Source organism: Ostrinia nubilalis, chromosome 28 (genome assembly GCF_963855985.1).
Source record: "Ostrinia nubilalis chromosome 28, ilOstNubi1.1, whole genome shotgun sequence".
Classification (NCBI taxonomy): domain Eukaryota; kingdom Metazoa; phylum Arthropoda; class Insecta; order Lepidoptera; family Crambidae; genus Ostrinia; species Ostrinia nubilalis.
Genome location: NC_087115.1, coordinates 4,020,682 through 4,597,397, shown reverse-complemented (window position 1 = coordinate 4,597,397; position 576,716 = coordinate 4,020,682). Strand labels below are relative to the sequence as shown.

Here is a 576,716-nt window from a genome sequence, read left to right as displayed (position 1 = left end):
TCAGTCAGTAAGTCAGTCAGTCACCTTTGAGTTTTATATATTTAGATGGGAAGTGAAAGTAACTCTGTCCGTCTGTTACGCTTTCACGCCTAAACTTTTGATAAAATTTGGTATAGAGACAGTTTTGAGTCCCGGGAAAGAACATAGGATAGCTTTTATCGCGGTTTTTTTAAACAAGGACGTACGCGTCAACGCGGGCGAAGCCGCTTTTAATAACTTGAAAAAAATAAATTTCCTAAGGTTGGAATCGATAATACAACCCTTCGCTTTTAGTTAAAAAAAATAAAAATTGTAAAAATAATATTTTAAAATTATACCTTTGCACCTTTTTCCTTATCAATGTGTAAAAACGAAGAAAAATACAACACGATGCAATTAATAAACCAGAACATTAAAGATATATCTGATAAGTTATCTTGGATTTATCAACCGCGTGTGTCACATATCAGCATGTTCTCTTAATTGATTAAACATTTTGGTGGCCAGTTTTGAAAGATAGAAATAAATATCTTTGGACATTATACACTGTGCCTTTAGTCCCACACTAAACAAAGCTTGTACATACTTTAAATAGTACCTTTATTTTTGTAAATACATAATTTTTCTCCAAGAATATTAGCTAGCCTGTTAGCCCCTCATACTAGGCTAAATAAGCTTGTGTTACTAGTGGGCTCACCACAATAGTTTAGCAGCGCCAAGGCGGCGGGGACCGAACCCGCGTTCTTCGGATGACGAGTCGGCCAGTCCGACCCCCTTCCCCGTTCGGCTATCATACGAACGTATAAAGTTCGGTCGCAGAGCAGATAGAATTTTGTACAATGACCCCAAGCTACCCATCCTTTTCGCTCGCACGTAATTTTAATTGCTATTGCGACTGTGCGACAGGCGGCCGCAGTGAGTGTGCGAGTGCGACAGCAATATTACGCGCGATATTAAGCAATTACGCGCGAGCGATAAAGATGGGTAGCTTGGGGTCATTGTACGAAATTCTATCTGCTCGACGGCCGGACTTTAGAACGAAATACTGCACTAAACGGACAGAATAAGAAAATTACCTGTAAAACTGCTCAGCGTATACAATGGAAAGAACTTGCTTTTGTCCATCATGCCCCATTCTATTGTCGTGATGAGCTGCGGCGGCGGAGTCTCCACCATGGTTGCTGCCATTCTAGCGTCTCGCTCACTCTTACTGTCACTGCTATTTCTATCCTTGTCTTCTATATCTTTACTAGTCCATAAACTTAACAGCATCTACGTATATCTGTTTTTGTTTCTATATTTACTATTATTTATTTATTTATTTTATATACAATCTCTTTGGTAACTTTGTAACTACCACTAGTAGATCTAACAGCCCGTTTAATAGTTTTAAAAACTTTGTATTAAATACAAATTAAAATGGAATCAACATAAATAAAATCCACGATTTTATAAAAGTCAACGAAAAATAAATATATTATTATTTTATTTATTTATTATAAGCAAAAAACTCCACTATACTATTCTACTGATTGTTTTATAGTTTTTTTTTATTTCTAAGATATTTTGAAGTGACCCAAATATGTTTTGTTTGTTTTTTTGAGGGGTTCTTCCATGTTTTTAAGGTAGAGTTTCCAGTTTTTTGATGTTACTGAAAGAAAAGGAAAGAAAAATACTTAAATTAATAAGAATCTAGATTAAATAACTTTTATTTTAAGTTTTAGCCAAAGACCTACCTAATCAAAACATACATAATTGTACAACAAAAATAATTGAAGCCAAAATAGAAATAAATCTATGCTTTATTTTTAGGTAATTGGTGTGAATTTTGTACTATTTCTTTCTTATGTACAGACATTACAGACAAGAGCACATCAGACTATTATGCCTTTTCAAGGCGAGAGTGAACAGGCACTTACAGGGCAAAATGAATGTACCATCTTAGACTGCATCTCACTTAACACCAGGTGCGATTGCAGTCAAATAACTGCCTTGTCATGCATAAAAAAAAATTAAGGCAAATGTGTTAATTATTTTGTTTTGGTTTATATGTTTTAAGAATGTTGCTGTTTATTTCCTTAATAAATAAAATACAATAAAATTTCCATTGCAAAATAGCTTCTATTGTATAATAAATAAGATCCTGCAACATTTAGCAAGCTAAATTGTCTCAAGAGACAATGTCTGTTGTATTCTTTATAAAACATTAATAATCAGTTATCATATCTATTGGGAATAAATCATACATGATTGATAATCCAAAAATATTACAGAAATACGTTGCACAAGTCTGTCAAACATTGTTACTTTAATTACGGTCTTATCAATAATTACTGGTAAGTTATGATATAGTAGCATTAACCGTTATCTGTTTAGTAAATTTAATAACAAAAGGGCCCTACTCTATACTTAAAGAAAAAATATATAATAATATGTAAGTTAAAATAATAAAAGATAAATTATAATAGTAGATGCATTGAATAAAAAAAATTGTGTAAACTTTTAATAAACGTCACTTGATTTAACAGCAAACTCCGTTACATTGATTTTGCTTGACTTTGGTTGGTTTATTTTTTATTTTCTCTTCCATGTTTCATCATTTTACCTCTGTCAAATAATGCAGTTTTAAGTATAGACTTTACACTGTATTCAACTTTCAGAACATGTAAATTACATATCATTTTAATCAAAAACCACAATGCAATAAATATTCAACAGCTTTTATTAGAAATGATTAATTCAGCAACCTAAATACATATTTCACATTGATGGTCATGCAATAAATATTGAGTAAGTATTGAGAAACTTTTATTAGAAATGATTAACACAAAAACTTAAGATAAATGGTCTGGTTTATAATATAGATTTTGTACTTTGAAATGTCAGCCTGATAAGACGAGAATAAACAAATAGTTCAACAATCACACCAATAACCTAACCGTGAAATAAGTAGTTATTTTAATGTAATAGATAACGGAAGATATATGATATTTTGAACGATGCAATAAATAAATAACTTTTGAAACTATATCCTAAGCAGTAAACAAAACTTTGTCCTTAGGAAAGGTACAAAATCATGTTTTGGTAAACACAATCCTTAGTAATTTTGTGTAAGCAAAAGAACATGAAGGAAATAAAAGAATATTGATAAAAAAAATGATAAGGAAAAGCAAGGTAACTTAATACAATGTCAACTGAATGATGTAAACACGAATAAATTAGCATAGAACCAAAATAAAATCACAAAAATACATTTTGTAAATGTATAGATAGTAGATCTATACATTAATGTATGATACTAATGATTTTACTGCGCAAACTGAAAAATTGGTCCCTGAAGCCATAAGGCATAGTTAGGGCAAGCATTTATAAGATGTTCTAACCTTGCAAGAGTTCTTACACGGCTCACCCTTGAAAAATATAGGTAAAATTAGATAACACTGTAACACATGACACTGAAATCGACTGAACTACACTTACTTTCGGTAACACACGAAACCCATCACTTCAAACGTAGCTGCAACAGTTCATATATCACTAAACGCACTGAAAGTAGCGACTGAAAACGTTTTATGTAATAATTTACTCAATTTCGATAATTATCCATGGAAAAATATCCATTCGCAGCTGTCAGCTGATTGGCCGTCCTTCATCTTTGTCATAGACAAACACCTGAAATTTTGGAAACGTCAAAAAAATTACGGCTCGAGGACTAACAATTTGGGTATTTATCAAGACTTGGCATTATTTAACTAAAATTGAGAATTGGCATTATTTGTAATAGAGAACAACCTGAAAAATATTTTTCATGTTGGCAGACTTGTCTGTCAAAACGCTGATGACATATTCAGTGTTGCCAGAAGGTTACTTTTGTAACCTTTTAGGTTACTTTTGAACTGCATTGGTTACTTTTAGGTTACACTAATGAAAAGGTTACTTTTAGGTGATTTTTCAGAAATTGTAGAATTAACTTTTACAGGTTATTCAGTAAAAATATTAATAGTGACAATTTAAAAATTATGTCATAAACTGCATTTAAACATGAATTTGATTTATTATTTGTTAAAGACAATGAGTTTTAGCAAATGTTTTTTTGATAATAAAACGCAAATCCATGAAACGGTTTTATACGACCGGTCACTTTTCGGTCTTCATGGAATGGTCAAAATTTCGAATTTAGGTAAACATGAACCATCCATGAACAACCTTACACAATCGCTCCGCACCCCCGCACCCCCGCACCCCCCCCCCCCCCCCCGTATGAAGGTTACTTTGTATTCAAAAAGGTTACATTTTTTTATATTTCTGGTAATTTCTGACAAGACCCGACTGGCAACACTGCCTAAATAAGCTATTCATTTTCTTTTCAAACCACTTTTGCTCTATGTAATAAACAGGAAAACAAGAACAGTTCTCTGATTACACGAAAACTCTCCGAACTTTTTTTGACCTATTTCTTTCCTTTATTTTCTAAATAAAATGGTAAATATTCTCAATGTTATCAATTTAGATGTTATAACTGTTAATTAACATTTATTAAAACATCAATTCTGTTTATTTCCAGGCGCGTTACTTCAAGGAACAAGACATTGATGGTATGTTTATCTTTGATTCATTAATTTTAGATCTAGATAACTAGATTATCCATTAGTAATGAAAGGAAATACGTAAACACATTACCTACTTTATAATACAAGTCACACAAAAGAAGTAGAGCAGCAGATTTTCTGAAATTATTTGTTTTTTATTTTAGTCATTAGTTACTTGATTAACCAGGTCATAACGGGGTTTTTCTTAAATACCTTACTTATTTGGGGATCCAAGGCGCTTGAAGAGAAAAATAGAGAGTGGGAGAAGAGTTTATACCTATTTACAAACAGATACAACCACTACGTTTGTTTAAATACCTATAAAATTTTTCCTTGCAGAATTTCGTGAATGTTTCTACCTATTCGCTAGATCTGGCCAGATCACGTCTCTGGACGAGCTGACGGTGGTGATGCGGTCCCTCGGCATGAGCCCTACGATTCAGGAGTTGACCGGTATGAAATAAAATATGTTGTTACTATACTTGTAAAAAACAGCTTAAAGTAAAATATGTTGAATAAAACGGCTGCTGATGGAAACCCAGTAGATTTTAGGTTTTCTTAAGTCAGTGATGGCACCCAGATATTTTGCCCTATATTTTTTTCTATGGTTATTCTAACAAATTTTTACGTTTTAAATCTCGACTCTTATTTTACAAAACCTACATTTTTACTTAAACATTTTACAATAGTTGTCACATCTGTAGTTTATTGCTAACTAACCAAAAGCATTTTTGCTAGAACAGAATTCATTAATAATGCTGATTATGTTCCCACAGGTTACCTAAAGGGCAAGGGAGGCAAGATGTCCTTTGCTGACTTCCTGGAAGTCATGCACATTCATTCCAGAGCTGAAAACCTGCCGAGTGAGGTGAGCACCCCATTTAATTGATATTCTATGATTTCAAGTTTCACCCTTTGATAAACTTATCTGTTGGTAATATTTAGGTCATTTTTTTATTAACACATAACATTGCAGTGGGAATATACAGGGTGTTAAAAACATCATGAACAAACAACACATTATTCTTCTTATTTTGTTTATAACCAGGCCTGGGATTGTATAACCAACCAAGCAATGGGTATTACAAAATATAAGTCTATTGGCGTCAAATTAATGGACACGCGAAATCTGCCTATCCAATGATCTCCAAACAGCTCTGCAAGCCTCTTCCAAACTGATCTCACAATGTGAAGTAATCTAATTCATCATCATCATGTAAAAATATTTATTTACTAGCGGCTGCCTGCGACTTCGTCCGCGTGGATCCCCTAGTGGTGGAGTTTCGTAAAATCCTATCTTAGCGGATGCCTACGTCATAACATGTACCTGCATGCCAAATTTCAGCCCGGTCCGTCCAGTGGTTTGGGCTATGCGTTGATAGATCACTATGTCAGTCAGTCAGTCAGTTACACAGGGTGGAATTTTGTAATGCCACCTGGAGGGAAGGTACTCTTAATACTGTAGATAGAAAATTTTACTTAAAGAAAACATTCCTTTATTTTTGAAAAGAAACAGAACTGCATTCAAAGATTTCCAAAAATTTGCTTGCCACACCCGGGATTCGAACCAACTCAAATCTGTTAAAAATTACACCCTGTATTTTTATTGCATCAATCGTTAGGGTTAAGTATAAGGATGAATTCTCTCTAACAAACTTGATAACTCAAATGAAAGAAAAACCATGAAATCTTAAATAATAATATTTTGTTGTAATTATTTACAGAAAATTTTATGGTATGGTGGTAAATTTTCGAAAAATATTCGGTAATCTTTGAATGGAGTTATTTTTCTTTTCAAAAATAAAGGAATGTTTTCTTTAAGTAAAATTTTATATCTAGAGTACTTTCCCTCCAGGTGGCATTTCAAAATTCCACCCTGTATATTTAGATTACATTTATACTGCAGGTAGTGAACGCCTTTAAAGCCGGCGACGGCGACAAGAAGGGCGTGATCCCCGCGCGGCAACTCCGCAACTTGCTGCAGAACTGGGGCGAAGGCCTGTCGGCTAGAGAGGTAACTATTGTCTTGTCTTTTCTTTTCTTTCTTTCTTTTCAGCCAAATGACGTCCACTGCTGGACAAAGGCCTCCCCCAAGGTTTTCCGCAGGAGAACCAAAGTAACCGACATAGCTCGCAGAATTGCTAAATTGTCTTGTCTACTTTATTTAATTTATTTATTTTAAAACCTACTGGTACCACCGCGGGATTCGATTGTCACATTTAAGCTAAGCGTCCACTTGTCGGTATCGTACGCAACGGACGCATCGAACGAAACACATCGTATCGGATGTGCGATGCGTACGATGCGGACAGGTGGACGCACTTATATGAGTTTCCATATAAATAATACTACGATCCGTTGCGTGCGATACGTACGATGCGTACGATACCGACATGTGGACGCTTAGCTTTATAATTTTCTAGCAGCCGCCCGCGACTTCGTACGCGTGGATCCCGTTTTACCGCCTTAGGGGTGGAATTCCGTAAAATCCTTTCTTAGCGGATGCCTACGTCATAACATCTACCTGCATACCAAATTTCAGCCCGATCCGTCCAGTGGTTTGGGCTGTGCCTTACCTCACTAGTAAGCGCGTTTTAAAAATGTATGAAAATTTTAGTTTTTGAACGTTTCCCGCTAGGGGCGCTGTACAATCCGTCATACATTTAATGTCATTAACAAATTGATAAAACCCATGTGTTTATTTGTACAGGTGGACAACATCTTCCGTGAAGCAAACGTGTCTAACAACGGTACGGTCAGATACGAGGATTTCGTCAAGATCTCCTGCGCGCCGGTCCCTGATTACTATTAATTAAATAATGCTAATTATCTTAAAAATCCGCGCTTCTTAATCTGTTATAAAATATGCACTTTATTTTACCACTAAAGGTAGTTGACACCAGAAATATCGTTTTCCAACACTTATTTGAGACGCGCCCCCTTTTTTTTTCTTGGCTTTCGCGGTTTGCGTTTAGCCACAACGGTGACGCGCCGACGGTGATTTTCGACCATACAAAAAATTTCGCGCTTCCACGATTTATTGGTCGTATCGAGCAGTCTGGAATGCATTCTCTCAGCGGTCGCAGGTTTTTAATACTTAAGTACACAGATGGCCCGCGCCCCCCTTTAAAGGTCTTTGCGCCTCCCCTGTTGGGCGCGGCCCCCACTTTGGGAACCAATGCACTATATTGGCGCCGACTAATGAGGGCAAAAAATAGCCCTCACATGCTTTAGAAAAGCTCCTGTGTAGCCAGGATCTACAGCTTGACTGCTAATAAAAATCCAACCAGATTTAAATTGGTTAAGTGTTAATTTTATTAATTTTGAATTTTGTACTAAACACAACACATTAAAGTTAAAACCCATCACATTGTGTGGCATCTACTGGGGTTTGTATTTTATGAGGCTTTCGTTGTAAAAACGTCTTTATAATCATGACAATAGAGAATATTATTATGCTTCTACTTCTTACTATGGTAACTATACCATTAAAGCTACTGAGACATTGGTGTAAAACTCCATCATTTTGAACAGACTTTTAAAAAGATTGGTATTTTTTACTGAGTTTATATAAAAACATTCCAGAGTTTATTGTAAAAGACTGATTTGATAAACATTTTATAACGCTAATTTCCAGGTCCAAATGCTTAATAAGATAATTCTAAAAACTTGTATGTAAAAATTATATTATTCTATGCTATTGTAAAAATTATTAATGAAATTAATAATATTGTACCGTCCTAAAATTCTCCTAAATTATTATCTGTATATGGTGAAAGGTATTGAAATAAAAGTATTTTATTTATTTTTCAAACGGCATTTTATTTCAAATGTAACAATACTAAGGCCCATATTCTCAAACGAACCTCAAAATTATTGTTTATTGGATGAATTCGAAAGAATGAAAAAATGTTTCTAAGACCTTTGCTTGTTGTTTCTTGAGTGTAAATTCATTTAGCGACACCTGCCTCTTATTACATATCTTGTAAATTTATATTTCCTGGAATAATTAAGAGACAAAGGTAACTGAATTTCATACACCACTCCAGCACCAGCCGATGACCCAAAGTATTAGAGAAAACTACGTCTATTTGCCCAGTAGGCTAAGGCTAAAAAAAAATTAAATTATGAGACTCGTTTCAGAATACCGACTTACAACATGATATGGCACTGGGTAAGTATGGTCCGTTGTTAGGTATAGTTTGTATGATTGCAGAAAAAACTAACATTTCTTTAATAAATCAACAAATAGTGAAATAGGTACATAATAGGCCCAACTGCAAAGTTTTACTGTAGGGATGGGATGCGTACAACGATAAACTTTTATCGATAGCACGATAAGTCCATACATTTGTCGTCTAAAATGATAAAATCGTCGATAAGATCTTATTATGGCGTGCATCCTAGCAAGGCAGGTAGTTATTTGCTTTAAAACGCTGTAATAAGAGCTACCTTCGACTATTAGCTAGAAGTGGAATAGACCCTTTAGCATAATTTGCAATACAAAGTTCCTAAAGACAGTAGCAAGTGGTATAACAGACTATTTTTTAATTTAGTTTTCGCTGCAATCACACAATACAAAATATCAAATAGCTAAAATACTAACGAAAGCACATATCGTAGAGCTGATTGCATTTTGTTATATACAATTACAATGTCAACAATAACATAACTGCAAACTGTGCAATCAATAATTGTTTAACAATACATTATAGAAAATTCACAATTAACTATATTCGTAATATGAAACCAGGTTACACAGACTATGTTGCCATAGCCTCCTGAGTACCAGACATACTTTTTTTGGAGTTGCGTTATAATTTTTTTGTAGTGCACTACATTATGGTAAGTTAGTATAAAAAAAATAGAAAAAAAATTATTACATTGGAAAATCTTGTTTTTCACTATGTCCTTTATAAAGGACAACGGTATTTAATCAAAATGTCATTCGTAAAGGACATAGCCATTTTTTGCGGGTTAATCTAGAATATATTACAAATAATAGGTTATTTCAAACATAATTTTAGATGTATAATATTTATTTTTATTGTTCTTTATCAAAATTAACGAAATTCAAATTTTTATCAACATAATTCTCAAAATTTTACATTCTCTTACAAAATCACTATAATTAAACATTAGAAACATTAGAGATCAGTCAGTTCTTCATAATAGTTAGTTTTTAATACTCAAATTAATGAATTCTACATGGAAATTGGTGAAAAAGTTGGGATTAGGAGTGAAACACAAGTAGATCCCACATTTTTGCAGAGAAATGTAGTTTTTTATTACAACCAATGCTTCTGCAGCGCGATTGTTTTACACTATGTTCTGGAAAATAGGCAGGTTGCATCATTTTTTTAATTTTTTGTTTTTAGTGTGTCATTTGGCCATCTAATTTGAGTGTTAGCATTGTTTTGCATAGCTATCTGGCGTAGATACCGATGGCGAACCAACACCTCGGTACGGCCACGACTAAAGCCACGCGAACATCCCCGCTCCCGCGATGCAATACTAAGTCGTCCTCTTATTGGTGGAAGATATGAGGAATCTGATGATGCATAAGATGTTTGAGAATCCACAGGAGTGATCAAAGCTATCTCTCCCTCATCCGAGCTACTAGATTCACCGATACGATGGTGATTTGTTCTTTGTTAGAATTTTGGTGGGAATAACTCAGGATATTCATCGGAATCATCACCAGAAAAGTCCGATTTGGAGTCATCAAGATATCTGCAATGATATCTTTTTTTAACCGCTATAAAAAACTTAAATTTACGTATATGTACTTTACATAGAACATCAGAACTCTAAAATTTTAGTATTAATTACGTGCTATTGTACTTTTCAAAGGACATAAAAAATGACATTGAGGGTAGGACCACAGTATTTATTTCTTCAACAAAATAGAATTTTAAATCCTTAGTTTATACAACTAATATATTATTTAACTCAAAATAACACATATTTACTTATTATTTGTATAGATGAATAAAGATTTATTTACCTTTGCGCGCAATCAAAGTCACAGATTTATTTGTGGACACCATTTTAGACCAAATTACAGATAATAGTTGACGTTTTCATTTTTTACCATATATTAGTGTTGCCAAGTAACATTAAAAGTTACATAGTTTAGTGTTTTCTAGTTAAATGAAGCCAACAGATTTTTTATTTTTTATGTACTGTGTGTAGGACAAATGTACGCAGGAGGATAGCAAAGACTTGTAAATTTCGTATTACAAAATGGCGCTCAATAGGTCTGGAATGCGCGCCACGATGATGTTTGTCGTAAAATTTATCACGGCGTGCATCATAGACCGACTGACTGAACTCGATTACTTTGACAAGGTTCAAAATAAGGTGAGAAATATATTCCCACCGCCTTCTAAAGGGTTAAGACAAGGTGGGAAATATATTCCCTCTGCCTTTTAAAGCGTTAAATCTCTGATAGTATTGATATTCAAAGCTATCTGTGTTTGAGATCGAATCGAGTTTTGAGTTTTTCTTCGTTCTGTAATACGCAATAAAGTATACTTAGTACTAGACAAGCTGCTGTCGAATAGATTTTGTGTACCATCGATTATCTCAAAACAGCCTGTCTAGTAGTGTTATTGCTATCCTTATCACATTAAAGGAGCACAAAAGGGACAACATGATTAAATATAATACAATTAAACAAATATAAACATTTCGATTATTCTGATATGACTCGGTACTAATTGACTAGCTATTGCGTTTATTATACAGGGTGAGTTATACATTTGACTATGTGTCGGAGTATAAATCGTTCTGTATATGAGTTTCATTATATTGAAGTGTATAAAAGTTAAATATTTGATACATTTCGCATTAACAATAAGATAATTATTATCCAGCTGCTATAATATTAGGTCAATACATACTTAATAGTATAGTCTCAATAGACTATTATGTACTTTTTTATTTAGTGTTGCATATCGTTAGTTGTCGAAAAACCCACTGGTATAGGTATAGTTCTGTCAGCACATCATAGATGGCGTCGTTTCCTTTTAAAATCGCGGTAGCGTGTGGTTTAGAATATAAGCAACTTTTATTTATTTCTTTTATAAGTTGCTTGATCTAGCCAAAAATAAATACTTCTTTTTTCACTTTGATTCGTCACTGAATAGTGTTGTTCAACAATAGTAGTACTTATCGATAGACTAACAATATGCAACACTTTTATAAATTACATTCGAATTTGATTTAAATTTGCAAATACAACAACAAATTCTTTGGTATTTTTGTAAAGAGAGCATTAACTGAACTATTAATTGCTTTTTTCGTAATATATTGGCACTGATTTGGACTATTTATGTGTAGATGGGAACTTTAGTAGTAATAGACTTATTCGTCCAGAATTATACATCGACTTTTAGAAAGAGAAGTATACGCGAATACTTGGCTACACACATCGCGATAGTGCTACTCTTCGGGTTATCGCGATGTGTGTGGCCCAGGGGTAAAAAAAGGAGATCCGTAAACGAACTAATGGCAGAAGCAGGCCGCTACCAATCGATCAACATGGAAAGCATTGGGGGAGGCCTATGTTCAGCAGTGGACGTCCTGTGGCTGAAATGATGATGATGATGATGAAACGAACTAAAGTCGCTGACATAGCCCGACGGATTAGCAAGCTGAAGTGGCAATGGGCAGGGCACATAGTACGCAGAACTGACGGCCGATGGGGCAGCAAGGTTCTGGAGTGGAGGGCGCAAGGTGGGCCGACAACATCATAAAGGTAGCAGGAAGGCGCTGGACGCAGGCCGCTACCAATCGATCAACATGGAAAGCATTGGGGGAGGCCTATGTTCAGTAGTGGACGTCCAATGGCTGAAATGATGATGATGATGAAATCTCTTTAGTTAAACTGTTAAAAAGTTGAGAAACCACAACGGATGTTTGTTTGGGCTGATATCTCAGTACATAATGAATTTCCCTAAAAGCCGATGTATAAAATTCTTGACTACATATTACATAATATTAAAAAAACTAAGACTAGGGGTGCTCTAATTCAGGCGGGTGAGAGAAATATGTCTAGAAGTCACTCAAATATTCTTAAAACCTATCTATTTATAGGTGTAGCACTTAACTCAGTCAGTACCTGAGGTATGGGAGCGGCACGGGAGGGTGTTTTTGTGACAGTGAAACGTCAGCGAGACTTCAGAGGGCTTAGGCCTCAGCCTCGAGTTTAGCGGGCAGAGGGGGCGGGAGCGGCGGCGGCGCGGGAGTGGCAGGATCTTATGCGTAAAATCAAATAGACCGGTTCTCGAAAACAGCGGCGCGGGAGCGGGCAACGAGCGGGCAGCGCACTCCTTCTTTTTTACCCACAATAAATCGAGCGTTAGGAATAAATTTGAATCGAAATAAAATTGTCGCCACGTTGTTCAGACATTTCGTTTGCGAATAAAAACAAATATCTCGACAACACAACCCCGAACACAACACTTCGCCGCTAAAGCGCCGCGCGAGCTGCCCGCTTGTTTCGAGAACGGGTCTGCGTTGCCAGCCCCGCTCCCGCGCCGCCGCCGCTCCCGCCCCGCTGCCCGCTAAACTCGAGGCTGAGGCCTTAATGTCAACCCTTCCGTGCCGCTAACTTGTCTCAGGTACTGAATCAATTGAGCGCTATACCTACAAAATGTCAGATAATAAACACATTTCCACCAATAGAATGAGACTGATTTTGTATATGTATTTGTTTCTTTCACACGTATAAATATTATACACGAGTGACAAAGAAAATTTATATAAGATTTACAGCACAAGCCACCGAGTTAACTGCGCACCTGGCAGCTGTGACGTCACAACGCTCTGGTACGGACGCGGCGAGCGCGGGGAGGTGTGCGGGTGACTGCGAGAGAGTTGTATTCCAGCGTGGTACGCAATTAGCACGATTGGGTTGTATGTATAAGAGATTATAAGATTTACAGTATAACTAAGTAATAAGAAAAAATATGTATGTGCAAAAAGTAAAAGAATTTTGGCTTTGCTAAGTGTTTTTGGTGGAGGGGTGCGGGGAGTTTGATCCGAGCAATCCGAGCGTCATTATTGTGTGTGCGTGTGCACTCATGGATGATTTAGCGTGTACCGATAACGCTCAAACATTAGCGGAAGAATGGTGGGGCGCGTCTTCGTGGATGAAACGATCTATATCAGTTCATTCTAAAGATGTTCATTGCTTATTATTTTAACAGTAATTTTGTGACACATTCTTCATACATTGCTCGTTTTGTCTTTCTCACAGTCTTTGATTAAGAAAAAGACAGCATGCTATAAAGATTGTGTCAATTTGAAAATTTTCAAATCTACTGTAGCTATTCTCACTCTTTCTAAAGGCAAGGAAGTGTTTCCTTTAGCTATATCTACAGATTGAATTTGAAAAAATATGCTTTACATTATTCAACCATTTAGTTGGATCATATCTGTGGTATTACAACTCATTTATTTTAGTATATTTTTTACCTACAACGGATGAGCCCTTGGCTTGCATCTTACCAGATGGAAAGTACAGGACTATTCCCACAACTCCTGTGTAGCCAGGATCTACAGCTTGACCGCCAATCGTTTATTCCCGATGTCCCCCACTATTTGTCCACCACTGGTGGACATCGAGAAAAAAAGTTGCAGTGTCCACCAGTGGGGGACAGCGCTACTGAAATCTTCCCGATGGGCCCTACTGGTGGACACTGAGAAGAAATGAGTTGCTCTGTCCCTCAGTGGTGGACATCGAAACCAAAAAAGTTCCGTTGTCCTCCACTATTATATTTGTGTTCATGAATACAAACATTTTAAGTAAATCTTATACTAATAATTATAATACATACATTTTTAAAGCATTTTTATTATAGTTTAAAACAATCCTTAATTTATACTGACGCCCCTAGGAAGTGTGCGTTAATCGGAACGGTTTTGTCATTTTTAATTTTTCAAGTACCCACAATGTTCATGTTATCAGAAATTATTGTGTCGGTAATGTTACTATTTTGCACTTATTATCTGTAATAATGTCGGAAATTGCAGGATCTAGTTCACGACAAATTGAAAAAGTTTACATAAATAGGAAAGGTGGGATGTTAAAAAACTAAGAATTATATTTGATACGAATTAAAAAAATATATTTTTTAATAATCACGAAAACAAAACAAATAGTGGGGGACAACGAAACTTTTTTGGTTTCGATGTCCACCACTGAGGGACAGAGCAACTCATTTCTTCTCAGTGTCCACCAGTAGGGCCTAACGGGAAGATTTCAGTAGCGCTGTCCCCCACTGGTGGACATTGCAACTTTTTTTCTCGATGTCCACCAGTGGTGGACAAATAGTGGGGGACATCGGGAATAAACGAACAAAATCAATCAGAATAACATAGGAGGAGTTCGAAGTTAAGGTTCGACTGACCAGATGGAAAATAGTGATAGGGTAAAAAGTTAGAAGCGAGCTTTACTCGGAATCCTCAACCACAGAGGAACTGTTGTGTTCCGGCAGTTAGAGGTAAGATAGCCAGTTCCGCCGTGGTTGAGGATTCCGGGTGAAGCTCGCTTCCACCTTCGGCCTCATCGTCACTTACCATCAGGTGAGATACAGGCCAAGAGCTTCCTCGTTGTGGATAAAAAAAAACAGGCTATCTTACTTCTAACTGCCGGAACACAACAATGCTGTTAACATTGTTGTTATGGCGACATACTTGGGTACGGATAAAGGGTTTTTGATTCGTTTGAAATTCTGTGCAGATATCTTCTCTTCACTCACATTCACATAAGAGTGAGAGAAACAAGATAATGATGGAATATTACAACTATTGATGTGCCGTTCCCGAGAACGCTCTCCTCACTGAGAATATTCTCGGGAGCGCTCCCGGGAGCGTTCTCCTAAGTGAGAAAGGTTGAGAATCATGTTTATCAAATGGAAATAAACAAACTTTCTTAAGTAAAATAGTATTAAATTAAGTCGACAGATAAGTGTATATTAAACAATACACTCTATTTGCAGAGAAAGGCTATATTCTCAGTGTTCCCGAGAATATTCTCGGGAACTTTCTCGGCAATATTCTCGGCAACTGTTCCTTTATTATATTTTATTTTTTTCGTCGTGAAATGTAGTTTTAATGATATGTAAGATGACAGAAATTTCTTTTTACATGCAATTAAATAATATAACTGTAATTTTTTTCGTTTTTAACACGCTTTTATCAGGTCGTCGTGTATGTAACTAACTATGTAATGGAAGCTTAGAATCTGAATTACATGCATTTCTAAGTCTTGTATCATCATGAAACTTTATGCAGATTAGATGACAATAGGTACAATATTGTGGTACCAGCTGATCTGATGATGGGACTGGAACCTTCCAGTTCCAGTGGCCACCTGGCCAAAGGAACTCCTAAACGAAACGGTGGAATCACATCGAGTTTGGGTTCATTGGATTTGTCTTTTCGAGATCTTTAAGTGCTAGATAATGTCCAGGGTCCTAATGATGGAGTCAGGAGGTGGCCATAGGAACTCCTAAACGAAACGGCGGAAACTCATCGAGTTTGGGTTCGTTGGATTTGTCTTTTCGAGCACTTTAATGCTAGATGATGTCCAGGGTCCTGATGATTCCTGTTAGTAATTAAAAGCGTGTTTTTAGTTTTTTAAACTGTTTTTTACATTTGACATTAAGGGCATATTTCACAATCGCTTAGTAAGGGCCTGTTTCGCCACTTCTGGATAAGTTGTGGATAGCCTGTAATTTGACACATTTTTATATAAAATACGTGCTAGCTAGATTGATCTTAGTCTGTACGAGATTAGAATGGTTCTCAAACAGCTGAAAAACAACAAAGCACCGTAATCACGGCTGAGCTTCTGAAAGCAGATGGAACGCCGGTACTAAAGGCTTTTCAGAAGCTGTTCGATTCCGTCATCCTCAAGGGAATTACGCCTACGGCATGGCAAAGAAGTATGGTGATACTCCTCGTCAAAAAAGGCAACAAAACCTTGTTGAAGAATTATAGACCCATTTCGCTTCTGAGCCATATCTACAAGCTGTTTTTGATAGTCATTACGAATTGTCACGCTAGCAGGCTTGACAACTTTCAGCCCCCCGAACAAGCCGGTTTCTGAAAAGGCTTTTTAGTACCATAGACCATAATAATATACGCTACGGCAGATTATACGGAAGATCAAGGAGTATAATCAGCCACTTTGCGTTTGTGAACTATGAGAAAGCCTTCGATTCGATTGAGACATGGGCACTATAAGCAGTGCTGCAGTCTCTCCAACTGTGCCAAATTGACTATCGATACATTGAAGTGTTGAAAGGCTTGTACAAACATGCCATAGTAACAGTCCGTTTCAAGATCAGGACCCGAAACCTATCCAGTTGCAGCGAGGGGTGAGACAGGGAGACGTCATCACCACCGCCCTAGAAGATATTTTTAAGCTTCTGGGCTGGAGCGGATTTAGCAGAAAGATCTAGGCACAATGCTTGATGGCCTCAATAGAGTCTCTCAACAAGTGGGTCTCAAAATGACCATGGACAAGATTTAAAAATCATGTCTAAAAACCGTGTTGCACCCACTCCACTAAAAGTTGGAGACTACACTCGAAGTTGTTGACAACAATGTATACCTGGGACAAACAGTCCAGTTAGGTATGTCCAACTTCGAAAAAAAAAAAGGTCAATCATCGAATCCAGCTCGGTTGGACAGCCTTCGGGAAGCTTCACGATATTTTCACGCGGCGTCTCCGTCGCGTCACCGCTCCGCTTTAAATCCGCTTTGAATCCGCTTGAAATCCGCCAGAGTGGCAAGGGCCTTAAAACTCAGAGGCACACTCATGTTCAAATACCGTAGGCGAGTCCTAAAGCCGCGCTACGCGTTCGCCACGAAAAGAGTGAGCAAGACAGCAATATTTCACTCACACGTTTCATGCCTTGTTTATAACGACTAGTCTTAACGCCCAGTTAATAAAACATCGAAGCATTACAAATAATACCACATATAAACAACAAAATTAAAATTAAAACTAAATGTATTCTGTCGAGAACACTGAGAATATTCCCGGGAGCGTTCTCGGTTCTCGAGAATATTCTCACTGGGAATATTGCCGGGAACGAGAACTTTCTCAGCGGCACATCTCTAATTACAACTAAATGGCTGTATATTGTATTTTAAATTTGAAGACTTATAAATAGGATCCTCCTATGCAATACCTACCTAAAATGTAATAAATAAGGTATTTAAATAAATACATTCAAAATTGTGAGTGAACCGGTGTTGTTACAGGGCACGGCTTTAAAAGAGTACGTAGATTAGATAGTTATTCAAATTCAAAACGTTTATTGCATTATAATTATGTTGTTGCAAAATAGAGGTATACATGTGACGCAATAGAGGGCGCTGTCGGACACTATCACACACACATACCAACCGATTTTAGTTAGTTTGAAACCCAGGGTTACAGGGCAAAACATAAAATATTTTTTTCAGTTTTTGAAAGGCGCGTTAAAATCTTTCGGTTTTAGTCTAAAATTCACGCGAAGTCGCGGAGAAACACTAATACAACCCGGTCGTGTTAACTGCGCACCTGGCGGTCGTGACGTCACATCGCCGCTCGGTACGGAAGAGGCGAGCGCGGGTGAGTGCGAGGGAGTCGCATTTCAGCGAGGTTCAAGTGCGTATAGTCTGGTCTGCGAGCACGTAGAATTTTGTCCAATGACCCCAACCTACCCATCCTTATCGCTCGCGCGTAATTATATTGCTGTCGCGACTGTGCGACGGGCGCCCGCAGTGAGTGTACGAGCGCGACAAAATTATACGTGCTCACAGACCGGGCTTTAGCTAGCTTGATCGGGCTGTATAGTTTAACGAGGTTAGCTACAACAGCGCCATCTACTTAGTTCTATAACTTCGTAAAACCGTGCCCCAGTTTATTATGTGTAAAGTATATTATGTAAAAACGTTATAATGATATTACAACAGTTTTAAAATCTATATCTTCCTATGGAATCACACGTTATGGAAGCATTAACTAATATGGCTATAGCTGGCATTGTTTCATTTAGATTATATTTCAGTGTTTTATACTATTTAAACCATCATTAAAGGACATAGTAGACTTATCAACTCGGAAAGGGATCAGCGTATCGCCTTTCGCGCGCTGTCAACTACGAGGCGTTTATATTACGGTGCGGATAAGTGTGCGTTGCAGTATGGAGTTTGATACAAATAATAAAAACGGGACTATTCCCGACTCTCGTTCCCACCGCTGCAACTCCTGTGTAGCCAGGATCTACAGCTTGACCGCCACAAAAACCCAACCAATGAAGGTCCTTTGTCCCGGGGGAAAGTTAAACTGTCATTGGACCCGCAACGAAATTAATCATACAAATAATACTGACCGCCTCGAGTTGATACGGTTACGATCCCATTCCAAGTTGATGAGTGTGCTATGACTTCAGCCTTCACTGCAGGAGCACGACCCTCTCTAATACCAGAGGCAAATGGAGGATTTGGCATACACTGCCCACGCTGGCCAGACGGGTTGGGGAGGCCTGATGTTCGCATATTTGTCCCTTAGTCGCTTACGACATCTACGGGACGAATGTATGTATGTATAATGAAACTTAATTTATTTACATTTAATTTAAATGTAATCTAAATGAAACAGATGTGCAGCACATTTTGCTATATAGGCACTATTGGTTGAAAAGCGGTTTTTAAAGCTATGAAATATTTTATTCTATGACTTTACGCTCAGTTTTAATTTTTTAATTCAACAATTTAAATTATCTTTAAAATGTGTAACTGAATTTGGACTAAAATCTCTCAAAACTTGTACTCAAAATTAGTACGTTTATTCAGTACTAGATGGCGCTTTATGTGATAAAGAACTCATTCTTCTTTATCACATAAAGCGCCATCTAGTTTTGGTCATTCTCAAAATTAAGTATGACGAAGTAGGAACACAACAAAATTAGAATTTGAACTTATGTTGAACAAAAAAATTGAACATTTTCGGCGTCGTCAAATTATCATATCGAAGCCATATTTTTCAGCTTCAATGAAAATGGTAGAATAGTAGAAAAATCAAATTCACCAATTGGCGCCACTGTTGAGTTAGTTCCTGTCTCTCACCAGTGGTGCCACCTAGCGATCGCAAATACGGTAGCTCATTAGACCTATAGATTAAATTGGAGACCTTCAGGGAGTTAGTAAGAAAAACCTACTTAAGCAATGACTTTTTTAAGTACTTTACCTAAAATTTTAGTCTCAGATCACTTTTGCTTAAAATTAACACAATAAATTGTCTTTAGCATCTGAAATGAGATCGCAACAGTAGGTACAGTCAGGGTCAAATAGCTCGTGACACCCAAAGTGGCCAAAACATTGAAAACACAACCTTATTCCAATTGAAACAAAGACTGGTGTTGCGAACTTATTGGCTGCTTTGGGTGTCAGGAACTATTTGACGCTGACTATACGCTCGATAGCACATTAACATGCCCCAATGGGTTTTGACTTTTATCATCTTTGGTTTAAGTTCCAAATTGTACAATGCCACAAACCTAAAAGTGAAAATACTGTCAAAGTTACAAATAAAGGACAACTGCGAAACTGCTCCAACAAAGTTTCTTAATTATCTACCCATCCCACTCACAAATAGCGAGATTCTGGTACGACTGACAGGGACAGATAGAGAATACAGAAACAGAGTTAGATAGTGTTGCCATGCTGGATTATTTGACAGCAAACTAATTAAATACAAGTGCTTGTTTCGTTACTACAGGCATCGTCAAATGGTTCGTGGTACCCAAAGTGGCTAAAAACGTCTTTATTCCAATTGGAATACACATTGTCAACTTTTTGGCCACTTTGGGTGTCACCTAATTTGATGCTGACTGTACATTAAAATCGTGCGTAAAACTAAGTGTGTCACAATACTAACAAGTGTTTGTGGCACAGAATCATTTTTTACTGTCAATAAAATACCTATTCTACCAAATTAGTTACTCACAGTCAATATTTTTCTACTACAGCAACACCACAATCAGACGTGCTTGTTTTTGACGGTGTTGCCAGGTTTTCTTCTTCGGAAGTTCCCCATTTGTCGGAGGATTTGTGTGTTTTCATCGTCCACTTCTCTGTCCATGCCAGAGATGCCTGGTATTTGGCCAAAGAGCTTCAGTTTGCTTGGTAGGTATATCAGTCCTAGTAAGGTTATAACTGAAAAAAAAAGTCTATTTCACACAACCATACAAATAGTATTAGAGTTCTTGCAAGTCAGAAACGAAAAATCTTTAGGTGCAATGCAACCTGGGACCTCCTCTACATGGAATTTTGATATGGCTTGTCTAGTTCCAGTCACCCTGTAACTAATAATAGTAACTAATAATATTGAAAATACATAAAATTGCATATACCAGCTTTTGCCCATGTGAAATAAAGGCTTTGTGTGTATTTCAGTATGTAACAGAAAGATCAATAATGTAGTTTTCTAAATGATGAAAGAATTCCCTGTAATTACATAGTTTATTTGTTTCTTAAACAAACTAACAATATTATAAACTTTACGTCTTTATAATATTACTGTAGATAATATAGATACTTACTGTTTAATATACAAGGGAATACAATGTAAAAGTTCAGATCTGTAGAGTGGTAGTAGAACGCTTCGCTGAAGTACATTATAATTGTCAACGTCAGCGACCAGTAACCCATGGATACGATTCTGAAATTAATAAAGTTATGTTTCAACTGATAAAGAAAATCATGTCTTAATTCAATACTTTATAAAAAACATTTTTATGGCAAAATGTAATGCCTAGATGCTTGCTAGAATGCTCAAATTTCAAGACTAAAAGGGGATTGGTAGAACCTTTATGGCATATCTATTTGCCTACCATTTAATATATGTATTTTTAAAATTACATGGGCATGTGGATTTGCCATGCCAGCTTCATAATAAAATGTTCAAACTCCTAGATTGGTGTACGTAGTATTTATTATTATTCTGTGGTATAAGTCCAAACCAACCACCATCTGGGAATCAAACCCACACCCTTTATAACTTTTAAATACATAAAATCTAGTTATAGGCCTTGTAGGGTAAAGCAAGTAGGAAAGCCTCCTCTTTTCTTAATTAGGATAATATTAAATGATGAAAATGAAAAAAATGAAAAATATTTTATTGACACTTAGTAAGAATGTTACAAGTAGTTGGGGAATTCCTCTCTTTAAGTAACCTGTATTGAGAGGAATCCACTCTTTCGTCACATCCATAGATGTTCTAATCTTACATTATGAAAATATTACCCACTTAATAACAAACACACAACACAAAATAATAAAGGTTTACATTACCGAGGTTTGGGATATTAGCTACTTTAATATTAATTAGGATACAAATTTATATACTTACGGTCTGTAGTGTATGTAGAGAGTGCAGTGTATAAGCGCTAATGCTTTGAGTACGGAGTACATTCCCAGCATGCGAGATATTGTGAAATCTCCTGAAATACATGTAAACATTTTTTAATAATTAGTTTTTCAGTTAAGATTAGTCTTAAATATGTACTATATTAATTTGTTTTTTGTAAGTTCACATTAGATTGCATGTGTAATTAATTTACATTCATCTTGTATTAAAACTATTAAAATCCAGCTGTTTATAGACTTCAATGTGTATTAATACGGCATATTGTCGGCTATTAATCCAAATGTTATTATCCTTTATCACATATAAACTTAAGTTCGCTGCAAATTTCTAATTAGCATGTTACTTGCCAATAAGAATAATTAATTACAGTTATTTATAACCTGTACTCACCATCTAACTGTTCGCTGTCCCCGCTGTTGCTCAAAAACGACCTCCTTTCAATATACGACCGGCCTGCGGTCCCCAAATCCATGAATGCCACGAACGCTATCCATCCCCGAAATGCATACAAAACTTTATTTTGCACAGCCATACTTAACTACAACTAACTTGGACAGGTTACTTCCAGCTCAGAACACCGCTATGACCTAAATAGAAGGCCTAATTATATCTATAACACCATCTTCGAGTAAAGAAAGAACACACAACTTTTCACTAAGAAATAATAGAGTTATCACACTGTTTCTGACAAAACTAGATGGTTTTGTAAAGCGAAGTTTATGCGTGAGCTCTAGCGTGCATCGCATTGCGGCATTTTACCTGCAATATATGTTTTTCGTGTAAAATTATAATTAGATGTAAATATAACCTCTCACGGCGCAGGCTCAGTATCAACATCAAAAATGTCGCTGTCAAATCTGTTATTTCAACGATTGAACTCATAGAGAAAAGTAATACATAGGAAAATTGAACTTGGGTAGTAATCGTTTGAGCAATATAATGACCGAGAATACCAACTTTTTTATTTTGAACAACGCCATCTAGTGCTGAATAGCGAGAACTATTTGAAAGCTGAAAGCACAGATTACTGTTAGGGGTCCAATGTGGGGTCCAAAAAACTCATGTTTGGTTAGAAATATAATGCGATTATTACTAATACATAATGCAATCACCAAAACATGGTTTTCAGTGTTTTTTGTAACTTTAATAATTAATTAATTTTGTATTATTGGAATTTTCCACAGTTGACAGATTATCATACTAGATATTTGAGTAGGTATATGAAATGTTTGAGATGTAGAATGTTTTCCTCACTACTAAATTCAGTCGGTTATTAATAGTGTTGCCATGCACAATAATGTTACGTTATCCCGTCGCGACTAATCAAAAAAGCACCTAAAAATATCGTCGCCATATTGGTATTGTCAAAAAGTTCGGGATATATCAGTGCCGATGAAAAAATGGTTTCACGTCTAATAGCGTTTGAATTATCGCTAATTGAGTGATCTAATACAATCTGCTGTGACTTTAGATGTTTCGTTCATCGACTCGGTTGTGTTATTTGGTTCGTGAATGATGTTTCCCATGGAGAAATGTGCGGGGCATACTGGCACGGGGAGTACTGAGGTGCAGGGTGGTGAACTATTCGCCGGCGGAGGCGAAGGGTTGGTGAAGGAAGGTGTTCTATCTGACGAGGTGGCATCCGCGGTGGCGGCGGTGTCTGACGAGATCGGCGACATCCTGAAGGATGAGTTAGATGCAGACACTGAGCTCGCAGACCTTAGCGCGGAGCTGGGACTCCTCGCTGGCTTAGCGGACGGCGAACAGTCGCAGGATTTCCCCTCACTGTTCGAAATAGCCGTAAGTTAACATGGCGCACATTCTTCTGTCTCATTTACGCACTTTCCCACGGTCGTACATCGTAGTACTTGCTATTTCTGATGGTTTCGATCGGTGTCAATGAACTTTTCAATACTGCTAACTTTTAGGCACATGCTGGCACATGTCAACTGGAAATCTTGATTGATTCAAAGTTAATTTGGTCCCCTGTTCTTATTCTTCATGAGTAAGTAGTTCTCTGTCTCAAACATAAGTTTGTTTTGACAATACTCACAGAGTCACACCACACACTAGTAAAATCTGACCAAAACATGTGTGCATGGAGAATATTTACACCTTTCCAGTAGCTTTTGCTTAAAAGTTAGGTTTTGTATAAAATTTCTAATTAGTATCATCATCTATGCAACATTAGTATAAAAGTACCTACTTATATGCACATCCAGATTCAGAACTAGTTTTCAAACAGAAATAATGTCATAAGATAAGAGAAGATAAGAATTAGTTCAAAAGTTACAGATTCTACGATATAACCTTTTTCTCACTTCAGTTTTCCAATTTACCCACTTTCTCACTGCATTAACTTCTATTTAGCTATATGTGTAGATAGAAATTCAAAGATTTATTTCGAACATCTTTTAGTTAAAAGTTGTTGTTATTTGTACGAGTGGTTATTTTTATTACTTTTTAGATTACCTACTAAAAAAAACTTCACAAGAGTCAATAAAGATGTGATATTAAGAGAATTTAAGACAAGATTAATGGTTAAATATAAATAAATTATCATATTGAAACTCTGGAAAAAGTAATTAGTTATTTAGGTACCAACTTTTTAATATTCTTATTTGAATTTTGAAAATATGTCAAACCAATTTAAATATCTGTTAATCAACTCAGTCGATTACATTTGTTTTAATTTTACATTATCATCTGATAATGTTTCCTATTTTCCACCATAAATGGATAACTTGAATGAATTCACAACATAATTTACTTTGTTCCTGCATCTAAACTTGTTCAGAAACAATTTGGACTCCAAACTGATACTTAACATTTATAAACGTCTTTGCTAATTATAAAAAGGCAAGTAAGTTTGTGGTTTTATAAATCTCTGGAATTACTGAAAAGATTTTGAATATTCTTTCATCAGAGCTGCATTATTACTCAGTGATATAGGCTGAAACCTTTCTGCGAGAGAGGAATTGAATTAGGAAAGTCAAGTCTTCCAGTAACTTGGCCCACTTGTAGCTTGGTCCATAGGCCAAGTCGTTGAAATAGTTTTTCTTCCAGTGACTGAGCCCGTCTATAAGATTCTCAAGTAGATTTCTGTTGATTTGGTATTTATTTGGTAATTAAATATTGAAACAAATAACTTGGCCCATGGACCAAGCTAAAAGTAGGCCAAGTCACTGGAAGACTCGAAAGTCATGGGCAAAAGCTAGTAAATTATGTAATTGATAAGATTGTATAATTTGTGATAATATTATTATCATGCAGTAATCTATTTTTGATGAAAGACAAAAAATCAAAACAAATAGTAAATGAATGATACTTATAACAAACATTATGAATTCATTAGTAGACCTAATGAATATTTCCAAAAGTAATTAAACTGGATACCTGCCAGAGTTTGAATGGAAATATGCCAGGTCTGGCAGCTTATAATCTGTCTTCTTTACTATTAGTTTGTTGTTAAAATGACAACTTGTATAAAGTCAAAGTTAAGGTCATACCAGACTTATCAACTTGGAAAGGGATCAACACAGTATCGCCTTTCGCGCGCTGTCAACTTGGGCAACTGGGCCTTTACGTTACGGTGCGGATAAGTGTGCGTTGCAGTATGGAGTTTCAAACAAAGAATACTGACCGCCTCGAGTTGATACGGTTACAATCCCTTTGCGGGTTGATAAATGTGCTACGTCATTTAATGTGGACAGTTGGCGGTGTAGAATAGGACCCCTCCTTCTCTTCCCGTGGATGTTTTAAAGGCGACAATATGAGAACATAAAGTCTCCCCATCTTAGCCAAAAAATGTTTTTGAAAAAATCCTGAACAATTGAAACTAAAATGTGAAAGCTAAACGAAAGATATTCTTTTGAATGGTTGATCACTGTTTTAACTTATAATTATCTACTTATTTCTGAGTACAAGCTATAAAATACAAGTAATTTAATAAAAATAACTGCAATTTGTGTCTAGAAATGCAAGTGTCAGGTAAATCACTAATTAATTGACTGACACAGTTGAGTATAATAATAGTTTATGGCATTTTAATGTAGTAATAAAGAATATTTTACAATTTATATTGATGTAAATATTTTGCACTTAATTTGATAAAGTAAAAACATAAGTATGCTTGCATTATTGTAATGTTTTTGTACTGAAAAAAGAATTGTAGGTATTTTATCATGAAAAATTCTACTGAGTAGTGCCTCATTTTCTTACAAAAACTAGCTGTCAAATCGACACCGCCACCGCGATACGAATTTGTGATTTTCGTTCGTCGTCTAGTCGCGTTGTAGTTGAAAATATTTAGCGCAATCGGGGCCCTAATTGTGTTCAAAACACTTCTCCTCTCTGTTCCGCTCTGCTCTGCCTTGGTGGAAACCAGGCCTTAGTCCTTACCCATGATACCCATCGCATTTCAAGTCCAAAAGTCTTACAAATACCCATGCGATATTGCAATGGCCATCCTTGTATAAACAGGGCTCGACATGTTATCAAAACATCGAATCTACATTGGAAATTGACATCAAGTATCTACCTACTACTTATTCATGCATGCAGTTTAAAATTGATCAGTTTTTGAGGGCGAAGTCGCCGTTATGTATTATGAAAGATGATGGATACTCTTCTTATAATAAAGTATGCTCGACGCTCGTGGCCTCCTCTGCGTGCTGACACTGTGAACACTGTCGCACTTTGTACAATAAAAAAAAATTGATTTCTCATTGAAAGCATAAAATTATGAACTTCCCATGCAAACTTTCAGCACTATTTCTTCTCCTTTATGTTATGTTCTTTTCTAAATGCCATTTAGCTTCAAATTAAGCTGCGTGAAATTAATTGTGCTATCTAGGCAGTAGGAAAACGTATCAGATAGTTCCTTTTGCAATTGTATTAGCAGTATTAAGTAATAAATAATAAAACAAACTGAACCTGGTCTGGTCTTTACAATCCGATGGAGCTAACTGCGCAACTTGCTGGAATGCGACTCACCCGCGCTCGTCCTATCTGTACCCGAGCGTCGATGTGACGTCACGGCAACCAGGTGCGCCGTTAACTCGACCGGGTTGTGTGTAGTTGTTTTCTCATATTAGGGATGCAAAAATCACTCATCTATACTAACACTAATTACTAATAATATTATAAAGCTGAAGAGTTTGTTTGTTTGTTTACTTGAACGCGCTAATCTCCGGAACTACTGGTCCGATTTGAAAAATTCTTTCAGTGTTAGATAGCCCATTTATCGAGGAAGGCTATAAGCTACATACAACATCACGCTACGATCAATAGGAGCAGAGCAATAATGAAAAATGTTGCGAAAACGGGTATTCACGCGTACGAAGTCGCAGGCACAGCTAGTTTTCTATAGGTTACATTGACGTTACCCACTTTTGTTCCTCACACTCCTGTTGAACCGTACATCAACTCTTCCAGATGGGTCACCGAGGCTCGGGGTCCGGTTCGTCGTCATCTTCTTGGTCGGGGGGCCGGGGGGGCCGCCGCCCCGCGCGCCCCCAGCGGGTCACGAGACGACGCCCCATCGCTAAAGGGAAGGATGTGAGTGCTTCTGTGTGTTTTCTTCTTTTTAAGCTAAAGACTTCCACAAAGGCAATCCTCTGATGGTCCAAGCAGCGCCCCATGGTGCTGGTTAAAGGCCTCCCCCAAGGATCCAGGAGACGCCCTCTCGCTATGGGGAAGGATGTGAGTGTATCTTCTTCTCTTCTTGTTTTCTTCTCTACCTAGACATCCGCTACAGGTCAAAGGAAACGGGAAAAAATGTGAATCGTATCTTTTTTTCAACAATGAGACGTCTTCTGCAGGATAAAGACCTCCCCCAAGGATCCAGAAGACGTCCCATTTCTACGCGAGTCGTCTTTTTCTTGTCGACCTAAAGACTTCCACTGCCGAACAAAAGCCTCCCCATGGATCCAGGAAGCGCCCGATCACCAAGGGGAAGGATTCTTCTTTAGGTAAAGATGTCCACTATTGGACAGAGGACCCCCCAAGATTACGTTGTTGTCTCGTTGTCCTGGTGGTCAAAGGGCCCCCAGCGGGTCACGAGACGACGCCCCATCGCTAAAGGGAAGGATGTAAGTGTTCTTATTCTTAAGCTAGAGAGGTCCCTACGGGACAGAGGACCCCCCAAGATTACGTCGTTGTTTCGTTGTCCTGGCGGTCAGAGGGCCCCAGCGGGTCACGAGACGACGCCCCATCGCTAAAGGGAAGGATGTGAGTGCTTCTGTGTGTTTTCTTCTTCTTTTTAAGCTGAAGACTTCCACAAAGACAATTCTCTGATGGTCCAAGAAGCGCCCCATGGGTAAGGGGCGGGTATTTTTCTTCTCTTAAGCTACACACGTCCAGTGCTGGTCAAAGTCCTCCCCCAAGGATCTCCACCTCGCTATGGGGAAGGACACAAGAAAAGATGTGAGTCGTATCTTATTTTCAACTATTTCAACATAGACACGTCTTCTGCAGGATAAAAACCTCCCCCAAGGATTTCTTAGTGTCTTCTTTGCTCTTGTTCTTGTTGACCTAAAGACTCCCACTGCTGAACAAAAACCTCCCCTAAGGATCCAGGAGATGTTCCATTGCCAAGGGGAAAAATGTAACCATATCCTTCTTTTTCTCAACCCAAAGATGTCCACTGCTAGACATAGGCCACCCCCAAGGATTTCCACAATGGTCTGTCCAGTCCAGGTTCTTCCCGCGACATTCGTTCGTCAATCCATCAAGAGGCATTATGTCTCCCGGCCTCTGGACCACTATAGAACTTTTCTGCCCCATCGGCCATTAGTTCTACGAGCTATGTTCAGTGGCGGCGTAGCATGAGTTGGCACCGGGGGCGATAACCCCCCCGTCATAAGTCCTAAGGCACCAAAGTATCATGACATAAACCGTAGACTTTTGCCATGCAGAGAGAGTACTAATCTGCGCGACTTGTGTCACCCCCTGATGCTTGGCACCCGGGGCGGACCGCCGCTAAGCCGCTACTGGCTATGTTACTTAAGTTTTCAATTCGGCTGCGATAATGAACCCTAATCTACCCATGATTGTCGCCAGATGTGCCGGCGCCGCGCCGCCGCCGCCCGCCGCGCGATATCGATGCGCGTGCGCCGCGCCGACGCGTCCGACGCCTCCGATGCGTCCGACGTCGGCGCGGACTCCGATTCCGACGACCAGTGGACGGAGCTTGACGACCAATGTGAGTGGTGGATCTAAAATCGTACAAAATCCTTTTGATTGTCGATCGGAACGTGGATGATGATGATTTTAACATGAATTACTCGTTGCTTAGTCACAAGTAGCAACGAAAGCATGACACTGAAAAGACATTGACTCTTAAATGCTGTTTATTTTATTTGCTAAATCAGTAACTACTCAGAACTCGTACTCGGACTCTAACTCGGAGCATGGATGTTATGGATATCCGTAACCGTAACCGAAACTATCGGATATGCGAAATAAAAAAAATATCCGTAACTGTAACCGAAACCAATTCAAAAGTTTCGGATAAAGGTAGTCTAAATCATAATATTTTTTAATATTTGTTACTTGTCTGGCGTTCCCTGGCACCATCTAATATCCCCGCCTGTTTTACCTTTATCATAGGTGTCGTCAGGGTGTGTGGGTCGGAAAGGGTGGTGCGGAAATTATACGAAACTTTCGGATAATCTGAAATGGTTTCATATCCGAAACCGGTATAATATTATTGTAATATCCGTAACCGTATTATCCATAACCGAAACTTCATATCCATAACATCCCTGAGATCGTGGAAGAGGCCCTAAGTGTGTGTCTATAGCTGGCTCGACGTACAAATCTTCCTTGAACCTCGGTAAACTAGAGAGTCGTACTCCTGCAGAGGAAACCAAATGACTTGATGATGATTCTGATGATAATGATTATTTTACTACTACAGCTGGCTCAACGGACAGCTCATCCCTCAAAGACGCCATGAAGGATGCAATCAGCATGGACTGCTTTGAAGGAACCGCCTGCCCGCCGGCCATGGGCCAGTTCCTGCTGCCACTCCTGGGAGCAGACCCCGCGACACCGCGCGCAGACTTCCTGGTGCGCCACGAGGACATCCTGCAGGTACGGGACAATACGGGGTCCTGGGAGCTAACCCCGTGACGCGGAACGCTTCCTCGTGTCGACATATTGTTTCGTTTCAGCTAAAAGACCTACACTGCTAAACACCACTCCTTCAAATGAATACCTACTTATGGTTTAAATTTCATCTTGTGGGATCCACCATCATATGGCCAGGAAATACATTCTGGTCCAGGGGAGGCGGCATTCTGACTCAGGGGAAGCAAATATTCTGGCTATGAAAAGGGGGGCATTGTGATCCAGGGGAAGGGAAGCATTCTGCCTCGGAGGAAGGGGGCATTTTAGCAACGAAGAGGAGGGCATTCTGATCCAAGGAAAGGGGGGTATACTGTCCCGGAAGATGCAGGCATTCTGGCCCGAGGAGGGTGACATTCTGGTTCAGGGCTGGTTCACCCCCCCACTGGGTCAGGTCAGAAGTCAGATTCAGGGGGAGCAGTTGCCTGCTTGTCAGATTTATATGATACGACAACAATAAGAATGTAGTAGTAACATACATTTACTGTATCATTTTTCCACAGCTGCTGGCATCAGCAGAGGAGAGCGTTCGTGACGAAGCGCCGAGAGAGGATGACGCGCCAGCGGAGCCCCAGCCTGACGTGTGAGTTCATTAACGTACCACAATCTCTTGTAAAAACAATTTCAATTACAAATTAAAGCTCAGCCAAACTGACGCGAGCAGAGGCGTCGGCGATGGCGACCACTGCGCGTGCATAGGCCAATGATACAATACGTAGGACGTCCTGTCTTTGAACATACTCTTGAATAATAAACCACTACATTTTTATCACGGAAAAAAATTATCAGGTTATGTAGAAATGTGTGAAAAATTTAATTTTGGGAGAAAATTTTGAGTAACTTTATTTAACTTTTTTTTTTGCATAAATAGGATCAGTATCAATAACTCATTACCCAGAATTTTTTATTTCAGTGATAATAATGTAGTGGTGTATAAAGTCTGTAACCCAAATACCCCAAAAACACCAAAGCCCACTGTACACAGTCCATATGAAAGTTACATAATTATGACGATAGGCCGTTCTGTGAACTCAAATTTGATTGTTTTTTTAGGCGAGCAATCGTCAACTTATGACGTGCGGTTTATGTGGACAGTGGCTCAGTTCTAGCGACCCATTTCCGTTTTTTTTTTCGCTCGCTCTCATCAAACGACAATTCTTTGCGATAGAACGAGACGACATGACCACGAATGGGTGGGTAGATGGAACTGTGGCCCATAGTACAGTGTTTCATGTAATAAACAAAGGCTCATAGCAGGCCGAAATTCACGCGGGAAGCCGCGGGAAAAAACTTATAATTATCTTTATCTCCCGCAGGCCGGAGGAAGAGGTCCCGTTCACTCCCGAGGATGAGCCTCCCATCACTCCCGAAGAGGAGGCGGCACTCTTGCATCTCGTGTGCGGTACGTAACACTACACTCTCCTTGAAGAATTTATTATTACTTTTATGTTTTTTTATCCACAACGAGGAAGCTCTTAGCCCGTATCTCACCTGATGGTAAGTGATGATCAGGCCGAAGGTGGAAGCGAGCTTCACCAGGAATCCTCAACCACGGAGGAACTGGCTATCTTACCTCTAACTACCGGAACACAAAAATGCTGTTAACATCGTTGTTATGGCGACGGACTTAGGTAAGATGGTGGTAGCTAGCCAGGCGGGCTTATAACAAGCCCTGCCACCAACCAAACCGAACAGAAAAATCTGCCCCTACTGGGAATCGAACCCGGGACCTCTGCGTCTGAAGCAGGTGGGCTTACCACCAAACCACAAGGGCGGTTAAGTTTAGTTAAATACATAAAATGCTATTATGTGTTAAAGTTTCTTGGACCGACGACAGCATGAAGGAAGCAGGAAGGCGCTGGACGCAGGCCGCTACCAACCGGGCAACATGGAAAGCATTGGGGGAGGCCTATGTTCAGCAGTGGACGTCCTTTGGCTGAGATGATGATGATGATGATTAAAGTTTCTTGTTGGCTACGGGACTATTCTCACCTCTCGTTCCCACCACTGCGACTCCTGTGTAGCCAGGATCTACAGCTTGACCGTCAATAACCCAACCAGTGAAGGTCAAGTTTGTCCCGGGGGGATGATAAACTGTCATTGGACCCGCAACGAAATTAGAAGAACATAGGAGTTCGAAACTAAGGTTCGACTTTCCTTCCATGCACAGTGGATGACAGGTCATCAATTATGGGGATCTATCTTGTGATGTATAAATAGGCTAGTTTCCTAAAAAAATTTTTTAGTCCGTCAATTTTAATATAAAAGAATGTGTATCCAATAGACACATATATTTTTAATTGTCAATCAAACAAATAATTACAAAGTCATAGTGCGTTGAAGTTCCGCGCGACGTCACAAAGTGCTGCACTTTTACGCACTCACTGACGTCACGGGCCTTTTCTTTAGAACTTTGGCACGCTTTATCTCTTTTCATTTTCATTAGTTTTAAAAAGTGAAAAATAAGTGTCGAGCAGTTTTTTACTTTCTTGCTTTTTTACCCAAGAAACATCCCTATTACCTGCCAATAATATTTTTCTTGATGGCTAAGTTCGTTAACGAGCGAAAGCATCGCTATTAACGCGCGTTAGCCGCATTTGCAACGCACTACTAACGCGCGACTGCATCGCTACAAAAAGTCGCCGTGGGCGAGGGCCCTAATGTACCAATCTCAAGCGTTTTTTTTTTGTCATCAGAAGAGTCACCAGAGACGGAAGAGGACAAACTCGTACCGGTGTCGGATTGGCTGCTGGGCGTCTACCACTCGTGGTGCGAGACCAGCGCTCTAATGTACACCCTCGTCGGCAGTAACATGTGAGTTGTAATTTGGTAAAGCCTGGCCCGTGAGCACGTAGAATCCCGTCCAATGACCCCAAGCTACCCATCCTTATCGCTCGCGCGTAATTATATTGCTGTCGCGACTGTGCGACGGGCGCCCGCAGTGAGTGTGCGAGCGCGACAGCAACATAATTACGCGCGATCGATAAGGATGGGTAGCTTGGGGTCATTGGACAAAATTCTACGTGCTCCCGGACCAGACTATACCAACAATAAACGAGGTTTAAAAACTCATTTATTTTTGCAAATAGGCTTTTAAAAAGCACTTTTACACATCCCAGTATTAACTCTACCACTGCTTCGGGACAATAAATGGGCCAGTGCTGAGAAGAAGCAGCGCAAGAAACTCTAGTCACTATTGTCAGCCTCCTTTTCAAGGGTTTACAGTCTTTAAAATATACAAATTATAGTCATAAGTATTGATGCGAGCTAGGTAGTTAAACATTCCAAACATTTTTATCTTTTATATAATCATCAACTTTATAGTAGCCCTTTTGATATGTGCTTTAAATTTATGAATTGTCTTTGACACCTCACGCGTGTCATAAGTGTGCCGTACAAAATCTATGAAAGAATCGCATTTCGCAAGTCGTGAGTTGACGTAATAGGAGGTCTATCGGATTTGCATTCACCAGGATGGTGCCACTTTAGAGTAAGGTTCTGTCACAGTGGCAGATCGCCAGTAGTGGTGCCAACTGTTAGTAAAAAAAACAATAACTTTAATTGACTGGTGGTATCCTCTATCTTAAAAAAATCAGCATCAAAATCCGTTGCGTAGTTTTTATGTTCTAAGCATACATAGGGACAGACAGGGTAAAGCTACTTTGTTTTATACTATGAGTAGTGATTGTTGTTGTTGCTTAAGTTTTTTTTTTGTTAGTAGCAATCATTTTGTAGTTACGGAAGAGTGGCTCCTTCTGACACAGGTGCAAATGCACTTAAAAGAATGAGTCAACCTTTGTTTTTAGTTATAAGAAACTTTGGTACTGAAATAAAGTTATTTATTTATTTATTTATTTTATTAATGGTAACTTTTTGTTTCCAGGAGCGTCGAGATGCTGACCTCCGAATGGATGTACCGGGCTCGCTTCGGGTGCCACTGTCGTGCTTGCGTGTGCCTCGCAATCGGTGCGCGTCCGCTGCACGCCTTCGTGCGCCGCGTGCTGCGCGCGTTGCACGCTGACGGTACGTGACACACTACGCGGGTCTTGAGCGTGACACATTGGACGTGTCATGACCGTGATTCACTAGTCGTGCCATGAGTGTGACCCACTAGGTGTGTCATAATCGTGACTTACCAGGCGGGTTAACTCCGTAATGCACTACGCGTGTCATAAGCGTGACAATAGGCGTGTTATGAGCGTGAGTCACTAGGCGTGTCATGAGCGTGACGCACCACGCAAATCAAACGTGACACCACGCGTACTGCGTGTCAAATCCGTGACACCAGGCATGTCATCCCAGTGTGTGTAAGCTTGACGGCCGTTGCGTATCATAAGCGTGACATCCCAGGCATGTCGTGAGCGTGACACCACGCGTGTCATAAGCCTGACTCACTAGGCGTGTCATAAGCCTGACTCACTAGGCGTGTCATAAGCGTGACACCCCGCGCGTGTCATGAGCGTGACACCTCTCGCGTGTCATAAGCGTGGCACCCCTCGCGTGTCAAGAGCATGACTCACCATGCATGTCATAATCATGACACCTCACGCGTGTCATCGACATGACTCACCACGCGTGTCACGAAACCGACTGAAACATTAATGGTGTTTATTCCAGGGTCAGCAGAGTGCGCACGCGCCGCCGCGTGCATGGTGCGTGCTTTAGGCGCGTGCGGCGCGCGTCGGTGGGACCTACCACGCCTACGACGCCTGCCCGCCGCCGCTGCCGCCGCTGGTATGTAGTAACAGTGATAGGATGTCCACTGTTGGACATAGTGACAATGATTTGATTCCAGCGCCTTCTACTACCTTTATGAGGTCATGTGTCTACTTTGTTTAGAACGTTCCACGCTGCGCTTGTAACCTTGCTGTCCCATCGACGTGTTATGTGCCCTGCCAAATACCACGTCAACTATAGTCTGGTCTGCGAGCACGTAGAATTTTGTCCAATGACCCCAAGCTATGCTACCCATCCTTATCGCTCGCGCGTAATTATGTTGTTTGCGCGCTCGCACACTTACTGCGGGCGCCCGTCGCACAGTCGCGACAGCAATATAATTACGCGCGAGCGATAAAGATGGGTAGCTTGGGGTCGTTGGACGAAATTCTACGTGCTCGGCGACCAGACTTTAGCTTTTCGACTTCGTACGCGTACGCGTTTTTGTAACATTTTTCTTTACTGCTCCGCCCCTATTGGCTGTAGGGTGATTTTATACAGTGTGTCCGGGCATGTAGTGATCAAACTTTAAAGGCGTAATCTATGGACAATTTCATCAATGAAAATACTTCAAATTTGGGGCCTGACCCATTTCTCGAAAAATTACATCGATTTAAGTTTTTAATTTTTAGTTTTCACCTCTTCCCTTAAAAACAAGTGCGCACGCGACATGCGAAAATGCACTGCCTGAAAGAATCACTCAGCCTATTCCGATTACTACGGAAACCGCTGGGAAGGGGTATCTTTGTTCAACAATTATGTCGAAACTAATAGACGTAGACTAATAAATTTACATTCGTTTTGTAGAATAACTCAAATACTAAAAATACAATGCAAATAAAACATACCTTAACGACCTGGTTTTTCTTGTGTTGGAAAATAACTGAAAAAGAAGTGAAAAAAGTAATGTATTTTTCTAATTAAATCCATTCTTACTCCCATAAAATGTATGAAACTTGTGTCTGCTTTCTTCTTCTACTAATAGATAATTTTATTGGCTATCGCATGATATAAAATACTTGCCTATTAATGTTAAGTTACCCACGCTTTCACTTCTTTTTTAAAGAAGAGGTGTAAACTAAAAATTAAAAACTTAAATCGATGTAATTTTTCGAGAAATGGGTCAGGCCCCAAATTAGAAGTATTTTCATCGATTAAATTGTCCATAGATTACGCCCTTAAAGTTTGATCACTACATGCCCGGACACACTGTATATTGTGGAAACGATAAGTGATCTCACTCGATTATTTCTAAACTATACAAGATGACTCGTCTACAGCTAGATCGACCAGTGGCGGTCAAGTTTCTTCCAGGGGAAAGTTGGTAGTCACTGAAAATAGAGCTACATACAATACATTTTCGTTTTATGATTCGTTCCGGGACTCAAAAATGTATTTTAGTGTTAGAATGCCGTTTTATGATCCAAATTCAAATACATAGTTTATTCAGTACATAGGCCCTTTCAAGGGCACTTATACACGTCCCAAATATAGCTTGCCCTACCACCACTTCGGGACAACATATGGGCGGGTGCTAATGCCAGTTTTCACCATCAATCCCTAATTTTTAATTGACGCTTAACAGGAATTTAATTTTCAAAGGGGTCACTTTAAAATTAGGGATTGATGGTGAAAACGGGCATCAGTCACCTTTGTCAGCGTCTTTTTCAATAAAATACAGCCATTTATAACTCACAAGATTCGTTCCGTGAATCAAAATGTACTGTAAAGGGTTAATTTATCGTTTCACGATAGTATTTAACACTGCAGTACACGCGCCCCTTTTATTACACGAATACACGCGCGGCCTATTCTGGTAAGCCAATTTAAAATCACTGTAAATCAGTTTGTAAGCAATTTATAATTAGAATAATTAAGTAAATGATAAAAGTGTTTATTATAGTTATTTTATAATCAAAGTTTCTTTATATAACTATTTGGGATCAAACATTATAAACAGATTTAAAAGTAGTAAATTTTTTGGACCAAAATTGCACTCTGAGACCAATGTTAACAAAAAAAAAATGACTGAAAAAATATGATTAGTTTTTTATCTGTCATAGTATTCATGTAAGCAACTCTGGCGCAAGTTTTCAAAAAGTTATAGCGTAAAATGTTACCCTGGTCTACTATAGTAGTCCGCGCGTGTACTCTAGTGTTAATTGTTTCTCCCTACAGCCGAGTCGATAGTCCACGAGGAGCTGGTCCGGCTGTCGCAGCAGAGTGACATCGCGGAGGAAATCGTGACTAAAATCTGCCTGTGCCGGGGGTTCGACAAGCCGCTTGAAAAGGAGTGAGTACATACTTACAACCCACACACACTAAGGGCTATATTTCACCGGGACACCATGGCGGCGCAACCAGTCGCCGCTACCTACAAAATGTATACAGCTTTGCGCAACCAAACGGACACCAGGTGAGTATAACTCTCTATAGAGCTGTATAAATTTTGTTGGTAGCCGGCGACTGGTTGCGCCGCCATTGTGTCCCGGTGAAATATAACCCTAAGGCTAAGAACTCACGGCGCGATTTTCACCCGCGCCCGCGGCGGTTGCGGGCCCGCAGCTTCTGTAGAATACAGATACTTATGTAAAAACTAATGCACAACTCACGATGCGGTTTTCGCCCGCAGCGGGCGACCATTTTGTACCAGTGACTTAGCACGCGGGTGAGTTCTTAGAATAATCGCGCAAATAACCGCGTCGTGAGTTTTGAAATAAAACCGCAATTCCACAACCGCCGTGGGCGCGGGTTAAAATCGCGCCGTGAGTTCTTAGCCTAACGGGGGGTGCGAGGGAGAATCGAATTCCTGTGAGGTGCGCAGTTAATTCGATCGGGTTGTACAGTCGCGGAATGAAAAGGTTCGTCACCTTAGTGTCGGTTTTTGCTTGCACTAGGTACTGTAAGAGTCAAACCTGCCAACATAATCGTGCAAGAAACAGTGCTGCTAACATTTAAATAAATATGACGTTTGCTAACGAATAAGGTTTTGCTTGATTATTTTTCTATCCCATCAGTGCAATGTTACAAAATGTAGTTTTTTTATTTAATAGATAATGGCAGGTTGAACCAACAAGAAGGTTTTAGTTTATCAATCATAATAATCTTCTTGACAAGTAAATCGTCAAACAACTTTGATCTGAATAATTTTGAACTTTACTGACGAACAGTTAAAGATTATTTTCTCTAACTCGAGATTATTCTGTAACATAGTTTCAAAAGGTAATATGTGCTCGCGATTCGTTGAAGGAATCAATTTGAAAACTGACGAACCTTTTCATTCCGCGACTGTACTTAACTTTCCAAAAACGCATCTTTCAAAATCTACTTAATTGATATGCCTAAAATAGCAAGCATTATTTTTTCTGTCGTAAATTTTGCCTGACATGCCGTTTCTAATTTCAGGTACGCCATGGAAAGGTTCTGCAGGATACTGGAGAACTTCAAGGCTGCTTCTAATATCAACTTCAAGGTAAATTGCTTTTTTGTATCACTAGATTCTGTCTGTTATTTTTCCCGCGTGAATTTTTAGTGTAATAAGGTTATCAATCTATTTTCTTACTGATATTCCAACAGAGTAGAATAGTAGTGGCCTAAATTACTTGATGATGATGAGGAAAATGAAGTTTTATTCGAGAAATTATTGTGTTGTATCGCTGTCACCCTTATAATCACCGTATTCCGGATTGAATAGGGTTTTTACATAAATTTTTATATTAATGTGGCATAGTCAAGTACGTAGAACAGACGGCCGATACGGCAGCTGGGTTCTGAAATGGAGGCCGCGTAGCGATGACCTCATAAAATTAGCAGGAAGGCGCTGGATGCAGGCCGCTACCAGCCGGGCGATGAGGAAATCATTGGGGGAGGTCTATGTTCAGCAGTGGACGTCCTGTGGCTGAAATGATGATGATGATATTATCTGCGTGTAAGCCGTGTGGTGACGGCAGAGTAGAAATTTGTCATCAACCCCTACTCTTCCCACGAGTGTCGTAAGAGGCGACTTAGGGACTACACATCAAACAGAGAACGGGCAGCAGCGCTCTCTGAAAAACACCAATCTTTTGAACTGCGATCTCCAACCCGCCTGCCCAGCTTGGGGATTATGGCAAAACCCTCCACTATAGTAGAGGAGGCTCATAGTCCAGCAGTGGACAGTGAAGGGCTGTTGATGATGATGATGACGATCTTATCTGCAGGTGGAGATGATCCCCATAGACGGCTCAGCGGCCCCGGGCTACGTGTTAGCGCGGACGTTGCATCCGCAGAAACACGGCAGCACCAGCGAGCGGCTGCACGACATTCACGCGCGGAGCACGCCGCACACCGGTGAGTGAGGGAGAAAGAGATAACGGGACTATTCCCACCTCTCGTTTCCACCACTTCAACTCCTGTGTAGCCAGGATCTACAGCTTGACCGCCACAAAAAACCCAACCAATGAAGGCCAAGTTTGTCCCGGGGGAAAGTTAAACTGTCATTGGACCCGCAACGAAATTAATCAGAAGAACATAGGACTTCGAAATTATGGTTCGACTTCCCTCCATTGCAAAGCGGATGACAGGTGACAAATGAAGGTTTAAAACATTTAAGAAAAGATAATGCACCACGCACAATAAGTATCAATTAAGGGGGCCTTTCTTTTGAGCAATTCGCAACTACCTCCCAATTATTTTTTTTTAGTAATAGAGGATTTTGGGTTGTACTTACCATGAGCACGTCGCTATAAGTACGCCATAAACTATTCTCTCTTTTTCTCCCCGTATCCCTCAATCCTATCTCTCTGTCCCTCTCTTCCATATCTCCCTCTGATCTCTCTCTTTTCTCTAGCTCAGCCTCTCCTATCTGTACCTTCCTGTCTCCTTCCCTCTCACTTTCTCTCTTTACGCTACGATCCCTCTTCTCTACCGCCTCTCTCTCCTTCCCCTCTCCTATCTAGCTCTACCTGTCTCCCTCCCCCCTAATCTCTCCTGTAGCTCTCGCATCTCTTTCTTCTCTCCTCTCTCTTTCCACGCTACGAGATAGAGAGGGAACATTTAAGGAGGGCTTTGCTTATAAGTCGCGCAACGAAAGTTGAGACGAACACCCACTGATGTAATATTTGAATACAGTATACACAAATCAGTCAGAATATACAAGACGTCAGCGCTTCAAGCGTATATTAATAGGTACTTATAGTTCTTGCAACTCACAAAGGCGAGTGAGCTTTACTTGTGTGTGTACGTGTACATGCACATAACTATAGTATAATGTGTATCAAAACTTTTAGAAACGAACAGTAGCGAGCCACCACACATGTAAAGCTCACTCGCCTTCGTGAATTGCAACAACTATGTAACCTAACCTTGCGTTGATTGCTGAACTCTAGCTGCGCGACTTATACTTTTCAACAATTTGTAACATCACCCTGTATGTTTTTAACGTACATTTCGATACTGACCCCATGTTATTTCTACCAGTGAACGCGTGGGCGGGCTACAAGCACAGCTGCGACTGTCTAACGCCGCGGACGCTGTGCTCGCAGCAACGGAAGCAGCTACTGAGGTTTGTACCGCATTTGCATTGTTGTGAAAGATTAAGGTCGTCGCACATTTATCAACCTGGAAAGGGATCGTAACCGTATCAACTCGAGGCGGGTATTCTTTGTATGAAACTTCATACTGCAACGCACACTTGCGCACCGTAATGTAAACGTTTCGCCTCGAGGTTGACAGCGTGCGAAAGGCGATGACAAATCGCGAAAGGGGTTGATCCCTTCCCGAGTTGGTAAGTCTGCTATGAACTTTATTAAAGTTACAGTCAAAACTCATAACCGGTCAAAACCAATTTTGACTGCAAAATTCAAGCAAAATTGGTTTTGACTCATACCGAAACACAAACGATGCTGGTGACATGCAATAAAATTATTTGAATTTGACATTAACCAACCAAACATTAACCTTCCGCGGACAGTTCGTACTGTTCCAGGATATCGTTCTTCGGGATGATGCAGGCGGTCAACCAGTTTCAAGACTCCAAGTGTGAGGCCGAGGACACCCATCACCTCGATGATAAGTGAGTGATCACCATCGCTGTTCTCTTTGACAATAGGGACTGTGTATGTATACCATGTTGCTTAGACTATTCGTGGTAAAATCTCATTTATTAGATGCTCAGTTTCCCTATGTGAGAATTAAAATATTATGTTTGTTTTTATTAATGTTATCTATTTTTCAACCGACTTCAAAAAAGGAGGAGGTTATCAATTCGACCCGTATGTTTTTTTTTTTTTTTTTTTTCTATGTTTGTTACGCGATAACTCCGCCAATTATGAACCGATTTGAACAAATCTTTTTTCGGCGTATAGGTAATACCTCAAGGGTGGTCCCATTTAAATTTAATAATAGAAAAAACAACCCCCAAGGGTGGAAAATTGGGGATGAACTTTTTTATACGCAATATCTCCGCCGATTATAAATCAATTTGAACGATTATTTTTTTGTTGAATAGGTATTATCAAAAGGGTGGTTTCATGCGAATTTGAAGAAAATATTTTACCCCCAAGGGTGGAAAATTGGGGTTGAACTTTTTTATACGCAATATTTTTAATTTTTAGTTTTTTTTTGTGTTCACGCATTTGAAGTCGGTTTTATTTTTTTCAAAAGTTAATTATTAAAAGTACATACTTTACCGTAAAATTGTGAATACCGTTAGATTATAATCTGACATAGTTAGATTACAGTCCAACCTTTATTTTAGAATTAGAATTAAAAGAATTGCCATACCTCATACTTACAGAACTGATGGCCGTTAGGATGAAAAGTTCTCCAGTAGTGACCATGGACCAAAAGACGTAGAGAGGATTGACGATCTACTGAAGATCACGAGATGTAGCGTGTCGGTCCGGTCGTTGTAGAAAGCCTTTGTCCATCTTTAGACGTCATTTGGTTGAATCAAATATGAATAGGATGATAATGTGTCTCAGAGATCATAATATAAACTATAGTAAGGCCAACAAGAAGCGATACCAAATGTAAACAAACCCAATGTCATGGTCATTTGTAATTTTAGCAGGGGTGCATAACTTTTTAATAGTTAGATTACATATTTTTGTAGACAATATAGTTTTAAAAAATGTCTGTCAAACCATAAAAATAGATGTTTTATCGATTTTTTTTAAAATTATTGTTTAATGTAGATTTAAATTAAATAACAAGAATAATAATAACATTTCTGCCTCAAATGTGCCCGGTATACCGTATACACCGGTTGCCATACGGCAACAGGCCTACCCCTTTTTCATAGAGACTTAAATATATCGGAATAATAAAATAAGATCCGACAAGTAACAGATTCACCCTCTTGAATTGCAACAACTATGTATACTAAAATGGATGTCCGAATGTTGACGAACCCGTCTAACTTTGACATATTTTGGCGGGAGAACGAGACATTACGACAAATAAAGCCTGGTCCGTGAGCACGTAGAATTTTGTCCAATGACCCCAAGCTACCCATCCTTATCGCTCGCGCGTAATTATGTTGCTGTCGCGCTCGCACACTCACTGCGGGCGCCCGTCGCACATTCTACGTGCTCACGGACCAGGCTTTACACAAGATGGGAAGAGACAGAATAGATTGTCAATTCGACAGTTGAATCGACCTTTCGTATCGCTGCTAGTTGGCCGTACTTTAAGGCTTGGTATTTCTGCTAAAGTAGGTATTTCGCGCTGTCAAAATCTGCGCGCGCAATACTTCGCCGAAGACAGCGCGCCAAAGAGCTCTCGCGGCTACACAGTATAGAAATACGCAGTTGGTTAGGTTAGGTTGACTTCCTTCCGTTCAAGCGTCACACTCACAGCACTTTCTAATACAAATCATATCCAAGTGATACAAATTAAAACAACTTTCAAAATTTTTGGGAATATATTTATAATCGAATAAATATAGAATATAACTGCCAAAGTAAACACGGTTTAAAGAGGCGTGGCGTCACCCGACCTTCCGGAAGTTCCGCGCCGGCTAAAAGAATTTCAAGATTACGTCACCCGACCTATCGGTAGATCCTCGGGAGCTTGAGCGATTGAAAAAACATTTTATGATCAGTTACTCGTAGTAGCGATTATTTAGAGCTTGGATAATAAATTATAGTTGTTGCAATTCACAAAGCTTTGCATGTAGTTAATTACATTAATCAGTACACGCATCAATTTTGTTCAGTCTTTTTTTTTATTAATAAATAAAAATATCATACTAAAATTGCATATTACATATTTGTTTGTATTGTTCTGGGTGTTTTCTTTCCATAATTTATGTATAACGTATGTACGGGGCTCTGTATCGAAAATCACTATGAGCAATGAGCATCACACACGGTTACCCGGAGTGCATTACCGCAGCAAAATTTTTATAAATGTTGTGCTTTAGAGAGTCGAGAGTATAGCAGATAATTAGTCCATCGTGAGCAGAAATTTGTCCACTAATAGCAAAATTCGTTCAAATTATAGTTTTAAAGTTATTAGGAAAACAGATTTTGCTGGGGTAACGTTTCAAACATTACCCTGGTAAATTTTTTTTTTTGAAAGTCGTTCTATCCCGGAACCAAATACATGGATAGATAGCTCTTGTTGCGTAGTAATTTGTCCACGAATAGCAAAATTTGTTCGTGTTCCGGTTCTCAAGTTATTTAGAATTTTGCTGGGGTAATGTTTTGTGATGTCCCAGATCTCGTAAATGGCTCAACGCAGAAGTTTGAAAAAAATACCAATGATAGACCTTGATATGTCCAAATTAGTTCAAACATTAGTCATTGATTTGAATGATAAACACCAGTGTAATTAAAAGATCTAATGTAATTAAAATCAGATAAAACGGATTTGTGAGTAAACCAGTACTCTTACAATCGAATAAAAAGGTGTAGCATGTACCCTTGGTACACCTTTATAACCACAGTATGTTTTTGGCTAAAAGATTCTTCTATCTTGCAGTTTAGACTTTTATTACAGACCTCAGACAGTATTTTTGGAAAACTTTTACGCATGGTGGAGGAAGGGACGCTCTAGAGCAGTGGTTCTTAACCGGTGGTCCGCGGACCACCGGTTAAGAACCCTGGTCCCTGGAGGCATTCCAAGTGGTCCACGATGTGCACTTGCACACCTTGGTCAAAACCACTTTTAACTGATTTTTGCAGTCAAACTGGTTTTGACCGATTATGAGGTGGTCCCTGACAAGACAGAAATTTGGTAAAATGGTCCCTCATGACTTAAAGGCTAAGAACCACTGCTCTAGAGACTCAAAACTACAAGGATACACATGAACTCCAGTTTTAAATCCGTTGATATCTGCTGCATCTGCCATGTTTTTGGCTATAAGATTCTTCTATATTACGGCTTAGACCTTTAGCTACAGACCTTAGACAGTATTTTTGTGAAAATTCTTACGCATGGTGGAGGAAGGGACGCTCTAGACACTCAAGTCTACAAGGAGTCACATCAACTCCAGTTTTAAATCCGTTGACATCTGCCATCTTTATGGTTAGAAGATTCTTCCATCTTGCAGCGTAGACCTTTAGCTACAGACCTTAGACAGTATTTTTCTACAAGGAGTCACATCAACTCCAGTTTTAAATCCGTTGACATCTGCCATCTTTATGGTTAGAAGATTCTTCCATCTTGCAGCGTAGACCTTTAGCTACAGACCTTAGACAGTATTTTTGAAACATTCTTACGCATGGTGGAGGAAGAGACGCTCTAGAGACTCAAGTCTACAAGGAGTCATATGAACTCCAGTTTTAAATCCGTTGACATCTGCTGCATCTGCCATCTTTTTGGCTAGAAGATTCTTCTATCTTACAGCTTAGACCTTTAGCTACAGACCTTAGACAGTATTTTTTATTATTTATTTGTGTCAGTGTGCTCTTCTAAAGAGTGTAAGACGATTGTATGTAGGTACTATTAAAATGTAATTTTAACTCATTGGTTTTGTCTCATATTTGAGGAATGTACTATGTATCATGAGTAGAGTCTTCGTCTAAAAGGATGCGAACGATTTAAATTTCAATAGGTAGACAAAATTGATAATTCTTAATTATCAAAAATTTAAGCTTTCTCCAGTAACACTGATATTATTATACTGTGACTCATCAAAGTCATCATTGTCAAAAATATTGACAAATCGCGAACTGTCACGGCCAAAAAACTGACACGCGTCCGTCCTCCGTAAGCGCCACCGCGCGACTGATTGAGATTGTCCAAGCCGTCATGGACGATTTTTTCCACATTTTTTAACATAGTAACTAAATAAGACGCAATATAAAAATTTCATCCGTTAAAAGCCCTCAAGTTATTTCTGAACTTTAGTTTAGTAAAAGATTTAGAATCTCAAATCGCTTATTTTAAAAATAAAACCATAAATAGAAAACGAGTAGAGGTAACTTTGGGAATTTATTCTATCGAGTCAACTTCATCAAATCGTGTTTCCATCCGTTAATAGCCCTAGAAAATATCCTCAACTATGCCCAATAAAAATCTTAGCCTTTAATTTTACTGTTTAGTACCTCAAAAATGAAAAATGAAAACCTCATTTTCGCCATTTTCTCTGCTACCCGGCCTTAATAAAAAACATGTTTTTTCTAACTTGTCTGGTTTGTCCCTCAGGCCGCCCGATACAGTGGAAGGGCAGCCGGCGGGTCACGTGGCTTGTGCGGGCGAATGCGCCGGCGCAAGGGACGGCCGCCAGTCGCCCGGGACCGACTCTAACCGGACCGTCGATTTGGACGACCGTGAGTGTTGTTTTAATCACTTATATCTACGGAAAGGTGTCCACCAAAACGGAAAGGAGTGAATATGTATTTGAAAGACCAATCAAATTTCGTTATTTTCACATCACATCTCCGCTGTCTACTATTTGGTGGTAATTTCCTCCTACCTACCTAGGAGGTATTGTAACAGAGTAAATGTTTTATTTATTATGCCGAAATCAGGTATTATACCAGAGGTGGAATTGTGTAAAACAATCGTTATCGTTTGACAATTCATAACGTATGATTATTGTGTCAAACGCTTTGTTTAACTGACTTTATCGTACGTTATGAACGTTCTGTAGTGTTCGGGAAATATAATACGGGGTTTTATATTAATGTTACATGACTGTAGATGTTGTTTGTAGTCTATGTCTATAATCTATATTATGTAAGAACCTCTGTATACCAACATTGAAGCAATAAAGAATTTGAATATGTAGTCTGCTCGACATCTTTGGAAAAAAATGGAGTTTTCTTATTCTACTTCTATTTATTAAGCGGTTATCTTTTAGTTAAATACCGAACTAATAATTTTTATTTGCCGGCAGTGAGCGGCGAATCGGACGCTAACTCCGGAAGCAACTCGCTAGGGCTTTCTACGTCGTCGTTGGACTCGGCTTCGGAGCTGCTCCTCGCTGCTGCCGCCGCTGTGGACTCAGCTGGAGAAGACGCCGAGGCCGCGCCAGGTAGGATGCGACGTGTCATGACGTGGTAGAACCTGAAAAAACCTAGAGATCCGCAGGAGAACCAAAGTGACCGACATAGCTCGCAGAATTATATAGCCACTATTCCGTAGGCAGCGGGTTCGATTCCCGCACAGTACAAACATTTGTGTGCATGAACATATTTGTTTGTATTGGACTGGGTGTTTTCTATGTATAATAAGTATGTATTTACAAAAAAAAAGTGTTTAAGTATGTTTATATCCGTTGTCTAGTACCCATAGTACAAGCTTTGCTTAGTTTGGGACTAGAAGCGCAGTGTAAAATGTCCAAGGATATTTATTTATTTAATTGCTAAAATCAAGCGGCAGTGGGTGGGGCACATAGCTCGTAGAGACGATGGCCGTTGGGGCAGAAAAGTTCTCGAGTGGCGACCACGGGCTTGAAGATGTAGTGTGGGCTGGCCTCCTACTTGGTGGACCGACGATCTGGGAAGGGCCTGGATGCGGGCAGCGCAGGACCGTTCATTGTGGCAGTGGATGTCATTTGGCTGAAACGAACGATAGAACCTGAAATGAGATTCGTACGTAGGAGACGTCTTGCGGTGAAAACTGTCGTTATTAGGAACGACCAACACGTCTTCTGTGCACAAAGGTCGCCACCGAAGATTCCTACTACGAGCAGTCCTGCGCCGTCCATATTTAGGTGGTTTCACCAGACTTTGACACGGTGAGGGTCTCGCGAGATCGTCGGTCTACGGAGTAGTCTTCCGGTCCGGTCATCATATAAACATCAGTTCTACGAGCCACAGCCACTTAACTTCTGCGGGCAAGGTTACTGTAGGTCTTCTTATTTCTGATTTAACACCTTAGTTACACAACCATTTCAAAACTTTTTTCATCTACCTCATTGACATATCATATTTTATTTCGTACAGGAGAACTGTGCAGAACCGTCAGGCACCTGATGCGGTCGATAGCGTCCATAGAGCGGCTGATGGACCGCGTGCTCAAGCACTGCGACGAGTGGCCGGCGCCTCCTAGTAGGAACGACCATGAAGCCAGGTTTGTAAAAAGATGGGAACGGTTTCTTCAGTGAAAATCGTGATAGGGGGACGAAAATTGGATGATTGTGTTGGGAATGTGAGGCAATTAGACGGTGCACAATTTGGAAGTGATTGGTTGAAGTATACCAAACGGCCAGAACAACTTAGGGTCTACAACTTTAAGTATTGTGACGAATAGCTGGTGCCTCCTAGCAGGAACGATCATGGAGCGGTTTCTTTAGTAAAAATCGTGCCAGAAGTATGAAAATTGTATGGTTGTGATCGGAATGTGAGGCAATTGGATGGTGCAAAATTGGCGTTTGAACAAAAATAGAATTTTTGTACTACTATTGTTTACAAATAGGCAATGGTCTGCGTTTTAAATCATTGTCACAAGTGGCGGGCGCCTCCTCCTAACCGGCAACGTAGCAACAATATTGTGAACGGTTTCTTCAGTGAAAATCGTTCTAGAGGTATAATAACTACGTAGTTTTGTTGGAAATGTAGGGCAATTGGACGATGCAAAATTTGATTATGATTGGTTGAAGTATACCTAACCAGTCATGAATTTTCTACGTGTTGGTTATCCTTATTCTATTTTGCAAATAATTACTGGCTACTAGTGGTGACTGAGTTTGTTCCGGCGTTTCATCTCAGCACTTGCCATATGTTTGTTTCGAAGCGCTGGTAGGGCCCAAAAGATAAGGAGACATGTAAAGTGCCCCTTATGGCCCAGTACAGACGGTGAAACGCAACTGCAACGAAACTGCAACTGCTAGTTACTTTTGAGTTGCATCTAAGTTTCTGCCATAGCGTCCGTTGAGAGACCACACATGACGCGACCAGTTTGAAACTTTCAGTGTCAGTTTCATTCATCAGAATCATCACAAAGTTGCAGTTTCGTTGCAGTTGCGTTTCACCGTCTGTTCTGGGCCTAAGGGCTACCTTTTTTTTAACTGTATTTGACTTTCATAAGTGCTACCAGTGGTCAAAATTGAATAAAATATCTTTGATTTTGATAGATTTTTTGATTTTGTCCAGGAAACGCGTAGACATGGGCCTGTCTGAAGTGGATCGGAAGCTGATGGCGATGTACCGACGCCTGCCCGAGGTGCATCTGCGCCAGCTGCAGGTCTACAACAAGCAGAAGAAGCTTTCCACGGTGAGCGTCATCATCATCATCATCATTGTTATGATCACCAGGTCTTTTAGTCTTGGAGACGACATTTTCCAATTTACCAGAGGCAAATGGAGGATTGTATGTTACAAAGAGAAGACGGTGAGCGTCATCATCATGCTCATCATCAAGTTTTACCGCAGGAGAACGACCTTCTCTAATTTCATCATCATCATCATCATTTCAGCCATAGGACGTCCACTGCTTCCCTAATGCTTTCCACGTTGATCGATTGGTAGCGGCCTGCGTCCAGCGCTTCCCTGCTACCTTTACGATGTCGTGGGTCCACCTTGTAGGTGGACGTCTCACACTGCGTTTTCCGGTACGCGGCCTCCATTCCAGAACCTTGTCGCCCCATCGGCCGTCAGTTCTGCGTACTGTGTGCCCTTCTCTAATTTACTAGAGGCAAATGGAGGATTTGGTCTACACTTCCCAGTGTCGACGTTAAGGGATGTCTACAACACGCAGAAGAAACAGTCCGTTCGTTATCATCAGGTCTTTTAACTGCCTCCGTGGTCTAGTGGTAAGAACCCGCGTTCCTCGAATGACGAGTCGGCTAGTACAATGCCTTGACCGTTTGGCTAACGTGGCTTTATGCTTTTGTGTCAATGAAGGCGTTTGGAAGAAAATAACGCTAGTAAGAAAAATGGTGTCCTCTTAGCGGTGTCACTGTAAAAAAAAATGGCGATTGCCATTTTGCTAACAATTTCTAAGAAGCGCTATTTTCGGCTAAATGTAATGCCAATACCAAAGCCAATGATTAAATTTTGGCGGTCAAGCTGTTGAACTTGTTTATACAGGTCTTGCAGCAGTGAGAACGAGAAATTGAGATAGTTTCAGAGGCCCTTCATAATGATGAAGATGATGATGATGATGTTTGTAGTGTACTGACAGTGGCTGCGTTTTGCGGAAAATAGCGCTTGTTAGAAATTGTTAGCAAAACTACCGAAACTTTAGCATGTTTTCGGCGAGGACACGTTTGCTAAACTTCAAAAGTGACGTTTTCTCATATTTTTTTTGTCAGTGACAGCACTTACCGCTAACAGGATGCCATTTTACTTACTATAGTCTGGTCCGGGAGCACGTAGAATTTTGTCCAATGACCCCAAGCTACCCATCCTTATCGCTCGCACACTCACTGCGGGCGCCCGTCGCACAGTCGCGACAGCAATATAATTACGCGCGAGCGATAAGGATGGGTAGCTTGGGGTCATTGGACAAAATTCTACGTGCTCACGGACCAGACTATAGCTAGCGCTATTTTCCGCCAATAGGGATGTTTCCTGGGTCAAAAAGCAAGAGTTTTAATTAGTCCGTCAGTTAACTTATCAAAAAATACTCTACACGTATTTTTCACTTATTCAAACTAATGAAAATTTAAAAAGATAAAGCGCGCCAAAGTTCATACGAAGAGGCCCGTGACGTCAATGCTTGCATAAAAGTGCCGCACGTTGTGACGTCGTGCGGAACTTCAACGCACCATAACTATGTAATTATTTGTTAGATTGACAAATAAAAATATATGTGTCCAATATTTTTTGATATTAAACATGACGGACTTAAAAAAATTTTTTTAGGAAACTAGCCTATTGCCCCTATTAGTCCTCAAACATTTTCGTCTACCGTCAGGTGTGCATGCAGCTGGTGGGCGGTAGCGCGCCGCTGCCGCCCTGCCCGGGCTCGCCGCCGCCCACGCCGCACCACCACCACGCCGCGCCGCCCTGCCGCAACCTCTGTCCCGAGTACCATCTCCGGCGGTTCCAGGAGGTGAGCAGATAAAGACCTTGTAGACAAGGTCATAGGCTACATTTTAGATTAATGGTGGGGAAACTTTAAGGTGCATTTTTGCTCGCGACGTTATGCCACAATCTGTGTCTGGAGTAACGTCTCAAGCGCTTGCAGGAGGCGAGCGAATAGCAGCACTATTGTGAGAGCAGTGTAGTTCACTTTGGTCTAGCAATGAGGGAGTTTTTGGGTGCATTTTTGCTTGCAACTTAAAGCTGCCAAAATACATTTAAGATGCTTCCAAGAGTGAGGGAAAAGCGACATTATTGGTGGAGAAAAAGAGTGTGTTTTAGAGTAATGACGAGGAAACTTTTGGGGTGCGTTATTGCTCGCGTCTCTGTGCCGTAACTTGGACCCAAAAAAGTAGCATCTATGACGCTTCCAGGAGGCGAGCGAATAGCAGCACTATTGTGAGAGCAGTATAGTCCACTTTGGTGTAACAATGGGGAGGCTTTAGAGTGAATTTTTGATTGGGACCCTGGGATTGCAGGATTGGATCCCTATGACGGTATACCATCTAAGGAGCTTCCAAAAAGTCTGAGAATTGCTACTGTAATTATGGATAGTAGGGTTCATTTTGTGTAGCAATGAGCTTTGGGAATTTCTCTGTGCCACAATCTGGACCCAGTGTAGCATCTAAGGCGTTTCTAGGAGGTGAGCGAATATAGACCTTGTAGACAAGGCCATAGGGTGCAATATAGCTCGCCGCACCACCACCACGCCGCGCCGCCCTGCCGCAACCTCTGTCCCGAGTACCATCTCCGGCGGTTCCAGGAGGTGAGCGAATATAGACCTTGTAGACTGAGCCGTAAGGTAGACTTTGGTGTAGCAAGGAGAACTTTAGGGTGCATTTTTGATTGGGACCCTATGACATATCTTGTGTTTGTAGTACCGTCTCAAGCGCTTGCAGGAGGCGAGCGAATATAGACCTTGTAGACTGAGTCGTAGGGTGCACTTTGGTCTAGCAATGAGGGAGTTTTAGGGTGCATTTTTGTTTGCGTCTCTAGCGCAATCTGAACCCAGAGTAGCATCTCAGGCGCTTGCAATAGGCGAGGGAATAGCAAGTCTGTTGCGACGAAGGTGCATTTTTGCACGCGACGTCATGACGCAACCTCTGTCCCGAGTAATATCTCAGGCGGTTCCAGGAGGTGAGCGAATAGCAGCCCTATTGTGAGAGCAGTAAAATCCAATTTCGTAAAGGAATGAGCGAGCTTGAAGGTGCATTTTTGCTCGCGTCTCTGTGCCACAATCTGGACCCAGATTGGCGGCACTAAGGCGCTTCAGGGAGGTTAGAGAATAGAGACTGTAATGCTGGGCAGTAGGATGCAATATAGCTCGCCGCACCACCACCACGCCGCGCCGCCCTGCCGCAACCTCTGTCCCGAGTACCATCTCCGGCGGTTCCAGGAGGTGAGCAGATATAGACCTTGTAGACAAGGCCATAGGCTACATTTTAGATTAATGGTGGGGAAACCTTAAGGTGCATTTTTGCTCGCGACGTTATACCGCCATCTGTGTCTAGAGTACCATCTCAGGCGGTTCCAGGAAGTGAGCGAATAGAGATCTTAGTGGTGAAGCAGAAGAGTGCAATTTCGAAGGAACTTCCGAGTGCGTTTTTGCTCGGGATCCTGTGACGCATCGTGTATCCGGAGTACCATCTGAGGTGAGCAAATAGCGACTTTCATAGACGAATCCATAAGATACACTGTAGCTCTGCTAAAATCTCTGTCCGGAGTACCATCTGCGGCGGTTTCAAGAGATGAGGGAATAGCAGCCCTATCGTGAGAGCAGTATAGTCCACTTTGGTGTAGCATTGAGGGAGCTTTAGGGTGCATTTTTATTCACGACGTTATGCCGCAACCTCTGTCCCGAGTACCATCTCAGGCGGTTCCAGGAGGTGAGCAGATAAAGACCTTGTAGACAAGGCCATAGGCTACATTTTAAATTAATGGTGGGGAAACTTTAAGGTGCATTTTTGCTCGCGACGTTATGCCGCCATCTGTGTCTAGAGTACCATCTCCGGCGGTTCCAGGAGGTGAGCGAATATAGATCTTAGTGGTGAAGCTATAGAGTTAATTTTGGAGTAATGACGAGGAATCTTATACCGCAACCTGTGTTCAGTGAAGGTAGCTATAGGTATCATTTTTGCTCGCATTTTCTTGCCGCAGCCTAGACTGGTTAGCACCTAAGACGCGACTCTAGTGATGGGTAGTAAGGTACACTTTGATCTAGCGATGAAGGAGCTTTAGTGTGCATTTTTGCTTGAGACCCTATGACGCATCTTTTGTCCAGAATATCTAAGGCACTTCTAGGAGGTGAGGGAATAGCTACTCTAATAGTGAAAGCCATAGAATGCACTTTGGTGTAGCAACGAGGAAAATTTAGAGTGCATTTTTGATTGAGACCCTATAACGCATTGTGTGTCCAGAAAAATGTACCATCTAAGGCGTATCCAAGTCTGAGGATTGCGACTGTAATGATGGATAGTAGGGTTCATTTTGTGTAGCAATGAGCTTTGGGAATACTTTTGCTCGTGTCTCTGTGCCACAATCTGGATCCAGAGTCGCGGCACTAAGGCGCTTCAGGGAGGTTAGAGAATAGCGACTGTAATGCTGGGCAGTAGGGTGCAATATAGCTCGCCGCACCACCACCACGCCGCGCCGCCCTGCCGCAACCTCTGTCCCGAGTACCATCTCCGGCGGTTCCAGGAGGTGAGCGAATATAAACCTTAACCTTTAACTGGTGACATGGTTTTTGTGTAACGTAACTGGTGACGTACGGTCTGAGAGGCCGCTACCGTATCAAGACTGTAGCATAGAAACTAGGTAAGGTAGCATACCACAATCTTTAAAAACAGATTATTAGCATATAGAAGAATTAAATTTAAATAAAATAATAAACTCTAAATATAATTCTTAATGCAGAACTTGCTGTTAAATTATATGTAGTAATAAAAATCAAAAAACTAGAGATGAGATCGATAATCGCAAATAAGAAATTTAAATCAACAAATTATAACAAAATTAGTATTTTTTATTATAGTTCCAATGATAATCAATTTAAAAAAACCCATCACACATAGGTAACCTATAATTTTAGAAAACTGGCAGTGGTGAAACTTTTGTATTTTTTATTGGCTGTCAGGACATTTATTGTTTGGCATAAAAGTGGACCGTCATTTTCACTTTCTTACTGATTCTCGTCAATTGGTCCTTCATCTTTAAAAACACTTTCTTCGGCTTCCGAATCATGGTCACTTTGCTCCAGAACGATGTTTGGATGGAACATATTCGGCTTCCGACCCAATTGAGTCTTCCTTTTCCGGATATTTTTCAACTGGCGAATTTTCAAGTCGTTTCATAAAGTATGGCACTATATTCCCAACTAATGATCCTACGCTTCTTTTTTGGAGTTATTTAATTATCAATTTCAAGTAAAAACTGTAAAAATACGAAAAAACTGTATGAAAAAAATGTCACGTAACTGGTGACATGCGGTCTGAGAGACCGCTGCTGAACTTTACATCGATGTAACTTGCCGATTTAGAGCTGAATGATGCAAATATCCTTATCTACGGCGTAGAAACAACTAAACTTGAAGCTACTGAAGCGGTGAAACATTGGAAGTACGGGGAAGGGGGTGAAACGATGTTTCACTGACGCCGCCCGGCCTGTGAGACCGCTTGTCACCAGTTAAAGGTTAATGGTGGAGCCGAAGAGTGCATTTTACAAGGAACTTTAGAGTCCGTTATTGCTCGGGGTCCTGTGACCATCTGAGGTGAGCGGTTCCAGGAGGTGAGCGAATATAGACCTTGTAGACAAGGCCATAGGGTAAACTTTGGTGTAGCAAGGAGAGAACTTTAGGGTGCATTTTTGCTGGCGACGTTATGCCACAATCTGTGTCTGAAGTAACGTCTCAAGCGCTTGCAGGAGGCGAGCGAATAGCAGCACTATTGTGAGAGCAGTGTAGTTCACTTTGGTCTAGCAATGAGGGAGTTTTAGGGTGCATTTTTGCTTGCAACTTAAAGCTGCCAAAATACCATTTAAGATGCTTCCAAGAGTGAGGGAAAAGCGACATTATTGGTGGAGCAAAAGAGTGTGTTTTAGTTTAGAGTAATGACGAAGGAACTTTAGGGTGCATTATTACTCGCGATCCTATGACGAATCTTGTGTCCAGCATAGTCAGCATACCATCTAAGGCGCTTCCAAAAATTCTAAGAATTGCTACTGTTATGATGGATAGTAGGGTGCATTTTGTGTAGCAATGAGCTAAGGGAGAACTTTTGCTCGCGTCTCTTTGGCGCAATCTGCCAGAGTAGCGGCACTAAGGCGCTTCAGGGAGGTTAGAGAATAGCGACTGTAATGCTGGGCAGTAGGGTGCAATATAGCTCGCCGCACCACCACCACGCCGCGCCGCCCTGCCGCAACCTCTGTCCCGAGTACCATCTCCGGCGGTTCCAGGAGGTGAGCGAATATAGACCTTGTAGACAAGGCCATAAGGTTCATTTTAGATTAATGGTGGGGAAACTTTAAGGTGCATTTTTGCTCGCGACGTCATGACGCATCTTGCTTCCGGAATACTATTTGAGGCGCTTCAAAGACGCGAGGGAATAGTAGCTCTGTTGTGAGAGCAGTAAAATACACTTTGGTCTTACAATGAGGGAACTTTAGGGTGCATTTTTGCTCGGGACGTTATGCCGCCATCTGTGTTTAAAGTACCATCTGCGGCGGTTTCAGGAGGTGAGCGAGTAGAGATCTTAGTGGGGAAGCTATAAGGTGTACTTTGGTGTAGCAATGAGGGAGCATTAGGGTGCATTTTTGCTTGCGACGTTATGCCACAATTTGTGTCCCGAGTACCATCTGCGGCAGTTTCAGGAAGTGAGCGAATAGAGATCTTAGCGAAGTGAATTCTTGGTGAAGCTATAAGGTGTACTTTGGTGTAGCTTTAGGGTGCATTTTTACTCGCGACGTCATGTCGTAAACTGAATCTGGAGTACCATTTAAGATGCTTCCAGGAGGCGAGCGAAATGCGAATAGCAGCATTATTGTGAGAGCAGTAAAGTCCACTTAGCTAAAGGAATGAGGGAGCTTGAAGGTGCATTTTTGCTCGCGTTTCTGTGCCACAATCTGGACCTAGAGTCGCGGCACTAAGGCGCTTCAGGGAGGTTAGGGAATAGCGACTGTAATGCTGGACAGTAGGGTGCAATATAGCTCGCCGCACCACCACCACGCCGCGCCGCCCTGCCGCAACCTCTGTCCCGAGTACCATCTCCGGCGGTTCCAGGAGGTGAGCAAATAGAGACCTTGTAGACAAGGCCATAGGGTAAACTTTGGTGTAGCAAGGAGAGAACTTTAGGGTGCATTTTTGTTTGCGTCCCTACCGCAATCTGAACCCAGAGTAGCATCTCAGGCGCTTGCAGTAGGCGAGGGAATAGCAAGTCTGTTGCGACGAAGGTGCATTTTTGCACGCGACGTCATGCCGCAACCTCTGTCCCGAGTAATATCTCAGGCGGTTTCAGGAGGTGAGCTAATTGCAGCCCTATTGTGAGCGCAGTAAAATTCAGTTTGCTAAAGGAATGAGGCATTTTTGCTCGCGTCTGTGCCACAATCTGGACCCAGAGTCGCGGCACTAAGGCGCTTTAGGGAGGTTAGAGAACAGCGACTGTAATGCTGGACAGTAGGGTGCAATATAGCTCGCCGCACCACCACCACGCCGCGCCGCCCTGCCGCAACCTCTGTCCCGAGTACCATCTCCGGCGGTTCCAGGAGGTGAGCAGATAAAGACCTTGAAGACTAAGGCCATAGGGTGCAATATAGCTCGCCGCGCCACCACCACGCCGCGCCGCCCTGCCGCAACCTCTGTCCCGAGTACCATCTCCGGCGGTTCCAGGAGGTGAGCGAATATAGACCTTAATGGTGGAGCAGAAAAGTGCATTTTCCAAGGAACTTTAGAGTCCGTTATTGCTCGGGGTCCTGTGACCATCTGAGGTGAGCGAATAGCGACTAATAGGCGAAGTCATAGGATGCAATGTAGCCCTGCTAAAATCTCTGTCCGGAGTACCATCTCCGGCGGTTCCAGGAGGTAAGCAGAAACCTTAATATTAAAGGAGATCTTAATATTAAGGGATCCTGAGACGCACGGTGTTTTCGGAATACCATTTAAGATGCTCCCAGAAGATGAGAGAAAAGCTTTGTTAATGGTGGAGCAAAAGAGTGTATTTTAGAGTAATGACGAGGGAACTTTAGGGTGCATTATTGCTCGCGTCTCTGTGCCGCAACTTGGACCCAGAGTAGCATCTAAGACGCTTCCAGGAGGCGAGCGAATAGCAGCACTATTGTGAGAGCAGTATAGTCCACTTTGGTGTAGCAATGAGAATGAAGCTTTAGAGTGCATTTTTGATTGGGACCCTGGGATTGCAGGATTGGATCCCTATGACGGTATACCATCTAAGGCGCTTCCAAAAAGTCTGAGAATTGCTACTGTTATGATGGATAGTAGGGTGCATTTTAGTGTAGCAATGAGCTAAGGGAGAACTTTTAGCTCGCGTCTCTTTGCCCTGGACCCAGAGTACCATCTCAGGGGGTTCCAGAAGGTGAGCGAATATAGATCTTGTAGACAAGGCCATAGGGTGCAATATAGCTCGCCGCGCCACCACCACGCCGCGCCGCCCTGCCGCAACCTCTGTCCCGAGTACCATCTCCGGCGGTTCCAGGAGGTGAGCGAATAGAGCCCTTGTAGACAAGGCCATAGGGTGCAATATAGCTCGCCGCACCACCACCACGCCGCGCCGCCCTGCCGCAACCTCTGTCCCGAGTACCATCTCCGGCGGTTCCAGGAGGTGAGCAGATAAAGACCTTGTAGACAAGGCCATAGGCTACATTTTAGATTAATAGTGGGGAAACTTTAAGGTGCATTTTTGCTCGCGACGTTATGCCGCCAACTGTGTCTAGAGTACCATCTCAGGCGGTTATGATGATAATGATGGATAGTAGGATGCATTTTAGTGTAGCAATCAGCTATGAGAGTGTTTTTGCTAGGTGATTGAATAGCGACTTTATAGACGAATCCGTAGAGTGCACTCTGGTTTAGCGATGAAGGAGCTTGAGGGTGGTTTTGATCGCGACGTTATGCTGCTATCTGTGTCCATAGTACCATCTAAGGCGCTTCCAGGAGGTGAGGCTTGCGTTTTTTCCCACTGTTTCTTTATTTGTTTCTTCACGTACGCTGACGGTTTTGCTAACAGTATCAACAAATAAACAACTACCCTTCTTTTCTTTCCAGGTCCGACGCAAAGTGATGCACATGCGCGACCAACAACTATACTACCAGCGCCTGCGCGTGTGGCTCGAGCAGCAGCTGCGCCGCGAGAGGGAGAGGTAACCTGAGCTTTACACTCCACACATAGAGTCCAATATCGCCAGGTGTGCACATGCGCGACCAACAACTATACTACCAGCGCCTGCGCGTGTGGCTCGAGCAACAGCTGCGCCGCGAGAGGGAGAGGTAACCTGAGCTTTACACTCCACACATAGAGTCCAATATCGCCAGGTGTGCACATGCGCGACCAACAACTATACTACCAGCGCCTGCGCGTGTGGCTCGAGCAACAGCTGCGCCGCGAGAGGGAGAGGTAACCTGAGCTTTACACTCCACACATAGAGTCCAATATCGCCAGGTGTGCACATGCGCGACCAACAACTATACTACCAGCGCCTGCGCGTGTGGCTCGAGCAGCAGCTGCGCCGCGAGAGGGAGAGGTAACTTGAGCCTTACACTCCACACATAGAGTCCAATATCGCCAGGTGTGCACATGCGCGACCAACAACTATACTACCAGCGCCTGCGCGTGTGGCTCGAGCAGCAGCTTCGTCGCGAGAGGGAGAGGTAACTTGAGCCTTACACTCCACACATAGAGTCCAATATCGCCAGGTGTGCACATGCGCGACCAACAACTATACTACCAGCGCCTGCGCGTGTGGCTCGAGCAACAGCTGCGCCGCGAGAGGGAGAGGTAACCTGAGCTTTACACTCCACACATAGAGTCCAATATCGCCAGGTGTGCACATGCGCGACCAACAACTATACTACCAGCGCCTGCGCGTGTGGCTCGAGCAACAGCTGCGCCGCGAGAGGGAGAGGTAACTTGAGCCTTACACTCCACACATAGAGTCCAATATCGCCAGGTGTGCACATGCGCGACCAACAACTATACTACCAGCGCCTGCGCGTGTGGCTCGAGCAACAGCTGCGCCGCGAGAGGGAGAGGTAACTTGGGCCTTAAGAGTAGGCGCACACCGTTGATTTTTCGTCGGCTGGAGCCCTGCCCATTAAAGTTGTTAAGTTCAAAATTGGCAATAATATTCCAACAGTGTCATATCGTACTCTTACCACAATACTTCTTGAAAAAGTTAAATTCAACCTTATACTGATTACAATCAACTCATAAACTTAAAAATTCATTGCGCCATAATACAATCATATTTCTCTTACAGCCTGCCTGACAGCAACGTCACGTTAGTCGAAGACTTACCTCGGCGCAAGCGTCGAACCGCGAGCCCCAAGCTGCCACGCCTCGCCACCGCTCCTAAGAGACGCCTCAAACACCCCTCCCCTCTCGCACGACCCCATAAGATCCTCCAAATGCTCAAATACAAAACCCCCCAAACCGAACTCTTGAAATCCGACGAAGAGAAACCCAAGTCCGAAGCCGAACCGCCTGAGGCGTTCCCTTTAGAGAGAGAAGACAATATCAGCGATACCGAAACGATCGTAGGTGAGAAAGAGTCGGTGGATATCTGCAAAGAAATGAAGGAATGTCTGGCCAAATTCGCCAATTTTGCTCTCACGACAGACGCGAATCTACAGCAGGAATACGAAATGCAGACGGAGGGAGGGAAGTATCCGGAATCCGTCAGTCCGCCGTTGCAAGAAATGTCGCCAACGACGTCCGAACCGACGCCCACCTTTCAGAAACCAACTCAAAGATTATTATCGGTCAACAAGTTACTCCGCGACGATAAAAACGACGCACAAAACGCACCCGATATCAATATACCGTTGAATGCACGCAAAAAAGAAGACGAAAAGGAATGCAATGAAGAAGAATGCAACGATAAAGACCCTAATGTTTACAAGTATGTAACATTCGGTTTAGAAATCAAAAAAGCTATGGAGGAGTGTCAGAACATAATCAATTCTTACAATACCATGAACAACGGGACCAAAGATGACGATGGGCCGTTGTCGCTAGAACAGATATGCGAGCAAGTGCTTAATTTGGACAAGGATTTCGCTGATGTTCCTTACGCTAAACTGGATTTAGACGATCCGAGACATTTAAAAGTTGCCAACTTCTTCTTCGAAAACATGCCGCAAATCATCGCCAACATGCCCAAAATTGCGTCCAAACTCAATCTAGAACTACCAGATTTAGATACAGTTATAACTAACATACCAGACGAGGCGCAGTTCACGCCGGAAACTTTAAAACAAATTAGAGAATTAAAGCTTAATAAGTATAGGGATAACGTGAAAGTCACTAAGAACACTGCCAAACGCAAAGCGAACCGTAGGATTAAGAATAACATTGACCCTGACTTCATAGGCACTATGACGTTCGAATTCGACTCGAAGGATATCACAGACTTATTGAAGGACGAAAAGGAGTTACAGGCGTTAATGAAAAGCAAGAGCAACAATAAAGAAGATTTCAAAGATCTGCTGTTTTCGATCTCGGCTCAAGTAGTTATAAATAAAGTTTTCGAATATTTTAAACAGAACAAAAGTCCCGAACTGGCTAAATGTTTAGAGGAAGACGGCGAATTGTTCGCGTTGCCCAAAAACGCGATCAATTGTGAAATGTACTCACAAGCGTCTACATTATTCGATAATTCGGTGAAAGACGCCCTCAGTATGGACGAGTTACGCGAACTAGTGAAGTCCCGCTTTGTGTCGTGGAAACACTACGTCGCGGCGAAATTCAAGAATATACCCATGGAGTTGCTAGAGCACGAAATCGAAGCTATGCTAGACAAATTCTACACGTACATCCAAGATTTGGCTTCGAAGCAATACGCAAATGATTGTGATAAGTTATTAGAAAAAACCGAAGAGATACGAACGAGGGATTTTAGTCCCGACTCTGATAATTGCACCTCTAAGGAATCGCTGCAGCAAATCACGAAATTTTTAAGAACATCTGCTGGGAATGCCTTCGATCTTCTTCTTATGAAACTGTCAGAGATGTATCAGGACCAGAAATGGTCGGTAAAAGGCTTGAAATTCAACTACATGGATGTTTTAAGACGATGCGCGGAATCCCAGCAGTTAGCCGGGTGGATTCTAGTCAACCCAGAGATAGCAGCAAATGTGATGCAAGAACTAACTGGACTGCCGATTAAAAACACTGAGAACGTACCGGATTTTACGACGTTATCGTTAGACAAAAAGAAGGACTACTTCATTGAGAGGTTAAGAGAAATGAACAAAGTGTATATGGAGAGTTTGCCCAAGAAAGCACTTACGGGTGATGAGTGGCTCGTGATGCTGTATAGATTGGAACAACTCGAGCAAAAGTTGAAGGAAGCGTTCGCAAAAATTCAACCGCCTCCTGCAACTGTGTCAGTCAAATGTCAAACGAATTCGATATCGAACGCGAGCGAAGCCGAAATCTTAGCAGCTAAGGGCCTCAGCAAAATCATAGGGAAAGCGAACGTTAGGCCCGTCAAGAAAACCGAACCGAAACCCGTCGTGAAAGAGGAGGAAAAACCGGCGGAGAAACCGGAAAAAGAAGACGATGACAAGAAATGTAAGAACGATGCTTTACTGGCAAAATGCGAAGCGATACTCACATCGAAAGGGGACAATACTTTACTAGATAGCTTCTACACGATCAAACATTACATCACCCAAGGACTACCAGTCCCGGAGACGTACAAAAAGCACGTCATTTCCATCTGTTCGAGCATAGACGCGAAATTACTGGACGAAGATATCGAAGAGACCTTAAAAGTGACAGATGACGTTGACAGTTGCACGATAGAGCAGAACCTAGCTGTCATTGGTTCTCAGAACCCAGAATTATTGGCTAAATATTCCGCGCAAGCGTTGAGAAACGCGCGTCAAACATTAAATACTGTAGCGTTCAGAAACATGATGCGGAATGGACAATCTAAATCAGAGTCCGACGCTTGTGATACCCCGAAAACTGACTGCAAATGGACGAACGATTGTCTCTGCAATTCTTGTAAAGACGCAGACTCCAATTCGGTCTGCCTAGGCGATATAGTGAAGCAGTGCTATGAGAAAGGCAAGAGTGGTCTAGAAGAGAAAAAGAAGGAAGTTAAGAAACCGGTGCCCAAACCAGCGAAGGCGCCGCCTAAAGCGTGCGAAAATACTAACGCTACGCATCAGCAACACGTCTGTAAAAGTAAGTGTTTTTTACAGTATTTTCCAGGGATGTTATGGATATCCGTAACCATAACCGAAACTTTCGGATATCCGAAACCGTAACCGATTCAAAAGTTTCGGATGTAGGCAGTTTATATACAGGGTGTCCCAAAAACAATGGATAACCCTGTAACCTTCGATAGGCCTCGCCATGGTCTCCCTAACGTCCAATTTTGACCCCAGTAAAAATATCACCGTTTTCAAGATTTTTAAGTTTTTGTACATTTTTAGAAAATTGCCACCTGCGATTACTTTTTCTCATGCCATTTCTACAAATGAGGATACTTTTCAATCTAGTTTTTTTCCTTATCACAAGGGATAGTTGGGCTATCAAAAGAAAAGATTAAAGTTCAACAAACTAGTTTAAAAGTATGAAAATTGTAAGAAATTGCAGAGAAGAAGGAAAAATTAATTCATTGTCTTGCACTTTTGATCAGCCGTCGTGTAAAAAAAATGTAGGAAGACCATCGTGCCCATTACCTTAAAAACTTCCTTGGTTAATTGAGATTCTAAAAAGGTATCACAAGCCTATGTATTCTGTGTTATTTTTATCTTATGGCTACTTGAATAGCAACTAGTATGAAAACTGCAAAAATGAGTTTTTCTCGTAATAGTTAAACTAGGACTGCATAATTGCATTAAATACAAATGGATAATTTTTAGCGTAGGAATTTTAATAAAGGAACATTTTATCATCATCATCATTTCAGCCATAGGACGTCCACTGCTGAACATAGGCCTGTACCCCAATGATTTTCATAATGACCGTGTAAAAGCGCTTTTTTAAAGCCTATTTGCAAAAATAAATGAATTTTATGAATTTTAATTTACCGCTTAGTAGCGGCCTGCACCCAGCACCTTCCTGCTTACCTTTATGAGGTCGTCGGTCCACTTTGTAAGTGGACGTCCTACGATGCGCTTTCCGGTACGTAGCCTCCACTTGAACCCTGTTGCCCCATTGGCCGTCCGTTCTGCGTTTTTGTGACTACTTAATTTTGGTTTTAAACCCTATAAATGTGCCTATAGACAGATACCCGTGATAATACACGGCTCGGAAACGTGGATTTTTTGGACAGCGTGCTATAGAAGGGGCTGTGCTCGGGTTTCTTCACGAAACCGTATCAGAAATTAGGAGATCCGTAAACGAACTAAAGTCGCTTACATAGCTCGACGGATCAGCAAGCTGAAGTGGCAATGTGCAGGGCACAGTAGTTTGCAGAACTGAGGCAGCAGGGTTAAAGTGGAGGCTACGTACCGGAAAGCCCATCGTAGGACGTCCAGTTACAAAGTGGGCCGACGAACTCATAAAGGTAAGCAGGAAGGTGCTGGGTGCAGGCCGCTACTAAGCGGTCATTATGAAAATCATTGGGGTACAGGCCTATGTTCAGCAGTGGACGTCCTATGGCTGAAATGATGATGATGATGATGATAAAATGTTACTTTATTAAAATTCCTACGCTAAAAATTATCCATTTGTATTTAATGCCACTATGCAGTCCTAGTTTAACTATTACGAGAAAAACTCATTTTTGCAGTTTTCATACTAGTTGCTATTCAAGTAGCCATAAGATAAAAATAACACAGAATACATAGGCTTGTGATACCTTTTTAGAATCTCAATTAACCAAGGAAGTTTTTAAGGTAATGGGCACGATGGTCTTCCTACATTTTTTTTACACGACGGCTGATCAAAAGTGCAAGACAATGAATTAATTTTTCCTTCTTCTCTGCAATTTCTTAAAATTTTCATACTTTTAAACTAGTTTGTTGAACTTTAATCTTTTCTTTTGATAGCCCAACTATCCCTTGTGATAAGGAAAAAAACTAGATTGAAAAGTATCCTCATTTGTAGAAATGGCATGAGAAAAAGTAATCGCAGGTGGCAATTTTCTAAAAATGCACAAAAACTTAAAAATCTTGAAAACGGTGATATTTTTACTGGGGTCAAAATTGGACGTTAGGGAGACCATGGCGAGGCCTATCGAAGGTTACAGGGTTATCCATTGTTTTTGGGACACCCTGTATATATTTTTTTGTATAGCATTATATTATGTAAAGGCATAACAACCTGATTTAAATAATCTGTATCAATTTTTATTTTTTTATTACTTTTTATTCGATGTAAAGTGTGCGGCCATGAATGAAGCGTGTTGGACAACTATTGCATTCTAAAGCACAGATATCTGTAACCGTAACTGAAACTTTCGGATATCCGAAATAAAAATAGATTCGTAACCGTAACCGAAACCGGTATAATATTATCCCTATATCCGTAACCGTATCCATAACCGAAACTACGAAACTAACTAACTATCCATAACATCCCTAGTATTTTCTTTATTTTTTGGGTGTCACGACAACTCGATTCTACGACAACTTAAGTTGTCATGTGATCTAATTTCGTAGATACTTTTTTGTCATTGTTCTGTAGTCTCCACAAAAAGTAACTGCTGTGTAAACGGATTCGTTATGAAATCGATAATCAAACGAATGTCACTATAGGCCTAGTCTAACTCAGTCTGTGCCTGAGGTATGGAAGCGGCACGGGAGGGTGATTTAGTGACGGTCAAACGTCAGCAAGACTCACATTTGTATGCCCTGTCACGTCACAATATTTATAATTGAAGCCACGATAGCCGAACGGTGAAGGGGTCGGACTGGCCGACTCGTGATCCGGGGAACGCGGGTTCGGTCCCCGCCGCCGCTCGACTATTGTGGTGAGCTCACTCGTGACACAAGCGTATTTAGCTTAGTACAAGGGGCTAACGGGACTCTTAATCTTCTTTTGATAAAAAAAATGTCAATCACCCCTCCCATTCCTCAGACACTGTTTCAATCAAGCGTTACAGCTATAGTAGGACTATTCCCAAACTCTCCTTCCAAACTCCTGTGTAGCCAGAATCTACAGCTGAAAATCAATGTTCTGCTCATTTTTAGAGCAGTGTCTACACTGAGCTTTTTTGCATCTCTACGGCACACTTACACCTTAGCGCAGGATTTTCTTTTTTATTCTTTGTAATGTACTATTTTTCTTACTACTCCTGTGTTTATTACTTTTACTTTTTGCTTATTGTGTGTCTATATGTGTTCTGCAAATAAACCTTATATCCTTATATCTATCTTGACCGCCAATAAAAATCTAACCAGTGAAGGTCAAGTTACTCCCACTATAGTAAATACTTGTAATCTCCTCAGTGAATCATGTGCCGGTGGCTGGCGGTGGATGCGCGGGCGAGGGTGGAGCTGATCAGCCCTGCACCTGCTGCTACTGCACCGTGTTTGGACATGCGGTGAGTACCATCATCATCATCATCGTCATCAGGTCTTTTGGTTTCCACTACATGAGCATGACCCTCTCTAATTTAACAGGCAAATGGAGGATTTGAGTTACCCTTCTCACACTGTCCATGTTTACTGCACTATTCTCCTTCATCATCATCAAGTCATTAGGCTCTACTTACGACCGACCCTTTTATTCACCAGAAACCTATTTAAGGCACTCGTCGAGGAGGCCACGATCTTATAGTCTGCCCCAATAGACACTGTACATTTTGTACATCATCAAAATCACCATCAAATCTTTTAATCTCTACTGCATTCTTTCACCAAATTAAAAGCTAGAAGGGTTGGCGAGGCCTGATGTTCGCATGTTTGTCCCTTATTCACCTCTTGCGACATCCACGCGAAAAGTTCGGGTGGTACTATTCTACTCAGCCGTATCAACCCACCTTAATAAAACCATAGCAATAATATAATTATTTTCACAACCACAGCCGCCTCTAACAACCCCCGTGCCGCGTAATTTCAACGAGACGAGGGAGCGTCTGCGGTCCATCCTCAACAAGAAGAAACAGCAATGCAAGAGCAACGGAGAAGAAGTGCTGGAGAAGAAACAGGCGGCTGTACAGACGCAAGAAGTGGCTGCTCCGCCGAAGGTGAAACCGCCACAAGCGTCCCCTAAACCGCCGGTGAGTTACTGGTAGCCATAGCAGACTTGACTTAAGATCCTATGTCCCTTAGATGGGGCAGAGAGCGTCCAAAAGTCCTCCATCACATTCTACAGCGCACACTTAAACGCCAGACGCGGCGATGGAGTCGCTTTTTGGAAGCTCGACGGAGCGACAACAGTCGGTAAAACGTACGATTACACTGGATTCCCACCTCTCGTTCTTACTGCTGCACCTCCTGTGCAGCCAGGATCTACAGCTTGACCACCAATAACCCAACCGGTGAAGGTCAAGTTTGTCCCGGGGGAAAGTTGAACTGTCATTGGACCCGCAACGAAATTCATCAGAAGAACATAGGGGACACAGAAGAAACAGGCGGCTGTACACACGCAAGAAGTGGCTGCTCCGCCGAAGGTGAAACCACCGCAAGCATCGCCCAAGCCGCCGGTGAGTTAGCAATAGATAGGTGGACCGACGACCTCATAAAGGTAGCAGGAAGGCGCTGGATGCAGGCCGCTACCAACCGGGCGATGTGGAAATCATTGGGGGAGGCCTATGTTCAGCAGTGGACGTCCTAGTGTGTCTTCAAAAACGTGGTGACTGGTTCAGTGATTGATTATAATAATTACGAGTATTGTACTAAAAGTGACATAATCCTGAAAACTGACACGCCAATGACATGCAGTGTCATCCTAAAATCGGTTTCGTTTGACAGCTCTTGGTTGTTGCTCTATTCCAAAGGAATATTTATGGTTGACGCTCTGCGAGATTTTTTAATCAAATATGTTATACTTTTTGTAAATTTTAATGTTTCCATTCCAGGCTCTCCCAAAAACACTTCCTCCAAGCCTAACCCCGTCTCAAGTGCAAGCGAACCGCCAAAAGCAGGCGACGCTAGAAGCGCAGCAACGCCAGTTAGCGGATAAAATGTCCAAGATGGCCGTCAGCGAACGACCCAAAGTGGCCCAGAGAACAGTACCAGTTCAAATGAATACACCCCCTGGATTGAAGGCGGAAGGAAAGGTCAATCCGAACGCGATGGAACAAATTCGGTTACAGGTGAGTGCTATTATGTACCTTATTGTATGTGCAATAAAGTTTTGAAGACCCAAAGTGGCTCAAAGAACAGTGCCGGTTCAAATGAATGCGCCCCCGGGATTAAAGGCAGAAGGAAAGGTCAATCCGAACGCGATGGAACAAATTCGGTTACAGGTGAGTGCGATTATGTACCTTATTGTATGTGCAATAAAGTTTTGAAGACCCAAAGTGGCTCAAAGAACAGTGCCGGTTCAAATGAATGCACCCCCTGGATTGAAGGCAGAAGGGAAGGTCAATCCGAACGCGATGGAACAAATTCGGTTACAGGTGAGTGCGATTTTGTACTTTATTTTAAGCGCAATAAAGTTTAGAAGACCCAAAGTGGCTCAAAGAACAGTGCCGGTGCATTAAGCACTGCATTCCAGGATTGAAGGCAAGTGAAAGTCCATCCGAAGCGCGATGAAACAGATTCGGTAATTCCACCGCACCCATTTGGGGTGCGAATTAGGCCCGGTTTCCACCAACAGGAAACCAGGAAACTGAAGAATAAACTTGACATACTGAAACTTATTCTTCAGCTAAAAGTTATCTTACGATTAAAAAGTTATTTAAAATCGTCTCGTCACATACTTTTGAAGTAAAATATTTTTTATTCTGTTTATAAAATCGATATTATATTCGTTACAGCAACTAAAACAACAACAACAAGCGCAGCTCCAACAACAAATGCAGCAGCAACAACAGCAGAAGAAGCCGGAGCCGATATACGACCTGCCGATACACAACAAGCCGACGCTCACGCCGCAGCAACAACAACAAATTCGGCAGCAACAACAACAGGTAAAGGGATCTGATTAATACAAAAAGGGAAAAAGATACAGCATAATCGTCCATAAGCATTGGTTATTAGTCTGTTATTGTTTCATTGTATGTTTTCCGAACAAAATAAATAACGTCTCGCTCCAAGGATTTCTTAGGACATCATTTTTAATAGGTCACAATCGATCTGCCCTTCGCAACACAGGCGCTCGGCGCCTTCGTATATGTTTAAAAAGTTTAAAACCAAAAAAAAAACCAGCATCACTTTTTTAAATTATAAAATGCATTAAATAATGTCTTTGATACCAAATAAATATTGTTTCTTTCTTTCTTTCTAAATCATAAAATTGTAACTCACTGACACTGACATTCGCCATGTGGTCAGGGAATTGTATTTTCTATAGCAATATTAGGTGCAATGAAACCAATATCTTCCCTTTTTAATAAAATATAAGAAAGTGATGGTTATTTTGTGTACTGTAAAAAACGGCTCACGTCTTATGTTATCGTTCCATTAAAAAAATAATATTTGTTCCAGTTCCAACAGCAACAACAGCAGGCTCAACAACAACAACAACAAGCGCAACAACAGGCGCAACAACAAATCCAACAGCAGCAGTTGCAGCAACAACAACAGAAGTTGCAGCAGCAGCAACTTCAGCAACAACAAATGAAGCAACAGCAACAACAACAGCAGCTGAAGCAACAACAACAACAGCAGCAGCAACAACAACAACAAAGGCTGTGTCGGCCGCAGCAACAGTGTGCTGTATCGCTATCTAGTCGGGATACGAGCGTGTTCTCCACCTCCTCTGGTTGTTCGGGGTAAGTGCAGTGTCATTAAAGAATACGGGACCGTTCCCACCTCTCGTTCCCACCGCTGCAACTCCTGTGTAGCCAGGATCTACAGCTTGACCGCTTATAACCCAACTAATGAAGGCCAAGTTTGTCCTGGGGGAAAGTTAAGCCCGGTTTGCACCAAGGCAACCTTTAATTAAGGCAATACCTTAGATTATAATTTTATTTAGAAGGAAACTGAATGTATGGTGTACGTTTTGTTGGTTGTCCTTAAATAAATAAATAGACGCCGGATTTTAATGCCTGTATTCACAAACGATGCTTGCTTAAGTGAAGCAGCAAATCGAACGCACAGCGCTGAATAGAGTTCTGTGATTGCTTTGTGTGTCACCTAGTGTTGCTGATCGATAGTCTATCGATCGCCAAACTATCGCAAGACTATCGATTGGCCTATCGACAGTATCGATACTATCGATAGGCCAATCGATAGATAAGGCTTTACTATCGATAGGCCAATTGATAAGGCTTTTTCAGATGAAAACTATCGATAGCTTTACTATCGATAGTTCGGCAACACTAGTGTCACCCTGTGCGTTCATGCGCACTCTGAGACCTCATAGTAATGTTTGTATGCATTTCTTGCATTTTAATTAAATAAATAAATAAATAAAATTGTAAATACGGGCGTAATTATTTTTTACAAGCTATGCATGCATTGATCGACATTCTTCATCCACAGCGGCTCGTGCTGGCGCGGCTCCCGCTCGGACCCGCGCGATTTGGACGCGCTGCTGCAGTACATCGAGGGGCCCGCGCGCCACGTGGACCGCGGCAAGAAGCGCGCCAAGAAGCAGCGCCAGAAGGCCAAGAAGGTGAGCTGGTGTACCTAGCTAAAGCCCGGTCTGTGAGCACGTAGAATTTTGTCCAATGACCCCAAGCTACCCATCCTTATCGCTCGCGCGTAATTATATTGCTGTCGCGACTGTGCGACGGGCGCCCGCAGTGAGTGTGCGAGCGCGACAGCAACATAATTACGCGCGAGCGATAAGGATGGGTAGCTTGGGGTCACAGACCGGGCTTTAGCCGGAATCCTAATCCTAGCCTAGCTTCTGGACGCGTTGATGTACAGGGAACCTCGCACCATGGAGACCGAAGCAAGAAGCGAGCTAAAAATAGCGACAGAATACCATGAAGGTAAGCTAGCTTCTATGAGGGGGGGTCATATGATCTAGGGGTATTAAGCTGGGGGTTGAAAATCTAGATTGGATCAAAGTTAGTAACTAAACAGCTAAGGAAACCGAAAAAGATAAGCATGGGTGTATCTAGCTTCTGGGTTAGAGAGGAGGCAGGGGAATATGGTCTAGAGAAAGGGTATTATGCTGGGGGGAGCAAATCTGGCCTTGTTCCAGGCAAGAAACGACGACAGAAGGCTATTAGGGTATGCATTCTGGCATAGGGGGGTGCATTATGGCACAGGGGAGATCATTATGCCACAGGGGAATGCATTCTGAGCTAGGGGAATGGAGTTCCTCGCTCACAGCGGCTCGTGCTGGCGCGGCTCCCGCTCGGACCCGCGCGATTTGGACGCGCTGCTGCAGTACATCGAGGGGCCCGCGCGCCACGTGGACCGCGGCAAGAAGCGCGCCAAGAAGCAGCGACAGAAGGCCAAGAAGGTGAGCTATTAGCTTAGGGGAGGGGCATTTTGACACAGAAGGAGTATTCAAGAAGAATATCTGGACGCGTTGATATACAGGGAACCTTGCATCATGGAGACCACGGCAAGAAACGCGCCAGAAGGCCAAGAAGGTGAGCTCTGGTGTACCTAGCTAGCCGGAATTATGACCTGAGAAGGCATTCTGATACAGGAGAGGGACATCTGGATGCGTTGCTGTACAGGGAACCTCGCACCATGGAGACCGCGGCAAGAAGCGCGCCAAGAAGCAGCGCCAGAAGGCCAAGAAGGTAAGCTAGCCTGAGTTTAAGAACAAGGGCGTATCCAGCTTGTAGGTTAAGGATAGGACATTCTGACTCGGAGTAGGAGAAAGCATTCTAGCACAAGGCAGACGTTCTGCCGGGGAAGAATATCTAGACGCGTTGATATACAGGGAACCTCGCATGATGGAGACCGCGGCAAGAAGCGCGCCAAGAAGCAGCGCCAGAAGGCCAAGAAGGTGAGCTGGTGTACCTAGCTAAAGCCCGGTCTGTGAGCACGTAGAATTTTGTCCAATGACCCCAAGCTACCCATCCTTATCGCTCGCGCGTAATTATATTGCTGTCGCGACTGTGCGACGGGCGCCCGCAGTGAGTGTGCGAGCGCGACAGCAACATAATTACGCGCGAGCGATAAGGATGGGTAGCTTGGGGTCACAGACCGGGCTTTAGCCGAAATCCTAATTCTAGCCTAGCTTCTGGACGCGTTGATGTACAGGGAACCTCGCACCATGGAGACCGAAGCAAGAAGCGAGCTAAAAATAGCGACAGAATGCCATGAAGGTAAGCTAGCTTCTATGAGGGGGGGTCATATGATCTAGGGGTATTAAGCTGGGGGTTGAAAATCTAGATTGGATCAAAGTTAGTAACTAAACAGCTAAGGAAACCGAAAAAGATAAGCATGGGTGTATCTAGCTTCTGGGTTAGAGAGGAAGCAGGGGAATATGGTCTAGAGAAAGGGTATTATGCTGGGGGGAGCAAATCTGGTCTGGAACAAGGCAAGATACGGCGACATTAGGCTACTAGGGTATGCATTCTGGCATAGGGGGGAGTATTATGCTACAGGGGAGAGCATAATGCCACAGGGGAATGCATTCTGAGCTAGGGGGATGGAGTTCCTCGCTCACAGCGGCTCGTACTGGCGCGGCTCACGCTCGGACCCGCGCGATTTGGACGCGCTTCTGCAGTACATCGAGGGGCCCGCGCGCCACGTGGACCGCGGCAAGAAGCAGCGCCAGAAGGCCAAGAAGGTAAGCTATTAGCTTAGGGGAGGGGCATTCTGACACAGAAGGAGTATTCAAGAAGAATATCTGGACGCGTTGATATACAGGAAACCTTGCATCATGGAGACCACGGCAAGAAACGCGCCAGAATACCAAGAAGGTGAGTGCTGGTGTACCTAGCTTCTAGGTCAGGGGTATTCTAGCACTCGGGGGAACATTCTAGCACAGTATTGGAATAGGGACGATGCATTCTGGCCTACCAAGAACGCGCCAAGAAGACGGAAGGCTAAGAAGGTGAGCGCTAGTTATGACCTGAGAGCCTGAGAAGGCATTCTGATACAGGAGAGGGACATCTGGATGTGTTGCTGTACAGGGAACCTTGCATCAGGGAGACCGCGGCAAGAAGCGCGCCAGAAGGCCAAGAAGGTACGCTTGCAGGTCAAGGATGGGACACACTGACGCTGCAGGACATTCTATCGAGGGGAATGGAGGTCCTCGCTCACAGCGGCTCGTGCTGGCGCGGCTCCCGCTCGGACATCGAGGGGCCCGCGCGCCACGTGGACCGCGGCAAGAAGCGCGCCAAGAAGCAGCGCCAGAAGGCCAAGAAGGTGAGCGCACATCATCATCATCTCAGCCATAGGACGTCCACTGCTGAACATAGGCCTCCCCCAATAATTGGTTTTCCGGTACGCAGCCTCCATTCCAGAAGAAGAAATGATCTAGCCAAAAAACAGCGACAGAAGGCAAAGAAGGTGAGCGAACGGTAGACCAAGGGAGTATCCAGCTTGTAGGTCAAGGATGGGACATACTGACGCAGGAAGGGACATTCTAGCACAGGGGAGGGACGTTCTGCCTGGGAAAGCAAATCTGGACGCATTTCTGTACAGGTAACAAAGGGAAAAAACAGCGACAGAAGACAGAAGGCAAAGAAGGTAAGCGTACGTTAGTCGCTAATTGTGTTGACTGAATCTGAGTTTAAGAAGCCTTGTTCACTACAAGGGCGTATCCAGCTTGTAGGTCAGAAGGGGACATTCTAACACGAGGGGGAGTATTCAGGCAAAGAAGGAGGGGCATTTGCCGGGGCGGGGGAGCAAAGCGTCTAGTTTTTGTTGGAGTACATAAAAGGACCGCAAAAAACGAGCTCAGAAGCAGCAAAAGAAAGCATATGGTCTAGAGGAGGGGTGTTCTGCTGGGGGGAGATATAGCCACGCTTAACTTGTCTAGCTAACCAGGAGGGGGGGATTTTCAAGCCTAAGAGAACGCTTTCCAGACTATGAGGGATTGGGGGTACATTATAGCCCGTTGGGAGCATTCTGATCCAGGGTAGGGGCATTCTATCAAGGGGAATGGAGGTCCTCGCTCACAGCGGCTCGTGCTGGCGCGGCTCCCGCTCGGACATCGAGGGGCCCGCGCGCCACGTGGACCGCGGCAAGAAGCGCGCCAAGAAGCAGCGCCAGAAGGCCAAGAAGGTACGCGCTGGTGTACCTAGCTAAAGCCCGGTCTGTGAGCACGTAGAATTTTGTCCAATGACCCCAAGCTACCCATCCTTATCGCTCGCGCGTAATTATGTTGCTGTCGCGCTCGCACACTCACTGCGGGTGCCAGTCGCACAGTCACAGACCGGGCTTTAGCCGGAATCCTAATCCTAGCCTAGCTTCTGGACGCGTTGATGTACAGGGAACCTCGCACCATGGAGACCGAAGCAAGAAGCAGCGCCAGAATGCCATGAAGGTAAGCTAGCCTGAGTTTAAGAACAAGGGCGTATCCAGCTTGTAGGTCAAGGATAGGACATACTGACGCAGGAAGGAACATTGTAGCACAGGGGAAGCAAATCTGAACGCGTTTCTGTACAAGGAACTGCCACGTGGACCGCGGCAAGAAGCGCGCCAAGAAGCAGCGCCAGGAGGCCAAGAAGGTGAGCTGGTGTACCTAGCTAAAGCCCGGTCTGTGAGCACGTAGAATTTTGTCCAATGACCCCAAGCTACCCATCCTTATCGCTCGCGCGTAATTATATTGCTGTCGCGACTGTGCGACGGGCGCCCGCAGTGAGTGTGCGAGCGCGACAGCAACATAATTACGCGCGAGCGGTAAGGATGGGTAGCTTGGGGTCATTGGACAAAATTCTACGTGCTCGCAGACCGGGCTTTAGCCGGAATCCTAATCCTAGCCTAGCTTCTGGACGCGTAGATATACAGGGAACCTCGCATCATGGAGACCGCGGCAAGAAGCGAGCTAAAAATAGCGACAGAATGCCAAGAAGGTGAACTACATCATCATCATCATCTCAGCCATAGGACGTCCACTGCTGAACATAGGCCTCCCCCAATGATTGGTAGCGGCCTGCGTCCAGCGCTTCCCTGCTACTTTTATGATGTCATCGATCGTGCACGTCCCACGCTGCGTTTTCCGGTACGCAGCCTCCATTCCAGAAGCGTACGCTAGTCGCAAAATGAGTTGACTGAGTCTGAGTTGAGCCAAAATGACCAAGGGAGTATCCAGCTTGTAGGTTAAGGATAGGACATACTGACGCAGGATGACATTCTAGCACATGGAAGAGACATTTTGTCTGGGGAAGCAAATCTTGACGCGTTTCTGTGCAAGGAACTGCCACGTGGATCGAGGGAAGAAATGATCTAGACAAAATACAAGGACAGAAGGCTAAGAAGGTGAGTGTACGCTAGTCGCCTAGTCGCTGTGTTGACTAGCCTGATTCAAGCATAGAGAAGGGGGCATTTTACCGGGAGGAAAAATCTAGACCTCGCACCATGGAGACCAAAGCAAGAAGCGAGCTAAGAAGCAACGGCAGTAGGCTATGAAGGTAAGCGAACGCTAGTCGCTCAGTTGACTGACCCTGAGTTGAAGAAGCTTGGAGGTGAAGCTATTAGCTCAGGGGAGGGGCATTCTGACAGGGGGAACATTCTAGCACAGGGGAGGGGCATTTTGACACAGAAGGAGTATTCTAGCACAGGGGAGGGGCATTCTGACAGGGGGGAACATTATAGCACAGGGGAGGGGCATTTTGACACAGAAGAAGTATTCTAGCACAGGGAGGGGCATTTTGATACAGAAGGAGTATTCTAGCACAGGGGAGGGGCATTCTGACAGGGGGGAACATTATAGCACAGGGGAGGGGCATTTTGACACAGAAGAAGTATTCTAGCACAGGGCGGGCGTTTTGCTTGTTGTTATACGGGGAACCTCGCGCCACATGGATCGTGGATGATTTAGTCGAAAAATAGCGACAGAAGACTAAGGTTGAGTTGCACCATCTAATTATAACTGTAAGGCCCAGATTACACGGTGAAACGCAACTGCAACGAAACTGCAACTGCTAGTTACTTTTGAGTTGCAACCAAGTTTCTGCCATAGCGTACGTTGAGAGACCACACATGACGCGACAAGTTTGAAACTTTAAGTTTCAGTTTCATTCATCAGAATCATCATAAAGTTGCAGTTTCGTTGCAGTTGCGTTTCACCGTCTGTTCTGGGCCTAAATATAACGATAACCGGTGCTTTTTGTATGGAGTTTAACAGTTTTGACGTTTGTTAAAGTCAAAGAAATCGTATAGATGACCCACGCTGAACTGTCCCACCAAACTCAATGACAGGGGGGCGCTACCATCGTTCAACTATATGGTTTCCAACATGGCAAAAATCGGAACTGGCGATCTGGTATTGACGGTGGCGCCCCACTGTCAATGTCATGCATAGGACAGTTCAGTATTTTGGAACTATATCTATACGTGTTGTTCTATTGTTTATTCTACAGGGTGGAATTTTGTAATGCCACCTGGAGGGAAAGTATTCTTAATATTGTAGATAGAAAAAAAATCTCAAAGAAAACATTCCTTTATTTTTGAAAAGAAATAGAACTGCATTCAAAGATTTTCAAAAATTTGCTTGCTACACCCGGGAATCGAACCAACTAAAATCTGTAAAAAATTACACCCTGTATTTTTATTGTATCGATCTTTAGGGTTAAGTATAAGGATTAAATCTCTCCAACAAATTTGATAAATCAAATGAAAGGAAAACCATGAAATCTTAAATTATCTTAATTATTTACAGAAAATTGTATGGTATTGTAGAGAATTTTGGAAAAATTTTCGAAAATCTTTGAATGCAGTTCTCTTTCTTTTCAAAAATAAAGGAATGTTTTCCTTCAGTAAAATTTTCTATCTACAGTATTAAGAGTACTTTCCCTCCAGGTGGCATTACAAAATTCCACCCTGTATATCCACGAATGTTGTGCTATTGTTTATTCGTTATCCTTGTCCGCAGACGGAGGCGCGTCTGACGGAGGCGCGGGCAGCATTAGCGACGGGTTACGCGGCCGCGCGTGGTTACGTGGCGCCGCTGGCCGCCGCCCACGCGCAGGCTCAAGCGAGACTGAAGGAGTACCGCGCGCAACTGCAGAACACTAAGAAAGGTGGGTGTTTACTTTATTATTTTTACCCAACTGCGCTAGAAAGGGCACCACAAGGTGGAACGACGACATCATAAAGGTAGCAGGAAGTCGCTGGACGCAGGCCGCTACCAACCGAGCAACATGGAAAACATTGGGGGAGCCCTATGTTCAATAGTAGACGTCCTATGGCTGAGATGATGATGATGCTAGAAAGGGCTATGTTTGAGAGACTGTTGCCCGTTTTCACCACCAATCCCTAATATTTAAGCTTAAAGGTCACTTAAAAATTAGGGATCGATGGTGAAAACAGGCATGTATGTAAATACGCAGCACATACTATCTACATTTGACACAAGCCTGCGTACGCGCAGGCTCAAGCGAGACTGAAGGAGTACCGCGCGCAACTGCAGAACACTAAGAAAGGTGCGTGTTTTTCTTTTTCTTTCTTTTTTTTCTTTTTCTTTTTCTTTTTTTTTTCTTTTTCTTTTTCATTTTCATTTTTTTTTCTTTTCTTTTTTCTCATTCTGTTTCTTTTTTTTCTTCATCCATTTCAGCCAAATATCTTCCACAGCTGGAGACAAGCCTCTCCTCAGACCAGATCGTCGGTCCACCTAATAGGAGGTCTGCCCACACTACGTCTTCCACCACTCGAGAACTTTTCTGCCTCAACGGCCATCAGCTCTTGAACTTAGAAATTCTACGGGCTATTTCCTGCGAATCTGCTTTATTTTATCATTCCTTCGTAATTTCTTTTCATTGATTCATCTTCTTAGTGAACGAAACATAAACCAGCGCTGACACATTTTATAACTTTAAACTTTATTACAGGCAAGAAAAAGTTGAGTCCAGCTCAGCAAGCGAAGGTCCAGCTTTTCGCGGAGCAGATAGGCGAGCTGACGAACCTCGTCAACACCAGTGCTAAGGTAATTAAAATTAAGATTTATTTATATTAGGGCTTACATAGTTTCATTGAGATATGGTAAACATAATACAAAATATAACCATTTATACTATCAGTATCTCAGATAAAGGTGTAGTCGTGATGTACAAGAAAGTATCGAGATCTGATTCACTCACTATGACGATGTGGCATTCACAATGTAAAAAAATATGATGAATACAATTACGTTTACGAATTAATTACGTTTACTGTTGAACGGATTTCAACGTTTCTTGCTAGTTTTTAACTCTCTTTGTGATCGTTTCGGAGTGCTGGTAGCGCGACAGTATCGCGTTTGCATCACGACAGAATAACTACTGCATTGCTACATAAAGTTGCCTTGGGCGATGGGCCTAAGGGCTATTTTTTTTGATATTTTTTTATTTTGACGTTCACTATTGAAAATCTTGGTCTAAATCGAATAAAGATATTTAATTTTCATTCCATTATTTCAGGAATTGGCAGCGGCTGAGAAACAAGTGCAGGAATGGTCGGCGCGACTGCAGGAGTGCGATCGACAGCTGGCTGAGGCCAGGGCCGCGCAGGGCAAGCCGCACGCGCAGGTTTGTATGCAGAACTAGTGGGGGAATCTTTCGACTTTCCAGCTGTATGAATGATACTGTATATCCTACCGGGATTCTGGTTTTTCTTGTCATCTATACACAGAAGTCCTTGCTCCAATCAACTCGCGAAGTTTGGGGAAGTTATCTAGTTCGATAGTGTAGACACGCACTTCTCTTCACTTCGAGCAACCTCGTCTCGTCTCGTCCGACTTCCGACTGTTGTCAAAGCGTTTAAAATGTTGAACACGAAGCGTCTGATTACTCTAATAACTTCGGTTATCAAGATATTCATTATCCATAGGAATTTTAATTCGGTTCGCGTCATCACATTTATCCTTAAGAATTTTAACGATGTTATATTATGAGAGAGTGCACATTGCAATGGCAGCTGTCACTTAAGCGTCCATAACGAACTGATGTTGCATAGTGCGCGGCCTTCGATAGACTGGTTTCCTCGCAAGGTGGCACGAGTGTATGCGTATCCACACACTTCCAACTTAGGTTAACTTCCTCGAAGAAGGCGTTTTCCTCTTCCTTTAAAGGGAGTAGTGTAGCTGAGGCATAACAACACAACTCTCTTCCAGCTGGACCAAGCAGCACTGCTACAACAACAAAAGAACACGGCGGAGTACAAGCAGAAAGTGCAGGAACATCAGATGGCGCTGAAACAACAACAGATGGAGCAGCAGAAGTTGGAATTGGAGAAACAGAAGCGATCGGCTGCTGTGGAATTCAGTGAGTAGATATTAAGTTTCTGAATAGTTGTTGCAATTCACGAAGGCACAGTACGAAGGCGAGTGAGCTTTACATGTGTGGTGGCTCGCTACTGTTCGTTTTGCAAAAGTTTTGACAGACATTACACTATCGTTAGGACTTCTTGGCGGGAATCTGAAGCGTTATGTTAGCGGTTTTGTTTTATTTCCTCAAATTCGTGTTTGGGCGACTATTAATGTGTAATAATGGTGGATTATTAACCATTGACAGCTATAGCCGTGTGGTGACGGCAGAGTAGAATACATTTGTCACCAACCCCTACTCTTCCCGCGGGTGTCGTAAGAGGCGACTTAGGGACTACACATCAAACAGAGAACGGGCAGCAGCGCTCTCTGAAAAACATCAATCTTTTAAACTGCGATCTCCAACCCGCCTGCCAAGCGTGGAGATTATGGCAAAACCCTCCACTATAGTGGAGGAGGCTCATAGTCCAGCAGTGGACTGTAAAGGGCTGTTGATGATGATTAACCATTGAGTGTTCGTGAACGTGCATGAGTGTGGGCAACTGAAGCAAACAGTGCATCGTGATTCTTCGGGTTCTCTCAAGTTGTCCATAGGAGGTCTCAGTAAAGCACCACAACTTTACTGAGACTCAAAGGGTGGGAAGGGGTATCATCTATCATCCTTCATTATATCATTACTTGATCTCATTTTGTAACTCGTATCACTTATACATATACTTGAAAATGGCACAAATTAAGTCGACCTCGAAGAAGAAGAAGACACTATCGTTATGTGCATTTACACGTACACACACAAGGAAAGCTCACTCGCCTTTGTGAGTTGCAAGAACCGCCTTCGTGAGTATTCTTAGTGCGAGTTAGCATTGAATGCCATCGCTAGCGAGTGCGTCTAAAAGTCTATGAGGATTGTAGTTCTTGAAAGTATCCGCGAGGGACGCTGTACATTTAAAAAAATATTGTGGCACAAAAAATGGTCGACAAGTTTTATTTTTCACAAAGCGCTCCTTCTTTTTTTTATTTGGCGCCCCTTAGACCGCTACCAGAGGCAGGCGGCCTGGTTTCCCCCCCTCTATAGTTTTATCCGTGAGCACGTAGAATTTTGTCCAATGACCCCAAGCTACCCATCCTTATCGCTCGCGCGTAATTATGTTGCTATCGCGCTCGCACACTCACTGCGGGCGCCCGTCGCACAGTCGCGACAGCAATATAATTACACGCGAGCGATAAGGATGGGTAGCGAGGGGTCATTGGACAAAATTCTACGTGCTCACGGACCCGGCTTTAGATCGGTACCTGAAAAATGACAAGTTTTAGAACGATATTTCTGTCACAAATAGAATTTCACACGGGAAAAGAACAATTTCAAAGTTTTAACTGTGAATGTTTAAATAATTTCAGTCCAAGAAGGCGACAGAGTGGTTTGTGTGCGACGCCGCGCCGACGCGCCCGCGCCGCTCCAACATTTGCTCAGCAACCACAACAGTGAGTATTACACCTCCACCACATTCACAGCTGAAGCACAGAATAATAATAAGTACTACGTACAGAAGCTGGAAGACGTAGCGTGGGCAGGCCTCCCACTAGGTGGACCGACGATCTGGTGAAGGTCGCGGGAGGTGCCTGGATGCGAGCGGCGCAGGACCGGTCATTGTGGAAATCCTTGGGGGAGGCCTTTGTCCAGCAGTGGACGTCTTTCGGCTGAAACGAACAAACGAACGAACAGAAGTTTTATTTCGCGAAGGTATTAATAAAATGTATGCTCAATGTGTAATTTAGCTTGTCTCAAGAGTCGAGCACCATTTTGTTGACAAGCGTCAGTGATCGGTACTGCGCCGAAGCTATAGGGCTGACTTCGGTAAAATGATGTGACGTGAGGTGCCAAACTGCGGAAAATGGTGGAGGAAATACATGATTAAGCATGAATTATATTTTGCGTTTCTATTATTCAGGCAGTTAAAAAATACTGCACAGTAGGTATTAATTACACCACCGTTTTTACATATAGTTTATTGTCTTTACAATGCAAATGAGTGAAGAATACTCGCTCGTGATTGTCCTGTCGATTAGTTACCGCAGGAGGGGTAGTCGCGCGTGTTTTGTTTTCGATGCAAACTCGCGGAGATGAACAGGCCTGGTATTACACCTTCACCACATTCACAGCTGAAGTGGCAATGGGCAGGGCACATAGCACGCAGAACTGACGGCCGATGGGGCAGCAAGGTTCTGGAGTGGAGGTCACTACTGCTCATTATTGAAATCATTGGGGAGGCCTATATTCAGCAGTGGACGTCCTGTGGCTGAAATGATGATGATGATGATGTAAAATTTCACCAGCTCCCTTCCATCAGAACCAGACGGAAGTTAGGGTACCATCCCTACATTGTCGACATTCCACCAGCTCGCACTAAGGGATTCGATAACTCTGGGAATTTGGGACTGGAATTCGCTGCCTGCTACTGTCTTTCCTGATACACTGTAATCCGGGCCTTTTCAAGGCGAGAGTGAATAGGCACTTACAAGGCAGATATGTACCATCCTAGACTGCATCTCACTTAACCAGGTGTTATGGCGGTCAAATACCTGCCTTGTCATGCATAAAAAAAAGCAGAGGTTAAAACAAAGATGTACTAAAAATACCCTTGGAAAGATATTACAACTTAATTTTTAACCAAAAGATGTACTAAAAATACCCTTGGAAACATTTTAATAGAGTATTTTTAACCTGAATTATTATTGTTTCAGTACTAAACATGATGAAAGAAGACACAAATACGCAAAAGCAGCCAGAAGTACGCACGAAGCAAACCTGGGAACAAGCGCTAGCACATATCAACCAGCTCGCCAAGGGCACGCAGAAGGTACGTACTATCGGCAACAGTATTAACTGTCCATTGCCGGTCATGTCGTCTCGTTCTATCGCTAAGAATCACCATTTGATGAGAGCGAGAGCAAAAACGGAAATGGGTAGTTAACAGTGTGCCCGTGTGTACAGACGACGGCACTAATGCCTTTCACTTCCTTGGAATAGCTATTTTGCATTTTTGGTGAAGCTCGCTTCCACCTTCGGCCTGATCATCACTTACCATCAGGTGAGATACAGGCCAAGAGCTTCCTCGTTGTGGATAAAACAAAAATGCTGGTGATTTCATAATTAATTGAGGGGTACCGACCACTTTAGCCCGTTTCCCATATTCAATCATTATCCAAATCCGGATTTAAACTGTCAAAATTAATTTAGTTTTAGATTAAATTAAATATCCACAATTTTCAATGCGTTTAAGCTTTAATATTGTTTAAATAGTAGTCTTAGAGTAGGCGCACACCGTTGATTTTTAGTTGGCCGATAGTTGTGCCCGATTTTAAATTGTATGAAGAATCGGCCAAATCGAATCGGCGTAGTGTGCGCACTCCCATACATGCCCATACTGATCAACTGCCCGACTAAACTATCGGCCGACGAAAAATCAACGGTGTGCGCCTACTCTTATAAACTATGAAAATGCAAAAACATCGAAAGGATTTGGATTAGGATTGAATATAGAAAACCAGCATAAGAGCTATACTCGGCCCAAAGACTCGTGGCAGGCGGTGTAATAATAAAACAGTGCATATCACGTTTCCTCTCGCACTCACATTGTTATGGGTGACGTCACACAGAGGCAGGCATAGCGTTGTTTATAATACGTAATAATTAATAATACTCACGTTTGAAATTCAACTTGAAAACCAAAAAGCTTAAACTTCATCTTTCATACCTAATTTAAAATCATTTATTGTGTTGTAGAAAAAGCAAAAAGAAGAGAAGCAAGCGAAGCAAGAAGCGAAGCGAGCGGCGGAAGCGAAAAAAGCGGCCGAAGCGAAGCCCAAACCACCTCCAGTAGAAGAAACGCCACCACTGTCCAAGAAACAACGGAAGGCTCTGGCTAAACAACAGGTATTATGTCACTTCCAGACATAATTATCATCATCATCATTTCAGCCACAGGACGTCCACTGCTGAACACAGGCCTCCCCCAATGACTTCCACATCGCACGGTTGGTAGCGGCCTGCATCCAGCGCCTTCCTGCTACCTTTATGAGGCCGTCGGTCCACCTAAGCTATTTTTTTATACAAGTTAAAAGTTTTATAGATGACTAGTGGCCGACCGCGACTTCGTACGCGTGGATCCAGTTTTAAAGTAAAATCCTGTCTTAGTGAGCACCTACGTTCTAAAACTCCAATGCAAAATTTGAGACTATCTGCATTTGTAGTTTCTGAGATTTCGTGATGAGTGAGTGAGTCAGTCAGTGACCTTTTGCTTTTATACAGGGTGTTAGGTAAATGGGTATATGAGCCGACACTAGCCCATGTTAACATGGGCATATAAATGGTATGGTGAAGTCAGAAATTTTATATCGTCATTTTTTTTTTTTTTATTTTCATACAAAATAAATTTTATAAAATCCGACTTGTATGAAAATTAAAATGATTAAAATGAAGATATCAATTTTCTGACTTCACCATACCATTTATATGACCATATTAACATGGGCTAGTGTCGGCTCATATACCCATTTACCTAACACCCTGTAGATATAGATTCACATGATATTTCAAATAATCTATTTCTTATTCCAGGCGGAAGAAGAAGAAAGAAAGAGACAACAACAGGAGCAGCAGCAAAAGAACAAAAAGACAGAAGCGAAAAAAGCGGAGCCCGCGAAAGCGGAACCTAAGAAAGCTGACAAGAAGAAAGAGACAGAAGCTAAGAAACCTGAGCCGGCCAAGAAGAAGGAAGAAAAGAAAGATAAAAAAGCTGAGAAGAAAGGAAAAGAGAATAAACTGGAGAAGAATAGTGAGTCATTAAATTCAAATTCAAATTATTTATTGCATGTCACATGGGTAAGGGTTGACAAGAACATAATATTGTACATGTGACGCCCAGTGAAGGCGATGCAAAAACTTAAAAATAACATTAAAATAGAGAATTATTTGTCAAACTAAGATAAAATTAAATAAACATTAAAATTATAAAATTAAATAAACATTAAAATTATAGAATTAGATAAACATTAAAATTATAAAATTAAATATTATAAAATTATACAATTACCTACATTATTATTATTATTGTATAAACAAAGACAGACCATTACATAATATTTTCATTAAAAAATTCAGAGATGGAATAATAGCTTTTGAGAGTGAGAAACTTCTTTAATTGTTTTTCATATGATGGTATTTTATCTAATATTTTTAATTTCATTTGGGATGTGGTTATATATTTTTATTAACATTGAGTGTGGCGCGGAAGATTTAAGACATTATTTTAGGATGCTTTTTCTTCAACGATTTTTTTTCTTTTCCAATGGTAGTCCACAGTTGGACGCAAGCTCTCTTGGTGAAGCGAAATTAACCGTTAACAGTCGAAGTTTGTATGGGAAGGCATTTTTATTGCGATTTACCTTTTTATACAAAGACGCCAATTTACAAAGAATCCTCATCATCATCAATTCAGCAACAAGACGTCTACTTCTAAACATAGGTCTCCCCTAATGATTTTCATATTGGCCGGTTAGTAGTGGCCTGCATCCAGCGCCTCCCTGATAACTTTATGAGCTCGTCGGTCCACCTTGTGAGAAAAATATAAAGCATTATAGATTAGTAAAGTCACTCATTTAAGTCTGTGTACTAAATAAAAAATAACAGTGCACACTTTCCACAACTTTGAACCTTATCCCATCGCATTAAGGTACAAATTACCATCATTCCAGCCCCGGCGCCGGCGCCCAAACAAAAACAGCCGCAGCCACAGCCGGAACCTAGCAAGAAGAAAGAGAAGAAGAAACAACAGGCAGCTGAACAACCTAAAGTCATTAATATCACGCAGGATACTACCCTTGAAGTTGTCAACAAGAAGGTAACTATTCCTACTATCTATACTGATATTATAAAGCTGAAGAGTTTGTTTGTTTACTTGAACGCGCTTATCTCAGGAACTACCGATCCGATTTGAAAAAATATTTCAATGTTAGATAGCCCATTTATAGAGGAAGGCTATAGGCTATGCAACATCACGCTACGAGTAATAGGGGCAGAGCAACAATGAAAAATGTTGCGAAAACGGGTTTTCACGCGTACGAAGTCGCGGGCACAGCTAGTAAACACTTACAATCGAATTGAAGTCGGTTAAAAAGGATCATTGAAAAGTATAAAGTCCGGTCGCCGAGCAGATCGAATTTCGTCCAATGACCCCAAGCTACCCATCCTTATCACTCGCTCGTAATTATATTGCTGTCGCGACTGTGCGACGGGCGCCCGCACTGAGTGTGCGAGCGCGACAGCAACATAATTATGCGCGAGCGATAAGGATGGGTAGCTTGGGGTCATTGGACGAAATTCTACGTGCTCGGTGACCGGACTAGCCTAGGCGCAGACCACCGACTTTTAGTTGGCCGATGGTTGTGTTCGATTCTTATTTGTATAAAGAATCGGCCGATACCAAATCGGTGTGCGCACTTTCATACATGTCCATACTGATTAACAGCCTGGCAACAATCGGCTGATAAAAAGTCTAGTCTGCTGCTAGGCTTAACTTATTGTTAAATCACTTAGGCCCAGAACAGACGGTGAACCGCAACTGCAACGAAACTGCAACTGCTAGTTACTTTTGAGTTGCATCTAAGTTTCTGCCATAGCGTCCGTTGAGAGACCACACATGACGCGACCAGTTTGAAACTTTCAGTTTCAGTCTCATTCATAAGAATCATCAGAAAGTTGCAGTTTCGTTGCAGTTGCGGTTCACCGTCTGTTCTGGGCCTTAGAGACCACACATGACGCGACCAATTCAAACCGGTTTCAAACTGGTCGCGTCATATGTGGTCTCTCAACGGAATCTATGGCAGAAACTTAGATGCAACTCATAAGTAACTAGAAGTTGCAGTTTCTTTGCAATTGCGTTTCACCGTGTGTTCTGGGTCTTACCGGGCTGTTAAAGTTAACACTTAACCTTTCAAAGATTATAAAAACCATTACAGATAATGTAGGATTCTAACGGTGAAAGAATTTTTCAAATCGGTCCAGTACTATTCCCTTGCAATAAAAAATATTTTCTCTTTAATATTAGTGTAGAAATGTTAATCAACACGTTTATTGTTGCAGAACCAGTGCAGCAATGAGCCGGAGAAACCGGCGTCTTGCAGCATCATGGAACAACTCAGCAGCGGAGTTCAGGTATGAAATATTTTATTTTTCAGATGAATATAATTCGTAAACGTAATGGTGAACTTGAATGAATTTTTTACCGGTTTCTAGTGAAGAATTAAGCTACCTACCTGCCCAATGTTTTTCAGAGTTTTTTGATGGCTAGAAATATCCCATTCTTATTACTTTTTGAACACCCCTCGTATATGATGTTATCTATAACCCAGTCTGTGAGCACGTAGAATTTTGTCCAATGACCCCGAGCTACCCATCCTTATCCCTCGCGCGTAATTATGTTGCTGTCGCGCTCGCACACTCACTGCGGGCGCCCGTCGCACAGTCGCGACGGCAATATAATTACGCGCGAGCGATAAGGATGGGTAGCTTGGGGTCATTGGACAAAATTCTACGTGCTCACAGACCAGACTATAGTACCGCGAATTTGCTGGTGTTTTACAAGTAACCCTGTATATTTATATGAAAAGCCATGCTTGTTATTCATATTTATGATTTCTGTTATTATTCAGTTGGCAAGTGGTATTATAAGGTATATTCACACCTAACAACGTATTAATGTGAACATACCTTTATTTGATTCACTGTGAAAATGAGATATACCCTTTCTCAACAGAAATCGTGTCACGGAAGCATGTCTCAACTAAATGTATGTGTATTTTGTAATATTATCCATTTTAAATACATATACCCCTATAAATAAACGAATTTTCAACAAAAATAAGTACAAATCGACGAATTTGCATTCTCATTCAAAATTCTATAGTCTATTGATAGACAAAATCGATCGAAACATAATTCGAAATCACAACATTTTTAAAAAGACAGTTATTATTCATTCTGGTCAAACTTAATTATTTTCAAATTACCAGTAAATTAAGATTTTTGGTTGCATTGTAATTGAAAAAAGTAGTTTAATTGAGTTGACAAAATAGTGACGTCACTTGCTTGTATTGCCATACAAAATCTATGGGAGAGTCGTTTTGACCGTTTTAAAAAGTACGTCAATTGATTGGTGGTGTCAAATGCCCTATTTTGTATGGGAAAGCAAACATTTTGATGACGATTTGCCTTTTGCTTTTGGTGAATCTTTGTTTTTATGAGTATAATCACCTCTTACTTTATTGAATCTATACTGAGACGTGTAAAAGTGGTTTTTAAAAGCCTATTTCGTCGCCTTAGAGTGGAAACCTCGAGAATGCATTTTATGCATTTCGTTCATCATCATTTCAGCCATAGGACGTCCACTGCTGAACATAGGCCTCCCCCAATTCTTTCCATGTTGATCGATTGGTAGCGGCCTGCTTCCAGCGCTATGTACCTTTACGATGTCGTAGGTTCATCTTGTGGGTGGACATCCCACGCTGCGTTTTCCGGTACGCGGCCTCCATTCCAGAACCTTGCTGCCCCATCGGCCGTCAGTTCTGCGTACTATGTGCCCTGCCCATTGCCACTTCAGCTTGCTAGCCACCAAGCATAGCCCTCTCCATAGCACGCTGTGCAACTTTGAGCTTCTGTATAAGCATTTTGTTCAATCTCACCCAATATAACAGTTCTGCATATAAAAGCGGGTTCATTACTTTTTTACACTTAAGAAGTTTTCACTCCAAGGCGTCGATTTGCAGAAATTAAATTACTTTTATCGAATTCATCGTAAGGTTGACAATCGCTTGTCTCACAAAGGAATCGAACCGTTTGTTTCAGGTGGCGGATTTGCGACTACCCCCGGGCATAACATTAACGCGAGTGCAGCCTACGGAGAAGAAAGAAGCGCCCTCTATCAAGTCTGTGGTATGTAACAAATCCTAATTAATATTATAAATGCGAAAGTTTGGATGTCTGGATGTTTGTTACTCTTTCACGCAAAAACTACTGAACGGATTTTGTTAAAACTTTACAGTATTATTGTTTGTAACCCAGATTAACATATGGGCTATAATTTATGCCGATCTGTGACACTAAATTTCACGCGGATGAAGCCGCGGGCAAAAGCTAGTAATAATAATATGTCCTTGACACGATTTATAAATGTTGCCAGGAACACTTTGCATAAAGAACACATTTTGATTTTAATAACTCTATAAGTTGCTTTGAAAATTAAATTGAGAAAAACGGGTCTCAACGCGACATTTTTGCTTTGGAATTGATATAATAAAAACGGGACTATTCCCACCTCTCGTTCCCACCACTGCAACTCCTGTGTAGCCAGGATCTACAGCTTGACCGCCATAAAACCCCAACCAATGAAGGTCAAGTTTGTCCCGGGGGAAAGTTAAATTGTTGAGTGCTGAACTGCTGAGTGTCATAGGTTATATAAAAAACCGAAATATTCCACTCGGGCGAAGCCGCGGGCGGAAAGCTAGTCTATACTAATATTATAAAGAGGAAAGATTTGTACCTATTTTTGTATGTTTGTAATGAATAGGCTCAAAAAGTACTGGGCCGATTTAAAAAATTCTTTCACCATTCGAAAGCTACATTATCCACGAGTAACATAGGCTAAATTTTATTTTGGAAAAACATAGGGTTCAGGGGTCCACGCGCGTATCTATATATATAAAAGAAAGTCGTGTTAGTTACTCCACTTATAACTCAAGAACGGCTGAGCCGATTTAGCTGAAAATTGTCAGGGAGGTAGTTTAGAGCCAGGAGAAGGACATAGGATACTTTTTATCCCGTTCGAAATTTAAAAAAAAGTCTGCTTATTTATTGCCATTAAGGCGGAAAAAAGTTCGCCGGGTCAGCTAGTATTATAAAGAAAGTAACCTATTTGAAACATAAATCATTGTGTGTTACAGCCTCTATGGAAGTGCGGCGCCCTAGCGGCAACGCCGACGCCGGTAGCGCGGCCGCCGCCGGTCATACACGCCGATCCTTCCATGATGATGTTCGCCCATCACCAGCCTGGTGAGAACCTTTGTTACATCATCATTTCAGCCACAGTAACCTTATGAATACATGGCTTAACCATGTATTCATTAGGCAACATTTGTTGAAAAACACTGTTTATAAACTGTTCATAAACAATGTTGCGTAATGTTTCATCATCTCTGTAAACAGTTTATAAACAGTCCATAAACATAGGTGATGAAACATTGTTTATGATACATGTTGCCGTACTCCCCGCTAAAGTGGAGAGCAAGTGTGGACGGCCAAGTTTCAGAAACCTGTGTTTATGGTAAACTTGTTTCACACTAGTCATAAACAGTTTATCAACAAATGTTACCTAATGAATACATGGCTTTATTCACGTTACAAACAAACCTTCAACAACAACAACAAATCGCTGAGTTGCGGTCCTATCGAGTAATCGTTCTATCGAAATGACACGTGAATACGGATTTAGAATTGTTTTTCAATAGTACGACCTTCTAAACGTCAACGAGATTTTGACTGTGTCAAAATACGCGAATTAGGTCACAGGACGTCCACTGCTAAACATAGGCCTCCCCCAATGACTTCCACATCGCCCGGTTGGTAGCGGCCTGCATCCAGCACCTTCCTGCTACCTTTATGAGGGAGGTCGTCAGTCCACCTTGTGTTGTCCCATGCTTCGTTTTCCGGTACGTGGCCTCCACACCAGAACCTTGCTGCCCCGCCTACAATTAAATATTCACAAAATAGGACATATGGACCAGAGTTCCAGCTATCCATTTTCGGTCATGTGGTCTCGTTCTATCGCATAGAATCGCCATTTGAGAGAAAAAACGGAAATGGGTAGCTGGAACTGTGGCCCACTACACATAGGTGGCCTCATTTTCAATAAAGTACTAAAGTCTGGTAGCCGAGCACGTAGAATTACGTCCAAAGACCCTAAGCTACCCATCCTTATCGCTCGCGCGTAATTATATTTCTGTCGCGACTGTGCGACGGGCGCCCGCAGTGAGTGTGCGAGCGCGACAGCAATTTAATTACGCGCGAGCGATAAGGATGGCAGCTTGTGGTCATTGGACGAATAAAAGTTAAGATTTAAAATTGCGTTATTGTTCTCGGGAATAATGATGATTTGTTTTTCATCCACAGAACCTCCAAAACCAATAATCGTTCCGGAGCCGCCGCCACCGGCGCCCCCCGCCAAGTCCAAAAAGGCCAAGAAGAAAGCAAAGAAAGCCGCCACCGAGGAACCCAAGCCCGACGCCAAGATGGTCACACTAAGAAACCCGATGTTCCATCCAAATCTACCTCCAGTCCAAGTCACCTCTGCTCCAGTTCAGAAAAAAACAGAACAGATCAGGATACCTGATCCTATACCGATGCCGCCGACCCCTTGCCAAGCAACTATTACTCCTACGTCCAATGGAATGTACACAATCAGAAACCCTCTCATGTCTATGATGCATCAACAAAGTTTAATGGGAATGCGCCCCCAAACGCCCCAAGTAAATCCCATGTACAATCCACAGTTCAACTACGTCAATCCAAATGTCTACAATCCAGTGCAGACAGTCCCGAATCAGTACATGGAGAGAACTTCACCTAAACAGGACGAGTTTCAAAATAGGATCATGAATTTGGCATCGTTCACACAAAAGAACGATGAGGGGTATTCCTTGTTCAAGACCAACGATGATCATCATCAGAGGAGCTTCCTATCACCGGAGTACTACGTTGACAATGCCAGCCCGAAGCCAGTGGTCTCACCGAACCCAATTGGAACGAGACCGAACAACGAATCTAACCGTTCCTTCGATTCAAACGACTCATCACTATTTGCAAATCCCATACAGAGACCGGAGCCAATTGGGACTCCGTTGAAACGTGATGAAGAAAGGAACGATTTCACCGGACTGTACACTCCGTTTGGGCATGAAGACAGGAATGTGTTCCGCAGTGCACTGTTCAGTGATAAGTGTGACATCGGTGGGAACGCTGGCAAGTTTGACGATGTGGCCAACCATATGGCCAACGGTGACTCGCTGCCTTACTTCCAGAGGCTACGTGTTGGGTCCAAGCTAAACAACGAAGTGACCATACACCATGTGACGGAGTCCAAGTTTTACAAAGGGCAGGTTAGTTGTTCCAATTTGTGCGCGTAGATAGTGGATAATTTCATACCACAGTAAAAACATCTCATGAAACTAAGTACAATGTATTCACCACATCTTGATAATTTTTCTGTTCAAGACCATAAGCTAATACCACCTAATAGTTCACACACTTACAATCACATTTAAAGAAATAGCAAGTCTAATAATCCGGGCCTTTTTAAGGCGAGAGTGAATGACACTTACAGGGCAGATATGTACCATCCTAGACTGCATTTCATTTAACACCAGGTGCGATTGCGCCGCAATCATTGCGGTCAAATACCTGCCTTGTTTCTGCATTAAAAAAGTCTCAAAATGAGATTGATCACCTATGAATTAAGTCGCTTTCTCTTTCGCGTAGGTCCATTCATTTGATACGGTAGGTTAGCTAATTCATCTATGATTATGCGCGAGTGAAAGGAAAATCACAGGACTTTGAGAGAATTTGAAGTCGCGTGCGAAGTTCTGTAGAAAAATTTGACAGCCCGACACTTCTCCGCTCCCCTTTGGTGGAAACCCTTATTCTGTTTGAAAGTATAATGCTAAAGGTCAATTTGTTATTCCAGGAGCCCATAGAAGGCGAGTCGCTGTTCTCTCGCATGCACAGCGGCTGGCCGGCGCCGGCGCCGCTCAGCAACAACAACAATATCGGTGAGTAGTAAGTATTGTTCTCATTCATCCTTATTACTAACTCTTAAGGATTTTAATCGGATAAGCAAATATTAATAATAATTTTTATTACTTGCCTTTTATATAAAAAAATCTCAGTTACCAATAAAAGGATCTCTTATACGATGAGTGACGATGCATGTTTTTTTAGTGTTAAAAATTTGATTTTTATTTCGTAACTAAATTATAATATCATTAAAAAAACATTCAACTCTGACGCTTGTCGCTAAATTAATCGCCGTAAGAAGTCATTGCCATTAAGTTACAAATTCAGATTTAATCCTACTAACAAAGCAATGTTTATATGGATGTTAGAGTAACACTTTTAACACAAAAACGACTGAACTGATTATGATAACTGTCGTATTATTGTTTAATGTTTATACATCAGAATAATCGGCAACGCCCCTGGGTCTGCGGGTGTCTATGGGCGACGGTAATCACTTACCATCAGGTGATCCGTCTGCTCGTTTGCCTCCTGTCACATAAAAAAAAAAAGAATAACATGCTATAGGCTAGTTAAAATAATCATTATATTTCAATTAGTACCTTAACTATGAAAAATATTTTATATTACTTTTCAGAGTTAAAGTATTAATTGAAATACAATGATTAATTATATTAAAAATAAAGTTTTTATTTCTTCCTGTAAAGTTTGCACAAATGGGCATAAGCAGTCTGAATATTAGACTGACGATAATGTAAAACATGACATTCGTCGACGTTTGAGATCTTCCAACCACAGGCCTTCACAACATTTATTGTTCTGAAGCCGTGGTAGCATTCATACTGAGACGTGTAAAAAGTCTATTTGCATCAAATAACGAAGTTTTCTTCTTTCCTCCCAGGGCCTCCCCACCAATCCGCCCGCTCGTCCCCCACGGGATCCTCGCTGTGCTCGTCTGCCGGCGCGTCCGCCGAAGACGACGCGCCCTTCGGAGCCGTCGGCACGCGCCACGCGACCATACATGCTCACGCGGGCTCGCACGTGGGCTAAACGCAGATATCACGTGCTACACTCGACGCAAGGACTCGTGGCAGGCGGGGACATTAGTAATTTTTGAAACAGATGCACACTCACCAATATTTTATTAATAGACGTGTTGCCACCACCTATCCAATTGACGTACTTTTTTAAACTATCAAAACGAGACTCTCCCATAGATTTTGTATGGCAATACTGGCAAGTGACGTCACTACATATTTTGTCGACTCAATTAAACCACTTTTACAATTACAATGTAACCAAAAATCTTAATTTACAGGTAATATAAATTAATTAAATTGTTAATACCAGAATGAAGTCTTTTTAAAAAAGTAGTGATTTCGAATTATTTGGGAATGGTGTCAAATACATAGTCCATTGTTACGTAATATAAACAACTCTATGCCTGCTTCTTTGTGACGTCACTCATAACGAGTGCAAATACGATAGAAAACGTGATATGCACTGTCTTATTATTACACCACCTGTCACGAGTCTGCGCCGAGTATAGTGTACTTTTGACATCATAGTCTTGATTCACTACGAGAATGTATTTTGCCGATTGCCACGTCGCGGTCTAACCCGAGTGACTAAAAAAAATTGCATAGGCTATAAATAACATGAATAAATTGAACTGCCTACGGCGGGAATCGAACCTGTGAAATTGTGGGTTCGATTCCCTCCTTAAGCAGTTCGATTTTTTCAAGTTTTTATAACTTATTTTAAGTAGCATCTCTAGATGCTACGAAAACGATTTGAATAGGTATTTCCTTGATTTGCGCCGCATTTCATTCATTTAGATGACATATGTATCGTGCAATATGGATAAAAGTTTGTCGTGGCACGTATCCTAAGTCTACTGCATATTTTTTGTTTCGCTGTAACTGTTTTTATGCGATTTTCAGTAAAAAAAAATACATTTTAAAGATTATTTTGGCATACGTTAGTCCCCACCGCTTAGGAATAATTTCCTTCTTTTTATTAATTATATTGGAGAATAATTTATTTAAACATTAATTTTAATATTATATGAATACGTGTAATTTCCAAAGTTATTCATGTACAATTAGTCAGTGCTAGACTATGATGTCAAATGTAAACCAAATGATAAACTAACGGCATATACTGACCGCGTCATATCTAAGGTCTTAGAGGGTAGTTTTGGGGTGCAACTTAATCACCCTTTTATACACGTTTCTCTCACACGCCATACTCATCGCTTATAACGTTAGCTGTTGCAAATTAACTCGGACAAATTATTAACGTTTTACGTTTTTTAATATCTGTCACAATTTAGTACTTACAGAGCTGGCCTGTATATCCAAAATTGTACTATAGGAATGTTCTTTTTCTAATCTTTGTCACTCGTTTAAAAAACTGTTTCTCTGAGCTACGTTTTATTGCAATAGCTATATGAGCAGTGAGTGTGGTATAATAGCTACACTTTAATCGAATGTTGACCATTCGACAACATCCTTCGTATTTTTAATTGATATACAAATTTTGTCTACCACTATTTTATTTGAAATAGTTAGTTTCTTTCTTAAATTATCATGTATCTGTTTTTGTATATTTGTGATTTGACTAATGTGTAGCTAATCATGAGATCAAATGTGGAATATTTCTTCATTGATATAAATGTAAAGAATTATTGGACAGCAAGTTCAATTGCCAAAAGTGACGATATAAAGGATTTTGAATTGTATGTCTTAAAAATAAGACTTAAATTGTACTTTAGTACAGTACACCGACAAGCCAATGGATTTTTTGTAATACAGTCAGTCAAATATTTCGTGACACCCAAAGTATTCAATAAGTTCGCAACACGTCTTAGTTACAATTGCAATAACTTTTTGCCCACTTTGAGCGTCACAAACTATTTAACTGACTGTTCTTTAACTAATAAAATTTGTTTAATGTTACTACAATAATACTTTTCTTATTATAAAAAATCCATTGGTGAATACATGTCGGTGTATAAAAATATTTACTTGACGTTAACACGGTTATGACAGTGATGAAAATCACTTACCCAAATGTGACTGTACCGTTTTCGGTAAAACTACATAGATTGTGAGTGACACATCCAAGATTGACAAAAATGTTTCGTCCAACGTTCATTGCAATTTGGATTTAATTTGGGTGCATTTAAAATACGTTTTTGAATGTACATAATAGTTTTCATGCTGAAATTTTTATTTCTGGTCAAATATTTGCAAATTGATCGATTCATAAATTAATTGTTATCTCTAGTACACCAAGGTTCATTTTGCTCTGGACAGTTATCGCAAATATTTGACCAAATACGCCAAGTGAATGCTGCATTGTGTGGGTAGTCAGTTGCACAGGAATGTATTCACTTCGGGCAGACGTTGAATCTTATTTCAAGTGTATACGGTTTAAAATTGAATAGAAATATGTAGTTGCTTGTGCATCTGACTATACATACCATACGAACGATTATTTTCGTATAAAATGAAAGAAAATATTTCTTGTCACAAAGTTTTATATTGATGATTTATTATTTCTGCCAAAATTGTGAATGACGTACATTATTTAATATAAATCATGGTATTAAATACCATAAGTATATATTATGTAATCCCAAGCATCTGGTATACAACGGGTGGGACGCAATTTGACAGTTGAACTTGAGCGTTAAATGACAGCTGTCAAAATAACTTGTACATTACACACCACATAAAAGCCTGTAGTTTGCCAGATGCTTTGGAGTTTGACGAACTTAAGCATGACTATATTTTTAACAGTGTAAATCTTTAAAAATGTTTTGTCATCCCTGACATTTAAGTCGTGGATAATTTTGGCAACCCTACAATGAAAGTTGGACGTACAACGTCAAGTTAACTGCGCACCTCGCTGAATGCGTCGATGTGACGTCACGGCCGCCAGGTGTGCAGTTAACTCGACGGTTGTAAGAACTCGCGAGAGACCTCGCCATTGAGCCCGATTGTATTTAGTAATCACTATAAGCGCCACTAAGCATAGTATCTTGTATCACTATATATAATAGAATGATTTTGTCTGTATGTCGTCTGTGCAGAGGTTGTAACGACGTATCTGATAAGTAAAATGTATATTATAGCTGAGCTTGCAGTTTTATTGATACTTACATAATATCCTTTGGTGTAGTGTGCCACAGTTCCAACTACCTATTTCCGTTTTTTCTCTCGCTCTCATCAAATGGCGATTCTTTGTGATAGAACGAGACGTCATGACCGGAAATAGCTGATAGTGTGGCCCATACATACATAGTACACACGGCCACACTGTTATCTATCCATTTCCGTTTTTGCTCTAGCTCTCATCAAAGACAGGCAATGGATAGTTAACACTGTTGCCGGTGGTACATTAGTATATGTACTAATGTACCATCGGCAACAGTATACAACGTGTCCCAAAATTCAAGGATAAGCCGACGCCACAGGATGGACATAGTCATGACTACTTTAGGAAAAATAAGGAAAAAAATCTATCTCAATTATTTTTTAACTTATACAATAAATTATGAAATTCGACGAAAATTGACACCCCTTATTATATTTTACATTACCACGACCACAATTTTTCAAATATTCCTGTTTTTCTGTTTATATCGGCAACTTAAGTAGTGCTGTTGTTCACTCCAACTCTTAAAACCCCCAGAATCCTTGCAGTTTTTACACAAAAGTTAATCAAAATATGTTATTTCCTTAAAATTTTCAACGATTTTTACTTTCACTCCACTTTGACTCATCGTTTTGTAAAAAAAAAGTATGAACACTACTGCGGCAAGTTTTTTATAAAGTTGACGCAACTATCCAAGATTCCAAAATGGTATAATACTCTAAGAAACCTAGTCGCAAAAAATATATGCGTACCATTTTTACAAGCACTTCGCTTGTTAGTTAGTATGGGATAAATCTTGCAACTGAATTTAAAACCAGTTCTCCTTAACCAATTGAGCTGAAATTTGGTATACTTGTGTAAGTACGATGACAATGCAATATTATGGTACCATTGAGCTGGATGGAGTCTGGAGGTGGCAATAGGAACTCTTAACGAAACGGCGGAATTACATCTAGTTTGGGTTCGTTGGACTTGTCTTTTCGAGCACTTTAGTGCTAGATGATGTCCAGGGTCCTGATGATGAAGTCAAGAGGTGGCAGGAGCTGGCCATAGGAACTCCTTAACGAAACGGCGGAAGCTTATCGAGTTTGGGTTCGTTGGATTTGTCTTCCCGAGCACTTGGGCCATGAGATTGAGAAACAACTAAAAAGTTTAAAATAAAGTTGTAATAAAAAAAACTTTTTTAAAAACAAGCTTGACTTCGTTTGAAAATTATAATTGACTTCATTATCAGGACCGTGGACATCATCTAGCACTAAAGTGCTCGAAAAAACAAATCCAACGAACCCAAACTAGATGCAATTCCGCCGTTTTGTTTAGAAGTTCCTATGGCCACCTCCAGTCTCCATTCAGTTCAATGGTACCATAATATTGCATTTTCATCGTACTTACATAAGTATACCAAATTTCAGCTCAATTGGTTAAGGAGAACTGGTTTTAAATTCAGTTGCAAGATTTATCCCATACTAACTAACAAGCGAAGTGCTTGTAAAAATGGTACGCATATCTTTTTTGCGACTAGGTTTCTTACGGCCGAATACTGAAACACTACTCAAATCTGTCACTCAGCTGACGGGCTCCTAAATTTAAGTATCCTTCAATTTTAAATGGTATTCTCAAACGCTACTCAACGGATTTGAAGCCGTGATCAGCTAAGCAGCTCTCAAATGTTTACATAATGGCAACATTTACCAAAAAAAGTATGTTTTCATTTACACAAATGATAACTTTACGTCTTTTATCCATTACACGCAGCATCGTTTGGTTATGTATTGTCTTTTATGGAAATATAATCAATCAACTTAACATAGAACAGTTTATTTTTAGTTTCTATTATATATAAATCTCGTTTTATCATATAAAAATAATAATGCTTGCATTTTTATTTAATTAAAAAAATAATTTTAAATATGATACTTTTTATTGTTGAAATCTATTAAGTGGCGATCGTGGACCGAAACGTAACCACAATTGACATTTATCAATTTTATCATTGTTGACTGACAGAGCATCAAATTGACAAATCAACAACTCTTGGAAATGCTGCTATGCGATGTCCCCTTAATCCTCAGAAATAGGCATGTTTATGTAAAGCGATTTCATAGCAGCTATTTTGGTTGTTACTTCGTGCACTATACGATGCACAGTTGGCTGTTAGATGTGGAAGATATCACCTAGTACACGTTCATAACTTCCCGTTGCGTAGAACAGTAGGGTTATAATAAGTATTTGGTCCACTGGTTGTATGGCATTTGGTGAGGGGTTTCAAAGAGCTTCCAAATTATGAATCCAGAAACAACACCGTTTCTTTAGAGACGCGGAACCTCGCTCGGAATTGCATGTCATTATAATAATATTTTTCAATAGCGTTCAGCCTTATTGCGTTCTTGCGATTAGATCTAGGTATTTCCTCGAGGCTCGAAAGAAATGATAACGATGACACACATTATTTACCACTATTTAGGTTGTTTTAGGTATAACAATAGGATTTAAGATACCGCGCAAGCACTCTCAAATTTAACAGCTGCTTAAGACGATTTGACAGTTGTTTGAGTAATGCTTAGCGTTGAATGGCGTTTCAGTATGCGAAAATTCATTTAAGTGGCGTTTGAGTGCAACTTAATTTGAGAGGTGCTTAAAAATTGAGAACTGCTCAGATATTGTTTTGAGTATGCGAAATGTAAGTTTAGGAGCTGCTTAACTATTTGAGAAGCCGTCAAATATTTAAATGGCGTTTCAGTATTCGGCCGTTAGAGTATTATACCATTTTGGAATCTTGGATAGTTGCGTCAACTTTATAAAAAACTTGCCGCAGTAGTGTTCATACTTTTTTTTTACAAAACGATGAGTCAAAGTGGAGTGAAAGTAAAAATCGTTGAAAATTTTAAGGAAATAACATATTTTGATTAACTTTTGTGTAAAAACTGCAAGGATTCTGGGGGTTTTAAGAGTTGGAGTGAACAACAGCACTACTTAAGTTGCCGATATAAACAGAAAAACAGGAATATTTGAAAAATTGTGGTCGTGGTAATGTAAAATATAATAAGGGTTGTCAATTTTCGTCGAATTTCATAATTTATTGTATAAGTTAAAAAATAATTGAGATAGATTTTTTTCCTTATTTTTCCTAAAGTAGTCATGACTATGTCCATCCTGTGGCGTCGGCTTATCCTTGAATTTTGGGACACGTTGTATGTACTTCAGTAATAGTCATCTCACATGATCTTTTTGATAATCTGTCCTTATGCGAACAAAGGAAGGTAACGTACACATTGCACATTATTTGCTAAATTTGCTAATCTTATAACAAACTTGAGCCATTTCTTTCAATTCAATCAATTCGATTTCATGATGTCGAGAAATAGATTTTACGTTAATAATAATATATTTAACAGCTTGAACTAGTTGTTTAAATGAGTAAATGAAATACAGTATTCATTTCAAATTAGTTTATTCTTAAAAGTTATGTCAAATGTCGTGACGCTGTTACGTCACGTTACAATATAGCAAGTCTCAGTTATACGCTAAGCTATTCTCCGCTAGTGTCGCTTGTGCGGCGCGTGCGGCGAATGTTCGCGGCGGCGCTTGCGGCGAGCGAGCGGCGCGGCGCTCAGGCCCGCGTGTGCCTGCGCCGCCAACAACATGCCCAGCTGGCCTGCAGCCTGCAAGGGAAAAACACCTTTATGTCTGTACTAAGGTCTATCGCTAGCTGTAGGGCTAGGGTGCGCCATGGTAAAATGTTATCGATGAATTTATAAAACACTAGCTTTCCGCCCGCGGCTTCGCCCGCGTGGTCTACATTTATTTTTTTCCAAAATATAATGTAGGCTATGTTACTCGTGGATAATGTAGCTTTCGAATGGTGAAAGAATTTTTAAAAACGGTTCAGTAGTTTTTGAGCCTATTCATTACAAACAAACAAAGTTTTCCTCTTTATAATATTAGTGTAGACATGTTACGACGAGCCTATCGTCGTAAAATCGATAAAAGTTTATAGTGACGTGAGTCCATAGGTTCTGTAGAATATGATACACGATGAGTAGAAGCCATTTTGGTTCAATAAATTCTGTCAAATTATTTTTGTTAAACATGTTTTAACCCAATTTTTTCTTCTTCTTTCATCCTAGGCTAAGGATAAACTTGGCCTTCACTGGTTGGGTTTTTATGGCGGTCAAGCTGTAGATCCTGGCTACACAGGAGTTGCAGCGGTGGGAACGAGAGGGAGGAATAGTCCTCTGAACTGTCAAATGCAAAAAACAGTTCTGTTTGACGTGACGGCGGCATCACGCATCTCTTTTTATCACACAGTGTTGCTGCTAGTGACATCTTGCTCGCTCAATTCTTTGTTGTTCTACTCCGCTAGGGATATTATCTTTATGCCCTAAAGTCCGGTCGCCGAGCTCGTATAATTTCGTCCAATGACCCCAAGCTACTCATCCTTATCGCTCGCGCGTATTTATAATTATTGCTGTCGCGTTCACACACTCACTGTGGCCGCCCGTCGCACAGCAGTAATATAATTACGCGCGAGCGATAAGGATGGGTGGCTTGGGGTCATTGGACGAAATTCTATCTGCTCGACGACCGGACTTTAGATACGCCAATGGTGGACTGACCTCTTCGTGCATCTCCTTGGCCATGCAATACACGCTGTGTTCGCTGCTGTTATACATGAGCGCATTGGACAGCATCAGAAGCACGTCGCGTTGGAACTCCGCCGTCGTTCTGCAGAACAAACGATATTTATTTATTATTTTACTAGCTGACCCGGCGAACTTTGTTCCGCCTTAATGGCAATAAATAAGCAGACTTTTTTTATTTCGAACGGAATAAAAAGTATCCTATGTCCTTCTCCTGGCTCTAAACTACCTCCCTGACAATTTTCAGCTAAATCGGTTCAGCCGTTCTTGAGTTATAAGTGGTGTAACTAACACGACTTTCTTTTATATATATAGATTTATTTATTTCCACACAATTTACACTATCTTTACAGGTACTTAAAACCTAATGCGATAGCATAACTTAATCTAGGCTTAATAATAACTTAAAAACTAACCATACAGTATCTATTTACATTTTATTACTAATAATAGCCAAAGCCGTCCTTGAACAAAGTTTAAACATGAACCGCATCCAAATCGGTCCTACCGGTGCCACAGGTAGAAACTTACACATAGCTGTGAAACTCTTAGCACTTCTTTTTTTTGTCGGAAGTTGAAACCAGGGATGTTATGGATACAGCCGTAACCGAAACTTTCGGATATCCGAAATAAAAAAAAAAATCCGAAACCGTAGCCGATTCAAATGTTTCGGATAGTTTCGGATGTAGGCAGTTTAAATAGTTTTTTGTATAGCATGCCTGATTCACCTTTATAATGCCATCTAGTATCAATTTCTATATTTTTACATTCTAAAGTACAGATTATCCGTAACCGTAACCGAAACTTTCGGATATCCGAAATAAAAAAATATCCGTAACCGAAACCGTTGTAATATTATTTCTATATCCGTAACCGTATCCATAACCGAAACTACATTCCATAACATCCTTAGTTTGAGGTTTTAATACTGGCGCGTACAGGTACTTTAAACCTAAGTTACAGAAACATACCTGATGACGCCATTCTCAATGTTCCTTCGAATAGCTGTAAGGTCCATGGGCCTCTTGACGACGGTACTATAACCGGGCGCCTCCTCATCGCTGATGGGCCTCAAGAATAGCGAAGCATACTTGTGGGCACATAGTCTGTGGATAATTAAAACGATTAAAGTCTGACGAAGTATAGTTAGCGTACCGGAAAACGCACCGTGGGACGTCCACCCACAAGGTGGACCGACGACATCATAAAGGTAAAGCCTGGTCCGTGAGCACGTAGAATTTTGTCCAATGACCCCAAGCTACCCATCCTTATCGCTCGCGCGTAATTATGTTGCTGTCGCGCTCGCACACTCACTGCGGGCGCCCGTCGCACAGTCGCGACAGCAATATAATTACGCGCGAGTGATAAGGATGGGTAGCTTGGGGTCATTGGACAAAATTCTACGTGCTCACGGACCAGGCTTTAGCAGGAAGGCGCTGGACGCAGGCCGCTACCAACCGGCCAACATGGAAAGCATTGGGGGAGGCCTATGTTCAGCTGTGGACGTCCTATGGCTGAGATGATGAAGTATATGTAGTTGTTGCAATTCACGAAGGCGAGTGAGCTTTACACGTGTGGTGACTCGCTACTGTTCGTTTTTCAAAAGTTTTGACAGACATTACACACACAAGTACGTAAAGCTCACTCGCCTTCGTGAGTTGCAAGAACTTGTAGAATTACAGTCTATTGAATATACAGAAAAAGCCATCGCACACCGAGCTTTTTGGAACTCTGTACAATCCGTACCCCACATTTCAAGCTTGAGGTACAAATACACCAATATTTATCAAGGTACAATTGCACCCCAAAACTTATCTTCGGGTACAATTGCACCTCACATATTTATCTTGGGGTACAATTGCACTCCAGCACTAAACCGACCTGCTGTAGACCAGCATGACAGACTTCTTCCACAGCCGATGCTGCCGTTCGGCGTCGCTTGCTGACGGGGAATCCGGCGCGCTCGCTTCTGCCGCGCTCTCCGACCCGGAACATGCTAGAAGGATAAATGGGTTGTATATTTACCTTTAGGTATACTGAGATCCCATCAAAAACAATACTTGTCAAAAAAACCAAGTCTCGCAACTCAGTTGTTCTACGGTAAAAAGTTGTGAGATTCATGTAATACCAAGTCCAGGCCAGGAAATCTTTAACGTTTTACATAAATATATTGACTTGGCCATCGCACTAAATAATTTAATTTACACGTGTTTTCATGCGATGGCCAAGTCAATATATTTATGTAAAACGTTAAAGATTTGGCCTGGACTTGGTATTACATGGATCTCACAACTTTTTACCGTAGAACAACTGAATTGCGAGACTTGGTTTTTTTGACAAGTATTGTTTTTGATGGGATCTCATTTCTTTTTGTATTTTGTAGACAGCAGTTATGTATCTAGAAAACTGGACCGAAATTGAAAAATTTTACTCGACTTGGCGGTTGCACTACCGTGCCCCCAAATCTCATTTCTTTTTGTATTTTGTAGACAGCAGTTATGTATCTAGAAAACTGGACCGAAATTGAAAAATTTTACTCGACTTGGCGGTTGCACTACCGTGCCCCCAAATATTTTAGTTTTTCCTTGATTCATACACCAAACACTACTTATATTCCAAATTTGAAGCTTCTAGGTCTGCTAGAAGTGCCTTAGAATTTTGATGATCGGTGAGTGAGTCAGTCAGTCAGTCAGTGAGTGACAAAATTAAGTAACTTTGACCCGTTATAATTCTTAAACTACTGGTTCAAATTGAATGAAATTTTAAATATACCGTGTCTTTACAATGCCTGCATAGCTAATGAAAATTCAGTCTTCTAGTTTTATCCACAACGAAGTTACAGGCGGTCGAAAATGGCCTGAATTGCTTCGAGAAAAGGATGGTACGGCCGTGCCGCTTTTTTGCTCGACTTGGTGGGGGCACTGCCGTGCCCCCAGATACAGTTATAGGTCTAGCGCTTAACTCAGTACCTGAGGTATGGGAAGGATGTCTTTGTAACGTCAAACGTTAGCGAGCTTTATTAGTTCCAAAATACTGAACTGTCCTATCCATGACATTGACAACGGGGCGCCACCGTCAATACCGGATCGCTGGTTCCGATTTTTGCCATGTTGGAAACCATATAGTTGAACGATGGTAGCGCCCCCCTGTCATTGAGTTCGGTGGGACAGTTCAGCGTGGGTCATCTATAGAACTGTATGCTCTGTCAAATCACAATATGTCAAAACCTCTCCCGTGTGACAGCAAGTTAATAATTGGATTGCTTCTATCTCAAAATTACGAATTTACCGAAAAAAATTTTAATTGTAAGAGTAGGCGCACACCGTTGATTTTTAGTTGGCCGATAGTTGTGCCCGATTTTAAATTGTATGAAGAATCGGCCAAATCGAATCGGCGTAGTGTGCGCACTCCCATACATGCCCATACTGATCAACTGCCCGACTAAACTATCGGCCGACGAAAAATCAACGGTGTGCGCCTACTCTAAATCTTTTGTAATAGACTACTTTACACCAAAGAAAATAAAACTTACTTCTTGAATCGGACTTCTTCTTCCGCGAATAATCTCTTTTCTTCTTCCCATCTTTTTCTTCTTCTCGACTCAGCTGCAAACAAATTGTATTTAGGCTTAAATTATTATTTAAGTTTTTACTGTTAAACTAGTGATAGTCACCCACCCCGGCTTCGCACGGGTGCTAAGTAAGTAGGTATACATTATAAACCTTCATCTTGAATTACTCTATCTATTTAAAAAAAACCCACATCAAAATTCATTGTGTAAAGCCTGGTCTGTGAGCACGTAGAATTTTGTCCAATGACCCCAAGCTACCCATCCTTATCGCTCGCGCGTAATTATGTTGCTGTCGCGCTCGCACACTCACTGCGGGCGCCCGTCGCACAGTCGCGACAGCAATATAATTACGCGCGAGCGATAAGGATGGGTAGCTTGGGGTCATTGGACAAAATTCTACGTGCTCACGGACCAGGCTTTAGTTTTAAAGATTTAAGCATACATAGGGACAGAGCGGAAAGTGACCTTATTTTATACTATGTAGTGAAAACGATTTGGAATAATGGATGAGGGCAGCGAAGGACCGGTCTTTGTGGAAATCCTTGGGGGAGGCCTTTGTCCAATAGTGGACGTTCTGTAGCTGAAATGATGATGATTCTTTTCTACAATAATGCTCCTGCAATGGAGACTGTACATGTGCCGGAAAACGCAGCGTTGACTAACCACAAGGTGGACCTACGACCTCATAAAGGTAGCAGGAAGGCGTTGGATGCAGGCCGCTACCAACCGGGCGATGTGGAAATCATTGGGGGAGGCCACAAATCATAGAAACTAAAGAAAGATGTGACCAGGGGGCGGGGCCGGTGTCGCAGCAATATGCCCAAAAACAGAACACATTGCTCGCGACAGCAATGATGACAGCAGCGACGTCATAATGTAAACAGTTTACATTGCTTGCGTAGTACTAAAGATTATTCGAACGTTGAGTATTGATACCGCAGTGGATAATGAGGACATATTTTGATTACTTTGGGTGTGTGAATTTCTAATGCGACACTGACGGCCGAATACTGAAACACTACTCAAATCTGTCACTCAGCTGACGGGCTCCTAAATTTAAGTATCCTTCAATTTTAAATGGTATTCTCAAACGCTACTCAACGGATTTGAAGCCGTGATCAGCTAAGCAGCTCTCAAATGTTTACATAATGGCAACATTTACCAAAAAAAGTATGTTTTCATTTACACAAATGATAACTTTACGTCTTTTATCCATTACACGCAGCATCGTTTGGTTATGTATTGTCTTTTATGGAAATATAATCAATCAACTTAACATAGAACAGTTTATTTTTAGTTTCTATTATATATAAATCTCGTTTTATCATATAAAAATAATAATGCTTGCATTTTTATTTAATTAAAAAAATAATTTTAAATATGATACTTTTTATTGTTGAAATCTATTAAGTGGCGATCGTGGACCGAAACGTAACCACAATTGACATTTATCAATTTTATCATTGTTGACTGACAGAGCATCAAATTGACAAATCAACAACTCTTGGAAATGCTGCTATGCGATGTCCCCTTAATCCTCAGAAATAGGCATGTTTATGTAAAGCGATTTCATAGCAGCTATTTTGGTTGTTACTTCGTGCACTATACGATGCACAGTTGGCTGTTAGATGTGGAAGATATCACCTAGTACACGTTCATAACTTCCCGTTGCGTAGAACAGTAGGGTTATAATAAGTATTTGGTCCACTGGTTGTATGGCATTTGGTGAGGGGTTTCAAAGAGCTTCCAAATTATGAATCCAGAAACAACACCGTTTCTTTAGAGACGCGGAACCTCGCTCGGAATTGCATGTCATTATAATAATATTTTTCAATAGCGTTCAGCCTTATTGCGTTCTTGCGATTAGATCTAGGTATTTCCTCGAGGCTCGAAAGAAATGATAACGATGACACACATTATTTACCACTATTTAGGTTGTTTTAGGTATAACAATAGGATTTAAGATACCGCGCAAGCACTCTCAAATTTAACAGCTGCTTAAGACGATTTGACAGTTGTTTGAGTAATGCTTAGCGTTGAATGGCGTTTCAGTATGCGAAAATTCATTTAAGTGGCGTTTGAGTGCAACTTAATTTGAGAGGTGCTTAAAAATTGAGAACTGCTCAGATATTGTTTTGAGTATGCGAAATGTAAGTTTAGGAGCTGCTTAACTATTTGAGAAGCCGTCAAATATTTAAATGGCGTTTCAGTATTCGGCCGTGAGTTTCGAACCCAGCGCATTAGTTATCATCTCTCTATATCTCTATGAGGGAGGCCTATGTTCAGCAGTGGACGTCCTGTGGCTGAAATGTTGATGCATGGCGACTAAGGCCCAGAACAGACGGTGAAACGCAACTGCAACGAAACTGCAACTGCTAGTTACTTTTGAGTTACATCTAAGTTTCTGCCATAGCGTCCGTTGAGAGACCACACATGACGCGACCAGTTTGAAACTTTTAGTTTCAGTTTCATTTATCAGAATCATTAGAAAGTTGCAGTTTCGTTGCAGTAGCGTTTCACCGTCTGTTCTGGGCCTAAATGACCTGTTGATGATATCACTGACCTCCATCGGAGTATCATCATCGGTTTCCGTGTGCGTATCTTCGGTCTCTGCTCTCTCTGTTTTTGTCTCTGCGTCTCTTTCTCTCTCTTGCGCGACAGATGCGGCCTCTTCGCGCATCATCTCTTTCAATGGTATTGAATCCTGAAACAACATACAAGTTATAGTTCTGGTACTTAATTCAGTCATTGCCTGAGGTATGGAAGCGGCACGGGAGGGTTTTTGTGACGGTCAATCTTAATCGACGGTTAAAAAGACAATGCCGGAAATTGGCGTCTTTTTTTTTCGCGCGGCCATCGACCAAACCTTGTTTTTTGATTACAAAATAGTGTAATAAACCAAACTTACTATGACATGTATACCTCTAAACTCAGTCTGAACTGAGTTACGAGCATTAGAAGTTTGATGATTTTACATACTAGATTTGCTTTTTGCGCGCAAGTTTTGTAAGAAATTGCAACAAAATAGTGACATTGTATGTGTTAACAAATAATACCAACCATTAAAGGCTCCAGACATCAGTATGGAGAAGAATCAGCGCAATAAAAAAATAGCCCAATATTTATTCCATACTAAGTTTGGTTTATTACACTATTTTGTAATCAAAAAACAAAGTTTAGTCGATGGCCGCGCGAAAAAAAAAAGACGCCACCTTCCATACAAAGTCTGGCATTGCCATTTTAACCGTCTCTGTGATGTAGTGGTAAGACCACCTGCTTCAGACGCAGAGGTCCCGAGTTCGATTCCCAGTGGGGGCAGATTTTTCTGTTCGGTTTGGTTAGTGGTAGGGCTTGTTCTAAGTCCGCCTGGCTGGCTACCACCATCTTACCTAAGTCTGTCGCCATAACAACAATGTTAACAGCATTGTTGTGTTCCGGCAGTTAGAGGTAAGATAGCCAGTTCCTCCGTGGTTGAGGATTCCGGGTGAAGCTCGCTTACACCTTCGGCCTGATCGTCACTTACCATCAGGTGAGATACAGGCCAAAAGTTTCCTCGTTGTGGACAAAAAAAAATCATCAGCGAGACTTCAGATGTGTAAGACGCTCTGTCACGTCATAATATGTCAAGATCACCCCTGCCAAACCTCAGGCACTGACTCAAATAAGCTGCACACGAATATTATGGATGTTTCCTGGGTAAAAAAGCATGAGTTTGAATTCGTCAGTTAACTTATCAAAAAATACTCGACACGTAAATTGCGACAAAGTTTAAAAGAAGAAGCCCGTGACGTCAAAGCGTGCTTGAAAGTGGAGCACTTTGTGACGTCACGCGGAACTTTAACGCATCATAACTTCGTAATTACTTGTTTGATTGACAAATAGAAATATTCGTGTCCAATATTTGTTAATGCAATTGACGGACAGAAAGTTTTTCTTTAAGAAACTAGTTTTTTGGACTATACAGGGATCGAACCCGGGACCTCTCATTGTAATTCGATCTAAATCTGTTTTTTGCTTAGTATTCTAATATCTTATTATGGCTTCAGGCTTTTAACTTTTTTCATATATCGTACTGTTTATACTGCATGCTAAATAATTTGTTTTGGATTGTACATATTTTGACATGCTATTTGTGAAAACTGTGTAAGGCTTTTTGATCTTAAGTATACCCATTTGTAGATCAAATTATCGTAAAAATAGTTTCATCATTAGAGCCACTAACAAATATAATACAGCATTTTGTCATTTAGACATCTTTCATGAACGCATTGTGAAATTTCGCCGTCTCCTTCAATCTACTTGATCTTTAGCGTATCCATTTTATTGTGTTTAACCTTTTTTTTTTGTTAATTTTTTATAATGTTTTAATGTTTTTATTTTCTTTTGCATGCATAAATTTATGCTTCACATCTGTCTCCTTTCCAACTTTGACTGTACAACCTAGCTTTAGAAACTTTAAAGGCCAATGTATAACCCACTTAATTTTAAGCTGCATGTGTCAAACAAGGCTGTATGTTTCTTTAATAAAGATAAATAAAATAAAAATAAAATTAACCGCTTTATCTATATGCTGTTTGTTTTCCATAAAATAAATAAATAAATACCTCAGCATCTTCGTCTTTCTTGTCATCTTCTTGGGTACTCTCTTCTGTGCTTTGTTCCTGCTTGATTTCTTCTAGAATGGGTTCTTCTACGTTGCTTGAGACTTCTATTTCTTCTTCTATGATTTGTTCGGCCTCTGGCTCCGGCGGCGGCGGCGGTTCTGTGGGATATTGAACCTTGAGTATACACCACTACATTTTTATCACCGAAAAAAATTTAACAGGTTATGTAGAAATCAGTAAAATTTAAAGTAAAAAATTATTTTTTTCATAAGGTTAATTTTTTTTTAAATTTTCTTTACTCCGTATTTTACGCGTCACAGCTGGGGCACTCCGCTGCTCGCTAGAGTAGTCGTACGCGCTCGCACATTGCCCCGATCTGTCTGTCTCGCTCACGCCTCGACCACGCTTCCAGTGTTATTATTACTTACTTAGCTAACTTCAAGTAATTTTGAGTTCTAATAAATGTTACATTATCTTACGTAAATAGTGCTAGCGACGCGTGTGTCCATAAATTACCAATTTTGGGATGAAATTTTGAGTAACTTTATTTAACTTTTTTTTTGCATAAATAGGATCAGTATCAATAACTCATTACCCAGAATTTTTTTTTCGGTGATAAAAATGTAGTGGTGTATAGGACAGTAGGTTTATTCTTCTGTGATTGCGTAATGGCTTCCACCTCCTTAATTTAGAACCTGTATGTGTAAGGACGTAGCACATTTATCAACCCGGAAAGGGATCGTAACCGTATCAACTCGAATTGGTCAATATTTTTTGTATGTAGGTATCTCCATATTGCAACGCACACTTATCGGCACCGTAACGTAAACTCGCCTCGCGGTTGACAGCGCGGTTATACGGTTTTGATCCCTTTCCAAATCAAATCAAATTATTTATTAGTAAAAACATAGGTGAACATGTGGGAACCAGGCGGTACATAATGAGTAGAGCTCTATGTTAGGCCTATGAGTGGCGTACTTAGTCTCATATAAAGATTTCCGTGTTGATAAGTGTGCAATGGCCTTAAGTCGTATAATTTGAACTTTATAACAAAGCCACAGAGTTCAAAATCCATTAGCTCACTAAATACAATAAATACACAAACCTGCGACCGTTTCTTCCTCCTTGCTTTCCTGCGACTCTTCGACTGGCGGTTCTGTGGGCAGCGGAATGGTTTCCGCGGGGGGCGGGGCTTCGGTAACGGGGGGCGTGGCCTCTGGCTCTTCAGGGGGCGGGGCTATCTCTTCGGGCGGTTCCACGCTGGTGGAAAAGAGATAGGTATAACCAGGCCTGTTCATCTCCGCGAGTTTACATCGAAAACAAAACACGCACGATGGCCCACCTACAGGATACTATTCGACAAGGCCTCACATACGAGCGAACATTGACTCACGCATGCGTATTCTTGTGTATGATGGAAGAAAATGGTGTACTAAATACTGTGCAGTATTTAACTGCCTAAATAATAATAAAAACACAGAATGTACTTTTTTAACTTGCCTCAAGACACTGAGAGGTAAATAAGTAGTTAATATTATTCATGATAATTCATGCTAAATCATGTATTTCCTCCGCCATTTTCCGCAGTTTGGCACCTCACGTCACATCATTTTACCGAAGTCAGCCCTATAGCTTCGGCGCAGTGCCGATCACTGACGTTTGTCAACAAAATGGTGCTTGACTCTTGAGACAGGCTAAATTACACCATATTGTAAATGACATTGAGCATACATTTTTTTAAATACCTTCGCGAAGTAAAACTTCTGTACGTAGTACTTATTATTATTCTGTGGTATAACTCACCGAGGTAAACAGGGTTTAAGTACAGCACAAATTATAGAAAGAAAGAAATATTTATTACGATGAACATCACTTAGAGAACAAAGAAAGTATACGGAAAAAAGACAGAAATCTATACTAATATTATAAATGCGAAAGTAACTCTGTCTGTCTGTTTCGCTGTCACGCCTAAACCACTGAACCGATTTTGATGAAATTTGGCATAGAGAGATAGTTTGAGTCCCGGGAAAGGACATAGGATAGTTTTTATCCCAGTTTTTGAAACAGGGACGCGCGCGATAAAGTTTTTCTGTGACAGACAATATTCCACGCGGGCGAAGCCGCGGGCGGAGAGCTAGTAGCACATAAATAAGTACATATTACAAGGAAATAAAAAGTGAACTGAGCAGTGCCACCCTGTCGTACAGCGATGCCCATCGCAATGGGACCCCACTCAGCATATGCCGAGACCCACGGTGGGGAAGGCCTTAAACCTTGGTTTTCAGTGTGCCCCATACCGAATGGAAGTCACAATATAGAGGGTGGTTTGTTGTTTGTTTGTTACTCTTTCACGCAAAAAATACTGAAATTATTTTGATTAACCTTTACACTATTATTTTGATTCATCACAATAATATTACTGGCTATGATTCATAACGATGTAATTTAATTTATCATGCTGTGTATACTAATTATGGCTTACGGTCCAGTTTGTAATTTATTAACACTTTCTTTACGATCAAGCCTAGACTGTAAACTTTATATACCTATTATAAATAAATACATAAATGTGACAAATCAAAATTTCGGCGAAGTTGCGGGCACAAGCTAGCGTTTGATTTATGAGTCTCGTTTTGACAGTTTTAAAAAGTACGTCAATTGATTGGTGGTGTCAATTTTTTTTATGCATAACAAGGCAGTTATTTGACCACAATCGCACCTGATGTTAAGTGGGATGCAGTCTAGGATGGTACATATCTGCCATGTAATTGCCTATTCACTCTCGCCTTGAAAAGGTAAATAGTCTATTTTGGGACACCCTGTATTACCTTTCGACGTCGACGGGCTGCGATTCCTCCTCCGCGTCTTCATTGTTTGCTGCCTCCTCGGGCTCCGGCGGTGGTGGTTCTATTTCTTTCACTTCTTCTTTTACCTGTTTGAAATAAATATCCTACTATAATATTATAAATGCGAAAGTTTGGATGTCTGGATGGATGTTTGTTACTCTTTCACGCGAAAACTATTGAACGGATTTTGATGAAACTTTACAGTATTATTCTTTATAACCCAGAATAACATATAGGCCATGACGATCTGTAACAAACTAAATTTCACGCGGGTGAAGCCGCGGGCAAAAGCTAGTTTGTAATATTGTAACGGGTTGTAAAAGTACTGTTTTTGCGACAAACGGCATAAACGCTCTTAACAGTGTAACCTTCTTGGTGATTTAAATAAATTAAATAACAATTTACTGACCTTTTGCTCGTCCTGTATGACCTTGATCTCAGGCGTGGGGAATTTGACCTCGGGGAAGGCAATCTTGACCTCGGGCTCTTCGGGCGGCGACGGCTCTTCTATCGGGACTTCATGGGACACCTGGGTGTTTATTTTGAACTTTATTTGTATGTACAGTCACGGAATGAAAAGGTTCGTCAGTTTTCAAATTGATTCCTTCAACGAATCACGAGCACATATTATTATTACCTTTTGAAACTATGTTACAGAATAATCTCGAGTTAGAGAAAATAATCTTTAACTGTTCGTCAGTAACGTTCAAAATTATTCAGATCAAAGTTGTTTGACGATTTAACTTGTCAAGAAGATTATTATGATTGATAAACTAAAACCTTCTTGTTGGTTCAACCTGCCATTATCTATTACATAAAAAAAACTACATTTTGTAACATTGCACTGATGGGATAGAAAAATAAACAAGCAAAACCTTATTCGTTAGCAAACGTCATATTTATTTAAATGTTAGCAGCACTGTTTCTTGCATGGTTATGTTGGCAGGTTTGACTCTTACAGTACCTACCTATAGTCTGGTCAGTGAGCATGTAGAATTATGTCCAATGACCGCAAGCTACCCATCCTTCTCGCTCCCGTGTAATTATATTGCTGTCGCGACTGTGCGACGGGCGCCCGCAGTGAGTGTGCGAGCGCGACAGCAACATAATTACGCGCGAGCGATAAGGATGGGTAGCTTGGGGTCATTGGACAAAATTCTACGTGCTCACGGACCAGGCTTTAGTGCAAGCGAAAACCGACACTAAGGTCACGAACCTTTTCATTCCGCGACTGTACAATAAGCCACAAAACTATCTAAAGGTGTAGCGTTTGACTGAGTCAGTGCCTGAGGTATGGGAGCGGCGCGGGAGGGTGTTTTTGATGTCAAACGTCAGGGAGACTTTTGATTTTATGGTCTGTCACGCCTATGTCAATTTCACACGTATACAGGTGTCCCAGAATGGGTGAATCAAACTGCTAGAGGAGCTAGCTCTACTATGTACTAACCCTAAAAATATGAAAAAAAAAATAAAGCGCATAAGGACACAAAAAAATTGTTTTGAAAAAGTGAAAATAAATCAGCTTTGCCTAAGTATTTGGCTATAATTGCTGCGTTTGGAGTTTATTTGTACTTTTTTCTTACTAATATTAATTGTACATGATCGCTTCGTTTATCTGTAAACAAACTTTTGAAAATAATGTCTAGATATCGAGTTTAGAGCACTTTATTTAAAAAAAAATCCGAACTCAATTTTTTTTCTTCATATTTTTTAGGGATAGTACATTAGTAGAGCTACCTCCCCTAGCAGTTTGATTCACCCATTCTGGGACACCCTGTATGTCAATGTCACCCGTCCCGTGCTGCTGCCACACCTCAGGCGCTGACTGAGTTAAGCTATAAACATAGTAAGGGCACAGAATAATAATAAGTACTACGTACAGAAGTTTTACTTCGCGAAGGTATTTAAAAAAATGTATGCTCAATGTCATTAACAATATGGTGTAATTTAGCCTGTCTCAAGAGTCAAGCACCATTTTGTTGATAAACGTCAATGATCGGCACTGCGCCGAAGCTATAGGGCTGACTTCGGTAAAATGATGTAACGTGAGGTGCCTAACTGCGGAAAATGGCGGAGGAAATACATGATTTAGCATGAATTATCATGAATAATATTAACTACTTATTTACCTCTCAGTGTCTTGAGGCAACTTATAAAAGTACATTCTGTGTTTTTATTATTATTTAGGCAGTTAAATACTGCACAGTATTTAGTACACCATTTTCTTTATTTTCTTCCATCATACACAAGAATACGCGTGCGTGAGTCAATGGTCGCTCGTATGTGAGGCCTTGTCGAATAGTATCCTCTAGGTGGGCCATCGTGCGTGTTTTGTTTTCAATGTAAACTCGCGGAGATGAACAGGCCTGGTAAGGGTAACAACCTAGTCCATACAATCGTACTGTATTTGACAATCATATTTTGGTTGTAACCTGTTTTGTACGTCTTAAAATAAAAAAATAAACAACTTACCGGTTCCACCGAGTTCAGTATCACGGTTTCTGGCATGGCCTCTACTGACATCGGCTCTTCCTGCAAAGATATACAGGGCGAGTGTGAAATAGTAAATATGAGCATCAAGCGAATGTGAACCGTATGGAGTGGGAATAAAGTATAAATTGCATCGACATAAAGTATTTTGTAAATTGAAATTATTTGACGCGATTCAATGATCAATGAACCTTATGCCAAAGATAGTGTGAGTTTGAATTGACTTCAATGTAGTCGTAATTTATTTATTTATTAATATTAGGAAGACCAATACGGCTAGCACGAAAAACTTTCGAGTTCGAATCGTTTGCATATTCGACAAAATTCGATACTCAATCTTCGAATAAATGATTCTCAAAATAAGTTTCGTGCAACCATTTCTCATACTAAGTTCACTTTACGACAGGTTCACAAGGGCACTGTTGTAGTTTTCGTACTAAATCTTTTGATGGCGATTCGAATACGCAAACGATTCGAACTCGAAAGTTTTTCGTGCTAGCCGTACAAGGTTTACATAATTACTGTAAGCTAATATAGATCATACGCAGTGGGAATAAGGTTAAAATTCTATTGAATCAAGCTCGATGCGTTTAAACATTTTATACTGGCATTATAATATGGACCATATTCGTTTGTCGCTATTTGTATAAAGATACGAGCACTCTAAGACATTATTGTAAAGTGTACACGGCATTTTTTACCTTAATCACATCTATGTTGACGTCCGCATCCTCTATAGGTGGCGCCACTATTTCCGCTTCATCCTTCTTGAATGTAGGTTTTTCTATGATCCTATAATAATAATATTTATTTATTTGTGCCCGCGACTTCGTACGCGTCAAAATAGTTTGAATATTTCCAGATTTTGCAACATTTTTCTTTACTGCCCCGCCCCTATTGGCTGCAGGGTGGTTAGATAGCCTAAAGCCTTCCTCGATAAATGGGCTATCTAACACAAAAATATACTGGTCATCACAAAAATCGGCCCACCTACGTTTTAAAGGAAAACTCGTTTCTACTGACACAACCATGGTGCCCCAACAATATTGGTGTTATTTGAAAGCCCAATAAATATCCTTAAATAAAAACACATTTAATATCTTAATAAACGATTGACATAAACGCGATATACAATAAATGTGACTTGAAAAAAGACCTCACTTTGGGCTCACCGCTGGGATCAATTAGACCAATTTTTATTGTTATAAAACCAAATAATGATCTCACGTGTCCTCTTTAACAGATGGATAGCGATTAATCCCAACTTAAGTTTTATAGCCATAAAAGTTGGCTCAAGCGTAAATACGTATTTTTTGAAGAAGTGACTCTGGATTCTTCTACAGACACATTTTTGGGGTAAAAACCTTTCCTTTAATGAAATGAAGTTTAGAACTAGGCTTTTAAATGGTGCCAATATTGGTGGGAAGTGGGGATGCATACGTTTGAAAGTGCTTGTCGCGGGCGGGTCGATTTTTGTGATGACCAGTGTAGTTTTTTCAAATCGAACCAGTAGTTCTTGACATTAGTGCGTTTAGGGTCATCTTCAACCTACTAGGGGCCCTGGGCACTCAAGGATCAAGGGCCTTATCATTTGGAGAAAAGAGGGTAGGGTTAATAAATAAATAAATAAATAAAGCTAGCACATAAACCATAAACATTTTTTTCCGCGTTTGGATGTCTTTGTTACGAATGATAGATGTCATTATTATAGATAATTTCATCCACTCGGACGCGCCCAATGTTTGGTCTCGGTCGCGCGGGGTGCGGGGAGTGTGGTCCGAGCAATCCGTAAGGCATTACTGTAGTGTGCGTGTGCACTCATGATCATTAGCGTGTACCGATAACACTCAAACATTAGCGGAAGAAGGGTGGGGCGCGTCTTCGTGGATGAAACGATCTAAAGCCCGGTCTGTGAGCACGTAGAATTTTGTTCAATGACCTCAAGCTACCCCTCCTTATCGCTCGCGTGTAATTATGTTGCTATCGCGCTCGCACACTCACTGCGGGCGCGCGTCGCACAGTCGCGACAGCAACATAATTACACGCGAGCGATAAGGATGGGTAGCTTGGGGTCATTGGACAAAATTCTACGTGCTCGCAGACCAGACTATAGTATATTACTTACCGTGCGTTAGCCTTATGCATGTGTGCGACGGGCGGTATGTGTATGTCAACATCCCGGAAGGCGTACACGTCCTCCGCCTTAATCTCTATGTCGTCGATGTCGACCGCGGGTGCAAGCGGGACGGGAGACGCGCTGCTTGACGCTAGAAAGAGACGGGTATACTTGTAGTACAAAGTTAAGTTTCAAAATCAAAGTGTGTGTAAAAGGACGCGGGCGGCGTGACCCGAGGGAGCAGCGAGCAGCGTTCGGCGAACGAACGAGTAATGTTCGGTTCGCGAGCGAACATCCACGAAGACAATCCTGACGCACTCTCTTCAACGACTTTGCAATAAACGGTCTCCTTATCATTGTAAATTTATATCGAACTAGCTTTCCGCCCGCGGCTTCGCGCGCGTGGACTACATTATCTACATATTTTACGGAACCCTATTTTTTCCAAAATAAAATTTAGCCTATGTTACTCGTGGATAATGTAGCTTTCGAATGCTGAAAGAATTTTTAAAAACCGTCCAGTAGTTTTTGAGCCTATTCATTACAACCAAACAAAGTTTTCCTCTTTATAATATTAGTGTAGATAGATAACTAATTTCATAATAGTCCACTCGTTATTTCATTTATAAACTTCCACTACACACACTATCGAAGTAAGAAGGATGAAATTAGAAAAACCTTCATAGATATTGGACACGTATTTTTTTATTTGATAATCAAACAAATAATTACGAAGTTATATGCTTCAAAGCTTTAAAGTTCAGTGTTCGTCTTAGGTGTATTTTTTTATTAACAAGGGGGTTAATGTCAAAGTTGCACAGCGTGCTATGCTTGTTGTTTCTTTACGAGATCGAATCAGAAATAAGGAGATCCGTAAACGAACTAGTCGCTGACATAGCCCGACGGATTAGCAAGCTGAAGTGGCAATGGGCAGGGCACATGGTACGTAGAACTGACGACCGATGGGGCAAGGTTCTGGAGTGGAGGCGCAGCGTAAGGTGGACCGACGACATAAAGATAGCAGGAAGGCGCTGGATGCAGGCCGCTACCAATTGCTTAACATGGAAGTCATTGGGGGAGGCCTATGTTCAGCAGTGGACGTCTTATGGCTGAAATGATGATGAATACTTACCACTCAACTGCTGTTCAATCTGCTGTAGTTGACTCTTAATATGCTCAATGGCTGCATGCTTGCTGTCCTGAGCAGCGTGTTTATTGTCTTCCGTGTGCTTCGGTTGCTGTTCCACTGGTGGCACGGAGTTTTCTAGAAGCATTGATAAAGTCGGGGCGGTGGCTGACGGTGATACAGTATCTGAAAAGATGGACAAAACCATGAACAAACTCATGAAGTCTTTTAGTGGTGTGAAATGGGATATCCCCGTGCCACTAGTGGCACAGAGTTCTAGGAGCATCGATAACGTTGGCGCGGTGGCTGACAGTGATACGATATCTGAAAAGATGTGACAAAAAACCATGAAGTCTAGTGGTGTCAAATGGGGTGCTGCTGTGCCAAAGATGGCACAAAGTTTTCTACGAGCATAGGATAATGTCGGGGCGGTGGCTGACGGTGATTCGGTATCTGAAAATATCGACAATATCATGAAGTCTTTTAGTGGTGTCAAATGGGATATCCCTGTGCCACTAGTGGCACAGAGTTTTCTAACAGCATCGATAAAGGTGGTGGCTAACTGTGATACGGTATCTGAAAAGATGTGACACAACCATGAAGTCTTTTAGTTGTGTCTAATGGGATATCCCTGTGCCACTAGTGGCACAGAGTTTTCTAGAAGCATCGATAAGGGCGGTGGCTGATGGTGATACGGTATCTGAAAATATCGACAAAACCATGAAGCCTTTTAGTGGTGTCAAATGGGGTGCTACTGTGACAAAAGAGGTACAGAGTTGTCTAATGCCCATTTTCACCATCAATCCCTAATTTTTATGTGACCCCTAACAGGCATTTTGTTTTCATAGGGGTCACTTAAAAATTTGTGATTGACTAGCGGCCGCCCACGACTTCGTACGCGTGGATCCCGTTTTACCCCCTTCATCTATCTTACGCGGTTTAGATTTTTTCATACAAATGTTTTTTCCCGCTAACTCCCGTTCCCGTGGGAATTTTGCAATATCCTGTTGTAACTAAGTTTTAAGTTTACTAAGGTACCTGCATGCCAAATTTCAAGCGTCTAACTTAAGCGGTTTAGATTTTTCATACAAAAGGATTTTCCCGCTAACTCCCGTTCCCGTGGGAATTCCTAAGTATACTATAACCTGCCCAGGAGTATGAAGAATAATTGTACCAAGTTTCGTTAAAATCCGTCGAGTAGTTTTTGTTTCTATAAGGAACATACAGACAGACAGACAGACAGACAGACAGACAGACAGACAGACAGACAAAAATTTTACTGATTGCATTTTTGGCATCAGTATCGATCACTAATCACCCCCTGATAGTTATTTTGAAAATATATTTCATGTACAGAATTGACCTCTCTACAGATTTATTATAAGTATAGAAGATGGTGAAAACGGGCATAAGGGCATGCTGGTTTTCTACATTTAATTCTAATCCGTCCATCAACTGTCAAATTTTAATATGTAGGTATTTGGTCAAAATATCTGCGATTTTCGATGTTTTTACATTTTCATATTGTTTATTAGACTATTTAAACAAATTAAAGTGTAAACGCATCAAAAATTGTGGGTATTTAACCTAAAACCGAATTAAATTTGACAGTTGAAATCCGGATTTGGACAAAGATTGAATATGGGAAATGGGCGCGAATGATGATGATGATGAACTCACCGATGACTTTATTGGGATGCGATATGTGTTGGGGGGTGGTCACCACCGGCGATGACTTCAGCAATGACGTCAGCAACGGTGACGACGCCGGTGCTGGAGTGGCTAGAACAAAACATAGTAAATAAATATCATTCTGGGAGTGTGTAGTCAATGCGAAAAAACGCTCAACGGTTGGAATGTGCAGGTGTCAAAATGTCCATTATGGACCGGCTGTTAGTGTGGCAAAAAGTATGAACGTCAAAAAGTCCCAGTGTCAAAATGTACATTATTACCATGGTTACAATGTTTTAGTGACAAATGGTACACATCACAAAATACAAGTACCTACAACAAAAGGTGTGATAGATAAAATGATCAACTGATATATTGTGCTCATGATTAAATTAATAAAATTAAATGTCAAAATTTTCAATGTTCTCGTAGTCCAGTCAATAGAGTTTTATTGGACTTTTTTACTTTGATGCATTTAAACATGTGTTTACGTTAGCTATTATACAATAAGACGCTTGTTCGAATAAACCCGAAGACATTTTGACTTCAGATCATTTTGACCATTGCTCATTTCGACGTTCATACTTTTTGCCACACTAACAGCCGGTCCGTATGGACATTTTGACACCTGCACATTCCAACCGTTGAGCGTTTTTTCGCATTGACTACCCACTCCCAGAAGGAGTTTACATTAGTGAGCGCGTAAAAAAATGACATTAAATGTATGACGAATTGAATAGCGCCCCTAGCGGAAACGTTCAAGAACTAAAATTTTTTTTTAACGCAGTCACGTGCTAATGCGGACTCACACTCAGCCAAAAGATATAAAAAACTGGTCCTGGAAGTGTTTTTCGAGTTCTTTCAAATGGCATCAAAAATTCAATGTTTCCAGCTTCCAAACATTTGGTATGCCACATAATATTAAAAACTAGCCCGTGGCTTCATCCGCGTGAAATTTAGTCTGTCACAGATCGTCATAAATTATAGCATATATGTTATTCTGGGTTATAAACAATAATATTGTAAACTTTCGAATTTATAATATTAGTAAGACTATACAAGATACTAAAGCCTGGTCCGTGAGCACGTAGAATTTTGTCCAATGACCCCAAGCTGCCCATCCTTATCGCTCGCGCGTAATTATGTTGCTGTTGCGCTCGCACACTCACTGCGGGCGCCCGTCGCACAGTCGCGACAGCAATATAATTACGCGCGAGCGATAAGGATGGGTAGCTTGGGGTCATTGGACAAAATTCTACGTGTTCACGGACCAGGCTTTATAAGGATTCCGTTTTTCTTTTCAGGTAAGGAACCCTAAAATACCTGGTGACGTAGGAGTGGTGGGCTGAGCCGGCCGCCACGTCCTGTCAGCCCTGGCGCGCCGCTCTTCCCTCTCTTTCAGCCACGCGGCGCGGCGCGCGTTTTCTCTCTCCCTCGCACGTTTGGACGCCTCGATGTTGGCCCAAAGCTCGCGGAGTCTTTCTTCAGAGGTGGCAGGGTTGCGTGCTTCGTTCATTTTGTTCTGGAAATAGAAATGTTAATTGGCATAAAGTACTTCAAATCTGTATCTAAAGCTTTTTAGAACGTAGGTGCTCACTGAGACGGGATTTTACAAAAAACCATTCAAAAACCCCTAAGGATCTACGCGTACGAAGTCGCGGGCGGCCAATCTAAATAATATAACTCAAATGTGACTGACTGATCATGACATAGTGATCTATCATCGCACAGCCCAAACCACTGGACGGATCGGGCTGAAATTTGGCATGCAGGTAGATGTTATGATGTGTAGGATTTTACGAAACTCCACCCCTAACGGGATCCAGGCGTACGAAGTCGCGGGCGGCCGCTAGTTTACCAATAAATTCAATGAACTACTTGAGAGAGAAGAAGAAAACTAAAGAAATGATCGCAAAACCTAATAAAAAAAAAATCTGATTTTATTTCTTAAAATAAAAAAACATGTTTTTCTAGCTTTAAGCCGAAAGCTTACAAAAGACAAAAAGTCAAAAGGTCAGTTACCATAATCTGTTCGTGCTGCTGGTTCATCTCGGCGACCGTCTTCTGAATCTCCACCATTCGCTCCTGCGTGAGGCGCCGCAGTATGCTCTCTTGCGGCGTGTCCACACCGCCTTCGGAGTTACGTTTCTTTCGCTTCGGAGTCTCCACGTGTTCCAACATTGCTCCATACTGGGCTGCACAGCTGTAAGTTTTGTATGGCCTTATGTTAGACAGCATAGCTTCATCTAAATATATAAAAGGAGAAACTGACTGACAGACTGACATATTGATACGTTTAACCAAATGTAGGTAGGCACTTGAAATTTGGAAGGGACGTAGCTTAGGTACCGTAGAGGTGCACTAAGAAAGGAATTCCCGAAATTCCCACGGGTACGGGAATTAAGGGGAAAATCCTTTTGTATGAAAAATCTAAACCGCTTAAGATAGATGAAGGGGGTAAAATGGGATCCACGCGTACGAAGTCGCGAGCAGCCGCTAGTAGTGTATAAAATACTAGTGACCCACCCCGGCTTCACATAGGTGCTAAGTATGAATAAAAAACCGCATCAAAATCCGTCGCATAGTTTCAAAGTTCTAAGCATATGTACATATAGGGGCAGACAGACGGGAAAGCGACTTTGTTCTATAATAGTAGTGATGTAATTGGTCAAAACTGATGTTTGCAGTCAAAACTGGTTTTCACCGATTATGAGTATTGAGTGTAAAAAATACAGTGTCCAGGGATGTAGTGATCAAACTTTAAGGGTGTGATCTATGGACATTTTTATCAATGAAAATACTTCAAATCTGGGATTTTACCCAATTTATTTTTTTATGATCTGTCTTTCTGTGCAAAATTCGGTCAGAGGGTCTATGACAACAAAGGGGTCCATTTTTTCAACAATAGTCAGTCCCTTCAGTGTTTAAACTGTAATTCTAAAGGAAAGTATGCAGAAAGGTTCTCTACTGTGCCTACAGTTTCAACTTTCCCCCGGGACAAACTTGACCTTCACTGGTTGTGTTATTGGCGGTCAAGCTGTAGATCCTGGCTACACAGGAGTTGCACCGGTGGGAACGAGAGGTGGGAATAGTCCCGTTAATGTGCCTTGGCTTATGAATTGATGTGTTATGAAATGAAAATGGCAGTGGTATTTTGTTACACCATGAAGCAATTTTGCGGTATGAGCTATCATGCAAGGGCGTACCTACCCTTCCTGCACACCGTCCCCCTGGAAATCCCCCGCTTTGAAGGAGCTAATTCAAACGATCTGATCTAAAAATCTGACTTTTTTTTTATGCTAGACAAGGCAGGCATTTGACCGCAATCGCACCTGGTGTTAAGTGAGATGCAGTCTAGGATGTTACATATCTGCCCTGTAAGTGCCTATTCACTCTCGCCTTGAAAAAGCCCGGATTATAGTGTTCAGGAAATACAGCAGCAGGCAGCGAATTCCAGTCCCTAGCTGTTCGCATTATAAACGAGTCGTCGTAACTTACCCCCCCACTAGGGCAGAAGCGGAGTACACCCATGGCCAGAAGAGATAGCTACTAACTTGAAAGTATGACCTACACATATCCAAGAGCCATAGCTGGGCATTAACTCGTTAATCCGTTAATCGTTAATTAACGAAGTTAACATTTCTATTAACGGATTAACTTTTAAGTTAACTTTAAAAATTGTTAACGGACTCGTTAACTTCCGTTAAATAATCCTAAGTCCGTTAATCGTTAATCCAGTACCTACTATTTACCAAAAAGATACAGCAGGCACGCTGAAAAACGCGTTCTGACAAGTACGTTCGGGCTTCCAGAACTCAAAACAACAGTTTTTGTAACCAGATCACTAACGAAACGATATAAAAAAATAATAATAATAATAAATCTTTGGACAATTTCACACAGCGCCAGCTAGCCATTTATTTAACGGATATACTACTTAGATACTTTTTTTTTTTAATACGTAAATATTATACAGTCATAAAATATATTTTGTATTTATTTATTTATTTACAAGCTTTATATTTTTGGCTTCACTTGTTATATAGTATGTGTGGGACAAATCTTGCAACTGAATTTATGACCAGTTTTCCTCAACCGATTGAGCTGAAATTTGGTATACTTATGTAAGTACGATGACAATGCAATGTTATGGAACCATTGAGCTGGTCTGATGGTGGAGTCAGGAGGTGGCCAAAGGAACTCCTATATGAAACGGCAGAATCGCATATTATCGAATTTGGGTTCGTTGGATTTGTCTTTTCGAGCACTTTAGTACTAGATAATGTCCAGGGTCCTGATGATGGAGTCAGGAGATGGCCATAGGAATTCCTAAACGAAACGGTGGAAACTTATCGAGTTTGGGTTTGTTGGATTTGTCTTTTCGAGCACTTTGGTGCTAAATTGTATTGTGGGCCATTCTTATTCTTACGCATTTTTGTGTGAGATGTAAGAATAGCATATGTTTTTAAAGAAAATCAGTGCACTGTATATTAATTTACTAAGTAAAATACCTCTATTAACTAGGCCCAATATGATATTGGTATTGATGTTACGGTTAATGTGATAAATTGAAAATTATTAATAATAACCGGTTATTATGAATAATTACCGACAGTCGCGGTAAAAGTGATAAATAAATCTCATTTAACAGTGATTATTTAATAATTCAACCTTAGTACTAACAAATTTCATAAAAGAGAACAACATCTTGTGTACGTGCTCGTGTACAGCCAAACTTTTGAACGTTTTGATATCATATATTAATATAATTTGGCATAATGAGTTTGGAATGTTTCTTGCATAATATTACTTTTCCATGATGCCTATAACATAATGTTTTGATTTAAAGTGAAAAATAGGTTAAGGTGCGGCGGGGGTGGCCCTTGGGCCACCCCTAAGCCGCCTATTTAGTTTTATACACACATAAATGACCTCATATTAATCACATTAACCAAATCTTGCGGTAATTATTCATAATAACCGGCGATTATTCATAATTTTCACATTTATCACTTTGACCGTAACATTGATATGTATCATAAAACTATTAGAAGAATATTAAAAAAAAGTTACAAGTCCAAAATGTCACGGACCGTGTAGTGTGAGATTCCCGGATTTGGACATACAATATTTTTTTCTGAAGAGATGTTATGTTATTTTGATAACTATTACAGTAATTATGCAAGATTAATACATGTTATATAAGACTGTTAAAAATTTATATCAATAATAATTACCATTTTTGATTTTGAACACCAAACATTGTGTGAGCAGTTTTTGTGTCACAACCACGTGCGCCATTTTAAATATGCGTAACTCGGTAAAAAACTATCTTTGATATTGACATCCCTTGCTAAGTTTTTTTAGAACAGTAACATTGTCATCTTATTAGATTTGCAAATGGCTGAACGTAGTGAGTGAGCCGCAAAAAATTATTTCCTATTTATTTGAAAAAAGGGACAACCATAACACGTCCATCCCGTGTACGGTTTTTAAAGGTAGGAATCAATGTCACGCTATTGTATAAAACATAATTATGTACCTCATGCAGTATAGTTTCAGATAATTGCACAAGATCTGCTAATTCACAGATAGTTTTTTGGATATATCGGACACATTCCAAATTGTCACGGCCATGGTATTAAAAATGTGTCACTACCGCAAACTATTTAAATACATGGTCGTGACATTACAACGCGTGGTTGTGACATTCTATTTTTATTATTTTAATAGTTTTTGTTGTTCTGCTAAATTATTTTGTGTATTGTGCAATTTTTAGGAGTAGCCTTTTAGTAAGTGTACTTATTTTTCGCTAGTATGATTTTCTAGATGCCACGAAGGAAAAATTATTGCACTTTCTCATTTCTGCAGTAATATCAAATTTTACTGAGACAGCTCCCGGTAAAGGCCCTGCAGAGGTGGTCGGAGTTGTTTTAAAAGGAATTGCTATTAACCATATTTTTAGTGGTACGGTGACTATGAAACATGTTTAAGTTGTCAAAATAAACTGTTATGTGAATCCTACAGAAATCTTATTTGATACTCAATTAGGTACCTACTGTTTTTAAGATTTACTAATTTGTTAAGCATATTATCATATCGAAACCATGTAGGTAGCATATCGGAAGCATGATCAGATAGTGCCAATAATAAAAAGTCTATTTTTTTATTATCTAGTAGATATATTAACTACCTGACGGTATTTTTGATCTCAATTTTAATTAAATTTTTGGATGTTCAGAAAAAAGTACATATTACCAAATAACACCTTTGTTGATGAAACGAATTTAGTGTATTTTATTGTTAATAAATTTAAACTATTATGATATAAATTTAACAACATAAATATTATTATTTACAGTAAAAATGTAAAACTGTCACATCCGTGTCATGCAGTGTCACAGCCGTGTTTACGTAGGCTATTTTGTTTCCTTTCCGAGGGCTTTAAGGTTGTCCATATACATCAAAAGTATGCTTTTGGTTTATACTTTCGATACACATCGCAAAAAGTAAAAAAAAAAAATCTTTAATTTAAAAAAAAATTGGCACAAATTTAAGAATGGCCCTTGTAATTGAACCAAGGCTCTGAGATTGAGATACTAATAATAAAAAGTGTAAAATAAAATTATAATATTGACAAACTTTTTTTAAAAACAAGCTTTTATTCTGAAATGCAGTTGTACTAAAACGAAAAAAATAATTGTACTTATGCAAACATAAAAGAGAAATAAATTCCATGCGCGATACAAGCTTTCGAAATTACCTATTTGAACCTTGCATACAATTTTTTTTCGTTTTATTATCATGTGTTAACGGATTAACGATTAACGTTAACTTGCGTTAAATCTTGCGAAATATAACGTTTTAACGTTTAACGAAGTTAATTTTTTTATTAACGGTTTAACGATTAACGAAGTTAACTATTTGATTAACGGTGCCCAGCTATGCCAAGAGCGTATAAATGTTACGGTCAAAGTGATAAATGTGAAAATTATGAATAATCGCCGGTTATTATGAATAATTACCTCATGATTTGGTAAATGTGATTAATATGAGATCATTTATGTGTGTATAAAACTAAATAGGCGGCTTAGGGGTGGCCCAAGGGCCACCCCCGCCGCACCTTAACCTATTTTTCACTTTAAATCAAAAAAATGTGTTATAGGCATTATGGCAAAGTAATGTTACGCAAGAAACAGTCCAAACTCATTTTGCCACATTATATTAATATATGATATCAAAACGTTCAAAATGTGAGGCTGTACATGAGCGTTGTACACGAGCCGGTGTTCTCTTTTATGATATTTGTTAGTATTAAGGTTACATTATTAATTAATCACTGATAAATGTGATTAATTTATCACTTTTACCTCGCCTGTCGGTAATTATTCATAATAACCGGCGATTATTCATAATTTTCAATTTATCACATTAACCGTAACATAAACAACGTTTACATTACCTTTTCTGCGAGTACCAGTCAGGCGGTCTATTCGGTTCGCCGACGGTTTTCAGGGCGCGGGAAACCGACATCCAGTTCTGATCGCCGCTTCTTAACACCGCAGACGCAAGGCATAGCTGTTCCCTTATGTTCCAAGTGTCTAATGGCACCCTTTTCAGCTGCAACCTTTCTTGTATAGAACTCATTTTATAGGTTAGATAACAAAAACGCCAGTCTCAAGCTGAATTCGTATACCTTCTGCTTATAACACTTATCTTAAAAGTGCAATTCAATTATTTAACCATTTCTAATCGTTGCAGTTAATTTATTTCGTAAATGGAAAAAATAAAAGCACCACAACGCACAACAAACAAAATTTTGTTTGACAACATTGACAAATTATTGTGACATCATGACAGTGACAGCATCATGCATGAAAAAATAACTGCCAAAGATATTGTAATAATTACATATTATTATATGAAAGTAGGAGGATCATGTTGGTTTACAAGTTGGTAGTAGTATACCTACAATATTATTTTCACTCATCTCAGATGGGCCATCTTAACTGAATCGCCACGCCATCCATCACACTATGCATGTTTGTCGCCAGAGTAGCCAGCAGGCCAGCAACAAACAGCGACCTGCAATCACAGATTAGAGAGTATGTCTAAAGACAGATAGGAAACGGCCCTAGTATTGGTTAAACGATAAACAAACTGGTACCGAGCTAGATTGTCCAGTAGGTGGCGCTGAATACAATATGGCGTCTGCCGCCCACAGATTAAATATACCTGTCATACTTTTTTATGATCCGTTCCTTTTCATGTATTGCGGTTAAAAATAAAACTATTGAAGTATCAAATGAAACTTTATTGATGAAATATAACATAAAATATTTTGTTTACGAAAATCAATAAGCATTAAAACTATTGGATTTTAAAAGATTACAGTTACTGTTGTGATTACAGTAGGTACATTGTTTTAGTTTTTACATAATGTACTCACGGCTTGACATTTGTATGTAACTCATACAAAATAAGTTGCGTTATGACTTATAGTAAAATAGTTTTTAATGTTCTCCATAAATTCACACGTTCACTCTCACTTTGGTTCTGTCCAATCCAATAGCCACTGTAAGCAGGCCAGATCTACACGTTTCTCACCACCTGTAAAATATATGAAATATTTGTAAATTAAGAGCAAAAAGATGCGCATGTCACCGTAAGACAGTAATCTCCTACATCATCTACATTCTACACTAATATTATAAAGAGTACAGCAGATGAACAAGTGATCTGTCTTATCTACCATACCTATCTTACTGTCTGTTTTGTTTCTAGATTTGCACTACTTTGTTAAATAAAATTAATTTACCTTGTCAAATGTGTACTTGTCAATCAATTACATGTACATTCACAGAATCTGGATTCCACCAATCTGTAATTAAATAATTAACTTTTATTTGATCCTAGTCGAAAAGCGTCAGAGGATAGTGTTAGAATCATTTTGAGGGTGTTTTAAATTTTAAAGGTACTTACCAAATGTTCTTATCAACAGAAGTTAATATTCATCTAATACAAATCTTCCTAATTTAATGCATTTATGTCATGGCATAACTTGCAAATGAAATGAGTTCATCGTTTGTAATCAAGCATTCTTGGTCTGGTTTTATTGCTTATATAGGTTTCTTCTAAACTTATTTGAATAGGAAGTAAAGGTTGGTTCATCTGGATTTTAAGTAACAGTTGACAATAATGATCAGCACCGGTGATTCCATAGCAAGCACTTTTATTGTACTTAATTGCAGCTTAACACCTTATAAGTTCGATATTAACCTGAAACAAATAGGTACTTAGATTCACTGTATAAAACACGTATCATCATTCACTGTGTCCTGCAATCTATGCCTGCAATGTACCTACGTGTATTGTATTTTGGGTCCAAACTCCAAAGTATGTTGTTACTCCATGAAACGATCCATATTTAGTTTCCATTGATTTAAATGGAGTTATGAATGATATTGTAATGAAGATTTAATCCTTTGTGTGGTTCAATACTTGATAAAACATGATGTTGCTGCAAGCTGCAATAACCTTTCTCGAGTGGATATCTTATTTGAGAGAAATTTCTTCTTAAAACAAACATCAATCCAACTGGCAATCCATGCACATGTAGTTCTTATTAATATTGATTGAGAAATTATTGATTTTAGATAAAATTTGTTTAAAGAAAAACACGTTTTTTCGATGAAAATTTTTGACGTTTCTTTTTTTTAATAATGTCACAGTTGTAGACTTGAGACGGAACTAAATTGATTAAAGTGAAAATTACGACTTTGAATTAATATACTTTTAAATAAACATTTCATTTATAGAATGCAAATAGATTCAATAAAATAATTTATAAATAAAAGTTGAAGTTGTAATTCGAAAATGTTTACTAACTTGATTCCAGACACGCAAAAGACCATTGCCATTGTCGCATAAAGGACAACTATAAAAAAAGTCACTTCCTCTCGGAACTGTCAAAAAAATTCACTCTCTATGGAGCTGTCAAACTCTATGGCGTTTCCACCCCGTGCCTGCAATGCATTAATACCTCCATGATGCAATACGATCTCGTTTGTTATAGGTGATAGTTAAGCAACATGGCTTTTTTAGAAACTCTGTGAAGGGGAAATCCCCTTTGCCTTTTTGTCTCACACATAGTGCTGTATGTATAAGCTATAGTTTATTTGTGCAAGTAAATGAATAATCAAATTAAATCTATCGATTACAGTAAATTTTAATTGATCACATTTAAGCACTCAAACTTGACCTTCATTGGTTGGGTTTTTGTGGCGGTCAAGCTGTAGATCCTGGCTACACAGGAGTTGCAGTGGTGGGAACGAGAGGTGGGAATATAAGCACTCAAATATCCGTCTACAACCAATAAAAATATTTTTATTACTTTGCAACGTACCGGGAGTATGGCTTAGTTAAGGAGTTAGATGCGTGAATACGTTAAAAGTCATCTACTTATTAAAATTAATTTTAAATTTGAACTAAGTGATGGTTTTTATTCGCTTTCTATTTTAATCACATGGAAGTAGAGATAATTGCTGCTATGTAACGAATGCCACAAATCAAATAAGTTCACACGACGGCTTCATTGTTCTCCAACAATTATTGATAACTAGCTTTCCGCCCGCGGCTTCGCCCGCGTGGAATTTTGTCTGTCACAGAAAAACTTTATCGCGCGCGTCCCTGTTTCAAAAACCGGGATAAAAACTATCCTATGTTCTTTCCCGGGACTCAAACTATCTCTATGCCAAATTTCATCAAAATCGGTTGCGAGGTTTAAGCGGGAAAGCGTAACAGACAGACAGACAGACAGAGTTACTTTCGCATTTATAATATTAGTTGGGATGATCGGATATTAAGATCGTCTATATTGACGAGCTTCTTTGGATAATTATACCTACCCTCAACACAATCATGCTCGCGAGTCGTGGGTACATATTTACTCAATAATTTATTGCATCGATGTTAATTTACAAAAGGTGGTTGGTGGTGGTATGGTAATTTATATTAGAATCACAATTAAAATTAAATAATCTGTGTTCGCCCACCTTAGAGGGAGGGACTATTGCATTGGTTTGGTGTAATGGTGTCCTATCATGAATGATCATGACTTACCAATAAATTATTGATAATTGAAAAAAAATTCATATCGATATACAGTATCGATTATTGAGTGAATACTCAATACCTAAAACCTAGAACTGCACTATTATGAAAAATGACAGCTCGTCGACCACCATCCATCGATTGTTCGTTATTTTTCGTGGTTTTTTTCCTTTTGTTCCTGAGACCTCGTTGACTCTCAAAATTACAAATTAAAATAATTAATGTAATAATAAATCGATTTATCAATATGTGATTGACTGTGCGTATTAGATATCTTGTGGAGTGTTAAATCCTTAAAAAAGACGTAACAATGCCGTTAGTCTTTTAGTTTAAAAGTTTGGAGTCTGTGTAAACTTTTGCTGAGTCTGCTATCTGCTAAAAGTTAAAATGGATATCGTATCAAGTGATATGTCGTATTTAATAAATTTGGACCACTTAGATTTGAACTACGTTTCAAATTATGATTTTAAAAATGGTGGTTCACCTTTTTCTTTGTGGGACGTGAACAGTTCTAAAGTATTTGGAAATGAAAAAGAGTATTTCGAATTTAAAGTTATGGCCAAAAAGGTGGCAGATGATGGAGCGGACTCGTCTTCTGAACCAGGCGATGATGAAGGTAAGATTGCATTTTTAAAGAATTCAAATAACATGTGGGAACAGTGGGACATTGATGTTAGTATTAAAAATACAAAAACACATTTTTAGTAGTCCTAATGTCTTAATGAAGGTCTTCGAAAATTCTGGGTCCGGGAGTACCATTAAAATAACACATTTTTTTTTTTCGAAAATTCGGCTAAGTCTAAACTCCATACTAAAGTCGTCAAAATTTTTCTAAGTGTCGGCGCCATACAAATTACGCTCGAAAATTCGGCTATGTCTCGGACCCCCTTTGCTACACCCACAGAATTTGGTTAATTCTGTTATGTACTGCAAAAAACGTGAAAAATTTCTACATACAAAATAATAAATATCAGTTATTGAGTACTTACCTACCTAACTCACGCCCGTATTCACAAACATTACTATGAGGTCTCACAGTGTGCTTGGACTCACAGGGTGACACATGAATCAATCACAGAGCTCTATTCAACGCTTTGCGTTCGATTTGTTGCTTCACGTAAGCAAGCACTGTTTGCGAATACGGATATCATTTTATCATATCATACAACTATCTTCAAATCAGAAGTTGATACTTCAACTGTTATATTATTTTATGTTAGATCTTTCCTTTCATGAAGACTAGCCCCACTAATTTTTGGTCGAAGGAAAAGGAGGTCAAGTTTGTCTGAGCATCACTATTGTAATGTGTGCACTCATGGATAATTTAGAGTAGGCTCACACCGTAGATTTTTCGTCGGCCGATAGTTTGGTCGGGCAGTTGATCAGTATGGGCATGTATGGGAGTGCGCACACTACGCCGATTCGATTGGCCGATTCTTCATACAATTTAAAACCGGGCACAACTATCGACCAACTAAAAATCAACGGTGTGCGCCTGCTCTTAGTGTGCAAATGTGTAACACTCAAACATTAGGGACAAGACGGTGAGGTCTGTCTTCATGGATGGAACGATCTATAGTCTGTAAGAGCACTTTCACATAATAGGCGTTTTTGTCGCGAGACTGTAGTGCTGCTTATCAATAATTTTACAAAAACGCCTATGTGATAGTGCTCTATGACTTGTAAATTCATTTTTATTCTAAATAACATGGTTTTTCTGTTAGATAGATTGACTATCCATAATACTCAGTAAATTTTTATTACTACATTATATTTTTTAACCAATGATCATATTTTGTTTTATTGTTTCAGACGAAGCAACCGTAGATCCACTTTACAAGTGCGCAATCTGTGACCGTGACGTTCCTTTAACGTACAAAAAACAGCATATCGACAGTGTCAAACACCAGACGTGTGTCCAAATCGCTAAAGCAGTCCTCCAAAGAATCCAAAATAATTTAACACTGGAAAACGAAAATGAAATCATCAAGAATTCAACATTGACTTACTTCTGTGAACCGTGCACGGCCATCGTTAGAAATACAGATAAGCAACAACATGAAGGATCGGAGGCTCACCAGAAGTCTGTGCTGCGTGACTTATATTTGAGCGACTTACTTAACATTTACAATGATGAAAATTATTTAGATACAGCTGATATGCAGTATATGAGTCAGAAACCGAATGAACACCCAAAAAATTTTGAAAACGGTGAATCATCTCTGGCTGTAGGTAATGAGACAGTTGCTCAAGAAAAAGGTATACAGGAAGGGAAAGAAACTTTAGTAACTGACAATAAACAAATAAAGAAAAAGAATAATCCAGTTCATGAACAAAATGGTAAATTTAGTGATAAGTGTCAAGATAATACATTAAAGGTCACTGAAAACAAAATTCCAATTAATAAACCATCAAATAGTAAGCAAAATATAACAAATAACGATCAGACCGATTCAACAGAAGAATGTGATTTAAATGACAATAAAGTAGATAAGCAAAAGCAAACAACTTCAATAACTGAGCAAAGCAAAGTTACCGATGAAAATAACTATTTGGAAAAGTCAGTTTATAAACAGTCTCCAACAACTAGCCCTGCTAGGAAAAAAGCTAAAATCGAAAGCCAAAACAATGTGACAAGTAAACGCAACGATTCTGAAGTTGACTACATAATGTTGGTCGATACAAACGAATTCAAAGTTGACACAGAAGCAGATTCTGTTCTCGGGGAGACCAAATTAAGAAGTTATGTTGACTTTTTGGATCGTAAGAATGTTGGATGTGAGACTGACAATCATAAAGTGACGGTTATAAGCAGAAATTATGTTCAAATCACAACGTTAGATAACAATGTAGTTACTGTCCCAGCGGACAACTTCAACGGTTTTCAGAAGCCCTATGAACTTCTTCTATGTAATATTTGCATGGTCAGGGTCGATGATCCAGGTATGCATATTTTGGAAAAGATGCATTTGGAAATGATAAGGCTACCATTAAAGGATATTCACTGCTTTAGAGAGGTAAGTAAAGGACGAAGCACACTTAGGCTGGTTTTAGAGTCACGCTGACGCACGCTGACCGTCAGCGCTGACAGCCGAAATGTATGAAGCGTCGGCGCCGAGCGATTAGCGTCAATCAGGAACGTTTCCTTCAATTACATACATGGTGATCTGTCAGCGCCGACGTTCAGCGAGCGGTCAGCGCGATTTTAAAACCAGCCTTATCAACCCGAAAACGGATCGTTTCCGTATCAGTTCGAGGCGGTCAGTATTCTTTGTTTGAAACTCCGTACTGCGTCTGCAACGCACATCCATCCGCACGTAACGTAAACGCCTAGCCTCGCAGTTTACAGCTTGGCGAGGCGATACGGTGTTGATCCCTTTCCGGGTCTAAAAGTGTGATATGACCTTAAAAGAGAGTAAAATTTATAAAATTGAAACTACCTAGCTGATACTAGTATGTATGTTAGGCTATTATAATAATTTTACAAGATTATGTAATGTATGCTGTGAGCTAAGCCTTTTCAAATACACACAATTTTATCCATTACACATTCAACGTCAAGACACCCAAAGTGGCAATAATGTTGACAACACAACCTTATTCCAATGAGGGCTATCGTTTTAGCGCTCACCAGTTAGCGCCACTGTAGAGTAAGGTCCTGTCACTTGCTAGTAGCGAAGACAGTGGCACCAACTGGTGAGCGCTAAAGTGGTACGAGGACTATCGCATTTGCACTCATCAAGATGGCGCCACTGTAGAGTAAGGTCCTGTCAATCGCCAGGGGTGCCAACTGTGAAAATAAAAACGATAGCCCTCGTTACGAACTTTTTGGCTACTTTGGGTGTCACGAACTATTTGACGCTGTCTGTACTTGGCAATCCACGTCAATCTAATTGCTCAAAACTTATGTTTCAGCTCAACGCAATGTGCAGACACTGTGTCCATTGCAACGCCGTTTTCGTTAGCACCGACGCCCACGAAGAAACCAGTAAACATAAGGCAGCGTTACAAAAATCCTTAGAAGGCACCATCCCGACCGAGCCAGCCCAAACCAAAAAGGTGGGTAGAACGTACTGCGAGCCATGCAACCTTTACATAGATAGCCACAACTTTAATTCCCATACAAAAGGCAAGCCCCACAAGAACAATCTATCCCTATTCTTCACTAAAGAAAAGAAAGAGTCAAGCACTAATAACAGTCAAGGCAAAATTCACTGCGAACCCTGCGGAACGTTGATACGTACAGAAATGTTTTTAGGCCATACGTATGGGAAAACCCATAGAGCAGCTTTGAAACTGACGAACGAATCGAAAGATCTTGAAAACTGCTGTAGTATTTGTAATATTCTCACTGAAGATTTAACGGTGCATCTTACGAGCGATTATCACGAATTCCACGTTAATAGAAAAAGCGGTAAGAAGGTTTGTGAACCAAAGCCTTCAAATCTACCATCCGAAGTGGTCAACAAATACCTGATAGAATATCGTTCAGAGTGCCAAGTTACTTGCCGAGTTTGTGGCGTAAAAATCTCGAATCGTGTGGATAACGTAAACGAACACTTAAACGGTCGTTCCCACAGGACAAACTATAATAATACATTGCAAAAAAATTCGATGAAAACAGTTGGAGAAGATTTATTTTGCAAACTGTGTAAAGTCACCGTCAAAACAACTGAGGAACTTGACCATATGACATCAACAACTCATTGCGCAAACAAACTCAAGTCAGAAACTCAAGCTGCTATTGCTATATCTATTGAAGATACTGAAGATGCTCAATCGTCAAGTTCTTCGATACCTTCTCAGTCTACAAGTGGTAAGATTAGTGAACCAAAGCATTCTAAACCACCACCCGAAGTAATCAAAAAATACCAAGTAACGCATCACTCAGAGACGCAAGTTATCTGCCGAGTCTGCGGTGTAAAAATCCCGAATCGTGTGGATAACATAAATGAACATATAAACGGGCGTTCCCACAAGATAAACTATACCAGTACATTGCAAGAAAATTCAATGAAAACAATAGGAGAAAATTTCTTCTGCGAACTGTGCAAAGTCACCGTCAAAACAAGTGAAGAACTTGAACATATTATATCAACAACTCATTGCGCACACAAAATCAAGTCACAAACTGAAGCTTCAACTGTGATATCTACTGGAGATACTCCAATATCTCAATCCACAAATTCTTCGATACCTATTCAATCCACAAATTCCTCTATTCCTACTCAAGATACAAGCTCACTGATACCTGAAGCATCAACAACCACCACATCTGTATATCGGTGCGAAACTTGCGAAGAAGACGTTGTAAACACACCATCAGCGATCGAAGAACACATGGAAGGTTTAAGCCACAAAATAACTAAAATATTTTGGAAACTAACCAACGAAAGTCTAGAAGACAATCTGCACTACCACTATGAACGGGTCTCAAGTAGTATGGTTTATTGTAGGATATGCAAAATAGATGTGCTTGCGTCAAACGCCGAAGAGCATCTGGAATCGTTTGGTCACAATTTAAAATACCGATCCCATCTTGCCGAAAATGATGTCCGAAAGCTTAGCGATTCGAAGTTTTATTGCAATGTCTGCTCAATCGACGTGAAAGTAGAAGAAGAATTACAACATATTAGACTGCTGTCTCATTCCATGAAGAAAAGCAAAACCAAAAAAGGTCCTATAGAGGAGAAAACTATAAAAGATTCTGCTGAAGAAACGGCATCTACTACAAGCCAAGCAAGTTCCAGCAGTAAAGGCACTGGGTATCGCTGTGCAGTTTGTAATGTAGACGTTCCGAACAACCCTAAAAACATAAAAATGCACGACCAAGGCAATATACATAGAACAAAGTTGAAGAACCTCTCGCTTGAGGAAGAAGAAAAGGTGTTGTTTGCCAAAACCCCCAACGATAAGGAGGTGACATGTACGTTGTGCAACGTGACAGTTCCTGTCACCGGCTTGTCATGTCATGTCAGAGGCGCTAAACACAAAGCGAATAAAAATGCAGCCGTAGGTGGTAAATAGTAGTTGTTTTTATACAGTTTGTTATAAAAAAGGCTATCTATAAAGTACTGATTTCTTTTTTAAACGCAAAAATATCTTAATTTGAATCGCAGGCGATCTGTGTGCGAGTTTGCATTGAACGTCGTCGCTAGCGAGTGCGTCAAAAAAATCTATCAAGATTTTAGTTCTTGAATCTTTAGTGACTGAGTTTGTTGCGGCGCTTCTTCTCAGCACTTGCCAAATGTTGGTCTCGAAGCGCTGGTAGGGTAAAAAGATTATGAGACATGTAGAGGCTTCTTAAGAGCAAAATGACGATTTGTAAGAACTATTTATTAGTCTAAACAAATAAAGAAATTTTGACTTTTGACTTTTTTTGACTTTTATTATCCGCGGGACGCTGTACAATCCGTCCTACATTTAATGTAATTTTTTTACGCAGTCGTTAGCGAAGACGTTTGATGTAAACTCGCACTAAGCCCCCTGTTTTTTATAGTTATGTCTAAAGCCTGGTCCGTGAGCACGTAGAATTTTGTCCAATGACCCCAAGCTACCCATCCTTATCGCTCGCTTGTAATTATATTGCTATCGCAACTGTGCGACGGGCGCCCGCAGTGAGTGTGCGAGCGCGACAGCAACATAATTACGCGCGAGCGATAAGGATGGGCAGCTTGCGGTCATTGGACCAAATTCTACTTGCTCACGGACCAGGCTTTATTATAGTATAGTTACCTTTTGTATTGTTATGTTTTAAGTACTTAATGTATTAACGCTAATGGAAACTGATTATAAGATATTTATTGGACTGACGACTTCATAAAGGTACCAGGAAGGCGCTGGATGCAGGCCGCTACCAACCGGGCGATGTGGAAACATTGGGGGAGGCCTATGTTCAGCAGTGGACGTCCTGTGGCTGAAATGATGTGTTCTAAAGTTGAAGTAATGATTTTGAAAATCAATTTAAACGCTAATCGAGTGGCTAGCGAGTTGTCGTGTGAACAACTTGAAGCCACGATAGCCGAACGGTGAAGGGGTCGGACTGGCCGACTCGTGATCCGGGGAACGCGGGTTCGGTCCCCGCCGCCGCTCGACTATAGTGGTGAGTTCACTCGTGATACAAGCATATTTAGCTCAGTAAGAGGGGCTAACGGGACTATTAGTAATTTTAAAATTATTAACTAAAAAAAAACTCGCATGGACTGATGTCGTTTTGAAAAAACATTTTTTTTGTTGCCTTCGAAAAACCTGCTTACGTTAATGTCTTGTCAGTTTCTATTGTGCGTGCGAATTATACATACAACATGATCGAGTTAACTGCGCACTTCACTGTGCCTCTAGCATGAACAACTTTCGTCTTCGAATCGTTTGCGTACTCGACAAATTTCGATACTCAACCTTCGAATTAAACGATAACGTGACAATTTTGATTGTCAAAATAAGTTTCGTGCAACCAGTTTTCATACTAAGTTCACTTTACGACACGTTAAAAAGGGCGCTGTTGTAGTTTTCGTACTAAATCTTTTGATGGCGATTCGAATACGCAAACGATTCGAACTCGAAAGTTTTTCGTGCTAGCCGTACTGGAATGCGGCTCACGCACACCTAAACGCTCGCCCCGTCCGTACCAGAGCGGCGATGTGACGTCACGGCTGCTAGGTGCGCAGTTAACTTGTATATTCTAGTGGCCATACGGTTTTAGTCGTTATGTAAGAATTAGTGATAAAGTCCGGTCGCCGAGCACGTAGCTCGGCAATAAGTAGCCAGTACAAAAAACTGTAGATATTTTGACAGTTGATGGATGGATTTGGATTTAATGTAGAAAACCAGCATTAGTGTAGCACGCAAATCCTAGAATTTAAAAAAAGAAACATTTAATTTACTCAAATAACGTGATACTTGGTGCTGACAACTTCCTCCGAATTACTTGTTATTAAAAGGCTGCCTTAAGGTCATAGCAGACTTATCAACACGGAAAGGGATCAACACCGTATAGATGACCCATGCTGAACTGTCCCACCAAACTCAATGACAGGGGGGCGCTACCATCGTTCAACTATATGGTTTCCAACATGGCAAAAATCGGAACCAGCGATCCGGTATTGACGGTGGCGCCCCACTGTCAATGTCATCGATAGGACAGTCCAGTATTTTGGAACTATATCGCCTTTCGTGAGCTGTCATTGCCTTTCACGAGCTGTCAACCGCGAGGCGTTTACATTACGGTGCGGATAAGGCCCAGAACAGACGGTGAAACGCAACTGCAACTTTCTGATGATTCTCATCAATGAAACTGAAACTGAAAGTTTCAAACTGGTCGCGTCATGTGTGGTCTCTCAACGGACGCTATGGCAGAAACTTAGCTGCAACTCAAAAGTAACTAGCAGTTGCAGTCTGTTCTGGGCCTAAGTGCGTTGTAGTATGGAGTTTCATACAAATAATACTGACCGCCTCGAGTTCATACGGTTACGATCCCTTTCCGGGTTGATAAGTGTGCTACGTCCTTTTTAAAATTTTTGTTAGTGTGTAAGGTTTACTGTTACATTTCAACTTTTGTGATATTATGTGGTATTGTACTGCATTAAGATATTTTTGTAAAACTTTTCCATTATGTATTAATGTGAATACTACTTAAGAAAACCTTTGTATTTTGTTTATGGAAGAAATAAACGTTTAAGTTTTTTAAAAATTGTATTTTACTTAATTTAAATTATAGTTCTAGCGCTTAACTGGGTCAGTCTAAGGTATGGGAGCGGCACGGGAGTGTTTTTTGAGACGAAACGTCAGTGATACTTCAAATATGCTACCAAACGCGAAGAATCATGTCCACAATATCATTTGAGAAATAAAAATAAATTAAAAATACCAACCATCCGCCTAAATTTATCTTCTTCAAGCACCTACAATATGGCCATAAAAATATATAACAAATTGCCCGATCATTTATTAAAAGAAAATAATAATAGTACATTCATAACAGGACTAAAAGAGCTATTATCTACGAAATGCTATTACACCATAAAAGAATATCTAGACGATAAAATTAATTAACGATGTACCTAACTAAACTATAACTTTCTATCTATAAAAAGAAGCCTCCTCTCCTTAGATTTTAAGTTTGCAGCGCCCAACAGGGTCCTTAATGATCTCCAAATATATGTAACACCTAAATGTACTTAAGGAAGCAATAAACATATTGAGTATTGAGATTTGTATGCTCTGTCACGTCATTTAATGTCCCCCCTTCCGTGCAGCTCTCATACCTCAGGCACCGACTGCGTTATGTGCTCGACCATTCAGGGATGGGCTCCAGAGAACTAGGGGCGTAGTGTGTGTTTACGTCAAACGCATTCGATGTCGACTGCGTAAAAAAGTGACATTAAGGCTAAAAAAGTGACATTAAGGCGTAAGAACTCACGGCGCGGATTGCGGTTTTATTTCAAAACTCACGGCGCGGTTATTCTAAGAACTCAGAGCGCCGCGCGCTATGTCACTGGTACAAAATGGTCGCCCGCCGATCGGGCGGTAATCGCGCGGGCGAAAACCGCCGAGCGGGACCCGCATACAACCGCGCCCGCTGCGGGCGAAAACCGCGTCGTGAGTTGTGCATTAGTTTTCACATAAGTGTCTGCATTCTACAGAAGCTGCGGGCCCGTAACGGCCGCGGGCGCGAGTGAAAATCGCGCCATGAGTTCTTAGCCTAAGTGTATGACGGATTGTACAGCGCCCCTAGCGGAAACTTTCAAGAACTAAAATCTTCATTTTTTTTAACGCGCTCGCTAGTGACGACGTTTTATAAACTCACACTAAGCCTTCTAGAGTGGGTGTTACAGCGCCACCTCGATTCTCTCCACCGAATCTACAACATCACTTTTCAAGAATTTCTTGAGGGTGACTTTCTTCATAACCCTTTCAACTAGAATATCTGTTAGATCATCAATGATTTTCGTCGACGTCATTATATCCAGTACTGTAGCCACGCTGACTTTATCATCTGCTTTAAACTTCATGTTTTCCTTTGCCTTGTTTCCAGCGACGAGGGACAGTTTCTTCTGTATAGTGTCACGTAGCATCTGTCTGAATGTGTCCAATTTGGAATTGAAGGTTGCTACTTGCTTCAAACTGTTGAAATGGAACTGCGTCACTGGAATTTAAATTAGAATTTGAGTTGTTCGTATAATACAGTCAGCGTCAGATAGTTCGTGACTTGCACAGTTGCACCCAAAGTGGCCAAAAAAGGGAAAATAATTTTCAAATTAATTTTTAACTTTACATCACGTAAAACGAGATTATTTAATCGTATATTAGAGGGTAAATAAAGTTGCACTCTGTTCTGTTAATTCCTTAAAGTAGGTAAATAAATAAAAAGGGAACATGGCCATCTTTGGCACTGTTATGGTACTGTAACGTTAGGAAAATTGGCCATCATTGGCACTAAAATATTGGTCCAGTCACTGGCTAGTGACTAGACCAAATAGTGAACGCAAAATGAGCCCTCATGGTACCAACTTCCTGTTTATATTAACTTCTAGCACAACTTGTAGTTAAAATTAATTAAGTAGTTTCAATACTCACTCACTAAGCTCAAAATAAATTGCCATTTCATTATTTTCCGCGTGGTTAATCTTCAAAATCAAAGTCGAAGAACAACATAAAAAACATTTTTTTGCTTAAATTATACTGTACCGTTTCCAAGAAAATGTAGAAGTAAAACCTATAAGTTATGTATTTTACTTTATACAGTGTTATCTGTAAGTTTCGTTACCAATTTTATAGATTTTCTTGTATTGCAAGACCATAAATTTAAAATAGTCAAAATACAAAAATCTAGCTTTTTCCCGCGATTTCCTCCGTGTGAGTTACTTTTTTCTCATGGCGCAAGTACACTATGCGGGAAATTGGCTAACTAAGACGTTATAGTGTGAACACCATCTTTGTCTGTTACTTTCGCCTTCCCCATACTTCGATGTGCGGGCTAGCGCGAGCGCTCCGACTTGGTCAATTTTCCGCATAGTGTACCTACCATTGGAAAGAATAATTGCGCTAATGTTTCCCATTCAATAATACAAATTACACAATAATAATCTCATTAACCCCTCGTGGTAAGCTAAAATATGCTTGTGTTACCAATGGGATCGCCACAATAGTCGAGCGGCGGCGGTGGTAAGGCCCTTTATGAAGTAAACCTTGTTTAAAAATATTTATTTCAGTATTTATAACATCAGCAACATTGTCTAACGTCGAGAACCCTCAAACGCGATTATCCAGAGCGTACAACAATCCGTATCACCCAGAAGACGATGGCATAATAGAAAATATCTCGGACGAAGATGGCGACAACCTACGATTTGGCGGGAAAAAGACTGGCCAACTCAGCGACTCTGAACAAACCAGGATCGTGCAGAAAAAGATTAAAATCAACGGCCGGTATTACGAGCTCGTGAAAAATAAAACGGATTTTAGTTATAAATAAAATAAACCTGATTTAAGCTAAATCATTTAATTTTAATCGTGACGTATTTACCTGCGGAGCCTCTCCGTCTTCGAAGGGACCCCCTATTCCCTCCTCAAGTTGTTTATAAAGAGGTTTTCTCCTGTTGTCCCTGGTTGAACAGGACCCCCGATAAAATGGCGTGATAACCGCTTAACGCGGCGCGCATCTTAGGCCTACTGGTATAAAATAACTGGCACATTGACAGTTTCAGTATGGGAAATATGCCAAAACTGATGATTTATTCGGAGATTAATATTACTATTGTTTGGTCGAATCCACCCTTACTTATTCGTAAACGCGCCAACGCGCTAACATGTGAGGGTTTTTAAAGATGTCCCCTGCATCATGATGACCCTATTAATCATTTGGATAGCAGAATAGTTTTTTAAATTGTATGGCTTCCTATTCTGTAGCATGAATAAATCTATGGCATAAATAGGTAAATATCATCATCATCATTTTAACCATAGGACGTCCAGCAGGGCTGCAAGGTTCTGGAATGGAGGTCGCGTACCGAAAAACGCAGCGTGGGACGTCCACCCACAAAGTGGACCGACGACATCATAAAGGTAGCAGGGAAGCGCTGGACGCAGGTCGCTACCAATCGATCAACATGGAAAGCATTGGGGAAGGCCTATGTTCAGCAGTGAACGTCCTATGGCTAAATAGGAATAGTTAGGTATAAATCCATGGGTAAAAAAAAATAAAAAATACTATCATTTAAGTATTTATTTTCTTAGTTAATATATTCATTCGACGATTTATCGTTATTCTTAGAGTCATTCTCCTCATCAAAATTGCATTTATCGTTTGTATCTGAAACAAGCACACAAGCTGTCAGCGGAAAGCTTAGGTCGAAAGAGGTTTGACGTAGACCGTCTTTCATTTGCAAAATGGTTATACATAAATAAAACTTAAGAAAAAAACCAGTCGATAAATGAAAATAATATGGTATATTATGGCACAAGTACACATAGGCGGGAAATTGGCCAAGAATAGTGTGAACACCTCCTTCCCCCACCCGTGAGTCGTTTAATTATATCGGTGTGCGGGCTAGCGCTTCGACTTGGTCAATTTTCCGCATAGTGTACTTGCGCCAATATATCTTTTGGGAGCAAAGAAGTATCCGACATAGGTATTATAAAGCCCGCAGAATTGCCAAATTTATATGACAGTGGGCAGTGGGTGGGGCACATAGCTCGTAGAGCTGATGGCCACTCTGGGGCAGAAAAGTTCTCTAGTGGCTACCACGGGCTGGAAGACGTAGTGTAGGCAGGCCTCCCACTAGGTGGACCGACGATCTCGTGAAGGTCGCGGGAAGAACCCAGATGCGGGCAGTACAGAACCAGTCGTTGTGGAAATGCTTGAGGGAAGCCTTTTGACAGTGGACGTCATTTGGCTGAAACGAACGAAAAAAGTTGTACATTATTATTTTTGACTCACGTGTTTCATCGCCTCCAACCATAATGTTGAGGCGTGTTGGGCCCAGCTTCCCCCTGCTTCTGCAGTTGATGAATCTTAGGATCTGAAAACAATAAATATCATATTTATAGAAACTCGATCTGTCACATTGGGAGGGCGAATTACGTGTCAAAAATATCGCGCCTCCGGCGACAAGCATTTCAAGCGTATGCATCCCCACTTCCCACCAATATTGGTACCATTTGAAAGCCAAGTTCTAAACTTCATTTCATTAAAGGAAAGGTTTTTTTACCCCGAAAATGTGTCTTTAGAAGGATCCAGTGTCTCTCCTTAAAGCGACAGGTGGAGAGTCGCTTGAGCGAACTTTTATGGTTTTAAAACTGTTAAATTGGGATTAATCGCTATCCATCTGTTAAAGAGGACACGTGAGATCATTTCGACGGTCCCTACGTATAAAAACGTATCTGAAAACGGTCAATTTTACAGGAGAGCGGTTTGAAGGTTTAAACATGTGTAGCTCGCGTTCTATTTATCATACATTAATGAAATTTGGTATGATAGTTTTATATGAGGTATATTTTATAAAACATGAAGAATTATCAAAAAATAATCACAATAAGTGTATTATTTGTCATTTACTCACTTATACAACGGAAAGTTTCTAATTACAAATTACGTAAGTGGTACTTACTAACTTTTACGTCGGAGTAATATATTTGTTTAAATTATTAACTGCCACATAAGTAGTTGTACACGGGAACAAAGTTCAGCTACTATTGACAGTAACTCTCTGTACGAGTCAACTCGCACATTTTTATTACTAATTAATTTATTGTTAACTTTGCATTTTATTCATGCACTTTGGCCAGCTACGCCTGACCTGCATTTGGGACTTTGGTAGTTCTAACATTTTTATAATCAGTGCAATAAAGCATTCGGCAGCTAATACACGTCTTTCAATAAATCCCATCAGCGGTTGATACGGCGTAGTTGTCTGACATCTTGACATCAGTCTTACTTTGACACCACATCTTACACTTTCACTCTAGGCCCATAGTCCTGCTCGACGAGGCATAACAGCGTCCCGCCTCGTTTCCCAAATAGTTGCATTTTGGAGGCACTCAATACCTTAAGATTCTTCCTTATCTAAGGGGTCTTTTGACTGAAGAATACTTGTAGAACCGGTAAATTTTCTTTATCAATAGTGCCGGCCAAGTTTGACAGCATGGCATCGAGTACGAAGATCCACATGGCTCTTTTTTGAGTTCGATCTTGTGGAACATTGAATACAACTGGGTACTAAATGGAACCCTTTTCAAGGCATGGATATTTCAAGGTATCTGTCATGCAGATAGTTTCATCATTACAAGAATATCCTCATAAATAAATAAATAACTTTCACAGCGAGGGGGCTTGCCTGGGCGCCACAGACGGCATTATGGTCGCCCTAGGCCAGGGACCACATATACTGGGTGGAAACGATAAGTGATCGCACTCGATTATTTCTAAACTATACAAGATATCCAAAAACTGATTACTGGTCCTAAAAGTGCTTCACGAGCTCTATCCAACGGTACCAATAATAGGTTACAAAATAAACTGGATCTATCTGAAACTTCAATGTTTCCAACTTCCATACATTTAATAAAACCACATAATATTAAAAACTATACAAGATATCCAAAAACTGGTAACTGATCCTGAAAGTGCTTCACGAGCTCTATCCAACTGTACCAATAATAAGTTATAAAATAAACTGGATCTATCCGAAAATTCAATGTTTTCAGCTTCCATACATTTAGTACTGCCACAGTCATGGCACTTGTCTTGATAATTTTATAGCAAGTAAAGCCTAAAACTAATGTTTTCCATTAATAATTTTAAATCAGAATGCAATTTAAGAGTTAATTTTAAGTATTTATGTTATTATTTAAAATAAAAAAAATAACACTTCTAATATTGTGTGGCTGGCATAGATACATTTAGTATGGAGGCTGAAAATATTGAATTTTCGGATAGATCCAGTTAATTCTGTAACCTATTACTGATATCGTTTGAAAGAGCTCGTAAAGCACTTTCAGGATCAGTAATCAGTTTTCCGATATCTTGTATAGTTTAGAAATAATCGAGTGAGATCACTTAACGTTTCCACCCTGTATTTAAAGGCATCCCTGACACCTTCACTTGACGCCCACACCACTGTCAAAACTAAGGCCCAGATAAAATATCTAAGAGTTATCCTGTTAATCACCAGTGGCGCCAAGTAGTAAGCGCAAATACGGTGACCTTATGTATATAACCAGTGGCAGCTCGCACTTATTCCAATCCGTCGCCGTGCGAATGGAAGACAGCTTGCTTTTTCATGGCTGCTTCCCTAATTTGGAGGTCCGAAAACTCTCATGTCGGAAGGCTATGGAGATACGCTATCTATACTGGTACCCTCAAAAGCATGATTCTGTCCCATCTAAGGCATCACCCTCATAGGAAAGGGTAACGCTGCCCATCGTCTAAGACCTTAACAGGCCCAGAAAGTCTACAGGGCTACATCGTCGTCTTTAACGCAGCGTGAAGAACGAGGTGAAAGCTCCGCCATAGGAGGACAGAGAGGCCGTTTGACGTGAGACTCGCTAGACTGTGCTGTAGTCTAATAGTTGATAAACCACCTCGCCGTGGGCCGTGGCTAAGTTGGGTCGCCGAACCTTATTCGCACTCGTGCTGAAGTTTAAGGTTGCTCTAGCGATCGCACCATGACTAGGCACGGATCCTTCGAGCCCTACCTGTATTGCGGTGGCTAGGAGCATACGACACACCATATTCTTGCGGGATAGCATAGTCAAAGCTATGTGGACGGTAACAAAAGTTGGGTGGTAATGAAGCACATCTATCTGAGAAGACAAGGTGCCACAAGAAGCTGCAGTACGATAGCGCGACTACGAACCAAGTGCGGGTGCATTTTAATTCGCTCCAGGGAAGGTGACAGTATGATTGCCTCCTATCTTCCTTCCTCGGTAATGGCCAGCGTAACGGGGGCGTGAGGCCGCACGGAAGGCATTGCATAGATAGGCCACCACCACCGTCTGCTGATGGTGAGTGTGTGTACGGAAAAGCTGTGTACTTCCAGTTGCTGTCGTCCCAACTGTCGCCGTGTAGGTGGGAGATCTTTGTCCGGAATCTCAAAGTTAGCACTTATAGAGAGTGACGGGGCACCAGGGTATTTTTAGTGGGTATACCTCATCCTTCTGACGGGTATATATTTGCAATATCAAATAAGCATTATCATGTAATAGTAGATTCTAAATGCAGTTAATTTAAACTTTTGTTTGTATGTGTTACCTGCTTATCTTTATTTCTGAATGCCTTAATATGCTTAATAAATAAATAAAATAAATTTAACGATTTTTTACTTATATCATGTATTATAAAGTAGCATAGGAGAAGAACTTGGTTGCTTTGAGTCTAATAAATGACCCTAGATACTTCAGTCGTGTTGTATATCATATTTTATATTGTTTTGTCTTCACTTTTGTGTCCACCAAATATTGCTAAAATACAATTTCTCAGCGTAAAACACCGTTACTGGCACTAACTTATAGACATAAAACAAACTTTTCCAAAGTAAAACATTTATAGTGGCAGTTACGGCTAGAAGATTCTTGAATTTTCCGACGTAAAAATAAGTAAGTGCCACCTACTTATAATAGTAACTTTAATTTTCCCGAGTAAAACAACGCAACTACGTTATGCCTACAGTTAACTGATTAATTTACCGTTGGTTTAATGTTGACTGAAATAAATAAAGTCAGAAATCATAATAATACCTATTTCCTTCATAAATTACGTATCAATTTACTCGATCTGCGCGGATGAAAGTGACAGTTGCGGGGCTGGGCGCGCGGATTAAGGCGTGCGGTCCAACGTAAAATTTCTTAACTCCCACTAATGCAATTTTACTGCGGAAATCGTTCTAATTTTGTAGTTGCGGGATTTGTTTTTTGACGTTTTAAGGTTCAATTTGAATAAAAACTGTATGTATTTTTAACTGAGCCGAAACTGTTGGGTGCTCTGAAGGTTTTGCAAACAAAAACGGCAAATCACGGAACTGGTAGATACTGAACTATACGTAGGGACCGTCGATTTGTTATAACCACAAAAAAATATCTAATTAGTCCCAGAGGTGAGGGCAACATTGGTGTTTTTTCAAGTCAAATTACCTGTTAGTTGTTTATAAAAAAATTAAAGTTTAAAAAATAATTTATTGGGCTTTCAAATAACACTATTATTGTCGGAGCACCATGATTGTGTCAGAAGAAAATCTTAAATTAAAGTTATTGTCGCGGGAGATGCGATTTCGTTGACGCCGAGTGTATAATATTACATGTTGGGGTTCCTTACCCTATCGTCGTCTCCAGGCTGCGATAGCTTGCCCTGGGGTTCCATGTTGACGCCTTTATCAGAGGAAAGATATGGCGCTGAAGCCAAGCAAGGATATCGTGACACGAGTTCCATTACTGTAAAAATAATCAAATTAAAAAATATTTTCTTCATTTCGTTTACGGATCTCCTCCTTCCTCATTTCTGGTCCGATCTCGTAAAGAAACACCGAGCATAGCCCTCTTCATAGCACGCTGTGTGAGATATATTGAGAGGCCAGGTTCTGAAGTGGAGGCCACGTGTGTACCGGAAAACGCAGCGTAGGACCTCCGCCCACAAGGTGGACCGACAACCTCATAAAGGTAGCAGGAAGGCGCTGATGCAGGCCGCTCAATCGGTTACTATGGAAATCACTGAGGGAGGCCTATGTTTCTATGGCTGAAATGATGATGACAATGATGAAAATCTTTTCAATCCACGCGTACGATGTTACTGTATTACCTATAACTGACACAATAAATGCTTTGTTGATTGATTGAAGTCGCGGGCGGCCGCTAGTCAGTGAAAGACCTAATTTACACTTAATAAACAATTTGAATTTCTCACCTTCGTCAGTAAACCGGCAGCTGAAAGCCCTCATATGGCACACGCTCAGGAAGGTCCTGAACACGCCGTGCTGGCACTTGCCGCAGACCATCACGGCTCTGCTCGGGCACACAGAAGGGCAGTCCGCGTCGTACTCGGCTGGTTCTGCTGCTGTGACCGTATTAAAGTAAACACAACGTGAATTCGAAAGGGAATTAACGGGAACACAGTGTTTTGTTGAGTAACACTGTTACAAAAAGTTAAATAAATAAATAATTTGAGCAACAGTGTTACTAATCTTCAACTTTTTCTACATTAATAATAGTAATTGAAATCGGTTCATTTGTTAACCGTGAAAAAGCAACAATTGAGCGAGTTTCTTTTGCATTTATAATATGAAAACAATATATTGTTTTATAGGTACATCATGGTCACTAAAAACAATAATACCTAATTACTGTTGACGACGATTATTATTATGAAAACAATTTTGGTGAATGGTTAGAAATATTTGCATTATGATGCAATGTTTTATTTATTTTACCATTTATTATTAGATAGTAAGTCTAATGACTGTCTTTTGACCTGCAGATACGTCGTGTTGAGCCTCATGGCTTTTTAAAGATATAATCACGTCGTCAAGATACAAGAAAACAAAAAAAACTGCTATTATTATTTTTACAAATTGTTAAGTAGGAGACTAGTGTATCCATTTGGCATCCATTTGACATAGTTTTAAACGTGTTATTTTAGTGAATCTTGGATAAATTCTAGAAATGTGATACTATTAGGTCATAGTTACATCCATTTAGTAAGTCTTTCTCTTATTTGTTTTTGGAAGAAATTTCTAAATGAACTCAAAGAAATTGTAGTGCGTACCTACGTAATACACTTCAAGCGTTCTTTCAATGCTCATCTTGAGTTTATTTTGTAATTATCTTTTCCTATTATAATAAATTAAAGTATGTCACCTGCATCTTCTTTTGTGGACTCTTCGTGATGTAAATTTTCTGCTTCATCATAATGATCATACTGTTGTTCATCTTCTACATTTTCCTCTTTATTAGAATGTTCTTGGGATTGTAATCCATCTTCATTTTCATTTTCGGTGAATTGTTCTTCCTCTTCATATTCTGCATCGGGTCTTTCCTCATTATAGTCTGCTTCATCTGCTTCGTCAGCTACACCTTCGTTGTCGTTGTGATCTATGATATGATGTTTATGTACAACCCAATCGAGTGGCCATCTCGCAACCGTGACGTCACATCGACGCTCTGGTACAGACGGGGCGGACGCAGGAAGGTGTGCGATGGAGAGGCACATTTCAGCCAGGTGCGCAGTTAACTCGATCGGGTTGTAAAGGTCAAAGTAGCATTTAAACTATTATGCTTCAACCACACCAACGCGTGCAGATCGCCATCGTCGGCGCGATCAAAGGCCAATGACAGGTCGCGTGAACTGTCATAGGTCCTGAAGAGTGAATTAGTTAGTGATTAATCGCAATTAATGTGTCTTATTTTACGCAGATACACAATTTTTATCAATAATAATAAATAAAAAATATTTTAAATATAGTTTGTTATAGTTATAGACGCTTTTCTTCGAGTGACGTCATATCGCCAGCGGCAAACTTAAAGCGAACGGATAGTAACTAGGGTTAGTAAACAATAAGGTTTGGACAAATTTCATAATAATAAGAGAGTTGTAACTCTCCGCTACTGCGTTCTGTTTTCTCCGCTACTGTTATAGTACCTTCATTTCCGCCTTCCATTTCAGGTGATCCAAATTGTGCTTCACTATATTGACCATCGTTGTTCGTATCTTTAATTAACTTGTGTTTAACTACCCCATCTTTTTTTCCTGCTTCGTTTGAAGTGTGACCTGTTTTTTAAATAATAAGATTACTTTTGTAATCTGTTAAGAGTAGGCGCACACCGTTGATTTTTAGTTGGCCGATAGTTGTGTCCGATTTAAAATTGTATGAAGATTCGGCCAAATCGAATCGGCGTAGTGTGCGCACTCCCATACATGCCCATACTGATCAATTACTGCCCGACTAAACTATCGGCCGACGAAAAATCAACGGTGTGCGCCTACTCTTATTCAGAGTTTAAGGCTTAGGCTGAGTTGCACCACCTAACTTTGACCGTAACCATAACGATAACCGGTGTTTTTTGTAGGTATAGTTTGACAGATTTTTGACGTTTGTCAAAGTTAAAGTAAGATGGTGCAACGCGGCCTTAGTGAATTTAGGTAAATGAGATAGCCTAAACAATTTTATTTTATTAAAATAGCTCTAGCGCTTAACTCAATCAGTGTCTGAGGCATGGCAGCAGCACGCCCTCTCATGCTGCTCCTATACCATGAAGCTAAAGACAAAATGGAGGCCACACTTCGAATACCTACTTGAAGCACAACCTATCTATGTATCACTATCTCGCTCTCTGTGGGCAGACTCTCTCTTTCTAAATAAACAAAAAATATAAATTTGCTCAAATTCAATGAAACTCAATGTAAAATCTTTATTTCTTGACATAGGTATCATTAAATAATAAGTGTAAATACTGGTAAAACGTTTTAGGAAGAAATTACTGTAAAAAATGTGGAAAAATGTTTACAATAATGATCCAATGTCGGAAATCACGAAATAAACACTTACGCGTGGAATCTTAAGTCACTTCCGGGACACCACGTACTAAAGTCAAAGTCAAAGTCAAAATTTCTTTATTTGTTTGGACTAATAAATAGTTCTTACAAATCGTCATTTTGCTCTTAAGGAGCCTCTACATGTCTCATAATCTTTTTACCCTACCAGCGCTTCGAGACCAACATTTGGCAAGTGCTGAGAAGAAGCGCCGCAACAAACTCAGTCACCACTGTCTGCCGGTTAATATAAATAAATAGAAATAGTAGTAGTAGGTACATTCGATTCAGGAGCAGTTCACTGAATTTACCATGCATTCTTGTATGGTGTATCTTAAAAGAATGGGTATACAAGATTGCGTGGTATATTAAACAAGGTAGTGACGTGCTAATATCTAGACTTACATATTAAGATACTAGTAGAAATGACTCGCATACATAAATTTGAATAACTTGGATTGACCAGTCCCCGAAAGCAGCGCCTGTTCACAGACATGACGAGTGAACCAGCCATCGCTTCACTCGACCATATTAGAGGGAATGTAACGACCCGCCTCACTACGCCACCACCCCAGAGACATTTTAGTGAGAATGACAATTCCAAGTTATCTCTTTAAAAAAAAAAACTAATAATAAAGCTAAGTAACAGTCCAGATTGAGAAGCATGACACTATAACATTTGAGAAATTATTATTAGTTTATACATTACTTTTCATTTTAATTCTTTTTAGTGCGAGCATGAGAGGACCATAATCCTACTCCCAGGATGACTTATCATTAAGAAAATCTCGAGTTGTATAAATTTAATAGGCTTTTTTAAGCATGTGATCTTTAACTATATCTTTAAATTTATTATACGGTAGCTCTTTATATTTATCAGGGACTTTGTTATAAAAATGGATACCTTGTCCCATAAAAGTAGCAAACACTTTTCTTAAGGATCAGAGGTGAGAGTACCTACTTCTTTTAAAACAACAACTGACACTAGCAAATAACGATTTATTAATTAACTAAAACAACAATTCCACAAATCAAATTAAACCAAAAGAGAATGCCTATGCAAGAAATAATTATTGTAGGTCACTAAAGTGTAAAGTCGCAATCCGAGAGAAACGTAACGTCCGTCGCAACCAAGCGCTCGGGCAAAGTGAGTCGGTGCGCCGGCGGCCGGTTTCTCGTGCCTTCCCACTCTAACACGGCAACGAGCGGATCGAAAGATATGACGTCACGGTCACGTAGTGGATGCCATCTCTAAGACGGCCGTTCCTGATGATGCGGCGTCCTCGACCGCTGCCTGCTCCGCATCAGCCACGGCCTCTTCCGAACGCAGCGTGGCCTCGCCGACGCCCGAAGACTGGTCCACGCAGCTCGGACCCGCTAAAGGCTGGTCATCACAGCCCTGGTCTGCAGGAAGCTGAATCTCAGAGCCCTGAGGTGCAGCCTGAGGCTGACCCTCACCAGGCTCTTCTCCATCTTCGGCTCCATGGTTATCATCTGAAAATTAGTGGTATATGTTCACTGTATGACCAATACAAGGAACCAAAATGAAACCGTCGTTTCTTGAAGTTAAAATTTACAAATGATAGGAAGATTACAGCCTTTTAACACAATCCCATGCGTGCACTCATGTGATTGCGATAAGAGACCAAAATGATGTTAAAGATAACTAAACTCAGAGAGTGAATAATAAAAAATAAAAAAATTAAAACAATTAGTGAAAGGAAAATTACAAATGTGGGAAATAAATGAGTATGTAGTCCTACGAATAATAGCTCCGGAATGCTATTATCCGTAAATTAGTAAGAACAGTAAGCACAAAAGAGGCCCAAAGTTTGCATAATGTGCTTACTAACCCGTCGCCGTTAGCAGAGGCCATATTTGCATGCCAACACTACGCCTCGGGTATTAAAAAAAAACCGCGGCGTCTGCCTGGACAGAGCCAGAAACTGACAGAGGCCGTATTTGCATGTCAAAGTCAACACTACGCTTCAGGTATTAAAAACCAGTCAGCGTCTGCCTGAACAGAGCCAGAAACTGACAGAGGCCGTATTTGCATGTCCAAATCAACACTACGCATCAGGTATTAAAAACCATCAACGTCTGCCTGGACAGAGCCAGAAACTGACAGAGGCCGTATTTGCATGTCCAAATCAACACTACGCATCAGGTATTAAAAACCATCAACGTCTGCCTGGACAGAGCCAGAAACTGACAGAGGCCGTATTTGCATGTCCAAATCAACACTACGCATCAGGTATTAAAAACCATCAACGTCTGCCTGGACAGAGCCAGAAACTGACAGAGGCCGTATTTGCATGTCAAGGCGGGACTCACCACCCTCGAAGAATGCCTCGCAAGTCTCTGGAGTCCACTCGCCGCGCCACAAGACCATGTGCTCGGCGGCTGCCTGGGTCTTCTTGCCGTAGGATCCGGCCAGCAGCTCCAATTCGTAGCGGTGATGCGCCAGTGCCCGTAAAACCTTATACGGGCCGCGCATTCCGGAATCCAGCTTTCCAGTACTCTGCGATGTCTTGCTTACAAAAACAAAGTCTCCGACGGCGTATTTATGTGGTTGCCGTCGACGCTCGTTGACATAAGCGTCTTGGCGCTGTTGATTGGCTATTAATAGCTCAGATGCCCTTTGCCTTCGCAAACTTAGGAGGGCTTCTCGGTTCGGACTTGTGTTCTCTAATGCGACATCCCTAATAAGCGACCTAATAACAGGCGTTGCCGCCTCTATGCCTACTAAAAGTTGTAGTGCTGAAGTTTGGGTAGTAGCATGTTTCGTTATATTTAATACAAGCTGAACCTTCCATAAAGCATCTGACCATTTAGTGCCCTTACTCCTCACTTCTACCCGTAACATATTTAGAACAGTGCGACAGTATCTTTCAGCCTGTCCATTCTCACGATGCATTTCAGGAGTAATATAATGCACTGTGGATCCCATGTCTTGTACCCAATTATGAAAAGCTGCACTTTCGAACATTCTACCCCTGTCACACACTATCATGGCAGGGCTGCCAAATAAGGAAACTACATTTGAGAAAACGCGCTTTAATTCCTCAGCATCTTGTCGATATAGAGAGTACAGTAAACAGTACTTGGAAAAAGCGTCTACTACGATCAAAATATATTTGAATCCATTAGATTCGGGAAGAGGTCCCAAAACATCCGTGTGAATGACGCCGAAGGGTACGTCCGGTTTTGTCCAAGATTCGATAGGTTGAGATGACGTTCTAGGTACCTTTTTATGTGCTAAACAAACTAAGCAGTGTAACACATACTTTTTAACAAATTGTCTCAGTCCAGGAAACCAAAAATGACGCAATATCAATTCCGTGGTCTTATCAATACCTATGTGGTCATGGTCGTCATGAAACACTCGTAACAAACTGAGCCTATGGGCCCTTAGGAATAAAGCAAAGGTGACGTGGTTCCTCACCGGTAACTACATGCTTGTAGAATAAAATGTCATTCTTGACTACGTAGCGAGTACTGTCTAATAGTCCATCCCTTAACTTTGCAATTAAGTCCTGAGTTTCAGTATCCGCTGTCTGTGCAGTTTTTGCCCAATTATTTGGATTTCGAATATGAGAGACGGTAACCGGGTGTCGACTTAAAAAATCTGCGTGTTGCATGAATGATCCCTTTCTGTACTCTAAGGTAAATCGAAAATCTTGCAGGTAGACCCACCAGCGTGCGACCCGCGGCAACAAGTCCTTTTTGCGTTCTGTCAATTTGAGCGAATTGCAATCCGTCACTATTTTAAAATCGATGCCGATTAAATAATGACGGAAATGCTGTAGCGCACGAACAATCGCGAGAGTTTCAAGCTCGTAACTGTGGTACCGCGATTCCGCACCCTGAGTGGACCTGCTAAAATAGCCAACTACCCGTTTCCGTCCATCACTATGTTGTTGCAATAGAATTGCCCCATACCCGACCGCGCTGGCATCGGTATGCAACTCAGTGGGTAATGTCGGATTGAATATAGCTAAGACCGGTTCATCTGTCAGACAACGAATAATAAAATCACGACAAGCGTCCTGTTCTTGGCCCCATACAAAAGGTTCGCCTTTTCTCAGAAGTTTTGAAATACACGCAGTTTTAGACGCATATCCCGCAATATACCTTCGGAAATAACTGGCAAGCCCCAAGAACTGCCTAACTTCCTTGACGTTGGTAGGTTTAGGTGAATTGACTAATGCCTCTACTTTACCAGGACTCGGCCGTACCTGACCCTGTCCAACCAATCGACCTAAATATTCGACTTGAGTGGCGAGAAAAGTGCATTTTTTTAAATTGATTGAAAAGCCGGCATTTTTAAGCACCTCAAGCACTTCCCGCAAAGTATCTATCCCCTCCTCAACCGTGTTAGACAGAATCAGGACGTCATCAATATATGTAAGCACCTTACCGCTATCTATGAAAGGTTTCAAGGTCTTAGTAATCACTCTCTGATAAACAATAGGGGCATTAGCCAAACCATAGGGCATTTTCAGGTATTCGTAATGCCCTTCGGGCGTTACGAACGCAGTTTTTGCTATGGAGTCGTCGTCTTTAAGTGGCAGCTGATGAAACCCAGTAGCCATGTCAAGACTACTGAAGTACTTAGATGCACCGAGTTTGTCAATATGGTCGTCGATTAATGGCAACGGGAATCGCTCTTTGACTGTAATAGCGTTTAACGCGCGATAGTCCACGCACATCCTATCACTCCCGTCCTTTTTTTTGACGAGGATGATAGGACTCGCATATTGAGACTGTGATTCACGGATTATTCCCTTTGCCATCAAATCGCTAATAATATCTCGGACTCGATTTTTTTCATCCACTGAAAGTTTATAAGGACGATAGCATATTGGGGTTTCTGCAGTTAACTTTATTTCCATGCTACCAGTGTTCACCGTGGAAGTTGCAGTGCCGGTAACGAATGAACTTGAAAACTCTTCAATTACAGACATCAAACGTTCTCTATCCTCACCAACTAAGGGTGTCTTAACTTGGTCAACTTCTACCGTGGACACGTGATGCACAACAGGTAATATATCTGCCCTAGTAAGTCTTTGTCCTTCGTTACTTCGAACGTAACCCACACCTTTCCTATTTAAAACATCCGTACCCAATAAAATAGGAGCATTGATGCAGTCTGATGAAACGACATACAAATCAGCTTCGATAGAAATCTCAGGGAACTCTATAATTGTGGTAACGTATGAAGTAGATTCCACTTCCTGACTCCCTATTCCACGCATAAGGCGATACGTAGGGATTTTATTGAATTTGAAATATTTTAAAACTGAATCACAAATTAAAGAGATGTCAGAACCACTGTCCACCAACACGTCAACTGGGATGCTTTGAATTACGGCAGGTATTAAGTTATTTGTTCGGCTTTCGTCTCGGAGCAAAAATTTACATTAGTAGAATTATTATTTTGTTCAGTTCTTTGTTTAGCAAAGCAAGTTTCCACCAAGTGACCACTCTTTTTGCAAAAAGTGCAATATTTATTAGACTTAGCAAGTGCTGTGCCAGAAGACGTAATAGTTGAAGTGGGTTTTGAACTAACGCTATCAGTTTTAAATCTCTTAGGACAGTTCCACTTTTTGTGATCAGTTCCGCCACAATTAAAACAAGTACCCTCAAATTTAGGAATCTCACGCTTTCGTGTGTTAGGAGGTCCTACATGAGACGAGCGAGCAGTATTGGGCTTTTGTGAATGTGTGTAATCATTTTTAGGTTTCACATAAGCTGTTAAAAATTCTACTAAATCTTTTGATTGTAGTTTAGCATTAGTTGCCGCCGCTTTGACCTGAGAGTCGCCAATGCCTCGGATAACGATGGCGGTTCGCAATTCATCAGAAAGTCCCGTCACTATATTGAGGCGCAAAAGTGACTTACGGGCATAGTCCGCAAATGTTGAGAACTTGTTTGAATTAGCACACATAACTTTAAACAAAATAGCAGCTACATCTATTTGTCGTGGACACAAAGAACGGAATTCCGATTTAAAATTACTCCACGTTCGCTCTGTGGTGACCCAATCATTGAGCCATGTTCTAGCGTTCCCTCGTAAGCAACCGCCAATACTTCCGAGACATTCCCGATCATCCCACTTATTTAAAATACACGCACGGTCTACCTCTGCACACCACGAATCAAAATCATGCACATTAGGGTCAAAAGAAGAAATATAAAAATTACTGGACCTTGTTTGCAGCAAACCAGTTAAAGCGTCAACAATCCTGTCCGCTGCGTCTTCCTTGGTTGTGGTTGTGCTGGTGCGCGATGCCTCCGGAGCCACTTCATTAACAGGAATGCGCCTCTCGGGATCCAAAGGAGGGGGCGTACGGCACTCATGGTCAGGGCGCGATATAGGAGTCGACGTTGGTACAACTGACGAGGACAACCTACTCTCTATTTCATTTAGTCGTACTAAAATTTTCCCTAAGGCCTCGTCTCGTGAACCATCACGAGAACCACGAGAACTATCGCGTCGCTTGCGAGATTTTGAAAAATCATCACGATCGCGACACCTAGATGACCTGTCCTCATGATTATTTTCCGAACTATCAGAATAACGCGTTGTCTTTGCACGACGATCACGGCGGTTACGCGTACTGCTTCGATCACGACGCCTATGAGACCGATCTCGCGTGATCGACCTCCTACCCGTCATATTTAATTAAAATTACCACTACAATCTCACGGACAAAACGCACGCACAAACGACACTAACATTCACACGAAAGAACACTTAGGACACACTTAGGATGACTAAAACGAGCAAAAACGCGTGGCGATCCCACTTCTGATCTTAAGGATCAGAGGTGAGAGTACCTACTTCTTTTAAAACAACAACTGACACTAGCAAATAACGATTTATTAATTAACTAAAACAACAATTCCACAAATCAAATTAAACCAAAAGAGAATGCCTATGCAAGAAATAATTATTGTAGGTCACTAAAGTCGCAATCCGAGAGAAACGTAACGTCCGTCGCAACCAAGCGCTCGGGCAAAGTGAGTCGGTGCGCCGGCGGCCGGTTTCTCGTGCCTTCCCACTCTAACACGGCAACGAGCGGATCGAAAGATATGACGTCACGGTCACGTAGTGGATGCCATCTCTAAGACTTTATTAAGTCTAAAAGCGGGTATAGCCAATTTATTTTTATTTCTAGTGTTAATTTGGTGAATATCACTTTTCTTTTTGAATTCAGTAATATTTTTTTGAATAAATAGAATACAGTTTAACATGTATTGTGAAGCGGCCGTGAGAATGCCAATTTCTTTAAACAATTCTCTAAGGGATGCTCTTGCTTTCATTTTATACAAGTATCTTATCGCACGTTTTTGCAAAATAAATATTGTTTCAAAATCTGCAGCTTTGCCCCACAGCATGATTCCATATGACATTAGGCTATGAAAGTAGCTAAAGTAGACTAAGCGAGCTGTTGAAACATCGGTTAATGACCGTATCCTTTTTATTGCAAAAGCCGCTGAGCTGAGCTTTCCCGCCAGAGTTTCTATATGGGGGCCCCACTGGAGTTTTGAATCCAGGGTAATTCCCAGAAATACAGTAGAGTCTACCAGATCGATTGCATTATTATTAAGTTCTATTTTTGTACTAACTGTTTTTACGTTAGGCAAAGAGAATTTTATACATTTTGTTTTCTTTGCATTGAGTTGTAAATTATTTGTAGTGAACCAACTTAAAACTCTTGTTAGTGCATTATTTACATCGTCAAAGTTATTTTTACTTCTATCGATATTAAAAATCAAAGATGTGTCATCAGCAAATAACACGATTTCGCAAGAGTCCTTAACAAAATATGGTAGATCATTAATGTATATAAGAAACAAGAATGGACCCAGAATGGACCCCTGCGGAACTCCCATTTTCACAGGTGACCCAGAAGACAAAACACCATTTATGTCAACTTTTTGAACTCTAAAGTTTAAATAGGATTGTATTAAATCCAAAGCCGAGTCCTTTACCCCATAATAGTGCAGTTTGCGAATTAGCGTTTGATGTTCTACGCAGTCAAAAGCTTTTGAGAGATCACAGAAGACCCCTAGTGCATTTTGAGAATTCTCCCAAGCCTCGAAGATATGTTTAAGTAGTGCAACCCCTGCATCGGTGGTGGAACGACCCTTGGTGAAACCATATTGTTCACTATGAAATAGTTTATTAGAGCCAAAGTGAATCATAAGTTGCTCCTGTATGATTTTTTCAAAAATCTTGCTCAGAGCGGGCAAGATAGAAATGGGTCTATAATTGCCAGGGTCGGTTTTGCTACCAGACTTAAATAATGGCATTAGTCTACTATGTTTCATGAGGTCGGGGAAGATTCCCTTCTCTATGCAATTATTGAATATTATCGCTAACTGTGGGGAAATTATATCAATAATGTGTTTGACTATCTTGACAGAGATGCCCCAGATATCAGTTGTACTCTTTACGTTTAAAAGATTAAAAGTTTTAGTGATATCTAATGGAGTAATATGTTTAAAAGAGAAGTGCGAGTCACAGGGTGTCACGTGGGTTTTCAATATTTCTTCGGCCTCGGAGGGAGATGACTTTAAGTTGGCAGTTGTTGCTGAAGCTATATTCCCAAAAAAATTGTCAAAAGCTTCCGCTACATCTTTATCTGCAGATATCAAATTATCGTGAACTTTGAGAGAAAAGTCATTATCTCTTGGTTTTAGTTTACCAGTCTCTCGGTTGATAACATTCCAAGTTTCTTTTATTTTATTACTGGCGTTCCCTATCTTGTCCCGAATATAAAAAGACTTAGCCATGAAGCAAACTTTCTTAAAAATTTTTGAATACTTTTTTACATGCTCAAGAAAAGATATACTATTATTATACTTTTTCATGCCATAAAGTTCATATAACGTATTTCGACTTTTGTATATTCCCTTAGTAGCCCAGTCACTAAACTTTGATTTGGTATTTGGTTTTAATGGCTTTACCGTAAAAACTTTGTCATGTTCGGTTTTAATACATTCGAAAAGGTTATTGTAAAGAGCATCTGGGTCTCCCTGCACATACGGGACTAAATGCAATTTATTTTCAAGATTATTTTTAAAACGTTCTAGACGACTAATGGTTACAGGTCTACATACGGCATTTTTTTTACTTTTATTATTCAAATTATTACAAATAAATTCTACTTTAATACCACAGTGATCTGACGTAAGATTGTGTATGACTACTTGTAATTCCCTGATTCGCCAACACATTAAGCCTAAACGGACGACAATTTTGTGATTTTTAATTTAACTAGGTAATCGTAGTTCAAATATTTAATTATTTATTTGTTTAACTTCTGATTTGGTTAGTGAATTGGCTATTTCGAAGAATTTACTATGAGATTTAAATAAGGAGATAGCAATACTACAGTCCACACTAAAAAGAGAGGTCCGTCCACAGAGAGCGAGATAGAGATAAGTAGGTATTTGACTCAAGTTTTTGTTCCAAGTGTGGCCTTCATTTTTATCTTTAGCTTCATGTCCTATAGCTATACCTGTTTTTGTAACGTCTAACGTCAGCGAGACTTAAGATTCATGCTCTGTCATGTCATAATAATAAAAATATGTCAATGTCACCCCTCTCATGCCGCTCCCATAACTCAGGCACTGAGTTAAGCGCTAGACCTTTTGATGAAATAAACTTGGCCGAACCTTTAACGGAGATATTTTATATACTTAAAAACTGGAGAATGATAAACAATACCTTCATTGTTTCCAGATACTCCCCTTGGTCCACCAAACTGATATTTGCTGAACATATTCTTTGGGAACATTTGTCCAAATCCAACTCCCTCTTTCTCACCATCACCCTTCGGGGCTTCTTCGTATGGGGTGTCACCTGTTGTTTAGATAAAAGTGACCAATTTATTGTAATATCTTTTATTTTTATTACATTCTGAAGAACAATCACTTCTAAAATCTATAGTCTGGTCTGTGAGCACGTAGAATTTTGTCCAATGACCCCAAGCTACCCATCCTTATCGCTCGCGCGTAATTATATTGCTATCGCGACTGTGCGACGGGCGCCCGCAGTGAGTGTGCGAGCGCGACAGCAACATAATTACTTTAGGCTTTAGATACTCGCAGACTACAAACTTTAAGTTGGCCGATGATACCAAGTCGGTGTAAAGTGCGCACTTCCATGCACGTTAATGTTAATTAACAACCCCCTAACTATCGGCCAACTAAAGTCTGTGGTCTGCGAAGGCTCCGTTATTTTCAGCCAAATGACTTCCACTGCTGGACAAAGGCCTCCCCCAAGGTTTTCCACAATGCACGGTCCTACGCTGCCTGCATCCAGGCTCTTCCCGCGAACTTTACCAGATCGTCGGTCCACCTAGTAGGAGAGACGATGGCCGTTGGAGCAGAAAAGTTCTCGAGTGGCGACTAGGCTTCAGTGAGCGCCAAATAGTTCGTAATATCCACAGGAAGGTATCAATTTACATTGATTGGAAACTTATTGTCGCTTCGGTACAGTCAACGTCAATTAGTTCGTGACACCCAAAGTAGCCAAAAAATTTCGCAACTCGTCTTTGTTACTTGAAATAAGATTGTGTGGTCAACATTTGGCCACTTTGGGTGTCACGAACTATGAAGTTTAGTTACCTTCCGTAAGATCTTCTTTGGCTCCAGTTTTTCCCTTTGCGTTTCTATATTTTTGTTTATAAAACGTTTTGTGACCCAAAATATTTTTTTGTTTCTCTTTAAAACCTTCTTTGTTTGGCGCCTCTCCTGTTTGTTACAAGCATAGATTAATAAAACCCAGATCATTGGTTCCCAAAGTTATTTGAGACGCGCCCCCTTTCGACCATACAAAAAATTCCGCGCCCAGTCAAGATAATTTATTTCATTAAAGGAAAGGTTAAAATGTGTCTTTCTTTAGGAGGATCCCCCAGTGTCTCTTCTTAAAGCGACTGGTAGTTACGCTAGAGCAATTATTGTTGTATTTTTATTTTTTATGGTTATAAAACTGTTAAATTGAGTTTAATAGAGGAAACGTGAGATCATTATTTTGGTTTTATAACCTCAAAAATCGGTCTAATTGGTCCCAGAGGTGAGCCCCAAGTGAAGCTTTTTAAGAGTCACATTGTATTGGTATCTGTTAATTGTTTATAAAAAAAAGTGTTTTTCTTTCAGTTTATATTTATTGGGCTTTCAAATAATACCAATATTGGTGGGGCACCATGGTCCATGATTGTGTCAGAAGAAAAACTTTAAAGTTACTGTCGCGGGAGGTGCGATTTATGTGATGCCGAGTGTATTTTGACTCTGAGTACTTAAGTACGAGTTACCTTCCGTAGGATCTTCTCTGGCTTGAGTTTTTCCTTTTGGTTTTCCAAATTTCTGTTTACTGAACATGTTCTCTTTAAACATTTTATTGAAAAAATTTCCCTTTATCATATTACCGCCTTCTTTGTTTGGCGCCTCTCCTGTTGGTTAAAAGGCATTAATTAATTATTAATTAATGCGTACGGATTGCGCGTACCCTGGTACGCATACCAGGGTACGCGCAATCCGCAACCTTTAGATCATTATTTTGGTTTTATAATGTCAAAAATTGGTTTAATTGGTCCCAGAGGTGAGCCCCAAGTGAAGCTTTTTTCGAGTCACATTTATGGTATCTGTTAATTGTCTATAAAAAAAAGTGTTTTTCTTTAAGTTTTTATTTATTAGGCTTTCAAATAATACCAATATTGGTGGGGCACCATGGTCCATGATTGTGTCAGAAGAAAAACTTTAAAGTTACTGTCGCGGGAGGTGCGATTTATGTGATGCCGAGTGTATTTTGACTCTGAGTACTTAAGTACGAGTTACCTTCCGTAGGATCTTCTCTGGCTTGAGTTTTTCCTTTTGGTTTTCCAAATTTCTGTTTACTGAACATGTTCTCTTTAAACATTTTATTGAAAAAATTTCCCTTTATCATATTACCGCCTTCTTTGTTTGGCGCCTCTCCTGTTGGTTAAAAGGCATTAATTAATTATTAATTAATGCGTACGGATTGCGCGTACCCTGGTACGCATACCAGGGTACGCGCAATCCGCAACCTTTAGATCATTATTTTGGTTTTATAATGTCAAAAATTGGTTTAATTGGTCCCAGAGGTGAGCCCCAAGTGAAGCTTTTTTCGAGTCACATTTATGGTATCTGTTAATTGTCTATAAAAAAAAGTGTTTTTCTTTAAGTTTTTATTTATTAGGCTTTCAAATAATACCAATATTGGTGGTGCACCATGGTCCTTGATTGTGTCAGAAGAAAAACTTTAAAGTTACTGTCGCGGGAGGTGCGATTTATGTGATGCCGAGTGTATTTTGACTCTGAGTACTTAAGTACGAGTTACCTTCCGTAAGATCTTCTCTGGCTTGAGTTTTTCCTTTTGGTTTTCCAAATTTCTGTTTACTGAACATGTTCTCTTTAAACATTTTATTGAAAAAATTTCCCTTTATCATATTACCGCCTTCTTTGTTTGGCGCCTCTCCTGTTTGTTAAATGGCATTAATATACAGGGTGTTAGGTACCACTGGAGCAATCGGGCTGTTTGGCATGCAGGTAGTAGATGTTATGACGTAGGCATCCGCTAAGTAATGATTTTACGAAACTCCACCCCTAACCGTTGCGTGCACACCGTTGATTTTTCGTCGGCCGATAGTTTAGTCGGGCAGTTGATCAGTATGGGCAATGGGCATGTATGGGAGTGCGCACACTACGCCGATTCGATTTGGCCGATTCTTCATACAATTTAAAATCGGGCACAACTATCGGCCAACTAAAAATCAACGGTGTGCGCCTACTCTAAGGGGGTAAAACGGGATCCACGCGTACGAAGTCGCGGGCGGCCGCTATCTATAAAAGCGAAAAGTTACAGGCTAGGACTCACTCATTCATCACGAAATCTCAGAAACTACAAGTGCTAGGAGTCTTAATTTTTGCATGGGGGTTCCTTTTAGAACGTGTGCTCACTAAGACGGGATCTTACGAAATTTCACCCATATCTAAGGGGTAAAACGGGATCCACGCGTACGAAGTCGCGGGAGGCGACTAGTTTTTTTATCTTTTTGTCTGACTCCACTTTTCGTGATCACTTATTCATTCATTCAGAGCATTAATTATTAATTCGTGGTACAAAACTACTAAAGACCTACTATACCTTCAGTTAAGGCATCATTAACTTCAGGTGATCCTTTTCCAGCTCCATCATCAGCGTTGTCATAGTTTTCTACATCGTCTTTCTGGGCTCCATATCGTGTATTTCCTGTTAATGAAATGAAAATATTAATTTCTAAATTGTAGCCACAAACACCTCAAGACAAGTGCCAGTTTTTGATCGAATCGAAAATCGAATCCGTTCACGGAGCGATGTAAAAAAACGCTGGAGCTAACGTCCGTATTCACAAACAACATTACTATGAGGTCTCACAGTGCGCGTAGACGCACAGGGTGACACAAGAATCAATCACAGAGCTCTATTCAATTTCACATAAGCAAGCATCGTTTGTGAATACGGGCGTAAGGCCTTTCGATGTTACAACTGTCACGTGCCACTTGTTATAGAGCCTAGCCATAGGTACAATATAAGGGTTCCGTTTTTTACCATTTGGCTACGGAACCCTAAAAAAACGCTGGAGCTAAAGCTTCTACCACCGGCGCCGGGTCGCGCACGTTGTTGAAGCTTTGGTGTGGTTGAAGCATAAGGCCTTTCGATATTATCTATACTTATAGTCTGGTCTGCGAGCACGTAGAATTTTGTCCAATGACCCCAAGCTACCCATCCTTATCGCTCGCGCGTAATTATATTGCTGTCGCGACTGTGCGACGGGCGCCTGCAGTGAGTGTGCGAGCGATAAGGATGGGTTGCTTGGGGTCATTGGACAAAATTCTACGTGCTCGCAGACCGGGCTTTATCACGTTTTGCCTCTTGTCTAGGGGGGCTGTTCTCTTTCTAATCGAAGCCACGATAGCCGAACGGTGAAGGGGTCGGACTGGCCGACGACATCCGAAACGCGGGTTCGATCCCCGCCGCTCGACTATTATGGTGAACCCACTCGTAACATTCATAATATTTAGCTTAGTTCCCTAAACCAGGAGGGGTTTACTCGGGCGAGTTAACTGAGCACCTGGCGGCCGTGACGTCACATCGCCGCTCTCGAAAGCTCGATCGGGTTGTAGTTACTTTACAATAGTATCTATATCTACTAATATTAAAAATGCGAAAGTAACTCTGTCTGTCGGTGCTTTCACGCCTAAACCACTGAACTGATTTTGATGAAATTTGGCATAGGGATAGTTTGAGTCCCGGGAAAGGACATAGGATTTTATCCCGGTTTTTAAAACAGGGATGCGCGCAATAAAGTTTTTCTGTGACAGACAAAATTCCACGCGGGCGAAACCGCGGGCGGAAAGCTAACTAGTTAGTTTACAAAAGTAAATCATAGCCTACCTTCTGTGAGAGCTTCATTGTTACCAGACGATTCCTTTGCTCCGCCAAATTGGTATTTGCTAAACATGTTCTTCGGGAACATTTGGCTTCCAAAACCGTCTATATTTTCCGTACCTTTCAGGGTTTCTTTGTTTGTATCTCCTTTTTGGTACATGAAAACAACGTTTTTATTCTTAAGGCACAAGAAATTGGACAAGGTAAAGGCTTCCCCTAGGCGGAGCAGAGCGGAGCGGAGCGAAGAAGTATCAAGCACTCAAATTCTAAAGAATTTGACAGCGATGGTGGTGCGACGCGAAACGGAGCTGTGGGAAGCGGAGAAGTTAAGTGGAATTAATTAAATCTTATTGGTTATTAAAAACTCTTCTCCGCTCCGCTCTCCTCCGCCTTAGACTAAGGCCCTTAGTGGAAACCGGGCCAAAGAGCTATTCCAAGTCATAACCGTGTCGTACCACAGAGTGTCGTACTTTGTTAGCATTCCTTCACTACACCCACCACACTGCAATCCATCAGCGACAGTAATAAGCGTTAACTATGATGTACTTAGACTTAGTACAGAACTAAAATACTACAACCCGGTCAAGCTAACTGCACACCTAGCTGGAATGCGAATCTTCCTCGCACTCACCCGCACACCTTCCCGAGTTCGTCCCGTCCGTACTAGAGCGTCAATGTGACGTCACGGCAGCCAGATGCGCAGTTAACTTGACCTGGGTAGCTAAATTATTTGGTACCTTCCGTAAGGGCTTCGTTGACTTCAGATGAACCTTGCACCAGCCCATCATCTTCATCATAATCTTGAGCTGCTTCGTCACGTGTTTCTGCTGTTTAATATGAAATTTATAAAACGATTTTCAGCCTCAGTTGCACCATTTTACTATTTATTTTAACGGTAACTATCGCTCGTATTCAAACAATGCTTGCTTAAGTGAAGCAGAAAATCAAACGATGCTTGCTTATGTGAAGCAGCAAATCGAACAGAGCTGTGTGATTGGTTCGTGTGTCACACTGTGCGTCCACGCGCACTGTGAGACATCATAGTATAGTTCCAAAATACTGAACTGTCCTATGCATGACATTGACAGTGGGGCGCCACCGTCAATACCGGATCGCTGGTTCCGATTTTTGCCATGTTGGAAACCATATAAGTAGTTAGTTGAACGATGGTAGCGTCCCCCTGTCATTGAGTTTGGTGGGACAGTTCAGCGTGGGTCATCTATAATGTTTGTGAATACGGGCGATAACATTAACCGGTTTTTTTGTATGGAGTTTGACAGACTTGACGTTTGCTGTATTTAAAGTGTGTGTACGCCCATGCGTTTGACGTTACAAAAACACCCTCCCATGCCGCTCCCACACCCCAGGCACTCATTGAGTTATGCGGTAGACCTAGCTACGTAGTTTTTTCCTTTACAAAATAATCCTTTACCTTCATAATCTTCATTGGCTTGGGATCCAGCCTTGGTGTCACCAAAAACGTTGCCAAACATGTTCTTTGAGAACATTGGGCCTCCAAAAAAGTTTCTATCTACCATACCGCCTTCCTGATCTGTAAAAATCACATCTATTAGTAATTATTATTTAGAATTTACGTTACATTTTGGCCGCTGGGGCAGAAAAAATTCTCGAGTGGCGACCACGAGCCGGAAGACGTAGTGTAGACTAGCCCCCACTAGGTGGACCGACGATCTGGTGAAGGTCGCGGGAGGTGCCTGGATGTAGGCGGCGCAGGCCCGGTCGATGTGGAAATCCCCTTTGTCCAGCAGTGGACGTCATTTGGCTGAAACTAACGAATCTCATTATAGCGTATGAGCGCGCCTTACGTTTTAAAATGTTGGAGTCTTTTCGTCATGACTGAGTCGTTTAAAAAACTGAGTCTTTTCAAATTGACTCAATTTAAAAATCAAAAGATACGTCCTGTTGATGAAATGATGATGATGACGAACCGACATTGATTCAGAAATGGTTGGTTTACAACTGTCAAGTTTGGAACTTTGTCAAAGCTGAATATTGATTTTATAATTACCGTCCTGATCTTTGGCTCCATAATTTCCATCTTCTGCCTCTAGAGGTTCCTCTAAGTGTCTTCTTACTTCATCTCTCACTGGACGAAGAGTTCGAGCTTTAAAATTTGGTTGTGCATTGGAATTGTTGATTTTGTTTGCTTTGGAATTTTTATTTTGAGGTTTTTCTTCAGCGTTCTTTTTTGTGTCTGTTTTGGAATTTTTATTCTGCGGTTTATCTTCGTTGTTTTTTTGGGATTTGTCTGTGTTGGTTTTCGTTTTGCTAGTGCCTTCGACATTTGTTTCTGTGAATGGGACAAAATTGTAAAAATGTTGTAAAATTATAGAGATAAGTAAAATATTTTAATCAAACAAGGCTTCAAGTGCTGCTTTATTAAAAAAAAGACTTACCATATCTTGCACTTCTCTTCGCTCTTTTTATTCCAGTTGAATTCGTTTGAACTGAAATAAAATGTAGAAGTTACACAAAAATGTCGTCGTTTACTAAACGACAGTTTAGCAAATAACATAATATCACTACATAAATAGTATAATTATAACAAAACAAAGTCGTTTTTCGCTGTCTGTCCCTATGCTGATTTTTAAAACTACGCAACGAATGCGTTTTTTTTTAATAGACAGAGTGATTAAAGAGAAAGGTTTTTAAACTTAGCACCGGGGCGGGTCACTAACTCACTAGTACTTAAATAAAATTATATTTTTGTACAAAATTACGCACTTACCTGGTTTTCTCACATGGTTGTGATCACAGTATTTCATTTGAACTATTATTCCCTCCACATCTGAGGATTAATTCATAATTAAATTAAGTAAGGAAGTATTAGGTACAGTCAGCGTCCAATAGTTCGTGACAAGCAAAGTAGCCAAAAAGTTCGCAACACGTCTTTGTTGTAATGAGGGCTATCGTTTTTATACTTAACAGTTGGCACCCCTGGCGATTGACAGGACCTTACTCTACAGTGGCGCCATCTTGATGAGTGCAAATGCGATAGTCCTCGTACCACTTTAGCGCTCACCAGTTGGTGCCACTGTCTTCGCTACTAGCAAGTGACAGGACCTTACTCTACAGTGGCGTTAACTGGTGAGCGCTAAAACGATAGCCCTCATTGGAATAAGGTTGTGTTTTGGACTTTTTGGCCACTTTGGGTGTCACGAACTATTTGACGCTGTAGATACACTGTACTGTACTTTGTAATTCAGGAATGGTGAAGGTCGCGGGAACCGCCTGGATGCGGGCAGCGCAGGACCGGTCTTTGTGAAAATCATTGGGGAAGGCATTTGTCCAGCAGTGGACGTCATTAGGCTAAATAGAAGGCTTTAGGCTCTCAGGCAGAATCTTTTATTGCAAATTAAGGAAATCAAGTCAGACTGGAGTTACTTAGGTAGCTGCCCTTAGTCTACAAATGGATAGAGAGATGACCTTATAATGGTAGCAGGAAGGCGCTGGATGCAGGCCGCTACCAACCGGGCGATGTGGAAATCATTGGGCGAGGCCTATGTTCAGCAGTGGACGTCCTGTAGCTGAAATGATGATGATGCCTTTATACTCACTTTGATGGCACTTTAAATACTTCATTTCACATTTATTGACCATAGTGATGTAGATTGTTTTATTTAAATCATCCTTGTACTTCACTTTCACGCATACTGGTTCCTCCACTGCTGGGCACTTTATGTTTTTGCAGGATTGAGATATCTTTGGAACTGGTAGCTTCTTTTTCACTTGGGTTACTGAGTTTGTTAGTATGGGAAGTGCTGAAATATAACGAGGATTTAATTAATGCTGCTGTCAACGCCACTCTTGTAGTGGAGTTTTGGGCTGTTTTGTGTACCGTAAACGTAGGTTTGTTGTCGACACGATAAGAAGAAGAATGTAAATCATTTATTCAGTACATAGGCCCTTTCCAGGGCGCTTTATTAGGACCCAAATATATACAGGGTGTTAGGTAAATGGGTATATGAGCCGACACTAGCCCATGTTAACATGGTCATATAAATGGTATGGTGAAGTCAGAAAATTGATATCATCATTTTAATTTTTTTAATTTTCATACAAAATAAATTTTATAAAATCCGATTTGTATGAAAATTAAAATAATTAAAATGAAGATATCAATTTTCTGACTTCACCATACCATTTATATGACCATGTTAACATGGGCTAGTTTCGGCTCATATACCCATTTACCTAACACCCTGTATAAGTTTGTCCTGTCACCACTTTGGGACAACATGTGGGTGGGCTGATGCTGAGAAGAAGTTAGGTAATTTTTGGTATAGGTTTATCAATCAATTTTGTTCCTACTGGGAATCGAACCCGGGACTTCTGGGTCTGAGAAAGGGGGTCTTACCACCACAAGCGGTATAACTGTGTCTAGGGTCATCATTCAATTCTGCCCCCACTAGGAATCGAATCGGGGACTTCTGGATCTGAGACAGTTATCCCCGTTTCACCGTCAATCCCTAATTTTTAAGTGACTCATAAATAAAAACAAAATTCCTGTTAAGTGTTACCACAAGACAGGGGGTCACTTAAACATTAGGGATTGATGGTGAAAACGGGCATTAGTCTAGCAGAAGCTATTAAAACTCTTATAACTTTTACCCCATGTTTTAAAAATGTCATACAAAATACATACCGAGTAATACCACATAAATAAGTTTCATATTTCGACGCTGAACAAAATTTGCCTTTTTATTGACTTTTCAATTGAATTTTACTACCGACTGCGTGCCATGCCTCGGTTGTATTTATGGCTTTCAATTATGGAGTAAAGTTTATTCCTTCGTGGTTTTACTTTGCGTAGGTATATTGTCGGTAGAGTTAGCGCAAAATTACTAAAATTTCGTAACCAAATTTTTAGTTTTAACTTAGACTAGGACACTAGTAATCACTTCATCTAAGCCTCTAAATAACTCGAAAGGTGGCTGACTGACTGACTGACATAGTGATCTATCAACGCACAGCCCAAACCATTGGACGGATCGGGCAGAAATTTGGCATGCAGGTAGATGTTATAACGTAGGATTTTACGAAACTTCACCCCTAAGGGGGTAAAACGGGTTCCACGTGTACGAAGTCGCGGGCGGCCGCTAGTCTATAATATAAAAATGAATCGCAAAATGTGTTGGTAAGCGCATAACTGGACCAGTTTTACCAATTCTTTTTTTATATGTTCGTTGAAGCCAAGGATGGTTTTTACGGCGAGAAAAATTCGAATAATTTCCGGGAAAACCCTAAAAACAGCCCTTTTTTCATGGGGGCGGAAAGCTAAACATAAAACAAAGTAAGTAGCTTTCCTGTCTGTCTGTCCAGCAATAAAAATTTAGAATTTTGAAACTACGCAAAGAATTTTGATGCGGTTATTTAGGTATAGATTCTAGAGGAAGGTTTATATACCTAATATATAAACCTACATATTATTATAACATGCATATTATTATAGAGAAACGCCGAGAAATTCCCGTGCGAAGCCGGGGCGGGCCGCTAGTTCGGAAATAAAACACAAACAATTCAAATGAAGATAATCGTTTATCATTCAGGAATTCATTTATAATAGGTATGTACTGCTTCCTCGTGGCGGTGAGGTTGTCTTGCTTGTAGTAGTGGCAGGGCAGCGGGGGCGCGAGGGGGGTCAGTCCTAGCGGGGGGGACGCCCACTGCTCTATTATCTATAGTCTATACTATAGGTCTGCGAGCACGTAGAATTTTGTCCAATGACCCCTAACTACCCATCCTTATCGCTCGAGCGTAATTATGTTGCTGTCGCGCTCGCACACTCACTGCGGCCGCCCGTCGCACAGTCGCGACAGCAATATAATTACGCGCGAGCGATAAGGATGGGTAGCTTGGGGTCATTGGACGAAATTCACGTGCTCGGCGACCAGACTATAGCTACAGATATCGATATTTTGTTTCTAAAACTTGGAAATAAAACACAAATTCTTCAAATAAATCGTTTATCATTCAGGAATTCGTTTATTACAGGTATGTACTGCTTCCTCGTGGCGGTGAGGTTGTCTTGCTTGTAGTAGTGGCAGGGCAGCGGGGGCGCGAGGGGGGTCAGCCCTAGCGGGGGGGACGCCCACTGCTATATTATCTATAGTGTGGTCTGCGAGCACGTAGAATTTTGTCTAATGACCCCAAGCTACCCATCCTTATGGCTCGCGAGTAAAATAATTATATTGCTGTCGCGACTGTGCGACGGGCGCCCGCAGTGAGTGTGCGAGCGCGACACTAACTATCGGCACAGAATAAGTAATAGTACAGGTACAGAAGGATTACTTCGCAAGACTATTTAAATAAATGCGAGTCTTGCTACGACGCGATACAGTGGAATTCAGATCGCACAGCACTACGTACCTAAAATTTTATTCACCTACAAGTTTTGTCTCTTTCTATCGCGTGCCTCTGAACTCTTCTTACGCTGTTAGGGTTGCTGTCTAGTGAAAAAATAATTAATCTACTTATTTGTAATGAATGAGGTATGTATGTAGGTAAGAACGCATTCATTATGGAAAACCTTGGGAGTGGCCTTTGTCCAGCAGTGGACGTCATTTGGCTGAAACGAACGAACACATTCTGAGCAGTAGTCATGGTAGGTTAGGTTCCTATACTATCCTAAGAATTATTGAATACCTACATGGCCAACATAACTTTCAGCATCTTTGGGAAGCGCAAAAAAAGATAAATCCGGTAGATTTCTTTTCGAATTTAAACACCCGAACGCCGCACAATATTTCTTCCCTTTATGTCCATTTTTAAATACTTCGATCATATAATTAGGTACTACAACGCACGCCAGCGTCCTTGACGGGCGCGCGCGTGCCACTCGACTGATATAATACCCGCCGGCGGGGCGCTTCGCTGTAGGTAATTATCTGATGTACCGCGCGGAGTGAGCCAGGCCTGCTATCGGTAACTATTTAGCAATCTAAAGTCTGGTCGTGAAGCACGTAGAATTTCGTCCAATGACCCCCTGTGCGACGCACAGTGTTGCCGGTTCATAGTAAGTAACGGATAAAATTATTTTCGATCTGAACTTACTACCTTTTGTCAGATTTGTATAAAATATAACTATATCTAATAGAAAAATACATTTTTTAATTTTGAAATTGGTACATATTTTAGTACAAACTTGGAACATAAATGAATGCAAAATATCATCTAACTTCAGCTTAATAATTAGGGTTTGTGGCTTTCCATAGCTCGATAGGCTTATATCATCCAAATGTATTTCTTGGTGCACCTTTGTAATGACGTTAAGTATATTACCATGTGTAACTGACCGCTTGTTTACAGGAACTTGATCCAATTCTCAAACAGTGCCTCGGAAAAATTTTTAGTTTCAAGAATTGCAAAAAACAGCGCCGGTAGTATGTCGTAGCAAAATTTGTTTTTACAACATGAAAATATAATATCTGAGGATAATTTCTATTAATATTTCGTTACGGAAAGTAATGGAAAGTATGTACTTTCAGCCTTGTGAGTATAATTTTTAAGGTAGTTTTCAATCACTGATTATGTTAATTTTTATTAAATAAACAGGCTTAAGTTCTATAAACACAAATACATTTTCTAAAAGACAGTACCTTGAACTCTAGAACCCATATTTTTAATCGTGTAAATATTATCAATTGATAAAACAGTGCCTAAATGAATAAGATCGGACGCCCTACTTTGACCAGTCATATTTTCATTTCTGTTAGCAATCTATCCTCAATATTTTGCATTTTCACGACACACATATTCAGTTTGAATAATAGTTAATCAATTTTCGTGTACGTTCAGTTTCCAAAATTTGGTTTTTGTCCGGCCGTGGCAACACTGTGCGACGGGCGGCACGGCAGCAGTGAGTGTGCGAGCGCGACAGCAACATAATTACGCGCGAGCGATAAGGATGGGTAGCTTGGGGTCATTGGACGAAATTCACGTGCTCGACGACCAGACTATACAGATATCGATATTTTGTTTCTAAAACTCGGAAATAAAACACAAATTCTTCAAATGAATCGTTTATCATTCAGGAATTCATTTATAATAGGTATGTACTGCTTCCTCGTGGCGGTGAGGTTGTCTTGCTTGTAGTAGTGGCAGGGCAGCGGGGGCGCGAGGGGGGTCAGTCCTAGCGGGGGGGCCGCCCACTGCTCTATTATCTATAGTCTATACTATAGGTCTGCGAGCACGTAGAATTTTGTCCAATGACCCCTAACTACCCATCCTTATCGCTCGCGCGTAATTATGTTGCTGTCGCGCTCGCACACTCACTGCGGGCGCCCGTCGCACAGTCGCGACAGCAATATAATTACGCGCGAGCGATAAGGATGGGTAGCTTGGGGTCATTGGACGAAATTCACGTGCTCGCAGACCAGACTATACAGATATCGATATTTTGTTTCTAAAACTCGGAAATAAAACACAAATTCAAATGAATCGTTTATCATTCAGGAATTCGTTTATAGCAGGTATGTACTGCTTCCTCGTGGCGGTGAGGTTGTCTTGCTTGTAGTAGTGGCAGGGCAGCGGGGGCGCGAGGGGGGTCAGCCCTAGCGGGGGGGACGCCCACTGCTCTATGAAGGCGCTGAGCTGGGGAAAATGAGACTTTATTAACATACACGCAAGAACTAAGACTATTTGACACCATTCCCAAATAATTAAATCTTAATTCATTTTAAATTACCTGTAAATGCTGTATAATTTTGGTTGCATTGTAATGAGGGCTATCGTTTTTATACTTAACAGTTGGCACCCCTGTCGATTGACAGGACCTTACTCTACAGTGGCGCCATCTTGATGAGTGCAAATGCGATAGTCCTCCTACCACTTTAGCGCTCACAAGTTGGCGCCACTGTCTTCGCTACTAGCAAGTGACAGGACCTTACTCTACAGTGGCGCTAACTGGTGAGCGCTAAAATGATAGCCCTCATTGAAAAAAGAAGTTTCATTGAGTTGACAAAATAGTGACATCACTTGCTTGTATTGCCATACAAAATCTACTGAAGTGTCGCATTTTGACAGTTTTAAAAAGTAACGTCAATTGATGGTGGTGGCAACATGTCTATTCGCGTGTGTGTGAGCATGGGCGTACCCCGCTTCCGGCCTGGGTGGGCGTCATACCCAGCTTCTGGCCTAAGGGGGGGCTTTTTTGTATTTTTTTATGGCCGTTGGGGCAGAAAAGTTCTTGAGTGGCGACCACGAGCCGGAAGACGTAGCGTGGGTAGGCCTTCCACTAGGTGAAGATACGACCTGGTGAAGTTCGCGGGAGGTGCCTAGTAGACGTGCGCGCCGCGCCGGCGCGGCGTGGGTATTTTTTTTAATAAAAAAAAAATCTAGCTCCTATCCAGCAGTAGGTACTTATTTGAGTATTTTGAGTTACTAAATTAAACAAAAATAATTGCGTATGACCGAATGAAAACTTTTATTAGGCAATTACTAACTACTATGTATGTTCTTTACATGACTCGTAATTATTATGAATAAAAATAATTTTATTCACGCATCCTGGGTTCAGTTGTGATCTTTTTGCAGTAACAGTAAGTCCTGCAATGGAAAACACTCGTTCGCTAGGTGTGCTGGTGGCTGGAATTGCTAGCATAGCCCTAGCAAGTTCGCTTAAAAGGGGAAAGGCTTTTTTTCCCTCCAAATTTGGCATCATATAAAACTGATGTCGAGAAGTGTTTCACTTTTGTTTTATTAAATGTAGCTAAAGCTGAGGCCATCGTAAATGTGCATTATAACCTCCGTTAAAGCAATTCGAGGATAAAATGGCGCGTGTGACGGGCGACCGAATGACAACACGGTGATAAAAAGTTCGCGTCTTTCTCCCCGCGCCCCGCTCTTCCCCGCCAGCCACACGTTCGCGTTCGTGAACGCTCGGTCCAGCTCGGCTGAATTCGATTAATTTGTCGCGCTTCGGCCATCATCGGCGCGCCGAGAGAATTTCTCGGCGGCGGCAGCGCGCACGTCTAGTGCCTAGATGCGAGCGGCGCAGGACCAGTCTTAGTGGAAATCCTTGGGGGAGGCCTTTGTCCTGCTGTGGACGTCTTTCGGCTGAAACGAACGGACATTTAGTTTCATAGAAAACCAGCGCCGTGGCCTTCATCACCGTGTGGGCCACGACATATGCTGAGTGGGGTCCCGTTGCAGTTGGCATACTAATTGAAGGGTTGAGTGGACAAAGGTCTTAACTCCTTAATATTATTATGTGCCACTGTTATGTACTATGTAATTTCCTGTATTTGTGTGATGTCCATTGTAATTAATGTATCTTAATGTCTCACAACTTACTTGAGTTTCTTTCTCCGCGTTATCGGAGTACACAGCGGTGTCCCTCTTCATGCCTTCTTTGTAGTCCATGCCTAGTAGCAGTGCCACGGAGCACCCTCGACTGTTCAGAGCCTCCGATAGCGCTCGCTGGGCCTCCGGCTTTTGTAGGAACTCCTGTTGGATACAAACCATCATCACCATTTCAGCCGCAAGACGTCCACTACTGAACATAGGCCTCCCCCAATGATTTCTACATAGGCCGTTGGATGGCTAAGCTTTCTGCGACATTTATAAGGTCATCTGTCCACCTTGTAGGTGGACGTCCCATGCTATACTTGCCGTTACGTGGCCTCCTCTCCAGAACCTTGCTGCCTCATCTCATTGGCCATAAGTTCTGTGTGATCTGTACCCTTCTCATTCATTAGCACTTAAGCATACTTATACGTCGGACTATCAGCGATTGAGTTTTTTTATTTTATTTAGTTTAGGCAGTTATTTGACCGCTATCACGCCTGATGTTAAGTGAGATGCAGTTTTGGATGAGACATATCTGCCCTGTAAGTGCCTATTCACCCTCGCCATGAAGAGGCCCGGGTTAAAGTGTTCGGGAAAGACAGCGAATTCCAGTTCCTAGCTGTCCGCATTATAAAAGAGCGAAACGCTTAGTACGAACTGATGGAATGTCGACAACGAAGGGATGGTACGCTAACCTGCGACTGGTTTCCCAGTGATGGAAGAGGGCTGGTGGAATAAGATATAATTCTTTCTAGACGCTACTTACCTGGACTAAAATAGGGAAGCTCGGAACCAGAACGCTGCCAAATATTTTGACGTCTTTCTTCAAGAGCTGTGCTGCTGTCAGAGATGACACGTCACTCTTGGCTGTGGACAGACGATCCAGCTTGTTCTTCCTAGAAACGAAATATGAAGAGCTCATCATCATCATCATTTCAGCCATAGGACGTCCACTGCTGAACATAGGCCTCCCCCAAGGATTTCCTGTGCCACCCGCATCCAGGCACCTCCCGCGACCTTCACCAGATCGTCGCTCCACCTAGTGGGAGGCCTGCTCACACTACGTCTTCCGGCTCGTTGTCTCTGTCTGTTACAGAAAAACTTTATCACGTGCAGAAATCCCAGCACAAACCGTGATAAAAAACTATTCTGTATCTTTCCCGGGACTCAAACTATCTCTAAAGCCTGGTCCGTGAGCACGTAGAATTTTGTCCAATGACCCCAAGCTACCCATCCTTATCGCTCGCGCGTAATTAATTATGTTGCTGTCGCGCTCGCACACTCACGGCGGGCGACCGTCGCACAGTCGCGACAGCAATATAATTACGCGCGAGTGATAAGGATGGGTAGCTTGGGGTCATTGGACAAAATTCTACTTGCTCACGGACCAGGCTTTACCTATACCCATAAAAATCAATTCAGTGGTTTATACGGGACTATTCCCGCCTCTCGTTCCCACCGCTGCAACTCCTGTGTAGCCAGGATCTACAGCTTGACCGCCAATAACCCAACCTGTGAAGGTCAAGTTTGTCCCGGGGGAAAGTTAAACTGTCATTGGACCCGCAATCAAATTATCCAGAAGATCTTAGGGGTTCGAAGTTAAGGTTCGACTTTCTTCTAGCGCAAAGTGAAAGCATAACAGACAAGAGTTACTTTCACATCATTGAGTTATAATGTACTACGTACTAGAGAAGACATGTCAACTAGACTGTTTCTGGCACGTAAATAGGTCCACGGACCGAAATTCAATTAGTATGTGCTCAGCGGTTGCTGTGACAACACGCTTGAGTGCAGTTTTGTTTTTTGAAATATGCCATCCTATAGACGAAAATACTGTTCAAATAACTCCAGATACATATTAAGTAAAAATCGAGGAATGACTTTTTACCATTAAGTTGTACATTTATGCACTTTAAAACACTAATTTAATTTTAATTTGTTAATTACAAGGCGTCACCGCGGCGGCAGCCATTTTACGAAAATTTCAAAGAATAAAAATCGCAGACTTGACACTGACGCATAAATTAGTATACGAACGGAAGGTTAAATACAGCAATAAAAAGATTTTGTATTGCACAAATTACTAATAGTCCCGTGCGTGCAGCCCCTTGTGTTAAGCTAAATAAGCTTGGGTTACGGGTGGGCTCACATAATAGTCGTGCGGCATCATGGATCAAACTTGTTTGAATCTCACTGCTGTTGTTCGTATGCGACTGGTTAGTTAGTAAATCACCCTAATTATTGACACCTAGCTCACGAGATAGGGTAAAATTATAATAATTGTACAGTGTGTCTGGTCACCAGTGTCCGACCCGTTAGGGCGCAGTAATATGATCAATTTAATCGACAAATCCAGTATTAAAAAATTACAGCTATTTTAATTTTTTTAGTTTCTGAGTCCGGATGGATTCATTTATTTACCAAATCTACCAATGTACAGGACCTATGAGTATAAAAGTGATTCGTTCGACAGCTGAAAAAGTAAGCAATACGTTGTCATCAAAAGCTTCCATTTAAATTTCTTAGAAACACTTGGTAAAAAAATGATGCTTCTTTTTAGATTTTTCAATGTTACAAAAAACTAGAAAGTTTTACATTTTTAGATGCACTAAGTCATTACCTAAAAACTAATATACCTTGGCTTTAAATCAACTAGTCTAGGTGCTAGCTACACAGGAGATGCAGCGGTGAAAAGGAGAGGTGGGAATAGTCCCGTAACTTCTACCTCACAGCTATTATACGTGTACTCAAACACTGAGATAGTTAACAATAGAGACAATAAAATAACTGAAAGTTTCTGACTTTCAGTTATTTTATTGGTTCTGGAGTGAAGGCGTGGGTCATCCCTAGCTTTGTTCCTACCGTGACGAGTGGGATTTTTTCTAAAATCTCAAGATGGACTGACTGAAGATAGCAGGAAGACGCTGGGTGCAGGCCACTATCAACTGGGCGATGTGGAAATCATTAGAGGAGGCCTTTGTTCAGCAGTGGACGTCCAGTAGCTAAAATGATGATGACGATGTTTCCTTACAGTATCCAATTCAATAGGCAGAAACTAAACGTAAATGAAGTGTCGCCTCTGTAATGGTATCATTATCTATAACTCATAATATTTCGTGCGCTGTTGGATGACAGTTTTAAACTAGAGATGGGTAATTTTTTTATCGAATTAGAAAATACCAGTTAACGATTCTCAAGGCGATTATCGATTACATTAGATTTTAATCGGGAAGAAAAATAATTAATGGCTTAAGCATCAGTATGAAGCCCATACGCACTTGTAGCACAAGTAACACGATTAGCCTCAGTCCCCTCAGTTGTGAATTCGGAATCGCCAGTTGTAATTTTAAAATCGCATCACAGAGTGAAGTAACTAACACCAAAAAACGGCAGAGCGAAGTGATTTCGAATGTTTCAACTGCTACGTTTTGTCACTTGTCTAGGAGGGCTAATTTTAGTCTAAGGGAGGGGAGCTTAGATTACATTACAGGAAACGCACAATATAATAAAAGAAAATAATGTAAGTAGCTGAACCTTTTTGCTATTGAGCACCATGAAAATTTAACAAAATTTAGCCGATTTGTTTATTTTCACAATCGTTTCACAATGTCTATGATGAGGCGACCGCAGGAACGTCACTATTCGTGCAATCCTATCAATGAAGTACGACATTTTCTGGTGCAGATTTTATCGCCATAAATTATGAAACTTGATAGTCATGGATTTGACTGACAGCTGTCCGTCAAATTCCCGCCCCGCACCCCGCACTGTACATATTTTGTTCGCGATGTCTGTTCTATACGTAGTAATATTACTTCAATGTTTCACATTTATAATTTTGACTAGCCGCCTGGCCGCCCGCGACTTCGTACGCGTGGATCCCGTTTTACCCCCTTAGGGGTGGAGTTTCGTAAAATCCTTTCTTAGCGAATGCCTACGTCATAACATCTACCTGCATGCCAAATTTCAGCCCGATCCGTCCCAGTGGTTTGGGCTGTGCGTTGATAGATCACTATGTCAGTCACCTTTGAGTTTATACAGGGTGTTAGGTAAATGGGTATATGAGCCGACACTAGCCCATGTTAACATGGTCATATAAATGGTATGGTGAAGTCAGAAAATTGATATCTTCATTTTAATTATTTTAATTTTCATACAAGTCGGATTTAATAAAATTAATTTTGTATGAAAATTAAAAAAATTAAAATGATTATATCAAAAGACAATGCCGGAAATTGGCGTCTTTTTTTTTTCGCGCGGCCATCGACCAAACCTTGTTTTTTGATTACAAAATAGTGTAATAAACCAAACTTAGTATGACATGTATACCTCTAAACTCAGTCTGAACTGAGTTACGAGCATCAGAAGTTTGATGATTTTCATACTAGATTTGCTGTTTGGGCGCAAGTTTTGTAAGAAATTGCAACAAAATAATGACATTGTATGTGTAAACAAACAATACCATCCATTAAAGGCTCCAGACATCAGAATGCAGCAGAATCAGTGCAATAAAAAATTAGCGCAATATTTTGTTGCAATTTCTTACAAAACTTGCGCGCAAAAAGCAAATCTAGTATGAAAATAATTAAACTTCTAATGCTCGTAACTCAGTTCAGACTGAGTTTAGAGGTATACATGCCATAGTAAGTTTGGTTTAAAACACTATTTTGAAATCAAAAAACAAAGTTTGGTCGATGGCCGCGCGAAAAAAAAAAGACGCCACCTTCCATACAAAATCTGGCATTGCCATTTCTGACTTCACCATATATGCCCATGTTAACATGGGCTAGTGTCGGCTCATATACCCATTTACCTAACACCCTGTATATCGTTTGCCTCCTATCACATAAAAAAAAAATATTAATATTTAGATAGGGAAGTAGGGATTTCAAATTAAAATGGACATACCTCTCCGTTTCATAGTCGCTCGGCTTGAGTAGGGTCTCTAAGAAGAGAATGATGTCCTCATCGTGTGGTGTGGCCTTATTGAGGTCTTTGGAGAAGTTCACTGTGTCCAATATTATTGTACCTGATGACGAAAATAATATTATTATAGTTCGTTTTTTCCAAGAAGACGCGCGGGGTCGAAGGAAGCGCGGGGTGCGGGGAGCATGATCCGACCAATTCGAGCGTCATCATTGTAAAGCCTGGTCCGTGAGCACGTAGAATTTTGTCCAATGACCCCAAGCTACCCATCCTTTTCGCTCGCGCGTAATTATGTTGCTGTCGCACTCGCACACTCAATGCGGGCGCCCGTCGCACCGTCACGATAGCAAAATAATTACGCGCGAGCGATAAGGATGGGATGCTTGGGGTCATTAAACAAAATTCTACGTGCTCACAGACCGGGCTTTAGCTGTGCCCGCGACTTCGTAGGCGTGAAAATAGTATAAATAATATTTCCCATTTTTGCAACATTTTTCTTTACTGCTCCGCCCCTATTGGCTGTAGGGTGATGTTATATAGCCTTAAAACCTTCCTCGATAAATGGGCTACCCAACACTAAAATAATTTTTCAAATCGGACCAGTAGCTCCTGAGATTAGCGCGTTCAAACAAACATTTTTATCTAATTAATCTTAACAATTAATGAAAAGGCAACTCACTGTGCAACATATCACTGCACACTGGGTAGGCGTTAAAAAAATCCACATCTTTGGCCACCAAAGTGGCTAAATCCTTAATCCTCTGGGCTATAAGCGTGCAGCAAGACCCAACCGTCTCTATGGTGCTCCTCGTGTCCTCCTTGTAGCCCCACGCCGACTTGTCTATGGGCCGATGGTCTATAATTTCTATGACGAAGGGGGCGAGGAACTTGTCGCTATTTGACAAGGTGTGGTGGTCGACTAAGACCACTTTGGCCTTTTTAGTTGTTACCAGCTGTTGAAGGTCCAAGTCGTTTCTGAAAGAAGTTATGGTCATCATTTCAGCCACACATGGGCGTACCCAGAAGGGCAGATACCCTGTCCCCCCTGGAAATCGCTTTGGAGGAGCTAACATAACATATATCTGACCTAAAAATCTCACCCACCCCTCCCCTAGACCAAAAGCTGGGTATGACTTGACCACACCCCCTAAAGCAGAAGCTGGGTACGCCCATGCAGCCACAGGACGTCCACTGTTGAACATAGGCCTCCCCAAATGATCTCCAGATTAGCTGGTTGGTAGCGGCCTGCATCCAGCGCATTCCTGCTACCTTTTAAGTCACCTTGTGGGTCAGGTTGTGCGTTTGGTAAAAGGCCACCATTTCAGAAACTCGCTGCCCCATCTGCGTGCTATGTGCCCTGCCCATTGCCTATTATTAAGTTAATAATTTGTCAGCAGTAAGTGCATTAAGATGTGCTGTAGGCCAGTATAGCCAAAAACTGGCACAAGGAACCTGTTTATATGTGGACAATGACGGAATCCTCCCTACGCTGGCCAGACGGGTTGGGGAGGCCTGATGTTCGCATATTGGTCAAAATCAAAAAATCAAAATCAAAATCAAAAATATTTATTCAGTTTAGACCACAAGTGGCACTTATGAACGTCAATAGAAAATAATAAAAAAAGAAAAGGTAGCCCTTATGGGGCACTTTACATGTCTCCTTATCTTCTCCTCCTTCTTCCTCCTTCTCTCCTTTAGTCGCCTCTCACGACTTTGGGAAAAGTCCTACAGGCTACAACCCGATTGAGCTAACTGCGCACCTCGCTGGAATGCGACTCTCCCTCGCACTCACCAGGGATGTTATGGATATCCGTAACCGTAATTGTAACCGATTCAAAAGTTTCGGATAGTTTCGGATGTAGGCAGTTTAAATTGTCTTTTGTATAGCATTATTTATGTCAAGGCATAACGACCTGATTTACCTTAATAATGCTATCTAATCTAGTATCAATTTTTAGAAATAGAAGAAATAGAAATAGAATCAGCTCAATCGGCCCAGCCGTTCTCGAGTTTTAATCAGACTAACGAACATCAATTCATTTTTATTTATATAGATAGATTTACTTTTTATTCGATGTAAAGTGTGCGGTCATGAATGAACCGTGTTGGACAACTACCTATTGCAAATTGCATTCTAAAGCACTGATATCCGTAACCGTATCCATAACCGAAACTACATATCCATAACATCCCTAGCACTCACCTCCCCGCGCTCGCCCGTCCCCGTCCGAACCAGAGCGGCGATGTGACGTCACGGCCGCCAGGTGCGCCAGTTAACTCGATCGGGTTGGACTCTACGCTGTCATAAAACTGCATTTAAAGGTTACAATCACAAAGGTAGCAGGGAAGCGCTGGACGCAGGCCGCTACTAATCGATCAACATGGAAAGCATTGGGGGAGGCCTATGTTCAGCAGTGGACGTCCTATGGCTGAAATGATGATGATGATCGCAACACTTACCTGAACACCAGCTTCTCAGCTGTGATACCATGTTCATTGAAAAAGTACACCACTTCAGTCTTCAAGCCAAAATCGTCTCTATCAACGTTGAGGATTGGGACGAAAATGTCGTCTTTATACATATCTTCGTCTCTATTTATTTTTGTGCACACTTAAATAAAATAAAAATATATTATTGTTTATAACCCAGAATAACATATGGGCTATAATTTATGACGATCTGTGACATACTAAATTTCACGCGGGTGAAACCGCGGGCAAAAGCTAGTGTAAAATACAATTAGGTACCTTTGCATTTTATTTGTTGGTATTGCCAATGTAAAAATATGGCGTAGACTAAAGAACTGACCGCTGAATCTAGATCGCAGCTTTCGTTGCCCAGGATTATGCTTAATTCCCCATAGTTGTTCGATTTCTGAAATAATAATAATTATTATGGATTAGCAAGCTGAAGTGGCCATGGGCAGGGCACATAGTACGCAGAACTGACGGCCGATGGGGCAGCAAGGTTCTGGAGTGGAGGCCGCGTAACGGAAAACGCAGCGTGGGACGTCCACCCACAAGGTGCACCGGCCATCCAATGGCAGACATGCTAGTTTTAGCATAGGCGATTTTGCGATTGTATCGATACAGCATCGCGATTTCGCGACTTAAGGCCTACTTATTCAGACCTAAGCGGTATTCGCTGCCGTCTGCGGCAGAGAAAACCCAGTGGGTATGCGGTAATAATACTGTTCAGACCTAAGCGGTATTCGCTACCGTCTGCGGCAGAGAAAACGCTCTAGCCGCGGTACTTGATACTAAATACCTGAGCGAAACCCGCGCGGTATGTACCTCTACCCACAGCGGCAGCGAATATCGCTCAGGTTTGAATAGGCCTTTATTGCGCTCGGACGCGGTATCGGCATGGGCGTATAAGAGGGGGAATAAAGAACTCACTCATGAGCTATGATGTTGCTTATGTACTTATCTACCCCTCCTCCATCTCGAATCTCATACTCATTTCGCCACTGAGGGCCACGCGGCACACGCCTTTTATCTATACTAATATAATGCGAAAGTAACTCTGTCTGTCTGTCTGTCTCGCTTTCACGCTTAAACCACTGAACCGATTTTGATGAAATATGGGATAGAGATAGGTTTAGTCCCGGGAAAGGACATAGGATAGTTTTTATCCCGGTTTTTGAAACCGCGCGATAAAGTTTTTCTGTGACAGTCAAAATTTCACGCGGGCGAAGCCGCGGGCGGAAAGCTAGTTATTTATATAATTTACAATAATCTGATAAGAGTTATAAGTTATACCTACAAAGTACAATGTAGTGTTATCAAGCATCTAACAATGGCCTAGATGACCATGACCAATCTCTTAGAAAATTATATTATAAATCAAATAATTAGATAAGTAAAATTAGTCGTATTCTTTGTAAACTCTTAATTTTATAAAGGCATGGTTTAAATAGTTTTTTAAAACAGACAAAGTTTTAAGCTCTGGTAATTTTTTTTCCAATTACCATAAATATTATAGGCACAGTTGGAGTATCATCATCATTTCAGCCACAGGACGTCCACTGCTGAACATAGGCCTCCCCCAATGATTTCCATATTGCCCGGTTGGTAGTGGACAGAGTATGGTACTTAAAAGTAAATAATATTTTTCTTTAGTACATAAACTACATTTCACACTCCAGTCTCAACTCAAAACTGCATAACTAGTACCTAAGTTTGTACTATGGGTACCATACAACAGATTAAAAATACTAAAATGTTTTTTTTTATAAAAGCAAAAATAAATTTTCATAGCTTGTAGAGACGATGGCCGTTGAGGCAGGAAAGTTCTCGAGTGGCGACCACGGGCTGGAAGACGTAGCGTGGGCAGGCCTCCTACTAGGTGGACCGACGATCTGGTAAAGGTCGCGGGAAGAGCCTGGATGCGGGCAGCGCAGGACCGTTCATTGTGGAAAACCTTGGGAGGCCTTTGTCCAGCAGTGGACGTCTTTTGGCTGAAACGAACGAACGATCGACGAAATTTTCATAAACTTGTAATTTAATGTTTACATTTAAAATGAGCTTTAAGGACGTTGCTAGCTAATGTTAGTTTTTTTTAATGAAAAGCTGAATAAGCTTAGCACTTTATAGTACTTTAAATCTTTTGAATCATAAAATGTTGGCTTTGAATTTATCAATTAAATAAGTAGTATAAATGAGATAATAAATATTAATATACATTATAAACAGATATAGCTTTTAATTAATAGCTAAAAAAGCAGATATCTTTAATTCTTTAGTAATTAAATTACAAATCAAATTAGAAAACAAACTTACAAGTTTGTCCAAAGTGGAGCTGAAGTATTCGTCCATTTTACAATTGCAACGTGCTGCAGCCACACCTATTTGTATTAACCGGTCTGTATTTATGTTATTTTAATAGATTACAATCATTTATAAAGTTTTCTAACCCCCCATTCTGATTAAAATATTTTTGTAGAAAAATCGTCCAAAAATCGTGGTGTTTGGTTTGTGACATAGAGAAAAGTAATATTGTGAGTTGTGACAAGAACTGTCATTGTCAAACTGAATGTTCGCAAAGACGAGCGACTGTCGTACTTAAAAAACGCCATCTATATTTTCTGAATATGAACCTCCTCCGTAAAAGTCACCAAAATGTTTTTCTATTTCCCGCTAAGAAAGTTAATTTGTAAATGATTGTTATTATTATTACTCATCTAATGCCAAAGCAATTAAATAAAGATGCATTCTCTTTGTTTTTGTGAAACTCAAAAACTACTGGAGGGATTATTATCACCAATAAATAGAATAATTTAAATTAGTTTAGTATCTTTCTGTAATAGAAATGTTAATTCCACGGACTAAAGTAGGACTAAAGCTAGTAATAAAATAAAAGACGTTGCATGTTTAATTTATTAAAAAAACATTTAATTCGTATAAAAGTTAATCATACGACTGGAGATTTCTTCTCATTACCACTAAAAATAAATTAATTACACAGATCAAATGCTTTAAAATGACATGGGAACAATCAAAATGCTTTAAATAATTAGTTTGTGTAGGTTAAATAGATGTTTTTGTCATGTCAGTTTTTAAGTATTCACTTCTGCTTTCCCACTGATCATACAAATAAATTATTCAGACAACTTATCATACAAATGCAAAAATAAACCTTTTTCTTAAGCCTAAACATTTTCATAAATAAAGTTTTCACTGAGATTGTTCCATAGAGTATTAACATTATTAACGCTATAGGATAGCTCTCGCGGCAACAGTTGAGGCGATCAATACAAGCAAATAGCAAATATTTGAATCTGTATACGCTTGTCGCGCTGAAGTCTTGCGTATACTCCCTTATTTGTGTGTTCGGTATTCAAACATTCGGTGTAAGTGTTCTTTAAGTGATCTATACTACACTTTCATTAAAATTTGAGTCAAATATGTTTTAATACTACATTTTGACAAAAAAATAATAAATAAATCCCATAGCGAAACTGCTACAAAAGTTTATATAAATTGGTTGTGTACATAACGTACATATTATTGTCGAAAATTAGAATATTTATAAATTCGTCAACTTCACAACTTTAAAAATCTAGTCTCAACTTCTTACTACATGCTGGCATAAGAGAGATAGATGAATAAATTGGACCACTTAAACTAAAAATTAGGAAGCACGTTGTTGTGACAAGTTTTTAAATTGCCTTATCAAATTACGATGTCAATATTTAAGTACAAAATTGTATAAAAACTTTATAATTTCTACATTTGTTGTCTAAACATGGCAGTTATTTCTTCAACAGTCTTGTTTTTCGTTTCGGGCACTTTGAAAAATATGAAAATGATGAACAATAGTTGCAGCACTGCGAATATTATGAAAGTGTATGAACCGAGCGCCAACTGTAACAAAAAAACAGGATTTACCACCAACTAAAAAAATTTTTTGAAATGTTAATTTTCATTAATTTGTTCACCATTAAAAGCAGTCAACTTGACACATGTGCATACATGCAAGCCATAGGGGAAAAAGAAATCGTGACTCGCCATCTAGTGTCAAGTAAAATAAACTAAACTCAACTTATAATACCTAAGTAACGCCATCTATATTTCTGTTTACGTACCGATATTGGTAGAAAACTGAGACCGACGATGAAGTTCGCGGCCCAGTTGACGGTCACCGCCACAGATGACGCAGTAGGCCTCGCGGATTGGTTGAACAACTCTGAAAACCACAGATTAAATTTATTTACTTCCATAAAAAAATAATAATTAAAAGCTATAATTTATTACGTAAGCTGTTCAGAATAAAAACTGATGTGCTCCAGTTACCTAAAGTTACTTAAGGTACTACGATGAACACATAATGTGCACATTATAAAGTTTTATCGCTCTTAAATAATAAATGAATTGGCTAAAAAACTACTTACAACTTTGTATCAACAGACAAGTGACATAAAGTAGTAAGTGTCTACATTAGTCCTATTTACTAGGGTCTTCAAGGAACTTTATTAATTCAATTTATTTTTAGTTAAACTTGCTAGCACCTTGAATAGAGTACAAAAGGATTAACTTAATGCCATAATTGCATTCTCCTCCAGTTATCACTTACCAGTCACAAGAAACCATGGAATGGAGCCAGGACCGACGGCGAACATGACCACGAAAAGGATGACCAGAACTATACACGCGTACGACACCCACACTAGATGAGTCTGAAACAAGAAACGATAGGATAACAACATAATAAGTAAAGATTAATTATTAGAGATAAAGATTAAAGAGCTAGAGATCTAGCTCAATTCAATAACATTCACAGTTTATTCTAGTCTCGCAAAATATTGGACCAAAATGAACGGACGTTGACACTAGTAATAAATAATATGAGGTTGAGCGTTTGGCATTATTTGGGCCCTTTATTTACTTCTTATTGATAGTGAGGGCTTTATCAGTTTAGAAACATAGCACACAGAGAGTATGAAAGATTAGAAGTTGGATTAGTAAAAATTGAAATCATCTGCAAGAACAGAATAAAGGTCATAGCAGACTTATCAACTCGGAAAGGGATCAACACCATAACTATTGCCTTTCGCGAGCTGTCATCGCCTTCCGTTTTTATAGACAGCTACAATTTGATACTCACATACATATTGGAGACACACAACAGTATGGTGGTTACAAACATCCCACTGAAACCGGTCAGCAGCAGAGTCTTCCTGCCAGCTACTTCCACCAGGAACAGACTGATCACTGTCATCACGACGTTCATAGCGCCCATTCCTGCAAAAAAAGAATATGAAGTAAGATTCACCTCAATCATGAGCAGACTGCAGAGGGAGTACAACAGACTGTGCAAAGCATGTGACGTCGACATTTTTGGCGCGCTGTGCCGAGGTCCCTTACAGCCACAGCAAATACGTAAATAATGTATAAGAAATTTACTCATAATGTTCATTACATTTCAAATTTTCACTGTGTTACCTACTATCTCTTAGTTTTTATATTTGCAACTGTCCACATTGCATGCCGTGGCAGCCTTTAATTAAGACAACACTTAAGTAGTTTTAAGCACTTTTAGTTATAGTAATTTCATGTATGCGTGTTTGTCTTGTTGGTTGTCCTAATAAATAAAATAAAAATAAAAAATTTAAGAAGAAGTTAATCACAAGTAAACAAGGTGGACCGACGACCTCATAAAGGTAGCAGAAAGGCGCTGGATGCTGGATGAACCGGCCAACATTGGGGGAGGCCTATGTTCAGCAGTGGACGTCATATGGCAGAATTGATGATGGCGATAAAACATGTCTTACCCAAGGTAGCGTACTGCGACTGCGCCTTATCCAAATTAACCTTCCTAAAGATGTCCGTGGAGAAGAATATAACAGCGTTGATGCCTGACAGCTGCTGAGCAACCATCACCACCATTGCTATGAGAAGGGGCTGTCTAAGTTGTCTGTTACTGAACAGCTCTCTGACGGTCGCTTTCTTGCTTATTTTGTTCTTTTCGGCTTCCTGGAACATAGATGGATACAGTTTCTATTTGACACCATTAGCGTAATATTTAGGACTATTTTTCAAGGAGGCCTGGAGAAGGAGGGGTGCTATTAGTATCATCATAACCCACGAGTGAGTACTATAGACGAATCGTCGGGCACTAGATCATTCGGGGTGGGCACGGCCCGGTTTGCTTTTGAAAGAATAAAAAAAAACATTTTTATAAATCTTCTAAAAAATATAGAAAATTCATAATATGAAATTGTAATGTTTCTACTCACCTGGTGCATTTCTTCCATTTCACCGTGAACCGCTACATCGCCTCGGAGCCAGTTCAGAGCTGTAAGAAGAGTAATAAAATGTTATTTTTAATAAATATGAAATAATATTACTTATGCATGCGCCATCTATCGCTAAGTTAATGTACTAATTACAAGCTGAACGTATACAGCGCCATCTATATTTTGATATTTAATTTAATTTAATTTTTCAAAAGTACTGGATGAGGTTTGAATTTCACTCTACAGTAGTGGCGCCATGTCGCCAACTGGTGACCACAGCCCCCCTAGACAAAACGCACTTTTTGATCGACTCGAAAATCGAATCCGTCAAAACTCCATACAAAAAAAGGGCTTTTCGACCACTTTTCGACTGGTTTACGATTATAATTTGCACTTTGTCTAGTCCCACAGAGCACGTAATAGTGACGAAACGATTTTACAAAATATGGGGGGCCACATGACAGCTCAGACATGTTACTTTTTACTTTAGAAGTAAGTTTAGAAGTCTTTTAGCATCGGCGAACGGCAGTTTTGCGACTGTATCGATGCAGCATCGCTATTTCGACTTCATGCTTTCGGATTCCGACGCGGTATCGAAATCGCGTGTTTTAGCGACTGATGTTGCTTTTTAGCCCGGGCGCAGACCACTGATTTTGAGAGCGAGTTATCCGAGGATACAAAATTGGTGGTCGTCTGTGTGTGCCTAGGCTTCAATGTGCGGTGTGGAATTTGTTCGTTCGTTCGTTCGTTTCAGCCAAAAGACGTCCACAGCTGGACAAAGGCCTCCCCCAGGGCCGGATCGTGAATTTGTGGGGCCCTGGGCTGAAACTACTTGGGGGCCTATCTTAGTACTCACTCAACTAATAGCCATGCCAAAAAACTGTTTCTATAATGATATATTATTATTCTTATACATACAGTGTGAGTCACGATTAAGTGCACATATGAAAATAGGTGAAACTAGACTAGATCCCGCTAAAAAGTAGGCAAAAATTTGAAAAAAAAAAATTGTTGTCTGTAAAGTCGGTTTACGGACGATATTTTTACGTGACAACGTCATAAGAAAATATTGATTAAAAATTGCATACTAACTTTTTGAGATTTTTTTTAATTTTTTTTTTCTGTCAATTACTTCTTGTAAAGAAAACGTAATAACTTTTAAACTAAGAGGTATATCCTGATAAAATAAAAACAGTAATAATGCTAAATAACAGGCGATACTAAAAAAATACATAAAATACTCAGAAAATGGCAACAAATAATAAAAAAAAAATACATTTTGAGAAAAATCTGCATTTTAATTCGTGTTTTTTTGGTTATTTGATAAATTTCTCCAAATAATGCCCCCATAACAGATTGTTTTTATTACTTTGTGTTATTCTTTATCGTATTACCTTTGTAAACCTAAAAATAGCATGTCTCTATCCCTATCACAATGTTTGCAATGATCGTTTGAACTAAGCCTCTCCGGGCGCGCCATTCTACGCTTCGTAAATAAGAAATAAAAATAAAATAATTGGAAGAAAAAAAATTTAAAAAAAATCAAAAAATTAGTATGCAATTTTTAATCAATATTTTCTTATGACGTTGTCACGTAAAAATAAAAACTCAGTAAAAACTCAGTAGAAAACTCAGTAAAACTCATTTATTTCTGTAAGTAGGCTTTAAAAAAGCACTTTTACACGTCCCAGTATTAACCCTACCACTGCTTCAGGACAATAAATGGGCCAGTGCTGAGAAGAAGCAGCGCAAGAAACTCAGACACTATTGTCAGCCTCTTTTTCAAAGGTTTACAGGTTTTCAAAATACATAGTTATAATTTATAACTTATAAATATTTATAAATATTTATGCGAGCTAGGCAGTTACGCATCCCAAACATTTTTATCTTTTAAATAATCATCGACTTTATAGTAGCCCTTTTTCATTAAGGTACTTTTAATATGTGCTTTGTGGTAATTTATTAAATAATTTAATACATTTCCCCATAAATGAATTCCCAATCTTATGCAGTCTGAAATTTGGAACGGCAAGTTTATTTTTGTTTCTTGTATTAAAGTTATGCAAATCGCTCTTTTTCGTTAATTGCTCTATATTTTTGCGAACATATAAAAGGTTTTCATAAATGAACTGTGAAGCTACTGTCAGTATGTTAATTTCCTTAAAAAATTCTTTCAAGGAAAATCAGGGTCCAAGGTTATAAATGGCCCGCACTGCTCTCTTCTGCAGAACAAACACAGTTTCAATGTCCGCGGCTGAGCCCCACAACAATATGCCGTATGACATTATACTGTGAAAATAGCTAAAATATACTAGCCTTGCCGTTTCAATGTCAGTTAATTGCCTTATCTTTCTCACTGCAAAAGAAGTCGAACTGAGCCTTTTTGACAAAGTTTCAATATGAGGACCTCACTGAAGTTTAGCATCTAAAGTGATTCCCAAGAATGTTGTGGAATTTATGCTATTTAATGGTTCATTCTTCACCATTAATTGCGTGGAAACCTGCCTCACATTAGGTAAGCTAAATTTAATGCACTTAGTTTTATTTGCATTTAACAATAAGTTGTTAACAGTGAACCAATGTAGAACCTGTGAGAGTGTATCATTAATATCGTCAAAATTTACCTTACCTCTATAATATCGTCCGTAAACCGACTTTACAGACCACTTTTTTTCTTTTTTCTTTTTCAAATTATTGCCTACTTTTTAGCGGGATCTGGGGGCCCCTTGTAACCCCGGGGCCCTGGGCTGCAGCCCAATCAGCCCATAGGTAGATCCGGCCCTGGCCTCCCCCAAGGATTTCCACAAAGACCGGTCTTGCGCCGCTCGCATCCAGGCACCTCCCGCGACCTTCACCAGACCGTCGGTCCACCTAGTGGGAGGCCTGCCCACGCTACGTCTTCCGGCTCGTGGTCGCCACTCAAGAACCTTCCTGCCCCAGCGGCCATCAGCTCTCCGAGCTATGTGTGTGTGGAATTTGTAGCAGCTTCTAAAAGCAGCTGAATCGCCGATGCTAAAAGTATGTGGCTCTAAAGGTTAAATCCATTTAAGCAGCTATTCTTACCTCTCTGAGCATGCAATTCCTGCCCTTTATTCAGCAGAAGGTACTTAGGCGACTCCGGGCACCTGGGTAGCGTTGCGCACTGGATGACAGCTGGGATGACAGTGACAGCAAGCAGCCATGGCCAACCAGTCTCGGTGCCGAGAACTGATGTCAACCCCAGCACTTGCGAGAGAAGGATTGTCATCGTGATGACTAGCTGGTAGACCGTTCCTATCTGGACAAAAAATTATTCAAAGTCAACTTTATGGATCTGGCGCGTAACTCAGTAAATGTCTGAGGTATGGGAGCGGCGGAGGGGTGATATTGACATAATATTATGACGTGATTGCGTGACAGGACATACAAAGCTAGTCTCGCTGACGTTTGACCGTCACAAATCACCCTCCCCTCGTGTCGCTCCCATACCTCAGGCACTGACTAAGTTAAGCGCTAGACTCTATTATCAAAAAAAAATGTTTTAAGCTGGGTTAACCCAAAGTTTTGGGTTTAAGAAAAAGTTTGGGTTAAATATGTCAACATTCAACAAAATTGCCTACAAAAAATATTGAATGTTGAAATGTTTTTTTTTTTGTTGATTGTGTATAGCAGTGTTTTTCAACCTGTGGGTCGCGAAAGGTCATAAAAACTACCTCAGTAAAAAACAGTAAAGCTTTAAAGATAGCTTAATTTGAAATCTAAATTATCCAAATGGATTGAATAATTCGGTTCCTACAACATCTATGAAACCTTAAAAAATGCGCGAAAAAAGAGCGAACGGTCGGGGGGGTCGCAAAATATTTTGTCATACTAGGGGGGTCGTGCCATTAAAAAGGTTGGAAAACACTGGCAAAACACGCGCTGGAGATCGGGTTTTAGGGATAAAAACACCAATTTTGTATTAAAGAATGTATAACTTACTGATCCTCGTAGCGACACTGGAGATATCTCCGCCAAGTACATCGGCGCCAAACCGGCGTTCAATCCGTTGTTTACACCGATCACCAACCTGAGAGCGTGGGTTCAATTACAATAGTGCATTTGACACCATGTCAATTGACATACTTATGAGCGAGTCAACACGGCCGTCCCAGAGAGTTTTATGGCAATGGTAGGTAGCAAGAGAATTACTTGAAGCCACGATAGTCGAACGGTGAAGGACCGTGGTGAAGGGGTCGGACTGGCCGACTCGAGATCCGAGGAACGCGGGTTCGAATACCACCGCCGCTCGACTATTGTGGTGAGCCCACTCGTAACACAAGCATATTTAGCTTACCACAAGGGGCTAACGGGACTATTACAAATTACTAATAATCTTTAAAAAAACTTATATCAAGGCCCGACCCAAGTCTACAAACCGGGCGATTTAACTGCGACGGAGCGAACCCGGGGAGGTGTTTTAATTCTAGAACCTTAGGCAAATGGAGGATTTGACTTCACCCATGTCTTATTTCAATAAAAAACAATTATACAGTCTTGACTCTTGAGACACTCAGGTCAGAGAAGGACGATTATAACAATAGTATGAAATAAAGCTGGTTGTTTAGGGTTCCGTAATAAAAATGCCAAAATTAGAATAGAGCTCCGGCAGATCAGAATGGAACCACCCACTCTTCCCGTGGATGTCGTATGAGGCGACTAAGGGACAAAAAATGCGAGTATGCTGAGTAACGCTAGAGCTATAGCAATGAGGGTACAGAACCCAGTGTTTGAGTCTTATTTAAACTTGACCGGTCATTTAATTCAGGTAAGAAAACTGTAAACAAAGAACGCTCTTTGTTAATGTGTGTGTAGACAGACAAAACAAAAAACATTGTCTGAGGTCGCAACACAAACGTCATAGTAAATAATGACAACAAAAATGTCTTAAAGGTTTTGTGCTCACTAGTTCGCGCCACTCATAAAGAAGCTCAAAGTTGCACAGTGTGCTATGGAAAGGGCTATTCTGTACGAGATCGAATAAGAAAAGAAATGAGGAGATCCGTAAACGAACTAAAGTCGCTGACATAGCCCGACGGATTAGCAAGCTAAAGTGGATTTCCAGGGCACAAAGTACACAGAATTGATGGCTGATGGGATTAGCGGGGAGTTGCGCCGAATTTTGTCAGTGTGTGCGTGCGCGCCGCATACGTATTGGCGCGCTCACATACAAACCGCGCTCGGTGCGTTTCTATGAAGATAACCTACTCATTTGTATTTAACTACTCTGGGGCAGGTCTATGATTATTTATTTTATTACTAACCTTCCAACGATCAGCATCTCGGCTGAGTTAGCAGCCTTTGCGCTTCCTTCCAACGCGGCCCCAATAAACACGAATATATTGTTCAGAAGCAACCCGCGTTTTCTTCCAAATCTGAAAAAAAAAACAACAACTTTTAACAAAACTAGCTGAAATAATTTAGGATTCTAACGGTGAATGAATTTTTCAAATCGGTCCAGTGGTTTCGGAGTCTATTAAACAAACAAACACTCAAATCTTTCGTCTTTATAATGTTAGTGACATTTATAATACGCAGAACTGACGGCCGATGGGACAGCAAGGTTCTGGAGTGGAGGCCACGTTCCGGAAAGCGCAGCGTAGGACGTCCACCCACAAGGTGGACCGACGATCTCATAAAGGTAGCGGGAAGGCGCTGGGCAGGCCGCCACCAACCGGCCATTGTAGTGTTGACAACTCTCCGATAAAATAAAGATAAGACCACTATGAGACCCAGAGGTCCTGGGTTCGATTCCGAGTTCCGGGCGCTCGGTTTGGTTGGACTTGTTCAACTGGCTAACTACCACCACCTTAACTCAGACTGTATCTCTTTAAGATTATATATTTTCCACCAGCTTTCAGTAGTGTTGTCCCTCGCTGGCGGATTTCGTAACTTTTTCCTGGTTTTCACCAGTGAAGGACTGTCAGCGTCAAATAGTTCGTGACACCCAATTAACGTAGACAATAACGCCCCTATTCACAAACATTACTATGAGGTCTCACAGTGCGCGTGGACGCACAGGGATACACACGAACCAAGCACAGAGCTCTATTCAACGCTGTGCGTTCGGTTAGCTGCTTCACTTAAGCAAGCATCCTTTGTGAATAGGAGTGTTAGTTCGCAATACGTTTTTGTTCCTGAAATAAAGTTTTCCTGTCAACTTTTAGGCCACTTTAGTGTCACGAATAGGGTTGCCAGGTCCAAAATGGTGCATTTAGCAAAAGGTGCAATTAGTGTCAGCTCGTGAGTGTCTACTATCACATCCTGATGCGTGAGCTTCATATTATTCTGTGGCTCGACTTTCGCCTGGGCGCGGCAGCCCAATAAAAACCCTACCAAAAGCCGGACAACACATTACAATATTTGGCCGGACAAGACCGTAAAAAGCCAAACATGTCCGGCTAAAGCCGGACGCCTGGCAACCCTAGTCACGAACTATTTGACGATGACTGGACAATGGCAATAGTAAAACTGACCTATCAGCAACAAATCCTGTCAGCAAGCCTCCGATCATGCCACCCACACAGTAGATGGAGACAGCTATGGACCAGACCGTGGTCACCTTTGGGTCGTCGGTTGCGTTGTAGAGGGTCGAATTCGTGCCCGTTAGAGCGTCGTCTTGTAGCCATTTTGACATTATCTGCAAAAGAAATGAGGATTCATCATCAGGCCATTAAGTTTTTAATGCAGGAGCACGCTCTCTTTCTCCACTCCAGAACCTTGCTGCCCCATCGGCCGTCAGTTCTGCGTACTATGTGCCCTGCCCATTGCCAATTCAGTTTGCTAATCCGTCGGGCTACGTCAGCGACTTTTTTAAAAGATTATTAGCAATTTGTATTGCACAAATTACTAATAGTCCCGTTAGCCCCTCGTGTTAAGCTAAATAAGCTTGTGTTACGAGTGGGCTCATCATAATAGTTGATCGAGCGGCGGTGGGATTCGATCCTTCGTTCGTCGGATCTCGAGTCGGCCAGTCCGACCACTTCACCGTTGGGCTATCGTGGCTTTAGTTCGTACGCTCTCTCAATGGACCATTAGGGTCAAATGGAGGATTTGGCTTGCACTCCTTACGCTGGCCAGACCTGTCTCTCTAACCGGCTAAAGCCTGGTCTGTGAGCACGTAGAATTTTGTCCAATGACCCCAAGCTACCCATCCTTATCGCTCGCGCGTAATTATATTGCTGTCACGACTGTGCGACGGCCGCCCGCAGTGAGTGTGCGAGCGCGACAGCAACATAATTACGCGCGAGCGATAAGGATGGGTAGCTTGGGGTCATTGGACAAAATTCTACGTGCTCACAGACCAGACTATAGCTTTCTAGCACGACTTCTGAGTAGAGTGAATTTCCACGTCCAGAAAGATAGAGTTCTCTTTATAAAGGACCCAAATCGTACACATGCTGAAGAGTCGCTAGTGTCTGCTTTCTAAACCACTGAGCTTCTGTCTAGAATATTCTCAACACAAATTCACAACTTCACGCAGGAAGATTCAATGAAGGCTATGGACAACGCCACTCTGCGGAGTTTTGGGCTGACTCTGTGTAGGTTTGTTGTAGACACGACAAGAAGAAGAAGAATAATCTCCCAAAATTAATCTCATTGTTATTACGTCAAAAGCACATTGGGCTGACGGCCGATGGGGCAGCAAGGTTCTGGAGTGGAGGTCACTTACAAGCGCAGCGTGAGACGTCACCCACAAGATGGATCGACAACCTCATAAAGGTAGCAGCAGGAAGGCACTGGATGCAGGCCGCTACCAACCGGGCGATGTGAAAATCATTGGGGGAGGCCTATGTTCAGCAGTGGACGTCCTGTGGCTGAAATGATGATGAAGTTACTTACAGCTTGCGGGGCGTTCATGACTCCAGTGTTGTAACCATGCTGGAAGGCTGACCAGCATGCTGAGGATATTATGGCAAAGGCCAGTCGCAGGTTCATATCCTGGGGACAAACAAACAATACTTTATTAACTCATACACACTTCTTCTCAGTCGTTTCGATCTTAGAGGTATAGTCTGGTCTGCGAGCACGTAGAATTTTGTCCAATGATCCACCCATCCTTATCGCTCGCGCGTAATTATGTTGCTGTCGCTCTTGCACACTTACCTACTGCGGGCGCCCGGCGCACAGTCGCGACAGCAATATAATTACGCGCGAGCGATAAGGATGGGTAGCTTGGGGTCATTGGACAAAATTCTACGTGCTTACAGACCGGGCTTTAGCTAGGCCTAAGACGCATCTATTAACAACCTAAGCAATAGGTACCTAGGTATGTCTATAAAAAAGTTTCATGCGTTTTGAGATATGACCAGTTTTAGTTATTTTTAAATGGGCTTAAGCTTTATCGATGCATCAGGCACCTTCAGAATTTTGGGTCACCCTGTATACCTCTGTGGTTCCATTTTCTTCCCTGCTATAGATTAAAACCTATAGGTATTAAAAAATAAAAATATGTGTAGCTGTTTACCTCTAGTTCATGACCCTTTCTTTTAAGTTTATACATGATTTTTTTTGTTATTAATCGTGTAATTTAAATAAAAATACTCTTCAACAAAAAATCAGCACAATAGCTGACAAGTGACAGTTTGACTCAATGTCGAAAACTTTAAAATTTTGCCTGTTTTTTTCAAGTGCCTGCCTGTTTTGCCTTATTTTTATTTCAAAACCCGCAGCGTGCCTGCAGCTCTTCTTAGGCTGGGTTGCACCATCTTACTTTAACTTTGAAAAACGTCAAAAATCTGTCAAACTCCATACAAAAAGCACCGGTTATCGTTATAGTTACGGTCAAAGTTAGATGGTGCAACTCAGCCTAACATTAGAAGAAAACCAAATTACAGATATCAAAACCCACTGTTATAATAATCATAATGAATGAAGCAGCATGGGGCGAAGGTCGTAATCATACTATTAATAGGACTTATTATTATTTAATACAAAAACAGATGTGTATTTTGTACCGTATAGATTATATGGGTTACGTTTGTTACAGTGAGTGACACAGTTGTCTGTTTTTTGTCGGTTTATTCACAGATGTGGGTGATTAAGATTATGTTCAAAGAACGTTTCTTTCTCACTGAGTGAATTACAGTGTGAACTCTATTTAACGACAAACTCCTTAACTTAGAAGCTTCTTGACTGTTTTGGGCTACCTTGTTTTCTATCCGCTCTACCGTGTCACTACTCTCTATAACGCGCACTCTAAGATGCTCAGTCCCATAAGTGTCGTTATGTAGGTACTTTGTCACTGTATTTTCTGTCTTCTTTTATTAAAACAATGCCGTACAGAAGCTGAGAACTCTACAATCCTACGTTTTTCTCTGGGTCTCAAACTATCTCCTTTAATAGGTCAATTTTCATCGAAGTCTGTTCCGTAGGCATAGGATACGCGTCTCGACACTATTTTATTTATGATATTTATCGATTTTACACAATAAGTTGATAATTTTGTCGTCTAAAATTGACCATAAGATTCTATCATGGCTCATATCCTAGTCCGGTAGTGGTTTACCTCAGGAGAGACAAACTTTAGAAAGACACGGGTCTTAACGCGACGTTTATTAATGAGTTACATTATGTACATGTATGGGGCATTAATTTTTAATAGTATTACTTAATAGGGATATTCATGTATAAAACTGAGCGAAACAGATGGATTCAAACGATATTCCACATGACGAGTAGGTATTATAAAATTAGGATTTAAAAGTCAAGGTTACGGCAAATAAATAATATGGACCGATGTGAACTTTTTTGTCAAGTTTTGTGCCACACTTCGCTTAGAAATGGTGTTCTTTGAAATGTTAAAGGAATTGTTTTAATCGAGCTAGCATGGCAAATATAATCGAAGGTCGTTTATTTCTGCCATCATGACGCACAGAGGTGGGTAGACAGACACACCTACCGAGCTACTCGTCTGTGACGTTTTACTTACCGTACAAATAATTCCTCAACCTACAAAAGGAAAATGCCACAGATCACAGAAACTAAAGGGAGACGTGACAAAGGGGCGGGGCCGGTGTCGCAGCAATATGCCCAAAAAGAACACATTGCTCGTAACAGCAATGATGACAGCAGTGACGTCATAATGTAAACAGCTTACATTGCTTGCGTAGTACTAAATATTATTCGAACGTTTAGTACTGATACCGCAGTGGATAATGAGCACATAATTTTATTACTGTGTGTGTGAATTTCTAATGCGACACGTTTCGAACTCAGCGCATTAGTTGGCATCTCTCTAATAATAATATCTCTAAGGAAAATGCCTATTAAGCTTATTATTAGGTTAAGTACACTAATAATAAGGATAAAAGGAAAACTGCTTGTTTAGTTTTAGCATCGCGTTTTAACTGTCTGGTTGCCATAGTAACACTTTAACAGCATCGTTGTGTTCCAGCATTTCGGCACCTACATTACTATTGAGGCCGGAGTGTGAGTTTACATCAAACTTTGTCACTAGTGAGCTGTGAGCGCGTAAAAAAATGACATTAAATGTATGACGGATTGTACAGCGCCCCGTGGATACTTTCAGAAACTAAAATCTTCATAGATTTTTTAAACGCGCTCACTAGTGACGACGATTGATTTAAACTCACTAAGCCCTCTGTGGTTGAGGATTCCGGGTGAAGCTCGCTTCCACCTTCGGCCTGATCATCACTCTTCATCATGTAAGAAAGGCCAGAGCTTCCTCGTTGTGATAAATTTAATTTAATTTAATTTTCTTTATTAGGAAAACATACAGCTTATAATATTATGAATGTAGAATAAAAATAATAAGTCTTACACAAGCCTCTGAGTTTTCACTGATAATTTAAAATTGAAAAGACAGATTCAAAATTCAAAAGATAAAGCTGAAGAGTTCGTTTGCTTGAACGCGCTAATCTCAGGAACTACTGATCCGATTTGAAAAAATAGTTTTGTGTTGGATAGCCCATTTATCGAAGAATTTAAGGCTTTACTTAGGCTAATAACATCACTCAACAGCCAATAGGGACGGAGCAGTAGAGAAAAGCGGAGCAGAGCGTTGCAAAAAACGGGAAACTATTTTCACGCGAAGTCACGGGCACAGACATCTAGGTACATACAGGATGTTGCAGGGTGTTGATTTCAATACTTGCCATATCTAGGGAGTTGATTAACGCCCGTATTTACAAACATTACTAAGAGGTCTCACAGGGTGACAAACGAACTAATCACAGAGCTCTATTCAACGCTGTGCGTTCGAATTGTGGCTTTACTTAAGCAAGCATCGTTTGTGAATACGGGCGTAAGTAGGTTATTCTGATCACGAATCAGTAAAAAAAATTGACTCCGAAAAAAATTTAAAACGAACTTTAACTTTAGTTAGTCAAAGAAAAGTAACTACCTATTTACACTACCTATAGCTTCCTTCAGTGGGCTATCCGACATGATATGCGAGCGATCCGCCGCGTAGCTCGATGGTACCTACCGCAGTATTTAATAAACTACTTATTGCAGTATTGCGAGCCACAGACAGCTGATTTCGCACGGAAAATAATATTCGCTAAAAATTCCACTTTCGTTTGTATTTTTTTTTAGTGTAATGCGTTTATTGAAGTCATAATAGATCACCGAAATTAATATGGCGAGGATTGAAATCAACACCCTGTATAATATTTAAATGAACACAATTTTTGTCCCCGTCAACAATTGAATCCAAAATGTATGGTCCCGTTAATGTTTTAATTACAGGAAGGGGATATCCACCGTTGATAAGATCGCAATGTTTATGACATTGTTTACACCTTCCTTATAAACAACTAGCTAGAGCCCGCGGCTTCGCCTGTGATTTGGGGGAGTCAGATGTTTGTAGGTCAGATCGTGTGACCTAGCTTCTAAAAAGGGACTGTAGCGCTTTTATGCTGGTTTTCTATATTCAATCCTAATCCAAGAAAATCCGACCGAAAATTTCAATATGTTTTTGTCGAAATATCTGCCGTTTTCGATTTTACATTTTCATTTTAGCGTTCATCATTTGACAGTTGAAATCTGGATTTGGACAAGGATTTAATGGGAAACGAGCGTTAGGCGAGTTTTAACCTTTAACCGACGACGTGCGGTCTCACAGACCGCTCCGGTTTTTGAAATTTCTGGATTGCAATGTTCTACTTACTCCCGTGTCCCGAGCGTCTCAGTACCTTCGAGTTTAGTTGCCCATACGCGATTACAGGTAGTGGTTACATCGATAAGGGCAGTTTTGATAAGATAATTCGATTTAAAGTTCAACAGCGGTCTGTGGGACCGCACGTCGCAGACTACGTGACTTTTTTGTACCATACTAAAACATGCGTTTTTGTTTTAGACGACTCATATTTTGTAAAATTGATGGATCCTGGGCCACCACAACCTAGCAAAAGACATTTCCTAATGATATATTGATATTAGGACTTATTATTATGTAAAAGATGGTAGTCTGTAAAAAAATACCGCGAAACGGGTGGTAAAGCAAACAATGACATCTATTCTAGGCTCTGACATGCCAAATCAGCCTGATGTCATTGCACCAGCTGCAAAAAGGACGTACATTTTAGTCCACCTAAATTGAAAACGAAATTATCTTACAGGTGTTACCTATGCATACCGAAAATGCTTGGCATGCGGTAAAAAATAATGTACTGATTGTGCCTAATGTTTACCCTACGTCAACATTTTTTTGTGCATGTGATGTACGTGTCATTTATTTTTATTTTATTAATTATGTTCACTATATTTAGGAAGGAGTATAGTTTTTCTTGCTTTGATTAAAATTTACAAGTTATATAGGTATTATGGAGCTCTAGTGTAATTTCAATGAAATTAAGGGTCAAAAAAGTTTAAGCCATATTTAAATAAATAATATACATTGATTCCTCACAAATTATACGTACGTTTATTTGTAATACTCTAATGTTCTCAAAAAATATAAAACCAATATACTTTTATACAAAAAATGATTACTTTTTGAGTAAACAGTATAGCGGTCCCACAGACCGCACGTCGCAGACGGCGTGACAAAAAAATCACGTCGTCGGTTAAAGGTTAATGATTCGTGGTGATGCGAGGGGTTTGTTACGTATTTGTTTTAAGAGAAATTGAATAGAAAATGCGATGCGGGAATAGAATAACTGTGTGAGTTGCCGAGGAAGGAGTTTACACGATATATTGGGATTATGTGAGACTCATGCACTGACCTGGTAACAGCGACACCGGGCTCCCTATCCCAGTTCCAGCACTCCTCGTAACAATCCAATATCAGAGGGCGTCGGTCGAACAGCGGAAAACACTGCACTTCGCACAAAATCACCAAACGATAAAATAAAATAGGTTTTTTGTAGCGGCGTGGACGCGCACGTGAAAAATGGAGTATAGGCAACGGGCAACTGTCTTTTTTCTTTCAAAATGTTTGTCGCCTACACAACAGTTTACGCCGCGGAGAAATAGATGGCGTTAGACGCCAAGGAACTTTGGCGAATGGTCGGGAAGATGCACGCATGTATACCAACAGTAGAACATGAGAACTCTTTGTTGCCAACATAAGCGCGCAAACAATTCGTGATCAGAAATATGGCGAGGATTGAAATCAACACCCTGTATAAACTGTTGTAAACAATAGAGTAGCGAAGCGATTTCGATCGCACATGTTTCACTCGCACTCGAAGGAAGTACGGACGTAACATTCACATTGAGGATATTTTTGTGTAACTAGAGAGCGTTGAACTCTACTTATAGAGATATATAATTAGAGAGTCTACTTTTGTTTTATCCACAACGAGGAAGCTCTTGGCCTATATCTCACCTGATGGTAAGTGACGATCAGGCCGAAGGTGGAAGCGAGCTTCACCCGGAATCCTCAACCACGGAGGAACTGGCTATCTTACCTCTAACTGCCGGAACACAACAATGCTGTTAACATTGTTGTTATGGCGACAGACTTAGGTAATATCCCCCTCCCGTGCCGCTCCCATACCTCAGGCACTGACTGAAGTTAAGGGCTAGACCTATTATAGTTCCTAACCTAACGCCCCTTCTGGGAATAAAACTGCCGATTCGAGTCTCTCCAGGACCAACCCAATGAGGGCTATCGTTTTTATACTTAACAGTTGGCATCCCTGGCGATTGTCAGGACCTTACTCTACAGTGACGCCATCTTGACTCAGCAAATGCGATAGTCCTCCTATAGTCCAGTAGAATTAGCTTTTAAATCGGAAATAATTCCTACAAAAGATTTTATTGTTTTAATGGCTTCATTGGTTGCCCATTAAGACTCTCCTAAGTTTTCGACTTCGACGGAGTTGTGCTTAAGTGGTGGGGGCCCCCGAAAGGGGCATTTTTTCGGTTTTCCGGTTATACCGCGTAAAGGACTTACCCTATCAAAAAGTGGTCTTCATGACGGTTGAAGGGCACTCAATCCTGCATTGAATAAGACCAAATTCATATGTTTTGGACAAACCGTTCTCGGGCTAAAGTTCGGCAAAGTAGAAAATATACGTATAATTAATGACCCTCTCCACGTCCAATGGTTTGTTACCCACAGGCTTCCAAGTCTTGAAAAGGGCCACCTCAACCAGTGTAACCCTATCAAGGCTTACGAGCTTGATGCGCCTATCCTTGTTCGTCCCAGCCGTTCCTTAACTGCGGTTGCTGCACCTCTTCCTGGCACTCACCTGAACGACTCTGTGTTACCTACTGTGGCTGCCCCTCTTCCTTGTATCCTCCTGCATGACTACGTTGCCTAGCCGTATGCCTGGTCTAAGGTTCGACGCCAAAAATCAACAACAACAAGTTCATATTAAAACGCTGAAGAGTTTTTTGTTTGTTTGTTTGAACGCGCTAATCTTAAGAATTACTAGTTTGATTGAAATCATTATTTTTGTGTTGAATAGCTCATACATTGAGGAAGGCTATAGGATATATACAATCACTCTACGACTAATAGAGGCGAAGCAGTAAAGAAAAATGTTGCAAGCACGGTAAATAGTATTTAAACTATTTTCACTCGTACGAAGTTGATTTTGTGGCGTCGAACCTTGGACCAGGCATATGGCTAAGCAATGAAATCGTACAGGAGGGTACAAGGAAGAGGGGCAGCCACATTAGGTAACACAGAGTCGTTCAGGAGAGTGCCAGGAAGAGGTGCAGCAACCGCAGTTAAGGAACGGCTGGGACGAACAAGGATAAGCGAATCAAACTCGTGAGCCTTGTTAGGGTTACACTGGTTAAGGCGACCCTTTACAAGGCTTGGAAGCATGTGGGTAACAAACCATTGGACGTGGAGAGGGTCATTAATTATACGTATATTTTCTACTTTGCCGAACTTTAGCGCGAGAACGGTTTGTCCAAAACATATGAATTTGGTCTTATTCAATGCAGGATTAAGTGCCCTTTAACCGTCATGAAGACCACTTTTCGATAGGGTAAGTCCTTTACGCGGTATAACCGGAAAACCGAAAAAACGCCCCTTTTGGGGGCCCCCACCACTTAAGCACAACTCCGTCGAAGTCGAAAACTTAGGAGAGTCTTAATGGGCAACCAATGAAGCCATTAAAGCAAAAAAATCTTTTGTAGGAATTATTTCCGATTTAATCAATTTTTGTGTTTAATTCTACTGGCCTACTACCACTTTAGCGCTCACAAGTTGGCATCACTGTCTTCGCTACTAACAAGTGACAGGACCTTACTCTACAGTGGCGCTAACTGGTGAGCGCTAAAACGATAGCCCTCATTGATTATTCAGTTTGAAAATAAAGCAAACAATCACCTTCCATATTAATTAAAGACTTCACAAGAAACGGGGCTATTGTTATTACAACTGTTGAATATGTATGAGAACTGCGCACTGTTTGTTAATGAGGTTTTAAGTCCAGTTTTTACTGTCAATCTGTCTAGAAATCTAGAAAGAAAGAAAGAAATCTTTATTTGACAACTAGCACACTAATCATCAAAACAAAAAAGAAAAAAAAATTGTCAAAGAGGTCACCCAGCACCCACTCGGTGTCATCTTGCTTGACCCTATGTTCTTCTCAGTGCCGTAACTAGGGCGGTGCCAGCGGTGCCCAGGCACAGGGCGCAGACCCTGGAGGGGCGCAGAAATGACCAGACCAGTATCTAGTTTTGTTTCATGCATGGTAGTTAGTAGGTACATTTTGTTTTATTGCGAATATGGTGTAGACGCGCCCTCTGTCTGTACTATCTATATCTATATGGCATGTTTCAAGCGATCTTGAAACAACAACACTTGTAAAGGTGGTTAAATCCACCTTGTCTTGCTCGCAATATTACATACACAAACAAAAGTACCTATACCATTTCTGTCTATATTCATTTGGAGGGCGCCACTTCTAACTTAGAAGTTCTAAGCAAATCTGTCAATCTAGCTGAGGAGATGTACATATAGTTCACGTTACGCTGTCATTGCTGTCAGCCACATTCATTGGTCCTCCCTTTATCTTTGATTTTATTCATTAACTACGTGCGGCGTTACTGACGCACTAGCGTGCGAGAGATAGATAGAAAATTCATCGTTCGACAAGAGTGAAAAGGATGACTTACAAAACTAAACGATTCACAAACGTTCCATTCTGCCGCGACGTCCCACCCAATGTTCGGGGATTCCCCGATACATCGAGAATCACGCATTCAGATAGCCGCAGTGTTGCCAGAAGGTTACTTTTGAATTGCATTGGTTACTTTTAGGTTACACTAATGAAAAGGTTACTTTTAGGTGATTTTTCAGAAATTGTAGAATTAACTTTTACAGGTTATTCAGTAAAAAATATGACAATTTAAAAATTATGTCATAAAATGCATTTAAACATGAATTTGATTTATTATTATAAAAAATGAGTTTTAGCCAATGGTTTTCGATAGTGAAACGCAAATCCATGAAATGTTTTTATACGACCGGTCACTTTTCGGTCTTCATGGAATGGTCAAAATTTCGAACTTAGGTAAATGATTAATGATCAATTGTATTCATTTTCCATCCATGAACAACCTTACACAATCGCTCCGCAACCCCCCCCCCCCCCCCCCCCCCCCGTAGAGGCAGAGGTAGAGCATTTTTCAAGGGCGCAGTTTTGAAAGCTCGCACCGGGCGCATAAAAGGCTAGTTACGGCACTGGTTCTTCTGATTAATTTCGTTGCGGGTCCAATGACAGTTTAACTTTCCCCCGGGACAAACTTGACCTTCACTGGTTGGGTTATTGGCGGTCAAGCTGTAGATCCTGCCTACACAGGTGGGAACGAGAGGTGGGTGTCAAACTGTAGGTACTCTGACAGATATACAACTTCTCAATAGAAACACTTTTTTAGATGAATATTAGTCCCGTTAACCCCTCATGATAAGATTTTAAATAGTCTATACAAAAAAATAAATAAAAAAGAGCACCCACTCTTCCCATGGATATCGTAAGAAACAGGCGCTGCCGCTCTACTATTCTGCCGCACAATTTATAAACGCAGTAAGTAACACGTGAACAGTTTCGAGAAAAACGCGATCAAAGTTGAAATTTTATTTTGGGGTGTCTACATTTAGTAACGCAAATATTTGTAAAAAAAAATATATGGGCTTATAGAGCTAAACTCAAAGTTTATTTTGATATGAGGTTTTTGTATTTTAATTAATATTTTGTATTTAAAAATTTTAAAAAACTGTTTATGTTATGGATTAACTAAGTTTCCGTTCGATACTTACTACCCATGAATGCAGTATGATTGTTCCTTACTGCGTTTATCAGTAGTTTTCGTTACTTACGGTACATGTGTTAAATGATTGATTTAAATTTTAGTTCTTACAACGTAATATGTGCGCCGTATCTTTACAACTTACTGCATTTATGAGTGGGAGTGTGAATCAAAATAATTTATCAAAACTTTAAATGCGCAGTAATAATACAATTATACTGCGCTTATCATAAGCCAATAACGCTTTCATGTTGAACTTTCCCAAATGACCAAGGGGTAAATGAAACAAGTATTACAAAATAATTGCTGAGATCGCTTGTTATTAAATCAAAAATTAAGATATGGCAACCCACTTTTAGATCTTAAATAACCAATCTAATAAAATAAAGACTCGGTCGTTCGTTTCAGCCGAAAGACGTCCACTGCTGGATAACGGCCTCCCCCAAGGATTTCCACAAAGACGGTCCTGTGCCGCTCGCATACAGGCACCTGACGCGACCTTCACCAGATCATCGGTCCACCTAGTGTGAGGCTTGCCCAAGCTGCGTCTTCCAGCTCATGGTCGCCACACAAGAACTTTCCTGCCCCAGCGGCCATCAGACAACTTAAGGTGTCTCCAACCTTCAGAGGAGTGGGTACAGCACGGCATTTGACATGATTTTTGTCTTGTCCATTAAATACCCATTTGTTGAGAGGCTCTATTGAGGCAATCGAGGATTGAGCTTAGATCCTCCACGTTCTCAGCCATGACTACGATATCGTCCGCGAATCAAAGATGGGTGATGTACTCGCTGATGATATTTATGCCCAATCCGCTCCAGTCCAGAAGCTTGAAAACATCTTCCAGAGTGGTAGTGAACAGTTTTAGAAATATGACATCTCCCTGTCTCCCCCTCCCCTCGCTGCAACTGAAGTCCTGATCCCGGAGACGGACTGACATTGTGGCCTATTCGTACAAGCCCTTCAACGATTATATCTATAGTAGGCACCGTTGGAGAGACTGTAGCTTGAAGAGAGAAGTCTTTCTCATAGACCACAAATGCCAGACAAAGTTGCTGATTATTCTCCTCAGTTTTCTGCCATAGATAAGTATGTGGTCTATCATACTAAAGCCTTATCGGATACCGATTTGTTCGGGAGGCTAGATGTCGCGTGAAACCATTCATGATGACTCTCAAAAACAGAATCAGAAGTGAGATGGGTATAAAATAAATTTTTCAACAAGGTTTTGTTGCTTTTTTTTAAGAAGAGTATCACCAAACTTCTGTGCCATGCCGTAGGCGTTTTTCCCTCAAGTATGACGGAATCGAATAGCTTCTAAAGAGCCTTTAGTACCGGCGTTCCGCCTGATTTCAGAAGCTCAGCCGTGATTCCATCATCGCCCGGTGCCTTGTTGTTTTTCAGCTGTTTGAGAGCCATTCTAATCTCGTACAGACACGTCCGGGATATCTTCGGTATAGTGTCGGGTCAATCTAGCTCTTGGGTCTTCGGCTAGATTTGTCATTTGGACAGGTTTTCAACTTCTTCCAATAACGTAAGAGTCAGCCACTGCGTTCATAACATGTTAATACCTAGGCAGCACTCTGACAATCCTTAGTATGTACGCAGTATAATTGTAATTACTGCATTAATATTAAGTACAAGTCATCTGTTTTTCCTATGGAAACATAATATCAGTGTGTGTTTAAGTGGAATTACTGCACATATACTATGTGCAAGGTGAACTTAACAATTGTAGAAACATAATAAGAATGATGTAATTGGCACATACTGCACTATTACTGTGTAGCAAATTAAGTAAGCGCGAGTATTCACGTAATATTAAGTTATTATGTGCTCTTACTGCTAACATAGTATGTGAAGAAACCTACAATCTGCTCTTTACTGCGTTTATGATAACATGTATCTTCCGTTCTAAGATAGATAGAAAAAAACGGGTCTTTGATTCTTATAGATCGCGATGTCAGGATTCAGAATATTCAAAACAATCATAAATGCAGTAAGTGGTACTTACTGCGTTTATAAATTGTGCGGCAGTATTATGGTGGAACTAAGTGGTGGAAACCATTCGTAACACAAGCATTTAGTAGTTAACTAGTACGAGGGGTAAATGGGATTAGTAATTTGTTTATACAAATTACTAAAATTACTTCAAAAATACTATCTAAGTACCTAAGTAATAATACTTAAAAGGTTTCAATCGTCTATGATGACTTCACCACTAGTCTTTTAGCTGTTGACCTCATATTAAACCATTTATAGATGACATAATATTTGTATAACGACTTGAAAATTCGCATCTAACTGAACCTTGACTAATGTAATAGTAAGATTATAATTTTCATTCGCAAATCGATCTATCACGAATAATGTCGAGTTGGTAGAGTCTAGTTTAATTAGAGAACGGGACTATTCCCACCTATCGTTCTACCGCTGCAGCTCCTGTGTAGCCAGGATCTACAGGGTGGAAACGATAAGTGATCTCACTCGATTATTTCTAAACTATACAAGATATTGAAAAGCTGGTTACTGATCTTGAAAGTGCTTCACGAGCTCTTTCAAACGGTACCAATAATAGGTTACAAAATAAACTGGAACTATCTGAAAATTCAATGTTTCCAGCTTCCATACTAAAGGTATGCCAACCACACAATATTAGAAGTGTAATTTATTTTTTGTTAAATAATAAACTTAAAAAGTCGGTTAAATAAACTCGTAACTTGCATCTTGTTTAAAATTATTTGTGGAAAACATTAGTTTTAGGCTTTACTTGCTATAATATTATCAAAAGATGAGTGCCATGACTGTGATAGTACTAAATGCGAGGAAGATGGAAACATTGAATTTTTGGATAGATCCAATTTATTCTGTAAGCTATTGTTGATACCGTTGGATAGAGCTCGTGAAGCACTTTTAGGATCAGTAACTAGTTTTGGGATATCTTGTGTAGTTTTTAATATTATGTAACTTTACCAAATGTATGGAAGCTGGAAACATTGAATTTTCGGATAGTTCCAGTTTATTCTGTAACATATTATTGGTTGGTAATATTATTGGTACCGTTTGAAAGAGCTCGTCAAGCACTTTTAGGATCAGTAATCAATTTTTCGATATCTTGTATAGTTTAGAAATAATCGAGTGAGATCACTTATCGTTTCCACCCTGTATAGCTTGACCGCCAATAACCCAACCAGTGAAGGTCAAGTCTGTCCCAGGGGAAAGTTAAACTGTCATTGCACCCGCAACGAAATTAATCAGAAGAACATCCCAAGTAACATTTTACTCCATTTAAGAGTTCAATAGTCGTTCACATGTACTCCACAAGCTGTGTATGTCAGCTGTATACGAGCTGTATAGCTTGCTATAATGCTTTTATAGAACCAGTTTGGGCACAAATTAGACAGCTTTAAGTTCACTATGGCTGTACATTAGCAGTATAATAGCATTATAATAGCAGTTTAAGTAGTAACATCGTACTTAAGGCTGACTTACGGCACTATATGGGACGCAGTGTGAACCATACAACGTACGTGAGGACAATAAAGAGTAACAAGTGGCTAAATGCACAGCTTTCAAAGTTATAAAGTCCGACAAAAGTACTCCAATGCTACCTAAAGTTCACGTGTGTCTTAAATTATTTCCACATTTTAATATTAGTTTGGTATTTGTACGTGAGTGCCAAGAGGGAAACAACTCGGGCGGATAATCATTTATGCAAATAATAACACGGGTTTTAAATACTTAATAATGTTAATGCCATTGGGAATGCAACTTTATCGTGAAATGTATACATATTTACAGCTAAAATATTTACGCGCCTCTGTAAAAACGCGATATTCATTTTAAAATATTTAAAACTGGCTGAGAGGAAATCTACAATTTTTAGTTTTTGATATTGGATTGGCATTATAATTATATTACGGTAATTAATTATAACATGAAACCAAAACTCAATCGCTCTATCTGCGAATTTTGTGATAAATCTGCATTAATTTTGGTAAATATTTTAGGTTATGTAGAACAAAATGGTGGAAATGAAATACGGCTATGTGAACTGTTATAACTCCAATTTAATGCGGTGAGCGTATATTAGGTTCACATGTGTTCTGTTAGAATGCTGTTATCTATATGAAGTTCCACATTTGTACCACTACAGCGCTAATGTCTATAAATTTATTCTAATGTAAACTTATGTACAGCTTTAAGATGTACCTAGTTCAGGTCAATTGTGTATCTTTAATTCTTTCAAATACTGAAATTTTAGAGATCCGCAATAAAAAATATTAATGTCCGTTAAATCGCCTAGCCCAGGTACTAATAGTCAAGTATGAATACCTAAAGCATCAGACGGTAGTGTTCCCGGTTTAAATTCGTTTATTATGCTTGACAATTTATTCAAAGCGGAATGAGGAATACGATTTTCAATAGCCCATGTTCTTATTTTTTGTTGCGAAAGGTTAAATAATTGTCCAAATCAAAATGGTATTCACTATCACAAGAACTGCAATCATCACACTCTGATATCTGGTATATTTTGAAGGGAAATTTCAGGTTCAGGCATAATATTTTCCTCTGCATCATGTACAGAACCACCATGAACAACTAAAAACAGGCTTGGGGAAATGTGTAATAGAATATCACATTCACATTCGTGTTCAGCTTAAAGCAAATAAGAGTAGTACTTGTGGACAAATAAACTGCTATTGATGTTAATGGACAACACATATAGTCCTTTTAACAGCCTACAGTGTACATGCGAACCATTGAAACACTTTTGTACAGATAGTAAAAAAAGGTTATTTTAATTGGGTGCGTGACAGTTTATATAAGTTTATATGATATAAATTCATTTCAATAACGTTCATATTGTATAATAAACGTATGTTATAATAACACTTGATATAATTTTTTAACATATAATGTTTACTTCATATAATAAATCATTTCTAATAATGTCATTTCAGATACCAATCAAAACGCATAAAGACATTTGATATAAACCTTACTTATTCTAAGACTCATTTGATGTAATTTTGTTTGATATAAATAATATTTCATATAACCATTACATAAAATAAATATTATTTGTTATAACGACTATTTGGTATACTCTTTAATTGATATAATTTCTGATAGATATAACTTTTAGTATGTTCTTCTTTAGCTTGACTTATAAATGACTTTAGTGACAAAAACGAATCGCCGTAAAACCGACTCCACGTAGTCTTGTCTGCCCTACCCCTAGAGTGTAATTTAGAAGCGCGTAGGCACGGAGGGGCGAGGCGGCCCGCGGGCTGAGGAGCAGGTGGCTGGAAGCGAGGCGCCGCGGCTGAGGCTGGCCGGCGAAGCCGGCCAGCAAGCCGAAGACGCGGTGTCGAGCGAAAGCCATCTGCGACGATTAGCACGCGAGGGACCGCCAGAGCTAGGGTTGCCAACATTTCATCAGCGAAATATAGTATTTTCCAAAATAAGGTGTAAAAAAATATAGTACATTTAAAAAAAATATAGTATTTTATGGGAAAAACAAAAAAATAGACAAATATATATTTTTTAATTATTTTTTAACAAAAAATATTTGCAGTTCTTGCGCTGTGTAACAGTTTTTTGTTTAAAATACATAATTATGCTTTGTCACATTCAATTTTTAAATTAATATAAATTAAAAGCTCATTTTTTATTAATTACACTACTTCTGTTTCTTTCTTCTCGCCACTTCGAATTCATAACCGAAAATATCCTTTCTGTAAATGCCGAAGTGGCGGGAATAGAGAGCAGGAATGAAATTACTTCAAATAAATTTGGTGTCATTTTCAGTATTTTTTAAAATATGCTGCCATTATTGGCCTGTAGTTTTGTCAGTAAAGTCACTACAGTCTTTTAATTTAGCAAAGATTTCATTCAATATCGTTATTTCAGAGTATAGGTCGTCCATTTTGATACTTAATTTTTCTTGTAAATTTAGTAGATATTGTCTCAAAGTCATTAAATGAAACCTCCTTTTTTAAATTTAATTTTTGGATTTTAAATAACCAATTGCTTGAAACTGAAATCAAACCATTTATTAAGATAGTCTAAACATTTATCAAGAAATAGCAAAAAAACCTTTTGAATTCCATAACTTTCTGTGGGGGGGATTTTGCTTCTAATGATTGCAACATTTTTTTTGTTTTGTAACCAAAAAAAATATCTTTTTTACGTTGTTCTAGTGCCGATTTTAAAATTACATAATATGTTGTGATAAGGATAGAGACATGCAATTTTTAGTTTTACAAAAGTAATACGATAGAGAATAATACAAAGCAATAAAAACCACCTGTTATAGGGGCATTTTTTGGAGAAATTGATCAAATAACCAAAAAAACACGAATTTAAAAGCAGATTTTTTTTCAAAAAGTATATTTTTTTATTATTTGTTGGCATTTTCTGGGTATTTTATGTATTATATTAGTATCGCTTGTTATTTAGCATTATTATTGTTTTTATTTTATCAGGATATACCTCTTAGTTTAAAAGCTATTACGTTTTCTTTGTGCCAATGTGCTGCTATTAGTAATTGGAAGAAAAAAAAATTCTATAAAAAATTTAAAAAAATCTCAAAAAAATTTTGACCTCTTTTTTCTTGAAAAAAATAGGTCTAGTTTCACATATTTTCATATGTGCACTTTATCGTGACTCGCACTGTATATTTTGGGGATCTTCAGTAATCCAGATACTCTCTTTCCCACTCCGGTTTATTTTATTTGGAGTCTATTTGGTATTTTTCGTTTTTTAATCGGCGTTAGCGGCGCAATAGAATTTGACGCACTTTCGTTATCACTACCACTTAACCACCAAAAGAAATAACAACATCTAGTTGAAAACGATTCTGCCGATAAATAAAGCAGACCAAAATATCGTTTGACGACGATAAAATGTACGTTGTCAATTTGACATTGACCAGTTCGTTACGTGCGATGGGGCGGAAAGGTTCTGGAATGGAGGCCGCGTACCGGAAAACGCAGCGTGGGACGTCCACCTACAAGGTGGACCGACGACATCGTAAAGGTAGCAGGGAAGCGCTGGACGCAGGCCGCTACCAATCGATCAACATGGAAAGCATTGGGGGAGGCCTATGTTCAGCAGTGGACGTCCTATGGCTGAAATGATGAAGTTCGTTACGCAAGCGTTCGGATACACGCTATCGCCTATCGGGTATGTTCACGGACCTCATCAAAGGAAATGGTACGTGCGCAATAGGTTATATGACTTAGCCATCTTAACAGTTAAAAGTTACTTTAAAGGCGCGTTCTTATTTTTTTTAAATGAAGGATTTGTTTGTTAGATTTGTCGGTGTTGAAAATATAGTATTTTTGCGTACTATATATTTTTCCAACAGTATATAGTACGCAGACCCGAAATATAGTACAATACTATATCGATACCTCTGGGCTCAAAGGTCGTAAAGGACAAAGTACGACTTTTCAGGAGAAGCAAAAAACGATTTTTTATTTTTTTATTCGACAATAACTTTTTTGTTTTTTGAGCTATTAAAATATGATCTAAAAAGAAAGTACTTAGAATTCACAGCATTTTCCGAAGAGGTATTGAAAAACTGGACTAGGGCAGTATTTACTGAGATAGATTTCCTTTACGCCCTTAAAATTACAATAAAAAGACCTTTACGCCCCTCAAATATTCGTCCTAGGCAAGTTACTTAGGGCGTAAGTCTATTTTTATTTTACAAAACTACAAAATCAAGGTAATAATGGACAATTTACATAGTTTTATAGGTTTTCACAGGTCGTAACGGAACACCCAGGTAAGGTATTTTGCAAGGGCAAATTGATAATTTAGCTTAAATATTTAATGTTTTATGGTATTTGATATGTAATATACCATTTCTTCACATATTTTTAATGAATTATGGTATTTTAAATGAAATAAAATGATTTTTCGTGGCTTCAAAATTTAATGCACACAATTTATGAAACTATTATTTAAGCAAGCAGAAATTTCGATATCTTCGAACTAGAATAGATACCATTTCCGATATAAGAGCGATTTTAGAAAATAAATATTATGACGTTTTTAAATAAAACTTCATAATAATGTCTACTTTACACGAAAAGCCGAAACCAATTTAATTTAATTAATTTATTTAATCATTATTATTGTTTTGAAAAACTACAAATGGCGGAATTAATTCTTTAAGGCAGTCTGTCAACCAGTTGACCTTATGATACTGCAGATAGGATAGAATTATAAGGACAAACGAAAACCAAACTATGATTGTTCTCAATTCTAAATAGAATAAACGTTGTTAATCATAATAGCTTGAAATTATGTCATTGTACTTGGTACAAAATGTTAGGTAAGTAAGTTTACATGTAGGAAGTTTTTCATTCCAGTAAAATACATCCACTTACTATACTCTTACCTATTACAGTTTTTAAAAGCCAATTATTTATAATGTAAAAATATAACTTTGAAAAAAAGTGCATTCACGCTTTTTAGTACATTAAGTCTAAACTGACACTATACATATTTTCCCATGTTAAGCGTAAATATTTTTCCTACTAGTTATACTTTATTAGCTGATCCAAATAACTTTAGAAACTATACTTATTTATTATAATTGTTACAGTCAATACTCAAAAGAACGTTAGTCAAAATTACTAGCAAATAATTAAAAACAATGGGGATGTTGCCTGGGTCAAAAAGCAAGAGTTTTAATTAGTCCGTCAGTTAACTTATCAAAAAATACTCTACTCGTATTTTTCACTTTTTCAAACTAATGAAAATTTAAAGAGATAAAGCGCCCCAAAGTTCATAAGAAGAGGCCCGTGACGTCAACGCTTGCTTAAAAATGCCGCACGTTGTGACGTCGTGCGCAACTTCAACGCACCATAACTATGTAATTATTTGTTAGATTGACAAATAAAATTATACGTGTCCAATATTTTTTGATATTAAACATTACGGACTAAAAAATTTTTTTTAGGCAACTAGCCTAATAGGCTAATTAACATTAGTATGATTTATGCATACAAAACATACATACACTCGAAAAAACATAACCCTCCTTCTGCAGTCGGGTAATAATGACACCTTATGATACTACAGTAAGGTGACTTCTTTTTCTTATCTAGCTTTTTCATTTTTCAAATTTTTTTGATGACTATCCTAACTTCATTAGACAATACGTTATTTTATAGCATGTTTTCATTTTGTTAAATCATCTTTTAATTATCTTATACCTGACAAATACCTAGTTTCGTCAAATATGAGAAATAATAAAAAGCATCATTACTTTACCCGATGTGGATAGATGTCATTATTTTTTAATGTTACAAATCACATAAACGTTACACTCTAAAATAGTTTTATTACATATTTTTGATGATTTTTTAGTTCTTTCGTTTGTTCTAAACGCACATACTTAAATACAATAAGAAACGTCTATAAAATGTACCTACTCAGTTGTTTTAATATCCTCTCTTTGTAGATTTTTAAAATATTTATTTAGATAATCTAAGGGCGTAAAGGACAAATTATTTAGACTTTGGTATGAAAATTTGGGTTGTATAGGACAATAGATTATACTACATGTACATTATACGCCCAAAAATTTGTGTTTACTTGTTCTTTACTACCATGCTAACTGTACTAAAAACTCAAATGGTATTTACGTCCCAATTTTCACGATGAATTCTGTTTAGCTTATCAAATATGATGGGTCGTAAAGGCACTTTTTTTGAGAATTTCGGCAAACTAAATATACAGATCGATAGATAATTAAATTCTGAGTACAACTGTATAAAAAACTCATTTTCGGTATTTTGTCCTTTACGACCTTTGAGCCCAGAGGTATCGATATATTATAGTACGGTTGGCAACCCTAGCCAGAGCCCCGCAGTGCCGGAGCCGTGACAGAAGTCTCAAGTTTTTAGTCAAATTTGCATGCTGCATGCCTGCCTGCTTGCTTGCCTGCTTGCTTGCTTGCTTTCCTGCTTGCTTGCTTGCCTGCTTGCTTGCTTGCTTGCTTGCTTGCTTGCTTGCCTGCTTGCTTGCTTGCTAGCTTGCTTGCCTGCTTGCTTGCCTGCATGCTAGCTTGCTTGCTCGCTTGCTTGCTTGCTCGTTTGCTTGCTTGCTTGCTGCATGCAATGCTTATTATAACAATTATTATTGTTATATGATTTAAGTTTTATAGGAAAAGAATTTTATCTCATTTGATTGTTCGACACTTTATTTTTATATGATTTGAATGTTATTTGTTTTAAATTTTATACATTGTAAGTTTTATAGAAAATATTCATTATATCAAACCATTTTATATCAGTTAAAAGTTATTTGTCTTAAAATTATTCGTTTTAAAATTATATTATTCGTTTATTATAGTAAATAATTATTATATTAAATGATTTTATATAATTTGATGTTATATCCTCTAAGTATTATATGATATGTAGTTATATCATACATTACACACCCATTTTAATTATCACAAACAAGTCCTACTACAGCTACTAGCTGTATAACAGTCTAAAACAAGTAAACATAACAGCCTTTGGCTTTATAAATGACCACGTGTGTTCTATTAAAATGCTAGCTCTATAACATCGTACAAGTAGGCCGTTAAACAGCGGTTGCCGTATCTCTACCCTCCTATAATGCTCTTAGTCAGATGGCTGACTAAAGGATAGTTGTTAGAGTATTATAACACCAACAATCGTATAAAAGTATAACTCTACACTAGTCTACACTCCTATAAGTCCCTTAGACAGGTATAGGTGTAATTAATTGCAATAATACAGCTTATACATCACGAGTGAACTGTACTAATGCTTTAAGTACACATTGGAACTAAATGTGAACTCTTAAATGGAGTAAAATGTTACTTGGGATAGGAGGAGTTCTCACTTCATTTTAATCTAATCCTCTCATGGGATTGATAAATTTTACATTAATTTCTGGTTTCTCTTTGCGAATAAAGCAGATTTTATTCATTCCGAGTTATATTAAATCGTGAATATAAAGTAGGCCGTCAATGTGAACAACTTTTACAATGAGATCAACATCAAAATCCTGGCCAATCAACTCTATATTTTATAAAAGCGAAAAATACCACTCACTGATTAAATCACGAAATCTCAGAAACTAACACCTACAAAAGTACAAACTTGAAAGGCAGGCACTGCAGGCAGGTTCCTTATTATATGTAGAGCAGTGGTTCCCAAACTTATTTAGTCTACTGCCCACTTTGAGAATAAATTATTTTTAGCGCCCCCCATTTTTGTAGTCAAGAGTCGAGCTCAGTCGGTGTCTAAGAGTCCTCCTAGTAGATGACGCCTCCCAAGCCTCTACACGTCCCGATTTTTTTCTGGGTCTCTTACCGAAGCCTGCAGCGCCCACAAGGGGGCGTTATCGCCCACTTTGGGAAAGACTGTTATAGAGCGTAGACACCCGCTAAGAATGAATTTTACGAAACTCCACCCCTAAAGAGGTACCTAGTAGGTAAAACCTACACCTACCTGCCTACTTTATGTAGGTATAACTTGTTAAGTAGGTAGTTACCTACTACCTATTACCGATTTAGTATCCATTTATGATTACCTACTGTATTGAAAATACTAAATTAATTAAAGTAAATTATATTTCCTTTAACCTTTAAGTACGTTACAAAAGGCTTAACAAGAAATAAAAATGTAGTTTCCTTCATTATTTTTAATTACTTTAGCAAGATTACTGTAATATTAATTATACAGAACCTCATGGTGCAGTGGAGAGAGTTAGACTCTTTTAATTCAGTACCTAGTTTTAGGTTCGATTCCCACAAAATTCCGAATGAAATGTCTACTAGCCACTAGGTAATAAATGTTTCATATTTTATACATAAATTGGTTACATTCCTACATAAGTATTGTACCTATGTAACGAAGTAGGAAAACTAGTATTACATATTATCATAAGTAGGTAATTTAAATTCAGTAGGCATTACATTAATTAATACCATATCGACAAGCATTATGTAACAGGATAATTAAGTAGGTACCTACTCGAGTAACGAAGCCACAAGTTCGCTTAAATCGCGCCAAAATCATCACACAAAGTTTAATCTATATCTATACTTATAATAAATCTGTAGAGAGGTCAATTCTGTACATGAAATATATTTTCAAAATAACTATCAGGGGGTGATTAGTGATCGATACTGATGCCAAAAATGCAATCAGTAAATTTTTTGTCTGTCTGTCTGTCCGTCCGTCTGTATGTTCCTTATAGAAACAAAAACTACTCTACGGATTTTAACGAAACTTGGCACAATTATTCTTCGTACTCCTGTGCAGGTTATAGGATACTTAGAAATTCCAACGGGAACGGGAATTAGCGGGAAAATCCTTTTGTATGAAAAATCTAAACCGCTTAAGTTAGACGCTTGAAATTTGGCATGCAGGTATTTTGGCAACAGGATATTGCAAAATTCCCACGGGAACGGGAGTTGTGGGAAAAAACATTTGTATGAAAAAATCTAAACCGTTTAAGTCAGACGCTTGAAATTTGGCATGCAGGTAACTATCTTAATAAACTTAAAGCTTAGTTATAACAGGATATTGCAAAATTCCCACGGGAACGGGAGTTAGCGGGAAAAAACATTTGTATGAAAAGATCTAAACCGCGAAATGAAGAAATGAAGGGGGTAAAAGGGGATCCACGCGTACGAAGTCGCGGGCGGCCGCTAGTAAAATAAATAAATATAAAACTCTATTTTAGTGAGTACCTATATTAAAACTCTATGGTAGTTTTAATGCTTGGTATGTGGTGAAAGGCCACTGGCCACCACACGGCAACAAAAAACAAAAAAATTACTCCCATCCTGTCAGGCGAAGTCCAGTTATTTCGGTGAACCCAAACAAAAGCTCCTTGGCAGCTTCCCACAAACTTTAAGCTTGCGCAACACAAACAACGTTTACAAAACTCACAACAGCCGGCAAAAAGTTTATGAATCACGATTCTAAATTAAAAGTAGTTCATTTGGCACGTGTAGTTTGTTCATTCATGTTTTTTTTACGAAAAAAAGTTACGGGCTTCCGGGCAACGCGCGACCGCTCGCCTTGGAACGAATTTCGAAATGGTTCGAATTTTAAACGCGCGGTGACGCGTGGTAGTATGGCTAGCGTGTGGTGACGTCATTGTGAAACCGGTATTCGACCGAGGTTGTATGTTTGCTAATGCAGCGCTGAAGCGCTATGTGGGTTTATTTATTTATTTCCATAAAACCACGGTTTTACGTAGATAATCGGAAAATCGACTTAGGCTGATGAAATAGCATCTAAATTGCCACATTATTATAGAAACCTTGATAAAATACATGGTTGGATAAGTTTGATAAGTGAAAGAAATATTTGACAATACCTAAACATGACCGAAAGTTAGACAAATTCTCACTTCCGGACCCGGTCAACATTTAATTTAATTTTTTATTGTTAAGGATACGGACTGTAGCTTTTTTTAAGCTAAGCAAGCGCCTACTTACTACAAAACAAATTACGATAAATAAAAGTTGAAACTGTTGAAAGTTCCGTCCAAGGTTCTTAAATTCTAACTAAAGCTTCAGAAATGTGGTCATTTTTATTTATTTAAAGTAGGGAAACCACTGATATTAAGGGTCAAAATGATGTATTAAAATTATAATTTTTTGCAGCGCTTTAATCGCTGAATTGTGAACTACCACGGAGGTGTGTGTGGGGCTCGCCGTGACGTCAAGCGCCGTGTGCGTGAAAGGCCATTATAACTTGGTCTCCGCTATCACGTACCTAATATACGGGACTATTCCCACCTCTCGTTCGCACCGCTGCAACTCCTGTGTAGCCAGGATCTACAGCTTGACCGCCAATAACCCAACCAGTGAAGGCAAGTTTGTCCCGGGGGAAAGTTAAACTGTCATTGGACCCGCAACGAAATTAATCAGAAATATCACGTATCATTTCAGCAACAGGACGCCCACGGCTGATTTCCACATCGCCTGGTTGATAGCGGCCTGCATCCAGCGCCTTCCTGCTACCTATATGAGGTCGTCGGCCTACCTCGAGTACATAGGCCTCACTTAATGTCATTTTGGTGTAAGTAGGTGTCGGATTGGCCGAGAATCAAGGAACGCGGGTTCGAACCCGGCTCCGGCGCCGCTGGACTATTGTGGTGACCAACATTTGGGAGAAGAAGCGCCGCAACAAACTCAGTCACCAGTGTCTGCCGGGTAATGTGCCCTGCGTGCCCAAATAATTGCACGCAGGAAGATTTAATGAAGGCTACTGACAACGCCACTCTTGTGGCGGAGTTTTGGGCGTGTAGGTTTGTTGTCGACACTAGGGATGTTATGGATATGTAGTTTTGGTTATGGATAGGTACGTTTACGGATATAGGATTAATATTATGCCGGTTTCAGTTACGGATATTTTTTTATTTCGGATATCCGAAAGTTTCGGTTACGGTTACGGATATCTGTGTTTTAGAATGCAATTTGCAATAGTTGTCCAACACGGTTCATTCATAGCCGCACACTTTTCATCGAATAAAAAGTAAAAAAAAATTGCTACGGCATTAAGGGTAAATCAGGCTATTATGCCTTTAAATAATGCTATCCAAAAAAAGCTGCTACATCCGAAACTTAGAATCGGTTACGGTTACGGATATTTTTTTATTTCGGATATCCGGAAGTTTCGGTTACGGTTACGGATATCCATAACATCCCTGGTCGACACGACAAGAAGAAAAAGAATTAAGAAGAAAGAATGTAGATGGTGTAACCCAGCTTAAACTTAACCTTATACCTATCATATTGGGGCAAATATACTTTTCTACTTACTTACACCAAGACAGCTCTGTGTATTCTGGCTGATGTGTGGAAGACATTGAATCTTGTTTACACTTGGAAATTCTTTCGCAGAGAATGTGGAGTCTTTTTATCGGCTTGCGTCGTTGTTTGCGTTTGTTGTTACAGTTTATAGACTTAGGTATGTAATTTATTACCTAAGTATGTACCTAGTTGCCGAGTCACAGTTGTTTTTAACGGCTCTACGTTACAGTTTTAAGATAAAAAATTAGCTTTAAATAATTATTTAATTAGAGTTCCATCTCAAACTAACTTGTAAATAAATAAGTAACTTGAAAAAAAATAATTGCATCCAATGTCTAAGTAAGCTCAACCCGCCAAGCGAAAGGTCGTGGGTTCGATTCCCGCCTTTAGTCAACTCGATTTTTTCAATTTACCTATTTATAATTTACAAAAAAATTGCCTTTTATAAAAACCGGCCAAGTGCGATTTGGACTCGCGCACTGAGTTGGTCCCCGGTACCCTTGTCCTGAGCCCCGATTACGGTAACTTTTAACGTCAACAATCCAGGCACGCTTCTCGATTCTACGATATGATTGGTCAAAACAGCTGACGTACGCTGTTGAACAACCAATCGTATCGCAGAATCGAGAAGCGTGTCTGGATTGTTGACGTTAAAAGTTACCGTAATCGGGGCTCTGATCTCCGATTGAGTGGCGGATTTACGAGCAAGGCTGAGTAGGCCATAGAGTTGGTTAATAACTCTATGGAGTAGGCTGAAGTCTAAACCAAACGCCAAACGTATTTCGGATACGAATATATCAATGTTCGCCAGTCCCTGATCCCCTGGGACCCCTGGGGAGCTAATCGCTGATCCCCCAGGTCTTATGATCTGATCCCTTGGGACTTGATCGCCGATGTATCTGAACCCCGATCCCCGGAGTGCCTAATTCGTAGGAGGTTCAAAATGAAAGTCTTTTAGATTCATAGCTGTATTTATTACTACTTCACATTCCGTTTCATTTTGAGCTGACTCTTTATCAAAACCCGGAGTGTCTGATACCTGGAGTCTGATCTTTGATCCCCTGGGTATCTCATCCCTTATCTTAGTGGATTTTAACCCTGATCCCGCTGGTCTCTGATCCCTGGGGTCTGGTTTTTGGGAGTTCAAATGAAACTCTTTTTTTAGGTTAGAAGATAATGTATTTATTTCCTCTACTTCACGTTCCGTTTCATCTTTAAGTGCACGTGAGCGACGTGATTACGCATCGCGTGTTTCTGCGTGAAGCGTGCGGAGCAGTGCCCGCATTCGTAAGGACGCTCGCCCGTGTGCGTGCGAATGTGATGGATAAGGATCTTGTTTGTCTGTGGACAAATACATTTCTATACTAATATACAGGGTGTTACTATTAAAACCCTAATAATTATTACGTATTTTTGACGGTCCTAAGCCCGTAAAGTAGAAAGAAAAATCTGAAATCAACTGAAGAGTATTTTAAAAATAATTATAATGACTGGATAAAAAGGCTTGTACCCAGAGCCATAATAGGCCACGCCCACTAGGTTTATTCCAATTGCACCTGTAGAACGTGCGAGACAAAATTGGTTTATTCCAATTTGTACTGCAAAACCAAATTTACTAAAAACTTAGTGTACTTTCTTTATGGGAGTCTCTTGTTTATCTTAAATAATAGGTATTGTTCCCTACTTTTATCTCTGTGAATATGGCAAGAATGCAAAGTAACACGGTGTATAAAGAGGTAAAGTTTGTATGTTTGTATACTTGTTAAAGTGTAAGGGGTAATCTCGGGATCTGCTGAACCGATTTTAAAAATTCTTTCACCAATAGGTAGCCACATTATTGCTGAATGTCATAGGTTATATAAAAAACCGAAAAATTCCTAGCGGGTGAAGCCGCGGGCGGTAAGCTAGTCCTGTATAAAATGCAATTCGTTTCGAAGATCTAATAGTTGTTAGTTGGGACTAGAAGCATAGTGTAAAATGTCCAAGGATTTATTATTTATTTATTACTAGCTTTCGTGGAATTTTTTCTGTCACAGAAAAACTTTATCGCGCGCGTCCCTGTTTCAAAAACCGGGATAAAAACTATCTTATGTCCTTTCCCGGGACTCACACTATCTCTATGCCAAATTTCATCAAAATCGGTTCAGTGGTTTAGACGTGAAAGCAAGACAGACAGACTGACAGAGATACTTCGCATTTATAATGTTAGTATAAAGCCCGGTCCGTGAGCACGTAGAATTTTGTCCAATGACCTCAAGCTACCCATCCTTATCGCTCGCGCGTAATTATATTGCTGTCGCGACTGTGCGACGGGCGCCCGCAGTGAGTGTGCGAGCGCGACAGCAACATAATTACGCGCGAGTGATAAGGATGGGTAGCTTGGGGTCATTGGACAAAATTCTACGTGCTCACAGACCAGACTATAGATACTTACAGAAAAGCCCCTGCCGCAGACGGTACAAAGTTTGTTTTTCTCTTTCTTTACACCCTCGTGGTTGTACTTCATATGATTCACATATTTCGTGCGGTTTAAAAATTGCTAGAAAAGAAAATTTTACGTCAAAACTTAAAACAATTTCGTATTTTCTACGTATAAAGCAGGGATGTTATGGATATCCGTAACCGTAACGGAAACTTTCGGATATTCGAAATAAAAAAAATATCCGAAACCGTAACCGATTCAAAAGTTTGGGATTGTTTCGGATGTAGACAGTTTAAATTGTTTTTATTATGTAAAGGCATAAAAGCCTGATTTACCTTTATAATGCCATCTATCAATTTTTATTTTTTATTACTTTTTATTCGATGTAAAGTGTGCGGCCATGAAAGAACCGTGTTGTATAACTATTGCAAATTGCATTCTTAAGCACAGATATCCGTAACCGTAACCGAAACTTGCGAATATCCGAAATTAATATATCCGTACCCGTAACCGAAACCGGTGTAATATTATTCCTATATTATTCGTAACCGTATCCATAACCGAAACTACATATCGATAACATCCCTAGATAAGGGTCTAGCAGACTTATCAACTCGGAAAGGGATCAACACCCTATCACCTTTCGCGCGGTGTCAACCGCGAGGCGTGGCGTTTACGTTACGGTGCGGGTGTGCGTTGCAGTATGGAGTTTCATACAAAGAATACTGACCGCCTCGAGTTGATACGGTTACGATCCCTTTCCGGGTTGATAAGTGTGCTACGTTCCTAATGAAGAAGTAGTGTGGGCAGGCCTCCCACAAGGTGGACCGACGACCTCATAAAGGCTCTAGTCTTTACTCTCTCACCTTATGTATAATTTTAATGGATATTAAAATAATACATACCTTATTCAGGTCATGCTTTTACCTACATTTGCAAAATTATTAAAAGTTCTAATTTTGTCTTATGGATTGATAAAATGCCTAATTTAATAATTACAAATCACATATACCTCTAGGAGGTAGCAATGTAACATTTTGAACATCTTGTACCTACTACACTTTATTGTTGGAACTCGTGTAAACATTGCGAAGTGAATAAATGAATATGAAATGAGGAGTTCCGTAAACGAACTAAAATCGCTGACATAGCCCGACGGATTAGCAAGCTGAAGTGGCAATGGGCAGGGCACATAGTACGCAGAACTGACGGCCGATGGGGCAGCAAGGTTCTGGAGTGGAGGCCGCGTACCGAAAAGCGCAGCGTAGGACGTCCAACGTGGACCGACGACCCCATAAAGGTAGCAGGAAGGCGCTGGATGCAGGCCGCTACCAACCGTGCGATGTGGAAGTCATTGGGGGAGGCCTATGTTCAGCAGTGGACGTCCTGTGGCTGAAATGATGATGTTGATGATGATGGCATACCTTATTATTACACTCCACGCATTTAAACCTGGATTTCTTCAAGTGAACGAAGTCGTGGTGGTTCTTCAAGGATTCTTTTCTAGCATAGGTATTGTCGCACTCCGAACATGGAAATATGCCCTTCTTCCTGCAATAATAAATAAATATCATTGGACATTTTCACATAGCGCCATCTAGCCCTAAAGTAAGCAATTAATATGCTTGTGTTATGGGTAGAGATGTAAATTGACTGAATCTGACCTGTCACGATGGTCAAATACCATAAATGACCGGTCAAAAACGGTCAAATTTTTAAATGAAGGAACGTTATTTTGTAATAAATTATTTATTTATTTATTTGATCACCAACAAGGTTACATTGAGGCTTCACAAAAGTAACTATAAAAAATGACACTTGTTAAATGCAAACTTAATTATAGGTGAAAACATAATGCGATTATGAGATTCGATACGACAATCATTATGAGAGAATAAGACGTCATCAAAGTTGACGTGCGCAGCGATGCGACATTGCCATTCACCTGTAATGCATGTGAGCGGGGCGAAAGAAAGAGAGCACAATAATTACAAAATACTTCTTTTTTCAATTTAGAAGTTGTAGACTCACTGTAAATTGTTTAACTTTAATAAATGACCAATGACCAATTTGACCGTAAATGACGGTCAGTCAAATTCAGCCACTTTGATCATTTTCAACACTACTGCCCACTTTTCAACACTAGTGGTGACTGCGTTTGTTCCGGCGTTTCTTCTCAGCACTTGCCATATGTTTGTCTCGAAGCGCTGGTAGGGCCCAAAAGATAAGGAGACATGTAAAGTGCCCCATAAGGGCTACCTTTTCTTTTTTATTATTTACTATTTTTTGACGTTCATAAGTGCCACTTGTGGTCTAAACTGAATAAATATTTTTTGATTTTGATTTTTGACTCACCCGCCGTTCTGCCGATGCGCGGGACCCGTCATAACGTGTTCCCTGTACAAGAGCGCATTCTTGAACTGCTTGTCGCATTCCACACAGTACGCGTCGTCGCCCATAGAAACCACGTGTTTGCGCTCGTTGTGGCTTTTGTAATACTTCTTGCTTTTGAACGTGATAGAACATTCGTCGCAGCGGTAGTTAACCGTGTGGTGGTTTCTGAAATGTCATATCATCATTTCAGCCATAGGACGTCCACTGCTGAACATAGGCCTCCCCCAATGATTTCCACAATGGCCGGTTGGTCATCTATACTTATAATAAATCTGTAGAGAGGTCAATTCTGTACATGAAATATATTTTCAAAATAACTATCAGGGGGTGATTAGTGATCGATACTGATGCTAAAAATGCAATCAGTAAAATTTTTGTCTGTCTGTCTGTCTGTCTGTATGTTCCTTATAGAAACAAAAACTACTCAACGGATTTTAACGAAACTTGGCACAATTATTCTTCATACTCCTGGGCAGGTTAGGAATAATATACTAATAATACTAATAATATACTAATATACTAACACAGGTCTGCAATGGTTTTCCCCTTTGAAATCTGAGTAACGTTTTCTATAGTTTCTGATGTGCTGATTACGAGAAAAATAATAAAAAAATTCCATCACGTCAGGAATTTTTAATATTGAATATTTAAGATTTTGCTCAAAAATGTCTGAGCGCCTAAATTTTAAAATTTATAAAACGTCATTAAATTACTTCAGCTTAATTTTTATTCCATTTAATTAATGTAAGGGGACATAGAAATTAATGCAAATCAGTAATTTGTTAATTAGTACCTAATGAGTATATGTAATTCGCATTAAACATGTCGAAAAAGGGATATTTTGGCTTAATTTCATAATGAGCTCATTCATACATAATGAATAGGTAATTGTTAGCGCCATCTATGGGCGCAAGAAAACAACTCATGACGTCAAAGGCGCGGAACCAGAGTGAAGATCGCAGCTAACTTCGCGCCGCTCCGCCCTCCTGTCAACTTAAATCGAACGTTTAAAAACTCTCGACAATTTGATCTCGTTGCATACAGTCTGTAAACCTGTCACTTTAAATAAACGTTAAAACCGTAATTTCAATAATAATTAGTCATTGAAGAGACCCTTATTCCAACATAATATTCGAAAGTCTGAGCTCGAAACATGTTCCTTCGCGCCGGATGACATGTTCCATCGCACCAGCTGACGGGATTCAAGATACCACAGAAGTCGATACCTGTTGCGTGTCAAGAGAGAAACCCTGTGAAAGAAGCAGCTCTGGAATAACGGTCAGGTTAAACCACTCCTTTCCCTTCCTATTTTAATCGATTTGTGCTAATATTGTGTCGTGTTTGCGGATTTCAGTCGATATTTCGACCGTTACAACTACCTACCTACGTTGTCGCGTTGGTGGGTGCCGGGTCTGCCTATTGCAACGAGCGTCGGGGTGATCTATACGATTGTAAGTACCTTTTGTTTCCTAAATTCTTCTCAAAATGAGCGAGGATAGCGATAGATCAAAGCTGAATGTACCAAAATCAAGAGAGGGTAGTCATTCGCCTTCTAGAGAACTTAAATTAACCGTTTCAGACCTCAAAAAACAAAGAAGAATTCTGAAAGGTCGTGTAACTTCTTTTGAAAACTATATTTTAAAATTTCAGAATTTGGTTATTACAAAATGTCAAGCAGTTGAACTAAATTTAAGAATTTTGAAGTTGGAATCAGTTATTGATGAGTTTTACAAAATTCAAGATAAAATCGAACAGTTTTGTGATGAAAATGATCTTTCAATAAATATTGAGTACCGCGAAAGCTTCGAAGAACAATATTTTCGAAGTGTTTCTGTCGCTAAAGTAATTATAGAAGACCAAAGTAATAACCAAAATTCGGTAAATACGCAGGTTTCAAGTGACAAAAATGCATCGTTACAAATTAAATTACCTGACATCAAATTACCCTCTTTTAGTGGTTCGTATGATGACTGGCTCGAATTCAAAAATTCGTATTTAACGATGATACACGGACGGGCAGATTTAAATGCGATTCATAAATTTCACTACTTGCGGTCATCACTTAGCGGTAGTGCTTTACAGGTTATAAGTGCGTTAGAGTTCACAGCAGAAAATTATACCCACGCATGGGAATTGTTACACAATAGATTTCAAAATGATCGACTTTTGGTGCACAACCATGTCAAAGCCTTATTTTCTATACCTAATATAAATAAGGAATCTCCTTTGCTCATTAGAAAACTCATAGATTCTATTTTGCGAAATTTACGTTCATTGAAATCGTTGGGCGAGCCCACAGAATCATGGGATACACTAATTATATACTTAATTGTCTGCAAACTTGATTCTTCGACCGAACGCGAATGGGAAACTTATAAGGGAACACTTATTTCTGGTTTTCAAGGCCAAGAAATTAAACGAAAATTAATATTAAACGACTTGTTAACATTCCTGAGAAATAGAGCTGATTTGTTGGAAATGGTGAACGTTAGTAGTAACGCAAATAGTGCTCATAGTTTTCACAAGCCCCCTAATTTTCATTACAATAAATATCACAATAAACAATTTCATGATTCGAAACCGCAGGTAGCACAAACACACACTCAGAGTTATGTAGCTACAAATAACGGGAAAACGACCAAACGTAACCGTTGTTGTGAGATGTGTCGCGGAAATCATGCTTTATATATGTGTAGTATGTTTTTGAATTTATCAATCGAGGATAGGTACAAATTAGTAAATGAAAAGAAACTTTGCCATAATTGTCTGCGCGGTGGCCATTCTATAACTAACTGTTATTTCGGGCCGTGCCAACAGTGTAAATGTAAACACAATAGCTTGTTACATAAAGAATTAAAAGAAAATACAATTGGCAATGTTAACTCTGAGTCAAGCACATCTCAAATAAAGTCGACCGTAATGCATTCAACGTTAGGTTCGCATTGTCACGATAATTTAAACACAGCTCAGCTGACTACTCAAACAGAACAAGTTTTGTTACCTACCGCGCTAGTAGAAGTGATCGACGAAAACAATAAGCGACACACAGCCCGCGCGCTTTTAGATAGCGGTAGTCAGCATTGTTTTGTATCAGAAGCGTTTTGTAAACGAATAAATTACACGAATTATATACAGTCCATTGTTCAAATTTCTGGAGTGGGACAGTCGGTCACACAATCCAATAAATTATGCGATTTAAACATACGATCAAAATTAAACGATTTTTATACGCTTATTCGGTGTTATGTTTTGCCATGTAATATAACATCATTCTTGCCAACAATGAATATTAACGTAGAATCAATACGAATACCTGAAAATATTCAACTTGCAGATCCTACTTACAATATACCCTCTGAAGTTGATTTATTGATTGGAGTGGATGTTTTTTGGGATCTTTTAAACGAAAATAAAATACGATTAGCATCGGGATTATATTTACGAGATTCAAAATTGGGTTGGGTCATTTCAGGACCTATTTATACGAGTAAATTGCAATCGAAAAATAATACCGTCCGATGTAACTTTATTCAAAATGTCGGCATAGATTTACAATTAAAAAAGTTTTGGGAATTAGAAGAGTTATCAAAAAAAACACACTCTTACTAATTCCGAACGTGAATGCGAAGAGATATTTATAAATACAACTAAACGTGAATTAGACGGCAGATTTTCAGTACGTATTCCACTGAAAGATTCAGCCGATTCTTTAGGTGACTCCTATACGACAGCTTATAAACGATTTATTGTATTAGAACGAAAATTAAAAACAAAGTTGTGGCTGTGTAAACTCGATTGGGACGATCCCGTTCCAAACGATGTCTCAATTAAGTTCACAAAGGACATTGTCAGAAACCGCCTAAAAACCGCCCAAAAACATTAACCCATCATAATTATTTTCTATTTTTTTTAATACATTAAGCACCCTTTCATTCTAATGGACACTTAAGCATTGAAAAATTAAATAAATAAGTCTTTTAACGTTTATTCTATAATACTATTACAACTTCCGGACGTTTTGGTGCGTGGCATGGTCTAAAACCTATCAAGTTCCATAATTTTTGCCGATAAAATCTGTACGAGGCATTACCGTACTTTATTGCTGGGAGTCCATGTATAGTGATGTTCCTGCGGCCATCATAGACAATAAAATATCGATTTTGAAAATAAAATAAATCGATTAAACTGCTTTGAAGACTAGATTTGCGTTAAAAGCTAAAAAGATATTGACACTATTACAAGAAGCTATCTAAAGTGTCCAACTGGTCGAAGGTCGTAAATAAAATGAAAATAATTAGGACCATAAACTGATATTCATGGTATCATAACTGTAAAAGTGTCAGAATCCGATGTTGAATCCAATGCCAGTTGAAGTGAGAGAAACATATATCAACCTAGTATAGTTGCCAGTCTCTCATAATCTATGCCAATGAGGGTTTTCGCGATTGAAAAATCCGCCAGATGGCAATACGTAGACGTGAGGTCCAAATGCTGCATGATTGGTGGATTTTGACATATCTGTGACATACATGTGCTATGAATGAGGGTTTTCGCGATTGAAAAATCCGCGAGATGGCAATACGTATACGCGAGGTCCAAATGCTGCATGATTGGTGGATTTTGACATATCTGTCAATGTCATGTCAAAAATAACAAATAATAGACCAAATGAACTTTTATAGATTGTGAAAGAGAAGATAAAGATTTTATTATTTTATTAAAATCTTGCCACGAGGTAGTTTTTCAGTAGAAACCAGGATTGGATAATCGCTACAGGCAAGTATCAGAACATTTTATAAATATTTTTAATCGATTATATCCTTGTGAATCGTTTTAATAAATTGTCATTTTACTTTTTCAATTAAAACTTTTTCAATCCCTAGTCTTGTCAAACTGTCATAATGTCAACAAATTATAAATGTCACGTCAGTTGACTCAATTTCAGTCTTCTGTGCGTTTACTGTATTTTTATTTCAATGAAATAGTGCTAAAGGGTTAGTACTAAAAGTGAAAGCCTTTTTTCAGAAAGAAAACCAATGTGGTGCCCTTATTATTCATACTGTTTGAAAGTTACAAGTCAGTGATACAGAGTTGCCGCCATTATAACTCCGTAGTGATACCATACCAAAGAAGAAGTTTTCCTAAACACTTGTGTTATTTTTATATGTGATCAAATAAAAAGGATTAATTCTACTGCTCAAATGGAATAACTTATTCAAAGAGACCGAATATAAAAAAAAACCTCTCCATAGAAATTATCATCATCACGAGAATGTGAATTTTTTGAGAATTTGATATTGGTCCTGTAAGAAATGTAGTTGTATTTCAGTAGAAGAATCAACCCTTCTCGTTTCATCAGCAAGAGTAACTATAAAAACGCCCTGTAGGTAGGTATTATTAAGCTGAAGAGTTTGTTTAGTGTCAAAGACTGTCACACAGTGTAACTTAAATTGGCATATTATGATAATGAACATAAAAACTTAAATAAATATTTATGTTAATATTTTTTCTATTTATTTATTTTCCCAAAGCTTCACAGTGACAGCTGAAACAGCAATACTGTTGTAAAACTAAACTTAGAACAAACTGTTACAAATATTTTACAAATTAAAATAAAACCGCATGTTGCTTTACTTTCTCGTATAGGTAATAAATGTAATTAATGGCTAGATTATTGATGTTACTTTGTTACCCTCAATAGTGAGGAGATCTTATAAAATGGTAACCCTGATTTTCATTGTCATTCAAGTGCTCTTTCTTCGCATAGGCTTCTGTGATTTGGCCAAGGGCCACACACATTGCGATAACATTATGCGACATTGATTTGACAGCAGCGGAGTGAAGTCTTGCGACTATGCAAAATGATACCCTGTAATCGTAGCGCATATAGACATAGACGGGGCGGGGCACATAGCTCGTAGAGCTGATGGCCGCTGGGGCAGGAAAGTTCTTGAGTGGCGACCACGAGCCGAAAGACGTAGCGTGGGCAGGCATCCCACTAGATGGACCGACGATCTGGTGAAGGTCGCGGGAGGTGCCTGTATGCGAGCGGTGCAGGATCGGTCTTCGTGGAAATCCTTGGGGGAGGCCTTTGTCCAGCAGTGGACGTCTTTTCGGCTGAAACGAACGAACGAACGATACGTATTACCGCTATTTACCAGACATTACTATTTATTGCATACTCGCCGGATTACACGTAGGAGCACGCGCGTTACAGCTTCGGCCTTGCATTATTATTATAAGATCTTGTTCCGCCCTTTTTCGAACTTCCTCCGTGAGGATATCCCCGCCGAATTCTATGATGAACCTATCAAAAGTCATATTCTGCAATGTCAACCCACCACAAGGTGGACCGACGACCTGATAAAGGTAGCGGGAAGGCGCTGGATGCAGGCCGCTACCAACCGTGCGATGTGGAAGTCATTGGGGGAGGCCTATGTTCAGTAGTGGACGTCCTGTGGCTGAAATGATGATGATGATGATGATGAAATGAATGAAAATGACAAATCTTCGAACGTGTATAATACCGTGCCAAAGTAATCATATAATTTTGGCACCTTAATAACTATTGCCGTTTTTGTTGTAAAGATCATGCAGCGCTACTTGCGGATATTATTGGAAAGAAAACTATGTGGGCTCTAGATCTGAAGCCGCTTTAACGAACACGAAGTGCTCATACAATGCGGCGTATTTTCTTCCAGTCTTTAGTCAGGAATTTAGTCGAATTAAAACCCCGGTTGAACGTGATATAGCCGCACTAGAATACGATGCTTTTTTGCATAATCGCAAGACTTCGTTCCGGTGTCGACCGAATGTTATCATGATGTATGTGGCCCAGGGGTTACTGTAGCCGCTAAGGTTTGAAACTTCTTGCTTAAAATATTGTAGTCTTTGGCATAGACTACGACGGTAGTCATGGAGATAGGAGTTTGTTATCTCGTGTCAGATGTAAATGGTGAAAAGAAAACTCATGATTCGTGTTATTTTTATGCAATATGTAGGTTTTTTATAAAAGTGGAACCCCGAGTGATCTCCAAAACCCATTCTATTATTATATACGATTCGGCTTCGATATCTATAATACAATAGGAGTTTATTTCATGTGTCAGATGACAAGGGTGGAAACAACCTACGATTAATGTTGTTTATTTACGTGCAATATGTGGGCATATTATAAAAGTGGAATGCCGAGTTGTATTTCTAAAACTTGTTCTATTATTTTATACTATTTGGCTGCGACTCGGCGTGACGACAATACAAAACATTTTTCGCGAATCGGTGTTCATACATTCACACAATACATTAGACGCCATGTTGTCATAAACGACATATTATAAAATCGCTGTGATTTAATATTCTTAATCATTAATTTTATGGCAAGTGTCCATCAGGAATCATTGTTCTTACACACAGAATCGTATTATTTCGCTTTCGGGTAGTAATATGTCACAATTGTTGGTTCTTAGGCGAACAATGTATGGAGAACGAACATTGTCCTTTGTTGATTCAATTAAAAAATACTTATACGAAATAAAAATTCCACGATTCATAAGGAGTATTCATACTAAACGTTTAGAATTACATATTTTCTCAGACGCGTCACAGGAAGCTTATGGCGCTTGTGCTTATGTACGATTAATACTGAATGATAACACTACACGAATGAATTTACTATGTGCAAAAAGTAAAGTAGCGCCGCTCAAAACTATCAGCATTCCTAAATTGGAGTTGTGTGGTTCGTTGATAGGTGCACGCTTATATAAAAATATTATCGATTCTCTAAGCTTAACATTCGATTCTGTTTATTTCTGGACAGATTCGACCATCGTCATTGGTTGGTTAAGTATGTCACAGCATTTACTTAAAACATTTGTCCAAAATCGAGTCACAGAAATTAATGAATTAACAAATGACACATTGTGGTTTCATGTTGAAAGCCAAAATAACCCAGCTGACTTAGTGTCAAGGGGTTTAAACGCTGCCGAACTAAAAAATAATAATTTATGGTGGCATGGTCCCAGTTACTTGCATTGTTCTGAGTGGTCACCTAGCAAACAACCAATTACATATTGTAGTAAAGACTTACCTGAAACAAAAACTACAAGCGTAAGTACTTTATGCATCAATTCAGAAAACATATTCGATTTTGATAGATTCTCATCTTTCAACAGATTAAAACGTACGGGGGCCTACTTACTTAGATTTATTTATAACGCGCGTAATAAACAGCTGAGGCGAACCGGTTCCTTATCTGCCGCTGAGTCACAGTAGATAAATTAAACAGTACGGAAGCTTCATACAAACGCTCGAAATCAGACTCACGCACACAGACGCACGCTTTACACGAGCTCTAAGCGAACCTCGCAGTCCATCCGTCGCGAGTGTCGCGCGCGTTGTGTTTTTAATAATAATTTTATTGCATGCGCTGTCCGCTGTATTTTTAAAAACATGCCACGAGTGTATTGCGTAGTATACGGCTGCTTGAACTCAGCATCTACAAAACCAGAACTTTCATTTTTTAAACTTCGTAATAATTCTGAATTGTAAAAATGATTAAATATTACTTTTTAAATAAAGTGCTTACATCTGATTTTGTAATAGTTCTTTTTAAATTACGTAATTACTCTTTTTAAAAATTGATGTGTTCTATTTGATAAAGTAATTTGCTCCGCGCGCTTTTGTACTAAGTGATGAACTGTATTTAAAATGAGGCAATAGGTATGTGAAAGTAAGTATCCGGTATTTTATTTTATGAGAATAGATCTTCTACCGGCCTCTAATAAAGTACTTAATCAATTTATTCGATTATGTATTGGATCATTATAGAACCTAATTAACGTTTTATTTTTTTGTTAACTACTTAGTCAATTAATTTATTCCATTAGGTATTTGATAATTAAAAAACCTAAATAAACGTTTTAATAAATAAGTAAGTAAGAACCTTATTAATTTTATAAAGATTAAGAGTGCCAACCCTAACACTCAGTTGAAGTGTAGGTATTTAACTCGCCGAAAGGGCTAAGTTTCCGTACTGCTTTAGCTCATATATATACTGTGGCTGAGTTGAGCGAGTCGCAGCAAATGTTGTGTCGATTCGCACAGATGCAATCGTTTCCCTCGCTTTATAACAACTTACTCAAAGGATTGCCTTTAGAAAAATGCAAGGAATCTAATAAAGTTATCGGTCTAAATGTATTTTTAGACAGTTCTAAAGTAATTCGTGTTGGCGGGCGACTTTGTAATGCGACCAACTTTAAGTTTAATAAACAACATCCGATGTTGTTGTGTAGCAAAAGTCGATTTACAATACTTTTGTTTGAATATCAACATAAAACGTTACTTCATGCGGGACCTCAACTCATGTTGAGCACTATCCGTGAAAGTTGGTGGCCGCTAGCAGGTAGAAATCTTGCCAGGAAGGTAGTACATCAGTGTGTAACGTGCGTTCGTATGAAAGGCAATGTTTTCAAACCTATAATGGGAAATTTACCCGTGGAACGATTAGAGTCAGGTTTTCCTTTTTTACGTACTGGCGTAGATTATGCCGGGCCAGTCTTTATACTCAATCGCAAAGGGCGAGGTGCAAAATTAATTAAAGGTTATATCTGCCTATTTATTTGTTTTGTAACACGATGCATTCACTTGGAACTCGTAAGTAGCTTATCAACAGCTGATTATATTTTAGCTTTAAAACGTTTTATGTCTAGACGAGGGAAACCTCAAGAAATATTTTCCGATAATGGAAAAAACTTTGTCGGTGCAGAAAAAGAATTTCCGCTTTATTCTAATATTAATTGTAATAAAATAATCGATATAGCTGCAAATGATGGTATTACATTTAAATTTATTCCTCCCTATTCTGCTCATTTTGGGGGACTTTGGGAAGCAGGGGTCAAATCGTGTAAGTATCACTTGAGACGCATACTAGGCAATGCTAATTTAACATACGAGGAGTTTAGCACGGTATTAGCACAAATCGAAGCCGTCCTGAATTCCCGTCCTTTGTCATGTTTATCCACAGATCCCTCCGACTACCTTCCCTTAACTCCATCCCACTTCCTCATTGGCCGCCCCCTGACCGCTCCAGCCGCTGTTGACATCACCGAGGCACAGACTAGACGCCTGACACGCTACGACAGGATCGAACAGCTTCGCCAACACTTCTGGAAGCGCTGGGCCACTGAATACGTCACTGAGCTTCAAATTCGAACCAAGTGGAAGACAAACACAAATGAAATAAAACTGGATAGTCTAGTTTTAATCAAGGACGATCAACAACCACCACTCAAGTGGAGATTGGGAAGAATTGCTGAAATTTTTCCCGGCAAAGATGGAGTTGCACGCGTCGCAAACATTCTAACATCGACTGGAATAGTGAAGCGGGCGTTTTCAAAACTTTGTCCTCTTCCGCTTCCTACAACAAATGAAGATTGCATCGCTTCAATCAACAATCAATGAAACTAAACGAAGATCGAAGACTACCGGACTACATTTTGAAAGTCAATCATGAGCTTTCAAGGCTGGCGGTATGTTAGCGCCATCTATGGGCGCAAGAAAACAACTCATGACGTCAAAGGCGCGGAACCAGAGTGAAGATCGCAGCTAACTTCGCGCCGCTCCGCCCTCCTGTCAACTTAAATCGAACGTTTAAAAACACTCGACAATTTGATCTCGTTGCATACAGTCTGTAAACCTGTCACTTTAAATAAACGTTAAAACCGTAATTTCAATAATAATTAGTCATTGAAGAGACCCTTATTCCAACATAATATTCGAAAGTCTGAGCTCGAAACAGTAATATTACCTAATTATTGTAAATATTATTAGAAAAGGGTGTAATAAAGACAAACCAAAGGGTTTTTGTATAAGTGATTTAGCAAATTATGTTATTGAACTGCGGATCTTGCAACATAAACTTTAAAATGTCATCGCAAAGTTGTTTAAATTCTCCGATCAGTTTTTGTAATATTTGCGGGAAATTTATGGTTATAAAACAATGAAACAGCATTACAGATTTTGTGAAAAATATTTACTTAAGTTATTTTGGATACGTTTTAAGTAACCAAGACAAAACTTGGACTCCTCATAAAATTTGCAAGGCTTGTTTATTAGAACTTTGCAAGTGGTCAAAAGGATAGAAAAATTGCTTCAAAATCGTTTCGCCTATGCTATGGATATGTCTATGCTCCGACTATAAAAAAATAGTGGCCAAAATGATTGCAAGTTTTGGTGTAATGGGTTGTAACATGAACATTAAACTTAATTTCCTTAATTCGCCCATTGATTACTTCCCAGAAAATCTAGGAGCCGTTAGCGAAGAACAAGGCGAAAGATTTCACCAAGATTTGAAAGAGCTTGAAGTCCGGTATCAAGGAAGATGTAATACTAGCATGATAACGGACTATTGTTGGTTATTGAAGCACGACTATCCAAACCGGAAATTTAAGCGAAAATCGAACAACCGAAGCTTCCAGGAAAAAAAAGGACCAGGTTTCACAAATAAAATTTACATGTAATTTAGACTAGTAAATAGTTATCATTATATTTTAGTAGTTTTTTAAGTTAAAAGTAATGTACTTCTTTAAATATATATTTTTTTATGTGAAAACTTCTGATTTTTTCCTATTTTCTATCTGTACCTTTTTTTGAAAAATCTGGAGGTGATGGAGAAAAACTAAGTACATATTCGTAATCAGCGCACCAAAATACCTTAGAATCAGCTATCAAATTCTAGAGAGGAAGTTATGACCCTCATTTTGCAGGCCTGTGTAATACCTACTTAGGAATTCTCACGGGAACGGGAATTAGCGGGAAAATCCTTTTGTATGAAAAATCTAAACCGCTCAAGTTAGACGCTTGAAATTTGGCATGAATGTAAACTTAAAGCTTAGTTACAACAGGATATTGCAAAATTCGCACGGGAACGGGAGTTAGCGGGAAAAACATTTGTATGAAAAAATCTAAACCGCGTAAGATAGATGAAGGGGGTAAAACGGGATCCACGCGTACGAAGTCGCGGGCGGCCGCTAGTATAATATTAATAAGTCAATATATGTCATTTAAAGTTCATAACAGACTTATCAACTCGGAAAGGGATCAACACCGCATCGCCTTTCGCACGGATATGGATGGGTCGTCATTGGACGAAATTCTACGTGCTCGGCGACCGGACTATAGTAGAAAGATAAGTATAGAAGTAAAGTTTACTTACTTTATATGCTTTTCAATACTCCTTTTAGATTTGCATTTTTTCGTGCAATAATCACATACAAATATTTCATGGTATTGCTTATAATGCTTGAAAAATAAACGGACGGTGCGGAATCTGAAATAAAAAAGGTACAAATTCAAATCGAAATCAAATCAAAATGAAAAATATCTACTTTATTTGTAAACTAATTAAATTAGTTCTTACAATTAATCAAATGCATTTTTACAGGTTTCTTTTTTTTGCCCTACCAGCGCTTCGAGACAAACTTTTGGCAAATCGATTTAAGAATAATCTATACAAATATTATAAATGCGAAAGTAACTCTATCTGTCTGTCTCTCTTTCACGCCTAAACCACTGAACCGATTTTGATGAAATTTGGCATAAAGATAGTTTGAGTCCTGGGAAAGGACATAGGATAGTTTTTATCCCGGTTTTTGACAGGGACGCGCGCGATAAATTTTTTCTGTGACACAAAAAGCCACGCGGGCGAAGCCGCGGGCGGAAAGCTAGTTCAGTAATAAAGGGACTCATGAGGGATTTCCTATTTGAAAAATTATTTCATCATTAGGCTTCCACCAAGGCGGAGCGGATCGGAAGATAGAGATGTGTCGGGCAGACTAATTACGGTTCCGTAGCCAAATGTTTATCTAGACAATTTTATGCAGCTTACTATTTTATTTATTTTACCAATGGTCCGTGACCCTCACTCGGCATGGGGCACACTGAAAACCAGCGCCGTGGCCTTCGTCACCGTGGGCCACGGCATATGCTGAGTGGGGTCCCGTTGCAGTGGGCATCTTGTTGGGGGATGGGTGGCACTGCTCAGTTTACTCTTGTTTTTATTTTTTCTTCTTCCATTATTATGTGCCACTGTCATGTCTATGTAATTGCCTGTATTTGTGTGATGTCCATTGTAATAAATGTATCTTTCTTTCTTTCTTTTCTTTCAAATGGCAAAAAACGGAACCCTTATAGATTCGTCATGTCTGTCTGTCTGTCCGTCCGTATGTCACAGCTCTTCTTTCCGAAAGAGCTATACTGTTGAAACTTGGTATTTAGTTGTAGGTATTCTGTGAACCGCATTAAGATTTTTACACTAAAAAGAAAAAAAGTTATACATTTTGGGCGTAGGTTTTTATCAAACCCATACGTGTGGGGTACCTATGGACAGGTCTTCAAAAATGATATTGAGGTTTTTAATTTTTTTTTTCTAAACTGAATAGTTTGCGAGAGAGACACTTCCAAAGTGGTAAAATGTGTGTCTAAAATAAGATAAGCGAATGATAAAACTAAAAAAACGAACGAAAATTTTGCTATCGCGACTGTGCGACGGGCGACCGCAGTGAAGATACAAATGAGTAGGTCATTTTCATAGAAACGCACCGAGCGCGGTTTGTATGTTCGGCGCAACTCCCCGCTAATCCCCGCTAAATTTTGTCAGTGTGTGCGTGCGCGCTCACATACAAACCGCGCTCGGTGCGTTTCTATGAAGATGACCTACTCATTTGTATTTACTCTGATGTACGTGTAAAACACTTACGAAGCTTCGCAACCTTTGCATCGGACGCGGTGCATTCCAGCCAGGTGGCGTCTGATTCGCTCTCGACTCGACGCCCGATGACCGCACGACCGGCACTCGAACACCTCGCGATGTCGGTCCATGTGGGTGGACAGACGGCGCTTGCAATCGAAACGGGCGTTGCAGAAATCACACGAGTATGGTGAAGACTGGAAATTGACATTAGACATTAGAATCGTTCGTTCGTTTCAGCCAAAGGATAAAAACAGCATTACCGTCGATTTGATACAATTTCATGTATGAAGCCGCAGGCGAAAGCCGCTATTTCACAACGGGTCACACTGTTTCACACCTAGAGATGTGCCGCTGAGAAAGTTCTCGTTCCCGGCAATATTCCCAGTGAGAATATTCTCGAGAACCGAGAACGCTCCCGGGAATATTCTCAGTGTTCTCGACAGAACACATTTAGTTTTATTTTTAATTTTGTTGTTTATATGTGATATTATTTGTAATGTTTCGATGTTTTATTAACTGGGCGTTAAGACTAGTTGTTATAAACAAGGCATGAAACGAGTGAGTGAGATATTGCTGTCTTGCTCACTCTTTTCGTGGCGAACGCGTACCGCGGCTTTAGGACTCGGCTACGGTATTTGAACATCAGTGTGCCTCTGAGTTTTAAGGCCCTTGCCACCCTGGCGGATTGCAAGCGGATTTAAAGCGGATTCAAAGTGGATTTAAAGCGGAGTGGCGACGCGACGGAGAAACCGCGTAAAAATATCGTAAAGCTCTCCAAAGGCTGCCCAGCCGAGCTGGATTCGATGATTGACCTTTTTTTCGAAGTTGGACCTACCTAACTGGACTGTTTGTCCCAGGTATACATTATTCTCAACAACCTCGAGTGTAGTCTCCAACATTTAGAGGAATGGGTGCAACACGGTCTTTAGACATGATTTTTAAATCTTGTCCATGTTCATTTTGAGACCCACTTGTTTTTTTTTTTTTTTTTTTTTTTTTTTTATGCATAACAAGGCAGGTATTTGACCACAATCGCACCTGATGTTAAGTGGGATGCGGTCTAGGATGGTACATATCTGCCCTGTAAGTGCCTATTCACTCTCGCCTTGAAAAGGCCCGGATTATAGTTTTCGGGAAAGACAGCAGCAGGCAACGAATTCCAGTCCCTAGCTGTTCGCATTATAAAAGAGTCATCGAAACGCTTAGTGCGAGCTGGTGGAATGTCAACAATATAGGGATGGTACGCTAACCTGCGTCTGGTTCCCCGATGATGGAAGGGGGCTGGTGGAATTAATTCATGTAATTCATTCGCACATTCTCCGAAGTGTAGCCTGTAGAAAACCGATAGGGATGCTACCTTACGGCGATGGTCAAGTTCCTGGAGCGCCGCTTCAACAAGGGTAGGGCTGTCGATAAGTCTTCTGGCACGCCTTTCCACCGAATCCAAAGCAGCCAAATGTTTCTTGGCAGAGCCGTCCCAGAGGTGGCAGCAGTATTCCATGCAAGGTCGGATCTGTGCTTTATAAAGCTGCAGCCTTTGCTTCTTGGAGAAGTACTGCCTTGCCCTCGAGAGGATACCAAGCTTTTTGGCAGCAGTTTTCGCTATGGATTCGATGTACTCGCCAAAGTTCAGCTTGCTGGACATTTCAATGCCCAAGAGTTGCAGTCGCTCGGTGATTTTGACAGGCACACCTCGGAATGTTGGAGCCATAAGAAATGGACTTCGTTTGGCGGAGAACAGACACGCCTGTGTTTTTGACGCGTTAAATTGGACCAGGTTGGCATCGCCCCAATCAGAGACATCCTGAAGGGCCAAATTTAAGCGTTCAATTAGGGACTCACGACAAGACTCGACCTCACGCCTGTCGGCTTTTGCGTTGGATATATATTTGGCTGTCACTGTCGTGTCATCTGCATACCCAAAGGTACCGGGTTTGAGCAGGTCATTGATGTGCAGTAGGAATAGTGTTGCAGACAGCACCGAACCCTGAGGGACACCAGCGTCAATAGGTTGTTGACTAGAAGTGTAGCCCTCAAGAACTACTCTTATTGATCGTCCCTCAAGAAAATCGGAGATCCATTTGCAGAAGCCAACAGGGATTCCAAAAGATGGAAGCTTGTTTAGTAGGCTGCCGTGCCAGACTCTGTCAAATGCCTTTGATACGTCCAATGAAACGGCAAGAGCTTCTCCATGTTTCTCAATGGCCTCGCTCCATAGGTGTGTGGCATACACGAGAAGATCACCTGTAGAACGACCATACCGAAACCCATACTGACGGTCGCTGAGTAGGTCATTTTCTTCAAGGTATGACAGGAGTCGGCCATTGAGGACACGTTCCATTATCTTGCAGAGTATAGACGTAACAGAGATGGGTCTGTAATTTGTTGGATCAGCACGACTGCCCTTTTTAGGTACGGGCTGTACGTTGGCAAGCTTCCATGATTTTGGGACTAGTCCAGTCTTAAGTGAGAGTCGATACAGGCGTGTAAGAATAGGAGACAACTCCGGCGCACAACTACGCAGGACTATCGCTGGAATTCCGTCAGGTCCACTAGCTTTATTTACGTCAAGAGAACGTAAGACATTTAAAACCTCTTTGTGCCGTATGCGGACCTCACGCATGGTGGTGGAGGCAGGGGGTAATGAGGGTGGTATTTTGCCTGCAACGTCAAGACGGGAGTTATCAGCGAACAGGGTGGCAAAAAGATTCGCTTTTTCCTCAGCAGAGTGAGCCAGTGAGCCGTCGGGTTTCAGCAGTGGTGGCAGGCTGGGGCGACAGAAGTTGGATTGGATGGCCTTGGCAAGGGACCAAAACGGTTTAGACCCGGCTGGGTAAGAAGCAAGTTTTGAGCCAATGCGTCCAATATGGTCGTAGCGAGCCCTGCGTAGTGTTCTTTTGCAAGACTTGGAGGCCTGGTTGTAGGCTTTCTTCAGATTGCGAGTGTCTGGTGAGCCGCGCGTTCGAGCATCTGCCCATGCCAGAAACGCCGACTGCTTACACGCTTCAGCATGACGGCAATCAGCATTGAACCAAGGGCGAGCTTTGCTACCTGAGGCAATGTCTGAGTAGGGAACAAAGAATTCCATACCCTGACGTATAACCTCGGTGATGGCATCGGCGCAAATCGTTGGATCTTGAGAAGAAAAGCAAGCCGGCCTCCAAGGAAAAGATGCGAAAAACTGGCGCATCTCGTCCCAATCTGCTGACTTGTATCGCCATACTCTTCTTACTCCACAAGGGCCACGATCGGATGGGGAGTATGACGATACAGCTTTCACCAGGCAGTGGTCAGAAGTTCCAAGAGGAGCAGCAACCATGGTGGAATATCTGTCTGGATCTGATGTCAGCACAAGGTCTAGGCAATTGGCTGTGTGAGTGTCGACATCCGGGACCCTGGTTGCACAGTCTATCAATTGCGAGAGATCAAGTGTCAGAGCTAGTTTACGTGCCTCTCTCCCAGCGTGATCGGTCACCTGATATGGGAAGAGCCATTCTTGGTGATGTGCATTGAAATCCCCCAAAATCACCAACTGTGCAGAGGGGTATCGGGCTAGTGCCTTATCAGCTGATTGGCTGAGGTAGTCGAACAGCCGGGTTGTCTCATGGTCACCGCTGTGCGAACGGTAAACACAGGCATAGAGTAATTTCTCTAGGCCTGTGTCCACCAAAACCCAAATTACAGAGAATCCAGGAACCTCCAGGCATTTGAGACGCTTGATGCAAATGTCATCGCGGGCATAGATGCAGACTCCCGCCCGGGCTTGGAATTTGTGTTCCAGTGTATACCCAGGGTAGAACAAGTATGCTGCGTCGGCTGGACATTTGATCTGCGTTTCTGTGAGGAACAGCAGTTGCGGTTTTTCAGTCTCTAGATGGTGGTGGACTGCAGAGAGATTGGAGTGCAGCCCTCGTATGTTGGTGAGGTGCACTTTAAGTGGGAGGACGTGCAACCGCTGTTTAATTTTTTTCTTTGTTCTCTGTGCTTTCATTTTATGTTTTGTTGAGAGTGAATAAGTAGGAAGAGTATGGCAGTTGAGCGAGGCATTTTCGTGTATGCCCGGAGAGGCAGGCAGGGATAGCAGATCGTGTGGAGCCTGACCTGGAGACCGCGGGGACGCCCGAACCCCCCCAGAGATGGCCACCTGGTCCTCCCGTCCGGTCGCCAACCGGCAAGGTGGAGCATCCTGGGATTTTTCGCTAGGTGGCGGGGCAGCCTTTCACGAGTGGCTGGCAAGCTACTTGGGCCCCCAACTTCCTGCGGTCAGCCAGCGGTGCACTGTGCTTCGGATCCCGCTAGCCTCCAGAATCAGGCACCTGATGCGCCTACCCCATCAAACTCAGGACGGCGATGTCACGAACTACGCAACTGCTCAGACCCATACTCTCAAGCGGCTTCCCCAGAACACGCTCCGGAACACGGTTTAATCCGTTTGGCGGCGCGGTTTAGTCTGGGGGGTGGTGACCAGCCCCGGCCGAAGCCTACCACCGGCAATTGGCTACTCATTTGGCACCACCCAGGGGTCACTTGTGGGGTCTCGAGGGTAAACCCACGGAAGCGAGTAGCATTGACCCCCTGAGAGACTATTGAGGCCAACGAGCATTGTGCCTAGATCTTCCACGATCTTAGCCATGACTACGATATCGTCTGCTGTCTGGATCTGTCGCCGTTGATATTTATGCTGAATCTGCTCCAGCCCAGAAGCTTGAAAACATCTTCCAGGGCGGTGGTGATGACGTCTCCCTGTCTCACCCCTCGCTGCAACTGGATAGGTTTCGGGTCCTGATCTTAAAACGGACTGTCACTGTGGCGTTTTTGTACAAGCCTTTCAACACTTTAATGTATCAATAGTCAATTTGGCACAGTTGAAGAGACTGAAGCACTGCCCATGTTTCAAACGAATCTAAGGCTTTCTCATAGTTCACAAACGCAAAGTGGCTGATTATACTCCTTGATCTTCCGTATAATCTGCCGTTGCGTATATTATTATGGTATATGGTACTAAAGCCTTTTCGGAAACCGGCTTGTTCGGGGGGCTGAAAGTCGTCGAGCCTGCTAGCGTGACGTGAATCGAAAACAGCTTGTAGAGATGGCTCAGAAGCAAAATGGGTCTATAATTCTTCAACAAGGTTTTGTCACCTTTTTTGAAGAGGAGTATTACCATTCTTCTAAGGGCAGAAACTGCGTTAAGCGGGCCTCGGCGCGATTTCATACAAAGTGCTCCGTCGCGGGCGCCGGGGTCCGCTTAACGCAGTTTCGGGCTTAAGTGTTGGATCAATCTAGCTAGCACGTATTTTCTATAAAAATGTGTCAAATGATCCGTCAGACAGGCTATCCACAACTTATCCAGAAGTGGCGAAACAGGCCCTTACTAAGCGATTGTGAAATATGCCCTTAATGTCAAATAAGAATAGTTTAAAAAACTAAAAACACGCTTTTAATTACTAACAGCACTAAAAAGCTAAAAATCATCAGGACCCTGGACAATACTGGACATCTAGCATTAAAGTGCTCGAAAAGACAAATCCAACGAACCCAAACTCGATGAGTTTCCGCCGTTTCGTTTTGGAGTTCCTATGGCTACCTTCTGACTCCATCATTAGGACCCTGGACATTATCTAGCACTTAAAGATCTCGAAAAGACATCCAATGAACCCAAACTCGATGTGATTCCGCCGTTTCGTTTAGGAGTTCTTTTGGCCACCTTCCAGTCCCATCATCAGACCAGCTGGTACCACAATATTGTATTGTCATTTCTAATCTACATATAATTGCCAAGTTTCATGATGATACAAGACTTAGAAGTGCGTGTAATTCAGATTCTAAGATTCCATTACATAGTTAGTTACGTACACGACGACCTAATAAGAGCGCGTTATAAACGAAAAATGGACAGTTACATTATTTAATTACGTGTAAAAAGAAATTTCTGCCATCTTACATATCATTAAAACGACATTTCACGACGAAAAAAATAAAATATAATAAAGGTGCAGTTGCCAAGAATATTGCCGAGAAAGTTCCCGAGAATATTCTCGGGAACACTGAGAATATAGCCTTTCACTGCAAATAGAGTGTATTGTTTAATATACACTTATCTGTTGACTTCATTTAATACTATTTTACTTAAGTAAGTTTGTTTATTTTCATTTGATAAACATGATTCTCAACCTTTCTCACTTAGGAGGACGCTCCCGGGAACGCTTCCGAGAATATTCTCAGTTGAAAGAGCGTTCTCGGGAACGGCACATCAATACTCACACCCAATAGTGTAAAAAATTTCCATCCAGTCATACCCTCACTCCTTAACCTGTATTTTCTTACTGTAAGCTATAGATTGCTTATTTATTTTGATTTTTAATGTATTTTGTACATTGTTTCTTTATAACGAAATCTCATATCCTGATATTAAAGGTACTTAATATGTTTGACGAGTACCAGTGTGATTGGATGGGAATGTTTTTCAGTATTTATCCCAGAACAAGAGGCGTAAGCTTTATTTTATTTTATTTTATTTATTTTAGGAATTACAAACAAATGTGTTACAGAAACTAATTTATCTACTAGACTTATGTATCATTTATGTGGTAACACATCCCACTACGTAATCCACATATTGATATATTATGAAACCATGTAATATAGAGCGAGGCAATTACAATTAAGGTAGGTACCTTAAAAACGCGGTGTAGCTCAACACCAAGAAGTAATTAATATTATGTTCAGACTTTTAATTATTAATTTTGTTCTGTATTATTTTTTTTTCATTTAAAAATAAAAAAATAAAACTTACCTGACTATGAAACTTCACATTATGACGTTCCAAGTATTCTTTGCTTGACCAGCCCAAAACACAAGTCTTACATTTATACCGGATCTTATAATACGAACTATTTCTTTCTCTCTCCAACATTTCTTTTATCTCATCGAATCCGATGTATGTTATTTTACACATTTCTTTTAGATCTTTCATCAGAACTTTCTTATTTACCTTGTATGGTCTGTCTTTGGTTCGACTCGCATATTTCTTTTTCTTAACCACTTGAGGGTTTTCAACTTTAACATTTTCTAATTCTGTTTTGATTTCATCGAGTAACTGATCAGTATTTTCGCAATCAAAATCATTGGCATTGTCACAATCATCAATTTCTTCCTTCACCTTGATATCTTGCAATAAATCCTTATTATCAAGGTCTTCGTTAAATATTTCATTGTTTACGTTTAATTCAATTTGTGTTTTTTCGTCTGCGTCTTCGACGAATAGTAATGTGAGGTCAGGATTAAGGTACGTAGTGGTTAAACTACTCAACGTAGTTAGACGGGTCTGCAAACAATCATTTATAGTTAAAACTTAAAAAAATTGTAAAGCCTGGTCCGTGAGCACACTCACTGCGGGCTCCCGTCGCACAGTCGCGACAGCAATATAATTACGCGCGAGCGATAAGGATGGGTTAGCTTGGGGTCATTGGACAAAATTCTACGTGCTCACGGACCAGGCTTTAGCATTAAGATCAGGCCCTAAGCCTAGGCGCAGACCACAGATTTTTAGATGGCCGATAGTTGGGCCCGATTCTAATTTGTATGAAGAATCAATAGGTGTAATGTGCGCACTTCCATACATGCCCATACTGATTAACTGCCCGACAAAACTATAATAAATCGACGGTTTGCGCCTAGGCTAAGTTAAGATTTACTCAAGTTATTAAAATTTCTTAGCGATTATAGTCGCTTCTCAAACTAAATTATAAATAACTTGAGAAAATCGAACTGCCTAAGGCGGGAATCAAACCTACGACCATTCGCTTGCTTCGACAGGTTCATCCAGTGTCTAAGTAGCTCAGTTAGAAGAGCAGTCGCCCGGCAAGCAAATGATTCCCACCTTAGGCAATTCGATTTTTTCAGTTTATTAAAAGTCGAAAATGGTGACTGAGTTTCTCCCGCCACTTCTTCTCACCACCAGCCTATATGTTGTCCCGAAGTGGTGGTAGGGCCAGCTATATTTGGGACGTGTATAAGCGCCCTGGAAAGGGCATAATGTACTGAATAAACTATTCAATTTGATTTGATTTTTAATACTTACTTGATTATCAATAGAATGGGCAAGGAGGATTCTCTGTGAACGTTCTATTTTTGCTTGAAATAATGCTATTTTCTTCAGTATCGCTATACATTCCCAACATAATAATATATTTGGAAATTCTGCCTGTAAAAATTGAAAATTAGTGCAAATAATCATAATGTTAGGTTTAAATTTTTAAAGTTCCAAAATTTCAAATGTTAAACAATTAAAAATTTGTGACGTAACTACATATTTTATGTTCATCCAAGGCCCGTGGCAAATTCTGGGCATGGGGCCCTTGGCATATCTAGGGTTATTTTCAGGGGGGCCCAATGCCATTGCGCCCTAAAGCATCGCGAGGGGACGATCAGGGTTTAGGGCTGGGGGCCCGTGGCATTTTGCCAGCCCTGCCACCCTATAGTTATACCACTGGTTTAAGATAAATAAATAAATAAGGACCTTAAGCCTAGTCGTAGACCTCAGAATTTTTGTCGGCCGATAGTTGGGTCGGGCTGTTAATCAGTATGGTGTATGAAAGTGCGCACATAACACTGATTTGGTATCGGCCGATTCGTTATACAAATTACAATCGGGTGCAACTATCGGCCAACTAAAAGTCTGTGGTCTGCGCCTAGGCCAAGAGAATAAAGTTTAAAATATGGTGGGAAATATTCCCACTGCCACTAAGCTAGCAACTTACGAAATGTAGTCTAAAGAAGTAATTTTTCACGAATTTCACGAACTTACCATGATAAAATTGCCGAAAGCATTGTAATACACATCACTGTGTTTTCCTAAAGGAAACAGAGTCCGGTCACAACTTAAACATACGTGGCAAAACATCTGCCCATCACTTTCATCGGTATTGAGTATAATTTTTGCCATTTTTTATTTTAAATTAATAAAAACATTGCAAAAATGCAACAAAAATAAAAACCAACACAATTCGGAAATGTCATTTTGACATTGACAATATTTGACAATGACAACAACATCCTACACGAGTAATAAAAAGGACCGTAAAATAACGCCATCTATGTTTATGAGTTTAAAACAAAAATTGCTATTCAAAATCTAGATGGCACTGACTCAATGGGCTTAATGGGTGAATGATGAGATATAGATGACCCACGCTGAACTGTCCCACCAAACTCAATGACAGGGGGGCGCTACCATCGTTCAACTATATGGTTTCCAACATGGCAAAAATCTGAACCAGCGATCCGGTATTGACGGTGGCGCCCCACTGTCAATGTCATCGACAGGACAGTCCAGTATTTTGGAACTATAACGCCATTATTAGAAGAAGACATTTATTAAAATATGAAAATCGTCATTTTCAACCAGTGTTCATTGAGTGTTTAACTTTTTTGTAATAAGGCACCTCATAATTTAGAACGATGTAGCTTGAAATAGACGCTGATGAAGGCTTATTTTGGATTGAAATAGAAACGCAGAAGTTTGTAAATTACTTTATTCTCAGATTCACTTCTCAACTTGAAGGATGATACAATGTTGCTAACGTTTAAAATTGACACAAAAAGTAATAAATAAATAACAAAGATATCGAAAGCGTTTGACGTAAATTCATTTTACGCCCCCAGATTTGTTGGTCCCGCTCCCCGTTTCCCGTTTGTCTCTCCATGTACGCGGCGAACATGAGTGTACAGAGCCGGCCGCTGTCTGAACGTGTCTCCGCAACCTTCACACAGGAACGAGCGCCGCGGGGAATGCGTGAGCTGGTGGCCTCGGAGCGTCGACAGCGTCTGTGGACACGATATAGATGACCCACTCTGAACTGTCCCATCAAACTCAATGACAGGGGGGCGCTACCATAGTTCAACTATATGGTTTCCAACATGGCAAAAATCGGAATCAGCTCTCCGGTATTGACTGTGGCGCCCCGCTGTCAATGTCATTTCAATTTCAATTTTCAATTTATTTATTCCATTTATTTCATGGATAGGACAGTTCAGTATTTTGGAACTATAGACGATTTTGAACCTTGCGTTTTGACAAAGTAGATAATGACGGCTGAACACGACATTTTTATGAGCATTATGAGCAAAATCAAATAAAAAAAGTATGGGTGTATAATATAAGGCTCGGCGCATATGGGCCACCAACCACAGCCACCGACGGTGATTTAACACACTTTTTAATATATTTTGTGTAGGACACAGTAATGTGACACAGTAGTGTCCGCGACTCGCCACATAAAATGTGGCGGCTTCCTGACACCGGTGGCTGTCGCTCGCTTCTGACACTCTTAGATATGTGGCGGTAGCGCGCGACAGCCACCGGTGGCTGTGGTCGGTGGCCCATTTGCGTCGACACTAAGCCTATGCGCACACCGTTGATTTTTAGTTGGCCGATAGTTGTGCCCGATTTTAAAATTGTATGAAGAATCGGCCAAATCGAATCGGCGTAGTGTGCGCACTCCCATACATGCCCATACATGCCCATACTGATCAACTGCCCCACTAAACTACCGGCCGACGGAAAATCAACGGTGTGCGCCTACTCTAAGCCAAGCAAGAAAATTAAGTAAAACATATGTTTACTAATTTGGATAATAGATGACGCTGTGCTGCATTAGTTCGCGGTATCATTTTTTTAATTTTTTTCCACCCTTACATATTATGACGTGCACCATCTGTGAATGTGTGTCCACCACATTTTAATCTGTGGTGATACCAGTGATATAGATGACCCACGCTGAACTGTCCCACCAAACTCAGTGACAGGGGGGCGCTACCATAGTTCAACTATATGGTTTCCAACATGGCAAAAATCGGAACCAGCGATCCGGTATTGACGGTGGCGCCCCACTGTCAATGTCATGGATAGGACAGTTCAGTATTTTGGAACTATACGAATTATGAATGAATTTCATCCCCACTCCTCTGTTTTTTTGACTTGACTCGGCTAATTTCCGCATAGTGTAAAAGCAGCATAAAAGCAGCATGTGAATGTGTGCCTACCACATTATTATTCTGTGGTGATACTTACAAAGAATTTCTTCCCGCAGATATTGCAAGTGTGGTCCCTGGGTCGACTGAGGCCATGATGTTTTTGTTTATGATTCTTCAAGCGCCAGTCAGATATGAACAGCTGAAACATCTTCATCATCATCATCTGGTATAGTTCTTGCAACTCACGAAGGCGAGTGAGCTTTCTTGTGTGTACGTGTATATGCATATAACGATAGAGTATAGAGTAATGTGTACCAAACTTTTGAAAACGAACAGTAGCGAGCCACCATACATGTAAAGCTCACTCGCCTTCGTGAATGAGGGTTTTCGCGATTGAAAAATCCGCCAGACGGCAATACGTAGACGTGAGGTCCAAATGCTGCATGATTGGTTATTTTTGACATGACATTGACAGATATGTCAAAATCCACCAATCATGCAGCATTTGGACCTCGCGTCTACGTATTGCCATCTGGCGGATTTTTCAATCGCGAAAACCCTCATTGCAACAACTATAGTCTTAGTATCCAATTCAGGAGCACAACCCTCTCTAATTTACCAGACCAAAGGTGTTTGCACAGATCACAGAAAGGGAGATGTGACAAGGGGGCGGGGCCGGTGTCGCAGCAATATGCCCAAAAACAGAACACATTGCTCGCGACAGCAATGATGACAGCAGCGACGTCATAACCGGCCCCAGACCATTCTGGGGGCCCGGTCCTCCCGTTACTTGTATACGAGCTTGAATAGACAATTTGACACCATTCCCCAATAATTCTAAATCACAACTTTTCTAAAAAGACACTTCATTCTGGTCTTAAAAACTTAATTAATTTTAAATTACATACATGTAAATTACGATTTTTGGTCGCAATGTAATTGAAAAAAGTAGTTTAATTGAGTTGACAAAATAGTGACGTCACTTGCCTGTAGTGCCATACAAAATCTATGGGAGAGTTTCGTTTTGACAGTTTTAAAAAGTACGTCAATTGATTGGTGGTGTCAACATGTCTATTACGCTTACCTTATTACAAATATCACAGTTGAATTGTGATTTCTGCAGATGGTAGAAGTTGTAGTGTTTCTTCAGGTACACGTTTGACACAAATTTCTTTTTGCACTCCGGACACGGGTACCTTAGACAAAAAAAATAATTAAACACTTATTCGTACACACAAGGTGGACCGACGACCTCATATAGCAGGGAGGCGCTGGATGCAGGCCGCTACCAACCGCGCGATATGGAAATCATTGGGGGAGGCCTATGTTCAGCAGTGGACGTCCTGTGGGCCCTGTGGCTAAAATGATGTTGATGACTGTCTTATTTGTGCACCACACATAAAAAAATATAGACTCCGCCTTCATCCGAAACTTTTGAATCGGTATAGGTTTCGGATATTTTTTTATTTCGGATCCGAAACTTTTGAATCGGTTTCGGTTTCGGATATTTTTTTAAATAAATATTTTTTTAAGGTCATAAACAATTTTATAATACATTTACAAGAAAACTTAAAATTACTTAAAAACTAAAATTTATAAATTACTCATATTTTTTCATTTCGGATATCCGGGATAGTTTCGGTTACAGTCACGGATACATAACATCCCTGCTGGTAATACTCACGCTCTCTCGGAGTGGTTGGCGCTATTCTTCAAATGGTTTCTGTACACGTATATATTCTTATACTGAACTTGGCACGTCACACAGAAGGCCAGTTTCTTGGCGAGGGCAGAATTATGTGTCACCATATGGGATTCCAGTCGAGTCTTCGTTTTAAAAGGTTTGTTGCATATGTCGCAGACGAACTCTCTTTTGACGCCGTGGATTCGACTGTGAATTAAACAAAATATATTTCTTACTAAAGCCCGGTCCGTGAGCACGTAGAATTTTGTCCAATGACCCCTAGCTACCCATCCTTATCGCTCGCGCGTAATTATATTGCTGTCGCGACTGTGAGACTGGCACCCGCAGTGAGTGTGCGAGCGCGATAGCAACATAATTACGCGCGAGCGATAAGGATGGGTAGCTTGGGGTCATTGGACAAAATTCTACGTGCTCACGGACCAGACTTTAGCTTTCCGCCCACGGCTTCGCCCGCGTGGAATTTTGTCTGTCACAGAAAAACAATATCGCGCGCGTATTTGTTCACCGTTTAGACCTACCCCTACGACAAATATTTTAAAACCAAAATCAGCTCAATCGGCCCAGCCGTTCTCGAGTTTTAATCAGACTAACGAACATCAATTCATTTTTATATAAATAGATAGATAGATGGGTATTATACAGGGCATAACATAACCTAAGCGCAGACCACCGACTTTAGTTGGCCGATAGTTGGGTCGGGCTGTTAATCAGTACGGGCATTAGGGTGGAGCGTCATTGTATGGTTAAAAAAAAAAGTTACGTAAACGAACTTGAATACCTGCTAAAAGTTGCATGAGAGCAAGATAATAACAATGATATATTTATTTTATTTTTAAAATGAATTTTTTAGCCCTCTACCGTCGTTTTAATTTAATTATTTTTTATTGTATGGCAATTTTCTAAAATCTGCCTATTATTAAACAGAACAATGAAAATAGAATTAATTTAAATGTGTTTTGTAAATAAAAAATAAAATTTGTGAATTAAAAAGTTTTATTCGAAAAAAGACTATTAGAAATAATTAAAAAATATATGGAAAAATCACAAAATTTAGATTTTTCTTAATTTTTATTTAGAACATTGCAATTCAATTGGTATTGAAAGATGCCATTATATTGCTAGTTCAGTTGTTTCCAAATCCATCTTTTGCTTTAGAAACATTCACTATTTTAAAATTAATTCATATCAATGAAAGGTTAACTTCCGATTTTTGAATGCTTTAGAATACACCTGGTACTTTGTTGTCTTTTCTTGTTGCCATTATTTGTCTCAAGCTCTCTGATATACATAATTGTTTTTCATAGTACATCAAAGCTAACAAAAGATGCTTAGGGTGTGCAAAAAACGTGACTCTTTGAATAACTTGTTTAATTAATTATAGTAATTTTCTTAACATTTGATTACAAAGACTTTAATAATGTAATCAATTTCAGTCTTGCTTTGCTTGATCTGATTTAAACTTCCTGTTGCTATTTTTCTAAATTTTTCTGATCTAGTGAAAATGCTCTTTCTAATAATGTTATTTCTCATCTTTTGGACAATTACAAGTGCTCAAATTACTAGATTTATAAGAAAACTATCTAATAGTTCTTGTATGCATTTTTTACATTGCTGTAGTTTAGCGTTGAAGTAATCTGATTGTTTTGGTTATGGAAAGCGAATGAAATGTGAATACTTATTAGAACAACACTTTAACAATTGTTTTATTCGTTGTATCGTAACATAACAACAGGCTATGAAGTTTTCCAATTAGTTTCGACTAAAATTTGAGAAATACAACGGGCTGTTTACCTTTTTTTATTATTTCCGATTAGCGACTCGCCCCTGCTTCGCATAGGTAGGTACAACGTAATGTATTATACTTAAAAATCTTCCTCTTGAATCACTCTATCTAATTTATAAAAAAAACAGGTGTGAGTGGTAACACTGATTAAGGTACAAAACAAATAAGGAAATCCTAAAATAGGTCCCTTCGAGTGATTAATTTCGATTTTATTTTGACTTTGGATGAATAAAATTAGACAACGCAATTACGAACTATCTACTTGATTCATATCAGTCAACTAAAGATAAAGACATAAGACAAAGATAGAAAGAAGAAAATAGGTAACTGGACTAATTCTGATGTCAACAGTTCAAGTTGCAAAGTTACGCGCTGACTGTGAGTTTTGCTTACAATCGGCGCTTTTAATAATGTATTGTTTTAAGTTTATGACAAGCTTATAATGATTTACAAATATTTTTTACGATGTATATTATATTTAAAGTTACAAAAATATATTATTTATGAAATAAAACCTATTCTAAGGTAATTTATGATTTTTGCAATAAAGTCCTATTTTTTCATTTTTATGAAATATTCAAAAGCCAGTAGAGAGCTAAAAAATGGTGGCAATATTTTTTTATTTATTTTTCTCGTAACCGTTGCAACAAGATGCAACTTTTAAGAGGTATTCACAAACGCAAATGTAAAAAAAAATTTTTCGCTCCACCCTAACGGGCATGTATGGAAGTGCGCACATTACACCGATTTGGTATTGGCAAATTAAAATCGGGCCCAACCATAGAGATGTAGAGAGATGCCATCTAATGCGCTGAGTTCGAAAACTCAGTGTCGCATTAGAAATTCACACACACAAAGTAATCAAAATTATGTGCTCATTATCCACTCAAATCCACTGCGGTATCAGTAGGTACTCAACGTTCGAATAATATTTAGTACTACGCAAGCAATGTTAACTATTTACATTATGACGTCGCTGCTGTCATCATTGCTGTCGCGAGCAATGTGTTCTGTTTTTGGGCATATTGCTGCGACACCGGCCCCGCCCCCTTGTCATATTTCCCTTTAGTTTCTGTGATCTGCGGGCCCAACTATCGGCCAAAAAAGTCGATGAGCCTTATTCAAGTATCATATCAAACAATATTATGTTGCAATACTTACGACATGTGAGTCCTTAGAGTGTGTTTTCCTTTGAATTTTTCGCCGCACTCATTGCAATACAACACGTGTTGCGTTCTTATGTGCTCGGATAGTTCTTCTTTAGTGCTGTAATAAATATCATAATAAATAAGTTATAGGACTAAAGCCCGGTCTCTGAGCACGTAGAATTTTGTCCAATGACCCCAAGCTACCCATCCTTATCGCTCGCGCGTTATTATGTTGCTATTGCGCTCGCACACTCACTGCGGGTGCCCGTCGCACAGTCGCGACAGCAATATAATTACGCGCGAGCGATAAGGTTGGTTAGCTAGGGGTCATTGGACAAAATTCTACGTGCTCACGGACCGGGCTTTAGAAATAGTGCATAACTCTAAGTGCCTGAGATATGGGAGTGGCACGGGAGGGGTGACATTGACATATTTTATTATTATGAAGTCTCGCTGGCACTGACTGAGTTAAGCATACAAAAGAAAAACGACAGAAAAGAAAAGAAAAGAAAAGAAAAGAAAAGAAAAGAAAGGAAAGGAAGAAAAGAAAAGAAAAGAAAAGAAAATAAAAGAAAAGAAAAGAAAAGAAAAGAAAAGAAAAGAAAAGAAAAGAAAAGAAAAGAAAAGAAAAAAGAATTTGAATGACGGATCAATAAGTAGGTAATAGCGCAAGATCGCAAATTCGAATCTTGTTAGAGTCAGTAATTTTTACCTAACCTAGCTGTCCATCTATCAGCAGTCAACGTAAGCGAAAGGTCTCACGTTCGAGTCTCATTAAAGACAGCATCTAACATACACCCGTATTCACAAACGAAGCTTGCTTAAGTCAGCAAGGGTATGCGAAGTCGAACGCACAACGTTGAATAGAACTCTGTGGTTCGTGTGTGTCACTCCGCCACTCAAGTATTGTCAATGAATAGGTTTGTGGGACCATGTGCGTCCACGCGCACTGTGAAACCTCATAGTAATACATACTTGCTTCTGTCACTTAAGAAGCAGATAATCGAACGCACAACATTGAATAGAGCTCTGTGATTGATTAGTGATCGTGTGACCCTGTGCGTCCACGCGCACTGTGAGACCTCATAGTAATGTTTGTGAATACGGGTGTTAGTTACTTAGAGACTATCTGCCTACCTGGTTTCCTTGCCACAGTGCGGGCAGTGTAACCGCCCTGTAGCATCTGACGCGTGCGTGACGCGACAGTGACGCGACGCGGCCCAACCCTCGCGCGTCTCGTAAGCGCAGAAGGTACACTTGTATCGCGCATAGTGAGACCTGATATGTCGAGAGAGAGGTCCCTTGTTCGAGTACCGCGAGAGACACACGGCACAGGTGTATAGGTTACTCTGGAAAAGTAATGAGAAATAATTTAGGCTATAGTCTGGTCCGTGAGCACGTAAAATTTTGTCCAATGACCCCAAGCTACCCATCCTTATGCTCACGGACCGGGCTTTAGTTTCCTAAAAAAAACTAAGTCCGTCAACAATTAGGTACATTATCAAAAAATACTGGTCATATTTTTATTTGTCAATCAAACAAGTAATTAAGAAGTTATGGTGCGTTAAAGTACCGCGTGACGTCACAAAGTGCTACGCTTTTAAGCACGCCTTGACGTCACGCGCCTCTATTAGAATTTGGCGCGCTTTATCTCTTTCAATTTTCAATAGTTTGAAAAAATTAAAAATACGCATCGAGTATTTTTTGATAAGTTAACTGACGGACTAATTGAATCTTGCTTTTTTATCCAGGAAACATCCCTCCGTTACCAACCGGGCGAATATGGAATTCATTGTGGAGGCCTATGTTCAGCAGTGGACGTCCTGTGGCGTTCTGATCTTAAAAACTGTATTAATTTTAAATTTACTGTAAATTAATATTTTTCGGTCGCTTTACTCGCATTGTTATTGAAAAAAGTAGTAATTGAGTTGACAAAATAGTGACGTCATTTGCTTGTATTGCCATACAAAATCTGTGGGAGTCTCAATTTGACAGTTTTAAAAAGTACGTCAATTGATTGGCGGTGTCTAAAGCCCGGTCTCTGAGCACGTAGAATTTTGTTCAATGATCCCAAGCTACCCATCCTTATCGCTCGCGCATAATTATATTGCTGTCGCGACTGTGCGACGGGCGCCCGCAGCGAGTGTGCGAGGATGGGTAGCTTGGGGTCATTGGCCAAAATTCTACGTGCTCGCAGACCAGACTATATTAAAAGTAATGCTTACTTGATTATGATTCTTCTCCAAATGTACATCTAAGTTCTCTTTCTTCGTGAACCCAAGAACACAGCTCTCGCATTTATATGGTATCTTCTTAAAATTGGGATGACTTCTTTTCTCTTCTCTAAGCTTTTGCATTTCTTCTTCAGTGTACACAACTACAGCGAACTTTTCATTCAATTCTTCTTCATTTAATTCAACTTTGACAGCTTTTCTTTTCATTCCTTTCGATTTTACACTTTTATGTCTCTCTTTTTTTATTGTAAGTTTAGGCTCTAATATATCAGCATAAACTGTTGGATTGTCGCTAATTTTAGCTTCGTTATTTGGAACATCATTAATTTCATCGTTATCATCATTTATTGACTCAGTATCATTATTTATATCATCATTTGCTTTGCCTTCGTACATATCAATTTCTGAAGACCCATCGTTTAAATCTGCCCCCCTAGACAAAACGCACTTTTTGATCGAATCGAAAATCGAATCCATCAAAACTCTATACAAAAAAGGGGCTTTTCGACCACTTTTCGACTGGTTTGCGATTATAATTTGCACTTTGTCTAGACCCACTGATTTCTTAACGCTCATTAACTGCTTCATGGCATCCGTTTTACAGTCATTGACGCGGATGTCAGACAACTCCAGTTTGATGTCAGATTTGATTTCGATGTCGGACGTGAGAGGATCGGAGTGATACACGAATTTGAAGTCATATCCTTTCTTTTTAACTACTGAAAGGTTGCTATAACATCTTGATTCCTCTGTCTGAAACGTTGACGATTTAAAATAAGGTTGACTTCATTTTTAGACGACAGATTTTTTGTCGGCTGATAAAGCCTGGTCCGTGAGCACGTAGAATTTTGTCCAATGACCCTAAGCTACCCATCCTTATCGCTCGCGCGTATTTATATTGCTGTCGCGACTGTGCGACGCGCGCCCGCAGTGAGTGTGCGAGCGCGACAGCAACATAATTAGTGATTGTGTGAGTGTGATTAGTGCTCAGAGACCAGGCTTTAGTTGGGTCCGGCTGTTTATCAGTATGGACATGTATGAAAGTGAAGAACGCCGCACTGACGGCTGACGGAGCAGCACGGTTCTGGAGGTCACGTACTGGAAAGGTGGCGCCACAAGGCGGACCGTCGACCTCATAAAGGAAGCAGGAAGGCGCTGGATGCAGGCCGCTACCAACCGCAATAGTGGAAATCATTGGGGAAGGCCTATGTTCAGCAGTGGACGTCCTATGGCTGAAATGATGATGATGATTGGCATCGGCCGATTCTTCATACAAATTAGAGTCGGGCCCAACTATCGGCCGACGGAAAGTCTGTAGGTACTTAGTCTGGGGAGTCTTATGTGCTTTTTTCCTGTAATGCGGATTGTGAGTTTACATCAAACGTCGTCACTAGTGAGCGCGTAAAAAATGACATTAAATGTATGGCGGATTGTACAGCGCCCCTAGCGGAAATTTTCAAGAACTAATATTTTCATCGGCCGTGTGGTGACGGCAGAGTAGAATACATTTGTCACCAACCCCTACTCTTCCCGCGGGTGTCGTAAGAGGCGACTTAGGGATTACACATCAAACAGAGAACGGGCAGCAGCGCTCTCTGACAAACATAAATCTTTTAAACTGCGATCTCCAACCCGCCTGCCAAGCGTGGGGATTATGGCAAAACCGTCTACTATAGTGGAGGAGGCTCATAGTCCAGCAGTGGACTGTAAAGGGCTGTTGATGATGATTGATGATATTTAACTAGCTCACTAGTGAGGGCGTTTGTTGTAAACTCACACTAAGCCCTCTGCCTCTGGTCTCTATTCTGTGGCCTGGTCATCACGCTGCTGGTTGCGTGTAGCGTTTATCTACTAATAAAAATAAGTCGGGTTTTCCTCCCTGACGCTATAACTCCAGAACGCACGAACCGATTTCCACGGTTTTGCATTCGTTGGAAAGGTCTCGGGCTCCGTGAGGTTTATAGCAAAGAAAATTCGGGAAAAGGGGGTAAAACAGGATCCACGCGTACGAAGTCGCGGGCGGCCGCTATAAGGTATAGAAATTTAAAAAATAGATTATTAGTAATTTGTATACAAATTAAAAAGTGGACGACGGGATTCGAACCCGTGTTACTCGGATCTCTAATCGGCCAGCACTACAGAGTGGCGATCACGGACCGCAAAACGTTGTGGGCAGGTCACTCGGTGCACCGACGATCTGGTGAAGGAAGCGAGAAGCACTTGGATGCAGATCAGAGCCTCGAAAATTTACTGCAACGCGACTGGAACACGAACGAAATTCAGCTGTTCGAACAAAGCAAAGTTGTAACGTAAACGGAGCGCGCGCGCGACTGCGCCTTTGCGTAAAAGCTGACAGAGGGAATTTTTTTCTCAAACGCATCACGAACATTTGCTGCGTTTTATCAATTTTAGTTTGAAACATAAGGTGTTCGAAATTTTTAATGGAAAGTGTCCTTTGTTTTGTCTTTACAAAACAAAAGATAATATATTTTATGCACGAACAAAGGTTTGAGCGTGAACTTTACCGCAATACCGAATTGCACTTCAGCTGGAATGAAATTGGAGCGTGACTGGACTGTGGACTAGAGATGAAATGCGTTACAAATTAGCGTAATCGGGGCCCTGCCCCTTGTCAACGTAACATTCGTGCGTGACAGTTTAGCAGCCTAGGTGGGAATCGAACCCACGAATCTCTTATTCAGTATGACAAGAAAGTGAATAAAACGTCCTAACTATAGACTAGCTTAACGAGTCACTGCCTGAGATATGGGAGACACGTCTGCAAAACTTCAGATATGCTTCAAAAGACAATGCCGGAAATTGGCGTCTTTTTTTTCGCGCGGGAGGGACCAAACGTAAGCAAGTTTTGTAAGAAATTGCAACAAAATAGCGACGTCTTTTTTATTGCGCTGATTCTGCTCCACGCTGATGGCTGGAGCCTATAATGGATGGTATTGTTTGTTTACACATACAATGTCACTATTTTGTTGCAATTTCTTACAAAACTTGCGCGCAGAAAGTAAATCTAGTATGTAAAATCATCAAACTTCTAATGCTCGTAACTCAGTTCGGACTGAGTTTAGAGGTATACCTACATGTCATGTTATAGTAAGTTTGGTTTATTACACTATTTTGTAATCAAAAAATAAGGTTTGGTCGATGGCCGCGCGAAAAAAAAAGACGCCACCTTCCATACAAAATCTGGCATTGCCATTTTATGCACTGTCACGTCATAATTTATGTCAGTGTCACACCTCCAGTATCCGCTCGCATACCTCACACTGACTGAGTTAGGCCCTACACCAGCGTTGCCAGACGTCCCGATTTTGGCGGGACGTCCTGATTTTTAAATCAAATTTAAATGTCCCGCGCGGGACAGGCTCGGTCCCGCTTTTCGGAGAGAGACCGTCACTTCACCAGACTATTGTTTGAAACGCCATATTATTCTAAAGAATTATTTTTTTTATTTCGATTTTTTTGTCTTTTAGTATTCTAAAGACGAATTTAACGATAATCTGATTTAAAATATTATTTTTTTGTTAAAATACATTTCCTATAGCTACTTTTGCTATCTATTGTCACGTAAACGTAATTTTAAGTCAAATAAAAAGATAAATATTTGAAAACCTTTGATTATATACGTTTTTTTACTATGTCCCGCTTCTGACAGAAGAATCCCGCTATTTTCACTCAAAAAGTACCAAAGTCCCGACTTGGCGAAAAAAAAAAACTGGCAACGCTGCCCTACACCTTTAATATCTGTAATGACCAAGATTTAGCAAATAAAAGCAATTCTATTCTATTAAAAATCAATTGACAAAATTCATCTATACTTCTATATACCTACTAATATTATAAATGCGAAAGTAACTCTGTCTGTCTTGCTTTCACGCCTAAACCACTGAACCGATATTGATGAAATTTGGCATAGAGATAGTTTGAGTCCCGGGAAAGGACATAGGATAGTTTTTATCCCGGTTTTTGAAACAGAAACGCGCGCGATAAAGTTTTTCTGCGACAGACAAAATTCCACGCGGGCGAAGTAGCGGGCGGAAAGCTAGTCTCGCACACTCACTGCGGGTGCCAGTCTCACAGTCGCGACAGCAATATAATTACGCGCGAGCGATAAGGATGGGTAGCTAGGGGTCATTGGACAAAATTCTACGTGCTCACGGAACAGGCTTTAGTATAAACATATTTTTTGTTTTAAATAATATTAATTTGCATCTAAGCTAGCCTGTAGGTAATGAGAAGGATGTCCTTTCCCGGGACTCAAACTATCTCTATGCCTTTCATCAAAATCGGTTCAGTGGTTTAGGCGTGAAAGACAGACAGACAGAGTTACTTTCGCATTTATAATATTAGTATAGATTTGATCAGGAGAACGCGGAGGCATTTGGGGCCCCCAAAACCGGAGGCCCCTTCCGCCCCCCTGTTAGTCCGCCACTGTGTAACATTAGAAAAAACTCAGCACTGGCCCATTTATTTTCCCGAAGCAGTGGTAGGGTTAATGGAACGCGTAAAAGTGCTCTTTCACTCTTCCCAGTGCCTATTCGAATATAGAATTAATTTTATGACAGCTACAAACTTTGGGCTCTTTCCCATGAGAACATCCAGTTTTTTGCAGGATCCAGTTAAGTATGTATTTATGTTTTATATTATTTTTCTTTCTGTATTCAGAAAAAAAACAAACAAAGCTTTTATTATAATACTAGCAAATTGCAGTGACCGCAATTTTTGATCTTTTCTTATTTGCTGTTCAGTTTTGTCTTTAAACTGGACCAGTAAAACAGGATACAGTTTAATTCCAATTTTATAAGATTTATTGCCATGGACATCACAAAAGACAAAAGAAGTAAATAAAAAAAAGCAAATAAGACAGAGGTGACACATAAAACACAATGGAAGAGAAAGGAAACTGAGCAGTGCCACCCTGTCGCACAGCGATGCCCATCACAATGGGACCCCACTCAGCATATGCTGTGGCCCCTTAGTGAGGAAGGCCACAATAATAGATGTGTTCCCACTAACAGCTTCCTATTCATTGCAAAAAGCAGTATACTATTGTGTGAACACACAAGTACAAAATGCAGGATCGTGCAAAACTGGATTGGATAGGAAAGGGCCCTTAGCCTAGGCAGACCACCGACTTTTAGTTAGCCAATATGATTTTAATTTGTATGAAGAATCACCGATAGCAAATTGGTGTAATGTGCGCATTTTCATACATCCCCATACTGATTAACAGCCCGACCCAACTATCGGTCAACTAAAAATCGGTGGTCTGCCCCTAGGCTTAGATAGCAAGAAACTGGAGTGAAATTTGATAGGTAGATGATTAATAAAAAAGTTTTTATACAATCATTTATTCACAATAATTGTAAATTTTTATAAAACTAAATTATTTACAGCTGTAGGTTGTACAACCTCAGAAGACTCACCAAAAAGTGCATGGTTTTCTGGGCTTGGCAGACTTGCAATTTGAATCTGGAGAACTTTAGTATTATTTGGTAACACTCCCAACAGATGACGCCATTTTTATCATACATTATCTGTAACAAATTAATAATATAAAAAAAGCTTTTTAATAGTATTCTTTATCTGTAATACTGGCTGAATGTGGCCAATACATTATTATATTTCATAAAACAGTTGGGGAAACCTTCCTTTCTTTACATTCAAGGTTATAAGGCCATACATGTAAATAATATTTAGTTTGTTTTGTTTACACTCTACTAACCTCTAAAATATGGATGTCTTCCAACAAATCCTTGATTTTTTCCTGAGGGAACATCCGACGATCTTTGCTCAGACATGCTTGGCAATAAAATACTTCCATTCAATGTTTTAATGTAAAGATTTGCTGCTTTAAAATAAATTTCTTTCATCAATACAAATCAGGCTGATTGGCATAATATTTTTTTTTTTTTTTTTTTTTTTTTTTTTTTTTTTTGTTGGCTCGCACGGCTTGTGCATTTGCCACGACAAAGGTAGGGAAACGAAAATGTAGGAAATATCGGAATTTCGGAAATTTAAAAGGATAGGATCAATATAGGTAGGTAGGTAGATGTAATAAGATATTAAAAATATAATACAAAACATATTATAATAAAGTACAAAAACTAAACCTTTATATAATTTTTAGATAGGTATAAGGAGATACATTTATAAATATCTTGATCGTTTGTGCATAAAAGGGTATTAATACAAGTGGGAAAAGGGACACGGAGGGTTAACAAAGAGGACATAAAAAGAGAGCGATCATACTTCGGACAGGAAAACAGGATGTGATTAATATCACCTACTTCAGAGCCACAATCGCATAAATTACTATCAATGATTTTAAGTCTAGCTAAATGTGCTTGCGTACATGTATGCCCTAACCGCATGCGAATGAGAATAGAGGTGGCTGTCTTATCGAGCGTCGTTCTGAAAAACCAAGGTTTAACCGGGATATTGGGCTGTATACTCTTATAGTGCTTTCCTTTAACCAGGTCATTACTATTCCATTCACCTTCCCAAGCTTTACGAAGATAGGATTTAGGAAGGGTAGCTAAATCATGAGAGAAGTTTTTATATGGGAATATATCTCCACACTGCACTGCTTCATTTGCCATTTTATCTGCTATTTCGTTACCGGGAATATTACTGTGAGAGGGGATCCAGGCAAAAATTACCTGGAAACCATTCAGTCGGCACTTGTTAAGTAATATTCTACTATCAATAATTATTGGAAAATTAATATTAGCTTTCAAAGGGAATTTAGCCAAAGCTTGTAATGCACTTTTTGAGTCTGAAAAAATTATGGACTTTTTAAGTTTCATTAGTAATATATATTCTAGCGATTTGAATAAACCAAAGCATTCACCCGTAAATACTGACGTCTCAGGAGGGAACATCTTTTTTTGATTTATTTTGTACTGATAATGAAAAACACCTACGCCCACGTTACCATCAGGTGAATGTTTCGAAGCGTCACAATAAATATGGTGCCAATCATGCCAGCCATTAGATTCTAAAACAAGGTTAAAAGTAGGGAATGCAGAACTACCATATTTTGGAATATCCAAGTCGAAATAAATGTCAGGGGAGAGAATTAAGGATTCATAATTGGAGCAGAACAGAGGCATGTATGCAGATCTATGGCTAGGAGCTTGTAAAGAAATATATTTACGAAAACTTATGACAAGGCACGGTGGAGTTTTATGAGTCCAATAAGGTACAGAGTCTACATATTCCGACAAATCTTGCAACTTAGAATAGAGAGGATGATTAAGAAATTGAAATACACGAAATAGATATTTATCACTTAAAAATTGCCTTCGAAGACCAAGGGGAGGCTCAACACATTCAATTTGGACTGCATTATTAGGACTAGACCGCATTGCACCAGTGACAATACGTAGGGCTTTAGATTGGACAGTGTCAAGTTTGCGCAAACCCACAATGCTACAAGGTTCCAAAAAGAAAGACCCATAATCTAGAACACTTCGAATAATAGCGTTATACACAAGTTTCAGACTATAAGGATGTGCACCCCACCAAACTCCCGATAAGCATCTTAAGATATTCAAAAGCTTTTCACACCTAGCTAGTATATAGTACAAATGAGGTAAACCGGTTAACTTAGAATCAAGAATTAAACCTAGAAACTTAGCCTCATTATGAACAGGTATAGCCGAATTATCATAATACACAGAAATAGGCGGTGGACATCGCATCCTGGAGAATAGAACTATTGAACTCTTATTTACTGACAGACTTAAGCCATTTTTATCTAGCCATGTCTTTAAAACGTTTAGAGTGGTAGACAAAGACTCACACAAATTTTGAATGTTTGAACCAGTAATATACATAACAAGATCGTCTGCATACTGTAAAATATTAACTTTGTTATGTAAAGATGATTCTAAATCATATGAGTAAATATTAAATAATAAAGGACTTAAAACAGATCCTTGAGGTAAGCCTCGCCAGATTGATCTAGTTCTTGTCGATTCGCCACTTGAAACGTTAATGAATCGCTCAGATAATATATTCATAATGAAATTTACTAATATTATAGGAACATTAAGCAAAACAAGTTTATTTTTAAGAATAGGTAATAACACATTATCATAAGCTGCTGTTATGTCTAAAAATGCTGCAAGTAGAGATTTATTCATAGAAAATGCTAAGCGGATATCACAGGTGAAAATTCCCAAACTGTCAGAGGTACTCCTGCCTTTTCTGAACCCATATTGAGTATCGCTTAATAACCCTTTGCTCTCAATAAACCATTCCAGCCTATTTTTAATCAAGTGTTCTGCTACTTTAATAAGAACTGATGAGAGAGCAATAGGTCTATATGAGGCGGCATCATCTGAGGGTTTATTAGGCTTCAGGATTGGAATAATGTCTTGGGACTTCCAGGATGGAGGAACAAAGCCATTGATCATTATAGAATTAATAAGGGTTAAGTAGTATAACAGACTGGTATCGCTTAAGTGAGAGAGAAAAGAATACGGAATGCCATCACTACCGGGAGACGAATCTTTTACAGATGAAAGAATACCTTTTAGTTCGTCAAGATCAAATGGGGCTGAAAGACCAGTTCTAAAAGATGAGGGTGAGGTAACAGGAACTATGTTATATAAAGGTGCAGAAGGAGGGGCCAACTTATCTAAAAAGTTTTCTACTACAGGTTCTGGGAGATGAGAAGAAGTGGAATTTTTGAAAGCAGCTCTGAATCTTCTTATATTTGTCCATACCATTGAAGGAGGAGTATTAGGAGAGATCGAAGAACAGAAATTTCGCCAACCTTCCCACTTTTTACGTTTTAACAATTTACGAGTACTGGTTATGGCTTCAGACAGTAAGTTATAGTTCTCATCTGTAGTGTTCTCACTATATCTTTTCTCAGCCTCTTTTCTTTGTTTAATGGCAGCTGTGCAATCACTATCCCACCATGGGGGAGAAGGGATTTTACTGGAGTGATGGCCTTTCATTGGAAACACCTCCTCTGCAGTCTCCAACAGAAGGGTGGCCAGTGCCTCAGCACACATCGACTGGTTCCTCTCCCCTACTACAGGGAGGGAAGCAATGCTTCGCTCAACTTTCTCCTTATATAATTGCCAGTTAACATTGCCTAACTTAAATTTCATACGGGGAGGGCGCCTAAAAACAGATTTGTTAGGTACAGATGGAAACGTTATGAATATGGGGAAATGATCGCTACCATAAGAAGAAGTAAGTGTAGTCCAAGTCAAAGATGATGCTAAACTAGGTGAACAAATAGAAATATCTGGGGCACTCACACCCTCATGAGGTGGAGTTCTACGTGTTGGGAGGCCAGAGTTAAGTATACATAAATTTTCGGAGTCAATTAAATCTAAAATCCTACTGCCATAATAGTTTGAATTAGAACTCCCCCATGCCTGGTGCTGAGCATTAAAATCACCAAGTATAATTATGGGTTTAGGAAAACTATGTATTAAATTATCTACTTCATCATAAATTAAGGATGATGGGTGAGGGATATATATAGATACATAAGTAATATTATTTATACTAACAGCTACAATAGAGAAATCAGCATTATGATGAGGGATTTGTATATTAGAAAAAGAGAGAGAGTCATGTATGAGTAGTGCTACGCCACCATAATTATCAGCTCGGTCTTCTCTAACTGTAGAGAATCCAGAGACTTTAAATAAGGAGTCCGGCCGAAGCCACGTCTCCTGAAGAGCAAATATAGAAGACTTAAACTTATTAATTAAAAACAGTAAATCGCTTTTCTTGTTAGTAATACTACGACAGTTCCACTGTATTATGGACAACTGGTCCATTATTACAGTTAATTACTTCAGAGGTATTCTTATTAGAAGGGGCAACGTTGGACGGTGAGGATAAATAATTAGACTGGGACAGGGAATGAAGAAGAGTAATAAGCAGTTCTTTAATTGACATATCGGACAAAGAATCATTTTTACTATCATTTACAAGAATACTTTGGGATGGGGAAAATGGAGAATTAAAGTCTTTAATCAGGGCCTCATGACTGGCCCGATCATATCCTTTGTTAAATTTGGGGGGATCTTTTGGTTTTAAAAATATGGTCTTTTGGTATGAACTACTGGTACTCATGTTGTTTTTATTAAATCCAATATTCCTTTTATTTGGGCTCGGTGGAGGTGGAGAAGAAGTTAATACATCAGCATAAGATTTAGTAGCCGGAGGGTGTAATTTCATTGCTTCAGCATAAGTCAAACATTCTTTTGCCATACTTTCCTTAATATTTCGCTGCCTCAGAAACTCTGGACACTTTTTGCTGGTAGCAAAATGCGAACCAGAACATAAACAACACACAAGGTCATCTTCATGTACAGAACAGTTATCCCCGGAATGACTTTGACCACACCTGAAGCAACGAGGAGTCGACCTACATTGACTTTTGATGTGACCATACCTGCAGCACTGAAAGCATTGAATGGTGGGGAATATGTACAACTCCACCGGTAAAGAAGTGAAGCACATAAATATTCTTTTGGGTAGGACTTGTCCATCAAAGGTAACAACTACTGTTTCAATTGGTACAAATTCTGATTTACCATTGTTTACATTCTTCCTTTTTAAACGCCTTACTTTCAGAATGCTGCCACATCCAATTGGAACAGACATGTTCTCAATAATTTCCTCATCGGACCAATCTAAGGGTACCCCTCGGACAACCCCCATACGAGTAACATTAGTAACCGGGATGAAAGCTTTGTACTTATTTAGAGTTAATAACTTGTTGGTCAAAAATGCATTGGCAGCTTCATGAGTTGAGAAAGCAATAGACAATCTATTCCTACCAATTTTTTTCAGGCTTCCATTGATAACATTATGGATTGAATTCTTTTTTAAAAAATGGCCAAATGACACAGGGTGTAGAGTAGCGTTATCATTTGGAGAAGTTATCTCTTTTTGCACGTGTATTATGTATGGTGACAGATCCGACGCTAGATATGACTGCCTACCAACAGGTTGTCGTAAAGGATTCTCTTCAGAAACACTAGCTGAATTTGGTACTGAAGGGTTGATATTCAAGGTAGAATTCAAAGCTGATTTAGCATTTAAAAGTAACTTGTCCGATGAATTTTCGCATTGACAATCGTTTTCATTTATTACGCCTTGTTTATTATGGTGTCTCCTTTTTTTATTACAATGTTTACAGAGTTTGCGAGGAGCATGAGTCCGTTTTCGTTTACTGTTAACATTGCATTCAGAACCGTCCGTATCCACAAAAGAGCTTTCGCTTACCAAGTTTACATTATCAGACGAGATAGTAACAAAGTTAGAAGCCTGGGGGATGCCTCCCCCAGGATCATCAGAGACGTCCATAGGACCAATTAAGAAAAGAACAACTTACCAGTTGCCCGATGAAATAGTACACAAATTATAAAATAAATACAACAATACACTTAAAACAAATACACTACACTACTTTACTGATCCTATTTAATTATTAATTATAACAAAAAATAATAAAACCATAGAAAGACGTCTACACCGCCCGACGTTTCCCGCGCTTTTTTTCGCATAATATTTTGGCATAATAGTTTGACAGATAGGGAAGCAGCAATGCATCTTTAGGGCAGTTTCATCGATATCGAGTAACTGTAACAGCACATTTTTAATTATTACAATAGGCTAAAAATGATAAAAAATTCAATTATTTGTCTGTCAGATTTAGAAAATATTAGTAACTTTCTTAATTAAATAATAACAGTACTATTATACATTCGAGTTGAAATGGCGCGTTGCGTCACGAAGCCTATGTAGATTTTTTACTCAAAAGAGACCGTCCACGCGACATTTAAAAATAAAAAATTAAAAAAAAACGCGCACGGTATTTTGTCATACCTACTCAATACGTTTATTTTATACACTTTTATAAAGAGAAAAAGAGAGACAATGTAGTAATTATTCTTGTCTATGGAGAGCCATACTGTCATCCTACGTTAGTTTAGCTGTGAATATTTTAGTATCAAAAACATTTTGAAAAAGCATTTTCTTTTTGTTGATCGACATATCGATATTGTTTTTTTTTTCACAACCCTGAAAATTGACAGGGAGGCTGAAACAAATAGGTGGCGCTGCTAGGCATCCAATTTATCGATCTTTCACTATTTTTTTTCATTTGTTTGTATGTCAGGGATGGGAAACCAATCATAGAAGAACCGATACACCGTGTATCGGTGTATCATAGACGTGCCATTGATGGCATACTCTCTAATCTGTGATTGATGGCACGCCACAAAATTTCGGGCACGCTATACCTACTTATTATCATAATAAAATAGTAAATAATATGTTCTGAATAATTATGGGGCTTCACTTGTACGATACCCCGCATGGTAGCTACGCACGCACCGCACCGTAATGATAATGGCGTAAGTACACTATGCGGGATAGTGTGAACACCATTTCGGTTGCTTTCTCCTTCCTCCTCGCGTGTGTCGCCCATACTCCGGTGTGCGGGCGCCTCGCCACCATGAAGCTACAGATAAAAATGGAGGCCACACTCCGAATACCTACTTGAAGCACAAACTATGTATCACTATCTCGCTCTCTGTGGGCAGACTCTCTCTTTCTAAATTAACAAAAAATATAAATTTGCCCAAATTCAATGAAACTCAATGTAAAATCTTTATTTCTTGACATAGGTATCATTAAAAATGATAAGTGTAAATACTGGTAAAACGTTTTAGGAAGAAATTACTGTAAAAAATGTGAAAAATGTTTACAATGATCCAATGTCGGAAATCACGAAATAAACACTTACGCGTGGAATCTTATGTCACTTCCAGGACACCACGTACTACCGCAACCACGCACTACAAAATTTGGCACCATTTCTTGTGATAAAACAATGATTATTTCCTGTAAACAATCTCAAACGAAATTAACTGCATAATAAACAAAATAGTAAACAGCCGCCATGATGGGCCGGATTGGGCCGATGTTGCCACATGGTACCGATTCTCCAGGAATTGGAATTGTAATTCCCTGATTTGATGAATTCGCCAACACATTAAGCCTAAATGGCCGACAATTTTGTGATTTTTTATTTAACTAGGTAATCTTAGTTTCAAATATTAATTATTTATTTGTTTAACTTATGATTTGGTTAGTGAATTGGCTATTTCGAAGAATTTACAAGGAGATTTAAATAAGAAGATAGCAATACTACAGTTCACACTAAAAAGAGAGGTAGGGCCACAGAGAGCGAGATAGATATAAGTAGGTATTTGACTCAAGTTTTTGTTCCAAGTTTGCCCTCCATTTTTATCTTTAGCTTCATGCTCGCCACGCGGCGAAGAAAGGCGATACGGTGTTGATGTTACAGTCAAAACTCATAATTGGTCAAGATCCACCTTTTGACTGCAACAAATCAGTCTACTATCCGTTCTCTTTATGTTTGCCGCTGGTGATATGACGTCACTCGAAGCAAAGCGTCTATAACTTTAACAAACTATATTTAAAATATTATTAATTTATTATTATTGATAAAAATTGTGTATTTGCGTAAAATAAGACACATTAATTGCGTTTAATCACTAACTATTTGCGTTTAATCGCGGTTAGGAGATGGGGCGCGCATTCCTCGGACCGGCAAACTTAGCGCGAACCGGTAATAAATTCATAAAAGGTGTTATGATTAGTGCAAATTACTTAAAAAATCATCAAAACCACTTTAGCAGTCAAAAGTGGTTTTGACGGATTATGAGTTTTGACTGCAACATTGATACTTTCCGGGTTGATTTTTAAGGCTCCTCTTCACAATACATTTACAGTAAATGCAGTAATTTAATTAATTATACAAGGTATACAAAGGCCTCTTCCATCATGGCCCATTGTGAAGAGGAGCCTTAAAAATCACGTCCTGTTTTTTGTCAACAATAACAGATGAAAAGTATATTATGATGACTAGCCCACGAGTCTGAATAACTTTAACTTTGAGACAAAATAATGACATCATTTGAAATCGTGCCAGACAGACTGGGTTGGTACTGAGCAAATTTTCTATAGGTATCTCTTTTTCATACGCCACCATCGGTTAGTTAAAAGGAAATAGACGGTTTTTGTCATTAATGTGTCGATTTGATCCTATATTTTTAGGGTTCCGTACCTAAAGGGTAAAAGCGGGACCCTATTACTAAGACGACTCCAGTCTCCAGTGTCCTTCTGTCTGCCATCAGGCTGTATCTCATGAACTTTGATAGATAAGTAGATAGATGAAATCTTCACAGATGATGTATTTCTGGTGTCGCTACAAATAACAACAAATATAAAAAAACAGAATAAAAAAATATTTTTTTAAGTGGGATAGGTAGGAATACAAAACGTGTTTTTCTGTTGCTTTTTGCTCGAAAACTTGAATTTTAGAAACTAACTATTGTACGGAACCCTCGGTGAGCTAGTCCGACTCGCACTTGGTTGGTTGGTTTTTATTTGTAGATGCATTTTTTTTTATCCTAAGGCGCCGCCACTTATTTAGTACATGTGTAATATTTACTACGTGTTCAGATGATAGCATCTTCAATCTGATTGTTTTTAAATTAAAATAATAATAATGTCTTCATTTAGATACTGTGTGATTAGGGTTAATTTCAAAATAATAATGTTTTATGTGAAATGGTGAAGTGAAACCGACCGGTCGAATTATTTTTATATTGTTTGTTCTAGTGCTGCCGTAAACAGCTTGGGTCAGAGTGGGCCACCTTGTCTGACCCCTCTCTCTATCAGGAAATCATCTCCCGTTTCCAGCCTCACACAAGCTTTACTTTGGGCATGTATATTTTTGATTGTGTTTACGTAAGTATTTTGGATCCCCTGCTCTTTTTGAATTCATGTTTGAGGCTATCAAAAGCCTTTGAATAATTTTAACCGTCACTATTGTTATCCGGTGTTTTTGTTTGGAGTTTGACATATTTTTGACGTTTGTTGTAAGTCAAAATAAAGCCCGGTTACCACCAAGGCGGAGCAGAGTGGAGCGGAGCGGAGAAGTGTTTTGAATAACTAATCAGATTTTATTATAATTTACACTTCTCCGCTTCGCTCCGCGTTGCCGCTGCTGTTAAATTCTATAGAAAATATTGACGGCTCGACACTTCTCCGCTCTGCACCGCTCCACTCCGCTTTAGTGGAAACCGAGTTTATGAGTATTTGCTGTAGACACAGTAGGTATTTTTATACAGGGTGTTTCTGTAAGTAAGGATCAAAAATATAAATAAATAACTTGGAACATTTTCAGATCATGCATAGTCGAAGGTGCCGATGTTGGGTCTGGTACTGTCACCGGTCAAAATAATATGATTGACGCAAACACACATATTGGGAACGACTGTATTATTGGAGATAATGCGATTATCACAACTACGACTATTGGGAACCGTGTTAATATTGCAAGCAACCAGGTTATCCGAAGTTCTTATATTGGCGACGGTTGTAGAATTGAGAATAACGAAGTTATAACCAATTCGTATATTGGCAGCGGTTGCAAGATTGCTAACAATGATGTAGTCACAAACTCAAATATTGGGAGCGATTGTATTATTGGAAACAATGTGAATATCATAGGAAGCCGAATTATGAATAATGTTATTGTTAATGATAATTGTAAGGTTATTAACTCGTTTATTGATGATAACACTGTCATCCCTGTTAATTCTGCGGTGGTAAACCGCATGCAGCAATAATTTAAGACTAACTACAGCCCAATGTTAACTGCGCACCTCGCTGAATGCGACTTTATCTCACACTCACTCTCCACATAGCGGCAATGTGACGTCACAGCTGCCAGGTGCGCAGTTAACTCGATTGGATTGTAAGAAAGTAAGATAATAATATTAGGTATAATTTATGATGCAAGTACCTCCTTAAATTCTAACAATATAAAATTGTATGTACCTAACAACTAAGCTAATCAGTAAGTTATTTTTAAAAAAAACCTTTTGAAAACAAGCTTTTATTCACACCTTTCGGCTCCATCATCAGACCAGCCACGACAATTTAAAGATCAAGTGGAAAATTACGGGGTGACACGGCAAGGGATGTTTTGGCTACTGATTTGAAGATGATAGGTAGGTACTTAGTTGGCAGTACTAACTCATGAGCTGTGATCTTACTAATCGCACCTCCCAGCTCCCCCCCCCCTGTATTTTAGTCAGTATACAGTAACACATTTTAGTAACAACTATAAGTCTGGTCTGTGAGCACGTAGAATTTTGTCCAATGACCCCAAGCTGGAAAAGTTCGTAATAATACTGCTTTTCATGAACTTTCAAGGAAAACTATAACATGCATGCCGTGACATGGCATATTAGGGGCCAGTGGGCTGAATGTGAGTTTATGGCGATTATCACACTGCACCGCGGTCCGCGTGGCGACATAACGAATCAGTGTGTTCTATACCAGGGTTTCCCAATTTTTTTTTGCCAAGGAACCCTAAATTGATTATACTTTTCTTAGCGGAACCCCCGTACTACTCCGCCCGCACGCCCTGCCCCTCCCTTGTGCGTAAACAAGTCGGTGCGAGCGAACAACGTCGGTCACGAAACGTGGGATAATATTTTTTACGGAACCCTTGCGGCCTTTCCACGGAACCCCAGGGTTCCGCGGACCACCATTCGGGAACCGCTGTTCTATACAAACTGAGGTACTTGCATACAATGATTAAATCTGTCGTCCCGCGTACCGCGGCGGAGCGCGGTGCAGTGTGACAATTGCCTATAGTGAGCGCGTTTAAAAAATGTATAAAAAATTTAGTTTTTGAACGCTAGGCACTGTACAATACGTCATACATTTAATGTCATTTTTTGACGCGCTCACGCGCTCACTAGTAGGGTTTCTGCTCGAGCTTTCTCGAACTCGAGAAAACTCGAGAAATTTGGCTTCATTCGAGACGAGAAAAAAATTACCGGAGCTCGAGAATTCTCGAGTTTCGATTTTGAAGCTTTAATATTCTTGAAAGCCTATTTTCTTAGACAAAAGTAAGTTTTTTATTATTTAATAGGTCAACGTTGCTTTTAGACTGGCCTAGTCTTTCCTTTTTTAACTGATTTGATTTGCAAGTAATGATCTCAATCGAAACTAAGTAATAATGTTCACCAACGAGTATGCAATATTTATTATGTATGGTATGTTTAATCTGACTGATTTAATTAAAGACTAAAAATTTTGTTAACTAGACAGTTACCTTACCTAACAGACGTTAGGTTAGGTACTCGTGCCTCCTCGTAATGTTTATTCAAGTCGTTATCTGTAAGAAATTTAAAAATTTATTAAAAAGTTATTTTTGTTCATAAAAAATCTATTTATTTATTTATTGAAGGACAGCTAACAAGACATACACAATTAACTGGAAAAAACATTTGAAAACAATACGTGTTTATAGGGTAGCCCTAATTAAAAGCTGCCACGACATGTGCATAGATTGCGTGGAAGCGTAGTATCGACTAAAGTAAAAAAAAATTGCAAATTTATTTATTTATTTATCGTAATTTTGCTATTTGGACTTGTGTTCTTTAGAAAACAAGTGATTCAATTGTAGCTCCAGATTTTTATTGTTATTTATCCTTAAAGTACACGCGACTTTATGACTTTTGTTATGATTACCTATTAGTAAATATTAATTATAAAAGAAGATTTTATTTTTTGTTTATTTCCTTACCAAAATAAGTGGTACTAAATTCTAATATTGATTGTTGTGCATAAAAGTAGGTATATTAGATTTAAAAAAACCTGTGTTTTTATTAAATTTCAACCGATTTCAGCAGTTTTCATTAAAAGACTCGAGACCCGAGAAAACTCGAGACTTTGGCCTCGAGAATTCTCGAAACTCGAGAAAAAAAATAGGTCGAGAAATCAGAAACCCTACTCACTAGTAGCGCGTTGATGTAAACTCACACTAGGCCCTCAGGCCACCCTACAAAAGAACCCTAGACGCCCAATGCCTAGGCTCGTCTTGGCGGGGGCACTACCGTGCTCCCAGATATTTCAACACAACTGAACGCATCACTATTTTCACATAAACAAAAGACTCATTGCAAATAACAAACAGAGGAAAAATTTATGACTAACTCGACTACTTAGAGAATTAAACCAAGTAAACAGGAGTGAGGACTGTGGAGGACCGACGACATCATAAAGGTAGTAGGTAGGAAGGCGCTGCTGGACGCAGGCGGCTACCAACCGGGCAACATGGAAAGTATTGGGGGAGGCCTATGTTCAGCAGTGGACGTCCTATGGCTGAGATGATGAAAGCCGGAGCGAGCCTCTAGCCGTGTTTTTATTTAAAAGATAGTTACACGCATAAAAATAAACGTTGGCTCCACCTCCAGTTGGTTAAAATCCTCTAAGCTTGAATAACGAGAGATAACAACGTCATTCACTTGAAAATGTTGATAGAATGGTTACTGAGCAAATTTTATTTTCTTTCACACGCCACCATTGGTTAGAGAGAGACAAACGGCTCTTTGTCTTTATGTGTCGATTTTATTTTTTGTTTGTTTACTTAAGCATTTTTTATTACGAATCAATTCAATACGGTGCCTTCACATAATTGCATCCTTTAAGCAACATTGAAGTCAAATTGTTTTTAGAAAAATGTCTTCATTCAGGTAGGAGGTTTGATTTCTTAAATAATAATGACGTGTACTACGTGAAGTGAAACCGACCGTCCGAATTATTTTTTTGATACTAGCTAATTATTTGTACAAATATTTAAAAACATTCGAGAGGTTGTTATTGTTGTTGATCAGCTGAAAAACAGGCCAAGTGCGAGTCGGACTCCTACACGAAGGGTACCGTATGAATAATTTTGCTGTTGTATGGGTATTTAACAGTTTTTTAATTTATTTTTAAATTATAGTGAATATACAACTAAAATTATATTCTTTGAGTATATCAAGCGTCTATTGACGTTGCTATTTACCAAAAAACGATTTGTAATAAAAATAGAACTAAAATCTGTTTACTGCCCACAAGAACTGGCCATTTAGTGATTTACTGCTCAATTGTTTATTAAAATGATCCATTTAATTATTTTTATGACTCATTTTTGCTTACTTAATTTACTGAATATTTTAACTGCTATCTTTATTTGTTAAAACATGCATTTTGTATTTTTAGGGTTCCGTAGCCAAATGGCAAAAAACGGAACCCTTATAGATTCGTCATGTCCGTCTGTCCGTCTGTCCGTCCGTATGTCACAGCCATTTTTTTCCGAAACTATAAGAGCTATACTGTTGAAACTTGGTAGCTAGGTAGATGTATTCTGTGAACCGCATTAAGATTTTGATGCAAAAATAAAAAAAATAAAAAAATATTGGGGGCTCCCCATACTTAGAACTGAAACTCAAAAATTTTTTTTCATCAAACACATACGTGTGGGGTATCTATGGATAGATCTTCAAAAATGATATCGAGGTTTCTAAATTATTTTTTTTCTAAACCGAATAGTTTGCATGACAGACGCTTCCAAAGTGAAAAAAAGTTGGTCCCCCCCTCTAACTTCTAAAATAAGAAAATGAAAAATCTAAAAAAAACATAGGTAGCTATGTACAGTCGCAGAATGAAAAGGTTCGTCACCTTAGTGTCGGTTTTCGCTTGCACTAGGTACTGTAAGAGTCAAACCTGCCAACATAACAGTGCAAGAAACAGAGCTGCTAACATTTAAATAAATATGACGTTTGCTAACGAATAAGTGGGTCTAGACAAAGTGCAAATTATAATCGCAAACCAGTCGATAAGTGGTCGAAAAGACCCTTTTTTGTATGGAGTTTTGACGGATTCGATTTTCGATTCGATCAAAAAGTGCGTTTTGTCTAGGGGGGAAGGTTTTGCTTGTTTATTTTTCTATCCCATCAGTGCAATGTTACAAAATGTAGTTTTTTTTATATAGAAATAACAATGGCAGGTTGAACCAACAAGAAGGTTTTATTTAGTTTATCAATCATAATAATCTTCTTGACAAGATAAATCGACTTTGATCTGAATAATTTTGAACTTTACTGACAAACAGTTAAAGATTATTTTCTCTAACTCGAGATTATTCTGTAACATAGTTTCAAAAGGTAATATCGCCCATTTGCGACGACACTGTGACATCTCGACATATACGATTTTTTGTTTTACCGAAATTCTGAACCGCGATCTTGCGTTCTTTTATCTCCAAAAACAGGGTATTTGTTATTCCAAAAACAACAATACTATGAGAGAAAGAGACAAAATATTACGTTATAGCGCTGGCTCGTTCGGCGATCTAGTTGGCTTCGACACTGTGACAGTTCAGTTGCCACCTGCGCTTTGAGATGTGAGGTGCTCTTCGTTTTTAAGAAAAACGTGACATCTCGAGGATACCGCGGTATTGATGACAAAGGTAAGTTTTTAAAATATTTTTATTTTATTCGACAATGTGGCACGTCATACTTATCACAGTGTTCTTCTAAAACAAAAAGCAAAGTAAAAGATAAATTATTTATATGTCACGTTATTCTTGTAAGAAAATCGAAGTATCATCGGGACATCTTAACTAGTAACGTTGTAGATGATGAAAATTTTTCCTATATTGGAAATATGTTGTAGGTCATTTGTTGATGTTCTGTTATTGCAGAATACATGTTATTGAAACTGAATGGTATATCTACTTGTCACGTTGTATACGCTAAACAGTAATACTAAACTCCAGATATCATTACAGATGGGGACTAGCAATGCAAAAAAGCAAAGGTTAACATTTGTGGCGATGCACTGCCTGAAGGAATTCCACAACCTAATCCGACAACATGACTAACAGCGCTATGCGAGCGCTGTGAAAGGGTCTCTTTGAGCTACAATAACGTCGGAACTAATATGAGTAGATATAGACTGATAAACATACATTCGTTTTGAAGAATAGTTCAAATACTAGAAATACAGTGCAAATAAAACATACTTATACGACTGTCTGTTTTTACAGACACAACAAGCAAAATATTTTATATTATCATACAATAGCCTTAGATTAGCTTAATCTAAGACGATAGCTAACAAAATTATCTATTAGTAGCAGTATGCTAGAATAGCAATGCGTTGGATGACCCCAGATATTTATTTATTTATTATTATGTAATTATTCAATGTTACTTAGCTGTATTGGCTATGTTTTGCTTTCTACAAAAAAAGGTATTTTAATGTTTTAATATAATTACAGATCATCAGCAATTGATGGAATTTTATCGCATCTTGCCCAAATTTACTTTGGCGGGCGCAACATTGTTTTGTATAATAATATTGCAATAGGTATAACTATTGCAGAAAAACTACGCCAATAAAATGGCTACATTATTTATAAAATAATAGTGGTTGTTATTTTTAACTATTAATACATTATTTAAATATCTTTTATAAATTTAATTTTAAATAAGTATAAAAAATTAAAAGACCCTAAAAGGTACCAAAATGTCGCTTTTTTGCCATTTTATGCGCCGGAGACGGCGATTTTTGCGTTGATAGTTTTAGGATTAAATTGTCATAACTAGTCTGTTAAAAAACATATATTTACTAACCTAGTAGGTACCTACAATTTTTTTTTCTGCATACATACATACTTAGTACAGTTTCTCTTACTGTGTTTTTTTGTAGTAGTTTACGAGGTTTTACTTTTGAGAGTTTTTCGTTTATTTTGATAAGTATTAGTTTTTAGAATAAGAAAACTTAATGTGAACTTAAATATTGTATGTATACAACTGTCTGTCTACTTAGATAATATTTTTATAAGTGAAATTTAAGATGGCAAAGCGAATTACCTCATTTTTACTGATTGTAATGTTAGTAAAATAAATAAAAAAATTTCAAAATCAACGTTTTATCTAAATAATGACTTATATAAATATATTTTTTTATATCATCTACAACGTGACAACTGAACTTACCATCTTCAAAATATTATTTTTTACTAGAACAACGTGATAAGTTGTCTCTTTTTTTTTCAATCGCTATAATTTCATCAATTTAGACGCAAAGTTATGTCTTACTATAAATATTTAAATTCATTAATAGTTAATCTTTAAACGTTTCATACACAATTAGGTAATCCTAACCTTATTTTAAGAGTTATGGTCATTCAAAAGTTAAAAAGTCGATTTCTGTAAAACCACTGTTTTTGATATATCACAGTGTCGTCGCAAATGGACGATATGTGCTCGCGATTCATTGAAGGAATCAATTTGAAAACTGACGAACCTTTTCATTCCGCGACTGTACATTACTATAAAAACTACCAACGAAAATTGTTTTGAACGAGGGAGAGTTTTTTTAATACCTCGTAAATCATAGACCGCTTATTACCGCGTAATCTTTCATACAAATAACTTAAATTAAAAAAATAATAATTTCATAAATCAATGGTACCTACCCTTTGTGCGTGAGTCCGACACGCACTTGGCCGATTTTTTTTTACGAGTAAGTAGGTTTAGTTTATTTAGCTATGTACCTAGTTATTATTTATTTAATTTTTGTTCTAGTACTGACGTGAACAGCTTGGGTCAGAGTGGGCCACCTTGTCTGACCCCCCTCTCTACCAGGAAAGCATCTCCCGTTTCCAGCATTCCACGAGCGTCACTTTGGCCGTATATATTTCTGATTGTGTATACGTAAGTATTTTGGACTCTTTCTCTTTATAACTTTGCCATAGGAATTCGGGAATTAGGTGTTTGAGGCTATCAAAAGTAATCAAAAGTATATTTTGCTGTAGGCAGGCACCTTAGCGATTAATTGCAACTTAACAGTTTTATAGCCATAAAAGTTGGCTCAAGTTAGTGTAACTACCTATTTTTTGATTAGGTGACTCTGGATCCTTCTAAAGACACTTTTTTGGGGCAAAAACCTTTCCTTTAATGAAATGAAGTTTAGAACTAGGCTTTTAAATGGTGCCAATATTGGTGGGATGTAGGGATGCATACCTACGTTTGAAAGTGCTTGTCGCGGGAGGTGCGATTTATTTGATGTCGAGTGTATATTTAACTAATTTAATATTTTCAATTATTTACAGATCATGCCTTGCCGAAGGTACTCCTGTTGGGTCTGATGGTCACATTATTTATAATATTATTGCCCTGAAAACTTGGAACGAGTGTGCTGTTGGAAAAAATGTAATCAACACGAATACACAAATTGGCAACTATTGTACTATAGGGAATAACGTGATTCTTACAAATTCAGTGATTGGGAACGGTGGTGCCATTGGAAACAACGTCATTGTCGTAGGGAGTCGTATCAGGAATCACGTTATTATTAGGGATAACAGCAAGGTTATTAACTCTGTAATTGGTGATAACGTTGTCATTCCAGAAAATTCTATAGTGGTCAACAGACGTGATGGGTGAAACATTTGTATTTTAGTCAGTATACAGTAACACATTTTAGTAACAACTATAAGTCTGGTCTGTGAGCACGTAGAATTTTGTCCAATGACCCCAAGCTGGAAAAGTTCGTAATAATACTGCTTTTCATGAACTTTCAAGGAAAACTATAACGGTTTAAGATACATAGTTAGTTTAAGAGAAATTTCTTAAAATATAGTAAAAATTCATTAGAAGAAAATATTAAAAGTGACTTTAGATGAAGTAATTTGCTTGCTTCTGAAATAATATTGTGTTAACGACGGACAACTACGGAACCCTACACTGCGCGTGGCACAACACGCATTTGGCCAATTTTTATTGGATTACAATCTAGGTTAAAAGTTTATTTATTGTTGGTCATAAATTATTCTATGATTGTACATGTATTTTAATAAATAAAATAAAAATTAGTAACTAAATCAACTGTATTTTATATTAAACATTTAATAAAACTCTCATTATAGGCCTCATAAAGAAGCATAAAGCTATTGGCGCCTAGTACACTATGCGGGAAATTGATCAAGACCCATAATGTAAACATGCACTTGGTTACTTTCGCCGTGGGTCGCCCATACTTCGGTGTACGATATAGCGCTTCGTCTTGGTCAATTTCCTTCATAGTGTAGGAATAGTCTATTCTGCTTTGATCACCTGGCTTTGATCACCCAAGTGATCAAAGTGGTCCTTTCCTTATACATAACATAAATTTTGTTTTGTAACATTTTTGATATTTTCTAAAAACTGCAACAAACAAATTTGACATTGTCTATGCCGCCATAATGGAAAGGCTATCAATGAGCATAATATTATGTAGGCACATGCTGGGTGTTTCTTTACGAGATCGAATCAGAAATGAGGAGATCCGTAAACGACGAACTAAAGTCGCTGACATAGCCCGACAGATTAGCAAGCAGAAGTCCCCACGTTTTTTATATTTGTAGAAATAGGTACTAAAATCTTTTTGCTTCGTTACCAATTTATCAAATACTATTAAGTCACTATGAAATAACAGAGCATTTTTAGTTTCATTTTTTGACACCTAACCCGAGGTTCTGACGCACACGACGCGATGGCGGCTTTCAACACAACCCAACGCACCTTAATTTCATGTAAACAAAACACTCGTTACAAAAACAATAACAAAGGAAAAATTTATGACTAACCAATGACTAACTTATTGCCGCCGTTATGGCGCAGGTACACTATGCGACGAAGTGTTCGGAAAGATAACATAATTTCGAAATGCGTGTTTACACGCTCGCGTTATCTCGGCGAGGGAGGACAACCTCGAGTCGGGTTGACTGTGGTTTTGACCGATGTAAACGGTCTATATCAGTTTTAAGTAGTTGTTTCCAGTCAAAAGTGTTTTTTTTTTACCAAGAGCGTTGGTCAACACCATTTTTGACACAGTTAACAAGCAGTCAAAAGTATTTATGGGTTAAGGTAAGCGATCATAGGTTTTTGATTGTATTGTAATATTGCCACTCTTCTTGCCACGCATGTTATCTAGTGTGCAGCAGCCCTCAAGCCGGAGTTCCTCGCGGAGTTGCACGAGTGTGAGGATACGGTCCGAAGCACCGAAGCGAGTAGTGTAGCGGAGGCTTAAGGAGAGATATAGTATCACATAAAATGTTAGTACTAGAGGTGTACCTACTGAGCAAATTATCTTTTTTTTTCCATGAAACACCATCGGTTAGTTAAAAAGAGATAACAGCTGTTTGTCATTAATGTGTCGATTATTTTGATATAAAGCAACTTTTTTATACAGATCAATATCAATACGGCGCGGCGCCTTCACTAATTTGGTGCATTAGCATCGAAGTCCTATAATTGAATTTTGAAAATAATAATGTTTTCATTTAGGTAAAAACTGCCAAAAAAGTATAATTTGTATTGTTACGTAAAAAAACTGTGGTTAGGGGTGCGGCCGGTCGAGTATTTTTAAACTTATTATTATTTGTTCCAGCACTGCTGTAAACAGCTTGGGTCAGAGTGGGCCACCTTGTCTGACCCCCCTCTCTATCAGGAAAGCATCTCCCGTAAATTCCAGCCGGTTACAAGTTTTACTTTGGCCGTATATATTTTTGATTGTGTTTACGTAAGTATTTTGGATCCCCTGCTCTATAAGACTACCATACGAATTTGTGTTAAGGCTATCAAAAGCCTTTGACCTATGGCATACCATTATTATTATGCTAACCCCTGAGTCATACACACCATAATACACATCGCGAAAACCCGAAAATTCGCGCTATCGCGATGTGTGTAGCCAGGCCTGGCTCACTCCACGCGGTACATCCGATAATTACCTACAGAGAAGCGCCCCGCCGGCGGGTATTATTATATCAGTCGAGTGTCACGCGCGCGCCCGTCAGGACGCTGGCGTGCGTTGTAGTACCTAATTCTATGATCGAAGTATTATTTAAAAATGGACATAAAGAGAAAGAAATATTGTGCGGCGTTCGGGTGTTTAAATTCGAAAAGAAATCTACCGGATTTTATTTATCTTTTTTTTCGCTTCCCAAAGATGCTGAAAAGTATGTTGGCCATGTAGGTAATCAATAATTCTTAGGATAGTATAGGAATTAGGAACCTAACCTACCATGACTACTGCTCAGAATCAGAATGCGTTCGTTCGTTTCAGCCAAATGACGTCCACTGCTGGACAAAGGCCTCTCCCACTTTTTCCATAATAAATGCGTACTTACCTACATACGTACCTCATGACATATAAGTAGATTAATTATTTTTTCACTAGACAGCAACCCTAACAGCGTAAGAAGAGTTCAGAGGCACGCGATGGAAAGAGACAAAACTTGTAGGTGAATAAAATTGTAGGTACGTAGTGCTGTGCGAGCTGAATTCCACTGTATCGCGTCGTAGCAAGACTCGCATTTATTTAAATCGTCTTGCGGAGTAATCCTTCTGTACCTGTACTATTACTTATTCTGTGGTGTAGCCCACCAATTCGCGTATTTCGGTGCTTTCTTGCATAGTCGCACGCAACTACGCAAGACAAGACTTCGCTCCGCTGTCAGCTGTCAAATCAATGTCGCCCGAATGATATTGCGATGTGTGTGGCCCAGGGGTAAGAATATATTTTTTAGGTTACTAACAGAGAAGGTATTTTTTATTACTGATTATTCTACTTACTAACACTTTTCAATGATTTACAGATCATGCCGCCTCGTCGAAAGTGCTGGGTCTGGTACTCACATTGGTAGTAATAACATTATTAGCCCAGACTCACATATTGGGAACGATTGTAATATTGGAAGCAACAATATAATTAACAAAAAATCGTATATTGGGAACGATTGTACTATTGGGAACAATGTAGTTATAGAAAATTCGCATATTGGAGACGGTTGTAAAATTGCGAATAACGAAGTTATCACAAATTCGCATATTGGGAGCGCTTGTAATATTGCTAACAACGAGGCCATCACAAATTCGTATATTGGGAACGGTTGTAATATTGAAAACAATGTGATTATCTCAAATTCAAATATTGGGAACTATTGTAGTATTGGAAACAATGTAAATGTCGTGGGAAGCCGAATTTTGAATAATGTTAATATTATGGTCAATAGCAAGGTTATTAACTCCTTTGTTGGCGATAACGTTGTCATTCCTGTAAATTCTATAGTGGTAAATCGCTCGCAATAATGCTGTGAGATTAAATCTTGAATTTGTGAGGCCCTGGGCTAATCATAATTTAAGTTAAATAGTTATTAAACAGTACTGTACCGTTATTCGAAGCCTTTATAATGAGAGTAGTGTCTGTCTTTTCCTGTTTGAGTACTAGTTTTGACGTATAATCTGCCCACGTGACTTCCGCTCCGGTCCCCCACCGCCTAAGCACGCCTCAATTAACGACACTAGCGCCACCAACGGTAGCTCGAAACTAGGTTTCGATATTCTCGCCATTGGTGTTTTAGTTCCCGTTCGAGACGGTCGTAGAATTAGCTCCGCTAGTTCGCGACCCATCTCACAGGTACTAGTCGTGACGTGATTCAGGTAATATTACCATCATAATGTAAGTACTTCTAAATTATTATGTACTGGCTGAAAACTTATAAAAATTACTGTGATTACTTATTTCGCAGTGTAATTTATTTTTACAACGGTGTTACCGTTCGGGGGTAGATTGCATTCAATCTAACTCTGTGTAATTTTAAATAATTATCTTTCTTCTCTAGTAATACTTGTACCTAACGGTATTCCGTTAGACGTGTTTTAAAAGTAACATTACTTTTTAGCAATGTTTGTTTCTAACGGTTTTTCGTTAGATATGTTTTTAAGCTAACTTTTCTTCTTAGCAATGTTCGTACCTGACGGCGTGTTCCGTTAGATGTGTTTTAAAACTAACATTCCTTTTTAGCAATGTTTGTGCCTAACGGTTTTCGTTAGATGTGTTTTAAAACTAATATTCCTTTTTAGCAATGTTCATTCCTAACGGTATAACACTCCTTTTTAGCTGTGTTTGTTCCTAAGGGTTTTCCGTTAGATGTCTTTATTTTCAAAAGGAAAGAGGAAATATGTCCACGTGCAGAAGAGGAGCAAGAGTTGGCGTAGAGGTCAAATCAAAGGATGGTGTGGTGTAATGTGATAGTCGCAAGATGTGATTGCTTGCTACATTAAGCTGTAAGTACCAACTTACCAATACCATTTCAGACATACGAATTCCATCGGACGGATTGTGTTGATTTATAAATCAACAAAATAAATAAACGGTAAACTACCTTTGTCAATATGCATCCGGGGAAAGTATGAAAACTTCCACTAGGTAGGGTAGCGTACCGACGTACCTATTCTACCGCCATTATGGAAGTCTAACGCATGGCTTGTAACCCAAGAGTGAAGTGTGCAGTTTGTCCTATTAGGATACGGTACGTAGGTATGATAATACCTTTGTGGTTTTCTTAAACTATGATTTCAGGAAAACGCTATGCTGTTACTGTGTAGATAAACAGACAGTGAGTCTGTGTAATAAACGGTGAAGGATGAACGTCGTCTATTCAGCCTGATACGCAGTTTATTTGATGCTAGCGGCGTCTGGAAAAATTTTCGGCAGCAATACGATCGCAACTCTGCTCCGCAGATCGATCTGAGATTTCGCCTTATGCTAAATACCTACAGTGGAAAACTCAAACTGGCTACTCGGCAAGCTAGATGGCAGTGTAACCAAAACGCAGCAGCATAATCCTGTAGCGAGGGTAAGTTCTCTTGGAGCAAACAGGGAAAAACCAGGAGCCAGAACCTTTTCTCCCTCATCCCACCGGGATAGGAGAAAACTCAAACACTCAAGGAGCCTCATATTGAGCCAGGCAACGCCGCTCATTTTTATTCACGTCGAGAGGTCTTAATAAGGCATTGGTCCAAACCCTCTTGTTATCCCTCATCCCACTGGGATAGGAGATTACCCAAAGAGAACCGGACTCAAATCATTACATTTCGAGCCGAGCAACCTCGCTCATTTTTATTTACGTCGAGAGGTCTTAGGGCATCGCTCTAAACCCTCATGTTATCCCTCATCCCACTGGGATAGGAGATTACCCAAAGAGAACCGGACTCAAATCACTACATTTCGAGCCGAGCAACCTCGCTCATTTTTATTTACGTCGAGAGATCTTAGGGCATCGCTCTAAACTCTCATGTTATCCCTCATCCCTCTGGGATAGGAGATTACCCAAGGAGAATCGGACTCAGATCATTACATTTCGAGCCAAGCAACCTCGCTCGTTTGTATTTGCGGTTCAAAGACATGAGGGCATCGTCCTAAACTAAATCCTCATAATTTTGAAGAGTTATAGAACCCAAACGCCTTATTCCACGGCAAACGAAAATAAGTAAAGTTGCCGGGTAGACATGAGGGCTTCGCCCTAAATCCGCATAACTATAAAAGGTTCTGAAATTCTATTTTGCACGGCAAAATTAAAGTGATGTTGCCGGGAGGACATGAGGGCATGGCCCCAAATCCTCATAATTTTCAAGGGTTATGGAACCCTAATTAAAATGCTTTATTTCATGACAAAAGTAAGCTATTTAAGACCTGCCATGGGTAAAAGGTGGAGACAGAGATCATGAGATTATGCAAAAATGACTCGATTCGTGTCAGTTTGGCTTATTTCATTACTGCCGAGATGATACGAGGGCATCGCCCTAAACCTTCAGAATCTTGAAGGATGTTAATTAATCGGGGCCGCAGCTATGCGCTCTGAATTTTTGGTACCGAACAGTTAACGCCTGGAGAAATTAAATAAACTTAAGCCTTTATGCAGCCTCTGCACAGTAAAGTTACAACTATTGACCTGATAGTCTTTTAAATAAGGTTATACATCCATAGACGCTTGGCGGGTACCACAAAGTACTGAATACTAAAATAAGTATTTTTCTGCCTATACATACCTATAGTACACCGACAGACTCATGCAAATGTTCTGACGGCAATTGATTCGCACAGAAAGAGTCGCGACATTCGCGCCCTTACCTATTGGACGACTTCATTCTGGGGTAACTCAGGACCCATCCTTGCTTCGGGGTCAGATATAACCCATGCCCCTATTGTAATAAAAGCACACAAGTCTGGATAATAAACACAATGAAGTCGGTCCTTACCTATATAAAATAAATAAACAAAATAATAACAGTCTTACAAACTAGTAAGAGTAAAAGGTGAACTCCATAAATACAAAATGGCCTAACCGAGTCTCGGTTACCAAAAACATACAGATCAAGTCACGTAACGTTACAAATCCTAAAGCATTGGCTCTTCTCATGTTATAACACTACAATTCATGATTTGCGTGAGGCAAAGAGCATTTTAACCGCCAACTTGAGGCGCTCATGGCACCCAATACCAAATACTTATGATCCACAATAACCAAAAGTATAAAGCTTATAATCTGAGCTTAAAACAAATTGGGCACGCTGCATGGTAACGCATTTCACTGTACAACGAAAACAGTGACTTTAGTAAACCGTACTTACTAAATATATATTAAACCGCGTAGGTTTACATACTACAATTTGTTATTTTCTCATTTATACAAGCCATTACATTCGTTGGAGAAAAGATTGCATACCAAAAGTCACACAAGTCTTCAGTCTCTTAACTGAACTTTCCGTGTGCCCTATTATAGTGTCAATGACTACGTCTTGTCTACTTAATTTAAGTAAATAAATATAATTTATTATTAATGTCATTTATGACACCATGTCATATTGTTAATTCGACCTTTTGTGCACCTCTGTGGTTCAATAAAAATTGTCGTATGAATATGAATGACTTTTACGAGGAGTTAAAGGGAATAAATCAAAACCTTCAGTCCAAGAAAGTAATTTAACTCTGATTTTTCCAATTATCACTGTGACCTTAGGGTCACACAGAAGTACATAAACATGGTTGGAATTAATTTTGGATAATGTGCCGCACTCTTAAGCTCTTTGCTTGGGGCCGAAAGTCCTTCGCCTACCTACATAGTACAATTTACAAAATTCGTATTTGATGTGATTTAAATCCATCAATTATTATACTGTAACGAAGGTAGTCACAAGCAAAATGTTGTGGCACACACAACTGTTTACGAGTTAACTTGTTTTAAGTACAACAGCCTCGTGAAATATTCTAATACCTACCCGACTCGCTAGGTCAATAAAGTAATTTGTCTCTGCTGACTATTGTCACAAAAATTAGTACTTACCTACTGGCAACTTAGGTATGTACACTTCAATGAATCATGAGTGATATTGGCGATGATATAAAACTTAGTGTTACACAAACATCATTACATAAATATTTTTACATAAATATTATTACATCGTGCAAATGAGCGATCGTCCAACGGCATTCAGGGTGATGAAAATAAATCATTCGAAATTAAATCCGATGCCCACCCTAAGGGCCTTGATGAAACCTGATAAGGTTTAGATCGGCTACGAAACTATCATTTAATTCTAGCTGTGCTTGCGACTTCGTTTGCATAACTTTTCCCGCTTTCGCAACATTCTTATTGATGCTCCGCTACTATTGGTGGTAGAATGATGTTATTATGATTTTATAGAATTCGTGGTTAAAGGACTCCAACACAAAGATAGTTTTTGTGTTGATGCAAACAAACTCTTGTTCAGCCCTATAACATTATTATCATAATTGTAATTACAATAATACATAATTACATATTAAGATTGCTCTGAATTAAGCTGGTTGACTAACCGTCAATAAGCTGATCTAGCTGACAAGTTATCACCGTTAGCCCTAAAGATAATGGTCGCACAGTCTTACCACAGCACCGACAGTTGTAAACCGCAAAGTTTACTAAGTTTGTACTAGGAAAGTCTGTATTATTATAAATTTTATCAATTCCGACTCAAACTTCGCTATCCCTAGCGAACAGCGATAACGCGGAATACTCAGGCAATACAAAAGTATCGTACCTATACATAGCCGGCTAGCTATTGTCACCTATTCATTACACCGTCCACCTAGGCTACGGTCCTGTAAAGGTTTATAAATATTAAAATCTGAGCTGATACCTAAATGTGGGAAATGTTGGAGATCATCAAACGCCCGCTATCGGCAAGCGACTTTAACTGTACCAGTGAATATTCTTATCCATACCTAATAATTATTCACTCCTACCGAAGCTTATTAAATTCATCCAACGGTCTGATACTGTGAGTGAGGGTGGACGTAGCTTTTGCGCCTTTTACATGACGTAAAGTAACCGATAGTTCATTATTACATAGTTGTTAATAAACGATGCATTAGACGTGAATTTACGGAGATGCAGATGCAGATTGCGTTCTGTAAAATATTATAATGTACCTACACACAGTACATTACCACTCAGTAGACAGATAAGCTAAAGTTCTAACTAATTCATAACATTTCTCACTGATCAATGTCTTATTCTTCAATTGATCACATTGGCGATTACACAGCGCCACCAGGAGATAATAGACACGTCTCTCATTATAAAGGCTTCGAATAACGGTACAGTACTGTTTAATAGCGACGTTTTACCTGAAAATAAAACGTTTATTAAACATACTTACCTTATTCGAAGCCTACTTTTTAAATCTACCTGGTGTCATAAAACACAATGGCGAGAATATCGAAACCTAGTTTCGAGCTACCGTTGGTGGCGCTAGTGTCGTTAATTGAGGCGTGCTTAGGCGGTGGGGGACCGGAGCGGAAGTCACGTGGGCAGATTATACGTCAAAACTAGTACTCAAACAGGAAAAGACAGACACTAAACCTTAATTCTTTAGAAATTTCCATCGATGTAAACAAACACTTGTGCACACAATTACACTATAATACTCACGTTTTCTTAATATCATACACATTATTTCACAAGCTCATGAAACCAACTTTATACTCATGATGAAACAAATATGAAATCTAACATTGAAAACAAAATATTTTAACAAAATATTTGGATGGTGAAAATTTGTGCTTCATGTTAAAATGTCAAAGCGACATTTGACGTTGAAATTTTGGTCCTATCTCTGGAAAATCTGTAAGTCATAGACAATATTCATAGACAATAATCTGTAAATTTTATCGATTTTATTTCAAGTATTCAATTATTTCAATTACCAATTACTTTGATAATATTCATTCAAAATAAAATATAAACGAGGTTATATTCAACAATGTATTTTTTCTTCATTGAATGCAACAACACACTTTGCGAAGAAGTCTTTGAATTCAGCTTTATTATACAGGAGTGTCACATAAAAAAGGCCTTTCGACCACATTTCGACTGGTTTACGATTTTTGTGCACTTTGTCTAGACCCACAGTATAATTTAAATTATATTTCCTAAACAAATAAAAAAGGGAAAATTAAATTTTCTTTGATTAAGAAGATCCTATTTTGACGATCACATTACTGATCACAACATCAATCAGAAGAGGGATTGATCTTAATAAACAAACGATCTTTAAAAATCTAATAATCGTCTGTTGCAGTCCGTAAATGACATTTACAGAATTGCGATTAACGAGAGATTTTGTCGCATCACTAGTAGATCAACTGACATAGACTAAAAATTCGTCAATGTCAGTTGGCCATATTTGTTTACATTTAGGGAAATTTCTAAAGAACTAAGGTATACTCTCATTATAAATTCTTCGAATAAGGTAAGTATGTTTAATAAACGTTTTATTTTCAGGTAAAACGTCGCTATTTGATCCCTGTTCCATTAGTTTGGTTGTGGTGTTACATAAAAAGACAATTGCCGTTAAGTTTTTGTAGGAGTTAAGATGTGTCAGTTTGGTGTAATATTAATAAATGTAAATGCTGTGTGCAACATTCATAGGAAAAACGTGAAACCTAGTTATGTTATCATTGTAATTTTATTGATTTGTATTCTGTGGTTGTGCCTTTATATAATTAAGTAATAAAATTGCTGGCCATCTTCAAGACAACACTGCACACTGTATAGCCTGACCAGGAACATAAAAACCCTGGCATAGAGGCGCGTCAATTGCATTTGACAGTGCAACACTGAGTACAGTCGTACCTGTGTTAAATTAATAGGCTAACTTTATGTATCAGGATTCAGGATTACGGGCTAATTTGATATTTTCATAAATTAACGAAAAAATATTATAGGTAGCCGGGTTTAAATAAATTAAATGAAACCATCAATCGAGCTAGTAGGATTTATTTTATTATTCATCAATAATCAAATTCAGAACTTGAATATTCAACTTAAATGTCTGCTCATGAACGCTTCAAACTCGGTAACTTACTTCTTTCCCAATTCCATAAAATTCAACACTTACAAAGTGACAAAAAACTTTAAAATAGGTGGTTGAAACAAACCACAGCTAATTTTCATAGTAGACTGTACTATACGACAAACATGTCAGTCAATTTGACAACCTTTGTCGGAAACAGGGATTTTCCGGTTTGGGTTAATAACATAAATATATCTGTTATTAACCCTATAGAAAATGGGTTAATCGTACAGGAATATACCGTATAATTTCGGTTTTCTTATCAATCGGTTAATGTTAACATTGATCACAAAATTAAATATGTTAACAGAAAAAATATGTTACAGTTTTACATGCGGTTAACCCTAACCGAATTATAAAGGTAGGTACCTTCATTTGCCTTTTCACCGCGCGAAATGTACTATGCGCTCTACGGCCATACAAGTTACAACCTGTCGCCGCGCGGGCGGCGCGTCTCGTTTGATCATTGCACGTGTCTCTTTCACTTCTATGAGGCGTAATGAAACAAATATACTTTTTACATTTGCCGCTTATTTTATTATTTGTTTGTTTACTCATGCCACAATCATCATTGTGCTCGCCTCGGCGCTTCCGCGTGGATTGATTGAAGTGTGAAAAAAACATACCGAAAAGAAACTGTGAATGTGAAATAGTTAACTAATAAATTATTATACTGGAACATTAGTGTTACATTGTATAATTATGCCGCGTAAGGCAACAAATGGTGTCCACAGACATTTTGAGTTTTCAAGTATTACGTAACGCAATTTGGGGGGGGGAGGGGGGTCTCGTAAAACGTTACGATGCGTTACAGTGGCGGGAGGGGGACTTTCTTACAAGATATTACGTAACATTGTTTCTTTTTTTAAACAACAATTTATTGAATTAAAACACTCAAATTGGCAACCCTTTTCGTTTACGTTTTACGGGGAATTAAAAAAAAAAAAAAATCTTTGGACAATTTCACACAGCGCCAGCTAACCCCAAAGTAAGCAACTCAATGCTTGTGTTATGGGTGCTAGCTTAACGGATATACTACTTATACATATACTTTTTTTTTTATTAAATACATACATATTATACATATTTACACCCAGACCCGTCACAGAAATTAAAATTCATCATTTCAATTTCTGCCCGGCCGGGAATCGAACCCGGGACCTCTCGGCATAGTAGTCCGTTCTGAACCACTACACCAAACGGCCGACTGAACTGAACAATCCTTCGTTTGTAAATTCTCCTTCGAATGTTCGTTTGTTTGTATTATAGTCTGGTCGTCATTTTTCATTTGTTTTGCTCGACGAAGACGAAGTTGATGCAAGTGGCTTGACAACGAGGATCATTTCGATTTTTAGCTGTGAATGCAGATTTATAGGGCTAAGAAATCCTTAATATACAGTCCAAAAATTTTTGTTCTACGACTAAAATTGACGAAGTTATGGCTAAATTACTAAAAAAGTTCACTGACCACCCGGCGCGGAAACGATGACGTCACTATATCCGATCCGAACGCTGCCGGCGTACTGCGTGGATAGAAAATATTTTTTTAGCCAAACTATCAGTTTTAGAGAAAAACTTGTAATGACATTTATTCATCAGAATAAAGTAAGCTACTCGTATCGATAGGTAATTTTTAAAAATAGAAATTGTGAAAAATTTCGCAAAAAATCCATACGCTCATACGATTCAATGGAACGCGGAGACGCGATTGGGGTTTCCGCGGTGGTATATTTGGCGATTTATTCAAATAAAGTGTTCATAAGTGTTGTTAGTCATATCTTCTTCCAAGTAAAATATAAAAATGCATAAGTATTAATTTATTTACTTCTAACAATAAGGTATAGCTGAGGCAGATACACTCTGCCTAGGCTACAAGCAAGACATTGCTATGAAGATCATTTCGATGTACACGCAATACCTACCTGTTATCAGGCCTGGCTCACTCCGCGCGGTACATCCGATAATTACCTACAGCAAAGCGCCCCGCCGGCGGGTATTATATCAGTCGAGTGTCACGCACGCGCGCGCCCGTCAGGACGCTGGCGTAGTATGATTATAATTCTATGATCGAAGTATTATTTAAAAATGGACATAAAGAGAAAGAAATATTGTGCGGCGTTCGGGTGTTTAAATTCGAAAAGAAATCTACCGGATTTATCTTTTTTTTTCGCTTCCCAAAGATGCTGAAAGGTATGTTGGCCATGTAGGTAATCAATAATTCTTAGGATAGTATAGGAACCTAACCTACTATGACTACTGCTCAGAATGCGTTCGTTCGTTTCAGCCAAATGACGTCCACTGCTGGACAAAGGCCTCTCCCAAGGTTTTCCATAATGAATGCATACTTACCTACATACGTACCTCATTACAAATAAGTAGATTCATTATTTTTTCACTAGACAGCAACCCTAACAGCGTAAAAAGAGTTCAGAGGCACGCGATAGAAAGAGACAAAACTTGTAGGTGAATAAAATTGTAGGTACGTAGTGCTGTGCGAGCTGAATTCCACTGTATCGCGTCGTAGCAAGACTCGCATTTATTTAAATCGTCTTGCGGAGTAATCCTTCTGTACCTGTACTATTACTTATTCTGTGCTGTTATTTAGTTTTTCTGAGTTAAACCAGTGGGTAGACACTTCTCATTCAAAAACTAGTCTCTATATGTAGCAATTGATATACAACCTTATCCCTTAAGCAATAAAGTGCATTTTGGATTGATTTCACTACAGCAGGGGAACCCGCGGATCAATACCACCATACTAAAAATAATTGTTAGTGTCCTTATGTTGGTAGTATTGTTAGTTTGACAAATGAAAAAAAATGTCTGTCAATTGAGTTTGAGTTTTTAACCGGCGAATTGATTCGTGTGAAGTTATTTTCTCAGATTTGGTGCAATATTACTGTAAATAAACTTTTCTGTCGTTTACGTTGAGTTGATTAAGTTCCTCCGTATCGGGCGTGATAAAGTTTGCTGTTCAGTGTTATGTTTTTTGTGAGATAGAGACTCTTTTAAATAAGCTGTGTTTCAACTTCTACAGAAGTTTAAACTCTTATTTACTTTTCTGTTTAATGGGTATGTTATCTACTTACTTGAAATATTAGATCTATTACAAATCTATTATTCATTAAAAACAACCCTATGTGATGAAAATGTAAATGTACTTTCAAAACTGGTAAATGCATGAACCAGGGCATTGACACTGGTTGGAGAGAAATTATAGGCTTTGTTTAATTAATACCTATTTCATTTTAGGCTTCTACTGATAATGGAGAGTAGAAACAACAAGAAGTGCGTTATTTGTAATAAGAGGCGAAGTCGTGGTGGATCACCCTTACTTTTGAGTAGGTTTCCTCTGGATTCTGACCGGTAAGTTTCTAATAACACTCATTTATTACAAGATAATTTTACTGATTGTGTAAACTTAAAGGCTGGGATTAATATTTTTAATCATACAGTAAATAACCATAACCAATTTTTAATTTCAGTATTTTGTTTCGTACTCTGTAAATGAATTGCATAACAATACTAAAAGAAATTAGTTGATGAATAAATTTCAGTTTGTTATTCTTTTTCTTTTCTAATAGGTATTTCTTATTTCAGTTGTCGAATGTGGGTTAAAAATGCTGGCATAGAAGACTTAGCATATGTACCTATTGAAAAGTTACACCAACTGAAGTTTGTTTGTGGTGGGCACTTCACTCCTGAATCCTTCAATGCCAAAGGAACTCGGCTGAAGAACTCAGCTATTCCAACACTGGAATTGAGCAATCCCATCTTGCCAGATGAAGTTTTGACAGAGTTTCCTCTTCATGTAAAAGACTCCAATAAAGAAAACCTCAAGACAGGTATGATGATGACTTCAATTATTTTTTTTAAATTTAATTTACTATCTATCAATTTTTCTGAATTATTTAGATGTCTTAATTAATTTTCTTTGGTTTCCAAAACAAACCAACCGAATGCAATTTAACAAGGTTCTTTCTTTGTAACCACAAACATGTGTTGTATGCTTATCAATAAATAATATATAATTTCAATTATTAATTATATCTATACTTTGTTACAGTTCTTTATGATCATTCATATTGCATTCCAAAGAAGTCAAATCCAGTTGAACGAGGTATGTTTATCTAAAATTATACTAATAATATAAAAGGAAATATTTAATTGTTTGTTTGTATTTGATCGGCTCCGTAACTCGAAGCCAAGATAGCCTAAAGTGCGGGTTAGAACCCCACAGCTTGAATATTGTAGTAAACCCACTCGTAACACAATTTAGCTTAGAATGTGTGTTGAGTTAGAGGGACTTTAGTAATTTGTGTAATACAAATTCTTCAAAAAAAGTACCGGACCAATTTGAAAAATTTTAGGCAATCTACATTAATTAGCCAGGTCAGCTAGTTTAATAATATTTATAAGCTAGTAATTTTTAATGTGAGCAAGACATGTACTAGACTGATTGTACCCTAAAGTTGGGTAAGAACATGACATTTTATTACCCAATTCACATTTCATTATCTGCTTTCAGTTCCCCTTACAACTACAACCAAACAACTAAATTCAACATGTTTGGGAGCTGTGGATATACCAGATTCTGGTATTTCTGCGAAAACAACTTTTGAACCTCTTCCTTCTACTTCCAATGCACCAGAACATATGACCTATAAACCCATTACTCATGGTAAGTGTACAAACTAATTATTTACCTTCTAAAATATGCCTTCCCTCAAACTAAAGAATGCCACCCTGGATGCGTTCTGCAGTCTGCAGTCAGGTCAAAATGAACTTATATGTACAACATTCTAGGTTTCTGTACATTTTATATTAATGCTATTTGACCGTGCGGATACGAACAAAGAACGCAAAGCACACGTGACTGATTGCCTTATCACGACCACTTACAGATTGTCTTGACATACCCGCAGACCGCATCCAGAATGCAGAACATTAAAACCTCTAAATGCCTTTAATTTAATATTATGTCATTGTTATTGAAGGTGGGCCCACGCTTCATATTTTATGAGAAGAGCTATCATTATCCTGTCTTTGCATTTTTTTAAAACTTGATAATGATTGATTGATTTGGAAATAATATGTTTCATAAAACAACAAAATAAATTTTAAACTAATTTGCATATTTATAATATTTCAGATGATAAAAACATTTGCCATCAAGATGCACAGGCAGAAATATTAGTCCACAGTTATAAAAGACCTAAGAAAAACATTGAAATGAAAGGTAAGATAAAACATCCTAATTTAAAAAACTAAGTAAAATTGCTGATTAATTAACCAATATTCAATTCAATTTGCTTTAATGTTGTTTTTTTTACTAATGGAAATGTTTTTATTACAGACACTTCATCAACATTTACAATTAAAGAGAAGAGGCTTTGGCGACAGTTACAAAATGCAAAAAAAACAATAAGGAATATAGCGAAGTCAAGAGTGAATTTAGACAAGTTAGATTCGGAAGTGCTGACATCGTTAGTAAAGGATGTAGTGCAGAATAACAAAAAAAAGTCACAAGGAAAAAGGTGGACTTTAGCCAACAAAATATATGCTTTGGCTATATTTAAACGGTCCCCTAAAGCATACCGCTATATGCAAAAGCTGTTTACGCTACCAAGCACTAAAACGCTCCAAAGGATTTTAAAAAATATACCAATGGAGCCTGGTATAAATAAAAATATAATTGATATGTTAGAGGCAAAAGCATCAAGTATGCCAAAGGAAAATAAATATTGCTCGTTAATATTTGACGAGATGGCGTTAAAGAAACGGATAATTTATAACGAAATTGCTGATAAAGTGGATGGCTACGTGGATTATGGAGAGGGCGAGAACATGGGACGAGAAAAGAAAATTGCAGACCATGCGTTAGTGTTTATGATACAGGGTGCTAAACATAAATACAAACAATATATTGCGCACTATTTTGTGGAAGGCACAATATCAACAGCAAAACTGGCAAAAATTATATCGGACATCATCAAAAAATTAAAAGAAATCGGATTTATGGTTCTAACAACAGTTTGTGATCAGGGATCTACAAATATAGGAGCTCTTAACATGTTAAAAAGAAACTGTGGACAAGGCATAGATAGCAACTTTTTCTCTGTAAATAATGACAAAATTTTTATAATCTATGACATCCCTCACTTGTTCAAATCATTACGAAACAATTTCTTTAAAAGTGGAAATATGTCTTTCGATGGAAAAATTGCACAATGGAGGCATTTGGTAGTTGCAGAAGAACACAACAGAAATTTTTTAAATTTTAAAAAACTGAATAGTACCATTGTAAATCCAACATTCAAAACTAAGATGAGGGTGAAGTATGCTGCGCATGCTCTGAGTAATGTCTCCGTGGCAGCTATTTTAAAAATGATGGCATGGAAAGAAGTTTCTGATTGCAATGATACAGCATTTGTGATTGAACAGTTAGATAAACTATTTGATTGTACAAATGGTCCATCATCTTTAAATGACGTAAAGAAAGGGATCCGGGAAAATGTTTCCACATCAAGTAATCACATTGAGTCTTGGACCTTTTATACTGATAAGTTAAAAACCATAAAATTTATAACAGCAGAAAACACGATACTAAAAAATGTTAAATGCGTAAAGGGATATCAAATATCTATCAAATCCTTAAACGATATTTGGGAAAAGTTAAAGAATGAAGGGTTTAAATATATGAACCTTAGACAGTTTAACCAAGACTCTCTGGAAAACTTATTTGGAATCATTAGGCAACACAGTGTAACCAATAGAAATCCCACTATCACGCACTTTACTGCAGCGCTTAAAACAAGCATGGTTACTGGGCTGAAAGTGCCTCATAGCAGAAGTGCTAATTGTGAAGCAGACAACAATAAACATATGCTGGAATATAAAGACATTTTAAAAACTAATTTAAAAACAACAGAAATAAAAATTAATGTTCAAGATTCCACAGACACTGAATTTTATCCTGTGTTGTCTATCCCGGACCCTGAAAACTTAGAACAGCCCATTGAAAATTTGTGTAGCCTTGAAAACCAACCAGTAGTATATGTAAGCGGGTATTTAGCTGCCAAACTATTACAGAACAGTTCTTGTTTAATTTGTGAAGAGTGTTTGAGCGTGAAAACTCCTGTTGACAATGATTTGTATGCATATATATCTCTTCGCGAATGGTGGCATGATAAAAAAAGTCTCGTTTATCCAACAATTCAATTATGTACCACCGTAAATGAAGCTAAACAATTTTATCATGACCATATTGCCGACCAGATATATATGGAAAATGTTGGAAAATTCATTTTCTTAATGTTGAGTACAAATTGTAATTTTAGTTGGTTTAAATGTCAACAACATAATAAAGAAATTTATGATAAGATGTTTAAAATATTAAGTTACCTTTTTCTAAGAAAAAGTTGTAAAATCATTAATGACAGCTTCATAAAAAGTGAAAACAATTTTGCTGACAAAAGTAAAAAAGCACAGCAACAAAGCATTGAAAAGTAATCTTGAGGCTGAGGTTCGATCAGCTGATAAGAAAATTAAAGATGTTTATAAATAAAAATCCTATTTTTTCTTAGAAAAAGTTGTGAAAATAAAAGTTTACAAAATTATCATTTCTGTACTTTGTTATAATTTTCAATAATTCCTCATGCCTACAACTGCTATGTCATGTTCAATACTTATTGTAATATACCTATTTTATTTCGAAATAAATAATTTACGTTACAAAACTTCGTTTTACTTACACATAGTATAAAATAAAAATAGTAATCATTAAAATATTGAAGGTTCCTATACTAGATATCGATATGCAATTACAACCCTAGCAAAGTATCGATAATCGATAAGTTATTACGAACGTCACTAATACTGTCAGAAAATAAGGCATTATGTTGGTAGCTCCGCCTGTAGTTTGTGCGGTTGGTAAAGATTTGCGGGTCGTTCTCTAAAATGCATATGTGTGCGTGAGCTCAAAAAATATCTATGGAGTGCCGTCTCTTACTCTTTTATGCTCTTTGAGTTAAACCTACGTAAGTACGTACCTACCTATCTATTCACCGTTCCCATGGGCGGGCCAGCTGCTGCAGGAAAGGACAGCTGCTCCCTCCTGGAAATCTATTTAATCTTAGCCTTAGAAGCTGGGGATGACACCCCCCCCCCCCCCATGCCAAAGAATCTGAGTGGCTAGCAAACTCGTGGACAGAGGAGCGTTAATTTCAATCGAATTGTTTTTATAGACCTACTTAGGTACTAGTTGATTATTTTGTAATTTTGTTAAGAATACGATTTTATTTCGAGTAAAATGTTTAATTTCAGTTGGGTTTCTGTTTATAATTGCATTCCGAAAGGTTAAAATAAACGGGAGCGGGGCGGGCAACGCAGACCCGTTCTCGAAACAAGCGGGCAGCTCGCGCGGCGCTTTAGCGGCGAAGTGTGTTGTGTTCGGGGTTGTGTTGTCGAGATATTTGTTTTTATTCGCAAACGAAATGTCTGAACAATAGCGACAATTTTATTTCGATTCAAATTTATTCCTAACGCTCGATTTATTGTGGGCAAAAGAAGGAGTGCGCTGCCCGCTCGTTGCCCGCTCTCGCGCCGCTGCCCGCTCGTTGCCCGCTCCCGCGCCGCTGTTTTCGAGAACCGGTCTATTTGATTTTACGCATAAGCTCCTGCCGCTCCCGCGCCGCTACCGCCGCCGCCCCGCTGCCCGCTAAATTCGAGGCTGAGGCCTTACGGTTTAGAGTTCAAAGAGTAAAATAATATCTAGACTTATTAAAAGGCTCCATTGTGTCAACATTGTGTAGGGCAAAATACGCGCTGGAGGAAATGAAACCCGGATATACGATTTATTCTTTCCGAGTTAATATGTGTGTTATAACCTTTACGCGGAAAGCGGTTTTTGTAGTTTGCCTGCTCTTCGTATTTGTTCAATTGTTCATGACATAATCTGTATACAGCTGTCAAATTATTTTAATGGCGGCTGGTCTGTTGATTGTTTCGTAATTTTATTTTGATTTTGGTCGTAATTATGTTTTACGCTAGCCAATGTTGTAAATTAAGTAAATAACGTATAACTGTGACTGTAAAGTTGACTATTACACTGATAAGTCGGAGATTGTATGATAACAACCGCAAAAATGACGACACACGAAGTAATGCACCAAGCTCAACAACAACATATTCATGAAGTTCCTGTGTTGAATTTGTTAGTGCCGATGCAACAACAACAGCCTGTTATGACGCAATTGGTGCCAGTGCAGCAACCGGTACAGCCGAATCCAGAGCCTGCCCCGCCGGCAAGCGAGGTCAAAAGACTGAAGTCGTCCGATAAGAAGAAGAAAGAGGCGATCGACGGTCAAGCGAAGGAAATAATATTCAAAGTTATTAAGTTTTTTGAGAGCGAAAAACAGAATAGAGGCTACGCTTTTCCCGTGGAGAATGTTGTCAAGCGAGCGTGCGCCGCGACAGGCTTATCAGAAAGCACAATCAAAAGAATCAAAAGGGACGGCTTGCGAGCGGAGGCGACTCAAACAAAAATGACTGGTCCAAAAAAGAAACGGGTTAGAAAAACTAAAGTGCAATTAGACTACTTCCAACTGTGTGCGTTAAGGGGCATAGTGAACAGTTATTCCCTACGTAAAGAAGTCCCAACGTTAGGTAAAATATTGGCATCAGCCAAAAACGAACTCAATTTTAAGGGTGGCAAGGAGTCTTTAAGGTTAATATTATTGAATAAGCTCGGCATTAAGTTCAAGAAGTGCGAGAAGAAAAATAAAAAGCCTCCGGAGCAAACGCCTCCGCCTCCGCAGCAAGTTCCAAACGTAATGCCTCATCCGCCGATGCCTCAAATGAAACCGATGGAAAATCATTGCGTTTACACGAATATGATGCAGCATGTTCCTTCAGTGTCATACTAATACTAGATTAGGTTTTTAGCGGTAATAAATGTAAAAAGTATGATTAAGATGCAAAATTGTCGAATAATATTTTTGGTCTGTGTTATGAAATGAGACTTAAAAGTAGGTTACATCCAAGTCTGCAATTTGGTTTAATTAAATTAACATTATTTACACCACCAGAGTAATATTCTGCGTCTATACAGTGTGAGTCACGTTAAAGTGTACATATGAAAATAGATGAAACTAGACCTATTTTTATCGACAAAAAAGAGGTCAAAAAATTTTTGAGATTTTTTTTTAATTTTTTATAGAATTTTTTTTCTTGCAATTACTTATTGTAAAGAAAACGTAATAACTTTTAAACTAAGCGGTATATCCTGATAAAATAAAAACAGTAATAATGCTAAATAACAGGCAATACTAAAAAATACACAAAAAAGGCCAACAAATAATAAAAAATGATAGTTTTTGAAAAAAATCTGCTTTAAAATTCGTGTTTTTTTGGTTATTTGATAAATTTCTCCAAAAAATGCCCCTATAACCGGTGGTTTTTATTACTTTGTATTATTCTCTATCGTATTACCTTCGTAAAACCAAAAATCGCATGTCTCTATCCCTATCACAACGTTTGCAATGATCGTTTGAACTAAGCCTCTCCGGGCGCGCCATTCAACGCTTCGTTAATAACAAAACTGAAAATGGCTCTAGATTTGTAATTTTGATAAAGACAAGTTAGATTTCAAATAAAAACAAAAGATTTCGAAGTAAAATATGCATTTTAGTTAAAATTAAAATTGTCTCTACCTGTAGCGGAGAATAATGTTGTGGCAGGCCTTTGTTCAAACGATCATAGCAAATGTTGTGATAGGGATAGAGACATGCGATTTTTGGTTTTACAAAGATAATACGGTAGAGAACAATAAAAAATAATAAAAACTACCAGTTATAGGGGCATTTTTTGGAGAAATTTATCAAATAACCAAAAAAACACGAATTTTTAAGCAGTTTTTTTTCAAAAACTATCATTTTTTATTATTTGTTGGCCTTTTTTGTGTATTTTATGTATTTTTTTAGTATCGCCTGTTATTTAGCATTATTACTGTTTTTATTTTATCAGGATCTACCGCTTAGTTTAAAAGTTGTTACGTTTTCTTTACAATAAGTAATCGGAAGAAAAAAAATTCTATAAAAAATTTAAAAAAAATCTCAAAAAAATTTTGACCTCTTTTATGTCGATAAAAACAGGTCTAGTTTCATCTATTTTCATATGTACACTTTAACGTGACTCACACTGTATTCTTACATAAGTGTCATTTTATAATACAAACTACGTTGACAGTTTTTGTGTGATGACTGTATAAAAATCAGATCCACTGAATATCAGACGGAGTATCTATAAATTTAACTTTTTCACGGTCAATGCATTCTTTAATTCCCAGTTAAAAAACTTTAGGTGAGCATTTTTTAAACCTAAAAAGTAAGTAGTGCGAGTTTGTATTAAACGTCGCTAGCGTGTGCTTTAATAAAATCCATGAAGATTATAATTCTTGAAAGTATCCGCTAGGGATGCTGTACAATCTGTTATTTATTTTATTATTTATTTATTTATAATCTGCTTGAAGGCTCACAGAAAGTCCAACGCGCCAACAAGTTATACAATACAGATAATTTATAATATCAATGTCAATATGTAAAACTGTTATACATTTTTATTGTAATTTTTTTAAACAGTCGCTAGCAACGACATTCAATGCTAACTCGCGCTTATCACACTGCACTGGACCGTAAAGCAAAGGGTTGCTTAGAAAATCTTCAATCTTCAAAAGTACCTGACCTAGTTTTATGAAACAAAATATATTGGAAATATGCAATTTATTTTACACTAGCTTTTGCCAGCGGCTTAGCGGCTAATGGCTGAATTCTAGCTTATTATGATATTCTGAGTTATTAACAATAACACTGCAGTTTCATCAAAATCCGTTCAGTAGTTTTACGTGAAACGTCCATACAAACTTGCATTTATAAATCTTCTATATAAATAAAAATGAATTGATGTTCGTTAGTCTGATTAAAACTCGAGAACGGCTGGGCCGATTGAGCTGATTTTGGTTTTAAAATGTTTGTCGTAGTCCAGGGTAGGTCTAAACGGTGAGCAAATACGCGCGCGATATTGTTTTTCTGTGACAGCCAAATTTCCACGCGGGCGAAGCCGCGGGCGGAAAGCTAGTTTATATTAAATAAATTAATCGCAAAATGTGTTGGTAAGCACATAACTCAACAATGTCTTGACCAATTTTACTAATTCTTTTTTTTTAATGTTCGTTGAAGTCCAAGGATAGTTTTTACGGCGATAAAATTTTTAATATTTTCCGGAAAAACCCTGGGCGAAGCCGCGGGCGCAGAGCTAGTAGTAGGATAAAAAGCTTGAATTAATTTTGTCTTTATAGGTCAGGTACTATCCGTTCGCGATAAGTTTGCCGCTGGCGATATGACGTCACTCGAAGAAAAGCGTCTATAACTTTAACAAACTATATTTAAAATATTTTTTATTTATTATTATTGATAAAAATTGTGTATTTGCGTAAAATAAGACACATTAATTGCGTTTAATTACTAAATAATTACGTTTAATCGCGGTTGGGGGAGGGGAGGGGACGCGCATTCCACGGACCGGCAAACTTAGCGCGAACGGGTAGTACTTTTGGAGAAATTGAAGATTTAATGGCAACTTATAAAATGGTTAAAGTGGATAAATAAATAAATATGTCCCTGACCATCTCTTTATTTTAATCAAGTTATTTGTTTTGCGGTTTTCACCTTTGGGCGAATTTAAAAGCCATAAGTCATTTTCTTTCAATCAATGTATAAGAGTAGGCGCACACCGTTGATTTTTAGTTGGCCGATAGTTGTGCCCGATTTCAAATTGTATGAAGAATCGGCCAAATCGAATCGGCGTAGTGTGCGCACTCCCATACATGCCCATACTGATCAGCTGCCCGACTAAACTATCGGCCGACGAAAAATCAACGGTGTGCGCCTACTCTAAAGAAGCAGAAATTGCTAAATAAGAAATAAAATTATGTGAATATTATTTTTATTTATAATAAGGCTGGGTTTCACCATCTTACTTTAACTTTGACAAACATCAAAAGTCTCATACTCCAAACAAAAAGCACCGGTTATCGTTATAGTTACGGTCAAAGTTAGGTGGTGCAATTCAGCCTTAATGATACTTAGTGATAATAATGGAGGCAAAATTATTTATTTATTTGAAGAGCCAAACGCAATTAATTCCATTTGAATCTCGCAACTAGAAGATGTATATGACTCATAAACCCTGTAACTTTGTTGAAGTTATTTACGTGACATTGGCAAAATCGTGGTACTACTGCTTTTTCCGACGGTTTTTAATCCTAAGCTTAGACTTTCAGTTGGCCAGTAGTTGGGCCCGATTTTAATTTGTATGAAGAATCGGCCGATACCAAATCAGTGTATCGCGTACCTACCTAAATGTTTGTGCATTTACTTCTAGTGATGCTTGCTGAAAACAGTATTTTGTATACTTTATTTTTGTTCAACAGTAAAAAAGTATAATTTAGTGAAAAACAGTATAATACTGTTCAAAACAGTAGGTACCCTAGGCCCGAAACTTCTCCGCTCCGCCTTGGTGGGTCTGAATGTACACATTATGCGATTAATTTTATTATGAAATGTAATGAAACCACTGATTGTGTACATTTGTTTGAATTATTACAGAGAACGTATTACGAGTATACATTATTTCATTATATTAATGATAGAGTATATGGATAAGGCTGAATATTATTGTGTACAACGCGTTGTGAGACGTCAGCGACACGATGCGGTGAGGGTAGTTCATCATGCTGCTACGAGATGTGAGCCAAAGGATCTTGGACACCACGTTTTGATCGCGCTGCTAGACAAGATTCGGCCAAACCAACGCGATCAACCTGCGAGCGCGATGGCGAAGGCGATCAATCTGATCGCCATCGCTATTGTGCACTCTGGCTGCACGCGTTGATTTGGCCGAACCTTTAAAAAAACTACGATTGCTTTGCTGCGTACATAGGTTTGTTTTCTTTTTAACATTCATTTACTATTATTTAACATACATTTAATAGTCCCGTTAGCCCCTCGTACTAAGCTAAATATGCTTGTATCACACACAAATGAGCTCACCACGATAGTCGAGCGGCGGCGGGGACCGAATCCGCGTTCCCCGGATCACGAGTCGGCCAGTCCGACCCCTTCACCATTCGGCTATCGTGGCTTTAAATATTCGTCGCGACGCGTCGCGTCGTGGCGAACGGTCGTCTCGTCGTGGCAAATGACGCCTCTGTCGCTTCGCGTGTCTGACGTAGAACACCGCGTAATAGATATTTTTAATCATATTAAATTGATTAAGTTACGATAATGTTTTATTTAATTCATTCCTTACATTAGTAATCGTAAGGCAATTAAAAATTTTTGCTAGCAGCACAGGGAAAAATTAGGATGGGTGCACTATAATAGGGTAGCTAGATGACAAAATTATAAATTATTTGCCCGTCAGAACTATAGATGACCCACGCTGAACTGTCCCACTAAACTCAATGACAGGGGGGCGCTACCATCGTTCAACTATTATGGTTTCCAACATGGAAAAAATCGGAACCAGCGATCCGGTATTGACGGTGGCGCCCCACTGTCAATGTCATGCATAGGACAGTTCAGTATTTTGGAACTATAAGAAAATATTTTTTTTTTTTTTTTTTTTTTCTTCTGTGCTTCATCTGCAATCAGTCTTCCGACTATGAGCGGATGAGTTGTAGTGCCCTTTGCATGATAAGTGTCTTCTCCACTGAGAAGACTACTTCTTTATGTATTTCTACACTCTCCAGTGCAGACTCAGGATGTCATGCCTCTTGAGGCGTTTACTATAGCTTTTTTGGAGCAGTTCCGAGGCCAGCTCATTGGGGTGCAGGGCCAGCCGTTCTTGGTAGTTTTCTGCAGTGGATCGTATTTCCTCCAACACTGTGTTCATCTGCAGGGCCTCGTGGATTTCGGTGTTTGTGACTAACCATGGGGCACATGATATGGTACGCAGAATTATATTCTGAAGCCTCTGTATCATGGAGAGGTTTGAGTTGCATGCACTACCCCACAGCTGTATTCCGTACATCCAGATGGGTTTCAGTATGGATTTGTAGATTAGCAACTTGTTGTCTGTGGAGAGTTTACTGTTGCGTCCGAGAAGCCAGAGCAGCGACTTATATTTAATATTGAGTTCTTCTCTCTTTGCCTTAATGTGGTATTTCCATGTCAATCTGCGATCGAGGTGCATACCGAGATATTTTACTCGGTCGGTGTGAGGTAGAGTATTATCCCCAAGATAAACCGGTGGACAATCCCCTCTTTTGAGGGTGAATGTTATGTGCATGGATTTAGCTGCACTTGCCTTTATTTGCCATTTGTTTAGCCAGGTGTTGATCTCATTCAGTCCCCTCTGTAAGTCCCGTGATGCAGCCGTTTGATCTTTATTGCAGGCGATTATCGCAGTATCATCTGCGTATGTAGCTATGGTAACCCCCTCCACATCCGGTAGATCCGCAGTGAATAGCGTATACAGTACTGGACCTAGCACAGACCCTTGCGGGACACCTGCTTTGATGTCATGGAAGTCAGATGTTTCTCCCGATTCTTTAACCTGGAACAATCTCTCTGTTAGGTAGGAGTGAAGAACTTCATAGTAGCTGTGAGGGAGACTGTTTTTTATTTTGCTAAGCAGGCCCTTGTGCCACACTTTATCAAAGGCCTGTTGGATGTCCAAAAAGGCTGCAGAACAGTACTCTTTCCTTTCTAGAGCCCCTCTGATTTTATCTGTTACGCGGTGTACCTGCTCTATGGTTGAGTGCCGCTGTCTGAATCCAAATTGGTGATTGGGGATTACTTTGCGTTCATCCAGCAGGGGAAGAATTCTGTGGAGAATGATCTTCTCGCAGATCTTCGAAAGAATTGGCAGTAGGCTAATCGGTCTATATGAACCAACATCTGTGGGAGGTTTTCCAGCTTTGTGAATCAGTATTATTTGGGATATCTTCCACATGGCCGGAAAGTACTGGACCCTGAGTATACCATTGTACAGTGTGGTTAAAAATACAATGGCCTTTTTGGGAAGTTTCAGCAGTATTTCCTTTGTGATTAGATCATATCCGGGAGCTTTTTTAGATTTCAGGCTCCTAATCATTCTCATCACCTCTTTTACCGTCACAGGTGCTGGGGGCAATGACATCTGGTATGGCTGGTCCAAAACACTTCTGACGTCTTCATCTGAGTCAGGATCACTTGTGTCATTTTGAAGAAAGACTGTTGCTAGATGGTCCGCAAATAAATTTGCCTTTTCTTGTGCAGTTCTGGCCCACCCGCCATTTTTATTTCTCAAAGGTGGTTTAGCAGCCTGGGGTCGATCATATGACTTTGTGAACTTCCATAGTGAGTAGTTAGTAGCCGCGGTTGCTGTTAGAGACTCCAATTTGTTTGCAAGTGTTGTATTTCGCCATTCTTCCAAAACAACCCTCAACTCATGGATAGCTTTATTGAATGCTTGTCTGTCTTCTCTACATCTACTCTGGTGCCAGACGCGACGGAGTTTTCTTTTCTCATTTATTTTCTGTCTTATGTCCAGTGGAAGATTAGTAGTCTGTGGTTTAAGTTCCAGGGTTGGCGTTGATTTCCAGCAGGCTTCCTGGATAAGTGTCGTCAAGGTTTTGGTTGCCTCGTCGATGTCATCAGGGCATTTCAGAGCTACCTTTAGATTTAGGTTTCCCGAGATATGTTCCCGAAAGCATTCCCAATCGGTGTGTTTGTTAGTAAGCACAATTGGTCTATCACACTCTATTATCATTGTGCTAACAGTCAGCAGAACCGGAGTATGGTCGGATGATCCGTCCAGGCAGGATTCAGGTTTTAGGTAGTGCCTTGATAGTCCCTTGATGATAAAGAAGTCCAACAGATCAGGTGTCTTGTTTGGGTCAGTTGGCCAGTATGTTGGTTCCAGGCCAGATATCGAGATCAGTTTGTTTTCTGTGATACTGGCTTGCAGTTGTCTACCTCTAGTTAAGGTTATACGAGAGCCCCAATTAGTATGCTTAGAGTTCCAGTCTCCTCCAGCTATGAAACGACAACCCAACGTACTGAAGAATTGCGTGAACATAGCGTCGGTAATTTTATGCTTTGGCGGGCAGTACACTGCTGATACGTTGAAACTGCCGGAGTTGTCCTCTATGGCCACTGTGGTTGCTTGGATGGGCGCTGTTGCATACTCTTCTAGAAGACAGTGTTTGACGCTATTGCGAACTACAACGGCAGTTCCCGCATGTCCCGTTCCATCCGGGTGGTTTGTGCTGTACGTGCAATATCCCCTAATTCTCACTTTTGAGGAGCTTGTACAGTGAGCTTCAGAGCACAGTAAGACGTCAATTTTGTGTAGATTCAGGAATATTTCTACGTCATCTTTGTTGGGAGCTAGGCCGTTTATGTTCCATGTAGCCATTCTAAGTGTAGCCATTAGGCTAGCTTACTGACAAGTGTTGTTATGAGACTCAGCAAAGTACTCATTTGTTGTAGGATTGCTTCAAATTTTTGTGTTTGGGCTGCAAGTATTTTTTCTATTGTATAATTTTCAGAGTCCGACTCTGATTTTTTTCCTGTGTTCTGATTGTCATTACTGTGTGGTTTATGTGTGTTTTCTCTATTTTCCAATTTACAGTTTTGTCGCGGGAGTAGTTTCGGCCATGCCTCCGTTTTTGCTGGATTAACTATAGCTGCGTCCTTGTTAACAGAGTTCACCTCGTTTTTCCTCCGTATCATGTGAGAGGGGGCTGACTTCCTTGAAAGAATTTCTTGGTACACTTCGCAGCCCTTATAGTTTGCTGGATGTGCGCCATGACACAGTGCGCATTTAGCCGGAGTGTTTCTGTCATGTTTAGGGCATTCGGATGTTTTATGTGGTTTGGCACATTTGACACAGCGGTATGGTCGCATACAGAAGTTTTTTGTGTGCCCATATTGTTGGCATCTTTGGCACTGTACCACGGTTTTTTTTCTTTTTGGGTCCTCTATTATGACTGTTTGGTGATATATGTATTTAATATCTTTTACGGCTTTGTTGTTCGGTCCAGGTTCAATATTCACAAAGAAGGTTGAAGTTGGTTTTTTATCAGGTCCATACCTTACATTTATTATTTCGCCTGCTACTTTATTTCCAGTATCCTCTACAGCTTCTGAAATTGCTGTGTGCGGAGTTGAGTGGTGTAGATTGCGAATAACAATTCTGTAGAGTTTTTGGTCGAATTGTATTAAGAGAGAACTGTGACTCAACTTGTGCGCATATAGCCGAATGACGTGTAATATAGCCAACATCTCTTTCATGTTGCAATGGAGATTTTGTTCCTCGGGTAACCAAGAGCCTGTCAGAGGTACATTGTCCAGTTGTGCACCCCACGCGAGATCCGACGCGTCCATCGTGAGGAAATGCGACGGGGGAGGGAAATGTAGTAATGACGAGTTGTGGCAATTTTGAATCCACCACTTTAACTCGGTTTGGACTTCTAGGGGTAATGCAAATCTGGCCTTTGGTTGTTTTATTAAGGCATTCATGAATCTCAGGAGATGACGATGATGAAGTCGGCCTCGTGGCACTGCAAAGCTGGCAAAGTTTAAAAGTCCTACGAGACTTTGTATTTCGCTCAGTACTACATGTCCCTGATTTAGAATTTGACGAACCTTTTCTATGATTGTGATGATCTTTTCTATTGGCAACGACTTGAGGTTGTCCCAAGTTCTCCACAATACGCCTAGGTAAGTTATGCTCTTTTGAGGAGTTGTTATTGACTTCTCGAAGTTGACACACCAACCGAGAGTCTTTAGAAGTGCTAGGGTTATTTTTACATGTTTCTGGAGCATAACAGGACTTTGATGAGCGATAAGGAAGTCGTCTAGATAGACTAATATTCGTACTCCCTTTTGACGCAACGTCTGGGCTATCCAGTTGGTGAGTATGGAGAAGGTCTTTGGAGCCGTACTCAAGCCGAACGGTAGGCAGGTCATTTCTAGTAGTTGACCGTTGTAAATTAGCCTCAGAAAGCGCCGATGCGTTTCCGTGACCTTCAGGTGAAAATATGCTTGGCTCAGGTCTATTTTGCAAAGCCAGTCGCTTGGCTGGAGGAACTCTGGAATCCGGTACATGTTTATGAGTCGAAATGGCTCTGCTTTTACATATTCGTTGAGTTTCTTTAAATTGAAAATCGGATAAAAGAAAATATTTGGCACGTATTTTTTAATATTTTTTTCACAATTAAAATAATAAGGTTGTATCTATCATCTTACTTTAATTTTGACAAACGTCAAAAATCTGTCAAACTCCATACAAAAAACACCGGTTAACGATAAAGTTATCGTATAGTTAGGTGGTGGTGCAACTGAGCCTAACAGTGCTACATCGAGTTGAAAAGGCGCGTTCTTTTTCCTAGCCCCTTTTCCCATTATTTGGGATCGGCTCTTGTTCTGAGCGTTCTGGTGGCACTTACTTAAACTGAAACGCAGACTTCTTGGCGGGAATCTGAAGCGTCATGTTAGCGATTATGTTTTATTTCCTCAAATTCGTGTTTGGGCGACTATTAATATGTAATAATGGTGTATTATTAACCATTGAGTGTTCGTGAACGTGCATGAGTGTGGGCAAGTGAAGCAAAACAGTGCATCGTGATTCTTCTGGTTCTCTTAAGTTGTCCATAGGACTTCATAGGAGGTCTCAGTAAAGCACCACAACTTTACTGAGACTCAAAGGGTGCCCCTCCCACCCTATCATCTATCATCCTTCATTACTTACTTGACAATACTTGATCTCATTTTGTAACTCGTATCACATAAATAGGTACTTGAAAATGGCACAAAATATCAAGTCGACCTCGACGTGTATTGCCAACATCATCAAAAAAGAAGAAGAAGAAGTGAAACGCAAGCCGTTTCAGTTAAATGTCCGTACTCATGCATGACCAACTGCGACCATGGATGCCTAATTAAATCCTAATAAATAAAGTAATGTAATAATTTTTTTTAGTGCAGGTTTTTTGGAATCGGTTTTAATTTTTTCGGTTCAGTGTAGGTGTGTCATCTTTACAACCCGGTCTAGTTAAATCCTGGAGGCCGTGACGTCACGTCGCCGCTCTGGTACGGATGGGGAAAACGTGGGGAGGTGTGCGGGTGAGTGCGAGGGAGTCGCATTCCAGCGAGATGCGCAGTAAGCTCGATCGGGTTGCAAAGGGACACCTGTATATCGGATCGTCAATATCAATGAGAATAACACTTGTGTTTGAACAATTTTAATAATAAGTAGACACATTAAAGTTCACTTAGTTTAAAGTGTTAATTTTGACGTCGTTTTATCGTTGCCGCTAGGTGGCGCGCTTGTGTTTCAGTTTAATGTCCGTACTCATGACCAACTGCGACATTATAGCCTGACCAGGAACATAAAAACCCTGGCATAGAGGCGCGTCAATTGCATTTGATAGTGCAACACTGAGTACAGTCGTACCTGTGTTAAATTAATAGGCTAACTTTATGTATCACGATTCAGGATTACGGGCTAATTTGATATTTTCATAAATTAACGAAAAAATATTATTATAGGTAACCTGGTTTAAATAAATTAAATGAAACCATCAATCGAGTTAGTAGGATTTATTTTATTATTCATCAATAATCAAATTCAGAACTTGAATATTCAACTGCAATGTCTGCTCATGAACGCTTCAAACTCGGTACTTCTTTCCCAATTCCATAAAATTCAACACTTAGAAAGTGACAAAAAACTTTAAAATAGGTAGTTGAAACAAACCACAGCTAATTTTCATAGTGGACTGTCTATACGATAAACATGTCTGTCAATTTGACAACCTTTTTCGAAAACATTATTCAATGAAAATATTGTCCGAACCCTTAGTATTTCTCTTCGACAAATACTTTAACACATTGTGAACCACTTTTCTTTCACGACTATAAAAAGATTTTAGCAATTTAATTCACAAAATCAATTATTATTGCGCACATTTAAAATAAAGTTTGTTTATACTTTGACAGCAATAGACTGACATGCAAGGTGACATGTCAATGAAGTTTTCAGTTACTGTTGCCATTAAAAGAAATTAGTACCATTAGTTTTCCGCAACATGGCGAGGGTTTTTATGTTCCTGGTCAGGCTATAATAATATTTATTTTCTAACTTTTTAGCCCAAAGTTATCATTATTACTGCTGATTTATCACTACAGAATTAACTGGAATGACTGAGTTATCGTCAATGAACGAGTTCACAACCTTGCCATTATCTTCAATAACGACGTTGTTCAAAATACGACTGCCCACGATGTTTACATTATTAGCGATAGTACAAGCGTTCCCAATATTTGAATTTGATATAACGAAATTTTCTCGAATATTACAACCATTGCCAATTTGTGAATTTCTGATAACCGTGTTGCTTGCAATGGTACAACCGTCACCAATTCGTGAATTCGTTATAATGGCATTGTCGCCAATATTACAATTTTTCCCAATATGGGAATCTGGACTAATCAAACTATTGCTACCAATGTGAGTTCCAGCGCCAACAGACGCACCCTCGACTAGGCAGCATGATCTGAAATCATTGAAAATGTTTTAAGTTATTTATTTATGTAGGTAGCTATAGTCTGGTCTGCGAGCACGTAGAATTTTGTCCAATGACCCCAAGCTACCCATCCTTATCGCTTACGCGTAATTATATTGCTGTCGCGACTGTGGGACGGGGCGCCCGCAGTGAGTGTGCGAGCAACAGCAACACCAGGACCAGACTATAGCATAGATTACTCAAAGGCTTTCGATATCCTCAAACATTAATTTGTATGGTAAAGTAAAAAGAGCATGGGATCAAAAATACTTACGTAAACACAATCAGAAATATATACAGCCAAAGAGCCGCTCGTGTGAGGCTGGAAACGGGAGATGCTTTCCTGATAGAGAGGGGGGTCAGACAAGGTGGCCCACTCTGACCCAAGCTGTTCACGGCAGTACTAGAACAAATAACAATTTAAACTACTACACTAGCGCGTTTACCATGTACATTCAGCGTCAAATACAGGGTGGCCCAGAAGAAAGTTCACTTTTGAAAATTCAAGGAAACGAAAACTGTACATTTTTGTAGAACTTTAACTATTACAATTTAAAGGAAATTTAGTGCAATTTATTTTAAAATTTACTTTCTTTCATAAATTTTATCGTACATGTGATTCCCTTGACGTTTACAACATTCGGTCAACATACATCAAATAGTCCAGTCAATAAAGCATTATAGATGGAAATCCGTGGAACACAATTTTTGACTTCGGGACTTTATTTAGACTAGTTAGGAGGTGAACATAGCAAAAGTCCCCGCCCTTAGCCCTTGGGCCGCCGGAGAGAGGGGGGTTTAAAGGTACCACTTTTCGGTTTTTCGCTTAATTCTCGGAAACTATGCGTCCTAGTGACATAACTACTATGAACCAAAAAAAGCTTATTCAATTTGCTACAGGTGAGATAGTCAAGTTTTTCTATATCTTGTATAGTTTCCGCGGCATCTGCTCTAGAAGGTCTGTAATATTGGAAATTTTATTTTTGTCTTACATGTTCCCATCAGGAGAAAATCGACTAAATCAACATTGAGCTAATATTCTAGACATGCGGGAGCATGTGAAGCCTAGTTCCAGGGAGGGGACTGCACCGTGCGTATATTTAGACGAACCACTTGGAGCCACTTTTGACTCCTCATCACTCAAAAAGTACTGTGCATTAACACTTCAAATTTGGCTCATATGTTGAGACTTGCAAGATAAACATCAGCTTCAAATTTCATAAACATACCTCAAACGGTTCTTTAGGTATTAAAGTCCAAAAATCTACATGGCTGACCTATAAGACCAAATTCTTACCACTTCCAGATGACCTTGAAGGTTCAAATTTGGCATCCAGATAGGCAGTTGTGTAAATACAAAGGAACAAATAAAAAATCAGTAAATTTTAACATTTCACAGGTGATGGATAGATTTTAGTGCCCTAAATGTCGATTTTTGAACGTGAATACCTAAAGAACCGTTTGAGATATATTTATGAAATTTGAAGCTTATGTTTATCTTGCAAGTCTCAACACATGAGCCAAATTTGAAGTGTTAATGCACAGTACTTTTTGAGTGATGAGGAGTCAAAAGTGGCTCCAAGTGGTTCGTCTAAATATACGCACGGTGCTGTCCCCTCCCTGGAACTAGGCTTAACATGCTCCTGCATGTCTAGAATATTAGCTCAATGTTGATTTAGTAGATTTTCTCCTGATGGGAACATGTAATACAAAAATAAAATTTCCAATATTACAGACCTTCTAGAGCAGATGCCGCGAAAACTATACAAGATATAGAAAAACTTGACTATCTCACCTGTGGCAAATTGAATAAGCTTTTTTTGGTTCATAGTAGTCATGTCACTAGGACGCATAGTTTCCGAGGATTAAGCAAAAAACCGAAAAGTGGTACCTTTAAACCCCCCTCTCCCCGCCGGCTTAAGGGCTAAGGGCGGGGACTTTTGCTATGTTCACCTCCTAACTAGTCTAAATAAAGTCCCGAGGTCAGAAATTGTGTTCCACGGATTTCTCTCTACACCGTCGTTAAAGCATTCATTGACTGGACTAAAAATTTTGTAAAATTTTCGTTAGAGTTACCTCGGAATTGATTCAGGATGAATGAATGCTGCAGAGTTTTTGGATTATAAGAGTTTACTCTGCTCATAAGGTAACCCCACAAAAAGAAGTCTGCTGGAATGAGATTAGCGCTTCTTAGAGGCAGTGAAATTTCACCCCTGCAAAATTGGTTTGTTGCATTGAAAAGATGATTAATTTTTGAGAGCGCTATACTGGTAGGCTGAAAAGCTTTTTGATTTCAAAGCTGCAAGATTCGCAAGGCTATGACCGGAGCACTTGGTTTCATCAAGATGGGGCTACGTGTCACACTTCAAATAAGAGCATTTAGATGGTAAGAGACATGTTCCCACAAAAAAATAATATCAGGCAGGGGTGACATCTCCTGGCCACCAGGAAGCCCTGATCTCACTCCAGAAAATTCTTTTTTGTGGTGTTACATTAAGAATAGAGTATACTTTTATAATCCAACAACCATTCAGCAACTGAAGCTGAGCATTCGGCAAAAAATTGAAAATAGGTTTCGAGGTAATTCTAACGAACGCATTTCAAGATTTTGATGTATGTTGGTCGAATGTTGTAAGCGTCAAGGAAATCTCCTGGGCGACGTAATTTAATAAAGGTAAATTTATAAATAAATTGCATTAAATTTCCTTTAAATTGCAATAGTTAAAGTTCTATAAAAATTTACAGTTTTCGTTTCCTTGAATTTTCAAAAGTGAACTTTCTTCTGGGCCACCCTGTATACTGGTCATCACAAAAATCGGCCTAGGGCCCGGTCCCTACGTTTTACAGGAAAACTCGTTTCTACTGACACAATCATGGTGCCCCAACAATATTGGTGTTATTGAAAGCCCAATAAATATCCATAAAGAAAAACACATTTAATTTCTTAATAAACGATTAACATATTATACCATAAATGTGACTTGAAAAAAGACCTAACTTTGGGCTCACCTCTGGGATCAATTAGACCAATTTTTATGGTTATAAAACCAAATAATGATCTCACGTGTCCTCTTTAACAGATGGATAGCGAATAATCTCAACTTAACAGTATTAAAACCATAAAAGTTGGCTCAAGCGTATCTACCTATTTTTTGAAGAAGTGACTCTGGCTGGATCCTTCTAAAGACACATTTTTGGGGTAAAAACCTTTCCTTTAATGAAATTAATGAACTTTAGAAATAGGTTTTCAAATGGTGCCAACATTTGTGGGAAGTGGGAATGCATACGTTTGAAAGTGCTTGTCGCGGGAGGGTCGATTTTTGTGATGACCAGTGTAGTTCGGGTCACCCTAATTAATCAAAAAGTTCGTCTGTTAGAATTGGAATATGGTTGTCAACTTTTTGGCCTCTTTGGGTGTCGCGAATTAGTTGACGCTGAGTGTACCTGCCATCAGGAATAATCAGGATCAGAGGCTCGTATATAACACAGTATACAGGGTGGAATTGTGTAATGCCACCTGGAGGGAAAGTACTCTTAATACTGTAGATGGATAGAAAAGCTCAAAGAAAACATTCCTTTATTTTTCAAAAGAACTATAACTGCATTGCTCTACCTTTGGGCTTCGGCTTGACACTACTTTTTGGGACACCCTGTATGAGCTTATTTACGAGCCTCCGAAGGTACCTGCATGGTAAAAACGCTAGTATTCTAATAATACACGCAATTATCTTTACAGAAATCAACTGAATCACCCATCTTTTACCGGTTGTCACCATTGAGGATTGGAAAAATAATCCCGATTGCCATTAGTGGCGACGCGTATTTATCACATACTTTCCCAGTTGTAGACCTTACTAAGCTATTGCTTTGCAAAATGGGAAGTCGAACCTTAACTTCGATCTTTTTCTTTCTACTAGCTTTCCGCCCGCGTGGAATTTTGTCTGTCACAGAAAAACTTTATCGCGCGCGTCCCTGTTTCAAAAACCGGGATGAAAACTATCCTATGTCCTTTCTCGGGACTCTAACTATCTCTATGCCAATTGGCGGTCTGTAGATCCTGGCTACACAGGAGTTGCAGCGGTAGGAACGAGAGGTGGGAATAGTCCCGTTCACTAGCTAATTTATTATGATAATCACACAGTAGGTAGGTACAGGTAGCGACTTACCAAAATGAAAACATTATTAAATTAAAAAAAACAATGGACTTCGATGTTAATAGGTTCGATTCTAATGTTATACTAAATAACTAGAGCCGTACTGAGGTAAATAAAAAATTGCTTTAAATATATATTAAATTACACCAAATGGACATTAATGACAAACAACTGTTTATCTCTTTTTAACTTACCGATGGTGGCGTATGAAAAAGGGATAGATAACGTTTGCTCAGTATCTGGTGATTTAGCAAAATGTTCACGTCTAGCGTCTTTATCTCGCTTTAAGCCTCAACTAAACAACTAGCTTCGACTGCCATCGACGAAGTTAGCTGAAGTCCGAACGCGTATCCACACCAGCTCGTGTACGCAATTTTGTATATCTGCATAGCTGGGCATTAACTCGTTAATCCGTTAATCGTTAATTAACGAAGTTAACATTTCTATTAACGGATTAACTTTTAAGTTAACTTTAAAAAATGTTAACGGACTCGTTAACTTCCGTTAAATTATCCTAAGTCCGTTAATCCAGTACCTACTATTTACCAAAAGCACGCTGAAAAACGCGTTCTGACAAGTACGTTCGGGCTTCCAGAACTTCCAGAACCCAAAACAACAGTTTTTGTAACCAGATCACTAACGACACTCAACTGTAAGTATGTGTGGGACAACTCTTGCAACTGAATTTAAGACCAGTTTTCCATAAATTTGGTGTACTTATGTAAGTACGATGACAATGCAATGTTATGGTACCATTGAGCTGGTCTGATGATGGAGTCATGAGGTGGCCATAGGAACTCCTAAATGAAACGGCGGCATCGCATCGAATTTGGGTTCGTTGGATTTGTCTTTTCGAGCACTTTAGTACTAGATGATGTTCAGGGTCCTGATGATGGAGTCAGGAGGTGGCCATAGGAATTCCTAAACGAAACGGTGGAAACTTATCGAGTTTGGGTTTGCTGGATTTGTCTTTTCGAGCACTTTGGTGCTAAATTGTATTGTAATTGAACCAAGGCTCTGAGATTGAGATACTACTAAAAAGTGTAAAATAAAATTATAATAATTAAAAAACTTTTTTAAAAACAAGCTTTTATTCTGAAATGCAGTTGTACCTACTAAAACGAAAAAAAATAATTGTACTTAAGCAAGGTTCAAATAATTTCGAAAGCTTGTAGCGCAAACAAAAAAGCCGGCCAAGTGCGTGTCGGATTTTTTTTTTTTTAAATTTAAGTTATTTGTATGAAAGATTACGCGGTAATAAGCGGTTTACGATTTACAAGGTATTAAAAAAAACTACTTACTAGATCTCGTTCAAAACAATTTTCGTTGGTAGTTTTTACATTAATGTACATCATGCTTTTTTTAGATTTTTCATTTTCTTATTTTAGAAGTTAGAGAGGGGGGGAAACCACCTTTTTTCCACTTTGGAAGCGTCTGTCATGCAAACTATTCGATTTTGAAAAAAAAATATTTTAGAAACCTCGATATCATTTTTGGAAACCTATCCATAGATACCCCACACGTATGTTTGATGAAAAAAAAATTTTTGAGTGTCAGTTCTAAGTATGGGGAGGCCCCAAATTTTTTTTTATTTTTTATTTTTGCATCAAAATCTTAATGCGGTTCACAGAATACATCTATCTACCAAGTTTCAACAGTATAGCTCTTATAGTTTCGGAAAAAAATGGCTGTGACATACGAACGGACAGACAGTCATGACCAATCTATAAGGGTTCCGTTTTTTGCCATTTGGCTACGGAACCCTAAAAAAGAGGAATAAATTCCATGCGCGATACAAGCTTTCGAAATTATTTGAACCTTGCATACAATGATTTTTTTCGTTTTATTATCATGTGTTAACGGATTAACGATTAACGTTAACTTGCGTTAAATCTTGTGAAATGTAACGTTTTAACGTTTAACGAAGTTAATTTTTTTATTAACGGTTTAACGATTAACGAAGTTAACTATTTGATTAACGGTGCCCAGCTATGTATATCTGTTACGGTTAATGTGATAAATTGAAAATTATGAATAATTACCGACAGGTGAGGTAAAAGTGATAAATTAAACACATTTATATCAGTGATTATTTCAAAATGTAACCTTATTATGAACAATACTTATCATAAAAGAGAACAATGGCTCGTGTACCTATAGTGCTTGCTTGTGTACAGCCACACATTTTGAACGTTTTGATATCTTTCAGTTCCTTTCGGATTATTTTTTTGATAAAACATGCTTAGGAAAACTAAAACTAGAGAAAATTTCCTATATTTGAAGTGGTCTTAGTAACCCAAGAGTTCAGGAAAATGAAAAAGAGCACTTTGTTTAGCACAAAAAGTTGCTTGAAGTGAAGTGAAGTGTGTACTCACACTATCTACGAGTACTTCGATCAATTTCGCGAGTAGTGTAGTGGCGACGTTATAGTAATCAAGAGTTAGTCATAAATTTTTCCTCTGTTGTTGTTTTTGCAATGAGTTTGGAAGGTAGGTACCTACCTAGGTAACATGAAATAAGTGATACGTTGTGTTGAAATACATAATTATCATCGTATAAGGTCGAACCTGGGTAAGCGAGAATCCAAGGGACCTGAATGTTATTCTCACTTATACATAGTTATAGAGGTTTGTCACTAAAGCAGTGTCACTCACGAAGGTTTTTGAGTAGTTACTCTCATATACAGAATGTCCCAGAATGGGTGAATCAAACTGATAGGGGGTGGATCCGCCGATTTGATTCCACGAGATTTATTTTACGTTTTTTGAAAAACTTTACAGGAATGCGTGCAAACTAGCTTAAACTGAAAGGTTAAGCAATGAGCTTTTTAGATCAGTGTGAGGCCCTTAGATTCAATCGTTATTTTAGAAGTAACAAGCGTCCAAATATTTTTTCACAAAATGGTAATGACGTTTTCCCAATGGTAATGATTTTATTAAAATGGTAATGATCTTATGTTAATGGTGATGACGAAATATAATTTTATAGTAATACATTAAATTAAAATAACTTGAAAACTAAAATTTAGATATAATTGTTCAGCTAAACACCAACTTTATCTATGTTATTTTCCTAGCTAAGCACGTACCTATTAAAGAATGGGTTGGAAATAAAAGTAAATGTATTCAATAATTTAATGAATTTATTGAATTTGGAACAATACGGACATTAGTTAAAATTTTTTTACGTTCCTAATATTATTCAGAATCAGAAAAAATATATATTTACACCAATGAGGATTTTGATTGAAAAATATGCCAAGCTACTCTTACTTAGACTTACACAATAGTCAACATACAAGAAATGAATAAAAAAACGTCTTTTCGTAAACTAATAAAAAACTTTCTCATTTAAAAACAAAGCTTAAAGAACAATGGGACAAAACGTCCCCAGAACTGTAGCACTTTAATACCTACCTTATATGATAGACCATGCTAATACCCGACCGATCTCTCTAGCTACAATCACGGCAAAGGTCCTTGACAGTGTGCTTGACTCTCTACTAGATAAATATTTAAAATCACATGATGCTCAATTCGGGTTTAAGCCTGGACTGTCGACCGAGAGCGCCATCCTTAGTCTTAAGCACACTGTCAGGTACTACTCGGATCAGGGGACTCTCATTTACGCATGCTTCCTCGACCTCTCCAAGGCGTTCGATCTTGTGTCTTATGACATCCTTTGGGATAAGATGAGGAGGCAGGGCATCCCGTCAGAAGTATCACAAATATTCCATTATTGGTATGCTAACCAGATTAACAGCGTAAGATGGGCTAACGTTTTTTCTGAGGAGTATGGGTTGCAGTGCGGGGTGAGACAGGGTGGGCTGACGTCTCCCAGGCTTTTCAACCTATACGTAAATGACCTCATTGTTGCCCTTAGCAGTATGCGTATCGGATGCTGGGTAGATGGTGTTTGTATCAACAACATAAGCTACGCTGATGATATGGTACTGCTGGCGCCAACAATGGGGGCTCTCAGAAAGATGGTGGGTGTGTGTGAAGCGTATGCTAAATGCCATGGCTTATTGTATATTGTGAAGAAGAGCGAATACATGGTATTTAAGGCCGCCAGTAAATGTCCAAACGTGGTACCCGACCTCTTGCTTAATGGGGTAAAGTTAAACAGAGCCACTAAATTTAAATATCTCGGACACTACGTTACTGATGACCTTAAAGATCATGTTGATATCGAGAGGGAACGAAGGGCGCTGGCAGTAAGGTGTAATATGTTGGCTCGCAGGTTTGCCCGATGTAATGACCATGTCAAGATCACTCTGTTTAAAGCATACTGTCAGAATCTATACACGGGAAGCCTGTGGACCACGTACTCGCAGAAATCGCTTAGCGTCCTTCGGGTCCAATATAACAACGGTTTCAGGATGCTGTTGGGCTTGCCTCGCTTCAAATGTTTGCTCAGTCGCACACTGACGGCTTCTTTGCTGTCCTATGCAAGAAGACTGCCTCGTTGCTCAGTAGGATACGGGCGAGCCCCAACAGTATCCTGAAGACCGTGGCGGAGAGGTACGACTCTCCTATTATCCGACATTTCCTTCGGCTACTTCTTACCGAACGGGTTGGATAATTAGTGGTATGTTATAATAAGTAAATTACTAACATAGTTGTATAAGGCACCCATTTACTAACCATGTGGATCATTGTTATCTTTAAATGAATTACACATACATCACAGAGTAATAACTAGTATAGAGGCGACAGCGTGCTGTTGCTACCATGGACAACCTTAACATCACCTTCTGCCAAAAGGATCAGTCAGACGATAGTGAGGGTCCGCTCAGATCTGGTGACATGAGCGTGGACGAAAACCATGATACGGTGCCACCTCCATCATTTGTGACACTTCGTAAAACAGCCTCAAGTACCATAGATCCAGACTTCAGGAATGAACTTCAATCTTTCCAAAATAAAATTCTCAGCATGATGGAGGGTTACTTTTCACGACAGGACGAAAAGATCTCCAAACTGGTAAAGGATACTGAGGATGTCAAGACCTCAATAGGAGTTATGAGTGACATATTTGATGAGTTGAAAAGGAAAGTTGAGGATGTTGACCATCGATTGAGCGAGCTGGAGAAAAAGACAAGTACTATATCATCAGAGACAGATCATAAGGAAATTGGTGAGCTACAGGCAAGGCTGGATTACATGGAACAAATATCGAGAAGTTGTAATGCCGAAATCAGTAATGTTCCGGAAAGGCGTGGCGAGAACTTGCTAAATGTAGTACATAATATAGCCAGTATTATAAAACAGCCAGTGACTTCACAAGACATTGTCGCAGTTCATCGAGTACAACAAATGAATCCGACCAGCTCACGACCGAAGAATATAATTATTAGATTCTCAAGTCAAATATCGCGTGACAACTTTATATCGGCAGCACGCCTGAAGAAAAATATTACTTCTGAACAACTCAAAATAGAGGGAACGTCTCATAAGATCTACATCAACGAGCATCTAACGTTAAATAACAAAAAGTTATTTCGTCGAGCAAGAGATGCAGTCAGACAACATGGATGGAGATTCATCTGGGTCAAACATGGAAACATCTTTGTTCGTGCAAAGGACACTTCTCCTGCGTTTACTATACGTTCTGAAAAAGATATACTTAAAATTAAACCACTTGATGTTGCTGAAACATAGTCTAGAATTTCATATTTATTTTTTGTTTGGTTTGGTTCTGAGCGGTTTTATCGGAGAAGCTGATATTTGTCAACTTTCTGTACGTGATTGTGAGATTATGAGCATAATGTTTACTATTTGTGATTGTTGGCAGTGCGCGTTCTCAAGCGTGCATTACTCTGTGTCCTCGCTTGGATACTTACGTGCCGTGTATCCCGGCGCAGTAATGTTTGCTACCTGCATTCGGAAACTATTTATAAAATATCATAATATTAATAGTCCTTCGAAAAATCGCTTACAACGGTATACGCGGAAACTTATTGCGATGGTTTTCATCCTACGTCACAAACAGGACACAAAGGGTGGTCATTAATGGATTCTCATCCGATGAAATAAATGTGTCATCCGGTGTGCCGCAAGGCTCAATTATGGGTCCTCTTCTGTTTTTAATCTTTATTAATGACATAACGACATGTTTTAAAAATTCACATTTCTTGCTCTATGCTGATGACCTTAAAATTTTCCGTATTATAAAAACATTTAATGACTGTGTTCTACTTCAAGATGATTTGGATCGTTTAACTTCCTATTGTCAAGAAAATAAACTAATTCTTAGCCTGCCTAAATGTAAATTCATCACCTTCACTAAAAAAAGTAATATAATTAGATTCACATATTCTCTTTGTAATACCCCTCTTGAAAACGTTTCACTTATTAAAGACCTTGGCGTGTTTTTTGACTCTAAGCTTCATTTTGACATCCACATTGACCATATTATAAACAAGGCCTTTCAACTTTATGGTTTTGTCATGAGAACTTGTTGTCGCAGGGGTCGAGTTGTCACAGGAGTCGAATTGTCCCGGGGTTAAGCTGTCGTGATACCCATTGAAGTTGGTCAAAAGTGATTTTGTATGTATTTTTTCAGGGTTGCTTATGTATTTTTATTTTAGATATAACTTTTTTCTGAGACACGCATGTCACACTTGAGCTGTCATATAATAAAATTATAGTATTATAAGGTAGGTATTAAAGTGCTACAGTTCTGGGGACGTTTTGTTACATTGTTCTTTTAGGAAACCATTCATAGTCATCATTACCATATACAAAGTGTCATCACCATAAGCCTAAATGATATGGTAATGATGTTAATGGTAATGACGAAAACGATTTTAAAATTATATAAAAATAATTGTCACCACTATTGGGACACCTCAATATCGCCATTTTTTTTATTGTAATCACAGGCTACAAAGTGCTAATTATTAGAAAAATATCGATATATTAAACTTACTAAATCGCACAAAATGGGAATGACGCGAGCCGATGACAAACTGCGAGTGTCTCTCGTTTTCGGAGTTTAAAAAGTCTCGGAGCTGCGTAAATTTTACGTGCATTCTGTTCTGTTACGAGCAACGAATTGAAGAGTGGGACGCGCGGACACAAGCGGGGATAAGTCGCGTCGCAGCCGCATTAAAGAACCTTTGATGCTGCCGCGATGGCTATGACGATTTCTCGTGACAATATTTCAATTCATGATTCCATTTTATTGGCTAATACGATTTCAATATAATTTTGTTATTTTGTCACGGTAAATATGTACATTTTAAATTTATAATCAAAATCTGGTCTGTGTATAGGTAAAGTAAAAAAAATTAAAAGACAACGGCTAAGGTCAGTACTTTTACTGTGATGGTAATGACGTTTAGTGCGTGTTTTCTTGATTATCGAAATAACTTGAAGTATTTAATCAATATGGATCATGGCGCCTTATAAGGAAACTTGTATGAATCGTTATTCAGAAGTTTAATTTACCAGAACTACAACAGTTTTTTTTTATCGATCGGAACATAAGTTTTTTACTGTTTCGCGGATTTACCCTAGGGGAGGTTAGCTCTACTATAGTCTTTTTCACGTAAGATGATCCGTATGACACTTCAAGGTTATCCATATTACGCATACTACATATGCAGAATATTTTTAAAAAAATATTTGTATTTTATTAGCAATATAATTAAAAAAAAATTAGCTACTTGTCTTGAAATATATAGTAAAATCTGAGTCTATTGATTATATTTTAATTAAATACGATGTAAAAATATTTTTTATTTAATGTACGCAATGTGTGAAACGGAATAGATTTAGTGCTGGGGTATTTCTTGTATAATAAAATCGATAATTTCCGCGGTTCATTAATCGATTGCAGTGAATACTTAGTTATTAAAAACATCACAAAAATCAACTATATTTTTCGATTATTGACTTTAATAAACGCATTGAAAATTAATTAATAGTTTTTAATTTAAAGTTTAAAGAAACAGAACCAGTACTTTTTAGGAATCGTTTTTTTGAACACGAACCATGAAATTTGAATATTATCAATAAAAAATTGTTACAATAATATTTGTAATAAAAAAAACATGTTTTTTTGTTAAATAACACCTATACAAAATATTTCTCTAAAAGTAGGTTTTACTAACTTCGAAAAAAATCGATAGATAAATCGCTATGGTTTAGTTATGTGACATCTCTAAATCTTTCAAACTCGAAACGTCATACGGATCATCTTAGGTGAAAAAGACTATAATGTACTATCCCAAAAAAAAAAAGAAAAAAAAAAAAAAAAAGCGCATAAGGAAACAAAAAAATTTTTTTTTTATAAGTGAAAATTATTTGTACTTTTTTTCTTACTAGGTAATATTAATTGCACATGATCGCTTCGTTTATCTGTAATCAAACTGTCTATTGAAATGTTACTACATACCTATAATAATCTCGCTTACAGAGGTTTAAAGTAAAAAACTGTTACTTACAGATAGGGTTGCCAGGTCCAAAAACACAAAAGCCGGACTCTGTGCTTCATTTGGCCGGACATTTTTACAATAAAAGCCGAGCCTCGGAGTTTACTTCGACATTACGTTACTCCGACATTTCTGAATATCGACATGACTTTACTTCGACACTACACTACTCCGACAAAGGATATTCGCCTTTGTCTAAGTAGTGTAGTGTCGAAGTAAAGTCATGTCGATATTCAGTAGTGTCGGAGTAACGTAATGTCGAAGTAACGTTTGTCGAAGTTCAGTTTTTGAGCCGGCGCGGCAGCCACATGAAAAGCCTAACAAAAGCCAAGCCAATATTTGGCCGGACAAGACCGTAAAAAGCCAAACATGTCCGGCTTAAGCCGGACACCTGGCAGCCCTACTTACAGAGGTCTAAATGTGAAAAATTACTCTCTCTAAAAGAGGTTTCTACACTGTCACTCATAGAGGTATTCGGAATGACGGGACCTGACTATTATTGTCGCTTAGAGAGTTTTCTTACTTATCCAGGTTTGACTTTGTAACGAAAGCAAAAAGATTTTGTAGGCCTAACTAGTTCTACAAAATACAAGTAAGTACGTAGGTACCTACATACTTACTTAGACTTACCTACCTATAAATGTATTTTCGATGCTCCCTTGTTTTTGTAAAGGTCTCCACTTTTCCAGCGCGTGTATTGCCCTACACAACAAAAACATTCAAATGTTGAGAAGTTTTTGTTGATTGTGTAGGGTTACGGATATCCATAACATCCCTGATAGTAACCAGAGTAAATACAAATGAGTAGGTCATCTTCATAGAAACGCCCGAGCGCGGTTTGTATGTGAGCGCGCCAATACGTATGCGGCGCGCACGCACACACTGGCAAAATTTAGCGTTGATTATTAGCGGACGTGCGCTGAATTTTGTCAGTGTGTGCGTACTGCGTGCGCGCCGCATGCGTATTGGCGCGCGTAGGGTTGCCAGGTCCAAAAACACAAAAGCCGGACTCTGTGCTTCATTTGGCCGGACATTTTACCCTAAAAGCCGGACATTTCACTGGGGGTCGTCATAGCTCTCGAGTGAGTACTATCATTATCGGTTGCCCAATATCCTGATGCGTGCGCTTGTAGCTCGACTTTCGTCTGGTGCGGCAGCCACATAAAAAGCCGGACAAGCCATAATTTGGCCGGACAAGACCGTAAAAAGCCAAACCTGGCAACCCTAGGCGCGCGCTCACATACAATCCGCGCTCGGTGCGTTTCTATGAAAATGACCTACCTACTCATTTGTATTTACTATGTTATGTAGTAACGTAGTAGGTACTGTTGTGGTTTTCAGACGTTGGCGTCGCAGGCGACGTTCAGAAGTCAACAGGAACTTTGATGCCGACGTCGGACGCCGCTTATAGCGTCTAACTGCTGTAAGCTTAATTTGGTTCGTCGTCGTCGTCGTTTCAGCCGAAAGATGTCCACTGCTGGACAAAGATCTCCCCCAAGGTTTTCCACAAAGACCGGTCCTGCGCCGCCAGAATCCAGGCACCTCACGCGGCCTTCATCAGATCGTTAAGACCTTTAAGTTAAGACCTTATGACTGTACCATATTTTAAGAAATAAATCATTTGAATTTGAATTTGAATTTGAATTTGAATTTGAATCGTCGGTCCACCTGGAAGGTCTCTCGACGTCACTCGAGAACTTTTCTCTAATTAGGATACCTACAGTCAGTAAAGTTGAGGCTACAAACCGCGCTCGGGCGTTTCTATGAAGATGACCTACTCATTTGTATTTGGGTATTTCTCATCGCCACGGTTCTCATCGTCACCTTCGTGGCAAATTTTATTTTTAACTTATTACAACTTTTTGTAAACAAAAATTGTAGCGCTTGATGTGAAGAGTGTATTCTAATTAAATCAGTCAAATAGTGAGTCTGGTTTGGAAGCTTTAACGTTTTGAATTTTTTGATGCCACGAAAGTGATTCTGTACTTCACAGCAATAATTTTTTCAAACTTTACTACTGTAAATTACTCTTAAGTATTTATAAAACATATATTTTGTCTTATTTTCATCGATAAATGGCAATAATAAATAGGTAGGTACTTAAATACAAGATAAAATTTTACCGATAACGTCACCTACTAAGTTACAAGATTCTATGCAATTGGTTTTAAGGGTGATACTGGTGGCATTCTGAAATGCTAAAGAAGCAAAAAAATTATTATCAGTACCTCAATAAAAAAGAACTCTTAACTTATCAGTCCCTCAACAAAAAATATGTTTATTTATTGAGGCCAGATGGCCTCGTTTTTTTATTGTACAACTTTTAACTCAAACTTCAGATTAAATTTATCTTACAAACAGATACACAGTCACATATACAGACATACATACAGACATACATACAGTCATACAGACAAAAAAAATACGAGGCCCTTATTTTTTTATTGATGTACTGAACTCACTTAACACGTATAATTTATTCGTTATTAAAATATTGTAAAAACTTAAACACCAGTCATTATATTTAAAAAAAACCAAAGCAAGAAATCACTTTTGTGGCCTAAAATCACCTTCGTGTATAAAACACCACGAAGGTGATGCCACGAAGGTGACGAAAATTTTAGTTTTTTATTCATTATCCCTAAATTTGAGTTTAACGGTTCAAGTCGAATACTACACAAATAAGTCTAACATGTTAAGTTTTCAATGGCCTAAGTTTCAATTAAATTGTTTAAATTTTAGAGGTAGAAAATGTCTCGGAATGTCTATGGATAATCACAAAAAGTTACGTATTTTTTTCGCGGAGCGACGATCGACTTATCTCACCTCCGCAATGGCAGGAGCGCGACTGACGTTAACCGAATAGAACACAGTGATTGGTTGATGGTGTTCGGTTTAACGGCAATCTTGTATGATTACTCAAAATTTTAGGTACCTAAAATCGTGTGACCGACGTATTTTCCTTCCTCAATTCGAAATAATTATAAGAAGATATTTTTTTGACTATTGTGTGGAAAGTATATTTAATTACGATGATTTTAGTATATGCTACACACAAATTGAATGAAAATTGTGAATGCAGTAACCAAATGTTTCATTGCAACCGAAAGGTGTGACACGATGAGAACTCGAAAAATGACCCCGTTTTGTATCGTTTCATGTGATGTTTTCGTATTATTTTTGCTTCTATTACGATAAAATTTATTTTGTATGTAGCTAAATAGATATGTTATCACCTGAATTCAAAGTTATTGTTCTAACTTATACCGTTTATGAACTATTATTGTGTGACCATCAAATTTGAGTGTAAATGAGAAGTACCCATTTACTCTGGTTTGGTGTAGTGGTTCGAAACGGACAACTATTCCGGAGGTAGCGGGTTCGATTCCCGCACAGTACAAACATTTGTGTGCATGAACATATTTGTTTGTATTGGACTGGGTGTTTTCTATGTATAATAAGTATGTATTTACAAAAAAAAGTATTTAAGTATTTTTATATTCGTTGTCTAGTACCCATAGTACAAGCTTTGCTTAGTTTGGGACTAGAAGCGCAGTGTTAAATTTCCAAGGAAAAGTGAGCACGTTAAAAAATAAATGAAGTTTTTAGTTCTTGAAAGTTTCCGCTAGGGGCGCTGTACCATCCGTCATAGTTACATTTAATGTCACTTTTTACTTCCACAGTATTTCCATTTGTGTGCTAACAGTTTGTAATAATAATACTAATTAACAAAAATAGTTTTTATTTATTTTATTGATAAAGGTACAACACCAACAGCAAAATACATAGACATTCGCAATAGTGTTTTAGTTAAATATAGGTACCTATTTAGTGTAAGCGCACACCGTTGATTTTTCGTCGGCCGATAGTTTAGTCGGGCAGTTGATCAGTATGGGCATGTATGGGAGTGCGCACACTACGCCCGATTCGATTTGGCCGATTCTTCATACAAATTAAAATCGGGCACAACTATCGGCCAACTAAAAATCAACGGTGTGCGCCTACTCTTAATTCCACATTTGACATCCTTGTGTTAGTAATTACGGCTTAAAAACTATTTTACCTAGTATTTTTAAACATTTTTTTCGAAGCTTTCATACTTAGGTATCGTTTACAAAATGTTTAAGCGATAAAATCAAGGTTTATTTATTTTTGTAATTTTTGTTGCCTAAGAGGTTAAGACTAAGAGCGATTTTTATTTGACCGATAGTTGGGCTCGATTCTGTTTTGTTTGAAGAATTTCTAATATATTTTTATAAATCATAAAAATAATTGAACCTCCGACAATGCTAAGCGCTGCGCTGGTAGGGCAAAAAAAGAATGAGACATGTATTATATAGACTCCTTAAGAGCATTTGACGATTTGTAAGTACTAATTTAATTAGTATTTAATTTCCTTGCATTATTTACTTAGCCTCGGCGGAGGCGGATTTATAATTATCACCGAACTTATTATTATTATTATGTTGTAATTATTATAATTAGGCGACTTGCACAATGTTTTGTAACATAAACAATCGGTAAAGAATACAGTAGAATATGTTAAAGGACGTAGCACACTTATCAACCCGGAAAGGGATCGAAGGGAAGGGAAGGGAACTCGAGGCAGTCAGTACGGCTAGCACGAAAAACTTTCGAGTTCAAATCGTTTGCGTACTCGAATCGCCATCAAAAGATTTAGTACGAAAACTACAACAGAACCCTTGAGAACGTGTCGTAAAGTGAACTTACCTACTATGAGAAATGGTTGCACGAAACTTATTTTGAGAATCAAAATTGTCACGTTATCGTTTAATTCGAAGGTTGAGTATCGAATTTTATCGAGTACGAAAACGATTCGAAGATGAAAGTTGTTCATGCTAGAGGTACTGTTCTTTGTATGAAACTCCATACTGCAACGCACACTGTCCGCACAGTAGCGTAAACGCCTCGCCTCGCGGTTGACAGCGCGCGAAAGGTGATACGGTGTTGATCCCTTTCAGAGTTGATAAGTGTGTCTGTAACCCTTAGAGCGCTTTAATATTTTAGGGCGTTAGAAGCGCGACAGCAGCGCGGCAGCGGCGTTTTTATAATGTGAAGGCATCCCCTGTCACATACACTCAACATCAAATAAACGCACCTTCCGCGACGCGAACTTTAAAGATTTTCTTGTGACACAATCATGGCACCCCAACAATATTGGTGTTATTTGAAAGCCCAATAAATATCCTTAAAGAAAAATACATTTCATTTCTAAATAAATGATTAACATTTATACCATAAATGTGACTTGAAAATAGACCTCGCTTTGGGCTCACCTCTGGGATCAATTAGACCAATTTTTATGGTTATAAAACCAAATAAAGATCTCACGTGTCCTCTTTAACAGATGGATAGCGATTAATCCCAACTTAACAGTTTTATAGTAATAAAAAATGGCTATAGCGCAACTACCTATTTTTTGAAGAAGTGTCTCTGGATCCTTGTAAAGACACATTTTTGGGGTAAAAACCTTTCCTTTAATGAAATGAAGTTTAGAACTAGGCTTTCAAATGGTACTAATGTTGGTGGGAAGTGGGGATGCATACGTTTGATAAGTGCTTGTCGCGGGAGGTGCGATTTATTTGATGCCGAGTGTAGTATGAAATTTTCGAGTCGCGCTGCTAAATCGCCTCAATGTGAAAGCGCTCTTAGTCTGCAAGACTAAGAGCTGCGTCAGCAACCTTTTCGCAAGCAGCACTTCCAGCTGTGCCAACAAGAATGCCACCTCCGATAGCGCCAATCACCGCGCCAATCGGAGCGCCGACTACTGTGCCCACAGGTCCGAAAGCAGTCCCCACCAGAGCCCCGGCCTTCGCCCCCCCCCAGGCCCCGGCAGTTCCTCCCAACGCCCCACCTCCCCAACTCCCTCCAACCGATGAAACAGTCTTGATATATTTCACTGGAACCTTCTTAGTCCGTCTCACATCAATCACAAGTTTCTCAAGATATTCTATCGTCGTCCTTATTTCACTAATTCTTGATGATTTAGTTTCAGTCTTAAGTGATTTTTTCAACTCGCTAATGGCTTCCTCTAGCTCTTTAATAATCTCATAGGCGTGGTCCCTAGTGTAAATATCATCTTTCAAAGCGGACCCAATCCGCCAGGCATCCATCGCTACGGCGGCCACTGTTAAAGTAATGCCTGCATATTTAATAGTCTTATTAATGACTTGGGCAGAATCCACTACTCCTTTGGGTACGTCAATATGAGGGTTGGTTTTTTTGGGAACTCCTTTAGGGTCAATATTGATGTGGGGAATATCCTTTCTTTTTAGGGCTTTCTCAGTAATTCCAGTGTCGAAACGTATCGTTGGAGCTCCTGCAATAGTTTCATTACGATGTACTTAAGTATACAGGGTTACTGTTAACTCGACGTCCTGTCAAGAATAGATAGAGAGCTCGAATGCAACTGAGAGTTGCCAGTAACCCTGTATGCAGGGTGGAATTTTGTAATGCCACCTGGAGGGAAAGTACCCTTAATACTGTAGATAGAAAATTTTACTCAAAGAAAACATTCCTTTATTTTTGAAAAGAAAGACAACTGCATTCAAAGACTTTCGATTTTTTTTAAAAAATTTACCACCGTACGTTACAATTTTCTGTAAATAATTACAATAATTTAAGATTTCATGCTTTTCCTTTCATTTGATTTATCAACTTTGTTTGAGAGATTTCATCCTTATACTTAACCCTAACTATCGATGCAATAAAAATTCAGGTTGTAATTTTTAACAGATTTTAGTTGGTTCGATTCCCGAGTGTAGCAAGCAAATTTTTGGAAATCGTTGAATGCAGTTCTATTTCTTTTCAAAAATAAAGGAATGTTTTCTTTGAGTAAAATTTTCTATCTACAGTATTAAGAGTAGGTACTTTCCCTTCAGGCGGCATTACAAAATTCCACCCTGTATAACGATCTGTTTCATCATTAGCTATTATTATTGCAGTTATAGTGTCATTAATATTACCTACCAACGGGTTTTCCATTTTTAACTTTGCCTAAATGCATATCTCGAATACCAGCTACAGTTTCTGGATTCAAATGTCCATCAGGAATTCTGGTGAATCTGGTTTGCATGAATTCTCCGGCTCGACCTGCCCCCAAAACCTTTCCAGCCGTATCTTTACAATCATCTTTCTCAGGGATTTTGGGCATTTTGATATTTTATAGCCCAATTTCAGGTCTGTAATAGAAATTGAAAAAGAATAAGAATAATATTTATTATTAAATATCGTAAAATGACAGATTAAGACTACTAGCGCTGCAACATGCATTACCAAATCTCTCCAAAGCTTAAGTAAACTCCAAAGAAGTTATGACGCTCATCAATAGATGGCGGTAGGGTGAAGCTGCATCGCGGTGCTAAAGTATTTTTTGTTTAATAACCCGTTGAAATCTACATGTAGGCAAAGCAAGCTAGTTCGAGGAGTAATTCCTCAGAGCCGAGGTTGCATGATGCATCCGACCGCGACGTCCATAATTGGAATTGCATGTTGAATGCTTGAGACTTCCGAAAGCACAATACAATTTTTGCCAGCGACTTCTCTGCGTCTGTCTCTAACGTACTTCCTGGAATTAGCCTCCGTCCGTCAGCTAATTCCATGTATGGTGGTTGTACGCCACGCTTGTACAAAATACACCAACCACACCAACGCGTGCAGATCGCCATCGCCGGCGCAATCACAGCGCGAGCATAACGATACCTCTGGGCTCAAAGGTCGTAAAGGACAAAATACCGAAAATGAGTTATTTATACAGTTTTACTCAGAATTTAATTCTCTATCGATCTGTATATTTAGTTTGTCGAAATTCCCAAAAAAAGTGCCTTTACGACCCATCATATTTGATAAGCTAAACAGAATTCATCGTGAAAATTGGGATGTAAATACCATTTGATTTTTTAGTACAGTTACCATGGTAGTAAAGAACAAGTAAACACAAATTTTTGGGCGTATAATGTACATGTAGTATATCTATTGTCCTATACAACCTTACATTTTCATACCCAAGTCTAAATAATTTGTCCTTTACGCCCTTCGATTTTCTAAACAAATATTTTAAAAATCTACACAGTGAGGATATTAAAATAACTGTGAAGGTAAATTTTATAGACGTTTCTTATAGTATTTAAGTATGTGCGTTTGGAACAAATGAAAGAACCTAAAAAAATCATCAAAAATATATAATAAAACTATTTTAGAATGTAACATTTATGTGATGTATACATATAAAATGATGACATCTACCCACATCGGTTAAAGTAATGTTGCTTTTTATTATTTCTCATATTTGAAGAAACTAGGTATTTGTCAGGTATAAGATTATTATTAAAAGATGATTTAAGAAAATAAAAATATGCTATAAAATAACGTATTAATTACCTAATTAAGTTAGGATAGTCAAATTCGAATTCAAATTCATTTATTTGCACAGGAACATGGTACAATACAGATGTTAGATCAGTCATCATAAAAAGTGAAAAAATGAAAAAGCTAGATTTGTTAAAAATATTATGAAAAAAAAAGTCACCTTACTGTAGTATTTTGTGTCATTATTTTGTTTGCACAAATCACACAAATACTACACTTTACAATTATTTTTAATGATTTCCTAGTAATTTTGACTAACGCCCTTGGTCAAAATGACTTTTGAGTTTTGACTGTTACAATTATAATAAATTAGTTTAGTTTCTAAAGTTATTTGGATCAGCTAATAAAGAATAACTAGTAGGAAAAATATTTACACAACATGGGAAAATATATGTTGAGACTTAATCTACTAAAAAGCGTGAATGCAGTTTTTTTTCGAAGTTATATTTTTATATTAAAAATAATTGGCTTTTAAAAACGGTATTATGTTATGTAGGAGTAAAGTAAGTGGATGTACTTTACTGGAATGAAAATCTTCCTACTTGTAATCTTACTAACCTAACTTTTCTACTTTTATACCAAGTACAATGACATAATTTTAAGCTACTATGAATTAATAATGTTTAATTAATTTAGAATAATAATTATTCTAAATTCTTATTAAATAATATAATAAAGAATTAATATAGTTTGGTTTTCGTTTATCCTTAATAATTCTATTCTATCTGCATTATCATAAGGTCAACTGGTGGACAGACTGCCCTATGGAATTAAATCAGCTATTTTTAGTTTTTTGAAACAATAATAATGATTAAATAAATAAATAAATAAAATTAAATTGGTTTCGGTTTTTCCTATAAAGTAGACATTTATGAAGTTTTATTTAAAAGCATCATAATATTTATTTTCTCAATTAGCTTTTATATCGGAAATAGTTTCTTCTAGTTCGAAGATATCAAAACTTCTACTTAAATAGTTTCATAAATTGTGTGCATTAAATTATGAAGCTACGGAAAATCATTTTATTTCATTTAAAAGACCATAATTCATTAAAAATATGTGAAGAAATGGTATATTACATATGAAATACCATAAAATATTAAATATTTAAGCTAAATCGTCAATTTACCCTTTCATAAAACCTTACCTGGGTGTCCCGTTACGACCCATGAAAACCTACAAAACTATGTAAATTGTCATTTATTACCTTAGTTTTGTAGTTTTGTGAAATAAAAATAGACTTACGTCCTGAGTAACTTGCCTAGGACGAATATTTGAGGGGCGTAAAGGTCTTTTTATTGTAATTTTGAGGGCGTAAAGGAAATCTATCTCAGTAAATACAGCTCTAGTCCAGTTTTTCAATACCTCTTCGGAAAATGCTGTGAATTCTAAGCACTTTCTTCATAAGTCATAATTTAATAGCTCAAAAAACAAAAAAGTTATCGTCGAATAAAAAAATAAAAAAACGTTTTTTGATAGATAGATAGATAGATAGATAAAACGTTTATTTGCATAACAGAAACACACATTACAAACAGAAAGTACCAAAAGTAGGACAAAATAGTACCCTCAGGACAATATGACATGGTATGGTAAGACAGAAATAAAAAGAAAAAAAAAAATCATTATGACATACTATACAGTGTGAGTCACGTTAAAGTGTACATATGAAAATAGATGAAACTAAACCCATTTTTATCGACAAAAAAGAGGTCTAAAATTTTTTGAGATTTTTTTTTATTTTTTTATAGAATTTTTTTTCTTCCAATTACTTATTGTAAAGAAAACGTAATAACTTTTAAACTAAGCGGTATATCCTGATAAAATAAAAACAGTAATAATGCTAAATAACAGGCGATACTAAAAAAATACATAAAATACACAAAAAAGGCCAACAAATAATAAAAAATGATACTTTTTGAAAAAAATCTGCTTAAAAATTCGTGTTTTTTTGGTTATCTGATAAATTTCTCCAAAAAATGCCCCTATAACCGGTAGTTTTTATTACTTTGTATTATTCTCTATCGTATTACCTTCGTAAAACCAAAAATCGCATGTCTCTATCCCTATCACAACGTTTGCAATGATCGTTTGAACTAAGCCTCTCCGGGCGCGCCATTCAACGCTTCGTTAACAACAAAACTGAAAATGGCTCTAGATTGGTAATTTTGATAAAGACAAGTTAGATTTCAAATAAAAACAAAAGATTTCGAAGTAAAATAAGCATTTTAGTTAAAATTAAAATTGTCTCTACCTGTAGTGGAGAATAATGTTGTGGCAGGCCTTTGTTCAAACGTTCATAGCAAATGTTGTGATAGGGATAGAGACATGCGATTTTTGGTTTTACAAAGATAATACGATAGAGAATAATAGAAAGTAATAAAAACTACCGGTTATAGGGGCATTTTTTGGAGAAATTTATCAAATAACCAAAAAAACACGAATTTTTAAGCAGATTTTTTTCAAAAAGTATCATTTTTTATTATTTGTTGGCATTTTTTGTGTATTTTATGTATTATTTTAGTATCGCCTGTTATTTTGCATTATTACTGTTTTTATTTTATCAGGATATACCGCTTAGTTTAAAAGTTATTACGTTTTCTTTACAACAAGTAATTGGAAGAAAAAAAATTCAATAAAAAATTAAAAAAAAAATTCAAAAAATTTTTGACCTCTTTTTTGTCGATAAAAATAGGTCTAGTTTCATCTATTTTCATATGTACACTTTAACGTGACTCACACTGTATAGGTACACACTTTATACAGAAATGTGTGTCGCAGCAATGCAAAACGGCAATAGCTCAGTAATTGGTTTACTTAAAAGCAAACCACTGATTTTCAGCTATAGCCTAAGGACGAAAGAACGCGCGTAACACGTCAACGTGACGGTTGGGGTGTGGTGAGTTTAAGTACATAAATATAACTAAATAGATTAAGATATTTATGATAAAGAGGAAAGGAGAAAATACACTGATAAAAATAATATAAAAATAAAAATTATGCAAATTATGCCAGGCTTCAACAAAACAACCACGCATGAAACCACTGGACCAGATCAGAAAGATTTTGCTTCTCCTGAAAAGTCGTACTTTGTCCTTTACGACCTTTGAGCCCAGAGGTATCGATAAACCAATGACCGGTCGCGCGACCCATGATAGTCCGCGCGACCCATGATAGTCCGCGCGACCCATGACAGTCCGCGCGACCCATGACAGTCCGCGCCTATGACAGTCCGCGCGATCCATGACAGTACTTGTATCCAAGGGGGGGGGGGGGGGGGGGACGGTCCACCCCGGGTGCCAAGCCTCAGGGGGTGACACAAGTCGCGCAGATTAGTACTGATTAACAAGTTTGCGGTCTATCTCATGATACGGGGGGGTGCGATTGTCTTTCAATCTTCGAATCTTAAAAATCCTGGGGGTAGGGGGTGCCATAGGACTTATGACGGGGGGGGATCGCCCCGGGTGCCAGTCCACAGGTAGTTCCCAAACTTAGCGCATTCAAACAAAATTAAACTCATCAGTAAATAATTTAGTAGATAAGTATAGAGTAATAGAAGATTTCAATAAATGACAGGTCGGTGAATGTTTACGGTAATTACGAATTATGAGCTGGTAAAAAAGCAAACATAAATAAATATTCAATTATTGTTTTAATACAATTTATTGTAGGTACTACATTTGCATAAACTATCTAAATAAAACAAAACACGATTATCGTCGACACGGTAATAATTGTCGTCGATGATGTGACAATACCTCCTAAAGCCTTGATCACACGTACCGAGTAATCGGGCGAGACAGTGCTCTCGGCCGAGTACTCGGTGCGTATGAACATAGCGCCGAGTGATCGACCGAGTGCTCGGCCGAGCAAAGCGGCGAGACAGTAGCTCGTCTCCCGTTCTACTTACTAGGCCGAGTGTCCACCCTCCCGCTTCCCCGCACTGTCTCGCTCGCTCGCTCGGCAGGTCTGAACGTGCACTGTCTCGCCACTCGCCACTCGGCCAAATGATTGACGTCACGTCCACAGATTAGAGAAAAAGAAAAGTCTCAATAGAACTGAACTGACTGTGCTAATTTCAAAACACGTGTGAACAGCTACTCGCTTACATCATTGTCATCATCATTTGTCGGCCGTTTGGTGTAGTGGTTCAGAACGGACTACTATGCCGAGAGGTCCCGGGTTCGATTCCCGGCCGGGCAGAAATTGAAATGATGAATTTTAATTTCTGTGACGGGTCTGGGTGTGACTATGTATAATATTTATGTATTTAAAAAAAAAAAAAAAAAGTATATAAGTAGTATATCCGTTAAGCTAGCACCCATAACACAAGCATTAAGTTGCTTACTTTGGGGCTAGCTGGCGCTGTGTGAAATTGTCCAAAAGATTTATTATTATTATTTATTATTTATTGTCTCGACCGAGTAAACATGTTACTGTCTCGCCCGTTTACTCGGTACATGTGATCAAGGCTTAAAGCTTCAACCACACCAACGCACGCAGATCGCCATCGCCGGCGCAATCAAAGGCCATTTTTGACAGATCGCGCGACCTATGACAGTTCACGCGACCTGTCATTTCCCTATGATCTGCACGCGTTGGTGTGGTTGAAGTATACTGTAGTTAGACATAATACAGGAGAAAAAGAAGAATAAAATATACTTGAATTGCGGAATGCGCATGCGAATATACGCCAGTTTCCCATATTCAATCCTTGTCCAAATCCGGATTTCAACTGTCAAATTTAATTCAGTTTTAGATTAAATATCCACAATTTTAATATTGTTTAAATAGAATTATAAATCCTACTAATATAATTAACTTACTTATTTACGTTATAAATTACTGAACGGATTTTGATGAAATTTAACAGTATTATTGTTTATAACCTAGAATAACATATGGGCTATAATTTATGACGTCTGTGACAAACGAAATTTCACGCGGGTGAAGCCGCGGGCAAAAGCTAAATAATATATGAAAATGTAAAAACATCGAAAATCACAGATATTTTTTTGACCAAAAACATATTGAAATTTGACGGATGACGGACGGATTTGGATTAGGATTGAATATTTCCAGAGTTTTATCAGAGTAAATAGAAATGAGTAGGTCATCTTCATAGAAACGCACGGGGCGCGGTTTGTATGTGAGCGCGCCAATATACGTATGCGGCGCGCACGCACACACTGACAAAATTTAGCGGGGATTAGCGGGGAGCCAGTCGTGGTTGCGCCGAATTTTGTCAGTGTGTGCGTGCGCGCCGCATACGTATATTGGCGCGCTCACATACAAACCGCGCTCGGTGCGTTTCTATGAAGATGACCTACTCATTTGTATTTACTCTGGTTTTATGGACGTAGCACACTTATCAACCCGGAAAGGGATCGTAACCAGGTCATATTCTTTGTATGAACTCCACTCCATACTGGAACCACTGGAACGCACACTCTGCACCGTTATGCCCCAACTACACTATGCGTGAAATTGGCCAAGTAGTGTGAACACCATCTCGGTTGCTTTCTCCTTCCCCCACCCGTGCGTGGCCCATACTTCGGTGTGCGGGCTAGCGCTTCGACTTGGACAATTTTTCGCATAGTCTATCTATAAGTCTACTTTAGCCTTATCGTAGACACCTCGCCTCGCGGTTGACAGCTTGCGAAAGGCGATACTGTGTTAATCCCTTTCCAAGTTGATAAGTCTGCTATATCTTTGCTATCAATTTTTAATGTTATCAGAAAATTATACAGAAATTATAATCACATTTTATACGCAAATTTTTCGGTAAGTATGTTTATATTGGGATTGAACCACAATATTTCGAGACCGTCATACATAGCTGGTGAAGCGACTGCCTCATGTTTTAAAAATGGCATTTCCCTGTACGCAGATGGAGTCAGTTTACGAACATCATCGATCACGTCTTCCTTACTCCGGCCAGTGTCGATCAGAAACCATAGATTTCCATAGAGGAATTCAGTGCTAGTTGCAAGATCTCCGGCCACTCCTATTGGCATCGCTTTCAGCAATGTAGCATGGTGTTTTATATTTGATTCCGGGTGTGGTGTAAATGACACGACTCCAGTTGCGTTGTTTTTTACATAATTTACATCAGGTGTGTCAACCTCGTCAGATATGAGGTCCTTTAATTGGTCTTCCTTAGACACTACGATCACATCTCGACCGCGAAGTATAGTGCCAACTATTCTCTTGTAATTGAATTGATTTTGATCCTCATCCAATGAGATAGTGGATTCGAATGAAACAATTATCGGATTCTGCTGTTCATCAGTTGATTTGTTTCTAATTGTAAAATCTATCGTTTCTGTGTTCTCGTGGCTGCCCATTTTTTTCTCGGTTGTGCTGAAAATAAATAAAAAAAACTTAACGTTGGCCATATATTATGTGAATAAATAATCAAAAAACAACTTCAGGCCTACCATCACGTAGTTTAAGTGGACAATTGTTCACCAATTCATGTAGGTATTTTTTTATATACGAGTATGTGTACCTACCTATACTACAGAAATCAAGTTTTTGTTGATTCCACGTTTGCAAATTGGGATTTTCTTACAAAAACACCATTGAAACAGCAGGCTTTTCCACTTTTCTTGATTATCCTTCATAAAAACCTTATGGCGCAAGTGCACTGCGGAATTTTGACCGAGATGAAGCGCTAGATCGCACACCGAAGTATGGGCGACGCACGGGTGGGTGAAGGAGAAAGTAACCGAGATGGTGTTCACACTATTGCGTCTCGGTCAATGTCCCGCATAGTGTACTTGCGCCATTACCTGTAAATACGGTGGAGTACAAAAACGAATCGACCAAAGTGGTCCAGTTGTTCCGCCCGGGCTTCGCACGAGTACCTGTAGATCGTTTCATCCACGAAGACCCACCATTCTTCCGCTAGTGTGCATTACCGCAGCAAAATTTTTATAAATCTTGTGCTTTAGAGAGTCGAGAGTATAGCAGATAATTAGTCCATCGTGAGCAGAAATTTGTCCACTAATAGCAAAATTCGTTCAAATTATAGTTTTAAAGTTATTAGGAAAAAACAGATTTTGCTGCCGTAACGTTTCAAACATTACCCTGGCAATTTTTAAAAAAAGTATAAATCATTGGTATTTTTTTCAAACTTCTGCGTTGAGCTATTTTTTACGAGGTCTGGGACATCACAAACCGAAAATACGTCCCTTTCGGGGGCCCCCACCACTTAACCCTACAGCGCATAGTGGGACACATATGGCACATACCAAATTATTGCCTATATTTCGTAACACGATGCTATTTAATGCCATCTATAAGAAAGTACCTTAACTACACACTATATCACATAACAAAATAGCTCACATTTGTCGCCACGGAAGCGCTGCACTCAGTAAACTGTTTTGCAGTCGAAAAAGTCGGTCAGTTCGTGAAAAAGTTTATTAGTAAAGTTTTACTCTTGGGGAAAAAAGTAAAAATTACAATGTTTTCTTTCGAAAAAATATAAAAGGGGTGTTATTGTTTCTAGTTTATTGTTAAATAAGTATTTTTTGATATCAGTTACTTACAACGCATATTTTGGATGTTATATGTATGTGCCTGATATGGGTCACTGTGCAATAAGGGTAATTATATTACTGATGATTGATTTTAGATGATGACCCGCAAAAAAAGTTACAGAAACTGAAATTGAGCATATTTCGAATCAGAAATGAAGAGATCAATAAATGAACTAAAGCTGCTGACATAGCCCAACGGATTAGCGAGCTGAAGTGGCAATGGGCAGAGCACATAGTACACAGAACTGACAGCCGATGGGTCAGGGAAGGGATGGGAGTACTGGAGTGGAGGCCATGTAAACGTAACGTGGGACGTCTACCCACAAGGTGGACCGACGACCTCATAAAGGTAGCAGGAATAAAGCGCTGGATGCAGGCCGCTACCAACCGGGCGATGTGAATATCATTGGGGGAGGCTTATGTTCAATAGTGGACGTCCTGTGGGTGAAATGATGATGATGATGATGATGATTGTCATTCGTTTCTGATATGCTGGAGTAAAGGATGAAAAAAAGCCAAAAGCTATCGTGCCACCTAAAGACGCCAGCAGAACTGATGGCATCGACAACTCTCCGTTATGGTTAACTACGAGAACACGTTGTACGTTTCCAGGTTGTAAGGGGAAGTCTTTCATAGTTTCAGTCCATGGTCTGGAAGATGTAGTGTGGGCAGGACCCTCACTAGGTGGACCGATGATCTTGTGCAGGTCACGTCAGTACCTGGATGCGGGCAGCGCGGGATCAGTCGTTAAGGAAATTCTCGGAGGAGGCTTTTGTCTAGTACTGGACGTCATTTGGCTGAAATGTTTTAAAGTTTGTGAAAAATGTAAGGTGACAGTGTGCCTAAATAAAAGTAAAAATTGTATTATGTCATTTCATAATGTAAATTTTATAATTAAATACTTATTAAACCATATAATTTTTTTTATTATTTTTCCCGAAACATAGATAACATTTAAAAGTAATATAATTTTTTTTGTTCAATTTGGAAAAATCGTGCACTGTAGGGTTAAGCACAACTCCGTCGAAGTCGAAAACCTAGGAGAGTCTTAATTGGCAACCAATAAAGCCATTAAAGCAATAAAATCTTTTGTAGGAATTATTTCCGATTTAAAATCTAATTCTACTGGCCTATGAAACGCGTTTGCGTTTTGACGCCGATGTACGCCGCGTATAGCATATTAGTATTAAGTTATCTTTGTAATCTTCTTTGTATAGCCATTAAAAGGCTGTAGCCTTAACAAAATGAATTCTCACGTACCTTTATAAGAAGTCAGATGAACTATCCTGGACAGCAACTATCGTCTAATGGTACAGCGTTGATGACAGCAGCACGGCCCGATACCCTGGAATAGTCGGCAAGTGATATTATGAAAAATGTATAATACACAAAATTTTCTAATCGATTATAATAAAAACCCAACTACGACAAAAAACGACGCTGAAAAAGTATAAAACAAGATTTTCAGAATACTGAACTGAACAAAGTTGCTAATGTAGTTGCATAGTAATTTTCATGTTTGGAAAACCGCAGTCACACGTTGTCAAAGTGCTACGGTAGGTAGGTATATATGTAACGTGTGACTACGCCTTTCCAAACATGAAAATTACTATGCAACTACATTAGCAACTTTGTTCAGTTCAGTATTCTGAAAATCTTGTTTTATACTTTTTCAGCGTCGTTTTTTGTCGTAGTTGGGTTTTAGTTTTTTTACTTTTTATTATTTGTACTATTTTGGTGTTAAAGTGTATGTGGCGCATAATATTAACAAAAGGTAAATTGATGAACTAATAAGTAGTAAAAAAGCTATGACCGAAAAGATGTGAATTATATGCAATCAGCCCATGAATACAGGTAAAGTCACAAGCAAATGCTAGTAATATATATATATTCAAAATGTACAAGTAAAGCGCTTTCAAATAATACCAAATACGGCATATTTATCTTAACTATATTTTCTTACTCTGTATGTTTTGTCCGCTAGAGGGCGCCACATTACATTTTGTGAAACCCCATATAGCCTATAATCAGCGGACAATTAAGACGCTTCTAATGATATGTCATTTGTTGAATTCTGATAATTATTTTAGAAGTTACGAGGAAACAGATGAACATACATACATACATAGCCTGTCAAAATCATAACCCTCCTTTTGCTTTGCCGTAGTCGGGTAAAAATGAATCATATAAGATTCAAATGTGTTGGTAAGCGCATACCTAACTCAACAACGCCTGGACCAATTTTACCAATTCTTTTTTTTAATGTTTGAAGTCCAAGGATGGTTCTTACGGCGAGAAAAAATCCAATAATTTCCGGGAAAACCCAAATAAAACTCGAAACTTCAGTAAAACTTCCGCTAGTTATTAATAATTTTCACTTTCGAAAAAAATTAATCCTTTAGATTCACGTTTTGACAGTTCACAGTATTAATTAATGACATAAGACTTTTACCTTACTCGAGTAGGCGCACACCGTTGATTTTTCGTTGGCCGATAGTTTAGTCGGGCCGTTGATCAGTATGGGCATGTATGGGAGGGCGCACACTACGCCGATTCGATTTGGCCGATTCTTCATACAATTTAAAATCGGGCACAACTATCGGCCAACTAAAAATCACCGGTGTGCGCATACTTTAAACGAAGCGCATACCTAATGTATGAAGTCTTAGATCCATTTATTATTTTATTAACCATGATAATACATGATACTTTTATCAGATCAGAGATAGTCCATATTATTATAGAAAGAAACATACTTCTAGACTGTTGATAATATTATTGTTATTAAGTAGGCACCTATAACACATTTACCTAAAACTTTAAACTTAAAAACTAAACTTTAAAAATTAATAAAAAACATCTACACGTCTAATACACACTTCGCGCTGAAATTAATGTAAAAATGTAAATATAATATTTACATAGTACAAACAGAGACAATGTTTTTCATTTTACAACAAAAAAATGTGTTTTACTTACGTTTTCAAGGTCTGAGGCGGATGAGTAGGTATGAAGATATAAAAAAAATAAAAATTTAACAAACTAAACAGGGATTCGAGTAGCTATAATTTGGCGCGTGTTTCTCATTGAGATGCCTGATTGAAGTGACTTGCTGTGCTGCGCGTGCGTCGTTTCGCTCGCACACACATATGTATGTAGTTAATTCTGATAGGTACAGTCGAACTCATACAGATGGGTTCCGTACGTAGTGGCGAAGGTCGATTTAGCGAAGTACGTTTTGGCGAAAAACATTCATTGTGGTACGCTGGAGCGAAAGGCCACTGAAGTGAAACACTCGTGGCCGAAAAAGTACTTTTGCTGACATAGGTAACAATGTACAAAATAACATGTATTTTGATGAAATTAAATTGTTACTAAATGTCATTGATCAAAAATAAAATCAAAACTAAGCTCTCCTAGGTCAGCAAAAGTAGGTACCTACTTTTTCGGCCGCGAGTGTTTCGCTTCAGTGGCCTTTCGCTCCAGCGTACGACAATGAATGTTTTTCGCCAAAACGTACTTCGCTAAATCGACCTTCGCCTCTACGTACGGGACCCCATACAGATACCACATTGAATTTGAGCACCCGCCCAAATAGCACCTGGCCTATTCCACCAATTAGCACCTATCAATAATTTTAGCAGGTGCTCTAAGTGGAATAAAATTTATTTTAAACGACGATTCATAATTTGAACAGTTCGCAAACGGTTCCCTAAATCGAAAAATAATCTTAAAAACCCTAAGTAATTTTTGAAGACATATCCAACGATACCCCACAGGATGGGGTAGGTGACGAAAAAAATTACCCCATTTTACATGTAGGGGAGATGATTGATGTTTTTTTTCAGTCGTTGAGGTTTTCAGGACTTAAAAAGGCGGGGTCTGATTAATAATTAAATCTGTATTTTTGTCAGTTATCGATTTTTCTCACTATCCAGATTTGGCTTAAACAGAATTTCCAGTTTCGACTGTATAATGTATTACACCAAAGTGCTTACACTATCATCTATTTTTAGCCGCCATGTTTATCGTTAGTAAGTATCGTTACCAACTACCAACTTCGCAATGCAGACGGCGAAAAATGGAACCGAAACCAAAAATCATTCTTTAATGAAACTGAGTTGAAAAATGCACATAATTTTTATACAGTTTCTCTTTAAAAGTAATATAATCAATATTATTAGTGAGACAGAGGAATTTCGGGTTCTCACTTCTAATTAAAATGGCTAAACAGTTTATTGAATCCTGCGCTAGCGACGCCATCTAACGAATTTGCAAGATGGCCGCTTTGTTTAATGTCAGACAGAAGTCAGTCTCAGTTTACCAGATGGGGAATCCCCGCGATAACATTCAGTATTGCACATCCGGCGTGACTAGGGTTGCCACTTTTTCCAGATCCAAAAATACAAAAGCCGGACTCGGTGTTTCATAAGAACTCGCTAATCTCAGGAACTTACAGGTCCGATTTGAAATACCTATCATTTTTGTGTTATATAGCCCATTTATCGAGGAACGCTTTAGGCTGTAAAACTCGACAACCAATAGGGGCGGAGCAATAAAGAAAAATGTTGCAAAAACGGGAAATATTATTGAAATTGTTTTCACGTTTACGAAGTCGCGCGCACAGCTAAGTAAACTGAACACAGTTTTTAATAAGTGACATTTTGGAAATGTCACTTTAATTAGAAACACTGTTTAACGAGAGTGTATTTTTTTATTATAAAGGTTATAGATAGATATTTCGTTGTTTATATAATTGATTTCTATAAACAACGAAAACCCAGACTGACTCAGTGTTATTTGCAGACTACTGTTTACATAATAAATATAATCTTGCTACTAAGTTTGCTACAACTTCTTGGAAACGGCAGCTATAATATGTCTAGCGTTTAACTGAGTCATTGCCTGTATGGGAGAGGCACGGGAGTTTTTGTGACGGTCAAATGTTAACGAGACTTATCGCCTTCAGATTTGTATGTTCATATTATAACGATCATTGCAAACGTCTTTGTTCATATAAAGATCATTGCAAATTTGTGATAGGGATAGACAGTCAGGAGATTTTTGGTTTGACAAAGGTAATACGATAGAGAATAACACAAAGTAATAAAAACTACCAGTTATTAGGAGAAATTTATCAAATAACCAAAGAAAGACGAATTTAAATGCAGATTTTTTTTTCAAAAAATGTTTTTTATTAATTATTTGTTGGCATTTTCTGGGTATTTTATGTATTTTTTTAGTATCGCCTGTTATTTAGCATTAATACTGTTTTTATTTTATCAGCATATGCCACTTAGTTTAATAGTTATTACGTTTTCTTTACAATAAGTAATTGAAAGAAAAAAAATCTCAGATATTTTTTGTCATTTTTTCCGTCGATAAAAATAGGTTTCTAAATTTTAATATAATATCTTTAGGGTGTTAGGCAATCGTAGAAATACGCACAAAATAAAACAGAGCATTGTATAAATATTTTTATTAAAAAATGTTGTGATTATAATATTGTCGTTTGTCTTAGAAGACCGTGGCGGTGAATAAAGGTTAAATATAGATATTTACCAGAATGTGACCTTATGATTCTTTTACAGATTCAATAAACATGCATTACTTAGGTACAAAAAAAAAGACCAGAGCCCCGATTACGGTAACTTTTAACGTCTACAATCCAGACACGCTTCTCGATTCTGCGATACAATTGGTCAAAACAGCTGACGTACGCTGTTGAACGACCAATCGTATCGCAGAATCGAGAAGCGTGTCTGGATTGTAGACGTTAAAAATGACCGTAATCGGGGCTCAGGCTTTAGAGATTACACTATCGTTGTGGGCATGTACACGTACACACACAAGTAAAGCTCACTCGCCTTCGTGAGTTGCAAGAACTATACTCAACATCAAATAAACCGCACCATCCGTGACGCGAACTTTAACGATTTTCTTCTGACACAATCATGGTGCGCCTCAACAATATTGGTGTTATTTGAAAGCCCAATAAATATCCTTAAAGAAAAACATATTTAATTTCTTAATAAATGATTTACATATACCATAAATGTGACATGAAAAAATACCTCACTTTGGGCCCACCTATGGGATCAATTAGACCAATTTTTATGGTTATAAAACCAAATAATGATCTCACGTGTCCTCTATAACAGATAGATAGCGATTAATCTCAACAGTTTTATAGCCATAAAAGTTGGCTCTAGCGTAACGTAAGTGCGCCTATTAACGACCCCCCAAAATTTGTATTCTATTACCGCCCTATTTTTCTTTCTTTCATAAAAGACATAATAACAGGTTCCAGAAAACACGTTACCTAAAAAATATCTAGATATGTTTATTGACTATCAAAACGATTAAAGTTTGTGTTCGTAAATAATTCGTAAACGGAGTTATTTGACATTAAATGGGACGCGCCCGCAACGGACGCACTTTTCATACTGACGCGCTCCCAGCTACTTAAGGTGCACCTTGTTATTAATTAGCGATTTTAACACATTTAAAATGAGTATACCAACATGTTTTTGCATAACAATATTAATTCGTACTTTACTTTCCTTAATAAACCCTCAATATAGCCCTCTCGCTGTATTTTTATGGATTAAATACAATTTTAAATAAGGGCGGTAATAGAAACACTTTAAATAATTTGGTTCCTAATAACGACCCATGGCGTTGTTAGAATTTTGATAATGTTTTTTATTTTGGTATTTAGGTATATCTTTAATTACGCATTTAACCTCCATTTTGTTATCTTGATCGTTTCATAAGAATATTTCACATAATTAAATCAATTAACGCCATACGTTAATTGCCACAGGTTTGGCATAAAACTGCAATGAACATGAAAGAATATCTCGACGGTCCCTACGTATAAAAACGTATCTGAAAACGGCCAATTTTACAGGAGAGCGGTTTGAAGGTTTAAACATGTGTAGCTCGCGTTCTATTTATCATACATTGATGAAATTTGGTATAATAGTTTTATATGAGGTATATTTTATAAAACATGAAGAATTATCAAAAAATAATCACAATAAGTGTATTATTTGTCATTTACTCACTTATACAACGGAAAGTTTCTAATTACAAATGACGTAAGTGGTACTTACTAACTTTTACGTCGGAGTAATATAGTTGATTAAATTATTAACTGCCACATAAGTAATTGTACATGGGAACAAAGTTCAGCTACTACTGACCGTAACTCTCACTCTAGGCCCATAGTCCTGCTCGACGAGGCATAACAGCGTCCCGCCTCGTTTCCCAGATAGTTGCATATTAGAGGCACTCAATACCTTAAGATTCTTCCTTATCTAAGGGGTCTTTTGACTGAAGAATACCTGTAGAACCGGTAAATTTTCTTTGTCAATAGTGCCGGCCAGGTTTGACAGCATGGCATCGAGTCCGAAGATCCACATGACTCTTTTTTGAGTTCGATCTTGTGGAACATTGAATACGACTGGGTACTAAATGGAATCCTTTTCAAGGACATGGGTTTTTCAAGGTATCATCTGCCATGCAGATAGTTTCATCATTACAAGAATATCCTCATAAATAAATAAATAACTTTCACAGCGAGGCGGCTTGCCTGGGCACCACAGACGGCATTATGGTCGCCCTAGGCCAGGGACCACATATATTTAAAGGCATCCCTGACACCTTCACCTGACGCCCACACCACTGTCAAAACTAAGGCCCAGATCAAATATCTAAGAGTTATCCTGTTAATCACCAGTGGCTCCAAGTAGTGAGCGCAAATACGGTGACCTGAACTGTACTGTAAGCTCGAACTTTTTCCAATCCGTCGCCGTGCGAATGGAAGACAGCTTGTTTTTTCGTGGCTGCTTCCCTAATTTGGAGGTCCGAAAACTCTATGTCGGAAGGCTATGGAGAAAGGCCTCTATACTGGCACCCTCAAAAGCATGATTCTGTCCCATCTAAGGCATCACCCTTATAGAGGGAAGGGTAACGCTGCCCATCTTCTAAGACCTTAACAGGCCCAGAAAGTCTACAGGGCTACATCGTCAACTTTAACGCAGCGTGAAGAACGAGGTGAAAGCTCCACCATAGGAGGACAGAGAGGACGTTTGACGTGAGACTCGCTAGACTGTGCTGTATTTTAATAGTTGATAAACCACCTCGGCGTGGGCCGTGGCTAAGTTGGGTCGCCGAACCTTATTCGCACTCGTGCTGAAGTTTAAGGTTGCTCTAGCGATCGCACCATGACTGAGCACGGATCCTTCGAGCCCTACCTGTATTGCAGTAGCTAGGAGCATACGACACACCATATTCTTGCGGGATAGCATAGTCAAAGCTATGTGGACGGTAACAAAACCTGGGTGGTAATGAATCACCTCTATCTGAGAAGACAAGGTGCCGCAAGAAGCTGCGGTACGATAGCGCGACTACGAACCAAGTGCGGGTGCATTTGAATTCGCTCCAGGGAAAGTGACAGTATGATTGCCTCCTATCTTCCTTCCTCGGTAATGGCCAGCGTAACGGTGTCGTGAGGCCGCACGGGAGGCATTGCATACATAAGCCACCACCACCGTCTGCTGACGGTGAGTGTGTGTACGGGAAAGCTGTGTGCTTCCAATTGCTCTCGTCCCAACTGTCGCCGTGTAGGTGGGAGATCTTTGTCCGGAATCTCAAAGTTAGCATTTATAGCGAGTGAAGGGGCACCAGGGTATTTTTAGTGGGTATACCTCATCCTTCTGACGGGTATATGTTTGCAATATCATGTAAGCATTATCATGTAATAGTAGATTCTAAATGCAGTTACTTTAAACTTTTGTTTGTAAGTGTTACCTGCTTATCTTTATTTCTGAATGTCTTAATATGCTTAATAAATAAATAAAATAAATTTTACGATTTTTTACTTGTATCTTGTATTATAAAGTAGTATAGGAGAAGAACTTGATTGCGTTGAGTCTAATAAATGACCCTGGATACTTCAGTCGTGTTCTATATCATATTTTATATTGTTTTGTCTTCACTTTTATGTCCACCAGATATTGCTAAAATACAATTTCTCAGCGTAAAACACCGTTACTGGCACTAACTTATAGACATAAAACAAACTTTTCCAAAGTAAAACATTTATAGTGGCAGTTACGGCTAGAAGATGCTTGAATTTTCCGACGTAAAAATAAGTAAGTGCCACCTACTTATAATAGTAACTTTAATTTTCCCTAGTAAAACAACGCAACTACCTTATGCCTACAGTTAACTGATTAATTTGCCGTTGGTATAATGTTGAGTGAAATATATTAAGTCAGAAACCATAATAATACCTATTTCCTTCATAAATTACGTATCAATTTACTCGATCTGCGCGAATGAAAGTGGCAGTTGCGGGGCTGGGCGCGCGGAGTAAGGCGTGTGGTCCAACGTAAAATTTCTTAACTCCCACTAATGCAATTTTACTGCGGAAATCGTTCTAATTTTGTAGTTGCGGGATTTGTTTTTTGACGTTTTAAGGTTAAATTTGATTAAAAACTGTATGTTTTTTTAACTGAGCCGAAACTTTTGGGTGCTCTGAAGGTTTTGCAAACAAAAACGGCAAATCACGGAACTGGTAGATACTGAAGTATACGTAGGGACCGTCGATCTGTAATAATGTATGACAATAGATTTTATAAAAAACCTGTTAAATTCTAATTAGTTCCTATTTGATATAAAATAAAACCTAATAAAAATGATACTTCACTGATCACGTCTTCATTAAAGTAGATATTTTAGCTAGCTACTGTTTTTTTTTACGGTCGCTAATAGAATAAAGTGATATTCATACTTAATTCTATTACCGCCTCATAACTATAACGCCACCTGCGAAGACTTATAAGCCTGTATTTTGTATATAACTAACATTTATGACATGCCACCAAACCAATCATGCGTTATCACAACTATTAGGTAACTTTTTAAGATCTTTTGAATAATAAAAAAATAATTTAAAATAATTATACAGTGTCCATTTAATTTTGTTCATAGTTTAAATTAAAATACACAATTACACACAATTAAATTCAATAAAAAACTAATTAAAAATAATGGTCAAATTAAAAATAAAAAATTAAATGAATATTAAATTTTATTAAAACTCAAATACAATTTAATAATGACCCCCACTACTCACTAGAACACCAGCCCCCCTAGACAAAACGCACTTTTTGATCGAATCGAAAATCGAATCCGTCAAATTCCATACAAAAAAGGGGCTTTTCGACCACTTTTCGACTGGTTTGCGATTATAATTGCACTTTGTCTAGACCCACAGGTATCGCGTAATAAAGTATAATAGAGGAATTTATAATTCTACTATTTCTGCTTGATTATTTATTTATTTTCGAGAAGCGTGCCTTTTCTCTTTTAATAATAAAAAAAAAATGAACTTGAAAAAAAAAACAAAGGATGATGGGCATATTGGGCGTTAAACCAACAGAAACAAAAAGTATACTAAATTAAAGCTTAATACTAGTACTTCATTTCATAGTATGACATCAATCCTGAAATACGCGGGGATACGGAGATAGAGGTAGTTGAATATGCAAAGTTTCTATAGTATTTCACATCACATTAGAGTAATAAAAATAGTATTAGGTCAATTAGATTGCTTTTATCGATCATATTGAGAGTATTGTATCATATCTTACTATTGATTCTATCGATTTAGTAAGTATTATAATTACTCTTACTAAATCATAATCGATTATTCGATTAAAATAATCGATTATATTGCTAAAAATAAGGAATTGAATTAATAATCAAATGATAGTATTGATGGTAATCAATAAAATCGATTAATCGAATTGTTAATCGATAAATCGTTATTTGGCAATATCGATTAATAATCGATTCGTGATCGATTATGCGACAACACTAAAGCTTAACTGGTAGAAATCCCATTGAAACATGACTGTGTTCATTTCATTTCTCTAAATGGTACCTACGAGTAGGTGTGGTCCTACGCACGTAATGTAGAACATGGACTTATTTTATACAATTTGTTGACCCCACTTCTTAACTGTTGGACATAATAATTGATAAATAACTTAATGTATCAATGTAGGTATATTAATTGATTATATTTTTTGTTTGCGCAATAAAACACCTATGACTATTATACATTATGTCAATTTCCAGGCAAACCCGGAAGTTTTAGGTAGTTATTTATATGAAAATATGTTTCTGATACTAAGTCCTAACAAATAATAGTAGTTACATTTCTGTTGGTTTTACGCCCAGATTCCATAGAAAAGTGCCCATCATCCTTTAACTAAAACTAAAAGCAAAACAAATTTAACTTGAAAAAATCAAGTGGTTCCCGAGCCTCTGAGCGGAAATCGAACCCGTGCCTCTTGGAATATACCCAATTGAAGAGCAATATTCTTAGCGGTCGGTAATAGAAACAGAAAAAAACGTTAATAGAAACACACCTCGTCTATAGGTCGGTAATAGAAGCAACTGCTTTTTCAGATTAAATTGCTATTTATTAATTATTGTGTGATTGTATACTCATTGTTACTACTTAAATTCAAAGATTAATTCATCATTGTTATAAATAACTTAAAGTGTCTTTTCTATCACCACGTCTTATATCTAATTTTCTAACGTTTATCCGAAGTCAGCTTAAACTGGCGGTAATAGGCGCATTTACGTTAACTAAGTACCTGGGTCTATTTTTTGAAGAAGTGACTCTGGATCCCTCTAAAGATAAATTTTTGGGATAGAAACCTTTCCTTTAATGAAATGAAGGTTAAAACTAGGCTTTTAAATGGTGCTAATATGGATGGGAAGTGGGGATGCATACCTACGTTTGAAAATGCTTGTCGCGGGAGGTGCGATTTATTTGATGTCGAGGTGTAATAAGTCAATGCTTTGTTGTCTTGGGTGTTTTAACCATCATGTCTATTCACAATTTTGGTATTTTCAGGAATGTAAACATTATCACCAATATCTGAGTTAACAACCTCGCTGTTGGCCCTAGCAACAACATTATTTTTAATGCGACTATCAGCAATATTCACGTTATTCCCAATCGTGCCATCGTTGCCAATAGTAGACCTTGTGATTATCGAGTTATTTTCAATTTTACAACGAATTCCAATGTCTGAACTATTAATCTCATCGTTGTTGCCAATACGACAGCCGTTTCTAATACGCGAATCTTTGATGACATCGTTGTTACCAATGTAAGAACCGTCCTCAATATGCGAATTTGTTATAACCACGTTGTTCCCAATGGTACAATCATTGCCGATAACTGTGTTTGTGTTAATCACGTTGTCGTTACCGATATTACAATTGTTCCCTATTTGAGTCTCCGGGCTTATGACATTGTTTGCTCCAATGTGTGTACCAGACCCAGCGCCTTCGATTAGGCGGCATGATCTGCAATAATTGAAAATGTTCAATGTTATTTAATTATTTTTACATGTATTCATTTAGTAATAATAAAGTGGGGCAGCTAGGATCTGGGGTGGAGGCCACGTACCACCCACAAGATGGACCGACGACCTCGTAAAGGTAGGAAGGCGCTGGATGCATCGCCACCAACCGGTCATTGTGGAGAGGCCTACGTTCAGCAGTGGACGCCCTATGGCTGAAATGATGATGAAAGAAAGTTACTTTACTCGTAACACCCCAGGATGTTGGGCTTCGAAGATAAATTCACAAAAAAGTAACATCTCATTAGCTATGGCAAGGGGCAGCTGCCCCTAGGGCCCCCTGAAAAATTACCCTAGAACCTAGATGTATTTCGCACCAGCTGCAGGTCTTCATCAACCGCTGCCTTCGCCGAATTCTCGGCATATACTGGCCCGAGAAAATCTCCAAAGTCAAGCTATTGGAACGCTGCCACGAAATTCCGATCGACCAGCAGATCAAGCGCCGCAAGTGGAACTGGATTGACCACACTCTCCGAAGGGACTCCGATCAAATCCCTAAGCAGGCTCTGGATTGGAACCCCCAAGGAAAACGCAAACGTGGTCGCCCCAGGCAAACTTGGCGGCGCACTGTAGCAGACGAGGCGAAGAAGATCGGCAAGACCTGGAGTGAGATCAAGCGAGAAGCTCAAGACCGAACAAGATGGAGGACTGTTGTGGACGCCCTCTGCCCCATCTAGGGGACATATATGACCTTAAGTCAAGTAAGTCTAGATGTAGATAATGCCCAGGGGTTCATCATCATCATCATGCACCGCCACATCAAATTTTCTGTTTGGCCCAATGGTCAACTGGGAGAGAAAGCATTAAGGCATTAAGTTCGCCCTTTGTACGGCAATTCTTTTTTGTGTGCAATAAGCCTAGGCGCAAGCCACCGACTTTTAGAGTAGGCGCACACCGTTGATTTTTAGTTGGCCGATAGTTGTGCCCGATTTCAAATTGTATGAAGAATCGGCCAAACAGAATCGGCGTAGTGTGCGCAATCCCATACATGCCCATACTGATCAACTGCCCGACTAAACTATCGGCTGACGAAAAATCAACGGTGTGCGCCTACTCTTAGATTCGATAGTTGGGTATGAAAGTGCGCACATCACACCGATTTGGTATCGGCCGCTATTTCATAAAATAACTATCGGCCAACTAAAAGTTGGTGGTCTTTTTTAGCTTTTAATAATAATAATCATCATTATTTCAGCCGTACCAATGCTGAACATAGGACCTAGGGGCCCAAATTAACTTAGTAAAAATGGTGTCCATAGCTTGGTAGTACGAAACTTACCCAAAACTAGCACTGTCTGAATGGGCGGTGACTACCTGATACAGGTATACTTTTACTTACTAGGTATGTCACCACAATTTTTGTAAAAGTTGGTTTGTTAACGAATAAAACATTTTTGATTTTGATTTGATTTGACGATGGATATGACTTTTGATAGCTTCAAACACGAATTCGTATAAAATATAAGAAAAATAAAAAGAGCAACGGATCCGAAATACTTACGTAAACACAATCAAAAATATATACGGCCAAAGAGCCGCTCGTGGGATGCTGGAAACGGGAGATGCTTTCCTGATAGAGAGGGGGGTCAGACAAGGTGGCCCACTCTGACCCAAGCTGTTTACGGCAGTACTAGAACAAATAAATAATAATTGAAAAATGAATAGTTAAAAAAAACTAAAAAACACGCTTTTAATTGCTGCACTTAAAGTCCAGCAGACTCGATCATCAGGACCCTGACATCATCCAGCACTAAAGTGCTCGAAAAGATAAATCCAATAAACCCAAACTCGATGCGATTCCACCGTTTCGTTTAGGAGTTCCTATGGCCACCTTCCAGTCCCATCATCAGACCAGCTCGATGGTACCATAATACTGTATTGTCATCTAATCTACATAAAATTGCCTAGTTTCATGATGATACAAGAATTAGAAGTGCGTGTAATTCAGATTCTTAGATATCCATTACATAGTTTATAATAAAACCGCGTTAAAAATAATTCGGCCGGCCATTATATATTATAATTATATTGTGAAAGTTTGTATGGATGACTGTTTGTTACTCTTTCACGCAAAAACTACTGAACGGATTTTGATGAAACTTTACAGAATTATAAATACCCATCATAACTTCATACAAAAAAGGCCATTGACCATTTCTCGATTGGTATGCGATTATAATGTGCACTTTGTCTATTAGAACCACAATTTCACGCAGACGAAGCCGTGGGCAAAAGCTAGTTCACACCAGGGATGTTATGGATATCCGTAACCGTAACCGAAACTTTCGAATATCCGAAACCGTAACCGTAACCAATTCAATAGTTTCGGATGTAGGCAGTTTAAATTGTTTTTTGTATAGCATTTTAAGTAAAGGCATAAATAACAGCCCTTTACCTTTTGGCATCTAGCTAGTATCATTTATTTTAAATTTTTATTCGATGTAAAGAGTGCGGCCATGATTTATTCACCGTGTTGGACAACTATTGCAAATTGCATTCTAAAGCACAGATATCCGTAACCGTAACCGAAACTTTCGGATATCAGAAATAAAAAAATATGTGTAACCGTAACCGAAACCGGTATTAATCCTATATCCGTAACCGTATCCATAACCGAAACTACATATCCATAACATCCATAGTTCACACCATAATCACAAGTTTTTTCGTAATAACCACACATTTTAAAAATAAATCAATTCTTATCATTATAGTTACCTACCTAAATGAAGACATTTTAAATTCTAAAAAACAATTACACTTTATGTTTCTGAGGTGAAGTATCAACTGAGTAGTGCATGTACAAGACAAGTGATTGTGCCGTATATATATAAAAAAACGGTCAAGTGCGTATCGTGGTACGCGAAAGGTTCCGTAGTTACCCATAGTTACGACAATATCTATACTCTATAGTACATACAGTGTGAATCACGATAAAGTGCACATATGAAATTAGGTGAAACTAGACCTATTTTTATCGACAAAAAAGAGGTCAAAAAATTTTGTGATTTACTTTGTATCATTCTCTATTGTATTACCTTCGTAAAACCAAAAATCGCATGTCTCTATCCCTATCACAACGTTTGCAATGATCGTTTGAACTAAGCCTCTCCGGGCGCGCCATTCATCGCTTCGTTAACAACGAAACTGAAAGTGGCTCTAGATTTGTAATTTTGATAAAGATAAGTTAAATTTCAAATAAAAACAAAAGATTTCGAAGTAAAATAAGCATTAGCATTTAGTTAAAATTAAAATTGTCTCTACCTGTAGCGGATAATAATGTTGTGGCAAGCATTTGTTCAAACGATCATAGCAAATGTTGTGATAGGGATAGAGACATGCGATTTTTGGCTTTACAAAGGTAATACGATAGAGAATAATACAAAGTAATAAAAACCACCTGTTATAGGGGCATTTTTTGGAAAAATTTATCAAATAACCAAAAAAACACAAAACACAGCAGATTTTTTTCAAAAAGTATATTTTTTTATTATTTGTTGGCATTTTCTGAGTATTTTTTTAGTATTGTCTGTTATTTAGCATTATTACTGTTTCTATTTTATCAGGATATACCTCTTAGTTTAAAAGTTATTACGTTTTCTTTACAATAAATATTTGGAAGAAAAAAATTCTATATACAGTGTGAGTCACGTAAAAGTGTACATATGAAAATAGATGAAACTAGACCTATTTTTATCGATAAAAAAGAGGTCAAAAAATTTTTGAGATTTTTTTTTAATTTTTTATAGAATTTTTTTTCTTCCAATTACGTATTGTAAAGAAAACGTAATAACTTTTAAACTAAGCGGTATATCCTGATAGAATAAAACAGTGATAATGCTAAATAACAGGCAATACTAAAAAAATACATAAAATACACAAAAAATGCCAACAAATAATAAAAAATGATACTTTTTGAAAAAAAAAAACTGCTTAAAAATTCGTGTTTTTTTGGTTATTTTATAAATTTCTCCAAAATATGCCCCTATAACAGGTGGTTTTTATTGTTTTGTATTATTCTCTATCGTATTACCTTTGTAAAACCAAAAATTGCATGTCTCTATCCCTATCACAACATTTGCTATGATAGTTTGAACAAAGGCCTACCACAACATTATTCTCCTCTACAGGTAGGGACAATTTTAATTTTAACTAAAATGCTTATTTTACTTCGAAATCTTTTGTTTTTACTTGAAATCTAACTTGTCTTTATCAAAATTACAAATCTAGAGCCATTTTCAGTTTCGTTGTTAGCGAAGCGTTGAATGGCGCGCCCGGAGAGGCTTAGTTCAAACGATCATAGCAAATGTTGTGATAGGGATAGAGACATGCGATTTTTGGTTTTACAAAGGTAATACGTTAGAGAATAATTCAAAGTAATAAAAACCACCTTTTATAGGAGCATTTTTTGGAGAAATTTATCAAATAACCAAAAAAACACGAATTTTTAAGCAGATTTTTTTCAAAAAGTATCATTTTTTATTATTTGTTGGCATTTTCTGAGTATTTTATGTATTTTTTTAGTATCGTCTGTTATTTAGCATTATTACTGTTTTTATTTTATCAGGATATACCTCTTAGTTTAAAAGTTATTACGTTTTCTTTACAATAAGTACTTGAAAGAAAAAAAATTCTATATAAAAATAAAAAAAAATCTCAAAAAAATTTTGACCACTTTTTTGTCGATAAAAATAGGTCTAGTTTCATCTATTTTGATATGTACACTTTAACGTGACTCACACTGTATAAAAAAAAAAAAACATTGACATCTTTTTTGTCGATAAAAATAGGTCTAGTTTCACCTAATTTCATTTGTGCACTTTATCGTGACTAACACTGTATAAATATTATAAATGCGAAAGTAACTCTGTCTGTCTGTCCGTCTGTCTGTCTGTCCGTCTGTCTGTCTGTCAGTCTGTCTTGCTTTCACGCCTAAACCACTGAACCGATTTTGATGAAATTTGGCATAGAGATAGTTTGAGTCCCGGGAAAGGACATAGGATAGTTTTTATCCCAGTTTTTTAAAGAGGAACGCGCGCGATATAGTTCTTTGATGTTTTCTTCTAAGGATTTTTTATAAGGCAAGTCTAATACAATAGTATTTTTTTGACGGTTTTAACATTTTGATGCCGATCGAAGAAGACCGCACCGGACGGGCATGATGAAATTATAAGGGTTCCTTGTCAGGACTACGGAACCCTAAAAAACTTTGTATATGTATATAAATCGCCACATTAATGACAAACAGCTGTCTATCTCTTTTTAACTAACGTATGAAAATGGACTAGACAATGTTTGCTCAGTGCCCAATTTTAGCCACATTTTGATGTGACTCATTACTTATCTTGTTATTCAAGCTTGAGGTGCATCGAGCGTTTATTTCCATGCAAAAACAACTATTAATAAATGCGGGGCATACAAACTAAAGGTTAGCGCTTAACTCTGTCGTTGACTGAGGTATGGGAGCGACTAGAAAGGGTGTTTTTGAACGTCTAATGACATCGAGACTTCAGATTTATAATGCTCTGTCACGTGATCTGTACTTCTAAACTATATTATTATAAATGCGAAAGTAACTCTGTCTGTCTCGCTTTCACGCCTAAACCACTGAACCGATTTTGTTGTTTGGCATAGAGATCCCGTTAAAGGACATAGGATAGTTTTTATCCCGGTTTTTGAAACAGGGACGCGCGCGATAAAGCTTTTCTGTGACAGACAAAATTCCACGCGGGCTAAGCCACGGGCGGAGAGCTAGTAATATTATAAATATGTAAATATCACCCATTCCGCGTTGCTCCCATACCTAAAGGCAATGAAGTAAACCCACACCCCCTTACCACGGTAATACTATCCATACTTACCCTTACTAATAAAAGTGAAACCCGGGATGAACACTGGATTAAAATGACATTTCCATACTAAATGACAATTTAAACCAGAGTTCAACAAGGTAGGGGACATGTTATGCACTGGCCGAGTTAAGCTAGACGGTCCTCCATGGGGTACGATGGTGAGGGACCTCCTCGTGGTGCACCCTGGGCAACGTCCGCGTGGTCTGTTCACGCGGGCGGCTAACCTCTCACCTGCGCAGCAGGTCTCGTCAACTCGGCGGGCTTGTCGGGAAACCCGGGGCCGGGGGCCGTCGAGGCATTTGCCCAGGCCACGATGCAGGGGACATCTTTAAAAACCTCCACAGGTGGGGGCTGGCGGGACGTTTGTCCGGGCCCATTCTTTGGAGGGCCGCTCTCGGTACTTCTCTGATCAGCAGAGCTGACTGAGCAGCGGCATGGAGCACACCTAAACCCGCTACGAGGGTCCTTTGTACCAGGGGCACGAGTAAAAACAACTGGAGGAGAGGATTGGGGGTTCCCTCGAAGTCGGAGGGTCTCGCTCGTACGAGCTTCTAGCCTGAGGAGGAGCTGCGGACGAATGTCCAACTACTTAGGTCTCGCGGTTCCGTTCTTTGGGCTCCGTTCATCATTTCAGCCATAGGACGTCCACTGCTGAACATAGACCTCCCCCAATGATTTCCACAATGGCCGGTTGGTGGCGGCCTGCATCCAGCGCCTTCCTACCTTTATGAGGTCGTCGGTCCATTTTGTGGGTGGACGTAAAAACAACTGGAGGAGGGGATTGGGGGTTCCCTCGAAGTCGGAGGGGCTCGCTCGTACGAGCCTCTAACCTGAGGAGGAGCTGCGGACGAATGTCCAACTACTTAGGTCTCGCGGTTCCGTTCTTTGGGCTCTGGTGGACACCGTCGGGTTTTAGTGTGTAGGTAGAGTCCCACATAGGGTTGCCAGGTGTCTTTAGCCGGACATGTTAGGCTGTTTACGGTCTTGTCCGGCCTGTCCGGCTTTTGTTAGGCTTTTTATTGGCTGTCGCGCCAGGCAAAAGTCGAGCCACAGAATAATATGAAGCGCACGTATCAGGATTGCCCCCCCCCGTCACACATGTCCGGCTTTTAGGGTAAAATGTCCGGCCAAATGAAGCACAGAGTCCGGCTTTTGTGTTTTTGGACCTGGCAACCCTTAGTCCCACATAATACATAACTCATGTCCTCACTAGTTTAGTTTAATTCTCTAAGTAACTATAGACAAGGTAAGTCACGAATTTTTCCAATGTTTTTTTTGTTGTTGAGCAATTCAATGAGTCTTGTTTACATTAAATACGTGATGCGTTTTTGTTTAGGCTAGCTGTTATCTGTGGTAGGGTAGCCAGGTGTCCGGCTTTAGTCGGACATAAATAAATAAAAAAATAAAATAAAAATTATTGATTTTCAGACAAAAACAATCCATATTTTGTTTTATCAATTTGATCTTAAAAAAACTACATAGCAAGCGCGCCGCCGCCAACTGTTCAAAATGTATCTTAAAATATCTACTTCTACCAATAGATAATTTTATTAGCTGTCGCATGATATAAAATATTTGCTTAATAGTGTTAAGATGCCCACGCTATCACTTGTTTTTGAAGGAAGAGGTGAATACTAAAAATTAAAACCTAAATCCTTGTAATTTTGTGAGAAATGGGTCAAACCCCAGATTTGAAGTATTTTTATCGATAAAATTGTCCATAGATCACGCCTTTAAAGTTTGATCACTACATGCACGGACACACTTTTATAAAGCCACTAGCGACCCGCCCCGGCTTCGCACGGGTGCTAAGTAGGTACACATGTACATACAGGGTGTCCCAGAATGGGTGAATCAAACTGCTAGGGGACGTAGCTCTACTAAGGTACCTACTATCCCTAAAAAATATGAAAATAATTTTTGTGTTCGGATTTTTTTTTTAAATAAAGTGCTCTAAACTCGAAATCTAGTCATTATTTTCAAAAGTTTGTTTACATAATATTTATAAACGAAGCGATCACGTACAATTAATAAGAAAAAAGTACAAATAAACTCCAAACGCAGCAATTATAGCCTTAGGCAAAAAAGCTGATTTATTTTCACTTTTTCAAATTTTTTTTTGTTTCCTTATGCGCTTAATTTTTTTTTTCATATTTTTTAGGGATAGTACATTAGTGTAGACCAACCTCCCCTAGGAGTTTGATGCACCCATTCTGGGACACCCTGTATAAATCTACCTCATGAATCACTCTATCTATTGAATAAAACCGCATCAAAATCCATTGCGTAGGTAGTTTTAAAGATCTAAGCATACATAGGGACAGACAGCGATGATAAAAAGGTAAGTCCGACTTTTACCTTGGACATGGCCACCCTAGTTGTGTTGTTGAAATATCAAGGCACAGTATTGACCCCGCCAAACGAGTCAGGCGAAACGCAAATGTACTAGGGTGAAAGTGGTTGACTGGCAGAGAATGCCACCCGGCATTAAGTTCGCCAGTGCACATCATCACTTTAATGTACAAAAGTTTAATAATTTAATATTGAAGTTAAATAAATAAATAAAATAAAAGTTAAGTTAAGATATAATGTTAGTAATGTCTGATGTTTAACTTTAATGTAGAGTGTCTGTTTAAGTCTATTTAAAGAGTATAATACTTATATTTTATTCCAACAAATTGTCATATTTTGTATTACATAAACAAGTCTTATGTTATTTGTCAAGTCTTTAATAATAATAAATAAAAGTTGTAATAGTAGTCAAGTCTGTAAAACTGTATCAATCTGTAAAATTAAAATATTTTACTTTTTTCTAATAAGGAGGATGTTATGAGAATAGTCACATCACTAGTGTTACGCACAACACTATCTCTTAAGATGGCGTCATGCTCCATTGTCTTTGGTCTTTGGTCATCGTCTTACATTGGTTGTACTGAATGTAATGTATTTCATAATACTGAATAAACTCAAGTCGCTTCACAATATAGTCTTTCACTCATACACCAAACACTACAATGAACAAAAGGTGGACCTTAAAAATTATTATGGGCAATACAGTTTATAACCGACTACACCAGAAATAGGGTTATGTGTGGAAGTGTGGAGTGGCCGACTCGAGATCCGAGGAACGCGGGTTCGAATCCCACCGGCGCCGCTCGACTATTGTGGTGAGCCCACTCGTAACACAAGCTCATAATGGGAATTGCTAATAAACTTTAAAAAAAATCATAATTGTCGATTTTAGGCGCCACTATGTTAGACAAATGGCCAAACTTTTGTAATTCTAATTTGTGTTTATTTCATTTTTATTTGAATGTATATTATGTTTTTTTTTTGCATTTTACAACAAATATGACAATTAATAAAAATAATAATTTGTTGCAAAACCAAACCTATTTTAGTATTTTTGTATGTGACGAAAGAAAAACAACAGCGATGAGCGCCATCTATTACATCATTTGTAACTAAATGCTACATCAAAAACGATTGTTTAAGACTTCAGTTTTTACTAAAGATAAAATTTTATTATTTGAAGAAATATTGTGTATTTGAATCATTCACTGTGTTTAAATGAACAAATTAATGTGTAAAACATTTTTTCATTATAGTTTACTGAGCATTAGTGACTTTTTACAAACGTCTTCAGAAATTCGATACTTATGTCGCCATAGGTCGCCATCTAGTGAGATTGATTTGGAATGATTCAAGATTTATAGGCATCGGGTTCCCGTGGTTATTATCCTTCAAGTAGCTCTACGCATTTGTATACTTCAACAGTACATCAGTCTAAACACAACATCTCGTGTAGTTGTTATATAGGAGAGTATGTATGTAAATGTAAAATCTTGATGTGCTATCGATTATATCAGCAACTACAATGGAAAACAATTATGAACGTTAATACATGCGATTAGATTTCATTATATACTATACAAAAACACTTAAAAATAGATGAGATACTAAGTTGATTTTTATATTACCTACCTAATTTCGACATTTGTGATTAAATTAAAACAATACACTTAATTTATTACAAGTCTGAAAACATTGCTACATTAATCAAAAGCTTTTTATTTTGTACCACAACATAATTAGTTTAATTAATTTACTTTAAGCATTAAACGATTAGCGACAATTTTAAGTCTATTTCGAACGTTATTGAACATTATAGCGTAATCTGAATTAGATTCTTTAGAATATTTTCTTAAAGTGGAAAACTTTACTTAAGCTTTTTAAAAAAAATCAAAATTAACAACTTTATAAAACTAAATAAACAAGTGTTATACATACATAGACTTATAGTTATCTCTTATTGGTAGGTAGTAGTGTAAGTATTTAGGGTGTCAAGTCCTTTAAAATTTTCAGTTCCTTATATTCGCCAAGCCAATAACGTCTTTAGATTATTTACGACTGTCACCACCACCAATCATAAAATAAGGGCTTAGTCCATTTCCTTGTCGTGGATTCGGGGGCATCATAACTATACTGACGAGCTAGGTAAGCGACCAGTACTCGCAGACCTTTTAATTGTGGAGGTAGGACTAAAAGATGTGGTTGTCGCAATTTGTGGTACATTTCGCGAAGTATCTAGAGCGCGGGAGCACACGTCCAGAATCCTTTGTGTATGTTGACGTTGTCTTACTTCAATACTCATCAAGCCAAATAGATTTAGGCTGAAGGGAATGTTAAGTATTATAACAATAATCATGACTAGCAATACTATCAGCATAATATTTATAGATATAATTAATATACAGTGTAATATTACATCCAGCGGGAACCAGAGTCCACCTGAAAAAAATACGGAAGGTATCAGTCAAATGCATACCTACTCAAATAATGTGTATGTTTGGAAAATTTTAATATTCAAAATATAACATTGATGATGTCACTACTTTATGTTTACAGTTTGATAAGTTTTCTCAGCTTGAGAGAACACTATAGTATAGTAGGTGCACACTGGGCGACAGTCGCGGCGACAAGACGCCCATTCTTGTGTAAGATAGGTGTCTAGTCTCCGCAACTGTCGCCTAATGTGCGCCACAGTCCTCAATTTTTTTTATATAAATGAAGTCTACAAGAGGCACCTGCCAAAAATAGTACATAAATGTATTTTTTATTCCTTGGTGGGTATCTAGGTAGGTAGGTAGGTGTGGGGTTATTGATAAATAAAATAAATATAGCTTCAGAAATAATTAAGTATCATAACTGTACCTGTGATTTCATTTATCATTGTGTTGACTGTACTACTCAGCACCAACATAGGTTCAGACAGAAATGTGCTGAACATTCTAATGCCAATTTTTAGTGGATTCATGTGCTTCATGAATATTATAGGATCAGGTGGAGGGACTTCACATGAATTCCAAAAATGCCAGCTGCATTTATTTCCAGCTGATAGAAATCTGTCCAATTCTTGTTTCTCTGCTTCCTGAAATAAGAACATTTAAAGCCTTTTATGAGACATGTAAAAACCAAACAATAATATGAGACATGTAAACATCTCAAGTAATAGACAGGGTCTACAACAGACTCTGTCTATTACATGAGATTTATTGTTTAATGTATGAATTTAGCATTTTTGGGATTAATGTTGTAAAATTCATAAAGATTTGATTATTTTTGTTGTTTTGATTAGAAAGTTTTTGTTTTGTCAAAGTAATCTTTACTAATATAAATACCTTATATGATATGACTACTTCATAAAGATACAATGCAGCAATGACTAGTATGATAACATGTTTATGAGACATGTGCATCCACAGCCAAAACAACACACCAAATGCTGCTAAACCTCCACAACATAGTGTGATATAAGTCTGAAAAAATAGAGGTAGATATTACACACTACACCACACAAGACAAGAAATAAAAGAGATGGCACAATTTAGGTTTTACTACAGCAGGGGTGGCCAACTTGATTAGACATAAGTTCTACTGTTTACTAACGAAACCCTGGGTGATCTACCACTTACATACTTCTTGAAATCTTAAATGAAACAGCATAGTTTAGTACCTACACAATCATGTAGTATTTTTTGCCTTGCCACGATCGACTGGACCAATAGTCGCGATCGACCACACCTGTACTACAGTAATTAATGTAAAGTTATTAATTTTACCTTGTATTCTATGAATAACGACTGAATATATTCACTCCATGCTATAGCAACTTTCTGTGCAAGAGAAGGTTTGTAAACAGCTTCTTCTACATAGGCAACTGCACGGCGAAACATATCTTCAGTCAGTGCAGTGTTTGATGTTGTGTAGTCCTTCAGGGTTTGCCAATGATCCTGGTCGAATTTTAACAGCAGGGATATATCGGTACTGCCATCTTCGTTTAACTGTAATTTATAAAATAATGTTAAGAAGATTTTTCAGGGTTTTTTATACATGTAGCAACATTTTCACATGAGCAAATCTACTATCAAAAGCTACACATAATGATGAAATGATAGTCTAATCAACATAATTTCACAGAAAACTGTGAAAAAGGGTTTTGCAGTAAAATACAAGCAAAATGCGAACAAAGGAAATACGTAAAATGTAGGTAGGTACTGCTATACCTTTGTTTGTCCAGCATTCAAAATGATTGCAAGAGTTCTCTTGAAAAACCACTCTCCGTTTGCCATGTTTCCATTGGTTTGTATTTTCCTTTTTGGTGGTAATCGAAGGTCTGGAGGAATCTTTCCATCATGAGTGTCTGTTGATGTTTCGTCTTGAATCAAATCCCACGGATCTGGCCCGACACGATTATTGTACTGGTTAAAATGAAAACATATTATTATGCTTAATAATAAGAAGCCTAGAATCACTTTACACATGATTGCTAAAATTATAAGATAAACAAATTTAATTCAACAGCCGGCACAATCGATTAGAGGCGAAGCGAAAACTAAAACTCGAACTGAAATTACGAAAAATTATCTTTCGCTAATCTATATCTAAGTATATGTATACAGGGTGGAATTTTGTAATGCCACCTGGAGGGAAAGTACTCTTAATATTGTAGATAGACATTTTTTCTCAAAGAAAACATTCCTTTATTTTTGAAAAGAAATAGAACTGCATTCAAAGATTTCCAAAAAATTACTTGCCAGACCCGGAATTCGAACCAACTAAAATCTGGTAAAAATTACACCCTGTATTTTTATTGCATCGATCGTTAGGGTTAAGTATAAGGATAAAATCTCTCTAACAAACTTGATAAATTAAATGAAAGGAAAACCATGAAATCTTAAATTATTTTAATTACCTATGTACAGGAAATTGTATGGTTTGGTAGGTAATATTCGAAAAATTTTCGAAAATATTTGAATGCAATTCTCTTTCTTTTAAAAAATAAAGGAATGTTTTCTTTCAGTAAAATTTTCTATCTACAGTATTAAGAGTACTTTCCCTCCAGGTGGCATTACAAAATTCCACCCTGTAGGTATACAGTGTGAGTCACGTTAAAGTGTACATATGAAAATAGATGAAACTAGACCTATTTTTATCGACAAAAAAGAGGTCAAAAAATTTTTGAGATTTATTTTAAATTTTTTATTGATTTTTTTTTCTTCCAATTACTTATTGTAAAGAAAACGTAATAAATTTTAAACTGAGCGGTATATCCTGATAAAATAAAAACAGTAATAATGCTAAATAACAGGCGATACTAAAAAAATACATAAAATACACAAAAAATGCCAATAAATAATAAAAAATGATACTTTTTGAAAAAAAACAGCTTTTAAATTCGTGTTTTTTTGGTTATTTGATAAATTTCTCCAAAAAATGCCCCTTTAACAGGTGGTTTTTATTACTTTTTATTATTCTCTATCGTATTATCTTTGTAAAACCAAAAATCGCATGTTTCTATCCCTATCACAACATTTGCTATGATAGTTTGAACAAAGGCCTACCACAACATTCTCCGCTACAGGTCGGGACAATTTTAATTTTAACTAAAATGCTTATTTTACTTCGAAATATTTTGTTTTTATTTGAAATCTAACTTGTCTTTATCAAAATTACAAATCTGGAGCCATTTTCAGTTTCGTTGTTAACGAAGCGTTGAATGGCGCGCCCGGAGAGGCTTAGTTCAAACGATCATAGCAAATGTTGTGATAGGGATAGAGACATGCGATTTTTGGTTTTACAAAGGTAAAACGATAGATAATAATTCAAAGTAATAAAAACCACCTTTTATATGGGCATTTTTTGGAGAAATTTATCAAATAACCAAAAAAACACGACTTTTTAAGCAGATTTTTTTCAAAAAGTATCATTTTTTATTATTTGTTGGCATTTTCTGAGTATTTTATGTATTTTTTTAGTATTGTCTGTTATTTAGCATTATTAGTGTTTTTATTTTATCAGGATATACCTCTTAGTTTAAAAGTTATTACGTTTTATTTACAATAAGTAATTGGAAGAAAAAAAATTCTATAAAAAATTTAAAAAAAATCTCAAAAAAATTTTGACCTCTTTTTTGTCGATAAAAATAGGTCTAGTTTCATCTATTTTCATATGTACACTTTAACGTGACTCACACTGTATAAAAGAAAGTCGTGTTAGTTACACCACTTATAACTCAAGAACGGCTGAACCGATTTAGCTGAAAATTGTCAGGGAGGTAGTTTAGAGCCAGGAGAAGGACATAGGATACTTTTTATCCCGTTCGAAATTAAAAAAAAAGTCTGCTTATTTATTGCCATTAAGGCGGAACAAAGTTCGCCGGGTCAGCTAGTTTTTTATATCACAATGTCTTCTATCGACTTCGATCCGTCTATAAAATTGTGTCTAAAATATTTGCATTCCAGTGCTCCTGATTCAACCGAGCAGTTAAGGTTAACTCTCGATGATATTATTAGGCAGACTTACGGCAATTCTAAGACCTTGGGCAATGTTTTGCCGAAGAAATATTTGGCTGATGAGAAGATGGGATCTCCTAGATCGAAGCATAAAAGTGATAAAGCTTCTAGTAGTAAGACAGTTCCCATTCCACAGCAAAGCCCTCAGCAAATACAGATCCCTGAGCGAGAGAATGATGACGGGTCTGTGATGGATGGCGAGCTGGCCTTCGACCTTTTAGAAGAAGATTTGACCTGTGCAGTGTGCAGGCAAATAGCTGTTCAGGCTGGCAACCGCTTAGTTGAGTGTGATGCCTGCCATGCTCTGTATCATCAGTATTTATCTAACTAATTATTAGTAACATAAATGAGTACAATGCTCAATGTTTGTTTACAGTTAAATTAATATATTTTATTTTCAGGACTGCCACAAGCCGGTAATAAAGTGACAACGATATGGGCACTGATTGGCAATGTGCATCGTGTCTTTCGTCTCAGGGGTTTTCTGCTGGATATCCAAGCAAGGTTACATCTGAGGCCAAGTCCCCTACTCGCATATCCGGATCAACCACACCGGTTAAGATTTCATCGAGCAGTTCCTCTTCTTCGTCCCCATCTAAAGTTGTTACCCCTAACATCAATATAATATCAGCTGATAAACGTCTCCAGAAAATGAAGAAGAAAGCAGCAAAGCAACGAAAAGAAGAAAAGCTCGAAATAAATTAGTCTCGCTGTCATGTTTTATGATTAATTAGGTATACATAGATTAGGAACAGATATCCAATCCTAATAATTGTAAATTCCAATTATTCCTCCTATAATCTTACTTCAATAAAGAACCATTAAGTGAATATCATGTTTTTTTAATATCCTGTTTTTAAGGTTTCACATAAGACTTTCTAGGATGCTTCATATAACTATTACTTTATTTATTCAGTGGAGCCCATTTTTCTTCCTGAAACATTTTATGTTTTTATGACAGAACTAGCTTTTTCCCGCGGCTTCACCCGCGTGAATTTTAGTGTCACAGATCGGCATAAATTATAGCCTATATGTTAATCTGGGTTAGAAACAATAATACTGCAAAGTTTCAACAAAACCCGTTCAGTTGTTTTTGCGTGAAAGAGTAACACAAATCCAGACATCCAAAGTGTTTCACATTTCGCCTATATTTCACATGTGGGAGTCATTGGTCAATTTTAAAACTAAATATAATACAGTGTGAGTCACGATAAAATGTACTTATGAAAATAGGTGAAACTAGACCTATTTTTATCAACAAAAACGAGGTCAAAAATGTTTTTGAGATTTTTTTTTTAAATTATAGATTTTTTTTCTTCCAATTACTTCTTGTAAAGAAAACGTAATAACTTTTAAACTAAGAGGTACAACCTGATAAAATAAAAACAGTAATAATGCTAAATAACAGGCAATACTAAAAAAATACATAAAATACCCATAAAATGCCAACAAATAATAAAAAAATTATACTTTTAGAAAAAAAATCTGCTTTTAAATTCGTGTTTTTTGGTTATTTGATATTTTTTTCCAAAAAATGCCCCTATAACAGGTGGTTTTTATTACTTTGTATTATTGTCTATCGTATTACTCTTGTAAAACTAAAAATCCCATGACTCTATCCCTATCACAACATTTGCTATGATCGTTTGAACAAAGGCCTGCCACCACATTATTCTTCGCTACAGGTAGAGACAATTTTAATTTTAACTAAAATGCTTATTTTACTTCGAAATCTTTTGTTTTTATTTGAAATGTAACTTGTCTTTATCAAAATTACAAATCTAGAGCCACTTTCAATTTCGTTGTTAATAACGAAGCATTGAATGGCGCGCCCGGAGAGGCTTAGTTCAAACAATCATTGCAAACGTTGTGATAGAGATAGAGACATGCGAGTTTTGGTTTTACAAAGGTAATACAATAAAGAATAACACAAAGTAATAAAAACTACCTGTTATGGGGGCATTATTTGGAGAAATTTATCAAATAACCAAAAAAACACGAATTAAAATGCAGATTTTTCTCAAAATTTATCATTTATTTATTATTTGTTGCCATTTTTTGAGTATTTTATGTATGTTTTAGTATCGCCTGTTATTTAGCATTATTACTGTTTTTATTTTATCTGGATATACCTCTTAGTTTAAAAGTATTTACGTTTTCTTTACAAGAAGTAATTGGAAGAAAAAAAATTAAAAAAAAAATTAAAAAAATATTTTGACCTCTTTTTTATCGATAAAAATAGGTCTTGTTTCACCTATTTTTTCATATGTGCACTTTAACGTGACTCACTGTATAAAGCTAGGCAATCAACATTGTTTTTAAAAGAGGAGAACTTTCAGGTAAGCAGTTAATGCCTCGATCGTAAAAGCTGCTGTTTTCGTCATCCTTGATTAGATCCGATTCTGTATTTAATATAATTAACGAATCTAACAGTTCTTGCCCCAGTAGAGAACGAAGTCTCGTTTTATATGCGCTTTAATGCTGAAAATCGTCTCTCACAAGTCACTTGCGTGAATGAAATTGTGAGAATTACAACAATTACAAATGCAACATATAAGGTGGTGTATGTGCTGATATGCATGTTATACTGTGATAAAAGTTTACATGCACATGGTATGCAACTTTGACAGACGTCCAAACCACTTCCGGAAAAACACATGGCGTCCTTTGCTGCCTGGTTTAGACCAGGCAGCAAAGGACGCCATGTGTTTTTAGACTTAGGTCTAAAACATCTTCGTCGTTTTCTTCGTCACTTTGTGAATATGAATCTTGCTTATGCCGTGTTAGCTAGATCCAGAAAACCGCGTAAATTGCGAATTTTACGCGCTTTTTCCGCGACCTTACCTCAGCAGATCCGTGGTTTGCATAGTCAGAATCAGATCCGTGGCGAGACAAATTAAAACATTTTTTTTTTCACTTCCTATTATATTTATGAGGGTGCCTCATCAACAAAATGCTTTATTTTTCAGCCCTCTTTTGCCACATAATTTTAGTTTTCTTCTATAATTAAAAAAAAATAATAGCCACGGATCTGACGTGAAGAACGTTTCTTCCAGGAATCAGCCGCGTATGCTTGGTGCCGTGTTAGCTAGATCCAGAAAACAGCTTAAATTGCGAATTTTACGCGTTTTTTCCGCGACCTTACCTCAGCAAAAAAGTCCCAGTGCTTCGAAATCATGACAGATTCCTGTAGGGTTTCTTGCTTTAGTTCATTTAATAAACGGCGGAATAAACCACTGTAATTTAATACATAAAAAAAGCAAAATAAAACTCCCATCATTTTCCAGCAATTTTCCGAGAATTGCATTTATTAGAGGATGCAATTTTATTTTTGGGACATGTGTGGGTCAATGTGGTCAATAGAAGCTTAACCTCAAGTTTTTGGGGTCGCCACCCTTGTCCCCCAACCGCCATCTTGAAAAAAGGGGTGAAAACACTTTTTTATGCGTCTTACAAAAAAATCGTTATGTCATAATTTGTAGCAAATTGTTTTGCCTACAAATATGTTTACATACCTAACTTTTTGTCCTAAATTAAAAATTAGAGAAGTTATACATAAGCAAAAAGGATTTTTTATTTTTTGCTTATAACTTCTTTAATCTTTAATTTAGGGCAAAAAGTTATATTGACATATTTGTAGACAAAGCAAATTTCTACAAATTAAGACTGTACAATTTTTTTGTACGACGCATAGTTTCCGAGACATGCACGCGGGCAACCGTAGCACAGGGGCCACGCTGCGCGGGCCCCCTGTACCACGCTTGCCGCATGCCCCGCAACCCAGGCCCGTGGGGGGCCCGCGCAGGCTGGGGCTTGGCTGGCAAATGCCACCTCGACTGTATGGCCAGTCCGACGCTGTCAGTCTGTCCGAGGTTTTGCGTGGAAACTATTGGCACCTAGTGCCAGGCACTAGAGCTGTAATTTTGAGGAAGTACTTAATGTATATCCCACCAAAAACATTCTGTAAAAAACTAGCCATGTCTCGATGGAGCTGCAAAGTCGTGCCAAGTCTATGGTTCCTTACTGCGATTTCTTTATTATTATAGTTAATGTTGTGTGACTATTAGCCCTTTATTCGCTTTCATCATCATCATAATCATTTTAGCCATAGGACGTCCACTGCTGAACATAGGCCTCCTCCAATGATTACCACTATGGCCAGTTGGTGACGGCCTGCATCCAGCGCCTTCCCGGTACTTTAATGAGGTCGTCGGTCCACCTTGTGGGTGGACTTATTGGGTCTTTAGGGTTCATTCGCTTTAGCAACCCTTAATAAAACCCTTAAGAGTGACACATGTAAAGCTCACTCGCCTTAGTGAATCAGGGCTATCGTTTTAGCGCTCACCAGTTAGCGCCACTGTAGAGTAAGGTCCTGTCACTTGCTAGTCGCGAAGACAGTGGCACCAACATGTGAGCGCTAAAGTGGTAGGAGGACTATCGCATTTGCACTCATCAAGATGGCGCCACTGTCGAGTAAGGTCCTGTCAATCGCCAGGGGTGCCAACTTTTAAGTAGCCCCCGCCGCAGGACTAAACTTCTCCTTCCAACCCCTAACTCTGAAATGTTTAGAAATAGCCCAGCATATCGTTGCATACAAATTTTCAATAAAGTTCCTGATAATATTAAAAATATAGATATAGATAAGAATCATATGTTTAAACAAAAGTTTAAAGCATTCCTAATAAGTAAATGTTTCTATAGTGTCAAAGATTTTATGGAAGATAAGTAATAAATTTTGTTATAAGTAAGTAGTAGATGTATATATTGTTATACTTTGTTATATAAATATAGTAATATTTTATATAAGTCTATTAAAAACTAAAATAAGCATGTAAGTTAAGATATACCTACTTATGTAAGTAGATTGCTGTACCCAACCGGGTGTGCATAGTTACCTAAGTCACCTAGTTTTAAGTTTCTAATGCCCATTTTCACCATCATTTCCTAATTTTTAAGTGAACCCTATGAAAACAAAATGCCTGTTCTGAGGTTAGGATGTGTTACCATAGGGGTCACTTATAAATTAGGGATTGATGGTGAAAACGGGCATTAGTGTACTATGTATTTTATTGCAATAAAAACGATAGCCCTCATTGCCACAACTACCTATACCTAGATTGTCTTCAGCGCCTATCTATTTGGTGACAGTGTGGCGAACGTGTAATACTGAATATTATCGCGGGGATTCCCCATCTGGTAAACTGAGACTGACTTAAACAAAGCGGCCATCTTGCAAATTCGTTAGATGGCGTCGCTAGCGCAGGATTCAATAAACTGTTTAGCCATTATATTTAGAAGTGAGATCCCGAAATTCCTCTGTCTCACTAATAATACTGGTTGTATTACTTTTAAAGAGAAACTATATAAATATTATGTGTATATTTCAACTCAGTTTCATCAAAGAATGATTTTTGTTTTCGGTTCCATTTTTCGCCGTCTGCATTGCGAAGTTGGTAACGATAATCATCACGACTAAAAATAGAATCAAGTGTAATCACAGATTAATACTTCGGAGTAATACAGTCGCACCTGGAAATCCAGAATAAACGAAAAAACTCTATATGTGACAAAAAGTCAGATCCCGCCATTTTAATTAAGCCCTGAAAACATCAACGACTGAAAAAAAAATTTGTAAAATATTTTAAGGCGAAATACACACTGAGCCCGCCGGGCCGCCGGCAAAGCCCGGCGACACAACCCGGCGGCCTGTATGAAAATAATTATGTCGGCAACATGCGCCCGCGCGTGTTACCTGCCGCCATGTTGGCGGCTTGGGTACGCCTGCGCTCAGTTGCCCGGCGACGCTCGACCTGTAACCTCTAGCACGAAAAACTTTCGACTACGAATCGTTTGCGTACTCGAGCCCTTGTGAACGTGTCGTAAAGTGAACTTAGTATGATAAATGGTTGCCCGAAATTTATTTTGACAATCAAAATTGTCACGTTATCGTTTATTTCGAAAGTTGAGTATCGAATTTTGTCGAATACGTAAACGATTCGAAGACGAAAGTTGTTCATCCTAGAGGTACTGTAGTGACGTGCTTGTATGCTGACTGCCAAATAAATTTCTCATCTCAAGTCGCCGACATGGCCGCCGACCAAATTTTCCGACTTGTAATAAATGAAGCCGCCAACAAAACCGACAAAAAGTTGCCGACATAATATGTCGGCGGCCCGGCGCGCGGCGGTCTCAATGTGTATTGCGCTTTAGAGTATCATCGCCCTTATAATAAGTAAGGATGATTTTTTTTCATCTACCCCATCCTGTGGGGTATCGTTGGAGAGGTCTTTAAAAATTACTTAGGGTCTTCTAAGATTATTTTTTTATTTAAGTAACCGTTTGCGTAATATTCAACTTATGAATCGTCGTAAAAATAAATTTTATTCCACTTAGAGCACCTGCCGAAATTATTGATAGGTGCTCTAAGTGGAATAGGCCAGGTGCTATTTAGGCGGGTGCTCAATGTGGAACACTGTATGTCTCTATCCAAAAACAGCTCTATTCTCGCTTATCCGGGTTCGACTGTACTGTACTTATCAGAATTAACTAAATATAAGTACATGTGTGTGCGAACGAATCGATCGACTTCGACGCACGCGCAGCGCAGCACGTCACTTCAACCAGGCATCTCTTATGAGTAAGAGTAGGCGCACACCGTTGATTTTTAGTTGGCCGATAGTTGTGCCCAATTTTAAATTGTATGAAGAATCGGCCAAATCGAATCGGCGTAGTGTGCGCACTCCCATACATGCCCATACTGATCAACTGCCCGACTAAACTATCGGCCGACGAAAAATCAACGGTGTGCGCCTACTCTAACACGCGCCAAAATTAATAGCAACTCGAATCCCTGTTTAGTTTGTTAAATTGTTATTTTTATATCTTCATACCCATCCGCCTCAGACATTGAAAACGTAAGTAAAACAATTTTTTTGTTGTAAAAAGTAATACCTACCTACATTGTCTGTGTTTGTACTACAAATATTATGTATTTATTTATTTATATTTACCTACATGTTTACATAATTGCAGCGCGAAGTGTGTATTAGACGGCTCCCCTCTATCTGGCAGAATCTTGTTACGCAGAAATTCATTTGGCATAATCTTCTTTGACCGAATATTTATAAGGCATAACATTGTTAAATCATCATAATCATCGTTTGGCAGAATGTTTATACAGGGTGTTAGGTAAATGGTAGGTATGTTGAAGTCAGAAATTTGATATCATCATTTTTTTTTTTAATTTTCATACAAAATGAATTTGATAAAATCCGATTTGTTGATGGCGCGGTGGCAGCGCGGTGGCGGTGCGGCGGCGGCGTCGTGTGCAGGAGCGCTAATGTTTCGTTAGCACCACGATTATTTGACACCACCACCAACCGAGCGCTAAGTCTAGAATCGCATACGTAAATAGTTCATTTCCATTAAAACAAAAAAAACGCAACTTAACCTCAAAATTTCATTTTCAGTTTTTTCAGAAACTAGTTTCCGATCTTCCCCATTCACAGGGGGAGTTCCCCTCTCTCCCTCTACCTCACCCCTACAACCCTTAATAATGCGATATTGGAATAAAAAAATTACCTTTACTGGTATGCCAAAAGACGATTCAGACTAAGAACTTTCTGCGAAATGATGCTTCAGCTTTTTAATAATTCGGGATATTAAAGTTATGCTTAGAGATGATTCTGCCTTACAAAATTATTAGTTTTGACTGTATGCCAAATGAGTGTATGCCTAACGATTTTCTGCGTACCTAAAGAAGATTATGCCATCCGTTGTTATGCATAGTAAAATTATGATTAAAAAAGTTCTGCGAAAAAAGGTAAAACCGTATTAGACGTGTAGATGTTTATACTAAGTAATTTTTAAAGTTTAGTTTTTAAGTTTAAAGTTTTAGGTAAATGTGTTATAGGTACCTACTTAATAATAATATTATCAACAGTCTAGAAGTACGTTTCTTTCTATAATAATATGGACTATCTCTGATAAAAGTATCATGTATTATCATGGTTAATAAAATAATAAATGGATAGACTTTACACATTCGATCCTATCATCAGTGAGGCAAAAATCTTATGTCATTAGTTAATACTGTCAAAACGTTGTGAATCTAAATGATTTTTTTTTCGAAAGTGAAAATTATTAATAACTAACGGCCGGCCGCGTCTTCGTACTTACGCGTGGACCCCGTTTTACCCCCTTAAAAGGTGAAGTTTCGAGTTTTTTTAGGGTTTTCCCGGAAATTATTCCAATTTTTCTCGCCTTAAAAACCATCCTTGGACTTCAACAAACATAAAAAAAAGAATTGATAAAATTGGTCCAGGCGTTGTTGAGTTATGCGCTTACCAACACATTTTGCGATTCATTTTTATATAGATTATAATTTTGTGCATTATTTCATTATTTGCCGACTATTCCAGGGTATCGGGCCGTGCTGCTGTCATCAACGCTGTACCATTAGACGATAGTTGCTGTCCAGGATAGTTCATCTGCCGTCTTAGAAAGGTACGTGAGAATTCACTTTGTTAAGGGGACGGCCTCTTAATGGCTATACTTACAAAGATTAAGATTAAAAAGATAACATACGAGGGCCGGCTGATAAGTTCGCGGCCTAAGGTACTTAATGAAATGAAATAAATGGACTACTTTTTATTTTTAAATATAATCTCGCTCCAGTGAAATGCATTTCTTAAATCTCGCATACAATGCCCTTTACCCACACAAAAACTTTTGGTTCCGAAGTACTGACAAGGAACCCTTATAGTTTCGATATGTCTGTCTGTCCGAGGTTTTGCTTAGAAACTATTGGCACTAGAGAGCTGTAATTTTGTGGATGTAGGTATGTAAATTAATCACGCCGTCAAAACAGTAAAATAAAATTTTGAAAAATATTTTAGCGTAGCTCCCCTACATGTAAAGTGGGGATGAATTTTTTTTCATCTTCTACCCCATCGTGTGGGGTATCGTTGGATAGGTATTTTAAAATGGCTAAGGCGTTTCTAAGACTATTTTGCCAATTAGGGATCTGTTTGCAAATTATTAAAGTTTAAAGTACCAATTTTTGTTCGTAGTAGGACGTCCCCCCCCTCTAAAAACTAAACTGTTGGCTTTAAAAATCTGGAAAAATTCATAATGTTAGTTTAAGAGTAATAGTCATTTAACTCATGTATTATAAAATTTCTTTAACTAGTGAAAATTCCTTAGAATAAAATATTAAAAGTAACTTTACATGAAGTAATTGCTTCTGAAATATATTGTGTTAACAACGGACAACTACGGAACCCTACACCCCCTCCACCCGCGCGCGCGTTACCTACGTGAGTGCGACAAACGTTACATCGAATTTTGTTTCTTCGAAAACCTTTCTGCGAAGTTATTATACTGCGACGCCTTGTTATATCGATGCCTTCTTACTGCGATGTTACGTTACATCGAAAAACTTTACTGCGAACGATTTTACTGCGAAGCCTTCTTTATTTGACTTAGCAGATAGATAAAAAAATGAAATTACATACATAGGTACATACATAGAATAAAGTGGGCGGTACAAAATTATAGATGAAATAAGATTATAAATACATTACATTTTATTTACTTATTACATATATTTAACAGTTACATCTTTGATTAAATAACATAAGAATAGAAACATAAATATAAATAAATTATAAAATACGACTATAAAATCGTTCGCAGTAAAGTTTTTCGATGTAACGTAACATCGCAGTAACAAGGCATCGATATAACAAGGCGTCGAAGTATAGTAACTTCGCAGAAAGGTTTTCGAAGAAACAAAATTCGATGTAACGTTTGTCGCACTCACGTAGGTAACCCACAGCGCGTGGCACGACACGCACTTGGCTAATTTTTCTTCAAAGTTCGTAAGTCAAATATCATATCCTATATATCAAATCTTCTTAGCACTTGCCCTATGATTGTCTCGAAGCGCTGGTAGGGCCCAAAAGATAAGGAGACATGTAAAGTGCCCCATAAGGGCTACCTTTTCTTTTTTTATTATTTACATTTTGACGTTCGTAAGTGCCACTTGTGGTCTCTAAACTGAATAAATATTTTTGATTTTGATTTTGAAAATCGAAAAACAGAAAAATATCGATAGGTAATAAGTCTTGGCTATCTTGGCTCGCGGTCGGGTGCATCATGCAGCCTTGGCTCAATACCTCGGCTCTGAGGAATTACTCCTCGAACTAGCTTGCTTACCTACATGTAGATTTCGACGGGTTATTAAACAAAAAATACTTTAACAGCGCGATGCAGCTTCACCCGACCGCCATCTATTGATGAACGTCTTAACTTCTTCGTAAACTTTAATTATTACAATAATCTTTGGAGAGATTTGGTAATGCATGTTGGAGCGCTAGTAGTCTAGATCTGTATTATTTTACGATTAATTATTATTATTAAATAATAAATATTATTCTTAACCTTGTTCAAATTCTATTACAGAACTGAAATTGGGCTATAAGATATCAAAATGCCCAAAATCCCTGAGAAAGATGATTATAAAGATACGGCTGGAAAGGTTTTGGGGTCAGGTCGAGCCGGAGAATTCATGCAAACCAGATTCACCAGAATTCCTGATGGACATTTGAATGCAGAAACTGTAGCTGGTATTCGAGATATGTATTTAGGCAAAGTTAGAAATGGAAAACACGTTGGTAGGTATTATTCATGACACTATAACTACAATAACATGGCTAATGATGAAACTGGATCATTAATATACAGGGTTACTGGCAACTCGACGTATTCCCGTCAAGTCGTGTCACACCCCCCGCTCAAGAGACATTTTTCCAGATTATAAGGGCCCCCTTTGATCCTTAAGTGCCCACTGCCCACAGGGCCCCTAGTTAGTAGGTTGAAGTTAAAGAGGGCCCTGGTCAAGGAGATAAAGATCTCAATTGCATTCGAGCTCTATGCATATCTAGTCTTGACAGGACTTCAAGTTACCAGTAACCCTGTATAACATCGTAATGAAACCATTGCAGGAGGTGCAACGATACGTTTCGACACTGGAATTACTGAGAAAGCCTTAAAGAGAAAGGATATTCCCCACATCAATATTGACCCTAAAGGAAGTCCCAAAAAAACCAACCCTCATATTGACGTACCCAAAGAAGTAGTGGATTCAGCCCAAGTCATTAATACGACTATTAAATATGTAGGCATTACTTTAACAGTGGCCGCCGTAGCGTTGGATGCCTGGCGGATTGGGTCCGCTTTGAAAGATGATATTTACACTAGGGACCACGCCGATAAGATTATTAAAGAGCTAGAGGATGCCATTAGCGAGTTGAAAAAATCAATTAGGACTGAAACTAAATCATCAAGAGTTAGGGAAATAAGGACGACGATAGAATATCTTAAGAAGCTTGTGATTGATGTGAGACGGACTAAGAAGGTTCCAGTGAAATGTATCAAGACTGTTTCGTCGGTTGGAGGGAGTTGGGGAGGTGGGGCGTTGGGAGGAACTGCCGGGGCCTGGGGGGGGGCGAAGGCCGGGGCTCTAGTGGGGTCTGCTTTCGGACCTGTGGGCACGGTAGTCGGCGCTCCGATAGGCGCGGTGATTGGCGCTATCGGACTAGGCATTTTTGCTGGCATAGCTGGAAGTGCTGCTTGCGAAACGGCTGCTGACGCAGTTCTTAGTCTTGCAGACTAAAGGTTACAGACTTATCAACTCGGAAAGGGATCAACACCGTATCGCCTTTCGCGCGCTGTCAACCGCGCGGCGAAGCGTACGGATAAGTTTGCGCTGCAGTATGGAGTTTCATACAAATCTGGGGGCACGGCAGTGCCCCCACCAAGTCGAGCAAAAAAGCGGCACGGCCGTACCATCCTTTTCTCGAAGCAATTCAGGCCATTTTCGACCGCCTGTAACTTCGTTGTGGATAAAACTAGAAGGCTGAATTTTCATTAGCTATGCAGGCATTGTAAAGACACGGTATATTTAAAATTTCATTCAATTTGAACCAGTAGTTTAAGAATTATAACGGGTCAAAGTTACTTATTAATTTTGTCACTCACTGACTCACTGCCTCACTGACTCACTGACTGACTCACCGATCATCAAAATTCTAAGGCACTTCTAGCAGACCTAGAAGCTTCAAATTCGGAATATAAGTAGTGTTTGGTGTATGAATCAAGGAAAAACTAAAATATTTGGGGGCACGGTAGTGCAACCGCCAAGTCGAGTAAAATTTTTCAATTTCGGTCCAGTTTTCTAGATACATAACTGCTGTCTACAAAATACAAAAAGAAATGAGATTTGGGGGCACGGTAGTGCAACCGCCAAGTCGAGTAAAATTTTTCAATTACGGTCCAGTTTTCTAGATACATAACTGCTGTCTACAAAATACAAAAAGAAATGAGATCCCATCAAAAACAATACTTGTCAAAAAAACCAAGTCTCGCAACTCAGTTGTTCTACGGTAAAAAGTTGAGAGATCCATGTAATACCAAGTCCAGGCCAGGAAATCTTTAACGTTTTACATAAATATATTGACTTGGCCATCGCATGAAAACACGTGTAAATTAAATTATTTAGTGCGATGGCCAAGTCAATATATTTATGTAAAACGTTAAAGATTTCCTGGCCTGGACTTGGTATTACATGGATCTCACAACTTTTTACCGTAGAACAACTGAGTTGCGAGACTTGGTTTTTTTGACAAGTATTGTTTTTGATGGGATAATACTGACTGCCTCGAGTTCGGTAACCTATCTTACTTTTGAAACTCTTCTTCGAATTTCAATAAGTCGAAAACGGTTTTATCAAAGTTTGAAATACCAGATAATCATATTTTAATGAGGATCATTACTGTTGTACAAAATTCAATAAAACTAGTATCTACGTTAGGTAATCTTTAAGAAAGAATGATAATGTCTTTTTGAATTATCCAAATCGGACCATTACTTACATTACGAAGATATTAAGTAATAATAAACATAGGCCGTTTATGCCGCTAAACGTCAACGTATACCTACGCAGGGCCGCGTGACGTCACTATATCGGAACCGAGCGCAGCCGGCGTACTATATTGGGATGGAAGATATTTTTTTCTAGCCATACATAGTCATACCCAAAAGTTATCTATCGATAGCTTACTTTATTCTGATGAGTAAAAAAATGGCTAGAAAAAAATATTTTCTATCCACGCAGTACGCGGCAGCGTTCGGATCTGATATAGTGTAGTGACGTCATTGTTCCCGCGCCGGGCGGTCAGTGAACTTTTTTAGTAATTTGGCCATAACTTCGTAAATTTTTGTCGTAGCACAAAAACTTTTGGACTGTAAATTAAGGATTTCTTAGCTCTATAAATAATATAAAGATAAAGGGTATATAAAGGGTTATATAAATCTGCATTAACAATTAAAAATCGAAATGATTCTCAAATATTGCAAATTTTATTTTATAGAAATTCGGAAAATTTAAATTCGGGCTCTTTCCTTGCACAAAGGCTTAGTATTGCTATCCAGCGAGGAAATGCAGCCAGCATCCTCGCCTCTTTGCCTCGCGGACACACTTTTATTTTTGAGTAAAGTCTGGTCGCTGAGCACGTAGAATTTTGTCCATTGACCCCAAGCTACCCATCCTTATCGCTCGCGCGTAATTATATTGCTGTCGCGACTGTGCGACGGGCGGCAGCAGTGAGTGTGCGCACCGCACCGCAAGAAATTCTACGTGCTCAGCGACCAGACTATAGTAAGTAAGTTATATTATATATTTTTTTGTTTAGAGTTAAGATTGCTTTAGTTTTTAAAATTCCTTTTATAGATGTTTCAATTTCCAGTAAAACAGATGCCCGAATATTAAAACACTTTTTTTTCTTTTTACAGGTGTTTTCATACAATAATTTCTCACTACCAGGTTGAATTGCCTATAATTTTTAAATTATACAATTTTTATGTTACTGTTATTAGTTTTTCTAAACCAAAGCTATGTCATGTCATTAATATTATTTCGAATAGATTTATATAAACTACACTCGACATCAAATAAATCGCACCTCTCGCGACAAGCACTTTCAAACGTATGCATTCCCACTTCCCACCAATATTGGCACCATTTAAAAGCCTAGTTCTAAACATTATTTCATTAGTCATTTCTTCAAAAAATAGGTACGAGTAGTTCCGCTTGAGCCAACTTTTATGGCTTTAAAATTGTTGGGATTAATCTCTATCCATCTGTTAAAAAGGACACTTGAGATCTCATCCCAGAGGTGAGCCCAAAGTGAGGTCTTTTTTCAAGTCACATTTATGGTACGTAAATAATTTATTAAGAAATTAAATGTGGTTTTCTTTAAGGATATTTATTGGGCTTTCAAATAACACCAATATTGTTGGGGCACCATGATTGTGTCAGAAGAAAATCTTTAAAGTTCGCGTCGCGGTAGGTGCGATTTATTTGATGTTGAGTGTATATTTTAACACATAAATGTTAAGCATAGTAGTTTTTAAACATGTCCGTCCTATCAAGACCTATGTCATTATTTTTAAGGTAATTGTTCGTATTGGCCGCTGCGACACAAGCTTTCCTGCTTAGTGCAGAGACCGCCAGAATAAATTGTACAATGTGACATCTTTTAGTAATAAATGCTTTTTTACTTTTAATTTCCAGATGTATTAAAGATCATAGTAACCATTTCCCTATTTTTACATACCTACACAATTTTTTATTTGCTAACATGATTTATTCATTGAAAAAAAAAACAAGTAATTTAATTCGTTTAATTCGTTAACTTTGTGATTTTTTTTCAATTTTTATGACCTAGTAGGCTTTAAAAATTTTCATCTTTTATTTGGGTCGACTTTTCTCAGATTTCTTTTCTTTATTAATTGCAGATGTTTGAAAAAAAGTAATTACTTTCCTATCTTTGATACAAGATTTTTGCAAGAAACAAAAAATATGCTTTTAGCAGAACATTCTAAAATCTTCAACTTAAAAGTTTGAAAAAGTAAAGAACTTCCATAGGTCCAAAATAATTTTAAAAACTGCGCAGTTTTCTGAACTTTCATAATAACAAAAAAAAACATGTACCTAATAGGCCACTATTTTCTGTAATCGCTCCACTAATGTGGTAAGTCAGTGATTCAGATACTTGAGATTCAGATTGCTAAAGCCCGGTCCGTGAGCACGTAGAATTTTGTCCAATGACCCCTAGCTACCCATTCTTATCGCTCGCGCGTAAATATATTGCTGTCGCGACACTGTGCGACTGGCACCCGCAGTGAGTGTGATGGTCCCACAGTGTAAACGTATTGCAAGCCACAGTACAGTTGATGTCGCACGGAAAATATTCGCTAAAAATTCCTCTTTCGTCTGTATTTTTTTTTAATGGAAAATGCGTTTATATAAGTCATAATAGATCACCTAAATAAATATGGCGAGAATTGAAATCAACACCCTGAGCATTTGGTTCGTGAAAGGGTGAACACTAGAACATTAATTAATAAATAATTAACAAAATAAATATTTATTATTATTATTATTATTAATTTATAGTGCGGCTCGTTGTTGTGTTACAAGCAAATGCTTTAGTATATACTCACCTTTAACCTACACTAAGCCTTCCCCAGCTATGACATTTGCAGGAGGGCGCTACTATCAATACTGGGATGTTAGTTTTTGATTTTTGCCACTTGAGGTTTCAAAATCGTTGGACTTTATTTAGGTACGTAGACGCAGAAATTCAGAATAAAGAAAAATACTTTTTATAATATCAAATAGGTTTATTTACATTTTTACATCTAAAATATAATCTTAAACTAGCCGGTAAAATCCGTTTGTTCCCGTTGAGTCACACTATTTTGTGTAACACTGTTACCCATTGGTAAAAAAATTACCGATTAGTAACACTGTGACTCAATGCCACATGTTTGTTTCATGAAATGCCGAAGGCAAATTGGCTACTCGTTTAATTGATAAAACTATTGGTGACCATCAAAAACACATGTTGGACAAATTAGACTTTATTTTAGAAATCAGGTATCTACTCGAATAGAAAAAACCTAAAATACGTGATACTCCTAAACAAAATAAAATTTAATAAATCAGATTTTTGTGACAATTAAAATAATTAAAATGATGATATCAATTTTCTGACTTTACCATACCATTTATATGCATAAAATGTTAACATGGGCTAGAGTCCGCTTATTAACCCATTTACCTGACACCGTGTTTAAACAATGATTTTACACAAGAATGTGTTACTTAACGGGAACACATTGTTTTGTTGAGTAACACTGTTACTAATCGGTAATTTTTTTACCAATGGGTAACAGTGTTACACAAAATGGTGTGACTCAACGGGAACAAACGGTAAAATCATGTAATAATACTTAAGATAAAAATAAATTACTTAAAACTACAGAGATCAAAATATTATTTTTCACTAGCTGACCCGGCGAAATTCGTACCGCCTATGTTCACCACAAATAATGTAGGATTCTAATACTGGAAGAATTTTTCAAATCGGTCCAGTTTCGGAGTCCATTCAATACAAACAAACAATCAAATATTTCCTCTTTAATACCTTTAATACTATAGTCTGGTCCGTGAGCACGTAGAATTTTGTCCAATGATCCCAAGCTACCCATCCTTATTGCTCGCGCGTAATTATGTTGCTATCGCGCTCGCACCCTCACTGCGGGTGCCAGTCGCGACAGCAATATAATTACGCGCGAGCAATAAGGATGGGCAGCTTGGGGTCATTGGACAAAATTCTACGTGCTCACGGACCGGGCTTTAGTGTAGATTTTATTTATCTATTTTGTGATAAATATGTAGAATATTATGCTGACTGAACATTATGATGCAAGATACAATTATTATATTTGCAGATAGTACTATTTTAATAACATATGCCCCATATTTCCTCCCGCACCGAATTATTGCCAAAAGAATCCACTCAGTTATGTGGTATGCCTATAGCATCATTACATATTTATTTAAATTTCCCGTCTTTACTGCTCCGCCCCTATTGGCTAGGGTGATGTTATATAGCCTAAAGCCTTCCTCTATAAATTGGCTATCCAACACAAAAATATTTTTTCAAATCGGACCAGTAGTTCATGAGATTAGCGCGTTCAACCAAACAAACTTAAAATATTTGTATAGACAACTGTTTTCACTACTGTACCTCTAGCATGAACAACTTTCGTCTTCGAATCGTTTGCGTATTCATTCGAAAAAATCCTTTTTTTTTTTAATTTAGGAAAACAAACAACTGAACAATACATATTTTTCTTAAAATAGTTCAATAAATCTTCTTCTTCTTTTATTAATGGCGATGAACTTGTGTTTTTCGCCACAGGGCACACTGTTCCGCCAATATCACGTGCGCAGCTTTTACACGGTGTAGGTTCAATAAATATAAAGACTAACCCCCATACTAATAAAACTTACACGCTCGTTGAAGTGTTTTAAAGTGACGTTTAGTATGGAAATGTCATTTTAAAACAGTGTTCAACAACTGTGTAACTTTTAATTAGTAAGGAGGTAAGTAATTGGACAGATGTCAATAACGCGACAATTTTGATTCTCTAAATAAGTTTCGTGCAACCATTTCTCATACTAACGCCCGTATTCACAAACGATGCTTTCATAAGTAAAGCAGCAAATCGAACGCACAGCGTTGAATAGAGCTCTGTGATTGGTTCGTGTGTGACCCTGTGCGTCCACGCACACTGTCAGATCTCATAGTAATGTTTGTGAATACGGGCGTAAGTTTACGACCATTCACAAGGGCGCTGTTGTAGTTTTCGTACTAAATCTTTTGAGGACGATTCAAATACGCAAACGATTCGAACTCGAAAGTTTTTCGTGCTAGAGCCGTACTGTTCTGTCAATGCGGGTCCAATGACAGTTCAACTTTCCCCCGGGACAAACTTGACCTTCACTGGTTGGGTTATAGGCGGTCAAGCTATAGATCCTGGCTACACAGGAGTTGCAGCGGTGGGAACGAGAGGTGGGAATAGTTCCGTACTTAGTGTTGCCTTTATCCGAAATCGTTTAGGCGCGATTGGTCAGAATTGGACCAATAGCGAATTGGACCAATCGCGAATTGGACCAATCGCGAATTGGACTAATCGCGAATTTGTAAATTTTTCATGATTGGACCAATTGCGAATTGGATCAATCGCGCCTAAACGATCCGATTATCCAAAACTTGAATCGGTTTCGGATATTTTTTATTTCGGATATCCGATAAACTTATAACCCATTGGTTACGGATATCCATAGCATCCCTGCTCACAACACTACGCGGACTGTCTTCAGCTGTTTTCGTTTTCGGGGCGTCGGCGCAAGTGCTGTGTTCGTGCATGTGTGCTCATAGCCGTGTGTTGCGCGAACGTTGCTGGACAATGCGCGCATTTGTACGGCCGCTCGCCTGTGTGCGTGCGTCGGTGGTTCGCTAGGATGCGGTTGGTCTGCAATAAATAAATAAATAAATATCCTTGGACATTTTACACTGCGCTTCTAGTCCCAAACTAAGCAAAGCTTGTACTATGGGTACTAGAGAACGGATATAAACATACTTAAATACTTTTTTTTTTGTAAATACATACTTATTATACATAGAAAACACCCAGTCCAATACAAACAAATATGTTCATGCACACAAATGTTTGTACTGTGCGGGAATCGAACCCGCAACCTCCGGAATAGTAGTCCGTTTCGAACCACTACACCAAACGGCCGACAATAGTTGAATTGACTTTGAGACAAGGCTACAGAGTTCAAAATTGTGTGGTAAGTTACTATAGGGCATTTGCCACCACCAATCAATGGAGAAGTTTCCAATTTTTTTCTATTACTAAACCTTGAAAGTGTAAGTAAAATCTATATCTATCTATATAAATAAAAATGTATTGATGTTCGTTAGTCTGATTAAAACTCGAGAACGGCTGGGCCGATTGAGCTGATTTTGGTTTTAAAATGTTTGTCTTAGTCCACGGTAGGTCTAATCGGTGAGCAAATACGCGCGCGATATTGTTTTTCTGTGACAGACAAAATTCCACGACGGCGAAGCCGCGGGCGGAAAGCTAGTTAATAATAATTGTGACAGAATCATGAAAATATCTCTACAAATAAAGAAGTTACAGGGGCCCAAAGTTGCGCATTACAAATATTTCGCGCCATTTGATCGGTGACGTCACGGCACTGATTTGGAGTAAAACAGTGAATCACCCCTGGTCCAGTACTGTTGACAGATCCAATTTTTATAGTTTTAAATTTTTCATCCAGGGTAACTCAAGATTCTTTCTTAGTAAAATTTTGTAACCTTGTTTTGACATATCCCAGACCTGGCCATATACAGGGTGTTAGGTAAATGGGTATATGAGCCGACACTAGCCCATGTTAACATGGTCATATAAATGGTATGGTGAAGTCAGAAAATTTATATCTTCATTTTAATTATTTCATTTTTCATACAAATCAGATTTTATAAAATTTATTTTGTACGTAAATTAAAAAATTAAAATGATATCAAATTTCTGACTTCACCATACCATTTATATGCCCATGTTAACATGGGCTAGTGTCGGCTCATATACCCATTTACCTAACATCCTGTATACAAAAAGAAGAAGACTTTGACATAAAGTGTCATTCTTGACAATGCGCCAGGGGTGGTAAGCATTGTGGTTGAAACTAGAACGGGTCACGGCACCGCTTGTTTGAGTTTTACGTGAAAATATGTAGGTAATTTAAATAATTAATTTCTCAGCCATTTATTGATGGATTTCAAGAAAAACTTCACCGTCTTTTTTGTTTTGGTCTATATTTTAATCCCATTCAGTGAAATATAATGTTTTCAACGTCACGAAACTTCTCCATTGGCTTACTTTTTAAAACTGTCAGAACGAGACTAAGGCCCAGAACAGACGGTGAAACGCAACTGCAACTACTAGTTACTTTTGAGTTGCATCTAAGTTTCTGCCATAGCGTCCGTTGAGAGACCACACATGACGCGACCAGTTTGAAATTTTCAGTTTCAGTTTCATTCATCAGAATCATCACAAAGTTGCAGTTTCGTTGCAGTTGCGTTTCACCGTCTGTTCTGGGCCTAACCCATAGATTTTGTATGGCACTATTAGCCAGTGACGTCACTATTATGTCAACTCAATTAAACTACATTTTCAATTACAATGCAACTAAAAATCTTAATTTACAGGTAATTTAAAATTAATTAGTTTTTAAGACCAGTACCTTTTTAAAAAAGTTGTGATTTCAAATAATTAGGGAGTGGTGGCAAATACCCAATTATGTGGTTAGTATATTATAGGGATGTTATGGATATGTAGTTTCGGTTATGGATACGGTTACGGATATAGGAATAATATTATACCGGTTTCGGTTACGGATATTTTTTTATTTCGGACATCCGAAAGTTTCGGTTACGGTTACGGATATCTGTGCTTTAGAATGCAATTTGCAATAGTTGTCAGAAACTATCCGAAACTTGAATCGGTTACGGTTTCAGATGTTTTTTTATTTCGAATATCCGAAAGTTTCGGTTACGGTTACGGATATCCATAACATCCCTGGTATTTACAATAACTGAGCGAGCGAGATGTCACTAGCAGTAACACTGTGTGATCACATACAATTCTACTAATATTATAAATGCGAAAGTTTTGATATCTGGATGTTTGTTACTTTTTCACGCAAAAACTTCTGAACGGATTTTGATGAAACTTTACAGTATTATTGTTTCTAACATATATTCTATAATTTATGACGATCTGTGACACTAAATTTCACGCGGGTGAAGCCGCAGGCAAAAGCTAGTCTGAAATAATTGTCAAACAGTTGCAAAAAACGGTTCTGTTTGACGTGACGGCGACGGCATCACGCATCTCTTTTTATCACACAGTGTTGCTGCTAGTGACATCTCGCTCGCTCAGTTCTTTGTTGCTCAATTCGTTCATCGTTCGTTCTAAGTACGGCCAACTAGCAGCGATACAAAAGGTCGATACGACTGTCAAGTTGACAATCTATTGTGTATTTGTAGTAATGTCTCGTTCTCCCGCCAAAATATGTCAAAGTTAGACGGGTTCGTCAACATTCGGACATCCATTTTAGTATACATAGTTGTTACAATGAGGGTTTTCGCGGTTGAAAAATCCGCCAGATGGCAATACGTAGACGCGAGGTCCAAATGCTGCGTGATTGGTGGATTTTGACATATCTGTCAATGTCATGTCAAAATTACCCTCATTCACGAGGGCGAATCTGTTACTTGTCGGTTCTTATTTTATTATTCCGATATATTTAAGTCTCTATGAAAAAGGGGTAGGCCTGTTGCCGGGCACATTGTGAGGCAGAAATGTTATTACTATTCTCGTTATTTAATTTAAATCTACATTATACAATAATTCAAATTATAATAAAAACAAAATTCAATAAAACATCTATTTTTTTGGTTTGCCAGATATTTTTTAAAACTACAAAAATATGTAATCTAATTATTAAAAAGTTATGTACCCCTGCTATTCCAAATGACCATGACATTGGGTTTGTTTACATTTGGTATCGCTTCTCGTTGGCCGTACTTTAGGTATAATAACTTTATGGTGTCAAGGCAACGTACGCTGAAACCTCGCCCGCATATGTCACACATTTTGTTTTTCGGCATCGGAATCTTCTCGTGCACGTGTTGTCTGTGAGTTCGCGCTGAGAACGCCGAGCAGAAGGTCTGTGGAATCAAAAAACATACTGCTTTACTAAATTCGGATGATATAAAAAAAAGATTATTAGCAATTTCTATTGCACAAATTACTAATAGTCCCGTTAGCCCCTCGTGGTAAGCTAAATAGGCTTGTGTTACGAGTGGGCTCACCACAATAGTCGAGCGGCGGTGGGATTCGAACCCGCGTTCCTCACATCTCGAGTCCGCCAGGCCGACCCCTTCACCGTTCGGCTATCGTGGCTATAATATACCCATGATGATGGTAATGAAATCGAAATTCTAATTAGTCAGACAGACAATAAAAAAATATTGGTCACCTATTTTTTTCTTTTTTTCATAATCGAATCATTACAGTGCGCAGTGTTATATTGAGTTGGTGTCGCGCGCGTGACGTCACTTTTGAGTAAAAAATCTACTCGAAACGTGACGTCACTCGACATTTCAACTCGATGTAGCGCTGTTATTATTTAATTATGAAAGAAAATAAAAGACGGTTCCATAGTGGACAACTGCTTGTTTAAGCTCATAGCAGACATATCAACTCGGAAAGCGATCAACAACGTATCGCCTTTTGCGAGCTGTCTTCGCTTGCGCTGTCAACCGCGAGGCGAGGCGTTTACGTTACGGCGCGGATAAGTTGAAGTATGGAGTTTCATATAAACAATACTGACCGCCTCGAGTTAATACGGTAACGATCCCTTCCTTGAACTTTTTTTTCTGTATTTGACGTTCATAAGTGCAACTAGTGGTCAAAATTGAATAAAATATTGTTGATTTTTTCCGGGTTGAAAAAAGTGCTACGGTCTTTAAGCCGCCGGGTTTTAGGTTGACCCACCTTGTTGCAAATGTCACATCGATGTTTAGTCGTGTTGACATGCACAGACTTGTAATGGTTGGTCATCCGGATCTTACGAGCGAAGACTTTGCCGCATTCTGGGCAGGGGACCCTGCAACAAACACAATCATGATGGTAGAACATGTAAAATTACGAATAATATACTATGAACAAATTAGTGTATCTGGATGATACAGTACTATTTGCTGTATGCAGAACAAGCACCTGGACGTTGAGTGAGATGCTGTCTAGGATAACAAACTAACAGACTAATTTAATTTCTTGCTTTTTTACCTAGGAAACATTCCTATCACTGTTACTATTTTTTTTTAAAGTACGCGCGCTGGTATCTTTAAGAGCTTTTCCAGCTTCACCGGGCAGAGTGGCGAGTACAGAAGGTACTCTAGCCGTCTGGCGTCATGACTTGTCCCACCCCCTGTACCAGAAGCTAGGTATGACTTGTCCCATCCCCTATAACAGAAGCTAGGTATGACTTTTCCTCCCGCCCCCTAGGCCAGAAACTACGTATCACTTGCCCCTTCTTAGACCAGAAGCTAGGTATGACTTGCCCCCCCTATAGTCTGGTCTGCGAGCACGTAGAATTTTGTCCAATGACCCCAAGCTACCCATCCTTATCGCTCGCGAGTAATTATGCTGCTGTCGCGCTCGCACACTCACTGCGGCCGCCCGTCGCACAGTCGCGACAGCAATATAATTACGCGCGAGCGATAAGGATGGGTAGCTTGGGGTCATTGGACAAAATTCTACGTGCTCGCAGACCGGGCTTTAGCTCACTATTACTATTTTTTAACTAACCTGACCCTCTTAGGTGGTGTGTGCTTAGCAGCCGTCGCTAGATGTCGCTTATACTTGTACACCGTCGGGAATTGCTTGTCACACTCCACGCAGTACGCCAGTTCGACGCTCAAGTGACTGCTTTTGGTCAAGTGTGGGTGCTGCATGCGATAGTGGTTCTCTAACACGTGGTAGTGAGCGTAGGTCCGGTTACATTCTATGCAGGTAGCTGGGGTGTGGTGGCGCCTGGGAAATCAGAGATTAGAATTGAATAGAAAACCTTTTAGCGATTATCACACTGCACCGCGCTCCGCCGCGGTCCGCGTGATTTCACATAAAAATCTCGCGCGCAGACGCGTTGTCAGTGTGTTGTGCCGCGCGTGTTTTCTATACAAACTGAGGTACTTGCATATAATGATTAAATCTGTCGTCTCGCGTACCGCGGCGGAGCGCGGTGGAGTGTGATAATCGCCTTATTGACATAGTAAGTACTAAGTACAAATAGACTATTTGACACCATTCGCCAATAATTCGAAATCAAAATTATTTTCATTGCGGTCTTAAAAACTTAATTAATTTTAAAATAACCTGTAAATGAAGAGTTTAGGGGCATTGTAATTGAAAAAAGTAGTTGTCGACAAAATACTGACGTCACTTGCTGTATTGCCATACAAAATCTATTAAGACTAAAAGCTAGTGAACGCCAGACCTACGTCATTTTATAAAAGCTGTAAGTTTGATTGGGTCATCATGGCTTTGGCAGTTATCCTAAAAAAATTCTGGCAAGGAGTTAGTCTATATGGGAGAGTCTCGTTTTGATAGTTTTAAACAGGGATGTTATGGATATCCGTAACCGTAAACGAAACTTTCGGATATCCGAAACCGTAACCGATTCAAAAGTTTCGGATAGTTTCGGATGTAGGCAGTTTAAATTGTCTTTTGTATAGCATTTTATGTAAAGGCATAACAGCCTGATTTACCTTTACAATGCCATCTATAGTCTGGTCTGCGAGCAATAGAATTTTGTCCAATGACCCCAAGCTACCTCTCCATCCTTCATCCTTATCGCTCGCGCGTAATTATGTTGCTGTCGCGCTCGCACAGTCGCGAAATAAAAAATATCCGTAACCGTAACCGAAACTGGTATAATATTATTCCTATATCCGAATCCGTATCCATAACCGAAACTACATATCCATAACATCCCTAGTTTTAAAAAGTACGTCAATTGATTGGTGGTGTTAACACGTCTATTGGATTATTTTAAATTATCTTATAGTCTGGTCCGGGAGCACGTAGAATTTTATCCAATGACCCCAAGCTACCCATCCTTATTGCTCGCGCGTAATTATCTTGCTGTCACGCTCGCACACTCACTGCGGGCGCCCGTCGCACAGTCGCGACAGCAATACAATTACGCGCGGGTGATAAGGATGGGTAGCTTGGGGTCATTGGACAAAATTCTACGTGCTCCCGGACCAGACTATAGATGAAAAAGACTATAGTCTACTCTTTTTGGGACATTCTGCATACGCGATAAAATATGTTTTTTAACTCACTTGATATGTATCTCCAGTGTTTTCTTTTTAACAAAACTCTTGTTACAGTGGTCGCATATGATTCGCTCGTGGCTTTCCTTGTAGTGGTTGCTGAATTCCCTTAGAGTACTGAAACATGTAAAAAGGCAGTTTTTGATCAAATACCGACAATAAGGATGTTTCCTGGTTAAAAAAGCAAGTTTGAATTTGTCAGTCAGTTAACTTGTAAAAAAATATTCCATACGTATTTTTCACTATTTCAAACTAATTAAAATTTAAAGAAATAAAGCGCGCCAAAGCTCAAAAGATGAGGCGCGTGACGTCAAGGTTTGCTTAAAAGTGTAGCACTTTGTGACGTCACGGGGAACTGCAAGACACCATACAATAAGTAAATGAAAGAAAAAAAATTCTAAAAGAAATTTTTAAATAATCGGATATTTTTTTACCTTTTTTGTCGATATAAATAGGTCTAGTTTTACCTATTTTCATATGTGCACTTTATCAAGACTCACGCTGTATTTAGATAGATTATTTGTTGTGGTGATAAAGAGTCTTATTATTATAACTATTAGCAGGCCTGTTCATCTCCGCGAGTTTACATCGAAAACAAAACACGCACGATGGCCCACCTACAGGATACTATTTGACAAGGCCTCACATACGAGCGAACATTGACTCACGCACGCGTATTCTTGTGTATGATGGAAGAAAATAAAGAAAATGGTGTACTAAATACTGTTACTGTGCAGTATTTAACTGCCTAAATAATAATAAAAACACAGAATGTACTTTTTTAAGTTGCTCAAGACACTGAGAGGTAAATAAGTAGTTAATATTATTCATGCTAAATCATGTATTTCCTCCGCCATTTTCCGCAGTTTGGCACCTCACGTCACATCATTTTACCGAAGTCAGCCCTATAGCTTCGGCGCAGTGCCGATCACTGACGTTTGTCAACAAAATGGTGCTTGACTCTTAATTGGCTCTTCCTTGTTTGATTTTCTTCCAAAAAAATTCCCACTCCCTACTAACATTAAGTGTGTACTTAATTGTAATAACCCTTCCACTTTAAAATCCCTTGTTAAATTCATTAACTTAAACAAAATTAATTTGTAGGTGGATGGTTCTATTTGGCAAACGTTTTTAAATTATCCCTCTGAGTGACAAGTCTCTCTTTTTTTTTTTCCCTTAAATTGTCGCCCGCAACAACAACATCCCTTTTTTGTCTCCCATAATTTTATTGTTTATTCTGTTTATATTTTATTTTCATGTATTGTGTTGTCTTATTTGTGATGTCTGTTTGTTTTAGGTATTTAAATTTGCTTAAATTGCAGCTACAAAATTATTTATTTTTATAAACACACTGTGTAAAAGCTGCGCACGTGACATTGGCGGAATAGTGTGCCCTCAGTGGCGAAAAAACGCAAGTTCATCGCCATAAACCAAAGAAGAAGAAGAAGAAGAAGAGACAAGCTAAATTACACCATATTGTTAATGACATTGAGCATACATTTTTTTAAATACCTTCGCGAAGTAAAACTTCTGTACGTAGTACTAATTATTATTCTGTGCTATTAGTGCAATTTTGCAACAAAACTCGCCTGCAGGTAATATCGCAGTCGCGACATGCGTACGCGCGTGCGTGCGAGCGAGACAGATGCTTGGTGAGCGCCGCGCGGGAGTGAGACAGCCAACCGCACGCCACGCATGCGTAGTACGCGTTATGACGTCGCCAATGCTTGCGTAAGGCTTGCCAGGAGGATATCGTGACGTCACATTCGGTGCATTTCGATGGGGGAGACTGGGGACAAATTTAATCATTATTTTCGTTTCAGGACGCCCACTGCGGGACTTAGGCCTCCAAAATGATTTCTATACAAGGTGTTGATTTAAATCATTGCCATATTTAGGGAGTTGATTAAGTAGCTTATTCTGATCTCGAACTAGTAAAAAATTGACTGAAAATTTTTTTAAATGAACTTTAACTTTCGTTAGTCGAAGAAAAATCACTATTTACACTACCTACTTTTACGTGGCTTCCTTCAGTAAATAAATAAATAAATAAAATCGCTAATAATTCCACTTTCCTTTGTAATTTTTTTTTGTAGATAATGTATCCTGTATTTGTTTCAGCCAAATGACGTCCACAGCTGGACAAAGGCCTCCCCCAAGGTTTTCCATAGTAAACGGTCCTGCGCTGCCCGCATTCAGGCTCTTACGCTCCTGTATATTTAGATTAAAACTACAATGCATTACCTAACTTCAAAGATAAATTACCTTCATATGGTTGAAAACCTTGTGCCTTCGTAGATCGATCGACCGCCTGTAAGCGTTCTTGCAAACTTTACACTTAAACGGCATCACTTTACGTAGAGCTTTGTCTCTTTCCAACAACTCTTCTATTTCCTTCTCACTTAACACAACTTTACTGCAATGTTTCTTCATATCTGTCAGATCTACATTTAAATCTGTTATTATAGCCTTGCTTTGATACTTCAATATACTCTGATTCCCGACCTCCTCCGATTTGATTGTAGATTTTTTCTTCTTAACATTTATCTGGTCGTTTTCCAATTCTTTTAGCTTGTCAAAATCTATTGTCAGCACTTCGTTATCACTGTAGCTGTCATCGTTGATGTAACTGTCATTATTGAATCGGTCTTCAACGGTAATCTCTATGTCATTGGGCTCTTGTTTTATTACGTCCACCAGGAAGTTTTCAGGGGGCGTTTCTGAGATGGCTTGGGGCAAGATATATTCGATGTCATAGTCAAATTCTGCATCGTAGATGTCTTTTTTGACAGTGTTCAAATTAGTTAGAGGTGTTACGGGAAAGTTTTCCTGAAAGAATACATTTATTAAGTAAAACAACACATTTACCTAAAACATTTTCAGGTTTCTAACGCCCGTTTTCACTATCTATCCTTAATTTTAAAGTGACCCCTATGGTGACACATATTATTATTATTGGTTTTGGGCCTTCATTTGTGCCATCTCGACCAGGTTTGATCTATTGTGGCAGCCCTTGTCTTTAGAGTTTACTGCTTAGTCCTGTTGAGTCTATAAATTTCCAGATTCTTTGGAGCGTGATATCTGCTATCTCATCCGGGTGCATGATGTGTCGCCCGAGATGGATACTTCTTTTGCTCATAAGCGGGCCGCATGAGCAAAGAACATGGTGACACATAACAGGAATTTTGTTTTCATAGGGGTCACTTAAACGGGCATAAGTAAATCTTAATCAAGGTTTAGATTAGCAATAAAATTTGCAGAAGTTGACTTAACAGTATGTCTCTCCATAGATAAGAATAAGTACAACCAGAGTAAATACAAATGAGTAGGTCATCTTACAAACCGCGCTCGGTGCGTTTCTATGAAGATGACCTATTCATTTGTATTTACTCTGGTACAACGTTGTCTGTTTTTTTCACTTTATAAAAGTGTAACAAGAAATAGATTAAATTGTAGCCTCACCAACTTATAAACTGACTGCTGCAGAATATAATTAGCGTTCTGTATTCTGTTCCTGAACAACTGTATCTTTTTCAGTTGAGCCTCGCACTCCCAACATAAGGTGATACTGGACTGGAAACAGTAATCGTTATTAAAATTTCTCAGCATTTAGGAAAAGCAGCAGGTCATGGGTTCGATTCCCACCTTGGAATTTTCAAGTTATTTATAATAAAGTAATCGCTAAATTAGTCTTCATAAGCTATTAAAATTACTTAGCAAATAGTCGCTTCTCGAACAAAATTTTAAATAAAAAACTAAAAAATCCAAGGTGGGTTTCGATTGAAATAAAACTGTGGCTTGAATTTGGCTTGGCGAGGCAGCCACATAAACGTAACAAGTCGGACAGGCGGGACAAGACAATATTTGGCCGGACAAGGTCGTAAAAAGCCAAACTAGTCCAACTAAAGCCAGACACCTGGCAACCCTATATGGAGCATCTTATAAATTAATATAATGTATAGTATATAATAAATATGAGAGAAAAGATATGATTTGCTACTTTTTATGACAGTGAAGTATGACATTCTAGTACAATATGGTATTGCTTCATAGGAAGCTGTATAATTAAAACTGTTCAGATTATAATTATTATATTATTATATTTAATTTGTCTGAATCCGTTTCATAAATCAGATAATTATTAGGGTAAAACGCTGATTTAAACTGAGGAACTGATCACCTAGCAGAGAGAATCGTTTTACTGAATAAATTTTAATATTGACCAAACTAAAACCGCAACCATAAACACTTTGTGTTGTTGAAATATGAGTTTACGTCTTGAAGGAGTGTTTATTTGAATAAAAACATGTTTGAGGACCTTTAAGGATGATTTTTAACAGTAAATACTTACGCTGAATTGATATTGAGGGCCTAAAAGACCAAAAAACAGATCAACATGATCCTGTAGTACGGACAGCCTACGATCGGAAGACAAACAACCTCGGCAAATCGTTGGATTGAGTTCTTCCTTCTCATATTCAAGCTTAATACCAAACATGGTAAATGTTCAATAAAACCACCACACCACTTTCACTTTATCATGTAGAAATTTAAGGAAATATTACAATTTACAAACAATGAGAAATGCAATGAGATGAGAAACAGGAATAATGTGGGAGTGTTCTTTTTTGTGACAGATTTGTAATTTGCTGTCATCATGCTATTTTGGTGTAGCGAGCGATTTTTGGACGAAATGGAACATGCTTAATCGTTCCGTTTTCTTGAATTATTTTTATTAAAGAACAATGGCAGGCATGGTACCCAGTAAAATTGAAGATGTACGGAGTTGATTTCTTGATATTATATACTCGATACTTGGACACTTATTTTACGTATTTTTATGATTTTCTACAACTTTCGAGAATAAAGAAAACATAACTTTTGTTTTCATTTGAATACTGCTAACAAAACGCTTACTTGAATATGCAATAATAAAACGCAATAGGACCCTTTTCTTTAGGGCCGTAACCTACAACTATTTTATTAAATCAGATAAATCGATTATCGATTAATTTACTTTACCAATTATTCAGATATCGACTTAAGATCTATAAAACCATTGATACAATCAACAAAGTGAATATAATTATCGGTTTAGCTCTATTTATATTCATTTTAATAATATATTATGCCAATTAGATTTATAAGGAATAAATGGAGGCTATTGATTATTATCGATTACTCCAATGTATCGTACATAGCATTACGTCAAGGTACGTCACGCGACTGACATACAAGTATCTCTACTTCAGGGTATGGAAACTTCCATACAACGGTCATCGAAGTGAAACTTGCTTCCAAACAGCGACATCGGTGAATAAATTCAAATACTTTTTAACTACCCTAAAACGCTCTAGATGTCGCTGCTCCTGTTTCCTTCATATTTTCATTTTTTTCTTAATTAAAATATATTTGAGAATATTGTTAATTACAATGTGAAAACTTTTTTTAAATGAAATTAATTTGTTTTAATTTAAAACTGAACATTGACATTTTTGTTATAATTTACATAATAGAGTAGTAGAAATTACTATTTAACATATGGCAACTTTGTTTTTCCTCCAAAATGGCCGGTGTTGTTTTTGTTATGTTAAATGCATTCTTGTTTTCTTAGCCATCATTTAAGTTTTCTGTGGCCCTATTTAAGTATTGAAGAGTCGTCGAGTCAAATTCAAGTTCATTCCTTCGTACCTGCTGCTGTTCTGGTTCATCGGAGTTGTGTTCGTTCCTTCGTGAATCGCGAAGAAACTTTCTGTTATGTTCACCACAAGTGATCTGAGTTTTCTCAATGTGCAAATGCTTTTTTAGTGTTGTTGAAAACTTTGCGAAAAGACGCTTTTGGTGTATAATATTATGTGTGTTCATAAATAAAGTAAAATTATTAAATTCAAAAGTTTTTGTTTACTTATTTGCATTTCCATGTGCAATGTAGAATTTTTCCAAATCCATTGTTTTGAAAATAATACAATACGTACACCATAAAGATAAATATTTTCAAAATAATGGATTTGAAAAAATTCTACATTGTACATCATAAAAACAATAATTCTTTGAAGGTTATGAGGGCCTATGTGTGCGTGAACTGTGTGTATGTGTGCGTGGACTTTATGTATGTATGTGTGCGTGTACTATGTATGTATGTGAGAGTTACGTACGTAGGTTAAGTACAGGGAATTTAACACCAGGCTGTCAATTTGTAGGTTCAAAAATTTGACAGAGAGGGTTCTCTATTTCCTATGTATTACTTTTCTCTATGCTCTACTTAATCTGTGCATACAAGTACAACAACTGTCAAATCAGTTCTTTGTTGTTTTGTTTACATTCCATCGTTTGGTGGTTTTCCAACGTTTCGTCGTCTCGGTGTGATCATAAAGTGCTGTTTATGGTATACCTACCTACTTGCAAAGTAAAGAACAGTCGAGTTGAGAGCACCCTATGCCTCCCCCTCTTTTCTTTAGTATTGTGATACTATCTTAGCGAAAGGATGCTTGTTTGTGTATTGTGATCTGTTTGTAACCATGTCTCTTCTACGCTGCATCAACTGCGATATTCGAGTGACTCGAATTAGGCGGCATCTACTCCTGGAAGAGAGTGAGGCTCTTACAGAAGTTATGAGACTGTGAACATATCCAAGAGAGGTAAGAGAAAGATTTCAAACTTCATTGTTTTAAAAGCAATAAAAACCGCTTTTCATCAGTTTTATCCTCAGTACGTTAGTATTAAAAATTATTATAGTTATTACATTGGGAAATGTACAGATTGTCACCCATGGTTTATTGAAATATCCATTGTCGATAGAATTTATTTAATCCAATTCCAATCATATCAAATGAGTTGACTGATCTTGGACTGAACATTTTATCAGCTAAAGACCTATTGACAAGTTATTTGGATATAATTCACTACTGGACTGATTTCAAAAATCCTTTCTCGAAGATTTTTAGGCTAGTTATTTATGTATATTATCACTTCTCCTTTTTTGTTTCAGATCACAAACACTGACTATTTGCCATGCCTCTTGGGAACTTGGAAATGCTCAAGTCACTGGAGCAAACATTGTTGAGAATCAAGAGAGGCTAATTGGTCTTCACAACATTTGTGTAGGATGCGGCCGCTCGATTTTCAGTCAGTTCTCGCACAATATTGAGAGAAACTCCTACAAATGAAGAAGGCCCAATAGTTGATATTATATCACAGTGGATACATCCAAGACAGGTAAATGTAATACCATAATTGGCAATATCTTAATTGGCTTTCGTTATTTAATTATACTATTGTTACACGCGGGTGTCGTAAGAGGCGACTTAGGGACTACACATCAAACAGAGAATGGGCAGCAGCGCTCTCTGAAAAACATAAACTGCGATCTCCAACCCGCCTGCCAAGCGTGGAGATTATGGCAAAACCCTCCACTATAGTGGAGGAGGCTCATAGTCCAGCAGTGGACTGTAAAGGGCTGTTGATGATGATGATGATACTATTGTTACACAAATGCGAAAACAGTAAATGGTGTATATGTAGTTTCTTAAGCAGTGGTTTTTATACTGTTATTGTTTCACTGTATGTTTTTCGAACAAAATAAAATAAATAAATAATTGTCTCTGTCCGTGTCAACATTGTCACTATTAAATGAATTTGTTTTTTTAGATCAACCTCATGGATAGTATTTGCCATGCTTGTTGGCAACTTGCAAATGAAGCAACACGGCAAGGTTCTGAGTCACCAGGGACTGCATCCCATCCATTGCAGACAGATGACTCTCCTGACTCACATGAACTACAGGAAGATAATCATGAGGAGGCGTGCCATCATAGGATATTGTTGCAACTGTATTGTGGATTTGAGGACAGTAGGGTGTTGCTCACATGTGATGAGTATCGTATGGTATTTAGCCTATGCTCGTCACTTAGACAATATATCACCACCTGCACAAGTGTTAGATGGAATTCTTGTAAGAATAAACATTGAATAAATCAGTATATTGATTTTAACTTTTGTTTTTATTTAATAAACTTCTTGATAGCATTATTATGTTGACTTGAGTAAAAGTTCCCCATTAAAGCCTTGTCTATTTTATGAATGTGTATAAATAATATAATCTTTAGGTAAATAAAGAATATCTCTTGTTTAGGCGAGCACTCGCGATGCGTATTATCTAATGAGCATCAATCCAACAGAAAGTAACTGCCTTTAAAATCATCCTGAATAAAAGATAAAACGATAATATTATTTTGATCACTTTTCGTTGTTTTAAACTTTATTATTTTTTTCTGTCTGTATCAGTCAGATTATACATGTCAAAAAATGACAATTGACATTTAAAACGTTTTGTTCTCCATGTTTAAGCGTTCTGTTAACCTTCAAAGCGTTTTGTTAACCTTGTTCCGTATTATCATAACATTGAATTTATCTTTTTATTCTGAAGTTGTAGAAATATGGTATGATTACATTTTTTGTTGTATAAATCAAGACAAAGAAATTGGTAATATTTTCATTGTCGTACACTCCGTCTAAAGACGGTACCAACACTACATAGGTTTCTGCCAATCTTCTTTAAGAATTGATTAATTAGTCCTTTTCGATTTAAAATTTTAGGTGCCTTTATCTAACCTAGGTTTTTTCCAGAAATGCAATGAAATACAAATCGCACGAAGATCGTTCGTTTCAAGGTGGGTACTGACCAACGTTACGAGGTGTAATGTAACATGATACACAGCGAGCATTCGTGCAGTCAGTACGTTGCTTGGTTTCCCCGTAATACGACGTACTGACTGCACGAATGCTCGCTGTGTATCATGTTACATTACACCTCGTAACGTTGGTCAGTACCAGCGTTGCCAGTTTTTTTTTTCGCCAAGTCGGGACTTTGGTACTTTTTGAGTGAAAATAGCGGGATTCTTCCGTCAAAAGCGGGACATAGTAAAAAAACGTATAATAATCAAAGGTTTTCAAATATTTATCTTTTTATTTGACTTAAAATTACGTTTACGTGACAATAGATAGCAAAAGTAGCCATAGAAAATGTATTAAACAGTACTGTACCGTTATTCGAAGCCTTTATAATGAGAGTAGTGTCTGTCTTTTCCTGTTTGAGTACTAGTTTTGACGTATAATCTGCCCACGTGACTTCCGCTCCGGTCCCCCACCGCCTAAGCACGCCTCAATTAACGACACTAGCGCCACCAACGGTAGCTCGAAACTAGGTTTCGATATTCTCGCCATTGGTGTTTTAGTTCCCGTTCGAGACGGTCGTAGAATTAGCTCCGCTAGTTCGCGACCCATCTCACAGGTACTAGTCGTGACGTGATTCAGGTAAAATATTACCATCATAATGTAAGTACTTCTAAATTATTATGTACTGGCTGAAAACTTATAAAAATTACTGTGATTTCACTTTGCATGTATGCTATTTGACTACTTCACTTTGCATGTATGTTATTTGGTATTGTACAAAGGAAATCGCCGCCCTACTTGTATGAAAAGCTTTCATTTTCTCAACGTAGAATCAGACTTGCTTCTCGGATGGTTTGTCCCAGTCACAGCAGTGCGGCATTTCGTGGCAGTTTTCGTTATTCTGCCACGAAGTGCTGGAACAATATACCACCACCTATAAGGTGTTGTCCTAGTATCGGATCTTTTCGTGTTAGATTTAAGGGTTACTTGCTAAATTTACAAAAGGAATCTTAAATTATTAAAAAAAAAAAGAAAAAAGGTATTTAGTTCAGTATATCATATTATCACCATTATTATTTTTTCTGGGACCTACCATTTATTATTATTATTCTTACGCATGAATATTTTGATAATTTTTTCGCTTGGTGTGCGGACGAAGGTGCATCGTGTTAAACGCTTTGACATCATAATTACTTTCTTGTGATGGGAGCTGTTTTGCAATCGGAGTGTGTAGCCTGATGTGCTGTCGACTGTACCTACCTAGTCTTTGTTCATTAAGTAACAGTGTTGTATTCTTCGCCTACCAGTAAGGAAATCGGTGTGTTTTTTTTAGTGATAACTGTGTTACTTGTACTGCAACCGGAGTAGTATTGCTGTGTTATAGCAGTGCCTCTTGCCCTCCGAGTATCCACGGAAGACCAGCGTCGTGGTGTCCCTTACGACACCTCGACATGATGCTGAGTGGATACCGTTTCGGTGACACGCACATTTCCTACTCTCTTTACTTTTGTTAAATATTTTTGATTTGTGTCGCTGAATAAAATATTTCATTTTCATTTTCATTTTATGATTACTTATTTCGCATTGTAATTTATTTTTACAACGGTGTTACCGTTCGGGGGTAGATTGCATTCAATCTAACTCAGTGTAATTTTAAATAATTATCTTTCTTCTCTAGTAATACTTGTACCTAACGGTATTCCGTTAGACGTGTTTTAAAAGTAACATTACTTTTTAGCAATGTTTGTTTCTAACGGTATTTCGTTAGATATGTTTTAAGCTAACTTTTCTTCTTAGCAATGTTCGTACCTGACGGCGTGTTCCGTTAGATGTGTTTTAAAACTAACATTCCTTTTTAGCAATGTTTGTGCCTAACGGTTTTCGTTAGATGTGTTTTAAAACTAATATTCCTTTTTAGCAATGTTCATTCCTAACGGTATAACACTCCTTTTTAGCTGTGTTTGTTCCTAAGGGTTTTCCGTTAGATGTCTTTAGTTTCAAAAGGAAAGAGGAAATATTATGTCCACGTGCAGAAGAGGAGCAAGAGTTGGCGTAGAGGTCAAATCAAAGGATGGTGTGGTGTAATGTGATAGTCGCAAGATGTGATTGCTTGCTACAATAAGCTGTAAGTACCAACTTACCAATACCATTTCAGACATACGAATTCCATCGGACGGATTGTGTTGATTTATAAATCAACAAAATAAATAAACGGTAAACTACCTTTATCAATAAGCATCCGGGGAAAGTATGAAAACTTCCACTAGGTAGGGTAGCGTACCGACGTACCTATTCTACCGCCATTATGGAAGTCTAACGCATGGCTTATAACCCAAGAGTGAAGTGTGCAGTTTGTCCTATTAGGATACGGTACGTAGGTATAGTAATACCTTTGTGGTTTTCTTAAACTATGATTTCAGGAAAACGCTTTGCCGTTACTGTGTAGATAAACAGTGAGTCTGTGTAATAAACGGTGAAGGATGAACATCGTCTATTCAGCCTGATACGCAGTTTATTTGATGCTAGCGGCGTCTGGAAAATTTTCGGGCAGCAATACGATCGCAACTCTGCTCCGCAGATCGATCTGAGATTACGTCTTATGCTAAATACCTACAGTGGAAAACTCAAACTGGCTACTCGGCAAGCTAGATGGCAGTGTAACCGAAACGCAGCAGCATAATCCTGTAGCGAGGGTAAGTTCTCTTGGAGCAAACAGGGAAAAACCAGGAGCCAGAACCTTTTCTCCCTCATCCCACCGGGATAGGAGAAAACTCAAACACTCAAGGAGTCTCATATTGAGCCAGGCAACGCCGCTCATTTTTATATACGTCGAGAGGTCTTAGTAGGGCATTGGTCCAAACCCTCTTGTTATCCCTCATCCCACTGGGATAGGAGATTACCCAAAGAGAATCGGACTCAAATCATTACATTTCGAGCCGAGCAACCTCGCTCATTTTTATTTACGTCGAGAGGTCTTAGGGCATCGCTCTAAACCCTCATGTTATCCCTCATCCCACTGGGATAGGAGATTACCCAAAGAGAACCGGACTCAAATCATTACATTTCGAGCCGAGCAACCTCGCTCATTTTTATTTACGTCGAGAGGTCTTGGGGCATCGCTCTAATCGCTCATGTTATCCCTCATCCCACTGGATAGGAGATTACCCAAAGAGAACCGGACTCAAATCACTACATTTCGAGCCGAGCAACCTCGCTCATTTTTATTTACGTCGAGAGATCTTAGGGCATCGCTCTAAACTCTCATGTTATCCCTCATCCCTCTGGGATAGGAGATTACCTAAAGAGAATCGGACTCAAATTATTACATTTCGAGCCAAGCAACCTCGCTCGTTTGTATTTGCGGTTCAAAGACATGAAGGCATCGTCCTAAATCCTCATAATTTTGAAGAGTTATAGAACCCAAACGCCTTATTCCACGGCAAACGAAAATAAGTAAAGTTGCAGAGTAGACATGAGGGCTTCGCCCTAAATCCGCATAACTATAAAAGGTTCTGAAATTCTATTTTGCACGGCAAAATTAAAGTGATGTTGCCGGGAGGACATGAGGGCATCGCCGCAAATCCTCATAATTTTCAAGGGTTATGGAACCCTAATTAAAATGCTTTATTTCATGACAAAAGTAAGCTATTTAAGACCTGCCATGGGTAAAAGGTGGAGACAGAGATCATGAGATTATGCAAAAATTACTCGATTCGTGTCAGTTTGGCTTATTTCATTACTGCCGAGATGATACAAGGGCATCGCCCTAAACCTTCAGAATCTTGAAGGATGTTAATTAATCGGGGCCGCAGCTATGCGCCCTGAATTTTTGGTACCGAACAGTTAACGCCTGGAGAAATTAAATAAACTTAATCCTTTATGCAGCCTCTGCATAGTAAAGTTACAACTATTGACCTGATAGCCTTTTAAATAAGGTATACATTCATAGACGCTTGGCGGGTACCACAAAGTACTGAATACTAAAATAAGTATTTTTCTGCCTATACATACCTATAGTACACCGACAGACTCATGCAAATGTTCTGACGGCAATTGATTCGCACAGAAAGAGTCGCGACATTCGCGCCCTTACCAATTGGACGACTTCATTCTGGGGTAACTCAGGACCCATCCTTGCTTCGGGTTCAGATATAACCCATGCCCCTATTGTAATAAAAGCACACAAGTCTGGATAATAAACACAATGAAGTCGGTCCTTACCTATATAAAATAAATAAACAAAATAATAACAGTCTTACAAACTAGTAACAGTAAAAGGTGAACTCCATAAATACTAAATGGCCTAACCGAGTCTCGGTTACCAAAAACATGCAGATCAAGTCACGTAACGTTACAAATCCTAAAGCATTGACTCTTCTCATGTTATAACACTACAATTCATGATTTGCGTGAGGCAAAGAGCATTTTAACCGCCAACTTGAGGCGCTCATGGCACCCAATACCAAATACTTATGATCCACAATAACCAAAAGTATAAAGCTTATCTGAGCTTAAAACAAATTGGGCACGCTGCATGGTAACGCATTTCGCAATTGAATTTCACTGTACAACGAAAACAGTGACTTTAGTACTTACTAAATAATATATTAAACCGCGTAGGTTTACCTACTACAATTTGTTATTTTCTCGTTTACACAAGCCATTACATTCGTTGGAGAAAAGATTGCATACCAAAAGTCACACAAGTCTTCAGTCTCTTAACTGAACTTTCCGTGTGCCCTATTATAGTGTCAATGACTACGTCTTGTCTACTTAATTTAAGTAAATAAATATAATTTATTATTAATGTCATATGACACCATGTCATATTGTTAATTCGACCTTTTGTGCACCTCTGTGGTTCAATAAAAATTGTCGTATGAATGTGAACGACTTTTACGAGGAGTTAAAGGGAATAAATCAAAACCTTCAGTCCAAGAAAGTAATTTAACTCGTGATTTTTCCAATTATCACTGTGACCTTAGGGTCACACAGAAGTACATAAACATAGTTGGAATTAATTTTGGATAATTGTGCCGCACTCTTAAGCTCTTTGCTTGGGGCCGAAAGTCCTTCGCCTACCTACATAGTACAATTTACAAAATTCGTATTTGATGTGATTTAAATCCATCAATTATTATACTGTAACGAAGGTAGTCACAAGCAAAATGTTGTGGCTCAAACAACTGTTTACGAGTTAGCTTGTTTTAAGTACAACAGCCTCGTGAAATATTCTAATACCTACCCGACTCGCTAGGTCAATAAAGTAATTTGTCTCTGCTGACTATTGTCACAAAAATTAGTACTTACCTACCTACTGGCAACTTAGGTATGTACACTTCAATGAATCATGAGTGACATTGGCGATGATATAGAACTTAGTGTTACACAAACATCATTACATAAATATTTTTACATAAATATTATTACATCGTGCAAATGAGCGATCGTCCAACGGCATTCAGGGTGATGAAAATAAATCATTCGAAATTAAATCCGATGCCCACCCTAAGGGCCTTGATGAAACCTGATAAGGTTTAGATCGGCTACGAAACTATCATTTAATTCTAGCTATGCTTGCGACTTCGTCTGCATAACTATTCCCGCTTTCGCAACATTCTTATTGATGCTCCGCTACTATCGGTGGTAGAATGATGTTATTATGATTTTATAGCATTCGTGGTTAAAGGACTCCAACACAAAGATAATTTTTGTGTTGATGCAAACAAACTCTTGTTCAGCCCTACAACATTATTATCATAATTGTAATTACAATAATACATAATTACATAGTAAGATTGCTCTGAATTAAGCTGGTTGACTAACCGTCAATAAGCTGATCTAGCTGACAAGTTATCACTGTTAGCCCTAAAGATAATGGTCGCACAGTCTTACCACAGCACCGACGTTGGTAAACCGCAAAGTTTACTAACTTTGTACTAGGAAAGTCTGTATTATTATAAATTTTATCAATTCCGACTCAAACTTCGCTATCCCTAGCGAACAGCGATAACGCGGAATACTCAGGCAATACAAAAGTATCGTACCTATACATAGCCGGCTAGCTATTGTCACCTATTCATTACACCGTCCACCTAGGCTACGGTCCTGTAAAGGTTTATAAATATTAAAATCTGATCTGATACCTAAATGTGGGAAATGTTGGAGATCATCAAACGCCCGCTATCGGCAAGCGACCTTAACTGTACCAGTGAATATTCTTATCCATACCTAATAATTATTCACTCCTACCGAAGCTTATTAAATTCATTCAACGGTCTGATACTGTGAGTGAAGGTGGACGTAGCTTTTGCGCCTTTTACATGACGTAAAGTAACCGATAGTTCATTATTACATAGTAGTTAATAAACGATGCATTAAACGTGAATTTACGGAGATGCAGATGCAGGTTGCGTTCTGTAAAATATTATAATGTACCTACACACAGTACATTACCACTCAGTAGACAGATAAGCGTGTCCACCTAAATATTCAACAATCATTTAGGTTCTAACTAATTCATAACATTTCTCACTGATCAATGTCTTATTCTTTAATTGATCACATTGGCGATTACACAGCGCCACCAGGAGATAATAGACACGTCTCTCATTATAAAGGCTTCGAATAACGGTACAGTACTGTTTAATAGCGACGTTTTACCTGAAAATAAAACGTTTATTAAACATACTTACCTTATTCGAAGCCTACTTTTTAAATCTACCTGGTGTCATAAAACACAATGGCGAGAATATCGAAACCTAGTTTCGAGCTACCGTTGGTGGCGCTAGTGTCGTTAATTGAGGCGTGCTTAGGCGGTGGGGGACCGGAGCGGAAGTCACGTGGGCAGATTATACGTCAAAACTAGTACTCAAACAGGAAAAGACAGACACTACTCTCATTATAAAGGCTTCGAATAAGGTAAGTATGTTTAATAAACGTTTTATTTTCAGGTAAAACGTCGCTATTTTTACAAAATAATAATATTTTAAATCAGTACTACTAGCACCAAAATCTTTCGAGTTCAAATCGTTTGCGTACTCAAATCGCCATCAAAAGATTTAGTACGAAAACTACAACAGCACCCTTGTGGACGTGTCGTAAAGTGAACTTAGTGTAAGAAATGGTTGCACGAAACTTATTTTGAGAATCAAAATTGTCACGTTATCGTTTAATTCGAAGGTTGAGTATCGAATTTTATCGAATACGCAAACGATTCGAAGACGAAAGTTGTTCATGCTAGAGGTACAGATTTACTGTATCATTAAATTCGTCTTTAGAATAAAAAAAGAAAAAATATCGAAATTAAAAAAGTTTTATTATTTACAATAATATGGCGTTTCAAACAATAGTCTGGTGAAGTGAGTGTTTCTCTCCGAAAAGCGGGACCGAGCCTGTCCCGCGCGGGACATTTAAATTTGATTAAAAAATCGGGACGTCCCGCCAAAATCGGGACGTCTGGCAACGCTGGTCAGTACCCACCTTCAGGCTTCAGCCAAATGACGTCCACGACAAAGTCCTCCCCCAAAGATTTCTACCCGAAGTTTATAAGATGTAGGTAGGTCTAACTAGGTATCCAGGTACTAAATTTATGACCTAACAATAAAATCACAAAATTTTATTACGTCGTAAATTCAACTACGACTTGTTTTATGTACCTACGAATTTATTTTGAACAAAATGCTTACAGTACGTTATAAACTGAATATTTTAGAAAAATGATATTTTTGGTCATCACTTTTAAACTAATAATAATGGGTGAGTATCGAAGGTTGCTTATTAGAGTAGTAAGTAGGTACCTACCTTACAATTACTACCTTACCTACTACTTATAAGTAAGTACAAAACTACCTAGCTACTTAGTAACGAATCGGCAGTCTAACCAGTCTAACGTCACAACTACTGTTTTTTTTTAAGTTTACAACGTAGTTACGTTTGTGGAAAGCCTTTGTCCAGCATTGGACGTCATTAGGCTGAAACGAACAATGCTAAAAGGTGATAATAATAAACCATGCATGATAGCTCGTAGAGCTGATGGCCGTTGAACTTGAATGCGGGCAGCGCAGGACCGGTTATTTTATGAAAATCCTTGGGGAAAGCCTTTGTCCAGCAGTGGACGTCATTCGGCTGAAACGAACGAACGAACAAGCTTATGACCTTCAAGACGCCTCTGTGGTTTAGTGGTGAGACCTGCTTCAGCTCCAGAGGTCTCGGGTTCCATTCCTAGGGTAGTTTTTTTTATTCGGTGGTAGCGCTTTTTCTAAGTCCACCTGGCTAGCTGCCACCATCTTACCCAAGTCTGTCGCCATAACAACAATGTTAACAATATTGTTGTGTGCCGGCAGTTAGAGGTAGGTAAGTCTAGTTGAGGATTCCTGATCAGGTGAGTGTTAAGGGCAGGAGCTTTCTCGTTTAAGTCTTCAAATCATCATCATTTCAGCCATAGCTGAACATAAGTAGGCCTCCCCCTATGATTTCCACATCGCCCAGTTGGTAGCCTGCATCCAGCGCCTTCCCACCTTTATGAGGTCGTCGGTCCACCTTGAGCACCTTCAAACAATCAATATTATTCTTCGCAGCTTCGTCACATGTCACCATACACCCTAGAGGCGTGAACCTAGCCCTGGAGACCTCTTTTCTTTTCGATTCAACGAACGACCGCCAACATTTGCCAATCCTAACTAAACTGAGATCTGTTATTGACACATTGTATAAAGCGCTCTCCCCACAAATTTCCATGAGAGCTAACGATGTAAATACTAAAATATTGACTGATTTCTTGACGCAAATGGGCAATGTAATAATAAAATATGAAGATGAAGATTTAATCAACATTCTAGAAGTCGTAAATGAAGAATTGGAGGGCTATTACGAAAAAAAGAAGACAATGTACGATCCAATTTTGTTTAATCCAAAACTCAGAATGTATTTCAAGAATGTTATCAAGCAATTGATGAATGAGAAACCATCGGAATTAAGAGAAAGGTTGAAAAAGTTTGTAAAGGGTATAAAATCTAACGAATTGTTGATGGAATTTGATAATCATTTCGTTGGGGCAGATGAGGAGGCTTTGAAATTACTTGTGAACGATTTTCAAGAGCATACGCGAACTGGAAATGTTTGGAAGTTGTCTAATTTAGTCAAAGATACATTAAAATACATAGTTTTTGATAAATATGAAAAACTGAACGACAAATCGAGGGAAAAAATTAAAAATATCGTTTACGAAGTTTATGAAAATGGTAAAAATAAGGATTTAACAACTGATAAAGTGGAAGAGGTGTCAAAAGATAAGAACAACGTTAGAAAAGAAAAGATTAGACATGATGACAATGATGACGAGGACAATGTAAAAGTAAAAAGTGATGACAATAAACTATCAAAAAATGAAACAGGCAATGAAATTATAGGTGGAGCAGAAGAGAAATCAACAGCAACAACGAATTTAATTTTCTATTAACTTTATTAATAAAAATCATTTTAATTTTAAAAACTAGGGTCTAGGACGTAGTTTATAGAGATCCTGTAGATTTGACAACAGTGTCATAATAATCCTTAAAGATCGTTTCATCCACGAAGACGCGCCCCACCATTCTTCCGCTAATGTTTGAGTGTTATGGGTATACACTAAATAATTTTATCCATGAGTGCACACGCACACTAGGTATATTAATGACGCTCGGATTGCTCGGATCAAACTCCCCGCACCCCGTGCGACCGAGACCAAACATTGGTGGGGCGCGTCCTGCGTGGATGAAACCATCTATACCTAAAGCCTGGTCCGTGAGCATGTAGAATCCCGTCCAATGACCCCAAGCGACCCATCCCTATCGCTCTCGAGCGTAATTGTGTTGCTGTCGCGCTCGCACACTCACTGCGGGCGCCCGTCGCACAGTCGCGACAGCAACATAATTACGCGCGAGCGATAGGGATGGGTAGCTTGGGGTCATTGGACGGGATTCTACGTGCTCACGCACGGACCAGGTTTTAAGTAAGAATAAGAATAAAAGGATTCTGAGTAAGTACAGTTCACTTAAAAGTTAGTAGGCCTACTTACTTAAAAAAGCTAGTTAGCTAATAATGTAATTAATAATTAAATTGATTAAGTAACAGTAATTACATTAAAACCTACTTTAAGGCGCTGATATAACGAGTAACAGTCAAGTAACAACCATAATATCAGGTATTATAATTAGCACTAAGTATTCTAAATGGGCCGTCTTATTACTAATTAATTAGGCTTACTTTATTTACTTACTAAGTAAATAAATAAATTACGTATTGTAGTGAGCGAGGTGCAAGGTCGTAGTATAGGTACTACGACCTACTAAACTTGGACCGTTCTATAACTATATTCCTAGTGAGATAGATAATGATGAATCGCTTTCGTATAACTATGTTACGGTATTTAACTATAAATGTATTACGGCTTTATCTATCTTACTGCGACATAGATACTAATCCGTTCGCTTTAAGTTTGCCGCTGGCGATATGACGTCACTCGAAGGGAAGCGTCTATAATTTTATCAAACTATGCTTATTTAAAATATTTTTTATTTATTATTATTGACAAAAATTTTGTATTTGCTTAAAATAAGACACATTAATTGCGTTTAATCGCGGTTGGGGGAGGGGACGCGCATTCCACGACCCGGCAAACTTAGCGCGAACGGGTTAGTAGTGTAGTTAGAAATCGCGTACTTACTTAGTGGGTCATCTTAGGACCAAAATTCACTGGTCTTCAAACCTTAGTAACCACCACCTTTAAAATTGTGGTAACTTTTAAAGTAGGTAGTACCTATAAATTCTTTACATTAGGAGATTTTTTTTTTATTTAGGTACAACACAATTGCAATTTTAAAAGTGAAATTACGAACTCCGTCAGTTAAAAATATCACGCGTGAGATTATAAATAACAGAGGGTTAGGTTAAATGTTAGATTGTAAGTAAGTAATCTAACTACGTCAGTTTATAATATGACGGAGTTCATAATTGGTGACATATTAAATAGGTACTAGCTTTCCGCCCGCGGCTTCGCCCGCGTGGAAATCTGTTACAGAAAAACTTTATCGCGCGCGTCCCTGATAAAAAAACCGGGATAAAAACTATCATAATAATATGTCTTTTCTCGGGACTCAAACTATCTCTATGCCAAATTTCATCAAAATCGGTTCTGTGGTTTAGGCGTGAAACCAAGACAGACAGACATACAGAGTTACTTTCGCATTTATAATATATTAGTATAGAAGTACTAGCGGCCGCCCGCGACTTCGTGCGCGTGGATCCCGTTTTACCCCCTTCATCTATCTTACGCGGCTTAGATTTTTTCATACAAATGTTTTTTCCGGCTAACTCCCGTTCTCGTGGGAATTTTGCAATATCCTGTTGTAACTGAGCTTTAAGTTTACTAAGGTAGGTACCTGCATGCCAAATTTCAAGCGTCTAACTTAAGCGGTTTAGACTTTTCATACAAAAGGATTTTCCCGCTAATTCCCGTTCCCGTGGGAATTTTAGTGCACCTCTACGGTACCTAAGCTACGTCCCAAATTTCAAGTGCCTACGTTTAGCCGTTTAGGCTGTGCGTTGATATGTCAGTCAGTCAGTCAGTTTCTCCTTTTATATTATTTAGATAGATATAGATTTACCTAGTCAAAACGTTAACTACCTACATTCATTCCTTTCTCTTGAAATGGTCTTCGATTTCCTGCAAGGTCTTGTCCTTTGTCTCCGGTAGATATTTGTACAACACACACAAACATACAGTAACTGAAATACCATAGAACATAAACATACCATGAGTTCCTATAGCTACAAAACCATACGGAGACGTTTTAAGTACAGTGGACTGTATTAACACAAATATTAAGGATATTATTGTCACAGCTTGCCCTTTGTAGTTGGCTGGTATCAACTCCCCATACAAAGAAGTAGCTAAAATGATGGGCCCTAACCCTATAGCTGTAGAAAAACCTATTAGTAACATAATCGACACGTATTTGTTCTCGTTGACGATAGACAACTTAACTAAATATAAGTATAATGACATTAAAAACAAGAATAAAGCTGCTAAAGGTCCAAACACGAAAAGCAGAGTGCGTCTCCTCAAAAATTTCGAAAGAACACAGCCTATGTACATGCAGAATACTGAAACGCCATCCAGAATTAACATGCCATTGTACGCGGCGGTTTCGCTATTAGTGATTTTCTTTAAAATATCTATAGCATACATCGTAAAGACATGTTTACCTGATAAATGGTACATGACCATCATTATTGAAGAAAGAATGATAGGTTTGTAAAACTCTCTTAAAGTCAAAAACAGAAACATATTTCTAAAACTCCAAGGCTTTTTGACGTTTTCCATTTGCGTTCTGATAATTTTTTCCAGCTCTTTCTCAGCGGCGTCCCCCCTCCCTTTCAACCATCTATGTGATTCCTTACACTCTTCAAACCTACCTTTACTTGCTAACCATAACGGAGATTCGGGCCAGAAGAAAGAAGATAACGCGTATGCCGCATTCATATAACTTAAAACGCAGATGTACCTCCAATTTGTGAGTGTACCCACAGTGTTAGCTGCCCAAATACCCCAGAAAATCGTGGCAGATTTTATGGTCAGCATCAACCCCCTGTTTTCAGGGGAAGTATACTCGACCAGAGCTATTATTGAGGTGGAAACGCTGCAAGCATGCGGTATTCCTTGGAGTATCTCAGTTATTATGATGTGCATTGGAGTGCTGCTAAGATAGTAGCTGGTAGCTACCACGAGCATGTTGATGGAGACAAGGTTGAACGTCCTTTTTCTGCCAATTCGCGTCGTCAGGTATGCCAGGAGAAACACTCCAGGGATCGACGCGTAGCCGAAGGCTGATGCTGAAAAAAACATTCTAAAATCAGACATTATAAAAACAATAATCACGACAAAGCTAGCGATCCTAAACGCAGGGTTGCATTTGTGGTTGCATGCTCAAAAAATAATTAAAAATTGATCATTGACAAAAAGTTTTATACAATATGTGCGGAGGCTTCCCAGTAAGTAATCGGAAATACCGACACCCGTATTCACAAACGATGCTTGCTTAAGTGAAGAGTTAAATAGAGCTTTGTGATTGGTTCGTGTGTCACCCTGTGCGTCCACGCGCACTGAGACCTCATATTTGTGAATACGGGCGTAGGTAAGTATCGTCGATGTAATTAATACCGTTATAACACGTAGTAGCGTAGCGTAGCTACGCTACACGCTACTACAAAAAGTCGTAGTGACTGGTCGTAGCAGTCGTAGCATCATCGTAGCGTAATTGTAGCAGTCGTAGCGTGATCGTAGTAGTCGTAGCGTCATCATCCGCAGTCGTAGCGTCATCGTAGCAGTCGCAGTAGCGTCATAGTAGCATGTTCGTAGCAACCTTTGTAGCGCGTATATTATAGTTATAGTAGTCCACTCTAAAAGTGACAGAGAGTAAATAATTATACTAAAAGTTCCCGCCTCTTAGGGGGACGCCGGAGTGGGGGAAGGGGGTTTTTTAACCCCCATAAAACATAAAAATCAATAAAAAGCTTATTCCCACTTTTGAGTTTTATGCTAATAAATAACTTTTAAATTGTGCTTTGTGCATTTGCGCGATTCTAGATCTTTTGTCCTCTTTTTTCCAATTCTTACCCATTTCGAACTACACGAGAACAACGAAAATGTTAAAAATATTTAAAACCAACAGAAGAATATTTTGGACTTGTTATGCTCACTAAAATGTGTCTGGGGTAGTGCCGTGTGAGGCGGGGATTTCCGCGTTGATAAGTGTGATATGGGCATCATAAGAAGGCTCAAGGTTACCCAAAGGTCGAGGAGCGTGCTATGCTCGGAGTTTCCCTGCGTGATCGAATCAGAAATGAGGAGATTCGCAGGAGAACTTAAGTGACCGACATAGCCCGCAGAATCGCTAAAATCAAGTGGCAGTGGGCGGGGTACATAGCACGAAGAACTGATGGCCGCTGGGGCAGAAAATTTCTCGAGTGGCGACCACGAGCTGGAAGACGTAGGCAGGCGTCCCACTAGGTGAACCGACTATCTGGTGAAGGTCGCGGAAGGTGCCTGATGCGGGCGGCGCTGGACCGGTCTTTGTGGAAAACCTTGGGGGAGGTATTTGTCCAGCAGTGGACGTCTTCCGGCTGAAACGAACGAACGAACGAACCTATGTCTTAATGATTTCCAGACTGCATCCAGCGTCTTCCCCTGCAACTTATTACGTAACGTATTCTTTTGCCTCTGGTAAATTAGAGGGTCGTGCTCCTGCAGTGGAGTCAAAGTCAAAGTCAAAATTTCTTTATTTGCATAGACTATTATAATACTGCTTACAAATCGTCAAATATTTTGCTCTTAAGGAGCCTCTACATGTCTCATACATAATCTTTTTACCCTACCAGCGCTTCGAGACCAACATTTGGCAAGTGCTGAGAAGAAGCGCCGCAGCAAACTCAGTGGAGATGCAATGACCTGATGATGATGATTCATGATGATTAAATATCAAAAGTGACTCACAGATCCAAGATGACATTTCAGGAGACACTGCTTCGGTGGAGTTGGCTTCCCGCCTCATTTGCGCGATGTACACCGTCGGGGTGCCCAAGCAGAGGCCCACAGATAGGTAGGGGGTCCATATTCCGCTGGCTACGAACAGCTAGATCAAAAATACAGATTAAGAAGTCGGTTAAAAATAAATAAGAATCCAGCCAGGTGCAATTCGGACTTGAGCACCGAGGGTTCCGTACAAACTTGGTAAGTTCAAATTCAAATTCAAATTATTTATTGCATGTCACATGGGTAAGGGTTGGTAGAGCATAATTTTGTAAAGTTTATACATAGTTTGATCCTGAAATTAAAGTTTTGTTTGAAGCAAAAAACGGTAAAAAATCACGGTAGAACCCCACTTAATTTTTTTTACTTTTTTATTTAGGTTGTGTTGTCAATTTTTTGGCCACTTTGAGTGTCACGAACTATTTGACGCTGACTGTACAATAAAATTTAAGTCATTAATTAAAATAAAACTTACCTGTCTTAAAAACAATAGCCGATTTTCGTTACGGTTTCCACACACATTATTGGGCCCTTTTTCTACACATTTGTCCTTCCCCAGCTTAACTAACATTCCTTTCATTATTAAAAAGAACTGTTTACACACACAATAAAATACACAATTAATATCTAAGTAGTCTTTCTTTTAACTTTGTCCACTGCTGGACAAAGTTTTCATAAAGGTTACTAAAACCTTTGTCACCCTGTCATCCGCTTGCAATGGAGGGAAGTCGAAACTTAACTTAGAACTCCTCCTATTTTCTTCTGATTAATTTTATCGTCGTCCAATGACAGAACTTCCCCCCGGGACACACTTGACCTTTACTAGTTGGTTTATTGGCGGTCAAACTGTAGATCCTGGCTACACAGGAGTTGCAGCGGTAGGAACGAGAGGTGGGAATAGTCCCGTTGCTGGACAAAGGCTTCCCCCAAAGATTTTCACAACGCATCCGAGCGCTCCCCGCGATGCTATCGGATATACTAAATGATACAAAACTGTCTATGTAATACATCTATGTATTTCAAACGTCTTACATAACAATGTATTTTAAAACCTACTTCAAACACCCGTCTCTGCTCGCGTAGGCCTTCAATAATAGCAGTTTCGAAAACCACTTAAGTTTAAGTACCTACTTAAGACACGTACTTATCTCTGCTTTATATTGCAAAGCATAAGAGTTTGTTATTTATTTGAACGCACTAATCTCAGGAACAACTAGTTCTATTTGAAAAATTATTTTTGTGTTGGATAGCCCATTTATCGAGGAATGATTTAGGCTTTTAACATCACCCTACAGTCAATAAGGGCGGAGCAGTAAAGAAAAATGTTGCAAAAACCGGAAATATGATTGTCTAAAAATATTTTGAAGGTTAACTGTATTTATGTACAAACAAACCTTCTTTAATGTAATATTAGATAACATTGATGTAAAAATATTTGTATTACACTCCAGTGCAAAAGATAAGGGGCTATGATTTTATTAGATGAGATTTCAACGGTCATTCTCACGATTAGGCGTTCTCAGCCTAATTACCATATCATTTTTGAAATTTGGCTTAATTGACTTAAACGCATTTAAATATGAAACACATGAAAAGTACGAATTTAACAATCGTTAAGGCGTCAAATTATTCAAAGCGGTTTTCGCGTAAATGAGACCCAAAATTTTTATGGTCACGGTAATTAGATAAGGCGAATACTTAATCTAACGGTAATTAGAAAAAATATGTAAAAAAGCAAGAAAACAATATCTTGCATTGATAAATTTGTATATAAATATATAGCGTCATAAAAAACGCTTTAGGTACACTTAATAACCCTTTGAAAAAAGGAAAACACTCGTTTCTATTATTTATTGTATCAAGATATTTTCAGTATACTGCAATAATCGAGGCTATAACAGGAACACTTAGTTTCGGCCAGAAGGGGCTACGTGTCACATTTTTCATCAGAATCTTAATCATCATTTATTTGATTTCAATGTGGTACAAACGATTTAACGTACAGATAATGGATCAGGAGATCTCACAAGTTTAAGATATGCATATATCGAAAAATTAATTAATGATTTAAGTGATTTTTCCTCTTTTTAATCTATCTGCGATCAGCCATCACCCATTATCAGATTAAATTGAATTTGTAATAATGACAGTTCCAGCTCAGCATATCCCATGATTTGTCACCTCGATTCTTTTACAATAAGTTTTCAGATTGATGCTATTGTATATGAGTATTCGCTTTCTCCTGAGCCTAAATGCAGAATTCTTAGAATTTAGAAGGGAAGCAGCAAATAGATTGCATGAAGGTCTAGTCTTTGGTTGTAAGCTTTACAGGATTTTCCACACCCTCTTTGACGTTTGGTATCACTTCAGTGGACTTTGTAAACCAAGGTGCACAGCTCAAGATTTTTAAAACTTTATTTTGAAAACGTTAATGTATTTCTACATTTGCGAGGCTAAGTCGATGCCATGTCTACATGAGTTTTAGCATCCATTTGTATATAGTTTGTTCTCCAAGCTTCTTCTGTCCAGTACCCATTGCATATCACGAAGTTTTTTCTATGCATAACAAAGCAGGTAGGATGCAGTTTAGGATGGTACAAAGTGCCTATACACTCTTGCCTTGAAAATTCCCATTGTCTGTTGATTTGTTCTCTTTTGTTCTTAATGTGATCACGCCAGGTAAGTGTTACTGTTGGAACTTCTTAAGGCAAAGGTATTATGGATAGATGTTAATGGTATTATATTAGAATTAATTAATGATTTAAGATGTTAATATCAATTATACTAATAGTTAAAATAAATATCTGGTACGAGACATGTTTCATGCAGGGGTGACATCTCCTGGCCATCAAAAAGCCCCGATTTCACTCCAGGTAACTTCTTTTTGTGGGGTCACCTTAGGGGTTAAAATATACTCTTAAATCCAACAACCATGCAGCAACTGAAGCTGAGCATTTGTCATGAAATCGAATCTATTTCGAGATTACTCTAACGAAAGTTTTTTTAAATTTTGATTGTCAGATTGGAAGAAAAGTCCGTACAGTTGTTATGCGAAAGTCTAGGTATATTTCATATTTTATCATCATACTTATTCAATCGTGAGTGCAATTTGTAGGTAATAATTTCATACAACGGTGATTATAAATATACGGTAATTAGTACATGGAAATTATAAAACGATAGTTTTTCTTCAAAATCTCCAAAATCTTCAGCGTATGCAAATACTGACTTACTACAACGTATGAAGGCCAAAGTACTGAATCTATTTAAATTAACAACGTGGATCTACCTTAAAAAATCGAGTATAAAAATAAGGACATGGTAAATAGAAAAATTGAAAACCAAAGATATGGTAATTATACTCTTACGCAATTCATCGACGGTACGCCAACGCAATAGACGTCTACTTGCTAACAGGTCTTAGAACTAACTAAGGGCTCGCGCCGCGCGCGTAAATGATGTGTCAAATATTATTATTTAGGCTTGTGTGCCCAAAAACAGAAAACGACACGGGAATTAGGACTTTCGCTCGGACAAGCAGTTTTTTAATTCTAATTATTTACAGAATGGTTCTATTGAATAGATATTTTGCTATGCGTAAGACAATCTTTTGTACTCTTTAAAATGTTGAATGGAGTAAACCAAATCTATACGACATAAAAATTACAGCCAAGTTTTAACATTAAGTCGGTGTGCGGACGCGTAACGGTAATTAGAGAACAGAGGTTCATGAAATTAATTAAGTCACAAATACTTAAAATAGAGGCCTATGATTTAATGCACAACTGGATGGGGTTGTTAAGTAACATATAAAAATACTTGCATGTCTCTAATTTGTCATTTTTAACGATTTAACAGCCCGGACACGCAAAAACTAGCTCATTTGAGAATGGCCGTCAAGTGATGTTTCTAAGTCAACATTGCATTAAAATAATCTGTTTGTCCTAGAATGAAAACATGACCTAAATCATATTATTAGATGGTTTAGATAGAGAAAGAAAAAATTACTACAATGTACTATCGGGGACTCTTCCGCCTGACCACTTTGTAGAAATTTTAGCGTAAGCGCATCGCTCCGGTCACGTGCTCACCCCGTCTCTAATTGGTTACGCATTTTACTATATTTTTACTACGACCAATAAGAGACAATCAGGGCTTAGGTTGCAATACGAAATACCATTGTGCACTTTATTGTCATACGGTTAAGGTTTAAAACGAAATGTTTCTTTTTCTTCAATCTTTCTTAGTTTTAGGCTGAGTTGCACCACCTAACTTTGACCGTAACTATAACAGTAACCGGTGCTTTTTGTATGGAGTTTGACAGATTTTTGACGTTTGTTAAAGTTAAAGTAAGATGGTGCAACTCAGCCTTAGAATTTTAATAATAGAATTTGGTTACAAACAAATAGATAATGTATTTTTTCAATATTGTGTTTTTATACGAGGTCTGTCTGCTTTTTCCTTTGGCGAACTGTCACATATTATTCGTGACATATTCTCGCCTTTGTTTTTTTGTGAAGTTTTGTGATCAATAACCGATTGATTTTGTTTTGTGTTGACCCGTGCTATTAATTGGACTGTTTGATTGCCTTTTTATTGACCTCCGCGCGATTACTGAACCATGCCTCTCAAAATAATTCTTAATTCTTATATTTACTTACAAACTTATCTACAATAAACATTGTTAACTGTTTAAGTATTATTTAGTTTGAAGTTTAATTGTTATTGATTTAAGACCTTGTGTAAAGACACTTAATGTGCAAAAAAAATTGTATTTGAAATAAAACTAACTTAATATTATAATATTTACGATAACCAAATTACCTGGATCATTGCTACCTAGTGCAATATTTGCATTAAATTGTAATAACGTAGTTAGATAAGTGTTTATTTAAAACGGAAAACAAAAGTTGCTAATGTATTAAAAATAAATAGAAACCTATTATAGGTTTTTATTTACATTCAAGGATTTAAGAAAGTTATTATGAAGTTATCTTACAATAATTGTTTTTAAGCCACAAATATTCCTTAACTCTTTACTAATTAATTCAATAACATAATATTGTTTATAAATTATAAGTTCCGAATAAATTAAATACCTATTAAATAAGTAAAATTCGAAAGTAACTAACTGTATGATTTTGTATTTCTCGCCTTAACTAGCTAAACTAATATCACGAGATTTAGATAATAATCTTAATATCAACAATAATTATAGAAAGGGCTACTTTTTTCTCAGGAAATTGCACAGTTACCTCGGAATGTGCGATACCAATTTTGTGACCCGAGCGGGCAATCGCTAGTTCAAATTTTACACGAAGCCCCATATAATATTTTGTAGCGATTCTTTATTGGGTTTCAAATTGACTAAAATGCGACGTTGCCAAACGAGCGCTACGGATGCGGGTAATAAGCAATACTCAATCCTAAACGCTATACATAGAGCTTGGTTTGCAAGGGTAAACATCTACAGTGGTGCGCCGACGCTGCTTAGACCCGAAACATGAATGAACGGGGGCGGAGCTTAATCGAGCGTGTGTGTGCAAACAATTTAGGCCCTTAAGGTGTCAAGGCGTCCGAGTCCCCGATAGTACCTATTTGAAGATCTGCGTACTTCAATCATCATCATTTTAGCCATAGGACGTCCACAGTTGGACATAGGCCTCCCCCAATGATTTCTATGCAGGAAGGCGCTGGATGCAGGCCGCTGCCAACCGTGCGATGTGGAAGTCATTGGGGGAGGCCTATGTTCAGCAGTGGACGTCCTGGGGCTAAAATGGACAGGTCTCCCCACCAACCCACCTGGTCAGCGTGGGGAGTAGTACTAACGTCCATTTTTTGCCTCTGTGTTAGAATGATGCTGATAAAAAATATTATTTAAAGAGGAAAGATTTGATTGTTTGTACTTATTGAATTTGACGAAGAAGACGTTGAATGAAGACGTCATTTGGCTGAAACGAACGAACGAACTTATTGAATAGGCTTCGAAACTACAGGACCGATTTGAAAAATTCTTTCACCATAAGAATCCTAAAAATACATTATTTTTGAACATAGGGGCGGTACGAACTTTTCCGGGTTATCTAGTTATTAAATAATTCTAAATGGTCGTTGTGGAAATCCTTGGGGGAGGTTTTTGTCCAGCAGTGGACGTCATATAGCTGACTTATAGGGCAGATATGTACCATTCTAGACTGCATCTGACACGATTGCGGTCAAATACCAGCTTTGTCTTACTTAAAAAAAAAAACGAATGAACGAAATACTAATAAAATTATAAAAAAGCAACAGGGCGTATTTTTTGCACGCGAGTGTAAATATTATTTTTCAGAATAATCTGTTTTTGAACGCTGTATGCCTACTATTATCATTAAAACAAAAGATTGACAAAATAATGTAGAAAATATTTAAATAACTAACATGAAAATAACCAAACTGTAGCATTTTGTTGAGCCTATGAATATTCAACGAATTTTTCTTTTTGTTTCAATGTGTAGGTACCTAGTCCTACCTACACACGTAACAATGTCTGACTATTTCTAGGGTTCTGTACCCATAGGGTAAAAATGGGTCTGCGAACACGTAGAATTTTGTCCAATGACCCCAAGCTGCCCATCCTTATCGCTTGCGCGCAATTACGAGTATGTTGCTGTCGCGCTCGCACACTCACTGTGGCCGCCCGTCGCTCAGTCGCGACAGCAATATAATTACGCGCGAGCGATAAGGATGGGTAGCTCGGGGTCATTGGACAAAATTCTACGTGCTCACGGACCGCCCAAGTAACACGCAATCTGTATATTCACTGAAGTTAAGATTGATTTACGTTTTAAAGTCAGACTATCACTTTAAATCAGTTTTGACTTAGTTTAAATGCTTTTGAGTAGAATGCGGTAATATTTACAATGCATGAAGCTATTATATGGTCTAAAAAAATTAAGTTAATTGGCTTATAATCATACTAAAACATTAATTACTTATAATATACAGCACCTTTAACAGCATTTACACTAACACAAAGGTTAAAACCGTATATTAGTAAATAAGAAAACCTAATGCATTAAATAAACGTTGTCGAAATATTCTATAGTGCATTCAGATATATTAACACATTTTACAGATTGAACGCATTTTTATGATCTTTTCTTATGCTTATTTACTGCTCAGCATTAGCCAAACATTTACTAAAGTTTTAGCTCTGTTATCTTCTTATTTTATTGTTACTTTAAAGCTTTTAGCACTATTTAGATAAATAAAAAAAATATTTTATTACTTTAGGTCATAATTTGGCCATAAAACCACGAGCCGTATGATTATATTCATTTGTGCGTTAGTAGGTCCTGTATATTCATTAGAAAATTTATGTCGAACGTGTCACGTTATTGACATGAATAAACAGTGGAAAAAGACTTAAGGCCGGGTTGCACCAACTTACTTTAACAAACGTCAAAAATCTGTCAAACCCCATACAAAAAACATCGGTTATCGTCATAGTTACGGTCAAAGTTAGGTGGTGCAACTCAGCCTAAGAGTGGAGTAAAGAGAAAGATAAAGACGGAATATTCAAACTTTATATTTGGTTTAAGAAATGCAAAACGTGTTCCAAAAAATGATACACCTCATACACAAAATACAGTACAATCGGTTGTTGTGTGAGTCAAGAAGTTCCGTAGAACATTCCTTCATCCCTTTCGGTCGTTTGCACTATTTTAAAAGGCATCTGAAAAAAAAACAAATAAGCTTATTTATGACTTAATAGAGAAGTAGTTACCTGAAAACTAAATAATTACCCGTATAACGCATACCCTTAAAAAACGACTACAGCAACACTACTAACTAGTTACAAAAAGTTCCTTTAAATTATTACTATTACAATGAGCGAAAAATAAGATAGGTAGCTATATCGTGTTTCATTACAAATTACATTTGTAGTGATAATGATTTTATACTTAACACTTGTCAAACTAGGTACCTACCTAATTGGAGACAGATAAAATTGAAAGACGTGGAGTAGGGGATCATGACGTGATTAAAGGATTCTAAATTATTGTTTCGGTACCCTGATTAACACTAAAGCAATCCATTTTTATGACGTTTAAACCTAATGAACATTATAACATACCTAAAAAGTGTTACAGTAATGCTAAAGATATCACTTAGATATTTTATATGTAGGTTGAATGACTTAACCATTTTCTTTTTACTATAATAAGACTGACAACATTAAAAGACACTAGTTGAAAGTTTAAAACATTAATATTATCTGACGCCATTTGCTTTCTGTTTTCTCTAACATAGAAAATAAAATTATAATACACATATGCATGAAATACTACTTATTATCCTTTTCTTACAAGCGGAGTATCGATAGAAGCAATTTTATAAGTTAAAATTAATCAAATCGTTAAAAAAATCACAAAAAGTGTCATGTCGATTCTAAATTTGTCCCTATTTTATTAAAAAAAGAATTTCTGTGAGGGCGCGTGAATTATAAACCACAAACATATATATATTTTCACATAAGACTAATACTCCCAGCTCATTTTCATTCTTGAAACAAAAAAAAATGATACTTACCTTATGATAAATTATTTTAAACAAAGACATTAAAACATCTCCTCACAACACCATTGCACTGCAATACTCTAAACGAAAAATAATCAAATCGGACAATAAAATGCGATAAGTTTTTTCGAATACTTTCAAACAAACAAAATAAAACGTTCAGCCTTAGAATAAAACGTAACTTTGGCATTGTAATTCTGAAAGCTGTTTCAAAGCTGTACTAACATCTAATAAAATGCTTTTTACATTAGAATATGCTGTCTAACAACTTTACTAATGTCTGTCTTCAATAACATTATAAGCGCTGGTTAGCAGCACTAATAATATTTAATAATGCTCAAAGCCGTATTATTTGGGGCCCAAATTGCGCTTACAAGACACTTATAGACTTTTATACGGCTGATATAGTGCTACATATGCTGCTCATATACTGCTCTGCACGTAGGTTCATGCTGTTGTACGCTTCTTATAATTGTGTTTTGTGTTACTTGGGCGGGCTTTAGACGAGTGAGCTTTACATGCCTGGTGGCTCGCTACTGTTCGTTTTTCAAAAGTTTTTTTCTTTCGTTCGTTTCAGCCAAATAACGTCCACTGCTGGACAAAGGCCTCCCCAAGGCTTTCCATACGATCAGTCCTGCGCTGCCCGCATCCACTTTCCATCCACCTTCACCAGATCGTCGGTCCACCTAGTAGGAGGCCTGCCCAACCTACGTCTTCCGTCGTCGTTCCTTCGAGTGGTTGCCATTCGAGAACTTTTCTTCCCCACCGTTTTTTTCTTTATTTAGAAAATTTTCGTACGGAACCCTTCGTGCGGCTCTCGGCCGTTGTTTTGTTAACATTTTCACGCTAAAGTACCGAGTGAATATTTTGTTGAATTGGCTTAGATAACGGATGTGTCATCACAGTTTATAAATAGCTAGGTACACTACCCCGGTCGAGTTAACTGCGCACCCGGCGGCCGTGACGTGCCGTTAAACCACGTGACTCGCTTAGAGAAGTTTTTAAAGAAATCAATATATTGACTGTGGCTTCGCAATACATATTTGATAACATTATGTATGTCCGTAAACATATATTTACTAAGAAAAGTGACGTCCACTCATTTAACACGAGACATAAGAATAAACTTGCTGTTCCATCATTTAGGTTGCATAAGATAGGTAATTCATTCTTGGGGAAATGTATTACCATATTTAACAAAATACCACACAACCTTGTCGAATTGCCAATAAACAAATTTAAGATACATATAAAAAATACCCTTATGTCCAAAGGTTCGAGACTATATTGATGACAAGGATGCGTGGTCAGTTCAGTCTGCACATATTTGATGTACTTAAAGGATGATGGGCACAAATGTATGGAAAGTGGTACCCGCTCCAATAGCCATAACCAATATATATTTCAAAAGGCCTTTAGATGCAGAAAAATGTCTGCTATGGGGCCAGTTCTAATTCACGTTTTGAAAGCAGTAATTCCACTAAGTATTATTATGAAAGTATAACACAATCATCCATGTATACGAGTATGTGCTATGACTAGAATCTATTAATATAACTAAAATAAACATTGAAAAGGAAAGGGTTATACCTACGATGAACTACCCAAGCCATTAGCCCTTTATTCGCTTTCATCATCATCATCATGATCATTTTAGCCATAGGACGTCTAGTTGAACATAGGCCTCCCCCAATGATTTCCAAAATGGTCGGTTGGTGGCGGCCTGCATCCAGCGCCTTCCCGCTACCTTTATGAGGTCGTCGGTCCATCTTGTGGGTGGACTTATTGGGTATTGTGGGTTTATTCGCTTTAGCAACCCATAATAAAACCTTTAAGAAGTAATAAAACTCCAACCCCTTTATTAATAAAAGTTACACCCTAGTTGAACTCTGGCTTAAATTGTCATTTGGTATGGAAATGTCATTTTAATCCAAGATTCATCCTATAACATTTTATTAATAAGGGGGTAGTAGTTCTTCAAATAAAAACATTTATTTCACAATTATCCCTATCAATAATTATAGAGTTAAGGAAGGATGCTGCAGCAGTAAACCCTTCATGCCTCGCATAATCTAAGTACCATACGATGGACACGTATGATACTTCGGTTACACAAAAAGTATGTTTATCTTCGAACGCAACCAGATCTGAGGCTGGTGGCCATAGTAAATGTTGTTCGTCTTGGTAAGACCTTTCAAATGACACTACAAACATATAACTATTGGAGCCGGGTACCATTCTGCAAAAAAGTATGTATATCTTCGTACACAACCAGATCTGAGGATGGTGGTCATAGTAAAAGTTGTTCATCTTGGTAAGACCTTTCAAACGATACTAGACACATATCTATTGGAGCCGGGTACCATTTTGCCCATTGTCCTTTGACTATTCTTACCGTTAGATAATTCCTGGCAATAAGTGGTGACTGAGTTTGTTCCGGCGTTTCTTCTCAGCACTTGCCATATGTTTGTCTCGAAGCGCTGGTAGGGCCCAAAAGATAAGGAGACATGTAAAGTGCCCCATAAGGGCTACCATTTCTTTTTTTTTTATTTTCTATTGACGTTCATAAGTGCCACTTGTGGTCTAAACTGAATAAATATTTTTTGATTTTGACGTCACACGCCGCTCTGTACAGACGGGGCGAGCGCGGGGAGGTGTGCGGGTGAGTGCGAGGGAGAGTCGCATTCTAGCGAGATGCGCAGTTAGCTCGATCGGGTTGTAATCCTACTAATATTATAAATGCAAAAGTTTGGATGTCTGGATGTCTGGATTTTTGTTACGCTTTCACGCAAAAACTACTGAAAAGATTTTGATGAAACTTTACAGTATTATTGTAAAAAACCCAGGAATAACTTGTGACGATCTGTGACAAACTAAATTTCACACGGGTGAAGCCGCGGGCAAAAGCTAGTATACAGGGTGGAAACGATAAGTGATCTCACTCGATTATTTCTAAACTATACAAGATATCAATAAACTAGTTATTGATCCTGAAAGTGCTTCATGAGCTCTATCAAACGGTATAATAATAGGTTACAGAATAAACTGGATCTATCCGAAACTTCAATGTTTCCAGCTTCCATACATTTGGTAAAGTCACATTATTTTAAAAACTACATATGATATCGTAAAACTGATTACTGATTCTAAAAGTGCTTCACAAGCTCTATCCAATGGTATCAATAATATGTTACAGAATAAACTGGATCTAACCAAAAATTCAATGTTTCCTTCTTCCATACATTTAGTAGCTACTACCACAGTCATGACACTCATCTCTTGACAATATTATAGCAAGTAAAGCCTAAAACCAATGTTTTTCATTAATAATTTAAAATAAGAATACAATTTACGAGTTTATTTTAAGTATTTATTATTAAATTAAAAAAAATACACTTCTAATATTTGTGTGTCTGGCATATATTTAGTATGGAAGCTGGAAACATTGAATTTTCAGATAGATCCAGTTTATTCTGTAACTTATTATTGGTACCGTTTGAAAGAGCTCATTAAGCACTTTCAGGATCAGTAACCAGTTTTTTAATATCTTGTAGGTATAGTTAAGAAATAATCGAGTGAGATCACTTAACGTTTCCACCCTGTATAGGGTATTAATTTCTTCGGAGGCAAAATTTTCGATGTCTTTGGGTATAGTTCAGTAACCAACTAGCAAAATGGCATGCAATATTTTTTTTCGTATAGCTTAGCTATAGCCCTATCTGGCGCAAATTACATTTTTGACATAATTGCTGTCTTTATACAAATTAAAAATATTTGAAGTGTGATTCTCTGATTCATATGGTGTGTCCGTTAGCCATTTTCCGGAACAAAATGGTTGATGTAGCATTTTCCTTTTGATATATCAATATAAATTAAAATTATTTCGAAAGCTAATGAGTTGTCCTTCTACAAAAAAAATGTGTCATAATTTTAATTAAGTTAGTTTGTTCGCAAAAAAATAAATAAGCAGTGTCCGGCATAAAATACTGATTCATATGGCGTGAGCTGTTCTTGATCATAACTGGTCAGGTTTTAATCATGAGAGTCTGGTTTCTGGCGTGGAGGCAAGCCCATCTTGCAACGGATGAGCTAGAAGGCAGACGTGGAGCTGGTTGGCTTAGAACCCGGTGTGACGAAGGCAAATACTTGATTCATCTGTGCTTGGTTCAGGAGGCATGCTGATTACAATGCCTACTTTATAAAATTATATTATTGCATTAAAAATCTAATCTGTCTTCCATGTGATGCTTTTGGGTTATAGATTCATGTAGAAAAATGACAACACTGTAGTTTGTATGTATGACGAGTTTTGCTCGATTTCAGGTAAAAAACTGATTCATCTGTGCGTGATTCATATGGTCATGGCCCTATATGAATCATAAAATAAATTAGTTTTTGATCTATCAAGCACCAAAAAGGTGTTTATTAGCTGAGAATGATATCCCAGACTGCATCTCACTTACGACCAGATGTGATTGCGGTTTTGTTATGAATATAAAAAATCATCATCCTTTTTATACTATGAATAAAATGTATGTTTAAAGAGTAAATAAGTAGTATATCCGTTAAGCTAGGAACCATAACACAAGCATATTTGTTGCTTATTTTATGGCTAAATGGCTCTGTATGAAATTCATCATCATCATCATCATTTCAGCCATAGGACGTCCACTGATGAACATAGGCCTCCCCCAATGCTTTCCATCTGTATGAAATTGCCCAACGATTATTCATTTTTATTATTATTTCAGCTACACTTATGGCGTCCATAGCACATAATAATACTGCTGAGCATAGGCCTCCAATGATTTCGAGATTAACTGATTGCCATTGCCACAACCTCTAAAAGCTCATCTCACCTTCTTCATCTTGTGGGCGGACGTCGATCGATAGCTTGGATAAGTGATACAGCTGGGTAGAGTCATCTAAAATACCTTAGTGCCATAAGATGAAAGTCTACATCCAGTGTGTGTTATCAGTGATGACATATTGTTCTGAAAAGCGGCCTCTCACAATAGGCTTCGTTTCAGCCAAATGACGTCCACTGCTGGACAAAGGCCTCCCCCAAGGTTTTCCACAATGAACAGTCCTGCGCTGCCCGCATCCAGGCTCTTCCCGCGACCTTTACCAGATCGTCGGTCCACCTAGTAGGAGGCCTGCCCACGCTGCGTCTTCCAGCCCGTGGTCGCCACTCAAGAACTTTCCTGCCCCAACGGCCATTATAGGCTTACGAACCACAAAATTGCATACCATACTATGGAGTGGAGTATGCTTGGTTTTTTTATGCAATCGAATCTGAAATGAGGAGATCCATAAACGGTCTAAAGTCGCATGGTGGCATAGTCCGATGTTTTAGCAAGCTGACTGAGGTGATAATGGGCAGGACACATAGTATGCAGAACTGAAACTGATGGCCTAGATGACCATCCAATGGATATCAAGTTTCTGGAGTGGAAGCCACGTGCAAGAAAGCTCAGTGTAGAACGTTCACTCACAGGAAGGCGCTGGATGCAGTCCGCTACCAACTGGTCATTATTGAAATCATTGGGGTAGGCTTATGTTCAGTAGTGGATCTTATGGTTAAAATGATTATGATGATGACAAAATATTATGGATGTATACTAAAGTTTCAGAAAAATGTTTTTCACGATTTATTGTGGAATTCGTTGCATTTTTTTTTCTCGTAATATTTTGATAACTGATATTGTTTTCATACAAAAAATCTTTTTTTTTTGTTATAGCTAATATGATTATTTTCTTAATTTGTACATAAAGATTTTAAATTTTATTTCTATTTTTGATTAATATGTAACAAATTCTGATTCATATGGGCACAAAATATTTAAACGTCGATATCTTGAAAACTACTTTACAAAAACGAGTCCCTTATCCAAATATATGTTATTGGGTGTACCTATTTTCATATGAGTCTATGTTACAGACCTAAAATTGAATTTGAAATTTGTCCATATGAATCAGCCGAAGAATGCAATTTCGAAGAAGTGCCCTATACTACACTGAAAATGCTGTTTTAAACTTAATTTTGTAAACTTCGGGAAAAAATCAAAATTTTTGTAATCTTATTTTAATATTTTTTCACTCACCTGTCTCAGAAACGGCTTCCAATAATTTTTCGTCTTCTTTTCTCTGTCTTCATCAGTTGGCACTGTCGAATATTCGTCGTAATTCATACTAAATACTTTATTCACACAGTACTAGTTGAATTTACTTCTAAAACAACGTTGTCTTTAAATACAACAACTTTAAAATACCATACTATGCATAATATTATAAGATAAATTCCTACATCGTCCCAATACATTTAAAATTACACAGGAATTTGTGCTTAATTTGAATCCTAATATGTGTTAAATTTCAAGTTTACTGAAACGACTGTTAGGTAAAAATTTATTTGTCATTGAATTCTAATTCGTACGCCTCATTCAGTAAAAATAATTGATTACAAAATTCTAAATATTTAGTATTCTATTTTATATTTAACCTCTTGATTCCCAGCTTTTAAAAACCCCTAATAAAGTAAATTAATTATTTTGAATACTTTTTTGAAACCTTATTTTATGAGCAATAAAGTTTTAAATAAAATAAAGAAACCTCGAATCAAAAGTAAACTAGAATTAAACTGTATCAAGAATAATAAATACTTAACTATAATTTAATTTATGGGAACAAAAAACTTAAAATTACCTACTTACCTAATAACTAATCTTAAAAAAATATTACAGGATAGTTACCAAATAAAATAAATTCTCAAAAATAATGTAAAATCCAAACAATTGACCACCTTTTGCAACTATTGTGCTATGTGAAATGCGAGTCCCTACTTAGATGTGTGCCAAATCTGAGGCCAACCAGTTTCTATTCTTTATTTTGAATAGTCGACGTCAGTACTAGGGTTTGTACCCGGGTAATCCCGGAACCGAAAGAACCGGGAAAACCCGGGTTTTTTTGACAGCTTAAGAACCGGGTTTTAAAAATTCAAAACCCGGTTCTTTCGGTACTTTCGGGTTTTGCATATTTATCTAAAAATCTGTTATAGGTATTAGGCATGAGTCGTAACAAGAACATTGCGAACGTATAGAGAACCTAAAGATATCAGATTAGCTACTAATAAAGATTACCTACTTATTGGTTTTGTATTTTGTTTTTTTTTATGAGATATGTAAATATTTTAAGCATTTTTCTTACAATTTTTTTAAATCACTGGCATATTTTTGTTTGCGCTTACGCTGCGACAGGTTATACAGAAGATTGACGAGTAGGTATAACTTGCCACTATGCTTGGCGTTCGTAGACTATGAGAAGGTCTTCGATTCGTACACGTTCGGGTCTTGGGCAGTGCTTACAGTCTCTTCAGCGGTGCCGTATTGACTATCGGTATATCGAGGTGCTGAAGTGCTTGTACAAAAACGCCACCATGTCGGTCCGAGTACAGGAGTAGAGCACGAGGACGATTCCTCTGCAGTGAGGCGTTATAGGCAGGGAGACTTTCTCCTAAACTGTTCACCACTGCATTGGAAGACGTTTTCAAACTTCTTGAATGGAAAGGATTCGGCATAAACATTAATGGCGAGTACATCACTCACCTTCGGTTTGCCCACGATACTGATTGTGGTCATGGCAGAATCGTTGTAAGATCTTGGCACAATGCTCAAAGACCTTAATCCAGTTTCCTAACAGGTAGGCCTGAGGATGAATATGGACAAAACAAAGCTTATGTCCAATGTCCATGTTGCGCCCTACCCAGTTTCGGTTGGGAGCTCAATCATCGAGATTGTTGACGATCCAGCTAGGTAGGTCCAATTTCGAAAAGGGAGTCAATCGTCGAATCCAACTCGGCTAGGCAGCGTTCGGGAAACTACGCAACATCTTTTCATCCAAAATACCTCAGTGCCTGAGGACGAAAGTCTACAACCAATGTGTGTTACCAGTGATGATTTAACTATGGCTCGGAAACGTGGCCTCTCACTATAGGCCTTATACAGAAGCTCCAAGTTGCACAGCGTGCTATGGAAAGGGCTATGCTCGGTGTTTCTTTACGAGATCGAATCAGAAATAAGGAGATCCGTAAATGAACTAAAGTAGCGACTTTAGTTCATTTACGGATCTCCTCATTTCTCCGACGCGGACGCAGAACTGACGGCCGATGGGGCAGGAAGGTCCTGGAATGGAAGCCGCGTACCGGAAAACGCAGCGTGGAACGTCCACCCACAAGGTGGACCGACGACATCATAAAGGTAGCAGGGAAGCGCTGGACGCAGGCCGCTACCAATCGATCAACATGGAAAGCATTAGGGGAGGTTTATGTTCAGCAGTGGACGTCCTATCCTATGGTTTAAAATTAAATGATGATGATGATGATATTTTTGTGTGAGAGTTGGCAACACTCCTTCTCCTTTATTTGCTTTTGCATCTGACAGTCAATATATAAATAGTCAAATATATCGATAAGTTGGATGAAAAAGACTGATTGTGGTACCTCAATTAAAAATAATTATTTTACTTTTTTTTATTTTTGGGAGTAGAATTTAGTAAAAATAGAAAAATATTGTAAATCATGTTTGTTGATTATTCCTAGTCTATTCAAAGAAGTGTTATTTAAATAAAAAAACATAATCAAAATATTGTTTTTTTGGAACCGAAAGAACCGAAAAAACCGGGGCTCCCGGTTCTTATGACCACCAGACCCGAAAAACCCGGTTCCTCAAACCAGAACCGATTCTGCATTCCCTAGTCAGTACGCAATAGGGATGTTATGGATATGTAGTTACGGTTACGGATATTTTTTTATTTCGGATATCCGAAAGTTTCAGTTACGGTTACGGATATTTGTGCAATAAAATGCAATTTGCAATAGTTGTTTAACACGGTTCATTCATGGCCGCACGCTTTACATCGAATAAAAGTAATATAAAAATAAAAATTGATACTTGATGGCATTATAAATGTAAATCTACATTTATAATGCCATCAAGGCTGTTATGCCTTTCCATATTATAATGTATACAAAAAACAATTTAAACTGCTCACATCCGAAATTATCCGAAACTTTTGAATCGGTTACGGTTTCGGATATTTTTTATTTCGGATATCCGAAAGTTTCGGTTACGGATATCTAGAACATCCCTGGTACACAATAGTAAAGAAACGATGGCGTAGGTTAAACTATTTTATTTTGTTATTTTTTTCCTTTTTCATCTTTTTCTTTGTTATGCTCTTTTTACCGAAGATGCGTGTGGAATACCGTGAAAATAAGCATGGCAAACTTGACCTTATTATGAATATTATGTCTTCAGCTTGAAAAACGTAGTTACAGCTAAGTTATAGACGATAGTGGGTCAAACATCAAGTACTTACTACTATACTACATAATAAAATAAAGCTGTAGAGTTTGTTTGATTGAACGCGCTAAACCAGGAACTAATCTGAGGTGGAATTGTGTAAAGCAATCGTAATCATTTGACAGTTCATAACGTACGATTATTCTGTCAAACGCTTTGTTTAACTGACTTTATCGTACTTTTTCGATTGCTTTACACAATTCCACCTCAGGCTGATTTGAATAGGTATTAAACTAAGGCTGAGTTGTCTTACTTTAACTAACAAACGTCAAAAATCTGTCAAACTCCATACAAAAACACCGGTTAATGTTATGGCTATGGTTAAGTAAGTTTGTAGGTACTCAGCCTAATATATTTTTCACTATCACTTTATTAAAGAGGTGCTCAAGAGGTTAAATGCATTTTACCTTCTGTCAGTATCATGCAAATTAGTATTTGTCATCCATGGAAAATTTCTCTTTGTCACTTACGTTAAATAAAACTGCAATAATACACAGTTCATTTTTTATACCTAGCGGAATAGAGCAACAAAGGACTGAGCGCGCGAGATGTTAACCGCCTCTATAGTCTAGTGGTAAGACCACCTGCTTCAGACGTAAAGGTCCCGGGTTCGATTCCCAGTGGGGGCAGATTTTTCTGTTCGGTTTGGTTGGTAGTAGGACTTGTTCTAAGATTGCCTGGCTAGCTACCACCATCTTATCTAAGTCTGTTACCATAACAGCAATGTTAACAGCATTGTTGTGTTCCGGCAGTTAGAGGTAAGGTAGCTAGTTCCTCTGTAGTTGAGGATTCCGGGTGAAGCTCGCTTCCACCTTCGGCCTTATCATAACTTACCATCAGGGAGATACAGGCTAAGAGTCTCTAGCAGCAATACTGTGTGATAAAAAGAGATGCGTTAATGCCGTCGCCGTCACGTCAAACAGAACCGTTTTTTGCATCAATTTGACAGTTCGAGGCACTTAGTGGCACGCTGAAAATTTGACTGATATATTTTCAGATTTCACGTGAGTGAAATCGTGGATGTTTATGAGAAATAGTGCTTCAGAAACGTGGTGACTGGTTCAGTGATTGATTTGTTGTACCTACAAAACAGTGAAATAATCCTGACACTGACAGTGAAATAGACCAAAACTGGTTTCATTTGACAGCTCGGATGTTGCTCTATTCCGAAAGAATATTTTTATGATTTTGTAAAACACTTCGCGGAAGTGAACCTAACGCCCGTATTCACAAACATTACTATGAGGTCTCACAGTGCGCGTGGACGCACAGGATGACACACGAACCAATCACAGAGCTCTATTCAACGCTGTGCGTTCGATTTACTGCTTCACTTAAGCAAGCATTGTTTGTAAGAGTCACTCTTGTCAGACTGCTGATACAGTACTACTTAGTGCTTTTAGATGATGCAATTTGGTGCAATGTCAGGTAGATATAAAGTACAGTTATGCCAAAATTTAAGTGACCCCTATGAAAACAAAAATCTTGTTACGTGTTACCATAGGGGTTACTTAAAATTAGGGATTGATGGTGAAAACGGGCATTAGTCTGGAAAAAAACTATGATGAAAAAATTTGTTTTGTTTTTTCTTTCTAAGAGATTTAAGTTTAATAAAACACGAATGAAATCGCAAAATGTTTGTTTAGATTTTAATAAAACGTCCAAGGAAAAAACATGGAAAGACATTAGGTACAACTTTTTTTATTCTGATGAAAATCACCTTGCCCACCTGCGCGCGCCTTTATGTGTATCTACTACCTATATCAAGGCATTTTATCGATTTAGGATGATACAGTTTAATAAAACCCGAATGAAATCGCAAAATGTTTGTTTATTTAAGAACATGGAAAGACATTTTTTACAACTTTTTTTATTCTGATGAAAATCACCTTGCCCACCTGTGCGCCTTTATGTGTACCTATATCATCGATTTTAGATGATACGGCCATACATTTGACGTCTAAAATCTAAATATAGATGACCCACGCTGAACTGTCCCACCAAACTCAATGACAGGGGGGCGCTACCATCGTTCAACTATAATTATGGTTTCCAACATGGCAAAAATCGGAACCAGCGATCCGGTATTGACGGTGGCACCCCGCTGTCAATGTCATGCGTAGGACAGTTCAGTATTTTGGAACTATATAAATAACTCAAAGGTGACTGACTGACTGACTGACATAGTGATCTATCAACGCACAGCCCAAACCACTGGACGGATCGGGCTGTTTGGCATGCAGGTAGATGTTATGACGTAGGTAGGCATCCGCTAAGAAAGGATTTTACGAAACTCCACCCCTAAGGGGGTAAAACGGGAGCCACGCGTACGAAGTCGCGGGCGGCCGCAAGTTTTAACATATTTCCCATACTGAAACTGTCAATATGCCAGTTGTACCAGGAGTTATTCTCGGATAAAAGTTGGGTTGAATCGGGCCTTACTGAGTTAGTAAAAAGGCTGGGTTATTAATAAAAAATGTGTTTTTTAAACAAGTTTTTTTTCGTAAAATGTTGAAGTTAAATCTTTCCAAATAAATGTCACCTGACTGTACTTCCTCTGTAGCAATCATTTTTACAGCGTTCGATATTGTCAACCTGACGAATAAAATTGCTAATTGCCGGCCTTCTTATCTACAATAATTAATAGGCATTAAGTGCTAATTAATATGATTTACAACTCGATCGAGCTAACTGCGCACCTCGCTGGAATGTGCCTCTCCCTCGCACTCACCCGCTCTCGCCCCGTCCGTACCAGAGCGGGTTTTAAACACAAAAATAATAACCGCTAAAAGGTGGCTGATTGGCCTCGCATCCAGGTACTTCCCGCAACCTTCACCAGATCGTCGGTCCACCTAGTGGGGGGCCTGCCCACTTTACGTCTTCCAGCCCGTGGTCGCCACTCGAGAACTTTTCTGCCCCAACGGCCATTCAGCACTGCCACTTTATTCAGGCAGGGAAACTCCGACATTGACGCCCGTATTTACAAACGATGCTTGCTTTATCTTAACAAACCGAACGCAGAGCGTTGCATAGAGTTCTGTGATTGGTTCGTGTGTCACCCTGTGCGTCCACGCGCACTGTGCGACCTCATAGTAATGTTTGTGAATACGGGCGTGAGACTTCTTTGAGGCCACAGTAAGCGACCACGTCTCAGATCTGTATGTTAGGTATCACTGGCAACACACACTGGTCAAAGACTTTTGACTTGAGACACTGCGGTATTTCGGACGTGAGTGATCGCGAAGCTTCCCGAACGCTGCCCAGCCGAGCTAGATTCGACGATTGAAAGAAAGAAAGAAAAATATTTATTTGGTACTAAATGATACACATTGACATAATAAAGCAAAAATAATAAAATTGTTATTGTACCAAAGGACATTGTCAGAAACCGCCTAAAAAACCGCCCAAAAACATTAACCCATCATAATTATTTTCTATTTTTTTTAATACATTAAGCACCCTTTCGTTCTAATGGACACTTAAGCATTGAAAAATTAAATAAATAAGTCTTTTAACGGTTATTCTATAATACTATTACAACTTCCGGACGTTTTGGTGCGTGGCATGGTCTAAAACCTATCAAGTTCCATAATTTTTGCCGATAAAATCTGTACGAGGCATTACCGTACTTTATTGCTGGGAGTCCATGTATAGTGATGTTCCTGCGGCCATCATAGACAATAAAATATCGATTTTGAAAATAAAATAAATCGATTAAACTGCTTTGAAGACTAGATTTGCGTTAAAAGCTAAAAAGATATTGACACTATTACAAGAAGCTATCTAAAGTGTCCAACTGGTCGAAGGTCGTAAATAAAATAAAAATAATTAGGACCATAAACTGATATTCATGGTATCATAACTGTAAAAGTGTCAGAATACGATGTTGAATCCAATGCCAGTTGAAGTGTGAGAAACATAATATCAACCTAGTATAGTTGCCAGTCTCTCATAATCTATGCCAATGAGGGTTTTCGCGATTGAAAAATCCGCCAGATGGCAATACGTAGACGTGAGGTCCAAATGCTGCATGATTGGTTATTTTTGACATGACATTGACAGATATCCACCAATCATGCAGCATTTGGACCTCGCGTCTACGTATTGCCATCTCGCGGATTTTTCAATCGCGAAAACCCTCATTCATAGCACATTAATAATAGACCAAATGAACTTTTATAGATTGTGAAAGAGAAGATAAAGATTTTATTATTTTATTAAAATCTTGCCACGAAGTAGTTTTTCAGTAGAAACCAGGATTGGATAATCGCTACAGGCAAGTATCAGAACATTTTATAAATATTTTTAATCGATTATATCCTTGTGAATCGTTTTAATAAATTGTCATTTTACTTTTTCAATTAAAACTTTTTCAATCCCTAGTCTTGTCAAACTGTCATAATGTCAACAAATTATAAATGTCACGTCAGTTGACTCAATTTCAGTCTTCTGTGCGTTTATTGTATTTTTATTTCAATGAAATAGTGCTAAAGGGTTAGTACTAAAAGTGAAAGCCTTTTTTCAGAAAGAAAACCAATGTGGTGCCCTTATTATTCATACTGTTTGAAAGTTACAAGTCAGTGATACAGAGTTGCCGACATTATAACTCCGTAGTGATACCATACCAAAGAAGAAGTTTTCCTAAACACACACACTTGTGTTATTTTTATATGTGATCAAATAAAAAGGATTAATTCTACTGCTCAAATGGAATAACTTATCCCAAGAGACCGAATATAAAAAAAAACCTCTCCATAGAAATTATCACCATCACGAGGATGTGAATTTTTTTGAGAATTTGATATTGGTCCTGTAAGAAAAGTAGTTGTATTTCAGTAGTAGAATCAACCCTTCTTGTTTCATCAGCAAGAGTAACTATAAAAACGCCCTGTAGGTAGGTATTATTAAGCTGAAGAGTTTGTTTAGTGTCAAAGACTGTCACACAGTGTAACTTAAATTGGCATAATTATTATGATAATGAACATAAAAACTTAAATAAATATTTATGTTAATATTTTTTGTATTTATTTATTTTCCCAAAGCTTCACAGTGACAGCTGAAACAGCAATACTGTTGTAAAACTAAACTTGGAACAAACTGTTACAAATATTTTACAAATTAAAATAAAACCGCATGTTGCTTTACTTTCTCGTATAGGTAATAAATGTAATTAATGGCTAGATTATTAATGTTACTTTGTTACCCTCAATAGTGAGGAGATCTTATAAAATGGTAACCCTGATTTTCATTGTCATTCAAGTGCTCTTTCTTCGCATAGGCTTCTGTGATTTGGCCAAGGGCCACACACATTGCGATAACATTATGCGACATTGATTTGACAGCAGCGGAGTGAAGTCTTGCGACTATGCAAAATGATACCCTGTAATCGTAGCGCATATAGACATAGACGGGGCGGGGCACATAGCTCGTAGAGCTGATGGCCGCTGGGGCAGGAAAGTTCTTGAGTGGCGACCACGAGCCGAAAGACGTAGCGTGGGCAGGCCTCCCACTAGGTGGACCGACGATCTGGTGAAGGTCGCGGGAGGTGCCTGTATGCGAGCGGTGCAGGATCGGTCTTCGTGGAAATCCTTGGGGGAGGCCTTCGTCCAGCAGTGGACGTCTTTTCGGCTGAAACGAACGAACGAACGATACGTATTACCACTATTTACCAGACATTACTATTTATTGCATACTCGCCGGATTACACGTAGGAGCACGCGCGTTACAGCTTCGGCCTTGCATTATTATAAGATCTTGTTCCGCCCTTTTACGAACTTCCTCCGTGAGGATATCCCCGCCGAATTCTATGATGAACCTATCAAAAGTCATATTCTGCAATGTCAACCCACCACAAGGTGGACCGACGACCTGATAAAGGTAGCGGGAAGGCGCTGGATGCAGGCCGCTACCAACCGTGCGATGTGGAAGTCATTGGGGGAGGCCTATGTTCAGTAGTGGACGTCCTGTGGCTGAAATGATGATGATGATGATGAAATGAATGAAAATGACAAATCTTCGAACGTGTATAATACCGTGCCAAAGTAATCATATAATTTTGGCACCTCAATAACTATTGCCGTTTTTGTTGTAAAGATCATGCAGCGCTACTTGCGGATATTATTGGAAAGAAAACTATGTGGGCTCTAGATCTGAAGCCGCTTTAACGAACACGAAGTGCTCATACAATGCGGCGTATTTTCTTCCAGTCTTTAGTCAGGACTTTAGTCGAATTAAAACCCCGGTTGAACGTGATATAGCCGCACTAGAATACGATGCTTTTTTGCATAATCGCAAGACTTCGTTCCAGTGTCGATCGAATGTTATCACGATGTATGTGGCCCAGGGGTTACCGTAGCCGCTAAGGTTTGAAACTTCTTGCTTAAAATATTGTAGTCTTTGGCATAGACTACGACGGTAGTCATGGAGATAGGAGTTTGTTATCTCGTGTCAGATGTAAATGGTGAAAAGAAAACTCATGATTCGTGTTATTTTTATGCAATATGTAGGTATTTTATAAAAGTGGAACCCCGAGTGATCTCCAAAACCCATTCTATTATTATATACGATTCGGCTTCGATATCTATAATACAATAGGAGTTTATTTCATGTGTCAGATGACAAGGGTGGAAACAACCTACGATTCATGTTGTTTATTTACGTGCAATATGTGGGCATATTATAAAATTGGAATGCCGAGTTGTATTTCTAAAACTTGTTCTATTATTTTATACTATTTGGCTGCGACTCGGCGTGACGACAATACAAAACATTTTTCGCGAATCGGTGTTCATACATTCACACAATACATTAGACGCCATGTTGTCATAAACGACATATTATAAAATCGCTGTGATTTAATATTCTTAATCATTAATTTTATGGCAAGTGTCCATCAGGAATCATTGTTCTTACACACAGAATCGTATTATTTCGCTTTCGGGTAGTAATATGTCAAAATTGTTGGTTCTTAGGCGAACAATGTATGGAGAACGAACATTGTCCTTTACCTCTTTCTCAAAGTTGGACTGTTTGTCCCATTAGGGATGTTTCCTGGATAAAAAAGCAAGAGTTTGAATTACTCCGTCTTAATAACTTATCAAAAAATACGGGACACGTATTTTTTACTTTTTCAAACTAATGAAAATTGAAAGAGAAGAGGCCCGTGACATCAAGGCGTGCAAAAGTATAGCACATTGTGACGTGACGTGGAACTTCAACGCATCATTGGTAATCAGATGTTTGATTGACAAATAAAAATATACGTATCTAATATTTTTCGATTGTAATTGACAGATTAATTTTTTTAGGAATCTAGCCAATTGTCTAGAACTTCGAGCGTAGAGTCAACCTTTAAAATTACTGCACTCCTCTTTTCTTTACTACATGTTTAAAACTAGTAAACTAAAAATGCTTTTCTGCTAGTTTTATAAAGAGCGCTCTAAATTCTAAACCACCAAAAACAAATTCAATAGTTTTCTTACGCAAACCATACAAAGTGAACTAGTACCTAAATGGGGAAATTTACTTAATTATCATGAATTATTATCATTTAATTTATTGCCTATGTACAAAACAAGCTATTTCCTTTAGTCTATTTTAAATTTTCTTTAGTCTATTTTAAAAATAAGTTTATATTAGCATTTCCCACGTGAATTTCAGTCTAGAGTTTCAGATATAACATACTAGCGACCCGCCCCAGCTTCGCACAGGCTGTCTTAAGTGGCCCCGAGACGATCAATTGCGATTGTCAATTCTACGTGATTGTCAATTGACATTGATCGTTTACGAAGCCATTGTCAATTGCATGCAAATTGATGAAAATTTTGAGAATGTTACTAGGTATGCAAAATCACTTGAAACCTATGTTACAGTTAAGCTTTTACATTTACAAATACATTAGTTTTTATTTCATTCAAAAATACCCAGTAGTTATGATTTTATAGGCATTCAAAGTTCGCTTAAATATTGAGTCCCGCCGACGGTCACGTGACCCCGTGTGACGTACATTCACAGCGTCCGCTCACTAGAAAACGGATATAAACATACTTAAATATTATTTTTTTGTAAATACAAACTTATTATACATATTAACACCCAGACCCATCACAGAAATTAAAATTGAACCAAACCCAAACTTGATGCGATTGTGTCGTTTTATTGCGAATTACCTTCCAGCTCCATCATTAGACCCCGATTACTATATAGAATTAAAATACTCATCAATACAAAACGAACGAGCCCAAACTCGATGCATTTAAGTCGTTTTATTATAGAGTTCCTATGGCCACCTTCCAGCTCCATCATCAGATCAGCTCCATGTCATCATAATATTGCATGGTCATCCAAATCACATGTGTTTGCGAAATTTCAGCTTAATCGGTTGCCTGGAAGTGGGTCTTAATTCAGTTTGCAAAATTCCACCCATACAAATATGAGCCAGTCGTTGTAATATGACGTCACGCGCATAAAATGGCGGGCGGGCCGCCGCCCGCACTTTTAAAATTCAATATCTTGGAAACTAATTGACGTATCGAAATAATTCTTTCACGTGTATTTTTTATTTTTAACAGAGAATACAGAAAGCTAAAAAACAAAATTAGTGAACATTCTTCATATTGATCGTTTCGCTGAGCAATTGAAAATCGTTTCCGTCAATTGGAACGTAAATACATTGACAATCGCAATTGATCGTCTTGGGGCTGCTTTAGACTTATGGCTGAAATGATGACGATGATGATTGAGAAATTGCTACTTAGTTAGTAGGTAGGTACCCATGTGTTGCTCTCATTTCAAGTTCATCGAGTACGCTTGTTTTAAGCTAATATGCATGACATTTTATGAATGTGTGTGTAGGTACCTTAGCTCTTCCCGTCAAACGAGCAAAAAATTGCTTTCACTGGGAATTGAAACTGGTAACCTTTTGATTGGAGACAGCCAACAGCTCACTAACATTGTAGTCAATATTTTAACGTGACTATTAAACGAATATTTAGTGTTTTTGTGCTATTATCATGAAATAATATCGCGAAAATTCATAAAAATACGAAAATACATAACTTTTTATGTACTTCTCACGATGTTCATTTCTTTCTTGTAACATTTCACTTCGACTTGGTGGTTCGTTATACGGTCTAACGTCAGTTGTGTGAACCTCATAAAAACTCATTAAACTAATTTATTTTTGCAAATAGGCCCTTTGCACCCTACCGCTGCTTCGGGACAATAAATGGGCCAGAACTGAGAAAAAGCAGCGCAAGAAACTCCGTCACTATTATATGTTAACACAGTAAGTAAGTACATTTCAAGATTTAAAAAATCACAGGCGTATCTTTTTTTCAGTGTTATTTTATAATTAATATATTAAGTGCATTAAATTAAGGTGAGTACGAGCATACGAGCGTAAAGTGGAGGCCGCGTACCGGAAAACGCAGCGTGGGACGTCCACCCACAAGGTGGACCGACATCATAAAGGTAGCAGGAAAGCGCTGGATGCAGGCCGCTACCGGGTAACATAGAAAGCATTGGGTGAGGCCTATGTTCAGCAGTGGACGTCCTATGGCTGAAATGATGATGATAATGATGAAGAGCATGGTTTTGAATAAATCATCAATCAGAGGGAAATCTTGAAGTCACAATAGCCGAAGGGTGAAGAGGCGGAGTGACCGACTCGTGATCCGGGGAATGCGGGTTCGAACCGCCGCCGCTAGATTATTTGTGTGCCCCTGTATGCAGGCTGCTACCAGGGATGTTATGGATATTATTGGATATTATGTAGTTTCGGTTATGGATACGGTTACGGATATAGGAATAATACTATACCGGTTTCAGTTACGGCTACCGATATTTTTTTATTTTGGATATCTGAAAGTTTCGGTTACCTACGGATATGGATATCAATTACATCCCTGGCCGCTACCTTAACCGGTCAATCTGGAATTCATTCATTCTTCATCATTTCAGCTGTGGCTGTGGCATTGTGGCTGAAATGATGATGATAAACTCTCTACTCTCTAGCATCATAAAGCATGATCACCTGCTTTCTGATCTGGTGACCCCCAGAATTTTTGGGTTACCGATTCGAAAACGAAAGATGTTAGTACTAAGTCTTGCGCTTGCGCTGCTTCTTCTCAGCACTGGCCCGTTTATTGTCCCGAAGCAGTGGCAGGGTTAATACTGGGACGTGTAAAAGTGCTTTTTAAAAGCCAATTTGCAAAAATAAATGAGTTTTATGAGTTTTTTAGTCAATGAGCTATATGATACAAAAAAAAAACGCCATAAAGGATTTTTAAAGTCATAGCACACTTATCAACCCGGAAAGGGATCAATACCGTTTCGCCTTTCGTGCAAAACCGAGGCGAGTCGTTTACGTTACGGAAGGCGGATAAGACAAAGTGTGCGTTGTGTTGCTGTAAGTACCTATAGAGTTTCATACAAAACTGACCGCCTCGAGTTGATACGGTTACGACCCCTTTCCGGGTTGATAAGTGTGTTTAATCCTTTACGTTTAATTATTATTGTTATTTACAATAATAAACGATACGAAAACGACAATCACATTGCAATACTCATATTTTAACTCTCTCATAACAATAATTAATTATTATTAAGATAATGGACAAATTATTGAAATTATAGCAACAAAGTAATGTACAGCACGTCAAACTTAACAGGCTCTTATATTCTTGCAATAAGGTTGATTTTGCGATGTATAGTTTTAAATGCTGTCGTCGGTACTAATGAATTCAAAACTTAATTTATTTCAATCAAAAATTATAACTTTAATAAAGAAGATATCAGTATTGGCATTATGCTTTTTAGGGTTCCCTGTGGCTAGCACGAAAAACTTTCGTCTTCGAATCGTTTGCGCATTCGAAAAAATGCGATATCCAGCCTTCGAAATCAACGATATGACGCTCTATATCCTATTTAGATTTAACGTATAGTGTCGCGTACATAAAGCGAACTTAATGCCATTATGGAATTCTCTTCCACTCAACGTTTGGACTAAATTGTTCGTGAATCATAAAAGTAGTTTTTCTTTATTATGTAAATTACGGCAGTTTTTACATGTCCTTAGACTGGATTGCACCATTTCATTTTACTAAAAACAGTCGTCAAAAGTCTGTCAAGCTTTATTTATATAAAAAACACCGGTTTGGTTATAGTTAAGTACCGCAAGTAAGTAGGTAGCTACCGTACTAGCGGCCGCCCGCGACTTCGTACGCGTGGATCCCGTTTTACCCCCGTCAATCAGTGACCTTTCCCTTTTATAAATTACATTAAAATATGATAGTGCAACTCAGCTTAAGTTACAGTACAGCCCACAAATTAAGGACATTTTAACAATAATATTCGTCAGTCCATGTATGATTATACGTAACCTCTTTATGTCCGTACCACTCGCACTTTCCCATTTTTGTTGTGCCATACTCGTAAATACATTGTGTTGCACTCTGATTAAATTATTTCCGACTATTATTAATAATAATAAACTTTATTGGTAGTGTGGTATTTCTCGTGCAGCGACTTTTTCATTATTAACTTAGTATTGTTTCTTAATAACTGTGTAGAAGAATATACTTACTAGCGGCCGCCCGCGACTTCGTACGTATGGACCCCTTTTACCCCTTAGGGGTGAAGTTTCGTAAAATCCGTCCTTAGCATAATAATATCTACACTCTTTTAAGGAGCCTACCTGCCAAATTTCAAGTTTGTAGGTGTTTTAGTTTCTGAAATTTCGTGATTTATCAGTGATTAATTTCGCTTAAATGTTTAGAAGATCAAGAAATGTTCATCATCAGTTGATAGAAGACACCAACTATCAACTTCCGAGGCAAAACTTTTTAAAAATACTTTATTAATCCTGAAAATCCATTAGTTTTCTAATAATTAACGGAAAATCGGACACAATAAATCAATTGAAACGTCTCAATTTTTTACCCCAAAGAAGAAACTAGTTTTGACAGCTAGTAGTTACCAACTGGTTAAAAGGTTTAAAATAACTTCCAGTTTCTGGACTTTTCTCTTTCAAAATTCATGGGATTTGCATCAATAGTGTATGGTACAATTTTTGGTGTTTATAAGTGTTTTGTATAATGATGATGGAACTTCATACTTTGGTGGAAGACGCCCCTGGATTAGACAATCAGGTCAGTAGAGTTAAATTGTTGCAATTCACGAAGGCGAGTAAGACCTACCATTTGAATAGTTGCCAATAAAGACATTTTGACAATGTTTAAAAAATATCAAGTCAAACGCGAAGTCGGATCGAGTTCGAAGCTACCACAATGTCTCCTCAGCCTTAATTGCAAAAACAAAAGAAATCAAATGAACTTAACCGACACAAATAATTAAGAACCCATTGTTACAATAAATAGGCAAACAATTAAATTCAATAACCTTGTATAAAAACAAAGTAACTGGAGAGGTCGTGTAACTTTCACGTTGACCTCTTAGGAGAAACATTATAATTTAAAAGTAATTTTGAACTAATGTTGAACTAATAATGGTGTTTTTTCCGATGAGTAGCAATTAAAAACTACGAAGAGCAAGAAACTCTACATTTGGATTTCGGGCGAGCCTTCAAAATCTCTGGTAAAACTTGTTCAAATATCTGACAATTATGTAAAATTAATATCACAGAATAATAATAAGTATGTTAATATCAACACAGGACTGAAATACAGGGTGTCCCATTTGCACCGGTGTCAGAACACCGGAGGTAGTTCTACAGGGTAGCTTAACGTTAATTCTTCACTGTAGCTTAACGGTACTGGACCTGCTTGCATGTTTTTTTTTCTAGAAGTAGTTCAATAGTGGGTCTTAATAATTACGTATGTTCTATAATAGGCCCATTAAAACAGTCCTACTTAATCATCATCATCATCATTTCAGCCACAGGACGTCCACTGCCGAGCATAAATCATAAGAAAAAGGCAGTAACAGGCACTAACTACTCGACGCTACAGTGTCTAGTAAAATGTCTAAATTTTGTTTTAAGTATTCTGCACTTACCTCATATAAATAAATAATAGTTTTCATTTAACACGTGCGGTGATAAGTGGATACCTACTCTAAGTAATTCAGATAAAATACAAATCTTAATGGTATGCAGTCTGCCTACAAATGTCACCTTTAGCATAGTAATCAAGTATACAGGGTTTTTAATTTTCTAGGCCGCTTGTAAGCATCCGTTTTTTTGACCGGACTACGTCCAGATTTTTTCGCCGGATCTTTACTTGTGTGTGTACATTAGGGATGTTATGGAATTATGTAGTTTCGGTTATGGATACGGTTACGGATATAGGAATAATATTATACCGGTTTCGGTTACGGTTTCGGATATTTTTTTATTTTAGATATCCGAAAGTTTCGGTTACGGTTACGGATATCCGTAACATCCCTGGTGTACATGTACATGCACAATATGACGATAGTGTAATGTATCAAAACTTTTGGAAAACGAATAGTGCGAGCCGCCACAGTAGGTACGTAAAGCTCACTCGCCTTCGTGAATTGCAACAACTTTGAACTATAAAATACTTGACATTGGCTATACTATACATGTGCAAACTGCATGAAAACATAATTGAACAAAAGAAAACTTTGTTTAAGAGACATGCAACTGAAAAAATAATGCACTTTGGCATTAATTAAAACAATATTGTGTAGGTAACTGCCGATACCACGAAACGACAGAGTGATTCTGTGAGTCATACGATATATTTTAGTTTATTTGTCCAACTGGTTTTTACCAGATTTGACTGTCACCTCTCGTATAATTTTCTTTTTGTTGCTAAGGCGACGTAGCCAATGTTTTGTTTTACTTTATTTCATAATAAAGGTCATAGCAGACTTATCAACTCGGAAAGGGAAGAACAACGTTTCGCCTTTCGCGAGCTATCAACCGCCAGGCGAGGCGTTTACGTTACGATGCGGAAGCGGATAAGTGTTTATTTTATTTTATTTTATTTGGGATAACAAACAATTGCGCAATATTAGAAATTCAAATTGTTCGTTGCAGTATTGAGTTTCATACAAAGAATACTGACCGTTTCGAGTTGATATACGGTTGGACCGACGATCTGGTGAAGGTCGCGGGAGGTACCTGGATGCAAGCGGCGCAGGACCGGTCTTTGTGGAAATCCTTGGGGGAGGCCTTTGTCCAGCAGTGGACATCTTTCGGCTGAAACGATACGGTTACGATCCCTTTCCGCGCTAATAAGTGTGCTACTTCCTTAAAAGTCGAAATTATTTTAAAAAAAAAGCATGGATGTTAATTACCTGGACTGACTGGAAGAAACCGCTTCCTAGAGGTAAGACCGCCTAAATTGTAACGTTTTGATTTTGTATTTCCCGACAAAAAAATATTAAATACTACTTAGGTCAATTTGATACAATTTTCTACACTTTTTTTAAAGTCCTTGATTATAAAAACACCCTGTGTGAAGTATTTAGATAACTAATTTGAGGTCTGGTGAGAATAACACAAAAAAAGTATTAATGTGCCTTCAAATAAGCAATAAAAAGTAAAAAAACACGTTCATTTAATTTTAAAACAAACTACAAGTAGTAACTATAGTCGATTACGTTTAATTTGTTGATCAAAAACAGTTGTAATTCGGAAGAAACTGGATGTTGCGTTAGTTTGAAAAAGGTGATAGAGAAAAAACATCGTGTTTTTTCTTGGTGTGTATTCCCATAGTATAATATTACAGAAAGAAAGTTAACTAACTATACACCAGTCTAGTGACTATAATACTATTAGTCGGCCGATAGTTTGGTCTTCCAATTTGTATGAGGAATCGGCCGATACCAAATCAGTGTAATGTGCATTTCAGGGATGTTATGGATATCTGTAACCATAACCGAAACTTTCGGATATCCGAAATAAAAAAATATCCGTAACCGTAACCGATTCAAAAGTTTCGGATAGTTTTGGATGTAGGCAGCTTAAATTGTTTTTTTTTTTGTATAGCATTAGGTATATGTAAAGGCGTCTTCCGTAATTACCTGTTTTGCCCCATTAAAGACATTTTGTTTGCCATACTCAAGACTTTCTTGCCTCACTTAAGACCTTTTTTGCCCCAGGAGACCTCGTCACATTACAAGTTCGTTTAAAAGTTACTAATTTATTAAAATATTACAGAAAAACGAAAAGAAAATGGACGAATACAAGGAGGTGCCGACGAGCGAAAAAGATGAAATTTTGTACGCCTACGAAAAAAAGAAGTCATGGAAACCTTTACTGAGGCAGGTAAGCTATACATTTATTCTCCTTTTTGGTATATTTTAATTTATTTTTGTAATAGAGCTTTGTCAAACCGATAAGGTGGACCGTCGACATTAAAAAGTAGCAGGAAGGCGCTGGATGCAGGCCGCTACCAACCGAGCGATGTGGAAATCAATGACGGAGGCCTATGTTCAGCAGTGGACGTCCTGTGGCTGAAATGATGATGATGATGACCCATTCCTACATTTTGTTGATAGTATCAACAATATTTTCCTGTGGGAACAACACAAATAAAGAAACCACCCAAATCGACTGAGCTAAAAAACAACTTGATAAAATCGAACTGCCGTACGAAACGTAAACGCGGCAGTAACAGCAAATTATCGACGGGTTCATCCAGTGTCTACTTAATGCTTGTTTTCACCATCAATCCCTATTTTTAAGTGACCCCTATGAAAACAAAGTTTCTGTTAAGTGTTGCCATTTAAATATTTGAAAATGATTTTAATATACTTTTTCTCTTCCAGCTGTTCATAGCGAGCGGCCTATGGACCCCCTATTTCGCGGTGGGCCTCAGCCTTGGGACCCCCACCGTGTATGTACCCCAAGCGAGGAAGCAGGCCAACTCTACTGACGCCGTGTCTGTGGAAATGGCGTCTTGGCTATGTAAGTACCTATTTATCTTCTATGTTCTATCTATCTAAATATATAACGGTCATTCTCCGGATCTGGATTATTTTGTTGATTACCCCGACCTTTTTTATTTTTGAATTTAGAGTAAGTTTAGGTAAAACATTTCAAAATAGACATTATTACGAGCATATTTTTTATATTGGCCCATCTGTAGCAAGCAGGAATAAAAAGTTATGCGACATCAAAATTTTCATGGTCGGGGTAATCAAAGTTGGGAGTCAGAGTAATCAAAAATAAAACAAAATATTTTATTTTCTAAGGTTTTTTTTAAGTTATGGTAAAATAAATGTTATTATAACTAGCCATTTGTTATTTTAATGTATAAACGACAATATTGTAAAGTTTCAACAAAATCTGTTAAGTAGTTGTTGCGTAAAAGAGTAAAAAACATAGGTACATATACATACATTATATATATAATATTAGTGACTCAATGTCCTATGTCTCATTCGGTCTTGAGCTTCGTGTTTGATCTCGCTCCAAGTCTTAGCAGTGCGCCGCTATGTTTTTTTGGCACGACCACGTTTGCATTTTCCCTGGGGGTTCCAATCTAGAGCCTGCTTGGGGATGTGATCGGGGTCCCTTCGGAGAGTGTGGCCGATCCAGTTCCACTTGCAGCGTTTATTCTGCTGAAAGATCAGTATTTCGTGGCAGCGTTCCAAAAGTTCGACGTTTGAAGATTTTGGAGAATTCGGCGAAGACAGCGGCTGAAGAAGATCTGCAGCTGGTGCGAGATAACCTTAGTGACCTTCCACGTTTCACGCCCATAGAGCAGAACTGGTTTGACGTTGGACCCGAATATTTTGATCTTGCTTGGGTCAATTTCCGTGACTGCCATACGGCTCGAAGTTGTGCGAAGGTAGCTCTGGCCTTGGCAATGCACGAAGTGATGTCCTCTTCGGTACCTCCAGGCTCTGAAACGATGCTCCCGAGGTAAGTGAAATTGTGGACTCGTTGGACATCCTCTGCATCAACGGTGTGCAATTCCTCACTCCAGATCGCATCTCTTGGGTCTTCCGGTACTGATACCCTTGCTTTACCCTTTTTTCGGCACAATAATTAGAAGCCCCTTATGCCAGTCGTCTGGGAGTTCCTCTTCTATCCAGATGTTTTCGAAGACAGGTGTCAGGACGTTAACGGCGGAGTTTACATCGGCTTACAGCATTTCAGCGGTGATAAGGTTGGGTCCAGGGGTCTTGCCAATTTTGAGGGATAATATTATGTATTAATAGGAGATAGGATTTCATTTTAGTAAAGGGTAATTTTGCTTATTAATCGTTATTTAATTAATCATTCATTAGTAAAATTACAGTATTATTGATTACTCGGTGACAAAAGTCGGGGTAATCAAGGTCGGGGTAGTCAAAAAATTAAGGTTTATCCTGAGCCCTGCCCAATCTATAAGTTGAATCCCATATGTTTTAATACACAAAAATGCGGTTACATGGACCATTATTCCTGTACATTCTCAAGAACTTTCCATGTAAAGAAACCTAAAAAAACAGGATAGAGTAAATCAATCGTGCACTGAACCAAGGTCGGGGTAATCATATTCTTATCTCGATAACTCCGAAATCCTGCGACGAGTTGCATTACCGATCACCTCGGCACGCAGGCCACCACTAAAGGTTCACGGGGGAGGATAGAGCTCGTTTCTAAATTGCGTAGCTAGGGACGTAGGCGCACATTAGCGACGTGTCGGGGTAATCACGGTTAACGCCCGGACACAACTTCAAATAGTTATTTTACAAAACCTTTTAGTGATATAGTTATATCGTATTTAATTTATCAATATTTATTTAATCAGTAATCGATTACATAAGCATTGAAAGCGGTAATAATAACGGATTAATTTATACGAGCAAATTTGTTCTGAAATCGGGAGCGCGGACACGTCGTGGTAATCAATTTTTGACGACTTACGATTTTTTTTAAATTACTTAATTAACTATTATTAACTATCTCTGTGGTTTAACAACAAGAACCAAAGTTATACTATTAGATAAAAATATTTGTTACTAAAATATTATGATATTCGGGTACTTTTTGGCCCCGGACACGTGATTTTCTTGGCCGGTGGAATGACCCATAAAAGGAGAAACTGACCGACTGACTGACATATCAACGCACAGCCTAAACGGCTAAACGTAGGCACTTGAAATTTGGGAGGGACGTAGCTTAGGTACCGTAGAGGTGCACTAACAAAGGAATTCCCGAAATTCCCACGGGAACGGGAATTAGCGGGAAAATCCTTTTGTATGAAAAATCTAAACCGCTAAATCTAAATCTAAAGTTAGACGCTTGAAATTTGGCATGCAGGTACCTTAGTAAACTTAAATCTTAGTTACAATAGGATATTGCAAAATTCCCACGGGAACGGGAGTTAGCGGTAGCACTATATCAGTCAGTCAGTAACTCAAAGGTGACTGACTGACTGATATAGTGATCTATCAACGCACAGCCCAAACCACTGGACGGGTCGGGCTGAAATTTGGCATGCAGGTAGATGTTATGGCGTGGGCATCCGCTAAGAAAGGATTTTACGAAACTCCACCCCTAAGGGAATAAAACGGGATCCACGTGTACGAAGTCGCGGGCGGCCGCTAGTTACATCTAATAAGCGAAAGGTCATAGACTGACTCACTCATCACGAAACTACAAGTGTTAGGAGTCTCAAATTTTGCATGGGGGTTCCTTTTAGAACGTAGGTGCTCACTAAGACGGGATTTTGCAAAATTCAACCCCTAAGGGGGTAAAACAGGGTCGCGGGCGGGTATTTTCTACATACAAAGTGTGGCAAACCCACTTATCAACCGGGAAAGGGATCGTAACCGTATCAACTCGAGGCGGTCAGTATTCTTTGTATGAAACTCCATACTGCAACGCACTTAACCACACGGTAACGTAAACGCCTCGCCTCGCGGTTGACACCTCGCGAAAGGCGATACCGTGTTGATGCCTTTCCGAGTTGATATTATTTAAGTCTGCTATGACCTATAGTAGAGCACATAATATCCTGTTTTTCACGTTCAACTACTTACGTGTTTAAAAAGCAATCAAACATCTTGTTCTTCTTACGAAATACAGTGTGAGTCACGTTAAAGTGTACATATGACATTTTATCGACAAAAAACAGGTCAAAAAATGTTTGAGGTTGAATTGATGAAAATCCTTCACCTGTAACTTCTTGTTATACTGACCAATCATTTCTTTGATTTCTCAATTCATTTCGCGAAGTTCTTAATGTTTTTCTGCCAGAGACGTCACGAATTTTTTCTTCCTAAGATGATGCTAAAGTCGTGTGTACAACCCGATCGAGCTAACTGCGCACTTCGCTTGAACGCGTCTCTCCCTCCCACTCACCCGCAACCTGCGTTCGCCCCGTCCGTACCAGAGCGTGGATATGACGTCACGACTGCCAGGTGCGCAGTTAACTCGACCGAGTTGTACATGTAAAGTAACAATTTTAAGTGTCAAGAACATCGAATAGTTTCTAACCAAAGTATTTCTTTCCAGCCTCCCTCTTCGGTTTCTCGTCTCTGCCTTTCGTCTTCATACTAGCAATACTGATGACCAGGATCGGGCGAAAGAAGAGCTCGCTATTCGTCTCCATAAGTTTAGTTCTTATATCCATAGGATACTACCTGACGTCATCTCCAGTACACTTGTTGATCACCAGCGTCATCCAAGGCGTGCCAAACGCCGCTACCGTCTCTGTATCAATATTATCAACAGTAGAATACACTTCTCCCAAAGTTCGAGGGGTTTTACTAACGATCAAGACTGCCACAGTTTTCTGGGCGTTGTGGATAGCGAATACAATAGGTACTTACGCGGATTGGAGGTACATTTGCGTGCCCAGTTTCATAAATGCACTGTACTCGTTAACCGTTGTGTTCTGGCCAGAATCACCGATGTGGTTGGCCAGTCAAGGCAGGATTGAAGAATGTAAGAAAGTCCACAGGTCTTTGAAAGGATGTGATGTTGAATCGGAGAGAGAACTGCAGAAGTTGATCGAGCACCAAATGGAGGTCGACAAAAAGAGGCTGCAAAAAAAAGATTCCTACTCAGATATCTTAAAAGACAGAGTGTTTTATATACCAGTTACTCTATCCTGTGTGATGATGTGTACACATTTATTGTCGGGGAAGCAAATTTGTATGATGTACGCTTTGGACGTCTTGACGAAAATTACTAAAAGTGAAGATACGGCGTACAGCGGAATGCTCTTACTTGATGGCGTGACAGTCCTATGTATGTACATAGGCTGTGGTTTCTCTAAAGTTCTTACTAGGCGTACTTTATTGTTCACTTTCGGGTCTCTAGCTGTTTTCTTTCTATTTGCTCTCTCTTTGTATTTGTACCTGTGTCATTTAGAAGTGATTGTTAGCAACAATTATATTCCCATGTCACTCCTTGTAGCCTTTTCCATGGCTATAGGAATTGGCCCTATAATTTTGGGTATTTCTTTATATGGAGAGTTAATACCTATAAAATATAAAGGAGAATCTATTATAGTAACTTCTCTATTCTTCTTCCTTCTCCAAGCGACTCTTTTTAAAGTTTCTCCGTATGTTTTCGATATTTTAGACTTGCATGGGATGTTCTTTGTGTGTGGAATATGTGTGACGATCAGTTTAAGCATTTTGTACAAATATCTGCCTGAAACGAAGGACAGAACTCTGCAAGAGATTGAGGAGTATTTTAAGAAACGATGATTTTAATTATAAATAGGAAATTTTACACTATTTATCATTAATTCCAAAACAAAACTTCTGATTTTAAAAACTCTAGTGTCCTAATAAGGTCCGGAGTTGTAATCGTAGAAATAGTCTCTAGAGTTGTTCTTCTTCTTATTTTGTTTATAGGTCTGACATAGAGACCTCCCCAATCAAATCAATACAATCGTGCGAATCTGCTCAAAATTTGATTAAGCTTTAAATTAATAATTTTTGATATGTTGGTAAAATATAAGTGACGTCATAGCTTGTTAGTATTGCCATATAAAATCTATGAGAGAAAAAGTAATTTGTGGTATCAGAAACCAGAAAAGATAAATGTAAATTATTTTTTTTAACTAACTACAAGGAAAATTATTCGTAAAAACTAAAATAGTCAAAAGGAAACAGTTTGGTATGAATTAAAATGTTTTTAACGTCAAAACGTGCGTGAAAAACGATTGTGATATCAATTAGGAATTACCAATTAAATTATCTGCCTTATTTTAATTTAAGCTATTATTAAGATAAGCTTGTACAAATCATCTTTATGTTTAAGTAATTTTAATTGTAAATATTCGTGTGTAAGTTGTAAAGATAGATATAGTACCAAAATAATGAACTGTCCTATGCATGACATTGACAGTGGGGCGCCACCGTCAATACCGGATCGCTGGTTCCGATTTTTGCCATGTTGGAAACCATATAGTTGAACGATGGTAGCGCCCCCCTGTCATTGAGTTTGGTGGGACAGTTCAGCTTGGGTCATCTATAAGTAGGTAACTACTATGTCAATAAAAATAATGAAATAAAAAATGGTAAAAAAAAGTTTTCGTCTATTATTTCCAACCATCTTCCAATAATTTCATTAAAATTTGAATTTGATAAATAAAAAGATCCAAATAAGGCCTATTTTGAAAAAAAAAAATTATTACTTGTAATAATCTCTCAAAAGAATCGTATGTTTATGATACGCTCAGAATATTATTATAAATGATTAAATAAACTCGTTTAAAAAAAAGGTAAGACCGATTCTAATACGTAGGTAGCTAGCACACCACGTCGTATAGGTATTATTTTGTTGTGTGTAAAAAACAGTCTTATTTTTACAAACTTTATTTACTGGAAAATATTTGTATTCATTTAATTTAACAATGTTACTGTTTAAAATAAACATTACACGCATTGAATGCGATTTGCCATGTTAAGAACAATACAACAACAGTTTTTTGTTGCTAGTACGACGTTGAGTAGATATTTTTTTAAATACCTTCGCGAAGAAAACTTTCTGTTCGTAGTACAGTCAGCGTCAAATAGTTTGTGACACCCAAAGTAGCCAAAAAGTTCGCAACACGTCTTTGTTACAATTAGAGTAGGCGCACACCGTTGATTTTTCGTCGGCCGATAGTTTAGTCGGGCAGTTGATCAGTATGGGCATGTATGGGAGTGCGCACACTACGCCGATTCGATTTGGCCGATTCTTCATACAAATTAAAATCGGGCACAACTATCGGCCAACTAAAAATCAACGGTGTGCGCCTACTTTTAGAATAAGGTTGTGTAGTCAACTTTTTACCACTTTGGGTGTCAAGAACTTTTTGATGCTGACTGTAAAAATATTATTATTCTGTTTGTATCAACTGATGTCAATCACCGCATTGCTATCAGTTTTGAGCCTTAGCACCACTGTGCAGTAGTTTGTTATGTGTATAGAGCGCAGCGGAGTGTGCAAACGTTGCCGGACACTTCGGACACTGCAGCGGACGCTCGCCAGTATGCGTCCGGATATGAGCCTGGAGGATGGCCAGCGTCTGTCAACAAACATCAGCATCATCAGGTCATGAAGCTGGAACTTTGAACTCCTGTGTTCTTCTGATTAATTTCGTCCAGTGACAGTTTAACTTTCCCCCAGGACAAACCTGACCTTCACTGGTTGGGTTACTGGCGGTCAAGCTGTAGATCCTGGCTACACAGGAGTGAACGAAGGGTGGGATAGTCCCGTTAAAAAAATGGTCATAGAGTACCCTCCAGAGGGAAATGAAGGATTTGTCTTACACTCCCTACGCTGGCCAGACAGGTTGGGGAGGCCTGATGTTCACGTATTTGTCCCTTAGCTACTAACCCCTACTAGGGAAGAGTAGGGGTTTTATAATCGGAATTTATAAAAAATATTTTGTATGAAAATTAAAAAAAATAAAATGATAATATCAAATTTCTGACTTCACCATACCATTTATATGCCCACTAGCTTTCCGCCCGCGGCTTCGCCCGCGTGGAATTTTGTCTGTCACAGAAAAACTTTATCGCGCGCGTCCCTGTTTCAAAAACCGGGATAAAAACTATCCTATGTTCTTTCCCGGGACTCAAACTATCTCTATGCCAAATTTCATCAAAATCGGTTGCGAGGTTTAAGCGGGAAAGCGTAACAGACAGACAGACAGAGTTACTTTCGCATTTATAATATTAGTTGGGATGTTAACATGGGCTAGTGTCGGCTCATATACCCATTTACCTAACACCCTGTATAATATTTCCCATTTTTGCAACATTTTTCTTTACTGCTCCACCTCAATCGGCTGTAGGGTGATTTTATAATATAGCCTAACGCCTTCTTCGGTGAATGGGCTATCCAACCCGTTTACGAGGAAGGAACAGTTTTCAAATCGGACCAGTAGTTCCTGAAATTAGCGCGTTCAAGCAAACAAACTCTTCAGCTTTATAATATTAGTTTAGAAGTAATAGAATAAACCAGCACTTACAAAGAATCCCCTGCCGCAGTGATCGCAAATATGGTTTCTAGGTGGACGGATATTTTTGTGAACGAAGTCGCAGTGCCTCTTCAAAGCAGAAGCGTTTTTGAACACCTGGTGAAATAACGAGATGTCATTATACAACTTGCAAGTATGATTAACTATAATCCGGGCATCTTCAAGGCGAGAGTGAATAAGCACTTACAGGGCAGATATGTACCATCCTAGACTGCATCCCACTTAACATCAGGTGCGATTGTGGTCAAATACCTGCCTTGTTATGCATAAAAAAAAATTGTAGTGTAGCTCCAGTAGGTTAGGCCTGGTGTCCACCAAGACGGAGCAGAGCGCAGAAGAGTTTTGAATAACCAATCAGATTTCATTATTTCCAATCTGCACAGCCCGTCGCCACTTCTCTTGCCTTGGTGGAAACCGGGCCTTACTTCCCAAAGTAACGACCTTCACTGATTGGGTTATTGGCGGTCAAGCTGTAGATCCTGGCTACACAGGAGCTGCAGCGGTGGGAACGAGAGGTGGGAATAGTCCCGTTTCCCATGCGTACCTTCTGACAATCCGAGCACTCGTGCTTCATGTTTTTGAGATGCACAAAGTCAGTGTGCTCTTGCAAAGTAGATTTATTTAAGAACTTCGCGTCGCACTCGCTGCATTTGAATCTGAAAGACAATAACCGCGTGTAAATAAAATCAATTGGACAATCCATGTCCAATTGATTTTGATTCAATAAGTAATCATTTGTAATTTTTTAAGGTCAATAGCAGATTTGTCAACTCGGAAAGGGATCAACACTGTATCGCCTTTCGCGAGCTGTCGTCGCTTTTCGCGCGCTGTCAACCGCGAGGCGAGGCGTTTACGGTGCAGATAGAAAAAAATACTAACCGTCTCGAGTTCGAGTTGATACGGTAACGATCCGTTTCCGGGTTGGTAAGTGTGCTTCGTCCTTAAAATCTACACTTATTTCCTAGGAAATCTTTTAATAAGACAATCTTTAAAAAAACTCTTATCGTCCTCAGAAAAAGGTAAGCGCGGAGCGGAGTTCAAATCATCAAATAATGGTGAATAGAATAGAATAATCTTTATTACCAAAACTGTGTACAATGCGCTGTTCACAATGCAAAACAATGAGTTACAACAATGGTAACCATATCGGGCATGCAATAGTTAAAATAAAGTGCACCATTGCTTATACTCGATGCAGAAGTGCGTATAACATTCGGCCCAATAAGGTAAGTGCCCCCTACTTCGGTATATTAAGACACTTACGACTTTAACATTTTATTTAAAAATAACCAAGCATGATATCAGTATGAAAGCTTTTGTATGCTAAACTTTGGTCTTTTGACAGTAACTTAATACATAAATTATAGTTATATAGTTTGAACTTTTTTTAATATTAATTGTTCTGTGGACCTCTTGTTTGGATCCTGTTTCGTGATAAAATTTTGCTCTGATTCTAAGTTCGTGAACTCATGTCCCCTATTTCGGGATAAGGTTTTATGGATAGAGTTAGGATATTTTAATAATGATTAAGGGTTTAATAAATTTAAAAACGAAAATATAAATTTAGAATTATAAATGAATTGTGTGAAATTGACGATATTACTTACCTGAAATATTTATGAGAAATAATGTGAGTCTAGCTAGGTACGTAGCTACGTATAAAATTTTGATTTGTTAATTCGAACAATATGTGAAAATATTTATATAACCATTAGAAATGTGGGGGGGGGGGCGCCCCCCCTTCTCCCTAATCTCATCTCTGGAGCTGCTTCAAGTGAGGGTAGCCCCCCCTGAAGATAACCCCAGATACGCCAATGATTCATAATAAAAAATAAGTCTAATTAATAATTTTTTTAGGTAGGTCAGTATTAAAAAAACTAAAAAATATGTCGATTTCTTTGATGGTATTGTATCATAAAAGTACCTAACACTATACATTTATATATCACGAACTTGGAAAAAAGTAACATTAATACGGTTTCTTGTTTCGTGATATTGATTATTCCAAATTCCCCAAGTAAAATTCATGGATTTTTGTCAAATTGTGTCAATTAACTATTATCTATCTCATATATTACACAAATAAACAAAGATAAATAAAACAAATCGAATTAAAACCAAAATTGCACTGGTAGTACTTATGCTAATTTATCTTAAAATTGGTCATTTGTGTGAACTTCAAACTCGTGTTATATAAATTCTAGTGAACGAAACATATACCGAATTTAGGTCATGAGAAACTTAAATAAATGCATTGTTTGTTTCATAACTTACATTTAAATTAGCATAAATAATTATTTAAAAACCAAGCACCAAAATGTTATCCATAATATCCTTGATTCGGTAGTGTCACGAAATAGGGGACACCCGAAAAATAATATGTACGCTATTTCGTGAGTCAATTAATCGCAATTTTAAAGGAATTCTACGTTTTCTTATAACTTTTTTCTAAGCCAAATCAATTGTCAAGGAACACATGAAACCACTATTACAAGTTTTATTCAAATGGGCGTTCCTTCGCCTTTCTATAAGCTTAAGAAGTTGGAGCGCTAACCTTAGGGTGAGAGCAACCTTTGCACGCCGCACGGCTGTTTTTGGCTCTCTGAGAGTTTGAAGCTTCGTATTACTCTCATTTTTGGCGCCACAATGTTGGTACTTGGTTTTTTTGATAGCTTAAATAATAGACTTTTTGTAGTAATGAAGAATTTTTATAAATAATATTCCATTTGCTTATTATTTGAGCTAGAAAAAAAACTTACGAACTTACGTACTATCACGAACTAGTAGCCGTTTACCTTAAGTAGGTACGCACTATTGGTCAAATAACCGTCTAATGTCTATGCATACCTTTTGTCTTTGTCGGAAATATGACATTGAATGATGACAATGACACTGGATGACGCTAATTACACATGCCACCAATGACACTGGATGACGCTAATTATAGATGACCCACGCTGAACTGTCCCACCAAACTCAATGACAGGGGGACGCTACCATCGTTCAACGATATGGTTTCCAACATGGCAAAAATCGGAACCAGCGTTTCAGTATTGACGGTGGCGCCCCACTGTCAATGTCATGGATAGGACAGTTCAGTATTTTGGAACTATACACTTAATGACACCAGATCTCACACGAGTTCACACGGCTGGATTATTTAATAAGCATCTTCGTCTATAAGAGCTTGTTCCCACAGAGACATTCCGTTTTTTGCAGGAGTCCTGCATTACTGGCATACCTTTTGTCTTTATCCGAGATATGCGCGGAGTGCGTCTTCAAATGGTGCGCCAAGCCTTGGTCGGTGCGGAAATACTTGCAACACTTGGTGCAGTACGCACTATAGCTTGTAGAGTGCGCCGCCGTCATATGCCCGACCAGACCCGATTTAGCGTTGTACACTTTATTGCAGATCTCACATGAATACACTCGGCTGGATTGCTTGTGCACTGTGCTGAAATAAGTAATTAAGATTTAATCCTACTAATATTAAAAATACGATAGTTTAAATGTCTGGATGGATGTTTGTTACTCTTTCGCGCAAAAACTACTGAACGGATTTTGATGAAACTTTACAGTATAACCCAAAGTAACATTAGGCTATAATTTATGACGATGCGGGGCACGCACCGCGGGCAAAAGCGCGAAGGACCGTTTATTGTGGAAAACCTTGGGGGAGGCCTTTGTCCAGCAGTGGACGTCATTTGGCTGACGACGAAGCCGCGGGCAAAAGCTAGTACTTATTAAAATTTCTTAGCGATTAGAGTCGTTTCCCAAACTAAATTATAAATAACTAGAAAAAATCTAACTGCCTAAGGCGAGAATCGAACTCACGACAGTCAATTATTTGTCACAATTTTTTTGTTGGATATGGGTAGTACTACTCAACATTGATGAAACAAACGCGGCCGCATCAGCGTATTACACTTGAAAATTTCGACGGGTTCATCCAGTGTCTAAGTAGCTCAGATGGTAGAGCAGTCGCCCGGCAAGCGAAAGGTCGTGGGTTCGAGTCCCGCCTTAGGCAGTTCGTATATTTCAAGTTAATCTCCCTGAGATATTATTGACTGGTAGAGAATGCCACCTGGCATTAAGTCCGCCACGGTATTACAGTGATTAAGTACAAGCAAGATGTTTAAATACATAAATTGTATAATTGTAGCTGTATGCTTTCCCAATAAAGAAAATAAATTGTGTGGCTATTTAATGGTATTTATTACATAAGAATTATAAGAATTATAAATTACATAGTTTTTGAATAGCCCCAGTGTTACAAGAGGACTGTGTCTATGTTTATACTCACTACATGTGCACTTTTAATCCTGCGGGCGCAACGAAGGTGCTGCCGCAGATATTGCAGGATACCTTCTGCTTGTGCTTGTCGCGGTGGTAGCGGAAACCGCGGTGCGACCTGCCCACAACACCATCAGGTCATTCAGTCTCCAATATAGAAACACGAAATTCAGAGGTCTATTCATACCATAGAGATCTAGAGAGATGACAACTAATGCGCCGAGTTTGAAACCCAGTGTCGCATTAGAAATTTATACACACAAAGTAATCAAAATAAAATAATACGTCACGAAGAGTGAGTGTCGTGCGAAAAGGAATTAATACAAAAACGGGTAGGTAGGATGCTTAAGCCTAGGCGCAGACCACCAACTTTTAGTTGGCTGATAGTTGGGCCCGATTCTAATTTGTATGAAGAATCGGCTTATATCATATCGGTCTAATGCGCGCACTTCCATATGTATGAACATGTATGAAAGTGCGCACATTACACCGGAGAGGAAAGGTACCTAGTGCAGTTTTCTCCGATTTTTGGCAGGGTTGCAGGGTAGGGTGCCCCATATAACCCATATTCTAATTTCTAATGTAACTTACTCAGTCGTGAACCCGCACTCGTGGCAAGTGTACGTGGTCTGTATGACGCCGCCGTGGGTGTCATTGTAGTGTTTCACCACTGAGTACACGTTGTTGTACCTTTTACCACAGTCCAGGCACTCGTATCTTCGGAGAGAAAAGAAGAAGGAGGTTGCATTTGGTGTTAAAAAGTAGATAATGGTTTCAAGAAAACGTGTAGGCAGGTCGCACTCGGTGGACGGACGATCTGGTGAAGGTCGCGCGAAACGGTCGTTGTGAAAATCCTTGGGGGAGGCCTGTGTCCAGCAGTGGACGGCATTAGGTTGAAACTTGAAATGAACGAACGAAAGAACAAAATAGCAAGTATTAATGGCCAATGGCCGTTAAAGGTTCGACAGAGGTTTGGTCGAAATTTAAAAGATTTTCCTCACTGGACACCGTCTGTGGTCAGGTCCAAGTGAACGCAACCATGCATGAACAACATTGTAGGTACAAGTAAAAAACATATATTTGTAACTATAGGACCTTATTACGAATCTGGCCGTGTTGGGGGCCGGACCTTATTAGACACCTTTATCTTATTAAACAATACTATTTTATTTAAGGTCCATAGCACACTTATCAACACGGTAAGGTATCAACACCGTATAGCCTTTCGCCGTGAGGCGAAGCGTTTACGTTATGGTGCGGATAAGTGTGCATTGCAGTACGGAGTTTCATACAAAGAATACTGACCGCCTCGAGTTGATACGACGGTTACGATCCGTTTCGAGGTTGATAAGTGCGCTTCGTCTTTTAAACTTTAATGTCATAAAAATAGACAATCTGTAATTTAATGCACTAAATTCTTTGCCAATTTGTTGCACAAAAAAGTACAATTGCCGGAATTAATGCCACAATACTTTCTCTACCAGTCAACTTGAGTTAAAGCTTGAGACTTACCTTCTGGAGTGTCGCTTTAAGTGTTCCTTGTAGGAAGGCAAAGTGCTTAGATTTGATTTGCATATATCGCACACGTAGCCGCCCTTTTTCTGTAATTAAAATAAAATCTATGAAATAAATAGTTTCACAGTTAGATCAGTACTGACATCATCATTTAGTATCCACTGTAGGATAAAGGATGTAGCACATTTATTAGCCCGGAAAGGAATCGTAAGTTGATACAAGCCGAGGCGATTAGTATTCTTTGTATGAAACTACATACTGCAACGCACACTTATCTGCACCGTAAGGTAAGTAGGTACGGTAACGTAAACGCCTCGTCTCGCAGTTGATAGCGCGCGTAAGGGTATGACAGCTCGCAAAATCTATAGTACGGTGTTGATTCCTTTCCGAGTTAATTAGTATGCTATGACCTTAACCCTCTCTACTTTACCAGAGACAAATGGAGGATTTGTTCTACACTCCCCACGCTGGCCAGACGGGTTGGGGAGGCCTGATGTTCGCGTATTAATTTGTCCCTTACGCCTGTATTCACAAACATTACTACGAGGTCTCACAGTGCGCGTGGACGCGCAGAGTGACACACGAACCAATCACAGAGCTGAGAGCTCTATTCAACGCAGTGCGTCCGATTTGCTGCTTCACTTAAGCAAGTATCCTTTGTGAATACGGGCGTTAGTCGCTTACAACATCCACAGAAAGAGTGAGGGTGGTACTATTCTACTCTGCCTCTGGACATAAAAACCAATCCTTTTCAACGTACCTTTCCATGTCGTTTTTCCATGTGTTCATTCAAATTTATTTCGTGATCAAACCCAGTTATACAGTCCTCGCATTTGAAAGGCAATTTTAAATACGACTCTTTTCTAGCTTCTCTCTCTCTTTCCAACATCACCTCCTCTCTGTCCAAATTCACAATAGCGATTTTCCCTTCGTACTTTTCTCCCAAATTCTTGATTTCGGTATTCGATTTTTTTGGCACAGCAACTTCTGGCACCTTTTTCTTTTTCTTCTTCTTAGTTCTTTTCTCTTCATCTTTTCTTATTTCAGACAAAGGCACGTCGACTTCGAGATCCGAGCTGTCGTTTTCAATTTTTACATCTGTATTTAAATCATACTGTAATGGTTCGTGGACTTCTAATGGTTGATTGTGTTCAATCAAAGGCTCAATTTTCACGATAATGTTATCATTGAAGGTAGTGTATTGTTCTGTGCGTGAACAGATAAAATTTTGGAATCTTTTTGACGGAGCTGCAAGCGGAAGCTGTGAAAAGTATACAAAAATTAGAAATAATGGTAATAAAGGCTTTTTTTGCCCCAACCATCAGCTCCTCTACGAGCTATGTTCCCCACCCACTGCCACTAAGTTTAGCAATTCTACGACCATCTACGATCTGATTCAAATTGATTAAGTGTGCCACTTCAAGGAATACTTTCCTAGATCAACTTTATGAAACCTATTTAATAACAAAAACATTTACCTGTTGACTCTTTAGTACAATTTCCAGACATTCTTCGACTTGTTCTTTAAATAGGTCTATTTTATTCAAAAAATGGTGACAACGGCGGCATATCACTAAGTTGTCATATTGAAACTGAAATTAAAAAAACTCCTATTCATTAAAATAAAACTAGTAAGTAGCAAACCTACCTTCTAAGTTAGGTGTAATAATTTAGGCATCCAGAACGCAGCACACTTATCAACCCGGAAACGGATCGTAGCCGTATCAACTCGAGTCGGTCAGTATTCTTTGTATGAAACTCCGTACTGTAACGCACAGGTATCCGCGCCTCGCTGCGCCTCGCAGCGAAAGGCGATACGATGTAAATCCCTTTCCGGGCTGATAAGTGTGATATGACCTTTAAAACTAAATAAAAAGAAAAATTGGCTGACTAACATATCAACGTACGTACAGCCTAAACCACAGGGTCTAGAGATTCCAAATTTGGCATGTAGGTTCCTAATAAGGTCTAAGAGTGCACAAGGTGCTAAGAAAGTGTGAAACTACTGGGCGGATTTCGATAAAACTAAAACTATACAATGTTGTAGCTTAAACCTAATTAAGCCATTAACTCACAAACTTCCAAATTAATATAAAGAATTAAGATAATAACGACACTCAGAACTTAAGAAAATAATAATATTATCATTATACTAAGTAGGTATTGATAGGTATTCGGAAATTTTTACGCTCTAGTCTAGGTATACTAGTAGGTATTTCGGTTTGCTGTATTTTTAGTTTTAATTAAAGTAGCCTTGAAACTATTAAATCGATTTGGAAAATTCAGTTTTGCAAAGCTGTAAGTAAACAACATTTTTTCTTGCAATTTTGCCTTCAGCTAATTCAAAGTAATTTCAACAAAGGACAATAAAGATAAGTACTTAGACGTTTGTATGAATAATGTATATTTTGTAGATAAATTGCTTAGCCTTCTCTTTACTGATTTGGCTTGATACAATATATATTGGAGGAAAAATATTTAATGGTGTTTTGAAGTTTTTTTCATTATCTACGATACTATGATGACACCAATTAAATAAGTACTTCCAAAGTATGTACAGTAGGCGCGCGAGTTCATGTCCATCCTGAGGAATGCGGTAGTGCTGTTACCTAACTAATTATGCTAATGTCGATATCGATAATTATTACCAATTAAGTAGGTCAACCTTATCTACTTATTCCATATTTTTTGCAACTTATAAGTAAGTATAAGAGTATAAGTAAATAAGTAAGTAAGTAAGGCCCCGATTGGCATGAACTTGCGCGCCTACTGTATCTAGCATTGAAATAAAACATTTTGATGCTACCTATTTTATTTTTATTTTAATGTAAGGTATTTTTTATAGCACGATAGCTCGTGAGTGAGTGCTAACACTATACGCGCAGGACAATATTTTTACAGTTAGTTTTTTTTTTCTTTGGAAAATATTTAATGCTCTTAACATCCCTATTCGATTAGCCATGAAATATAATATCTAAGACAGGTAAAACCTGGTAAATATGTTAGTGTAAATAAAAAAAATATCAGCCATTTTGTATGAGATGCCAATCTTTGACAGCTTTACTATACGATCATTTTCAATATCAAAACGGAACAAAACAATAACTTTACGAACAATAACATAAGTTTTAAAATTAAAGAAAATGCGTAAATAAACAATAAATACCTCGAACTTGATGAGACTCTCGAACAAACTGTAGTGTTTACATGTTGTCAAACCTACGAAACCGACGTTTCTTGACAAGCAACACACGCAAATCTCACTTTCTTTCACTGCTTTTAAATTATCTTGCTCGGAGATCAACTCTTGGCGAGACATCGCTTTTAATTTGTCGGGAAAATCAACAAAGTCACACACAAACATCCAATTCACGGCACACGCTCAGTGTGTTCCTTTCTACGCAAAGAGCTCTTCTAACTCAGAAATAAAATTGTCATTTTGACATATTTCCCATACAAAAACTGTCAAGTCAATTTTATTCTTCAGTCAGTAGGTTAATCGATGATCGAAGAATCAGCCGTAATATAACTTTGAGAGAAGCATAATTAACTTATATGATGTCTATGCGTGAACCGGAACGCAGAGTTGAAGCGTTTCGTTCTTGCAAGACATGAGTAATTTTTTTTTAGAATAAAAATTGAATACAATATTATTAAAATATGCAGATGTATGTAGGATAAACTGTTTTATTGTTTGAATTTGATTTAAATGCATTATTAGTGCAATTTATGTTACCAGTGGGGGTTGGATTACGAATGTAAGTTATGTGTGCGTGACATTAACAAAACGCAAAATGGCGCGAAATTTGAAATCCTTCGAAGTTTCCTTCCTGTTTGTAGACAATGAAAAATGAATTTTCGAAATGGATTCGCTACCGGAATTTTATTAATTTTCTAAATTACAATTTAATTTGCCTATTTTGAGCTTAATGTAATGTTTACGTGCCTTGCCAGTAGTTCTACTCAGTCCTACCTACCAAATGAATCACGGAAGATTGCAACGGTTCTACATAATTCGATGGTTAATTTCATCTTAATGATTTCTTATGACCACTGTACTACCGGCAGAACTTGGAACTAAACAGAAGGAACGCGAGCAACAGATGTTTTTTTAAATGCATTGTATAGTTTTACTAGCTTTCCGCCCGCGGCTTCGCCCGCGTGGAATTTTGTCTGTCACAGAAAAACTTTATCGCGCGTGTCCCTGTTTCAAAAACCGGGATAAAAACTATCCTATGTCCTTTCCCGGGACTCAAACTATCTTTATGCCAAATTTCATCAAAATCGGTTCAGTGGTTTAGGCGTGAAAGCAAGACAGACAGACAGTTACTTTCGCATTTATAATATTAGTATAGATGGGTGAAAAGGGGGTTTTATGAAAACCCTTTCAGTAGTTTTTGCGTCAATTAATAACCATCGAACGTAAACTATAGTGATAGACCCATTCTTATAGCAAGCATATTTAGCTTCTTGCTATCTAGCTTGTAAAAAAAATGTAGGGAGTAAGGTAGGTTAAAAAATAATGGAAATAATATTAAATCTTCGTGAAATGTTTATTTCGTGTAGTTTACTATGTACATAAACATTATACAATATTGTATTAAATTACTTAGTACCTACCTAATACTGGAATATTTTTTATTTTCTATGGTCTGTATAATTTCTAAGTTAATTGTATGTTTAGACTAATAAAATTGCAGGCTGTAATTTAAATTTTGAGTACATATTAAAATTGAGCTGTCCTTTATCTCTTTTATTTATTAAAATTGGTTTATACGCCAGTCTACTGAATTGAATTAAAAACAGATTTTTTTTATTGTTTTTTTATTAAAACCTAGCTAACAAATAACAATATAGTCAGCTACATCTTCATTAGCATTCCAAATTGATGTACGCGTACGCCTCTTGCAACTCCAAATCTTCTGTAGGTTGTATCTGAAACAATAAGTTTAAATATTGAGTAAGTCATCATATTCATCATCATCATCATCATGTCACAATCATAATTGGGATGATGAGTGGGTAATGAAATCGAAATTCTATTTAGTCCGTCAGACAGATAATAAAAAAAAATTGGAGACATATTTTTTTTTTTCATAATTGAATAATTACAGTATTATACAGGGTGTTAATTACAGTATTATAGCCGGCACACGGTGGGCTGATATTAGAGCTTCATAGACTTAGCGTCGCTCAAAAATCAAGTGTCTAATTTTGAAAAAATAAATATGCCAATGTGTTCCTTTACCAAAAAAAAATATTTTATGTTATGTAACGTTTCTTGATAAAGTCATTATTTAATAAGTTATTGACAATTTCCTTTTTTTTTGTATGGAGCTCAACATTTATTTTTATTTTATTCGTTATTCTTAAGCTTTCTTAAGAAATTGACTTTTGTATTATGTAATGCAACATATAAGCTATGTTATCACCAAGTGTCGCATTTCGGAAATCTTCGGAACATTGTCATTTTGGACTTTAAAATAAAAAAAATAAATAACTGCCAAATTTTGTAAAAATAACTACGCCAATGTGTTCCTTTGCCAAAAAGAAATATTTTATGTTATGTAACTTTTCTTGATAACGTTATTATTTAATAAGTTATTGACAATAATTACTTTTTTTTTTGTATGGAGCTCAACATTTATTTTTATTTTATTCGTTATTCTTAAGCTTTCTTAAGAAATTGCTTTTTTTATTATGTAATGCATCATATAAGCTATATTATCACCAAGGGACGAATCCCGGAAACCCTCGGAACATTGTCATTTTCGACTTTAAAATAAAAAAAAACGAAAAAGAAAACTGCAATGTTATGTACTGTCTTCCGTGCTTATGCAGTATTATTGTAATTGATTTTTTTTTTATTTAATTTGTACACCGCAAAGGTACGACATGTTGATACCATTTTAAATGCTGACTTAACACCTTGTGTAGGTACACATGTTTGAACAAATAAATGTATCTTTATCTTTATCTTATCCGTACTACCCTAACGAGGTGAAGAACTAAGCGCGTTTTTATAGTGGTGTTCCCAGGAGGCCTAATCCACATGATTACTAAGGTTACTAAAATATAATATTTGTTTTATGGAAATTAAGCCACTTTGAAGTTAAGTTTATTTCTGAATCTACAAAAGTAAAGCTTTCTATCTCAGTATCAGCCTAGACATAAAATTGATCATTAATAGTGGACTTTTTGGTGGTGTTGAAAACCTTTCTTGATGGCAATTACGTCTAAATTATTCATTTATTTTGATATGGCTTTACAAATGTCACATCGCTGCTTGTGTAGAGCTGCCATTTATCAACGATATTATTTTTCTATCTATCAAGTGAGAATCAGTTATTACGAGATTGTTTTGCTTCCAGAATTACGATCTATTAAATTTTCAATTTCCGCGTCCATTAAGTTTTTTTCATTGATAACATTAAAATAGGTCGACAATAATTAAATGCAGCTTATTTTGAATAAAAAAAAATGGGTCTCCTTCATAAATTTGAAAACGAAATGAGTCGATAGTAAAAAGTGGAGCTAGAAACCTTATTTTCCCTTATCCATTTTATCTGGAGACATCAAACCGAACGTTCATTTGGGCACTTACAAGTTGCCCTAAAACGCTAGAATCATCATTTTCGCAAATTTTGTTTCGCAGACCAAACTATACTACGTACATGGAGCTCTACATACGTATTTATGCCTGCAAGCATACAAAATTATTGCTCACGGAAAAGATATTTACTTCCAATCAGAAAGTACTACACCACCTCGTTAGGGTAGTACGGAAGAAAGTACATAACATTGCAGTTTTTTTTTCGTTTTTTTTTATTATTTTAAAGTCAAAAATGACAATGTTCCGAGGGTTTCCTGGATTCGTCCCTTGGTGATAATATAGCTTATATGATGCATTACATAATAAAAAAAGCAATTTCTTAAGAAAGCTTAAGAATAACGAATAAAATAAAAATAAATGTTGAGCTCCATACAAAAAAAAAGTAATTATTGTCAATAACTTATTAAATAATAACGTTATCAAGAAAAGTTACATAACATAAAATATTTCTTTTTGGCAAACGAACACATTGGCGTAGTTATTTTTACAAAATTTGGCAGTTTTTTTATTTTTTTATTTTTTTTATTTTAAAGTCCAAAATGACAATGTATCTATATATAACTCACCATCGGCAATATGGTGCCGATGGTGAGTTATTGAAATATAAAGCTCGTTTGGTTGCCAAGGGATACACACAGAAATATGGTATAGATTATCAAGAAACCTTCTCACCTGTGGTTAGATACTCTACACTCAGGATGCTTTTGGCAGTAGCGGCAGAGTATAACCTTGATATTGAACATTGGGATGTAAAAACTGCATTCCTGAATGGTGATTTGGAAGAAACTGTGTATATGGAGCAGCCAGAATGTTTCAAGGTGAAAGGTAGTGAAGGAATGGTATATAAACTTAATAAGGCTGTTTATGGACTTAAACAGGCCTCCAAGTCTTGATGTATGACAAGATTACCAAGGTTTTATGCAACAAGCTGAAGTTCAGTCAATTGAATTCTGAGCCTTGTGTTTTCTCGAAGTCTGAAAATGGATTGATGATGATCATTGCATTGTATGTGGACGATCTAATTGTATTTTCATCTCCAGGTTTTCCAGACAGGGATAATATAAAGAAAGGATTGCAGGATGAATTCGAAATCACTGATCTAGGGCCAGCTCAACACATACTTGGGATGAAGTTGATGAGGAAAGATGATAAAATTTACCTCACTCAGTCAAACTATATACAGAAGGTATTGAAGAAGTTTCGAATGGAGGACTGTAAACCTATTGCAACACCCATGGAAACGGGACTGAAACTTTGCAAGGAACCTAAAGATGAGACCTACGACTACAGAGGTTTAATTGGTTCACTGATGTATGTGGCAGTTTGCACGAGACCTGATATAAGTCATGCCGTAAGCTACCTTAGTCAATTCAACGATTGCTTCGGAGAAAGTCACTGGAAAGCTGCGAAGAGAATTTTACGTTATTTGAAGGGTACTACTAATTTTGCTCTTGTGTTTTCTAGGTCGGGCATGGATATTTCAGCTTATGCTGATGCTGACTGGGCGTCAGACAACATGGACCGCAAGTCATACACAGGCTTTGTGTTTACTATTGGTAAGTCAGTCGTTACTTGGGAGAGTCGCAAGCAACGTACTGTTGCCTTGTCCAGTACTGAGGCGGAGTACATGGCGTTGTCTGACACATGTAAGGAAGCTCTATTTATTAGAAAGTTTATATGTGAGATTTTTGGTACCATGCCTAGAATAACAATTTACAATGACAATCAATCTGCTATAAAACTATGTAAAAACTATATGTTTCATTCTAGAACTAAGCATATTGATATTCGTCATCATTTTATTAAAGAAATTGTAAACAAAGGAATAGTTGAAATTAAATATTTGTCAACTGTTGTTATGTTAGCTGATGTGTTAACTAAAGCACTATGTAAAGAGAAACACAATAAGTTTGTGTGTCAATTGCTAACTTTAATTTAAGTTACTTAATGCTAACAATTGAATTAAAGCTAATTGTAACTTAAGTTTTTTTAAAAATGTTAACTTTATATTTGTGTTGTGTTTCTTTAGTGTTAAGTGTTTTATAAATGTATTTATTGTAAGTTTAGCTTGCGTTTAAGGGCCAGTGTTGGAAAGTTAGAAACTTTTTGGTTAAACGCAAGCATATTTGAATATTTGAATTTGGCACTCCGCTGTCAATGTAAGGTTTCCAGACTTCTGGATCAAACACTCGATCTCATGTAGTCTCTGTGTGCTGTATGTTCTAAAATAAATCCGTGGTAATCTTCGTGGTCTTTTCCTTCTTACGATCCAAACTCCAACAGGTGATAACATAGCTTATATGTTGCATTACATAATACAAAAGTCAATTTCTTAAGAAAGCTTAAGAATAACGAATAAAATAAAAATAAATGTTAAGCTCCATACAAAAAAAAAGGAAATTGTCAATAACTTATTAAATAATGACTTTATCAAGAAACCTTACATAACATAAAATATTTCTTTTTGGTAAAGGAACACATTGGCATATTTATTTTTTCAAAATTAGACACTTGATTTTTGAGCGACGCTAAGTCTATGAAGCTCTAATATCAGCCCACCGTGCGGCACTAGACCATGTTAACATGGGCATATAAATGGTATGGTGAAGTCAGAAAATTGATATCTTCATTTTAATTATTTTAATTTTTATACAAATCGGATTTCATAAAATTTATTTTGTATGAAAATAAAAAAAAAATTAAATGATGATATCAAATTTCTGACTTCACCATACCATTTATATGCCCATGTTAACATGGGGTAGTGTCGGCTCATATACCCATTTACCTAACACCCTGTATTGAGTTGAAATGACGCGTGACGTCACTTTTGAGTAAAAAATCTACTCAAGCGTGACGTAACGCGACATTTCAACTCGATGTAGCACTTTTATCATTTAATACGAGTCTAATATTTTATAATTATTCTATCTGACGGACAAATAATTGATGTTTTGTCTATAGTCCTTCGTAATCAATCACTCACATGTGCGGATCCCGTGGTATGCTCACGCGCATGTTTCTTTTTCTTCTTCTTGGGAGGCCGTATGACGACCATTATGCGTTTCTCGCTCGGAGTCAACCTTTTGTCAGCTTCCGCTTTCGTTTTGGCTCGCTCTTTCCATTCTGACCATATCTGGAAGTAAATAGTTATTATAGATCTAGCCCTAAACTCAGTCAGTGCCTGAGGTACGGGAGCAGCACGGGAGGGTGTTTTTGTGACGGTCAAACGTCAGCGAGACGTCAAATGTGCTTCAGACTTGTATTCTGTGTTATAAAAATCTTTGATTATTTCTAAACTATACACGATATTGAAAAACTGGTAACTGATCCTGAAAGTGCTACACAAGCTTTATCAAACGGTATCAATATAATAGGAAACTGGAAACATTTAATTTTCTGATAGATCCAGTTTATTCTGTAACCGATTATTGGTACCGTTTGAAAGAGCTCATGAAGCACTTTCAGGATCAGTAACCAGTTTTTCGATGTCTCGTAGTTCAGAAATAATCTAGTGAGATCACTTATCGTTTCCGCCCCGTAAAAACACACTAGCTTTTGCCCGCGGCTTCACCCGCGTGAAATTTCGTTTGTCACAGATCGTCATAAATTATAGCCTATATGTTATTCTGGGTTATAAACAATAATACTGTAAAGTTTCAACAAAATCCGTTCAGTAGTTTTTGCGTGAAAGAGTAACAAACATCCAGACATCCAAACTTTCGCATTTATAATATTAGTAGGATACCTCCTGCCAGTCCTCCGTGTCCTTCCTGCATCCTCCTTTAACACCGTTGAGTCGTGACGTCAACTCCTCCCACAATCTGTCGCCTCGCGATGGGTCTCTGCTCGACCAGTGGGCGGGGTCTCCGTTTCTGCAATATAATAGTCAAAATTAAACAATGTTACTAACTACCACCCACAAGGTGGACCGACGACCTCATAAAAGTAGCAGGAAGGCGCTGGATGCAGGCCGCTACCAATAAGTCATTGTGGAAATCATTGGGGGAGGCCTATGTTCAGCAGTGGACGTCCTATGGCTGAAATTATGAATAAGGCATGATTTCCACCAAGGCGGAGCGGAGCAGAGCGGAGAAGGAACGGGCCATCAAATTTTTCTATATATTTTGACAGCGGCGGCGGCGATAAGAAATAGAAATACGTTTATTTGACACGAAAATCCAAATGAACAAATAAAAGACGAGAAAAAAAATAAACACACATTTACATAAATAGTTGGTACTACATGTACTAGTAGACCCGCGACTTCGTACGCGTGGATCCCGTTTTACCCCCTTAGGGGTGGAGTTTCGTAAAATCCTTCTACATCATAACATCTACCTGCATGCCAAATTTCAGCTGGGCTCTACGTTGATAGATCACTATGTCAGTCAGTCAGTCAGTCACCTTTGAGTTATATGTATATGTATATTTAGATTTCGTGCCAAAAAGAGAAGTGAAGATAATGAAATCTGACTGATTACTCATAACACTTCTCTGCTCCGCTCTGACATGAAGAATTTCTTTAAGATATGAAACTTTTTCTTCTCAATTTTTGATTAAAAATGAGGTTTTATAACCCTTAACTCAGTCAGTGCTTAAGGTATAGAAGCGGCACAGGAAGATGTTTTTGGAACGTCAAACGTCAGCGAGACTTCAAATGTGCTTCAGTGGGTCTAGTCAAAACGCACTTTAAAATCGCAAACCAGTCGCAAACAAATAAACAAATCGCAAAAGAGGTCGATAACAAAAAAGGCTTAGCCAAACGGCAAAAAATCGAATCGCAAAGCCCTACCTATCGATAATCGAAAGACTTGATTGAAATTTCCCATACAAAGGCTTAGCCAACATGCATTTAAGACTCAATCTGTTAGATACTGAACGCAACATTTTCTACTATTATATTGGTAGAACTGTATTAGTGTTAATTTCTTTAATGTTTGTGTTGGTAACACTGCTCTGTCATCGCTCTTCCGTCGTACATTTTTACCGCAAAAATACATTGTTCTGTTTTATCCGCAAATAATCTTTTATTTAACTAAAGTAATCACAATTCAACATGGTAGCAGAGCGTAGTTGACCGAAAATAAGTGATTACTCGGAATAGTGAAGTAAAAGACCGAAATATAAAACGAAACAATCGAAGACAAAATCCACCGACGTGGCGTCATACCGAAGTGAGGTTATACGAAAACAAGAAAAAGTGAAAAATGTCTGGAAATACGGCATTTCACATCGATAAACTCCTTGGAAGGGAAAATTACGCTAATTGGAAGTTTGCAGTAAAGGCCTATCTCGAGCATGAAGACCTCTGGCACTGTATTCAAGATGAAAAAGTCGATCCCGCCAAAGACGTCAAAGCAAGATCAAAGTTGATTTTATTAGTGGACGCTATCAACTACGTTCATATTCAGGACGCGAGAACTTCGAAGGAAGTCTGGTCAAACCTGGAACGTGCCTTTGACGATAATGGATTGTCACGAAAAGTTTCATTGTTGAAAGATCTAATTACAACAACTTTGGATTCCTCCAAGAGTGTCGAAGACTATGTAAACAAGATCATGACGTCAGCTCATAAATTGAGGAATATAGGATTTTCGGTAGATGACGAATGGCTGGGCACATTAATGCTTGCGGGTTTGCCGGACATGTACAAACCCATGATAATGGCCATAGAGAGCTCCGGAGTAAAAATATGTGCAGACAATATCAAAACTAAACTTCTACAAGAGGTTCCGAGTTCCGAAACATCTGCATTTTACTCAATAAAGAAGAAAGCACCCGAGAACAATGCAAAACCAAAGGGGCCACGGTGCTTCAACTGCAATAAATTTGGTCACCTAAGTAGAAATTGTCGTGCTCCGAAGAAAACAACAACCAAAAGTGAAGACAAAGGATTTGTAGCAGCATTCTCCGCCTGTACGAATGCTACACATTATGATAAGTGGTATGTGGACTCCGGTGCCTCGATGCACATGACTAACCGCTCCGACTGGATGTATGATATGAGAAGTCCTCCTGTGTCTACCATCACTGTGGCTAACAATACTCCACTATCTGTAAAAGGAATTGGGAAGGTTAACTTAATATTACATGGTAATACTGAAAACAGAATACAGGTAAGAGATGTTTTATACATACCTGAACTTGCTGGAAACTTGTTGTCTGTCAGTTCAATAGTCAACAATAATTGTAAAGTTAACTTCACCAAGAAGAATTGTGAGATTTTAAATAGTAAAGGAGAAATTGTCTGTGTAGCTAAATTAGAAAACAACTTGTATGCACTGAATGTTTGCAGAGAAATAAATGCTAACTTGAGTATTTCTGATATTTCAAATGATGTTGTCCTGTGGCACCGACGCATGGGACATTTGAATTTTACAGATGTAAACAAACTGCCGGAATGTACTGAGGGAGTGAGCTTGACTTCAGAAAAGGTTAAGTTACCAGTGACCTGCACTACCTGCCTAGAGGGAAAGCAATCGAGACAACCTTTCAACCATGTCGGATCCAGAGCCTCGGAACTACTAGAGGTGATACATTCTGATTTATGTGGTCCGATGGAGACTCCGTCCCTAGGAGGTATGAGATATTTTATTATTTTTGTGGATGATCACTCAAGACTAGTGCATGTGTACTTCCTCAAAGACAAGCTCAGCATCCTAAATGCATTCAAAGATTTTCATAAGAAAGTAGAGAATGAATGTAGTAAGAGAATTAAAATCATACGCACAGACAATGGTTTAGAGTACTGTAACAAAGAGTTCGACAACTATTTGAGTCAGCACGGTATACAACACCAGACTAGTACACCTTATTCACCACAACAAAATGGCCTTGCGGAGCGTATGAACCGCACACTTGTGGAGAGAGCGAAGTGCATGTTGATAGATGCTAACTTACCCAAACCATTCTGGGCTGAAGCGACAGCCACTGCAGCATACATAATTAACCGGTCGCCTACTACATCTCTAAATAAAAGAACACCTTATGAACTGTGGTCAGGTAAATTGCCAGATTTGTCCAACATGAGGATCTTTGGTTCCGAAGTCATGATGCAAATTCCCAAAGAGAAAAGGAAGAAGTGGGACCCGAAATCGCGACGAATGATATTCGTAGGGTATTGTGACAACACCAAAGGATACCGTCTTGCTGAACCTGTAACAAACAGAATTATGAAAAGTCGAGATGTTGAATTTTTGGAGAATGTTAAGAAAAATAGTAATATTTACTTACCGTGTGTCAACAGCTCCACCGACGCGCCGCCAACATCCTCGCCCGCAGCAGCCGCACCTGAACCTGAAACAGAGACACAATCACAACAATCTCAAGCTCCCGTCACTACTGAAACAAATATTAGTGAAAGCTCCGATGAATATGAGACCGATGTTGGTGAAGATGATGTTTATGTTCCGCCACCGAGATCAACGAGAGACTTACCACGTAGCACCATGACCTTACGACCAAGAAACAAGCCTGGAATGAGAGACGGCTCACCTACCTATTTTTGTCCTGTTGAAAACCACCGAGATCCAACTTCAGTAAAGGAAGCTCTATCCTCTGTAAATGCTGAAAAATGGAAAATTGCAATGGATGAAGAATTTCAGTCACTTCTGAGAAACAACACTTGGATTTTGACAGACTTACCTCCAGGAAAGAAAGCTCTTCCCTGCAAATGGGTTTTCAAGATCAAAACCGATGAGACCGGAGCAGTCAGCAGGTATAAAGCCAGACTTGTAGTTAAGGGGTACGCACAGAAAAAGGGAGTCGACTACAATGAGATATACTCACCGGTAGTACGATACACATCCATCCGTTATTTGATTGCATTGGCCGCAAAATATGACTTGGACATAGATCACATGGATGCCATAACAGCATTTTTGCAAGGAGATCTGGAAAATGAAATTTATATGGTCCAACCTGAAACATATGAAGAAGGAAGCAAAGTATGCTTGTTACAAAAATCATTGTATGGTTTGAAGCAGGCCAGCCGGCAATGGAATGTAAAACTGGATGGAGTATTACAGAATATTGGGCTCACTAGATCTAAGATTGACCCATGCATTTATTACTGCATAAAACAACAAACTATGATATTTGTTGCCGTGTGGGTTGATGACCTTATAATTTTCTCCAATAATAAAGACTTGAAGACGGACATAAAGGAGAAATTACAGAAGGAATTTCACATGAAAGATCTGGGAGAAGCAAAACAATTTATTGGATTGAATATAAGCCGAAATCGTAAGGAAGGAATTATACAGCTAGATCAAGAACATTATATCAAGGAAACTTTAGATTGTTTTGGCATGTCAGAGTCAAAACCTGTAAAAACACCAATAGAGGTAAATGCGAAATTTGATGCTAATGACCCAGAGAAGGATGAGAACATTCCGTATCGACAAGCCGTGGGATGCTTACTGTACATAGCACAGGCAACAAGACCAGATATCGGATTTGCTGTGAACAAACTTAGTCGATATGTCAGTAATCCTGGTCGGCAGCACTGGCTCGGTATTAAGAGAATAATGAGATACCTACAAGGCACAAAAGACATAAAGTTGTGCTATAGCAAAGATGTCTCAAACGAGATAAGAGGCTATTGTGATTCGGACTGGGCTAGCAGTCCCGAGGACAGAAGGTCCTGCACCGGCTATATATTTCTTTTTCAGAACGGCGCCGTTGCATGGAACTCCTGCAAGCAGTCTACGGTTGCTCTGTCTACAGCCGAGGCAGAGTACATGGCGATGGCTGCGGCAACGCAAGAGGCATTGTGGCTCCGCCAGCTGCAACGCGAACTAGGCCTGCAAGAAGACTGTCCCCTGCCTATACACTGCGATAACCAAAGTGCAATTCGTTTAGCTTCTACCGATTGTTATAAGCCTAGAACTAAGCATATTGACATCAGATTTCATTTTTTAAGAGATAATCGGCCGAATACTGAAACACTACTCAAATCTGTCACTCAGCTGACGGGCTCCTAAATTTAAGTATCCTTCAATTTTAAATGGTATTCTCAAACGCCACTCAACGGATTTGAAGCCGTGATCAGCTAAGCAGCTCTCAAATGTTTACCTACTGGCAACATTTACCAAAAAAAAGTATGTTTTCATTTACACAAATGATAACTTTACGTTTTTTATCCATTACACGCAGCATCGTTTGGTTATGTATTGTCTTATATGGAAATATACTCAATCATCTTAACATAGAACAGTTTATTTTTAGTTTTTAATATAAATAAATCTCGTTTTATCATATAAAAAAATTAATGCTTGCATTTTTATTTAATTAAAGAAATAATTTTAAAGGTGATACTTTTTATTGTTGAAATCTATTAAGTGGCGATCGTGGACCGAAACGTAACCACAATTGACATTTATCATTGTTGACAGAGTATCAAATTGACAAATCAACAACTCTTGGAAATGCTGCTATGCGATGTCCCCATATTCCTAAGAAATAGGCATGTTTATGTAAAGCGATTTCATAGTAGCTATTTTGGTTGTTACTTTGTGCACTAGTACGATGCACAGTTGGCTGTTCGATGTGGAAGATATCACCTAGTACACGTTCATAACTTCCCGTTGCGTAGAACAGTAGGGCTATAATAAGTATTTGGTCCACTGGTTGTATGGCGTTTGGTGAGGGGTTTCAAAGAGCTTCCAAATTATGAATCCAGAAACAACACCGTTTCTTTAGAGACGAGGAACCTCGCTCGGAATTGCATGTCATTATAATAATATTTTTCAATAGCGTTCAGCCTTATTGCGTTCCTGCGATTAGATCTAGGTATTTCCTCGAGGCTCGAAAGAAATGATATCACGATGACACACATTATTTACCACTATTTAGTTCGATTTAGGTATAAGAATAGGATTTAAGATACCGCGCAAGCACTCTCAAATTTAACAGCTGCTTAAGACGATTTGACAGTTGTTTGAGTAATGCTTAGCGTTGAATGGCGTTTCAGTATGCGAAAATTCATTTGAGTGGCGTTTGATTGCAACTTAATTTGAGAGGTGCTTAAAAATTGAGAACTGCTCAGATATTGTTTTGAGTATGCGAAATGTAAGTTTAGGAGCTGCTTAACTATTTGAGAAGCCGTCAAATATTTAAATGGCGTTTCAGTATTCGGCCGAATGTTAACTGTAAAAATGTAACTTTTGTTTATTGTAAAGGTAGTGATATGGTAGCCGATATTTTAACGAAGGGGACTACGTCAGACAAACACTATTATTGTATAGAGAAAATGGGTTTGCATTCTAGAGGGGGTGTTAGATACTGAACGCAACATTTTCTACTATTATATTGGTAGAACTGTATTAGTGTTAATTTCTTTAATGTTTGTGTTGGTAACACTGCTGTCATCGCTCTTCCGTCGTACATTTTTACCGCAAAAATACATTGTTCTGTTTTATCCGCAAATAATCTTTTATTTAACTAAAGTAATCACAATTCAACACAATCAAAATCGAATCGAATCGCAACACCCGCCATTTTCATTGCGATTACTTAAACCCCGGTGATAAGCTTCGATTATATCGAAAACCAATAGGGTGAGTTGCACCACCTAACTTTGACCGTAACTATGACGTTAACCGGTGTTTTTTGTATGGAGTTTGACAGATTTTAGACGTTTGTCAAAGTTAAACTAAGATGGTGCAACCCACCCTAAGGCTGTTTTGACAAATCCGTATCGCGATGTCGTTTTGACAGCTAGTTTGACAGCGAAGCATAGACGTAAACAGAGAGCAGAAAGAAGGAAGAAACTAATAAAAAAAAAAGATAAAAAAAGTAAAAACAATCGCAAAGTCTTTAATTTAACTTTTATTCCATTTTGAATGAACTTTTATATCACCGCGTCGTTGGTGGTTCAATGTGCATTTTGGCTGCCATTTTCCGATCGAATCGAATTACTGGTGACGCGGCGACTGACATTAGTGAAAACTTCCTATTGGTTTGCGATGGCATTTTGACTAGACCCACAGATTTGTGTGCTCTGTCATGTCATTTATATCAATGTCACCGCTCTCTGGCCGCTCCTATACCTCCGGCACTGAATGAGTTAAGCACTAGGTCTATAAAATAACACATACCTTTCCATGTAAGCCAACATCGAGGCGAGCTGATGGATAGTCGGTCGCTGGGAAGCCGGATCTTGGTTCTGCCTGATAACAAATAAAAACATGGTCTTAAAACACTCCACTATCTTATGCTTCAACCACGCCAACGCCGGCGCGATCATAGGGAAATGACAGGTCGCGTGAACTTTCATCGGTCGCGCGACCTGTCATTGGTCGAAGGTGGGTCGGTCGAACGGTGGTGGTCGAACATTGGTCGGAAGTGTGGGAGACGAATCGCACGTCTCCTCACATTAATTTATCGGAAGTAGGCTTTGAATAAACAAATATACAGGACAGACAGGACAAATAAACCCCGTTAACGCCAATTTGAGCTTATAATGGGGAATAATGATCTAAAAAGTTCATTAATATTATTAGGATTTTATTTTTAACGTAATGGGGATTAATTAACTTTTTAGTTGACGGGGATTGTCAACGGAGAATAGTGGAATAAGCCGTTTGGCGGGAGGTTACACAAACTTCGTGGATGTATAGGTAAGGTCATTTTGAGAATACAAGTTCGCCCATTTGACCCTAAGTGAGCTACTTTTTTTTTAATTGTCATTTTTGTCTTTATCAATTTTTTACCGAAATTTGACTTGAAAACTACTTCAATTTTTTTATTTCATATTAATAACTCAGTTTTGACCTTAAATCATTCTTGTCATTTATGTCTGCATAAGTCACATTGATTAAACGCGTCAACTGTCAAACGTGCAAAATTGTTAACTATCCATTTTCGTTTTTGCTCTCGCTGTCATCAAATGGTGATTCTTTGCGATAGAACGAGACGACATGACCGGCAATGGGTAGCACTGTTGCGGATAGTACCTAGTCGTTAAAATTTCTAAAATAATTGTATTTTCTGCAACAAGTCAAACAAGACTCACTCTGTTTGACCTTCGCTTATGATGACTTCAGAGTCCACTTCCATCGCTTCTGCCGCTTCTGACAGATTCCCCAACTCGTCTTCATCCTGCCCAGCATTCGAAGACTGACTGCTTTCCTGAAATAATCACAAAAAGAGCGATGAATATTTTTCATTAATTCTATAGTCCGGTCCCTGAGCATGTAGAATTTTGTCCAATGACCCCAAGCTACCCATCCTTATGTTGCTGTCGCGCTCGCACACTCACTGCGGGCGCCCGTCGCACAGTCGCGACAGCAATATAATTACGCGTGAGCGATAAGGATGGGTAGCTTGGGGTCATTGGACAAAATTGTACGTGCTCCGCGACCAGACTTTATTTATTTTGATTATTTTGACAATGGAGAAGTTTCGTGATGGTCACTGAATGGGATTAAAATAATAATATAAGCGAAACTAAAAACACGGTCAAGTTTTTTTTTAATCCATCAAGAAATGGCTAAGAAATTAATTATTTAAATTACCTACATTATTTTCGCCAGTGGAAATGGATCGGGCGGAGCGGAGTGAATTTCTCCGCTCAGATCAAGCGAGAGGAGAGATATTTTGGTTGGAGCGGAGATACTGATGTCGGGCGGAGCGGAGATGTTAGGCGGAGCGGAGATGCTGGTCGAAGCGGAGAGGTGTCTGGCGGACCGGAGATATGTTGAGCGGAGCGGAGATGTCAGGCAGAGCGGAGATACCTTTTCCTTGCGGTTCGCACACTAGAAAACTCTCACAAGTCATATCTCCGCTACGCTCCTCTCCGCTTCAGTGAACTCACATCGAACTCGGTCACTTCGACGTGCACATAAGGCTCGTCGCTCTTCAGGTTCATGATGTGGTGGACTCTCTTCTGCAACGCTGTGAGAGACACGCCAGCCTTCTTCCCGTGGCGGCGGATGGCGGCCACTTTCTTCCTCGTCTTGCTTTTCCAGTCTGTCCATACCTGAAGAGAATTAAGATAATCTACACTTATAATAAATCTGTAGAGGTCAATTCTGTACATGAAATATATTTTCAAAATAACTATCAGGGGGTGATTAGTGATCGATACTGATGCCAAAATTGCAATCAGTAACAATTTTGTCTGTCTGTATGTTCCTTATAGAAACAAAAACTACTCGACGGATTTTGACGAAACTTGGTACAATTATTCTTCATACTCCTGGGCAGGTTATAGTATACTTAGGAATTCCCACGGGAATTCCGGGAATTAGCGGGAAAATCCTTTTGTATGAAATTAGACGCTTGAAATTTGGCATGCAGGTACCTTAGTAAACTTAAAGCTTAGTTACAACAGGATATTGCAAAATTCCCACGGGAACGGGAGTTAGCGGGAAAAAACATTTGTATGAAAAAATCTAAACCACGTAAGATAGATGAAGGGTGTAAAACGGGATCGACGCGTACGAAGTCGCGGGCGGCCGCTAGTATAAAATAAAAAGAAAGCACTTTTATTATAAGCAATATGGTATTTATCAATTGGATAGTTGACACAATAAACAATAATTCCAAAACACAGCTTTTATTTTTTAGTTATACAGTGTGAGTCTTGGTAAAGTGCACATATGAAAATAGGTGAAACTAGACCTATTTTTATCGACAAAAAAAGGGTAAAAAAATATCTTTTTTTTTTATAGATTTTTTTTTCTTTCAATTACTTATTGTAAAGAAAACGTAATAACTTTTAAACTAAAAGGTAGGTATATCCTGAAAAAAAAAATGCTAAATAACAGGTGATACTAAAAAAATACATAAAATATCCAGAAAATGCCAACAAATAAAAAAAAATGATACTTTTTGAAAAAAATCTAATTTTAAATTCGTGTTTTTTTGGTTATTTGATAAATTTCTCCAAAAAATGCCCCTATAACAGGTAGTTTTTATTACGTTGTATTATTCTCTACACATAAACAAATAGTTCGTTTGCTCCAACCAAAAGTTGCACACTTCTGGACAAAAGCCTATGTATTCTTTAGTCAGCCGTTTGGTGTAGTGGTTCGAAACGGACTACTATTCCGGAGATAGCGGGTTCGATTCCCGCACAGTACAAACATTTGTGTGCATGAACATATTTGTTTGTATTGGACTGGGTGTTTTCTATGTATAATATGTATGTATGTATTTACAAAAAAAAAAGTATTTAAGTATGTTTATATCCGTTGTCTAGTACCCATAGTACAAGCTTTGCTTAGTTTGGGACTAGAAGCGCAGTGTAAAATGTCCAAGGATATTTATTTATTATTTATTTGTTATTTATTTATTATTCTATTTTATTCTAGATCTAGAACATCTGGGGGCACGGCAGTGCCCCCGCCAAGTCGAGCGCGAAGCAAACACTGCCGTACCATCCTTTACTGGAACCATTTCGCCGCATTTTCAGGCCCCTATTTGAGAACCTCTAGATAAGACCAGAACGCAGAAATTTTCGTCATCTAGTAAGCTATAATCACATACTTAAAATCCAAAATTTCAAGTCTGTAGGTCATTTGGTTCCGAAGTTAAGCAAAAGCAAAGTTTCACATTTACGACACTCACTCACTGATGATCATCAAAATAGAACTAGTACTTCCCATAAACTCAGAGAGCTGAAATTTGGTACAGAGTTAGGGTTTAATGGCCACATAAAGGGAAAACTATAAAAACTAGGAAAATCGAAGATCTGGAGTAACACCACATTCATAATCAATCACCGTGGTGTTCGCCTGTATCGCTCACCGCTAGATGGCGCTAGCACTAGCAAGCGGTGTCCATTTTTTTTTCTTTTCTAAAGCCCCCCGTAGATTAAGTTGAATGTTGTGTAATTTGCATTTCGTTGATTTCGTTTATTATATTGTAAGGTTCGCTACGGTTATGTTATTAAAACAATTCTGAATCGTTGTCCATTTTAAAGGTCGTTGAGTTTATTTGTGTTAAATATCGTAAAAAAATGTCAATAAAACGACGACGGTAAATAATTTTGCCACTTTCTACAAAAAGAAGTGAAATCCCACCAAAAACATTCTGTAAAAAACTAGCCAAGTCTCGATGGAGCTGCTTGTTTATCTCTAATAATTACCTTTTTAAAAAAATAAAACCGACTTCAAATGCGTGAACACAAAAAAAACTAAAAATTAAAAATATTGCGTATAAAAAAGTTCATCCCCAATTTTCCACCCTTAGGGGTGAAATATTTTCTTCAAATTCGCATGAAACCCCCCTTTTGATAATACCTATTCAACAAAAAAATAATCGTTCAAATTGATTTATAATCGGCGGAGATATTGCGTATAAAAAAGTTCATCCCCAATTTTCCACCCTTGGGGGTTGTTTTTTCTATTATTAAATTTAAATGGGACCACCCTTGAGGTATTACCTATACGCCGAAAAAAGATTTGTTCAGGAGTTATCGCGTAACAAACATAGAAAAAAAAAAAAAAACATACGGGTCGAATTGAGAACCTCCTCCTTTTTTGAAGTCGGTTGAAAAGTAATGAAATCTAGACAAAAACGTGCCAAGTCTATGGTTCCTTACTGCAATTTCTTTATTATTATAGTTGATGTTGTGTGACTTGGCCGTTGAAGGGTGACAAAACCAGGTGCTCCATGACACCATTGCACCAATCTGTCGCCAGAACCGCTAACCATTGACGATGGAAAATTGCCACTTGGAAAACGTTGATTCAACAATAACCAGTCAATTGTAGGTTTAATAAAGCTGCGTATTTCAACAATACTTATGTATGATTATCTTAATAAAGATTGTTCAACGGCCAAGTCACACAACATCAACTATAATAATAAAGAAATTGCAGTAAGGAACCATAGACTTGGCACGTTTTTGTCTAGATTTCATTACTTTTTAGAGATAAACAAGCAGCTCCATCGAGACTTGGCTAGTTTTTTACAGAATGTTTTTGGTGGGATTCAACTTACCCGTTTCCACTTCTCCACGTGTTTGCTGCCCCCGCGGCAGTTGTTCAAGGTGTCTGCTAGTTCTGCCCACAGCTGGTCACCTTGCCCACGCTCTAAGCTTGCCCAGTAGTTGGGATGACCGTGACTGTGCATACAAAACTTATTAAAGTCTATCAGGTTTTGATTCGATTCGATTCCAATTAATATTAATAATCTAGAGTGGGACGACCTCCCACTAGGTGGACCGACGATCTGGTGAAGGTCGCGGGAGGTGCCTGGATGCGGGCGGCGCAGGACCGGTCTTTGTGGCAATCCTTGGGGAAGGCCTTTGTCCAGCAGTGGACGTCATTTGGCTGAAACGAACGACCGATTAATAATCTGAAAAGTTTGTTTTTAACCGACTTCAATAAAAGGAGGAGGTTCTCAATTCGGTTGGTATAATTTTTAAAAATATTTTTGTGTTGGATAGCCCATTTATCGAGGAAGGCTTTAGGCTATACAGGGTGTTAGGTAAATGGGTATATGAGCCGACACTAGCCCATGTTAACATGGTCATATAAATGGTATGGTGAAGTCAGAAATTTGATATCATCATTTTATTTTTTTATTTTCATACAAAATAAATTTTATAAATTCCGATTTGTATGAAAATTAAAATTCACGCGTACGAAGTCGCGGGCACAGCTAGTATAGTTCTTGCAACTCACGAAGGCGAGTGAGCTTTACTTGTGTGTACGTGTACATGCACATAACGATAGTGTAATGTCTATCAAAAATTGAAAAACGAACAGTAGCGAGCCACCACACGTGTAAAGCGCACTCGCCTTCGTGAATTGATTTTGACACCATTCCTTAATAATTCGAAATTACAACTTTTCTAAAAATACACTTCATTCTAGTCTTTAAAACTTAATTAATTTTAAATTACCTGTAAATTACGATTTTTAGTCGCATTGTAATTGAAAAAAGTAGTTTATTTGAGTTGACAAAATAGTGACGTCACTTGTGAGTTTTATGAGTTTTTTTTATACAAAATCTATGGGAGGGTTTCGTTTTGACAGTTTTAAAAAGTACGTCAATTGGTTGGTGGTGTCAACACGTCTATTGTAACAACTAAAGCCTGGTCCGTGAGCACGTAGATTCCCGTCCAATGACCCCAAGCTACCCATCCTTATCGCTCGCGCGTAATTATGTTGCTGTCGCGACTGTGCGACGCGCGCCCGCAGTGAGTGTGCGAGTAGCTTGGGGTCATTGGACGGGATTCTACGTGCTCACGGACCAGGCTTTATACATAAATATTGCAACAACTATACACAAAATCCGTCACTTTTTCTTCGTTTAGAGGATGTTGTCAGTCGCAACCGACGCGACTACTCAAGACTACGGATGCCCCCCTCAAATTCAGCTCTTATGAGTAAAAGTATATTATGTATGGCACCTAGAATTTACAATAACATCCCCTTAACAATAAAAAAATTAGAATTGTATGAATTTAAAATTAAGGTTAGTAATTTAAAAATGTTATTATAATCTGACGGACTTCCTAAGTGACAAATTTTGATTTACTTCTTAATATTTTTTCCATTTAATCTGATTATGCAACATTGACTTTAACTTTAATTTGATTTGATTGATTATGCAGTATTATTGTAATTGATTTTTTTTTAAATTTAATTTGTACACCGCAAAGGTACGACATGTTTATACCATTTTAAATGCTGACTTAACACCTTATGTACACATGTTTGAACAAATAAATGTATCTTTATCTTTATCTTTACAAATATAACACTTACGTCCCAAAAAATTTGAGCATCTCAGTGTGTTGTTGCACCGTGGTCCTTGTGTATTTCGGCCTCCTTCTTTTTCCCCTTTCATTATAACTAAAACAAAAATTAAACTTTTCATTAAAAGCCCGAACACCTTATTTTTACACCAAAACACAGCAAATGTTCGTGAAGCGTTTGACTTGCGTTTGAGAAAAAGTAGCTTTCTGCCAGCTTTTGCGTAAAGGCGCAGTTGCGCTCCGTTTACGTTACAGCTTCGGTTGAACTAGCTGACAAAGCGACACTGATTTTCGTTCGTCGCGTTGCAGTTGAAAATATTTAGCGAAATCTATGACACTGTCAGGAGGGCGCTACTATTAATGCTGGATTATTAGTTCCGATTATTGCCACGTTGGACAAGCATAATTGTGACATTAGCGGGAGGGCGCTACTATAGTTCCAAAATACTGAACTGTCCTATCCATGACATTGACAGCGGGGCGCCACCGTCAATACCGGATCGCTGGTTCCGATTTTTGCCATGTTGGAAACCATATAGTTGAACGATGGTAGCGCCCCCCTGTCATTGAGTTTGGTGGGACAGTTCAGCGTGGGTCATCTATATCACTGTTAGTTTTTGATTTTTGACACTTGACGTTTCAAAATCGTTGGACTATACCACAGATCACAGAAACTAAAGGGAGAAAAAGGGGCGGGGCCAGTGTCGCAGCAATATGCCCAAAAACAGAACACATTGTTCGCGACAGCAATGATGACAGCAGCGACGTCATAATGTAAACAGTTTACATTGCTTGCGTAGAACTAAAGATTATTCGAACGTTGAGTACTGATACCGCAGTGGATAATGAGTACATATTTTGATTACTTTGTGTGTGTGAATTTCTAATGCGACACTGAGTTTCGAACTCAGCGCATTAGTTGGCATCTCTCTATACCTCTATGGACTACACTCACTTTGGGCTGTCGTCGTCAGAACTATCGCTGTCTTCCTCGGACTCCATTTCTTCCTCAGAGAGCTCCATGTAAAGCTCAGTGGTAACCACGTCCGATTGTGACTCTTGCGGTGACTGCGGTGTAATCTGAAATTGCAACAGAATTATCAAAATATGATCAGTTGTTTAGGCGGCTGTGAATAATTCTGAAATAAACCATTAATTTGTCACCATCGCTTAGGGTCTTAGCGCTTAGGGTCTTAGCGCTTAGGGTCTTGGGTCGGGGGCCCCCTCGGGTCATGGCCCCCTCGGGTCGTGGCCCCCTCGGGTCGGGGGCCCGTGGCATTTTGGTAGCCCTGTCACCCTATAAATCCACCTCTATATGTCCCTATAACTTACCCCCGGGACAAACTGTACCATCACTGGTTGGGTTATTGGCGGTCCAAGGTTCGATTCCCAAAGGAGGCAAAACTTGGTGCTAGGACTGCTTCTAACTATACTATCACCTAGCTTGCTTGCTACTATCGTCTTACCCGAGTCTGTCGCCATAACAACAATGCGATGGAAGCCCTAATCTTCTAAAAAATACTTAAGGTGGATTCATATTTGTGTAGCGCTTAACTGAGTCAGTTCCAGAGGTATGACAGCGACACGGGATGGTGTTTTGTGACGTCAAACGTCAGCGAGACTTCAGACTTGTATTCTATGTCACTGACTCACGAATGTTTGAAGACGCGTCCCAGCAATGTTTGATCTCGGTCGCGCGGGGTGCGGGGAGTTTGAGCCGAGCAATCCGTACGGCATTACTGTAGTGTGCGTGTGCACTCATGGATATTAGCGTGTACCGATAACACTCAAACATTAGCGGAAGAATGGCGGGGCGCGTCCGAGTGGTTAAGAGTAGGCGCACACCGCGGCACCGTTGATTTTTAGTTGGCCGATAGTTGTGCCCGATTTTAAATTGTATGAAGAATCGGCCAAATCGAATCGGCGTAGTGTGCGCACTCCCATACATGCCCATACTGATCAACTGCCCGACTAAACTATCGGCCGACGAAAAATCAACGGTGTGCGCCTACTCTAAACGACCTATAACCTCGTTTCCATCCTCGTCCAGCTGCACGGCGCCCAGTTTGTGGCCCGGCCACTGCCGTCCGGCAAACGTCAGCACTCGCGCCTCATACTCCGACAGGTGGTTCGGCCAGAGGGTGCGAAGTTTCTCAAGCTAGAGGTCCTGGGTTTGATTCCCAATGGAGGCAAAACTTGGGAGGTCCCAGGTTCGATTCTCAAAGGAGGCAGAACTTGGGAGGTGGTAGGGCTGCTTCTAATAGCACCTAGCTAGCTACAATCGACTTACCTGAGTCTGTCGCCATAAAAACAATGTTAAAAGCATTGTTGTTTTGGCATTTGGAGGTAATATAGCCAGTTCCTCTGCGATTGAGGATTCCTGATCAGAATTCTTCACCAGGTGTGATGTAGGCATAGAGCTTCTACTTAACATAAGACTCATTTATGACCTCATAGAATTAAAATGCCTATAGTCTGGTTGGTGAGCACGTAGAATATTGTCCAATGATCCCAAGCTACCCATCCTTATCGCTCGCGCGTAATTATGTTGCTGTCGCGCTCGCACACTCACTGCGGGCGCCCGTCGCACAATCGCGACAGCAATATAATTACGCGCCAGCGGTAAAGATGGGTAGCTTGGGGTCATTGGACAAATTTCTACGTGCTCGGAGACCGAGCTTTAGGCGTTATTAATCTTAGGATGCAGGTAGCTAAATAAAAGGCTAATATGATTAACACTACCAATCAGGCGATGTGAAAGTCATTGGGTGAGGCCTATGTTCAGCAGTGGACGTCCTGTGGCTGAAATGATGATGTCTCTATAACTTACCTCGTTTCCATCCTCGTCCAGCCGCACGGCGCCCAGTTTGTGGCCCGGCCACTGCCGTCCGGCAAACGTCAGCACTCGCACCTCATATTCTGACAGGTGGTTCGGCCCGAGAGTGCGAAGTTTCTTCTTGGTTTTAGACTTCCAGTCTGCCCATGCCTGAATAAAGTAATAAAATTAATGTAATGGTGGACAGACGACCTCATAAAGGTAGCAGGAAGGCGCTGGATGCAGGCCGCTACCAACCGGGCAATGTGGAAGTCATTGGGGGAGGCCTATGATCAGTGGACGTCCTGTGGCTGCAATGATGATGAGTATTAAATTAAAATAACACATTTAAACAGAGCTCATAAAACTCATTTTATTTCTGCAAGTAAGCTTTTAAAAAGCACTTTTACACGTCCCAGTATTAACCCTACCACTGCTTCGGGACAACAAATGGGCCAGTGCTGAGAAGAAGCAGCGCAAGAAACTCAGTCACTATTGTCAGCCTCTTTTTCAAGGGTTTACAGTCTTTAAAATATACAGAGTATAGAGAATATTCACAAAAGAAAGATTCTATCAGGGTTACTGGTAACTAGACGTATTCGCTGACATACGAGATATGAGAGCTACAAAAAACACCGGTTAACGTTATTGTTACGGTTAAAGTTAGGCGGTGTTCATTTTTACGCAGTTGGGTTTTTGTTGTTTCAATAATATTTTTATTAAATATGCCATCATTTAATATGATTCAAACTTAGTTTAAATTGTAGAGGACTTGGTAACAGAACATTTTTTTTTATCCACATTGAGGATGCTCTTGGCGTATCTCACCTGACGGTAAGTGACGATCAGGCCGAAGGTGGAAGCGAGCTTCACCCGGAATCAACCACGGAGGAACTGGCTATCTTACCTCTAACTGCCGGAACACAACAATGCTGTTAACATTGATGTTTTGGCGACAGACTTAGGTAAGATGGTGGTAGCTAGCCAGGCGGACTTAGAACAAGCCCTACCACCAACCAAATCGAACAGAAAAATCTGTCCCCACTGGGAATCGAACCCGGGACCTCTGCGTCTGAAGCAGGTGGTCTTACCACTAGACCACAGAGGCGGTTATGATTACTCTTATTGCCTTTACTATCGATAGACCATCGATACGCAACACTAGTCATGATGATGATACCTTCTTCCATTTCTCCACAGTCTTTTCGACTCCCCCGGGTACAGCGTTCAACTTCTCAGCTAACTCCGCCCACAACTGGTCTGCTTGGCCATCGTCTTTGCACCAGACCGAGGGGTGACCGTGTCTGAAGAATACAAACAACAGCAAATACAGGGTGTGGTTTTGTAAAACAAGGCCCATATAAGGGGTGGTAGTACACATAAAAGCAATTACAAGAAAAATATAAACAAAATTGTAACTAAAGCCCGGTCTGTGAGCACGTAGAATTTTGTCCAATGACCCCAAGCTACCCATCCTTATCGCTCGCGCGTAATTATATTGCTGTCGCGACTGTGCGACGGGCACCCGCAGTGAGTGTGCGAGCGCGACAGCAACATAATTACGTGCGAGCGATAAGGATGGGTAGCTTGGGGTCATTGGACAAAATTCTACGTGCTCACGGACCAGGCTTTAGTACATCATCATCATCATCTCAGCCATAGGACGTCCACTGCTGAACATAGGCCTCCCCCAATGCTTTCTACGTTACCCGGTTGGTAGCGGTAGCGGCCTGCGTCCATAAAAGTACACATAAAAGCAATTACAAGAAAAATATAAATAAAATTGTAACTACTACCAGGCCTGTTCATCTCCGCGAGCTTACATCTAAAACAAAACAAGCACGATGGCCCCCTACAGGATACTATTCGACAAGGCCTCACATACGAGCGAACATTGACTCACGCACGCGTATTCTTGTGTATGATGGAAGAAAATAAAGAAAATGGTGTACTTGTCTAGTACCCATAGTACAAACTTTGCTTAGTTTAGGACTAGAGGCGTAGTGTACAATGGACATGGCGCACAATTTTTGTTGAAGATGCCAAAAAAAACTACAAAAAATTAGAATGAATACTGTATTTTTACTTTTTTGATATCTTTAAAAATGACTGAAATATTCAAGCTCAAAGTGCGCTCTTCCGCTAGGAGCGATTTTCCGCGCGGATTTAGAAAATGTGACGTAGTAACATGAAAAGCTGCATGTAAGATATTATCTGTGTGCAATGGTTAGAATGGTTAGTAGGAGAGCCGAAGCGGGGATTTCGGGACTTACTAAAAAGTGGCAGACTAACATACAAGGAAATACTTTGTACCTGGTTGATTACCTCTAAGTATGAATTTTTGATATAAAACGGCATTAGTTCTTATGCCTCTCACCCAAAAAATACCTCAATTAAGCCCAAATTTGAGACCGCAGCCAAACTTTGAGTGACGATGGAAACTAGCCTAGATGGAGGTCACATGAAATTGAACTTCTGCTTCTTCATTGATAAAGACTTATCATTTACCATATTTATCATTTTGTATTCCATTTTCAAGTCACTTTTTTTTCGCTTACTGTTTAAACAAAACGTGTGATTTTTTTAAATCTCAGGTCTTTTGAACGCACATCTGAATGATGTCTGGTTTTAATTTCTTCAGTTACTCCGTGACCATGGCGCTTGCAACAGTGCCGAAATATTGGTGTTACTTCGATAGTGAGTGTAGTGGAAGTTAATAAAATGAAAGAGTGGACTGTATACAATTAGTTGTCTATTCGGTATAAATTAACAATGTTATCGAGACCGTTTTGTGCAAAGTCGTTGAAGAGAGTGCGTCAGGATCGTCTTCTTAGATGTTCGCTCGCGAACCGAACATTGCTCGTTCGTTCGCCGAACGCTCGCCGCTCCCTCCGGTCACGCCGCCCGCGGGCAATGTCCGTGAGTAGACAATTGGAAACTCAAAACTAAGGTACATGGTAGCAATCCCGTCAGTAATATAATAGGAAAATGTCTTGAAAAATAAGTAAATCGTACATTACTTTATGTAACTAATTTTATTATGTATCATACTTATAACTAATCACTTCATTCAGAACTAGAAAACGATTCCAAGGATTCCACTTTTCTTCAATAGATGATCAAGATAAAGAGTTATTTATTATAAATTGCTCTTCCACCATTTCAATTATTCTATCTTTTTCAATTTTATTTACATGGTCATAACATTTTCACCATTCCTCTGCACCAATTTGTGAGGTACACCTGAAACCCCCGATAAAGCAGCTATTATAAGAATAATATTTAAAAAAACCCTCCTTCTGACGCAGTTAGGTAATAAACTAAATGTATCCAATTTCACTCCAACTTACTGTCAACTCAACGACGCGCTTTAAAATCAAAGATTGACTTTGAATTATGCCTTATTTTACAATACACATTGAAAACAATATGACTTGCTTGAGCTTTTTCGACTTTTTCACAAAAATAACAAATAGGCATGAAGAGATTACAAAATTTCTGCAGCGACTGACAGTTCACTTGATTTACGTTGACAGGTGCCAATAAAGCCATAGACATTTGCCATATGAAAGACACACTTTTCCAATATTTTTGTTTGCCATGAGATTCTGGTACACCTATACCTATCATTTAATGAAAAGATAAACTAAATTTTTTTTAGCACAACGAAAATCTGCTTTGGCGCGTAGCAATGCAACGTGACAACTACAGTTCGGACTTCTTTATGCGTCCACTACACATAAAATAAAATTCGAACTATCGCACATTTTTTCTTTTTAATTCTAATTCAGTAAAAAATGTTTTTGAAACCTTTATTCATATGACAGAACTTATGACCAGACTATGTACATTGAATAAAATATTTTTCTTTTTATCATCAAGCTTAGCAGTCTAATAAGTTACTATGACACTCGAATTAATCCACATTCAGCACCATAGCCTCCCCTTCTACAAGGCCCTCTACAAATGTCAAAACGTCACTTAACCCTTTTAGCACCAGTTCTTTTGTTTTTGAGAAGATGTACCCAAATTTTTATATCAATTTAATTATAGTCCAGTCGTTTGGTACAAATTAACGTGGTTACCTGGAAAGTGTTCCGTGAGTTTTGAAAATTGGTGATTAATTAAATAGATTTCGCTATGCTCTCTGATAGTCTGTTAGTTAAGTGTGATTGCCGCGCTCGTTGCGAAATTGGAAAAATGCTGCCTTAGAGAAGATTTTTGATAGTTGGGCCATTCTTAAATTTGTGCCAATTTTTTTTTAAAAAATAAAAAGATTTTTTTTTTTAACTTTTTGCGATGTGTATCGAAAGTATTAACCAAAAGCATACTTTTGATGTATATGGACAACCTTAAAGCCCTCGGAAAGGAAACAAAATAGCCTACGTAAACACGGCTGTGACACTGCATGACACGGATGTGACAGTTTTACATTTTTACTGTAAATAATAATATTTATGTTGTTAAATTTATATCATAATAGTTTAAATTGATTAACAATAAAATACACTAAATTCGTTTCATCAACAAAGGTGTTATTTGGTAATATGTACTTTTTTCTGAACATCCAAAAATTTAATTAAAATTGAGATCAAAAATACCGTCAGGTAGTTAATATATCTACTAGATAATAAAAAAATAGACTTTTTATTATTGGCACTATCTGATCATTCTTCCGATATGCTACCTACATGGTTTCGATATGATAATATGCTTAACAAATTAGTAAATCTTAAACACAGTAGGTACCTAATTGAGTATCAAATGAGATTTCTGTAGGATTCACATAACAGTTGGTTTTGACAACTTAAACATGTTTCATAGACACCGTACCACTAAAAATATGGTTAATAGCAATTCCTTTTAAAACAACTCCGACCACCTCTGCAGGGCCTTTACCGGGAGCTGTCTCAGTAAAATTTGATATTACTGCAGAAATGAGAAAGTGCAATAATTTTTCCTTCGTGGCATCTAGAAAATCATACTAGCGAAAAATAAGTACACTTACTAAAAGGCTACTCCTAAAAATTGCACAATACACAAAATAATTTAGCAGAACAACAAAAACTATTAAAATAATAAAAATAGAATGTCACAACCACGCGTTGTAATGTCACGACCATGTACTTAAATAGTTTGCGGTGGTGACACATTTTTAATACCATGGCCGTGACAATTTGGAACGTGTCCGATATATCCAAAAAACTATCTGTGAATTAGCAGATCTTGTGCAATTATCTGAAACTATACTGCATGAGGTACATAATTATGTTTTATACAATAGCGTGACATTGATACCTACCTTTAAAAACCGTACACGGGATGGACGTGTTATGGTTGTCCCTTTTTTCAAATAAATAGGAAATAATTATTTGCGGCTCACTCACTACGTTCAGCCATTTGCAAATCTAATAAGATGACAATGTTACTGTTCTAAAAAAACTTAGCAAGGGATGTCAATATCAAAGATAGTTTTTTACCGAGTTACGCATATTTAAAGTGGCGCACGTGGTTGTGACACAAAAACTGCTCACACAATGTTTGGTGTTCAAAATCAAAAATGGTAATTATTATTGATATACATTTTTTACAGTCTTATAAAATATAACATGTATTAATCTTGCATAATTACTGTAATATTTATCAAAATAACATAACATCTCTTCAGAAAAAAATATTGTATGTCCAAATCCGGGAATCTCACACTACACGGTCCGTGACATTTTGGACTTGTAACTTTTTTTAAATATTCTTCTAATAGTTTTATGATAAAAATTATATTGGGCCTAGTTAATAGAGGTATTTTACTAAGTAAATTAATATACAGTGCACTGATTTTCTTTAAAAACATATGCTATTCTTACATCTCACACAAAAATGCGTAAGAATAAGAATGACCCAGTTACATTCATTCCTATTTCGTCGTTCCAAATGACGTTCACTGCTGGACAAAGGCGAGAGGCCTTTGGGTTTTTCATAGGTTTTTCATAATGAACAGTCCTGCGCTGCCCGCATTCAGGTTCTTCCCGCGACCTTTACCAGATCGTCGGTCCACCTAGTAGGAGGCCTGCCCACGCTACGTCTTCCAGCCCGTGGTCGCCACTCAAGAAATTTTCTGCCCCAATGGCCATCGTCTCTACGAGCTATGTGTCCCGCCCACTGCCACTTGATTTTAGCAATTCTGCGTGCTATGTCGGTCACTTTGGTTCTCCTGCGGATCTCCTCATTTCTGATTCGATCACGCAGGGAAACCCCGAGCATAGCCCGCTCCATTACCCTTTGGGTGACCTTGAGCCTTCTTATGAGGCCCATAGTAAGCGACCACGTTTCAGAACCTTAAACTTTCCTATTTATTTCACGACTAGCTTTTGCCTGCGGCTTCACCCGCGTGAAATTTAGTGTCATAGATCGGCATAAATTATACCCTATATGTTAATCTGGGTTACAAACAATAATATTGTACAGTTTCAACAAAATCCGTTGAGTACTTTTTGCGTGAAAGAGTAACAAACCTGAGACACAGGAATCTTCCTAGTTCAGGTATCAACCCACCAACATTCTTACTTTTTGTTTTTTCTGATTGTTTGTTATCTTATTATTATCTGTTATGTTGGTGAGAAATAAACATTACTTTACTTTATTTTAAACTTCCAGACATCCAAACTTTCGCATTTATAATAATAGTACGATACAATTATGTAATGTAGAAACAAACAAGACAAAAAAAATGTATACTTCAGCAACGCGAATTTTTTTATACTTCAGCATATTTAGGACACCCGCAATTTAGCAGGTACATTAATTTGACTGTTTCACAACTCTAAATCTATTTAACTTACATTACATGAAATTTATCACATTTATCAAAGCTTCTTAGCTTGTCTATGTCCCAAAAATTATAAAATGAAAAAAGTAGTTGTCAAAAACCTTTTTTAAGGCGGATTTTTTTCAATAAGGCGGGCGCGCGCGCGGCTATAAACGAGGTCACAAAATTCGGAAAGAACATAGCGAAATCTATTTATTCACCAATTTTCAAAAAATCCGGAAAACTTTCCAAGTAAAATTAACAAATAACTGGACTATTTACTCGTTATTGAGCACAGAGACACAAACTTGGTTATTTTTCCAGAAAATTTATATTTAAGTGCATAAATGTAAAAATGGCTTCATAGTGCACAAAATTGGCAATAGGTGGCATAAAAATGGTTACTTTTATAGCGCCTAGTTTGAAATGTGATTGAACTGACAACTAACAACAGTTGTCAGTTAGGTAAAATTTTATTTTAGTTGGAAAAAGACAAAAAGTGGTAAATGGGTTAACGTGCGGGGTCTGCAAAATCATGTTGTGACGTCACGCGCGAATATTGGAAATTTTTGAAAATTTTAATAAGTCCGTAAACTTCTCGAGGCTCTATCTTCGGTAATACTGGATGGATTGAGGTGAAATAAAAACTAGTGTAATGTGTGTGATCTAAACTTTAAATTAAGTCATAATTTAACTTAATATTACAACTTATGCGTGTTGTCCATTTCCAAGGATATTTATTTATTTACTCACTTTTCCATATATTCCAGTAGCATCAAATGTTGGGGTACATTGGCCTTTGCTCGAACTTCTTGTCCATATTTCCTAAAAAGATAAAACAATTAGTAAACGGCATAGTAAGTTGCACTTTTATTGTTAGTGAACCTTAAGACAGGGGAATAAGGTTGAAATTTGGCGGGTAAGTACTGCTGATATTTAACGGTTAAATATTTTATCAAATTAAATTTTGGACAAATTATGTACTGACACTGTATGGAATGGTGAAAACCGCATCAAAATTCGTTAACTAGTTTTTGAGTGTGGGTTGAAGAGACATTTTGTTTATTTTTGTCCACAACGAGGAAGCTCTTGGCTTGTATCTCACCTAATGGTAAGTGACGATCAGGCCGAAGGTGGAAGCGAGCTTCACCCGGAATCCTCAAACGGAGGAACTGGCTATCTTACCTCTAACTGCCGGAACACAACAATGCTGTTAACATTGTTGTTATGGCGACAGACTTATAAGATGGTGGTAGCTAGCCAGGCGGACTTAGAACAAGCCCTACCACCAACCAAACCGAACAGAAAAATCTGCCCCCACTGGGAATCGAACCCGGGACCTCTGCGCCTGAAGCAGGTGGTCCTACCACTAGATCACAGAGGCGGTTAAATAATATTATAGGTTTAAATTGAGTCAGCGCCTGAGGCAGTCTTTCCCAAAGTGGGCGATAACGCCCCCTTGTGGGCGCTGCAAGCTTAAAGGGGGGTGGTAAGAGACCCAGAAAAAAAATCGGGACGTTGTGTAGAGGTTTGGGAGGCGTCATTTACTAGGAGGACTCTTAGACACCGACTGAGCTCGACTCTTGACTACAAAAATGGGGGGCGCTAAAAAATAATTTATTCTCAAAGTGGGCAGTAGACTAAATAAGTTTGGGAACCACTGGCCTGAGGTATGGGAGCGGCACGGGAGGGGTGACATTGACATATTAAGACGTGACAGAGCATACAAATCTGAGAGAAATCTTGAAGACTCACTGACGTCTGAAGTCCCAAAAACACCCGTGCCTCCCCCATACTACAAGCACTGAGCCAGTTAAGCGCTAGACGTATAGTGTGGATACAACTTACTTCAGTTCCCTTTCAATTTTACTTAAATTTTTATTTTCTTGGGCCATTTCATCGTCTGATGAATTCGAATTCAGTTCCAGGTACACGCCTTTGGGTTCTGAAGTGTTCTGGAAAAATACATTATTAATAGTAATTAGTAATTTATTAGTCGTAACCGTTTTTGCAACTTTTGACGCACTTATTGACACGCTGAAAACATGAGCTCTGAGATTTTTTCAGATTTTACGAGAGTGAAATGGTTAATAATCCTGACACTGACACACAAATGACATCCAGGGTCATCCAAAATCGGTCTCGTTTGATAGCTCATGGTTGTTGCTCTATTCCGAAGGATAACCTTATGGTTATTAAACCTTTGTTTGTCACCTCTCATCCGCTTTGCACTGGAGGGAAGTCGAACCTTAATTTCGAACTCCTATGTTCTTCTGATTAATTTCGTTGCGGGTCCAATGACAGTTTAACTTTCCCCCGGGACAAACTTGACCTTCACTGGTTGGGTTATTGGCGGTCAAGCTGTGGATCCTGGCTACACAGGAGTTGCAGCGGTGGGAACGAGAGGTGGGAATAGTCCCGTAACCTTATGGTGTGTACTCACGGGTGCATCGCTGTCGCTGTCGTCGCACCGGCTGCCGCGCCCGATGACGGTCAATACCCGTTTCTCAGCATCGGTCAGTTTCTCTAACCCTGACTTCATGACTTTCCTCTTGGTTTTGCACTTCCAATCCGCCCACACCTTGAAAACAGATCATCATCATCAAATTTTCATACCATTCACCGATAATGAAGGCTATCGTTTTTATACTTAACAGTTGGCACCCCTGGCGATTGACAGGACCTTACTCTACAGTGGCGCCATCTTGATGAGTGCAAATGCGATAGTCCTCCTACCACTTTAGCGCTCACCAGTTGGTGCCACTGTCTTCGCTACTAGCAAGTGACAGGACCTTACTCTACAGTGGCGCTAACTGGTGAGCGCTAAAACGATAGCCCTCATTCTAAAGCACATGTTTTTTAAAACACATTTCATTCTGGGTCTTTAAATGACATAGCACACTTATCAATCCGGAAAGAGATCGTTTTAAAAAAAACTCATAAAACTCATTTATTTTTGCAAAAAGCACTTTTACACGTCCCAATATTAACCCTAACACTGCTTCGGGACAATAAATGGGCCAGTGCCAATCGTGTCAACTCTACTCGAGGCGGTCAGTTTTCTTTGTATGAAACTCCATACTGCAACGCACACCTATCCACATTCCACACCGTAACGTAAACGCCTCGCCTCGTTGTTGACAGCGCGCGAAAGGCGATAACAGCTCGCGAAAGGCAATACGGTGTTGATCTCTTTCCAAGTTGATAAGTCTGCTATGAACATATTTTTATTGGCAATCAAGCTTCAAACTCCTCGTATGTTCTTCTGATTAATTTCGTTGCGGGTCCAATGACAGTTTAACTTTCCCCCGGGACAAACTTGGCCTTCACTGGTTATTTGGTGGTCAAGCTGTAGATCTTGGCTACACAGGAGTTGCAGCGGTGGGAACGAGAGGTGGGAATAGTCCCGTGGAAAACAAGCTATGTTCAGCTGTGGACGTCCTATGGCTGAAATGATGATGATGAATCCTCACTACTCAGGAGTTGCAGCGGTGGGAACGAGAGGTGGGAAAGTGGGAAGAGTCTCAATTAATTCGTCTTGGGCCCAGAACAGACGGTGAAACGCAACTGCAACGAAACTGCAACTTTCTGATGATTCTGATGAATGAAACTGAAACTGAAAGTTTGAAACTGGTTGCGTCATGTGTGGTCTCTCAACGGACGCTATGGCAGAAACTTAGATGCAACTCAAAAGTAACTAGCAGGTGCAGTTTCGTTGCAGTTGCGTTTCACCGTCTGTTCTGAGCCTAAGGGGGTAGAAATAAATACCTTCTTCCATTTCTCCTCAGTCTTAGTGAATCCAGGCAGAGAGTTCAGAATGGTAGTCAGCTCTGCCCACATGGCCTCACGTTTCAACATGTTCCAATATACTAGGTCACCGTGTCTATATGGTCAAACAAAACAATATATTGGGCATTCGGCGGAAAAAAAGCGCTTATAACACAGAATAATAATAAGTACTACGTACAGAAGTTTTACTTCGCGAAGGTATTTAAAAAAATGTATGCTCAATGTCATTAACAATATGGTGTAATTTAGTCTGTCTCAAGAGTCAAGCACCATTTTGTTGACAAACGTCAGTGATCGGCACTGCGCCGAAGCTATAGGGCTGACTTCGGTAAAATGATGTGACGTGAGGTGCCAAACTGCGGAAAATGGCGGAGGAAATACATGATTTAGCATGAATTATCATGAATAATATTAACTACTTATTTACCTCTCAGTGTCTTGAGGCAATTTAAAAAAGTACATTCTGTGTTTTTATTATTATTTAGGCAGTTAAATACTGCACAGTATTTAGTACACCATTTTTTTTTATTTTCTTCCATCATACACAAGAATACGCGTGCGTGAGTCAATGTTCGCTCGTATGTGAGGCCTTGTCGAATAGTATCCTGTAGGTGGGCCATCGTGCGTGTTTTGTTTTCGATGTAAACTCGCGGAGATGAACAGGCCTGCTTATAAGTATAAGCAAAATGAAGACCGCTAAGCGGCAAGTGTCACTGCTAAAAAATAATGAAACACTTCACTATTGTGGCGATTGGGTGTAGTAGTTCAGAACGGACTACTATGCCGAGAGGTCCCGGGTTCGATTCCCGGCCTTACAAGCTTTGCTTAGTTTGGGACTAGAGGCGCAGTATAAAATGTCCAAAGATATGTATTTATTTATTGAAGTTGTTGTTGTTGTTGTATTCACGAAGGCGAGTGAGCTTTACATGTGTGGTGGCTCGCTACTGATCGTTTTACAAAAGTTTTGATACACATTACACTATCGTTATGTGCATGTACACGTACACACACAAGTAAAGCTCACTCGCCTTCGTGAGTTGCAAGAACTATAGCAAATGTTAGCAAACGTGTCCTCGCCGAAAACTGCCGTAGTGATCGCCAGTTTACTTATAAGCGACTAGCTTTCCGCCCGCGGCTTCGCCCGCGTGGAATTTTTTCTGTCACAGAAAAACTTTATGGCGCGGGTCCCTTTTTCAATAACCGGGATAAAAACTATCCTATGTCCTTTCCCGGGACTCAAACTAACTCTATGCCAAATTTCATCAAAATAAGTTCAGTGGTTTAGGCGTGAAAGCAAGACAGACACACAGAGTTACTTTCGCATTTATAATATTAAGTATAGATTAAAGCGCTTTATTCCGCCAAACATCCCCATTATCACACAAATTAAAATTATCTTTACTAATATTATAAAGAGGAAAGATTTAATTGTTTGTATTGAATAAGCTCCGAAACTACTGGACCGATTATAAAAAATCTTTCATCATTCGAATCCAAAATAAAATCTACTGAACATAGGTTTTAGAATATTTTCAAAAAATGTTTTTAATGGCGGTACGAAGTTCGCCGGGTCAACTAGTATAAAAGGAAAGATTTACGCCCGTATTCACAAACATTACTATGAGGTCTCACAGTGCGCGTGGACGCACAGGGTGACACACGAACCAATCACAGAGCTCTATTCAACGCTGTGCGTTCGATTTGCTGCTTCACTTAAGCAAGCATCGTTTGTGAATACGGGCGTTAATTTATTGATTGAAAGATTCTATATACCAACCGGTCAATCTAGAAGTCATTGGGGGAGGCCTATGTTCAGCAGTGGACGTCCTGTGGCTGAAATGATGATGATGATTATGTTATTACCTTTCCATATACTCCAGCATGGCTGCAAACTGTTGGTAGCTGGATCGCACTTTATTCTCAATTTCTATGTGTCTATGAAACAACAAAAAAAACCTTATTATAATTTAATGTTTTAAACTTTCATGGTCACTAACAAAATTAATTACTGACGGGATTGCTACCATGTAGAACAGTTGCGAGAAAATAGTGAGTTGGTGAACGGTGGTACGGGAGGCAACCGTAATAAAAGACTGCGAAAGAGGGTAGACCGATAAGTCTGCACATAACATCTCACCCGCAAGTTTCCTCAGTTACTCCGCGACCATGGCGCTTGCAACAGTGCCGAAATATCGGGAACTCAAAATTAAGATACATTGTAGCAATCCCGTCAGTAATAATAACATTTAAGTGTCAAATACATACATTCAGAAATATGTTATTGTACATTTCAATTACTTGACCGTCAGACAGATAATAAGAAAATATTGAACACGTATTTTTTCCTTCCTTTCATAATTAAATAATAGCAGCGCTACATCAAGTTGAAATGGCGCGTGACGTCACGCCTAGGTAGATTATTTACCTATAAGTGACGTCACGCGACATTTCAACTCAATACGGACTAAATACAATTTCGAATTCATTACCGAGTCCACAATATTGTTATTTTATATAGTCTGGTCTGCAAGCACGTATAATTTTGTCCAATGACCCCAAGCTACCCATCCTTATCACTCGCGCGTAATTATGTTGCTATCGCGCTCGCACACTCACTGCGGGCGCCCGTCGCACAGTCGCGACAGCAATATGGGTCATTGGACAAAATTCTACGTGCTCACAGACCGGGCTTTAGATAAGTTATAAGAACTTTTTAGCGGCAGTACGAAATTCGCCAAAGTGACTGACATAGCCCGCAGAATTGCTAAAATCAAGTGGCAGTGGGCGGGGCACATAGCTCACAGAGACGATGGCCGTTGGGGCAGAAAAGTTCTCGAGTGGCGACCACGGGCTGGAAGACGAAGCGTGGGCAGGCCTCCTACTAGGTGGACCGACGATCTGGTGAAGGTCTCGGGAAGAACGCAGGCAGTGCAGGACCGTTTATTGTGGAAAACCTTGGGGGAGGCCTTTGTCCAGCAGTGGACGTCATTTGGCTGAAACGATGATCTATTGTGAATGAAGATGTATTTGCTCTTACTTGTAGATCGCTGGAGTTCTTTCAGTTCTACCAGTTCTATCAGTTCCCTCAGCCATTTCTTCGTCCGAAACCTCAAATTCTAGGTGGAAGCCCAAAGTGTTAGATAACGATGCTGATTGTGAGGCATTTTGACTCTGAAATATGAAGTACGTACATAAATAACATAACCCTCTTTTTGGCGCAGTCGGGTAAAAAATGTTAATTATTTTGTTTTTTAGGTGAAAAAGAATAAAAAAGGGGGGTGAGAATTAACTGAAAAACATGCGTGGGGATTATGGCAAAACCTTCCACTATAGTGGAGAAGGCTCATAGTAGTCCAGCAGTGGACTGTAAAGGGCTGTTGATGATGATGATGATGAAACATGCACGGTCTCACTTTTCATTTTTCTCTATACAAAAATTCCCTATTCAAAATGACGTAATACCAGGCATGTTCATCTCCGCGAGTTTACATCGAAAACAAAACACGCACGATGCCCCCCTACAGGATACTATTCGACAAGGCCTCACATACGAGCGAACATTGACTCACGCACGCGTATTCTTGTGTATGGTGGAAGAAAATAAAGAAAATGGTGTACTAAATACTGTGTAGTATTTAACTGCCTAAATAATAATAAAAACACAGAATGTACTTTTTTAAGTTGCCTCAAGACACTGAAAGGTAAATAAGCAGTTAATATTATTCATGATAATTCATGCTAAATCATGTATTTCCTCCGCCATTTTCCGCAGTTTGGCACCTCACGTCACATCATTTTACCGAAGTCAGCCCTATAGCTTCGGCGCAGTGCCGATCACTGACGTTTGTCAACAAAATGGTGCTTGACTCTTGAGACAGACTAAATTACACCACATTGAGCATACATTTTTTTAAATACCTTCCGAAGTAAAACTTCTGTACGTAGTACTTATTATTATTCTGTGGTAATACTCACAGCTGATTCGCCATCATTGTTAACAGCGGGTTTGCCCGAGTGTCCCGCGATGGCCATGACCCGTCTTCCATACGCACTCAAGCTGTCCATGCCTTCTGTTAGCATTTTCTTCTTGGTCTTACACTTCCAATCAACCCAGACCTTGGATAGAAGAGAATACAGTTGACAACAATTACTAGCTTAAGTGAAGTATTCACAAAAGATGCTTGCTTAAGTGAAGCAGCAAATCGAAGGCACAGCGTTGAATAGAGCTCTGGAGTTGGAACATAGACAGTGGGGATACAGTTCCCACATGCGTCAATGGAAACATAAACAGTGGGAATATAGTTCCCACCAGACACAGTGGGAACATAGATAGTGGGAATATACTTCCCGCCACAGACAGTGAGAATACAGTTCCCACCAACCAAAGACAGTGGGAATATAGTTCCCACCTGCGACAGTGGGGATACAGTTCCCACCTGCTCTAGCGGGAACATAGACAGTGGGAATATAGTTCCCACCTGCTCGAGTGGGAATATAGTTCCCAACCATTTTCCATTTTTCGGCGGGTTTGCGCTCGCCGGGAACGCTATTGAGTGTCGCGCTGAGTTCCGTCCACATGCGCTCAGTGGGAACATAGACAGTGGGAATATAGTTCCCGCCTGCTCGAGTGGGAATATAGTTCCCAGCACATCCTACACACCTTCTTCCACTTGTCGGCGGGTTTGCGCTTGCCGGAAACGCTATTGAGCGTCGCGCTGAGTTCCGTCCACATGCGCTCAGTGGGAACATAGACAGTGGGAATATAGTTCCCGCCTGCTCGAGTGAGAATATAGTTCCCAGCACAGACAGTAAGAACATAGACAGTGGGAATATAGTTCCCACCTGCGACAGTGGGAATATAGTTCCCACCAAACACAGTGGGAACATAGACAGTGGGAATATACTTCCCGCCACAGACAGTGAGAATACAGTTCCCACCTGCTCGAGTGGGAACATAGACAGTGGGAATATAGTTCCCACCAACCAAAGACAGAGGGAATATAGTTCCCACCTGCGACAGTGGGGATACAGTTCCCACCTGCTCGAGCGGGAACATAGACAGTGGGAATATAGTTCCCACCTGCTCGAGTGGGAATATAGTTCCCAACCTTTTTCCATTTGTCAGCGGGTTTGCGCTCGCCGGGAACGCCATTGAGCGTCGCGCTGAGTTCCGTCCACATCCGCTCAGCCCTCACGCGCCCTTCTGGCAGAGACAGAAGCGGGTCTTGCTTGTGCCAGTTGTTTGGCTCGCCGTGTCTGAAATAATATTTATTTATTTATTTAACATTTAATGCCATATAAGTTCTGCCCCCGATAAAAGAAAGGGCGTATCTAGCACCAAATCATAACGGAGATAACTTTCAAATAATTAATATCGAGAAAGTGTTCGATGCGCCTTTTTCACTATCCGGGACAGAATTAGTACTTATTGTCATAAGGCATTTTTTTCCCATTAACTCAAGGTTCAAGCCTTGTTTGAAATCCTCTAAACTAAAACTATTTTTTTTTATTTTATTTTATTGAGAAAACCAACAGCATATTTATAAAATTTTAACATACATAAAAACACACAACATGGCCAATAACACAATAATAATATGGTTTCCCTTAAATATTCGATATGTTTCAAATGAAATTGTCAAAAAATTGTTCTGGGTTCCTTATAAGCAACAGCACGGGAGGGTTTTTTTTTTCTGGCACGCACGTCTTGTGCATTTGCCAATGACGAGGTGTAAAGGTTGGGAAACGGATTTTAAAGGAAAATACCCGGGAAGAGGAGGGTGTTTGTGTAATATCTTTACCTTTCGAAGTACTTCAACATTACGCCAAGCTGTTCCACGCTCGATCGCGATCTCAATTCATGGCCCATCTTTCTGAAAAACATGAAAAAATTATCATCATCATCATCATCACTTCAGCTACAGGGCGTCCACTGCTGAACATAGGCCTCCCTCAATGACTTCCACATCGCCCGGTTGGTAGCGGCCTGCATCCAGCGCCTTCCTTACTATCTTTATGAGGTCGTCGGTCCACCTTGTGGGTAATCGTCTTACGCTGCGCTTCTGTCTTAATTTAATGTTTAATACGTATAAATATAATATTGCTCCTTACTTTGTTTCTCTTTCTTTCGTGCCATTTCCCTCCGTAACTTCTTCATCAGAGAGTTCAAAAGAATTCAAGAATTCCACTCTGACGAGATTCGTAGGTTGTGGTTTCTCCGTAGGTATAGTCTCCTAAAATGGGTTTAAAATATTAAATTCAAACTATTTACTAAAGCCCGGTCCGTGAGCACGTAGAATTTTGTCCAATGACCCTAAGCTACCCATCCTTATCGCTCGCGCGTAATTATATTGCTGTCGCGACTGTGAGACGGGCGCCCGCAGTGAGTGTGCGAGCGCGATAGCAACATAATTACGCGCGAGCGACAAGGATGGGTAGCTTAGGGTCATTGGACAAAATTCTACGTGCTCACGGACCAGACTATAGTCTGTAGTAAATGGGGAGTTAGAAGGAGATAAGGGGAAACGAAGGGAGTGAGGCGAAAGGAAGAGAGAAAGGAAACTGAGAAAGAGGGGAGAAAGGAGAAGGGGAAACGAAGGGAAATAAATAAATAAATATCCTTGGACATTTTACACTGCGCTTCTAGTCCCAAACTAAGCAAAGCTTGTAATATGGGTACTAGACAACGGATATAAACATACTTAAATACTTTTTTTTGTAAATACATAGAAAACACCCAGTCCAATCCAAACAAATATGTTCATGCACACAAATGTTTGTACTGAGCGGGAATCGAACCCGCTACCTCCGGAATAGTAGTCCGTTCCGAACCACTACACCAAACGGCCGACTAAACAACTAACTAACTTACACAAACTTCCCGTTCTTCAGTCACCGATTGGTCTTTGTTAATTAGTTCTTCTGTGTGGCCAATTATTTTTAACAATCTCTGCTCGAGCGAAGTCAAACTTGCCTTGTCGGTAGCTTGCAATTTTTGCTTCGTATGGTCCTTCCAAGTATGCCATACCTTGAATTTATAAGAATGACATTATAATAACACACACCATGATAGTAAACAAGAAGTTTAAGTCTAGCGCTAACTGAGTCAGGCCTGAGATGTAGAGGCTCCTTAAGAGCAAAATGACGATTTGTAAGAACTATTTATTAGTCTAAACAAATAAAGAAATTTTGACTTTGACTTTGACTTTGGTACGGTAGCGGCACGGGAGGGTGTTGTTGTGGCGTCAAACGTCACAGGACTATTCCCACCTCTCGTTCCCACCACTGCAACTCCTGTGTAGCCAGGATCTACAGCTTGACCGCCATAAAAACCCAACCAATGAAGGTCAAGTTTGTCCCGGGGGAAAGTTAAACTGTCATTGGACCCGCAACGAAATTAATCAGAAGAACATAGGAGGAGTTCGAAATTAAGGTTCGACTTCCCTCCATTGCAAAGCGGATGACAGGTGACAAACAAAGGTTTAACCTTTAAGAAAAGATTACGTCAAACGTCAGTGAGACTTCAGATGTGCTTTGACTTGTATGCTCAATTGCTCAGTCAGTCACGTCATAATATAATATGTCAATGTTATTCCGTGCACTGCCGCCCCAATACCTTAGGCACTACTACCACAGAATAATAATAAGTACTACGTACAGAAGTTTTACTTCGCGAAGGTATTTAAAAAAATGTATGCTCAATGTCATTAACAATATGGTGTAATTTAGCCTGTCTCAAGAGTCAAGCACCATTTTGTTGACAAACGTCAGTGATCGGCACTGCGCCGAAGCTATAGGGCTGACTTCGGTAAAATGATGTGACGTGAGGTGCCAAACTGCGGAAAATGGCGGAGGAAATACATGATTTAGCATGAATTATCATGAATAATATGAACTACTTATTTACCTCTCAGTGTCTTGAGGCAACTTAAATGTGAGGCCTTGTCGAATAGTATCCTGTAGGTGGGCCTTCGTGCGTGTTTTGTTTTCAATGTAAACTCGCGGAGATGAACAGGCCTGCTACTACTTATATACCTAGATATTAATGATGATAATGAATGATGATGATGATGATGATGAATGATGATGATAAAATTACATACCTGTTCCCACTGCTCCATATGTTTATTATAACCAGGTATGTCGTTCAACATGACAGTTAAAGTAGCCCATAGCTTCACGCGATTTGAACTGAACCACTTTGATGGGTCGCCTTTTCTGTATACAATAAATAGATCTATAGGTCTATAGTCTGCTTTGTGAGCACGTAGAATTTTGTCCAATGACCCCAAGCTACCCATCCTTATCGCTCACGCGTAATTATATTGCTGTCGCGACTGTGCGACGGGCGGCCACAGTGAGTGTGCGAGCGCGACAGCAACATAATTACGCGCGAGCGATAAGGATGGGTAGCTTGGGGTCATTGGACAAAATTCTACGTGCTCACAGACCGGGCTTTAGCACTTAACTCAGTGTCTGAGGTATGGGAGCGGCACGGGAGGGGTGGCATTGACGTGACAGACCATCATACAAACAGAGTAAATACAAATGAGTAGGTCATCTTCATAGAAACGCACCGAGCGCGGTTTGTATGGGAGCGCGCCAACACGTATGCGGCGCGCACGCACACACTGACAAAATTTAGCGTGGATATATTGGCGCGCTCACATACAAACCGCGCTCGGTGCGTTTCTATGAAGATGACCTACTCATTTGTATTTACTCTGATACAAATCTAGTCTCGCTGACATTTGACGTCAACAAAAACACCCTCCCGTGCCGCTCCCATACCTCAGACACTGCCTGAGTTATGCGCTAGTCCTATAATAATCAAAAAAATATTTAAAAAACAAGCAGTTTTGTAAACTTCTAGCGGACCCGGCGAACTTCGTAGCGCCTATGTTCAGCAGAAAAAAATGGATTCTAATGAAGAAAGATTTTTTTAAATCGTGCCAGTAGTTTCGGAGTCTATTCAATACAAACAAACAAATCTTTCTTCTTTATAATATTACTGGCTGTGCCCGCGAATACGTACGCATGAAAATAGATTGAATCATGCTCCGTCCCTATTGGCTGTAGGGTGCTGTTATATAAAGCCTTCCTTGATAAATGGGCTATCCAACACAAAAATATTTTTTCTGTAATTCCTGAGATTAGCGCGTTCAAACAAACTCTTTAGCTTTATTATATTATTATACTAGCTGTTCCTTCGACTTCGTACACGTGAAAATGGTTTGAATAATATTTTCCGTTTTTGAAACATTTTTCGTTACTGCTTCGACCCTATTGGCTGTAGGGTAATATTACTTATTTTAGGGTAGAGATTAGGGTAGATTACGTTCAACCAAACAAACTCCTCAGCATTATAATATTAGTTAGTAAGTATAGATAACTTGTAGTTAAGATAATTACCTTTCCATGAATTCCACCATTGCTAATAGCTGCTGGACGCTTGCTTTTAATAATTTCACCATTTCTTTTATTACTTTCTTTCTGAAATCAAAAAAAATATGGGAAACAAAAGATTATGTAATAAATAAAATAGATCAGACCAGTAGGTACATATTCTTGTAAAATTTTAGATTTCAGTATACTTGTCGCTTAATCGATTTATCCACCATCGATTTAATAATAAATAGGCTAGTTTCCTAAAAAAACTTTTAGTCCGTCAATTATTTATCAAAAACTGTTGGACACATATTTTTAATTATCAAACAAACAAGTAATTACGAAGTTACGGTGCATGACGACACAAAGTGCTACACTTTTAAGCACTCCTTGACGATGACGTCACGTGCCTTTTCTGTTAAACTTTAACGCTTTATATCTTTCAATTTCCATTGGTTTGAAAAAGTGAAACATACGTGTCGAGTATTTTTTGATAAGTTAACTGACGGACTTATTAAAACTCGTGCTATTTTTACCCAGGAAACATCCCTATTGTGCCAATGACTAATGTGCACAATATGGATAACTGAATCCCTATTACGCCAATCAAAAAGGAGACCGACAATAGTGACTGAGTTTCTTGCGCTGCTACTTCTCAGCACTGGCCCATTTATTGTCCCGAAGCAGTGGTAGGGTTAATACTGGGACGTGTAAAAGTGGTTTTTAAAAGCCTATTTGTAAATTAAATGAGTTTTACGAGTTTTTTTATGAGTTTTTAATCGATTTTTCAGCAACATTAATGGTTAGTAAAACCAATCTTTTCTTACTTTGTCTCCACGGCGCTTTTCTGCTCATCCGTCTTCGCTTCGTCCAGTAAAACTGATTCGAACACCACAGGAACTTCAACTGATGGCTGTGACTCGGAAGGTTCCTAAGAAATATTTTTTATTTGTAAAAAAATAAATAAATAACTACTTTTTAAAAAGCGCCATCTAGTCCCAAGCAAAACAACGCTTGTACTACGGGCATCACACAGCAGATATAAATAAATAAATAAAAATACTTGTATACAAAGTTATAACCGAGTCTTCCCGGTAAATAGTATAAGGACGCAGCTCACTTATCAACCCGGAAAGGGAACGTAACACGGGACTATTCCCACCTCTCGTTCCCACCGCTGCAACTCCTGTGTAGCCAGGATCTACAGCTTGACCGCCATAAAAACCCAACCAATGAAGGTCAAGTTTGTCCCGGGGGAAAGTTAAACTGTCATTGGACCCGCAACGAAATTAATCAGAAGAACATAGGAGAAGTTCGAAATTAAGGTTCGACTTCCCTCCATTGCAAAGCGGATGACAGGTGACAAAGGTTAAAATCTTTGTCCGCAAGGGATCGTAACAGTGTCAACTCGAGACGATCAATATTCTATATTCTCTTTGTATCAACTCGGAAAGGGATCAACACCGTATCGCCTTTCGCGCGCTGTCAACCGCGAGGCGAGGCGTTTACGTTACGGTGCAGTTAAGTGTGCGTATGTAGTAGTATGGACTTTCATACAAAATTATCTTTATTTGTATAGATAGACTAAATAAATTAGTACCTACTTACAAATCGTCAAATGCTCTTAAGGAGCCTATACATGTCTCATTCTTTTTTTTGCCCTACCAGCGCTTCGAGACAAACATTTGGCAACAAAGAATACGGACCGCCTCGAGTTGATACGGTTACGATCCCTTTCCGGGTTGATAAGTGTGCTACGTCCTTAAAGTTTGACGCGAGCGAAACCTCGGTTAAAAGCTGTACTATCCGTTCGCGCTAAGTTTGCCGGTCCGTGGAATGCGCGTCCCCTCACCCAACCGCGATTAAACGCAATTAGTTAGTGATTAAACGCAATTAATGTGTCTTATTTTACGCAAATACACAATTTTTATCAATAATAATAAATAAAAAATATTTTAAATATAGTTTGTTAAAGTTATACAGGGTGTTAGGTAAATGGGTATATGAGCCGACACTAGCCCATGTTAACATGATCATATAAATGGTATGGTGAAGTCAGAAAATTGATATCTTCATTTTAATTATTTTAATTTTCATACAAATCGGATTTTATAAAATGTATTTTGTATGAAAATTAAAAAAATTAAAATGATGATATCAAATTTCTGACTTCACCATACCATTTATATGACCATGTTAACATGGGCTAGTGTCGGCTCATATACCCATTTACCTAACACCCTGTAGATGCTTTCTTTCGAGTGACGTCATATCGCCAGCGGCAAACTTAAAGCAAACGGATAGTAGACTCGTAGTAAAGTTAAATAAGTTTTAATTAATTTTATTAGGTTTTACTCACGCCATCTGCCGGCTGGTCGTCCAAACTAGGCGTTAGACCCCGCCCACTCTCAGAGGCGTTTTCACCCAAGAATTCTTTAATTGCCTTGAAATAATAAATAATAAAAGTATAAAAAGTAAGCTCAAAGTCCGGTCGCCCAGCAGATAGAATTTCGTCCAATGACCCCAAGCTACCCATCCTTTTCGCTCGCACACTCACTGCGGTCGCCCGTCGCACAGTCGCGACAGCAATATAATTACGCGCGAGCGATAAGGATGGGTAGCTTGGGGTCATTGGACGAAATTCTATCTGCTCGGCGACCGACTTTTATTTAGGTGAGTTTATTTATTTAGTCACGGATACTTGTCAAAATGTTTGTAAGAATGCACAAAAAATGTGCTGTGCTGGTACAACAGGTTGTGTCATTAACTTTTTATTATGCGCAAATTGTTAAATTCGCAAAATGTCAAGTTTTAAAAATGTCTTTAAATTACGGTTTTATGGTTTCATATTTAAAAAACACCTTAACATTTTAATGATTGAAAGTTCTGCCAATTAATTACTTGACTTTTATTATTAAACCTAAACAACTGGACATTTTTAAAACTTGACATTTTGCGAATTTGACAATTTGCGCATTTGACATTTTGCGAATTTGGCAATTTGTGAATTTGGCAGATTGCGACCGCTTGACAATTTGCGAATTTGACAATTTGCGCATAAAGGAACTTTTTGGTCACTTTGAGTGTCACGAACTATTTGACTGTACGGAACCCTGAAAATTAATACTCACAGCAATTTGTTCTTCGGATTTTGCCTCGAGTTTTTTCTTGGCTTTAGCTAACACGGCGACCAATCGTCTCTCGTACGAGCTCAAGTTTTCGTGCCCTGAATTTTGCAACTTCTTCTTCGTTTTAGACTTCCAGTCGACCCACGTCTGAAACCAATAAAATAATTTTAAAAAAACTGTTACAATTATAGGTCTCAGTACTAACTCAGTCAGTGCCTGAGGTATGGGAGCGGCGCGGGAGTGTTTTTGTAACGTCAAACGTCAGCGAGACTTCAGGTCTTTTTCAGATTTGTATGCTGTGCCTCTGAGATGCTCTGCCTCTGGGCTTCGGCGTTTTTCAGTGTACTGGCTCGCCGTGTCTTGAAAATAAGTCTTATATAGTATTAATTTAATAGAGTTAGTTTTTAACAAAACTTATGTATAGCCCACTAGCTTTCCGTCCGCGGCTTCGCCCGCGTGGAATTTCGTTTGTTAAATTTTACTGAATTTTCTTTGCTATAAACCTCACGGAGCCCGAGACCTTTCCAACGAATGCAAAATCGTGGAAATCGGTTCGTGCGTTCTGGAGTTATAGCGTCAGGAAGGAAAACCCGACTTATTTTTATATAGTAGATAAGTTTTGCTACAAAAGCAACCCATACGACAACACAATCACATACGAGTATTAGAATTTCGTCCAATCGCACACTCACTGCGGCCGCCCGTCGCACAGTCACGACAGCAATATAATTACGCGCGAGCGATAAGGATGGGTAGGTTGGGGTCATTGAACGAAATTCTATCTGCTCGGCGGCCGGACTTTAGCTCGGTCGGGAAATAAATGACAATATAAATATTTTTGTCATTAAAAATACCAAAATAATATTACTGTACTATTCCCACCTCTCGTTCCCACTGCTGCAGCACCTGTGTAGCCAGGATCTACAGCTTGACCGCCAATAACCCAACCAGTGAAGGTTAAGTTTGTCCCGGGGGAAAGTTAAACTGTCATTGGACCCGCAACGAAATTAATCAGAAGAAAATACGAGGAGTTAGAAGCAAGAACTCTTCCAGAACAAGCTACATATGTAGAAAAGCAGCAAGGGACGTCCACCTACAAGGTGGACCGACGACATCGTAAAGGTAGCAGGGAAGCGCTGGACGCAGGCCGCTACCAATCGATCAACGTGGAAAGCTTTGGGGGAGGCCTATGTTCAGCAGTGGACGTCCTATGGCTGAAATGATGATGATGATGATGATGATGAAATTCAAATTTGTAATTAAAAAATATCAAACTAATATGAACAATACCTTCTTCCACTTGTCAATGGTCTTCCTATTACCAATGGCGTTCAAAGCGTCCGTCAAATCGATCCACATCTGATCGGTCTTCACGCGCCGCGCGACCGCCGTGTTTACGGTGTGACGGCGGAAACGAACGAACGAACGAACGAACGATTTACTTTTTTTTATCCACAACGAGGAAGCTCTTGGCCTGTATCTCAGCTGATGGTAAGTGACGATCAAGCCGAAGGTGGAAGCGAGCTTCACCCGGAATCCTCAACCACGGAGGAACTGGCTATCTTACCTCTAACTGCCGGAACACAACAATGCTGTTAACATTGTTGTTATGGCGACAGACTTGTAAGATGGTGGTAGCTAGCAGGCGGACTTAGAACAAGCCCTGCCACCAACCAAACCGAACTACAATAACTGTTCCACTGACGTATCCTTTTTAGAACCCGGTCGAGCTAACTGCGCACTTGGCGACCGTGACGTCACATCTCCGCTCTTTTACGAACGCCGGACGGGGTGAGAGAGGGGAGGTGTGCGGATGAGTGCGAGGAAGTCGCAGCAGCTAAAGTCCGGTCGCCGAGCACATAGAATTTCGTCCAATGACCCCAAGCTACCCATCCTTATCGCTCGCGCGTAATTATATTGCTGTCGCGACTGCGCGACGGGCGGCCGCAGTGAGTGTGCGAGCGATAAGGATGGGTAGCTTGGGGTCATTGGACGAATTTCTATCTGCTGGCGACCGGACTTTAGCTCGGTCGGGAAATAAATGACAAATATAAATACCTTCTTCCACTTGCCAATGGTCTTCCTATTGCCAATGGCGTTCAAAGCGTCCGTCAGATCGATCCACATCTGATCGGCCTTCAAACGCCGCGCGAGCACCGTGTCGGCGGCGGTCGAGCCAGTGTGGCGGCTCCAGTGGACCGGGTCGCCGTGCCTTGGAAACAAACCTTATGTAATGAGGGCTATCGTTTTTATACTTAACAGTTGGCACCCCTGGCGATTGACAGGACCTTACTCTACAGTGGCGCCATCTTGATGAGTGCAAATGCGATAGTCCTCCTACCACTTTAGCGCTCACAAGTTGGCGCCACTGTCTTCGCTACTAGCAAGTGACAGGACCTTACTCTACAGTGGCGGTAACTGGTGAGCGCTAAAACGATAGCCCTGTAGTAGCAATAGGGGTGGTTTTGCTACAAATCTGATGGGCTATACAATCATAAATTACGCCAATGGATTTTGAACTTTGTATCTATACGTATAAGGCTCAAAGTCAATAGAACAGCCTTCACGCGCCGCGCGACCGCCGTGTTTACGGTGTAACGGCTACAGTGGACTGGGTCGCCGTGCCTTGGAAACATGCCTTATGTAATTGCAATAGGGTTGGTTTTGCAACAAATCTGATGGGCTATACAATCATAAATTACGGTAATGGATTTTGAACTTTGTATCTATACGTATAAGGCTCAAAGTCAATAGAACAGCCTTCACGCGCCGCGCGACCGCCATGTTTACTGTGTAACGGCTCCAGTGGACTGGGTCGCCGTGCCTTGGAAACAAGCCATATGCAGTTGAAATAAGGATTATTTTGCAGTGTGTAATATTTACGCGAATGTACTTTGAATTTTGTGTCTTTAGGCCTGGTTTCCACCAAGGCGGAACGGAGTGTAAAAGAGTTTTGAACAACCAATTAAACAGCTCCGCGCCGCCGCCGCTGTCAATACAGACTTGACGGCCCGTCTCTTCTCCCATCCGCCTGGTGGAAACCAGGCCTTATGTAGTTGTAATTTTAGGGTTTGGGAAGACTCGACATTTTCTGATTTTCTAAGTCCCGGGACACGAGACAGCCTACGTTCAGGGGGGCTACTCTGAAACGCTGTTTACGTAGTTTCGGGTCTATCTGTCACCGTCACTCATGCTGACATCTCTCTTCGTGTGAGAGGGATGGCAACATTCGAAACTTCGAATAACGTTTTTCGGAGTAACCCCGCAGGCCCGGGACGCGGATCGAATCCGCTACTCTAGTTAAGCTTAGGCGCAGATCACCGACTATTAGTCGGCCGATAGTTGGACCCGATTTTAATTTGTATGAAGAATGACCGATACCAAATCGGTGTAATGTGCGCACTTTCATATATGTCTATACTGATTAACAGCCCGCCGACCTAACTATGTAATGTGCGCACATCTAACTGTTTCATTGTGTCTCCCGATCGTCACATATTACAATATGATGCTCAACCACAATAAGCTAAGGTGTTAGTGCTTCCTTCCGAGCGGGTGTTGTGCTCGGGGACCAAGGTCCAATTTACACCATCTTGGTTTTCCTATGTATGCTGGGCAGGGCAGAAAACTCCGCCACCGCGATGCAGGATTGTACGCGCGGTGGAGTCTGCCATAGTGAGATCGTAACAGCGCCATCTGTTGGTACAGATTGTAGTGGCGCATAGTAGATTTCGCCACAGGCCAACTAAAAGTCGGTGGTCTGCGACTTGCTAAGGCTAAGTTTGGCTAAGTTGACGTATTGTAGAGTTGTTATTTACCTGTCTATATACTGCAACAATAACTCCAACTGCTCTGCGGTGGGCCGAATTCTTGACAAATACCTAAAAGGAAACAAAAAAAACTAATAAAACTCATTTATTTAGGCTTTTAAAAAGCCATCGTGGCGTGCATTACATATTGTTAACCAGTGACCCGTCCCTGCTTCGCACAAGTACAATACTTAAAAACCTTCCTCTTGAATCACTATCTACTAAAAAAAACCACATCAAAATGTGTTGCGTAGTTTTAAAGATCTAAGCATACGTAGGGACAGACAGATTTTATTTTATTTTTCTTTACTCAAAACCACACAGATAGGAAAGCGACTTTGTTTGACAATATACTAGCTTTCCGCCCGCGTTGAATTTTGTCTTTCACAGAAAAACTTTATCGCGCGCGTCCCTGTTTCAGAAACCGGGATAAAAACTATCCTATGTCCTTTCCCGGGACTCAAACTATATCTATGCCAAATTTCATCAAAATCAGTTCAATGGTTTAGGCGTGAAAGCAAGACAGACAGACAGAGTTACTTTCGCATTTATAATATTAGTATATTATGTAGATTGTGATTACATACATTATTTTGTTTTCGCTCTCCGCCGCCGTGACTTCTTCATTAACCATTTCGCATTCCGACTCCGCTTGAAGATCGCTCGACTGTTGCGTGTCCATAGACTGGGAGTTTTTCTGCGAGGCATAGACAATATTAATACTTGGTGAAAGCAAAAATTCAATTAAGGTTTCTAAATAATAGTTAAAGGATATTCCAGGCTTGTGACACATGCTGAGTCGGAGACCTTTTGCTGCTGCAACTCTGCTCGCATTATTTTTTTCTATTGCATGTGCATGTTAAATATTATAACTTTGTCAACAATTTTATGTAAGTGTGCAGCAAGTAAAGGTTTACTTACTTACTATATTGACCTACGAAATTATTGATTAAATTTTTCAATATTCATGAGTTTATATTCCAGATTATTAATTTATTTTTAAAAAATCTAGATTAGTTGCTCTTTGAAAATCACGAAATTTTTGTATGGAAAAATGAAAAAGAAGAAACAATCCTAATACTCACACCTAGTACCTGCTCCTCTCCCGTCATATCGTTATTGGTTAAACTAAAAACAAATAAATATGTGTCTAAATACAATGCATCACGGTTCAATTTGGCAAGTTTACATGTGTTTTAGAAGTAACATGTGAGAGTTGTAATTTTGAAATCGCTTCACGGAGCGAAGTACTCGTAGCTACACCGAAACTCCAGAGCGAATCGATTACAACTGTCACTTTGTTTTGTCTAGGGGGACCGATCGTAATTTTCGATTTAGATTCGTCGTAGACTACAGACTTGTCGATCGATAGTTTAATCGGGTTATTAATCAGTACGAACAAGTATAAGCCTAGGCGCAGACCACCAACTTTGAGTCGGCCGATAGTTGGATCGGGCTGTTGATCAGTATGGGCATGTATGAAAGTGCGCACATTACACCGATTTGGTATCGGCAGATTCTCCATACAAATTAGAATCGGGCCCAACTATCGGCCGACTATAAGTCTGTAGGTCTTAAGGGAGTCTTACGACCGTATTCACAAATATTACTATGAGGTCTCACAGTGCGCGTGGACGCACAGGGTGACACACGAACCAATACAGAGCTCTATTCAACGCTGTGCGTTTGGCTCATCACTTAAGCAAGCATCATTTGTGAATACAGGCATTAGTTTTCTGTGGCCTAATTCACGTATGAAAACTTCAACGACATGCAAGCGATTTGTCACTTTTCGAATTCATATTAATCGCCCGATTTTGTTTCGATTTCGTTTTTATCCGTATTCGATCGTGCCTCCGCGGTATTCACCTATTACTTATTTTGAAGTTTGGTGCTAGTGATTAAATGTCAAGTGACAAATCGCTGAGTGTCGATCCTTTTGAGTAATCGTTCTATCGAAAATAAATAATAAATAAATAATAGTAATAAATAAATAATAAATCTTTGGACAATTTCACACAGCGCCAGCTAGCCCCAAAGTAAGCAACTTAATGCTTGTGTTATGGGTGCTAGCTTAACGGATATACTACTTATATACTTTTTTTTTTAAATACATAAATATTATACATAGTCACACCCAGACCCGTCACAGAAATTAAAATTCATCATTTCAATTTCTGCCCGGCCGGGAATCGAACCCGGGACCTCTCGGCATAGTAGTCCGTTCTGAACCACTACACCAAACGGCTGAAAAGACACGTGAATACGGATTTAGGACTGTTTTTCAATAGAACGTCTTCTAAACGTTGACTTGACTGTTTCAAAATACGTGAATTAGGCCACTGGTATTCCATCTTCAACTTACTTGGCATCAGCTTCTGGATTCACCTCATCATCCATCAGTTCTTCTAACAATACCTCTTCGAACTCTATCGGAACTTCGGCCGGTTGTGATATGTTTTCTGATGATTTCTGATATATAATAGAGGCAGATTGTGATATGTTTTCTGATGGTTTCTGATGTATAATGGTGACAGGTTGTGACGTAGTTTCTGATGGTTTCTGGCTTATAATGGTGGCCGGTTGTGATATGTTTTCAGGTGCTTTCTGGTATATAACAGAGCCTGATTGTGACGTGGTTTCTTTCCCCTTCTGATATTTAATAGAGCCCAGTTTTAATGTGGTTTCTGATGGTTTTTGGTGTATAATAGATGCCGTTTTTGGCGATGTGGAATCCGTTGTTTTCTGACATATAATGGTGGCCGATTGTGAAGTAGTTTCTGATGGTTTCTGATATTTAATAGAGGCCGGTTGTGAAGTAGTTTCTGATGGTTTCTGGTACATAATAGATACGGTTTTTGACGACGTAGTTTCTGATGGCGTCTGGTATATAATAGTGGCCGATTGGGATTCGGTTTCCGATTCCTTCGGGTATATAACAGAGACGGTCTCTGATGACTTCTAGAATAGAAGAGAAACAAGTTAATTGACATAATTGAAAGAAAGAAAGACACATTTATTAAAATGGACATCACACAAAGACAAAAAGACTGATTTAAGGCATAGCAGACTTATCAACTCGGAAAGGGATCAACACCGTATATCGCCTTTCGCGAGCTGTCAACCGCGAGGCGAGGCGTTTACGTTACGGTGCGGATAAGTGTGCGTTGCAATATGGAATTTCATACAAATAATAATAACCGCCTTGAGTTGATACGGTTGCGATCCTTTTCTGGATTGATAAGTGTGCTACGTCCTTTACCAGTGACTCTACCGGTTGTTCTGAGACTTACCGGTGACTCTACCGGTTGTTCTGAGACTTACCGGTGACTCTACCGGCTGTTCTGAGACTTACCGGTGACTCTACCTGTTGGTCTGAGACTTACCGGTGACTCCACCGGTTATTTTAAGACTTACCGGTGACTCTACCGACTGGTCGCCATACAGCCAGTGCTGGTCTGCTAAAAACCGGCAGCTGATAGCTAACACCCGCTCCTCCATAGCAGAGAAGGGCTTCGGCTTCCCCGAAGGGTGGTTTTGATTGTACTGCTGTTTCTTCTTGGTCTTGTTCTTCCAGTCTATCCAGGTCTGTGAATGAATGGGCAATTATTCAATCATTACTCGTAACACAAGCACATTTAGCTTTACACGGAAAATTCTTAATAATACTGCTTTTCATGAACTTTCAAGGAAAACTATAGCAGTTGAGATACATCAGTTTAAGAGTAATAGTCATTTATTTCTTAGCTATTAAAAATTCTTTACAAGATATTAAAAGTGACTTTAGATGATGTTATTGCTTGCTTAAGTTGCTTCTGAAATATATTGTGTTAACGACGGACAGCTTCGAAATCCTACATTGCGCGTGGCACGACACGTACCATCGGCAACAGTGTTATCTATCCATTGCCTGTCATGTCGTCTCGTTCTATCGCAAAAAATCACCATTTGATGAGAGCGAGAGCAAAAACGGAAATGGATAGTTAACAGTGTGGCCGTGTGTACTTGGTCAATTTATGTTACCTTCTTCCACTGCTCCATAGTCTTGAAGCCGCCGGTCATATTGTTCAACGAGTTAGTAAGATCGCCCCATAAACGCTCGGCGCGCTGTTTGCCCATCACGCCGTGGTGCGATTTCGACGCGGCCAAATCGCCGTGACTGGAACATCATCAGGACATAAATGATCTAAAGACACCCCGCAAACAAAAGGCTATAGCCCAAGCTACTGCTCACTGCGGGCGCCCGTCGCACAGTCGCGACAGCAATATAATTACGCGCGAGCGACAAGGATGGGCAGCTTGGGGTCATTGGACAAAATTCTACGTGCTCGCGGACCAGGCTTTAGTCTGCCAATAGTTTGGTCGGGCTGTTAATCATAAATGGAAGTGCGCACACTACACCGATTTGGTATCGGCCGATTCCTCATACAAATGGTTCTGGAGTGGAGACCGCGTACCGGAAAACGCAGCGTGAGACGTCCACCCACAAGGTGGACCAACGACATCATAAAGGTAGCAGAGAGGCGCTGGACACAGGCCGCTACCAACCGGGCAACATGGAAAGCATTGGGGGAGGCCTATGTTCAGCAGTGGCTGTCCTGTGGCTGAAATGATGTAGTGTCCGACCGAATGTTCGGTTTCGGTTTCGTTTTCGGTTGAGTTTCGGTAAAAACGCGAGTTTCGGTTTAGTTTCGTTTTCGGCGGCAAACTTGCCGAAACTACGACCGAAACCGAATGTGCATTCGGGAGTTTCCGCGCTGTTACCGGTCACGTTCGGCGCGTTGAATGAGTGAATGAATCCAATCAGAGCCAATTTCGTGATTCGCTCGCTTGTTTGTTTGCTGTTAGTTTTTTTGTTTTGTTGTGGTGGCGAATTTTCGAGTGATTTATTTTGAATTTGGTAAGTTTTATCTCGTTATTATAACATAAGAGCGGGTAGTAAAGATAAAAAAAAAATAATCAAGTTTAATCTAACCTATATATTATTATTTTTTTTTGGTTCGCAAATTCTATACGTAAACAAATATTAGTTAGGTAGTTAGTAATGAAATGACTATAGTGCATTTCATTGTGATAATATTATGGACTCAGAGTTTCAAAGTTCATTTTAAGTATTTATCACTAAGGTATCCAAGTGGCAAGTACAGTAGATACTAACATAAGTAGGTACTACCAATTTTGTTTTGAGAAATTATTAAGGTAAAAGACCCGACCATGGGACGGGTTATGTAGATGTCCTGAATATTGCAAGTAATTAAAAAAAATCTAGACTTTAAATCCTTCTTTTTCTTTTTTAATACATAATTTGATACCTTTTAGAGTGAAAAGGCGCTTTATACGTTCAATTTTAATGCAATTTAAAGAGAAAACAATAAAGACTGACTGATTATAATAATGTTTTCTTTATTTTTCCCTCAAAATATGAGCCTTGTAAGGAAGTTTCGGTTTCGGTTTCGGTTTCGGCCGAAATAGACACCGTTGCCGAAATTCGTTTTCGGTTTCGGTTTCGGTCGGACACTAAAATGATGATGATGACTTACCTTTCCATAAACTCCAGCATCTTAGCGAATTGCAGAGAGCTGGACCGTACCCTGCCATGCTCTATCGGAACCTCGCTGAAATATTTAAAATTATATCTTTTATTTATGAAGAAAGAAAGAATGAATAGTCACAACACTACTAGAGGCAACTATAGCCTAAGGCTGGTTTTAGTGTCACGCGGACTGTCAGTGCGGATCGCTCCGCACAGCCGATCTGTATGAACTGCTAGGGAGCGAGCGGTTCCTCCGGACCGCATTACTCTAAAACGCTCCCTAGAAGTTCATACAGATTGGCCGTGCGGAGCGGGTCCGCACCGGACGGTCCACGTGACACTAAAACCAGCCTAAAGGTGTAGACATCGGAGTGTCGATTCGAGATTCCAGTGGGTCTAGACAAGTGCACAATTATAATCGCAAACCAGTCGAAAAATGGTCGAAAGGCCTTTTTTTGTATGGAGTTTTGACAGATTCGAATTTCGATTCGATCAAAAAGTGCAACTTGTCTAGGGGGCTGGAATACTAATGGCCTAGCGTTTAACTCAGTAAGTGCCCGAGGTACGGGACCGGCACAATTTTTTTTTTTTTTTTTTTATGTGATAGGAGGCAAACGAGCAGACGGATCACCTGATGGTAAGCAATTGCCGTCGCCCATGTACACCCGCAACATCAGTGAAGTCACAAGTGCGCTGCCAACCTTTTAAATCCCATTCCCCCCCAATTGGGCCTCCGGTATCCTCACTCACTCGGCGAAACACAGCGCAAGCGCTGCTTCAAGCCGGTTTTTTGTGAGTGATGGTGTTTACGAGACATCAAACGTCAACGAGACTTCAGATTGCTCTCTCAGCCCCCCTAGACAACTCACTTTTTGATGGAATCGATAATTGAATCCGTCAAAACTCCATACAAAAAAGGGGCTTTACGACCACTTTTCGACTGGTTTGCGATTATAATTTGCACTTTGTCTAGACCCACAGTGGGTCTAGACAAAGTGTGCGTTTTGTCTAAGGGGGCTGGTCATAATAATATGTCAATGTCACCTCTATCGTCCCGCTTCCATACCTCAGGCACTGACTGAGTTAAAGCGCTAGTAAACTTATAGTTAGATCCTCGCTGACCACTATTGTGGTTTTTGTACGAGTATACAAAGAAATACTATAGTCTGGTCGGTGAGCACGTAGAATTTTGTCCAATGACCCCTAGCTACCCATCCTTATCGCTCGCGCGTAATTATATTGCTGTCGCTACTGTGCGACTGGCACCCGCAGTGAGTGTGCGACGGCGATAGCAACATAATTACGCGCGAGCGATAAGGATGGGTAGCTTGGGGTCATTGAACAAAATTCTACGTGCTCACGGACCAGACTATAGAATAAAACACACACTAATTAATAACAGTACTGTAAGAATAATAAAACTAGGTTTATCTTACACTCCACGTATATTCTTCTCATTTTGTGCGCCATCTTTTAATGAATTGGCTCTTAGATGTACCGCATCATCCTGTAAATTTAACAATTTGTGAATTTAAATTTCTATTGTCTTAGTTTCGTGTAAACCTTTTTTGCAAGAGTCCCTACAGTACGGCTAGCACGAAAAACTTTCGAGTTCAAAATTCAAATCGTTTGCGTATTCGAATCGCCATCAAAAGATTTAGTACGAAAAATACAATACCCAAGTGAACGAGTCGTAAAGTGAATTAGTATGAGAAATGGTTGCACGAAACTTATTTTGAGAATCAAAATTGTCACATTATCGTTTAATTCGAAGTTAGAGTATCGAATTTTGTCGAATACGCAAACGATTCGAAGACGAAAGTTGTTTATGCTAGAGGTACAGACTACTTTTTGATAGTAGATAGTTTAATATGGATGTTAATCAGTAATTCAGTATGAACATTTATAAAAATGCGCACATTAAACCGATATGGTATCTACCGATTTCTTATTCAATGAGGGCTACAGTTTTTATACTTAACAGTTGGCACCCCTGGCGATTGACAGGACCTTACTCTACAGTGGCGCCATCTTGATGAGTGCAAATGCGATAGTCCTCCTACCACTTTAGCGCTCACCAGTTGGTGCCACTGTCTTCGCTACTAGCAAGTGACAGGACCTTACTCTACAGTGGCGCTAACTGGTGAGCGCTAAAACGATAGCCCTCATTAGAAGCAAACCAAACTATCGACCGATAAAGTCTGTAGTTTTAGTTTTTAGAGAATATCTCACCTTTAAAAATGATGTTCTTGTGTCTGCCTTAATTTGCGCTCTAACTTTAGTATTTCTTAAATTCACCGTCACAATTTGTGATAACGGCGTGTCCGAATCTTGGGACTTCTCTTCTAATTTCAACTGGGTCTGTAACTCACGCTCCGTTTCTTTGGTATTATCCGCCAATGGATTTTGTTCTTCATATTCGTATTCCTCAAATTCTACAAAATTTTCATCGGCGAAACATGATTCTGGTTCAGTTTTGATTATTATATTAGTGCCGCCATCTTCAGGGTCATCGATATTAGCGACATATTCCGGTTCGGTACAGACGAAGTTTTGGTACATTTTTGAATGTTTCGCAGGTAGTGGCTGCAAGAAATGGCAATGCCAGATGTTGCTGGCAGTTTGGCCAGCAATCCTTTTTGATAATTGTTTATGGTTTTTTTTTTTTTTTTTTTTTTTTTTTTTTTTTTTAAAGGGCCAAAACAGTAGGTATATTGTAGCTTTGCAGCTCAAAACATTAACACGAGAGTGTACAAAAAGCAACTTCAAAAATCCAAAAAACAATATTAAAAAAAAGTAAAAAACCATAAACAATTATCAAAAAGGATTGCTGGCCAAACTGCCAGCAACACCAGATTTTGTATGGAAAGTGGCGTCTTTTTTTTTTCGCGTGGCCATCGACCAAACTTTGTTTTTTGATTACAAAATAGTGTAATAAACCAAACTTACTATGGCATGTATACCTCTAAACTCAGTCTGAACTGAGTTACGAGCATTAGAAGTTTGATGATTTTCATACTAGATTTGCTTTTTGTGCGCAAGTTTTGTAAGAAATTGCAACAAAATATTGCGCTATTTTTTTATTGCGCTGATTCTGCTCCATACTGATGTCTGGAGCCTTTAATGGATGGTGTTGTTTGTTTACACATACAATGTCACTATTTTGTTGCAATTTCTTACAAAACTTTGCGCGTAAAAAGCAAATCTAGTATGAAAATCATCAAACTTCTAATGCTCGTAACTCAGTTCAGACTGAGTTTAGAGGTATACATGTCATAGTAAGTTTGGTTTATTACACTATTTTGTAATCAAAAAACAAAGTTTGGTCGATGGCCGCGCGAAAAAAAAAAGACGCCAATTTCCGGCATTGTCTTTTAAACAATATAGATCAGGTGAAGGTCGCGGGAAGAACCTGGATGCAGGCAGAGCAGGACCGGTTGAAATCCTTGGGGGAGGTCTTTGTCCAGCAGTGGACGTCATTTGGCTGATACGAATAGATAGGGTTCCGCTGGGCTACATTCGCTGTGTTACTGTTAACCATTCGACGCAGTAATGGATCGACATCGAGACATTCGATATGGCGTTTCGGTTTAATGAACGTTCGACACAGCGTTTTCGCTCTGAGGACATTCGTTGCATACGTTCTAAATGCCGCTAAGTCTATAGTCTGGTCTGTGAGCACGTAGAATTTTGTCCAATGACCCCAAGCTACCCATCCTTATCGCCCGTAATTATGTTGCTTTCGCGCTCGCACACTCACTGCGGGCGCTCGTCGCTATCATCAACAGCCCTTTACAGTCCACTGCTGGACTATGAGCCTCCTCCACTATGGTGGAGGGATTTGCCATAATCTCCACGCTTGGCAGGCGGGTTGGAGATCGCAGTTTAAAAGATTGATGTTTTTCAGAGAGCGCTGCTGCCCATTCTCTGTTTGTTGTGTAGTCCCTAAGTCGCCTCTTACGACACCCGCGGGAAGAGTAGGGGTTGGTGACAAATGTATTCTACTCTGCCGTCACCACACGGCTCGTCGCTAGGTCGCGACAAAATTCTACGTGCTCACAGACCGGGCTTTAATAATAATGGTATTTATAAGATAATTGAACTCATTGTCATAAAGTAAATAAATCTATATCTTATTTAGTACAACCTGCTCGAGTTAACTGCACACCTGGCGGCCGTGACGTCACATCTATGCTCTGGTACCGGCGAGGGAGAGTCGCATTCCAACGCGGTGCGCAGAGCCCCGATTACGGTAACTTTTAACGTTTCCAATCCAGACGCGCTTCTGATTCTGCGATACGATTGGTCAAAACAGCTGACGTACGCTGTTGAACGACCAATCGTATCGCAGAATCGAGAAGCGTGTCTGGATTGGAGACGTTAAAAGTTACCGTAATCGGGGCTCAGTTAGCTCGATTAAGTTGTATAGCTTTAGGTTTTACCTGTCCACTCCATAATAAGCTGAGGCTTTCTTCCACTTGCGATTTGAAAAGCTCAATTCTTTTCAAGTGGTAGTGACACTCATTGCATATCACTGAATTCTGATACTGGAACTGTGAAACAAATAGAAATGACTACTTAAAGGAGCTGGATGCAGGCTACTGTCAACCAATCATTATGGAAATCATTGGGGGAAGCCTATGTTCAGCAGTGGACGTCCTATGGCTGATATGATGGTAATGATTACTTAAAAGATGTCCTGATTTGATTTATAGTATCTTTAGACATGGTCATCAAGTTCCAAACTAAGCCAAATCTTGTACTATGGGTAGCAGACAACGGATATAATAAACATTCTTAAATATTATACAATCACCCAGAATAATACAAACGAATATATTAATGTACACAAATGTTTGCATTGTGCGGGAATCGAACCCGCAACCTCTGACAGAGTAGTCTGTTACGAACCACTACACCAAACAGTTCACTAGTTATAGTGTAATAAGTTCTTCATTTATTATATTGTAACAACTTAGCTAACTATTTAAGTAATTTGTCGGATTAAGTAAAATTAGTAATATTCTTTCAATGCCACAATATTAATATTTTTGTTTCATAACCTTTCCGATAATAATTATGCAGAAGCTAAGTTCCTAAGTCCCTTTTCCGATAGTGGCTCAATTATTGCCACCATATTTTGAACTTTATTGGGATGATATAAGGTTTAAAACCAATGAAAAATATTTTTCTCTATACTAGTTAAAGGGTTAAGGTGATAAATAGGAATATTGTTTTTAAATTCACATTTAAAATTAATATGTATCACTAACATTAATATAAATAAGTTCTATCTACTCTAATGGAATGAAAACTAAAAAATTTTAATGCATTCGTTATCTTTTACGCTTATTTAGATTAATCTAAGCTTTTACGTCAACGCAACCGCAACCAACGTAATCGCTACGCCAGTCGCCATTTTCGATTCGACCATCTTTTCTATTGATCTAAGCGCATTAATTTCGTTCGTTCGTTCGCTACAGCTATAACTTTGATAGAATTCAAAAAGAAAAAGAAACTTTTGAAAAAATGATTCATTTGAATTTCAGCGAAATGATATTCGAGTAGCATTAAAACCTTAGATTAATATAGCGTTAAAACGAAATTCTATCAACATTTGATGCCGACAAGATTTTTAATAAAAGTAGTGTTTTCAGTAAATATCTAACCAATTTCATTGATAAATCACTTAGTTAAAATAATTTAGGAAATATAGATAATTGTTTACCTTAAACTTGAAGAAAAACTCGAAAAAACTAGTATGTTTACAAGTTCTCAGAGTAACAAATTGTACATTTTTGGCCAAACAACACAAACACACATTTTGTTTCCACATAGTTTGTATTATATCTTGATCGCACTTGGGCTCCATTGCGTTAGAATTAATTAATTCACGTGTTATATAAATAAATTCGTAAAAAATCAAATTCACACATTTCGCACAACTTTCTCAGAGCAACTAACTATTTCTTTACACGCATTAAGATTTATAATGTAAGCCCATTCAAAGCCGATCCAATACAATAATGCGTATATTGGAACGCAAATCTTGCGTTTTGATCACAGTTACATCCAAACTATGGCTATTTTAACTGCTAAAATAAGAAAATTGACCCTTAAAAATGTCTAAACTAGAAAACAGAAAGATTCCTTAATTCCTTTAATTCTTCTCAATAATTTTAAAATACGATTCAAGTATAAAATTGTCGTTAAAATAGTTTGCAAGAATTAGTAGCAAAACCAAGCAAAACGCAAGGCAGTATTTTTTTGACAGCTTGTTTTGTTTGGTCGTGGTTTGGTCCATACCACAGTCCATACGAGCCAAATTTTTCTGTTTTTTTCTTAAAAAACCCCAAAATAAATGAATTAACTTGTATCAGTGTAATTATAAAATAAATAATCATGGACAAAAATACATTATGTAGTGGTTGCTTATGCGCTGGCCGTAGAATGGTGGCAATCGAAGAATTTTGGGAGAGGCAAACTTTTATACAAATTGTTAACGAAATTCCGGTAAGATTATTAAATTATTAATTAAAAATTACTTTCTGAGTGGACTGACCGAGCGCGATATGGTTTAATTCAAAATGCTCAGATTTTAACTAAATCGTAAGTGCTTTATTGTGTGGATAGTAACTAGCCAGAATCGATCGATAAATGTTACAAAAAAGACATTTCAAGATAGATAAATTAACAACTCATGTAGTAAACTTATGTTTTATATTGTAATATCCAAAAAGGAGTAGGGAGAAAGGTCTGGCTTTTTGCTCTAAAGGAATACAACTTGTGGCTTGTGGTAGGTACCAAAGGTCTAACTTTTGTTTGATGTTCAGCAGGGTTCAAGGATACAGTTTTTGACACATAAAAGAAGTCCTTCACCTAACTTTTAGTTCTCAGTACTTATTGATCTTGAGTGAAAGGTTCAGGAAAGTTCTTGAGTGGCGACCACGAGCTGGGAGACGTACCGTGGGCAGGCCTCCCACTAGTTGGACCGACGATCTGGTGAAGGTCGCGGGAGGTACCTGGATGCAAGCGGCGCAGGACCGGTCTTTGTGGAAATCCTTGGGGGAGGCCTTTGTCCAGCAGTGGACGTCTTTTGGCTGAAATTAACTTATTGATCATACTTTTGGCACTGAGTGACCTATGGCACTTGGATCTAGTTTTAGGCAGGCAATCCATACTCTCACTTACTCAAGTGATTTTACTTTTGATACCTAAGGACTAGCTCTATTTTTATCACACAATACTGACCAAATTTTAGGCACTCAGGGACTTTCACTTTTAGCGCCACCAGACTCAGCAGAAGACGTAACTTTTAGTAGGTACTCTGTAGAATTCTGGCTTATTTAGTAGGTAACAGGGAGTGGAATATAATCAATTAAGAAAATACTTGACCTTTATCTGAGTAGAGACCAATTTGGTGCCATAATTTTGTTTTGTTTAAAAATATAAGTTGCTTTGTATCGTTGTCCTTTTCTTAGTAACTAAATTATTTTTTTCTACAGATGCCGTTACCTGCAGAAGACTTCAGGCTGTGTTGGGAGTGCACCGCCATGCTCAGTCGGTTTACACGGTTCAAGAACCAAATCAAGCAGTGCTATAAACTGCTTAACGATTATGTTGCACTGGTATTTAATTTGATTTATTAATTACTAGCTTTTGCCTGCGGCTTCGCCCGTGTTAAATTTTGTCTGTTAGAGAAAAACTTTATCGCGCGAGTCCCTGTTTAACAAACTGGGATAAAAACTATCCTATGTCCTTTCCCACGACTCAAACTATCTCTATGCCAAATTTCATCAATATCGGTTCAGTGGTTTAGGTGTGAAAGCCACACAGACAGACAGCATTTATAATATTAGTAGGGATTTTTATTATGATAATAATGTACAGGTATTTTTTATACATAAAACATTATGTTACACCTTACACATAAGAATGAAGATGACTATCCAAAAATTCAATCTTTTGGTTAAATAATACACAAAAAAATACCATGTTGATACTTTTTCTATCAAATTAATTTTTTATTAATCAAAATTCCTAATATTTCAGAATCTAAGTACAACAGAATTACAGATATCTCCTAGACTAGCCGTACAGAAAGAGATAGAAATCTCAATCAACACGAATACAGCATTAGAATACACCGAAGAAAACGTCAAAATCGAAGATGAAGATGAAGAAGTAGATGAAACTCCAATAAAAGAAGAAGACAACGTATCTACATATTCTGATATTATTGAAGACGATATACCATTAGTAGAAAACGATATACCATTAGTAGAAAACGATACACCATCAAAGGTAAAGACCAAGAAGAAAAAGGTAGGAAAAGAAAAGAAGAAACGTAGGAAAAAAGACGAAAATGTGGAATTGATAAAAGAAATTAAATTGAGCGCAGAAGAATTGGCAGAAGAGAGACGAATGTTGGCAAGTAGAGAGGAATATGTGAACGCTATGTTTCGCTGTGAGAGATGCATTATTTCCTTCCCTAACGCAGATGATTTAAATGACCATATCAGCATAAAACATGATAAAGTAAGTATAATCTTCAATATTCTAGCTTAGAGTCTAGCCCGTTTTTACCATCAATCCCTAATTTTTAAGTGATCCCTATGGTAAAAAATGCTGACTGATGTCTGACTGAACAGATGTAAAAGTATTAAAAGTCCCTAACCCAATTTGAAAATAGGGTATTTATGAGTAGCAATCTATCTCTGTAACTACACTCGGCATCAAATAAATCGCACCTCCCGCGACAAGCACTTATCAAACGTATGCATCCCCACTTCCCACCAACATTGGTTGGTACCATTTGAAAGCCTAGTTCTAAACTTCATTTCATTAAAGGAAAGGTTTTTACCCCAAAAATGTGTCAGGGATCCAGAGTCACTTCTTCAAAAAATAGGTAGTTACGCTATAGCCATTTTTTATGACTATAAAACTGTTAAGTTGGGATTAATCGCTATCCATCTGTTAAAGAGGACACGTGAGATCTTTATAACCATAAAAATTGGTCTAATTGATCCCAGAGGTGAGCCCAAAGTGAGGTCTATTTTTAAGCCACATTTATGGTAAATGTTAATCATTTATTTAGAAATGAAATGTATTTTACTTTAAGGATATTTATTGGGCTTTCAAATAACACCAATATTGTTGGGGTACCATGATTGTGTCAGAAGAAAATCTTTAAAGTTCGCGTCGCGGAAGGTGCGGTTTATTTGATGTTGAGTGTATTTGGCATTCACTAGTTTGGTTGAATTGGTAGTCTAGGTATAGATCCTGGCTTCACAAGAGTTGCAGAAAATTAAATTATGCTACACAATATTAGATTCAATAGCTCAAGCATGAGGGTTACCATATTTAAAACTACCAGCCGCCCGGACATCGTACGCGTGGATCCCGTTTTACCTCCTTTGGGGTTGAATTTTGCAAAACCCCATCTTAGTGAGAACCTACGTTCTAAAAGGAAACTCCATACAAAATTTGAGACTCCTAGCACTTGTAGTTTCTGATATTTCGTGATGAGTCTTTTTTTTATGCATAACAAGGCAGGTATTTGACCACAACCGCACCTGATGTTAATTGGGATTCAGTCTAGGATGGTACATATCTGCCCTGCAAGTGCCTATTCACTCTCGCCTTGAAAAGGCCCGGATTATAGTCTTCGTGAAAGACAGCAGCAGGCAATAAATTCCAGTCCCTAACCGTTCGCATTATAAGAGTCATCGAAACGCTTAGTGCGAGCTGGTGGAATGTCAACAATATAGGGTCTGTCAATGACAGTGTCAGTGACCTTTCGCTTTTTTATTAAATTTCAGAACAAATCAAACTTCAAATGCAACATATGCGAGTGCACCTTCACCAGAGAAGTGTCGTCCAACTACCACTCCAACAAGCATACACGTCGGTACGAGTGCTTGGTTTGTGGAGAGAGACTGAGGAGCGTGGCGGCGGCTACCAGACATTATCAGAGCACACACTGTCATAGGTAAGGTTTTAATTAATACCAGTATTTGCCTGTGTTACTTTTTTTTTGTCACCGTGACAGTAAATCTTTCTCTTTTATAAAGCCCGGTCGTCGAGCACGTAGAATTTTGTCCAATGACCCCAGCAATATAATTACGCGCGAGCGATAAGGATGGGTAGCTTGGGGTCATTGGACAAAATTCTATGTGCTCACAGACCAGACTATAGTAATAATGAATATTGAACTTGATTATTACATCCAATGTTATTTTTTATTTCAGTTCAGAACCAGAGCCAAATACGGAAGTGATAAACAAAAATATTGAAGCTAACGAGACTCAGGAATCAAACGAAAGGTATGAATTTTGCATTATTGGTCACTAAACGATAGTTGAGGCCATCGAAACTAGCAAAGATTTGTGTTTGTATACACTGTCTGCATTGACGTCTTGAGTTGTATTTTTCACTTTTCAAACTAATGGAAATTGAAGAAAAGGCCCTCGACATCATGGAGTGCTTAAAAGTGTAGCACTTTGTGACGTCTTCGAACTTCAACGCACTACAACTTCGTAATTACTTGTTTGATTGACAAATAAAAATATACGTATCCAATATTTTTTGATACTGTAATTGACGAACTAAAAGATTTTTTTAAGAAACTAGCCTCATAAAAACTTTACTTTTAAAAAAATACCCCATTAAAATGGTTTTACTTAATATTAAAGTCTCATTTCAGTGTAAAGCAAGAATCCTTTCCTTGTGAGTTCTGTGACAAGACGTTTAAATGGAAGACTTCACTTAGGAAGCACGTGGAGACACACAGGATCGAAACTGGGCAGAAGAGGCGGCCTTACTGCGAGCCTTGCAGGTAAACAATTTATTTGTAGGGTAGTTGCGAAGTATTTTTGTAGGGTAGATTCATTTACACACCCCGCAGACTGCAGACTTTAAGTCTGGGTTACACCATCTTTTACTTTAACTAACGTCAAAAATCTGTCAAATTCAATAAAAACACCGGTTATCGTTGTAGTTATGGTTATAGTTAGGTGATGTAACAGCTTTACATTAAAATGTTCAACGCGCATGTAACTTTTATTAATTAGCCAAAGTTTGTCTGTACCTATAATATTCATTATCATCATCATCTCAGCCACAAGACGTCCACTGCTGAACATAGGCCTCCCCCAATGCTTTCCATGTTGCCCGGTTGGTAGCGGCCTGCGTCTATATCTATTAAAATCTATCCTATAATATTAAAATAACGTTTTTTTATTGGCAGACTATCATTTACCACCACTTCCAACCTTCAGAAGCACGTTAAAGCAAGTTTGAAGCATCAAATACAACTGAAACTTTGGTAAGTATTCCATTGTATGAAAAACTAGCGGCCGCCCGCGACTTCGCACGCGTGGATCCCGTTTTACCCCCTTAGGGGTTGAATTTTGCAAAATCCCGTTTTAGTGAGCACCTACGTTCTAAAAGGAACCCCCAGGCAAAATTTGATACTCCTAGCACTTGTAGTTTCTGAGATTTCGCGATGAGTGAGTGAGTCAGTCAATCATTTCAATTTCATTCAATTTCATCATCATTGTCATCATCAACCGGGCTAGATTGCACGCGATGATAAAATCTTGTCGATTATGAAGACGGGAATGTTTCAAAAACGGGGCATATTATTATTCAAACTAATTTCACGAGTATGAAGGGCACAGCTAAAGTCCGGTCGCCGAGCAGATAGAATTTCGTCCAATGACCTGACCCCAAGCTATCCATCCTTATCGCTCGCGCGTAATTATATTGCTGACGACGGGCGGCCGCAATGAGTGTGCGAGTGCGAAAGCAATATAATTACGCGCGAGCGATAAGGATGGGTAGCTTGGGGTCATTGGACGAAATTCTACTCGGCGACCGGACTTTAGTAATAATGTATGAGTGTATTTATAAGCTGTATAAAAACTTTATTCGTCTTCAAACTTCCAGGAAACTAAAAGAATCTCTCCCAACCGACTCTACGCCCCCAGAGAAGCAGCAAGCCCATATAGAGAAAATCAAGGGCGCCGTGAACAGTTCGCGGCCGAGGTTTTCCTGCGCGCAGTGCGGGAAGACCTTCCAATGGCGGGGGAACCTCTCGCGACATATGCACAGCCACGCTGTCAGGTACGTGGGAATTTGGGCCTTATTTACAGGGGGAGAGAGCTCAAAGTCGCGCAGGAAGGAGATAAAGATAAATAAAATGTATAAAGTTTAGCACTTTGTGACGTCACGCGGAACTTCAACGCGTCATAACTTCATAATTATTTGTTTGATTGACAAATATATTTTTGATAAAGCTTTTTTTTAAGTAACTAGCTTAGAAGTTTGTATGAAAGTCCTGTTTTTTAAGTAAGAGACTTGAAATTTAAAATGTATGCTCTCTAGATGTTGTGGAGGTGTACTAATAATGTATCTTTAGAAATCAATTAGGGGGCTAAGGGGATAAAATGAGGGTTGGAAGTTTATATGAAAGTCCTATGTGTATTTGCGTTTGCCAGATGACGCCATTGGCTAATAGGTCCTGTCATTTGCCAGCAGTGCCAACTAAACCCAATACGCACCGAATTCGAATTATTTTAGTATGTTGTAGGCCTTTTTCAGGGCACTTAGATTTGGCAGAAAAGGCTGACCACGACTTGAACACAATGACATATTTTCCTTGTACACCATACTGTTTATCTGTGTTTCACAAATAAACTGTTTGTATTCGTACTTATACACGTCCAGGCGTCACTGATTTTGATATATTTTGTTACAGAGCCAAGGGTGAGCTGGTTTGCGAGCCGTGCAATCGTACCTTCTCTTCCATAGCGACTTACAAGCAGCACATGAAGATTAGCAAGAAACACGTCTCCGAAAACGACTTCAAGTGAGTTATCATCATCATTCGGACGTCATTCGGCCAAAGCCGTGTGCAGACGGGTGTAACGCGTAATGGAATGCATCGTGTAATGTAATAGAAACATTACATGTAAAGCTCGTAGTGCCGTCCACTCGTAGAATTCCCGAATTGGACCCGGCTTGAAAACGATCGAACGAACGATGTTATTTCAGTTTTTTAAACTCAAAATCAAAAATATTTATTCAGTTTAGACCACAAGTGGCACTTATGGACGTCAAAATATAGTAAATAATAAAAAAAGAAAAGGTTGCCCTTATGGGGCACTTTACATGTCTCCTTATCTTTTGGACCCAGCGCTTTATAATTAGTTTTTAGAATTTAAATGAATTAATTCAATCTTTATACATTTTCAGGTACATGTGCAGCGATTGCGGCAAACGGTTCGCCAACAAAACCCGGTTAAAAGACCACGTGAACTGGGAACACCTTAAAAACTTTGTGCACACCTGCGATGTCTGCCAGAAGGTATTTATCTAATGTGAAAGTTTGTTAAGATGGATGTTTGTGTCTATCACGCTTAAACCATTGTGCTGAACTGATTTAGATGAAAGGTATAGAGATAATTTGGGAGCCAGAGAAAAAAAGGATAGTTTTTTCCGGGAAAAAATCTGTGGCAGATTGAAATTCACGTAGATGAAGCCGCAGGCACGGTAATACTATCTATACAGTATTCCAACTCGGCCATATTTTTCAAATAAATGTCAACAGCCGCGCGGTACGTCACGGTATGACAACATGCGATAGGGCTACCCACCTGCATTACATCTGCCTACTAATAATTTCTATCTAATTTTGTGATTGTAATTTTTAATTTTATTTTGAAAAACAAAATACTTCGTGAATGAAATAGGATAAAAATGCATGTTGTTTTGTGCTTAGTAGATTTCATTTTAAAAATATATTTGTAATGATATATGATTTAGTAACAAATCTTATAAACCGACCGCAAAATGTATGCGTCTCGACTGAGGCGTACAAAATGCTTGATTATTATACAGGGTGTTAGGTAAATGGGTTTATAAGCCGACACTAGCCCATGTTAACATGTGCATATAAATGGTATGGTGAAGTCAGAAAATTGATATCATCATTTTAATAATTTGAATTTTATTACAAATCTGATTTTATAAAGTTTATTTTGTATGGAAATTAAAAAAAAATTATGATGATATCACTGACTTCACTATACTATATATGCATATGTTGACATGGGCTAGTGTCGGCTTATAAACCCATTTACCTAACACCCTGTATAAATAGGTACTTGTAATTATTTTTTATAAAAAAAGAGCGCTTACTGTTTAAAAACAACACATCGTCCGTTTATTGCAGTGGCACATTCGCGACACCCCCGACTTTTGCATGTCGAGCGCATACCGAGATTTGAATTTCGAAGGAATTCTCGCGTTTCGTCCGTTTATATGAAGTTACAATACTGTATGATAATATTACCGTGCCGCAGGCAAAAACTAGTAAAGACATAAATATGAATTGGTCATTATAATACAGCGCCATCAAATTCCAAAGCTAGTATTGGATTGTATTACTTTTTCAAAGACAAATTGCCGTGTGGTCCGGTAGAATAGTAGAATAGTAAAGTCTGGTCCGTGAGCACGTAGAATTTTGTCCAATGACCCCAAGCTACCCATCCTTGTCGCTCGCGCGTAATGTTGCTGTCGCGCTCGCACACTCACTGCAGGCGCCCGTCGCACAGTCGCGACAGCAACATAATTACGCGCGAGCGATAAAGATGGGTAGCTTGGGGTCATTGGACAAAATTCTACGTGCTCACGGACCAGGCTTTAGAATAGAATAGGACCACCCACTCTTCCCGTGGGTGTCGTGAGCGACTAAGGAACAAATATGCGAACATCAGGCCTCCCCAACCCGTCTGGTCAGCGTGGGGAGTGTAGGTTACATTCTCTATTGGAATCTCGTAAAAGAGATGATCAATGCTTCAGTGCAGACTATACTAAAGGACCTAATGGTGATGATAATATTTTAAATTGCAATTATATTAATTTTGTTATTATATTTGCCAGGTGTTCAAGAGCCACACGGCACTGTACATCCACAAGCAAGTGCACAACAAAGACAGTACAGACCACCTTTGCGACCACTGTGGGAAGCATTTTGCGGTGAGTCTGACACTCTTTGACACCAGTTGACACCACCAGCCAACTGACACTAACCACTAGTAACGATTTAGGCGCAAAATGTCAAAAGCGCAAAATGACAAATCCATAAAAATCATAACCTAATCTAACCTAATACTTTATTTTATTAATTCAGCGGTTAAACTAATCAACAAAATTAAATATCATAAATTAATATTATAAATTATTATGAATTTGACATTTTGCGCTTTTGACATTTTGCCCCTAAATCACACACTTGACGTGAGTATTACACCGCTTGACACTAGCCAGTATATTATTATGTCTAGCGCTTAACTAAGCCTGTGCCTGAGGTATAGTTCCAAAATACTGAACTGTCCTATCCATGACATTGACAGTGGGGCGCCACCGTCAATACCGGATCGCTGGTTCCGATTTTTGCCATGTTGGAAACCATATAGTTGAACGATGGTAGCGCCCCCCTGTCATTGATTCTATATAGGAACGCCACGGAAGAGTGTTTTTGTGACTTCTAACGTCAGCGAAACTTCAGATTTGTATGCTCTGTCACGTTATAATATTATGTCAATGTCACTACTCCCGTGTCGCTCCCATACCTCAGGCACTGACCCAGTTAAGCGCTAGAGTGAGTCTGACACTCTTTGACACCAGTTGACAGCAGGCCAGACACACTAATAATTCCTTTATGGCGCAGTTACACTATGCGTGAACTTCATCGGACACAAGTGCGAATACGCGCACGTAACTATGGGCGACACACAGCGAAACAACTGAACTGTGTGTTCACACTATCTGATTCGATCAACTTGCGCGTTGTGTAACTGCGCCATTAGAGGCTGCGCAAACTAGAAGACTTTTGTGTCGTATACAAACTTGTGGTTATCATTTTACTGTCACATATTAATCCACGCAGATGTAGACACTTAGAAAGAAAGAAAGAAAAAATATTTATTTAGTATTTTATTTTTAGACCGTTAGCTTACATAGAGAGATGCCAACTAATGCGCTTAGTTCGAAACTCAGTGTCGCATTAGAAATTCACGCACACAAAGTAATCAAAATATGTGCTCTGCCACTGCGGTATCAGTACTCAACGTACGAATAATCTTTAGTACTACGCAAGCAATGTAAACTGTTTACATTATGACGTCGCTGCTGTCATCATTGCATTCACGAGAAATGTGTTCTGTTTTTGGGCATATTGCTGCGACGCCGGCCACGCCTCCTGGTCACCTCTTTAGTTTCTGTGATCTGTGGTAGCTTACTACGGATTTTTTTTATTTTAACAGGTACACGAAGGTTTAAAATAAAAGGAAATACATCTGTTTCAGAACCTCGCCAGGCTCCGCTGTCACATCGTCGCATTACACACTTCCACAGCGCCCTACAAGTGTTCAGTGTGCTGTGCAAAGTTCAGCTGGCACTCGTGTCTCTCGCGGCACGCACGCCGGGTGCATCGGAGGCCACCACGTGACACAACTGTGGCCCCCACGTGACGCATTAGTGGCCCCCGTGTGACCCACCAGTGGCCCCCATGTGACACAACTGTGGCCCCCACGTGACGCACCCGTGACATACTAGTGACCCCCACGTGACGCACCACTGACGACACCCGAGTGACTAATCAGTGGCCCCCACGTGACCCCATTGGCCCTCATGTGGCACACCGCTGGCCCCCATAAGACGCTAGATAATGGCCCTCGTGGCAATCAGTAGGTAGGGGCCCCCATGTGAATTAGTAACCAAAGGCTTCAACATGACAGTAACTAGTGGCCCCCCATGTGACCTACAGTTTCCCCCACGTGTCATACAGCAACTAGTAGTCCCTCTATCTATCTAATCTGTTCCAAGTCTCAGCCACATCGTCGCACTACACAGTTCCACAGCGCCCTACAAGTGTTCAGTGTGCTGTGCAAAGTTCAGCTGGCACTCGTGTCTCTCGCGGCACGCACGCTGGGTGCATCGGGGGCCCCCACGGGACACAACTGTGGCCCCCACGTGACGCATTGGTGGCCCCCGTGACCAATCAGTGGCCCTCACATGACACCAATAGCCCCCACGTAACACCAATAGCCCCCTCCCCTCGTGACACTAATAGCCCCTACGCTTAGATTAATAAAACCTAGATGGATAGTCTTCATACAAACGCTTCGTCAAGAGTGAGGCAAAAATCTTATGTCATTAGTGTCAATTTTGTTGGGGAGTGTAGACAGTGAAGGCGATTTTCCCGAAAGTAGGGAAATTTTTAATACGTTTTTAATTATTTTATAATTAATAAAACAAAACGCATCGTGTACTTACTTATTTATTGAATTCAAAGTAACCTACCTAATAACAATAAGATAAATCGACTTAAGTCTCGATTTCATAAAAAAGAAAGTGTATTTGTACGGCGAACAATTGGGAAATAAATTTTCTTGTTACTGGTATCATTCCCGTATTTAATTTTTGAAAGCCAAATTCAAGCAAAATACGCGTCGAATTGTAGTACTTACTTATGAAATGTAACACTGGTCACTTTCTTTCGTTTTTCTGATGTATTTTAGACACCCTTTCACAGCACAAACCATTTTAATTAATTAAAATTCGTCGGACGTGTTTACCAATTTTTCACTTTGACAGTTCATGTGACGTTTACGGGTAAGCCGTGCCGGCTCCCTAAAAACTGCCTCACCTTTCGTGCACTGACTATCTATCTAGGTTTTATTAATCTAAGCCCCTACGTGATACCAGTTACCCCCATGTGGCACACTGGTGGCCCTACGTGACCCACTAGAGAGAGGCCCCCTTAAGAGACTAGACAGTGGCCCTCGTGACTTTTAGTAGCCAGCCAGCCCCCATGTGACACATAGAAAGCAGAGGCCTCTATCTATTCAGTTCCTAGCTCCGCAGTCTCATCGTCGCATTACACAGCTCGACAGCGCTCTGCAAATGTTCAGTATGCTGTGCGAAGTTCAGCTGGCACTCGTCTCTCGCGGCACGCGCGTCGGGCGCACCGGGGGCCACCACGTGACACAACTGTGGCCCCCACGTGACATACTAGTGACGCACCCGTGACTTGTTAGTGGCCCCCGTGTGACACAGCAGTGGACCCACGTGACATCCGTGGCCCCCCACGTGACACACTAGTGGCCCCCCACGTGACGCACCAGCGATGACACCCGAGTGACTAATCAGTGGCCCACATGTGGCACACCGGTGGCCCCCCTTAAGACACTAGATAATGGCCCTCGTAAAAATCAGTACGTAGGAGCCCCCATGTGACCTACAGTATCCCCCACATGTCATACAGCAACTAGTAGTCCCTCTATCTATCTGTTTCAAGTCTCAGCCACATCGTCGCATTACACAGTTCCACAGCGCCCTACAAGTGTTCAGTGTGCTGTGCATAGTTCAGCTGGCACTCTTGTCTCTCAAGGCACGCGCGCAAAGCTCATCGGGGGCCCCCACGGGACACAACTGTGGCCCCCACGTGACACATTAGTGGCACCCACGTAACGCATCACTAGTCCCCATGTACAATATCAGTGGTCCCCACGTGACGTTTTTTTTTTTTTTTTTAATTTTTTTTTTTATCCACAACGATTTAGTAGCAGTGGCCCCCATATGACACCAGTATTCTACGCCAAACCACAGAATAATAATAAGTACTACGTACAGAAGTTTTACTTCGTGAAGGTATTTAAAAAAATGTATGCTCAATGTCATTAACAATATGGTGTAATTTAGCCTGTCTCAAGAGTCAAGCACCATTTTGTTGACAAACGTCAGTGATCGGCACTGCGCCGAAGCTATAGGCACAACTATAGGGCTGACTTCGGTAAAATGATGTGACGTGAGGTGCCAAACTGCGGAAAATGGCGGAGGAAATACATGATTTAGCATGAATTATCATGAATAATATTAACTACTTATTTACCTCTCAGTGTCTTGAGGCAATTTAAAATAGTACATTTTGTGTTTTTCTTATTATTTAGGCAGTTAAATACTGCACAGTACTTAGTACACCATTTTCTTTATTTTCTTCCATCATACACAAGAATACGCGTGCGTGAGTCAATGTTCGCTCGTATGTGAGGCCTTGTCGAATAGTATCCTGTAGGTGGGCCATCGTGCGTGTTTTGTTTTCGATGTAAACTCGCGGAGATGAACAGGCCTGGCCAAACTGACACGTAGACGTGACCCACCAGTGGCCCCCATGTGACTGGAAGCAGTGCCCCAAGTGACAATTAGTAGTTAGTAGCTAGTGGGCCCCATGTGATATTGAATAAAAGCAGTGGCCCCCTATCTATACTCTCTTCTAATGTTCAAGTTAAGCATACTTGGCACCTAGGTCAAAGAGGCCGCTATGTGACACGTCACAGTATAATTATTTTGTAAGTAATCATTCGAATAAGAAAGTGTGTGTGACTGTGATATTTTGTATACACTGTGAATAAAAAAATGCATGCTAATTTCATGAGTTTTATTTAATACTCAACATTTTATTGCATCTATTATGTACGTAATATTTCATTTACATTACTATTTATTAAGTTGTAATAATTATAATAACAGATTTCTTTAAATAATATTTGTGTACAATTGAGAATGTTACTAGGTATGCAAAATCACTTGAAACCTATGTTACAGTTAGGCTTTTACATTTACAAATACATTAGTTTTTATTTCATTCAAAAATACCCAGTAGTTATGATTTTATAGGCATTCAAAGTTCGCTTAAATATTGAGTCCCGCCGACGGTCACGTGACCCCGCGTGATATGCGTGACGTACATTCACAGTGTCCGCTCACTAGAAAACGGATATAAACATACTTAAATACATTTTTTTTGTAAATACAAACTTATTATGCATATTAACACCCAGACCCATCACAGAAATTAAAATTGAACCAAACCCAAACTTGATGCGATTGTGTCGTTTTATTGCGAATTACCTTCCAGCTTCATCATTAGACCCTGATTACTATATAGAATTAAAATACTCATCAATACAAAATGAACGAGCCCAAACGCGATGCATTTAAGTCCTTTTATTATAGAGTTGCTATGGCCACCTTCCAGCTCCATCATCAGATCAGCTCCATGTCATCATAATATTGCATGGTCATCCAAATCACATGTGTTTGCGAAATTTCAGCTTAATCGGTTGCCTGGAAGTGGGTCTTAATTCAGCTTGCAAGATTCCACCCATACAAATATGAGCCAGTCACTGTAAAATGACGTCACGCGCATATTACGGCGGGCCGGCCGCCGCCCGCACTTTTAAAATTCAATATCTTGGAAACTAATTGACGTATCGAAATAATTCTTTCACGTGTATTTTTTTATTTTTAACAGAGAATACAGAAAGCTAAAAAACAAAATTAGTGAACATTCTTCATTACGTAAAGTAGTTATCAATTTAATACTTTCTGTTCCGTTAGTAGTATCTAAGTAATTTTTCGTGATATTCAACATTTACATTATGGTGAATTTTTATTCTTCGCATTTTAAATTATTGATACTTGAGTATCTGTACTGTTAAGACTTTAAAATTACAGTTATTTTAGCTGCATTTCTCTTCTTGATACTTGCTACTATCGTTGTCTGCTTCAAGCAACTCCGCGCTTTTCTTTTCTTCTGTCTGAGTTTTGAGTATCAATAACGTATGTTATAACGCGTTATTTTTACGCGACTGCGCCAGAAGTAGGGTTATGTTTTTCAATACCGTTATTTTATCTGCATTTCTCAAACACCAGTTATGGTTATCGTTACGGTTAAAGTAATGTGGTGCAACCATAGAGATATAGAGAGATGCTAATGCAGAGTTCGAAATTAGTGTCGCATTAGAAATTGACACACACAAAGTAATCTAAATATAGTTCCAAAATAGTGAACTGTCCTATCGATGACATTGACAGTGGGGCGCCACCGTCAATACCGGATCGCTGGTTCCGATTTTTGCCATGTTGGAAACCATATAGTTGAACGATGGTAGCGCCCCCCTGTCATTGAGTTTGGTGGGACAGTTCAGCTTGGGTCATCTATATGTGCTCATTTTCCACTGCGGTATCAGTACTCAACGTTCGAATAATCTTTAGTACTACGCAAGCAATGTAAACTGTTTACATTATGACGTCTGCAGCAATGTGTTCTGTTTTTGGGCATATTGCTGCGACACCGGCCCCGACCCCTTGACACATCTCCCTTTAGTTTCTGTGATCGTGGGTACAACTCAGTCTTTGAGTATCCATAACGTGCGTTATAACGCGTTATTAAACATTACCGTTATTTCAGCTGCATTTCTATGGTTCAAGCAACTCTTACGTCTTTCTTCTTAGAGTGTCCATAACGTGCGTTATAACGCGTTATTTCTCAATACTGTTATTTTAGCTGCATTTCTCTGGTTCAAGCAACTCTTACGTCTTTCTTCTTAAGAGTATTCATAACGTGCGTTATAACGCGTTATTGAACATTATCGTTATTTTAGCTGCATTTCTCTGGATCAAGCAACTCTTACATCTTTTTTCTTAGAGTATCCATAACGTGCGTTATAACGTGTTATTTTAGCTGCATTTCTCTGGTTCAAGCAACTCTTACGACTTTCTTCTTAGAGTATCCATAACGTGCGTTATAACGCGTTATTGAACATTATCGTTATTTTAGCTGCATTTCTCTGGTTCAAGCAACTCTTACGACTTTCTTCTTAGAGTATCCATAACGTGCGTTATAACGCGTTATTTAACATTACCGTTATTTTAGCAGCATTTCTCTGGTTCAAGCAACTCAACGTTTTTCTTCTTAGAGTATTCATAACGTGCGTTATAACGCGTTATTGAACATTACCGTTATTTCAGCTGCATTTCTCTGGTTCAAGCAACTCAACGTTTTTCTTTTGCGGGAATATTTTGTGCACTCTCTTCCGATGCGTGTATAAAGACGCGCTCTGCCTAAAGGTGCATCCACATATCTCGCACGCTAGCGGACGCTCGCCTGTGTGGATGAATTCGTGTTCTCGGAGACCTTTTTTGTCCTGTAAAGAAATAAATAAATAGGTAAATGATACGTAATTGTTCTGAAATCTAAATCTGGAAGACGTAGCGGGGGCAGGCCTCCTACTAGGTGGACCGACGATCTGGTAAAGGTCGCGGGAAGAGCCTGGATGCGGGCAGCGCAGGACCGTTCATTATGGAAAACTTTGGGGGAGGCCTTTGTCCAGCAGTGGACGTCATTTGGCTGAAACGAACGTAATTGTTATTAGGATTTTATGATTTTGTTGTAACACGAAAAAAGGGAACTACCTCAAGTGAAACTTGAAATTACGACCATTCGCTTTCGCTTATCGAGCGACTGAACTTTCTGTGGGCGTAGTGTTTACGCTAACGAGCGCGTTAAAAAAATATATGAAAATTTTAGTTCTTAAGTCTCCGCTAGGGGCGCTGTACAATCCGTCACACATTTAATGTCATTTTTTTACGCGCTCACTAGTAACGACGTAATGTAATAACCTTTTGTGGTGGATATGGTTTCGCAGGATTAAATTTCTTTCTAAATAGTGAATGTTAATGTAAGCGTAGGTTAAGATTCGATGGGACTGACATGTTTTCAAACAAAAGTCCCTAAATAAAAACAGATTAAAAAAAAACCTTTAAAGAAATCACGTGTTCACGCGCTGCTGGCAGACCTTGTTACTCAAATAAACACCCTATTAACATAGCCTTAAAGCTTAATATCGCGTGCTTACCCGGAAAGTCTTCCCGCACTGTTGACACACTTTGTCCCGCGCGCTTTCTCGCACGCCCTCGTGCGCACGTCGCACGTGACGTCCAACGCAGCGACGCGTTGCCAGCGCCTGGAGATTATACCTTATTACAAGGGGGTAAGGTAAAATTTGCCCTACAAGATCACAAAAGGAACGAGTGGATCAGAGAAAAGACGGGGGTTAGCGACGTGGTAGAAGTGATTGAGAGCCGTAAATGGAGATGGGCAGGGCACATTGCACGGATGAACCAGGATCGCTGGGCCAGAAAGACCCTGGAGTGGAGACCCCGCAACAACACCCGCGGCAGGGGAAGACCGCCTAAACGATGGACAGACGATATCCGGCAGCAGGCTGGAGTGAACTGGATGCGTGTGGCCAGGGACAAGTCGGTGGAGGGTTGAAGAGGAGGCCTATGTTCGAAGACGAACCCAAAGGCTACTATAGATAGATAGATAGACCAAACGCTCTCATGCACATTGTGATGGAATCATTCGTTGGTTTAATCTTAGAGCTCGTTCTAAAACTGGACTAATGTGAAGAAACATAATGTGTGATTTAAAACTTTCGCGATCCATTTCAATTAAAATCTCTCTAAAGTACGGCCAACGAGAAGCGATACCAAATGTAAACAAACCCAATGTCATGGGTGAACCCGTCTGACTTTGTCATATTTTGGCGGGAGAACGAGACATTACGACAAATACACAAGATGGGACGAGACAGAATATATTGTCAACTCGACAGTCGTATCGACCTTTTGTATCCCTGCTAGTTGGCCGTACTTTAGACACTCATTCATAATAATATCGCGTTGAGATCCGTGTCTCTGAATTTTAACATAATGTGTGTTAAAAATTGCGAACGAAACGTGTTTTTTTCGAGACTGCTTACGGGGATGTTCTTGTGAACAAAGTGATTGTTAATATTAAAACACGCACTAAACAAGATTCTGCAAAAAAACGGGATGTCTTCGTGGAAACAAGTCCTTATTTTGTAGATAACGAACAAGCGCTCTTACAAATTGGACGTTTGTCGTCCGTTTGCAAAACCGCACACTCTGTTGATAATTATTATAATTAATGTCATTTTTATTCCAACGCAGTTGTCATACAATTTTTCGTGTGGGTCCTGCAAACGGACGACTAACGTCCGTTTCAAAACGTCTAATTTGAAAGCGTTCTAAGCCTTACCTTCCCGCAAATGGGACACTTGTGCTGCGTTCTGCCCATGTGCTTATAATTGACGTGGTCACGTAACTCGCCGCGTGACCGGTAGCCCTTGTCGCACGTCGCACATTTGTACCTGAAGGGACACAATAGATTATCTATATCACGACAATAGGGACGTTTCTTGGCTTCGAACTCCTCCTATGTTCTTCTGATTAATTTCGTTGCGGGTCCAATGACAGTTTAACTTTCCCAAGGGACAAACTTGACCTTCACTGGTTGGGTTATTGGCGGTCAAGTTGTAGATCCAGGCTACACAGGAGCTGCAGCAGTTGGAACGAGAGGTGGGAATAGTAACGTATGTTTACTGGGTAAAAAAAAGATTTTGAATTAGTCCGTCAGTTAACTTATCAAAAATACTCGACACGTATTTTTCGCTTTTTCAAAGTAATGAAGATTGACAGAGATAAAGCGCGCCAAAGTTCAAAAGAAGACGTGACATCAAGGCGTGGTTAAAAGTGTAGCACAGTGTGACGGCTGAACTTCAACGCACCATAATTTTGTAATTGCTTGTTGGATTGACAAATTAAAATATACGTGTCCAATATTTTTTGATATTATAATTGACGGACTAAATTTTTTTAGAAAACTAGCCTAACCCTTTTTTGTCGAGAAATGCTTGGTTTTTATATGGGACTCTCCTCGCCTGATGGGCGGGGCCTACCCACTAAAACTCTATGGTGTCCTTCGGAGCCCAATCATCATCATCATTTCAGCCACAGGACGTCCACTGCTGAACATAGGCCTCCCCCAATGATTTCCACATCGCCCGGTTGGTAGCGGCCTGCATCCAGCGCCTTCTCGCTACCTTTATGATTTGGCACTTATGAACGTTTAAATAATCACACCAATATTATAAAGGCGAAAGTTTGTGAGTGTGTACGTTTGTTACTTCTTCACGTCTGGTGCGATTTTAATAAAATTTGGTATGGAGTTAGCTGACACCCTGGATTGACACAGGCTACGTTTTATCGCGGGTAACACCGCGGGGCACAGCTGGTAAAAAAATATAGGTAAGTAAAAAATTAGAAAAAAATATATTTTAAGTACCAAATAAATATTTTTTCTTTCTTTCTTTCAAGAATTACTTACTTTAACAGCAACTGTGGAGCATGCACTTGGGTGTACTTCAAATGATGCTCGTAAGACGCTCGACTCGCGAACCTACAAACCAAATCAAAAATATTTAAGCATGCAAATTATGGTAAAAACTCAAGTATTTATGTCAGCGTCACTAAGCGGAAATCTTAAGGTAAGTCACTTTGTCTATTTTAATATCTATTTACCTTTTATTTATTTATTTATAAATAAATATCTTGAAAAAATCGAACTCCCTAAGGCGGGAATCGAACCCACAAAATTGTTCATTTAAAATTTAATTTGAAAAGCGACTAATCTTTAAAAAAATTGAATAATGAATGCACTATGTATCATGAGTAGTCTTATATTAAAAGGACTAACGACCGCCCGCGACTTCGTCCGCGAGGATCCCGTTTTACCCCCTTAGGGGTGGAGTTTCGTAAAATCCTTTCTTAGCGGATGCCTACGTTATAACATCCACCTGCATGCCAAATTTCAGCCCGATCCGTCCAGTGGTTTGGGCTGTGCGTTGATAGATCACTGTCAGTCGGTCACCTTTGAGTTATAGTTTATATTATTTAGAAGGATGCCAACGATTTCAAAGCCACCCTGTATATACCTTTTGTCGCACTCCACGCACACAAAGCCCTGCCTGGCTGTGTGTATCCGGGCGTGCACCTTGATAAGGTCTACGCGCACTTGCTTGTGGCACTGCGGGCACTCCTGCCTAGGCGGCGGGCCTTTGTGCATCCTGGGAAACATAGATATCGCGGGTTCAAATCTCATCCTAAGCAAAATAAAAAACCGGCCAAGTGCGTGTCGGACTCACGCACAAAGGGTTCCGTACCATTGATTTATTTTATTTTATTTTATTTGTTTAACAATGTTTCAACAGCATTAAATTGTACATAAATGTGCAGGAAGATACAACTTGAACATAAGCCAATTAAAGAAACACATTCTATTACTAAAACATTTATGAAATTAAAATTATTATTTTTTAATTTAAGTTATTTGTATGAAAGATTACGCGGTAATAAGCGGTTTACGATTTACGAGGTATTAAAAAAAAACTACTTACTAGATCTCGTTCAAAACAATTTTCGTTGGTAGTTTTTATAGTAATGTACATCATATGTTTTTTTTAGATTTTTCATTTTCTTATTTTAGAAGTGAGAGGGGGGGGGGACCACTTTTTAGGGTTCCGTAGCCAAATGGCGGAACCCTTTGTGCGTGAGTCCGACACGCACTTGGCCGGTTTTTTGTGTAAACTCACACTAGGCCCTCTGAAAATCCATCAAAAATCGTGGAACATACATGGGGCTAATTCGAGTAGCCCCAGTAATGTTCTACCTCTGGACTTCGGCTTGACAAAGTGTATGAATATTTTTGGGACACCCTGTATGTCAGGAGGTCAATCGTCGAATCCAACTCGGCTGGGCAGCGTTCGGGAAACTACGTAACATCTTTTCGTCCAAAATACCGCAGTGCCTGAAGACGAAAGTCTACAACCAATGTGTGTTACCAGTGATAACTTATGGCTCGGAAACGTGGCCTCTCACTATAGGCCTTATACAGAAGCTCAAAGTCGCACAGCGTGCTATGGAGAGGGCTATGCTTGGTGTTTCTTTGCGACATCGAATCAGAAATGAGGAAATCCGTAAACGAACTAAAGTCGCTGACATAGCCCGACGGATTAGCAAGCTGAAGTGGCAATGGGCAGGGCACATAGTACGCAGAACTGACGGCCGATGGGGCAGCAAGGTTCTGGAGTGGAGGCCGCGTACCGAAAAACGCAGCGTGGGACGTCCACCTACAAGGTGAACCGACGACATCGTAAAGGTAGCAGGGAAGCGCTGGACGCAGGCCGCTACCAATCGATCAACGTGGAAAGCATTGGGGGAGGCCTATGTTCAGCAGTGGACGTCCTATGGCTGAAATGATGATGATGACCCTGTATGTAATTTAGATGATTTGCTTATTAAAGGTCTTGTGCTTAACTCACTCAGCGCCTCAGGTATGGGAGCGGCACGGGAGGGTGTTTTGGAGACATCAAACGTCAGCTAGACTTCAGATTTGTATGTTCTGACACGACATAACATGTCAATGTCACCTGAGTTAAGCGCTGGACTTATAATGAGGAATTATACAGGGTGTTAGGTAAATGGGTATATGAGCCAACACTAGCCTATGTTAACATGGGCATATAAATGGTATGGTGAAGTCAGAAAATTGATATCTTAATTTCAATTATTTTAATTTTCATATAAATCGGATTTTATAAAATTTATTTTGTTCAAATTCAAAATTCAAAATTTCTTTATTTTCTTATAAAACACATTTACAGGGGTTGGGTGTCTCCTTTTAAGTTTAGAAAACCTGTATTAGGAGACGCCCGCTCTTTCGATCAGTTTTATATAATAAGAAAATAAATTAAAAAAAAAAAATTACATGATTTTTTACTTAACACCAAATTAATTCGTACCAAAAGTTGTGTGAGTATGAGATATTGTGTGTGTGGGTTTGTGTGAATGTGTGCATGTGTTAGTTGTTTCTTGTGTTTGCTTGTTCCCTAATTGTGATTTATCCGTGTAAGTACCTACCTACAAACTGAACGGCTATTTCTGCGGCGAGGAGGTAGCGACCGCTTTACCGCAAAAGTAGCTGTTCAGTCTGATCATAATCAAGTTCCTTCAACCAAATTATTGTATGAAAATTAAAAAAAATTAAATGATGATATCCAATTTCTGACTTCACCATACCATTTATATGCCCATGTTAACATGGGCTAGTGTCGGCTCATATACCCATTTACCAAACACCCTGTAGTTTCCTGAACCAGTCTGAACATAAGCCTCCCCCAATGACTTCCACATCGCACGGTTGGTAGCGGCCTGCATCCAGCGCCTTCCTGCTACCTTTATCAGGTCGTCGATCCACCTTGTGGGTGGAGTCTTATCAAAAAGAAGAAGATACTCACTGTTCGTGTCTGGTGAGATTGTTTTTGAACGCGAATCGCTTGCTGCACACTGAACACTTGTAGCCTTCTCTATGACTACGCTGGACGTGTTTCCATCTTTGGTTCTTGTTCCTGGATGAAGATAAAATAGAAGTCATATAAAAGTTATGTGAAACGTGACAATAATGTATGGCCTCAAAGTTTTTGGCCCACTCTGTATATTCCTTATAAAGGTCATAGCAGACTTATCAACTCTGAAAGGGATCAACACCGTATCGCCATTCGCGAGCTGTCATCGCCTTTCGCTGTCAACCGCGAAGCGAGGCGTTTACGTTACCGTGCGGATAAGTGAGCGTTGCAGTATGAAGTTTCATACAATGAATACTGACCGCCTAGAGTTGATACGGTTACGATCCCTTTCAGAGTTGATAAGTCTGCTATGAGCTCAACCTTTTAACGGGACTATTCCCACTTCTTGTTCCCACTGCTGCAACTCCTGTGTAGCCAGGATCTACAGCTTAACCGCCAATAACCCAACCAGTGAAGGTCAAGTTTGTCCCGGGGGAAAGTTAAACTGTCATTGGACCCGCAACGAAATTAATCAGAAGAACATAGGAGGAGTTCGAAGTTAAAGTTTGACTTCCCTCTATTGCAGAGCGAATGACAGGTGACAAACAAAGGTTTAATAACCCTTAAGAAAAGATATGCACCATGGACAATAAATATCAATTAAGGGGGCCTATCTTATGAGCAATTTGCTGCCTGCCAATAATATTAAGCTTAATGGTGCTCCCACATTGCCACATTTACTAACAAATGTTGTCAATTGTTACATTTTGTTAGGAACTGTTACATGTTATAAGTGCTCCTACACTAATAGAAAATGTTTACTAATATTTTATAACATTTAAATCTGGTGTTGGCTCGCAGTTTGGTTAGCGTTCTGAGGGCGTCTACAAGAAATGATTTGCTCATTGGAGTAGCTTTCATTTTTTGTTTAAAAAAGAAGAAAAAGCGCTCTTATTGGATGCGCCAAACGCTTAAAGCTAGAGGAACACACACAAAAGGTAACACATGTTTAATTTTTGTTATAATTTGTTAACTAACGATACTAATCATTTTCCAACATAAAAACATTTTTTAACATTTGTGATTAAATGTTTGCTAACAAATGTTTATTAATGTTATCAAACATTTTCTAATGGCAATGTGGGAGAACCATAACTCTTACTAACTTACTCAAAGTACTTGTCGCACTCAGCGCACTGGTATCCGAGCGGCGTGCGCTTGTCCGTCATGGCCGCCTTCCGTCGCGGCTTCGAGGCCGGGTTGAGCACGCGTGCCTTCTCATCCTGTAGGTTTCAAATAAATAAATAATAAAGCGACATTAACTGATTCAAACGAGTTTTATAAAATACATATTGTTAACTTATTGTCTGGTCTGCGAGCACGTAGAATTTTGTTCAATGACCCCAAGCCACGCCCCAAGCTACCCGTCCTTATCGCTCGCGCGTAATTATGTTGCTGTCGCGCTCGCACACTCACTGCGGGCGCCCGTCGCACAGTCGCGACAGCAATACAGGGTGGAAACGATAAGTGATCTCACTCGATTGTTTCTAAACTATACAAGATATCAAAAAACTAGTTACTGATCTTGAAAGTGCTTCATGAGCTCTATCAAACGGTACTAACAATAGGTTAAAGAATAAACTGGATCTATCCGAAAATTCTACGTTTCCGGCTTCCATACATTTGGTACAGCCTCATAATATTAAAACTATAAAAGATATCGTAAAACTGGTTACTGATCCTAAAAGTGCTTCACGAACTCTATCCAATGGTATCAATATTAAGTTACAGAGTAAACTGGATCTATCTAAAAATTCAATGTTTCCATCTTCCATACATTTAGTACTATCGTCTATCACAGATATGGTACTCATCTCTTGATAATATTATAGCAAATTTTATAGCAAGTAAAGCCTAAAAGCAATGTTTTCCATTAATAATTTTAATTAAGAATGCAATTTACGAGTTTATTTAAAGTTTAAAAAAATACACTTTTAATATTGAGTGGTTGGCATACATTTAGTATGGAAGCTGGCAACATTGAATTTTCGGATAGATCCCGTTTATTCTGTAACCTGTTATTGGTACCGTTTAAAAGAGCTCGTGAATCACTTTCAGGATCAGTAACCAGTTTTTCGATATCTTGTATAGTTTAGAAATAATCGAGTGATATCACTTATCGTTTCCACCCTGTATAATTACGCGCGAGCGATAAGGATGGGTAGCTTGGGGTCATTGGACAAAATTCTACGTGCTTACAGACCGGGCTTTAGATTGGAGTTGAAACAAGCCTTATTGCATTACTGCTGCATTTTGTCGGCCATTTGGTGTAGTGGTTCGAAACGGACTACTACACCGAGAGATGCCGGGTTCGATGAAGAAATTGAAATGATGAATTTTAATTTCTGTGACGGGTCTGGTTGGTACCATGTATAATATGTATTTAATGGTATAATGGTGGTAATATGTATTTGAAAAAAATTTAGAAGTAGTATATCAATCCGTTAAGCTTGCACCCATAACACAAGCATATTAGTTGCTTACTTTGGGACTAGATGGCGCTATGTGAAATTGTCCGTCTACCCTTTATCTAACATTAAAAATTTAAAAAAATCATAACCAACATTTCAAATACCTTATTTTTCTTCACTACAGTCTCATTCACAGAATGGTCAGTTTTCAAATGGTCCACCATATCCAAGGAACTGTACGCTGTTATATTGCACAGCACACAGGTATATTTGAGGTAGTGTGCATTCTTATGAGCTGGTAGCGCTGTAGTTTGTATGTATGACATGCATATATCGCATCGATTATGTGTGCCTTTCTGAAAGAAACAAAGTAGATAAAATATACAGGGTGTCCCGTAATGCAACGTCAAGCCGGAACTGGGTGTTGAGGCAAGTTATGCTGGTTATCAGAAAAGTATAAAAAAAAATCTATGTGGCATATTTTCAAAATAATAGGCATTTAAAAAAAATCTAAAAATTCTACTCCAGGTGACGGTCCTTTTACTCGTGTTGCCACAAATCTTCACTTTTTCCAATTTTTTTTTGTTATGTAACCTTGAATAATGCTTCTCTAAATTGTTATCAAAATTACAAAACCAGCTGCTCCAGCTTGGATAAAAAAAAAACATTATTCCCAAAAAAAATTTCAAAATAAAAATTTTAAACTGACTGTACTGAAAAAAAAATGTACTACGCGAGTGTGGCAAGTGACGTCATAATTTGGCGCATTTAGTAAGGATTCCAAAATGGTATAACACTTGGTAAATTTTTGCTGTAATTGTCGACAATTTTTGGTTTTTTGGAAATAGTCCCGTTTTTAACTTTATCTACCTTGGTTAAAAAATATTATTCTAATGTGCCCAAAATTCAAGTTTCTGTGACTGACTACCGTACAGTCAGTCACAGAAACTTTTATCACCATGACAGTAATTAGTAGTTGACATACTGTGACAAAAGTCACCCGTGCGCGCGCGCCTTTACTACCTGCTCTGCCTGCACTTGTACTTGGTAACAGGGATAATAAGGATATGAAGTTTCGGTTATGGATACGGTTACGGATATTAGAATAATATTATACCGGTTTCGGTTACGGTCACGTATATGAAATCATTTCAGATTATCCGAAAGTTTCGGATAATTTCGGTTACGGAATTATTAGAATTTCAAAAATGTAGGTATAATACAAATAGCAAGATGCTGCGTGAGCGTGACCCACATAGCTACTTTATGTACCAACTAAGACGACACCTATGTATGATAAAGGTAAAACAGGCTGGCATATTAGCAGGGCCGGATCTACCTATGGGCTGATTGGGCTGCAGCCCAGGGCCCCGGGGTTACAAGGGGCCCCCAGATCCCGCTAAAAAGTAGGCCATAATTTGAAGAAAAAGAAAATAGTTGTCTGTAAAGTCGGTTTACAACGTTGACAACGTCATAAGAAAATATTGATTAAAAACGTATCATATATTTTTGGTCCAAAATCAAAAGTGCCGGCCAACAAAAAAAAGTGCTGTATACTGACAGAATACGTCTGCCTTAACATTTGTTACTATGGCACCAAAGCTGTAGCACCACTGTGCGTCGAGTTATTATTATTCCTTTTTATTGTTTGTAGGTACTCATAGTGCATTTTTTTGGGTATGCGGTGTATTATGAACGACAATAAGTACATCGTGTTAACCAAAACATATTAAAAACGCCATGTTTCGGCAAGATACTACATTTGTTTTAGTAAATAGTTTAATTGTAAATGTTAAAAAGACATACTTTTAGAACTCAAATACTACGATGCACAGTGGTGCTACAGCTTTGGTGCCATAGTAACAAATGCTAAGGTGGACGTGTTCTATCAGAATACAGCACTTTTATTTTTTGGCCGGCACTTTTGATTTTGGACCAAAACGGATGATGTCCTTTTTGAGATATTTTTTTTCTTCCAATTGCTTCTTGTAAAGAAAACGTAATAACTTTTAAACTAAGAGGTATATCCTGATAAAATAAAAACAGTAATAATGCTAAATAACAGGCGATACTAAAAAAATACATAAAATACTCAGAAAATAGCAACAAATAATAAAAAAATTATACATTTTGAGAAAAATCTGCATTTTAATTCGTGTTTTTTTGGTTATTTGATAAATTTATCCAAATAATGCCCCCATAACAGGTTGTTTTTATTACTTTGTGTTATTCTTTATCGTATTACCTTTGTAAAACTAAAAATTGCATGTCTCTATCCCTATCACAACGTTTGCAATGATCGTTTGAACTAAGCCTCTCCGGGCGCGCCATTCAACGCTTCGTTAACAAAGAAAATGAAAGTGGCTCTAGATTTGTAATTTTGATAAAAACAAGTTACATTTCAAATAAAAACAAAAGATTTCGAAGTAAAATAAGCATTTTAGTTAAAATGAAAATTGTCTCTACCTGTAGCGGAGAATAATGTGGTGGCAGGCCTTTGTTCAAACGATCATAGCAAATGTTGTGATAGGGATAGAGACTTCCGATTTTTGGTTTTACAAAATTAATACGATAGAGAATAATACAAAGTAATAAAAACCACCTGTTATGGGGGCATTTTTTGGGGAAATTTGTCAAATAACCAAAAAAACACGGATTTAAAAGCAGATTTTTTCAAAAAGTATATTTTTTTATTATTTTTGGCATTTTCTGGGTATTTTATGTATTTTTAGTACCGCCTGTTATTTAGCATTATTACTGTTTTTATTTTATCAGGATGTACCTCTTAGTTTACAAGAAGTAATTGGCAGAAAAAAAAATAAAAAAAATCTCAAAAAATTTTTGATCTCTTTTTTGTCGATAAAAATAGGTCTAGTTTCACCTATTTTCATATGTGCACTTTATCGTGACTCACAATGTATGTATAATAAGAATAATATTATATCATTATAGAAACAGTTTTTTGGCATGGCTATTAGTTGAGTACTAAGATAGGCCCCCAAGTAGTTTCAGCCCAGGGCCCCACAAATTCACGATCCGGCCCTGCATATTAGATGGTGCCAGCGAATGCCAGACAAGTTGGTAACAGATATTAAGATTTAAGGTACAATTCCAAGACGGGCCGCAGACCGCAAACTGCAAAACTCTATGAAATCGGCAGCGCGGCATTGCAGCTGCGGCGTGTATACTGCAGATTTCATAGAGTTTTGCAGTTTGGAATTGTACCCTTAGACTCCGCCTTTATCCGAAACTAAAACTATCTGTAACTTTTGAATCAGTTTCGGTTACGGTTATGGATATTTTTTTATTTCGGATATCCGATAGTTTCGGTTACGGTTACGGATATCCATAACATCCCTGCTTGGTAAGATGGCCCTCTCCGTCCCGCTCATACTTTTTAAAATGGCTTCTCCACCTCACTTAAGCCAGAAACTTGAATTTTGGGCACATTAGAATAATATTTTTAACCAAGGTAGATAAAGTTAAAAACGGGATTATTTCCAATAAACAAAAATTGTCGACAATTACACCAAGATTTTACAAAGTGTTATACCATTTTGGAATCCTTACTAAATGCGCCAAATTATGACGTCACTTGCCACACTCGCGTAGTACAATTTTTTTTCAGTACAGTCAGTTTAAACTAGGCAAAATTTTTATTTTGATATTTTTTTTTTTGGGAATAATGTATTTTTTTCATCCAAGTTGGAGCAGCTGGTTTTGTAATTTTGATAACAATTTAGAGAAGCATTATTCAGGGTTACATAACAAAAAAAAATTTTGAAAAAGTGAAGATTTGTGGCAACATGAGTAAAAAGACCGTCACCGGGAGTAGAATTTTTTGATTTTTTTTAAATGCCTATTATTTTGACAAAATGCCACATAGATTTTTTTTTATATTTTTCTGATAACCAGCATAACTTGCCTCAACACCCAGTTCCGGCTTGACGTTGCATTACGGGACACCCTGTATACTAATATTATAAATGCGAAAGTAACTCTGTCTGTCTGTCTGTCCTCTTTCACGCCTAAACCACTGAACCGATTTTGATGAAATTTGGCATAGAGATAGTTTGAGTACCGGGCAAGGACATAGGATAGTTTTTATCCCGATTTTTGAAACAGGGACGCGCGCGATAAAGTTTTTCTGTGACAGACAATTTTCCACGCGGGCGCAGCAGCGGGCGGAAAGCTAGTATAAATATAAACCGGTCGAGTTAACTGCGCAACTGGCGTTATGACGTCACATCGCCGTTCTGGTACGGACGAGGCGAGTGCGAGTGAGTGGGTGGGAGAGTCCCATTTTTTTTTAAAGATTATTAGTAATTTGTGTAATTACTAATACTGCCGTTAGCCCCTCGTACTAAGCTAAATATGCTTGTATCACGAGTGAGCTCACCACGATAGTCGAGTGGCGGCGGGGACCGAACCCGCGTTCCCCGGATCACGAGTCGGCCAGTCCGACCTTCACCGTTCGGCTATCGGCATTCCAGCTAGGTGCGCAGTTAGCTTCATCGGAGTATAGTTTTTAGGATCATCTGGTACATAAAAACTCACCTCAGTATGAAAATCTGAAAAATGCTTATCCAAATCAATTTGACTCTTATACACCTCAATACACGACTCACATTTGTATGGCGCATTCGCACACAACGCCATCTTTCTTTTCTCTCTACTCTCCAGCATTTCTTCTATGCTCATTTCTGTTGTTATAAAACATATCTTATCGCTATCAAGCTTGCAACTGTTTTTGTTTGACTTCTTTTTAGAGCTGTCAGGTTTCTTTTTTCTTTTCTTATAAACAGGTTGCACTGTTTTTTCTTGACTGCCAGTGTCAGAATACTCTCTGTCATCGAGCAAAGAGGTGCTATTTAATTCAGATAGAGGAATGTCTTCATCACTTTCAGTCTTGATGTCTGGGCCGCAGTCAATGAAGTTTTCTAAGAGTTCATGATCAGAATTGGTCAAAATAGTTTCATCGTAAGATGTTTTGTGTACGGTTGATAGTCTGGAGAGGCAGATGTTAAAGAATTTTAGCTGTAATATCAAAATTGTAGTTGTAAGTAAGATGAGTTCAAAAACTAGAATATTATCTCTTGATTAATAAATTACAGAGGAGCCCTAAAATCTACAGGTATTTGAAAGGTATTGCACAATGCATAGATGAGATAGCAAGGATAATATTGCTTAAATTGCAACACCACTTCAGTATCTTTTTAAGAGTTTTGATGTGTCATTTTCCAGCTTAAGAATCAAAAGTCAATTGAATTTATAAACAGGAAACATGACTAGTGAATTTTTCCACCATTTTTACCCTGGGTTCCACCACATTAAAGGAAAAATCTGTCAAACTCCATACTCAACTCAAAAACTCTTGTTAAAATTATAGTCACAGTTGAAATTAAGGATATGGCACTCAGCTTTAATCACCTGTTTTAATTATAAATACATAATATGACCATATCTTAGTCAGTTTTATCTATACTAATATTATAAAGCTGAAGAGTTTGTTTATTTGTTTACTTGAATGCACTAATCTCAGGAAGTAGTCCGATTTGAAAAATTCTTTCAGTGTTAGATAGCCCATTTATCAAGGAAGGCTATATACCATCACACTACGAGTAATAGGTGCAGAGTAAAAATGAATAATGTTGCGAAAACGGGTTTTCACACGTACGAAGTTGCGGACACAGCTAGTAAACTATATTAATAATAAATAACTTTATTGACTTAAAACAACTACAATATAAGATTGCAATAACTCCTGTGATAAGTATTTTACGCATTTATACTAACGTCAGTCCGTCCGTCAACGATATCAGCCAGCTGCTTCTGTGCGGCGCAGGCCTGGCTCCGGAACCTGCAGATCCTGGTCATCACGGCCCAGCACTCCCAGCAAATATACCAGTTGCCAGTGTCCTTGTAGAAACCCTCCTGGAATTTGAAATAATACAAAATAAATCATTTGATTTTAAGATAAATTATTGTTACAATTTAGAAACACAATGAATGTATTTAGGTTCTGCTATCATTAAAGACCACAATAGTTCAGACTGAATTAACATGAACTGATAAATCTTTGTAGATTGGACAGGAAATTGTATTGTCATTACAAAAAATAATATATTTCTGTGCAAAATGTTTCTTTGTTCATTATACGTAACAAAATCAAGCTCAACCAGTGAGCCAGGGATGTTTTTTATTTATTTAACATCCCATATGAAGCCCTTAAGTAAAACATCAAGCATTTACATAAAATGCTGACAAAAAGATGACTTGAAATGTTAAAACTCTCTTAACTCTTTTCATAAAGATTTTGTGCATTTATGGTTAAAGTAGTGTTAAACTTACTCGGTAAGCCTCAGAGTCGTACGAAAGCAGCAAATACAAGTTGTTGACTCCTTCATTGAGTCTACACAGCTGCATTAGCTTACGATCTTGGCTTAGACACGTGCAGCACAATTTCTTCAGTAATAATTCTGGACGGTCCTCCATTTTAGACCCACAACTTATTAAAACTTAAGTTTCAAACTTTGCATTCACGTGAAATTCTTATTTATGTACTTCGTATTCGCTCGATGGGACTTGGTACAACTGCTTGATGCGTTAACGCGAAGATGGCTAAGATGGCTTGGATTATCCTTATTTAAATCAAAACTGGCTTTATTTTTTATATTTTAAAATCAATTAAAATTAGAAATATCTACCAGGTAAAATAAATAAAATCTGAAACCGCAAAAACACAACAAAAACAAACAGCTGATTGACATTGACATTTGTTTGACCATCTGCATTTGACGTTGTAAAAATACGTTTAGAAATACATAAACTTGATAACCTGTGGTCCTGTGGTCTTGCTTGTACAGCTTGAACATTTCAGAACGAAATCTTAGTTGTCAGTTTTTTGTTGTTGTGGTCAGTTGTGGTTTTTGTCAAAAAATTATAAAATTGTTTTGCGGGTCTTTATTACAATTTAAGCAAGTTATTTGCATTTAAAAAACGTGAATTTACTTAGCAATAGCAGAAAGATGTCAAGTGCGGCGGCAAAAAAGCGCTTCAGGGCTCTGAGAGAGCTGGGTGTGGAGCCGATTTTGGCTTCAACACTGGCGGTGAAGAGCTTCGCTGAGCTTAAGCAGATGGGGTACAAGTTCTCCTCGCAACCTGAATCTGGGCGCAAACCGGTAAAACGGGTTCGCTCGGAGGAGGAATCGCCAAAGGGACATATTAGCAAAGTCCCAAAGGTGAGTGAGACTTTAAACTCAACCACCGTAGCCTTCAGCGAGGCCGTACGCTTAATCCGGGTCGGCATAAAAGACTCCAAGTCCCTGATGACTAATACACAACTGGAGTCGCTACGCAATACCATCCTGCAAAGCATTGCCAAATCCGGAAGGGGCGAAGGGCCTAAATTCGTGGGCTGCTCCTTTATGCCAGGCTGGCTCCTCATCACGTGTGAGGACGAGCGCTCAAAAACCTGGCTTGACAATATAATCCCCTGCCTCAAACCGTGGCCGGAAGCAAGACTTGTTCTCTTGAACGAGTCTGAAACCCAAAAACCTAATGTGATTGTGGGGGTATACATTCCAATCTCTGAGGCCAGCAGCGCAACACGGGCCTTAGATCTCTTCGGTGCTCAGAATGAGGGTCTGAACACCGAGCACTGGAAAGTCCTTAACACAAAGGTTGACAAGGGAGGTCTAACTCTGACCGTATCCCTAGACGACCACTCATTTGAGGCCCTAAAGATGACGGACCTAAAGGCCAACATTGGCTTCAGAAAGGTCCAGTTCAGAATTAAGGGCCCCATACAGGATTCCAAGCCCTCCGCTGAACCCCCGACCACCACCTCTACCCCCGTACCCATATCCATAACCACCCCGCCTGAGGGTACCGTGCAGGTCTGCATAGGACCACAACGGGTCAACCCTCCCTCCACCCCCTCCTCACTCCCAAACAGGGGAAGGGGAACGCGGTTTTCCCCCTACAGGGGGACCACAAGGGGCGCTCATCCGCCCAGAGGAACCCGGCAGCACAGGGGACCGTACCGAGGGCGGCGGGGCACACAAGGGCGCCGCGGCTCCCAAGCACAATAGTTCCCACGCCCAAAGGTGATGGCGGTACTACAGGCCAACCCACACCACGCTATCGCCGCCTCTGCGGTCATAGAAAACATCTTCAGCGAAGGTGGCCTGGACATCGCCCTTAAGAACCATGGATAAACGCCGACTCCATGGTAGCCGGTCTGAACAACGCCGGTAAGATTCTCGTATGAAAAAAGGCCGCAAACCTACGGCTTGAATCGTGTTAAACAAAAATACTAACTTCTTACCTGTTCCAGAACTTTGCAGCGAAGATACTAAGATACTACGTAGAAGTCAAAGGGCCGAACAGGTCCAAAGTACTCGTCTGCTCGGCATATCTTCCTGGAGATAAGCAAGATCCCACTGAAGAACTGACTAACGTCCTGGAATACTCTAGAAGACAAAAGTCGGAACTGATAGTGGGATGCGATGCTAACGCCTACCATACCGTCTTGGGAAGCTCGAATGTACTGGGAAATACCAACAAAGTAACGCTTACATGGGTACTAGGACATTCGAATATAGAAGGAAACGAAGTAGCAGATGAACTCGCCAGAGATGGAGCCAATAACCCTCAAATCGGCGTAGAACCGTTCTGTGGCATTACCAAACAACGAGCCACCAAGCTACTAACCGCCCTCTGCAAACAAGAGGCTATTGAGTGGTGGAAGTCTACATCGGGACAAAAACACTCAAAAGCACTCATTCAGGGATAAAGTAACTAAGGAACTCTTAAAGTTCAAAAGATACAAAGCTTGTGCAGTGACTAGATACTAACCAGCCACTGCAAATTAACAAACACAAATCAAACATGAACATGACCGAAGAAACTCTGTGAAGATTCTGCCATACAGAAGAAGAAACGGGCATGCATGTTCTTTGCTCATGCGGCCCGCTTATGAGCAAAAGAAGCATCCATCTTGGGCGACACATCATACACCCGGATGAGATAGCAGATATCACGCTCCAAAGAATCTGGAAATTTATAGACTCAACGGGACTAAACAGTGAACTCTAAAGACAAGGGCTGCCACAATAGATCAAACCTGGTCGAGCTGGCGCAAATGAAGGCCCAAAAACCAATAATAATAATAATAGTACTCATAGCGCCTACACCAATTTAAACTTTATCTTATTTCATACATGAAATTATTATATTTTTTTCGCATAAACTTACAGCATAAAAAAGTTTATAAAATAATGTTAAAAACAGAAATTAAAAGTGAATACGATACTGCTATGCAGCCCCAGTGCCGTGCGTGTCTTAGTTTAAGTAGAAAATTAATTCCAATAGGAGAATACAGTCGTATTTACTACAAATTACTATTAGAAAAACAATATGAGGTGATTATAAACTTTTAATTAATTTAGACTTTCTTTGACGCATCTATCCTTTAGTTATTCACACTATCTATCCTTCAGTTATTCACACTATCTATCTTTCAGTCATTCACACTATCTATCCTTCAGTTATTCACACTATCTATCCTTCAGTTATTCACACTATCTATCCTTTAGTTATCCACTATCTGTCCTTTAGTTATTCACACTATCTATCCTTCAGTTATTCACACTATCTATCCTTCAGTTATTCACACTATCTATACTTCAGTTATTCACACTATCTATCCTTCAGTTACTCACACTATCTATCCTTCAGTTATTCACACTATCTATTCTTCAGTTATTCACACTATCTATCCTTCAGTTATTCACACTATCTATCCTTTAGTTATCCACTATCTTTCCTTTAGTTATTCACACTATCTATCCTTCAGTTATTCACACTATCTATCCTTTAGTTATCCACTATCTGTCCTTTAGTTATCTACTATCTGTCCTTTAGTTATCCACTATCTGTCCTTTAGTTATTCACACTATCTATCCTTCAGTTATTCACACTATCTATCCTTTAGTTATCCACTATCTGTCCTTTAGTTAAATAAATAAATAAATAAATATCCTTGGACATTTTACACTGCGCCTCTAGTCCCAAACTAAGCAAAGCTTGTACTATGGGTACTAGACGACGGATATAAACATACTTAAATACTTTTTTTTTTGTAAATACATACATATTATACATAGAAAACACCCAGTCCAATACAAACAAATATGTTCATGCACACAAATGTTTGGACTGTGCGGGAATCGAACCCGCAACCTCCGGAATAGTAGTCCGTTTCGAACCACTACACCAAACGGCCGACTAGTTATCCACTATCTGTCCTTTAGTTATTCACACTATCTATCCTTTAGTTATCCACTATCTGTCCTTTATTTGTTCACACTATCTATCCTTTAGTTATCCATTATCTATCCTTTAACTAACCAATTTCTTACGAAACTTAGATTTCTAGATTGCATGAATTATTTACACATGAAAAATATTTTCCCTTCCCTTTTACATTTAAACAACTGTCATCCCCCTAAGTTGTCTGGAAGATAGCGATCTTAATAGCGATAAGACTGTCTAAATTATGCCTTCTCCATTTGTGTATTTTTCTTTACCTCACTTCCCTTCATCATTTGTTGTTGATTTATGTTTAAAATTATTATTTTCTAGTCTATTCTGCCCTCTGAAGACATACAGCTATGTTGGGAATGCATCGCCCAACTGAGGAAACTTACACGATTCCAGCGTCAGGTCCAAAAGGCAAACGATATGATTCAAACGCGCCAGGTGAGTTCAACAATACATTTCAATTTAAAAAGTTTCAAATAAGTAACTTATCGTTAATTACCTACCTATTACTAATAAACTCTCGAATTTCAAGCTAGAAAGTGCTTAGTTTTATCAAACGTACTTTTATTCTTACTATTAAATAATAAAAATTCTTCCCTTAGGCCCAGAACAGACGGTGAATGAAACGCAACTGCAACTGCTAGTTACTTTTGAGTTGCATCTAAGTTTCTGCCATAGCGTCCGTTGAGAGACCACACATAACGCGACCAGTTTGAAACTTTCAGTTTCATTCAACAGAATCATCACATAGTTGCAGTTTCGTTGCAGTTGCGTTTCACTTCTGTTCTGGGCCTTTACTCTTCAATTCACATAAAAAATATTGATTTTCTTTTCGAACTTCATTTCCTGCTTACACACAGACAGTACATATGGACAGGTATCAGTAAAAATGATATTATATTGCATAACATTTTCTACAATTTGGTTGGTTACAGAATTTCATGTTCGGCACCCTTTCAAATCTAACAACAGTCATCATGAACGATACATACCCTAATATCATCTATGTAAACAATACTAACATAGAAAATGATGTAGATAATGAAAATATCAATCATAAAGACGAATGTGATAGTGTTAATAATGATAATGATGCATTTAATGACGATAATGATTCGTTTTTTAAAGATAATGATAGTAAAGTTGACATCAAAGTTGATAATACAGTTTTAAATGATACTGTGAACGAGAAAAAAGAAGTAAATATTGATAAACAGAAAGAAATTAAAATAAAAGTTAAATACAGAAATAAATGGGCAGAAAAGAGAGCTCGCCTAAATAAGAAACCTAAATTTAAAGTTCTTACATGCAAAGAACTGACGGTCGATAAGTATTTTAGAAGAGAACAGATAGATGTAGAGACTTGCATGAAAGAAAGAGACGGTGATGGTTTTGTAAAGGGTATGTGTGGAAAATGTGGAATAACATTGAAAGGTGAGGGTATGCTGTTGAAACATACATGCCATAAAAAGGTCAGTATAAAATAGTAGCTACAAACATCGAGCTAACTGCGCACCACACTGTAATACGTATTTTACCCAATACTCAATAAGTTTATTGCTTCCTTACTAGTCTTCTATATTAATAATTTCGTCAAGGGGTACGGTAGACTGGATCGAAACCTTATTATGAACTAGCTTTCCGCCCGCGGCTTCGCCCGCGTGGAATTTTGTCTGTCACAGAAAAACTTTATCGCGCGCGTCCCTGTTTCAAAAACCGGGATAAAAACTATCCTATGTTCTTTCCCGGGACTCAAACTATCTCTATGCCAAATTTCATCAAAATCGGTTGCGAGGTTTAAGCGGGAAAGCGTAACAGACAGACAGACAGACAGACAGAGTTACTTTCGCATTTATAATATTAGTTAGGAAGGATAACAAAGCATAAAAAAATATCGATTTTGAGTCGACAACATATATCCGCAAAATTCGGATAATCTACCCAAAAAAGTGATCCGTTCTTGAATTTGGAATCCGAATTTCAAACACGCTTGTGTTTTCACACCATTAACTACTCCCAAGCCGCTTTCGGCTACGGTAACTACGACAAAATTCCTATTTAGTCCGCAATAAGAGTAATAATAATATCAAATTGGATTACCGTGGGAATGGACCCACGGTACTCCAGTTCATTTACTGAAATGCCATATCTTTCAGACTACAGGAACATACATCTGCGACGTATGCAATAGACGATTATCACAAAAATCCCAATTCCTACGTCATATAAGAAGACATTTCTTCAAATACCACTGCAAGCTTTGTAAGTTCAGTTGTAAGATTAAGAAAGAAGGAATGAAACATTTGGTCAACGATCATAGAAAAGTGTATCAATGTTTGAAGTGCGAGTTAGCGTTTGCGTGAGTATTCTTTGCTTATTTTATTATTATTAAAGGAAGAAGCACACTTATCAATTTGGAAAGGGATCGTAATTCGTAACCGTATCAACTCGAGGCGGTCAGTATTCTTTGTATGAAACTCCGTACTGCAACCGTAGCTCGCAGAATTGCTAAAACCAAGTGGCAGTGGGCGGGGCACATAGCTCGTAGAAACGATGGCCGTTGGGGCAGAAAAGTTCTCGAGTGGCGACCACGGGCTGGAAGACGTAGCGTGGGCAGGCCTCCTACTAGGTGGACCGACGATCTCGTAAAGGTCGCGGGAAGAGCCTGGATGCGGGCAGCGCAGGACCGTGCATTGTGGAAAACCTTGGAGGAGGCCTTTGTCCAGCAGTGGACGTCATTTGGCTGAAACGAACTGCAACCGTAACATAAACTCCTCGCCCCTTTTGGCGAAAGGCAATACGGTGTTGATCCCTTTCCAGGTTGATAAGTGTGCTATGACCTTAAGATTTTTACTTTTATTAGAGGCTGACGTGTAAAATTAATTCTCATTTTCTTATATTTATCTTAAACCTATCTATCAGGCCTTGGGGGGCAAGTAAGAGTTTTAGGTCAGATCGTTTGACTTAGTTTATTAAAAGCGGGGGGATTTCCAAGGGGGGTTCAGCTGTACATAAGGCGATCTTAATGCCATTCGGAATTCTCCTCGTTAACCTTAGGGCTAAACTGAGAATAAAGTTAAGAACATCGACAGATCATAACCGTATCAACTCGAGGCGGTCACTTATCCGCGCCGTAACGTAAACGCCTCGCCTCGCGCGTGGTTGACAGCGCGCGAAAGGCGATACTGTGTCGATTCCTTTCTAAGTTGATAAATCTGCTATGACCTAGTCCAATGGTATTTTATTTTATTTTTCTTTATTAAGGAAACAAATAACATGAGTTGATACATGTGAACTTAAAAAATAAAAACAATACAGTAGCCTAATCAGTTTCCACAGACAAACTTTACAAGTTAATCGAAAGTTATGCAGATGTACCTGTACCTTGTGTGTTCCTTTTCTTCTGTTATGTTATTTGTTTGGTGTGCAATAAAGTGTATTTATTATTATTATTATTATTATGTACCTACCTATTATTTAAATAATTTCATTTTAATTTCAGGAGCAGACAAGAATTCTCCCAGCACTACAAGGAGTGGCACGAAAAGTTTGTGTGCGACCACTGTGGAGTCAGCTTCAAGATGAGATACTGCATCAAGGATCATATCAGGTAAGTTATAAATACTTTTTGGCTATAAAAATGCCATGCATGTTCACAAAAGTGGGGTAGCCCCATTTTTATGTAGTGTATCATAGCCACGATAGCCGAACGGTGAAGAGGTCAGAAGTCACGATAGCTGAACGGTAAAGGGGTCGAAAGACACGATAGCTGAACGGTGAAGGGGTCAGTTTGGCCGAGGAGAAACAACCGCTGGACAACTTTTTTAATTTTTCTTTTTTAAAACCCGTTCACCATTCAGCTATCGTGTCTTTCGACCCCTTTACCGTTCAGCTATCGTGACTTTCAACCCCTTTACCGTTCAGCTATCGTTACTTTCGACCCCTTTACCGTTCAGCTATCGTGACTTTCGACCAATTTACCGTTCAACTATCGTGACTTTCGACCCCTTTCACCGTTCAGCTATCGTGACTTCCGACCCCTTCACTGTTTGGCTATCGTAACTTCCGATCCCTTCACCGTTCTGCTATCGTGACTTCTGATACCTTCACCGTTCTGCCATCGTGACTTCCGACCCCTTCACCGTTCTGCTATCGTGACTTCTAATACCTTCACCGTTCTGCTATCGTGACTTCCGACCCCTTCACCGTTCTGCTATCGTGACTTCTGATACCTTCACCGTTCTGCTGTCGTGACTTCTAATACCTTCACCGTTCTGCTATCGTGACTTCCGACCCCTTCACCGTTCTGCTATCGTGAATTCTGATACCTTCACCGTTCTGCTATCGTGACTTCCAACCCCTTCACCGTTCAGCTATCGTGTCTTTCGACCCCTTCACCGTTCAGTTATCGTGACTTCTGACCCCTTCACCGTTCAGCTATCGTGTCTTTCGACTCCTTTACCGTTCAGCTATCGTGACTTCTGACCCCTTCACCGTTCAGCTATCGTGATTTCCGACCCCTTCACTGTTCAGCTATCGTAACTTCCGACCCCTTTACCGTTCAGCTATCGTGACTTTCGACCCCTTTACCGTTCAGCTATCGTGACTTCTGACCCCTTCACACTTCAGCTATCGTGACTTCCGACCCCTTCACCGTACAGCTATCGTGTCTTTCGACCCCTTTACCGTTTAGCTATCGTGACTTCTGACCCCTTCACCGTTCTGCTATCGTGATTTCCGACCCCTTTACCATTCAGCTATCGTGACTTCCGACCCCTTCACCGTTCAGCTATCGTGAATTCCGACCCCTTCACCGTTTGGCTATCGTAACTTCCGACCCCTTCACCATTCAGCTATCGTGTCTTTCGACCCCTTCACCGTTCAGCTATCGTGACTTCCGACCCTTTCACCGTTGAGCTATCGTGAATCTCGACCCCTTCACTGTTTGGCTATCGTAACTTCCGACCCCGTCACCGTTCGGCTATCGACTTATGCACAGTTATTTATTAAAAAACATAAATTTAAATAGGAAACAGCACTCGCCATTCGAGTGCGTGCCCTGCAATAAGAGGTTCGCTCGCTACAACGGACTGTGGTTCCACAATAAGGTGTGCCATCCTCCGCCCAGCGACGGGTAAGTTATTAATTTTTTAAGGTCATAGCAGACTTATTAACTCGGAAAGGGATCAACACCGTATCGGCTTTCGCGAACTGTCATCGCCTTTCGCGCGCTGTCAACCACGCGGCGATGCGTTTACGTTACGGTGCGGATAAGTGTGCGTTTCATACAAAGAATACTGACCGCCTCGAGTTGATGCGGTTACGATCCCTTTCCGGTTTGATAAGTGTGCTTCGTTCTTAATAGTGAAATATGTTTTTTTCCCATTTAGTTGTTTTTTCAATACCTATCGAGTAGTGTCTCAAAACAATAGATTTTTTTTTCTTGGCTTACAAATTATGTTTTAATTCTAATTGAGAATAAATAAAACGGTAACTAATATGTTCTTTATTGTCCCACCAATAGCCCACCGCTGGGCGCGTACTGCGTGGAATGCGACAAGCGGTTCCCAGACGTATACAGGTACAAGTGGCACCTACAGAACAGCGTCAAACACACGCCCAAGAAGAAAATACGGTAAGTAATGAAGGTATAGCTTCATAAGTAGGATGGAAGAGATTCTTTTCTTTTCTTTTCTTTTCTTTTCTTTTCTTTTCTTTTCTTTTCTTTTCTTTTCTTTTCTTTTCTTTTCTTTTCTTTTCTTTTCTTTTCTTTTCTTTTCTTTTCTTTTCTTTTCTTTTCTTTTCTTTTCTTTTCTTTTCTTTTCTTTTCTTTTCTTTTCTTTTCTTTTCTTTTCTTTTCTTTTCTTTTCTTTTCTTTTCTTTTCTTTTCTTTTCTTTTCTTTTCTTTTCTTTTCTTTTCTTTTCTTTTTTCTTTTCTTTTCTTTTCTTTTCTTTTCTTTTCATTTCTTTTCTTTTCGGCTCTAGATTACAAATATTTGGTACTTAATAAGTTTAAGTAGGCCAAATCCTCGATATACTTCTGGTAAAATTATAGATCTAGCGGTTAACTCAGCCAGTGCCTGAGATATGGGAGCACACGGGAGGGGTGACATTGACATTATGACGCGACAGAGCATACAAATCTGAAACATTTTTGTAGTCTGACGCTGACTTTTGACGTCCCAAAAACCCTCCCGTGCCGCTTCCATACCTCAGGCACTGACTGAGTTAAGCGCCAGACTTTTATACTCGTGAACCTGCAGTGGAGACTAATGCCAGTTTTCACCATCAATCCCTAATTTTCAAATGACCCCTATGGCAACACATAACAGGAATTTTGTTTTCATAAAGAGATGGCGGGAGATCGTGCGGAGAGTTGTATCCGCCTCTACAACCGATGTGAACAACGCCTCAATGTGATCACGACCGCTCTGCCAAGAGCAAAACGAATAAGAAGAAGAAGGGGTCACTTAAAAATTAAGGAGTGATGGTGAAAACGGGCATAATAATATGACCTGATGATGAAATGTAATTTTTTTTTCAGGGTGCCATGTCCAGATTGCAGCAAGGTATTCTCAAAGAACATATACATGAAGGATCACTACAACCTTGTTCATCTGAAGAACTTTAAGTACAGATGCGAAGAGTGTGACAAGGTACGTTCATCATCATCATTTCAGCCACAGGACGTCCACTGCTGAACATAGGCCTTCCCCAATAATTTCTACAATGGCGCCGGTTGATAGCGGCCTGCGAAGAGTGTGACAAGGTAGGAATTGATTACATCATCATCATCATCATTTCAGCCACAGGACGTCCACTGCTGAACAAAGGCCTCCCCCAATAATTTCTACAATAGCAGGTTGATAGCGGCCTGCGAAGAGTGTGACAAGGTAGGAATTGATTACATCATCATCATCACCATTTCAGCCACAGGACGTCCACTACTGAACATAGGCCTCCAAGGTTTTCCACAACGACCGGTCCTGCGCCGCCCGCATCATCCAGGAACCTCCCGCGACCTTCACCAGATCGTCGGTCCACCTAGTTTAGAGGCCTGCCCATCCGGAGAATTGATTACATCATCATCATTTCAGCCACAGGACGTCCACTTGCTGAACATAGGCCTCCCCCAATGATTTCCATAATAACCGGTTGGCAGCGGCCTGCATTCAGCGCACCTCCCGCGACCTTCACCAGATCGTCGGTCCACCTAGTTGGGAGGCCTGCCCACACTACGTCTTCCGGAGAATTGATTAGGTACATCATCATCATCATTTCAGCCACAGGAGTCAGGACGTCCACTGCTGAACATAGGCCTCCCCCAATGATTTCCATAATAACCGGTTGGCAGCGGCCTGCATCCAGCGCCTTCCTGCTACCTTTATGAGGTCGTCTGTCCATTAAGTAGAAAGCCTGTCCGTTAGTCTTCTGATTCATGCTTACCTATAATTCTATACTAATTTTATAAAGAGGTCCAGTTTTAAGAAATAAGGTGTTTATAAGAACCATAAAATTCGGACCGTCGAAGTTCTTCCCATGATAATAACCCATGGCCTTCTTCAAAATCTATATCTTATACCAAAATTTATAAAAATTTGTTCACTATTAAAGGCGAGATGTACAGACAGACGCAATAACTTTCCCTTTTCTAATATTAGTATGTATTTGCAGAATTTCGTCCGTAACGCTGACCTGGTGAAACACCGGCGGAAGATACACGAGGGTATTCTACCACCGAAGAATAAGATATGCTACGTTTGTGGGAGAGGGTTTACGGTGAGTTGCATGATGCGTGGTTGATGAATCATCATCAGCATCATTAGGTTTTTTTTTAAGTTTCCACTGCTGGAGCACGACCCTTTAATTAACAAAAGAATTGGGTTTCCTCAGCTTGTCTGGTCAGCGTGTAATATTCCACACGTCACGTCTGTACTCGACTTAGGACAAATCCATGTCGCTTGTTGTGGAGACTGATTGACCTGATGATGTTGTAGGTACCTACTTGTATCACTGATCTGCTATTGAATTTTAAAACTATAATCACACCACAATTACTTACCAAAGGTCGATACTCAAACTTTCAACATGTTGCGCCCAATAGATAGAGGGTCAACCGATATACTCGTAATAATATTGCATTTAACCGACTCTGTGGTCTAGTGGTATGACCACCACTAAGTCCTCTTGGCTAGCTACCACCATCTTACTTAAGTACGTCGCCTTAACAACAATGTCACAGAATTGTTATGTGCCAGCAATTGAAGGTAGGATTCGCTTCTACATTCCATCTGATCATCAATAGCTTCTTCGTTGTGGATAAAAAGGTACAATATTTCTCAACAGACCAACGAGATACTAAGCCACCACCTCCGAACTCACTCGGGCGAGCGGCCGCATCAGTGCACAGCCTGTCCTGCGGCCTTTGCACAGCGCGCCGCTCTGCGCGCTCACAAGCGTACGCCGCACCCTGCCACGCGCAAATGAACTATCTTAACGCAATAATCATACGGTACAATATACACATAGCTTACAGTCTAAGAATAAAGTCAGTAAAACACTTGAATCTTTCCTTTCTTTAGGCTTTTATAAGTCAGGACAGGATCTCTTTTATTTAATATCGGTTCGAAGGACCGAATTAGTTTTTTCTAGTAACTGTCACAGATTGACTCGAATATAATAGTCATTAAACACTTGAGCTCTTCTTTTGTTTTTAATATGTCGAGACCTTTTTTCTTTTGCATCCGGCTCGAAGGACCAAATGATTTTTTTTGTGACTTACGCCTTCTGCTCAGTTTTGATTGTTACAAAAACCAAAAGAGGCAGGGCTAAGTAGCTTCATAATTACAAGCGTACGCCGCACCCTGCCACGCGCAAGTGAACTGTCTTAACGCTATACACAAACGGTACATGTTGCTAGAGTAAAGAAAACATTAATATAATAATTAAACACTTGAGTTGAGCTGTTCATTTGTGTTTAATATGTCAGGACCTCTTTTCTATAATATCCAGCTCGAGGAACCAAAAAGTATCAGAACAACAGGTCCTAGTAAAGATTTCATATAAGAACGATCTTTCTTAATGTAGGTATGTACTTATGCTTTGTAGACAATTTTATGGCAAATTATTAAATTTTTATGATAAATAGCACAATAGTCACGCATTTATAATAAGCCTTTTATAGCCTGACCAGGAACATAAAAACCCTGGCATAGAGGCGCGTCAATTGCATTTGATAGTGCAACCAGGCCTGTTCATCTCCGCGAGTTCACATCGAAAACAAAACACGCACGATAGCCCACCTACAGGAGGCGATTCGACAAGGCGTCACATACGAGATACGAGCGAGCATTGACACACGCACGCGTACTCTTGTATTATGGAAAAAAATAAAAAAATACTGTGTAAAAAATACTGTGCAGTATTTAACTGCCTAAATAATAATAAAAACACACAATGTACTTTTTTTAAGTTGCCTGAAGACACTGAGAGGTAAATAAGTGGTTATTGTTATTCATGATAATTCATGCAAATTCATGTATTTCTTCCGACATTTTCCGCGATTTGGCACTTCACGTCACACATTAGTTTGCCGAAGTTCGCCGAGCCAGCTATTGTCAATTATTATAGGTGTCAAACAGGATAGGGTCTTTGCGCTGGTTTTCGTCCAACTATCGGAGTTGCCAACTTTGTGATCTTAAAATACCCTTACATAAATGTATCATATTATTTTATGTCGTTCGAGTGCTCATAAAGGCAGTCAACTAAAGTCCATACTGCAACGCACACACAATCCGCACCGTAACGTAAACGCCTTGCCTCGCCGATGACAGTGCGCGAAGGGCAATGACAGTTCGCAAAATACTGACGTATATCAATGTCTCATGGACTTGGCGTAACTTTAAAATAGATTCCGTGGAGGGTAGTTGAACGGGAAGCATGGTCGATCTGTTTTAATGGTTTCAATTTATTATTTAATGGACTTTAGTGTACAAATTTGGTGTTATTTTGTGTTCTAAAGTGCAGTGAAGTGATAAATTATAAAAAACATTGAAATACTTCGAATTTGAGCGCGCATCGAGTGTCGAGTGGGTTGTCGTATGAACAACCCGCTTTGGACCCGGTGGCGTCTCGAAACCTGCTTACGGGCATACTTAACTCCACGGAATCCATGAAAAATCAATAGAACTGAAACACCCACGTTCTATTGATAACTATTTCAATATTTTTCACTCGACATTGGCAGAAATAAACCTCCCAGAGAGGTTTGGTTGCCACAAATAAAAAATAAAAAAAAAAAACTAAAATAAACGTACTCGGTACATTACGCACACATTTACACGCATTATAAATACATACACGATTTAAGAAAACAACATGGCCGCAATATAGGCAATCAGCTGACAGGTATTTGTGTGTGTGTGTGTGCGTGTAGTTGTTAGCTGATTGCCTATAAATATGTTGTTTTCTTAAATCTTGTATGTAGGTACCTACTCGGCACAAGTCAGGTAGTTAGTGACGTCACATGAAAATGTTGCCAGAATGAGTACTGACCAAACATTATCTATTTCTTTTTTTTATACATCACCAGGGGTAAGTTAGAAAGAGATAAACAGCTGTTTGTCATTAATTTGTCGAATTTTTGTATCCCAACTAATATTATAAATGCGAAAGTAACTCTGTCTGTCTGTCTGTCTGTTACGCTTTCCCGCTTAAACCTCGCAACCGATTTTGATGAAATTTGGCATAGAGATAGTTTGAGTCCCGGGAAAGAACATAGGATAGTTTTTATCCCGGTTTTTGAAACAGGGACGCGCGCGATAAAGTTTTTCTGTGACAGACAAAATTCCACGCGGGCGAAGCCGCGGGCGGAAAGCTAGTAGATCTATATTTCCTCTCCACTATTACCTCCATGCCACAAAAGGCGATACGTTGTTGATCCCTTTCCGAGTTGATTTGCCTGCTATATGACCTGAGCTTTGCTTTAAAAAAATGACCCTTAGTCATCTAAGATTTAATTTTGTATGAAGAAGTTTAATAAACACTTAAAATTGTGTTTATAATGCTATCAATTAGACATACGTGCCAAAAACTTTTCCTGTCAGCACGTTTTTTTTCTAGCGCGATGATTTCTGCAATGTACCGGTGACCGGTGTATGGCCGCGCATTTACGTAATTTTTTGGAACTCACTACTTTTTAAATTACATTTTCATTTAGGTAGAACTGTTGCTTAGGCATTATAGATTGCAACAAAACTAGCGCGAGATGGCTACTGCCTTCTGTGAATACAATATTTTGTTTTCAAATTTTACGCATGTGTTTATGGCAGCTCAGTGAAATGGACGAAAACCGAAGTTAGATAGAAAACCAGCACAATGACCCTACTTTCAAAAATTAATATTGCGATTTTATAAATCACTTAAACAACTTTATATTAATTTGCGGGTACGCCGGGACAGCTCGTAAAACAAATTTATTATTTACATATTACTAATTTATCAACTTTGTTCATTGTTAGTTCATTAGTTGTTCGTGTTTCGTTTGGGTTAGACCAAGAGCCAAATGCAAAAAATAAATGTTACTTAATTATATTAATCCTACAAAAAACGGACGGACGTGTGCAAGTCTAATAGCCATATACTTGGTTAACTCATTTTAAAAAGTGCACAAAAACGTTCTATGTTCAGACAGACTATATGACGAATCTATAAGGGTTCCGTTTTTGCCATTTGGCTACGGAACCCTAAATACCGTATCAAAATCTGTTGCATAGTTTTAAAGATCTAAGCATACATAGGGACAGACAGACAGGAAAGCGACTTTTTTTATAATTATTACGTAGTGATGATGGGCATATAGACCAAATAAAGACATTTTGATTTAAGGGGGGGACATCGTAAGAGCCATTCACATTTTTATCAGAAAGTTAATAAATTAATATATTTAGGTTTTTGAAATCTAAAACAGCCAGGAAATCAAAGAGGCAAACATGATACCTTTGTGATTTTATAGGAATTTTATTGTAAAACACGGTCATATTAAACTTTTATAAAAAAATCCAGAGGTAAATGTTTTTTTTTCGAGAAAATTTTTTTCTAATCGTGTTTTCGAAAATATCATCCCATCACACATACGTTCTGTAATACATAATATTGAAAACAGTGCGAAATATCGTCAATTGCAGTTTTCACATACTAAGGGCCCATAATGAAATTAGTATAATGTTTGTTTATGTAATAAAATTTGGTTTGAAATACCTACTGAATTGAATTTTTATTTCTTACTAGCTTTTTGGCTTCGCCCACGTGAAATAAATTGTCACAGTAATGTGTGTTATAAAATATTTAGGTGCTAGCTCTTACACTATATAACTGGCGGCCGCATGTAGCTGCGCGTTGCCGCGAAGAGCAGTGAATGCAAGTGTGGTGCGCTAGATGGCGACAC

General features: G+C 39.0%; 25 protein-coding genes, 11 long non-coding RNA genes and 1 other non-coding gene across 48 annotated transcripts in view; 16 read left to right on the top strand and 21 right to left on the bottom strand.

Annotated features, from left to right (window-relative positions):
* The window catches only part of LOC135085451 (solute carrier family 25 member 44), an 8,929-nt gene extending 5,303 nt beyond the window's left edge, over positions 1–3,626 (bottom strand). The window contains exons 1-2 of the mRNA XM_063980246.1: positions 3,460–3,626; positions 1,056–1,630 (exon numbers count right to left, since the gene is read on the bottom strand). Of these exons, the coding sequence (XP_063836316.1) occupies positions 1,056–1,251 (196 nt within the window). The 5' untranslated portion in view covers positions 1,252–1,630; positions 3,460–3,626. The remainder of the gene's footprint in view (positions 1–1,055; positions 1,631–3,459) is intronic.
* Positions 3,627–4,349: 723 nt separating this feature from the next.
* On the top strand, positions 4,350–8,382 carry LOC135085473 (calmodulin-like protein 4). The gene is made up of 6 exons (XM_063980265.1): positions 4,350–4,461; positions 4,544–4,574; positions 4,908–5,021; positions 5,345–5,436; positions 6,475–6,582; positions 7,279–8,382. Exons 1-6 carry the CDS (start codon positions 4,459–4,461, stop codon positions 7,378–7,380), a joined length of 450 nt encoding a protein of 149 aa, XP_063836335.1. The 5' UTR covers positions 4,350–4,458; the 3' UTR covers positions 7,381–8,382.
* Positions 8,383–20,463: 12,081 nt separating this feature from the next.
* LOC135085379 (uncharacterized) lies at positions 20,464–22,819 on the bottom strand. Its single transcript, XM_063980166.1, has 4 exons — positions 22,396–22,819; positions 21,988–22,078; positions 21,179–21,297; positions 20,464–20,792 (listed from the first exon to the last, which is right to left on the bottom strand). The coding sequence occupies exons 1-4, from the start codon at positions 22,535–22,537 to the stop codon at positions 20,617–20,619; spliced, it is 528 nt and encodes a 175-aa protein (XP_063836236.1). The 5' UTR covers positions 22,538–22,819; the 3' UTR covers positions 20,464–20,616.
* Positions 22,820–23,359: 540 nt separating this feature from the next.
* Positions 23,360–40,907, top strand: LOC135085140 (uncharacterized). The gene is made up of 14 exons (XM_063979896.1): positions 23,360–23,805; positions 27,442–27,564; positions 29,068–29,209; positions 29,927–30,102; positions 30,639–30,718; positions 31,452–31,537; positions 32,832–32,949; positions 34,019–34,158; positions 34,753–34,869; positions 37,030–37,144; positions 38,257–38,323; positions 39,051–39,180; positions 40,309–40,393; positions 40,802–40,907. Exons 1-14 carry the CDS (start codon positions 23,518–23,520, stop codon positions 40,905–40,907), a joined length of 1,773 nt encoding a protein of 590 aa, XP_063835966.1. The 5' UTR covers positions 23,360–23,517.
* Positions 40,908–45,390: 4,483 nt separating this feature from the next.
* On the top strand, positions 45,391–51,280 carry LOC135085212 (uncharacterized). The gene is made up of 8 exons (XM_063979966.1): positions 45,391–45,434; positions 45,484–45,608; positions 46,178–46,315; positions 47,229–47,355; positions 48,378–48,498; positions 50,143–50,280; positions 50,950–51,075; positions 51,188–51,280. The coding sequence occupies exons 1-8, from the start codon at positions 45,391–45,393 to the stop codon at positions 51,278–51,280; spliced, it is 912 nt and encodes a 303-aa protein (XP_063836036.1).
* Positions 51,281–58,489: 7,209 nt separating this feature from the next.
* On the top strand, positions 58,490–69,859 carry LOC135085211 (uncharacterized). Its single transcript, XM_063979965.1, has 9 exons — positions 58,490–58,563; positions 58,791–61,726; positions 64,942–65,036; positions 65,520–65,714; positions 66,516–66,752; positions 67,419–67,571; positions 68,089–68,375; positions 69,088–69,220; positions 69,758–69,859. Exons 1-9 carry the CDS (start codon positions 58,490–58,492, stop codon positions 69,857–69,859), a joined length of 4,212 nt encoding a protein of 1,403 aa, XP_063836035.1.
* A 9-nt stretch (positions 69,860–69,868) lies between these two features.
* LOC135085210 (serine/arginine repetitive matrix protein 1-like) lies at positions 69,869–94,915 on the top strand. Its single transcript, XM_063979964.1, has 19 exons — positions 69,869–70,021; positions 75,563–75,710; positions 75,981–76,003; positions 76,046–76,112; positions 76,518–76,612; positions 77,085–77,192; positions 77,777–77,927; positions 79,328–79,411; positions 80,672–80,787; positions 81,714–81,863; positions 82,548–82,764; positions 83,684–83,829; positions 85,071–85,142; positions 85,744–85,776; positions 86,832–86,918; positions 87,926–88,034; positions 89,151–90,136; positions 90,721–90,805; positions 91,672–94,915. The coding sequence occupies exons 1-19, from the start codon at positions 69,869–69,871 to the stop codon at positions 91,818–91,820; spliced, it is 2,979 nt and encodes a 992-aa protein (XP_063836034.1). The 3' UTR covers positions 91,821–94,915.
* Positions 94,916–98,368: 3,453 nt separating this feature from the next.
* LOC135085558 (bromodomain-containing protein 8-like) lies at positions 98,369–113,123 on the bottom strand. Its single transcript, XM_063980335.1, has 11 exons — positions 113,068–113,123; positions 111,005–111,124; positions 110,578–110,681; positions 108,855–109,009; positions 107,750–107,907; positions 105,709–105,849; positions 103,107–103,179; positions 101,456–101,570; positions 100,546–100,680; positions 99,551–99,659; positions 98,369–98,596 (listed from the first exon to the last, which is right to left on the bottom strand). The coding sequence occupies exons 1-11, from the start codon at positions 113,116–113,118 to the stop codon at positions 98,474–98,476; spliced, it is 1,284 nt and encodes a 427-aa protein (XP_063836405.1). The 5' UTR covers positions 113,119–113,123; the 3' UTR covers positions 98,369–98,473.
* Positions 113,124–113,756: 633 nt separating this feature from the next.
* Positions 113,757–125,860, bottom strand: LOC135085209 (bromodomain-containing protein 8-like). Its single transcript, XM_063979963.1, has 7 exons — positions 125,461–125,860; positions 120,021–120,201; positions 119,322–119,520; positions 118,008–118,109; positions 116,334–116,513; positions 115,211–115,352; positions 113,757–113,877 (listed from the first exon to the last, which is right to left on the bottom strand). The coding sequence occupies exons 1-7, from the start codon at positions 125,643–125,645 to the stop codon at positions 113,757–113,759; spliced, it is 1,110 nt and encodes a 369-aa protein (XP_063836033.1). The 5' UTR covers positions 125,646–125,860.
* Positions 125,861–126,297: 437 nt separating this feature from the next.
* Positions 126,298–127,712, bottom strand: LOC135085123 (uncharacterized). Its single transcript, XR_010260031.1, has 4 exons — positions 127,365–127,712; positions 126,981–127,277; positions 126,817–126,879; positions 126,298–126,608 (listed from the first exon to the last, which is right to left on the bottom strand). It is a non-coding gene; the product is annotated as an uncharacterized LOC135085123 (long non-coding RNA).
* Positions 127,713–129,252: 1,540 nt separating this feature from the next.
* LOC135085264 (uncharacterized) lies at positions 129,253–137,799 on the top strand. The gene is made up of 4 exons (XM_063980011.1): positions 129,253–129,726; positions 130,923–132,127; positions 133,026–135,789; positions 135,842–137,799. Exons 1-3 carry the CDS (start codon positions 129,498–129,500, stop codon positions 135,135–135,137), a joined length of 3,546 nt encoding a protein of 1,181 aa, XP_063836081.1. The 5' UTR covers positions 129,253–129,497; the 3' UTR covers positions 135,138–135,789; positions 135,842–137,799.
* A 2,297-nt stretch (positions 137,800–140,096) lies between these two features.
* Positions 140,097–140,605, top strand: LOC135085475 (uncharacterized). The gene is made up of 2 exons (XR_010260127.1): positions 140,097–140,212; positions 140,321–140,605. It is a non-coding gene; the product is annotated as an uncharacterized LOC135085475 (long non-coding RNA).
* A 710-nt stretch (positions 140,606–141,315) lies between these two features.
* Positions 141,316–168,885, bottom strand: LOC135085208 (uncharacterized protein DDB_G0290685-like). Its single transcript, XM_063979962.1, has 18 exons — positions 168,759–168,885; positions 167,671–167,874; positions 166,842–166,901; positions 166,510–166,560; positions 166,122–166,403; positions 165,525–165,644; positions 164,830–164,919; positions 164,099–164,239; positions 162,809–162,913; positions 162,002–162,139; positions 160,270–160,395; positions 159,368–159,502; positions 148,735–148,863; positions 147,954–148,187; positions 147,004–147,153; positions 146,419–146,534; positions 142,048–142,129; positions 141,316–141,420 (listed from the first exon to the last, which is right to left on the bottom strand). Exons 1-18 carry the CDS (start codon positions 168,784–168,786, stop codon positions 141,341–141,343), a joined length of 2,271 nt encoding a protein of 756 aa, XP_063836032.1. The 5' UTR covers positions 168,787–168,885; the 3' UTR covers positions 141,316–141,340.
* Positions 150,813–152,941, bottom strand: LOC135085432 (uncharacterized). The gene is made up of 2 exons (XM_063980229.1): positions 151,960–152,941; positions 150,813–151,119 (listed from the first exon to the last, which is right to left on the bottom strand). Exons 1-2 carry the CDS (start codon positions 152,636–152,638, stop codon positions 150,857–150,859), a joined length of 942 nt encoding a protein of 313 aa, XP_063836299.1. The 5' UTR covers positions 152,639–152,941; the 3' UTR covers positions 150,813–150,856.
* Positions 168,886–172,542: 3,657 nt separating the features above from the next.
* On the bottom strand, positions 172,543–184,301 carry LOC135085417 (exopolyphosphatase PRUNE1). The gene is made up of 8 exons (XM_063980206.1): positions 184,109–184,301; positions 182,075–182,201; positions 181,787–181,937; positions 180,006–180,301; positions 179,309–179,429; positions 175,167–175,296; positions 174,407–174,559; positions 172,543–172,705 (listed from the first exon to the last, which is right to left on the bottom strand). The coding sequence occupies exons 1-8, from the start codon at positions 184,142–184,144 to the stop codon at positions 172,544–172,546; spliced, it is 1,176 nt and encodes a 391-aa protein (XP_063836276.1). The 5' UTR covers positions 184,145–184,301; the 3' UTR covers position 172,543.
* Positions 184,302–184,691: 390 nt separating this feature from the next.
* LOC135085416 (solute carrier family 2, facilitated glucose transporter member 1-like) lies at positions 184,692–218,874 on the bottom strand. Its single transcript, XM_063980205.1, has 12 exons — positions 218,611–218,874; positions 195,925–196,023; positions 194,559–194,722; positions 193,347–193,457; positions 192,025–192,112; positions 191,128–191,341; positions 188,065–188,123; positions 187,600–187,801; positions 186,933–187,069; positions 186,402–186,504; positions 185,914–186,014; positions 184,692–185,692 (listed from the first exon to the last, which is right to left on the bottom strand). Exons 1-12 carry the CDS (start codon positions 218,614–218,616, stop codon positions 185,555–185,557), a joined length of 1,422 nt encoding a protein of 473 aa, XP_063836275.1. The 5' UTR covers positions 218,617–218,874; the 3' UTR covers positions 184,692–185,554.
* A 2,517-nt stretch (positions 218,875–221,391) lies between these two features.
* On the bottom strand, positions 221,392–248,132 carry LOC135085466 (oocyte zinc finger protein XlCOF6-like). Its single transcript, XM_063980261.1, has 9 exons — positions 247,967–248,132; positions 247,241–247,363; positions 245,954–246,484; positions 239,167–239,354; positions 237,625–237,738; positions 225,375–225,578; positions 224,444–224,570; positions 223,032–223,136; positions 221,392–221,938 (listed from the first exon to the last, which is right to left on the bottom strand). Exons 1-9 carry the CDS (start codon positions 248,102–248,104, stop codon positions 221,789–221,791), a joined length of 1,680 nt encoding a protein of 559 aa, XP_063836331.1. The 5' UTR covers positions 248,105–248,132; the 3' UTR covers positions 221,392–221,788.
* A 553-nt stretch (positions 248,133–248,685) lies between these two features.
* Positions 248,686–257,426, bottom strand: LOC135085549 (zinc finger protein 567-like). Its single transcript, XM_063980328.1, has 7 exons — positions 256,996–257,426; positions 255,908–256,119; positions 254,784–254,888; positions 251,819–252,025; positions 251,219–251,330; positions 250,232–250,333; positions 248,686–248,985 (listed from the first exon to the last, which is right to left on the bottom strand). The coding sequence occupies exons 1-7, from the start codon at positions 257,398–257,400 to the stop codon at positions 248,812–248,814; spliced, it is 1,317 nt and encodes a 438-aa protein (XP_063836398.1). The 5' UTR covers positions 257,401–257,426; the 3' UTR covers positions 248,686–248,811.
* A 141-nt stretch (positions 257,427–257,567) lies between these two features.
* On the bottom strand, positions 257,568–262,919 carry LOC135085550 (uncharacterized). 2 transcript variants are annotated; one of them, XR_010260159.1, is made up of 3 exons: positions 262,745–262,919; positions 262,446–262,556; positions 257,568–257,757 (listed from the first exon to the last, which is right to left on the bottom strand). It is a non-coding gene; the product is annotated as an uncharacterized LOC135085550 (long non-coding RNA). The 2 variants fall into 2 exon arrangements; XR_010260158.1 differs by lacking the exon at positions 257,568–257,757 and having other exon boundaries at positions 262,355–262,556.
* A 19,227-nt stretch (positions 262,920–282,146) lies between these two features.
* LOC135085551 (uncharacterized) lies at positions 282,147–284,128 on the top strand. Its single transcript, XR_010260160.1, has 3 exons — positions 282,147–282,278; positions 282,382–282,513; positions 283,592–284,128. It is a non-coding gene; the product is annotated as an uncharacterized LOC135085551 (long non-coding RNA).
* A 27,316-nt stretch (positions 284,129–311,444) lies between these two features.
* On the bottom strand, positions 311,445–344,443 carry LOC135085244 (uncharacterized). 4 transcript variants are annotated; one of them, XR_010260039.1, is made up of 4 exons: positions 344,292–344,443; positions 342,573–342,657; positions 313,058–313,186; positions 311,445–312,774 (listed from the first exon to the last, which is right to left on the bottom strand). It is a non-coding gene; the product is annotated as an uncharacterized LOC135085244 (long non-coding RNA). The 4 variants fall into 4 exon arrangements; XR_010260038.1 differs by lacking the exons at positions 311,445–312,774; positions 313,058–313,186 and adding exons at positions 329,103–331,717; positions 332,368–332,579 and having other exon boundaries at positions 344,292–344,442; XR_010260040.1 differs by lacking the exons at positions 342,573–342,657; positions 344,292–344,443 and adding an exon at positions 316,950–317,060.
* A 2,333-nt stretch (positions 344,444–346,776) lies between these two features.
* Positions 346,777–356,569, bottom strand: LOC135085243 (uncharacterized). The gene is made up of 3 exons (XR_010260036.1): positions 356,493–356,569; positions 355,272–355,400; positions 346,777–353,714 (listed from the first exon to the last, which is right to left on the bottom strand). It is a non-coding gene; the product is annotated as an uncharacterized LOC135085243 (long non-coding RNA).
* Positions 356,570–363,644: 7,075 nt separating this feature from the next.
* LOC135085114 (uncharacterized) lies at positions 363,645–366,516 on the bottom strand. The gene is made up of 5 exons (XM_063979874.1): positions 366,189–366,516; positions 365,745–365,966; positions 365,304–365,441; positions 364,837–365,053; positions 363,645–364,413 (listed from the first exon to the last, which is right to left on the bottom strand). Exons 1-5 carry the CDS (start codon positions 366,444–366,446, stop codon positions 364,103–364,105), a joined length of 1,146 nt encoding a protein of 381 aa, XP_063835944.1. The 5' UTR covers positions 366,447–366,516; the 3' UTR covers positions 363,645–364,102.
* An 8,547-nt stretch (positions 366,517–375,063) lies between these two features.
* LOC135085410 (uncharacterized) lies at positions 375,064–383,105 on the top strand. Of its 2 annotated transcripts, XR_010260105.1 has the most exons (5): positions 375,064–375,114; positions 375,316–375,391; positions 376,898–376,982; positions 378,942–379,153; positions 379,484–383,105. It is a non-coding gene; the product is annotated as an uncharacterized LOC135085410 (long non-coding RNA). The 2 variants fall into 2 exon arrangements; XR_010260104.1 differs by lacking the exon at positions 375,064–375,114 and having other exon boundaries at positions 375,122–375,391.
* A 1,156-nt stretch (positions 383,106–384,261) lies between these two features.
* LOC135085400 (RB-associated KRAB zinc finger protein-like) lies at positions 384,262–397,950 on the bottom strand. Its single transcript, XM_063980183.1, has 9 exons — positions 397,725–397,950; positions 396,836–396,946; positions 395,639–396,202; positions 394,963–395,162; positions 393,383–393,490; positions 391,845–392,069; positions 391,029–391,140; positions 390,095–390,199; positions 384,262–386,927 (listed from the first exon to the last, which is right to left on the bottom strand). The coding sequence occupies exons 1-9, from the start codon at positions 397,869–397,871 to the stop codon at positions 386,772–386,774; spliced, it is 1,728 nt and encodes a 575-aa protein (XP_063836253.1). The 5' UTR covers positions 397,872–397,950; the 3' UTR covers positions 384,262–386,771.
* Positions 397,951–399,662: 1,712 nt separating this feature from the next.
* On the top strand, positions 399,663–401,364 carry LOC135085368 (uncharacterized). The gene is made up of 3 exons (XR_010260089.1): positions 399,663–400,011; positions 400,362–400,588; positions 401,021–401,364. It is a non-coding gene; the product is annotated as an uncharacterized LOC135085368 (long non-coding RNA).
* An 8,326-nt stretch (positions 401,365–409,690) lies between these two features.
* Positions 409,691–411,556, top strand: LOC135085120 (uncharacterized). The gene is made up of 2 exons (XR_010260030.1): positions 409,691–409,804; positions 410,626–411,556. It is a non-coding gene; the product is annotated as an uncharacterized LOC135085120 (long non-coding RNA).
* Positions 411,557–412,026: 470 nt separating this feature from the next.
* LOC135085119 (facilitated trehalose transporter Tret1-2 homolog) lies at positions 412,027–416,712 on the bottom strand. Its single transcript, XM_063979877.1, has 2 exons — positions 416,580–416,712; positions 412,027–414,919 (listed from the first exon to the last, which is right to left on the bottom strand). Exons 1-2 carry the CDS (start codon positions 416,635–416,637, stop codon positions 413,718–413,720), a joined length of 1,260 nt encoding a protein of 419 aa, XP_063835947.1. The 5' UTR covers positions 416,638–416,712; the 3' UTR covers positions 412,027–413,717.
* Positions 416,713–424,169: 7,457 nt separating this feature from the next.
* LOC135085541 (uncharacterized) lies at positions 424,170–425,669 on the bottom strand. 2 transcript variants are annotated; one of them, XR_010260153.1, is made up of 2 exons: positions 425,190–425,669; positions 424,170–424,332 (listed from the first exon to the last, which is right to left on the bottom strand). It is a non-coding gene; the product is annotated as an uncharacterized LOC135085541 (long non-coding RNA). The 2 variants fall into 2 exon arrangements; XR_010260154.1 differs by lacking the exon at positions 425,190–425,669 and adding an exon at positions 424,418–425,183.
* A 20,636-nt stretch (positions 425,670–446,305) lies between these two features.
* Positions 446,306–455,953, top strand: LOC135085112 (facilitated trehalose transporter Tret1-like). 4 transcript variants are annotated; one of them, XM_063979869.1, is made up of 4 exons: positions 446,306–446,685; positions 449,685–449,792; positions 450,296–450,434; positions 453,978–455,953. In XM_063979869.1, the coding sequence occupies exons 1-4, from the start codon at positions 446,632–446,634 to the stop codon at positions 455,177–455,179; spliced, it is 1,503 nt and encodes a 500-aa protein (XP_063835939.1). In that variant the 5' UTR covers positions 446,306–446,631; the 3' UTR covers positions 455,180–455,953. The 4 variants fall into 4 exon arrangements, with proteins under 4 accessions (XP_063835939.1, XP_063835941.1, XP_063835942.1 ...); XM_063979871.1 differs by lacking the exon at positions 446,306–446,685 and adding an exon at positions 447,041–447,130; XM_063979872.1 differs by lacking the exon at positions 446,306–446,685 and adding an exon at positions 449,105–449,192.
* Positions 455,954–456,279: 326 nt separating this feature from the next.
* Positions 456,280–467,175, bottom strand: LOC135085455 (zinc finger protein 470-like). Of its 2 annotated transcripts, XM_063980251.1 has the most exons (10): positions 466,922–467,175; positions 465,234–465,347; positions 464,516–465,016; positions 463,753–463,841; positions 462,832–462,957; positions 462,251–462,358; positions 461,189–461,401; positions 458,492–458,603; positions 457,939–458,043; positions 456,280–456,990 (listed from the first exon to the last, which is right to left on the bottom strand). In XM_063980251.1, the coding sequence occupies exons 1-10, from the start codon at positions 467,117–467,119 to the stop codon at positions 456,844–456,846; spliced, it is 1,713 nt and encodes a 570-aa protein (XP_063836321.1). In that variant the 5' UTR covers positions 467,120–467,175; the 3' UTR covers positions 456,280–456,843. The 2 variants fall into 2 exon arrangements, with proteins under 2 accessions (XP_063836321.1, XP_063836322.1); XM_063980252.1 differs by lacking the exons at positions 462,251–462,358; positions 462,832–462,957.
* Trnaa-ggc (transfer RNA alanine (anticodon GGC)) lies at positions 461,902–461,974 on the top strand. Its single transcript has one exon. It is a non-coding gene; the product is annotated as a tRNA-Ala (tRNA).
* A 1,136-nt stretch (positions 467,176–468,311) lies between the features above and the next one.
* On the bottom strand, positions 468,312–529,327 carry LOC135085395 (uncharacterized). Its single transcript, XM_063980178.1, has 39 exons — positions 529,082–529,327; positions 527,796–527,906; positions 525,586–525,939; positions 524,790–524,860; positions 523,361–523,435; positions 521,844–521,979; positions 521,238–521,408; positions 520,186–520,781; positions 518,906–518,948; positions 518,408–518,517; positions 517,830–517,892; positions 516,070–516,223; positions 514,015–514,158; positions 513,243–513,326; positions 511,711–511,814; positions 510,908–510,988; positions 509,599–509,713; positions 508,368–508,523; positions 507,608–507,729; positions 507,298–507,369; positions 506,605–506,752; positions 505,472–505,612; positions 504,534–504,667; positions 503,360–503,431; positions 501,476–501,590; positions 500,151–500,288; positions 499,556–499,662; positions 498,461–498,532; positions 492,083–492,206; positions 490,918–491,073; positions 489,043–489,167; positions 488,098–488,184; positions 486,323–486,446; positions 483,189–483,353; positions 482,388–482,503; positions 481,471–481,542; positions 474,117–474,243; positions 473,355–473,504; positions 468,312–468,690 (listed from the first exon to the last, which is right to left on the bottom strand). The coding sequence occupies exons 1-39, from the start codon at positions 529,223–529,225 to the stop codon at positions 468,628–468,630; spliced, it is 5,142 nt and encodes a 1,713-aa protein (XP_063836248.1). The 5' UTR covers positions 529,226–529,327; the 3' UTR covers positions 468,312–468,627.
* On the top strand, positions 471,273–472,614 carry LOC135085263 (uncharacterized). The gene is made up of 2 exons (XR_010260052.1): positions 471,273–471,719; positions 471,833–472,614. It is a non-coding gene; the product is annotated as an uncharacterized LOC135085263 (long non-coding RNA).
* Positions 529,328–529,669: 342 nt separating the features above from the next.
* On the top strand, positions 529,670–542,849 carry LOC135085398 (zinc finger protein 91-like). Its single transcript, XM_063980180.1, has 12 exons — positions 529,670–529,866; positions 530,859–530,981; positions 531,406–531,891; positions 533,175–533,344; positions 533,604–533,678; positions 534,059–534,190; positions 534,602–534,679; positions 535,303–535,479; positions 536,114–536,224; positions 536,611–536,722; positions 538,300–538,395; positions 539,727–542,849. The coding sequence occupies exons 1-12, from the start codon at positions 529,756–529,758 to the stop codon at positions 539,889–539,891; spliced, it is 1,836 nt and encodes a 611-aa protein (XP_063836250.1). The 5' UTR covers positions 529,670–529,755; the 3' UTR covers positions 539,892–542,849.
* On the bottom strand, positions 542,846–560,700 carry LOC135085207 (zinc finger protein 43-like). Its single transcript, XM_063979961.1, has 11 exons — positions 560,297–560,700; positions 559,742–559,879; positions 558,503–558,982; positions 554,110–554,301; positions 552,645–552,757; positions 551,427–551,537; positions 549,066–549,197; positions 548,459–548,530; positions 547,331–547,442; positions 546,123–546,230; positions 542,846–545,411 (listed from the first exon to the last, which is right to left on the bottom strand). The coding sequence occupies exons 1-11, from the start codon at positions 560,438–560,440 to the stop codon at positions 545,232–545,234; spliced, it is 1,782 nt and encodes a 593-aa protein (XP_063836031.1). The 5' UTR covers positions 560,441–560,700; the 3' UTR covers positions 542,846–545,231.
* Positions 560,701–560,852: 152 nt separating this feature from the next.
* LOC135085399 (zinc finger protein 16-like) lies at positions 560,853–572,975 on the top strand. 2 transcript variants are annotated; one of them, XM_063980181.1, is made up of 11 exons: positions 560,853–562,200; positions 562,284–563,370; positions 564,593–564,709; positions 565,207–565,743; positions 566,428–566,630; positions 567,774–567,881; positions 569,301–569,405; positions 569,796–569,906; positions 570,816–570,927; positions 571,946–572,050; positions 572,618–572,975. In XM_063980181.1, exons 2-11 carry the CDS (start codon positions 563,170–563,172, stop codon positions 572,756–572,758), a joined length of 1,740 nt encoding a protein of 579 aa, XP_063836251.1. In that variant the 5' UTR covers positions 560,853–562,200; positions 562,284–563,169; the 3' UTR covers positions 572,759–572,975. The 2 variants fall into 2 exon arrangements, with proteins under 2 accessions (XP_063836251.1, XP_063836252.1); XM_063980182.1 differs by lacking the exon at positions 560,853–562,200 and having other exon boundaries at positions 563,206–563,370.
* Positions 572,976–576,716: the final 3,741 nt, after the last annotated feature.

What these genes read in the sequence shown, in the direction of transcription:
- LOC135085473 (XM_063980265.1), top strand. An exon ending in TACGATTCAGGAGTTGACCG is followed by an intron (nt 5,022 to 5,344) that starts GTATGAAATAAA and finishes ATGTTCCCACAG; the next exon opens with GTTACCTAAAGGGCAAGGGA. An exon ending in AAGGCCTGTCGGCTAGAGAG is followed by an intron (nt 6,583 to 7,278) that starts GTAACTATTGTC and finishes TTATTTGTACAG; the next exon opens with GTGGACAACATCTTCCGTGA.
- LOC135085379 (XM_063980166.1), bottom strand. Translation starts at nt 22,537, where the DNA reads ATGGCTGTGCAAAATAAAGTTTTGTATGCATTTCGGGGATGGATAGCG. An exon ending in GGACAGCGAACAGTTAGATG is followed by an intron (nt 22,079 to 22,395) that starts GTGAGTACAGGT and finishes CATGTATTTCAG; the next exon opens with GAGATTTCACAATATCTCGC. An exon ending in CTCTACATACACTACAGACC is followed by an intron (nt 21,298 to 21,987) that starts GTAAGTATATAA and finishes TATTAATTTCAG; the next exon opens with AATCGTATCCATGGGTTACT.
- LOC135085140 (XM_063979896.1), top strand. Translation starts at nt 23,518, where the DNA reads ATGATGTTTCCCATGGAGAAATGTGCGGGGCATACTGGCACGGGGAGT. An exon ending in CCATCGCTAAAGGGAAGGAT is followed by an intron (nt 27,565 to 29,067) that starts GTGAGTGCTTCT and finishes GATTGTCGCCAG; the next exon opens with ATGTGCCGGCGCCGCGCCGC. An exon ending in GCGCGCGTTGCACGCTGACG is followed by an intron (nt 34,159 to 34,752) that starts GTACGTGACACA and finishes TGTTTATTCCAG; the next exon opens with GGTCAGCAGAGTGCGCACGC.
- LOC135085212 (XM_063979966.1), top strand. Translation starts at nt 45,391, where the DNA reads ATGAAAAATGAAAACCTCATTTTCGCCATTTTCTCTGCTACCCG. An exon ending in GACCGTCGATTTGGACGACC is followed by an intron (nt 45,609 to 46,177) that starts GTGAGTGTTGTT and finishes ATTTGCCGGCAG; the next exon opens with TGAGCGGCGAATCGGACGCT. An exon ending in AGACGCCGAGGCCGCGCCAG is followed by an intron (nt 46,316 to 47,228) that starts GTAGGATGCGAC and finishes TATTTCGTACAG; the next exon opens with GAGAACTGTGCAGAACCGTC.
- LOC135085211 (XM_063979965.1), top strand. Translation starts at nt 58,490, where the DNA reads ATGCGCGACCAACAACTATACTACCAGCGCCTGCGCGTGTGGCTCGAG. An exon ending in AAGCGTCCCCTAAACCGCCG is followed by an intron (nt 65,715 to 66,515) that starts GTGAGTTACTGG and finishes TTTCCATTCCAG; the next exon opens with GCTCTCCCAAAAACACTTCC. An exon ending in ACCTCCTCTGGTTGTTCGGG is followed by an intron (nt 68,376 to 69,087) that starts GTAAGTGCAGTG and finishes CTTCATCCACAG; the next exon opens with CGGCTCGTGCTGGCGCGGCT.
- LOC135085210 (XM_063979964.1), top strand. Translation starts at nt 69,869, where the DNA reads ATGGAGTTCCTCGCTCACAGCGGCTCGTGCTGGCGCGGCTCCCGCTCG. An exon ending in TCGCCAAGGGCACGCAGAAG is followed by an intron (nt 80,788 to 81,713) that starts GTACGTACTATC and finishes ATTGTGTTGTAG; the next exon opens with AAAAAGCAAAAAGAAGAGAA. An exon ending in CCAAGTTTTACAAAGGGCAG is followed by an intron (nt 90,137 to 90,720) that starts GTTAGTTGTTCC and finishes TTGTTATTCCAG; the next exon opens with GAGCCCATAGAAGGCGAGTC.
- LOC135085558 (XM_063980335.1), bottom strand. Translation starts at nt 113,118, where the DNA reads ATGTCAGTAGAGGCCATGCCAGAAACCGTGATACTGAACTCGGTGGAA. An exon ending in GAAGAAGTCCGATTCAAGAA is followed by an intron (nt 101,571 to 103,106) that starts GTAAGTTTTATT and finishes TTATCCTTCTAG; the next exon opens with CATGTTCCGGGTCGGAGAGC. An exon ending in CCAAGGAGATGCACGAAGAG is followed by an intron (nt 98,597 to 99,550) that starts GTCAGTCCACCA and finishes TTTCCCTTGCAG; the next exon opens with GCTGCAGGCCAGCTGGGCAT.
- LOC135085209 (XM_063979963.1), bottom strand. Translation starts at nt 125,645, where the DNA reads ATGAGTTCTATACAAGAAAGGTTGCAGCTGAAAAGGGTGCCATTAGAC. An exon ending in GACTGGTACTCGCAGAAAAG is followed by an intron (nt 120,202 to 125,460) that starts GTAATGTAAACG and finishes CAAAACTTACAG; the next exon opens with CTGTGCAGCCCAGTATGGAG. An exon ending in ATGCATAAGGCTAACGCACG is followed by an intron (nt 113,878 to 115,210) that starts GTAAGTAATATA and finishes TTATTATTATAG; the next exon opens with GATCATAGAAAAACCTACAT.
- LOC135085264 (XM_063980011.1), top strand. Translation starts at nt 129,498, where the DNA reads ATGGATATCGTATCAAGTGATATGTCGTATTTAATAAATTTGGACCAC. An exon ending in TGAACCAGGCGATGATGAAG is followed by an intron (nt 129,727 to 130,922) that starts GTAAGATTGCAT and finishes TTATTGTTTCAG; the next exon opens with ACGAAGCAACCGTAGATCCA. An exon ending in ATATTCACTGCTTTAGAGAG is followed by an intron (nt 132,128 to 133,025) that starts GTAAGTAAAGGA and finishes CTTATGTTTCAG; the next exon opens with CTCAACGCAATGTGCAGACA.
- LOC135085432 (XM_063980229.1), bottom strand. Translation starts at nt 152,638, where the DNA reads ATGATAGTGTGTGACAGGGGTAGAATGTTCGAAAGTGCAGCTTTTCAT. An exon ending in CGAGGCATTCTTCGAGGGTG is followed by an intron (nt 151,120 to 151,959) that starts GTGAGTCCCGCC and finishes ACTAATTTTCAG; the next exon opens with ATGATAACCATGGAGCCGAA.
- LOC135085208 (XM_063979962.1), bottom strand. Translation starts at nt 168,786, where the DNA reads ATGAAACTTATTTATGTGGTATTACTCG. An exon ending in AGCCTGGAGACGACGATAGG is followed by an intron (nt 142,130 to 146,418) that starts GTAAGGAACCCC and finishes TATTGTTTTCAG; the next exon opens with ATCCTAAGATTCATCAACTG. An exon ending in GGTTGGAGGCGATGAAACAC is followed by an intron (nt 141,421 to 142,047) that starts GTGAGTCAAAAA and finishes TGCTTGTTTCAG; the next exon opens with ATACAAACGATAAATGCAAT.
- LOC135085417 (XM_063980206.1), bottom strand. Translation starts at nt 184,144, where the DNA reads ATGGACGAATACTTCAGCTCCACTTTGGACAAACTT. An exon ending in GTGCAGTGATATGTTGCACA is followed by an intron (nt 179,430 to 180,005) that starts GTGAGTTGCCTT and finishes TTTCGTCATCAG; the next exon opens with GTACAATAATATTGGACACA. An exon ending in GCTTCCCTATTTTAGTCCAG is followed by an intron (nt 174,560 to 175,166) that starts GTAAGTAGCGTC and finishes TGTATCCAACAG; the next exon opens with GAGTTCCTACAAAAGCCGGA.
- LOC135085416 (XM_063980205.1), bottom strand. An exon ending in ACAGGATTTGTTGCTGATAG is followed by an intron (nt 193,458 to 194,558) that starts GTCAGTTTTACT and finishes TTTTTTTTTCAG; the next exon opens with ATTTGGAAGAAAACGCGGGT. An exon ending in TGTGTGTCTCCAATATGTAT is followed by an intron (nt 186,505 to 186,932) that starts GTGAGTATCAAA and finishes TTCTTGTTTCAG; the next exon opens with ACTCATCTAGTGTGGGTGTC.
- LOC135085466 (XM_063980261.1), bottom strand. Translation starts at nt 248,104, where the DNA reads ATGGCAAAAATTATACTCAATACCGATGAAAGTGATGGGCAGATGTTT. An exon ending in CCCATTCTATTGATAATCAA is followed by an intron (nt 246,485 to 247,240) that starts GTAAGTATTAAA and finishes GATTGTTTGCAG; the next exon opens with ACCCGTCTAACTACGTTGAG. An exon ending in AGTATTGAAAAGCATATAAA is followed by an intron (nt 225,579 to 237,624) that starts GTAAGTAAACTT and finishes ATGACATTTCAG; the next exon opens with AAACCACCACACGGTTAACT.
- LOC135085549 (XM_063980328.1), bottom strand. Translation starts at nt 257,400, where the DNA reads ATGTACGAAGGCAAAGCAAATGATGATATAAATAATGATACTGAGTCA. An exon ending in TGGAGAAGAATCATAATCAA is followed by an intron (nt 256,120 to 256,995) that starts GTAAGCATTACT and finishes TTACTTTTCCAG; the next exon opens with AGTAACCTATACACCTGTGC. An exon ending in ACTCTAAGGACTCACATGTC is followed by an intron (nt 252,026 to 254,783) that starts GTAAGTATTGCA and finishes TTTAATTCACAG; the next exon opens with TCGAATCCACGGCGTCAAAA.
- LOC135085114 (XM_063979874.1), bottom strand. Translation starts at nt 366,446, where the DNA reads ATGTGTAAAGTGATTCTAGGCTTCTTATTATTAAGCATAATAATATGT. An exon ending in AAGTAGTCATATCATATAAG is followed by an intron (nt 365,054 to 365,303) that starts GTATTTATATTA and finishes TTCTTATTTCAG; the next exon opens with GAAGCAGAGAAACAAGAATT. An exon ending in AATGATAAATGAAATCACAG is followed by an intron (nt 364,414 to 364,836) that starts GTACAGTTATGA and finishes TATTTTTTTCAG; the next exon opens with GTGGACTCTGGTTCCCGCTG.
- LOC135085400 (XM_063980183.1), bottom strand. Translation starts at nt 397,871, where the DNA reads ATGTTTGGTATTAAGCTTGAATATGAGAAGGAAGAACTCAATCCAACG. An exon ending in ACACTGGAGATACATATCAA is followed by an intron (nt 392,070 to 393,382) that starts GTGAGTTAAAAA and finishes CTGATTTCCCAG; the next exon opens with GCGCCACCACACCCCAGCTA. An exon ending in TATGCGGGCGAGGTTTCAGC is followed by an intron (nt 386,928 to 390,094) that starts GTACGTTGCCTT and finishes TATTTATTGCAG; the next exon opens with ACCAACCGCATCCTAGCGAA.
- LOC135085119 (XM_063979877.1), bottom strand. Translation starts at nt 416,637, where the DNA reads ATGAGGCGGGAAGCCAACTCCACCGAAGCAGTGTCTCCTGAAATGTCA. An exon ending in TGAAATGTCATCTTGGATCT is followed by an intron (nt 414,920 to 416,579) that starts GTGAGTCACTTT and finishes TGTTTTTTTCAG; the next exon opens with CATCAGCCTTCGGCTACGCG.
- LOC135085112 (XM_063979869.1), top strand. Translation starts at nt 446,632, where the DNA reads ATGATGATGGAACTTCATACTTTGGTGGAAGACGCCCCTGGATTAGAC. An exon ending in CCCCTGGATTAGACAATCAG is followed by an intron (nt 446,686 to 449,684) that starts GTCAGTAGAGTT and finishes AAAATATTACAG; the next exon opens with AAAAACGAAAAGAAAATGGA. An exon ending in GGAAATGGCGTCTTGGCTAT is followed by an intron (nt 450,435 to 453,977) that starts GTAAGTACCTAT and finishes ATTTCTTTCCAG; the next exon opens with CCTCCCTCTTCGGTTTCTCG.
- LOC135085455 (XM_063980251.1), bottom strand. Translation starts at nt 467,119, where the DNA reads ATGTTTGTGTGTGACTTTGTTGATTTTCCCGACAAATTAAAAGCGATG. An exon ending in GGATTAAAAGTGCACATGTA is followed by an intron (nt 461,402 to 462,250) that starts GTGAGTATAAAC and finishes TACTTATTTCAG; the next exon opens with CACAGTGCACAAGCAATCCA. An exon ending in ACTGCGGCAGGGGATTCTTT is followed by an intron (nt 456,991 to 457,938) that starts GTAAGTGCTGGT and finishes GTTTGTTGACAG; the next exon opens with ACGCTGGCCATCCTCCAGGC.
- LOC135085395 (XM_063980178.1), bottom strand. Translation starts at nt 529,225, where the DNA reads ATGGAGCCCAAGTGCGATCAAGATATAATACAAACTATGTGGAAACAA. An exon ending in GCTTATTATGGAGTGGACAG is followed by an intron (nt 525,940 to 527,795) that starts GTAAAACCTAAA and finishes CATTTCTTGCAG; the next exon opens with CCACTACCTGCGAAACATTC. An exon ending in AATCCGAAGAACAAATTGCT is followed by an intron (nt 513,327 to 514,014) that starts GTGAGTATTAAT and finishes TATTATTTCAAG; the next exon opens with GCAATTAAAGAATTCTTGGG.
- LOC135085398 (XM_063980180.1), top strand. Translation starts at nt 529,756, where the DNA reads ATGGACAAAAATACATTATGTAGTGGTTGCTTATGCGCTGGCCGTAGA. An exon ending in AAATTGTTAACGAAATTCCG is followed by an intron (nt 529,867 to 530,858) that starts GTAAGATTATTA and finishes TTTTTTCTACAG; the next exon opens with ATGCCGTTACCTGCAGAAGA. An exon ending in TTAACGATTATGTTGCACTG is followed by an intron (nt 530,982 to 531,405) that starts GTATTTAATTTG and finishes CTAATATTTCAG; the next exon opens with AATCTAAGTACAACAGAATT.
- LOC135085207 (XM_063979961.1), bottom strand. Translation starts at nt 560,440, where the DNA reads ATGGAGGACCGTCCAGAATTATTACTGAAGAAATTGTGCTGCACGTGT. An exon ending in TGCGTGGAGTGCGACAAAAG is followed by an intron (nt 548,531 to 549,065) that starts GTATATACAGGG and finishes TTTGGTTTGTAG; the next exon opens with GTTCGCGAGTCGAGCGTCTT. An exon ending in AGTGTCCCATTTGCGGGAAG is followed by an intron (nt 546,231 to 547,330) that starts GTAAGGCTTAGA and finishes TATAATCTCCAG; the next exon opens with GCGCTGGCAACGCGTCGCTG.
- LOC135085399 (XM_063980181.1), top strand. Translation starts at nt 563,170, where the DNA reads ATGAAATTATTATATTTTTTTCGCATAAACTTACAGCATAAAAAAGTT. An exon ending in ATATGATTCAAACGCGCCAG is followed by an intron (nt 564,710 to 565,206) that starts GTGAGTTCAACA and finishes GGTTGGTTACAG; the next exon opens with AATTTCATGTTCGGCACCCT. An exon ending in GATGCGAAGAGTGTGACAAG is followed by an intron (nt 570,928 to 571,945) that starts GTACGTTCATCA and finishes ATGTATTTGCAG; the next exon opens with AATTTCGTCCGTAACGCTGA.